This window comes from Catharus ustulatus, chromosome 16 (genome assembly GCF_009819885.2).
Source record: "Catharus ustulatus isolate bCatUst1 chromosome 16, bCatUst1.pri.v2, whole genome shotgun sequence".
In the NCBI taxonomy this organism is placed as follows: Eukaryota; Metazoa; Chordata; class Aves; order Passeriformes; family Turdidae; genus Catharus; species Catharus ustulatus.
Genome location: NC_046236.1, coordinates 12,546,751 through 13,037,598, shown reverse-complemented (window position 1 = coordinate 13,037,598; position 490,848 = coordinate 12,546,751). Strand labels below are relative to the sequence as shown.

At 42.1% G+C, this 490,848-nt stretch overlaps 3 protein-coding genes across 6 annotated transcripts; 1 reads left to right on the top strand and 2 right to left on the bottom strand.

Moving 5' to 3' along the window:
• The first annotated feature begins 25,411 nt into the window (after positions 1–25,411).
• On the top strand, positions 25,412–36,410 carry LOC117003893 (cytochrome P450 3A9-like). The gene is made up of 13 exons (XM_033074262.1): positions 25,412–25,482; positions 27,972–28,065; positions 28,585–28,637; positions 29,700–29,799; positions 30,333–30,446; positions 30,730–30,818; positions 31,779–31,927; positions 32,760–32,887; positions 33,536–33,620; positions 33,937–34,097; positions 34,512–34,738; positions 35,520–35,682; positions 35,834–36,410. Exons 1-13 carry the CDS (start codon positions 25,412–25,414, stop codon positions 35,915–35,917), a joined length of 1,518 nt encoding a protein of 505 aa, XP_032930153.1. The 3' UTR covers positions 35,918–36,410.
• Positions 36,411–59,449: 23,039 nt separating this feature from the next.
• Positions 59,450–71,318, bottom strand: LOC117004108 (cytochrome P450 3A12-like). Its single transcript, XM_033074604.1, has 13 exons — positions 71,204–71,318; positions 70,308–70,401; positions 69,247–69,299; positions 68,067–68,166; positions 67,595–67,708; positions 66,959–67,047; positions 66,229–66,377; positions 65,642–65,769; positions 65,256–65,340; positions 64,450–64,610; positions 64,060–64,286; positions 62,488–62,650; positions 59,450–60,575 (listed from the first exon to the last, which is right to left on the bottom strand). Exons 1-13 carry the CDS (start codon positions 71,272–71,274, stop codon positions 60,480–60,482), a joined length of 1,530 nt encoding a protein of 509 aa, XP_032930495.1. The 5' UTR covers positions 71,275–71,318; the 3' UTR covers positions 59,450–60,479.
• An 8,449-nt stretch (positions 71,319–79,767) lies between these two features.
• On the bottom strand, positions 79,768–468,406 carry SDK1 (sidekick cell adhesion molecule 1). 4 transcript variants are annotated; one of them, XM_033074164.2, is made up of 46 exons: positions 468,042–468,406; positions 466,249–467,604; positions 358,265–358,424; positions 352,789–352,895; positions 348,818–348,965; positions 284,975–285,108; positions 233,548–233,659; positions 232,407–232,597; positions 223,907–223,990; positions 218,693–218,887; positions 217,398–217,514; positions 216,990–217,157; positions 215,021–215,123; positions 213,754–213,930; positions 205,737–205,873; positions 198,946–199,093; positions 197,973–198,113; positions 194,360–194,541; positions 186,765–186,880; positions 183,612–183,804; positions 180,539–180,637; positions 175,250–175,441; positions 173,228–173,349; positions 165,932–166,041; positions 163,411–163,561; positions 160,753–160,990; positions 154,181–154,296; positions 153,733–153,922; positions 151,741–151,839; positions 143,267–143,461; positions 139,150–139,351; positions 137,212–137,315; positions 135,110–135,180; positions 130,415–130,550; positions 128,506–128,565; positions 126,458–126,559; positions 111,583–111,698; positions 109,708–109,894; positions 108,852–108,989; positions 105,682–105,843; positions 104,464–104,589; positions 96,333–96,497; positions 93,513–93,650; positions 91,527–91,647; positions 91,187–91,316; positions 79,768–85,094 (listed from the first exon to the last, which is right to left on the bottom strand). In XM_033074164.2, exons 2-46 carry the CDS (start codon positions 466,706–466,708, stop codon positions 84,819–84,821), a joined length of 6,819 nt encoding a protein of 2,272 aa, XP_032930055.1. In that variant the 5' UTR covers positions 466,709–467,604; positions 468,042–468,406; the 3' UTR covers positions 79,768–84,818. The 4 variants fall into 4 exon arrangements, with proteins under 4 accessions (XP_032930055.1, XP_032930059.1, XP_032930058.1 ...); XM_033074168.2 differs by having other exon boundaries at positions 468,160–468,406; XM_033074167.2 differs by lacking the exon at positions 468,042–468,406 and adding an exon at positions 467,874–467,942.
• Between the last annotated feature and the right edge of the window lie 22,442 nt (positions 468,407–490,848).

Here is a 490,848-nt window from a genome sequence, read left to right as displayed (position 1 = left end):
GTGGTCGCTGATGCGGACTCGCTTCAGCCGCTTTTTGCTGCCGCTGCATGCAGTCATAGAGGGGTTTGGGTTGGAAGGGACTTTAAAGATAATACAATTCCTGTTCCTGCAGGGGGACACCTTCCACTAGCCCAGGCTGCTCCAAGCCCCGTCCAGCCTGGCCTTGGACACTTCCAGGGATCCAGGGGCAGCCACAGCTTCTCTGGGCACCCTGTGCCAGGTCCTCAGTACCCTCACAGGAAAGAATTTCTTCCCAATATTTCACATTAATTTCTTTCAATTTGTACCCGTTACTCCTTGTCCTATCACTGCTGTTCCTAACAAAGAGTCTCCACATCACATCCTAAACAGCTCTCTGTGCTGCAGAGATGCCCCAAGCCCAAACCAGCTGGTCTCTGACTGCTTCAGTGGCCTTTTGCTGCCTCTCTATGGAATATAGAATTCTGGCTTGGAAGAGTCATTAAAACTCATCTGGTTCCACACCCCTGCCATGGGCAAGGACGCCTTCCACTAGACCCCAGCCCCATCCTACCTGGCCTTGAACACGTCCATAATAACCCTGGACTGTTTGCCAAGGCTTGCTGAGAGGGGAGATTGATCCCACATACACAAAGGTGTGAGGTTTAAAACACCTTAATGCACTTTTATAGAGTTTATATATATATATATATACACTCATATTTGAATGTATATAATCATATAGTGTTTTTATACAGCTTTATACTCATACAGTTTTTCATTATAAGGGACTGTGTAGGTTGTTTACCTTGCATTACAACATTTCTTCAAATTACTTTTTATATTTCTGTAAGATTATGTGTTTCTATCCATATTTATATTAATGATAAAGGTCATGTTCTGTGCCACAACAGCATTTATTTGGCTCATGTGTAGTCTGTGCTATACCTACATATCCATATATACATATATCCAGATTAAACAGTTAAAATGTTTCTGCATAGGTGAGCTGGTGATACTTTGCATAATCCTGAATAGTTAAGTAATCAGAAAATACATTGAATTTGAGAAACTTGGGAGAGGGAGCAGCTGTACGTTTGTATTGCTTCACCTTGTGTGGGGAATATGTCAGCTTGTAGCAAGGCTGCTCAACAGCTTCGAGGAGATGGGGAAAAAAAATCCCATAACTGGTCAAAAGTGCAGAGCAAATTTCAGCGATGAAAACTGTAATTAAACGAGCTGGAATCAGTCCAGGACCACAAGGTTAACATCCCTCTTCCTGGAACATCTTCCCTGAGATGTTTAATGACTGCTGAGCAGTCGGGACCTGCGTTAGACATCTCACCCGAGACACCATCTTCAGTGAGCGCTCTTTGCCTCTGCAGTTCAATACAACCGAGAGGAAGAGAGAAAAGCACCATCTAACAAAACACCAATCCCACTTCCTCTGCACCAGTGTCAGCTCTGCAGCGAGACTCAGCCGAGCTGGGCACTGCAAAAGGTTGCAGGAGAGGGAGGAAGGGCAGCCACAGAGGGGGCATGGGGAGGAGGGAGGTGATCTGAGCTGAGATCTGAGCTCTCTGCCTGAGCTCCTCTCCTGCCCAGACTGCTCAGCATCAGCAAATGCTCGTGGCCAGAGAGCAAAATGTGGCCATCAGGTAGAGCCAGAGCCACATGCTGCCTGACAAGAGCTGGTTCAAGCTTTTACTCCATCCACCCCTGGATGAGTGTGCTGTTACCTGAGCTTAAAAAGGGACCTAAGGTTGGTAGGCAGGTGAGTGGGAGCAAGCAGGGTGAGACCTTGTATCACAGCAGCCTGACCTGCCAAAAAACAAAAAAACCAAAAAAACCCCCAAACAAACAAAAAAGAAAGCAGTGCCAGAGATTTTATTTCATGTCTAAAATCCCAAATTTGACCAGGAGGACCCCAAAGGACCAGGAATAGGGTGAGGCTGTTACCAGATGTTGTCAGTAACTGTTTCTAGAGCTGCCTGAGAAAACACATTGCGGGCAGGCTGGGTCAGGGCAGGAGCCAACCCCCCGTGGGAAGGAGTGGGGCCCTGGTTCCAAACACAGGAGGTGCAGGGAGCTGTGTGACCGTCTGATGTGGGGCCAAGAGACGTGTCACTGCAGGGCTGGGTCCTGTTACTGCTCCCACATTCGATACAGGCTACAGATTTCTGCAGCTCCAGTTAGGGAATAACCCGAGGGCTGACACGTGAGGCTGGCTGTGAGGATCCTTGCCCTGCTCAAAGGCTCCCCAGCTGCTCTCAGGGCAGAGCTGGTGCAGCACTGATGCTCCAGGGTGATGTCAATGGGCATGTCCACATGTGTCACGGTCATCTGCAGCCACTGGGACACTCCAGCCACACCAGTTGATGAGATTTTTTTCTAACAAGTCTTTTCCTTTCTGCTTGGAAATTTCTTCTGAGTGGCATTCGCTGCTTAAGCCAGCGCTACTGCTGAGATAAATCCCAGCTTCATGCACAATGTGATCAAGTGGTGTACAGAAACAGGATTCCTCTGAGCTGCCTGGTGGGTTGTGCTTAGCACCGTGTCTCAGCAGCCTGGCTGCCTGCAGCATCCTTTCCCTAAGCTTCTAACAGAGGGCTCTGCTCACAGCCTCCAACGCTCTGCTCAGCTCTAATCTGCCCTGCAACAGCATCAAACCCAGGGCCCTTCAGCCACAGCAACGCTTTGTGCTCCTCCAGTCAGCTAATCCTGCTTAAAGTCAAGCCGGCTGCCCCGGTGTAAATGCCTGATGTAAACACACTCAAGATTGTTTGAATTATCTCGTCCTGCATGGCTGGACTTTATAGTTGTTCGTTTTCCTTGGCAGTGTTTTAGATGGATGTGTCAGCAGATGTGGCCAAACTTCTTAACTCCATGAGTTGCCTACCAAAATATTTGGATGGCCAGGAGATGCCAGCCAGGCTTTAAGAGGTGTAGGGAATTGAGCACAGTCCTTGTGCCACCTGAGATGTGGATGTGGGAATGGCACCTTGGCCATCCCTGGCCATCCAAACTGTTCTGCTCCAGCCAGAACAGGCACTACCATGGTTTGACACCAACATAAGCACATGCAGAAATAATCCCTCTTGGCACTTAGTAGAGACACCTTGAGCCAATTTGAGATGCTGCCCTGCCTCACCTCTCTGTGCAAAAGGACAGCCTGAACTGGGAGGAGAAATCAAACATTCAAACAAAGCAGCTGTGAGAGCAGAAAATAGCTGGGATGGAGTCAGGGTTACTCAGAGAGTGGTGTGAAACCCAACTGTCCTTTGTCAAATATTTGTTTGGCTGTGTGTCATTGCTGACTGTCTCAATACTCCAAGAATCCGTTTCATGCTATCAGTTGTGGGCAAATGGATGTAATGGGTTGTTATGGTCACCCAGATACCATCGCTTTGGGCAAACACAAATCTTGCAAAAACAGTGATAAAAGGGTGTGTTTCTGCTTTTATCTGCTGGATGGTGTCTGCTTAGAAACACTGAGTTTCTAGAAGTGAAATGCTGCATTTCTGTAATATTTCTTACGGCTGTTGCTCACTGTTCTGATGCGTTGAGACTCAATACATATTTATCAAGCCCCAATTCAGCAAGGAATCTGCCCAGCTTCAGCACTGCAGGAAATCTGTTCTACCCCCAGACCAAAGCATCACTGAAAAGCAGCTTTGACAGAAAGGAATGATGAGAGCTGCACACTGGGCGTGAGCCACTTGATGTATTTACCCAGCAGCCAGACAACACATTGATGCTCACAATGAAAGGCAGCCTAATGTGTGCAGCCCTGACCTGGGAAGGAGGAGGAGAAGAGTGAAGGAAAGCAATTACTCTAAGGAAAAGAGAATCTGCTGTCTCTGTGCCAGCCCAGTCCAGCATTTCTCCTGAGCACAGTGCCAATCTCATGGGGTTAATGGCGATAAGGCTTCCCCAGATGTAAGTGTGCATCATTAGCAAGCGAGCAGAGACTTCAGCACCTGCATCGCACAAACACTTTGATAAAATACAAAAGAAGAGGGCAGTGTTCCCTCAAATTCCAGCCCATCTCTCCGCAGCACTTTTTTCTTTTCCTTCCCTCAGCCATCAAGTAGGTTTTAAACGCTGTTGTGGTTTTTGTCCAAACTGATTTGAAGCAGTGTAAGTGATGAGCAATGTGCCCTGGATCTGTGGAGCTGCTTTCTCCAGCACACCTGCGCTCAGGAGCAGCCTCACTTCTCTCTCCAGCTGGGTGGGTTTTAATTCTGCTTTGTGTCTCAGGGAAATCACCATGATGTGACACAGGAACAAAAAGGGGTTTGCACTTATACATGTCTGGTAGGATTTTCTTCTTAACTAAGCAGCTGCAAGAAGTTAAATAAAATTTGTTGTTTTGAAATACATTCAGGCACATCACAGTATCTGTCTGACACACACACACACACACACATACACATACTTGCACGGTGTCTAACTCAGCCTCCCATGGGATTTCTACCTGTTTTCTCAATTCTGTTGAAGCATCTGTGCTTTTAACTCGATCCTTATGTGTCTCAGTGATGACCCCTGTGCCTGATCTGGACAACCATATTAATGTCCCTGCCTGCCAAAACTGCATCCATGGCATGCCTCTCGAACTGGGAGGACACACGCAAGGCTCACAGTGACATTGAGGGTTTGGGGAGGACAGCAGCACCCTAATCCCATCTGTGACACCCATAAATACCTTCCCTCGGTCAGAACAACTTTACAGATCTTCCACAGTGACTCTGAGCCAGGTTTTAATCTGAATGGGCTGATAAGAAAGGGTTGGTCTGTGGAGGAGGTGATAGAAGAATTCCTCCTTCTTCAGAAGGTTGAAGGAAACAACATCAGTGAGGCAGAAATGTGGTGGGAGCACTCACAAAGCTCACAAAGGATACAAACCCTCCATTTCCTCCCCTAATGCCAACAGGCTGCTAAGCTGAAGGGAGCAGGATCAGAGAGAGAAAAAGGCAGGCAAACATTGGCACCTATAGCGAGGGGCACTGCTTAAACCCTGCTTGTCAGGGCTGCCTCCTGCAAGGTGCTGCGTGCCCTGTGCTGGGTGCTGAGCAGCAGCCCTGGAGCCTGCAGAGACAGGGCTAAATGAGATGCCGTGTCTGTTAGCTCCCTCCCAAGAGCAGCACAGCCTGCAGAGACCGTGCTTTCTACAGTAATGAAATTTTTTCGTTTTTAAATCAGCTGTGATCCTATTTACTGTAAACTCCAGCATGCTCAAAATGTTTCTATCACAGTTTGTTTAGGCTTCAGAGATATTTTTTTTGAATCACACTTATCAAGAATATATTTTCACAGCAAGCTGTCTGAAATACAGTGAGGACCTAGAAACATCTGATGCCCAGACTCTGCCATTCCTTAAGATATTATATGATCTGCTCTTTCCCCATGCTGAAATGCTGTCACTTTTGTAGAATACAAGCCAGTGCCTGTCTGATGCATTATACCTCACTTTGGAAGGCCTTGAACCAGATTATTTGGTGTCAAGATACTTTTACAAAAGCAATACCATTTCATGGGTTGTAGTTAAAATAATTCATACAATTTACATTGCTTTGTGTGCTTTGAGTTTTAAACCTGCTTAGCTAACTTAACTTTCATTTTGGATTGAAACTTGGGCTGGGGTGAAATGCACAACACAAGCCAGGTCTCAATTATTTGCTTTAGTTCTTTCTGAATGATCTCATTTTCTCACTATCCATAAATGTGAACAGAGGAAAAAAACCCACCACACACTTTTCAACAGCTGAAAACAACTGAACCAGTGAGTATAAAATCTGACACCAAACACAAAGTATTTCAGCCTAAAAGGAGTATGGCTCTGGACTTTTATGAGCCACTGTAGCATATAGTGCCTGTCACTGCTGAAAACAAGCTCCATGCATTGTCTGGAGGGTTGGAAGTGGCTGATCTTAAATATCTTGCTTTACAACCTGCCTGAGAAGCAAGAGGAGACAGAAAAGCTACAAAATTTGCCCTGTATTTTTAAAAAACATTTAAACAAAAGGCACAGGATGTGTGTGTTTGCTGTCCCAAACCCTCCATCATGACCCACACCTATGATGATGTATCTGTTGTGAGGTGCAGCCCGTGTGACGTGCTGCCAAAACCACAGCGCTCACGCCTGATCCCAGCAGCCTTCCCCTATCTCCACAGGCATAAACCACACAGGGAAGGTCAGGGCAGTCTGGAATCAGCTCCAAAGCCAGCATGTTGTGTGTGTAAAAGGCCTCTGTGCCATGACCCAGCAGCAGGACTCTGCATTATCCCAGCCTTTGGAGATGGCTGCATGCAGGTGCTTCTTCAACAAATTCCCCCAACAAAATAAACAGCCTCCCTTTCTCTTTTAATCAGCTATCACCTATTAACCTGCTTGATACCAAAAATTTCCCTTCCAAGTACAAATAAAACCCACCAAGCCATGCCAGGAAAATAAGGAAAATGTTTGGATCCAACCTTTCTCACCCTGTTCAAGGCTCCCTGCCTGGAGCATCCCAGGGATGAATGTACACCATGAACACTCTTCTGGATGGATTAGAATAAAAGGAATAATGATGATGGTGGTGTTCATGTGGTTCTGTTTTTTCCCAAGTAAGACACAGGGCAGAGGAGAGGAGTCCAGTGCCCAGACATGGACACAACCAAGGTGTGCACGGATCCATGTGGGAGCTGCCCTGGACTTCAGCCTCTGTGCAGCATCCTAGCAGAGGAAATTCGAGTTGCTGTGGTCTATTCTTAGCTTTGGCTGTCTACATGGGTTATCCTTGAAGCAGGGACTAGCAAAGGCACTTGTAAACCATAATTGCTTTCAGTGGGACCTGAGAATCTTTTGGGATCACTGGAGCCTCTCAGCAGGGAGCAGATGCTGCAGGAGGGACTCTGCAGAAATATCCTGCTGTTCTGCAGACACCTCTAAAGCACTGAGCAAACCCAAGTTCTGTTTATAGTTCCAGCACTAATGATGGTTCCCAGTAAAATCCTGGATTAGGTGTGAAACTCTACTTTTCCCATTCTGTGCTTCCCTTTCTGGTTGTTTGCATTCATTGTGTTAGAGCCTTAAGGACACTTGATGTAAGTGCTGGGAAACTCTGGATTTACAACCATCAGGCACCACTTTCAGGGCTCACTGTCACCTTTAGAAAAACATCTGCTATAAACAGTTTTACTTACATTACTAATAATACCATACTGCATTAAAAGTCAAAGGATTTTAAAAATCTGATTTTCTTGTCCTTCAGCTTGGCAAGTGAAAAGAATCAATGAGATGTGTCTCACTTCTGTTTGGAGCACTTTTCACTCACCAGTTCCCTCATGCTGATGAACTTGCTTTACAGGAAGGAAAGGTCATTTTTACCTGCTTAAAAACCCCACCTGTGCACCCTGGAAACGGAAAAAAAATGAAAACCTCTCCAAAAAGAGAGAGAGAAATAGGAAAGCATGAAAACATGCCTATTGATTTTCTTCTTATAAATACATGTTTCACAGAAATGAAACTAGCTGTATTTACTGAAGGTCATTCTTCATCAACAAAATAATAATAATGTGAGAATTTAATGGTGGAATCAAATTCAGTTTATGTTAACAGGAGATCACTATTGTAGAGTAATCTTTGATGAGATTAAGGATGTTATTTTCCTTTTTCAAGGTAGGATTTCAAACCCCTAACCACTGAAAGCAACTTATAGAAAGTTTGGGTTATGGGCAAAGTTTGCATTAGCCAAAGTAAAGGATAAAAATAGGAACTTGGTAGCCTTCAGAAATGCTGACTCTAACAGTGACTCTAACCCCAAGGGCTCGTTATGCTGTGTTATGTCTTCACTTAGTGCTAGAAAGGGAGAAACCAAGAGAAAATGATTTGAAACAGATTTGTGGACTTTTGTACCTTTACTTTCTGTATAGCTGAGTGGAAATTGGGTGGATGCCAGTGGGTCTTAACTCCCTGCAGTCTCTCCAAGGCATCCTGGTCCCTTCAGCCCCTTTAATTCCCAGCATCACTCACCCTGGGGGATGATTCCTGGTGATGGAGGCACCCAGCACTGGGATGGTACCACTTGTACTGAATCCTTTCTGCCCCATTCACCCAGGAGCTGTTCTCCCTCATCATTTCTTCCCCTTGTACTGAATCCTTTCTGCCCCATTCACCCAGGAGCTGCTCTCCCTCATCATTTCTTCCCCTTGTACTGAATCCTTTCTGCCCCAGTCACCCAGGAGCTGCTCTCCCTCATAATTTCTTCCAGTCAGAGGTTTGCTCAGAAGCCTGCAGCAGGCACACTGGCTGTCAGCATCCATTCCCTTTGGGATGTGCCTGGTTGGAGCCTGGGCACAGCCACAGATGCCCATTTGTGCTGCCCATGGCATGGGGACCACCCCTGCCAGAACTGGCTCCCAGGCTGTGACACCAATTATTGCTAAATGCCCAGCACGATAATTTGGGATTTTATTTTTCCCCCCTCCTTTTCATCCTGGTTGTAATAAATTGGAGTGATACTGTCTCAGTATCCTGAAGCTTCTATCTAAAATTCAGCATTAGCAAAATGTGCCTCTGGAAGAAGGCCTCATAAAATATTGTTAGGATTGCTAGGCAACCCGGAGGCACGTTGGGAGCTGAAAGGAGCCTTAAGTGGGCGTAGCGAGCCTGTGCTGGAGTCTCAGATGAAAAAAAGAGGGTATTCTTTGTGTCTCCATGCTGGCAACGCTTTGCCTTTGATTTTCTTTTGGAAAGAGGTTGAGATACGCTGCTTCCAAATGCACAGAGGTACATATCTGTGTAATTGTTGCTGCGGAGGCCTCCAACCTCAGATTAATCAGCTGGATGAGAAATGCACCTATCCAGGGCTTTTCAATAGCAATAAAAGTAAAATGAAGTTTTTATGGCCATGAAAATACCCATATTCCAGCTGCTTGCATCTTCCAAGGGCTCATTTTGTGAGAAAGAGAGGCCATGCTCAATAAGAACTTGTTTTATGAGGCCACTGAGGCGTTACCTCAACCCCTGTGCATGCTGCAGTGGTGCTTAATGCAAACTGACTCTGGAAGGAAGGGAAACAAATAAGCACACAATTTATTGGCAGGGTCTAGCACAAGTAATCGGCTATTTGCAGATACACACACAGGAATTAAAGGAAAATTGAACTGGGCTGGCAAGAACTTTGGGAGGAATTACTGTAGGTGTAAATAGCTGGGGGTTACTGCTGGTTTTGTTAGCTAAGAGGCTAAAGGGAGTTTCTGGCTTAGCCCTTCCTGCCTTCACCTCGAGAGATGCTGCTCCCAGAATCCATATCTCATCTTTCCAGGAACACCTTGGCTTGCCCAAAGGCAAGAAAGCTCCAGCCCTTCCTTGGGCAAGTCTGCTTTGCTTCCACCCCAAGCCAAGCCTCCAGCAGGCAGCACCGTGCTGCACATTCCTTAGAGGAAACCCTGGAAAAACACACACAGAGACTTTGCCAGCAAACACAGCACCAGGTGCTGAAGCTGTCCTTGTGCCTGGCTTTTGCTCCTTCCATGCAGCATTGCCAAAGGCAGGTCCTGGTGGCAGCTCCTGCAGGAGGTGGATGTGCCTCTGCTGAGAACAGCTGTCTGTGCCAGAGGCCAGCCTTCCAGCCACGCTGAGTCTGCAATTTGTTTCCCAGGGCTGGATTTAGCACATCATTTTCTGTTAAAACAGCCAGTGGCCAAGCTGCCTAACACATCTATCTGCTCAGAGCCTGCCCAGCTCCTCCATGGGAAGGGCTGCTCCCACCAAATCCTTTCCAGAGGTTACAAACGGCTCCCCTTCCATCTCCAGAGCTCTGGGGTGACTGAAGTCCCTCATTCAGACACCCACAAATCCCACCCTGCTTCCCTCCTGTGCTAGCACAGAGCTTTGTCTGCTCCCTTACTGGTGCAACACATTTCACCAGCACAAATGGAGGCACTGAAAATGAGTGGTCAGAGCAGGAGAGGATGGTTTCTGCTCATCCTTTGCCAATTAAAACATTCCTGAAGCATCCAACACACCTAGATATTCCCACACAACACAGCTAAGGACTGGTATGCATTCCCCAAGGCTATTAATAAACCTTCCCATGAGGCTGTTTTTGGGATAAGGCATCATGGACATGTTTAAAAATGTGTAGATGTGCGACTTACAGATGTGGTTCAGGGGTGAGCCTGGCAGTGCTGGATTGATGATTGAACTCGATGATCCTAAAGGTCTATTTCAACCTAAATAATTCTACAATTCTATGACCCTTCCTGTTGGAAGCTGCTCTTGATCTTGGAAAACAGAGATCTGATAGGAACAAACCTCAGATTTCCACAGTATTACAAGGTTTCTTAGATAACTACAGGTGGTAGAGCTAGAACTACACCCTTTATTTCTCATGTCTCTTTCTAGCCAGATTTAGGTCAGGAAAGCAGCCTGTGAGGTGTTTATTCATTCCTGGCAGTGAACTGGGTGATTTTTCTGCTCTGTTAACATTGCAGGTCTCATGATACATATTTCAATACCAAATGGGCCAGGCCAGAGCACCTGGCACTGCCACACTCTGCCCCTCCAGCCACAGGATGCTGTGAGTCACGAGGAGCACAGTGGGATTTCTTCTGCAATCTCTTTTTCCTTCCCCAGCCTCACAGGTCACTTTTGGAGGCACAGGAAATTGGGCCAAACTTGGGCTTTCTCTCAGTTTTCTCAGCAAAGCTCCCTCTTCACAGTGAGCCAGAGATGGGCTGGTCCTCAATATTTCTCCAGCAGTTATTTTAATAAAAAAGGTGGCAGCTGGAAGTCTAAGAAGGATGGGAGCCAGGCACCTTAAGAAATTATAATTGCAGACTTGGAGCAGAGCTAAGAGTTAACAGAGAGATGTTTAATCCAATTCTCAGCTTCTATTTTAGGATCCTTTTAACTTTCAAAATCAAAAAAAAAAATGGAAGAGGGGAGGGGAAGAAAAAAAATAATCTCCACCATAGTGCAATTTCTTAAGCTTGTTCACAGCCCAAAGGTGAATTTTTGTTCATGTGAGGAATCTGAGGAAAATCCATTCAGCTGTTTCAGAGGTTTCAGAGCATGAAAGCAACATCTGGTTCAAAAATCAAAAATAAAGAGAAATACCCTTTGCTCATCAGAGTCAAAATGGGTTTTGGTTTCACACTTCTGATTTGGTGTATCGTGAGCTGTCCCCTGGAGAAAGGTGGCCATTTCTGCATTGATTTGAAGGGGATGAAACTGTGCTGCAAACCCCACAAAAAATTATGGTCACACCTCCATTCCCATGCAGTCCAACACAATTTGGGCCATGGCCCCTAAATTGCCAATTTAATTCACTGCAAGAAGATCTCCCACAGCCTGCTGCCTCCTTTGGGCTGGTTTTTTTTTAAATTTTGGGTCGTGGTGTGATTTTTGGAGCGTGGTTTGCTGTGCTCTGCGCTGTGCTATAGATGGCACTGCAGGATGGAAATTGCAGCCTCTTCCTCCAGAATAACAAACCTGGGCTGTGGTGGCTCCTGCAGCTCGTCCCGACGGAGGAAAGCAGCTCAGATCGCTGATTTCTGCAGCTCTGCCTGCAAATTTCACTCCGTTTTTCACCTGGTTATTAATAACAACACAAACATGACCCCCAGAATAGAGAGCAAGCGTGACAAGGAAGCTCTCTGTAAATTAAAAAACCACACTAAAGCCCAAAATCCACTGGCAAATTTAGCCATCCTGTTGCAACACAGGAATATTTTGCATTTCAAAGGAGGCAGGCAGTTGATTTCTCTGTACATCACATCTTTGATAAGACTCTGCCTGTACTGAAGTTTTGCTGCTGTAAATGAAAACACGAACTCTCTCATCGTCCCATCGGTATTTATAAGGACACTAAAATCTACCCAGATCTAACTGTGTGCAGCAAATTTTTCTGCTCTCTTTGTAGAGTTCCCTGGAGTTCTGGGACTAAAAGTGGGAAAAGAAGCAAAATCCAACTCAGGTCTGCAGCAGGAGATGCAATGCTGGCAGGAATGGGGATGCTACAGAAGACATCAGGATGGGAAGTGAAGAATATCATAAGCAATTACAGCAAAATGCTTTTGGAAAATCCCTCCAGGTACCCAGGTGCATCTGTTGATGCTTAAACACCTTCAGAAATCTGGCCACCAGCCTGCTGCTCCAGATGTTAAAAAAACCTCCAGCAATCAGAGAAGAGTAAAAGGTGTGAGAAAGACAAATTCCTTTTGCCATTGGCAAAATGGAAGGAAAAGGAGATTATTTTAAGGATTTGTGTGGAGAAAACTGCAGAGAATAAATACCAGAAGTTGTCCTTGTCTTCCTTTGGAAAATGATGCTGGAGGAGAATTAGTACCTGCAGAACCTTGTTGTTTCATTCCAATGAACTGTCCAAGAGCTCCCATCCACCTGTGCCACCCCAGGACTGATGGATGAGCCACTGCAGCTCTCTCACAAGAGCTGTGCAGCACTCCTCTCTTACAGGAGTTTAATGTGGTCTTGCACATCAGGAGGATTCAAATGACAAGAATGAAGGGCAGTAGGCAATCTCATGGTTTGAGATTCTGATGAAATGATGTCCTGGCACATCCATCAGACTGTTCTGCTGTCAAGAGAACTCCCAACTCTGGAAGATGAGTGTGTTTTACTTTTACAGTCTTGGGGGGAAAAAAAAGCAGGAAAAGAAGCAAAGTAGCTGTCCTCAAGTCTAAGTACTCCACAAATGTAACTTTGAGATGAGACTCAGCCAGATCCAGGAGAGAGGGCACGAGTGCACCCAGCTCTGTCTGAAGGCACGGGAATGGGGTGAAGCCTGCACTGTGTGCAAGCAGACCTGGGACTCTGCAGAGCACAGCAGGAGAGACAAGACCAAAGGCTGGAGGAAGATTCATTCCCTGCCAGCAGCATGTGCAGACTCTGTGTGCCAATCCCTGAGCATTCATCTCGGAGAAGCAGATGTGGACGTGAGTGAGAGGGAGCAGAGTGTAAATCTGAGCCTGCATGGCAGGAAGGACCAGGGTGAGGGTGTTTGCTGAGCACAGGGCTGGGGGGATGCAGGGATGCAGATGCTGATGTTGCCCAGGCAACACTCACTTTTGCAAGGCGCCCCTTTGTCTCTCCTGATTTTTAAGTGTGGTTCTCACTCTAAAATGCAGATTCTCCAAGCTGTTAATAAGACTTATTATCTCCTAATGCTCTTCCCCTGTTTCTTTTCAGAGGCTGTTCACAGCAGCACTGCTTGTGACTGAGTAACACAGGAAATTAGGAGCAGCTCCACAGCTGTGGCTGCACAGGGTGGGAGAGGAGATCTCTGGAGAGAGGCAGAAGCAAGAATTGGTGCTGGGATAGAGGGTGCAAGACACCCTGAGATGCATTTCCCACCCCACTGAGCAAACTGTGGCTGTGGAGCCAGCAGGATTTAAGGGAAGGATGAGCCTCTACCCAAAATCCTTGAGTTTATCCTTCATAAAGTCTTCCAAGTTTCAGAGCCCCAATAAAGCTGCACATGGTGTCGCTGCTATTGCTCTGTGCTGGCTGCAAGGTTTCATTCCCAGAGCACAAGATTTAATGCTGCACTATCCCCAGCCTGCATTTGTGTGCACTGGCCAGCATTTACTCCCTCCAGAGTGCTTTCAAAACTCAGGGCTGACATCTCCCAGGAGCACTGGGGACAGCCAGTGTTTTCCCACTGTGTCTCATTCCCCAGGATGTTGCACCCTCGTTTGCACTAATTATGAGATGCTGATCCCGTTATTATGGAGCAAAATTAGTGAGTGCTGGAAAGAGCACAACAAAAGCTGGTGAGTGGTAAGCCTGAGGTGAGGTGGAAATAATATCTGCTCTGGATTTGCTAATTGGACATGGCTAAGGTCAGAGAGGTGGAGTGAGGAGAGCAGGACATCGTGAGGGGGATGAAACTTCCCTTCCTGATGAAGGGGCAGGCAAGGGATTGATGGGATCAATTGTGTCTCTGCACCTTCCAACCAGACAACACCCCTCAAACACTGAGAGAGCAATCACAGCAAGCAAGAAACCTCATCTCCAAGCGTGGAGTGGCACAGGAAGAAGTGGGGCAGCAGAGAGATGTATTTGCATTTGGAGTGGGGACAGATGAAAGCAGAGCAAAGGAGCTTTGCTGCCCTGTCAAAAACCCCCAGATTTCTTCTTCACTCCAGCCTGGGTGGCTGCCACGACCCCACAAGTACAACAAGCCCCTCCAGGCAGCGTGACCTGCCCACTTGTTTTCATTGTTACGTAGCATTTGGTCGCCCTATTTTGCTGCTTTCTCTTTGATGCAATGAGCCTGTGGGGAATAAAGCTCAGTGGGAGATTGCTTACGTGGTTTCTAACCCATTAGTTTCTTTTATTGGCTGTTGCCTCAATAAAAAAAAAAAGAAGAAGAAGAAGAAGAAAATCAAGGAAAAGTAGTTCAAGGTGTGAAAAATTCACGTGGCAGAAAATTATATAAAAAGTTCTTGGCTCTGTCCCCCTTGGCTCCAACCTCAATCTTATCACCATGCTGTGAATTTATCCTTCTATTATTACACATAACGACAGGGCAATTCTGGCAAGTTCTATGCAAAAAACCAGTCTGCTCCTCTCCCCTCCACAACGAGAAACTGTCCTGGCTTGAGCTCACATCATTGGCATCTGATTTCAGCCTAGCAGGGTGTTTCAATTCCAATAAACATCTTGTTTTCATGTGAAGAGCCGCTTCAGCTACATTCTTTCCCATCTTTTGTGAGCATCAAAGGCTCCGTGTAAAACTTTTTATTGATCACATAAATAGCAGCTCTGCTTTCCTACAGGCCCCGTCTCCACAAAGTGTTTTGATATCTGGAGAATGAAAGGTTCAATAGAAAACTGATTCCCTTGGCTTCCTGGGACTCTGAAGGCAGGGCTGCTGGTTTCTGCTCTCCTTGGCAGGGCAGGGTCTGGGGAGGAGAGTGAGGGAGCAGGGAGGGAAGGGTTTGTCTTGTTCTGGCTGTGTTTGAGGCAGTTTATACACAGGCACGTCTGCAACAAAGGCAGAAGTGAAGCCACTGTGCAAAGAGCTGGGAGCGATCATTAAAGATTTAATTGGTCTGAAAGCTTCCTGAAGTACTAAGGAGAGGCTTAAACCACACAGCTTGGAGCAGGAGCCTCCTAAGCTGGGGATCATGGGTGGTTTGCTGTTCAGGGGTGTGTGGTGGGCAGCCACTTGCCCTGCTGCCATGCTGAGGAATTCCCAGGGATGGGATTGCTTGGCCCTGCCAGGGCATCCCAGGGCAGTGAGGAGCATGTCCGGGGTTACAATACAGGACTAAGACACTGCACATCCCTGGAGAAGCTGTCTCATGCCTCACAAGCAGAGACTGAGACCTCTCCCTGCATTCCTGCAAGGCTCTGCTGAGACACAGCCAAGGACTGCCCCGAAATCCAGATCCTTCCCATCCATGTCCTGGCTGTCAGACCCATTGCACCATCCCCTTTTGTGCAAATGAAATACAAAACCTCCTCAGCTGCAGCCATGCAGAGCTCACAGGGAAGAAGATTAATGGGAGCTACCAGAGAGCCTCATCAGTCCTTGTTCAGGAATCAGAAATCCCAGTCGAAGCCGCCGTGACTCACGGCTGTGCGCTGGCACAAATTCCACCTCCTTTGGATAACCAAGGGCAGATCCTGTCTGGAGCTGTCTCAGGAAACCTTGGTGACCTTGTGTTTATCACACCAGGCTGAAAGGACACCGGGAACGTTGCTGACCTTGCTGCTTGCAGGTGGCAGAGTGTGACAGCCCCAGAGCCGGCCAGGCTGTGCCAGTGGCTTTGGAAGAGCCACAACCACAGGGACAGTGAGTGCCCAAAGCCCTCTGTGGCTGGAGGGACCCAGCCCAGCCCAGCAGCCGGGGCTGAGCCACCAGCAGGTGCCCTTGGCAGGTGTAAAGGCTCCACTCCTGTCAGACGCTGCACCCTCAATTAATTTGAATAATAATTACTTGGGATGCACATGCCTTGGGGGAAGGGAGGGTTTGAGGTGTCTGCTCAGCTCTTGGGGCTAAAGAACAGATTCATCTCTAACTCCTGAGGTCCCACCAGGTCCTCTGTGGAGCCCTCTGTTAGACTCTCCTTGTCCATGGAGATACTGAAGTATTTGCATGTTGGAATTGGGTGGCCAAGCCAAAATCTAACCCTCATTTCACCTTAAGTACCTAATTCTGAGTGCTCAGAAAACCACTTCTCAAAGCCTCACCTACAAGAGGGAATAATGGTGAGCTATGGGGTTTTTGGTTTGCTTTGCAATTAGAAATTTTTGGGATTTTCAATAGTTTTTCTTACAGGGAAAATAATTTTGGAAACTCAAAGGTGAAGCTTGTTGCCACACCAATGTTTCCCTTCCTCTGCTTCTCATACAACTTTATTTGTAGGTTGGTAATAATGAGAATTCCACTGCTATTGATTTAAAAAAAAAAAGCATATATAACTTTGAAACACTGTAGATATTGCATGGACTTTGGAACAAGATAAGAACAGGTAATCACATTCACAGTATCTCTAGCCCTTTAATTAATCTGGACAGCAATCTCTAGCTGTATTCCTAGAGCAGACTGACTACCTCTCCTGAATAGTCTCATTTTCTATACAAAAGTGGAGATCCTGGAGGTAATTCAGCACCCCATGGGGATCTAACTTCTGACACTTTATTTTTATGAGAGAAAATGGTCATGGCCCTGTTTGAGACTGACTGCTGCACAGCCCTGTGGAATGGGCTGAAAAACAGAGAAATACAGGCTTGACTTGTGCTAAAATAGTGAACAGTCTCCCTTTCTCAGAACAACCTTAAGATGGAGCAAAACTGTCAAGCTGTAAGAATATACTGCAGAGGGAAAATAACAGAGATCAGAAGATGAGAGGGTTATGGCCCAGCTTCCCAGAGACCTGACTGTGGAAGAATTGTCCCAGTGCATTTATTCTGGGGTTTGCAAAAGACTCTGGGACCCCAATTCCCCCCATCATCTCCTGGGAATGGCTCCTGGGGGTGAGGGGCTGGAGCCAAGCCCTGAGCTCGGGCGTGCACAGCCCGCGCTGCCTCACTCCTCACCCTTCCCTCCGGTGAAATCAATGGATTAAATGAGCACAAATGAGTTTGGAGCTGGCTCCTTGTGCTGGGCTGAGGCACTGAGGAAGCTGGCCCTGATACATCCATCTGAAGCCTGCTATTGAATCGCAGCTGACAGCTCCAATAATGATAATAGATGTGGCCAAAGCCGCCTCCTGTTTGAGGAGGCCAGGTTCCTCCTCGCTGCTCCCAGGCAGGCTCACCACGCTGCCAGCTCTCCCCTCCTGGGCATTCTCAGGGCTCCAAAGGCAAACCCTGCTCCTCACACTGCCAAAGCCCAGCAGGATCACAGACTGTGGCCTGGCTACCCCACACAGTCAATCCCAATCCTCACTGGGGTCTTTGCAGGAATCCCCCTGGGCTCAGAGCTTTGCTAGCACCCCAGGATTCACCTTTAACTCCATCTAAAATCTCCCTGGCTCGGTCTAACGTGAGAAATGGTACCAGTGGGATGCCATAAACACACCCCACAAAGCTCTTCCCCAAGCAGAGGCTGCTCCCAGCCCACAGAGCCAAGGACAAGTGCCAAGGACGCCGAGTGGATCCGGGGACGCGGCGTGGACACGGCAATTTCTGAACTTGCAAAGCCAGGCTAAGCTAACCCAAAGCGCAGTGACACAAAGTCAAGCCACATCAACATGAAAGGCCTCAAGAAATAAATAAAAAATCATGCAAAAAAACTTCAAGCATCTGGACTTCATTATGGCATTATCCATGCACACATGCTGAAAATCCCTTCGGACGCTCGCCCCTGCAGCCAGCCTTGCTGAGTTAGCTGTGCCCAAGCCCTGCAGTGGGGTTTAGCAAGGCTCAGGTTTTATCCCATATCCCAACCCCTGCTGAGCTGGGCTTGTGTCACTAAACAAGCTGGGTCAGGTAGCAACTGAGTAGCTCAGGGATGTTTATAAGATAAAGGGAGATGAACCCTAAAGCAGAGGGCATGCCATGTGTTTGGGGAGCTAAGTCAGCAGGGAATAAATTGGGCTGCCTGCAGTAAGCGATGCTTCAGGGTGGAATAAAGCAGGGAAGCAGCTGGGACAGGTGCCTGTCCCTGCACGGGGTCCTCAGCATGTCCTGCTTCCCTGTGTTTATGCTGTGACAGGGAGCTCACCAGAGCAGCCTCAGGTTTATGGTGTGTACACATTATTAGTGCTTCACGAGTAAATAATGTCATATTTCATTGTTTATTGCTGAAAATGCACAGGAAAAGGCTAAAGCCTGAAAAGCACAAGAAAATAATTTATGTGGGAGGAATGAATTTCCCATCATGTCAAACCTCTGCCAGAATTTATCACGGTGCCCTTCAGTTTGGGTCTCTGTCCAACATTTTAAAGGTCTGCCTTTGTTAGACACAGAGGCACGGGGAAGCTGAAGGTTATTGGGAAGAGTGGGAATTGCTGCTGATGCTGGAGCAAGAGAGAGGAAAGCATAATGTGAAGGCTCCAAAAAGCCTTCCCCCACTTAACATGGAAAGTAAGGAGCAGTGACCCCAAGAACCATCCTGGTAAAATTCAGGATGAAATGGCAGGAGGTGCATCAGTGGCTTTTCTTGAAATGCATAAATCAGGGTGGAGATGGACAAGAACCACTGGCTGGACTGTTGGTAGTGATCAATATCTTAATTAATATCTGGTTCCCACTCTGCACTCAGCACTGGTAACTCAGCTCACAGATGTAAGGATTTTTGGGTGTGTAAGGATTGCAGGGTGAGGTCATGAAACTTCAGAGAAAGGTTTTCCTATTGCTGCTTCTCTATTGCTGCTTTTTCCTTGAGAACCTGCCACCCTGCTGGGCAGGAGCACCAGCCTGAGGGAATAATTGTGTTTTAAAGCTACTATTTCTGTCCCTGCCATTTATATGTGTCTTGTCAGATTTGCACCTGAATCCATCTCTGAGGTGTCGGTACCAACCAGCGTGGAACCGCAGCCGGAGCGCTCTGCTGAGCACACGCCAAACTATTCTCCAAAATAAACTTCTCCCTCCATCAAAAGAACAGCTGGAACAGCCTGCTGTGGAAATAAGCACCCAAAAGATTTGGGGCTTTGGGGCTGGAGATGCTTCCACCATCCAAGCCAAGCGTTTCTGAGTACAGGCAGGGGATGTGGGGCTGGTGTGGATGTTGGAAGGGGCAGAAAACGGCATCAGAGCACAGGAGGGCCAAATGAAAGTGTCCTGCTCCAGAGAAACCAGCTGCCCAGTTTGTTGGAACTGGTGGACATTTTTCTGGTGGGGCTCATCCTCTCTCATGCTTCTATAGGGATTTCCAGGCTCAGCAGGGTGAGCATCACCACACCACCCAGTGCCTGGTTAAACATTCAGCCAGGCAAACTGCGTGGGCACGTCAGGCTGAGAGGGTTTTACACCCAGACCTGAGATCAGAACTTGTGACATCCCAAAGCATTTATTTGTATGAGCCTCTGAGTTCAGATAAGCCAGTTCCAAAAAACCCTTGACCCAGGTCTGTACTACTGAGTACTTCAAACTCCTTTGACCTCCCAGAATAATTTCAAATCTGAAATAATGATGATCCAACGTTTTTCTTTCTGTTTTTTTAAACAGACTATCTTAACACAAGTACAAAATACAAAAGGACTTACCACAGAGTGATGCAAACAACAAGCCTGTATTTTTTTATTTTTCTTACATAAGATGATTTTATGGACTGTTTTTTAAAATAACAACAACAACAACAACAAAAAACCCAACACAAAAAAACCACCCAATAAAGCCAACCTGACTCTAGGCTGAAACTTTAGACCTTGAGAAACTTCTTTTTAGAAAACTAAAGAGAAAAAGAACCTCTCAGGATGCACTGACATGTGATATGAAAATAATGCCAAGATAATCCTTTTCAAACTTTACAGGTTGCTGGGAGCAGATCAAGCAGCTGATGGAGGGAGTGGCAATTTGCAAACACACCTATTTCTGTGAGGAGCATTAGAGCCCTTTCCATGACCCTCCAGGTGTGACACCCCTGACACTCTGGCACATCTCTGTCAGGAGAGCTGCCACATCCCTCCCAGCCACCAAAGAGCAAGTGTCCCATGAGAAGTGATGGAGGCAAGTGATGTGTGGTCTGAAAACCACTCTGAGAAAGGATTCTGGTTTCATTTATGGCAAACACTGGGGCCTCACGATCCCTACTAACTGTGTAACTCCAACCAGAGTGGAGCTGAACCCAATGAGCTAATGGGAGCAGGTCACCCTGTGGGAGGCTGCAGCGTGGCAGGGACAGCACCGGAGACATGACGTTATTGGGCACAACCTCAGGCACTGCTTTGCATAACAAAGTCCTTCACACCCCCGATGATTTGTCACCCTCTAAAAGATTCTGAATGAGTCAAGCGCCCTGACTTCACCAGGCTGCGGCATCCCAGTGCAGAACTGACACCCCAAAGCAAAATTTTGACACCCCAAAGCCCAATTCTGACACCCCAAAGCACAATTCTGACACCCCAAAGCAGAATTCTGACATCCTAAACCAGAATTCTGACACTCCAAAGCACAATTCTGACATCCCAAAGCCCAATTCTGACACCCCAAAGCAGAATTCTGACATTCTAAACCAGAATTCTGACACCCCAAAGCAGAATTCTGACACCCCAAAGCACAATTCTGACACCCCAAAGCAGAATTCTGACACCCCAAAGCACAATTCTGACACCCCAAAGCAGAATTCTGACATCCCAAAGCCCAATTCTGACACCCCAAAGCAGAATTCTGACAGAGCAGGACTCTGCTGGGCAATGATTTGTGCAGACACCTCTTGGGATGACTTTGCCAAAATGATGGCACAACTCTCCTGCAGTTTCCCCATCAAAGCATTCTCCCTAAAATATCCAGGAAAGAACATGATTGTGCTGGAAATACATCTCACCCACATTTGCATTTGTCCCTCCCCCGTATTTGCTTTTGTCGGGGATTTTTGCTGCTGTTCCCTTGTGGGATGTAACTTTGTCTTTCATTGCATTGTAGGTCCAAGAAGTCATGGGTGGAGCTGGCAGGGTATTTTATTATTTCTTAACTCATTTTAAAAGGCTAAAGAACCTCGAACAGACTTTTGTATTGGATTGGGCAAAGGAATGCAGTGCTCAGAGTTAATTAGCCATCCAGATTTCATACAGCTTTTGTAGCTGTCATTTCTTGGAATGAAAAGAAATATAATGATATATTGCAAAGATTATGAAGGAAGATTGGGATATATCAGGGATATTACTTTAACTGAAAAAAACATCAGAAAAATGTCCTAGTTTCTGTGTAATTCCAAAGCTCAGTATATGGAACAAAACATCCAGGGGAATTAATTACGTTTTTGTTGAGGTTTTTGCAAGCTTTTTAAATCCCAAGGAAATCTATATGCAGGAGGATATCAGTCATCTATACACAGAACTACATAAAGTATCATTAGAGAACCCTCCAAATACATCCATTCTTTTTCCAGCAGTAGTGTATCAATAATTTCACCACAGCAAAAAAAAAAAAAAAAAAAAAGAAAAAGAAAGTAACCTTCATTCTGAAGTATTTTTCTGTAGGTATCCAAACCACTGTGTATCAGGGAGAATAAATAGTTGCCTCCCCACATCTTCTGTGTAGAAAGTGAACTTCTTGCACTGCTCTGGCAGAAGAGCTCTGTAAGTTTAATGCATTACTCCCTCCTCTCACCAGCAGCTGCCTTATCTCTCCTCATTTTACATTATCTGACCTTTTTTTCCTCTCTTTTAACCCTATGAAGTAAAGACTCCTGAGCTGGCCAGGGCTGTGCTCGTTTCCAGCCTAGCAGTAACTCGTGGCTGGATTATTCCCATTTGTCTCTGTGCCAACATCATAATTTGGTTCAATAGCTCTTCCACCTGGCATTTATTCTCATAGCAACCCCCTTCCAGCCCAGCTATCATTTAGTCAGACTAAACACACCAAGGGGTTTGGGGACACCTCTCCAAGGGAGTGGAAAGTGCCACTGGTTTGCTGCACCCTCCCTTGACTGGACTCCAGCAAGTCACTGTGTTCCAGCTCTGAGTCAGGCACAGAAACAAGAAGATCTTATGGCCAGAACATAAAAATATATAACAGTGGACTTTGAACTGCAGAACCTTTGTTATTGTTGTTTTTTCCCTTCACTTCCTGGTTTGATTTATTCTGAGCATCCTTTCAGTGCAGCTTTGAGGCAGTTGAGAGTCTCTTGACATAGAACTGGCTGGTGATATTAGCACTGGTGACTTCAAAAAGGAGGTTAGACACAGTCTGCAGTGAAGGTCCTGAGATATTCCACTGGTTTGTTTCACCTATTTGTCCTTGAAAAATGAGCCTGAGTTACAGACTTGGGTTTTGTTTACACTTAATGTTAAAAGAAATGAATGTGGTTTGTTCGACCCAAGGTAATATTACTCTTAACTCTTCTTTCGGAATATCTTAAACTACTTACCAACACTGAAGCTTAATCCATGTCACTGCTTGCCAGTTTGGTGTTTCTCCAGGGCAGAAATCTGCCTTCTCCCTCCCATACAGAGATTAGCTGAGCTCTGCATGATTAGCAGGAATTTTTATGATCTGTATCTAGAGACTTCAAAGTACTCCATAATGACACAACTTCCCAGCAATATTTATACCCTGAGTAGCACTGCAGAGTCTCTACTGGTCCAGTCCTGGGAATCTAAAACAAATTCCCCAAAGTATCTCAGGAGAACCTTTTTCAAATCCTACTCAAAAGTCAGTTAGACCTAAAGATTCAGACTTATCCAGCCTGGCCTTCCCTATCCCCATGTAGCCCTTTTCATCAGGAACACAAAATGTTCCTACTGGGGCTTTTTTCCTTCCCCCCAACAGCTCTTTCTCTTCTGAGCTGTTTGTTCCTCTCCACACCTGTGCCCCAGTCATAATTGCTATTCCACGGTGTCCTTCCAACACTATATCCTTTGGTTTCACAGCTTGTGAAAGAAATACATGTTGCTCTATTTTTCTGCCCAGCCCCCAGTCATTATTCCACAAAAATCCTCCCTGCTCCTCACACCTTGTTCACAGCCTGGCTTTGCTGCACTCCCTTCGTTAAGCTGCACATAACAACACCTTGTTATTTTGCTTTCCTGAAAGCCATTAATCCATTAATCTCAGCTTCTTAGGGGCATTAGAAAAGGGAAAGCAGCTCAGTTCTCTTCTGATTTTGCTGCAAATTTTGGCTTTTTAACCTCTCAGCCTGTGACCATGCTGGAAACTCAGTGACAACAGGCTAAAGGACAAGGGGTGAGCGTGGTGTGTGTCACTGTCACCCAGGAATGGGACTCGGGGTGTTCCCACTGCCACAAATGGGGATTGCACCTTCCCACACCCCTGAGCACTCTGCCTCTGCTCCAGACACCTGGAGGGCTCCCCTGAACCCATGGTGGATTCAAAATGTCCAGGAGAAGCAGAGGATGGGAGTAAAAGCCTGTGGTGGTGAGGACTAAGATGTTATAAAGGACTTGGAAGGGTGAAGGAACAACTGTGCTGCACCCCTGAGCAGCTTAGGGGCACCACAGCTGGGGTTTGCAGTTTTAACAGAGTGCACATCTGGGCGTAAACTGGCTCTGAGCTGGGCTTACTGTGACAATCAGTCATTCTTTCCCAGGTCAATGGGAAGCTGTTTTTCCTTCGGCATGAATTAATCACCCAGGGTTTTTGTGTTTATCCACCAGCTTTAAGGAGATGGTGGGGCTGTGTTGTTTGTTTGAAGTTGATAGTCCATTAGGCAGAGATCATCAGGTCATTGTGTAAAACCACAGCAAGACTTTGCATCTCTGTTTTTTGTACCAGTTTTCCCAGAGACTCTAATTACCCTTAAAAATGACCCAAAAAGGACAAAGATTGAGGCTTATATTTACTGAACATGGAGAGTTCTATGACAATCTTATTTCCTATTTCCTGAATAAACTGTTTGCATATTTCCCAACACAGTGAGTTGGGAACATTCTGCTGTCCAGTAAACTCAAATTTCAAGGCTGTGTCAAAGTAGGCAAAGATGAACCAGGAGCACCAATCACTGCAGTGACCAGTTCCTGAAGGGGAAAGCACCCCTTGAACCACATGCTCTTGCAACATCTCTGAACCAAGAAAGGCAGGACCCAGCACAGGTTTGGAGAGCTGTGTCATGAACTTGTCTGTTCACGTCAAACTAAAGCAAGCTGTGTTTATTACAAAATAATCCAAAACTCATCTGACTCCAAAGGTCAGAGCAAAGGCTGGGCAAAGGTGCAATGAGATATGAATGCTGAGATAAGGCAGGTGATGCTCCTTGCAAAGTGGACTGAGATCACTGCTCAGTCAGTGCAGCATCAATCACAGCCACATTCTTACAGACACAAAGCTTCTGACATGCCAAAAAATTAAAACTTGCCTCCAGTACAGACAGCAAACTCCCTTCTGAAGACAGCAGCTCTGCTAGTATGAAGGGAATTGCTGTAGTGCACATCTGTGCAAACCACAGAACTTCCTGCCCTGCCCTGGCTTGATCCCCCCTAACAAACACCCTCCAGAGAGCTCAGTTTTCTCCACACCATGATCTCCTCTCAGCACATCCACACCTGCTCTTGCTCTTCAGCACCATCCCTACAGGAGAGCCTGCACAAATTTTGTGTTCTCCCTTTCCTTGTGCCTTTCCCCCAGCTGCTGCAGAAGGGTGGGCAGGGCTTTTATTCCCGAGCCATGAGTGGTGCTTTGGGAAGGGTGGCACTTGAACTCTTACAGTTGAGGAGTGACAGCATTTCTCTTACAAAACACCTGGCCACACACCAGCAAACAAGGTGAACTGGACTTCAACAGCCTCCAGAGGGGACAAATTCCTGCCTTAGTTAGAAGCTGCCTCTGATCCACTGCAGGCAGTGCTTGCACTCCACAACACAGAAACAGAGATATTTCAAACAAAATCTTAAATACTGTCAAAGTTGATTCATCTGCTCGAAAAGCTCTTGTCATACAATATGTGAATAACCTTTTCTCGTCTCCTTCCCTTTTGTAAACCAACCCTGACACCTGCTTTGGGATTTACCTTTTCATTGTAACCTGGTTTTATTTATTTTGGTGTAGGAGCCCAGGGGATGAGCCAATGGGAAGGCAGTTATTACTAACAGCAGAGAAACCAGCTGAAATGTTTGGCAACACATGCATTATATAACCTGAACCTTAGACAGTTCAGTGAGGCACTTGTCTATCACATGCATGGTGTTTTTCAGGTTAGCAGACTTTTCTACCTTTGCCTTCCACTCCTCCTCCTTTGTGATAGAAGGAGGGCCCTTAAATCATATGACTGCATAAAACAGATTGCACAGTGTGGAACACTCCTATTTCCCACAGACGTGGGACAAGCACATCAAGGCAGAACTCAGAGCCAATCAGAGAAGAACTGAAATGAACCTTCTGCCTTTTTTCTCTACAGAAACATGGGCCCTTATACTTCTTTTCGTGGTCCTCCTGGTAGTGTGAGTAAAATATTCTTTATTAATTCTCTGCTCCTGCCATTTCTCTCTTCTTGCCATTGCTCACTTTCACACAACTAATCTGCTGAAGAGTAGGTGTCATTTCCAGTTTTCCAGCATCTAACCAGGCTCTGGGATGTAGCTCCAGAGAAGTGAGAGAAGTCTACAGACTGTACAGGTGTGTGATCTTGCTCCAAGGTTTGGAGCATTCCCATCCAGTTAGGAGATTGCTGCTAAGCATCAAATGATTAATTGAATAATAATGATGCCAGGTACTGGTTACCATCAGGGTGCTGGTTTCAGTCAGGGTCCTGATCCATCAGGATATTTTTTACAGACATCCAGCTGTGCCTCTCTGGCTGAGCCAGCAGAAGATGACCCTGCTGCAGCAGGAAAAGAATATTCATAGGATCAATTTGATTTCTTCCATGGTGCCCAGCTAATATTCTCCTCCTGGACAAGGAGGGATCCTTTGCAGAGGTTTGGTTTCCATCCTCTGTCCCTCCTCTCAGCCCCCTGTGCTGGGGGAAGGAGTGGAGCACAGAGCAAGGCCAGCCACCTCTCCTGGCTTTCCAGACAAAATCCCCCAGCAGAAATGTACCCCAGTGCTTCAGGGGAGCCCAGCTAGTGAGGAAAAGCTGTCCTTGGCTTTGCTGGTGCTGTCCAGCACTGCAGCAGAGCAGGGCTGGTTAAAAACCCCTTTGCCCTGACAAAATGGGCAGTGTTGACAAGCCCTGGGGCACAGGCAGAGCCTTGCCAGCCATAAACCCCAGGGACTGATGTGGTGCTCACCAGCATGGCCCATTTGTCTGCCCTGGCAGTGCTCCAGCCACAGCAGCTCAGCAAGATCAGAAAGTTTTTGCCATATTTTTCAAATCTGTTCCTGTGATTTGGGGCTGATTCCTACCCAAAAAAACCCCAAACAAGCCCCAAGCCACACCAAAACAACAAAACCAAAAAAGCCACCCTCAATCTTGACCCAAATTCTCGTATTTCAGTAACTCTGTGGCAATCTGAGATTTCTGGTTACCAGACTTGCACCTTCTGCAGGCACTTGTAATTCAAAAGGGACTAAACCCAGATCTTTGTGCTCTGCTATCAGAGCTAAAATAGAAATTTCACTGCCCATGGACACAGAGAGATGTTTCTGGTCCACATGGGCCAGCACTGCTCCAGTTCACACAGGAGGGAACATCAGGCATTTCTGGTTCACACCCATGGTAGGAAGAAGTAATGATTATTCTTTGGCTTTACACTGAATGGTCCTTTTCAGTCTGCAGAAAACCCTGACACATTTTAGTTGTAGGAGTGTTAGACTAGATTTTCCTGGCCATATTTCAAGTGGTTTAAGCCTGTTTTCCTATGGTATTTCTGGGCTTTGTAACCGGCCCAGCCTGACATTTCCTGGTCCTCCTGTAGCCCTGGCTATCTACAAACATTACAAATGAGAATCCACAAACATTTGATCCCTAGTACTGAATTAACCTTTGACAAAAAAGGATTAAACATTGACAAACTGAGTTCTGTGAAACCTTTCTTCACCTGAATACACCCAGCTCCCCATTTTTCACTGGCCCTGCTTGGACCATAAAGTGGGATTTGTTTTTTTTTTTTTCTCTGGCAGAAGCTGTGCTGAGGGGGGCTGATCTCATTTGCTAATTGTAAGAGAGACCCTCCCTAAATCTCAGCCTAGATTTTGGCTTTCCAAATAAACATCCCCAAGATCCTGCTCATGGCCTGAAGAGGATCTCTGATAACACCCCCCTGCCAAACCTTCCCTGTTTCACATCCCTTCTGCAATGAACTGCTCACTTGGGAAGCTGCAGCTACTAACTAAAACCAAATATTTTGAGGAGCTCTTTCAACACAGCCAAAGATGAGCTTCAAAGGGCTGCAGCCCAGGCCCTTGTTGAGAAAGCCCTGAGGTAGAAGCAATAACTTTAGAGCTGCCAGGAAGGGTGCTTCAGAGGAAAGAAATCTGCAAGGCTGTCAATAAAATCTAAAGAGAAAACCATCAAGACAAGGCTTCCACTGAGCTAACACTGGACTAAGGGAGGGAGAACAATAAATGGAATTGAAGTACAGTTTGACAAAAGCCCTGTTTGGGACATAATTTCTGGCATTGCTTTGATTTCTCTTCAATAAAAATGTGTCAGCGTGGTGTTCCTTCTTCTTCCAGCTCTGTTTTCTGCCTCTCCTTTGGTAGGCAATGAGCTCCTCTCAGGACTTTTGCTAAAGACTTCAAGATGCTGTCTGCACAGGTGCTCTGGTGGAAACAATTGCTTTCACAGCAAAAGGATCCCTCTGAAGCTCTGTGAGCCTTACCATGATTATCAAGTAGTTTTTTGCAGGGCAATTTTGCTTTTTTCCCACCTCTTGGATCAAATTCCTCTCCCACATCTTCCAAGGGATGTTGCTGCAGTCTCCAGCTTTAGGAGAGCTCACAGCCCCAGTGCCCAGTGATGGACAGTGCTGTGTTTTCTGTCCCACAGATATGGGACCTGGCCATTTGGTTTGTTTAAGAAGTTGGGCATTCCTGGGCCAAAACCTCTGCCTTTCTTTGGGACATGCCTGGAATATCGCAAGGTGAGTGCCTGGAGCTGGCTCCAGCTCCACTGAACATATCCCAGGGATGGTAATTTATCTCCAAATGACAGCTCCTCTGTCAGGCAGGGCTTGGGCAAAGGCCAGTGTGGGAGGAGGCTCAGCAGCCAGAGCAAGGGGCATCCCCAGAGGGCACTTCTGGCTGGCTGATTCCCAGCTGCCCTTTGCCATGCCCTGCCTAAGAGCTCACTCAAAGCACAGGGCATATTTATCCTTCATCATGGCTTTGGAGGGAAGGAATGCTCATAAAGCAGCTCTGAGCATCAGTTTAGAGCTGTTCCTCCCCATCCACCATCTCCAACATCATCCCCTCCACTGCATCCTCTCTCAGATAATTCAGCACCAACGCTGCCAGAGCTCAAGGAGCATTTGAACAGCACTCCCAGACACGTGGTGGGATTTTTGGGGCTGTCCTGGGGACAGGAGTTGGACTTGAATGGTCCCTGTGGGTCTCTTTCAATCCAGGCTAGTCCATGACAATTTTTAAATTGCTTTCCACAGGGTGTCCTGGAATATGACAATGAATGTTTCAAGAAATACGGGAAGGTCTGGGGGTGAGTATGAACCACTGATCTCTTCTGAGAGTAAAACTAGAATCTGTGCAAAGGGGGGACAGTACTCTTTAGGAAAGCTCCCTTTTCTCCACCTGCAGCCTGGCAGGGATGAGAACAGCAGTGACAGGGTGCTGCTGGTGCTTACATTGGAGCCTGGTGATGCAGATGCCACATCACACAGAAACTATTTTGACCAGTGCTGTGAAAAGCAGCTTAAATCTGGTAACAAAAGGCCCTCACCTGCCCCTAACAAAATCATCAGCAGAACTATTTACTTAAGCAGGATCTGGAACTGGGAGGTTGGGTTGCTCTGGTTTACCAACAGCAGAGGAATGTGAGTGACTCCCTTTGGAGCTGATCCAATGAATTCCTTGTGCTGCTGATCCCCTCCTGCTCCAGTTTTGATTGTTTTGTTCTAGACACCTCCTCCCATAGCTTTTATCACTGTTGTTATAACTTAGGCTACAACCTTGCATATCCTGTATGATGCATCCACTGGTCCCTACAGCAGTTTTAAAAAATGGAGTCTGGAAAATATATCTTTACACAAGTGGGTAGAGAGCACAAACCAGCTCAATCTACATCTGCTCCAGGAAAGCATTCAGAACTCACAGCCTTAAAAGACAAAAACAAGGACTGAGTTTCATCTCCAAGGATGTCTCAGTGCTGTCAGCCCAAGTCTCCAGACACCCAACTCAAGAGCCTGAAAGGGGTCGAACAAGTTTCCTTCTAATACTGTAATGTGTTTAAGTGCCTGGAAAAACAGAGAGCCAGGGGAGGAAGTGAAGATGCTTCATTTAATATCTGGTCCTTTGAGCAACCAAGCCCTGCTTATTTCCCAGTGAATTCGGAAGGTGTTTACCCCCTTTATCATTTACAAAACCAGATGGGAAAAGGTCTGTGAGTCCTTTTCTCTCTACATTTCTCTATTCCGACAACAGAGCAGCAAGGCTGGCGATGGAAGAACATTTGTTCAACACCTTTTGTCTCGTGGGCATCAGCCAAGCCTCACACTTCAATTACCTGGGGTTATTCACCTGCCTCCTCTTCTCCCCCCTCCAGGATTTACGACGGCAGACAACCCGTACTGGCTGTCACAGACCCCCAGATCATCAAATCCGTGCTGGTCAAGGACTGTTACACCGTCTTCACCAACCGCAGGGTGAGAGCAGCGTGCTGAGATCTACACAGGGTCCAGGAAAAGTGCAGGAGGAGACAGGCATGCCAAGCATCCTTTGGGAATGTGGCTGCACTGTGGGGATTGCTGAACACGACCACTGCATGTCACTGTTCCCCTGCCTTACAGCCTGGACTGCACACCAGGGCTGGCAGAGGGAGCAGAGCTGGTCTGCTCTCACACCTACCTGTGTGTTTGTGTGACAGGGATGGACTGGGGTGCAGGAATCTGTGAGGATGCACAGGAGCCACCAGCTGGGGTGCAGGGATGGGACATGCTGGTGCATACAGACATGCAGGTGTTGGGCTTATTGGACTGGTTCTGGGGCTGGGAATGGCACCTCAGCTGCTTTAGTGTAGGACAGGGGATTATTTATGGGTGTGTGCCTTGAGAGAGAGGCTGTTACCAGCAGCACAGCCCCTGGAAGAGCCTGGGAAAGGGCTTGCATGTCACATTCCCACCCCTGCAAGGAGGCTGCTCTCTTCTGTGGGGTTAACAGCTCCCCTTTCCCTCTGCAGCGCTTTGACCTGGTCGGGGTGCTGAGGAATGCTGTCTCATTAGCTGAAGACGAGCACTGGAAAAGGCTCCGCACTGTGCTCTCCCCAACCTTCACCAGTGGGAAGCTAAAGGAGGTAAGTCAGAGGGGCAGGTACAGACTAAATCACAGCCTGTAAGCAGTGTTTTCAGGCTGAGATTATCACAGGGCTCTGATTTCTTTAGTCAGAGCCTGGCAACTAAGCTGGCCTCTTTAATTTATGCCTAACTGAAACCAAAAAAGTCTTAAAATAAAACCTGGGCACAGAGATCTTATTTGTAAATATTCATGAAACTCCCTGTAGTCTTCATGAGCCAACTCCATGAGTAAAGGAGTAAAATGTACTGTACTGAAGTGACCATGCCTGGTTTGTGTTACAGATGTTCCCTATAATGAAGCACTATGGGGAAGTTTTGGTGAAGAATGTTCAAAAGCAAGTGAAAGAGGGCAACTCAATAGCTGTAAAGGAGTAAGTAGCTGCTAAGAACAGCAGGCAGAGCAAACCTTGTTAAAAGTGCTGTGGTTCATTGGCTACCAGCAATGCAGATCCTTCCCTGGGTCAGCCAGGGCTCTGAAGGGAGGAATGGGACTTGCTGAAAGCCTGACTGGAAATTTAAAAGGGGAAAATTTAATTTGGATGTTAGGAAACTTCCCAGAGGTAGATACGAAGAAAAATGCTCCAGCACAGCTTTGTGAATCCACAGATGCAAGATAACTCCAAGGCTGGCAGGAAAACCCAGTTTTCCCTGCATGCACTCAGGGTTTCTGTGCAGCACCTTCTCCTTCCCCAGGACATGGAGGCTGCTGACCTCTCTGTCCCACACTCAACTGTGGGATGCTCATCCCTCACATCCCCATTGCTGGGGGGACTGAGGCTGTAGAGTGGCCCTGAGTGTTTTTGCCTCATCTGTGCCCTCCATATGGGCTCTGAACAAAACTCTTTGTATTGCACCCCCAGTTTCAAAGCAAATTTCAAAGCAATTTCCTGCACACCAGGAACCCCAAACCAGCAAAGCTCCCCTTGAACCAAAACCCTGCAAGGGGAGGCTTGGACAGCGTGGAGCAGGGGGGCTGTGCTGGGTGGAACTGGAGCACTCCCAGGGCTTGTTTGAGAAAAGGTCTGCTGGACCCCTCCTCAAGAGGTTACAGCAAGTTCCACATGCTGTCCTTCCACTAACCCATTCCATGTAAAATCCTTGGAAAAGCTGCCTAACTTCAAAACCTGTGCAGGCTGGAAACAAAAGCTCTCTAAAACCCCATCCCCTTCTCTATAAGTGCTGTTCAGTACCACATATCCAATTTTCTTTTCAAACCTAAAGCAGAAGGTCCTATGAGGCTTTATATTTTAATAAAGTCACATAGACATGAGGAAAAAATATATTCACTCAGTCCAAATATTTAACCACAGTCTATTTTTTCCCTCCTTCAGCATCTTTGGGAGTTTTAGCCTGGACGTGGTCACCAGCACTTCCTTTGGTGTGAACATTGACTCCATGAACAACCCCAAGGACCCCTTTGTCAGAGAGATGAAGAAACTGGTCAAGTTTGACTTTTTTGATCCAATCTTCATCTTGTCATGTAAGTGACTCCAGGTTTTGCTTGGATAACTTCCCTTGCTAGGAATGAAGCCCCACTGGCCCTTGTCTCATCATTTCCTTGTTGTGAGCTTCATGCTGAAAACCTGGGGGTGAGATGGGTGAAAACTTCCTCCAAAGCTTCCTCTGGCATCCACAGTCCAAGAAACTTATGAACCACCCAGAAATATTCAGTTAAGTGCTGAGAAATTATCTGAAGATTGAAAAGCAAGTGAGGCTTGAGGAGAGCTCTGCTATCTGCAATGCATTTTCTGGAAGAGAGTGGGGACTGTAATTAGATGCAATTTCCTCCAGTGCAATAGCTTAGCAGCAATGGGCCTTAAATTAAGGTTAGATATCTTGCTGAAACCGAGGGAAAGTTTGGATGTGTGCATAGAGGAGGTTCTGGCACTGTAGATTTCATTAATCTATACAGAAGATCCAGTTTCTATGAAAGGGACTTGAAAATGTTTGCATGATCACAGCAAGGCAGTGAACAGCTCAGCCTGAGCAAAGAACTCAGATTTTTCAATATTTCTTTTCTGAGCCACATGCCTGTTGTGTCCAGAAGTAACCTGTCCTTAGGAAACAGAGCCTTAGAAACAGGAGGTGAAATATGCCTTGGTCTTCTCTTAAATGAATGATCATACCCAGCTTGGTTGTGCACAAAAACTATTCCAAGAGAATGAAACAGAGGGGAAAAAAGGTGAAGTCCATACTTTTCTCAGGTAAAGAAATTTAAAAAAGGAAATAATTTCCCAGTAGCATCCACAGCTATCTGATATGAGGAAAGGTTTATTTACACAGTGCAATTTATTTCTTTATTTGTTTTTCAGTTGTTTTCCCATTCCTTATTCCTGTCATGGCCAAGATGAATGTAAGCTTCTTCCCCAAAGATGCTGTAGATTTCTTCATGAGATCAGTTGCCAAAATTAAGCAGGACCGTGAAAAGGAGCTTCACAAGGTGAGTGGGAATTTGAGAGCAATTGTGGCAGAAAGTACTCTGAAGTGAAATACAATTAGGGTGATGCTATCAAAGGTGAAGCCAAAGTACAATGACTCAACAAAACCCCGAGGCTACTCAAGTGTAAACACTTCATTTTAATACTGTCAGAACAGCCCCACCTGACCCGCCCTGGCACAGAATCAGGGGGACTTTGCACATCCGTGATCTGCAGCCAAATCCAGATAAAGGCTCAGCAGAACTGCACTAAGCTCCACTTGTAATGAGAGAGTGAGAAACTCCCTGAAGAAGATTAGGCAGAGGATGAGAGTGCAGAGTAAGCAGCACACGAGCAGCAAAATCACCTTTAGGGTTGTGCCTTCCCCTCTCACTTTTCATAAACTGCACCTCCTTTCTGACAGAATTCTACCTTTTAGAGTTTGGATCCCTTTCCCCAGATTCATTCAAGACACTGCTCTCCCACCCAGTGGCTTAATGGATAGGACAGACAGGTTTCCAAAATAAAAAGCGAGCGTTATGTTCTTCAGTAAGGAAGTTGTGTGCATTTTGGGGATGCTCTCAGTCTGAAAATCGTGCTTGGGCTGTGAGGTCTGCTTATCTGAGGATAAGGAACCTGTCACCAAAGAGACTCTCCTGTTTCCCTCTCAGGGCAGGGTAGATTTCCTGCAGCTGATGATTGAATCCCAGCGCTCAGGCAGCCAGGGGAACAACGGAGTAAATCACTCTGATAAAGGTAACAACACCCAAATCCTCCTGTGGGAGTGAGGAGGGTGTGGGGAGGTGTTTGTGTCACCATCATCCTCACTGACCAGCTCCAGATGGAACTCTGTTCCTGGTGCCAGGGCTCAGATCCCTGTGCAGGGAGCAGGACTGCCATGCCAGTTATATAAATCACCTACCTCCTCTATAAAATGGATTTCTCCTGGAGATAGAGCAGTCATAAAGGTGTTATCAGAAAACAACTGCAACAAACCTGCCTTGCCACCACCTGCTGCTGCCTGGTCCTTGCTGACTCCACAACCAACACTGCTTTTCTCATCTCCCCACAGCCCTGACAGACATAGAGGTCCTGGCCCAGGCATTCATCTTTATCTTTGCTGGGTATGAGCCCACCAGCAACAGCCTGGGGTACCTGGCCTACGAGCTGGCCCTGCACCCTGATGTGCAGGAAAAGCTGCTGCAGGAGATTGACACAGTGCTGCCCAACAAGGTAAGGGGGACCCTGAGTGATGGGGAGAATTCCCTGACCCTCCTGGTTCAGCCAGGGCAAGGAGAAATCTTTAGCTCCAAAATACCATGGATTTTCCTAGAGAGAAAACTCAGCCCTGCAGTGATTTTTTTTTTGGCAGCTGGAACCTTCCAGCCACCCCACTGCTCAAACCTGTTTGCCACACTCTGCACCCATGCACAAGAGGATGTGGGTTTGGATTTCCAGGCATTTCCATAACTCAGGGGTGGAAAAACAAAACCAATCACTCAATTTCTATCTTGCATTTTGTTCTTCAGCAAGCCTGGCTCAAATTTGGGGCAGTGGGGGGTGGGGACAGTCTGGTTCCCACAGTCATTTCAGGACAATCCATTTGATGCCAACATACCTGGTCACCTTGCCCCTGCTGCCCTGCAGGCTCCTCTCACCTACGAAGCTCTGATGAAACTGGAATATCTCGACATGACCTTGAATGAGAGCTTGAGGATGTATCCCCTGGGGGGCAGGATTGAGAGAACCTGCAAGAAAGACGTGGAGATCAACGGGGTGACCATTCCCAAAGGAGTCATAGTGACAATCCCGCCCTACGTCCTGCACCGCGACCCCGACTACTGGCACAACCCAGACGAGTTCAGGCCAGAAAGGTACAAAAAAGCTTAATGAAAGGGGAGAAACATCACACTGCTTTTTCCTCAGTAATTAAGCATTAATCTCTGATTAGCTTCCTAATGGTGTTCTTCCTATCATTTCACAAACAATACGGATGAGGAATTGCAGGCTCGTGGGAATGTCATTTTAAGAAGAAAATGAGCTTTGTGCTTAAAGCAGGGTTTCAAACAACATAATCTTGTTGGGAGAATACCACTGATACCTCACAGGAGCTTGTACCCAGTTTTTAAGCTTCCTGAGAGGGGGCAAATGTGGAGGTTTTGTAACTGCTGGCCATCCTCTCTATAATCCTCCTTGTTGAACCTGTTCCCTTCATACAAGCTTCTACTAAATAAGCCTAAAGACTCAATCCATCCAGAATTGCCTTCCCTCCTTGTTTTCAAGGATAACCTTCCCTAGCTGGTTATTTTTGTAACTGATATCTACTTCTCATTCCCAGAGAAACTGAAGCCATAGGCTGCTCCTAACCAAAACAACTTGTGGTTCTTCTCTCTCTAAATACCCCAGACAGGAAATATCAGTCACTGTGGGACAGGACAGTGCCTGGATTTTCACCTTGCTTCCAACTTCTACTGATCTGGATGGGCAGAATTAAAATCAAACCCTCCACTGGGACCCCACCCTGGTGCTCAGTCACAGCCCCCTGAGACACCTCAGGAAAAACCCCAGCCAGGCTGTGCAGGGCACCAGTGAGAGATGCCTGGATAAATACGTAGGGTTGGTTGTCTTCATTTCTTTTCCCCTTCCATCATGCAGGTTCAGTAAGGAGAACAAGGACTCCATAGACCCCTACACGTACCTGCCCTTTGGGGCTGGTCCCAGGAACTGCCTGGGGATGAGGTTTGCTCTCCTGACTGTCAAAGTGGCCATGGCCTCCCTGCTGCAGCATTTCACCTTCCAGACCTGCAAAGAGACTCAGGTGAGGAGCACGTGGAGGCTCCAGGCTGGCACAGGCAGAGCCAGGAGCCAACCCCAGACCCTTGGCACTATGGATCCAGTCATGCCTGAACCTTTCATCTCTGCATATTCAACTTCTCCATCTCCACCTGTTTGCCCTCTCTTTGTTGCAGATCCCGATCAAGCTGAGCTCAGCGGGGCTCTTGACACCAGAGAAGCCAATTATTCTGAAGATGGTGCCCAGGAGCAGCACCTGAGCCCTCCAAGAACTGAAACCCAGCCACAGTGCCCCAGCATCCAGAGACTGCTGTGCCAACAAAGGGATCACACATCACAGAACTCTCTGCTGCATGTGCAGACACAGAAAAGCAGCTCCAGTTAATTCTGGAAACAATCACTACATATTTACTAATAAACATAGCTGTCAGAAATGTGACATGGATCACTGGGCAGTGACAATACACAGTCCCCTTAATTTTGATTGCAAAACCAGAAATAAATCCAAATGAGAAGCTGATCATCCCCTTCTAAGGGACCTTCTCCATCTGGAGGGAAGGAATTACTGCCACATCCAAGAAAAACAAGGTGTGATGGAAATTCAAAATGCCAGACCTCACCAGGCAGGGCTGGGTGCTATTCTTCTGGGTGTATTGATGCTTGAAATTTCATGTGTTCTAATTGAGACAACTGGTGTGAGACTCCACATCCTAGTTACCAACCGTCTCCTGTGCCATGTGTTAATTAAACTAAAATGTGTACAAATACTGTCATTAAAAATATTTGAGAGCTGCTCTGTGTTGTGTATAGCGGCTGATCACTTCCTATTTAAAACCTGTATTCAGCCTCAACCCTTGAAATCATCCATGTACATTGCTTTCCACTTAATTTAATGAATCTGATCCTTCATTTAACGCCATCAAACCCTCCCATTTGTACGGTATTTTACAAACACTCCAGCTCCCACCTCTCACTTTGATTAGGGGCTTGCCTTCAGTTCAGCACTGGCCAACCCTTTCCCATGCTGGAGTGGCAGAGGAGGGATTGGAGCGAGCAGCAGCTCCCAGGAGGAGAGGACAGCCCTGCAGGAGGGTCAGTGCTGCTGGAGGAAAGGGCTGCACACAGCCTGAGCTGAGCCTGTCCCCCAGAGCTGTGGATGGGGTTTAGTTATTGCTTGTGGTGGGGTTTGAGCTGCTCCTGTCATCCCAGGATGCTCTGACCCAGTGGCTCATGCCATTCCTGGCCATTTAAACAGGGAATACCAAAAGGCAGGTGGGAGGTTCTCCCAGATCCGAGTTTCACACCACAGTAAATTGTGCTGGTGTTGACACCTACCAACCAAAACAGATACTGATAGTGAAATGGGAAAGGTTTCTACAAATCAAATCAAGTCATCCTGTAACCTTCTCCTGTATCCTTCATTCCAAGGCATTATTTGCTGGATCATGGTCTGTAATTTTTTCCTGTTGCAACGCGCTTTTCTCTTTAATCTAGCAGACAAAACTGCAACAGGACCCCAATGCTGCAATCCCACATAGTACAAATTTATTCAACATTTCAGGTCCATTCTTTACCAGTGAATATTCAGGGGTTTGGAAGTGGACAGGCAACAGCACAGTGGGTTCCTCATCCCTGGAAATCCCCAAATCAAAGCTGTCCATTTTTCTGGAAGATACAGCAACATTCACCAGGCTCTAATTCAAGAGTAAGCAGCTTGTGCTGTCCCAAAAGGCAGATAAAACAATTATAGTGCTCCCTTCTGATTCATCATCTGTGATGGACTGTTTGGGGTGTGCAGAGCACACAGCAAGGCTCTGAGGAGTGCTGCCAGTGGGGCCCTGCCTCAGTTTAATCTGTTGCCCATCTCTTACCGGGGTTAGAAACCATCCCTGGAAGAGCTGAGCCTGTGATGCTGCAGTGCCTCTGATGGGGAGAATGCAATGCATGGACAAATCAGTTCAAAAAGGGCATTTTTCTGTAGAAAATCCAGTGCCAGGCAAAGCTAACTGAGGCTCAAGGGAAGGGACAGAAAGAGGAAGCTACCATCAAAGCAGCAAATCACTTACATGCCAAAAAGAGCTGCTTTGAAGTTGTGGAAAGTCCTTTTGTCACCTGGTGAGCAAAGCCAGGTGCCTCTGCAGGGTGCCCAGAGCACAAAGGGTTAATCCAGCCACACCCAGCCCAGGCAGTTCCTTCTCTCTCCGGGAATGAAGTCATTAAGTGCAACTGTACAGATCATTCTTCCAAATGTGAAAAATGTGACTAATTTTCCGGCTTCAGCCAATTATGACCTGCCAGGACTATCATAACAGCCCATAAATAATGTGTAACAAAATCATGGTAATGAGTCTTCTAGAGGAAAATTAGATCCTCCGTGTCTTAACTCCATAAATGACTCTGCTTTTAAGGGCTGCCTCCATCATTCCCAGCACTTCCCCTTGCTTTGCTGGTCACCCTCAGGAGTGACTTGGCTGGGAGTCTGCTGGTCCTGGGTATCCATCAGGTTTCACTGTGGCTGTTTCCACTTTAAATCGGGCACAGGTGCTGCTTAACTCACCTCTTGAATGGTTTTTGCTGATAAAACATTTGTTTTATCTGGACTCCTTGCTGATTCATAAAATGACAGGATCTTTATGGTTGGAAAAGGCCTCTAAGATCATCAAACCCAGCACCATGCTCACCACTAAACCATATAAACCATGTCCCCAAGTGCCACAAACACTTTTTTTGAACATTCCAGGGGTGGAGATTCCATCACTGCCCTGGGCAGCCTGTTCCAGTACTTGAGCACTGTTTCTACCCATCCTTGGCAGGCCTGGGACATTGAATTGTCCCAAAATAGCTGGGTTTCATCAGAGGAAAGAAAATAATGCAAGGTAGAAATTAATTGTGCAGACACTTCTGTTTCTTTTCCTCACCGAAGTCCTCCCAAAACTCAAGTAAGAAGGAAAAAAGAACGAAGAAAATTGTTGTTTCATCATCATTTAAAATCACTGTGGTTTTCTCAAAGCCTTTCCAACCTTATCTCAGAGAAGTGCAACAGACTCACACCCAGGGAAACACCAGCATCAGTCAGGGACTTCTGTAAACATGCAGAAATATATTCCCCTTAACACAGAAAGGACTTTTCCACAGGAGGTTTGTAACCCACGGGATGAGAACTGCTATTGCATCACTCCTGGTCAGAGACAAAAGGTGGTTTTAAGTGGGGACATTTGTTTTCTGTTTCCCTGTTAACTACAGAGAGTCACCCTCACTCCTAACTTTCCTAAATGATGTAATGCTTCCAGCTGATTGCAGTGACCAAATGGATGTTATGAAAAACAGGTTTCCTGCTTACAGTGAGGGCATGTTTCATGTGCTTCACTAAATCAGTTTTGAGATATTTCAACACCAGGCTGAGCCCTGACAGAGAGAAGAATGGTCTGACTATTAGCAAACTAAGTGTCCCTAAAGTATTGAAGTCTTTTGCAATTCTGCTGTGCCTTTAAAGTGAAAAATGAAACATTTCCAGGCATATTTCACCTGAAAGGAAGAACAGGCAGCATTGCTCTTTTACCTCTGCTGAGGCACAGCTTCTCTGGGATCAGGAGCCTGCAAGTCAAGGGACACAAGAGGAAAAGGCAGCACAAGCAGGACTGGGATTGATCTCAGACCCTTCTTCCTCCCTCCATCTCCCTGGTAGAAATAATAAGCCAGCGTGGGCAACTACCAGATGGATTGGAAACATGGAAAACCTGTAGCTGAATTTATGCAGAGACATCACTTTTCTCTGCTGTAATGGAGAGAATTGGACATATTGAATTGCTCACCACACAGATATGGAATTTTGAAAGCCCTTACTATTGCACAAATGTTGACAGGATATTTTATTTACTGCATCATTAAAGGTTAAAGAGACTCATTCTCCAGAGGATTCATTTTTTCAACTCCTAATATCAATTAAAGCTAATTTCAGCTCTAACTAATGATTAACATAAAATATGGAAAAAGCTCTAACTGAGCATTTCTGTTCATTACTCCAATTCTCTTGTATTGCTGGGGCACTTTATAGGTACTGATGCAGCTTTGTATCACCCATGACACACATAATTTTCCCCTCTAAGGCTTTTTTTTGTTTTGTTTCGTCCATGAAAATGCTGCAAATACGCTCAAAATACCTTTGATCATTTGGAACAAAGTTTTTATTTAACCATTTCATAGCTGATGATCAGGGATGTTCCTCCATGGTGTTCCCTGCATGGCTGGGTACAATGTCTGGGTACAAATGGACCTTGTTCCAAGGCCTGCAGCTCCCACATCATTCATATGTACAATAAATAAGCCCACTCAGAGGTGCTTGTGCAGCCACAAGTTTGCAAATGGAGTGGGGAAGACGCTATAACTGTTCAAGGGAAAATGAAAAACCTTGCCTGCCACTTATGAACTGCAGCCAGTCCAGCACAGCTGGATGCATTCACCCATCTTGGCCAAATACTGATCCCATCCACGCAGGATGGAGAGCCCAGGAAAACGAGCTGCAGTTCATCTCCTGCTCTGTGTCAGAGTTTGTGCAGCCCAGCTGGGGGGGCACAGGTGTCACACCACAGCTCCCCCATCCTGGGGCTGGTTTTGCTTAGAAATTGGAGGTAGCAAAAACGGAAAATACTTTTGGAGAACAGAGCACAAAGACAAACCCCCAGCACAGCCTTGCACTAACTTGCCACAATCCTGTCTAACCTTTTCAGGACTTGTCTACTTGTAGCCTAATTTCAGGCTATTTATTGTTAACAAGCACTAATTCTGGGATCAATCAGCATCCAAAGGTCACAGCAGAAGCCAGAGGCAAGGCGAGGAGTGGTACAGATGCTCTGAGGAAGGTCAGCTGCTGCCACTCAGCCTGCTCTGGGGGTAACCACACATCAATCACCCCACCAGCAGCCTGAGCCACGTCCAGGGGAGTCAGCAGATGCCTGGTGCTCCCAGTGATTGGGACAGACTCCAGGGGAAATCTGCAGGATGTGCCAGTGGGAAAAATGCTCCTTGCATCAGGGCTCTGCACTGAGCTGCAGCTGCCTCAGACAGGCCACTGCACAAACTACTCTGATTTTTCCTCACATTTTCAACAAGTGGCTTTCTCCTCCCCTCTCCTGCATTTTCATGTCTAGCTTTCAGTGCCTGGAATTCACTCGGCAGGGAGGAAGTGAAACTGCTCTCCTAAGTGGAAGAGCCACCTAATAAAGTTTTAATGGAAGATATCATTTCTAATCTTTACATTACATTAAAAGCCAGCCGGGAAATGAAAGCCCATGAGGGTTAGGATGTTGGAAACACTCAGCAAGACAGCCTTATCTTCAGGGAGTTCACAGAATGAGTGTTGCCCTAAGGAACAGAATTTGCAGTGAGCAGAGAGCTGGGGCTGTTACAGGCTCAGCAGCCACGTGCAGATATAGGTATTTATATTTGTGTGCATATCCACACACCCAAAGGGCAGAAGGATATCTCAGCCTTTGGACACTCTTCAAATCCAGCTGAGATATCCACCTGGGAGTGTCTGAGGGGATAAGCTTCAGCCCAGGCCATGGCATGGAGCTGCTCTGCACCACCAAGGTGCTCATTTAAACACCAAAACCACTGCCATCTTCAGGGTGGTTTTTTGTTTTTTTTTTTTTTTTTTTTTAGTGATTTACATAGAATTGGAGAATTGGTGAGTTTGGGCTCTTCAATACCCCACAACCTGAATTAAAGAAACCTCCCCACCTCCAGTTCCTTGCTGTGCTGAACATCCACACAACAGGAGGAGCAGTCACAGAAATCTGGTTCCAGGAGCAAGAGCAGAACTGAGCAGCTCTCAGGCTCACTGTGGAGGGACAGAAACGTTCAAGCACACTCAGAAAGACAATTTAAATAGGGCAAAAGAGTATTTTTGAAACCCTGGCCTTCCAGTTTAAAAACCCTGCAAGTTTTGTTTGGCTGAGGGGGACCATGTTTAATGATTGATGTTCCTTCTCCCAGGTAAAGAGAAATCAGCATCAGGTTGTTCCAGAGGAGGTTTAGGTTGGGTATTAGGGAAAATGTCTTCATGGATAGAGTTGTGAAGCACTGGATCAGGCTGCTCAGGGAAGTGGTGGAGTCACCATCTCTGGAAATGCTGAAAAACTCTGCAGATGTGACACCTGGGGACACGGTTCAGTGGTGGGCTTGGTCTTAGGGGTCTTTTCCAACCTAATCAATTCATGATTCTGTAACCACCAACAAGAGTAAAACACATCCAAAAGCTTTTTAAGACTAGCAAAAGCCAAACTCCAAAAAATGCCAGGGTATAAATCTTCTCAGGGAGCCAGCAGGCCCCAAGGTGGCAGCAATGAAGTTTCTGCAGCAAGAACTGAGAGCTTCCAAAGACTGGGACCTGCCAGGGTGTCCAAGCAGCAGCTGCCCCAGGGAAGTGCTCAGACCCTCTGCTGTGCTGACCCTGCTCTAAGGACAGCGAGAACAATGAGAAATTAAACTGCACTGTCACAAACTCCAGCACAAACAACTTCTGGCACCGCTTTGGTTTGTTTATTATAAAGCCACGTTGGCTTTGTGTTGGGTTTTCTGCCTTCCCTCTGCTTGCTGGCAGCAGCTCCAGACAAGATCTTTGGAATTTTGCTAAGAGTTTCAGATATTGGTTTCCTTTGCAGCACCTGCTCCTTTGTAAGGAGTTAGAAGGTCCCTGCAGGCTCCCTCCCTAAACACACAGCACAGCTGCACAGCTCATTATTTGCCACATTTATTATATAATCACCTAAGCACTGGAGGTTTGAAGCTCCTTGTCTCTTGCCCATCTCTGAACCGGCTCCCAGGTGGGGTTTGAGCACCAGCAGCTGGCCCTGCTGGGCTGCTCTGCCCCAGGGGAACATTGCTGTGCTCCAAATCACCCCTGGAGCCACCAGGAAGGAAAACAAACCCTTGGATCAGCCTCTCCTCACTGCTCCTCACAGCTGAAAGAGCAATGCAGGCAAGAATCAGGCAAAGGCTTTTGGCTGTTCACGTGTCCAAGTGTGATCCACAGGGCAGCCTGACCCCCAGAGCTTTCCCTGGCAAAAATCTGCTGAAATCATCCATTTGTGTATTCATCTTTCATATTCAATTCCATTTTAAATCCACTTTTTTGTAGGTGTTGCTGGATTTCAACCAAAATTGCTTTCAGAAATCTGGGAGATGTGGGAGGGGCTGTTTTCCATGGAAAACCTCCCCTCCGGCAGCCCTGAGGTGCAGCCACCAGCTCAGCCCAGGGTCTGGCAGAGGGAACAATCTGCACTGCACACCTGCCAGGTGAGACCCCCAAAACCCTCCAGCTCCCACCAAAAATCAGTAAATAAAAAAATTCTGGTCTTGTGATAAGTGGATTCTGAGATTTTTCTTTTTTTTATCATTCAGGTGGTTTCTCAATTAAAGTTTTGTGGAATAGAGTGGGTACAACTGATGCTGAGATGCTGGGAAGAGGGAGCAGCAACTGAGCCAGGAGAGAGGATCTGAAGCTTCAAACACACCACAGGCAGTGGGTGGGCTTTTTGAATAAGGAAAAAATTCATTAACTCTGTGTCAAAGATCACACAGAATTTAACGAAAATCTTAAGTAAAAGATGCCAAGTGTTTCTGAGGAGGCCTCCTGGATCTTTCCTTGAAGATCTGCAGAGAAATGTGAAGGAAATGCTCCACTTTCAGTATCATACTGTGAGATTAAATGTTATCCTGCTACACATTCTTTTTTTATAGCCCACTTTCTATTTTTATTCCTGTTCTGCTGTGGAAGTGTTTGCTAATAATATATGATAGGATGCTTTGTCATGAAAAAACCTTGTATCATTTATCTGTTTCTGAAAAAAGAAATTCTCAGTACAAATCTAATAAGGGAAAAAAATCCTATTCTAGCTCCTGTTGGAGGAAAGGGATTGATTTATGGAGAGAGATGAAAAGCACTAAGTATGTATTGCTTGGCAAAATGAGGAATTGTAGAGAACTGTCTTTATGCATTTGAAGGGTGTAAACATCAAAGAGGCAGAAGAGCTATTTAGAGCATTAGGAGGAGGCACATCCAGGAGACAAGAGCTGAAATTAAATGAACATCCTTAACTTAAAAATCATACTTCTGCCTGCAAATCTATTTCCTGGTATTATTACTTGCAGCACTCTAATGAGTATAAATGAAGCTTATAGAAAAAAACACCAAATCTATTTTTCATATCCAATCAGCAGATCTTCCTGTAACGTTTCTAAAGCCCAGATCCAGCACCTAATCCAGAAATCCGGGGAGAAGAGCATCCTTTAAGCCTCCTTCCTATTGCCCACCAAATGTTGATCACTTCCCCACCTCTGTGCCCTCTGATTGCCCTGTGTGGTCAGTCTGGGACCATTCTCATGGGAGCTGAGTGGGTTTAAGAGCTTTTATTGCAGCCAAAGGATAATTCAGATCCTTGACAACTCTTCTGAGAAACATCCTGAGCATCCTTGCTCACGCCCCGCAGGAAACCCGTCACTGATCCTGCAGGATGCCCAAACCTGTCTGCCTGGAATTCAGCTAATTGCCCACAGACCTGAGCTAAAGCATCACGGGAGGAAAGGCTCTGGAGGAAAGCAGTGCTTTGCTCTCCTGCAGGCTTTGCACAATGCTCCAAAAACACCAGAGTGGCCTGACAGCCCACAGGGACTTCAAGGACAAAGTTTTGCTGTCCCCACCTCAAGGATGAAGTTTTGGAGTAAGGAGAGCTCTAGGACAGAGCTTTGCTCTCCCTCCTGCCCATCTGGGGGTGGGATGGCAGCAGAGCTGTGCCAGGCTCCAGCTGAGCCACCCCTCAGCCTGGCAGGGGTCTGCACATCCATATGGATGTGCCTGGATAATTGGAAATGCAGGCAGCTCGAGGCTCACAGCTGAAAAACATCACTTGGTTCCACACCTCCCTTCTGAGCCCTGCCAGGCAGCCCAGGATAACAAGGCCTGTCCCTCTCTGTGCCTTTTCTCAGCAGCATTTCACAGGTGACAGATGCTGGAGGTGGCAGGAGAGGACTCCCTGCTCTCAGCCTCCCCAGAGAAATCCTCAAATCCTCCCAGAATTACGGACACCTTTTATATTATTTTTTTTTCTGCCTAGATTTTTTGTCTAAGGACAAGACTGCAGTCTTACATTAGCCATTAAAGTGAAGTAAAGGAGGTGCTTTCTGTGCTCCCTCCCTTCACCAGCAGGAAAACAGGCAAAACCCAGGGGAGCAGAAGCAGCAAAATTGCTAAGTCAGAGCACAGAGGCCATGCAGGCTGTGACTTCCCAAACATCCTGATCCCTTCAGTCAGAAACCACTTCATCATCAGACACAGCATTTCATGTGCATAAATAAAAAGGAAGAGAAATGATTGCAATAAGCTTCTGATAATAGCCAAGGTTCACAACTGAATCTCTGATATTTTAACAGAAAGCATACATTAATGTAAAATAAACATGATGCCTGTGAATGACAGGCTCTGATTTATATTCCTGATGTTTCCAGCCCTACAGCATCGTGAGAACATTGTAATGAAAAATGTTCAGCAGCAAATAGGAAGGGATGGATCTCTGTGGGCAAGAAGGGAATTACACTGCTTCCCGAGCCCCTGCCTGGGGCCACCAGGGTCCCAAGCTTGTTCACATGCAGCAACATCAGCTCCTGAAGGGATGGAGCTTCTGATGTGCTCACAGCTCTGTGCAGAGCCTGGGCAGCTGAGGAAGGCTTATCCAAACTGCAGCTTGGTGCTCAGACCTGGGCAGGGGACACAGGGCTGGCCCCACCTCACCCTGCAGCAAACTCACAGAGCACAAGTCACAAACCCCAAAAATCAGAATAACATCTCACCACACTGGGGGAAAGCCATGATCATCAGGTGGGTGGTGGGGCATGGTGCTTTCACTGGAGACCTGCACACCTCCAGCTGAGCTCAGGAGAGGAACAGCACAACCAGGCTGAGCTTAAATGGGCTCTGGGCTGTCTCTGGGTGGGATGTAGAGCCCAGGGGAGGCTGGGCAAGGTCTGCCTGTCCCCACCCAGGAGGTTCTTGACTATCTTCAGCTGGAGGAAATCCCTGCCTGACACTTCAGTGGAGGTCTGAGGGTCTCCAGGTTTGGAATAAGTCCCAAGAGAACCAAGGGATGCACAGTGCAGGTGTTCACCTCCCACTGACCGATGCCCAGCCTGTCCCCAGCAGCCAAGACCCCCAGTTATACACTGAGCAAGGTGCCCCAGGGTAGGACCATCCCTTTGGCCACTCTGGGTCACCTCTCCTGGCCGTGGAAGGCAGAGCATGAGACCCTGAGAAGTCCTGAACTCAGGGTAAATTCCCCTCAGCAGCACCTCAGCCATCAGTGTCACCAGCACTGCTCTCACTGAACACAAAGCACTGAGAGAATGAACTGTGTCCCAGCTAAAACAGGACAGCTCCCTCTGTCCTCTTGTGTCCCCTGAAGCACCACGCTGTCCCTGCAGGCTCTCTCCAGCTGGGGCAGGAACTGGAGCAGAAAGGCACTAACCCTGCAGGAGAAGCTGCCACAGGAGCCACCCTGCTGAGACCCCTGCAGCCCCAGGCTGCTGCAGGGGATGCACCACGCCAGGGCATGTGGCTCTCGGAGGGACACACGAGCCCATTTATTTCAGGAGTGAATTTGGCCTCGGGCTGGAGCTGTTCAGAGTAAAGTTGGACACGGTGACCTGTGGAAAGCACTTGTTCAGCACCTGGTTCAGTTGAGAGCCCAGTCTGCAAACAGTAAAATCTGGATGCTCTACCAACCAGAACGTGTCCAAACAGTGCCAGAGATTTCTGGTGAGGTTAGAATTTTCCTGTCTCTTAATGGAGTTTCATTCTCAGGGCACTCTATCCATTTCACAACACATTTCACTGTCTCCTAGATAAACATCCTTTCCTTAGCCCTTCCCTTAAAAGGGTGAATGTGAACAAACTCCACAAAATATCTACAGTTCCTTTTTGAGTTCAGTTATTAAAGCCAAGGTACAAGAAACATGCTCAGAGGTGAGAAGGTCAAGTCTGGGTGTGGGAGCAGCCAGCAGAGAAAAAAGCTGGAAGAAGAAGGTGTGAAGGAAAGACTGCCTTGTGCTGGCAGGCCATGGAGATTGGTGCATCTCAGACCACAAAAACCACTACAATACAGCCAAAACAAGGGGAGGCTGATGAATGGAGCCATTACAGGTGACAGGGGACTGAGACACAAAGCAGAGGAGTTGAAATGTTGCTTAATGACTCGTGTGGAGGTGTAGGAGAAGGTGGAGAGACAAAACATCCCAATCACTGTCAGCTCCTAATGGGTACAAAATGCTCATTGAAAACCCAGCAGAAGGTCACTGGTCCCTGGGGAGTACAAGGAGGAAGCAGCAGCCAGAACCCCTTGTCCTCTGTGTCACCACAAATAGTCCTGAGCCACCTCTGGGCACATTTTGGTGCTTGGGACCATGTGAGGCTCCAGTGAGAGAAATCAGATTTGTTTCACAAGTTCCTCCCCAGCTGGGGCCATGCTGAAGCATTAATTGCTGCCCAGGAAATGTGGGATGGGGGTTTTGGAAGCTCCCTCCCCTCTGTTATCTCCCCATTTCCTAGAGCTGGGATATTGTGGGATGAGGAACTGAGGCAGGACTGTCTGGGATGGCTCTGCTTTCCAGAGCTCTGCTCAGAGATCCTGGCAGGAGCTGTGGCAGAGCTGTGGGAGGCTGCTGCCTTCCTCTGCCCAGGGTTTCTTCAACTTGCCAATAAACTCCAAGATGAGTCAGGAAAGTAAGAAGCAAGATCCTCATCTAAAGGCAGCATCACAAAAGGCTTCCCCATCCCCAGGCTCCTGCAGGGAGGGCAGCAGGTCTGTGATTATTCACACAACCTGGGTGCAGAGAGGCTGTTCCTGTGCAATGTGTGTGTACTTTTGCATGAGAAATGCTTAAAAGAGGAGTAATTATAGAAGAAACTTGTCAAGTAACTGAAAGAAGAAGCAGGAAAGAATAAGCAGGTATGACTACCTGGGGTACATCAATCAGAGCAGGGCAGTGGAAGATGAGCAGCTGCATCAACTCTTCCTAGGGGCTGCCAGCTATTTGTCTAAATTGCATTTCTCAGCAGTGTTGAGGAGCTCCCCCTTCTCTCAAAGCACAGATGAGAGCAGGGCTCCTGTGAGGTTTCTTTCCCTCATCCCTCCTCACATCTCCCCAACATCTGGGAGCTGCTCCCTGCTTTGGGACCTCCTGCTCTCCAGCCCACCCAGCACAGGTCAGGCTCTTCCCAATTCACTGCTTTGGTCAAATTCTGGCCTCTGCTTTGCCAACAATGAGATCCAAACACAGCCATTTACCTTTTTAACCCTATTCCAGTCTTGTACTTCAGAAATCTTGTGGAGATTTACACTGTTTGGGGGCAGGAGGATGTGGGGAATTCTCTCCATGGAGCAGCAGAGCTGTGCTGCATTCCTCCATCCCTCAGACCAAAAATATTTCACCAACTGATTTAATTACACGAAGCTTATGCTGGAGTTATAGAGGGATTATCTGGGTTTTATCATGGTTATTAGAGAAAATGATTCTATTGTTACTATTACAGAGTTACAAAAAGTAAAGAGGAATCACAGGAAACTTGGCAAGGGCTCATTAGCAGTGTGGTAGTGTCTGCAGAAGCTAATTAAAAATGTCTATACCTCATAATAACCATTTATCTCATCAGAGCCTGCATTCCTTACGTCTCTTTCTCTGGATGGAGCGAGGGGGAATGATCTCTGCTCGCTGGTGAGTGCACACACAGCAATACATCTGAGCTGGCACAGTACAAATGGCTTTGTTCCGGGATGTGAAGCCACCAGAGCTGCTCTTGCCTGCCTCAGCTGGGGCTGCCTGTCCTTGCCTTGCTCACAAGGACACTGAGATGCTCAAGGACCTCCTGAGAGTCACTCCAAGAAATATCTCAGCCAACCATGCCATGCTGGGGGAGAGAGGATGGAGACAGTGAGCCTGAAGGAGGTGCTGGTTGGGAGGCATGAAAGCAGCATGAAAGCAGCACCATGGCACAAGTGTTTGCATCTGCTGTGCCCAAAGTCCTGCAGAAGCCCCTGGTGCCTCTGGTGTCCCAGCAAAGCTCTGCTCTGAGGCGCTGACCAGGCAGGCAGGATTTCCTCAGACAACATCTGTATCTCTTCTGTCACATCACTCCTTCTTCAGGCCTCCAAAGCAAACAGAAAAATGACACAGCTCCCAGTTAATCTGTGTTATCTGGAAGAAGAAATCAAGGTGAAATTCAGTTTGTCAACAGGGGTGTGAGTGCTGACAGGAGATGGATCGGAACAGGCGATGCCAGCTGTAGTTCTGCCCGACAAGTCATTTCTCACACAATGCCTGGATGCTGATGGATATTCTGGAGATGATGCTTGATAAACTTGTTTTAGATTGGAGTTTGAGTTGAAAGGGTCTGTGGGGAAAGCAGAGGAATAAATCCCATAAGCCATGGTGGTTGTGATACCATTTTCTGTTCTGCCCCTGGTCCTGGCCAGCACAGAGGAGGCAGAGCTGAGGCACAGCCAGCCTGCCTCAGTCTCCAGGGAGAGGAATGTGCTTCCACTTCTTAGCCCATCCACAATATCAGTCCCTTGGATAGAAATTCCTCATCCTGTTTAATCTTTGCACACACTTCCAGTAAAGCAGGAGGAGTGGATGCTTAGTAACGAAATCCTTGAGCCCATCCCAGGTGAAGTCAGAGGTAAAATCCCCTCAGCACTGAGATGATGTTTCCTGTGACAGCAAGAACCAAGTCTGAAACCCACTGGCCTCCAACACAACCTGGCTGGACCTCAGAAATGCTCAGAGATGCTCAGAGATGCTGCTCCTCCTTGCAAGAATTCCCAGTCTCTTGCCCAGCTAAAGGCTCTCCCCAGACCTCTGCTTGACACCAGCTGACCAAGGTTTTACTGTTTCTCTGCCCAGACAGAGTTCTTACCCATGACTTGGCAGAAATCAAAACGTTTTTGTCCCAAACCATACATTTTTTTATTGTTCCATCCTAAGGAGAGCCTCTATTAGTTCTCCTATTACTGTTATTCTTGCTGCATGTGAACACAGATGATGAGTAGTGCCTGCTCTCATCCAGCATATCCAGCCTGACCTCCTTGGCAACTGGGAACACTTTTTCTTGAATCCAGTCAATTAAACCTCACCACTGTGCCTGTTGAGCTCTGTCTGGCTCTTAGAAAAGAAAACCAGGTACTGAAAACCCTGGCACAGCCCCCAGAAATATCACCCTCCTTTTGAAAACAACATGATAAAAATCAGGATTTTGCTCCCTTGATTCCTGCAGTTTCTCCTTTTCAGCTCTCCCTGCCAAACTCCATCCTCAGATGCATTCCTGCCTGGTTGTGTGTTGTGTCAGCCTGTCTCCCAGACATCCTCTGCTTTCTCAGGCACACAGCAGCCCAGCTCTTACCCTGGATGGGGAAATCTCTTCTTGCAATGGCAGCAGCCACCAAGGGCCTTGGATGAAGCAACCCATGAGTCACTTCCAGGGATTTTCCAGGAGATGCTGGAGGCAGAGGCAGGACATTGAGCTCAGCTGAGATTTCCCAACACAGAAAAGAGTCAAAGAGCTGTTGTAATGTTTGGGTGGCCAAACATGAGTCATTTCCAAGCCTAGATCATGCTTTTCTCCCCTGAAATCAAATTATCTGCTAAGCCAAACCAATAATTCCTAATGAAAACAAGCTGGAGCAGCTTTCCTGAAATGAGGGGAGTTATGAGGAACATGAACATATCTCCCCTGGAGTTAGCTGAGAAAAGAGGTGGGAGACAGCACATATCCCATCAGATCCTGTCCTCTGAGACCAGAGTTTTGCAGTGCTGCAAAATCTCACCTGGAACAAAAACAACTCCAAGAGCCTGATGGAGGATCTAGATTTTCTTGTGGTAAATCACTAGAAGAGTAATTACAGTAATTATGCAGTTGAGAATTGTTCTCAAGTGTTATCTGAGAATTAGCAGAGATAAGCACAGTGGTATAAACTGTGGTGCAGGCTAAGAAAGGCAGGATTTTACAAATATTCCATGCATGGAGCGTGAGGTGCCTTGACATACACATTCAGTAGAAAACAGCTGAAAGGAAGGAAGAGCTTCAAGCAGTGAAAAATTAGGAGGCAGAAAAAAGGGAGGGGGATTAATCAGCATTAGTGCTGCTTTAAGCCCCCAGGTCCCGTACAGAAATGAAATTGCTTGGCTTGTACAAGGTTACCCAATATCCATCCATGCCATTGCTTTCATCCCTCCCTTTCCTGGGAGAGGGCAGTGATGTCCTTGTGCTGCAGCCTTGGCTCCAGCACAGAGGGGTTAATCTGCTCCCCCCACCTCTTTAAATACAAGTCATAAACGTGATTGTTTGCTTGCTTTTATTACAAGAGCTGTAGCTCTCCTGGAGAAAATACACCTTGCACCAATACACTGGAGTTTTCCAAAGGGAAGTTTAAGTTTCCTTCAGCAAACATAACGGTCACAGGCTTTAAATCTTATGATGTGGGCAATAAGCTGTTATTGGCCACAGCCAAAATAATAGCCAAAAGATATTATTACCAGAGCATAAAAGCAGAATACAAGGCCTCACAGCCCAGAGCCTGCAGCTCCAAACCATAGATGCAACATAACTAACATACACAGATGTAATTCTTTGTGTAGCTGCCATAAATACATTGTACATACCTGTGGCACTTGCATACACACATAAATAAATAAATAAAACATATATATGTATTTGAAGTGGCCAAAAATGGCATTGGAGAAAAACAAGTCTCTGTTTTTCATTACCACCTGTAATTCCACCTGGGCCCATTACTTCTTTCACTGAAGTAATGAATAAAGTAATAATTCTCCCTAAAAGCTGTGTGGTCACCAGCCTCACACATCAATGGAGCACTGGGAACAGTGGTCAGATCCAGGTAGAAGAGGTGAATTTTTCCTCTCTACCCCAAATTCAGAAGAAACCCAGCAGTTTTAGGAGATTTACATTTATTTTCATGCTGTAAGCAGAACAAACTGGAGCTGGGATGGGGCTGCAAGCACCTGGAGGTGAAGCCAGCACCCTGCATGAATTGAAAACTCGGCTTTGTGTCCCTGAATAAGCCAAAAATAGTTTTTCTATAGGGTCTAAGTGACCTCCCTGCTCCCTTCCTAACTCTGTGTGCTTTATCTGATGGGCTTCAAGAGATTTCCTCCCATTATTGTGAACGCCTCTGGAGACACATTCAAAGGATCCTGAGTGCCTTAAAACCTCTGCCTGTGAAGGCAGCCCCTGGAGAAACCTCATGGAGGAGATGTAAATCTTGGGAGGGTTTATAGCAGCTCCTCCAACATCTGTAATTCCTGTATCAGCAAACACTTTACATGTTGCTCTGGGATGTAGAGGAGGGAGAGTTATTTCAGAAAGCAACCACTTAACATCTACAGCTCTACATGGCAGCAAAAAAAAAAAAGTAATCCCAAATAGCTTTCCTAATTCAGACTGTATTAAAATGTATATATATATATATGAACTTACAGCATTTCACTCCCATGGTAATTTTCCACTGGCTGGCCATGGATAAACTCTCAGTCACGTCCAGACCGTGTTACAACGACTGCTGGAATAGTTAAATATTCCTGCTGGCTCTCTTCTAGTGGTTTTCCTTCCTAAAAGAGGAAAATGATTGCCCTGTTCTGGATTAAAGGAGGTGAGTGGGTTAAGTGCAGAGTTTTACTGGGTGGTAAGAGAGGCAGCAGAAGTGGGATAAAAAAATGAGGGAGAAGGAGGAGGGTTTTGGTGCATGTTGGCATTTTGATAGCACACCTAATTCTGGCCAGATTAAACCCTCAGCCTGCTTTGGTTGCAGTGGGATGATGGGTTTTGCAGCCTATTTTACAAACCCCAAATGTATTTTGATAAAAAGTGCCACAGCAATGAAAGGAATCGATACAGCAGTGCCTCTGTGTGTGTGTGTTTTATATTAAGACTTAGTTGATGACTTCTCATCATTTGAAAGAAATGTTCAGCCTCAGTGCTTGAAATTATCCAGCTGCAGCATTTTCTACTCAATCCAATCTCCAGTTAATTTGATCCTTCATTTATCTTGAACAAAGCCTCCTAATAAAAACATTTGTATTACAAATGATACACTTGATCAATGGGATTGCTTTAGGCAAGTATTTGATAATTTGAACACTAGCTATAAAAAGTTCTCATTTAATCAATGTGGCTGGCCAAAATTTGGAGGGAGAGAAAGCCCCAAACCTGAACATCACTGAAGAGCCAGACTATAATTACATATCAGGTTATTTAGATGTTCTTACCAACATTATTGTTAGAATTGGCCAGTGTAATTGGTGTGATATTAGCCTTAATTATTTTTGGTAACACAATTAATTATTTAGTTCACTCAAAGTGACAAGAATGGAATGAATCAAAATAAGGAGCTGGCTGGGCTGGGAACTATTAATTTTCTTTCAATCCCATGATTCCTTCAGTCGAATCAATGAGATAAATAGGCAGATGAAAAAAGCCAGTGGACATTTCCATTGACCAGGAAGAGCATCCAGGTCCCAGGCAGGTCAGGAGATGATATTGGGCCCTTCACAGGGGCTGGGAAGTTTCCCTTGGCATCATTCAGGTCTGAGATAATGGTTTTTCAAACCTTCAAGCTCTTCAAGGTCACAGGCTGCTCTGCTAAGGGAACTGTGTTCCCCCCAGGCTTGTGTCCAAAGTAGGAAACATTATCCCTTGGCAGTCAAAGTGAATTTCTGCTTTATTGCATCTCTTGCTATCCTTGGATGCTTTGAGAAGAAATCGCATTGCTTGGAATGCTAGCCTGTGTTTATTTTCATTAACAGTGGTATTAATCAACATTTTCCTCTGTTCTCCACACATGGCTCAGGGATGCCTTTGGAAAGTGAAGACAAATTCCAGGTCAGGGTTCCTGTTGTTGGACATTATTATATGTGGGAATTGAAATTATTCCTCTCCTTGCTCAGCTTTGTGCATCAACACTGAAAAACTTCTCACAGCTCCCCCATCCCTCCTGCCCCTTGTCTGAGGAGCTTTATTCTGACACAGCCACCAGCAGGTATAGCACGAAGAAGTCCAGAAGGGCTAAAAACATCCACAGTGTGCAGCAGACTATTTCACTTCGTATCTTCAACCCTTTAAAATCAGCATTTTTAGGACTTCATTTAAAGTGGGAGACAGCAAGGAGCAGACTCTGCTGTCACATCATGCACGGGGTTGTACAACACAACAGCCTCAAATCTCTTTCAATCCATCACTTATTTCCCTCTAGAAACTTCTTTTTTTTTCTTCCTCCTTTTGGATTGTCTTTGACTGTTATTTATTTATTTGGTTAGTTGACTTCAAGGGACATTTCTCCTGGCTGGATAAAGACATTTTACAAACAAATGCAGGGGAACATTTCTGATGAGGCTGCGGAGGCAGCCGGGTCCCCGTGGGCAGGTAAAGCTTTGTGTCACTCAGCTCTGCTCCATTTTTCACAGCTGCTCCACCAACAGGCCCCGAGGACCACAGCAAGAGGAATTAAAGGGCTGCTCGAGGTTCCGTGGGGCTCTGAGGGCTCCCCTGGGGCTCTGAGGGCTCCCCTGGGGAGGATAAAAAAGAATTAGAAAGGGTTTTATTGACGTGGGTATGTTGCTTGTGCTTTGATACACACGCAGAGAGTAATTTCAAGTGTGGGGAGGAGGGTTCTCCACAGCTGAAACTATCATTTATACCCTGTGGAGAGTTAAAAAAACTCTCCATAGTGAAGAACATGGGTAGGCACGACGGCCCAAGGCCCAAACAAGGGGTACTAAACAGGCAGAAAGGATTTATAGACAGCAATAGATAACATTGCTCCATTTCAAAGAGCTCCGTGGCTCCTGCAGCACCCCAAGACACCGAGAGGGAAAGACACCACTGTCAGCAAAACTGGAAAAAAAAAAACCAAAACACCTCTGGGCAAGTCTGCAGCTGGCAGGGGAGAGGCATCAGCTCAGCATCTGGAGGGGAGAGCATCTGCTGAGACACCTCGACGCTCACTTGGAGTGAGAAATCATCACTCTGGCTGCAATTCCTCACGAGCCAGACGCACCAAGTGAATGGAATCCACACAAATGAGGTCGTTAGCATAACTGAATACGCTCTTCATTCCTTCAAGAATGAAAAATATGAGTAATTCCCTGGCAAGGCCCAATTACAGCCTGCCAGCACTAGCACATGGGTTATATCTATTATGAAATAATAAGATAACATTAATAAGATTCCCAGAAAGGACATTAGACAGCTAATCTCACGACTGTGTACAACTAGTCTAACTATTCAGGCTGTCTCCTGCCTGCATTGGTTTTATGCTCTCCAGGTCTTTCTTGTCATTTTCCCTGGGAAAAGTTCAGGTCTAGCAGCTGTTAAGCAGGTTCTGAGTGGGAAGCAGGGTGAGTGCTCTGGGAGTGCTGGGGTAGCTGCTCTCTTTTCAGGAGTTTCTGTAACAGCCATAGACGTGAGAGCTACAGCAAACAATCCCAATCAATGCCGTGAAATGTCCCTGCAGACAGAGCCATGCTGGCAGCTGTATTTTGGGTCGTTAACCTGAGCTCACAGGCACAGCTCAGATACGTGCTGGCAGCGCTTCCAGCCCCTCGCCCCGAGATCACCTGAATAATCTCCTTTTTCCCCCTATTTCCTTCTGCCCCGAGGCTCCCGATGCTGCATGCAGAACACCCAGAGCTGTTTCACGGGTTTATCAGCACAGACAAGAAACTGAGTTTCATCTTTTGGATGAACATCATCACCTCACCTTCCTGAGACACCCACTGAGCTAGGCTCAAAAGAGAAAAAATGGACAATAAGATGCACTTTGAGCTGAGCATAACAACACACATTGCTCAGTAGCCTGCTAAGGCAGGAGGCAGCCGAGATTTCCATTACTGTAATTTAGCGAGATGCATCTGAGGCTCTCGCAAGGAGCTTCCAGCTCCCCAGGACCAAGGACACATCAACAGCAGCAGCCAGAGCCCGCTCTGGCAGGTGGCTAAATTGGCTCCACAGCCTCGCTGGCCCTGCTCGGGAAGGGAAGATGCCGAGTCTCAGCACAGAGGGCTGTAATGAGGATTAATAAGGCGTGTGAAGACGCTCTGTAATTGTCCGGCTGTTTCCTTTGCACCTTATGCTGTGGTTTATGCTCGTGCGAAGTGGCTGTAAAACGCCCCAGGTCTGATTCAATAGAACTCTGCAGATTCCTCGCACAGGTGTAAATTGCTCTGTGAGGTTCAGGGCACTGTCTAAATGCAAACTAATGTGATCATCTCTGTTGCCTCTTTTTTATTTTCTTTTTTTTTTTTTTTCCCTTCTGTAAACTCCTCTGCAGCCAATTGAACATTTTACTGCCTAATAAACTACAAAATATCAGGTATTTCGTGCGTGAACTTTCGTCCCAGAAATAGAATTCGCAGCGCTGGCCTTAAGGAGAGCTGGAGCTGCATCAAGATGCCAGGACTGGACCACCAGCACCACAGTCCTGTGTGCTGGCTGCTGCCCACAGCCGTGGAACACTCACATCATAAAGCTCAGGGGCTGGTGCACAGTGACAGCGAGCCTGAACCCAGCAGAAGCCATGAAAAATGAGCTAACGACATAATCTGGGAAGGAACGGGCAAAAAAACAATGCCTGACCTTGTTCAGGCATAGGAAAAAACAACTGCAGAACGACAGCAGCTGTAAAATGAGCCTGAACTAAACTGTGTGAGGGAATAACCCTTAAGAGGTGGAAGGCTTTGATAGACGCACTCCTACAGGTAGCTTCAATCCCTGGCAGCTGCAAGGCTTCGGTAATGAATGTCAGACTGCTGGGCAGCTGTGAGGGGAATAAACAGCTATTTGCCTTCAGTGCAAGTAGCATCAGTTTGACATATGACATTCAAATGATAGGAGCTTTAAAAGTGTGGTTAAACGACTGCTGTTTGACTTGGAACCTTGGGCCCGCCGGAGCGGCATCGCCGCCGTTTACCTTGGCTCTGTGGGGGATTGAAGCGCTGAGCTTCAAAATGAAAGATCAAAGTGTTTCTGCAAATTCAGCCCGCAGTGTGTCGTGTGTCCAGCTGCTAGAGAACGTGTGCTGGAGGGATGAGAGGGGTAAAATGGGTCCTCCCCCTGCTCTGCTGTGGCCTTTGGCTCTGCTGGCACACGTGGGACTGAGAAATAAGATGGGCGATGAGATTTGGGGGATGGGGTGAGAAAAAGGGGTTATCCCCACCTGGTCCTTCCCACAGCACCCCCTTCTGCCATCCTACTCCTTCTCCACATTGGTGGGATTCCCTTCAAGGCTCTTTGCATTTTGCCTTGCAGGACACCAGCCTGCCCTGCACCATCTCCTGCTCATTTTGGGGAAACAAGCACTGCCAAAAGTTACCTGCCTGTTTGAGGAGCCCTTGTTAGGCCCCTGTTCCATCAGCCTGTCAGCTAACCACCAGCACTCATAACCCTTTGATAACCTATCTGCTGAAGTGCTTTGGTTTGCAATCTTCACACTGAAACAAGAGCTCAGGACCAAAGTTGCTGGAGGAAAAAATCACTGCTTGCTGACCTTTGGGCAGACTCTGTGGGCTGATTATCTCATCGATTTGAAGCGAATTGAGCATTCAATACGGGTGTCTGGAGGCCTGTCTCTCCTCAGCACCGAGTACAGTACAGCACCAGCAGCAATAATACAGACAACCTCTATGCAAGCAAGGGTCAGGGCCAGGAAAGCTCCAGGTTTATTGTAAATTGTGGCAGGCAGGATTAGTCCACCTGGGCCTGCCCCAGAGCACTGGAGCACACAGGGAGCCCGTGGTGAGAGCTCTTCAGAGAGGGAGCACCCTGGGAAGTGCACATGGGTGCTCTTGCTTGGAAAGAGCCCAAACAACTGAAGCAGAAATGAGAAACCAGATTGAGTGATGCCACTTGAGAGGGGACTGTCCTTTCAGAAAGAGCTGGTGCTGAGCTGGAGCCTGTTTGCTCTGGGAAGCAGTGCTGTGCTATGGGAGGAGGACATCCAGAGCAGAGTTCATGCTGAGAGCCCTATAGTCATCCTGCAGGCTTTTTAGGGGGAGTGGAGGACTTGCTTCAAGCTGTCAGGGGAGCTCCTGAAGCACTTCTGCTTTAACTTCCAAAAGAAAAACCCATTTGCTAACTCTAGGACCTTGCTGGAATCTGAATCAAAGCATGGCATAAGGTGGACACACATCAAATTTCACTGTTGCCTAAGTGTAAATTAAAAAAAAAAAAAAATCATAGGAGCAGGTAAACTGAGGCACAGGGCTGTGGAAGAGCACAGCTCCATTTCCCCTGGATATGGGGGAGTGGTGCTTGCTTGTCACCTCTGGAAATCAGAGCAGAAAGGGTTGACAGCAAACATCTCCCAGGCAGCTGCTCAGTCTGGAATAAACCCAAGAAAAAGCATCCCAGGTACTGAACCTGCTGGAAAACTCAGCATCCAAGCATTTCCCCAGTGCAAGATCCCACCCAAACCACTCCCCAAAGTCAAATCTGCTGTCAAACCTCCTTCAAGGAACCCATACAGATGTGTGCTTCCTGCTCTTATGCACAAAATTCAGCAGAACAAAGATGAGAGGTGACAGAACTCCAGTTTTGCCCCTTTGCAGAAGCCTGCCAGGTACCAGGGATGAGGCAGAGCTGTGTCCATCTCTTCTCTCTGCAGGTACAGCACTCCCAGCCCAGCTCTGCTCCCCCACTCCCTTGGCACAGGGTGCAGCAGATGAAGATGCCTCTGACCAGACATGAGAGGGGCTGAAACCCTTTGACACCTCCAAGTGAACTGTATATTTCCCAAATGTTAAGCAGCTTTGTGAGAGAGATTATCCTGAAGGATGTTTTCCTGTAGTGTTGACATTTCTGTGTGAGTGATTAATTCCAACATGGGCATGGGGTGAGGAGGCAAAACCTTTTTCTCACTGCCACCAGGCAAGCTGTGGCCTTTGCCCCAGCAAGGCCATTAATTCATCCCTGTGACACTGCAGGTGACTTTGTCACCCTCATCTTCTTGGTCACTTCTCAAGGCAGAGACCTGAGGATTTTCCATGCCCTTTTTTATGACCCACTGTGATGGTACAGGCACTTTTCAGCTGTTTGTCCTCCAGGGGTCTGGCTGCCTGTACATTTAGTCCACGTGCTTGACTTTGGAAAAGAGGACAGCAGCAGCTGAAACCAAAGATGGATTGTCACTTTGGGACATTGGGGGCAGAAGGGAGTTGCAGTGCTGCAGGTGACCAGGGCAGAAAGGCAGGCCATGGCTGCCTGAGCTGCTGGGAATTTTCTAACCCTCTCACCCAGCTCACTGATGACTCTCTAGAGAAGCAGCCTCACTCCTCCCCTACACTTCCAGTCAAGGGTGTCTTTCACTGGGGAATTTAATTTGCTGCAGAAAGGTTATTAAATCCCTTCTATTTCTACTTAATTCCTAAAAAATGTAGAAAATAACTATGAAAAGAATATTAATAACATAGGTATAATCTATCTACCTCTATATAAAAGAAATATAAAAATGCTATGCAGTGAATAAAGTTCCTTTTGCAATAGGAATTACTTCACACCCTCAATGACTCTTCTTTTGGGCTGTTGCACCTCCAGGAGCAGCTCTTAGGATTTATGGTACCCACAGGGATGCATCCAGGATAAAAAGAGTTTTCATCACCTGGTCAAAAGTTTATGAGATCTACAGATGGAGTCAATTGTGTATGGAGAAGGCACAGCAGAAGAGACTGGCATCAACTGGTACAGAAAAGGCAAGAGAACCTTTTATTGCAGTTAGCATTCCAGCAGCAGTTTTTGGAGGATTCATATGAAAGTCTAGGCTGTACAAAAATTACGAAGTTTGGCAAGATTTTGAGGCTCTCAAAAGGCAAAGGCACCTTTCTTCCAGACAGGATTGTCCAGGACATCTGAAGGCTCCCAGTGCTGCACCCTGCATAATTATTAATTTAGTTAAATTTGTCCTACAGTGGCCTAATATAAATCAGACTAAAAGGTGTCATGATAGCAGCATGGATGGTGCCTGTGCTGACAATCCCTCCCATGGCAGGTGGCTGCATGCCCACCATAAAATAAGCAAACAGTCAGGACACACATGTGGGACACTTCTCTCCCACTCTGCAAATCTCCAGTTCTTAGGGGTAACTGCTTCTCTCTGGGCTCCTCCAGTTATCTTATCTGCACTTACAATCACACAAAAGCCATCTAAAATCATACCAAAATCTCAATAAATCAGCATCAGAACATCTGCTGCAGGCATTCAGTCCTGTAAGGACGTGACCATTTTAACATTTGTCAGGGTCACAGCACAGAGCTGAAGAAACAGCCCTGGACAACTCTGCATTCCCAGGAGAATAAAACCAGAAGACACAGAGAGTCACCCAGCAGGCAGTGGGAACAGGAGCAATGGCAGCATTACTTAACTATGTGCAATTTGCTCTCCCTATCTTGATTTAAATTACTCTGCCAGAAGAGACTGACAGTGTCTGGAATCAAATTGCTTAGAAAAGTGCCTCTTCAGAGAGAGAGAAAAAAAAGCCCAAATAACTCGAGTGCAAATGGTCTTGCAAAATGTCTATTGTGATTGGGGACAGCAGGACCTGGGGCTCATGTTCATTAGGATAATGCTCATGTAATTGTGCTGGGCCAAACCCCCATGAAATGGGGGGGCTGCCCCCCTGTCATTCCTGCAGCACACACATTAACCTGGTCTCCTCTCAAGAGCTGGAGGAGGCACCATTAAATAAGAGTCTCTTGCTCTCTTCCTTCTTCCTTCACTTCTTCAGGTCAGCCTGGGCTCTGGGGACCATCTTCAGGACAATGGGCTGCTTTGGCTGCATAAAACCTTTGGAGTCCAGGACCAGTGGGATCTTGAGCAGGAGGAAAAAAACAATGAAACAGCCACGTCAGCTGGGAGAAAGGACAGCCAGGACAACAGGAGTCCTACAGCTCACACACCCCAGCTACCACTTGTTTTCAATGCATTTCCCAACTCACAGGTGTACTTACAGCAGGAGCATCACTATGGCTCATGCAGAGCAGCCACCAGCAGGTGTTTAACAGCCCTCAGCTCTTGGATAAACTGGTTGGTGAGTTCTGGCTTTCACGTGGTGTGGTACAAAGAGCTCAGTGCACTGATCAAGGGAAGAGCAGCCAAACCCCACCCAGGGTGCTGCAGCTAAATGGGGGCATGCAGTGCAATTTTGTTTAAGGCAGAAATGTGTCAGTACTAAGGGCAGCTAGACCATAATGGGATCTGGAGGAACAATGAGCTCTCCAGGAAGAGCAAAACTAAAATTGCTGCTCAGACTGAGTAGCAAAGCAAAAGCATCCTCAACATGAGAGGCTTCCATGGGGTAGGCTGGGATTCTCATTAGAAACAAAGTTTAAGGAAATCATCTTGCAGGGGAGGGAAATGTGTCTCCCCCAGCAATGGATGCTGCTCATATCTCAGCTCCTCTCTCCCCATCAGGACAAGGGGGACAATCCCCCAGCCCAACAGGCCACATTCACCCCCCATATCCCAGTAAGCTTTGTTTCAAGAAATTTAAGCAACATGGCTTGGAGTCCACTGTGCCATCAATGGAGCAGTGAGAGGAGGCTGCAGCTTCCATATACATGTTCCAAAGGGATGTTCCAGCATGAAATTTTCCCTCCCACTCTGATCTGATGTACATGACACCTTCTGTAGAAAAAAGGGCTAAAAGAGCCCCATAAACCTATGGGCACCAATAATACAATACATATTTAACTTGTCTCCTTTTAATTAAAGGCAGTTATAAAAAGAATCAATTTTATGGATTGCAGAGGACTAGAAAAATGTCATTAGACTTGGGGGAGGGTGGATAGGTCACTGCATTGTTAATGGACTATTACAGTCTTTCACCTCCAGGTTACTAGTTGAGCTGCAATCTGAATCTGCAGAGATTCCAGCTGAGCACCCGTGCCAAGTAATAATTTAATAAGGACTTTTCTGTTTCTTACAACAAACGTCCTTTGAGTGACTTGTTGCCCCCTCTGCTCTGATTTCCCAAGCTCTCCTCGCCAACAGAATGTAATAATGGCCCAGTCTTTTGCAGCAGTGAGTGCAGGGAGCTGGGTCAGGCTGAAAACACCGTGGTGCTGCCTGCCTGAGGCACAGGAGCTGCCATGCTCTCAGCAGGGCTGGACTGACACATTTCCAACAGCTCCTGCATTTATTTCCTGTCAAACACTCCCACCCTGCAAAGCCCATCCTGTCAGTACTGTGTGCAGCATTCACTGGCATCCTGGGCAAATCCAAAGCCTGGTGGGATCCTGCATAGCCCCAAAGAGGGAGAGGGTCACCAATTCAAACTGAACCCAGATTGTGCTTGCTTGAGAATTGCTACCCTTTAGGGACTTCCTTTAGGGCCCATAAGAGATGAATTTTGATGTCTTGGGATGTCCCACAGAGAACAGCCATGTTTGTGTTGCAAACCACAGCTTTGGCATGGGCTGGGGGATATTCTTTTCCTGCTCTCTGGAACAGTCTTCCTAAATTGGGTCAAAGACCAACAGTGCACTGTGGCTGAGAGCACCCCACAGTTTAGGTGCACTCAAAGATAGGCACAGGACATCAGGGATTTCAGCTTAAACATCCCATCAACATTAAATATGCTTCTGTAGAGGCTTTTTAAAAAAAGCATATAACTTGTGATAAACCTAACTGAGAAGATTTAAATAGATATTCCCATGTAACAGCAGGACCATCTCAGAGGGAGCAAAGGGCAGCTACTGAGACACATCACCCCACATCCTCACCGGTGTGTCTTTGCAGGGTCTGAATGAGAAGTTCTGCAGCAGGACAACCACAGCCACTTTCACAACAAGGAGAGCAAACCTCATCCCTATGCAGTTCCTGGGGCCAGCCCCAAATGGCAGGAAGGTGTAGGGGTCAATACCCTCCTTGTTCTCTTTACTGAACCTGATTAGAACAAAAAAAAACCAGGTTAGCACAAGCCACTCTGTTCCAGGATGTGTCAGCTTCCAAAACTGAAGTGATGAGGGGTCTGGGAAGGGAAAAGCTTTTTGTCCTTCTGTGCATATGAGAAGCTGAGTCCCTCATTTCTGTCTCAATAGATGCCTCTGCTTTCATCCTACTGCTCAGATTTGGTTGTGCAAATCCAGGTGCATTGGGTGTCTTGGGAATACCTGAAATACGCTAATGGATTTCGTAACTACTCTTTTCTCAGAACTCCCTCTCAGCTCCAAAACTGAAGCCAGATTTCAAACCCTAAACCACACAGGTCTACAGCTCCACAGCTTCCCTGTAGATCAAAGGATCGAGTGAACACAAAGATGTTCTCCCCCTGTGTGACTAAAGGCAGGGCTGCTTTTGAGACATGCCAGCCCCATTCCTTGCCTCATCATGAAAAACAGGGAAGAACAATCAGCTTCACAGAGAAATTTGCCACTGAGCATTTTCAGTAATACTTCTTAGTGATCAGTTGGTTTTCATGTCAGAAAGCTTTTCATTCCCAGTGTATGAGGTACAAACCTCAGCCATGCTAAGTTAGAAGTGAAGTATCTCACTACTGAGACACCAGCACATCCCTCTGATGAACTCCCAGCAAGGCAAGTGAGCCCTAAAGAGCTCCTGACCCATACCCAGTTTGACAGCTGGAATAAGGAAGGATGTGATTACTGGAGCAACTGATGTAGCCTGGCCCATTGCCACAGTGCTCCCATCTGGTGTTTCCTTCTGAATCCAACACAAGGTGACCACAGGCTCCACAGGTGCTTCTGCCTGACACCACTACCATGTTTGGTCTCAAAGGTCACCACATCCCCACACCAGGATTAGTTTTCAGGGGTACTTCTGCTCCTGGTTCAAGGGCAGAGATCTGGTCCTGCTCCCTCTGGAACCAAGCCTCAGTGCTGGTGCCCACCTGAAGACTACCAGGTTCCTGGTATCAGGTTTGCCTTGGGCTATTGCCTCATTTTGCAGAGCTCCTAAGCAAAGATTGCTTCATAACTTGAGTTAAAAACTGAGTTTTATTTCCTACCCATCTTTGCCCTTCCACTGCTGATTTGCAGGGCATTGTGCCAGTCACCCAGTGGCTCTTGCTTTAATATCTGGCCATAAACCCCTCAGTGTTACAGCTGCTGGGAGCTGCTCTCACTGTTGCTCCCTTCAATGCAGTTAATTAAATTCCATGCACAGTTTATGGATGTAGATCATAAAACTCCCCTCACGGTAATGCTGGGACTAGATGTCAGACAATGATAAATGCCTATTTTAAATGTTATAATCACGCATTCCCCGCTTTTGCTGCCATTCCCACTCCCAGGGCTGAGGTTGAGCATGCAGCAATTCCCCCATGTGGCCCTCACCTCTCAGGCCTGAACTCGTCCGGCTCTGGCCAGTACTGCGGGTCACGGTGCAGCACGAAGGCTGGGATCAGCACCACCATTCCCTTTGGAATGGTCACTCCATTGAGCTCCACTGTCTTCTTGCAGACCCTCTCGAGCCGGCCCCCAGCAGGGTAGAGCCGGATGGATTCGTTCACCACCATATCCAAGTACTCCATCTGAACAATGGTGTTGTACGTGGGAGTGGCCTGGAGAGGAACGGGAGGACTGAGAACACAGCACTGCAACTGCCACCCCCACAGCTCCCCAGTGCTTCCAGGGAAAGGGGAATCTCAGTGCCAGCACCTCTGCCACTCTGTTTCCAGCCTGGGTTTGCAAGGCAGGTGGGAACAAGTCCAGCATCTCCTTTACCTTGTTGGGCAGGTGTTTATCGACCTCGTCCTGGAGTCGCTGCTGCACGTCAGGGTGGGTGGCCAGGTTGTAGGCTATGTAGCTGAGGGTGGAGCTGGTGGTCTCATAACCAGCAAAGACAAAGATAAGAGCCTGGGCCAGAACCTCCTCATCACTTAATGCTGAAAAAAGGCATAGAAGTACACACAAGAAGCTGAAAATTTCAGTATATAACCCTTGGGAATTCAGGATCCCAGTCATCAGTGTAGGTAATGCTACTTCTAGCTATGTAACAGTTGGTAGAGGAAACATCCAGCTTACCCTCTGCTACCACAAAGGGCTGCAGGATGCAGTGCAGTGTGTCCTACAAATACCCTGTCCTGGCACCTCAGAAGTTTTAAAGCACCCTGCCTTGAGTTGACAGACCAGGACTATGCCTTGGCTGAGCCTTTATCTTCTTACAGTTTATCTAGGATAGAGAAGAGATGAGCTCACAGGTGAGCAAGGTACACACAGCATATGTGCTTTGTGTGCTTTTTGATCTACAGCCAACATTACTGGCCTTCAGAGACAACAAAGTAAGAAATGGGGGTAAGGAGATAGTCACTCTTTTTGTTCTTTGTTGCACAAACACAGATCAGATGTTATTCCAAGAAATGAGATATAATAAAAGTATGGCTGACCTGTGATAAATATCATTATGGCCCCACTACTGAGACCTTGAATCTTTAATGGGATTAATGACTAAAATCCTCTCCCTACTTCCCTTTTACATGGATAAAGAACTACTTCTTTCTGCTGAGAGGAGGAAACATCTCAAGACATACTTTTGTCCAAGTTGGTCTCAGCAGACTTGGAGCCATCATGTGAGTTCTGCGATTCAATCATGAGCTGCAGGAAATCCACCCGGTCCTGGGGAGAAACAGAGGCAGAGAAGATGTGGGTGGGGAGGCAAACCTTGTCCAGCACAAGTCCCTTGCTGAGACACCTGCTCCACTCACAGCTCAGGGCTTCAGTACATGATGAGGTCTGGGATACAGACCCTCCAGGAACACAGATACCTTCTCCCCTTGGACGCCCAGGCAGGGCATGGTTGTGGCTTTTCTTGGATTTGGAGAGCAGGTGACACACCATAGCTTCTGAAGATGCCACCAGGTTCCTCCTGCACTCAGGACTTTTCCTGAAGAGAAGAGGCCACCTAGGCTGGACTCACCGTGCTGCTGCCCTTTCCCCGTTCCTTCTTCATTTTTGTGAAGACATTCTTGAAGAACTCCATGACGTCTGAGGGTAACAGAGTCACCTTCATCTTTTCCAGCACAGGGGTAACAAAGGGGAACAACACTAAAAGGAAAGAACAGACCGACACACTTGAGCTCAAAGGAGCTGTGAGAGGCACAAAGCATAGAAAGGAGCAGTACACCTGGACCTTGACCCCTTTTTGTTGCCTCCATCTCTTTTTACCTAACCATGGCTGGGATGCAACAGCACTTGAGAACCTCCTCCATATGTTACTTTTTGACCACTATACCACACTAAGTGTAGCTCTCTGTGATAGAGCAGCTCTCCACCATATCTGCAAACAGGTCTCTCCTCATGCAATGCTGCTGCCAAGATCCACAAATCCTGGCTATGGTTTCCTTGGGGAAATATTTCTACAGATCTGAGCCTGTAAATCCAATCCTGCAAAGTGCTGAGCATCTCTCATATGGCAAAAAAGACTCAAAGCTACTAAGAGAGCTACCAGAAAATGCAGCACCTTTGACATCGACTCAGGGCTGTGTGAGATGAGGTTTGTCATACCTAAGAGTAAGAACACAGGACTTAGGAAACTGAATTGGAGGAATTTCTTAATGTTGGTGACAAAGGGATCATTGGGGTTGTTCATGGAGTCAACATTGACACTGAAAGAAGTGCTGGTCACCACATCCATGCTGTAAGCTCCAAAAATGCTGAGTAGAGAAGAAGAGAGAGTGAATGAGATGAACCCAACCACAGTCGTAAATAAGAGCTCATCTAGGAACAATCCTTGTGAGAGGGAATATCTCTTAAAGCACAGTGCTAACACATTAGGTTTGTCCTTATCTGGCAGTAACCATCATTTTATTTTTGAAGTTTCCCCACTGCAATCAATTCCCCCAAGTTTTCTTAGCTTCAAAAACCTAAGCTGTAGTTGGAAAGCACTGAACTGCAGACTAGAGTAACAACAACTATATTCTGATTTTCATCTGTAAAATGACACCCAAAATATTGTATCTTGTGCAGCTTCTAGAAAAACTCTGGGAAATGCTTCCTACCTCAAAATGCATCTGCAGTAAAATGAAATGGGGAAAGGGCACAGCTCTCCCATTTGAGCAGAGCAGAGCACAGCAAACCCACTGCTGAGGAACACGCCATGCCCACAATTATGTGGACATTTTGTGGACTATTGCTTCCATAGCTGACAAGGGATCCATGCTGAAGCTCTCCAGGAACAGTCCCTTCCCCACACTAAATACAAACCCTTTCCTGTCAGCCCCCCACAGTTACTCACTCCTTCGCAGCGATGAACTCATCATTAGCCACTTTCTTCTCAATGTTTTGCACTAATTTTTCACCATAGTGATTAATGATATGGAACATCTGAAATGCAAACCAAAGCAGAAAACACTGTTGACTCTTTCACTGCCACCAAACAAGGCTGAGCCACACTGCCATCTGCCCCTTACCACACCTGGCTTGGGGAGGAAGGGCAAGCAAGGGGAGGTCTCATTTCCAGGCCCTCTCTCATCTTAACAACCTGTCCAGAGAGCTCATCTGACTAGGACTGAGCAAGGCTCTGCTCCAAAAATCCACACACAGCACCCACTCCAGCTTAGCATCCAGTCCAGCTGGGAGTGAACATGGCTCTTGGGCACATGGGCAAGCCTGGTGTGAGTGATGTGTTTAGCAGGATGGACATAGGGGCCATAGGGCAAACAGCCTCAGCTTGCAATGCCTTGTGTGCTGTTTCACCTCTAGCCCATTCTCCTGACTCCCTCATTGCTGAATAGCACCAACAATGCAGCTGCTCATGGATGTGGTCCTGGCAAGCAGGGTGATTTCCTTATTTGAGGGGAAGGTCTGCACTCAGAAACAGCTCAGCTCTCCTCCAGCTATGGATGCAAAGTACCAGTGGCCTGTGCTTTACCTCCTTCAGCTTCCCACTGGTGAAGGTTGGAGACAGCACTGTACGAATCCTTTTCCACTGCTCATCCTCAGCCACGTTGAGGGCTGACTCCAGGATCCCATTCAGACCAAAGTTCTGTGCAGGGCAACAGGAGACAGGTGAAGGTTTACAGCCCTCTGTCATGTGCCAGAAATGCAAAGAAAAACCTTCCATGGCCCCTCAAGTCATGTCAGCTCTACCTCAACCAGCAAACAACAGAAATGGAAACAAAAGTGTAAGAGTCATAAATGACATCAGCCCCTAGGGCACATCCAGGCTGATGGCCCAATGTCCCAGCCAGAGTTTTGATGTTGGTACCATGAATAAACTGGGGCACATCACACAGCAAGTACTTGCTGAAGGGCTCAGAGAAGAACTGAAACCAAGAAGAAACTTCTTCTTTCTTGCTGCATATGCTCTTACTGGACAGCAAAGCGCGGGACTAGGTACTTACCCGGCGATTAGTAAAAACATCATAGCACTCTTTCACCAGGATGTTTTTGATGAGGATAGGGTCCAAAACAGCCAGCATAGGCTGCCTGCCATCATAAAACCTAAGCCAAGAGAAACCCACAGTCAGTCCATCCCTCATGGTCAGCTGGAGCAAAAGCAGCCTGCTCTGTCCATGGTCAGAGCCATGGCACAAAGGGTTTGGGCCCTCTGACAAAACAGCTGGAAGGATGAGGCTGAAACTGGTTTATTATGTAGTAAAAGGGAACAAAAGTGACAAACATGGGCAGCATGAGCATTTCTAGCAGTTCTTGTGGTACTGAAGAGTTGCCAAAGCTGTGTGGGTTTAGAAAAAAGGCAGCTTTTTGCCACTATGCTGATCCCCTGCACTTGGGCTGTCTGAGCTGTTTCCACTACTGATGGCTGGAGACAAGAAATCCACACCAAACAATCCACCTGTGGAGGAAAGAGATTTCCTGCCTGGCCTACAAGGCACTGAGAGGTGTAAAACTCATCTGTCTCCTCCATTTTCCAATCAACAGAGACAGAAAAACTTAAAAGTCATGGTGTGGGCTAAAGGGCAGGGAGCCCTGAGCCACAGCTGAGGGAAGCTGCCATCTTCAAGAAGCTTGTGAACATTTAATCTTTCAAAAAAATGCACCAGGCTTCATGAAGCCTCCCAGGATTTTTTTTGCAGAGCAATTTGAGAGGTTCTCAGTAGAAGCATGATAAGAGGCCCCTGCACAAAACAAGCACTGTGCAGGGAGCAGGGAGGCAGGTTGAAAGGTAGCTTGTGCCCCAGCTCTGGGAGAAGCAGAGAGCAAGATGAAAAACACCGTGGCAGCCTGCAGCTTGCTTTCTGCTCCAGACACACAGAAGAGCAGCTTCAAAGGCAGGAGGCTCAGTTTGACACCAAGCAGTAGAGGTGATTTTCAAAGCTTATGCAAAGAAATGACCCCACAAACTGCCCATCACCATCCCAGCCCCACACCACACTGAAATCCCAGCAGGAGAAAGGCCTTGGAGACATGGGTGGAGACTTTCCCAGTGGTAAACCTGGATTCTCCCAGGCTCTCACTGCTGAAATTACAGTGCTGAGTAACATAACATCAATGTAACTTCTCCCATTCTATCCTGCAGCGTGGAGCACCCCAAACTGGTAGTTTTCTTCTGCAGAAACTCACCCCCAGATTTTTCCATACTTTTCAAAGCATTTCTGATCAAAATTGTGGACTCCCTGGAAAAGAAGAAAGGAGAGATGAACAGTTTGCCAGTGAAAAGTGATCAAAGCAGGCCACAGCTGGCAGCACAGTGCATCCCACGGCCCCATTTTAAGTGGCAGAGGTTGAGGTTGGGAGGTGCATGGTCCTCTTAAGCATCAAGTAGATGCTTAGGGAACATTTGCATTGGAGAGAAAAAAGAGAGCAGAGATTTTAGAAAAAAGGAAAAGATACTTTCAACTTCCACCAGCCAACCTGATCTAAAAATGTAATGAAGACAAGGTATGACAGAGTACAAAGTTTTAGTGAGCAGAGTTAGGAGGCAGAACTGGATCCCAGGGTGTCCTTTCACCTTCAGCTCAGCAAGTTAGAGCTGCTGCTGCCTTGTCCTCATATGATCTTCCTCTGCAGTTACTGAACACAGAGTTTTACTTTGTTTCCATTAGGGTTTTAACTGATGTTACATGCAATGATGAAACTTCCAGGACACATAAGGCTCACTAAACCATTAATAAGGGGCAACATGCATGATGTGATGACCTTATTTGATGACGTTTGGTAGCTTGATAATGTCTGAGTTTTATTTAAAAATGCATTTGTCTGGATTAGTCTCAGGCTGGCCCAAGAGTAAGTGGTTGGATGAAGCATTTCTGGGGCTAATTCAGCCTCTTCATGTTGATGATAAAAAGGGCAAAGAAACAGGCAGTTCCCAGAAAACAACAGTCTTAGGAATCTCTCTCTTTTTTTTTGTTTCCAACAGAGCTTCAACTGCTCAAGAGCAGGTAGAAACACAGGGAGAAACTAAAAATTTGAATTACAAAGTAGTTTTAAAATACAGCACACCTCATTCAGGTCAGCCTGAACTTTCATGCTCTCCATGTGTCCAAAGAGCTTCCTATCTAAAAGGATAACTTTCATCTGGCTGAATCAAGGACAATGGAAAAAGTTGCCCAAAGAATGGGGAAAACAGCACCAGGCACAAGAAGGATCTAAGGCACCACAGAGCAGCAGCTGCTGGTACTCACGTGCCGGTACTCCAGGAAAGTTCCCACAAAGGGCAGAGGCTGTGGGCCAGGAATGCCCAGCTTCTTGAAGGTCTGGTAGGGCCATATCCCATAGCTGCCAAGCAAAGAGCATGTGAGAAGCACTCATGCAGTGAAAAGAGAAGATACTTCTTCCTGAGCACGGGGAGCTGCTTAAATAACTGGTTTCTGTCCTCAGGGAAAGCTGAAATTACGGACCAGCAGCAGCCCTGCTGAGGATGCTCTTTGCAATAAGTGCAGGAACACTTGGGGTACGTTTTGATGGAAGACAAGGGCTGAAAGGAGCTGCAGCCCAGCCTAAGCAAACTAAGTGTACCTGGGTACCTCAGGCTTTACTCAGGGCCTCATTTAGTTGCCCAGCTCAGACAAGTGTGACTCAGGAGAGATCTCGGAGCGATTGAGTTCTGAAGCTGAGGCCTGCCCTTGTGTTTGTCTTTGCAAAGACCTCCTGCGATGCTCAGGTGGCACGGCAGGGACATAAATTACCACAGTAAAATTAAGTTTTTGCCTGTACAGCTCACTACAGCTCCCCTGAGCCACATAAGCCGAAGTTTGGCCAACAGAACTACTTAATCGGGGGGTTCTGCAGCTCCGGCATCGCCCTGCGCTGCTCCCAGCTGGCACAGCCCAAGGACGCCACGGGGGCTGCTGCCTTTAAACACCCGGAAGTTTAAGTTTCCTTCTTGGTGTTGAAAAAAAAAAAAGAACAAGGATTTCCTTTAACTTCCCTCCCCGCCCAGCCCAGCTCGCTCCTTCCCGCTGGCAGCCGCACCCCGCAGCCGCTCTGGCTGTGCCCTGAGGACCCGGTGGTTTCAGCGCTAATTCACTCGAACCCCGCTGACACCGGGCTGTTCTCCAGGAGACCGGCCTGTACTTACAGGGCCACGAGGCACAGGCAGGCGATGAGGAGCAGCCAGGTGACGGGGGACAGGCTGGGCAGGAGCTGCATGGTGCCCGCTGTCCGCCCGCTTCTGCCGCCGCCGCTCCCCTCCGTGCCCGCCCTCATGGGAGGGAGGCGGCGCTTCCCCGCCCGCTCGGTTCCTCACCAGGGTGTTCATTGCCGCTCCCCTGGGGCTGGAAATTGCTGACAGGGCAGCAGCGGCCCTGGCTCCTCGTGCTGCTTCTGCAGGGACAAAGAGCTGCTCGTGTGTCGCGGGGGTGTCTGTGCGGACGCGCCTTCCCTCGTGCCTCCTCTCGCACCTCCCTGTATCTCCTATGTCCTGTTTAGCGGCTGGAGGAGACCCAAACTCCAGGCTGGAAGGGGCTTGCTGCTCTCAGACAGATCCTCTGCAGGGTGCAGCCCTGTGGCAGCACAACTTACAGGCACAGCTGTGCCGGTGGAGCTTCCCTGGTTGGGTGACCTGCCAGCCCCCGGGAGCCGCCAGGGCCGGGCCGTGAGGGCGGAGGTGCCGCGGGCCCTCCCGGCCGTGTCACCGGGGCTGGATCCCCACATCGCCTCTGCCCGGCTCTCTCTGCACTCAGGGCGCACAGGATGATGACATTTGGCTTTAGCAGCTGTTTCCCCCTCAGACACAGGCACGGGACTGGCTGCTTTCTCTCAGAGAAATGAGAAGTGCATTACGTGTACGGGGACACAGTGGGACATCTGGCCAGTTTAGTTCCAGCGTATGCAAACACCCCGTGCTGGTGGGTTTGTACGGGGATGGGTCAGGATGTGGTGTCCTTTGTCCCTGTCACACTGGGAAGGGCCAGAAATCTCTTCCTCTGTCCAGTCCAGCACTGTCCCCTTGTCTGTGTTCCCTGAAGACACCAGCGGACCCAGCCAAGGACCCTGCATGCACATCACACTCACTGCATCAGACATTTCTCCCCTCTGCCTTAAGGAAACCCAAGTGCTTCTGCAATTACCTGCCAGTCAGATCTCACGTGCAGGCCAGCAGTGGATTTTCCCTCGGCCCAAACATTTATTTTGCCTCATAAAACACATGCAGCATGTGCTGAGCTGCCGGTGGGTTCAGCAGTCACCTCCACACTTAGGTGGAAGAGCTGAGCAGCAGCACTGCCACTTTTGGTGGGTCAGTGTCTCAGACATCTCCAGCATTGCACAGCCACGATGTGCTCAATGATTCACATAATCACTGGCTGGCAGTAATCAATTAACCATTTTATGGAGGCACATCCCTGGTTCCTGCTTCTCCAGGCTGCTCTGAAGAGCTGAGCTGTAGCAGCATGCTGTGATATCAACTTTATTCTCCATTTTATGGGATCTGCCCTGTTTAGGACACCTTGAAGCAGCTGTACTCAGGGAGTTACCCTTTCTCCTGCATCCAAAGGCTGGTTCTTCTCCTTGACAGGTCCCATACCAGAAGGACATAAAGAACAGCAGTGAGAGGCAGGAGGAGAAAACAGCTGCTGGAACAGTAACTCCCAGGCTGGGATTAGCTGCATTTCTTCCCTCACACAAATCCTTTGATTTTTCAGTAACTTTTAACAGCTCTTGTGATTTCTCAGTGGGAAGTGAGTTTGTGGTTCAGTATTTTCTCCTCTCTCACACATAAACTGAAGCAAAGACTTCAGAGGAGAACAAAGATGTTACTAGCCCCCAAAATATGTAAATAAACTGTGCAGCATCTTTACATACAAGGAAATTACTAATTTTTCCAAAACGGGTTTGTATGGGAACAAAACTGATTTAGAGGTATAGTTCCCTGTGTGGCTGGTGAACCTCTGAAAACTCCTTATTTATCTGAATTTTGGTTTGTTCTTTTTGCAGCTCTCTTGAAGAGCTGTGTCTCTCTAGCTCTCCAGATTTAAGAAAATCATAGTTGATAAAATGTCCACCTCCCAGTCCAAATTGCTGCCATGACTCAGAGCTGCAGGTGGGGCCATTCTGAACACTCACTGTCAGATAATTTTATACAAATCACATGTATTAAAGTGATGCTTTTATCCTTATACAGCCCTTTAGACCAAATGTGGTAATATATTCTGTACTTACTGAGACTATTTTTCTAATGTGAATATCACTGAAATGACACCCAGGAGGAATAAAGCACAGGGAAAGGCTCTCCAGATCATTTTTTCTGGCAACATTTAAAGGGGTTTAGCATTGTGGGCAAGCAAATTGCTCAACAGGACTGCAGGTGAGGGGCTGCTGTGGCATCCCAGCGCTTTGTCTAAGAGAATGGGAGAAAATTGCCCAGGTTTGGGCTACACAACAATTGTCTGTCCAAGGCTGGTGATGCAGCAAAAACATCTTGTGGTACAAAAGAGGGAGCGATGAGTGCTCCCCACTGCACTTGTGTGCAGTGGATGTGCTAAAACAAGTGAAAAATAGCAGCAGCAGCAGCAGCCTGCAAGTTGACATCAATGCTTCTTCTAATTCACCTCTTTCACAAAACTGTCACTTTCCTCCCCCACCCCCTCCCATTTTGGGTAATAACTTATTAATAGGAGATGTCTTCAAGAGAGCTGCTAAACCCCTCTGGTAGGAGCCACATCAATGGCAGTGACCTCTCTGATGTGCTGGTCTACAGGCACAGTTATATATTAGAAGGCAGAGCTGGTTCACAGCCCTTGTGATGTTTCCAAGGTCAGAGACCTGTACCTATAAAGGACCCAGAGTGGTCCAAAAGGAATGTCCTCCTCAGGGCCACGAGCACAAGTGGCCTCAGCCTCTCTGACATTGCCCTTCTCACTGACACCAACACAGTGCCACTGTTATCCCCATTAATAACAAATCCCAAGGGCTCTAAAAAGGCTTGCTGGAGCCCTGGTATGTGCACAGTGCTATTAAAAGAGTATTTATTCTTATGCCCTGGGGAGAGGAGGAGTAGCTGAGTGTGACCCTCTTCCCCCCTGGCAGGGTATCCTGTGATGGTCCTGGGCAGCACTGAAGCCATGGCCCTGCCCTCCCCTCCTCCTCTGGCCACCCTGTGATACCTCACACTGCAGTGATTCCTGGCATGTTTGTTCTTGTTCTGCACCCCAGCAACAATCCCAGTTCAATATTAACTCACACATTATCTACCACTCCTCTTTGCAGTGGCAGAGTGCTTTCATGCACTGGGTACTCTTCCTGTGTTTGTCAGCCACCCCAGAGCCCTTCTGCTGTGCCAATACCCTGCACTCCTCTGAGCTGGGAAGGAGCAGGAACTGAGGAACTGAGATACGTGGGGATTCAAAAGCCAATGGTCACCTGACTAACACAAACAGAAGGAGGCATTAACTGTGATAACTGGCTGTAATCACCAGTAAAAATGAGATAATGCAACTTAGACCAACTGGAAGAGCAGCGACTGAACTGATGGGGCACAGAGGATGATGTTAAATCTTGTGCAGAACTTCAGTTTCTAAAAGCTCAGAGAGAGAGACAGAAACAAAAATTTTATCTAGAAGGAGAGAGAGTTTTACTACTGCTTGGTGGGACTGAAGGAGACCAAGGGGAGAGAAGTCCTGCAGGAGTGGTGGAAAGCCATCCTCAGGAGAGGAACGCTCCCCTGCGTCTCAGGCTCTCTGTTAGAGAGAATGAGACATTCCCTTGCAAATAAGATAATGCTTATTATCTTCTTTGCAAGATAATGTCTCCTTAGCTGCTGTGTTACAGACCCAAAGGTTTTCCTTTCCTCCATATACTATGGGAAAAGTCATATTGTAACACACACAGTCTTTCTAACAGCCACAGCAAAATGCCAGCCCCATCAATAACCAGGCTTTTATTCACTGACTGTCCCATCTTTAACAATTCTCTTATTTTCCTCTCATCCCACAAACGGCATCATGAGCTGTTTATTCCTGGCTCTTCCTTACGAACCTTGCTCTCAAATGAGCCTCTTGAAAGGACTAAATGGGAAAGCACCAGATGTATGACATCCTCAAAAGCTCCAGCAGCCAGGGAAGGGCCAAGGGCTGGCACCAGCTTCTGCCTTCCCTCTCACCAAGCCCAAAACCACACAGTGCTTCATGCCTATATTTCTGAGACCTTTGCAGAGCAAAAAGACTACATTCCTCCTTTCATCCAGCAATGCTACTGAATGCTCCTGAAGCATCAACAGCTGAAACCCATCTCCCTTTCACTCCTCTATAATTTTTGAGCAAGCATGGAAAAATTATAAGCCACAGCCAGTGTTAAAGTATAAAATGAATTCTGGAAAGCACGGCGAGGGCAGGGCTGTGTGTACTCCCCGCTCATGCTTGGACAGCAGCTCCTCCGAGGACAACTTCTCCTTTATCTGTCTCACATTGTACCAGAGAACAACTCTGGCTTTTCAGACCTCCCAGCTGGTAGCTCAGTCTCACTGCAGGAAGCAGCCAGTGCTTTCCAGAAAGTGTCACTGCACCACTTGCAATGACCTCAATTTCTGCTGAGCCACTTCCAAACCAGAAGTCAAGCCAGAAAAGGACAAAAACCATGATGTGACCCTGAAGCCATCATCTCCAAACACATGACATGCACCCCTCTCTACCACCATCCCCTTACCTCCAAACCCACCCTGTCTCATGAGGACACACCATTAGAAACCATCCAGTGTTCTGAAATCTTTTTTGGAGCCAGGATCTCTGTTCAGCCAGACCCAGCACTCAGAGCCACATCCCTGCCCAAGGACTGTTTGACCCATTGTTTCTGTCTCTGCTGCCTGGGTTCTGGATGTTTTTTCTGTTCTGGGTATGCACTCAGGGCAGGGATGAAGCTGTTTGGCTCTTGAGCCATTTGGCATTGTGGACTCCCTATCAGCAGCTGGATGTGAGCCATCCCCAACATGTTCAGGCACAGTCCTTGAGAATCCAAGCAGGTATGGCTGGAGGCTTAGCACGCAACCTCACAGGATTTCTCTATTGCAGCTAAAGCCAAGCATTTGTCTGGTTGGATTAACCCTTGCTGGCTTTGTGAAATGGGCTTCATTGAAAACAAGCATTTTTCTCTCACCTTTTAATTTCTTCTGTGGTGTGGAGACAGCTATGGATCAATGAAAGTGTCCTCATCGATCATCCTAGATGTTTTTTGCTGGACAGATGATTGAAATACTGAATCCTTCCTCTGCCAGTCCTTCCCACAGTGGGGAATAAAACAGTTCTGAATTTCCATCAGGTTATGTGAAGTTTAATCCCAGAGGATACAATCTCCCAGCGGATTAAGTCAGTCTCAAATACATCTGAAAATTGACCCTTGTTTATCCCGAATTTCCCACAGTTCAGCTTCTCTGATGGCTTCCATTGCCCTGCTCCTCTCCTGCCCCTCACCTCTGGGGTATTCATACCAATCAGATGTGCTTGTAAATACATAAAAAAATAACTCAAGTTTGAAAAAGTTTGTATTTACAAGTTGAGCCTTGTACTGTTGGAATTAGACTCTAATTAGGTCAGTCATGTTCCCCTGGTAGGGTAAGAATGATAGTGCTGGAAAACAGACAATTTATAAAGACCCAAAAATAACTCATCCTGCTGTTTTGTAAGAAAGATGTGTTTTCTTTGCCCTGTGCTGAGGACATTGCAGTCAAGGCCACTTGGGCACACTGATAGCAGCCACACAGACTGAGGCTTGGTCCCCCAGGCAAAGCTGCCCTGTGCCTCAATTCCCTCCTACCACAGGTGGGATATTCATCCTTCCCAAGTTGGCAGGGCTGTGGTGAGGTCACCTGTGTTTGTCAGGCATTTTGTCACTCTTGGCATGAGGCCCCAGGCTATATTACACCGGCTCTTTTTCCCAATTTGCCTTTTAGCCTTATCTATAGAGCTTGTGTGAAGGGCACAAAGGGCACAAACTCAGATTAGGGAGGCTCAGGGTAAAGAACTAGTCCTTGGCTTTGCCCCAGCTGCTTTTCTAGGGTGTGTCATCAGCGTAAATGGTGCACCCCTTGGAATTTGCACAAAGCAGGGAATTACTTTTGAGTGACACTGTGGGTGTTGGTCCCTTCTTCCTCTGAACACATTTTTGTCACGCAACCATGGTTTGCAGCATTCCCGTTCCTCCACAGGCAGGTGCTGATCCTCTGACTCCTCAAGGCTTCACAGCGCTGCCGACAAATTTGCCTTGTAAAGCCTCGAAGAATGACTTCACACATCAGCCTAGTCTGATTTAGGATTATCCTAACTCGTTAACAAATGGTGATGAACGTGCCAATTGCCTGCTTAATGAAGGTTTCTACCAGGCTGGGAAGTCATGGCCACATCGCCTTGGCTTGGAGGGACGTGCCCAGCATTTCTGAGTAAACAAGACAGCAAAACCAAAGAAATCCTGGAGCACAGCGGAAGTGAACAAAATCCCAACAAAAAACATGTGTTCACATAAAGTTCCTTTTGATTTTGTGGGAAATGCAGGTTTGAAATGAAAATAATTAGTGAGGCAAGAGGAGGAGAAGAAAAATAATAAAAAACAAGAGGCAGGCTTACAAAAGACAAACAAAAACCAGAAAAGGAGCAAGGGGAAAAATAAATAACCCTGGAGCAAAAACACAGAGGGAAAAAGAGGGAACAAAAGAGACAAATAGCAGGAAAAGGATCAGTAATGAAAGCCCAGATTACTTGATTCAGTCAAGCCACTGCTTGTGCTGTTCAGGGCAGGGCGGGAAGCCAATCTGTTTTCTCTGGTATTGTTTAGGCTACGAATACCGTGGCAGATTTCCCATCCACTCCCATGTTTATGTCCGTGCTCCAATCCTAGCCACAAAAACGTGTGGGGGAAACACATCCCAAAAAGTGTAAGGGCTGGAAGCTGGAGGATGACACTTTGAAGCCAAATGGCCTCAAAAAAGCACTTGTGCACCTTATGGCAATTTTGCAGGATAATGTCTCGTTTCACGAAATGCTGTGGCGGGAGGATTTTCATCTTCAAAATGGGTACAGTGATACCTCTGGGTTATTACAAGCTCCCAGCTGCAAAGAGCTGCCTGTATTTATACAACACTGCATTATTTATAATATCCTCTTCAGGAGCAGGAGAATATGAGTTCTTTCCTTCACAGTCTGACTATTTTTTTTCTTCCCTTCTCCCACTTGGAAAACATTGATTTCTTGCCCTCATTTCTCCCACCAGAGCTGTAGCTGACCTGACTGTGTTTAGTTTACTTCTCAAGGCCAGATGCTCAGTGGGTGAAAAGCACAACCAACCACCCTGGAATAATAGAGCTGCCCCAATTTCCCCCAGCTGGGATCTTGTCCTGCCTCCCCAACATCTGCACATTTGTGGGAGCTGATTAACAACTGCTACAACACTGCTGGGGAGGGGACAAAGGCATAAAAATGTTGGCTCCATGGGTTTCTGAGTGTGTTTTGACTCTCCTGTACTAAGGATCTGAGGAAGTTTATTGCTGCAAAATAATAAAATATTTAGGGCTGACCAAATTTTGTGTGGAAACTATTTGAGAGTGTCAGCTTAGCTGAGAAGCAGCAGGGGTTGTAAGATTTTACAGTCCAGAGCAAACAGTGAGGAATTTCAGTCCATGTTACATTCTCAGTCCTGAGCTGTTAACTTGTGAGTATGTTGGCAAGGCACCCAGAAACTTCTTCAGCAAGAGAAGAGTCTGGAAAAATACTTTTTTCCCTTCTACAGAACAAATGTACCAAGGACACAGATGTTTCCAAAAGGGTTCTTTTAATCAGAAGCAAGTTTGCAAAAGAAGAAGTAACTTTCTCATATAAAATAGTGGAGTGGTGAAGGTGAGGCTAACAAGAGGTGTGGAACAAAAATCCAGGGCAAATCTCTAAGGAGACATTGAATTAAAAGCAATGATCCAATAACCAGAGTACACTGAAGGGTAGCTCAGACACAGCTGTGTGAGCTGGTCCTACCCCTAAGTTGACAGCAGACACCAAATCAGAGGATGGACTCCAGCCCAAGGGAGGCAAAGTGACCAGCTACAAACTCACCAGAATATGGGGTTCTTGCACCTTTCTGCTACCTGAGAGCTCCCACTGCTCTGTGACAGCCCCAGCATGGCCCAGGGGCATAATGACATCAAAGGGAGCCCTGGTGGCACTTCCCACCTGCAGAAGGCCACCATTCCATGGTAGCAGAAATTCCCAAATCTAGTGAGTTGGACACAAATGGGAAAACACCTTGATATAAAGCTCTGTAACCCCATTCCTGTCTGTATCCAGTGATTCAAGCTCCAAGAAAGTGCACAGTGATCAAACAGCATTGAAATAATGAATTTCCTGTCAAGTCTTGAGGCCCCAAGGCTGTTTAAAGTGGGCAAGTGGCAGCTTTGAGAAGATAAAATTCTGAGTCAGTGCCTGAATCTCAAGTGCTAATGGTACTTCAGTCCTTGTTCAAACAAATCTCACCTGTCCCAAGTGTCACGTGTGTGCTTATCCATTGTGGCTCTCTGCAGCAAACTCTACACCTGCACAAAGTGCAAGCCAGCTTTCTTTTCCTGGGAGGGCAGGGGGAGGACAGAAGGAGTACAGAAATACAAAGAACAGAGGGGACTGAAGTGTCCAAGGCCAGGTTGGATGGGGCTTGGAGCAGCCTGGTCTAGGGAAGGTGTCCCTGCCCATGGCAGGGGGGTTCAAACAAGGTGATCTTTAAGATCTCTTCCAACCCAAACCATTCTGGGATCCTATCACTTGTCAGGAGGAGCAATTTCAGACCCATCACGTTCAGTCTGGGGTGAACATGCTCCCAGTTCAAGGGTGGTTTCCATAAGGAGGTTTCAATGGGTTTTGTAGAACCACATCACCACACGTGTGGCTTTGTTTGAACACTGCAGCAACACACATTTCCCCACCTCCAGTAACCTCAGAGCTTCTAGGAACACCCTGATAATGAGTGGACTCCACACGTGCTGGCAGCAACCTATAAAAGCAACCTAAGGAATGTGACTGAAGTAGCAGGAACTCCAGGCTGAGTGGAGCTGTCTGCACTGCAACCTGCCCATGTCCCAACAGCTCTGTGGTTCTTCCTCACTCATTGTGTGTGTCCTTCTGCTGCTACTGGTACAGGAGATCAGTAAAATCAGGAGGTTTTGGCATCTTGGTCACTCTAACACATCACAGGCTTCTGGACTTCAAGATTTCTAATGCCTCTGCCAGAGGTTATCTTTCTTGTGTGGTTGTTTGCTTACTTTTAAAGTATCCAACAAATTCCTTTTCTAAAAGGATTTTTCTCCAACAAGTTGCCCTGTGTATCTGAAAGCAATGTGGGAGAAGACACCAGTGCTCTGTATGTATAAAGATCTCTCTCTCCTCCCTTTTTGGAAAGCAGATTAGATAATCTTTGGATGACCCAAAGGATTTCTTGAGGGAAGCAATGGCAAGGATAATAAATGCATCGCTATGTCAAGATATTTAGTCCAAACAATTGCTACAGCAGCTTCTGGCAGAGACCTTGGTATAAGGAAGAAAAATGAGATCTTGGCCCATCTGCAAAACATCACTGGTTTTAACACTCAAAATGAAGAGGGAAAAGAAATCCTTTTGAGTACTAGATTAATTTCTTTTCTGTGTATTTTTCTTTCTTCTCTCCAGTCGTGCCAGCTGCTCCCAAAAGCAGGATCGCTGGCCAAAGTGTGATTCCTTTAGTAACTGCTGATGAAAGCCCTTTGCTCTCACCTCTCCCTGCCCTCCCCACGAAGGCATTCCCGGGTCACTCCCACGGCAGGGAATAAGAACTGTCGCTAATGAAAGCAAGGGAGTGCCCTCTCCTGTCCCTTGTCACCACTGCCATTTGTACCTGCACAGCTGGCCCTGCCCAAACACCGGAGCATGGAAAGGTAGGAATGGAAAATATTCCCCCAAGGGTGTGGGAGTGCCCACGGTGGGGACACACCACAGTGACACGGATTTTGGGTGGGGGATAAAATGCTCTGCTCGGAGCGGGCTGGAACAGCACAGCTCCTTTCATGTGTGCACTTCTGCAAGTGATTTATGCCAGGGACAGCCTGGGGTTTGGGGCTGGGAGCATTGCTGACAGTGGTGACTGGTGTCACCTCAGCCCTGGCAGGGAGTGAAGACTTGGGCACTTTTTACCTGCAGGAAACTGGATATTGTTATGACTGTTGCATGAAAAATAAGCTCCTATTAAACCATTCCCTGAAATGTCTCCCTTGGTCATTTCATGATGCTGCTTTTATTTTTCAGTAACAGTCACCAAGAGACCTGAGAAACAGGGGAAAGGAAATAAATAAATAAAAATAAAATATCCTAAGAAGGCAATTTTAACATAAGCCTTCATTTTTCAAGACTATTCTAAACAGGAAGATGGAAATGGAAGCGAATTCAATCGGTGAAGTTACTGTAACATGACAACAAATGTTTAAAAGTTGTATTTCAAGGCTGCAATTCCCAAAGATTGCAGCAATGAAATAGAGCTTTCTTCCTAACTGATGGAGTATTTCTTTCCAGATAAAACAATTTCCCTGATATGTGAAGTAAATAAAACCTACCTATTAACCATATTTTACAAGTTGAGTGTGTTAGTGAGAAGGTGGAGGCGTCACACATGGAGCTACACAGGATCCTGCACAGCAGAAAACTCATCCTGTGCTCAGCTGAGGGCTGAGCAGGGCACTGCACCTCCTCACTCTGCCACTGCCTAAGGAAAATAAACCCACAGGTCACAAAACACAACATAACCAAGAGTGACAACAGTGTGGACCAGAACGGAACAGAAATATCTTTGTTGGGATCAACAGGTCCTAAAGGAATCACACCTAACCTGTTATTTTGATGGCAGTCAGAAGAAAAGAGCCACACAGCCAACTCAGCAGGTCCTCAGCAAGCTCAGGCTTCTTAGTTTGCAGCTGGCTCTGAGAAAAAAGGAACAGTCTCTTCTCCTCGCTTTGTATAGATCGTGCTGCTCCCCATGGTGTCCTTCAGTGCAGCAGTGCCACAAAGTCCATTTCCTTTATTCCCCATGGTTTTCTTGTTTTTTTTTTTTCTCAGTGTGGTATCAGATCAGCCCCAGGGAGTAACTTGCACGTTACACCAACTGAGATTTGGCAATATTCAGGAGATGTGGAGTTACACTATGCTTTCCTTTGGAGCAAAGTCTTCGGTGTTCCATCTGCTTCCTACTGATTTACATCCCTAAAGTCCTCAGTGGTCCTTGAGGGGCTCCTCCTGCAGCACTACCTCGTACACCTGTTGGACAAGCGCCATTAAAATTCCAAGAGCAGTTGCATTGCTGTGCCAAATGTACAAAAACAATGTGTTTAAAATATGTAATCTGATGCAGGAAACGACAAAGGAAAAGGAAAACAAATCAGAAAGTCACGTAGATAATTTTGTCTAAGAAACAAAAAAACGCAGACTGAAAACAAATTTTGGCAGTTCAGTAATTAAAGCAAAGTCCATATGGCTTAAGAGAACAGTCAAAGTGCACAGAAGGCAGTGGGTTTTTTGTTTGCTTTGCATTCCTCTTCACAGCACACTCCAAGTCATTCTCTTTGGCGCCCCATCTCCATCCCACACACATCCTACCCAGGTGCAGAGAGGGGGATGACTCACAGGGTTTTGGCTCAGCCCTGTCTTTGAGTCCCTCACCATCTAATGAGCTGCAGATCATTATCCCAAACTCAAAAGCCCTTAAACACACCCACTGGAGTTTTTTGGTTTTGAATTTTTTCTTCCTGGAACCTTTGGAGAGGAACAGCAATCCAGTGCCAAAGCTTTGCAGAGTCTGCATGCACCGAGAGCAGCAGTGCTCAGAGGCAGTGCTGAAGAGTAAAAGCAGTTCTGAGATCCTTTGCCCTGTCCAAGAGGCACTGAAAGGTGACAGCAAGGCTGAGCTGGCCCTTGGGCCTCAGCTGTTCTGGTGAGATGCCCCCAGGATGCTCCCAACCAGCCCTTGGGCAGCCTGGTTTCAACAGCCTGCTCTGCCACAGATGTCCCACATCCCTTGAGAGGACAGGGACAATTTTCTGTGGTCACAAAGCCAACATGAGCCTTGACAGGACATTAGCAAGCACCAATTTTCCTGGCTTATCCACCTGGAAGGAAATGCCAGATCCTGGTGTGGCAAGGACTGTCCTACTTCCAAATTCACCTTTCAAACTCTCATGTTAAAAAGTCTGGTGACCCAGGACTGTTGCTATGTCCAAGGGCTGGACTTGGATTCTTTCAACGCCTGACAACTTCCTTGTGAGTAAACAACTTGCTACTAAACATGACAGACTCAGGAAAAGAATAGAAAAGAATAAAACAAAAAGTGAGCTGTACAAAAGGATGGGAAATAAATGAAAAAAAATCTCCTCTTTTCTTTCCAAAGGCAGTAGTTTCAAGTGCACAGAGCAGGCTGTAAACGTGCACAAGGTAATTCATGACCCCCATGCCTGAAAAACCTGGTTAGCTTTATTTGGAGACACTTTTTTGCTTCTCCCACATATGAAGCTGCAGAATCAATAAAAGGCACCTGTGGACACCAAAACTCACCCAGTCTGTGTGGTGTGTCTTTGTACTAAAAAATAAAATCAAACAAACCCTGCCACTGTGTACTTTTTTTACAGACCAGTAAACAGAACTGCAGAGTCTGGGTGAGAAAGGATGCTCAGCTTCTGTTGCCAGGGCATGGTAACTCTGATGATCAAAACCCTCATCAATTAGTAAACTCTCTAGGTTGTCACTGCAATTTTAATTGAAAAATTCCTCTGGCTTGCTGGGTTGTGTCCTTTGACTTTTAAAAAATGACTGATTCAAATGGTACACACAGTCCATGAGGAGGTTTAGAGCCAAACCAAAAATAAACTGACCTTACATCTGAATTCTTCCCACCTGCTTCACCCACCACTGCCTACAGTGCTCTTTTGAGCCATCTCCTCTTCCAAAGGCCCTGGAGTTGGAATATTTAAAGAAAGCAGCAGGTCCCATTTGAAGAAGAAAGAAAAGCAAGTCAGTAATTCAATATAAATACAGCAGTAGTGAGCTTAGAGCAGACACAGTGACACATCTGAGCCTACCCTGATCAGGCAGTGCTCCTAATGCACGGAGCAGCGAGGAGAAGAGAGGAGGTGTCTGCTTTTCACCTAAAAATGTGCCCATTTTCTATGTTTTACTACTTGATGACAGAGAAAAATTAAAAAGAAGATTAAAAAAAAAAAAAAGAGTAGAGAAAAAGGAAGAAAAAGGAGCCTGGGAGGTTTTATGTTTTCTGTTCAAATCACATCACAAAGTCACTCATTGCATCTAGGGAATTCACCTGCTTGTTTGGGAGCGGTGGGACAGGAGGAGGAGAGAGAAAGAAAGAGGGAAGGAGCAGGGCATGGGAGCTGCTTCCTGAAGCAGTGTTACAAAAAGCAGTTAAAAAACCCCTACTATTCACAAGTGGTTAAAATCATCACTGTTCAGAACTCCATTTTTTTTCTTTTTGTTTTCTTAAACAAAGGTTCAGCTAGTTCAGCTCCGCGTTTTTATAGAGTTGATTGTCTTCAGAAAGGAAAAGAACAAAAAACCAAAAAATAAAACCCCAACCAAAACACCAACAACCCAGCCTCAGGTGTGTTCCCATCCGTTTTCTACCCTGATAAGAGATGTCCCCCAGAGTTCAGCATCCCGGCCACGCACACACGGTCACTGCCACTGTCCCGCCGTGTCCCCAGCTCAGACAAAGGAGGAGAATCCTGTCACTGGAGTCCGGGAGCCGGGCGCGGGCTGTCCCGTGGGGGTGTACACCCCTCCTGAGCTCTGTGTCGTGATGACAGTCTGGAAATAGGGTTCTGTCTCGCTGGCCGTGCACTCCTCGTATCTGTAGGACGCCGGGTGCTGCTTCACCCCTTTCTGCTGCCGCTTCCACGAGTTGTAGTAGGTGGGGTCGCTCATGTAGTGGTTCACAAAGGAGTGCTTGGGCAGCTCGTCCTCGTAATCCGAGTCGGTGACCTGGGGCATCAGGAAAAGTGGAATTCAATAATTGGTCATTAGCATCGATGATTTTTTTAGCCTGTTGTGCTCGCAAAGAAATGAGAGGCGAGTTTAGCATCACCAGCTGACAAAAGCTGCAGGGTTAAGGTAAGAGGGATGGCAGCCCCAGTGTGGTCCAGGCTGGGCTGTGGGAAAGCACTGAGCTCTGCTTTTGCTGCTAAGGGTCCCCTGATGGTAAGAGACAGAGAAATCCCTTCTAATTCCCTGCAGAACGATGCAGGGGCAGCCAGGAGCTCCTGTGGGGGCACAAGATGCAGGGAAGTGTAGAGAGGTCCTAGAGAAAGCAACAGCTTTCAATCACAACCATAGATATTGCAGCTACAACTGAGCATCTCTCTTCTGTTGGGAGGACAGCAGGGATGCCTTCCACACAAACACTCTGGTTAGCCAGGCCAGTGTTTGGGGTGGCCAGCCCAAGCCACCTGCACAGCACTCTGGGTGTTAAGTACTGAAAATTAATTCTGTAACTGGAAGGGAGTTAAGTAAAATCAGACTCTTTACAGGCAAATAACACTATTTGCATGTTCCAGCTGATTATTGGTGGTGCAAGGTACACAACCAGCAGGGACAGAAGAAAGAGAATGCAAAATCTGGGGAAGAAGAGCTGCCAGGCAGGAGGGGCTGCTTCCTTGGGATGAGTCAGAGCCAGCTCTGTGCTCAGAGCAGATCCTACCCCTGAAACATTTATGCACGGTGGCTGGAGAGCTTCAAAGCTCCCATCAATATCAAGCAGGAGCTCTATTGAGATGTAACCAGATAAGCTCTGTGCATCTGCCCCTCCTCTGAAGTGCTGCAGCTGGAGGAATCACAGAGGGCTCGCACATCTCTGCCGAGCGCAGGGACCGCGGCAAAGCCTCAGCCAGGGAATCTCAGAGCACATTTTCCTTCTGTTCCCACTGATGTCCCACCAGTAACAGCCCCATCCCATCCAGCACGCAGACATTTACCCAGGCATTTCCACATCTCATGCCTTTTCCCTCAAAATCTTTGGTTAAACCATGCAAAAGCTTTTATTCCTCCCCCCTCCACCCCTCCAATAATCTGCATTGCCAATTCTAGAGGCAATTAAATATCAGAGTAGGAGCTGCCTAAGACAAGAGAGACAGGTAAGTGCAGCTCGTCACTGTTTGTTGCTGCAATTAGTTTCAAAAGGTTGGTGTGGTTCTGATCTATGACACCACCCAGCAAACACACATCCCTCTTGATCCTGCCTGCCACAAAACTCATCTCTCCTCCTCTAAAGCTCCTTTTTAATGGTCTCTGAAGAACAATCCTCAAATACCTTGTGAACCATCGTTTGAAAAGGGCACAGCATCCATCATCCAACTTCTTTGCTTAGGTAGCTGCTTCAATACTATTCCGTGCCCATTTTCAGCACAGAGGGTGATGGACAGAGCTGAGAAATTTTTCCCAGGGCTTTCCAAAAGTGAGCAAAGCAGCTTTTTACAGCTTTGCAAAACTTTCTTTCCACTATTACCCAAGCTTTGGCTCTTTAGGAATTAAGCACTGTTTGATTTTTAAGAATTAAAAGCTTCAGGTGCCTTGACAAGTAATTACTAATACAACAAAGCCCTACCAGCATTTAATAATTATTCCAGAAGGAACACAGCAAGCCTATCTCCTAGAAAAACACTCCATTGCACCAGCTGCCAGGCTTGGGAAGCCAACACCCGACTCCCTCCAAAGACCTTCCTGAACAGGTGGTTTTTGCAGCGTTCCTGGAATATCCCCAGATTTGGATCACTTCACAGCCAGTGGGTGCAGAGAGCAGCTCCAGAGTCTTGGCACTGCTGCCAGGAACATCCTGCCAGCACTGCCCTGTCTGTTTTTGCAAGGGGCTCCAACAGGAGTGCCATGGATGGCTGCAGATGTGGCAGCAGGAGCTCAGGCTGCTCCTCAGCTGGAGCTTCACCAAAAGATCCCCAAACCCTGGTTCCCTCTGAACTCAGCAGGAAACAAGTTACTGCACTCTGCATCAGTCTCCAAGCATTGTGCTGTGGGTCCTGTGGGTTCCAGCCAGCTAAAAGGCTGGAAGCCCTAAGGAGAAATGCAAAGGAGCACATGACACAACTTTACAGCTGTAATAGAACTGATGCAGCCACTTGAGCTCTGTCCATCACCAGCAAAAAAACACTCTCTCACAAAACTAATATAATTTCTGTTCCTAAGCCAAGTTCTTTCAAGATTCCCAGAAGTCAATATAATAAAGAGGAGAAATCCTGGGAGCACTTTCAGGTGAGCAGCTACCATTTGAAATATGGTGACACTCAGATTTGCCTGAAAGAGGGAATGTGAAACAATACCACTTGCTGATAATTTGTCCACTAATTAGTTCATTATACCAACTGAAAGGGAACACTGTTTTGGTGTAAATAAGACCAGGGTCTTTCAGAAGGAACTGCCATGAACCATATAGAGCTGCAGTAATTCCAGCCTTTCACCATCATTCAGGCTGATGCTGGAAAGGATAACCTGCTTGTTAGTGTTGACACAACATGTTTTTTCTGTGTTTTTTTTTCAGAACAGGCAGGAACTGACTATTGTGTCTGTGTTTCTGAAGTATCTCCTAAGGTCTGCTCCCAGCAAGACTCCAATAACCACCCTTATCAGCCAGGAATACTCCAAACTGGCATTCCACAGCCCGATGAAAATCAAGAAGTAAGATAAACCTGTTTAGCATGACAATACAGACAGCTTATACTAGAGGATTACTCTTTAGTGGTTTTTAAACTATTGACTAAATAAAAATGCTGCAGGGCTTTTTGCTTTGTTTTCTCCTTTCCCTACTACTGTGGCTGTGTTACCTTGGAAACCTCCATAGACTGGAGCGTGATTGGGTGAGTGGTGACATTACACACTGTCAACCAAAGGTGCATGGATGCCTATGAAACAACAAATACAGAAAATGAGAGGCTATTTAGGTATATTTTTCATAGTGAAAAATGCACAAGTGCTGCTCAGAGGCAAGTCAGCCACCAGAGTTGGCTGGCTTAGTCAGTGGGAAATGTGATAATAAATTTGATAATAGTTCCAGTTATCCTTTTAAGTGACTACAAAAGAAACAGCCTTATAAGATTACTTCTAAAAATGTAGATGACAGCAGGATTTTTTTTGTTGGCCTGAAATAAATATGCTGAAAAGAGACAAGGAAAACAGTATGTAAAACATTTCTCTGGACATGGGAACCCACTCTTACTTATTTCATGTGTCACCTGCAGCTGGTTTCCACATAGTGTCCAACTTGTCAAAATCACTGGAGAGCTTTACTGGAAGCAAGTGAAACTCTATTCCCTCTGAAGTGTTAAGTAGAAATTAATATCTTTCTACAGAGCTGAGAAAGCCAAAGCCAGTCAGACTGCAGAGAGCAGTGGGAAGGCCAGAGCATCCAGCACTGACTGATAATGTGTGCAGTCTGTGAGAGTATTTTCTCCTGGAATCAGTTTTTGGGAGACCACAAGCACATGAGACAACAAACGTGCACCAACCTCCCTCTCCTCCTGCTCTTCCTTGGTGGATGACACTGCAGATACATCATCAGATTTCTATACATGGTCAAGACCAAATTTTTTCAGATTATCTGTCCAGAGCCTTGTCCACTTGACTCATTAACTAAAAGCCTATTATTATTAATCATTTCGAATTTACACTCGTAGCAGTCTCCTGCTCCGTACCTGCCAATTAAAGTTCTTTAACCTCATTAGCAGTACTGGTGCTTGGCTTTCATGACATGGAGTAAGTTCACCTCTTGATTTATGAATATTAAGAGTCCTACTTGATTTCCTCTTTGTTTCTGTGTGTCTCTTCTCTCCAGGAGTGAGCTTGGAGGAATGCTCCCAGGCAGCTGTGTTTTAAGTGCAGTCAGTCAGCCCAACAGTTCTTCATGTTCAGTAAACCCCAGGAGACTTCAAGCCAGTGAGCTTCCTTCTTTTCCATATAAAATCTTGACACCTCAGGCAACAGGCGTAAGACTAAGCAGTAACACGGTGAAAAGAGGACTGAAGGCAAAGGCACAGTTTTTGTCCCTGCCTGCCCTGATGTGCATCATAGTAAGTGGAATTTGAGACCCACACACAGATGTGTTAGAGGAAAGCAGCATCAGGACCCTTTGCTCCAGAGAACCAAACCTGGGTAGAGCTTTTAGATGTAAAGATATCTTTAACTCTTTATCTAAAGGCAAACCATTCTGTCTGCTAAGGCAGATAAAAAATCTGTAACTCTCAGAAAACAGAGCTTGTCTATTAAGATCTCCTCTGGGAACAGAAACTAAAGAAACTAAAAGACAAACAGGAAGAGCTAATAGGTACAGGAACACTTGAAAAGAGAGTGGTCAATCATCTATGCCCACCTCTGCCCCAACCCACCCTCACCTCCTGTCTGCACCTGCCAACATAAACAGCATTTTCAGGCTGATCAAAAGGCAGCATCTCCTACTGCTACCTCTACTGGGAGCATATTAACATTTCATGACTAGAAACACTGCCCACCACCAAAAAAACCCAAACAAGCATCAAAGACATTATAATACAGGCAGGCTGCATATCCAAAGCCCAAGGAAGAACAGGGGCATATTTGTGCACACACTCACGTGCACACCCACATTCACAAAACACCAGAATCTCAACTGAGACCTTCAGGCTTGACAGCAATACAACAATAAATAAACAATATCAATAGCCTGAGAAAAAACCCACCAAAATCACTTCATTCTCTGCTCTACAAGCAGTGCATATAGGAGGCATAATGACACCCTGCAAGGAGACTTCTGCACATCACCAGGAAATACCACACGGGACATTGAAATTAATGTCAAAAGGTGCCAGTGCTAAATTCACGATCATGCTCAGCAAACTGTTTTAATGACAGGTTTAATGCTGGGCTGTTACAGTGACATGACCAAAGCACTGTGGGTTTAATCTGGAGGGTAATGCTGGAGCAGTGCAGAGACAGCAGCTCGAGCTGCACCAAGGAAAGCTGCCTGCACGACGGGTCGGCCACAGGGCAGCACAAAGCAGCAGGCTGTCGCTGGTAATTAGCAGGAGGTGAGAGCTAGGTAGCCAGGAAAAGCAGCTGTAGCTGCAGGTGCAGAAAAGGCACAGATGAAAACTGTCATCTTCTTTCAGTACTTGCTGCCCGTGATTTTCTCTTGCTGCAAGGGTCAGGTTTGGCATGGTTTGGCCCACTGCTCGCTTCTTGCGCTGTCAGTTCGGATTCATCAGGATCTCAGCTGACAGCATCTGATTTTAGAGACAGATTTACCTTTCTGGATCTCCTTTGAAGTCTGTCTGTTCGCCACTGGCCACTGCTGGACTTTCACAGACAGCAAAATTCACACAGGGAATGTGAAAGGCAAGGTGGAGCGCTGCCAGATGGAGGATGCTGGCACACCTTCCGTGGAGAGCAGTCTAAGGGCAAGGCTGGGGTGTTCAGAGAGCTCCAGAGCTCAGTGCTGGGCCCTCACAGCCATGGCCAGGTGCTCCCTGGCTCCCTCCCTCACCACCTATTCCCTCTGTAACCAAGGCAGTGTCTGTCACCACCCAGACCACTCTTCTGATTCATGGGGTTTGCTGTGGCTGTGGAACTGCAAACCTCACTGCACACTGCAGTCAGTGCAACAATCCAGAGCAATCTCCCCTTTAACCTCACCCAGACAGCAGCTGGTCATTTTGCAGCACATGTGTGTTTTTGCAAAATTGCCCCAAGTTTGCAGCCCACAGACAGAAGGGGGTGTGCAGATCCTTCCAGAGAGCAATCTCTGACTGATTGCACTTATCTTCCTACTTGAGTCTGGAGGAATTAATATCTGCCAAGGCCAGGTCTGGAATATGCCCTGGCTGGGTCCTGCTTGTAATTCTTTCCTTTGATATTTTTATTTTAAGATGTGATGCAAACAGCCTGGTGAATTGAACCTTTTAAAATCCCTGAGACAGACAACCAGTGACCACACAGCATCCTGCAGGTATGAGACTGGGACTTCAAAGACTTGCCAGGATTCAGCATGGAAATGAATATCTGCAGTGTCTGTGCAATGTGAGGCAGAGGGAAATCCTTACCTCTGACTCTGACACTTCCAGGGGTTTCTCGTTGAGGCCCAAGCCCTCGGTCAGCACAGCCCCGTTGTACTTGTTGCAGATATCCTCATCAGAGTAGTGCAGCCCCCCTGGGCTTGGCCGAGGAGGAGACCTAGGGAATGCAGAGGATGAGTGTTGGGATGTTGTTATTCCTCTGGAATTAATGAAATTATGCTTAGAAGCCAGAATCACAGCTTGAGGCAGAGACTTGGGTGTTTAAGTCCTCCCTGGATTCTTCAGTATCTCCCTTTTGCCTGTTTAACAGTGCTTGAAACTAGAAAAAAAAAAACATTCTAAAAGCACAGCATTCCCAGCCTTTTACCTGGTTCCATTTTTCTTTGAGAAGGTGCTCTTGATGTTCAGGTGTCTGCTGTTGAGCTCCAGAGCAGTGAAGCCTCCGTTATCCAGGGTGACTGACTCTTCCACATTGGAGATGGTTTTACCTGGAGCCAGGAAATGAAAGGTTCAGCTGAAACAAAAGCACTTTCCCTTCAAACAGAACTGCAGGAGCTAACTTGTCCTCCTTTCTGTTTTGTGACATCATTTACTATTTGAATTCCTCTTTATTTTTCTTACTGGCAAGTGAGAGCAGAGTGAAGGCAAGGAGTGCATCAGGAATGTGAAAGGGCAGAGGAAGCCAAAAGAGGAGAAGGGAGTCATGGATGGATGGATGGATTTAATTCAGAGGCAAATATCTAAAATAGCACAGATAAACTGTGCTTCAAAAGTGCTTATTCTTGCTTTTTGACTATAAATAGAAACCAGATAACTAATTTAGGTGGCTACTGCAGATGTCCTAAATCAGGTGCAGTGAATTCCATTCCATGCTGACTGGAGCAAAGCAAGAGAAAGTAAAACTAGGAAATGTAGGAAAGGAGAAAAAGGAAAGAGAGAAAAAAAGGCTGGAAAGAAAGCAAGAGGAAAGACAAGTGGATAGCAAATGGGAAAAATATGCCACAGCTGAAATGAGGATCAGGTATGGAGAAATCACCAGACAATGCAAGGCAGGAACAAGGATGGGATGGGAAGAGGAAGGAAAATACAGCCCAACATATTATTCCTTGTGATCAAATCTAGCAGGAGCTTGTTCTCTCCTGTGCTCATCCTTTGTGATCCCCAAGGTGTGAGCTGAGCCTGTGTCCCAGGGAGAAGGGCTGGCTGCCACTTTGCAGCAGACAGGTGCTTTATCCTCATCTTCAGTTTCAGTGCTCATCAAGGCTGTGTGAACATGGATATCTGACAGCACAGGTCAGACCTGCCTTTTCATCTCTGTCCCCCAAACACACAGTGAAACTAAGAAGATGAGAGATTTCCTATGAGCAGTGCATACAAATATGTAATAGTATTAACTTGGTCAAATGCCATGGTATGCATACATCTTATATCTCATGGGACTGAAATCTGATTTTCTAACACTTGTTAGAAGTGAATTACAAAGAAAGAAAAGATCTTCACTTTGGGACTGAATTACTAAATACAGCCTGGAAGACTTCATTACATTAATCCCAAAGAACAGGTAGTGCAGGGACCCATCCACCTGATCTTCTCATTAATGTGCCTTTTCTGGCACCTCCTGACATCAGAGAAATTTCTTGCTGCAGGTGGAGGAGGCTATCAGAGAAATACACATGTGAAAAATCCTCCCAGGACTTTATCATGTAGGGAGAAGAAAAGATAAAAAAAATATTCAGAGCTCAAGAATGAGGCTTTTAGAAAGGGGACTATTTGCCATTCCAAGTTACAGAGCAGGTAGCTCCTGTTTCCTTTCAAGAAAGGAGACTGGTAAAAATCATCACTGAAGGAAAATTCAGAGCCTGATGCTCACTATATGTTAAAATCTAACAGGTCCAGATAACCAAGACACCTCCTGGCTGCTTGGCCTCCAGCCCAGCAACTGCAGCTTGGCTTAGGGAAGGAATGTGTGATGCAGGGCACTCAATAGAAAGGAATTCTGATACAGTCCTCATACAAAGGTTTAGAATATTGGTGCAGCCGTGGAAAAGCAGAATCTTTCTCCTTCTCCCCATCTATCAGGGAATTATGACAAAGTTAAACAATGTCTCAGCTAATTCCTTATTTATTCCTTATCTGCCAAGTGCTTGACCCAGACTCCTTGGCTTTTACTGCAGTCCCTGGGACTGGCAGGGTCAGTCCTGTCCCAGCCCATGCAGGCAAAAGCCATTTCTACCAAGCCAGACAGCAAAAAGTTTCAAGTCTTCTGCCAAGCAAACACAGTCCCTGCAGAGGAAATCAGGGGTTCAAAGGAAAGGTATTTGTGATTCCCACAGCTCTTGAGATGATGCCTTACCTCCGTTGCAGTTCTTGTACTTCTTGCTCTGGCCGTGCAGGACCAGTGCAAACACCACCAGCAGGATGAGGATGAGGCTTGAGAGAGCCATGACCAGCAGAAACCACCACTCCTCATAGAAAGGGGCTTCTGTTTGTGCTGAAAGAGCAAAAAACAAATAACAGCTCCTCTTCATGCCCCTTTAAAGGTTTCTCTTGTTCCCCACAGTGAACGATGGCTCTGCAGTGGTGCTCAGGAGAGAGGGCTCAGACTCTTGAGGGGCTTGCTGACCCTTCTCAGATGGCAGAGAACAGGAGCATATCACAGCTCCAACACAGAATCCCAGGATGGTTTGGGTTGGAAGGGACCCTAAAGCTCATCCAGTGTTACCCCTGCCTTGGGCAGGGACACTTCCACTATCCCAGGTTGCTCCAAGCCCCATCCAGCCTGGCCTTGGACGCTTCCAGGGATGGGGCAGCCACAGCTTCATCTCCACAAACACCTTTCATACTCCTGGAGCAGCTCCAGAGACCCTTAGCTAAGAAGTTATCACCAGGAGAAGGAAGGCAGGTTCTTCCCACAGCTCTGCACAGCTACATTTCTTGACCATGGCAGACTTAGCACTCCTGGGTCAAGGGAACCACTGATACATGTGCCATGATCCATGATTATTCCACTTTTTGGGAGGCTTACCTTGCCAAAATGCTGTTCAGTGGGTCTTTGAAAAATACAGCTAGTGCCAGGGAACAGAGTACACTTGGTTCAGTGTCTTTCAGTACCTCCATTAACTCCAGCTTCCAACATTCACTGCTGCTGTATATCACTCCCCCATGCACTGAGCCAAGCCTGATGTGCAGCACAGGGGTAACAATTCAATTGCCTGGATTTGTGCACTCTCAGGTCATTTCACCCCGTTTGACCTCAAGTGAAAACACAAAATGACACTAACTTCCTTTCCCTTTGCAGAGCTACCTTGCCAGTCTTGGTTTAAAGTAGTAAGTGCTGTTGTTTTCTTGCAGTGATATTCTCTTTGTCCTCCCTCGAGCTCTCTCAGCTTTGGGAAAAGTGCAGCTTCTGAGCAGAAGCCAGCAGCTGATATAATTTCCCTGTGGTCCTGAGGTGGAACACCACCTGGCAGGAATGAGTGATGCCAGGAGAACAACTCAGCCTCTCACTATCACCAAACCCTCCTTCCCTCTCCCCCTGACTGTCCCAAGCCTGATCTGAATAAAAGTCTGTTTTAAGCCTGATGATACGAGCTCAAATTTGTTCCAGGTCACTGGGTATTCTGCAGCAGGGAAAAGCAGCCACACTCTTTCTTTGCTAGGAGGCCAGTCCAGGCCAATAAAATCCTAGAGACAAACTGCACAAGCCATGCTGGGCTGAGCAGATTCAGGGCAATTTATACCTCCCTGTGCCAGCTGAAGTGGCCAGCCTAAAATGCTTTATACTTTTATGACTGTGAATCTCAATGGAAGCCTCTTACTTTCATACAGCAATTTGAGAGGAACACTGAAGCATCAAAAAGAGGTGAATTAAATAGTTCTGTTCAAGTGGAGAACTTACAAACAAGCAGTTTATTTATAGAAAGCTTCACAAGGATGCATGCCCTGCTTCAGAGGAATAATGTCTTCGAGCAAAGGAAAGACTGACATGATTGCTGGTCCTTTACACTGTTACAGCCCCTGTGAAACCCCAGACAGGAAAAACACTGACTCTTGGTGTTTGAAGTGGGCTGTCCATGCCCTTGTCCTGAAGAAGAAAAGCAGGGGTAGCACTCACAGGAAATCCATGGCAGCTCTCATGGGGTAAGTGGTTAATTGTGTCAGGACAAGTGCAGCAGCCACCATGGTGAGAGCAGCACTTGCTACTCCTGCCTGCTGGGGAGTTGTTGAATGGTGTTCCTGCCTTTCACTGGAGCAGCAAAGAGATAAAAGCCACTCCAGATACTGGAGCACTGCCAGGTTCTCAGGACTCTCCAGAATTTTTTAATCACAAACCCACTTTATCAGGTTCTTTTATTCCCTTTGTCTTTGCTGACACAGCAAGGATGAAACCTATGCCTCAAAAGCAACCTGGAGTAGAGCAGGGGGAAGAGGAGACCCAGCAAAACCTCCCCAAGGACAAGGTCAGGCACTGCAGTGCCCAGCCCAGGCAAGCTGAGAGGAATTTGATTTTCAAGGTACTCAAATCCCTTCAGAAAATCAGAGGGTTGTGCTGCTCACAGGGATTTGGGAGCACATTTAGGTCATAGCCCTGCTTATTTGGAGTAAGCACAGGAGAGCAGGGAGAGTGGGAAGAGCTTTGGAGCATCACCAGCAAGCTGTTCTGGTGGAGGGGGACTGCAGGAATCACACTGGAGCAGGACTGCCAGCACAAGGGATTATCAGAAATAACGTGAAACTGCACCTCTGTATTTGTGAGAGCTAAATACAAAGTAACACAGAAAATGTTTATCATAGTCCAGAGTAAAAAGGAAAAAAAAAAAAAGAAAGCAGAGTGAACGAAAAACAGACTTGGAATGGAGAAAAAGCAAACAAATTGTAGACTCTGCAAATTAGTCATGACAAGAGATCTGACATAAACACTATTTATGAGTAGGTTCTTTATCAAGCTTAAAAATAGCACATGCACATTTCTCCTCTTGAGAATCAAACATACTGTAATTTCAAACCTTAATTCCCCACTGTATGACTCCAGTTTTATCCTAAAACAAGTGAAAACAAGCCACTCTTGATAATTTGCTGCAACTAGAGAGTCTGGTTTGTGTTTTTTCCCCCTCTTCTCCCTCAGCCTTGGGAAATTCAATTGAAAAAGACTTAAAAAAAAATCCAGGATTACCTGATACTGCCACAGAAGGAACACTGGGCTCTCCATAGCCAAATTCGTTGACAGCCACCACCCGGAATTCGTAGGTGACGCCTTGTCTGAGCTTGTCCAGCCCCACGGTGTAGGAGGTGGCACTGCGAGGGATGTCCTTCACAAACATGTCCCAGAGCCCCTCATCTAGGAGAGAAATGGCATCAGCTGTGAGCCCTGGCACTCCAACCAGCCCAGGGAGAGAGTTGGTCACTGATGTGTGCTGCAGCCACAGCACACACTCACCTGGAGCTGCCCTGCCACACACACGGCGACAGAACGCCCTGCAAGCCCCATCTGTCAGTGCATTCATTCAGGGTGGCATCTCTTCATAGCCCACATGAAGTCTCTAAAATCAGCACCCACATGGACCTGAGCTGGCTGGAGCAGCTCCACTCCTGAGTGGGTAAGGTCACCCATCAGCACATCTGTCATTTGACAGATCAGGTGAACCCAAGGCTGCTTTAATGAGTCCTAATCACAAACGTTTTGCTTGCTTTTACATTGCAAAATTTGCTTTGTTGTTGAAGGACTCAAGTGAGGCTTGGACTAATGTAAGTCCTGGGAGGCACAATGGCCTTGTGTGAACTGGTGTCCCTGGAGTGCTGCTTGCAACAATTTTGTGTCCTTTGCATCAGAGCTGGTGCTGCACTCTGTGCTCTGCAGTTATAAACAGAAATGAGTTTTGTTCATTTTTATAAAGCTGTTGAAGTTAGAAGCACAATGCCACTCTGATGGGAGCATTTCAGTATGGTAATCTTGGCTCTCCACAGTCATAATGACATTAATCCTGATTCACATCCTGACCAGGAACCATTCCCATGCCTGATCCACACCTGTAACCACACATTCACTTGACTGCAATGGAATGAACTTTCAACAAGATGGATGCTGGTAATAGGAGGAACAAAACCAACTATAATTAAAAATACCACTCAAAAATGTTGAGGACAGAAATCAAACATTAATCTGACTGTGTAGCTTCCCAGTAAAAATTGGTGCCCAGAATTTCTGCTGAGAAAATTTTATCTCTGTCTACACGTGTGGCCAAACCCTCAGCTCTCCTACCCAGCGTAACTCTCACAGACCTGACCCCACAAGCATCCCATTGGGCTTTTACTTGTAGCTATCAAAGCTGTTCCAACAATACCTATTTTTCTCTCCATGTCCCACAGCAGTGGGAATAGGATGATAACCTCTCCACAGACACCACTGCAGTGTGGGAGCTGCCTGCTTTGACAGACAGCCGTCTGCTCCAGCAGCAGCAGGACTTCTGCAGCTCGAGGTGTTAGCAAGGCAACAATAAAGCAGGAGCCTGCAGTGTTACCCTCAGTGACTCGTTCTGCTGCTGCAGTGTGAGGCAGGAATCCATCCTCATTTGCTTTACCTTTACCTGAGTGTAACCTAATTGGAGTCACCGCAGCGATTGCAGAGCTGTGCTGGTGTGACAGAGCGAGATCTGGCCCCCAGCCTACCCCTGTGCCACAGGGAATAGCAGCAAAGATGGATTGATTAACACTGCAGGTGCATTTCCATGCGAATGTTTGAGCTTTGGCACCAGTAAATGTTGGCTCGGTGATTTGCACCGTGCTGCACGTCTGGTGACACACACAATGAGTAACAGCCCCCAAATTACAGCTTTTCTGGTCAGGAGGATTGGCAGTCTCAGTGGATGCAAAAAAAGCAGGCTGGAATGTTATTGTTCCAGCTGCATTTGAGAAACACCAAAGAACAATAAAAATAGGTAATTTTCCTGCCACGCTTAAAACTTGGACCAATACATTATTCACCAGCATGATCAGACTATAATGAAGTTATCATAATGTACCATTGTTATGTATTAGCTGGGTATTACAATGGCTGTAAAACATGAGATAAAATATTGACTTCCCTTTTACAGGGCAATAGAAGCCGAGATTATTTCTACCACATAAAGTTACAACGTAATAAAAAGGGAGTTTGGGATTTAGTTTCTCTGAAGAGGGTGGAGTGAGGGATGCATTTTCAAAGTTGGATTGTTGCAGCCACCGACACTCAGAAGATGCATCTCACGACTGTAAAATATTGCCATATTTGCTAGAATTGCCTAAGCTTTCATAAACACATTTGTAAACAGCAATAAGAGAATTTGAGCCCATTGTGAATTGTCTGAAAAGCAATTTGTTTGCATTCAAAGCCACTTAAATAGGGGAAGAAAAAGCAACAATAAAAGTGAATGTTCAGCACTCATTACAACAAACACAACTGTTCAGACACACACTTTCTCAAACCTATCAGGGTGCACAGTGCAGAAAACCCAACAGACCAAGGAGTGTAAATTTAACTGCTCTGTGAAGCTTGCAGTAAGTTGGGAAAACCACCCCTGAGAGGTCAGCGTTGCATTTCCTCCTCTCTGTCCCCTTGGCTGTGGTGGTGCTGGTGGTGTGGGGCAGCAAAGGATGCTGGTGGATGTTTCTTCAGAGGAATTTCTGTCTCACAGAAACTCAGAGATGTTCTGGTTGGTGGCCGTGTAGTCACTGGCCCATCTCCCTTTCATTCACTAAAAGAATCTTTGTCAAAATTTTCTTTTTTTCCCCTGGGGTGGGACTGTCAGTGCTGAGTTAATGGTTGGACTTGATGATCTTGGAGGTCTTTTCCAGCCTTTATGATTCTAAACTGGGACCCAGCTCATTATCCCTGGGGTCCCAGCGAGGTGCTGATGCAGCTACAGTGCTCAGAATCTGCACAGTGACATCCTGGCAACAGAGATCTCCTACATCTTCCCCACTGCTGACCCCTATGCACAGCACAGCCTGTGGCTTCCCAAGCTCTGGCCAACAAGATTTTTAATTCCAGAGCCTCAAATAATTTATCTTATATCCATCTGGAACATCCAGACCCCTCTTTGTAGATGATTATCACAATCAGATATATCTGAAGTAAAAAATCACTTTATTCCAGTCATAAACTTTGAGATTAAATATTGAACACGCACATTCCTTCACTGCACCTCTCCCCCCACCCTCAAAACCAGGTGTGCTCTAAATGTTAGAAGTTCAGCTGAAAGGGAATTCATTAGAAGGCCATGTGTGATAGCAAAGGCTGGCCTTTAAGTTCAGTAGAAAATCGTTACTGCACCATACACAGCATTTTCCACTCAGGTTAGGGGGGAAGATGCACATGCTGTGGCTGGCACATCAGCTGGGTGTTAACTCTTAGAAACCACTGGGGAGGGCAAGGTTTGCAACTCTTCACAGGGCTCAGAGAGACAGAGGAAGGCTGCTCTTGCTTTTTCTTTTCAGTCCCATCTTCATTCCCCACTGCCTTTCACTGGGCACTCAGCCTCTTAAACAGGTAGAAGAGAGAACACTCCTTTAAAAAGAAATATTTTTCTTTGCTCCTTATTTCTCTCCAGTTTTCCCAGCTCCATCCTAACTCCTGCAGACGGGAGATTTGCTCTTCACCTCCCAGCCTTGATGCCTCTGTCCCATCTGAGCTCGAGGTTCAGGCATGGGGAGAGGATCTGAGTGATGGGGAAGGTGAAGCCACCTCTGCTGTGTCCAGCCCACGTTGAGAGGAGCTGCTCTGGGGGCCAGCCTGGTGTCACAGCCATTAATCAGGGTCTCCACACTAAACCAAGCTGCCACTCAACTCCACTAAATCCCACTGACATCCCAGGACATGGAGAGCCATCAGTGATTTGGGTTTTAAACACCAGCCCTCCCCTCTCAGAGCAGGAGAGCTGGGCCATAAAGCTCCCTCCTAATTACACATTAGAAGGTTTATGAGGGGAGAAGCTGCTGAGAGTTAAGGCTGAACACCACCGGTGTTCCTCCTACAGAGGACACAAGGAAAACGTGGCTGTGTTTGTCAGAGGCACAGGGCTGGATTATCATGCAAAGCAGTGGAAGGACAAGAATGGGAAGTGAAGGCTGACAAACTGTCAGCCCCGCTGTGTCCTCGCCAGCAGAAGCGAAAAAGGCCCCGTGGCAGATGCCAGGGATGCAGCTGCACCCTTCACTTTGAATTTACTGACTTCTGCTGGTTCGTGTCCATGTCTGACACTGCGCTCCCTCATTTGGTTAAAAATAAATAGAAAAGGAAGAAAACAGAAAAACACTTCTCAAGACACCAGAAAGGAAACTAAAGTGAGAGCTGCCCTTCAGGGCGTGGGAAGCAAAACCCAGCATTTATGAGGTAGACAATTCCCTCTCCAAGTAGATGGGTTCTTTCCTGAAATGTCTGTTGCCTTCATGGAACTCATCACCTTGAAAGCTGGACAGGGACTTTATACAAGGACATGGAGTGATGGGGGGAATGGCTTCAGGCTGCCAGAGGGCAGGGATAGATGGGATATCAGGGAGAAATTCCTCCCTGTGAGGGTGGGGAGATCCTGGTACAGCTGTCCAGAGAAGCTGGGGCTGCCCCATCCCTGAAATCGTCCAAGACCAGGTTGGATGAGGCTTGGAGCCATCAGGTCTAATAGAAAATGTCCCTGCCCATGGCAGGGGGTGGAACTGTCTGATCTTTAAGGTCCCTTCCAATCCAGACCATTCCATTTAGCTGCAATTCTTTTCCAGCTGTCTGACATCATCCCTTGCTTGGGAAAAGCACACAGAGTCCAAAATTGTGGTGGGGAGAGGAAGCAGAAAAGGAAATCTCCCTCTACTTGTCCTGGGTCAGGGAGGCTCTTCCTGAGGTGCCAGAGGCCAGGAATATGTGTCATTTTTGGATGTGGTTTAGTGGTGGACGCGGCACTGTTTGGTTTATGGTTGATGACCTTGGGGGTCTTTTCCCATCTAAATGATTCTGTGAGGCAGATTGACCCAACACCCCCAGGGCTGCTCTGCACAGGCTGATCCATGGCTGGAGCTCTCCTGGGGCAGCTCCACATCCAGGTGCACTCCTGAAATTTGGATCCCCAGGGTGTCTCATAAACCCCTCCCTTGCAGGGAAGGCAGCTCGGGGTGAGACTGCTGGGAATGCTCAGGCCACATGCCCACCACTAAAGCACAGTGACAGGAACCTCTGGATGTCACCTGCAGGTGAGAAAATAGGGGTGAATCCATCCCTGCATCCCTCCCAGCAGCACTGGGAACCTTAACACTGCTGTGCCATTTGTCTTGTGCTCTGTATGTAAAAGCTGAGGGCACAATCTATTCCCCATTCCTCAGCCAGCCCAGCTGATGTCTGGGGAGCACTTACAGTGGCACAGACAGAGCCTGCTTAATTGCATTTCTTGTAATGCACAAAGAGCTAAACTGGAATCCATTTCTCCAAGGACAGAGAAGTTGAAGGAAAAGAAAAACTTCTTCTGTTTCTGTAATGTCTTCCTCTAGCACAGATCACTCTGGAAAAAATATTGGTTTGCCTGCCTCATCCCTGTGTGTGAGTGCACTCAAAATGCAGAGGAGGTAGTGAGCCTGGTCACCTTCCATAAAGCCAGCAGAGAAACAGGGAAATCAAATGAGCAGTCTCAGCTGCCTGCTGCCACCATTGCTAAACCAGCAGGGCAGCAGAGCCCTGGGAGACACAGCAGGGCTCCGAAAAATTCAAAGGGAAGTGACAAAAGGGAGTAAGGTTTGCCATTTCTGACAGAAAGCCATCCTCCTACTCTGATGGAAGAGTCTTGGCAGGGAGCTACAGCAGGGAAAATGAGATGATACAGCATTTAACGTTTGGGGTAATGAGGCCTATAATAGATGACACTTGAGACGTGAAACACTAAGGTAGTGGTATTGCATTTAAATATTGGCAACATGCTAAAGCTTTTCATCTGTCTGCTCAACGCCCCTTTTTTGACCTCAGAAGGATAAAAATCTTTTCCTTTCTTGATTTTATGTGAAGAGCACAAGTCAACTGCTCTTCTCTTGGAACAACTCCTTAGAAACAAAGGTTGCTCCAATCCACACTCTACTACCTGTATAAATCAACATGCAAAAGCAAATTCTTAGAATGCTATTAAAACAGGAGCTGCTCTGAATGGCCAGCCCTGAGAGGAGGAATTAGTTCCCTGCTTTTGTTAAGCTCGTAATTCAGATTTCAGACTCTTCCGTGCAGAGATGAGGAAGAAAAGCAGCACAAGAGAGGAAGGAAAGAATTCCAACGCTTGGGTGGAATAAGCAAATCTTCCAATTAGTCTGTCTCCTCTCCTGGATCACATTTCACGCTTCCTACAGCTGCAACCAGAACGAAGGATGAGAATCCAGCATACAAATGCCTAGTTCATTTGCTACAGCAGCATGAATAGGATTAAAATAATCTGAAGAGGAATTAAATGCCTCAACAGTCAGGTTGCAAGAACAGAGAATAAGACCTCTTGTGTGCATTTCCAGGATCAGTGGAGTGGGGCCAGCAGAAGTGACCCAGGGTTAATGCAGCTCAGACCTGCCTTGGAGGGACTGTTTTCTTCCTGCTCAAAAGGAGTGGGCCCCAAATCCTACATCCTTGGCCATGAGCTGTGAAATGTTTGTTCACATCCAATGGGTGGATGAGTCTCCAATGTCACCACTCACATGAGCTGGATTTCCAAGCTTGCAGACAATCTGTACATGGGCTCCAGGCTTCCCCCTAAAGCACTCTCAAAAATACTCACAAAAAACCTTCTGGGGGAAATCACTGCTAAGTGATTTTAAATGATCAGGTTTGGTTTAACTTGTTACCTAACAATGCTGTTCAAATAAAAAAAAAAACATTTCTACCTCTGAAGAGAAAAGGACAACTCAAAAAGCTGATGTAGGTGAAATAAAAGCACAGTAGTGTCATGCCTCTAATTAAAAGCAAACTTGATCACTCTGGGAAGCCCCAGTGCTTTGAGAAGGTATGTATTTCCCTTGCTTTTATTTTGAAAACAATTGTCAAGTTAAATGCCAGAAGTAAGAAATAATTTTTAGGGTCAGAGCAGAGCCTCACTACAGCAAATTCTATCAGATGCAGGTATGGAAATCTGCATCTTCAGAGATGACCTCAATAATTTTCCTGCTGGTCTGGTTAAATATAATTAAAATTATTGGTTTTAAATGCAACCTTACGTTCAAGACACAAACAAGCCTCTATATAATCAAACAGATAAGCATTCATCTAATCAATATATAATTAAGCAGTGTTCAAGCACCTAGAAGTGAAAAAGAAAGAACCAGCAGCCAAGATGGTTATGTCAAGTATAAATCATGTCTAATTTCCCTCTGTGACAGAGTAGCAGACCTTGTCAATAGAGGAGAAAGAGCAGACATCATCTATCCTGACTTCAGCAAAGCTTTTGAGTTGGTGACATTCAAACACGGCCCACGTGGAACAAGGAGCTGGTGGATGTATCACCAGCTGGAAACCTGTACCCAGAGAGTGTTATCAGCATTCCCTGTCAGGCTGGAGGGAACTTATCAGGGGAGATTACACAGGGGCCTGGCAGCACTCACTGGCTCTCCTGAGTGACTTAGTTCCCAGGAAATCTGTGCTTTTTGAATTTGCAAGGGGTACCAAGCTGCGAGCAGGCTGGAGCACACACTGACTTTTAAAATTACCTTGTCCAAGTGGGGGAACATTCTGGAGAAAAGCAGAGAGCAGCTTATCTAAGATGCAAATCCCAGAAGCAAAGGAGTTCTGGGAAAGCACCAAGAAAAATGTGGTGATGGGGAATTCCTTCCCCTGCCTCAACACCCTCCCTGCAGAACAAATGGGGGAAGAAATGTGTATGTGCTGCTGAAGCCCTGGCCCTATTATTAACATTAAAACAGTAATTAGCTGCTGTGCTCTGCTGCAGAAGGAGACAGATTTCTATCTGTGGTCCTCAAAACACAGCTCGCAAATACTTATTAGTCCTTGCTCTTGAAAGATGCTGTAAGCATTTAAATGAGTTTTAATTATTAACTATATTAGCTCATCTGTTGGATGATTTTCCAGTGATGTAGCACACTGAAAGCCAGAGTAGTCGGGGTAATTTTCTGTGACTACTCCTAAAGAGGAGAAAATATGCTAAACCACATAATAAACTAGTAACATCTTAATACTGGCTGGAAACACATTCTCTCACAAAATCCCATTACCTTACTGGAATGACAAACAACCTCTCAATTTCAGCAGGGACTGAAGGAAGAGAACTGATGACATCAAACTCCCTGTATTTCCCAGGGCTTACCTGAGGGTCTTGCCTCTATAATATAGCCAGTTGTGGGTTTTTCTCCTGAATCTCCCTCAGTCCATTGCAGTGTCAGCCCAGAAGCAGATTTTGTCACCAGGATTTCCTGAGGGGAGCCAGGAGACCCTGAAGGAAGAAAAGAGACTAGCTAATGAAGGTGGCATTAAACTGCAGCATGAATTGCTTCTGTTGAGAGAGGGGAAAAATTATCTTGCAGTGTTGGTCAACAAATATGCAATATAAACCAGCTCTATGAGCTACTGACCTGATTTTTTCACTAGCTCCAGTACCAGCAGTTACCTGTCAATGGGGTTTACAGGTCATAGGATCATAGAATACCCTGAGTTGGAAGGGACCCACTGGGATCATCAAAATCCAGCTCATGGCCCTACAGGAGATAGTGATAACAAGGCAAGAGGAAAAAGGACTCCCATTTTACCCACTGCCACTCCTATGTCCCATTTCAGAGCTGAAAACAGCCTGTGAGGTTCATGGAGAGATTCCTAGGGACAGGCACTGCCCATTGGCTTGGGAAGATGCCATGGCCATGTTAGAAAGGATTCCTGGTTACTGATCTGTGGTGGGAGAGTTGGACTGTGGAAGTGGGAAACAAAAATCAGAGCTGTGGCCACTGCACCCATGCTCTGTGACTCACCTGACAGGTTGGTATCACTGGAGGGCATTTACCTTGTTGGATTTTCTGTTTATCAAAGTCACTGATCAAATAAGAAAACAGCTCTTTGGGTCCAGGCACTGAACCAAGCAGGGAACATTGCCCTGCAGCTGCTCTTGACACAGCAGGAGATCCACAGATCTTTCTCTCTGCATAAGCCAGCGTGTCAGGAGAGAACAATTGTAAATTCTTTCTGGTTTTACATCCAGGAATCTCTGCTGGTTTCAGCAGCTACTCCAGTTCTGCCTCTGTACAGAGCAGTACAGTCAGAATTATGCACTGCACTGGCAGGCTGCAGCTCAGAAATCCCTGGCTGGCCTGTTTGCATTATGATTTATTTACAGTGTTTTGTTTATTCACATTAGACTTCTAGATTTCAGGGAAAAAAGGAAATGTTGTGAAACGCACAGAATCACATCCTGTGACTCAGCTTCTCCTTGGAACCGGAAATTCATGGGAAGCCCTGAGTGCACCATTCCCTGCTGGTGCCCTGTGTTTGTAGAAGTGATGTGTGACTTGTGATTTGCTTTTATAGTCGCCCTCACCTTCTGCTGGCCCAGCTGTGATGTTGGCTTGCAGCTCAGGTCCATAGGCGATGGTTCGGGCTTGCACTCGGAATAAATAGGTCATGCCCTTGGTGAGATCCCGGACCTTGAGCCAGCGCTGCCAGTTCCCCTTAATGTCCACAGTCACCACCTTGCTCACCCCTGCAACAGCCACACAGATAAAAAAAAATAAGGGGAAATTTCAATGCAAAAATAGAAATCAAGTGGAGCTTATTGCATCTAGATGGTAAGTAAAATCATCTAACAGTTTGCTAAGAAAGTATTTCTTACAATTAGCCGGAGTTTAAGTAGTGATAATAGGCAATTTTCAGCACTGATAAGTATAATTAGAGTTTAAGCTTGATAAGTGGGTACTGACAAGGAAAAAACCTTATAACACAACTGGGAAATTACCAAGAGACTACATGTAACTTCACTAATTATTCTGGGAAGAAAGGAAGAGGTAAATGAAGAGGAGTGCACATTCCAGATTGCTTCCCAAGCAAGCATTTCTCCATTGCTGCTTCCCCAAACAACCTGCAACGTGGTCTGGAGGAGGAACAAGGGCCAGGTTTGTTCCACCCATCTCATCCTGCTGTATCCACCATCCCCATGTGGATCCAGAGTGAAGGATGTGCAGCTCACCAGGACCTTGGGGTTACAAATGCCATGGCAACAGGGGATGCAACCAAAGCACTGGGAGCTTGAGCAAGGCTGGAGCTGTGACTTGTGTTTCACTCTTCCCATTCTCTCAGAATTTTCCTTACAGGGATCAATTAAAATCAGGGTTGTTCCCTTCACCAAGGTTCATAGCTAGTTCCACCTTTAGGTTCTCAAGGCTGCATAAAGGACCAAGGGGCAATGAGTGGTTTGAAAATAAAAATCTGTCTTTCACTGAAATTTTCTAGAAGGAAGTCAACAGAAAGAATTTGATTTATAGAAGATTTGACAGAATAAAAAGTTCAAATTTAGAGAGTTTTTCTGGTGGTTTTTTGGGTCTGTATATGTACATGACACATTTCAAACCAAGAAGGTAGGAAGTAGGAGAAGGTTTTTCCCACTAGAAACGGCTGCTTGCTAGTTTATCTTTCCAAAAAACACAGAAGGAAGATGTTTTCAATCCAGATGCTTACTTTATGCAAATCAAGATGATGCTTTCAGTTTTAATCACTTAAATAAAGAGTAATGTCCAAGTGATTTTTGTTCAAAGTTTTACTCCAGATACAATTTATAACTCAGGGAATCTTTCCTTGGCTAACAAGGATGCAGTAAAAGTGCTCCCTCCTTCCACAGGTGAACTATTTCATTTCTCTGAGACAATTCAGGAGGCATTTGTCATTTTCAAGTTATGTTCCAAAAAAACCCACAAAAACAACAAAAAAACTGTTGAAAAAGGCTCTGGGGCAATTTTGTTGTCTATTATTGTGTAAAACATAACAGTGTAAAGCTTAAACAATAAAAGGTCAAGCAGGGATAAGACTGTGCTAAAGAACAGATCACTGCTGGAAAGCTTGGAAAAATGGGCAGGAGAGTGTGGCTGCTGAGTGGGAAGGTAGAAGATGTCACCAGGGAGGATGCTCAGCCAAAAATCAAGGATGGGTGGAAAGTCAAAATATGAATGAGAAAAGCTCCAAAAGAGGGTCCCGTCCATCCAGATGTGTGGGTTCTACCCCCACAGGGGCCATTTATTTAAGAGCTGGATTTGATGATCCATGTGGGTCCCTCCTAACTTGGAATATTTCTGAATCAGTGAAAATGATGGCATCAAGGAAAGGATTCTTTTCCATGGCAGGAGAATAAATATGTTTACTGAAAGAAAAATGTTGGCACAAGAATGAATGGTGAGTGAAGACTAAATTTAGGCAAATATTTTGCATCTGAGGAAGATCTCTCCATAATCTTCCTGCTCACATCAGAAATCTTCCAGAGGGGAAGGAGAGACAAGCTGGAGTCAGGGGCAGCACAGGCAGAGGTGGGGAAGAGAAGAAAAGGCAACAAAGGTTCTGAAGGATGTTAAGTCAAATACATGCAGAGAAAACATGATCTGACACTTCCATATTTTCAAGGGGAAAATTCTTGAATACTGTGTAGGAATGAAAAAAAGGGAGGAAATGCCTGACCAGCCTGAACCTCCTGCATAACCTGTGCACATTTCTTGGTCAGAATTAGAAATGCTTCCCGTATTAGCTCTTTGTGCTCAGACCTGCCAGCCATAAAGGCTGACAGTGCTTTTATTCTGGTGTTTTCAGTCCTGAGTTTAACTTTCTCTGTGCATGAGACATGGATATTCAGACAATATAGATCATTATTCCTTACAGGAGAAGCAAATACAAGTGATTGATATCCTTATTTCTTTGGAAAAGAGTTTAAAATGGATTGGCAATGGCTGAAATTACTCTCCCTCCTGTCATGCTGCCAAAGCTGGACATCCTATTGAACCATTGGCAATCTACCAGGAATATAAAAATATTAATAAGGCCATCCACAAACTATGTCATCTTTTCTAATTCACCTTTGCAATGAATTTACATTTGTTTTCAGAGAAACTGCCAAATCCTTCTCTGTTGCTGTTCTGGCAAATTAAGTTGTGGCCAGCACATTGTTGTGGTTTAACTGAACTCTGGGGCTGGGTTAAAAATTCTGCCTGAAAACTCCGTGGGAAGAGGCACAACCACAGCTCTGTCCTGTCACCCTCCCTGTCATAGCAGAGGTGCTGCCACTGATGACCAGCACATTTGATGCCTGGGCAATCTCTGTGATAACAGAAGTGACACATGATGTGATAAGCAACACAAATGTGCCTGACAACTATTCTGGGATGGAGCCTACTCAGCAGTTTCAAAGGCAGTGTGTGGAGACAATCAGGCACTCCCAGGCTGAGCTTCCTCCTCGCCCAGACCAGGTAATGACGGCTGTAAAATGACTTTTCAAATCACACAGACTATAGTTTGTGCAAGAAAATGAGAGGAGACAGGACAAAAGCTATATTCCACAATATTATGGCTCGCTGAAGCGTTTTGGCAAAAGTGGAATTGTTTTATTTACCCTTTGCCACCTGGCTTCTCTCGGAAAACAGCAGAGAGCAAGTAGGAAATTGGGCAGAGATGAAAGGTCCTAGAGTCCTATTGTGCCATTTCCCATGAATATGTATGATCAGAGGTCTTTCTTACCCTGGACAGGAGCCAGAGGCTCGTAGACGACTCGATAACCCTGCAGGACTCCATTTGCTGCTGTTGGCTCTCCCCAGGACACGTTGAGGGTAGTGCAGGTGATTTCAGAGAAGGCCAGGAAGCTGGGAGCACTGGGTGCTGGAAGGATTGCACACACATTGAATTGCAGCAGCAGCAGTCCATCTGATATACATATATATTATAAAACATTGCTTTATTTGCCCAGCCTAAATCGAAAGGAAACAAGCTGAGAATGGGATTTGTCAGTTGTACCTAAATGTCCTGTAATCAGTCAGAAATGCAGCCTGTCCTAAAAATACAGCCAGTCAGCTGCAAAACTGAACCTGCACAGCAGACAAGGAGATAGGGCACAGAAAGGAAGGGTCCTCAGAAGGAGGAGCCACCTCCTCTTCACAGCCACCACCAAGGGCATTGCCTTCACCCTGTGCCAGAGCACTCCCAGCCCATCCAGCGCAGGGACTGCTCAGCCTCACTGGGAGGCTGCTGATCCAGCTGTAAAAAAAACCACAAAACAGGGAGGAATTCTAAAAAGCTTGCTAATTTTCTCACAGGACCATCAAGGCAACTTCCAGGCACTGGAGATGAGTTCCTTCTGAATTCCAGATGTGGCAGCAGAAACCACAAACAGAACCACAGACTGTTCAGGTTAGGGACTGGCCCTTCTGCCATCCCATTCTCATTTCAGCTGCATCACTCCCTTTCCTCACACTCCACTCATTTGGCACTTTTAAAATTCAGCTTCCAAGACCCCGACAACGCCAATCCAAACAGCAGTGCCCTCCTGCACGCCCCCACTCCCCTGGGCTGTGCAGGGTGGGCAGGACAAGGTCCTCACCTGCCTGGTGGGTCCTGCCTGGGGCAGGGCTGCTGCGGGGGCCGTCCCCAGCCGCGTTGAAGGCGGAGATGCACACCAGGTACCGCGTGTGGCTCGTCAGGTTCTTGAGCCGCACGCTCGTCTCGGGCAGGAAAAGAACCTTCACCTTCTCCGTGTCGTTCAGGGCGTCGCTCTCCCAGTAATAGATCTGTTGGGACAGCCAGAGAGAATCCCTGCGTTATTAAGGTTGGAAAAGCCCTCTAAGATCATGAGTGCAAACATCAACCCAACCCCCAGGTTTGTCACCAAACCGTGTTCCCAAGTCCCACATCCACTCGCCTTCAGAGACTTCAAGGTTTGGTGATTCTATCACCTCCCTGGGCAGCCTGCTCCCCTGCCTCACCTTCTTTCTGGGAAGAATTTTTTCCTAATATCTAATCAGAACCTCCAGTGGCACAGCTGGAGGGCATTCCCACTCATTCTATCACATGTTTTAATATATCCTACACCTAGAAGATATTTGGCCACTGCAGCTACAAAACAACCAGAAGGACAGTGCAGTCCTGCCCTGGACTCCACTGTTAGCTGGGATACTCAGGGTTTTCAGCACATGCCAAATCTTTTCCTTAGCAAATTCCCCTGAGTCCAGTGACTATGTAGCTGAGTACATCACTCAAAAACAGAGCAAAGGCTGAAGAATATGGCTTAATGACAGCAGGTATGAGCTGCCAGGATTCAGTGAGGTCAATCTAAACACTCCCTGCAATGCAAGCTGCCTGTCAGCACTGGCATCCTGACACACCCTGATGGTCCATAAGTCCCCTTTGCACACACAGCAGTCACACCACTGGTGTTCACAGCACAGCCAGGAAAATGCCCTCTTGAAGAGGGTAAAAAAATTCTCCCTAAAATTCCTTGAGGTGCTTTTCCCCCTTCTTCCATTACATAATTTTTACCCTGATGCCATAAACTGGGCTTCGGAGAAGTTGTTTCCAAGCGGAAAATTGGTGCCAGCCCTACTTATTGGACAGGCCTGGCAGTGAGAGCATTACAACAGGCCAAAGCAAGCCAGAGAGCTGAGAGAACAAGCCAAGGCAGGACTCCACCTTGGCTCTCCAAGCCAAGCTGCTGAAGCCATCTATATATGTACAAAAGGGAAAGGACAGGGATTGATATATAGGGATGCTTGTTGCTGCCAAGAAGGGATGCCAGATTATTCACATTGGCTTGGCTTTCCTTCACTTATGGATCTAAATTCATGGAGAGAGGCAGAGCCAGACACTGAACCCAAGCCAAGCTCCAGTGTTTGTAGACTTGCCCATTCCCACTCTCTGAGGGTCCATTCTCATGCTGGAGATGCTGAGCAGCGTGTCTCTGCAACGTGCTCATCTCCTGCAAACCAAAGGCAATTAATACTCTGATTTAATTTTGTTAAAGTTAAGGAAATGAAGCAATGCTTCCAAAATCTGACCTGGCTCAGGCTTCCAGCTGGGAGAAAGTTCTGCTCTTCCTAAAGGCTTGTAGCATTTGATGGAGGGAGAGTTCAGTTAATTTTCTTCAATACATTTCTTGCCCCCAGCTCTTGTGTATCTGTGTTGCTTTTTGGAGCAGATATGTTGCCTGCTTAAGTGGAGCTGCCTCCTTATCTGCATTCCCTGTTTCCCCATGCTCTCCTTCTCCATAAATAACAACATACTCTCCCTTTTCTCTCCTCCCCCCTCCCAATCTCATTCTCTTTCCTTTGCTTTTGGGACTTGCTGCTGTTCCCCACTGCAGCCTGAGCACCGCTCTCATTTGCCTTATGTGGCGAGGGCGACTGCACTTTGTAGAGCTCTCTCACAAGTAAATAGCAATGCCAAGCAAGATAAATGAAAACAGTAGAAACAGGAGGATTGCCTTGTAGCCTTGGATGTTCCCGTTCTGGCTGTCAGCAGGAGGGGGGTCCCAGGTGAGCTCCAGCTGGCTCGCAGAAAGGGAATTGACTTGGATGTTCTGTGGGGCCAGCGCCGGTGCTAGGGAGGAAGGAGGACAGAAGAATTAACAGTGACAGGCAGAATTAGCTCATATCCAGGTTTTTCATTCACAGAAGGACCCAGGACAGACTCTGTTTATGCCACAAGTCAGCAATGAGCCAGCCTAGGGGTATCTGTGTCATCGGGATGTCTCAGCACAAGAGGCGTGAGGAGCAGCTGAGCCTCGGGACATGGCTGTGCTCAGCTCCACACAGGCTGGCTTAGACACTGAATCAGCTCAATCCTGCCAGCAGCTTTGGAAAAGAAAGGAAAACTTTGCCTTGGTTCCCCTGGTAGTTTGGGGCTCACCTTTGGCATTGGCTGGTGCTCCTGGTGAGCAAGGCAGCCCCTCCCACCGTCAGCCCAAATGCCATTCAGCAGCAAGAGTTTGGGTCAAAATACTCCCTAAAATTACCTCCAAACCCAGTCAGCTGCTAATCAATTCACTAATATTTTATGTATGACAGAATGACTTTTAGTTTGCTACTATGACTTTTGTTAGCTCCACTTTGATTACACCTCCACATTGCACACTGACCCTCTTTGGCTCCTGATGGTTTTTCTTTGAATTGTGCTGTGCTAGAAAACCAATCCTGGAGCACACCTGGGTCACTCCATCCCTTCCCTTTGTCAGGATCCAACTTGGTGCAGGTGGATTTTCCTCCTCAGCAGCGACTGAGGATGCTCTGTTCTCCTGACCTGCTGCCTGAGCCTCTGGCATGTTTTAACAAAACAGCTCCTGTTCTGTTCACAGAAAAGGTGCCGAAGCGTGTCCTGGTTGAACTCCAGAAGTGGGGAGAGAAAGGCAGGGCAAAGGCTACACTTCTCCTTTCTCTGTGCTCATGGTGCCATACCCTTCTAGCAGACCCCCTGAGAAAGTTGTCTCTTTTCTCTCTGCCCCTTTCTGGGCCATAAATAGAAGTGATAAAATATTCACTGCTTGCACTGGATAGCCCCGGTTAGCTGCTCCTCTGGAGACTTCTTTCTTAAGAGAGAATGACCTTCATAAGTCACACTTTTCTACCAATACTCCCTCCTCCCAGAGTTATAAAATAAAAAAGTAATTAACACCCACTCAGCCTGACACCAACTATTTATTTTGTTCTAACTGTGTGGTTTCCATATTATCACTGCCCACCCTGCCGTTAATGGAAATGTTAATAACCAGCGCCAGGTTGTTGTGACAGATGCTTGGGCTCATTATCAGAAATTCTTATTTACCGCTCCATTAAACGACAGAATCGCACAAAAAAACAATTCAATCAAAACTAACTGGAGGAATTTTAACAGCCACATTAATAATCCAAAACATAAATAAAGTTAATGTCTTTTGCATGTTTGCCATCGGCAACTCTATTGCAAAATTATTGCTGTACAATTAAAACGTGAAAGGTAAAATTGAAAATAGCCTTTATCCCAGGGCTCGGTTAAAACTGTTTATTTATTGCAGTTTTTTTTTTTTTTGTTTCCTTTTATCTGGATGGCGAATACATGAGGTGACAGTGACCATCAGCAAACCCCAGCCTGGTCACAAGGGTGCACTTGTCTAATTATTGCCCTGCCTTCTGTGCTCGCTGTTTGCCTGGATGCCCACAGTGCAAGGGGATGCTGTTAGAGACCAAGAACCTCAAGACTTGGAGAATTTCACAGCACAAACCATAGCGTGAGGCCAAACTGATCACAGAGAGCAAAGCTGAAAACACATCCAGAGATCCGCCAGGATGACAAGCTCAGGGAAACAGGAATGTGTACAGGCACAGAGGAAAATGGATCGCTTTAGCAGTGTATTTCCTTTTTAAGGAGTGACACCACTGCCTGTCCTGAGCTGTCAGCTTCACAGTGCTCTCTACACCCAGCTCTGAAGCAGCACCTACAAGAGCATTTTTCTTTGGATGCCATGTGCCAGCCTGGAACAAATACTGCTTCAGAGACCATCAGAGGCATGTGCAACCCAGTGCCAGAAAAACACTGCTTCTCCTCAACCCCTTCATGCAGCACATCTAAGAAACACAGTGGTTAAAACCTGCCAGTGATAACACACTTGCTGCTGGAGCTGCACTTGGCGGAAAATTCGACGGGAGGAATGAAAAGAAATGTGTGGAAAAAGATATTTCTCTCCACTATCACAGAGCCTCCACGAGATGCAAATTGTTTGGTTTTGTGCCCTGTGAGTTTATCTCTCTGCTCAACTTTGAAAGGCTGATGTGTCCCTCTGCCTCTGAGCACAGATTTCTGGTTGACAGCGAGGGACAGCAGAAGAGTGCTGCTGATGCTTGATGTGGCTCTGTGCCGACAGCACGTTCCATTAAGGGTGAAGTGAAATACTTCAAAAAGAAGGAAACACATCCCTGAAGACTCCACCTGTTTGCAACCCCAAACCATTCCCTGAATATATGGATAGCTTGTGTCAATAAAAGCAAGTGCATTTTAAAGGTGAATTCAGAAGGCTTTTTACCTTCTAGGAATGCACTTCAAGATTACTGAGCTCGGAATTTTTCATGGCTGTTGAAATCTCAAATACATAAAAAGCAAGGTTAGAGCTGCATACCTCACACTGCTTTAGGTGTTAGTGACATTATCAACTATAGCAGGAGCAACACAGACCCCCCGAGGGTCCAAACACAGCTCTTGGCAGGTGGAAAGCATTTCACTTTCCCTGAAAAAAGCATCTGTGTACTCATGGAGTCACATTCTGTGCACGTATCCTGCCTTGGAATCTCATGCAGATATTTGTAAACACTTCTTTTCTTATCTGATTTCAATTTACCTTTGAGATTGTCTCCTTGAAACTCTCTCAGCCAAAGGAGAAAGACTGAGCAGGTTGTAGAGTAATTAGCAACAAATAGTAACAAATATGGGCTGGGCTGCTGTTGGCAGGATCACGTAAAGACAACAAATCTATCCAGAAACGTGGTGAGAGTGTCAAAACGAGCCCATAAATAAAGTTACACATCTAAATCCACATTTACACATATCACTGCCCTCATTTCCCAGCTGCACTGAGCAGCCTCTGCTCTCACTGCAGGCAATTTGAGCTTGCAAATGCTTCTAACCTTTAAAGAGAAGGTGCTTTAAATCCCTGGTGGGCTCCCTGCTCCAGAGCTCTGTGCTCTGCAGAAGGCTCCCCTCAGCTCTTCTCACTTGGGATATTTGTTCTCTGGGCTGTGTGGCACCCAGAGCTTTCCATCAATATGGAACTACCATCCCTTTTCCCAGTGACAGTCGCCACGATGCTCCGTGGCACAGGAAGGCTACAAATCCTTGTGATTCATTGGGCAAACTTGGTAACTGGTTTTGTGAAGCATTCCTCACTGCTCTTATATCTGCTCCAGTTTCTGGGGAGCAGAGGATTTCTCCTCCAGTGGTTTTGTCATTGCTTCTGCAGTGGCAGTGTTACTGGCAGCACATTCACAGACAAGTTTGGGACAAGATTTCCTGATACTCACATGCCATTTAAATAAACATGCAGGTCAAAAATGAGGAGAAAAATGCAGTGAAAGAGACTGAAGGATTTCCTGTGCACCGGCCTGATCCCAGACAATCCCAAGCAAATTTCTGTTTGGTAAAGATCTCTGAACCTTTTCTACCTAGCAAGTATTTCCTCCCAGTTCTTCAAAGCATGACTTGGAGAACATGCCTGCCTTTATTCCCCAGTAATCAATATGTTTGCATTTTGGTGTTAGCACCTAGAGGCCAGAATCTCATTGCACAATGTGCTGCATAACAACAGAACAAAGACACAGCTCCAGGCCCCAAAATCCTCTAATCTGTCTCCACATTATACTGGAGGGGTGGTTGCAGCATGTTCTGCATACCAGCTGTAATTTTACCTACCTAGAGATTAACAACAAGGGAGAAGAAATGTTCAGTTCAGCATGTACTTAGGGTCAAATCTTGCCCACCAGAGCCTCCAAAGTTTACACACTGATTCCTGGCACACACAGCCATGGAAAATAGGTCTGAAATGGTTTGGAGAGGACTCAGACATCCTCCTGAGTCACACCAGGATCAGCTCGCTGGTCAGATGTTCATGTAATCTCAATCACTGACTTCTTTCCAGGTTGTGCTGTCATTCCCAAACTCTGCCAGCATCTCTCTACTTTAACAACTCTTAAAATAGGAGTTTGTGTAATACCCATACTTTAAAAACAAAAATAAACAAAATAGGGATATCTATAATATATAACAATAACTCACAAAATAACTCCTGAATTCTTTTTGTTGCCTAACCTAAACCATCCTCGCTGTACTGAAGTTATATCCCTGCATTGACATGGAGATTGTTTCTTCTTCAGCTGCAACCACTGCCTTCAAGTCACAGTGTAGATAAGCAATAGTTTAGTGGATTCTAAAGCCAAACACAACACAACAAACACAAGGTCACCAGATAAAGCAGTGAGACTGATCCGCAGGACAGGCAAAGTGCAACACAAGAGCTCTTCCTGCAGTACAGGCTTAGAGAGGAAATGTGGGGATGGTACCTCCCAGGAATGACCAAAAAGGTGGATCTGCAGATGTCTGCAGTCACTCCATGAAGGAAAAGTGGCATGGGAGAGGAATGCTCAGTGTTTATTGGCCATTTTCCTACAGTCTGGGAAAGAGCAGTGAGGATCGGAGCTGCCTCGGTGCCACCAGCAATGCTGAGTGAGTGGTGCTGATTAGCTCAATAACAATTAGTCAACTGTGCTTCAAACCCAGCCACTGAGAAGCTGCTTTCCACTGTGACAGAGCAGCACAAGCTATATTTAGAATGTAAAACACACTTCCCCACTAATTTCTGGCTGTTTTAGGCTGGGCTTCATCTCGTGATGGAGGTCGGTGCTTTTTCCAAGGGCTGTGCTTTCTGTGGTTACTCAGATGTGTTTCAGAGGCACTAAGAGAGGCAGAGCCACATTCCAGGGATGTGGGTCTTAACCCCTCCAACACTCTCCATTTGCTACACTGGGCCTGAGTGCTCCTGCCCTGTTCTCAGCAATTTGGCACCAACGCTGCCCTGCCAGGCTTGTGACACCCTGAGACACGAAATGAGTCTCAGCAAAGGAACAATCTGGCCTCCCCATCACTGAGATTTCAACTGATGGGGGAGGAGGCTAAAACAGCTGTAAAAGTCAGGTTTTAGCTGGAAATAGCCCTTTCCAAGGGATGTTGATGTAGATGTTGATTTACACGGTTGCATAGATCAGTGTAAGAGAAATTGAAACATCTCCTTATGGACCAGTGGAAGTGAACACAAGAACTTGAAAAATACCTCTCTCACCTTCATGAATGCTGATAATGACAGAGCAAAAATGCAAAAATGGAAAGACATAGAATAGAAAGAAAAAATAGAAAGACAAAGCTATTTTAGTGGAGAAGAAAGGGTGAAGAGGAGAAAGAGAACAGCTGTCAGGATGAGGACTTTGGGAGTCTGGAACACCTGCAGTTGTTTTACTCTGTGCCATCTTGTCTGGGTAGGCACTTGGCTCTCTCTGTGTACCACATTTAGTAGCTGTGTTTTGCCACATCAATTTTTTAAGGGTATTAAAGTCATGAAGAAACATAAATTAAAGCAGCTGCAAATGATCCCCAAATGTAACATCCCCAGCTTCTATGCTTAGCACTGGGAAGCTTCCCAATGTTGGCACAGGTATCTTCAGCACCTGCAGAGAGACAGGAGGGAGGTGGGGCTGGAGGGAGGCAGAGATGACATTCCTGCAAACTGAATTCCTGAAAACTGAAATGCAGCAAGGACTAAAGTGGAGTCTCTTTTCCATGGATACAGATCTAGGGGCTTATCAGCCAGTGCCCTTTCTGAACTGAGGAGCCATTCTCATCCTGTTCCTCACTATCTCTTCTGGTGGTGGTGAAAACACTGTTGCTGTGATCCCTAATCTTTTAAAGTGGGGTTTGGATTTCCCATGTGAGTGAGCCATGTGCAATCTGGCAGTTTCATAGGTGATTACAACCATGGCAAACCTCAGAGAGCAGGACTGTGACAGAGCCTGCAAACAAAAACTCCACACTTTTCTTTTGCTGAATCCCACAGTTCTACTTAGCAAACACAACCCCAGAGCAGGCTATCACATTGCATACTGAGATCATCCATCAAGGAAGGGAGAGAGCCCGGCCCAAAAGCAAAGCCCTCACAGAACTGCCAGGCTGCCTCTGGAAAGAGCACACAGGTGGTTAAAACAAGAAGGGGGGGAATAACAAAATGAGCTTTTCCCTCTATTTCTTTCACATCAACAAGGATATGATCACACACAGGCAGGCAGCCCATCAGCCAGCAGAGATGGGCCATGAGCAGGCACAGCCTGACAGCCTCAGGTGTGCACAAACAAACCATGGGCACAAACCTGCAACCTGCAACCCTTCTCTCACATCAGTGCAAACAGGGATAGCCCCTGCAGCCCCCTCTCCCTGACATCCATGCACATTGGGGTTTTCTCCACTGAACAGCAGGAACAGTTGTGTAAGGAGATGAGTGCAGGATTCACCCCCAGGAGGTGCTGAAGGTTGTGCCAGGGATGGTGAGGAGCTGCTGTGTGTCTGATCTCTCTTGTGTGCCCTGGGAGCAGTACAGGATGGGAAAGCACTGCCCTCCACTCTCTTACAAAATCACAGATTTCACATTATTTCCCCGCCCTCTCCAGGACCCAAAACTCCTCCTCTTCTTTTGACAGTCATGTTCCATTTATTATAATTTGTTAATGCCACATTTGAATATCATAATACCACAAGTTCATGGCAGCTGACAAAAGCACCCACTTCATGTCCACTAACAACAATGGCAGCACCTACTAAAGTCAAATCCTTCTGCTTCACTGCAGCCAAGAGAGCGTATCAAATAATCTCCCCTGGCTTTGCCATCTACCAAATGTCAAAAGCTATCTCAGAAAAAAGTCAAAGGGCACAGGTGAGATCTGGCCCCAGAATAACCTTTCACTGTGGCTTTAATGCCAGTTGGGTAGCTGACCCCCCCATGGGATTAATTTAGGATTTACAGATTGCAATGGTCAGGGAACCCCAGGGAGCCCACAGAAGACTGTGTTCTTGTGCTCCTGGGGAGAGAGAGATTAAATTTAAATTTTCTTGATTCTCAGTGAGAGTTTTCTCTTTATTTCTTCATTTTTCATCTCTGAGATGATGGCTGCAGTTTTACACTCCCATACCATCTGAGTGCCTGGACTGCTGCAGCCAAGATATTTTAGACTGTTGCTAATTCATACTTTCTACAGCAAAAATGGTAACTTTTTTTTGGTTGTTTTCAGTCTACAACAGACAACCTGAAAAGCCTCCAGTTCTGTGATTGACGATGGATACAGCAAACAGATGTTCAGAGAAGAAAACCAACTGTGTTTCTCCACAGCTGGCTTCACAGCAAAGCTGTACAGAGGAGGCAAAGCCACAGGAGCTGAGACCCATATGAAAATACTTACAGCACAAATTTTGCTCACATATCCCAGGATGACTGCAAACAAGCAGAGCAGGACTGCACAATTAGGCGAAATAGGAATTTGGCTGCAAATAGAAGCGTTTATTCAAAAAGCACTCCAACTCCAGCCTGTGTCTGCTGCAATAAGAGTTATCAGCCAGGGGCTTCCCCACCTCTTTACCAGGGCAATTTCTGCTTCATTTGCCTTTACTACTGATTGCTCATGTTTTTTGAAAGGAAGGTTAATTCCTGTGCTTTTAATGGAGTGGCTGTGCTGTTGGTTCAGTGAAGCTGTGCATACACGATGGGGTTTGCTCCGTGCAGGGCTGTCCCTGCTCCCGGCTCTTCCCAGCCACACAACCTGCAGCACACAGCTCGTTTGTCCTTCCCCTCCCTCCAGCTGCAGCACCGAGCCCTGAGGATGAGTTTGGGCACGGCAGTCAGCACCAAAAAATCAGCATCCAATGGTTGGGGATGAGAGTTCATCATCAGAGCAAAACGCTTTGGTGATCACAGCCCAGCACCTCCCAGCCAGGGACAGCATCACAATTTCTGCTCGGACACAAACATCTTTCCTGCACTGAGAACGTGATAAAAAGAGGCAATTAGACCCGAGCTAAGCATAAAGCATTGTGCTGCTGTACCAAAGGCTGCTGATGACCAATATTAACAACTTAATGAGCTGTTAATGAGGCGCGCGTTTGGCTTTTACTTGCAGCATGAAAACATTGCAAATCATTTTAGGGAGCTTCTGGACTGTCAATGGAGAATTAAAGATGTCAAATAAGCCCATCAAATCTATGTCTCAATCTGGACATCGCTTTCCAGTGCATTCGCTTAAAATTCCTTCTCCTATATGGTAGAGTAACTTGCTTTGACAGCACTACGACTCCCAGACTTTGCTTCCTTCTGCCTTGACATTAGATTTCAGTCTCCAGAGAGCTGCAGGGATGTCTTTTTGACATGTTGACATTAAGGACACTTCTTCCACAGACTCACACTGGCACGGTTACTTTCTGTCTTGCCATTGTAAGAGCAGCTACTGAGCTAAGCTACCGAATCTGGAAGTCTAATTAGCAAACCTTCACATCATCTGTAAACAGATTAAGAATATAAAATTACCCTTAAAAAATAGCCAGTTTGAGTAGGAAAGGGAGCCAAGGCTTACAGAGAAAATGAATTTCCATAACTCCCCAGCATTGTAGCAATACCAGTAGCACACAAGCAGTGACTAATGCTCTAATGTGGGCACACTTTAGTTTGTTATTTTTTACTGTCCTGCCATAGCCCTGCAGGATTAAATCCCACAGCCAAGTGCTATCAACACTCCTGTTACCTCCAGTGGAGCTGCACTGAGGGGAACAACAAATCCAAATTGGACTTGCTGCAGACAAGCCCTTAGTGGAGCCCTGTACAGAATGAACCTGGAATAATTTAAAATCCACCAAGAAGCATTGATGGGATGTGCCCAGTGGCCAATGCTGCTCTCAGAAATGGGATGCTGTTGGGATACAGGTGTATTGGTTTCCAAGAGAAACCAAAGAGGTCACTTGCCCAATTGAAACAGGAAATTTCTCACCACTTCTTTTCTTCCTTCCATCTTCCCACACTTTGCCTTCCTTGCTCTGCTCTGACTTTACTCTTTTAGCACATTGTTGGAGAATGTGGCTTGCATCTTTAACTCCAAGCTGAGAGGAGATTTCTCCTTCCTTGGAGAGAAAGCCACTGGGACAGGATGGGAACCCAGTGTCACTCCAGGAGCAAGGCATTCCCAGAATGACAGGGCAAAGCTCATCCAGAACTGAGCATCACATTGGAACAGTTCTGCAGGTTCTTTAAATTGAAAGGGGAGAGAACCAGTTTCAAATACCCTGCTATCCCCTAAAAATAGCCTTCTGCTGATGTCCAGAGATGTCAGCAATTAAAAAGCAAATATCCTATTATTTCAAAGGCTTGGTGCTTTTCAAGTGTCAAAGTTGCCTTTTGTTTAAAGTTTGAGCAAATGAAACCAATATTTCATTTACCATTCTATTTCCCAGCAGCTTCCCTCCATCCCCTTCTGTTTACCAAGGGAAGACACTGTCCCCTAGGCTGACAGGTTTTTGACGACTGCAATGTGAAATAGCCATGATAATCCTTCTGTTCCCTTCTCCACTGGCATCTGGGATGGCACTGCCCACCCAGCTCTTGCAGCTGTGCCAGCAGCAGTGTGCTCCTATCAGCAGAGGCACAGCCAGCCTGTGTCCCACTCAGATAGGAGAGAACAGCCATGGGGAGGCAGGATGCAGGATCCAGCATACAGAATGCAGGATGCAAGATGCAGAATGCAAAATGCAGGATTCAAGATCCAGCATGCAGGAGGCAGGACGCAGGGTCCAGGATGCAGGATGCAAGATGCAGGATGTAAGAGCAGAATGCAGGATGCAGGATGCCAGCTTGGATGCACTGGAATGTTGTCATTCCTCTCAGAGGCTGCTACCAAGGAGGCACAGGGCACTCCACACAGCATCTCCTCTGCTCTTTGGGGCTGGGGAGGAGATAAAGCTGCTGTGCTGTAAGAGGGAGGGGGCCCAGGCAGTGCTGAGGGTCCCCCTTCTCCAGAAAGGGACTGAGGTGGTGAATCTGGAGCACACACATAAATGAGAGAGGCCTGAAGGAAGAGATTAAAGCACCCAAGGGCAAAGGAGCCTTGTCCTGCCAACCTTCCCTGCCTTCAGCACAAAGGGATGTTGCCCCAGCACAGATAACCAGCTAAGAAAGGACAAGAGCTCTGTGCTGGGAGCAGATTCCAAAGGGGAGCCAAGTACTTGGAGTCAAATCTTTGCTTCTTTACAAGGCTTCTTTGTCCTTATCAGTGCAGCCTTTTCTGTCCCAAACCTATTTCACTATTTTTAGTCTTGGAGCTTTCCAGGTGGTTTCTGTTTCTGGCCTGCAAAGTGCTGGAGATGGCCAGGCAGCTCCAAGTGCTTCCCCTGACATTATTGGCAGAGCAGATCTTCTCTCCCTGTGTCAGCTACAATGAATAAAATAAAGTCTGTGAAGTCCAGGAACACCTGTGGAGCTGCAGGCAGGAGGGCAGATGAAAATAATTGCACATAACAGGAAAAAATTTGGTTTGTTGTCTGCTAGCTTTGCACTAAGAGGTGGATTCAGCTTTTGAAGACAGAGGTAAGAAGCAGTCATCACTGTCTCATTCCTGTTATTTTCCAAGCTACAGTTCCACTTGGAAGAAAATGAGAGGGCCAGGCAATGTTCTCTGAAAGATGATGGTACAACCAAAGTGGCATTTCAGTGGAGGACTTCTAAACAAAGGGATTTGTCTCCCAGCTCTTTTTAGTCCTTGCCTTTCCCATTACAGAACCAGCTCTCAGAGATCATCATTAAAAAGAACAACAACAACAACCCAGCCTCATCAGTTCTTGTGAATTCTGAAGGTCACCAGTGTCACCATCAGTTATAATGACACACATCACTCCCCTCTTCACACAAATGGATTTACAACCTGTTTAAAGGCTGATGTCTCTTGGAGCACTTCACCCCTTCTGCCACCCCCTCTCTGCACACACTCACTCTACTCCAGCAACAGCTGCTGGAAGAAATGATGAATTCCATTACTTTTCAACCAAAACAGCTTTGCAGTATATGGGAGAAGCACTGAAGGCTGCAGGCTCGTTAGCACAGGATTTGTATTGCCACATTTTACTTTATTCACCTTCCCAAATTAGGTGAAGCACGTCTGGACCAAACCTGTGATTTCTGTTTAATTAAAATGCAGGCAGTGGAGTCTCCCGAACTCCAGAGCCCCCCACACAATCAGGTGGTGACAGCAACCTGGTAGAATAATGCTCTTGATATAGTGGCTGCTCTAACAGAGTCCTGATTTCAGTGGAGCAGAACAGCACCTCTGGTAGCAGCTGTGTTTCGGGCTGGGATGAATATCAGTAGCCAGCCTCTCGCTGAACACTCACTGCCTCCCCAATCAAAGGCAGCATCCCTGACAGCTGAACTGTTAAATGAATTAACAAGGCAAAAAGGGGGCTTGCCAGCGGGGCTGCAACTCCCTTCCTAATTTCTGCAAGTGGTGGCTTTCAATTTTTCTGTCATTTGTCAGGAGATGCACATGGTTCTCTAATGAGCAGGGCAGAGCTGCAGCCAGCTCTGAAAAGGCAGTGCTAGAGGATCTTGTGGGCCTTGGAGCAGAGGGATGCAGATGCTTGAGGCAGGTGGGGGAAGGACACGGGCTCTGCTCAGACTGAACAGGCAGCACATCCTTCCCAGCTGTGCTGAGCTCCAGGACTCCCAGCCCACTCTCCCATCTTGGGGAAGAACTGCTCTCCACACCAGTGAGTTTTGCCAATATCCAGGCAGAACTCAAAATGAAGCCTTTGATCTTATGAGCTGCTCGAAAAAGGAAAAGCATTGCCTCCATCTGTAGAATAAAATTAAAAACCCACCACCAAAAACCCCCAAAAGATCCAAACCATTGGCATCCAGCTCTCCTGTTCACCAGACAAGCTCGGCTACAGAGGCCTGTTACTCATGTCTGGCCCATTGTTCTCTCCCAGAATTTCCACCTGCCCATCAGTCAGAGGCAGGGAAGACCTGCTCAGGCTGCCCAAGGGAGGCTGGCTGGAGCACAGCCCAAGAACACTCCAGAGCTGAAGAGAAATTCCCCATTTGGGCATATATTGATCATTTAATTGACACAACTTGAAGAAGGTTGGTTTTAGTGGCATTTTCCCCCAAGCTTTTCAGGTGGTTCCATTACCTACTGGAAGTTTTACTGTAAAAATCCAGGTATGATCATAGGAAATTTTCAAATCTGACAGGGGAGAGCACAAGAGGGAAGGAAGGAATCACACACATTCCTCCTTGTGCATCACTGCAACCACCAGCAACATGAACACCCAACAGAAATGGGTATTCGGACTGAGCTGGCCTGAGCCCAGCCCATTTCCCCAAAGGCACAAAGGCTGTATATCCCTTTTTATGAGCCAGAGAGGAATGTTCTCCCCTGTCCCAGAATTACTGCAATGCTTAGGGCAGAACGAGGCCCCATTTAACAGCAGAGACAAAAACTACTGAGAGCTTCAGCCCAGGGACTGGCCACCTTCACTTTGTGCCCAGTGCCTGTGTCAGCACTTGTTTATTGGGAAGCTTTTCTCTGTTTTTAACCTGGATGCCCCATTGCTGGAGCTGACCCATTTTTTTCCAGCTTCCTGCTTAACTGTCTTTACTGTGGGTAAGAACATTGAGCAAACAATAACAGCAAAAACCTTGTATTTCCACAGCACACTTAAACTCAAAGGTGTCACAAATCAATTTAAAACTTAAATTGCAGTACCATCTCCAATCACTTTACTCACAGTATAAATCACAGCTAGTTCTGGAGGTGGAAGAGGCAGTTATATAACAAAGTGTAATAACTTCACACAACAAGAGTGAAAATCGGCAGGAAGATCCTACATTCATCATCTCTGCTGTGTGAACATGGATGGGCCCTTTCCAGAGGTAAATCCAGGAACTCTAAAACAACAGCCAAGTCACACACCACAACTTCAGACACACCAGTCCTGCCTGGGAAAGGATATTACAGAATCATGGAATGGTCTGAGCTGGAAAGGATCTTAAAGTTCATCAAATTCCAGCCTCCCTTCCTTCAGACACTCAGGGGTCCTGTAATTATCTCAGTGTCCTCTCAAGTCTCTCTCCTCCCATCACCTTATTCCCTGAGTTATGACAGGAAGATCTGGACTGTGGGATTAAAAAACAATATAACAGCATTTCCTTGTTTTCTCCAGCTGATTTCCCATGCTGTGTACATGTGTATAAGTGCATGTGCTGGCTCCATTTGCAGCAGGGAGATACTTAGCTCTGAAACAAAAATGTGTTTTGAAGCCAGATACAGTTGGCTCCACCTGGGACTTTCTTTGCTGCAGTTGCAGAACTAAGTTGGAGCAGCAGCAAACCAGAAAAAAATGTAAATATTGCCAGCTGTCTCTCCAGGACAACGCTGCTGTGATTAATTTATGATGTTTTCAAAGAAAGATGGTGAATGTAGCACCATATTTCAAATGAAAAGTTTAGGCAGAGTTTAAAAAAATGCGCAGTAGAGTCCTTTGCTTAATTTTGAGCAATAGAATGTTTAATGACTAATAATGAAATGAATTGGTGCTGGCTTTGCTGGCTCCTCCATCCCACAGCCCCAGACAGAGGAGCAAAGTGCAATCAGCTCCATTGCTGGGCCAAGCAGCAGAGGGTGGAGCTGCCTCCCCTTGTTCTGAGCTTCAAACGCTGCTGCTGCTGCTGCAGAAACTGAGACCAGAACTAAGGAGGATTCCAGGCAGCCTCTCTGCAGCTGGGATCACCACAAACACAGCCCCTGGCAGGGCTGCAGGAGGGCATCAGCTATTCCAGTCCTGCCCTTCCCAGCTGGAGTTTCAGAGGGGACAGACTGGCCAGGGGTTATCTGGGCTCTGACAAACCACCCGTGTCTCAAGGCATTCACAGAAGTGTCTGCTCAACCCTTCTGTCCTGATTTCCACCCCCAGCCTTCCAGTGGGGGGATTTTAAAATGATCCAAAAATTATTAAAATGATCAGGCAGCAGATCCAGAGTAAGCAAAGGCTTGAGCAGTGCCACTGAGCAGGGCTGGATGCAGTGACACGTTCCTGGGAGCACCCAACCCCTGCCTTGAACTCCAGCCTTGAACCAGACACCATCTCCTGGCCTCAAGAGCACAAAACCACAGCCAGGTGTGGTGCCAGGCAATGCCCATTGAACCAGACACCATCTCCTGGCCTCAAGAGCACAAAACCACAGCCAGGTGTGGTGCCAGGCAATGCCCATTGAACCAGACACCATCTCCTGGCCTCAAGGGCACAAAAACACAGCCAGGTGTGGTGCCAGGCAATCTCGACACAGAGGGTTATAAAATGAAAGAACCAGATTGCCAAGTCTCCCTTGTTTTGTAGTTTTGTTTCTTTTCCCTCGTGGCTTTCCTGTGCTCCACTTTTCACTTCTTTAACTTGAGTCAGATTTTTTCCCTCAAGCTAATTTGGTATGAACAGTCATTCTCCTGCAACTCCAAAAATATTTTCTCTTCTTTCTTTCAAAATGCCCTTTCTCCCTTCCTTCCTGCAGACCAACTGGTTTTTCAATGGCAAGAAACTGCCAGTGCCTATTCCAGGAGAGTGGGCAACAAAAAACTGTCAGCAATAATGACTGGGGAATTTTTCAAATAATCCCTTTTCTGGACAATTATTGAGCATTATCTGGAGAATACTACAACATGTAGGTACTAAAAAAAAAGAGAAAGAAATCAACTAATTTTCTTTTCACCTACCTGCTTCACCCACAAACACTTCCACTGGTGTGCTGGTAGGGCTCTCACCAATGATATTATATGCTGTCATTAGTACTTCATATCTCTTGTATTTCTTCAATTCTGAAAAAGTAAAATATTACATATTAATATTATATATTATGATTTATACTGTATTACAGCTATCTTTTGGACTACAACACCCCTTTATCTCCAGACTTGCCCCTCAGAAAATGTGGCAATAGAACTGTACAATAGTGCAATATGTACTTCAAGCCTTCCTGAATTCCCATATCATGACTGTATTTGCATCATTGTGAAAGATATTTGTGATGAAATGGCAGGATTTTCCAGTGTTTCCTCACAGTGTCACTCCAGTAAGAGGAATAACAACTTCTCTTGGAATACACCCATTTTTTATGGATAACTAACCAGAGGAACATCTCTAGGTCATCCTTAAGTACAGAAAATGGCAGGATTTGGCTTTGAATGTCAGCAGAAGGTCTCATTTTGATCTGCACTGGGAGGAAAGAGCCTGCCTAGCCTTTGCCTAATCCCTGAAATTTGGGAGAGCTGCAGGGGGGGAACTGGGGTCCCATCCCAGGCACTCCACAGGGATCTTCTCCTCCAACGTGACCCCAACCCAACCATCAACCACAGTGAGAAAGGAGAATTTGAAGGTTGGACTCCATTTGGCCAACAGGAAACAAATTTCTTTGCTGACACAGAGAAACTACTCTGACAGATGAGGCAGGAGAGTGAGAGAAGCATGAGAAAAATCTAAAAAACCCCAATTGTTTGTGGGTAATTAACAGATGCAACAAGGGTGGAGCAGAATCACGTCAACGTCATTAGGGGAGGCAGCGCCTCAGTAGTTCAGATTTTGCATTTTCAGGATGAAAGAATCAATCCCAACAGATATATTTATCATCTATAATACTTAACAGGGAAATTAGAGCAAGAGAGCAATCCATAATATAAATTGCCTTATTTAAATGAGCATTGAATTAAGACACGCATGGCCAGAGGTCCAAATTTCTCCCTTTGCCAATAATTTTCCCAGCTATCTATGAATCAGAGTCCCCCTAACTTGGGGACTGACAGTATGCCATTGGTTTGGTAAGGTTCAAAAAGCCTAATTAGGCAGGTTTGTCTAATTTCAGTGTCACAGAATTGTTTATAAGTGTTGTGCTCCAATATCTGACTGCGAGTTCAGCATCATTCCCCAGTCTTGGGCATACTGTAAATTATATCTGATACAGCCCCAATTTTTAAAATGTGATATCACTAAATTTGGATGGACTGCAAAAGATGGAGCAAGCAAATCAGAAATAACAGTGCTGAGTTCATAAACAAACAATAGTAAGATACACATGTATAGCACTGGGCAGCCTGCACAGGGAAACTTTATTTTCTGCCATGAGAAGTCACAGGGGAGATTTTAGTGTTAACTGGACGTGGAAGAAAATGGAACATGAGAGTTCATGCATGCAACTTGCAGTGGGGATCGGGCTTCAGTTTTTCCTTTTTTTTAGCCCATCACAATCTGTGACTCAAAAGCCTTGGGCAAAACCTATCTAGTGAACCATCATCACCACAAAGCAACTTGCCTTTTAACTCTGTCGAATTTTATTTTATTCATTTCCAATTGAAAACACCTCTGGAGATGCACATAAATTCATTGGGCCCTTTCTAAATTGGCCTCGAACTCCATGGAATGCCCGAGCATCGCAATGCTTGAATCATAGCACTAATGATGTGATACAGCTAAACTCAGATGGACTGCAAAATATGTAGCAAGTGAATCAAAATTCACTTAGCATCAGCAATACTGGGTTGTTGCAATCAGTAATGCTTTACCTTCCCAGCAGCCACGTTTTTACAACAGCTACCTACTTACATCATCGATGCAAGGGGAAGCAGAGGCTTAAAGAAAGAGAAGCTGGAGAAAGCCAGAGTCATTAATCTGTGTTGATTTCTGCTGGATCCATGGAGGAGAGCCACAGGAGTTTGCCTGTGGTATATTCTGAACCCTTACAAAGTCTCAACTGAAGGCAATGTGCACTTACGTGTTAATTCATACGTCGTTAATGCAGAGCTGCTGTTCACTGTCTTGAAGCTGCCTTGGGCTATTCAGGGTAAGCAAAGCAGAAAGCTTGTTACAGTGCAAGGAAATAGTTATTGCAAATGATGTACAGCAGAGACAGAGGCAAATGAGGCAGCACACCCATACACAGTTTAAGCTTTAGGAATATACCTTGAAGGGCAATAAAATCACATCACTCTCTCGTAACACATCGAGAGCATCTCGCCCACATGGGGCTGTTTCATTTCCTCCTCAAACAGAGGAACTCACAAATACACAACACAAAGATGTTCTGGCTTTTAGATTAAATAGAACAAATGAGTAAAAATGAAATGATTTCTAGGGGCGAAAGCTCTCAGTGGTACATTTACATTCTGATTTCTTGAGATGCAAAATTCAGAACTTGAAGAGCTGCAGAGTACTGAGTTGGGATGTGGACCACAAAGTGAACACTTACATCAGGGCAGGACCTGTTTCTTTAAGTGTGAATTTGATTTCCCACAGTTTCACTTAAAGAATTCAATATTCCTGCTGTGAGTGAATTGTAATAATATGCTAAGCTGTGCAAAACTGTGGGTCAGTGAGGAACAGAGGTGTTCTAAGGTGAGAATTATGAGGAGAAAGAGGGAAATTTATCTTGAAATACATTTGTCTCCACCCCTTGCTCTCTCTGTCGCTTGACTCCCTGGAGAGGTACAGCTCATTTTTTCTCCTCTACAGTGATTAGGAACATTGCTGCAGGGCCAGAAAAGAAGGGGGAAAAGACAAAACTAGTTGGTTTCACAGGCCCCTGTCTTGTGAGAGCATCCAAATTAATTATTTCATAATGTACACGCTCATGTTTGTGCCTGAGATTTCTGCATTCCTACACCTACAAGAGCTTTACACCTCTGTCCTGGTTCAAGCTGCTCAGTCTGAGAAGTCTCATTAGCTCTGACCATGTAAGTGAGGTCAGAGTTAGGTGCTCACTTTGTGTTTAAAGCATCCACTTATCCACACCCTCATTAAAATTCACTCTTGCTTTTGTAGAAATCACTTCTATGGCTTCAGGAAAGCCTGGCAGATGATGTGAGATATTAAAATAGTCTCACTGAACCCTATTCTGCTGCTCTTGGAGTATTATCTTATTCTGAATATTCCAGTGACATCAAAGAGGACAAAAGCTGGTCCCTCCATGAGCACATCTCATTGCTGGACCTTATTTCTCCAGCTGCTGAGTGTTCACATGTCTGCCTCACATCATCTTATTCTGCCTATTCTTCCCTCTGATTTCCTTTCTAGCATTTATTTAAAAAGCCTTTTCATTTTTTTTCTATTATTCCTCTCCCTCTCCACCTTCTTTCCATGTGAGCCACAAATCCAGTGACTAACATGGTAAGCAGGCACCTAAAAATTCTTGCTCATCTTTGCTATTTTCTTCTAAAGTATGGACAAGCACTTTGAAATTATAAAAATTCTATTTAAAAATTCTCCTCAGCTATTTTCCTCATACTGTAAAAAGAAAAACAAAACGTCAATTATAAAAACTATTGAAAAAAGAAACAGCAAGAAAGGAAAATGTTTCTGTGGAAAATGAAGTGGCTCTCATTTGAAGGCTGAACAACAAAGTGTACCAGGGTACTGATGAAGTGGAGGTAGTGGGAAGCAGGAAATCAGAGGGTAGGTGGGGGACAGCCCATCAATGTGCTGGCAGAGATCAGCACAGACCATTGCAGTGCTGATCACACTGAAACCATCTGCACTTTTCAGCATCTTCAGGCTGACTCTGTAAAACCTGAATTATTCCCAGCACACTTAAACCTACATTTCCATGGGGGAAGAGGGGGTGCAGTGCCTGCTGTAACAACAGATCACCCCTGTGGGATAGTTTAAGGCCCAAAGCACAGGCTTACGTGTGAGCTCTGCTCTCAGGGCTGAGGGGTTCTGGACGTTCCTGGACTCGGTGCCAGCGCCGGTGTCGTAATCCAGCTCGCGGTAGTAGATGCGGTATCCCAGCAGCAGCCCGTTCACACTCTCCACTCTGGGGGGCTGGAAAACATCCACAGACTCATGAGGCACCAGACATCCCTCACCAGGGGCAGTGGCTCTGTGCCCAGGTGAAAACAGACATTAATAATGCACAGGGTTGAAGGTGGCACAGTTTGAAAAGCACAAGTTAAAGGCAGCTGTGGCCATTGCAAAAGGCTCTTCACTGAAAAATCCACACAATGCACCAAGTTCCTTTCCTTCTTGGCCCACAGAAACCTGGGTGTGATGAAAAATATATTAAAAATATATATATATATATAAATATAAGCACTCCCTGGAAATGCAGGTTGTCTTCCACCAACACTGGAACAGCCAAACAGTGTTTCACTGCTTCCAAAAGGAAATACATTATTTTGCCACAGACAGAATTTCTTTCTTTTCCCTGGGGACTGATCACAGGACAGTCTTCATTTGGTATTATTTTACTGAAAGACTGATGAGCAAATAAAAATGGAAATAAAAAGGAATAATAAAAAGTGTTCTGGCTTTGATTAGGAAGACAAAACTAGGTCTAATAAAACCTCATACAGGCATTTAGAGAGAAGTTACAGTGTGATGGGCTCTGGTGTGGGCACAGAGGAAAACCAAGGGCTCCTCCATAACAGCTCACAGCAGTCTGGCACACACAGCCATGGGATGGTTCAAATATGAGATTTTTCCCTTCTGCATTATGTTGGAAGATGCTCAAAGACAAAACACCTCAGCAAGGCTTCTCAGCAGCCCCTCACATCCTCCTTCAGCTACAGAAAGACAGCTGGCACACTGAAAAGGAGATTTGTGTCTGGGTGGCTTGCTTAAGTAGAGACAAGCAAAGGGATTCCTCATGTTTTGGAAAAAAAATTACTTTCCTGAGTCTAATACAGGCTAAGAACTGAAGAGAAGAGATGCCTTGAGCCATTTATCTTTGAAAGATTCTTTAACTGAAATTTAAGGGGCTGAAAGTATAAATGAAAAGGATTTCAGTGATGATCTTACCTTTAATCCAGAAAGATCCCTACCAGCCCTGAGAATTTTACTAAGGAAAAGCACTGTGTAAAAATCACCTGCTGGTGTGAAACACTGTCACAATAGAAGGCAATACCCCTTGTAATCTTAATAAAGAAAGTAAGGATGTCTTGATAGAAAGGAGGGAGATCTTCGGTAATAACCTGGCATTCTGCTTCCAGAAATGACATGAATTTTCCATTACTCCATTACAATGGCAAGAGGAGGGAGAGGATCTGTCCTGTCTCAGTGCCAAGGACCTTGCTTTGAGTGAGAGCTGAGGGAACTAAGTAGAAAGACTGCACTTTATGGAAACCAAAAAAGAAAACTACATGAACCAGAGTCTAAGGAAAGTACTCAGCCACCAGGAAAAGGAGCAGAACCTACTCCAGCAAGAAGCTGCCTTCCTTTGCAGCTGTCCTGCACAGAGCCTGCTGGAAGAAACCCAAACCCTCCCGAGATTCCACTTGCTCTGCCTGGTTGGAGATCTCTCACTCATCATTTTGTGCTCATCATTGTGCTCCATCCTCTGGCAAAGCCCTGACCACCTTTCACTGTTATTTGGCATCTGCAGCAGAGGATGATTGAACAGTGATATCCAATGGCAGATGGACACAGGACTGTGAGGGACCTCCAGGACCATCAGGGCTGGAACTCCCCACTGCAGAACCCCACCTGCTGAAAGTTTCTTTCACAGACAGAACAACCTCACCAGAAATCCAGCTGATTCTTCAGCTTCCCATATTCCTGCTCCCAGCCTCACCACTCAGGCTGTTAGAAACCTTCATTTAATTTCTAATCTAAATAATTCATAGCCAGTTTCTAACCATTTGTTCCTGCGCTAACATTGCCTTTTGGGTTAAATTGTTCTTCTCCCTGTGGGGTGTTTACTCCTGTGATGTATTTTAGAAAGGGCAATCATATTCCCTCTACGACTGCATTTTACAAGGCAAATAAATCAAGCTCTCATACAACAGCCTCTGCTAGTGTCAGGCTGAGAGCCCCTTGTCCAAGGGACTAAGAAAACAGAACAAACAAAGTGCCAGGCTTCTCCAGGGCTGCCCCATGTCATTGCTGCTCATGGACCAGCTGAAACTGCGCAAGAAGAAGTGATGAGGTTACTGGAAATTATCAGTTCCTCTCTCTTGATTTTTCTTTTTTCTTTTACAATCTTCTGTTTTCTGTGTTACACTGAGGTTACTTTAGCCCTGATGTTGCCCTTGCAGAGAAGAGCTTCACAGCACAGCAGTGGCCTTGCCTACCTATGACTTTTCCTATTTTAATTACGAATAAACTTTTTTTAAATTTAGGGGGAAAAAAACAAGTGAAAGTGGGTGATCCTGCAGAACTTTAAAAGGAAAACCCTGCTGAAGCTGAGCAGGAGACTGTGACTCCCTGCTCTGCCATGTAACTGCCCAACAGGCAAGGTTTAACTTCTCCTTGTGGCCCAACACTGATCTTATGAGAGCAAGCATTGTTTTCTTATGCTACCATGTGATTCTCCATTTTTTCTATTCTTAAGATTTAGGACAGGAAAGCTCAGCAAATAAATAGTGTGTAAACTGTCTCTTTTTTTTTTTTTTTTTTTTTTTTTGCCATGGAAATGATTATTCTTTCCTGGAAAGGGTACTTTGCTAAAAGGTCAGGTCTTCCCCTTCCTGTCTGTCTTCCGTGGACAAAACTCTGCTTTTGATGTAATAGATTATTTAGGATTTTGTAGAAAGGCCTGGGGGATCTGCTGAAATAGGTAAAATGGTTATGAGTGGCAGCCCATAAGGTTGTACAGAAGTAAGAGAAACATTTTTGTGCTGTTTAAAGAGAAATAAATAAATAAAGATGGAAATGTAAGTTTGAATAATTGTTATCTCTAAGGTAGAAGCAGAACAGTACATGATCCTGATGTTAAGTGTAACATCCTCCAGAACATCTGAAATAACTCTGCATTATTGATACAACAGACCTCACTGGAAATTACTTATTTTCTTCCACCTTTAAATTTAAAAATAATGGACTGATTGGACCAAGCAGCTGAAAGCCCAGATAGTGCACTGAGAGTTTGTTTTGTGAATTATTAACACAGCTCAAAGTTAAAAATTTAGCTTTGCTTGGAAATCCACTCTCCCATTTAGCTTGACTGCTGTTTTCAGTTTACATTATTTCTTAGACACTGCTGTGAAACTTCCTCTTAATTGGAGGCTATTGTGGGACTTGAAGATTTTTGTTTATTTGAAAAATATAGTACGGTTGAATTACCAGGACCTATTAATATACATGTGGTAATGACATATAATCGCCCACAACTCCCTTGAGATGGCTCTGGCACAACAACCCCATTTCGCTTTCATGAAATGAAAAGCATCCAATTACCTAAACAACCACCTATTTCACATTAACTACACACCAGTAATCAGTCAGCTGGGGGAATGTTTATTTCTGTGGTCCATCGTGCCTCACATCCTCTTTGTCCTCTCTTTCTGCTTTTTTTCCCCCTTTGCTGGGGGCTCTTGTAGGTGGGGAGGAAGATTTGCATCTATCCATAATTCCTTTGGTGAAACTGCTCAACATGCCTCCAATTTGCTCAACAAGCTGTGAGCAATGCTGAGCTCAGGATTATCCTGTGTGAGCTGGGGCCAGGCACCCAGCAGCACAGCCAGGCAGATTTGAAAGTGCTGCTGCACAGCAATAAACACACCCTCATCCATATATTTTTCTTCCCAAAATGCAAGGAGTCCCATCTGTACTGTAAATGCATATGTACATTTTTCACTGTAATGCAATCTGTCCAAAGTCATCCTTATTACGTGTGGGGGGCATTGTCTGGGGAGCAGGGTGGGCACAGGCTTTGCAGGATGGGTTATGGAAAATGTGCAGTACCCCACTGGAGTCCCTCTATTAATGCTCACTCTGCAAAAAGAAACCTCAGGCACTGGATCACAAAATGCTCCTGCATCTCCCAGGAGGGCAGGATTGAGAGATAAAGGAAGGCAGAGGAAATGCCAATGTAAAATGCAGACTTGACACAAATACTTCCCATCCAACCCGGAGAGACTGCACAGAGCTCAAACTTCTCTCTGTTCTCTGAACAAACTCAGTGTTTCCCTCTCAAACAGTCAAGAGGATGTGTGGAGCTCCTCAGAGGTATGGATGGGATCTCAGGCACTGATTTCAGTGTGATCTCTGATCATTCCAGCAGCAGGAGGAGGCTGTGCATGATGTGAGCTTCTGATTACCTGATCTTACCAACACCACACTCCGTGGAATATTTTCCATGTAAAGATGCACATCCATGGTTATCAGTGAAAGAGCAGGAATCTGACAAGTAACAATCTTGGACATGGCTACAGACACTCCTTTACCTCCCAGTGGGGCGCAAAGTAAAACAACTGCCAGCAATCTCCGTTCATCACTGAAATTTATGCTAAATCAGGCAAATAAGGAAGTAGCTGCAGTCCTTCAATGTTAGTACAATACTTCCAGCTCAAGAAAATGTCCCTGGCAAGGTACCCTCAAATCCAACAAGTCAAAGCAGCCAAAATATGATTCACAGGAACATCAGAATTTTTCATTTTACCTACCTGCCACTGCACAAGGACAGAGGAAGTCGTGTGGGGAGTTACTAACACAGAGCTGGGTGGTTCATCTGGAACTAAACAGGAGAAAAAGGAAACAAAAGCAGTTACAGCAAGAAGGTGGAGAAGGGGCACCTTGCTTTCATTCATCAAGTTCTTTTTCTTCACTGCTGAAGGAAATCTCCCATCCCAGCTGCTGCATGGTGGGTCTCAAAAGCAGCTTGGTGGATGTGGATGTTGGAGCCCAGGGAGGAGCCAGGCACTCCTCCTACATCCCTTCCTCTCCCTGTGCCCTTGGCAGCTTGAGCAGAGTGAGAAAAGCTCAGGGTGTGAACCTGGAGGAAGCTGCAGCAGCCAGCTGCTCACACAGCACCAGATGCCCATCTGTAAGGAAGTTAAACCAGCTGTGGGCTGCCTCCAAAGGGTGAGAAAAATGCTCCCAGATTTTCCAGGAGATTTTTTATCACCTTTGGGGCAAGCCCACCTTGACTTCAGGAGTTTGTGTCACACATTATTTCAGTCAGGACAGCTTGATTTACCACAGGTTAACCCCTTCCTGTGCCCATGGTCTGTGGCACTGCCAGACACTCCAGCAGCTCAAACATGAAGCAAAGGCTTATCAGGAGCTCACAGCCCTCCACAGTGCAATGCTCAAGTGGCAGCACTGGGGTTGCTCAGCAGAATAAATGCTCAGTTTGTTGAGGAGGTGAGAAGCTTTCACAGTTTTTTCCCAGCTGTATTGTGAGGAGGCCAAGCACAACTCTGGATCCACTGTAGCTAAATTCAAAGAGAACTTAAAATGAAATTTTAAATTCCTCAACAGTGAGTCAGTGCTGCCTCATTAGCACCAGTTACAGCCTGCGCTGACCCTGCTGCTGCTGTGCAGGAAGGTGGAGAGCCAGGATGCCTTCAAGGGGCTGCTTAGCACATTAGTCAGGTATTGCATGGGTTCCTGCTTAACTTCCTATGCTCCTGAGCTCTGTCCTCTGCTCTTCTGATTTCAAGATCACATTCTCTGGCAAAATGGCCTCCTATTTTTATATCTCAGTGTCATTTCTAACTTGTCACTCCTTGCCCTATAGGAAATAATTCCGAGTACTATACATACATATATAAACATATAACCATAGAACCATAGGCTGGGAAAGACCTCTAAGACCATTCAGCCCAACCATTGAGTCAGCACTTCCAAGCCCCCTGCTAACTCATGTCCCCAAGTGCCACATGTACATGACTTTTAAATCCCTCCAGGGATGGGGACTCCACCACTGCCCTGGGCAGCCTTTGCCAGTGCTTGAGAAACTCTGCAGTGAAGGATTTTTTCCCTAATATTTAATCCAAACTTCCCCTGATACAACCAGGCCATTTCCTTATGTCCTACCACTTGTTACTTGGGAGAAGAGATTGATCCCCACCTCACAGCACCCACATATATATATTTATCCATGTAAGTATCCCAGGATTACCCAATTTCCCAGATAAAAGCACATACTGATGCTTTTCCTGCTTTGCAGAGTTCTTTCCTGCATTCAAGACATCAGAGCTACTTCTGCATTCAGGCATCGACTTCATACAATCAAGGAATTAGAAGCTGATCTCTAAGGCTAAAAATAAAAGCCTTGTCAATGTCATTCACAGTTTATTAGTCCTGATCTGCAGGATTAAATGCTCATGTTTCCAGGAGCTTCATACTCTTTCTTACTTATACCTCAGCAATTTTGCCATTCTGCAGGCTGACGTGGATTGTGAGGGGAAAACAATTGAAGAAACTTCTTCAAATGTATGCAGGGCTCTACATTTATTTTTAATGCTCTCTTGTAAATTATTCAATTTCTGCAAAGATAATGGTTAGTGCAGAGTTTGGAAGCCAATCAAACGAAGTTTAAATCCATTTTGAGACTCCTGAAAGTATGATTCATTATCAGAGGGCACAGCAGGACATTTAAGGCTGCCTGTTAATTCAGCCATACCTCATTGCTACCTGTGTCAACTTCCTGAGGACAGAACTGCTTTGGCTGCTGGTTTTCACTCCAGCCTCCATGGAGAACACCCTGCAGTGGCTGCAGGAGCCCTGGGGAGCCCCCAGTGTGCCTCTCCCCCTCCCTTACCATCCTGCAGGGTCGTCACCGCCTCTGTCTCCGCGCTGAAGTCGCTGTCCCCGATGTCGTTGGTGGCCTTCACTCGCAGTTTGTAAGAGGTGAACGGGTTCAAGCTGTGGAATGGGGAAAACAAAGCTGAGGGATGGAATCTCCCTCCCTCCCTCATCACAACCTGCCTCCACAGGGAACCTGCCCACTGCCCGAGTCACTGAGAGTTTGTCTCCTCTCCCCATCGCCTCTCCTCTGCAGCCTCCCCCAGATTCCAGGTGTTCCCAGCCCTGCTGCCATCAGCAGCATGTCCCCTCATGTCCCCTGCCCTGGGCTCCCAGAAACACTCACTCAAATATATATATATTTGTCACTGGATTTGGCATGAGAAAATAGACCTGAGGCTGCAGCTCATGGAGCAGCCCACGACTGGGGCTCGCTATCTGAGTTCTGCATGGCTGTGCAGAGCCTGGCTTCAAGGTGCTTGGCTGAGATATCCTCCAGAGCCATCTGGGCCAGCCCACCCTGTGAGCATGGATGGGAAGGAGGCAGGGGACATGCCCAGGATCAGCCAGTGCCCAGCAGGATCTGGAATTCAGAGTGCCAGCTCCTGACTAATCCCCTACACCACACCACTTGATCAGTGCATTTCGCTCCTGCTGAATCCCAAATTAATGCCATTACTTGGATTATTTAATAAAGACAGCAACAACAGGGTCCCTGCAGCTCTTTTATCTACGTGGGGCTTTAAGATATGCAAAGAGTGATTTCCAGCTGACATAACCTTGCAGAGATGATTCTGTCTTGGCTTGGCAGGGGAGGTGAAGGGGAGGTTGCCTTTGGAGTCACAGCAGAGGTTTGAAATGCAGAGCTGTGACTTACAGGGGATTTCACTAATTAATTGGTAGTGCCTAACCATCCACTGGCAGATGTAACACTGACTACAAACCCAAGTTACTTGTAAGGAATGATTAAACATCAAGGATAATGCATTCTGATGGACAGCACTCTCACAGCCACGACTCTTCTGGACTTCCACAGGAAAGTGCTTTTAGCAAGGGGGAGAAGAAATCTCTTTCAGCAGTGCCACCCTACCAGGACAGAATTACTTACCTACAGTAACTTGATTAATGTGAATCATCCTTTTTGATGTTTTGTTTTCAGTCATGGCAATGTCAAGTCTAAGTGACATAGATGGTTTCCTTGTTTTTACAGGTTTTGACTGGAAAGATACTGGCACACAACCAGTGAGCTGCCACATACCACAGCCACCAATGCTTTTAATACCAGACCAAAAAAATCTGCATCTGAATGCTCGGAAAACCTGATTCTCCTAAAGCTCACGGCCTTTTAGAAATAATCTGATTTGTACTGGCTCGTCAACAGAGGAAATGGACAGCAAAACAAGTACCTGCTCGTAGACATTCAATTACTTCTGCTGATGTTACAAGGACTTTAATTACACCAGTATTGCAGAGGATATAATGAAGCCTGAATAACAAAGTTTAAACATTCTGATGCTATCTATAAACTTCAGTATGGAAAATACAGATAAAAATGGTTCTCATTTCATCTGGAAAAGCTTATATAGAGATAATTGCAATGCAGCATTCAGAGTGGATTTTAACATCAGTCACTGCTGAAAGGATTTTTAACTAGTTGTATTTTACAGAGCACTGTGTAGCTACATATGATTTAGCCTGAGTAGTGTTATCTGTGGTGGTGAGCTTCCAGGAAAGGCTTCAAAAAGATGCACTGCAGTCCAACTTTAATTAGATTTATTGCATGACCTTCAGCAAATCTCTCAACTGCTGTTCATAACACCACCTCTAAAATGGGAGCAGTGGCCTCACTTAACCTCTCTCCCCCAAAAAGAGCGTGAAGCTGAGTGATGCTTGTTTTGGTTTCCTAACTAGTGGGAAGGAAAAATTAGTGTGCTAGCCTGGCAGCACGTGGTACCTCTCAACGGTGCAGGATGTGGCCTCGTGGCTGATGGAGGAGGAGTAGGTGTGCCAGTCCCCGTGAGGCAGCTCCCGCACTTGGACTGTGAAGTATCGGATGGGCGAGGATCCGTCACTGCCGGGGACCCAGCTCAGCACCAGGCTGCGGGAGGACACGTCACCCTGCGGGGTCATCACCTGCCTGGGAGGTGCTGGGCGCTCTGCAATCAACCCAAAATCCAGCTGCTTGAGAGGAAACTCACAACAGTGTAAAATATTACAGATTTTCACAGTGAAGCCACAGGGATTTGAATTTTTGGATTTGCCACATGGAGTAAACAACCATCCCATTCCTTATCCTTCTGCTGCAAGGAGGAGCAGTAAAACTGATTCTTATCTCCCTGCATCTAAGGTCACCACAGGATATAAACCTTCCTCACACTGGACCTCGAACTTTGGGGGGTGTTCACCCAGCAGGTTAAAGAAGAATCACCAGGACTGACAGCCAAGCAAAGCAAGCTGTGCTTCTGGCTGCAATTGCTCTTTTAATAGAATCTGTGTGTAAATTAGCTCACTTTTAAATAACCTGTTCTTACTTGTTGGTACCAGGAACTCTGTTCTACCCCTGCTATGCAGGATCCTCTTCCCCAGCTGAGGCATGAGGAAGAGGAAGGGGCGAGCTGGAACAGGCTGGTGTGTGGCAGAGTCCAAGCACACACAACTGATGCTGAAATCCTGCCTCAGCCAAGGAATTAGGAGGCATCAAGAGCTCCTGGTGCTGCTGTTTCCAAACACCAGCCTGGAACCAGCACAGACCTGGAGCTGCAGCACCTGGTGCAGGTCCCTTCCAGAGCTCCCCAACCCTTCCCTTCACACCCACTAACCTTGAACCTGCAAAGTCAAACCAGGCAGTGCTGAGGGAGCTCTCTGCAGAGTAATTACCCTCCCAGCTCTGGGAAGAGCAGGGAATGGCAATGCAGGTGTAAGCATGCCAGCCCCCAACTGTTTCATTACAGATCTCCTTTCCCGTCACCGCATCTCCGCACTCCATCGATTTCAATAGAGAAACTCTATAGAGTGAGGAATAATTGTTTAATTGTTTATCATGAAGATTATTGATTCTGATTAAAATGTGTGGCATGTAATAAAGCAGAAATTGATTGGAGACACCGCAGTGACTTGCTTTTGAGAAGCAATTCAATTCAACTTCATCAGCACTTGTTTCCACAAACACACCTCAGCCTGCCTGATTCCTCACAGCTCCGCACGGCCGGCGCTTCATTTCCCTGCCATCCCCTAAAACCATTTCCTGCCTGTTTTGGCATTTCTCTGCAGCCTGCTCTCGCTGACATCAGTGCCCAAAGACTTGTAAGCTATTAGCTGGAGGAAGCCCTGGGTGCCAGCAGCACGATGAGAAAGGTCAGTGCCTTCCACTGACAGGCGCACACAGGGACGCGGGGTTGTGCCATGCCAGGGAGGGAGACTCACGCAGGGATTTTATCCTTCTGCTGATAAGCTCTGCACTTCTGGGCAGGTCAGATCTTGCAGTCAGTCTCCCATGACTGGGTTTCCTTCTGCTGCTAATGGGAGATCTTAAAATCTCCCGTGTTGCAGGATATCCTCCCTGACTGTTTGTACAAACCCATTAGTATAAAGAGTTTATTTATGGGAGTTTAGCCACGAGCAAATGCTAAGGTGAAACTGGCAGTGCAGGCTCGACTCTACCAGTTATAGACTACTTTTAGTTCCTTGCTACATTTAAATTTTTTGGCTCAGTTCTGCTCTGATCACTGGTGTTGACTATTCTGAAGTGTAGAATCACAGCACTGCAGCAGAGGCTCTGGAGAATACAGCCACAATATAACTTGGGATCTATAAATCACAGGCATCACTGCAAAATGTAAAGATTTATACTGGGATTAACCAAGGGATTTACAAAGCCAAGAGTGACCAATTTTGTTAATTTTCAAGAGAATTTTTGTGTCTGTCTATCCTAGTATCAAGGACTATGAGGACATTAAATACATCTTAATTAATAGGAATTAAATATCTTTTATTCTAGAATATTTATTGTCATGTACACACATTTCAGGTTAATTTCTTGTTATCAGAATAGCTACACTGGATAAATTTTTTTATCATCCCCTTTTATAATTCCTGCTGATGTGAGAGAACACATTGTTGTCCTTACACTTCAAATGGGATCAGTAAACCTGTGGTTCCAAAGCACGTAGAGACCCAGCAGAGCTGTCCATCAAAAAGAGAAAGGGATCATGTTACACTGCGATTTGGGTACTCAAGATAACCCTAAAGCACTGATAGCAACAAGGGGTCATTGTTCCCACAGTGGAGCTGGGAGCTCTGCCTTGAGCTATTGTGCATCTTTGTGCACAGGCTGGGGAATCTCAGCGCATTTTATTGAGCAGGAGAGGCTCTGAGCTTTGAGGATTCACATTTTTTGGCATGGTGGGTTCTTTTTTGAAGCCTCCACATGTCAGGCTTTGAACCTCCCCTTTGACAGCAATCAGACAGGGGTAGGAGAAACCTTGAGCTGATAAATCTCTTTGATGGACAGTATCTTTAGCAGAGGCACTTCCAATTTCCTAATACATCTCCAGAGGTTCTTTCTCTGAGGACTGCACTGTTATGCACTGGGAAGGCTGCACATGACCTGCAGAGCTTTGCCAGAGGGAATTTTAGACCCAACCAAACAGGCCAGGAGTAGTTGAAATGCACCTCACAGGCTCTTGCTGTTGGTAGCTGAACATCAACTTCCTCTCTTCATAGAAATGTTAAAGAAAAATAAAAAGGAAGACATTGTTGGCAAATACAATGGGAAATCCTTACTCTTGCAATAAATGATGAGCAACGTGTAGGACTTTAAACAAATTATTATGAGGCACATTTTAGGAATTCAAATCAAATGTCATTGGTTGCATTACAGTGCATGACTTGGGCTAGAACAAGAGCAGGCCCACAAGCAAATGCAGAAGTTCTAAAAACAGCTGAAAGATGTCTGTGCAGGTCTGGACTGGTGTGTGCTGGAGTGTGCTCCTCTCTCTCTTATGAGGCATGGGAGATGTATGGTTCTAGTTTTTTAATAAGAATTTTACTTTAAAAATATAAATATCCAGATATTACATGGCACAAAACCCAGTGGTGCTGGAGTTACCCTGGCTTGTTTGGATTTTGCCAGCTCAAGAGACCAGGTACACTCTTTGCAGCAGAACATGGCCTACGTGCAAGACCAGAGAAAAACCCACACTCTTTTCCTCCACCAACAAATCCACCAACATATCCTCTTTTGGCTCTGAATAAAAAAAAAAAAAAAGAATTGAAAATCTTCATGCACAAGTAGGAAATGCAAATTTTTTAACTGAAGCTCTACAGATCAGTTCTAAAACTGGAGGAATGAGCAGTTCCTTGAGCCAAAGCATTAAAAACAAGCAGTGATGCAGAGCAGATCCTGTAATACCTTACATGTCTTTCACATTTTGCTACATTTGGTATCAAAGCATCTGGTTTCATTTACACACAGACATAAATGCCACCTTTTAGATTCCCTTCAGAACAGAATTTGTCTGGAGAGCTGGGATGCAAACAACCATTCCATGGCTGATACAAGAAGCAGAAAAAGTCTGGGCAATCCAGATGCAAAGGCTCTGCTCGAGCGTGGGGCAGTGAAAGGCCAGAGTAATTACAGACACATTAGGTCAGGGCTGAGGCACAATGGAGGAGCTGTGCAGAAATTCTGCAACACCACTGCCTCTCATTTTGCGTTCCCTAATCAATATAATTCATCCATCACTTACTTTCTTAAGATTGCAATCTTTCTAGAAAACGAGAGAGCTGAAATAAAAAAAAAAAAAAAAAACCCATCTGACTGCAAAAGGAGGCTGCATATGGCCAATATAGCAGCTGATGGAAAAATCAATTCCAACAGCCCGGCAGGTTAGAAGAACTGTGTCTCATAAAAGTCTGCCTTGCTTTCTCAAATCATGATGTTGCTATGGATTGGGGCAGGTTTATGGGGTGAGAAGGAGGAGCTGCAGCCTGCTATTAAAATCCCCCTAAGTACAGCAAGGGCTCCAGGGCAGGCACAGAAATCCCCTGAACCTGTGGCTTGCAAGCATTACCTCGTTTCTCAGTGGTGATCACCGTGGCTTCCAGAGGCTCCCCCCAGCCCTGCCGGGTCTTGGCAGATGTCCTGAAGATGTAGGCTGACTCTGGGCTCAGGTCTGTGGCCGTGAACTGCCGGACTGTGGAGCCAACCTCCACCGTGGTGAACTTGTTGGGGCTGCTGCTGGCCAGGCGATAGGCAACCTGGTACCCTGCAAACAGAGAGGGAAAAACTCAGCTGGCTTCTCCAGCAGGGACAAAAGAGCACCAGCACTATTAGCTTATCCTAATTACATGCTTATCTGAAGCTGGGAGAAAAGTAATTTAGTGCCTTTGGTGTTACAAAGCTCTGCTTTTTGGCAGGTGCCACACACCTTACAAAGGAAATTTGTCACACACCGGGCTCTGCTGGACACAACTGCCATGAAACTGAGTTCACTTTCCATCCTTTAGGCCAACAAGATGCAAAAACTTTAATCTTTCCTGAGCATACTGGTACCTTTTTGGAAAGCAAAGGAACAGAGTTGGTGCAATGTCTGCCCTGACTGAGGTGGTTCAAGGCAATGCTCCAGGTTCAGCTTTCCAACCCACGCTCACAGCTTGTTCTGCCCTCTCCCAGTTTCAGCACTGGCTCAAATTCAAGGCTCTTCAGCTGCAGCTCCAGCAGCTGGATTGCCCAAACCATGCAGCCTTCACACTGCTCCAGTCAGAGCTTGCTCCTCCTTTCTGCACATGCTTTTCCCTCAGCAGTGAGAGGCAGCACTGCCAAAAAAGCCACCCTTCTGTCATTCTGCATCACTGCCCAGAGCCCCAGGAAGGAGCCTGCAGGCTCTGTGGTCCTGCTTCATCCGTGCAGGTCTCAATAATCAATTTTGCTGATGCCTGTAAGTGACAACCCCCCTTCCACCCTGCCTGACAATCAGGAGCTCACAGTTTAGCCTGGGTTATTAATGATTCCACTGTGCAAGGAGGGCTTCCAGGGTTCTTACGCACCACTAGCGACAACTGTCCCCCAAAGAGGGTCTGCCAAATGTTCAAATCCATTCTGTAAACCCAGCAATTCAATCAGGCTCTCACTTCTGGAGCTCAGTGGTAACTTCCAGTCCAGCAGCTGACTTCCAAAATCAATTAATAGCAGAACTGATGCGGGGTTTTATTGCCCGAGCTGAATGTATGATTAAATGCTCCATGGAGTTACACAGGGCAGAGTGCAGCCAACAAATCCAAATCAAACCAGCTGAAAACAAAACAGTCATGGCACAGTTCTGCCAACCCTCTGCTCATCCTCCGAATGACAAAAGAGGTCTGCAGCACCTGAGCCATCTCTTTCTCCTGGAATTAATATCCCAGCTAGAGTTTGAACTCCCACCACATCTTGGCTGCAACAAGACCAAGGGGAGTCAAACCTGGCATGGTTCATTCAGGAAGGTCAGTGCATGAAATCTGAGGGGCTGATCTTACCTATGGCTATTAGAGAAAACCCAATGACATTTATTTCCCACTGTGAAAATGCCACAATTGCCACACTGCCACTTACAGAAAAGGCCTGGGGTTCTGCAGTCCCTGGAATCGATGCCACTCATGTGTGGTGCACTCTGCCACAAACAGTGGAATTTAATTGGGATACAGATGGTATTAATTTTGTTGTGCTGACTCTCCCTGATTGTGCACCAGGGTTTCCTTGTCCTTTCTTCTCTGGCAGCTGCTTGGGGGCAGTTATGGCTGCTTCCCATGGAACAACATGCACCGACACCTCGAGGAGTGACCTGGCTTTTCCGAGCGCCTGTGCCTTCAGCTGCCCCAGGCTGTGGTTGGGTTATTCCTACAGGAACATCTCCACAGCTGGCTGGATAGCTTTAGATTTTTTCAGAGGCTGGGAATAATGTCCTGTGAGGAGTGCCTGAGGACTTTGGGCTTGTCTGGTCTGGAGGCTGAGGGGCGACCCCACTGTTCTCTGCAGCTCCCTGAGGAGGGGGTGTGGAGAGGGAGGTGCTGATCTATCAGAGGGCTAAAACACAGAGGTGCTGGCTGCCCCATCCTTGGAAATATTCAAGGACACAGCTTGGAACAATCATTTTTAGTTGATAATGTCCCTGCCCATGGCAGGGGGTTGGACCAGATGGCTTTCAAAGATTGCTGCTGACCCAAACTGGGTTCTGTTCTCCCTGGGACTGATAGGACACGTGGGAATGGCTCAAAACTGCTTCAGCCAAGGTTCACACTGGACATGAGGAAGAATTTATTTACAGAGAGGTTGGTCAAACCCTGGAACTGCCTTCCTGGAGAAGGGGGCAATGCCTCAAGCCTGTCTGTGTTTAAAAGCCATTTGGATGAAGCCCTTAATAATGCTGTAACTTGGTCAGCACTGAACTGGTCAGGGAGCTGGACTTAATTATTGTTATAGGTACCTTCCAACTGGAATTCTATTCTATTCTAATCAATTAAAAAGTCTCCAGATTTTTCAGTGCTCCTGAGTGTGCTTAGATCCCAGCAAAGTCTTGGGGTCTTACACTTTTAACATTTCATTTTTTCACCTGAAAATGATCTCCTTTTATCTATGGGACTAGTTCTTCCATTACTGGTCCAATATATTTCAACAAAGTATTTCTTTACCTTTAATGCTGCAATATCTTGATCTCTTTTAAAAGTCCACAGAAAGACAGAGAGCAATGGGGAGAAGGAACTGATATATATAATCTTTTTTGTTTATACTGATGTGAAGAATGTGGGAGTGAAAACCCCAGTGCAGGATCTTAACAAGGAGGAAAAACAGTCAAAGAAAAGCACTGGGGAAATTTTTACAGAAGCAGGAAAGATGAAGGAAAAAGCAACTAAGATGGCTAAAGAACCTTGATAAAGAGACATAAGATGTAAAGAATAAGACCTGGAGGGAAACAGGGAACATTAAAAGAACAGAAAAGTTGATTTATCTAGTTATTAAAAGATAAGTATGATATCTGGGACATATCCTTGTTGAGTAATTTCCTCTCTTTTCTAAACCTTTGTAAAATATGAAGTGTAGTTTAAATGTAAGGGGGAATAGAAAGATAACTATTTACTGCTAAATGGTGGCACTCATGCTGGAAAGCAATTACAAACACTACCAGATTAGGCAAAGGAACACATACATATCTAGGCCATTACAATATCTTACACAAGAGTGAGTCTGTGGCTAGTGAAAAAATTAATTTAGCTGTGAGAAAGAGGAAATCACTTGTCACAGCCTGTCTCTGTGACAGGCTCTGCAAACTCCCTTTCCTTGCATTTCTGTGAAAAAGAGCACCAGCTCTCTGTCCCCTCCTGCATCTGCTGTGTTGGCTCAAAGTCCAAGGAAATATCTGTTTTCCTGAGTTTACACAACCAGAGCCATCACCTTCACAGATTTCCTAAGAAACTTGATATCTCCATAAGTCTGATTCCAAGGCAAATATTCAGGCTCTACACCTGAACTCAGCTCACTTTTATTGCTACCTACAACCCACCTGAGGTTTTATTGCTACCTACAACCCAGTACTTCATGCTGACCCCCTGCGTCTCCTGTTAGACAGTTTGGGACAGTGAGGATCCAGACTGGCATAAATAGCATTACTTTTATTTTTTTCTGAGTGGCACAGAAGACTCAGTACTTAAACTACAGCTTGGATAATAACTAGGGCTAATGCAAGATCAAAAAGATAAAATTATTAAGTTGATGAATTTCAGCAACAAGGGATAGGAGAAGAAAGGAAATGTTAAGTGAAATCAAACGAGGCAAATCAATAGAGGTAAATGGAAAGTGTTCAAAGAGAAATTAATGTATGCTTGAGGGCTATAACTGGCAATTGCTGCAGTGGAGGAATGAGCAGCTTCCTTTCCTTACTAGATTACGACAATAAGATGTTGCAGATGTCTTAGGAAAAAAAAATTAAAAACCCAAAAGTTATGAATGAAAGTAAAAGCTTTAAAAGGTGATTGGAGCAAACTTTTGGGGGAAAGGAATATCTTACAGAGAGTGAAATATCTGGATGGTCAATAAGAATTCATATTGTTTTCTTAACTTTTCTGCCATCTAGCATTAGATCCCAAATCTCTTCTGCTGTTGGGAATGCTGCCACTCACCAGGCCAAAACACCTCCTGGAAGATGAGTTATTCATTGAAATGAGCCTTATTTTTCACTTTAGCATCTTTTTGTGCATTTTTTGCACAAGTGCAAGCAGTTCCACGAGCTGCACACTCCCCAAACTCAGTAACTGGCAGCTGCCTGTTAAACGCAGGGTCACCGCGCCGCCGCCGCCGGATTCCCCAAAGCAAACAGGCAGCAGGAGGGTGACAACACCCCATGAATATCAAAAAGCTTTCAAGCTCATCACCATACAAAGCCCTTCAAGAAGTGACAGCCCCCGTTGGTGCAGGCCATGGTGCAGCAGAGATACAAACACTTATTAATTTGTCAGGGGAGTGGGGAGAGCGGAGCGATACCGCGAGGTTACGCTCGGCGCGGCGCAGCAGCAATCCAGTCTGTTGATTCTCCTGCTTATCTGTTTTAGGGTGTGCAAATGCAGCCTGGGATCAACACAGGAATTTGCAAACATGGATTACATCCAATTTTTGGTTCTAATTCTCAGTGGAGTTCTTACATTTTTATTTTTTTTGCACTAAGCTCCAGGTAAATGCTAAATACGAGGATACCATGAGGAATACTAACCAGGGCAGGGAGGATGTGGGTTAAGATCTCCTTTTCAGGGGCAGCTCATAGCTTGAAGTGCACAAATGCACATTAATGCCTCATTTATCTTTAATAGTATTTGAGGGAACTATGTGGGTGCTGGCTGAACTGAGTGCAGAGAGGAAGACAGAGCGAAGCCTCAGATGGTTGGCATAAAATTCCCAGAAGGAAAAAGGGAAATATCTCGCAGTCTTGCACGGTAAAATATTTAAACAAACAAACAAGTGGTTTTCCCTCTTGGTGCCTGCCAGTGTTTCATCCTGCTAATCTCTCTCTGAAATGCTAGAACATGTTTTTATATAGATTACAAAAATGTTAGCTGCAAAGGTGCGTGTATGCTCAGAGGACAAGGCAGGCAGAGCAGGAACATTAGTTCAAAGGCTCTGAATTTAAGTTGCTCTTGCAAAGCAAGTGGTTTTTCTTTTGAGCCCTGTGAGTGAATAGAAGGGCAGAGCACAAAATTACATTCACTTATTTTTCCCAATGACTCCACTTTGGTGCACTTGACCGAGGGGTTGCAGTGGTGTTTTGGAGTTCATTATAGTAATGAGATGTAAAAAGTGTACAGGAAAAAAAAAATCCAGACTCCCCAAATTTGCAACCTTTCCTTGGAACACTACATGTTGGTTTTTTTTATCTATTTTTGAGGCACAGCTCACTTCTTAGGAAAGATCACAGAAGTACCCAGCATGAGCAATTTTCCCTTTTTCTCTCTTTGGCAGCTAACTACTTCCTCCAGGAACCTCAGTATTTCTACAATTGAGAAAAGAAAAGTGACAACTGTTGAATAAAGAAAATGGACATCAAAGAGGTGGATGGGGGGGACTGGCAGGTAACATCCCCCTGGGAAGGAATTCTAAGGGAAAAAGGAATCCAGGTTAGCTGACCCTTTTAAGAGACAAAAAACCACGGTAAAACTATCCCAATGCAGACAAAAGATGTTAAGAGGCCAATATGTTTGCATTCAGAGCTCACTAATGACCTGAAAATCAAAAGTGAATCTGATAAAAAGCTGAAACAGGACACAGGTCTAAGGGAGTGTATAAATAGACAGCACAGACACACAGGGACAAAATCAGAACGGCCAAAGAGCAAAGTGAGTTATCACCTGAAGGGCAGCAAAGGCAATGAGAAAGATTTCATAAATACATTAGAAATCTGAGGGAGAGGAGGAAAGCAAGTCAACCAGCAGGAAGAAAAAATGAGCACAAGACAGGTGAGGCAGAAAGGGAAGGCTGATACCTGCATTGCTGCATTTTCACACAAAACAAGAAGTTGGTGCTGACAAGATCCTCCACACAAATTAAAAGTGACAACAATGTAAGTAGGGATGTAGGCTGGAATAGAGAACAGGTTAACGAATATTTAGTTAAGCTGGATGTAATCAAGTCAGAAAGGCCTGATGAAATTTGCCCTGCAGAGATGGAGCCATCTCTGAATAATTAGCCATTCTCTTCTAGGACTTGTGGACGACAGGTGACATCCTAGAACATGACAAAAGGGCAAACAGAGTACACCACCTTTTAAAAACGAGGCCAGACTGACTAAAGGAATTATGGACAAATTAAACTAAAGTTCAATACACAGAAAAAAACTGGAAAAAAATATGAGTCAATATACAAGCATCCATGAGGATAATAATGTGCCAAGGAACAGCCAATATCTGTTTGATTGGAGCAAATAATAAATATCAAATAATCTGTTTACCATTTTGACAGTGTAATTGGCCAGGTGGGAAGAGTAGATATGACCCACACTGACTTTGAGTAAGGCTTTAATATGGTTGCACACAGTCCCAGCAAAAGCAAATACAATAACAGAACCTGAAAAAACCACCACACATTTTGAGATGAGCACTAAAAAGAAAAAAAAAAAGCAAAATGCTATTATCAATGATTTGATAACAACCTGGGAGGACATAGTAAGTAAGCTCTCATGAGACCTCATGAATGAGTCTGGTCCTGTTTAATACTTTCATTAATGATCTGGCTGATGGAATTGCCAATCTGCTTGCAAACTCCAAAAATGAAACCAAGCTGTGCACACTTTAGAGGACACGAGTGTCGTTTAAAGAGATCTGGGTAATGAAGAGAGATGGTCTGGAATCAGTGAGATGAAATCCAATAAAGGCATCTGCAAATTATCACACTTAGAGAGAAAAAGCTTAATGTTCTTGTGAAAGGAGTGGCTGACCTGGAAGTGTGCTGTGGGAAAGGGCAGGAAGGAACAGAGGGACATGAACGGATTTAGTTCCACCATCAGATGGTCAAGGACTGTGTGAAGTGTCCTGGGATGTTTTACTGGGCAAGGCTGTGAAAGACATAGGAAACAGCAGGCAACAAGCTAAACATGCTAAAGACTCTTCAAGGGACAGCTTCTCCCTTTCCTTCCAGTGCTGCTTCTGTATGATTTTATCATCACCATAATGGCAGTGAGCAAGAACCAGCTGAGGAGGGGATGCACTGGCACAAAGCACTCTGCAAAGACAAAATAAAGCAGAGTTCCTACTCCCCTGATCTTGCAGCAACTCCAGCAAATGAGGCCAACAAAGTGCACCAATGTGAGAGGTTGGAACACAGCTGGGGGAGCAAAATGTCTTTTGTTCTTTCTCATCATTCCTATCAAATGATTTTTTTTTTCTCCTTAACCACATCCTGTGACTCAAATCTCAATCTCTGCTGTGAGCAAGTATTAGGACATACAGTTCCTTAAAAAAAAAGCAACAAATCAAACCCACAAGACAACCTGGAAGCCAAGCTTCCTTGAGCTGCAGAGAAACCCTGCGTGGATCCATCTCTGGCAGCTCACTGCTGCCAAGCTTCACACAGACTCCTCCTCGTGCTCAGAAAATCCTGCAGTGTCTGCCTTTGGATGCTGTTTGATGATTTCCCTGTGTCTTCAGATGCCAGGATCACTCTGGTAAACTACACACCTGAGCAAACACTGAGTTCTTGACTCAAGATTTAAGTGCAATGCAGGATGAGTTCTATATTTAAAGCAAGGCACCTCTGCAGGAGTATTTGAAGCTGGCACCCTCCAGCCAGCAAGGGAGGCTTTAGGGAATATTGCTGAAAGCCTACACAAGAGCCTGAATGATGGCAGTGAAATTAGAAGCAGAAAGGCCTGGCAGACTGAGTACTAGATAAAAACAAAAGCTTTTACTTCTGTTCTCAGAATTGAGACACAAATCTTTACTCACCAGCCAGAATTACTGTAATATGTGTTCAGCAGCAGCAGCAAACACTAAATTGCTTGGTAACTATGAGCTACGTTAATTTTAGAGGCAGGAATGGATTCTTACATTGTAAAAGTCTTCACATTTTAAGTGCAACAGTGGCTGGTGCACATATTGCAAAGGCAACCCAAGAGTTATGAGAGGTGAGAAGGTTTTCCAGAAATTCCTGTCGTGCCTTGCTGCCTCTCTTTCCCTTGGTGAAAGGGCAAATAGGATTTAACTCCTCATGACCTGTCAGACGTATTATCTGAAGGAAGCAATAAAATGGAGCACAAATAAAACTGAAACATTGGGCATGTCTGGAGAAGGTGGGGAAAATCCCGGTCTCCAGGCAGTTTTCCCAACAATCAGCCAAAATTCTGACTCAGGAAAAGCCACAGCATGGAGTCTTGCAGACTTGTCCCTCGCCACAGCCCCTCAGCTGACCCCAGCACATTTTGTTTTCTTCAGCCAGAAATTTGCTTATGTGCAAGGCAAAGGGAAACCCAAAAGCTGTATCTTGCTCTGGTCTCCATCCCTGCACTCCCAGCCCTTTGCTGCTCCATCTTACCCAGAATGATCCCGTTGGGCTCCTCCGGGGGCTGCCAAACGATGCGGACGGACGTGAGCCTCACCTCGGGGAACACCATCCTGACGGGGGGCCCGGGGGCTGCAAGGGGACACAGAGCTCATCAGAGATCATCTCTCATCAGGGGCATCATCTCACATCAGAGCATCATCTCACATCAGAGCATCATCTCTCATCAGAGGCATCACAGGTTTTCTGCTCACCCTGTACAGAATTGAGACCCACGCTGTGTCTCTCCAACACGGGTTGGAAGCATCCGTGCATGTGCATAACACACATTTATTCTGTATATAAAAATACATTCTGTCCAGGGGTAAAGGCCTCCAACACCCTCAGACACCAATCAGCACAGACCAGTGCACCTGCAGTGGTTTTTTACTGCACCAGGAGCTCTGAGCTCTGTAGGATTTTTCTCACTGCAGCATCACCACTGGTGGAACTGAGAACACACTGTGAAGCAAGACACCAAGCTGCCTTTACAGACAGTTATATAGCTTAATCCACTCCATACCTGTTGGAATTCAATAATATCCCTTCCCTGTGTCATTAAACTGCTTCCTGATTTTACATTTGCATCTCAAACACCGAGGTGAGCAGGAGAACCCGAGGAGGTGAGAGGCACATTAACACAGACGTGCTGACCAGCCCAGGTTCACCAGGTGAGGAGATGCTAATTCATACATTACCATCCATGAATTTTCCCCTTCAGCACAAATTCCACCTGCATTACTCCTGGTGATACTTTTAATTAAGCTGAGCCCAGAGGAGACACAACATATTTATGTCAGGGGTATGGAGATGGAAGAACAATTTGTTTCATTTGCCAACATGCACTTAAGGAGGGAACTGCTATAATGGGGTTATCCAAAACAAACAGTTTTAAGTATTTCTCATTACAGCCTGATATGTACATTTCACTGAGTGCTTTTTCTCTCCCTGCAGAGTTCTGCTAACAGTAATTTTTCTTATTTTTCTTTTCAAAAAAAAGCCAGGTCCTCACACAGGGAGTATGCTGCGAAAAAGGCTAAAAAAATGTCAGGGAGTTGTTGTCCCTGTTCCTGACCCCACATGCTCCCACTCCTTCCTTCCCTGTACTGCATGGAAAATATTTTATTAAGCCAGAAGTCTGAATGTGTTTTCAGCCCAACCAAATTACCCTAATGAATTTGCTTGTGTAAACCAATGTTTACTCCATTATTATTTTGAAAATATTTTGATGAGAAAGACTTAAACAGAAGCCTCTCACATTGATCTCAACCTATTTATTCCTGAGAAGGTAATGAAAGTAAAAGCAGTTTTAGGATCTGCAGAACCCAAAAATACTTCAAGAATTGAACCAAATTTCTGTAGAATTCCATCAGCAGGAATAATTCCAGCACACCAGTGTGCTCAGGGAGTGCTTGCTTGGGTTCCTTCAGGACATCCAAGTGCACTGGGAACCCCTGGGAAGTGCTGCAGGCAGCTGCAAAAGGAAGCTGGTAGGATCATCTTCCAAGGTCAAAGCCTTATTCTTTGGGGTGGAAAAAAAAAAGGAGAGTGGATTACTGAAGTCTCAAATTCTATCTCTTTCCTTCAGTCCAGTCAGGCCCAGATTTGTTTATTGCTTACAATTGCAGCATTTTTTTTTTTTTTAGCATGATTGAACTTCAATAGTAATTTATAATTGGGCTCTAAAATTGTCTTCAATAGAAATTATCTCCACCAAGCTTCAGAGTTCAATATTAGAAGTTTTTTCCTCTTCATTAGCTGCAGGGAAGGAGGAAATAGGGGACACTGGTTTTCTGTGCTTTTGCCAGTTCTCAGCCCATGATGCTGTTGAGTTATGCCAGGCACAGCCAACGTCCTTTGGGTTCAAAGCTGAAAGAATTCCCCCAAAATCCAAATATTTGTTGCCTACACTCACACCACCAGAAGAAAGCCTCATTAAAAGGTTGGATGAAATGAGATGGTTATTCTGGTAACCTTTGAACTCACCATCATCCTTGGTTCTCTCAGTCACTGCTGGGGAGCTGGGGACCCCGTCCCCAATGCGGGTGAACGCCAGCACCTGCAGCTCGTACAGCACGAACTTCCTCAGCCCTGAGAGCAGCACTGACTGGCTGTGGTTCCCCCTCACTGTCTGGCTCTTGGGTTCAGAGTCCAAATCCTTTGCTTTGTAAAGGATCTGCAGGAGAAATGTAGATGAGGCACAGAAGGAAGGGGATTGTTGCATGAGGACTGAAGAGAGGGAGATTCCTCCTTGTCACCCAGTATAAAATGAGATCACAGTCACCAATCACCCCCTTGAAAGTCAGCACACTTCCTGTACCTTCTCCAGCTGACTTTGGAACAATAAGAATATCCAGCAGGTGAATAACAAATACAAAATCATGTCCTGGCAATACACTAAAAATCAAATGAGTGTGAAACTCCAGCTGCATACCTTGTAGCCCAGGATGAGACCATTCTGCTCAGACTCAGGAACTGCTGCCCAGGTCAGCAGGATCTGGGTTGAGCTCACAGCTTCAGCAGAGACATTCTCAGGAGGAGCAGAGGGAACTGGAAGCACACAGCATTATCAAAGAGCAGAAATAGGTCAGACATATCAGATCATTTTTCTCCATCTCCCTACCTGCCCAGAAGTCTTCCAGGATGACATAGAAGAGTATTCAAACCCAAAAGGGCTGGAATATGTTTTAGACAATCCCTTCTCCTCTTGTATTCATTCTACATCATCTTTATGTTTCAGCCTGTCTCACAATTTCTTGCCAGTTCATCTCAGAAATGACAATGTTTGTAAAGAGCTAAACATTTAATACTTATCAGTGTCTACAGACAGACAGTAAATATTGACAGCTATGAATAAATTTCAAATTCTATATATTTGCAGTAATTAGAACCAAGTTTAAATTCCTGGACTTCTCCAGAAGCCTGTCCCCAGTCTTTCTTTCCCATACCTTTTATGCCCTATCCCAAAAGCCAGAAGTCTCTCTGAATGTGAGTTTATCTTACAGCATGATCTGTTCTAACAAGAAATTTTATGCCCCTGTGGATTTCTATATTATCTGAAAGGAAATAACATCTTGTTTAGAGCAAGCAATAATTCCCCCCCTGGATTGCACTCCCACTTGAGTAAGAAGTTCTTTAACCTATGCAGCCCTTTGATGATGTGATAGCGCTCAACATTTGCAAGACATCAATTAGAGATGGATGCATTAACACGAGGCGTGTTTTCAGGGATTGATACAGTGTCAATGAGAGATGCCTATTTCATTTATGCTGCAAAATTGGCTCTCATGAAACTGGAAACATCATTAGGACTGATGGCATAGGAACACTGTAATTTTCTCTGACTCCAGAGAAGAGCAAACTTGCATTTTCCCATGCCATTAAAACTGGAAGTGCTGCAGAACCACACGACTGCAGCCTTTTGTAGGCAAGCTTAATAGCATGTCACGTTATGCAAGCAGGATGTGAGGCTATTTTTAAGAGTTCACATTTTATGCTGCCCTTTCGCGTTTTTTCCCCACGGCATTTCCACCATCTGAAGGGTACAATATTTTCTAAAGCCTGATACACCTGTCAGACCTCCAGAGAACATTCACCAAGTTATGTTACACAAGCACTTAGGGACAGTGAGGCTTGATTAGGGCCTGAATATATCACAGAAAGCAGCCCCAAGCTCTGCCAAAGGAATGCTTTCCTGGCTGTCCGAGTGAAAGAACAGATCTGCTGTTTTGGAGGCGAGCTCCTGAAGGGCTCCTAGCAACATGAATGAGATAATGAGTATGACACCAGAATCAATAAAAATGGAAAAAACCCTTCCCCAAAACGTGGCACCCCCACCCCTGTGCACTCAAGGTTAACGACAGAGATAGTAATTTCTGAAACAATTTCCCTGATACTAATTATTTGGGGCATAAGAAACAGAGCACCATCACATCACACTGCAGCAGACAAAAATTCAATTTTTTTCCCCCTCCAACACTGAAGTGTCTTTTTTTTTTTAAAAAAATCTTCTCCCAGATTTATCCCCCACAAGGATATAATTATGTTAAAGGAAAATAGATTGCCAGGAGCCATGAATGTCTTTGGATAGCTGCCATAACTTTATCTGTAGATCTTCACAAAGAGCTACTCCCACATGAACCACTCCTGGAGAGAGAAAGGCTGGAGGTGGGTCGCAAGAAACCAGGATTTGTAGGGCAAAGAAACCCTTTCCAGCCACATTTATTTCTATTTTTTTCTGGTTTGAGGCCTTTCAAAAGAGAAAAAGTCACTTTATTTTACAAATATTTCTTTTCCTCTTTGATCAGCAGCCAGGAACTCTCCTGAATTCACAGAAGGTGAGGCTGTGCCTGGGCTGGCCCTGAGGCATCCTGGCTTTGAGGTGAGGATGGTCCCACTGCTGGTGGGGCACTGGACAGATGACAAAGGACAGAAGAAGGTTCATGAGCTCAGACCCCCTCAATCCCCAGTGACAGAGCAGCTGAATGCCCCCTCTCACTGGGAAGGAATCTAAGTCCAATGCCTGAATGGCAAAAATCCTTGTGTTCATTGAGTAATTTAAATATTTTGTTTAAATCTTCAGTTCTCCCCTCAGTGTTGAGAATTTTATTTGAATATGAATTCAGGATCTGCAAGTGATTTTATGGATCTTATTGTTGCCAGTCTTTTATCAAGTAACTTTGATCGACCCTTTAAGAATAAATTGAAAGGTAACCTTCATTTCTCTGACCCATCTCCTCTCAGGAAGCTGTGATTCAAAGAAATTATACTTTGCTAAGACTAATTAGTGAGTGAGGAACACAATCCCTCCTTCCTCTACAAGCTCCCTTCTCTAATGCTGGTTTCCTTAAACTGTTGCACTGAAGACTTTGTCACAAGTTTCAAAAAGCTGAGTTCTCATTAGCAACCTGCAAGAACAGCACAGAAGCCAAACAACAGTGTCCAAAAAAAATCCCAGAGTTTGAACAAAACGAACAGGAAACAGGGAAACCAAATGATGAGCTAATCCAGCAAAGTGCCAGCACGGAGCACTTCAGAAGATCAAACATAGGAAATCAGAGTTACTGGCACTTTGCACTGGAACTTCAATAACATCTCAACTTTTTAAGGTTATCCACTTTGGCATCTAAAATCATGCATCCTCTTTCGACATCTGACACAGCCACATCTGATATACAGCAAATTATGTCGTTTTATGTCTCCAACCGAGCCAAAAGGAGTTTCTAATAAGCTAGTCTGTATTCTGGCTTTCTAGGAAAGCTAGAGACTGAGATGCAGCGGTTCTCTGCTTTTTTCAGCTCATTTTAGCTGCACGTCCCTCACTCTTTTTGAAAGCAAAAATTAAAGTGGCACATTGTACATCTGACGTTGGCTAAGAAGTGCAAATTTCTAGCAAGGTTCACGGCAAAAGCAGCGTAGCTGCAGCACACATCCACTTTGCCTGTGAAATTAGGTACTGCAGGCCAAACCCTCAGCTTGTACAAACTGACAAATTCCCACAGTGACACTGGACCACATTTGAATTATCAGGAGATGCTCCAGCACAGCACAGTAACTGCTCTGTGAAGGTCAGACTCCCAAGCACCAGGAGATTGATCCTTGCCATGGATGTGTGACCATGCTCCTACACTAGCTCATCCTGTAAGGCAAGTGTACACATTCATGTAGCTGAATATTAAGAGCACAGAATCCATTAAGGCGCTGGGTTAGGTGTATCTGAGATGAATTTTTTTGAAAGCAAGAGGGTCTGTATCCAAGAGGAAGCAGCCCTGCCAAGGTTGTTCTAATACACCAGGTGCCACTGCAATTTCTTGCTTTCTCTATATTGGACCTACTGTCATTGTCAATTTATTGAGTGGAAACGGAGCTTGTTACTCTGCAGTTATTTTACACTGTAAAATTTAATGAGCTATTTAATTTCTAACATTACGAAAATATTTTGGATTGACAGAACCTGTCCTGTTTAAAAAACCAAATTCATCTCCACCTTCAGCTGCTTGCAACCCTATCCTAGATTTTCATTTTAGGATTTCTCAACTATTTTTCAAGCCAGTGTCACTAAAACCTACAGCATTATTTATTCTCTCATAGTTTCTTTGGTTTTGATTTGCTTTATATATTCAAGAGCTTCAGAAACCAGTGAATTACAGAAACTTGTAATGACATGCCCCACTGTTGTTGTTGGCATTTGTGCTCAGCTATCAGCGCTGTGATTGCACAGCCTAAAACAAACAAATGCTCAAAGCTTTATTTTCAGTAAAGATTTTGGGCTCCAGGGGCTGCACTGCCATTAGATACCATGACCTGGTTTAGTGTCTGGGCTCTACTCCTAATCTCCTTGGATGGTGTAAGATGTGGAATCAGGAGTTATGCCAATGAAGTGCCATGATCCTGGCCAAGGCACCTCTGGCCAGCTGTGCAGGATGTTTACAACCCCCAGCACCAGCAAAACCCACTTCCCTAAGACTCTGTATCTGAAAAACAGAAAAAGAAATTTTTAGGACTCCTGCTTTTGAAGTGCTTTGAGAACATAAACGATAAATAGAATTTTTCTCACAGCTCCAAAGACAGACCTAAAAGTGCTTTGACCTTTCTCTCTGGCTTTAAATATCTTTTATTTGCATTTTAACCCCATTTGACTGTGCATACAGGTTAATTCCAGAATCCCTGAAGTGCTTTCATACAGTTTGCTGCTAAGCCAGCACATCTTGTGTATTCTAAATCTAGGAAGATACAGCCAAAAGTCTGAGCCCTGACTTGCTCTGTGTGAGAAATCAGATGTCAGTATCAAAGAAAACACAAGGAAAAAACAAAATGAGTCCTTGCAGCATAGATCACAGCTTTGTGTTATTTTGATCCCAGGTTCTGTGTGCCTCCCACAATCAGTTTCAAGTCAACCTTCTCTTAATCCTGCCAGAGAAAATGGCAGATCCACGTGTAACCTCTGATCTTTAGATGCTGAGCAAGAGCTCTGCAATCCTAAGGTTTTATGAAATGACTTAATCTTAGAATTTACTACATTTCAAAAGAAGTGTTTGAAGAGCAGCAGAGAGGCGAAAGTGGAGGATGTGATATCTTTTTATTACGATACAGGACTGCTTTGTCTGGGTCGTGCTATCTCTAACTCCAGCACAAGCCTTCTTTAAAATACCTCTGGCAATCGTTTTCCAATTACTCCTTCCCAAAGAGCAACACTTCAGTGGAGGGGGATGACTTTGTTTAGTTTTCTCCCTGGCTAGTTCAAAGCAGAGTTATCTGAACCAGCAGACCAAACCCTGCCGTGCCTGGTTTCACTTCCCACCAAGGAACACCGTGTGGTACACAGGGCACAGACATGCACACATCAGGCATGCACAGGATTAAATCCCAAAACTTCTTTAATGAAGAAAAATCGCAAAGAAACCCCAGGAAAAAAATATCACCATTGAACCTTGCATAAATAAATGTCACAAACAGATTTATTATTAAAATTTTAAACCACACATGTCCCTCATTTTGTTACTAACTTGCAACATAACATTTCATTTCCCAGGTGCTTGTAGGGTAGGTCTGGAAGTAAGTTTTGGGGAAATCAACAGCTAGAGAGCAGCTTTTCAACATCTGCCTTCACTGTTCTCCTGAGCTAACAGTAATTTACTGTTGCCTGAGAGTGACAGCTTCCTTCTGATATTTGAAGTGTCTGTGCTTGCCTGGACAATTCAGCTCAACAATACAGCCCTGCTGCTCCAGGTCTGTGAGGAGGTTATGTCTACATAGCCTTGTACACACAATTTTGGAAGGCAGGCTTGAAAAAGTGCCATCAGAAGCTCAGGTAATTATTTTATTTCTCTCTATGTAATCAGCTCTCTAACGTGACTTGTGCCCTTTTACAATTATTTGGTGCCTGAAATGAAATTTCAGGTAACCACAGCTGTGAGAAAATGTGCCTCAGGCTAGAAACAGAGAGGGAAAAGGGGAGGATTAGGGGAAATGGGGTAGTGGGGAGGAAGAGGAGGCATGAGAGAGCATCTCAGCCAGAAAAGTCTCTATGCAAGCTTCTCCTTGTGCTTCCACACTGGGGCAGAAATAGGAAGAGGTTGTTCTGTTTGCTTTAAACAAAAAACCTGAAGGTTTGTGCATGAAAGCAAGGTGGGAACAAAAAATAAGAAATAATCCTTCAAAAGTCTGTATGTCTTTTTGCCTGCATTCTATCAAGATAGATTTTAAAAATTTCACTTCAGATTCAACAGCTCAGCAAGCAAAAAAACCCCACCAACAATCCACTGTCTTAGGTTGCAAAACAAGATGTGACCAAAAGTATGTATTCTATCACCATCTGTTAAAACCAGGTGGGGCAGTGTTCTTTATCTTTTCACAACCCATCCTTCCTCCAGGAGATATCTCCTGTTCATGGCCACTGAGTCCCAGTGTATGACTGATAAAATTCCATCATCCCATTGGGAGATGCTCCAGCCAGGGGGAGGAGCCAAGCCTTTCCTACCTAGATAAAAACTGAGATTTGGAACACCAAAGCAGCCTTTTCCCACTGGATTCCAGAGGAAAACCAGACCATTCTACATCACTGGACCTTTGGAGGAAAACTGCACCTTGTACAGGAGCACTGCTCCAGCTGAGCCACATCTGTCACTGCAGGAGGATGCAGCCACCATTTAATGGGACTGCTGCCAACACCCTGCCTGATGCGGTGTCATGTCAGCATTTTGGGTTTGCTCTTTGTAATTCTGTATTTCCATTTTAATTTCCCTAGTAAAGAACTGTTATTCCTAATTCCCATATCTTTGCCTGAGAGCCCCTTAATTTCAAAATTATAATAATTTGGAGGGAGGGAGTTTACATTCTCCATTTCAAACAGAGGCTCCTGCCTTTCTCAGCAGACACCTGTCCTCCAAACCAGGACACCCACCCAATATGGAAACACCAAGCTAAAAATTAAAACCTGAACAAAAGAGTAGAAAGTGGCGAATTTCCTGGGATTTCTGTGCCAGCAGATGTGACACTTGTCCTCACCTGATTCCCGTGTCCGACCCCGCACGGCCTCGCTCCAGGGCCCGGCCCCGATGGCGTTGAAGGCCTGGATCTGCAGCTCGTACTCCGTCCACTCCTGCAGCTCCTCCACCGTGCACTCCCGCGCCAGGCGGTCGGCGACGACCTTCAGCAGGGCTGGGGCTGGCGGCTCCCCGCGCCACACCCTGACCCTGTACCCCACCGACTCGGGGTTCCCGTTGTACTGCGTGTCAGGGAGGGGCTGCAGGGTGACAGCACAACACAACATTCCCGTCAGGACACGCAGCCCCACCGCTGCCTGAGCTCATGGGCTCTTGGAGTCTGAAAACAAAGCCTCTCTGAGCTCCTCAGACACAGATTAACAAGTTCTAGTGAGGGCTGAAATACATATTCCTAGATACCAGTGTAGAAAACAAGTCTTAAAAACAAATCTCCAAAAACATAGTTTTAGACATAATAAAAATATAGTAACAATATTGTTTACATTTTTGAGATAGAACAAGATAGACCATATGTGTAGTTTATACATAAACTGGCATGCTAAGAATCTAGAATTCTAATAGCTTAAGAAGAAATGGTTTGGGTTTGTGTTTTTAGCTTATTGGGTAATTTGTGTATAAGAATCTATGCACTGGGGAGAGACTCTTGCTCTGTCTTTATTCTCTCCTCACCACCATCATCACCCCAAGAAGAAGACAGGAGCTGCAGCAACATCAGCCCTCCTGGGGCCTCCACAGGAGCAGTTTCTACTTCTAATTGGGACTTAACTTCTATTTAGGGCTCTATACCAAAAACTCTCAGCATGAACTTTAACACTTGGGACGCTTTGCCTTTCGGGACTGAAGTGCCTTTACAATTAACAACTTTATAATGACCAGTAACTGCTTGTCTCTTTTAAAGAAAACACCAACCCAACAATGTGCAGCCCATAGCAAGACAAGAAATAATCAAGAAGTTGATTTTTCTGGTTTGTGCTTCGGGATCTCTACATTTCTGTGCTGCTTGGAATTTTTCTTCTCGTTTTTTACCTTAATTTTGAGGCAAGTAGGTTTGCTCACAAAACCAAGCCCTTTGCTGTGGGTGTATCAACAGAGATGATATGAATACAATATATTTCAGAGCTTTGTGATTAATTATGGAAATGAATGATAAATTGCTGAAGCATGTGACAAATTCATTTATCGTACAATTTTTACTTTTTTTTACTGACTCTCTGCCTACTCATTTATCAGCAGAGATTCATTCTAGTATTCTAACTCCCCAAGCAATTTCAGAGATTAAAATATGAAATAATTAGCCTAGTTCACGAAGTTTGGAGTTTTTTCTGCTGTAAAACTAACTACACGATGCCACGGATGGCTGAGATTCAGTTCTGATTCACTGGGAAAGCTGGATACCCATTAACATTTCACAGCTTAGAAGACTCTACCCCACAGGCATGCAGGGCTAGAAACATGACCCTCATTCTGCAGGAAGGGAGGAATCCCCAGCTCCCAGGGGAAAACAGATTCACCTGCAGGTCTTGAAATAAAAGAGATTAAACACTTTCAAATATTGATGTTATTAAGCATGAAAAGCATTTATCAGGTCATTTTTAGCTGTGGTTGTTGCTTCTCCTGAACCCTGCAGTTTGACTCGAGGAACACAGGCTTCCAGGCAGCACAACTTTAATGTTTTAAAGGTTCTTAAAACAACCTGGAGTCAATTTTGATGGAAGATATGTAGGTCTGGGTGCAGTACCAACATAGGCATGATATTCACACAGAGTAGTGTGAGGCGTCTCAAAGGAACTGCAATGGCTCTTCTGTGGGCAGTGAGGTGACACATTCAGGTTTCAGGTTTTGGTGTAGTGCAGTGCCTTGTTGGGAAACTGGAATTATTCCTTTCCAACAGGAGAAAAACCCTCTTGTTCCCAGCCTGATTTTGACTTCCAGCCATAATGAGCTTATGCATGGAAAAGCTAACATTTGGGCACAAGGAAACCTGTGCTTCATCAACTTCACACCACAGTAACCCTAGTGGAAAATTCTGCCTAACAGGGGTGAAGAAAAACCATTCTGGAGCAGGTTAATTGCCAAGTAAATCCCAATGTGGAAACTCTGCAGGTAACTGAGATGGGCAAAGGGGCACAGCGATGTCAGCAATTGCTGCATCTTCGCAATTAATCATTTATCTCTGCATTTTACTGCATAATTCCACAGTGTTTCAGCTAAATCTAATGTTCCCACAGGAGTGCCAGCCTCACTGCTGCTGCACCACAGCTCTGAGCACCACTGGATTCTGTCCATGGCTGGGGTGCACCTTTTGGGGTGCAGAATGGAGCAAACAGCCGAGCCCTGGAACATGGCAAATTGGCCTGAGTGCCCCATTCCTGCCCCGTGTGTTGACCCAGACTGTGGTCCTGGAGCTCCTCAAAGCCAAGCTTTTACACACAGACACATTCCCCCGATGCAGTGGCAGGAGCAGTGGCAGTAAGCAATTTATTTGATTAATAAGGCACTTAAGGCAAGGCTCAGATTTCCGACTAGTCTGGAAAAGGAAACGATTTGGCTGTTAGGAGGAGGAGGAGGAGGCGCTTTGGGAGGGCTGCCTGGCTCTGGGGGAGCAGCCCCACACCCATCCCCATTCCCCCTCCATCCCCACACCCCTGCAGGTGCTCACCACCCATCGCAGCCACAGGCTTGTCTCGCTGGCCGTGCGCACAGTGACGCTGCCGGGGGCCACATCTGGAGGAGCCTGCAGCGTCTGGATGACCCTCGAGGGTTGGCTCAGAGGGCTGGAGCCCACCACGTTCACCTGCCGCATCCTGAACCTGCAGCAAAGCGGGGAGAGAGGCTTGGGGCACGCTCCCCTGCTTCTCCAGGGTGGGAAAAGATGAATTAAGGGCTCCCTAAATGCTCCGCAAAGGTCGCCGCACGCAGCCCCCCCTTTGTATTCACTGCTGAATGCTTGATGGTAACTGCTTTCAGATCCTCTCAGGTATTTAAAAAATGAAAATGAGATTAGCTCGGGGTCTATTAGAAACTTAGGTATTTGTGTGAGAAATTTATGTTAATTATACCAAGCCTGATGAGCTTATGCTGGCAGTAAGTGATTTTCTCTGGCGATGCTTATACAATACATTCAGAAAGGTATTAAAATATCAAACTTCAGATAGTCTCATTCCCTGTCAATATAAAAAATACACTGGTGATAACATTTCCCCTCAATTACTCGTTGAAAGAGGCTGATTTATCCCCGTGCTGCATTTTCAGCCTTCCTGCACAAGAAAGATTAAGTTATTTAATATGGATATGCATCTTTAAAAAATACCCTGTCGGCTTGAAACCATCTCTTCTACAATAGAAATCCTTATTGGGTCACAAAAGATTTAGGGAAATCTTTTTTTACAAGGAGCATCACATAATTAAGATGTGCTCTGTATTTCAGATACCCTCACAAGCAAATAAAAGCACCCAGCATTTGCACTTAAAAACATGACCTGTTCATATTAAACACTTAATTTTTGGACCTAAAGACTGAGCTTGGGAAAAGGATGAGCCAGTCAACACAGCAGATTTTTTTACCTGCTCTGATCTCCATCCAAAGTGCACTGAAGAAAACACATAGAACAAATACAGTCCTGATTTCACTCTCTAGCACTGGTCCAAAATACAGGAAAGAAGAATGGTCTGTAAAGATGTGTCCTGATAATCAGCTCTCACCATGCTTTTCCTCAGTGGGCAATGACTGAAGCTGATCAGGGGACAACAAATCAATTTGGCAACAGCTTTCTAGGTTTCAAATATTTTTATGAAATTGCTCAACACTATAGCAAAACTGAAAAAGCTCCTATTGGTGCATGCAGAAGAGAAAAAAACCAGGCAAAATTCAAGGAGCTGCCTTGAAATGAAAAAAAAAAATCAAAGGGGAACTGGATGTGAGAAAGATTATAGCATAAGTAGGATCACTCCAGAATTTAATGAATGCAAAAGACAAATGAGATGTAAGAATAAAATAAACCAAAAAGTTTAACAATCACCCCAAATTTCTCATATTCTTCATTATTTGCTATCCCAAAGATGTTTCTCCATGCACCTCCCTGGGTGTGCAAGTTTCCCTTATTCTTCACAGACAGTGAACCTTGAACTGTGGTACAAACTGCATTTCCTGCTCCCCTCTGCCTTTTCAGCTTTTAGGATCCCTCTTTAAGAGGAGAGCAAAATCCTCTTAACCTGAAGATAATTTTCCTAAACCTCTGCACCAGAAATGTCTGCTTAAGTTCAAAAAAAATTTCAAAGACCTTTTAGTAAAACGTTTAGCTCTGGAAGATGAGGTTTAAAACACTTCAGTGGAGAGTTAGTGAGAAATTCAATATGTTCCTAGGTTTGTGACCAAGGGAGGAAAATTACATGCCAGCACTGAGTCCATTGTAAATTATATGAGCTCTCCTTGGTTGCACCTACTCCTGGCTTACAACAGCACATGGATTAGTTAATAGCCCCTTCAGCCAGCACAAAATGGACAAGTTTCTAGAGGGCTGATTTAACACTTGCCACTGGATTTCCTTTCCACCAGCCTCTACATTAGCAAGCTGAATCTGAAAGTATTTTTAATTAGGGTTGAGTACCTCAAATTCTCCAGTCTTGTCTATACCACGGCATTGCTGGGATTGGATTGATTTAAAAATCAATCTCATTTAACTGGGGTGCACCCACAATGCAGAGTCACCTCAATCAGTTTAGGCATCGCTTATATCTATTAAACTTAACTTGGTAAATTCCTATAAACAAAGGTTTCATCTAACTGATGTTACCAAATTAAGTTAAATCAATAAAGCGATGTTTAAGCTGATGCAAATATGTGATTACAGGTTTGCACCAGTTTAAGTACGATTGATTTGTCACTGGCTGCTGTTCCACTGGTGCTCTCTTCAGGGAGGGAAGTCACAGGACAGCAGTTACTTGTAAAAGCATCTCACTGAGCACCTGAATTTCCTTAGTGTTATCAACTGGATTTTCTGTGAATTACAATTAACAATATCAGATTAGTAATTTTAAGTACAACCTATGAAAACAGCAAAGCTTTTCCCTTTTGTTCAGATTATAAACCCCAGCCAGATGTTTCTGATTAGGAAAGCTGTTCCATGCTGCTATTTACTCATTTTTTTTCAATGTTGCAGATAATTACCTGCTGTTCTTACCTGTAATGGGTGTAAGGAGTGAGGTTTGGTACCTCCAGCATCTGAGCATCAGGTTCATTCTCCACCTCATGAAGAGTCACCCATTCTTCTTCATCACCCAGCACACCAACCTGTACAAAGGAAAGGTAAGAAGGAATACAAAGTAGATTTAATATATATATGTAAATACAAATACAAATAAATATATTTATTTATATTTATATATTTTACAATGTGTGTCATCACAGCAGTGGAAGCACAAATGCTGTTTAACACATTTTCCAGTTAATACTAATTTTTATATGACTAGTTATTTGTACAGAGAAAACCCAGCTAAGTTAGCCAAGTCTCCTTGTACCTGATGGGATTTCACTGGATCCTGTGATAAGATCCATTCCAGAAAAAAACACCATGAGAGCAATAATACCCTGTTCAATCTTCCTGCCACAATACAAAAGTATCAAGTAGTAATATAAGAGAATGAAAAATAGCCTTGATAATAACTCGCAGGAACTGATGCATACTAAGTAAGTCTCAATGGAGGCAAAATGCCATGGAAATAAAGACAGAGAAACAAGAACAAAGTCAAAGAACAAAAGAGTTTTAACCTCATCTGCTGCTCTGCACTTGGACCAGACTTTTCCATGAGCCACCCTTCGTATTAATTAATCACAACATGTTGCCCAACACGGGCCCTGAGCCACGGCAGTGTTAGAAGGGACTAAACACTGATGAGAATTGAGCATTGCTTTCCATGCAGCTTTCTGGAGATTAAATGAAGAGGAATCTTAAAAGGAAGCCAACAGAGAATGAGGGAGAGGCCAGAGCCTGACCTGGAGGATGCAGCAGGAGTGGGCAGGGCTGTGCCTGGGAGCCATGGGAGTGTGGAGAGGGGGAGAAGAGAAGGGGTGGATGGCTGGGATTCACTTTGGAGATTTGCAGAGGAGCTCAGGCAAGGCCCCTGGAATAATTCCCCAGCACTGAGCACGTTCCTCTGGTGTTCCAACCCTGCCACAAAGGCTGGGTGTAGCCCAGTACCTCGCCCTGGTATCCCCAGCCAGGGGCTGAAGGGTGACAGAGGGTACCTGGGCACCTCTTCCTTCAGTGTCTATTCACAGATTTAACATCCACAAAGACCCCTTAGCCCTTTTCAACCTACTGACACTATCTACTCCCACAGGCTGCTGTGGCAACACATTCCAGAAGCTCACAACCCACTGTGTAAAGAGCTATTTCCTTTAATCTTTTTTAAAAAGATCCCTTGCAAGTTCTGTGTGTGAGTTACAGCCACAGATGCTGTCAAACACTCAACAGGCACCACAGCCCCAAGTATCTCACATACCACGAGTACTTCAAATAGAAAATTAGGTTTCATTCACTCTTTTCTTTTTTTTTTTTTTCCCTTCAGGAGAAGCAGCCTGATTTATTTATAGATGCTTTAGTTCTTCGCTCACCCAGGACTTGATGTGCTGCATATTTATGTTTGTGCATGAAGAAATGACACAAAGAAAATTAGGCCAGAGAAATAAGTTCTGCATTGCACTGTGGAAAGAAGCCTCTCTGATCTTGCCAGCAGAACACTGAGTCCATGGAGGATGTGGCTGAGCAGGTCTTGATGGGCCTTTCAGACTTTTTGGGGACCAAGGCCACTGTCACACACTAAACAATATATAAAATAGATGGTAGTGAAAATTATGGACCTTTAAAAATTCCCAGTCCTAACCAAGCTCCATAAATTGTAGTGAAGCCCATGGATGTGGAAGATGAAGGGAAACAGGTGGAGACAGATCTGCACAGTAAAACAGAACATCCCTAAAGTAAACCTGGAGAACAAAGAGTTGATAAAGAGATTTAAAAGATAAAAAAGCCCTACACAAACAAAGAAAGGACAAGAGGGTTGATTTCTGTTGAGGAAACAGAGAACACTTTTTATTAAATGAGTTTTCTATTAATACTGTAGGAAGTCTATAGTAAATGCTTATTTTTGCAAATCTTGCACTTAACAGCATCGGCTCCAAGTGCTGCAGTAATTATATAGCAACAATCCACAATGCTCTGGAGGCTGCAAATAATCTCCAGTGGTGACTAAGTTGTCTTTTTTCTATTTTAAAAACAGTAAGAGCTTTTAAAAATATTTATTGCCTAACCAAATAAGGAGAAAAAAAAAAAAAAAGGCCCACAGGTTGCAATTGCTGTGCAGAGCAGGCAGGTCATTAATACACATTAAGGACCACATGGCCCAGCAGGGCTGACATTGACTCAGTGAGACATTTTCTGGTGGGCTGCAAAGGTGGAAATATTAAGGATCTTGCAGTAGCTCCATGTTGCCCAGAAGAAGTTTCATTTATTTATTTTTTATATATATATATGTATTCTCAGAAGCGAGCCTTAGAAGAGAACCTTCAGTGATAGACTTTGTATTTCTAACTTCTCCCAAAATCTATAGCAGATTCCAAGTTTCAGGCTGTGGAAGGAAAAGGAAATTATTTTTGCTGAAACACTCTGATGTCAGATCAGAGGAAACGTATCAGTTTCAAGAATCAGAGTACAAAGGGATTCCCATGGGGCAGAAAGAACCACGGGCAGTGGTTGGGATGAAAGAGTCCTTTGAGGGGCAGGAGAGCCCACTCTGAGCTGCTCTGCAGAACATCAAGTGAAGTTAAAGGCTTCTTTCTTGTAGCTGTTTTCTTGGATAACAGTGTATGCACACTTCAGAGCAGGATGGTGTTTGTTGACAGATCACACGCTCGTGGGTGCTTTGTTTTGGGAGGCAGATGAGGCACCAACTGCTTTTCTGTTACCATCAGCATAAAAACTCCTCGAGGAACACACTCTGCACCCTCCCAGCTCCCTGTGCCCAGGGACCCCAGGACTGCCACAATGAAAACACCTCTGTCCCCTGAGACACTTCACATGCTCAATAACCACCAGCCATCACTGCTCAGCACACGTTCACTGCCATCCCCCAGCTGCTCCCAAGGCAATACGTGCAATAAAAGGGCATATTCCTTTATTATTGCAGAAATGAGACACTGTAAAACAATATTGGGAGTGATGTCAGAGCCTTTTACTTCCCCATGCATTAGTTTCTCCATTTCTTAAAAGGAAAATGTTACATATTTTATAAAATGACTCAACGTTTTCTGATGCATGAATAAAGTTGCAGAATTCTGACTTTAAAAAGAAAACACACAAAAAAATTAAAATCTGGCATGAAAAAATAATGTTCATAAGATAGCAATGCCTCCAAAACTTCAGTTAGGAAGTACTAACTGCAGGAAAGGAAAACACAGTGTTTCTGTACATTACAGAGGGACCCTGTGTCCTGCTATAGTTCAAGATGTGTCAGAGTTTTCGTTTTAGAGGTCCATAACTCACACATTTGAAATCGCTTTGGGAGAAATTCGGTTCAGGGGATGTCAGCCCGGGTGCAATTTTTTTCCTCACTAAATCCTTACATCGATTCAGCCATTTTTGATTTAGAGATTGTCAAGGGCATAAAACTGTCAGAGTTTCAGACACTTTATTTACCAGCCCCGAAGTGAAAACGACACCCAGAGAATCACCTGGTGCAAAGGATGAATCCTATCTGGGTCACTGATTCACCCACAAAACCACACAAATTCATGGGTGAAGCTGCAACCTCTTTCCCAACTCACAGCTTTAGAAGGCATCACAGAGATTATACTTTAAAGGTTTTACCACTTTGAAACTCTGCTCCTGCTCACCATGACATTCATACAAAAATCTCTCTAAAAACAGCAGAAAGGCTTTAAGCAAAACCTCTCTGTAATAGCCCAAACACTCATGGGTCCAGGAAATGTGATGCCTCTTCAGAAACAGCTTTCAGCCATTCTGCAGGTCTTGTGCTGCCTGCAAATGATGTTAATCACCAGAAAAACACACCTGACTGGGCAGAAGTTATCCCAGATTCTGTAATCAGGTTATGGTGTGGACTGAGCACCCATCAAGGCACAGCCAGGATGGGTTGGAAATGGGTGATCCTCAAGATCCTTTCCAACCATTCCATTAGCAATTGATACACATTTTTCCTGACAAAACACCAGGAAAAATCCAACACAAGAAAAACAAGAAACTGGATTGCAACTGCCAGAGAGTGCAAACATGAAACTACATGAACACCATCAGGGATTTATAGTCATTCTTGGTGAAAATTGCCAAAAAAAAGGGCTGCAATATTTGCTCTAACTGCATCTGAGAGGACAGGATGGCTGGAAGGATTTACTGAAATTCTTTGTGGAGGAACAAGTTATCTGTGAGTGGCAATGCCACAAGGCAGGGGGACTGCTGGTGCCTCTGAACAAGTGTCAGTGGAACCTTTATATTACCTTTGAGCCTCTTCCCTTTAGATTATACTCCATGTAATAGAGAAAAAAAGTTAGAAGTATTTTTTAAACAGCATTGGTACATTTTTGTAGCTCTCTGTTTGGAAATCCAGTTTCCTCTAGTACTGAGTCTAGATAAAAAGGATGGAAAAGAAACAATCTAGTGATTTTTTTCAAAATCCCTTCAAAAGTACAGACTGTACCTTCACTAGAAACACAGAAATGGGATTTTTAACGCTTTATATTTCAGTATCTACCAACACTGAACTCTTAAAGACTTGATCTCTTCTCGTGTTCATTGACATAATTGAGAATTAGTTCCACAGTGGCTCCCATGAATTTACACCCAGGCACAAAAAGCAGAAGCCAAGGCCAGATGCACAAAATTTCACGTCAGCTGGAATTCCCAGCTGTGTTTCTCATCCAAATTGTTCATGAAGTATCAGACTCCAAAAATGGCTCTCAGCCAAACTGGAGCACTTGGAACATTTTCTAGACCTGCCCTCACCAAGGAAGCTTTCTGCCAAATAAAGGAACAAAGAAGAGAAACACGTTGGTGGCAGGTTGGTTGTGCTTGTGAATACAAAACAGCTGAATTTAGTCTGTAAGGACTCAGACATTGAGAGTGAGAGGTAAATTCCCAGTAGAGATGGAAGAGTCAGAATTATCAGGGGTGTCCAAAGCAAAGGTGTTGCCCAGCTTGCAGAGGGGGAGGGACACAGATGAAGTGCCCAAATCACAGATTAGTGTTTTATAGCTGAATGTCACCGTGTCCCTGGGCAATACCATCTTTTAAAATCAGAGAGTGCAAAACCACCCCTTAAGTGGCTTTTAATTTAATGCCAAGCCATGAAACACTTAACACTGCTATTAAAAGCTGCACATGGGTCAGTGAATGAAAGATCCAGAATGAAAAACCCCTCCCTCCATTTCAGTATTGTACAGCCACAGCCCCTCAATCCAACACAGTCCTAAAGAACATTATGGTTTTCCATGCTAAAATACAGATGTTGTAACATCAGCCTGCAGCCCAGCATGGACAAATCCCAGCTGAGAACAGACCACATCAAAGGCAGAAATGGAGACTGGGGTGGCACTGGAAGAAAAACCAATTTTGAAAAGCTCTTTGAAAGGTGGGCAGGTCCAAGGCAGTTTAGATCCAAGTGGAGACAGAGCCATTCCTGCCCTTCTCTCTGCTCCCCGTGCCATGTTCACACCCCCTCCCCTCACAGTGATGCTCTGATCACACACAGCCTGTGCAGAGTTGATCTATTTGAAACTCATTTGTTCTTGGCTGGATCAAAGCTCGCAGCAGCTCCAGCTCTGATCCTGTGTCAGCACACACAGAAGGCAGGAGGAGGACAAGTCTTGGGGAACAGGAGCAGGACAACGAGAGCTCTGCTTTAGATTGGCTGAAAGTGCTGTGAAATTGCACTTTCAGAGAGAAAGAGTTTGAGAGGAGTGCTGGCAGAAAGGGGCTGTGAACAAAGGATTATATGCAGCTGTCATCCTGGAAACAGGATTTGCTATATCCTTGAGGACTCACCAATTTCACCGCATACCTGAACTGATTTCCATTAATCAGGTGAGCAAGAGTTTTTATTTCTTCCTGAAATCCACTAGGAGCAACATTTCTTCTTGTGCTGAAGCTGAGCAGTGAGGTGTGGTGAAGCAGAAACTTGTAGGGTTGTCGTGGTTAAAAGGACTGCCCAGATTCTGCAAGGACTTGGCTGTGCTCCTTCCCCAAAAAGAACAAATAATTCCTGGATCTATCAGAACCAAAATCCCCTGGACTTTTCTAGTGATGCATGAGATGCTGGTGAGGGATTGTGAACAAGAAAAACTCCAAGGAGTGTTCAAACCACTGTTTGTACCCAGGGCTCTTCAAGGATGCAGATGAACTTCATGGTAATTACCACTGCAGCTTTAAAGCGTTCAAATTTGCTTCACTTCAGTAGCATTCTGCAACTCACTGAATTAACGAATTCCTAGCAATATCAGTGTGGTGTTCCATCAGGAAAATGCTCCTCAGAATGTGCTAAGCCACCATATTATTGGATTTTGGTGTTTAATTCTGCAATATGCCATAATATGTATATAAATGGCACAAAATGTACCAACTTGTTCACAACAAAGTCATTACCCAGTGAAGTGATTGTATCAACATGTCTAAGTGGTGATGGTGATTTAAGAAGTCCAACATTTGGTCTTAAAAACAGATTATAGCATTTAAAAGAGCTGTGGGTGGAAAGGAAGAAGCAAAGCTCATCTGTTGGGAGAACAAATGAGGAATATATATAAATATATATATAACTCTTCCAAGGCATAATGACAGCAGAAAGAGGGATATTGTTTAAAGCTGATGGAGAAGAGAATTGATCCTATTCATATCTAGAGGCCTGGATAGAAAACCTTGGTATATTCCATTACAAGATAGAAAAATACACTCAATCTCATGAATAATGGTAGCTTTACTGTTCAGTGCAATTTTTCCTATACTTCTGAATCTATGAGATAATAATTCCAAACTTTTGAAAAGATACCTCACAGAACCTAAACACAAGTTTCAAATCCTTTTTAAAATAGATGGATGGACTAAAGCTCTGCTGTGTGTCCTGTTTATGGTGTACCTGGTGTTCTTCTGAACATACACAAAACCCCACATGAATTATTTGAAAGATAAGCATTCTCACATACATATGCATTATATATCACATTTTTCAGTTGTTCTTCTGAACAGAAGTCCCAGAATTGCTCTGACTCTTTTCTCCCTGGCTGACACAGACATTTCTGAACTGAGCCTCTCAAATTCTCCTGCATCCCAACCTTCCCAGAACCCCCTGAACAGCAACTCCAGGCCATTTATAGCGGAGCTCTGATCCAAAGTTAAACAAAAACTGAAATCCCAACAGGAATGAATTAGTTGGGCTCTTTTTGACCCCACAGAAACTCCATTAAGACAATTTTGTACCTGCCCCTCCACTATCCACTTGGAGATGGAGGTTTTGCCGTCGTATCCTGGGCGGAACTGAAGCGTGGCAGAGCGGGGGCTGATGTTGGAAATCACCAGGTTGGTTGGAGCACCTGGAAGTTCTGGAGAAAACAGAAGAGTAAATGAGAGGTAGAAACACTCTTTGTCTAGGAGCCAGTAACACAAGCTGACATTGTTTCCAACATAAAAAAGCACAGGGAAAAGGGCTCTATTTGCCTCAATTGTGTTTTTTTTTTCTTTTTTGGCAGTTTTACCCAAAGCATTACTATTTCTGCTCTCTGAGCATGCGCCACATTTTTATAGATCAAATGAGAAAAGAAAGAGCCCATCTACAGAATTACAGGTACTATTTTAGAGAAGCTTGAACAAGCTTGCCCATGAACAAGCCCTGGTGGTCCTGGGGGGAAGGCATTTCCCAGCTCCAGGTCTGCCAAGTCACCTAATTCCACTGCACTTCTGTTTCCCCAGAATTAAATTACAAAAATTTTTATTTACTTCTTAGAGGACATACAACTACAACTGGAAAAACTCGGTTTTGGGTAGTGTCTTTAATATTGACCTATAATATCTGGGTTTTCCAGGGCTTTCTATAGCCTGATTAAAGTAGATGATTTTTTTTCCAATTCCTTTAGCAAATAAAGAAGGTGACCTCCTACGAGGAAAAAAATCTGAAGCCCCAATCAGATTTTTGTCTTCCATCAGCCAAGACTACAGTGGCATTTACATTTTTAATATCATCTGAATTAACAACAAAAGCAAGTCCAGGAAAGACATTAAATACGTAGTGTTTAAAATAAATTCTCAATAGCTACCTGCACACACAATAAATGGAAATTATTATTATTATTATATATTTCCATAAATAAATTATGTAGTGGAAGGTGTCCCTGCCCATAACAGGGGGATGGAACTAAATTATCTTCCAACCCAAACCATTCTGTGATTTTATGATAATGCTGGACTCTGTGCAAGTGCAACAGGCCAAAAATGGGCAGGGTTCTGGCAGATATTTCAGGTATCCACAAATATCCAGATTTCTTGGTTCTTACTTCACATTTGTGGGAACCACGATCGATAAACTAACCCTGCCCAAGTGGGATAATGCTGTTATCTGGCAGGCATCCTGCCATCAGATATCATGGCATTGATCCAGTCTGCAGCTTGTCACAATTACCTATGATTAGGGAAAAGAAGGGCAAACATACTTTAGGACACACAGAAAAGTTAAATAATACTGGAGAAGGAAAAAATTGGATTGTCTCAGTGACGAGCAATAACTGCTCTACTTTGGAAAATTCTATTTCTGTAACCTCTGCATTAACTGAAACTGCTTATTTGAGGTATGGATTGGCTGTTTAGTTTGCTATTTACACTGGATGGGGCAGAGTGTAGAATTTTAAAACAAAATACAAAAAGGGTAAATGCACAGGTGCCCAAACAGTAACTCAGACAATGTGGGACAGCACTGCCTCCTCCCAAATATATTTTCAGGCCACAGCTTCAAATTCTTGTAAATAAGATTTTAGTTTCACTATAAAAGTGAAACATTCCTAGTTGACATAAGCTATATTGCTTCCACTTGGAAAATCCCTTTCCTTTTAATATCACCCAACTCTGTTTTTTCCCCCAAAGCAACACTTTGAATTGATTCAGGCTTCATTTTGATGTCACTTTGTAAATGTCAGGAGATTCTGTATTGTATCCACTTTATTACTTTGTCCATTCCATTGTCATACCTACAACTTTTTATTTTTGTATTTGTATTAACCATCCTCAACTTCCTGGAAATTTCAAACTAAAATGTCTTCACATTAACATTTCAGTCCATTCCAAAAATCAAACCCAAATTAGGCGGCAAAGAACCCCAGCGCTTTACAAATAAAATAATTTTTATTACTGCTGAACCGAAGTAACTTGTGACTTTTAGAATACAGAAACATGAAGAACCAGCATGTTTTGTGTTGTTTTGTTTTGTTTTGTTTCCTGCAGGCTGTGACCAACCTGGGGGCACTCCAGAAGAGATGGTGGAGGAGGTGACGGCGCCGCTGCCCTGCGCGGTCACGGCCGCCACCTCGATGGTGTAGGTGGTGAGGGAGGACAGCCCCGTGATCTTGAACTCCAGGGTGCTGTTGGACAGGCTGCGGGCCAGCCGGGATTCATTCCTGCCATACACCTCCCAGGAGATCTGGTACCCTGCAAAACAGATCACCCACACCTCAGCAGCTTCCCCAACAATCCACAGAAACTGCTGCGCGTGCAGGTTGGAATTCTGCGCTGGAATTCTGGTGGGTTGTGGTCTCAACATTGCACCCCAAAGACCTCAGGACCTGAGGTTCCAAAGGGCACAGACATAACTGAGTTCTTTGGAAAGTTCTTTGTGTTGTTTGTTGTATTCATGGCTAAAAGAAATGCAATAGCTGTAGGTGGTTTTGGTGGAATTATCACAGGAACATGGAGTGCAAGAGCTAAAATCACTAGTTCTTCATTAGAATTTACTGAAACAACAGCTGGAAGGACTGAAAGTCCAAAAATTTTGTTGCTGGTTTGCCTATAATCAAAAGATCTTGTCTTCTTTGAAAAAAACTAATAATTCCAGTAGGAATGCTTTCATAAGAAAAATTATTTAAAAGGTGAATCAGTTTTGAGGAGGCCAATTCAAAGCTTGCACCTGAGGGTATTGAGCTGGGAACATTTGAGGAATGGTTGACTGAGGGATAAATGACAGAGGTACCAATGCCATTTGATGGGGTAATTGATTGTAAGGAGGTACCACTGGTACATGTGGTCCATGCTCTTTTTTGAGTGCAATGAAAAAGGTTTGCCATCAAATGGAGAATGCCAGTACTGAGCAAGATGCTTCCCCTTCAACATCGAGGGCAAATACAAAGCTGTTTAGGGTGAATTGCTGCTCTAGGACAATTATGCCATTCCTTGTGATCACCTTTTATAAACAGAAAAAAAGCCCTCCTTGAAGTAAACACTGCCTAAAATACCCAAGTATTTAAAAAATATTGTTAATTCCAATAAACAATTGATACAGATATCTCACAGAGCATTATCTCCCTGTCAGGGGAACATGAGGTCTCAACTGTCTTCTTTTTCTATGCTTGGCCTGGAAACCTGGAAATAACCTGACAGAAAGGTGGACTTTCATTCTGTGAACTCCACGAAGCCAGCAGGAAGAAACACTTATAAAATATAAAATCTACTGGAATATCTAATTAAAAACCTCTATGTGCTTAGTAGGACTTTCTTGCTTTGCAGGCTGAAGCAACTTTCAGTGCTGCCTCTCTAGAAATACTTAGAAATCTGACAATAACAATCAGGCAGGAACATTGTGGGAATCTTCTAGGAACTGAAAAACCTCTACTCCCCACTGCTTGTTCCTTGCAGAAATCCTTCAGCAGGGTGAATCATTATCCTTTCTTTCAAAACCATCTTGGAGCCAATGCATTGTCCAAAGCTGCACCTGCCCTGACCTCCACATTATTCTTCTATCATAACCAGACTTTCCTTTTTATCTCTTTGATAACCACTTGCCTTCCAAGAACTTTTGAAACTTTCCACTGTCTGATTTGCTCAATTTTACCTCCAAATCTGCTTGTCCTCCTCCTGCCCAGTCCCACTTTATTCTCATTTGAACCTATGTGAACCTCACTGTGCCAGTCCCCGGAGAGCATGTCTGAAAAGTTTGCTTGATTGCCGCTTTCTTTGTGATTTGACTCAGAGGGTGAAAAAAAAAATAAAAAAAATACACATAGCTCTTGAATGCCTGTGAAATTGAAGTGAGTGAAAAGGACTAACAGAAAGGAATCCCACTGAGTGAACCATGCACAAGGCAAACTGGCTAGAGAAACTCCCTACTGGGTTCCTGTTCCCATCATCAAAGATGAGGAATTCAGACCAGTTGGAGCGCTTGAAGGGGTTTTTTTTTCAATTTTTTTAAAAATAAAAAGACATGATAAGCTGATTAACATATATGAATTGATGTAGCAAAACCCCTCATGGTATTAATCAGCAAGAAAACATCATCTCATGAGCCAAAAGCATGGTGAGACAAATATTTCTGCTAGACTCTGAGAGGTGTGAGACTTCCTCTGTCCTCTCTTTCAAGCTACCACCACTGACAGGGATTCATCTTAACCTGATTTTGCATGAAAATGGGCTCAGTGTGCTCACACAGTCACTAATTAGTTTCAGGTGAGGGGGCAGTGATAAAGGAAGGTGATGCTTCAACAATTCCAGCTACGCCACAAATGCTCCTCTGACTTTGCACTGCAGAGGGGAAGGGGAAAAACTCCTGAATGCTCATCTGGAACTGGTTCTAAACAAGTGTCTGAGTGGGAATTAATTAACTCAGTAATTTACCGATGCCTTGGAAACACTGTGGTGTTTTGATGCTCTCTGAAAAGGCTTAAGAATAACTTGCTAGACCAGAGCTGATGTAGCACAGACAGGATTGTGAGCTGTAGGAAGATTTTGACAAAGTTTAAGGACTCTGTTGCCTGAATTAACAGAGGATGAGCAGAAAGGTGGGGGCTGGCTGTCCCCTGCATGTGATGCTCACAGAAGGACCATCACAAACAGTCTTTTCTTTCAATAGCTGTGGGTGCAGCCTGTTCCAGACAATAAATAACCAGAGGAAGATAAGCAGGGGACTTTTAATGCTCCCTCTATCCATTTGTTGCTTATGGACAATAGAAAGTGTCACTCAGCATGCACCAGGCAATCTTCAGTGATTGAGATATCTCCTCTCCCATCTGGATAAGCTTAGGTTATACATCAAATGTTGGTGATTATTCTTTGGACATTTTATCTCTTCTCCCTTGTGACCACAGGATGAGACCCAGCTTTCCCGCCCATTAAGCACATAGTCTCTGTGTATTTATTTTCTAAAAAAAAAAAAGTTAAAAAAATGTTCACCAAGAAAAATATCCTGAATTCCAGTGTAAATTGAAGTAAAGGCAAAGAGGCAGTATTTACTGTCGGGGATTTCAGTCCCCAATGGACAGTTAAATTCCAGTCATATAAAAGATGAGAACAGAAAATCTGTATATACACAGTGAGCAGACACAAAGTCAAACGCAATCAGGCATAACAAAAACAGATGGAAAAAAAAAAGTGCTGAAGGAACAGAACAAGAAGCACTGTACCCCCAAGCAGCACTTCAGCCACACTGAGTGGCAGATGGGCAGAACCCTGGGCCATGTGGCTGCTGAGAGCTCACTCCCTGCGTCCCAGATGCGATCCCTGCCACGAACACAGCTGGATTTTCCAGAGGGTTTCCCCTGGAAAACCTCTTGGTGTGAGTGAGGACAGGGAAGGTGCCACAGATCCTTCCCCCACTCTTTGGCACTCCACAAAACACTGCCTAACGGGAACTAATGACCAGAGGAGTTGCAGAAACAATTTTCTGTTGATGTGGAGTAAATTCTCTACACGAGAGCACTACACCCAATCACAAACTGTCCGTCCACATCCAGATCCTCATAAATCAATGTTTGCTGAGGGAATGAGGAAGATACTGAGATTTACAGCAAGAGTAATGGGCAATTTCCCAGAGCAGGTTGGCTGCTGGGCACCCCCTTCGTGCTTCCCTCCTCCCAGTGCCCGTGCAGGGAGCAAGAAGGTCCAGTAAAGACATCAATGAGCAGAAATGATGAATAATTGCCTCCCTGAGCACTCAGATCTCCAAGCAGCCCTCTATAAACCTTTGAGGTGCTCAGGGCACGAACAATTTTGCTGTTCTTCTAGCCCAAATGCAATTTGCATCACTAAATAGCTTTCTTTTTCCTTATAGACTCTACTGGGCATTTTCACATTGGTTTTTTTTTTTTTGTCCTGAATAAGAGAACGTTTTCAGTTAATTCCTTCTGAAACAATTTACCCCAAATATAAACCAGCCCATCATTTGGCTCCATCCACTTTCAACCCATTCTGGGAGGGGGCAGCTTGTTTTTTTAACAAAATAATTCTGCAACACCAAGCACAGAGCTGCTACCTGCAGCTTAACAAGGATCAGTATTACATCATCCTGGATGGAGGTACCTAAATTTAAGCACTTGGGCTTGAAAGGCTTTGGCCATCCTCACTGAATCAATACTGCTCTGCTTTCAGGAGTCATTAGTTTCTATTCTCAAACCACTTAAATCAGTGCATATTTCAGACAGGTTTCTGTGGTGGAGAGGCAGGAGAGGATCTGCATGAGGATGCCACAAACAGCTCAGAGCACACAAATGGTGCACGTCACAGATACACAGAGAAAACACTGACCAGTGAAACCCCATCAAAATAATTACACCTGTCAAAGTTAAAATGCTTCAGGAAATTAGACTGATACAACATTTCTGTGGTCAAGGGTCAAAAAATCTGTTTTTCTTAAATTCTAAAATGCATTTTTTAAAAAACGGTAACACAATTTAAAAAAACACCTGAACATTTTGATACTCCAAAACCAAAATATTTTGATCCACATGAAATTATTTTCTCCCTTCCCAGCTATCTCCACTATTTTAAAATCTGGGAGCTTTTTTGTGCTTCAAAACTTTTGTTAAATGGGATGTCCATCCTTTGCAGCTGTAATAGTTTCCCATCTGAAAACAATATTGCCTCTGTTGATAAGAACTAGAGGTTTCCTCAAGTGTTTATACCTTCCTTTATGAAAAATAATGAAGCTGCTGCTGTTGTATCGACACTGGCATACAGTAAATAGATAAATAGCTTGTCAAATGGCAGACTCATCAAAGGGAAACAAGAGAGTTCTGAACCCTTGTGCTGGTTTAGAACAGATTAAGTAATGACATGCAAATTCTGCCACGCAGTCCACAGCCAGACCACTTGATCACAGAGGAAGGATTCTGCTGATTTCAGGCTTGGTCTTGATTGCAAACCTCAGCAATGCCAATCCAGACTTTGCAGCTGTGAACTCTGTGTAGGGACCCCCCACCCTTGGGGCAAAGGCCAAGCACGGTCTCACAAATTTCCAAAAATTCAGTGAAGCAGGTGGAGGTCACGGAGGATTTAACAAGACCAGACACCCTGTGGGGAGCTGATTTCTAGCACAAACTGCTTTTCCAGTAACCACAATCATGAGCTGCCAGTAATTGGAGCTGCATTTTGTGTAACACTCCCTGGTGACATCTCAATTACCCAGAGGAGGGGCCAGGAAAGCAGCAATAGCCCCAATTCTCCCTAAATGCTCCATTACACAGTTTTCCACTGCAACAACACATTCCACCCCACACACTCTGAACAAAAAACAGGAAGAAAAGCAGAGATAGCAGCTGATACCTGTGATGATGCCATTTTTCTCTACAGGTTCTTGCCAGCTGACCTTGAGCGAGGTGTCCAGAATCTCAGTGAAACTCAGGTGTCCCACAGCTCCTGGCTCTGGAAAATCAGAAAAGGGAAGTTGTTAATAGGTGAACACCACTTAACTGGGATCAGATTCATGTGGCAGGGTTGGGATGCAGAATTATGTCCCTGAGCCAGGGCTAAGGGAGCTGGAAACTTCAGTGAGAGGAGAACACAAGGAGGGAAGAAACACTCTGGCAATCATCATGTCAATTATTTCACCCAGTCATCATCCCAAGAGTGTGGAGGTCTAACAGCATTGCTGTTTTCCCTCAAGGATACCTGTGAAGTGTTTACCTGCCCTCTTTTGTGCAGCAGCACCACCAGCAATCCTCTCACCTGGAAAGAGCCTTTTCCCTATGGAAGGTCACAGCAAGGACAGAATCATGAGCCACTGCTTGGATAAATTCCCTCAAAACAACTCTAAAAATGTCCAACATAATGGCAACTGTCTTCTGTAAAATGAATACAAGTGTGTGAAACTTTTTAAAGGGTTTTTATGATGTAGCTCAAGAGCTCTTAAAAATTTCAGCTCCCTAGTGTGCAATGAAAGAGCATAAAATGGAATGACTGTCAAGAACATGCCATCCTCCCTCAATTTTGATCTTCAAGGAAGACAACCTGACTGATTTTTGATCCAAATGCTGTTCTGTCCTCAATCGATGTACTGGAAAAAGGAGGTTTTGTTCACTTTATATTCACTGTGCTTCTGTCATTGGATGCCTGCCCGAGTATCCTCCGGCTCCACTGACATCAGTTGGCAATTTCTTGTCTGCAATTTCATGTTTTGTTTCCTCTTCAGCTTAGTCCAGCCTCCCATTCCCCTCCAGCTATGACAAAAAAAGCCCAAACCCTGCCAGTAGGTCAGCTAAACCCCATTTGCAACTCTGCAGTCCCAGGTAGGAAAATTTCCAAATCCACTCTGCAGTACCCAGTAGTCAAAGCACCACAGAAGAACTGCTGAGCCTGCAGTGATCCCAGGAACGCCCAACAAGAGCATGGAATTATCAATGTTTGGGACCATGGAGCTGCAGATATGGAAACCACACACTCACAAAGCTTTGCTCCAATCAGCCCCTGCAGTTGCAGCCCAATTTTAAAGTCATCAGGAAACACAGGTGCAGGTGACTCCAGGCCAGGACACAATGCTTCTGCTCACTGGATGTCAGGTTCTATTTGACCTACAGCTTGTCAGCAAACAGATCCCTGTTTTCCTAAAGGATTGCCTAACTTTGCTCTCCAGACAGAAAATGATCACCTGTGAACATGAATGACAGGCCTTTCAAATCTTTTTTCCCACCACATAAATCCTGAAGCAACTCAGCTTCAAGGAGTTCTCTGCCAAGATACATTACACCATCCTGCACAGAACTTCTCCATCATTGTGAAAACCCAGAGAAGCAATTCTGCAGGATTAAGAAATAAATAAATCAATCCTGCTCATCTCTCCTGCTGAGGCTCCTTGCAGCATGGAGCTGGACACACCAAGAAATGTCTCAGATTATCCAGAAAACACCAGACTGGCTCTCTCTTGGTTTGTGTTTCCTGGTGGAATTCTCTTGTGTTTAAAATGTGACTCCAACATTTCCTGAGATAGCCTCAATGAGACAGGGCAATTACCCTGCCCCTTCTCCCACTTTGTAGAAAGCATTTAAAGTTCATTTCTGCAGCCTATCCCTCAGCAGAAATATTAACAGTCTCTTTCCCCTTCCCAGCTGATTACTTTTTGTGAAATCCAAAGAGTTTTGTATCTTTGGTTTCTTACCCTTCTGCACTCACTGAGATCAACCATGGGGTTTTACGGTGCTGAGAGGGAGAAGACAGATGAACTCAAATACATTTACAAATCATCACTGGCTGAAGCTTTTTTCCCTCAGGAAAATGGGCAAAAAAGCTGATACTGCACAGAGGAACCTAATGCACATTTCTCCTTCCACCACACCTTTTGCTTTCATCTCAGACACACAAGTTGGAATTCAGATTAGTGGCTCACACAGATTTCTGGTCCTTAAATTCCCACCTCTGGTGACCTGTTCTAGTACATAGAGGAGTGTAACCACACCAGGAAAATCCATGGGAAAATAATTTTCTCCAGGTTCCTTCAAAAGTATCTTGTGAAAAATTGGATTAGCACTTTGAGCCTCACTCCTGTGATTGTTAATGACAATTGGACTCCCCTTTATGGGAATACTGACTAACCCAAGAGATCCCTATGAAGGCAGAGCAGTATTTCTAAAAACAATATCTTAATGGATGAATTAGACATTTTTAATTTTGTTTAAACCTGAAAACGTGCAGCAGTGTTTATGATGCTCCCAAAGCACTGGCCAGAGCCAGGATCACTGTGGACACAGTTGGCTGTGAGGGCCACTGCAATTTATCTGCATCAGACACACACTGCACTTGTTAGGCACAAATATGTCTTGAGAAAACAACTTCAAGGGGCCACAGAGACCAAACCTTTTTCTGATGCAGGAAACAATTTATATGCTAAACCATCCAGTTCATTTTATTTCATCCTGCCTCCAGTTTTTCAGGATGCAAGAGATACTGCCTTGCTGTGATCCTGGTTTTTTCACACAAACACTTGCAATATAATATAGATACAGACATTTTCAATTTATTGAGTAACAGCAGGAAACAATCGTAAATTAATCATTGACCTCCACAGGAAGTTCCAGTGCTCAGTTCCTAAGAAGATCAATTCATATTTATTTGGGTGCCTGAACATGGATTTAAGAGCAGAAGGATTCACAGACTTAACACATTGTGTGTTGGCTGAACCAGACTATGAAGCTCTTGGCTAATCATCAATATAAAAAAATTCACCCAGGTTTAGTCCATAATGAAACAACAAAAAAAAAATGAAATATTTGCCACAGAGTGAAAGAACACCCATGGAAAACTGGCTGAGGTCTTCATCTGACACGAGGTCACATGAGAAGAGAGTGCAGAGCGGCAGAACCTGAGGTCAAACTCGAAGCAGAGATTGAAGAATTTGGGTACTCACTGTCTTCCAGGGTGCGCAGGAGCTGGGCAGGGCTCCGAGGACCATCCCCTGGGGTGGTGAAGCACAGCACTGAGGTGTAGTAGGTGGTGAATTTCTTCAGGTTGGTGATGCAGCCGCTGTGAACACCGTGGAAATCCGGAGCGATGGTGACCACGGTCACGCTCTCTGGAGCATCCACTGGCCATGCCAGGAGCTGGAAATTTAAACAGGGATAAGCTCTCATTAGAAGTTGTGTCTATTTGGAATCAAAGTGGGTTTGGCTGCCAAAACCATCTTAATCTGATTGCAAAGAAGCAAGCAATGCTGTTAAACTCCTGTCAGCTGCGATGCTGAACAGATGGATGCAGCACTGTGACACTGGAGGGATGTCTGTAACACTCACTGCTGATGGGGACACACCAGCACTGCAATTCTCCATGGCTGCTACTGAGCAATCCCAAAATTATGGCAAATCATTATTCAGATGACACAAGCCTTTTGTCTCATCAGCCTGGCCAGCCTCTGCTGCTGAAAGCAAGCTGGAGGAAGAAAAGTACTTTCGGTCCTACTCTGTCATAAATGTTTTATCTTATTTCCTTTAAAGATCACAGTCTGGGGGGTTATTGGGGTCAGGGGGACAGGGATGGGGACAAACACACCCTCCTCCCCCTGCTGAGCTCCCCCAGCACCCCTGTGAGCAGCCCTGCCTCACAGTCTGGGAGCATTACAAGCTCAGTGGACTGGGGACATCCACACTGTGAATGATTCAAGCACTTCTGGAACTACAGAAAGAATAGAAAATGGTTGTAAAGATGATTACTACAATTTTCAACACCTGAGTCCCAAAAGTTAGACTCCTGAAGACGTTTTCATGCATTTAAAATAGGGTTCCTGTCAGAGGAGCTCAGTCTTCCAGGTTTCATTCATCTCAGTGGATGTTCTGGGCGATCAATATCTCTGAGAGTGCAATACCTCATGTGTAGGAACCTAAATGAGGACTTAAAAAATTCATTTTTGGCAAATGACTTTGAAATTCTGAAACAATTTTTGAAATCGCCTTAAAGGCTTATAGGTCTAAAACTTGAAAGTGTTTATGAAATTTTTATTTTGTCCAAAAATCCTTATCATGTGGCTTACAGGAGAATGTTAAAATTCCAGGCCTGACTCAGTACCTGTGTAAATCGTGCTACTTGTATTGATTTCAGGCTCATAAACATGAATAGATACCTGAAATTAATAAGCCATATTTGACACATTTAGCCAATGTGTAGAGTCTCTGATAACCAGAAAGCACAGTTAGGGGACTATTAGGAGTAATTTTGTTAGGAATATTTCATATTTGAGAAGGTGCACTTTACAACTTATTGAAATGCAAATAAATTTCGAAGAAAAGATAAAAATGTATAATGGCTGAAGAGGATAGTAAGTTTTATTTTCTTTTCTAAATCACCTCTGTGGATTACAATTAGCATTTATAACTTTAGAGGACTGAACTCTTGAGGAAACATGAACATGCAATGAAAATACAGGTGAACAATTTTGTCAGTTAAAGGAAAAAATGGGTTTAATCCTTAAGAAAGGCAAAAGCCTGGCTTTGAATACTGGAAATTTATAAATCATACACCAAGCTACTCTGTAGAAATAAGTGACAGAAATGATCTCACACAGTCTTTGTACTGCAATTCCCAACCCCTGGGAGAAACAGGATGGCAAAGCTGTGGCAATCTAATGCAATCAAAGAAATACAAATTCTGATAATTTCAGAAGTTTTCATTGGCTACTGACAGATACAAATGACAATTTGACTTCTTTTATAGCATTGCTGAAGAAATGGAAACATAAATTAGAGATAGCTATGCAATGAGATGAAGGATTTTTAGACTGAAACTGAATACAACAGAGAATGAAAATCTGAAATAAGACTTTTGCAAACATGGGCTCACTGTGCTTGGATCTGCACCAGAAAATTACAGTGCACTGCAGTCCACTGAACCCCAAAAGTGCTTTTATTCTGAAGCCTGAACAGAAGCCAAGTGCTATTTCTGTGCTGGAGTTTCAGGGTATTGTGCTGCAGCCCTGTCAGTCACTGAGCCTTGAGAGCTGATTCTATCCCTGCCAGAAGCAGACACAAACATCTCCATGTATTCATTTACTTCTTCAGCAGTGAGATTCTCAAACCACTGCAGGTCTTCATGAGAAATATATTGGTTTGGGCAGAAATACCAAAATTCCCATGCATATCTCAGTCCCTCTCAGCTTCTCTGTCACTCAGACATTCCTAGAGAAGGATCAGGTCTTCTGAAACATCTCAAATCCGTGTACAATCCCTTAATTCACAACTTGTCTTTTGAACTACAACATCCTCCTCAAATCACTCCATGTCCCTTCACTCAATGCTCAAACCAACCTTGCTCCTCCCTGCTCCTAAACCACACCTGTCTTCCCTTTTCCTGCTCTGAGATTCCTGCAAGAATTCTCGTTGTTCTCTCTATGGAAGTGTTTAACCCTTTCATTTATTATGCCCTGACTGCTGAATCACTGATGGAGGTTCTATTAAGTGAGTTCAGCACACACTTCACTGGTCAGAAGCTCTGTTAAGCATTCTGTGCACTCTTAACAGATATTGCCTGATTAAAAAATTCTACATTCTCACATCTCCCAGATCATCACAGTGGGAAAGTCAAGGCAAATATTCAGTGTGATGCCTTGGTTCCCAGTGAAATGAATGGTGATTCTGCATTAGCATCAAGAGAAACCTCAAGGCTGGTTTCCAGTGCCACAATGACATGTCTCCTGAGGTCTCCAAACTGACATGGAATTGCTTTCTGGCTTTGGAAACTCTCCAGGAAAATGACAAAGGTATAAGGACTTCTAGGTTATGATCCATTCCCTTTTCAGAACTTATATAAATTGCAAATACTGGAATCAGAGAATGGTTTGGGTTGGAAGGGACCTTGAAGATCATCCATTTCCAACCTCTGCCATGGGCAGGGACACCTTCCAGAATCCCAGGCTGTTCCAAGCCCTGTTAGGAGCAACATCTGCTCACTGTTCTCTTTATTTGACCCGTGTAAGATACTCCTGAAAGCACGGAGTCACTTTGGAGATTCAAGGTTGAAATTCTGTTTTACCCCAGGACTGTTAATGCAGACATTCTCTGAACTCTGGACTCACCTTGTACCCTTGGTTAATGCCATTGATGAACTGCTGGGGTGGAGGGTTCCAGAGGAACTGGATGGTTGTGGAATTCACAGCTTCAACCTGCACGTTCTGAGGTGGAGCTGTGGGCACTGCAGAGAGGGAACAAAACCAAACAGAGCAGAGAGGGAATGAGGGGGAAAAAGAGAAAAATGAGCACAGAACCCACTGAGTGTCACTGGCAGTCACAGAGTAATAACAACCTTGAGAGAGGGATGCACTTCCCGTGAAACAGCAGCGATTTGGAAAGCTGAGTAATTGGGTTAATTTCTCATCCTGTATTGGAGATTCCTTCAAGGGGAGGAGAAGAAATGGTTTCTGCAGCTTGTTATCCTGCAGAGGAGTTTCTCAGAAAGACTTGAGGCAGGAGCCACCTAAGGATAGGTGAGCACAGCTCTTTCAGTCATCCATGAGTGCACAGAGAATGGAGAGTTTCTAAGAGAAATTTCTTCAGTTCTTTAATGCTGCTCAATTCCCCAGATCAGACAAGAAAACATGGAGTTTGCACAATTAAGGTTCTAATTGTGAGTTATAATCTGGCAACAGCATCTATTTATTATTTACTGCTGCTTAAAGAATTAGGACCAGTCATATCACATGCAGTGAAGATTTTTCTTGGGAATTGGGAGTTGTTCTCATTTTATCTTGATATGATATGCATTCATGTATATTGAATTGATTATATATATCCTGAGCCAATACATCCTCTAATCTACTAAAAGTTGCATAAACATTTCATGCCAAGGATTTAATTAGACAGATGTTTTCTCAATACAAAAGAAAGCATGGAACATAAAGGCATGCTGCCTCCAAACAACCAGAACCAGCACTTAAATATTTCACCATTTAATAAACTGTCTCATTGCAAGCAATTTCTTCAACTTACTGCTTTAAGATGTCATTTCTATAGTTCTCAGAGGAAAGAATATTAATAGACAGGCCTGTTTTTCCAAAATTATCAAGCTTATAGCAATTTTAAGAAGAAAATGGCTATCTGAGTACAAAAAAATGGACTAAGACACTTTAAATCCTATAAAATAAGCTTAATAATGCTTAAAAAATATCACTATTGACAACCATGTGCATTTGTATTCTATGAAAGAGGAGCTATCCACAAGTGGTTTTGAAGTCTGGAAGGCTTTGTTCCTTCTGCTTCCAAGGGAGAGTTTCTGAAGCCAAATGATCTGTGCTTCTAAGGAGTATCCATGATTCCCACTGAGAAATGGGGGTTTCCTCCACACTTTTCAAACACAAGGCAGAAACTTTTAAAGTTCCAAACTACTTTTGAGAAGATGAGTCTTTGTGTGGAGAAGAAATGAAGAAAAGAAGTTCAAAAATGCAAAACTGTCCCCTTTTCTCACCAAAAGTGATTCTCTGTTTGGAAGAGACATAAAGGGGTGTTATTCTTAACTAGTGTAGACACTCCAGTAAGACAGAAGAGTGCACACTTATCAGAGATGTGCACAGCCCAGAAATATCAACACAGAAAAATGGAGAAATCCTCAAGGATTGTCAGGTTTGAAATGACAAGAGCATCCACTCCCATGCCCTCTGTTACTAAAATTCCCTGAAGATTCTGCCCCAGCTCCAAACTTCACTCTGCTCTTTTTTTTAACTTCAGTAGCTGTGTATTAGTCAGAACTTTCTTGCCCTAATTTAAAACTTGATGTCACAATTTATGAACTATGCATAATTATTGAGTTCTGGAAGCAGAGTTTATCTGATAGTACTCTAAATTTTCATTAGAATCTGGGCCCTACTTCCTGCCATGTATCATAATTCCCTGTGTGCTTTTGGAAGGTTATACTATTATCTGAATGACCTGTAGACATCATAAAGTTTTTGTAGTTAAGAGATTCACCAAATCATCCTGAGATACAGTCATAAATATTAAAGTCACTCTACAGTCATAATGAGTTGCTTTGGCTACAGTCCCCCACTAAATGCATTTTTTCTTATTCATGTTCTTGATGAAACTGTTTATTATGAGAGCCACAAGACTTATTTAAATCTGCTTTTGTGTGCAATACCTTATATAGTTAATGGCTAACATGCATAAAATTTTTACAAGTCAAAATCCTTACTTTCCTGCATATTTGCATATTCAGACATTGTAACTGCCAGAGATTTGTTATTGCAGAAGAAAATTGTGTTACAGGCCTTCATGTTAGTTTGTTATCAGAGAGTCACCAGGATATCACTGATGGATTAATCTTCTCCTGCCAGGAAGGCTAAATCAGCTGAGCATCACCAAGCTCCAAGTTTTCATTTGTGCTCCTCACAGTCCTCAAAAAGGCTCAGGCAAACACTTGAGCATAGGTTTACTACAGTTTTAGGAATGTGGATAACCAAATGCATTAGTTATTTCTTTTAAAAAGGGAAATATTTTTTGTTCATTAGGAGATAATTTTCTGAAACAAGAATATATGGTCATAGCAGAAAAAATATCTGCTGTAATACTAAAAATAGAAAAGATTATGAACAGAAAATATAAAACCTTCAGAATGTTGGAAATCATGATTTATATCACAATTCCTCCTTGGATATCTTTATTGAAAAATCAACATCTGCATCTCAATTAATGCATTTAAAAGATGGAAACATGGTCCATCTGATATGCATAAGCTTAATTATACTGCAGAAGACATAATGTAATACATTTTTATATTTTTAATCAGTGAAATATTGGCATTATAATCTCAAATTTACTTCAAAGTGCCAGTGTAAAATTCTCCTTTTATGTCCTGATATTAAAGACTTCCTTGGGTATCTGAGCAGTTCTGCATTTTAAAAAGAAAAGAAGTTTGAGAGAAGCTAAATCAGAATTGACCTTCTGATCACTTCAAAACTGAAATACTTTTCCAAGATTATAGAGAGTAACTTCCTGAAGCTGTGGCTGTCTGCACAAAGGATTTTCTCATTTAGTGGTAGATACCTTTCCTCTTCCTACAAATTTGTTGTCAAGCTGTACAGAAGCTGCCAATGTCAAACAGGTGTTCAAGAGTAATCCCCAAGTATTTACACTCCCAGCTTTTAAACCTGTACTTCATCATGTCTGCAAGTATTCCAAAGCCATCCCACACTGGAGATCCATCTGGGAGTCATCTCAGAGCTGCAGATCAAATTGGTCAGACACAACCAACTGTTACTCTCCTCCTGATAAAATGTTCATGTGGTTGGAAATCTACGGAGAGCTCAGCCCCCGGGACTGCGGGTTAATGCACAGCATTCCAAGTGGAAAAGGTCATGGAAGCACTCTAGATAAAAACCATTAAAAGGGTTTCACTGACAAGATAATTGAGAGGAGAAAGGCGCTGAGGTTAAGCATGTGTGCATGGAATTACTCTGTCCGTGGCCACGTGCGAGCCGCATGTAAATCCTGCGGCGTTTCTGACCGCCAGACTCCTGCTCCTAAATGTGGATCTACAACACAGGCTTGCAAAAAAGGCTCCTCTGGAGCTCCTGACCTTCGAGGGGGCAGCTTGCCTGTCTCAGGCAGCCTTGTGGAACTGCAGGTTTTCTCTCAGTGAGGACTTGGCTGCTCCTTTAATGCACCAGCCTGAGGTGCTGAGCTGCACGTCCCATGGGAGCGCTGGGGATGTGGAGCCTGTAATTCCTCCTGGGAAGTCTCTTCCCTCTGCTCCCTGCTGGCATTCTGTGCTCTGAACAGTGCTGTCTGTAAGTCTACACATCTGAGAATCTGCACTCTGGAATTCAGCAGGGTGAGATTTGGCACTATGATGAGTTGGGTTTCTTGGGGTGGGAAACGCCTCCTTCCTTTCCTGCAGGCCCCTCACACAGACAAGATTTTATTTCTTTATCAAGAGCTGGGGCAAGGGGCCTCTCTGAGAGAGCTGCTGATTTCACTTCCTTGTGAAATCATGTAAAAACAAAATAAAAGCAGTAGATGGCAAATGATAGCTAAGCAAGGCAAGCCCCCCAGACACTACAACTCCAACCTCTACTGCACAGGAGCAGCCGGGCCAAGAACAGCCATGGGTGCTCCCAGGCCATTCACTCCCCAAAGGAAGGGAACGAAGATTTTTAAGGTATTTTTGCCAGGAAAGCCCAAGGGAAAGCTAAAGGAAAATAGCTTTTCACTGAGATAAAGTGAATGGTTGCAGAGGATACTCCACAGTCAGGGATTCCTTTTTCAAGATTATTTCCTACATAAAGCAGGGAGCTTTCAGTTAACTGGGTTTCCTCTGGCTCTTCTACCTCAGCCATACGCATTTCTCTGAGTCATCTCAGTGCCTGAGGAAGAAGCTGCTTTGGACCTGGCTGAACAGTCTCCTCTTGCTTTTATTTTTTCCACACCATCAAGACTCACCAGTCTGGTGGCTTTTATTCAGGAAGGGCTTTTGCTTGGCCTGGCAAGGGGTGTCCGTGCATGGCAAAGAAGGAGAAAAAAAACGCATTCAAGTACATGTTGAGATCTGTGAACTTTGGGACATAAGACTGGCTTTTGAGATATGCATCAAGAGAAAGACATGGCACTAAAAGCAGAAACAGAAGCAGTTGATGTCAATGGAGAGGCTAATGGAAGCAATGTCTCTACTTGCAAACCTTGCCCTGCTTAACCTAAGGCATGGTAGGAGTTTTTCAAAGAGAGAGAAGTTCAGAGATATTCACAGTGGTGAGATAAAAGGGAAAGACCCAAAGTAAGGGGTGGAAGCTGCTACTTTATCAAATCAACCTGCAGAAAAAAGGCAAACATGCCCAAAGTACAGAGCAGAGACAATGTTGTCACCACAGAGAGATGTTTATACCTTCACAAAGCTATTATTACATGAAAAGGTATTGGGAAACTTCAGGTTTTCATATGGCAACGAGAAGTCCTGCAGGACACTGCTTAAATAAGTAAAATTGCCCTATGCAGAGGGCTGGCACAAATCCCTGTGAAAAGTAACATCAAAGCAAGGAACAGCTGGAGAAACTCTGATGATGAAAGACCTATATATACAGAGCATCAAAGGATTAGGCTGAATATCACTCTGAAAAGACTTTCAAGATTTTAGAGACAGTCAACCTGTCTGACCCTCGTGCTGGGATGTTCAGTGCTCTGCCAGTAAGTCTTTCTGACATTTTATCTCACTGACACTATGCACCAACTTCCTCCAAGTTCAGATCCCTCAGCACCTCATGAGCTTGGCTGTGTTCTGGAAGTTGGTGATTTTCGAGGAGCTTGGAGCAGCTGATTAGTTTTCAGTGGCTAAAGCAATGCCAGAGGACTAATAAGGGATTAATAGACTAGCTCCTGGTATAAATCCACAGCTTATATGGGCAGTCAATAGCCCCTATGACAAAGGTGCCAATATGCTGATGTGCTCCTGCCAATGGGTTGATCTGCTCCCAGGGTTCATTTCCTCCCAGGGTCTGGCTGCACAGCACACTTGATTAGTACAGGGTATTTTTCATCTGCAGACAGACAGGTTCTTGCCAGCGCAGCTCACATCATTTAATGCATGTCAGAGCAGAGGCAGTGGTGGTGTGGTAGTAGGAGAGGGGGATGGATGGGAGTGTGTGTCTTTGACATTTATCTCTGCTCATATTAAAATCAGAATATGATTTACAAGGCATTTTTACACATGGCTTTTTCTTACTCCTGCTGGTTTGGTTTAGGAAAAACATTCTGGAGCGAGATGCAGTTACAAGATCTTCCTGTCTTTTCTCAACTACAATAAACATAAAGGAGCAGAGATTGGGACAGGAGCACATTACATATGGAGACTGAATATGAATCCAGTTTCAAATTTTATTTATACCAACCAGTCTCCCTTTTCAGCTCTAAATGTAAAAAGGCTTCAAACTCTTTTTAAAACAGGACATTTACCTTTGGTGAACCCAGCAAGGCTCATTGGGAGGTGGCAGCATCCATGATGTAGTTATTAACAGTTATTAATACCAATATGAAATAAATCAGAAATATCCAGTTTTTCTTCCATGTCTACCCAGCACTGAGGAATTACATGAAGCCAAAGAGGCCAGTGCAGGTTGGCCTGCTGTCTGAGCACTCTTGCTGATTAACATGAATGCAGGACTGACTGCACCTAATTTATAACAGAGGATTTATACCCTTATAAATGACAACAGACAGCCAATCAATAAAGGATGATAATAACTGCACATAATATCAAGGGAAATTAGAGTCAATTACAGGGTTTAAGGAAAAAGAGTGTGAAGTCCAAACCTGGGCCTTAATAGATGGAAGGTTAAGGTGCTATGATAGCTTAAAATGTGCAAATAAACAAGGTAATGAATTACAAGCATAATCACAAAAGGGATTCAAATTCTGTGGGCAAACCAATTCTCTGCAGAGCTTGGGTCTTTAGTGGGATAGAAAACATTAATCCTGGATGCAAGGAGAAGACTTCAAGAAAAGCATTTCAAGGTCTGCTATAAATACTTCCAGAATGAGGTTGAGTGTGCTTAGGCTCCTCTAAACTATGAGACTTGACATGCCCTAAGACAAAATACAGATAGTTCTTTCTCTAATTGTTGTGGTTAATTAGTGTTGCATATGAATAATCTTTTTTTAAATATCTCCCTACTCCTCAAACTGTATCTAATCATGTTATAACCTACTCCTAGTAACAATTAACAAACAACTACATCTTCTTCACTGATGGAAAATTAACTGATGCACTGTAAATCTTCAAGTTTTTAAAACAGTGTAATTGTTTTATGAGCAATGAAGTAGAGCCCATGTCCTGTCCAGTGCTCAGCATGCAGCACAGCCCTGCAATTATGGGAATATATGGAAGCCTTAAGGACCTGGCACTTAATTATCCTACAGATTTTTATACCAATCTAGAGGTGTAAACATGCCTTACACCGGTTGTAAAAAGTAATTACATATCCTTTTGTTGGTGTAATTTATACTCTTCTTAAAGCACTTAAAAAACTGTGGAGGAGCTGTAGCATAAAAATCAGGGCTTTAAAGATCATTTTATCTTCCCCTTTGCAAGTATCTGCACCATTCCTGAAATGCTTCAGAACCCTTTCTCCACAGGTTGTATTTCTCTCCCTACACTTCCCTTACAATTTATTCCATATTTCTAAAACAAGGTATTCTGTGATTATCAGAACTAATGCAGCTGGTTCACTCTGTCTGTCTCCTATATTGCATATGCAGCATCTTGCATGCCTTGGCCATGATAAAACCAATTCCCTGCCATATTTTCTCTAACTCTCCTGGCAGGGTAACCTCAGCCCCTGCCTGTCACAAGTCCCATAAATCCATTCCCCAGGACCCCAGCTCCCATCAGCATTTCTATTTATTACTTCTGCTGCAGCTGACTCTGACCTGCAAGTGTGGCAACACGTCATCACCAGGGTCAACAAAACAGATAATTCTTGACTTCACTCCCAGCTCTTCCTACAACAGAGATAGAGCAGAGACTCAGCTCTGCTCAGGCATTTGAAATGTTCAGGTTTCCCTGCTCCAAGCTGTCTGTCAAATTTGACTGAAGTGACCCTTGAACTCCAGGTTCTGAGGTGGGATTGGCAGGCAGCACATCCCCTAAGGGAGCTGTGGGATGATCAGGGAGATGCTGGTGGGATGTGCTCACCTCCCTGCAGTGTGTACTCTGTCACAGGCCTGCTGAAGGCTCCCAGCCCAGCTCCGTTGTAAGATGCCACCTGGATTTCATACTGGGTCCAGATGATCAGGTCTTTCACCAAGCAGTAGTTGATTTCTGCACTGGTGATGTTCTTGTACTGGTACTCTCCTGGGAGGCCGGCCAGGCGATACCTGCCACGTGGGGAGAAGAATTAGCTGCTTAATTAGATGGTATCAATTAGAGAAAATATCCTGACTGGCAAAAGAGCTTTCTTTGTGAAGAGGCAATATGCAAAGTTTTACAGCACAGTTTTACCAAGAATAATGAAAAATAATCAGGAGGAACATAGCAACTTCTGATAAGACCATATCATGTTTGACTGCTATGGTATTTATAATCTGATCTCACTTAGATTACAGGCTCAGGGCTAAACAAAACGGGTATTTTATCCTGTTTTATGGTTGCAGAAAAATTACAGCTTTTTAAATGTGGCTTGTCTAGTAAAAGCTGTGATTTAGTACAAAAAATAGCCCAGATGTGATTTTTATCAGAGTGCTGCTGTAAATCAGCCTGAAAAATGGGTTTTTTACCTTCACTTCTGAAATCTGAAAAGGAAGAGCTCAGAGGGCTCTGACCTCCTGGAATCTCAGCCACTGGCACCTCTGGCTTCCACCAGAATTTACTTCACAGAATATTTTAAATAAGGATTGAATACAGTTGAGACTGAAGGGTTGGGTAAGCACTGGAATTCCAGGAGAAGGGCTGTGTCAAACACAGCTGGGTGATAAATACCCTGAAACTCTTTCTGCTGAGACATGGGAAGCTCAAACACCAAATACCTTTTCCCACATAAAAACTGTATTGCAGAAAACAGAGCCTCTTTGGTGTGTCTCTTCAGGCCAACAAACTACAGAAAAGAAGTAAATTATAGAAAGCAAACAAACCTTGCAAATCTGTGAATGTGAACAATACTGTTTGTTTTCCTTCCTTTAGGAAAGAGGTACAGTGGATGCTCACAATATGCTAATTCTCAAAAAAATAAAAAACCAGAGGCCAAATAAGGGACACAAGGCATTACAATTCCATGAAAAAGACAAATATGGAAACATCTGTATTTTTATTCACCACACAACTTTTATACACTCTCACCCATCCTTTGCTTCCCTGCAATCACCAAAAGTTTATTGACACAGAACAATTTCATTGACAGCTTACAGACATTTTAAATTCATCTAAGTAAAAGTGGTGCAATGTTTATGACTAGACAACTTCTTGTGTTTCAGCCAGTGATTTTTGTTCTAAAATCTTCCTATAAAGAGATCAGCTCTTAATCACTGACACCTCTATTTTCTGCTGCTTGCCTGACCATCCTTTAACTCACTTAATATCTGTAATGCTACACAAGTGTGATTCCATTTATGAAATACAAATTAAAATAAAGAAATACCAGCCCTCAGCTGAGTTTATCGAATGTTTTGCTCCCCCTTTCTCCTTCTCACCTCCCGTGCAGGGTGTGAGCTCCCTGGCAAGTCAGTTCTTAGTGCAGCAATGCTGTGACTCCTGCCCAGCAGACAAGGTGCAAATGCTCCTGTGATTTAATCTGTCCTGCTGTTAGCATGGCAGACCCCGAAATGCAATCGTGGCAGTGAGAAAAAGGGCAGAGGAAGGAGGCCAGTTCAGAAATGTCATGTCTTCATGATTTTTCTCACCATGGACTTTGATGGATACTCCACATGACTTGTGCAGTGCACCTTCACTTTTAAAGATCAGGTGTTCCATCAATTTAGCATCTTGCATGTCTTGAGCTTTGGGTCTCTGGGATGGCTTTTCATTCTGCTATGCCCTGATTCTGCAGAAATCAGTGCAGGAACATTGCTCTTCAGTGCATATTGCTGTGACCACACAATTCAATGTGGAAAAACAGCCTGGTTTATTACCTGGGACAGTTGTGCTTTTATGTGATAATCTTAAATTCCTGTTGAATAAATGGTTTCTCTGCTCTGCTGTCAAGACAAAGCAAGAAGATACCAAAAATGCTCACAGATTGAGCATAATGAATATGAGCACTATTAAAATGGAAAGAGATGTTACAGCAAGGTCAGGGATCAATTATGCAGATAAATGCTGTTGAAAGTACCAAAATTAAACATTATTGGAAATGCTATAAGGAGAAAACAGCACAGATTGCCAGAACTAGAAGCCTATGGTATTGCTTTTTAAAGGACTTAATGCTGAGACTGGCAAAGACTCCCTGGGAATACCTAAGGAACTAATCCTACCACTGAGGAGACCAGCTGGAAGAGAAGAATTGCATAAACAATCTTTGCACCCTGTGCAAATGGGAACCCAAAATTCAGGACAAGGGTCTGTCTGCAGGCAGAAGTTAAAGAATCATTCCCCACTGATGACAAAACATTTTCAACTGAGCCCAGCCCTAAACTTTGCACCAACAGCACTTGCACAGGGGGCTCCCCTCTGCTAAGGGCTCTGTGCAGGGGACAGGAGATGAACAGACTCAGCTCTGCCTGCAGAGGGAACTTCCCAGCCCTATTTTGGGAGCTCACCAATGCTCTTAACATGACAAAAACCTTTCCATCCACGCCAGAAAAAGTAGGAGCACAGCATGAGCAGGATGTTGGCATTTAAACTGCAGCATTTAGTTATCTTTTACAGTTCTGGAGGACACTGTATTAAAAATGTCAGCAGCCTGCCCACAGGAGGCTGCAGCCATCACTTGGAAATATGTCAGGGGCTGGGAGTTTCCCACAAAAACTCTAATTTAGATAGTGCCTCTTTCCCTAGAGGTGTGGTCCTAGCTGGCTGCTAGCACTGCCGGGTGTGGAGGATGCCAAATGAGCAGTAATCTATAGTGGAATTGGGTAGGAGTGAGTCCCGAAAAATCACCTAAGAGAAATGCTCTGCAAAGCCTCTCAAGTGTGGCAACACCTTTTCCAACACAATGAATCCCGTGTCAGCAGCCAGATTGGATGTGTGCAGGATTCCCAGGTACCTGCCTGAATGTGTTTCTCATTAATAAACACAGAAAGGGCTGAAAGGAGCTTACTCAACTGGCTGATTTTCAAAACCAAACCAAGGTCTGCCACGAAGCATCTGACCTGTCATTCCCTCTCTCCATTTTGTTTGGCACAAAAGTGAAGTTTATTGATTCTTTTCTGCTCCTCCATAGGCAGGAGCCCTGTTGTGTCTTTGATAAATTTAATTAACCTTTTGAGCAGGGAGCTGAGCTTGTAATAAGCAAATATACATCTGCATAGGCTGCACTGTACCAGCCTCCCACGTGAACACTTGCATTACTTGTGCTTCACTTCCCTTTGAAAATAAAGTGAAATAAAAGGATGCAGTGAGTCTCCACAGGGAGTTGGTCCTTTGGAGCCCCCAGACTCTCTAGAACAGACAGGCCAGAATTTAAGTGCCTGCACCCTTGTGACCCCTTGAAGAGTTTCTGTTTTCTCCCAGGGCAGCCTGAGTGCTTGCAAACAATAACTAATATCTTTAATTCAGCTAGAGATAGTTTTTATTACACTCTTAAGTCACACCATTTGAGCTCCCTTGTGCACACCTGGACCAATCTCTGGATTTTCCAGGTTAGGAAAGGACTCACCTCAGGATGTAGCCATGGAGAACCCCATTGTGCTCACTCTCAGGAGGAGGCTGCCACTGCACCATGATGGACTGATTGGTTCTCCCACTGGCCACAATGTTTTTAGGGGGGGCACTGGGGGGCTCCTCAGGTAGCATCAACCTAAGTACAAAAGAATGTGATGGACATGAGTGTTGAAAGAAAACATAAATAACAGTCTATTTCCTGTATCCACTCCAAGTGAAGCACTTTCTTTTATCACAGTCTGATGACTAGAAAGAAATATAATGCTGATCAAACTGCTGAAGACATGCATGAAATAGTTACAACAAATCAACATAATAGGAAATCAGTTAAGCAAGCAACAAGACAGACAGCTGAGGTAACCCTATTCTCTTGGAATCACCCAGGCTGCTACAACTCTTTAAAAAGATTACAAGCCTGAATGAGTAAGAGCTCAGGTCCAGTGTCTGTGACTCCTTCCAAATTGTTTCTTTCAGCTCTTTCAATATTTTTCATATCAAACTCCTACATTTTGAAAAAGCCATTTAGAGTTCAGCTGTTCTGCAATTCAAGCTTGCAGCAAGCTTTGGTTCACAGAAGAAGGGGGATGCATTTGAAACTGAATATGATGAAGCCATCCTTCTCTGTCACATCTGGGTAAATTCCAGAAGTGACATTGCCATGACAGGGTGAGAGCTGTGCTCCTGCCCGGGCTAACTGCTGGGGCTTAGCACAAGAGCAAAATATCATTTCCAAGATCCTGCTCAGCTGATCCTCTGGAGCATGAGGCCACCTCTCCCATGATGTGCTGATCTCCTGCATCCCCTAAATGCCATCATCCCCAACTCCTGCCAGCTGCAGAGTACTCCAGAGTGAAATGGCAACTTCTCCCAATCATTGTGCAGAAGATTATTTTATTCCTTGACTCACAAGCAGCATTTTCCCCTCCCAAGGTCCCTCCCTCCAGCACACAGACACTGTTTGTCATTACCTGCTGGTCTCAGTGCTGTACTGGCCCTTTCCCACCTGGTTGACTGCACACACCCTGAACTGGTAGGTCCTGGCTGGAGTGAGGCCACTCACAGTGACACCAGTCATCTTGGGGTCAAGGTTGGACAGGTGAACCTTCCAGGGAGAATCTGTTGGAAAAATTAGCATGGGTAAAAAAGAAAAAAAAATGAAAGTGGCTGTCAAAAGCCCTGCAGAAGTGAGAAAATGGCTCTGACTGCTCAGAGCTCTTTGTGCTTGCTTCCCTCAGAGGAACTTTGGGAAGAAGTTTCTTTTCAGCAGAAGAAACCTTCCTGTCAGCCCACACGGTTATGCAGATTGCACATTTGTCTACTGGAAAGTGATGCTGCACATGTCATGGCATAATAAATAAAAACTATATTCATTAACATTTTAATAAAAGAGGAAACAAGCATGATAAAGACAGATGGGCTGTGTATTTCACAACCCATCTGTTTGGCAGGCCATCACACCACCACACCCATGAGTGGCTCTGGTGGAAGGATTCTAATGAAATTCACAGGCAGTTTGGAATATCTTCCTACCCAGCTTGCAAGCAGGTGTAGAAGCGTGACTCTCTCTGCCAAATCAGCCTTTTGCTGCAAGACCTGAGAAAGCTTCTGCTGCTGATTCTACGTGTCTGCAATCTATTTTTTTTCTTTTTTTTTTTTTCTCTAGTGATAGTATTCAGCATGGAATCTAATTGTCCCAGGAAGATGCCCTGGTAGAAAGAGCCCTGGCACCATTCTAAACCCCTTGCTGTCAGTTCAAATTCTTGCCATACCGAGCTCCTCTGATGCCCAAATTCCAAGTTTTCAAAGAGGTCAGAAATGAAACACGTGGAAAATTAAATATTCTGACTCCTTCTCTCCATAGCCTGGTGTCACATATTCTCCCTGAAGTCATGACTGAAACAGTCAGGGAGAGGTGACATTTGGTCTGTGTTGCAACAGTAGAGCAACGGAATCAGCCAATTTGAAGATTTGTTCAGTTTTTAAATAATACCAGCTGTTTTCATGCTCCCTGCTCAAAATTACTAACACTTCTGGAAATTGCTGAGGAGCTTGCTGTGGATTTTGGCAGCGTTATGTGTGCATGTTGCTCATCAGAAGTGCATCGTGGCTCCTGGCAGGTCACCTCAACGTCTGCCTGAAAATGAAGATGAGATGTCCCAGACGTGGAAAGCTGTTAAACTTCACACCAAGACAGAAGCCACTCATTTTGTGCTTTTCTGGCAGATTCCTTAGCAAGTTTAAGTCCTCTAGGGTGTGATGCCAGTTGGGCTATAAACACTGCATCTTCAAATTACTCCAAATGTATTTATTCCAGTAAGGGCCTTGCCAGAACCAAGTCTTTTTTAACAGGAAAACTGACACAGCAGAATACTGGGAATGCTGGACAGGGACATTTGCACAGCAGTCAAGGTCTGTCCTTGCCAATTGTTGATTTACCAACAGCCACTTTGGCTGCAAGATCCTGATGCCAATTTATCTTAGCTGAACACTGGATTTCTTTTAGAGAGCCCCTAGAGGAAGCACACCTGTGCCACCTAGCAAAGCGTTACTTGGGAGTTTTTTGCACCCTAGTTCCATCTGAATTTCCACAGGTTTCCCTTGAGATTTACCAAACAGCCTTGTTATGGCCAGAGTGCACAGCAACAAATCAGGGAAAGCTGGAGTTAAGGTATGGCTGACTTAGTGCATTGCCTGAAGGAACTTTCTGAGGAAAATGGAAGAGCAGACACCAAGAGGGGAGCGAAATACCCTTGTATGAGCTACTTGGGCAGTGGTCCGTTTCCTAGAGCATTTCATTTGTTTACTGCCAGTGTAAACACCACCTGAGAGTGCTTAACCCAAGCAGCTCAATGTAGTGAGCAGTTTGATTCAACAACAGGCCCTATTAATCTCCTCAGCACCTTGGGGCTTTGCTCTGTTTATATGCTGCATCTGTAGAATACTTTATTAATTCTTTTTCCTCTCCTGGTGGAAGATAAAAGATCTGGCAGGAAGAGAGATTAAACTGGAAACTAATATAAACGAAGCCTATTCATCTCCTGGGCACTCTGATTCAGGGAGGAGGGCGGTTCAGGGAGCATTTGCTCACTCCTGGAGCACTGGGTACACTGAGTGTGCAGAGTATCTTTAAAATTTAAATGTCAAGTCTTTTTATTTTTTGACAATCAATAAACAAAGCACTCAAAAAAAAAAATAAAAAAGGATCTCCCTCTTTAGATACACACAACTAACCTCAGGATTGTGCAGAAGCTCTTTTCACTGTGGAGAAGAGCAATTCTGACAAGGGAAACATGCCATAAAATTTTCAACACCGCCTCTCCTGTCCTCCAGGGATGGCTGTCACTCACCTGTCCCAGGAAGCCTGGAGAAGCTCCATGGTGACAAAAGACTTGCCAGGTCAAACTATTAAAAAAGCTTCTGTTAGACTGACCAGAGTCTGCTAATCCTTCATTTAACTTCAGCTGCCCAGAACATACTCTGGGCTCTGCTGCTCTTCCCCCGTAATTGCTGCTGTCTGAACAACTTCCATGTTGAGCTGTCTGTCGTCTTACAAATATTGGGCATTCTGAATTAACTCTGATTGCCTCTCCAAGTTAATTTATTGGAAATGACGAATCTCACAGGCTGTTCTCTGGTTTACGATGTCATTTCGGGGGTTTTAGAAATTGCATTTTTTTTTTTTTTTCTCTCATGAATTTTTGGATGTGCTTGTGATGCGTTCAATAACTCTGGCTATGTGCCAAGAGGCATTTCTTCTCTATTTCCCTGCCTACCCTACAGTTCATGCATTAATTGTAATTTCCCCAAAAATCATTTCTAATTTGATATTACCAATCAGATCTACTGCAGAAAGCTGATTTTTGCAGGTTTGGAACATATTTCCAGCTCTTTCCTTCTCCAGGGGGTTTTGCATAGATGGCAGCATAGGAATTTGCTGTACTGCTGGAATTCACTGAATTCATCTTTCAAATCTTTGTAGCAATATGATATTGCAAACAAATCCAAATGAAAGCTAAATGGTTCACCCTTTGTTTGGCAGGACCTATATAAGGTCTACCAGTGGCCTGAAAAAAAAATATTTTAAAATTATCATATTTAGATCTGAATCACAATCATGGCAATGCAGTTTTACTTTGATTTTTGCAGATTTATCAATGAGTTCAATACTTGCTATTTGATTATTTGTACCAAATTCAGGATGACAATTGATAGGTTTTAGTTAAGCATGTAGAGATGCTTTCCACAGGAGCTTTTATTATCTCCTCATTGGCACAACGTGATGAATCTGAGTTATATCATTACCTCACACAGCACAGATATCCCAGAATACAATAAAACAAAAAAGGGCTTTTATCTTAATTGTCCTCAGCAGAATTCTATAAGTCTTAATTCATTTCTTCAGTTAAAAGACTATTCAGAATATTTTTTTGATTAATTCCTTCAGTCTAGACCTCTTTGGAATAAAATAAGCATATCCCCTCCTAACTCTATGAAGACACTTCATTGGAATTCTGAGGTAAATTGCAATGGGGCTAAACAGGTCATGAAACATCCAAAATTATATTAGTGCAAATGACAGCAGTGCATGGTACTATTTATTTGAAAATCCTATTTCAAATCAAGGTTCACATTCTTGGCTCTGTGTGGGCAGGAATACTTAATGACTGTGTTTCCTTGGAACTGTGTTTTTCAAATTAGATTATAAATTTGCCCCCAAATGTTTAGGCCATATGTCTCAAGTCACCCACAGACACAGTCTACTGTGAATACTTGTGTTTTGAGAATTATTGCATTGTGCCAAATACATTAATTTTAAAAATTAGGTGGCTAGAATCGTTCATATTCCCAGCAATTTATGTGCACGATCTGCCACTGTTTTTTTTCCCTCTAATTAAAATAAGGGCTTTGTATCTCTTTACTGAATTGATATTAATGAAAAGGAGTTCTAATCCATGCCAGGTGGAGTGACACGCCTCCCTCTAATGCAGCTGGTAATTAAACCCCTGAAATTTATACTCGTTATTTTGAACACTCTTCAGCTATTTCTCTGCCACAGAGAGAAATTTGTGTATTCATTTATGGTACGTGCTTCAAAACCTACCATGGATCCTAAAGCTGTGAGAGAGACATCCAAAACAGAACAGCCAAAAAAAGGCAACAAAACAAGGCTGTGTTTCAGTACCTGTAACCAAAACATTCCAACTCCAAACATTCCAACTCCACAGAACTAAGAACAAAATCTGCACAGCTTTGCTAACTGGAAAATAAAGGATAATTCTGGTGTCCCTCCTTCACATTTGAAAGTGAAGGGGGTTGGGTGGGAGGCACATTGCTCTGCTGTGACAGTGACAGAGCTTGTGGAGGGTGTTCCCTGTCTCCCCGACAGTCACTCCTTCTGCAGCACAAAACCCAAACAGAAATTGTCTTTGAAAAGCAAAGAGAGTTTCTGCAGAGTCCTATCAGACCAAGCTATACCTACACAACATCAAATGCCAGCTTTGTGCACAGACAGTGCTTGGCATGGCTGGGAACAAAGGGAAGGTGATGGTTTCCAGAAGAGCAGGAGGTCTGGAGAAGCTAAATATTAACCATACACTGCTGAGATCAAAATAACCCTGAAAAACAAACACTTCAGGAAAATAGAAACCAAAACAAGCCAGTGACAGTGTGCAGACATTGCAGTGTTCCAAACCCAAGTCACTGCTGACATTGCTGTGCTATTCTGTGTATATGGAACAAGAGAGCACAGCAACAGTGGAATAGCAAGGGCTCAGATCCTTCCCTGTTCTACTTCTGTGGGCAACCATTTACACACTGCACATAAAAGCAAAGTAAATAAAGAAAACAGTTTAAAGGACAGCAAGACCTGGGGTATATCTGGGAGTTAAGCTGTTCTGTTCACAACAAACCTGGTCTGTGTTTGGCTTTTGCAGCTTTGAGCTGTGGCAGGACACGGACCTGTGCTTTGGGACAATGAGAGCCTCTCAGTGGCAGATTGCAGTGACACCAGCCAAAATTATTTGATCTATCACAGAGTGAGCAGTGGTTCACAGGACCCTGTGCTGTTCTCAGGGATTGTGTGCATGCTTTCCAAAGAACTACTGTTGATTTTGGCTGAGCCTTCCACCAATTTCAGTGAATTAATTCTAAAATGATGGCACATCTACCCCATTCCTATACAACTGCAAAGCATCCTTGGTAGGAAGGACTTGAAGACCTTCCAAACTCCTCCATGACACAAGAAAGATGATGGAATGAGATGATCATTAAGGTCCCTTCCAATTGAAACAATTCCATGATTCTCCTGGCACTGAATGAGCTGCCTCTTCTTTTAGGGACTTGTCCCAGTCAATGCAGCCCACTGCAGGACCCAAGTGCACATGTTCTGCCACCTCTGTGCTGTTTCTGTGTAAATATAGCTCTGGGATCTTTGCATCACGTTCCCACACTGGGACTTCACTAATTTGTCATCCACAAAACCACTGGGAAACCAGGAGCAGAAGGGGAACATCCTTGGGCAAAAGACCAGGGAAGGAAAAGAGGAAAAACAGGCAGTTACTGGCCTGTAGTTATGGGAGGCAAGGAGAGAAGAGTGAAAATAAAAGGAAGGTGTGATAAAAAGGTAGAGGAGGAGTATGAGTGCAGGATTGTGGATTTTTCTTGCTCATTTGTTACAAAAAGATCAGGAGTCTTTGCTTGAAAAGAGCTATTTTAAGGACAGCAGTCCTGGGCGTGACTTTGGATTTCTGCTAGGATTAGAAACCTGCACTTTTCTTAAGAGTTGTCAAGATCACCAGTTCTGGGACCTCCACATCTGAGAAGTTGTGCACTCCAGCCTGCAAAGCAAAAGGCTTGTATGTGATCTGAAGCCCAAGTTTCCCCTCAAGCTCTCTGTGTGGCAAAACAAACTGCTGCTCCCAGATAATCAGAAATCAGAACTGTTTCACATTCAGTTATGCAGTGACTAATTTCCACATGTCACAAAAAGTGATGCTCTTAATTTTTTCATCAGGAATCAATTGTTCAGCTTGGATTTCCAGCTCCTAGGGTGATAGAGATTAGAAAGTATTGCCAAGGTGACCGATTTCCATATAACCTCATCTTTCCATCAACTGCTAAAGAGGCATTAGCAATGTCCCTGAATAACCTTGCAGACTGAGGGCCACGGAGGACCTGGTGTACAGCATGATAAATCTGGGAAGTGGCAATTCCCAATGCCCACATTTGTAACCCAGGAAGTCAGATATTTGGATTGCACTCAAGCATCCCCAACCACCTACCTCAAGGAAGGGTGTAAAATGATAATCTAGAGAAAGCAGAGAAAATAGATGAGCCCACAGAGAGGTAAGACAGCTGCTCCTCTTGACATCCAAGTTTGTTCCTTTGACAGACCATCAGTTCCTTGAGTTATCACCCTCTGCATCTTTTAGGTGAAATTGGGACTCTGAATGCACCAAGAAATCCATGAAATTGGAGAAAAGGCCATGGGAAGGAACAAACTGGCCATTGCTGTTTTATTGAGGAATGAGCTGTCGTGCCTCAAGCCTGGCTGGCAACACTAGAGGTGGAACTAAGACTTTCCTGTAAAACTTTCCTCCATCTCAGCCTTCCTTGTCATTCCACTCTCTCAGCGTGCAAACACCTGAGCGCAAAACCCCTCATTTAGCAAATTTCAGCAGCATTTTGTCAGCAGCTCTGTGGAGAGGTGAGTCTGAAGGAAGAATTAAGAACACCACGAGGCTGAGAAGGATTTACTTACTGTTCTCAGAGAGCTCCACCACGTAGTAGAGCACGGGGCTGTTGCCGTCGAAGGGGCGCACCCAGGAGAGCATCACACTGCGGCTGTAGGAGGAGTTCAGGGTGGCCACAAGGTTCTGAGGGGAGTGAGGCAGCTCACTGTGGAGCAAAAGGGAGGAAAAAAAATATAAACCAGCACAGAAAAATTATTCTGCGTTTCACTCAGCTCCAGTCTTACGGGCTGGCGACATCAGCCCTGTGTGATGATGGATAGAAAACCACCGGCAGCTATTGTGCAATTAAATAAATGAAAGGCATCTTGGAATTCTTCACAGTTTTATTCTGTTTGGGAGGGGAAAAAGAAATTATGCTGAAAGTCCCAAGGCTGATGCTTAGAGCAGCTAATGGACATGTCATTAAATGTGGAAAAACGCCAATTTTCATCCTGTTTTTGATTGAGCAAGTTGGTCAATAAATTCCCTCTCTCACTTTTTCTCCCTTCTTACAATGATGTCCTACAATGTGACAGCAGTGATACGTATAAACAGTAAAACACATGGGAGATATGATTTAACATGGAATTTTTCATACTCAAGGAAGCAGAAGACATTGACACTATCCGCACAGAGCGACTAATCAAAATTACCATATGTATTCTTAGGCTACAGAACAGCTTGATTTACTCACGGATTCAGGCTTATCCTGTCATGGGTAGGATCCTTCCTCCCTATAATAAGAATTTTTTTGGAAGCACCCAACCAGAAAATGTAGTGAAAAATGCCTGCAGAAACCCCATGGAAAGACAACATAAAACATTTCAAAAACAAAAATAAAACAGCAGCTCAATTAAAATGTGTAATTTCTACGCATAAAGGAAATTTGTGGAAAAACATTTCATTTGTACCCATTGGCTGAAAGTGGGAGCTGCGTGGTGAAGTGAGAACACTAAATTCTGCTGCAACCCTTAAATGCTGATGTGTTTGAAGAGATAAAAGCCCTTCAGCATTACACTTAAGCGTGATTTTTGCTCCATATCATCCTGGTTCCTAAGGAGAACGAGGAATTTGGAGTGAAGGAAAAGCAAACAGGGCCAGTTTTTACCCATTCAATCTGCCCTCCTCCCCAGGAAGGCTGAGGGTGACCCTTCCACAGCTCAGGTCAGAGCAGAAAGCCATCAGGGCACTCCCATGCTGAAATTAAAAACTCACTAATTCCTGCTTGTGATGCATTTTGTCACTGAAGGCTCAGAGTTATTTAAAAACCGCAACTCCTCAGCCACTCACAAAAGTAAATACAGGCTCTGGCTCCCAGCCAGAACAATAAATATGTCCTGGATTTCTGTTTCTACTGGAAGATTGGGGAACATATGGAGAGCCAGACAATAGTTTTATTATTTTTCTGCTAGAGCCGTGAATGCTTTTGTTTACGTGCTTCTGATGGATACACACTGTGGAGTTAGCACCACAAAAAAAAAAAAATTGTTGGAAGAGCCAAAGAGTGGCAAGAAAAACACACAGCTAATGAGGCACCAGAAGCAGAAGGCACTTCCCTGCCCACCTCTCTCCAGGCAAGAGGGGTTGATATTTCCTAAGGCTAAACCTGAGACTCAAAGCCTTGTCTCATCTCATTTGACTTTAAACGCAGAACCAAATTAGCAGCACGGTGACCCCAGGCTCTTTCTGTAGTAAACATGGAATGACACCTCAGGGTGTGATTCAGATCTCAACTTCATTAAATCCCTTGCTTGAGATGCCTTGATGGTGAGAGTTTAACTTGACTGTTCTCACTCCTATCTGGGCGTGCACTGACAGCTCAGACGTGGCCACTTTGGGGCTCAAACAAACATCAGGCACAGCAAGCAGCCTGTGTGGGCCCAAAGGGAGCAGATTCTGAGCACAGCACTGTGAAATTTTGGATAAACAAGTTCAGGGAAGAGAGGGACTTGGAAACAAAGCAAGAGGGCAGCTGACCTGGGAGACAGAGTGTGGCTGTCACTGGAAAGTGTGGGGGTGTAAGATATGGCCATTTACCCAGGGACTACAGGAGTGTGCTGCTTAATTTTGAATGAAACATTAAATTATAATAAACATTAAACCTCCACCACCATTTATCATTATGTCCTAGGCAAGCTGGTTGGAAAAGTTTTTGTGATTAAGCTGGCAAAGGTAATTACTGAAGGGAAGAGTGAAACGTCTTGTTGCTACATGGCTCACAGAAGTCCCAGTCCCCACTTCATTTATCACCAGTCCCTGTGGGGAAGAGCTCAGAGAGGGGCTCCAGCTCCTCCTGGAAGGTGATGGCCACAGAAGCAGTGTGGGAGGAATGGCTGAGGGGGAGCTCACAGCAGATTAGCCCCATGTATCTGCTTTTCTGGGCAGCAAATGAGCACTCCAGTATATATTATGTATATATTATGGATATTCTCAAGGTGTGTATTCACTACTCTTGATGTCCTATACATTAGTAGGGCTCAATGAACAGCTCACTTGAAGACAGAGACTACACAATCAAGAAAGACTTAAAGCTTGGTCTCTCTTTCCAAGTGCACAAGACTCAGAAGACTTTTGAAGAAGGCATCCCCTTTTCTTTGTTTTTTAAAAGCACAAACTGAGTTAAAACCTGGGGTTTTGTTTGCTCAGGATTTGGGTTTAGCAGATTATTCTCTCAGATTGACAAGGACAATCAGCAGCAGCACGAGGGAAATGGGCACTTTCTGTTCTGACAGAGATTGAGTAGCGTGAGCTGCTGCTCCATCCAGACACCCCATCCACAAATATCACAAATATCACAAATATTGGGTTTGTCTTTACCCAAACGTGTCCATGCTCAACAGCAACAGATGGTGCTCACAGACTTAAACCCCTTGAGGCAGACAGAACAAGAAACACACCTGGACAGAAATAAATATTTAAAGCTACAAAGGCATTTCAGCACAGGAGGGTACCTCTCTGATTGTAGTATGCAAAAGCAGAGATTAATAAGTAGTAATTTCTACTTTAGCATGTGCTTACACTTTGTCTCCTTCTCATTTGCTGCCACATACCCTGTGGAAGGGATGATAAATGAGACCTGTACCACCATCATGAATATTCACATTCCCCAAAGAGATTGTTGCTTCTATTTTTCCTTTAAGAGGATTATTTTTCCTTGCTTCTAACACCCAAGAAATTATTGCAGAGAATTCTAATTTCAACCCTTTCTCAGGGTGAGGAGGACCTCAGCCTAGAGCTGGTCAGCACCAAGAAAGTGGATGAGGTTTAGGACAGTAACACCCAGAGCAGTGAACAGACCCTAACCAGACACACAAAGTGTAATTCCATAATTATATTTCTTTTGGTCGTTGAATCCCCAACAGGAAATATATGGAAGTTTTTCAATATAGGGTATCTTAAAACCTCATTTTTCTAATACTGAAGAATTGCATGGAGGCAAGTTTTCCATAACTTATTTTATGTGATAGCAAAATATGTGCATGGACACTTTAAAATCTGTAATTGATAGATAAGCCCAGGGTTAATGGCATTGCCACCAAGGTGACCTGAGGGAACTCTGACAAAGCAGTTAAAATAGTGCATTTGCAAGAAAAGAACATGAAGTCATTGTGACAATCTGGGAGAGAAATATTAGCCAGTTGCACATGATACATGCTCAAAACAGAAACCCTAATGTTTTGAGTCAGCTCATCACTGCCAGAGGGCAGCTGAAAAATTCACTCAGCAAACACATAGAGCGTTTTATAAAATTAGCTAAAAGCAGAGTATTTGCTGAGAAAAATAAACCAGACACAGTTTGGAGAGACTTCTGAGAAAAATGGTCCAGCAGCAGGTAATTAGAGAGACTGTGACTGAAGAGGGGATTACTAAAAAGGCAGAGGAGATTAAACAAGTTTCCTTGTCACTTTTTGAAAAGCCCTGCTCCTGTTTCCTGAAGGATTCCCAGCTCAGGTCCAGCAGGCAGGGGCTGCTCAGGAGCAGGGGTTCATCTGCCAGGGCTGATAACAGCGCTGGGCTGAGGCAGGGAGGGGATGCAGCACTCCTCAGACTTGATCATGGTTTAAATTAACAATCGTGGCAGCTGTTGCTCAGGACTCCGCAGTTTCTCTTGCAGAAGAATCCTCTCCAATTTACAAAGGCAGGAAGAATTTGTGTGAGGCAGTCCCGAGTTTTGAGGCTCTTTGTCTCTCACAGGTCTGTAACAAGGGGAATTTTTGGAATTAAAGGGTTGCTGAGTTCTAGAGTGCACAGATTTATTTCCCATTTCAATCTGCTCAGATCTGCAGATGACTTGGGATAGGGGTTTGAATGTCATGCCTTCCTTTGGCTGAAAACACCCATGTTCCTGCCATACCTTCACTGAGAAACACACACAATGGCATTTATTTCCAAATGCATTTCTGGGTGATATTTCTCCTTTGAGTATCAAGTGCACTCAGACTCAGCAGTGAACCTTGATTCTTGGATGACATCTCAATAGAGAGCTTGGAAAAATAAATAGAAGCCTTCCTTTCAGTGAGGAAGGAATAATATGTTTTCAAGTTTGACATTCCTCCTGCTTTCTCTCCCTGGAGAAAGGGGAAGAGATGGGCTATTGGAACCAAGGGATGTGGGATCTGTATCAAGTTACATTTGTAATGGGATGTCATTTTTATCTCTTACCCTGCACTGGTCATACCAGTTTTAATTTTAGCAGTAATTCTTTTTATGGGATATATTGGGAAGGAATTGGAAGAAGTGGCAATTATAAATAGTCCAGTAAAAAGCCTATCCAAATTCATGGATAGATGGCTGACAAAGGCAGTAGTGTGCATTCCTGGCAACCCACTGGGGTTTATGATAAGTGGTTAGCTCCCCTCTCCTGCTTTTGAAGAAGACAGAACAATAATAGCTCTTTCTCTGATGAAAGGGAACTGAAAGAAGATGAACTTGCTGCCAGGAATAAATTGCCTATTTTTGTATTACATTGTCCTTCCCATATTTTTGCATAGGAAAAGAGCCTAAAAGATTTTACTATATGTTGTGACATAACAGAGGCTTGTACAGGGCTTTGATTTTCCAACAATGCAGCATTACCATACTTTGCAGTCACATTCACACAACAAAGAGATCCTCTAGCATGGGCTGATATTGAGCAGTGGGTGTCATCAGGCACACATAGTGGTAATTCTGCATATTTTATACATCCTCAGAATCCTCAGGATACTCTGAGCTGGAATCAGCACAGTTTCCCATCAGGTGAGTGATCATGGTGATAACTCAGCTTTAGGAACAAACCATTTTCCTCTGTATGTATTTCAGGGTGGTGTTTACAAGACTATAAAAGTAAGCTAAATGAAACTGGGATGTTTCATAACATGCAATTACTTTCAGGATCAAACCCTGTGACTTGCAGGGATGCAAGAAAAGCAGGGGGCTCATCACCAAATGTTTCTGATATGCAGCTGAGAAACTCTACTAGGGGAAAAACAAAGTCAGTGTAAAATTAAAATCTATCTCTTGCTGAATAGAAACATCACTCGCAAATGTTTTACCTCATGCAAATCAAATCAAGTGATGTACATGGAGAATAAACACATTTAGAGGGAAGACAAATGAATGAATAGAGTATCTTGACTAGCAATTAGTTTCTGTGCCCAAGTACCATCAGTGCAAAATTGATGAGCAAGGTAACCTTTGGCTGCACTTTAGCAAGTTCTTCATTAGTTTTCTGGCTTTCCTTTGCAAATATTTTATTTCTTTTTTCATGCTGAGGAAGATGATCCATCCTGCCTGCAGCACCAATGTATCTGTGCCGTGCTATCAGTGCAGGTTCTTCCAGCAAGGAACAACACCTTTCTCCCCAAGCCTGACTTCCAGCAAGGGGAGGCAAAGGAAGAGAGAGTTTTCTTTCCCTCTTTTCAGAGATTTGAAAACTGGACCACTCAGAGATGAAATAACCTGAAGGTCGACAACCTTCTATTGAATCAGTTTGAACAGAAATCAGTAACAAACTTATTTGTGCTTTTGGAAATTCCTCTTGATGGGCACAGAGGTGGAGGAGGAACATGCTGATTTCTGGGGTGGAGAAAAAGGTGGGGAGAGATTTGGAGTTGTCAGGAAGGCTGTGTGGGACACAGTATTATCCATTGGGAGCTGCTCTAGTGTGGAACTGGTTGAGAGGCCTCCTTTGAGCATTTGTGTGACATTAGTGCTACTCAGGGCACTGAGGTGTAAGTGCTCATTGATGGGAACGTGCATGCCCTGTTTGTTAATGCTCCACACGAGGGAATTATCCAGGGAATGTTATAGATCTGTCATTCCTATACAAGCTGGAATTTAATTTAAGCTTTACTTCAGACGTTTCCTTTCCACATATTTTCTTCTTCATTTCACTCCTGTTGTATCGTGTATCTCTCTTCCTCGCAGATCTGTGCTGCTGAGCCAAACGATAATGATGAAAGCTGCAAGGAAATGCAATGTTCTCTGGCAGTATTGCACTACCTGCAGCTCTGCTTTGAAATGAAATGTCACTATTCAAGGTATTATTGAGTGACTTATCAGTTACTTGACTCCTCTGAAAGAGTGGGTCTGATGGATTCCTTTAATTCCGCCAGGAAAAACAGGAGATGGGCGATCAGCAACAGAACATCAAAGGAAGGGGAGATGCAGGATGAAGAGGCAGTTCCAGTGCATGGAGAGCCAGCCAACACAGCTGGAACAGCTGGGGTGCCTCAGCAGTGCACACAGGATGAGCCTCTCCCAACCAACTTCCAGCCCAGATTTTATGGACCATAAAAGAAGCTCCTCAGTGGTCAATGGGGACCTGCAAGTAAATCCAATTCCCTGTGCTGCACTGGGCTGCACAGGGCAGCTTTTGCTATTCAGCATAAGGAAACTGCCCTGCTGCTGAAGTGTTTAGCACATATTTATAGCTTTGTTTCAAAGCCCAAGCTTTAACATTCTTTTCAGTCTTTACTCTGTGATTTTCTGCCCTCCATTCAAAAACCTCAGAGAACAGCGAGCGTTGTTATGTAGCAGCAATATATTCTGAATTGTCTTCTGCTCTTGGATTCCAACCAGCAGTAAAATGCACTCCGGGAGGAGAGCTGAGGAGTGCTTAATTAGAGAAAGAATGTATGACCGCTCTCAGAAAATGGGCATCTGATGGAGCCTTGGCACTGTCAGAATGATGCTGTATCAAACAGCCCTCTGCACAGCAAATCTCAGAGGTGAACTCATTACACTGCCAACCACACAACTGCCATCCTCCCAGAGACATCAGGCATGACCAGCAGAAACAGATGAAATTTTAGTTAAATTAAAGCACGTGGCACGACTCGAGTAAATAAATAAATAAATAACTCTACATAAAGCATTACCTTCTTTTTTTTTCTCATTTGATCTGCTCCACACATGTACCAAACCCACAGCTGTTGCTTTTAGTGATAAAAATAAAATGGAAGTGCACTTCACCCCAGTGGAATGACAGAAATAGAAAATATGGAACCATATAATGACATTTTTATAATCCTTTTCCAGAACTGAATGGCACTTTAAACATTTTCTTGTTTTTATTTTTAAAGATCCATAGGAATAAAGAAAGTCATACATAAAAATACTTCTTTTCCTGAAAAATGATGTATAAAGAGAATGCAAGAGTAAGCAATGCCCATCCAGGGACCAGCTATTCTGATAAATGTTTAACAGAGAAAAAATACTAAAAGGAAGAAAACATTTTCTTGTTTTCAAATCTTGGCATTGCAGCACAGCACCTGGGCTTTATGGGAAAGCCCTATAGCATGGGGTGATAGAAGGATCCATATTTAAAGGGACCTTAGGAGGTCTTTGGTCCAAACTCCTGCTCAAAGCAGGCTCAGCCATGAGACCAGAACATTTCAAAGCAATTTCATTAGCAATGAACCAGCCTTAATTTCCCTTAAAAAAAAAAATACACCAAAAAAACCCAGAGCCTCTGACTCGCCACAACACCTAGAATTAAATACTAGAAGCACCCCTGAGGTGTCTGAAGGGCAGTGCAGTGAATACTGAAGCTGGAGCACTCACATCACTTCCAGGCGAGCCGTCCTGGAGTCGTTTCCCCCGGAAGAAATGACCTCGCAGGTGTAATCCCCGATGTCCCCCGACCACGTCTGGCTGATCAGCAGGGTCCCATCCTTCTCTACCGTGATCCTGGAGCTGCTGGATGGATTTATCACAGCACTGTCCTTCTTCCACAGGTACCTGAGTATTACAGTGTTTCAGTTATTGATTACTCTGAAGAACAGCAGAATAGATTTATTTTAATTCTGCTGGAAGGGATCAGCTCCTGTCATCACGTGTTAAAAATGACAGGTCCCTGCAGCTACTCTCAAGAGCAGTGCCTTTTACAAATTTAAGTTTTAGATCAAGTGATCAAAATGAAAAATGTAATTCCATCTGAGATATTATGTGTTTTACAAGGAAAAGATGAAGTACTCCTAAATGTCCAAGTTCTTAAGTTCACCCCCACCAGAGCATTAACTCTTCAGTTAACGGTGGGTGCTGGCCCCACTCTGCCAAGGCTCTGTAACATTGGACTGCCCAGATCAGAAACTTGCTGAAGGTTTGCTGGAGCTCACATATCAAAAACACACCTCCCAACATGTCACAGAGGTGGGGAGAGCCCACAGACTCACAATTTCCCACCTCTCACTGAAATTTTTATATCCATATTTCTCTTTCCGAAGTTCTTTCTGCAGGTCACCCTTCAAGCACTCTCCAAGCTCTTCCTTGCATTTTATTTCATTTATGTTGCTTTCAGACTACATTAATTTTCATGGCAAATTTATTTTCAAGTTTTGAACTTCCTCTAAATGCTCTAATTCAAATTTTAATAGCCCAGACAAGTTCTGGTTTTCTTTACATGGTTAGAACAGACTATAAGCTCAAGTTATTGAGTTGTTTCCAAAAACATGGGCATCTCTTCTGTGGCTTTATGCACCCCAGAGTAAACACTTCTGAAATCCTATTCCTTCTCTTTGGCTTTTACTCTCATTAAGTATCAGCCTCTGACAAGTTGGTTTTATTGATAGTGTATTAACCTTGACAGTAAAATCATGGAAGGCTATATTGAAGTCATGAAGTGGAACATAGCTCATTGTAAATAATACATAAGGCTGAAATGGAAGATGGGATTTATATGATTAATGATACAGTGTACAACCTTATAATGCAGTGATCAGGGGTTTGGTGTGAAAATCTGGGGTCCCGAAACTTTTCACCTAATGTTATTCACCCAGCTGATAAAATTAAGCTGGGATAAAGCACACAAAGGAGAAGTGACACCACGAACCTGATTGAAATTCTGGGGTCGTGGGTGGCCTGGCAGCGCAGGGTGGCTGTGGTTCCTTTGATCACCGTGCTGTCCTGGGGAGGGCTGACAATGGCAGTGCGGTCTGCAAGGAGCACAAGGCACAGCTCAGGTGAAATCAGAGCCTTTTGTGGTGGCCATTCACTCAGAGAGTAGCCACTGAGCCTTTGTCACCCAGAGCAAGAGGGACACTGCTCTTCAAGACACTGTGACACAGGTGACAGCTCTGGGTGAGGACAGGCACAGCAGCACAGGCCACCAGTTCAGAGGAATGGCAAAGCTCTCTAAACTCTCCTTTGGCTTGTGCAATGTCTTAACGAGTGTGTGGAAGCAAACACTGAGTCAGGAAATGAGGAACGCTGTTTGGAGAGGCAAAAAAACCAACAAGAACAAGAAAAATCTCTGCAAAGAAAAAAATACTGAGAAAGAGGTCAACTTAAACCTACAACTTCTTCAACTCCAGGATGGTGAAGGAGCTCCTGGAAGAAAAATCTTCCTTATAAAAAAGATATGTTGTTTACTCAAATGTTTCACAACCTCCTTGCTCAAGCCCCTCCTGGAGGCTCAGAACACAATAATTGCTGTAACTACAGCAACCAGATCTGGTGTGAAAGATCCCCATTATGTGTCACACACAGGAGCAGCAGCAGAGAGCATCAGCTGAGGCAGGGAGACAACCAGGATGAGCATGGAAGATATGTGGATAATGTTAACAAGTCCCAAATACTGCTGTGATATCTCAGACATGCACAAAAAGGGACCATCAGCAAAATCAAAAGCTGACTCTAAATACCACAGAATTTTTAGCATTACTCCTGATGTACCTATGTAACACTTCTGGCTTTATAATGTTGCTACACAAACACTCAACAATGAACAGGAACTATCTTTAACACCTGTAAGAACCATAGAATTGAGAATTAATAGGAAGGATATCCTTTACTTGATCCCTACACCTGGATATCATTCAATTTCCACCATCCTGATATTTCTGCCAAGTCTGTGTTGTTAGTAAGACCTAAACATGATGGCCACATGACACAAATACATTACAGTTACTGCCAGAAATGTTTTCAGGTACTCCCAAGTTCAAAAGGAAAAATGTGGCTGATTTAGCTTGCAGAGTTTGGGGATTAATAAATACCAATTATGCACCACACATCAGCAGCAAAATCAGTACTTCAAGTGTTGGAGAGGAGAGAAGGCCACAACATTTCTGTATTAATCCTCATCATCTTCATTATTTTTAGTTGCTCTTAGTCCCTGCTCAGGGATCATTATTTTGTTCCTTGAGCAGTAAAAACCATGTTACACTTCAATTGAACTCACTTAGGAGTATCACAGGTGAACCTCTTGGATCACTCACTTCCCCAACAGTAGAAATAAAAAATGTAGAGATCAAGGGAAAATGGTGAATGACAAAACCATTTCATGGGATGCCCTGTCCCACACCAGTCTGTAGCGTGAGGGATTAACTAAAATCTGCTGCACTTTGATTTGGCTTTCAACAGCACCCAGAGCCACAAAGAATACAAAAGTGTGAGGAAAATCCTATCTGTTGTGACTGTGGCCACAGCCTGAGTACCAGCACAGACAGGTCTGTGCTGCCTGCAGACTCCTGGAGGCAGAAACCACCTGCAAACAGCCAAGTTAAAAGCTCAGAGTTGCAATGCAAGACGCCAAAGCAAAACCTGAGTAAAACTGTAATTGTGATTGAAGCTCTATTTAAATACACTTCCTTTCACAAAATAGAGATTTATATGCATAATTCTCCAAACAAAAAGGGTATTTGTGATAGGCTTCCTAAAATAGACACATTATTCCTATTAAATCATACAAGTAACTCTATTAATGAGAAAAGCATAATTACTTATGAAAATTTCCTGAGCATACAACAAAAACTGATTAATACTTGATTAAAGTTAGACTTTAAACAAAGCATTATCCTTACTCCACACCGTCAGCATCACAAAAGCATTCAGAGCTCCTTCAGAGTTGGCTGCACAGCAAGTGTAATTGCCAGCATCCTGCAGGAACACGGGTGTTATCTGGAGCCCTCCAGACTCGAGCAGAACGAAGCGAGGAATCTGCACCGAGCCACTGGCTAAGATCTGCTCTCCTGAAACACACAGAGGAAGCAGAGTGGTTAGTGTCAGGTAGGCTCAGGGATTCAGAGCAACTCCAGCTCTTCCAAAATGTTTTATCCCACCCAGGCTCGTGGTGGCCCCATGGTGAACACACTGCTGATGGGGCCAGGGGAAAGGGGAACGAGGCACTGAATGGATCTACAGGATCTCAGTAACAGGAATGGGCAGGAAAATGTGGATTACAGCTCTCCTCCACATTCATAACTGGCTACCTTTCTTCCAGGAGATGGCAGGGCGTGGAGCCCCTGAGACTTCACAGGTCAGCACTGCAGTCATCCCCTCGGTGACCGTGGTGTCCTCTGGGGGCTGGATAAAGGCTGGCTTGATGTCTACAATAAAAAATTCAAACTCAGTGGCTCACCTCTCAGAAAGATCCTTTAACTGTTACTGTGGACTACTTTACATCCACTTTTATAGAGCTGATCATGGAGAAGGACATGACAATAAGACATGAAAACCTTTCAGCAGTGACTGTAACCTTTTCTTATTCATCTCCCAGGAATTGCCTAATCCTGTTTATTACCTACACAGAAAATAAAAATCTATCAGTGCTTGTACCTGTACAAGTAAGATAGGTTAAAGAAAAAGGAAGATAAAGCTCAAAATGAGTGTTTGGGGGGAACTTAAGAAATCTAGATAAACAAAACTATTTTCCTTCATCTTCATAACAGAGTTCTTTAAGATGAAAAGCAACTTGAGAAAGGCATTAACTTTGAAACTTAAATGTCAGCCAAAAGAATTTAGAACCTGAGCCTTATCCAAGACATTTTCTAAGTTTCTTTCTCTCTTATTTTCCCCCAGTTGCATTTTATTGCAGTTTTTTTCCTGCAGTTTCCTAGATCTATATTGAACTGGGGCTGATTTATTTTCTGAGGCCAGTAGGAATTCTGGTCAGTATGTGCAAAGTGCTCTTGGGCTAAAAATCAGCTTCCTGAAGGGAAGTTTAATATTAGAGAAATGACTGTTAATAATCACTGTTAAAAGAGACTACTAGGATTTGTAATTCTTCCACAGAGAAGCATGCACTTCATTAACAAAACCATTCAATCTGACTTCTTGGCCAAAAAAGACATTTAACTTGAACTTTCTTTCTTTTCCCTGACCAAATGCAGTTGCAGACAAAGGCAAATAAAATGATAGCATGCACAATCATGAAGCAGTAACTCAAGTTCAAAATGGAATTACATTAGAGTGGAAATATAAAGGAATGATAAAAGTATTTCACAATTAATATTTTTTTTTTTACTAAGAGCTCTTTTTGCTGTGTGAAATAGGGGAGTGCACCTCCAGCCAAGCTCTCCTGATGTCATGGAGAGCTTTTCCACACCATTCAGCAGATTGTGCTGAAGCCACAGGGACATTTTGGAGTTCCTTACTGCTGGGGCAGCCACCTTTGACAAAACATCAGAGTTGTGTGGATTGGACTAAAGCAGGAGAAACGTGATGGGTGTGGGGTCTCCTACAGGGATGACACCTCCTGCACCCTGTGGCACCACTCCAGACTCACTGGTGACATCCAGGTAGGTGTAGGTGTGGATCTCCCCAGCCTGGTTGCTGGCGAAGCACTGGAAGATGCCGGCGTCCTGCGGCCGCAGCGCGTGGATGCGCAGCCCCCCGCTCAGCAGCACCTTGTACCGCGGGTTCTCCAGCCTGCTGAGGGGAACTGAGTCCTTGTACCACACCAGGGTGGGGATGGGAACCCCTGCTCAAGCAAAAAAAAAGTCACTGTTAGTCTTTGCAGAGCATGTTTTAGGTCATATCCCTGTTTTCCCATCTTTCGACGCCAGTTATTTGTGTTTTTTCCGAGCTGCTTCAGATAAAGGAGGCTGCATCTCACATTATCAATGGTAATAACACACTGTGGGACATGAGGGAATAAAACCAGCAAATGCTAAGGGGGAATGTTGAGAAAACATGTTATCAAATTACTTTCTTCACCCAATCATATTTCATGCTACTACAAAATAAGATTTGGAGCAATTTCATGTTGAAAGCCAGAATCATGCTCCTTAAACAGCAGCAGTGTGGTAATACAGCCAGTCTGTAAGACTGTTCCATCCCAAATAAGATTCCTCTGTGCTTCTGTAGCTAAGATAGCTGAAATACAAAGGAAATGGCAAATTACACATGAAAAATGAAGTGCTCACATGGCTGTACTTGAGTCCCAATTTAGCAGCTTAGTTTGAGCCGATGTACAAACAACATATTGCCAACAATAGAATGCTTTAAATTATTATTATTTTTATTCAGTCTCAAGCTTCACCTGCTATTTGAAAAAAGCAGGCATAAAGAGAAATAAAATTCCTAGCCTAGATAAAACTTACAGTCCCATTTATCCCTGTTTTCTTTCATGTGCATGTTCCACAAACTCTGACACAGTTATTTCACACATATTTTTGTTGCTGTCATGTCCCCGTCAGCTGGGATGAAGTGGTTGTAAATTTATTATACACAAATAGTGTAGGATTCTCTCTACCTCAAGAGATGTCAGGGGCCTGGAACAGTCTTAGCTGTTCTCATCCCACTGCTCATATCAGATAATATTTAATCTTTACATCCCAGAAATCCTGACTGGATCAAATCCTGGGGGTTCTGTGTAGAGGTCAGAAGTGAGGCAGGTATTTTATGACATAATTAGATAATAATCTGTGAAGAAATGCTTCCTGATGTCCAACCTGCCCCTCTCCTGGCACAGCTTAACACCATTTCCTCTCATCCTGCCTGTTTCTCCCTGGGAGCAGAGCCTGACCCCCATCTCGTTACAGGGAATTGTGGAGAACAAGGAGGTCCCCCCTGATCCTCCTTTCCTCCAGGTTGAGCCCCCCAGCTCCCTCAGCTGCTCCTCACAGGATTTACACTCCAAACCCTTCTGTTCCTGTCCCTGGACACCCTCCAGCCCCTCAATGCCCTTCCAGAACCAGGCACAGCACCTGGGGTGTATTCAACACTTTTCACTTAAAACCTCAGACCTACACCATCTCTTGGGATAAGGTAAGAGACCACAAACTTAAGATTCATGGGTGAGTGAAATTTGCCCAAATAGAGAAGTGTCACTGAAGCATGGAGGATGGGATGTCACTGATGAATTGAGCATCTGCAGACAATGAATTTCACTGCAATGCTGGCAGTCACTTGATGTTCTGAGAGCTGAAGTGCCATGGGAAGATCTATATAATCATCATTATCATTTTAAAACTCCCAAAGTTAAATACTACTATGTTATGCTTCCATTCACATCTTGTCTCAGTGTACTTATTCTCTTTATACAGACAAAAGCTGTATTAACTCTGGAAAGAATGTACAAACAATGTATGGAAATGACTGTAAAAAACATCCAATTGTTGTTGTTACTTTTATAAACACGTATCATTTACTTCAATCACCTCTGATGCTTTTGTTCTGCTGATAAAATAAAATGTACTCATAATGCAGATAATCATCTCAGGAAGAAACCCACTATGTAGAAGTGCATTGTGTGATAGAGAATAGACGTGGTGTAGGAGCTTACAATAGGCATAATTTAAATTTCATACAACAGCCCATATACAGAATTAGTATAAATTTCAATGTTCACAATTCTCGGTGAGAGTGTTATTCATCTCTTGAAAATCCTCCTGGGCAAATACAAATTATCACTGAGTAATGAAGAAACAGATGATGCAAAATGGAATAGTTCTCCTGATGCTGAGAAGCCTGGAAATGATTTCAAGTTTAAATAATAGCAACTCCATTTTCCCACACATTAGACTTGATAGGCACCAAGGAAATAATGAAATCCTGCATTCAGAACACTCAAACCTTTAACATTGGTGTCATTCCATAAATCCCATTCTACTAACAGTATTGGCAAACCTTCTAATCCTATAATCACTGTGAGATACACCTTCCTATCACCAACTCAGCTGACAAACTGAATATTACCATCTCTATTTCCCTATTTTTCAGTTACAGGTATCTTCCTCCACTCAAAGTTATGAGTCTGAATAATGGGATCTTATCTGAGCACTCTGATACCTGTCAGCAGCATTCACCTGGGCTTTAGTGATCTTCCCAGAGAGATTTCTCTTCCAAGTTGTACACACATTCTCTTCTAACTTTGCCACCTGTTTGGCTGTAAAAATGGTTAAACCCAGCTTTTCTTCTCTTCTTCTGCCCACCCCACAACCTTTCCTCTCCACACACCCCGCAAAGGAATTTTGCTTCTTTTCTTCTCTAAACAACCCCTGGTGAAAAAATTATGAGGAGAGGAAAACCCTTTAAAGACCTTTTGCACTCTACCTTTCCAGGCAGTATTGGCTGCTCGACCCTGCTCTTAGAGAGGTGAGAGTGGCCTGAAAGACTGGCCATAATAAATAAAACAATAAATAAATAAAACAACCTGATTTCTCAATTGCATGCAGCACTATTCATTTTTCACAGACAAATTAATCTAGTGTCAGGGGGGAGAAGGGAAGGCAGGAAACAGAGATGCAGGTTCTGGCTTTGCCACTTCTCCTGCAACCTTGGGCAAATAACTTCTGGAACCTGAGGCTCAGCTCCTCCATCTGTGAAACAGCTGCTTGACTCTCTGCCAAATTTAACTTAAGAACCTCGATGAAAGACTCAGAATATTCACTGTGTCATCTTTGTTATTTATTTTTTACTGCCTCCTCTAGATCCCACTGAGCTAATGGGGAATCCCCAAAGCTTCTCTTCCATCTCCTTCTCTAAACAGGTAGAACTGAAGTCCAATTAAGTGTGCTCCCCAGACACCCCCCACCACTGCCTGCAGCTCCAAACTTTCCACAAGCAAATAAGAAAGAGCATTTAAAGGAAAACCCATTGAAGATTCAGGCAGCATCAGCCACTGCAGAAGATAAACAGCAGAGCCTGGTTCCTGTGGCCTGATACCCTGAAACTCCATTACAGGAGCAGGTCGCTGCAAGTTGCAATTTTATTTACAGTTAATCTCTGCTTATACTGTGAAATTAATCTGTCTCTCACACATCCATAGTGCACGAAGTCTTGGCAAATGGGCTTTGTGCACAGGACCTGATGGGGCTGGGGGGAAGCACAATCTGTCTTCCATTTGCAGCAGAGGTAGAAGGCAGCTCTGCAGTTTCCCCAGTGCTTCATTCTCCCAGCTCAGGGCAGGGAGGCAGCAATCTTCATTTATCCTCTTTGCTGGCAATTGCCAGATTTGTGTAATAATGGATAAAATTTCCTCTATGTTTAATTCTAGTACCTGCCCCTCATATGTCTTATAGATACTCAACAAAATAATCCACAAGGAAAAAGGTTTTCATGCCTCTGCACCACATTCAGCATCAAATCAGACGTGCACTTCAAGAGTTGAACAGAAATAATTAATTCTGCCTAATAAGGGTTCCCATATCTCTACTGAGAATGGTTATGAGTGCCCCATTAACCCCCTCAGGGACCAAACTGCTCAAGGCAAGAGTGAGGGTAGAAGGAAGAGTTGAAGGCAACATCAGGTCTCTCTGATTCCTCCAGGTTTTTGGTTGGGTTGTCTTGTTTTTTATTTTTTTATTTTTTTAGTTAATGAAAAACATTGAGACAGCAGATGGGTTCCTGGGGAACTCCACTGACAGCAGGTCCTGCTGTGTTTTGCTCAAAAAGCTATTAATGAACAAGAAGACATTGTCTCTTATCATCTGATAGCTTCATTTCCATAAGAGCTTTTTGTAAGAGATATCATCACAGGCTTCTGAAATTCCAAATCAACCAGAACACCCTTAATACACACACTTGCTTATCACACAGTTTGCAAAGATTCCTTTTAGAAAAGCAGTGCTGACTCTTTCCTATATAAAACACAGGGAAAAATGCTTAAATCATAGTGGCAATAACACAATCACGCAGTAAAAATGTCTTTATTGGCTCTGATTTGGAGGAAGACACCACACAAATCAGCTGTTTGTCAGGTCTGGGTGCTTTTTTAATCAGGGATGTGATCTTTTTCTCTAAGGACCTCGTGGCATTTTATGTGTATTGCTTCTTAAACTCAGCACCAGGGAAAGTGAGACAACAAAATGTTCAGTCCCTCACCAGAGTCACGTAGAAATTTGGTGACTTTGAGAAACCTGCTCTAAACACATGGTGACAGTGTCTCCTACCTCACCAGAGTGCTGAAATAGGTGGATTTGATAGATGCATTTCTGTGGAACTCAACTTGAAACAAGATTTTAGTCAGGTGGAATTCTAGACATTTGAAGCCTTTTATATTAATAAACCCCCTACCAATTAAAAAGTGCCTGTAATATTCCTCCTGCAGATTTCATAACTACATTCAAGTGTCAGAGTTGCTGACATTTCTATTCACCATTAAAGTTCTCTAAGTTTAAGAAGAAAGGGACTGTTGAAAATAAGGACTGTTTGCATTGCAAATGATGGGTTCCATAACCATGCTCTCCCCTCTCCCATCTTCTGGCTCAAGATATTTAAATCTCTTCTCTAGTGACAGCTCTGAAGCACAGGCAGGATCCCAGAGTGACAGGAGCAGAACTTGTGCTCCAAACAGACAAGCATCAACATGCCAGCATTATTCCAAATTAAACTAAATTACAAAAGCCACCCTTGCTTGTACATGGGACCTGTGATAATCAGCAATAAAACAGAGACTTCTAAGCATGAAAACCTTACAAAGATGGTTTATATGAGATGATTTCTTGAAGACTGCACATACATATGCCATCAGTCCAGGTTGATGTTTTGCACTCACCCATGGCCTGGCACAGGATGTCCACGTCCTTCTCCACCTCAGCCAAAATCACGCTCGGGGGCTCAGCCGTGAAATACGGAGGTTCTTGGGGAAAGCAAACAAAAGTCAACAAGCAAAGCCACAGCAAAGTGAAAAACAGGTGCTCATTAAAAAACATTCATCTGAGAATCTCTCCACAGGTGGTGTGTTTGATACAGGGGGGTTACAAACAGATTGTCCAAGTTTGTGTCTATGTGGAGGTGGGGTTTTTTGGTAGTAAGAGCATCAGTAAAATAAAAAACCTGACAATTTTTGCCATGCTGAGTAAGAATTGCAGAGTAGAGTCAATGAAGGTAAAGATTTAGGGGTCTGCACTGCAAATTAATACTCAGAGCAGGGGCTACTTTTCATTTTATAGGACTGAATCATGGAACATGTTAATTTTTTGCTTAGAAAGGCTCTCCCAAGAGGTTTATAAAGTTTTATATTTACAATGCAGAATTTTATAGGATAGTTTGCTTCAGTATCTAGACTGCATTTCACCTCAGCAAGGCATGAAGCATGTCAAATAAAGTGCCATAGCATGTCACAGAGTCAATACCAGAGGACAAGTGCAGCATAATTAAAAGAATTTCAGCTCAACTGTTTTATTTCGTGAAAGCAAACAGATTTAATGCTTTAATTGAAGTTATAGTAATAATCATAAAAATCCCCACTTTATCATTAGGGCTAAAGAAAAGATATTAGATGTTTAATTAAACAAAGACCAGACTGCAGAAATTGCAGAGTGTGCTGGCATGTAACTCTTTCTTCTATGCAGCATAAAATTAAAGAGCATCATGTCAAAGTCCCAGAGGCACTAAGGTTGCAGTCATTATCATGGTAACTAAAGACTGTCATAGTTTGTTCAAAGCAATTATCATCTTAGTACAGCTTTTAGAAGGATTTTACTTGATTATAAATACAGTTCTCTAGTAGCATAACCAAACTCACTGGTAAGTTCTAGAAAATACAGAAAAGGCAATGTAAGTAGCTCATGAAACTGAGTTATTTGATTTCCTTTTTAAGGAAATTGAGTATGTTTTAAAATATTTTGGAAGCTTCAAGAAAAGCTCAAGAAGCTGCAAGAAGCTCATCTGAGCTGACCTGCTCTCAAATCTCTTCACCAAACACGACTGGAAAAAAGGACTTGTGGTTATGTTATTGCTAGGGCATCAGCATTTAAGTAAATAAAATAAAAATCATGTAAATATATCCTGCAAAACCTTGTTGCTCCCTGCAGTATAGCAAGTGTGGCTGTCATTGCACAGGGGGGGCATCAGGAGGCACCAGGTTAGAACAAAACCTCCCCTTTCCCAGCAGCTCTTCCCTCTCACTACAATAAAATACTTGCTTGGGTGTACAGAACTGGGGTCTCGTCTGAGCACCAATGGATATTACAATTCTGTATTCATTCCAAATAAAGCCAATCAATATTAGTCTTCAGCATGCAGTGCAGGGGAGGAGGGGGGTTGCAAACAGCCTGGAATAGTTGTTTACCCAGCAAAACCAATAAAAACAAGCTACCTGATTTATTATATTCTAATAATATACACATGTTAACATTATTGATCCTCACTGCCTAAATATAAAGCTATTAATAAACATGCATAATAAGCTGTGATTTATTGCATATGATCTCATGCGTTAATCTCAACAACAAATTGAAAAGCTGAACATTTAATTGAAATTCACTGATGGCACACACTTTGACATGTTTGATCAGCTAAGTTGCTGAGTCCTCTGCAATTCATCTAAGTCCATATTTTCACTCTGAGCACTCTCCTTCCTCTCACACCATCCTCCAAGCCCTGCCTGGTGTTTTCCTTGTGCTCCATTTCTCTGGATGTTAACTTTTGAATTCCCAGGCTTTCAGCCCAGTGTCCTTATCTGTGTCCTGTCTGTGGCCACACATCCATCTCCCAAATTAAAATTTGAATATTTCATTCTTTGGAAATTCAATGTGATTGTGAGGTGAGGACAAAGCAGCACTGGGCCAGGAAAACATCCAGACACAAATTCACAAATGCAGACATTCCCTTCTAAGTCTGTGTTTCCACTGTGAATGCCTCTCCAGCCATTGAAGTTTATCTTTTGCTTAGGGAGGTCCTGACTGCACCTCTCCTTATATAAAGGGTTCTGCCCTTAATGGGCCAATCTCTAAACTTGGCAACCTTCAGCCACTCTCAAACTTTTTCCTGGATCAGCAACATACTCACACACCAGTGATAAATTTGCAGATTTATCTTCACTGTGGGCCTGCAGTCCAGCTACAAAGCATTTAATGTGATCTCAAAGATGCTGGTGGCTCCATGACCTCTGTTTATGTGCTGCTGCTGCTGCACAGCTCCTGCAGTTACACCTGGCATATTTACACAGTTGTCTTTCCCAGTGTCCCTCCCAAAATCCTAACCTGCAACCTCTGCTCCTTCCTTGAAATCCCACACAGGCTGTTTGTCACCCTCAAAGAAACTTCTGACATTTAGAGATGCTTAGGGGAGCAGGTACCAATCAATGAATTATGTGACAAAGAGCCTGAAATCAGTGACAACTGTCACTTAGCAAACGGGATGTGATGTTATAAAAAGAAGACTCACATCAGTTTTTCTGAAAGAAGCAGGGAGAAACAGAAGCAGAAAAGACAGAAAAAGAGCAGGAGCAGCAGAAAGATGCAATCTAAAGGCCACAGGCAAATCCCAGAGGGCTTTTGGTGCCAACAGATTTGATTTCTTGTCTTGAAGCCCAGACTCACCTTTTCCCCCAGACTAAAGCCTGCTGAACTCTGTTCACAGCCTCTCCAGCAGCTGGAAGCACTTCCAGAGCTACACCTGACACAGAGACCAAGCTGCCCACAGACAAGTCAGATCCACTCTTGAAAGATAAGCACTGATACAGAAAACCTTCCAGAAGCAACTCTGCAATTTGTGACCTGTACTGACTAAAGATTGACACCAGCCTGGCTGGGATGACAACACTTATTGATAAGGGATTTCTGGAAGATCCAGAATAGCACAAGGACAACAGTGCTGTGGTGAAGTCTAATGTGTAAAATTAGCCTTGGTGGCACAAGGAATGAGGGAATTCCAGGAATATTGGTGTAGGGATACCCTAAGGGGTTCTGAGGCAAATAAGAGAGTGATTTCACACAGAACCTCAGAATGGCTGGGTTGGAAGTGACCCCTGGGGAACATCCAGACCAATCCCCCTGCTAAAGCTGGCGCATCCAGGGCAGGCTGCAGGTGTGTTTTTAACATCTCCAGAGAATGACACTCTGGAACCTCTCTGGGAAGCCTCTTCCAGTGCTCTGTCACCCTCCAAGTAAAGAAGTTTGAGCTTTCCATGCGACTGTGCAGCTTTTCCACATCCATTCACCAGCAGCACGGATGCTCTAAAGGTCCTGTGGAGCAGCAGAACTCAGGCTGTGGAGGTGACAGCTCCAGTTACAGGTGCTGGGCAACTGAAACCTCAGCTCCTCACTTTTCAGAGGTGTCTGATGTATCATCTGCATGTCAGGTTTTGTGCCCAAGGGCCTGAATGCCCAGCATTAACTACAAGGGAAAAATTCAGAGTGTGTGAATTTGGGTTGTACTGCACCTGGTGAATGACTGTCAGAAAGAGGCCATAAAAATGCAGCACTATTTATAGGGGTCAGATGGCATTCTGAGGGAGCATTCTGGCTGGTTCTATACATGACTCCACTGCATATTTATAAGGCTTGGTTTGAACCACACAGTATGAATGTAACATTTATTGTTGTAGGCAATAATCATGTGTTGAAATTTAATATGTGTGGTGAAATTATAATGTCTTCCAAAGACTATAACATGCCAGTCTCCACACACAGCCATTTTTAGGAATGACAGTAATTTACTGGTATCAGGTCAAACATTTAAATTTTTTTGGAAATCACAGAATCACAATAGTTAGAATAGGAAAGGACCCATTACTCTGAGTTCACCCTGCTGGCACTGTGGCGTGTGGCAATGAGAGAGGTCACAGCCCACATTAGGCTGAAAGAAACAGATCCTGCATTGTTCAGATCCTGTATTGTGTTTGACTGATCTTCACTAAAATGTCAAGTACAGGCAAGGAGGGGAAAGAGTATTTGAATATAAATGTGTGCTTTTAATAGTTGTTGAGGGTTTCAGGGTTTTTTTGCACTCCAGACATCACTGGAAAGATGTCTCTCAGAAAAGCCCTTGGGAGCCTGCAAAATTTGATCCAGTTCTAACTTCCCTTGTGCAGAGTTATATGGTCACTGATTTTAACATTCAAAAGATAGCAGTCAGCATCCATTACATACCCTTCAAGCTGCACTGGAGATGTGTGACCTAATCCTAGATACACACATGAAAGTCAGAAAGAACAGAGAAAGCCCCAGGGGCTCCTCCAAAGCTGAAATTCCTGCATCTCTCAGAAACTCAGGGCTGCATATTTAAGAGGAAAATTGAGCCTTCAACATGGAAGCCTTCCTCCAGCACTACCATAAACTAATTTATTTGGTGAATATCTTCTGAAGGAAGAGGAACTGGAAGCTTGACAGCCCCTTGTAGGTACAAAGTCTGTAATTCCAGACAGAAGATCAGACCAGCCATGCTGGGAGAGAAGCCCCATTGTGGATGCAGGTACAGCAGCCTCCTTGGAGCAGGAAGTTTCTTTGCATGAATATCAGGTTAAAACAGAGAGAGATGAAAAGATCCATGTGGTTTCTTGCTACCCCTACTGCGAGCTGCAGTCTGTGTGTTCTGAAATAACAGCCTGGGGAACACATGTCCTGTCTGCAGGGCTGAAAGGAGGAAGGACTTGTTGGGAATAGCAGAGACACAGCTGGGCTGACCAGAAGTCCCACTGCTTCCCTGTTGCATTTGGGCCCAAGGCAGAATGTCTGTGTGCATCTCAGAACCTCTGAGGCTTGACAAATCAAAAGCTGCCAATATTTCTTTCCTTTGGGCCCAAAGTGTGATTGGGCGAGTCCGAAGACATTTCAGGCTATAGTTTCCCTTAAAACTCATTATTTTCTTACACAGCAGATGAACACAGTCATTGGGATCTTCTCTTAAGTGCCACACATGAGGAATTCTTTCCACTGCCTTCAAATAAAGGATGTGCAGAGTTTCAAAGTGCCCAAGCTGGAGCCACGAGAGCTGCTGGGTGCTGAGGTCTGAGCACGAGGCACTCGTGGCTGCAGAGGGAAAGAACTTCTGCTCTGGCAGTTCTGTGCACACAACACAAAGCCCTGAGCAGCAGAAGTCACAGAGAAGACCCTTCAGCATCTGGCACTCCTGGAGAACAGGAGGGAGAGGCAGCCCCAGTCCCTGTCAGAGCCCAGCCCTTCAGGCTAACGCTGGAACCCTTCTGATGTGATCCTGAATCCTGTGGTCCCACAGAGCTGAATTCTCCCAAGAGAACAATACCATGTCTTTTAATGTAGATCTCTGGGCACAAAAATGCTCCAAAAGAAAGGGAGCCCTCTCCTCTGAATCTGTTTTATTCATTTGTATTCCTTTGAAGCCAACAAGGCTTCAACCCTCGGTTCTGTACAACCACTCATCATGCCAGGCCATTCTTTCTAATTGTTTTTCTCATTTTATTTAGGTTTTACTTTCTGACTAAATTTAATTTAAAGAGCAGTTTGGATTTCATACAGTGGAAGATTTTGGTTCCCCATTTTCTCAAGCTCCTAAAATTCATAATTTCCCGTAGAACAGTCACTTAAGAAATGACTATTGCCATTTGTCACTAAAACTTGCAGAAGTGGAGCAAAAGAATTTAAGATTATCTCAGCTTTCAAATTGGTTTGTTCATGGGAAGACTCTTTAAATTACTTAATCTTCAAACTGTTAGTGATAAAACAAATGTGCTCTTATCTAATCTGCAACAAATCTTTCCCAAACTGTTACTCTGCCAAGCGAGGAACATGATACCCTTTAAAAATTTATAACAACTGCAGCTAATAAAACCAAGGTTTGGAACCACCTCAGTTTATCTTTTCTGGAACAATATGAAGATGTCAGGGAGCTCTTTGCCACATCCAGAAGAAAAGTGCAGCAGCACATAACTAGAGGATTTTCTTCTTGTTTGTGCTGTACGATTCTATTACATTGGAGATTCAGGTTTTTTGAATATTATTGTGATTTTAATTTACAGAATGAGATATATTCTCAGAAAAAATCCAGAAAAAACTTCTGAGATAACACTGTAGGTCACAAATAACAAATTGTTGAGTAGATGCCTTTGTGCTAAGTTTCACTGCCTTCTAATAAAGCTCTGGTCACCACCTGAGCCACACTCCAATTGTGACCTCTCTTAGCTGGGAAAGTCTAGGACTGATATATTTGGAAAAAAGCTTTGATTAACTCAGTGTTTGTGACATATTTGATACATCTTTTTATTGCTATCCTCGTCCTACCTCGTCCTAATAGCAAAATATTTTTCTCTATTGAGCCACAGAAGCTCTCACAGCCATGCTACTGAGGGGCTGCATTTGATTTCTCCCATTCTGCAAACAAATTTCTTTTACTCCAATTTCCTTCTTCTGTTAGTCAAGACCCCTCATTAAGTCCATGCTGTGTTATTCTCCCAAGAAGTACAACTCATTATCAGCTCCCAATCTACACATCCACACTACAAATATTTTATGCATGCAAATGGACAAGCATTCCTGATTCTCTCTAAGTACTGCCCCCATGGACTGGGAGAGATACACTGCAGAAAGCCTTAGGTTTGAATCTTGTCTGCACTTTCCTCTAGAACTCGTCCCTTGACTAATTAAATGACAGCCAGATCCATCCAAGAATTCTAAAGCTGAATATAAGTTATGCATTAACTACTAATCCTTTGATTTGGCTCCCTGTTTAGAATTAGAGATCCATCCTGCAAGCTCAAGAAACTCATAAATAAAGAAATCTATCAGGCTTTGCTGACACGTTGAGTAAACACCTGCATCTGAAGTGTCGTGTTCCATCAGAAGAAAATAAAAGTAATTGGTAACCAATTTGTTTCTGCTTTCTTTCATCTGCTTGTTCTTATCTACAGACCTTTTCATAACTTCATTCCCTGACAGCCTCCTAAAACTGGATAGGAAATAAATAAAACATTTAAAAATAACAGAGTAGGTAAGCTACTAAAGCACTGCTAGTTTAATATGATTCCCCAGTGATTATTTTTCTGTTTTACTGTAACTGTATTTAAGAATCTTTTACATTAACCAAGAGGTTGCTTTAAGTATTGCATTAGGCTGGATCTGACATCACAGCAACAAAGGCAAACCAGCTACAATAAAATCTCATGAATAAAGAAGAGTTTAAACAAAACCTATAAATAAGTGAAATCCATCTCTGCTCCTTAAAGGGAAGGTAATAACTCCCAGAAAGAGAGGGCAAGGAAAGAGACTGGAACCAAACTTTGTCCAGCAGGTAATAAATATAATAGACACACAGAGCTCCAAATGAATCTGGAATGGAGCTTTGCAGAGGGAAGAGCTGCTTTCTCACTTAACAGTAGCTACTTCAAATTGCTTTAGCAGAATACAGATCATACAGCAGTCTTTAAAACTGCATTTTCAGAAGGCTCAAAGATGTAAAGAATCATGGGCTGCATTCCCTCTGCAGAGCTCCAGGAGTGCACGTGCCTGAACCCTGAGCAACACTGAGACTGGTGGCACTGCCAGGGCTGCAGCCTCCCAGGACACTCCCACAGATAAAAACTCGACTTTACACAATCATTTCTGGCTGAAAACACCTCAGTGTCCCCAGTCTAAGCCACCTCTTTTAGTCTAAAAGTCTAAACCACTCCACACTGTGTGCACTGTGCTAATGTGCAGAATTCCAGACATGCCAGGAAACACCATTTCCAAATTTCAACCTCCTCCCTACAGCAACACACAGAGGGGAGGGAAAGGACAGTAATGGCCTTTTCCAAAGATATTCATTCCAGAGTTTCCCTGGGAGCTGAAGGTCCAGCAAACAGAGCTGCTTTAATGGCATTTCCTTGCCTGTCCTGTTGCCTCAGCAATGCTCTGTGCCTGCAGAACGTCCTTGGACCTGACTGGCACCCACAGCTCATGAGGCACAGGAGTGCTCCTAAAAGCCTTCTTTCAAAAATACAGGCACTTGACATATGAAAACTGGATGTAAGCAAGCCAGGAGTTAATCAGGATTTAATGCACCTAAGAGCCAAGATAGGGAAGCTGCCCATTACGGATTTTACTACTGTATTTCTCCAAATTCCCATTAAATGTATAGTTTCACAGGGGATTTACAATCACAGCAGTGTTTAAAAAAATCTATTTGATGAATTTATATTAGCAGGGAAGAAGGGCTGAATTAATTTGGAAGATAACCCTCCTTCACCTCCTTTGTTCTGTTCTCTGAAGAAAGGTTCAAATGTAAGGTCAATGAAATATTAAGATATCAATTTTATTTCCTATTATACCTCAGCTGAGAGCCTTTTTTACTAAAAAACACATTGCCTTGAGAATTACCCAATATAGAAAGGAAAGCTTTTGCCCTTGCTGGTTCCTCTGTGCTCTCTCTGAGTTTGGCTTCACAGAAATACATCCCCACATCAGCAGAGGTGGGGTTGGTGATGGTGAGGCGCCTCCCAAAGCTGCTGATGCCACTGGTGATCTTGATTCCATTTCTCTTCCAGGTCACACTCAGCCTCTCAAGAGGTCTGCCAAAAAAATACAAGAATAAAATCATAAAACATGCATATTACAGAATAATCTCTGTGTGCATATATATATTTATACACATGAGGAATTTAATATTACATATTATAAAACTTCTTTAAGTCTTCCTCTATCCCCAAAACACACTGTTAGAAAGTAAATGCATGTATAACTTCTACACATCAAGGACTACAGACTACTCATGTGGCAATATGCAAGTACAGCTAATTGATACAGCAATAGAACTTAAGTGCTAATAATTTGATTTCTCCAAGCAAAAGGAGTAAATACTGCTATGGGAATCAGCTGCATGGGAAGTGCTTTCATTACAACTCAATTACCAAAACAATATTAATCATATCAAGAACATCTCTGCCCTCAGAGGGGAAAGTAAATCAGTTGGTCTTATCACCCAAGGACTTCAACTATTCACTTCTACTGCAATTCAATGCTATTCTAGGCCAACTAGATGGAAACATAGGAGGAATGCTGTGAATTCTGTATTACAGTGCATTATGAACAGCTGAGCAATAATCACTGCAAAATGAGAGTGCCTGAAAAAATGACTTCATAGGAGATCCTCACTAAATTTATTTACTAGGAAGCATCAACTGTTCAACAGTATCACCTCTGCTTTGGTAGGCAACCGCTGAAATACTATTAACCCTCACCATAATTTTTTTTTCCTTAAGATAATATCTGCTGCTTGAACAGCACTTCTTTTCCTTTCCATGTGAGGAGCAGGTGGGGAAGCACCCCTGCCTGTACCCTCATGTGGCCAGAAAAAAATCAAAAGGTTTAACTCAGAAAAGTTGGACAAACAAGATCACTCATAAGGGTGCTTGGTAGAGCGAGCGCCCTGCTTCAATCTCCAAATTAACAACAATAAAGAAATGAAAATACCACCCTGGAGAGGCCAGAGTGAGAGGAGAGCTGTGCAGGTGTTCCTTACCTGGCGCTGGCCACGCACTCCAGGGTGGCCTGGCTGCTCCCTGACACCACGCTGGTGTTGTGCGGGCGGATGACCACGGCAGGCGCCGCGATGTCCGGGGGGCTGGGGGCACCTGCAGGGCACAGACACACCTGGTGAGCCCCAGGGACAGGGCACAGACACACCTGGTGAGCCCCAGGGACAGGGCACAGACACACCTGGTGAGCCCCAGGGCACAGACACACCTGGTGAGCCCCAGGGACAGCCAGGGTACAGACAGACCTGGTGAGCCCCAGGGACAGGGCACAGACACACCTGGTGAGCCCCAGGGACAGGCACAGACACACCTGGTGAGCCCCAGGGACAGGCACAGACACACCTGGTGAGCCCCAGGGACAGGCACAGACACACTTGGTGAGCCCCAGGACAACCAGGGCACAGACACACCTGGCGAGCCCCAGGGCACAGCCAGGGCACAGACACACCTGGTGAGCCCCAGGGACAGGGCACAGACACACCTGGCGAGCCCCAGGGCACAGCCAGGGCACAGACACACCTGGTGAGCCCCAGGGACAGGGCACAGACACACCTGGTGAGCTCCAGGGACAGCCAGGGCACAGACACACCTGGTGAGCCCCAGGGACAGGGCACAGACACACCTGGTGAGCCCCAGGGCACAGACACACCTGGTGAGCCCAGGGACAGGGCACAGACACACCTGGTGAGCCCCAGGGCACAGACACACCTGGTGAGCCCCAGGGACAGGGCACAGACACACCTGGTGAGCCCCAGGGACAGGGCACAGACACACCCGGTGAGCCCCAGGGGCACAGACACACCTGGTGAGCTCCAGGGACAGCAGGGCTGGGACAGTGAGGATGCCAGTCTCAGGTTTGCACCTCCAGCACTCTGCTCTGTTCCTACAAACCCAACACTAAAACCCCACAACTCCCCAGACTGCCCTCCACCCTGGAATATTCTCACAGACAGAGCAAATAAATTAAGCATCCTAAAGGTTTTCTATTGTTGAGCACTTTTATTTTTATCAAACACTTGCTGACTTATATTTTTAAGACCTTTTCATGTTTTGTTTAATCTTACCCCTTCCACACCATTTCAAAAGAGACTGCCAATACTCATGTTGGTTCTTTAAAAAGATTTTACACACTGGGGAACAAATATAAAATTAACAAAGCAGCATATCACAGCAACTTCAATCCCCTTTTCTTATCAGGAAAGTAAATAACCCAAATCTGTTACTCTTTTGTGAGGCTTCATACTGTAAATAATTTAGCTTATGCAACAGTCAGCAGACACTTAAAAAATGGTAAAAAGGCAGCTTGTAAATTTTCTCAGTATGCATTTAGTAAGTGAATTAAAATACCCATGTATTCATAGGTACTTTGCTTCAAGCAACTCATTTGGGAAAGAAAAATTAGCTATTTTTTAGCTTGAATAACAGAGTAATACAATTTTCAAAGATATGGAAACCAATAAACAAATTACAGGGGAAAGTAATGAAAATAAAACTAAACTGATGGAAAAGCAAGCCAGTTCATCAAATGTTTTCTGCACAGGGGGCTAGTCCATGCCCATTAAGCAGCATGGGAAATTGGGAAATGCAAGGCATGGACCCTAAAATTTAAAGTAATTCCCAAAAGAACAGAAAATGGTCAGAAGATTTTTTTGCTTAGATCATACCCAGCATGCCAAAAACCATTTGAGAACGGATTTCACTTGTTGGATGGACAAAGGCTTTGGTCATGGGGCTCAGAAAGTTCACAAGGTTAGCAGATTACTCAGTGACAAATCTTTTTACCTTTGGATGTTTTTCTAATTGACAGCAGTTAGTGTAGTACAGGAGAGGGAAGCTTGGAGCATCATTTTAAAATTTAAAGAATACCACCCACACTTCTGAATAAATTCAAGCATTCAAGAATACTTAAAGTGTAAGCAGATATTTATTTCTTCCCCTAAATATGCTCTGTCAACTTGACACAGCATCTCTATGAGCCACACACAGGATCTCAAAACACAAGCTGTTAGTGGTTTTACATTCCTGGAAATACAATGCCATCAGGTAGCAAATCAATTTTCTAAGATTTCCATGCTGGTCTCATGGGTGTTCATGGCAGAAATTCTCCAGATAGTAATTAAAAAAAAAAAAGAAAAAGAAAACTAAAACTAACCAACCAACCAACCAACCAAAAAAACTCAGAAAATAAGAGCTGATCAGATTAGAAGCTTGTTAGTGATGAGAAGAAATAACCTCAGCATCACTGCTCCCCACCACTTCTGCCCAAGATGAAGGTTTACAACAGTGAATGCTGAAAGATCAACAAACCAGTGACTAATTTGGCAGTAATAGTTTCTTATCTCCATCTGGAAGAGAGGAAAACCATTTGTTTGAATTATCAGCTCCCCACTAAACCCAGCAAAGAGGAGAAGTCAGCTTTGATGTGACCCCCATCACCTCACACGAGGTGCCCTGTGTGTACCCAGCAGATAAGAAAGGAAATAAAAGTGCACATTCCCCATCCTGCAACCAGGAAAAGGCAGAGATTTCTTTGTGACTCTAACAAAAATCTAAACAAAGCACGTGTTTGTTGTTATTTTGTACCATCCCTGAAACAAATTTATTAAAAGCAGGCTCCTGCTAAAGGTTGGGAGTGTACTGATAATGACATAGGACAGAGGGCTCATCAAAATGGCCACAACTTGGATTCCCAGGAATACATCTAAAAAGGTCAGCTCTAGACATAACAAGTATATACAGAAAACAACAAAATTTCCAAGTATTACCTATACAGTATGGAGGCAGCATGAATATTCCTATTTTATATTCAAAGGTAGCTCAAATTTCCCTTTGCAGCACTAAGAAACCCCTTCCAATACTCACTCTGGCCTCAATCTTGCCAAACCAAGCTCCACAGGGACATTGCCAGGGCTCCCTTTGCAGAGGGCAGTTTGCAGCTTTGTTTCAGGCTAATTGAAACAGCTAAGGAGGATCTGAGTTTTGCTTTAGAGTAAAAATCTCAATAGGGCTGTAACTTGGGCTCTGTGCCTTTCAGAACTTCACCCAGATCCACAGGTTGGATTAGAGTAGCCAAGATCCTAATGGAGATAAGCAACACTGGGATTTTGTTTGGATGATGGGATGTGGCAAATCAGCTTCCCATCAGCCTGGGGAAGGCAGAGAGTTACTGCAAACAATCAGATAATGAACAACTACCCAGACTTCCCAAGCTTCTCATCCTGCCTGTCAATACAGCCACTCCATCCTTCTCCTGCCTCCACATGCACCACACAGATGTGATTTTACTTGACTGATGCTACACAAAAATCCAATGCAGAATGTCATTGTTAGCAAACAGACATTTTCTTTTAAAATCCTTTGTCGAAAACAATTGGATTTTTCTCCTTTTCACTGTTACTTTTTTTTTACTTCATCAGACTTTTTGTTGCCTGAGCTTTCTAGCACTTTGCTGTTTCTGGTTTTTCATCACCTCTTTCTTTTCCTCCTCCCCTCCCTCAGCTTCTCTGCATTCACCTCTGGCCATTTTCCCCCCTTTTCCATCCCATGGTCCCCTAAAGAAGTTTCTCACTATTTCAGAACTGCTCAATTTCTGATGTATCCCTTAATTTAATGGTTGAACTTCAGCTTCTCTGAAGGAAATATTAAATACACTGAAATGGGGAAGTAACACAAATGCACATGGGAACAGAGCTACAGTGAGAGGAATCCACTAAAAGGGAGCCACCACTCCAAGCTATATTCTACATTTTTGGAAAGAAAAGGTCTTCTTCCCCTTCCATCTGCTTTCTGAACCCTCCTCTCAGCTAAGAAAGCAAAGCAACATTAGGGGAAAATCCTGACCCCAGAACTGCAGCCAGGGGAAGCCTCACTGTCAGACTTAACCAGTCTGCAGAGAAAGGCTGAGTGACACTGAAAAACACTTAAGGGATGTGCTCTTAATCTGATTTTAGCCCTTTATAGATGACTGGACAGAAGGACTGCCACAGGCAAGAGTCCCAATCCAGCAAGGACTGTTCTTCAAAAGAGAGTTCACACTGCTTTATTTTCCTTTCTATCCATTTTAGCCACTGCACTCCCAGCATTTCCAATCTCCCCTTTGCTTCTAAACTTTCTCATTTATCACTGTCTGAGCCATTACCAGGACCTACAAGGGCCCAGAACCTGCAGGGCCCTCAGGACTGACCCCAAACAGATTTTGAATCAGGACTGTGGGGACACCAAGGACTTGGACTTGGTGGGATTTGGGTTTGTCCTCCAACCCTCCAGTGCTTGCCATCCCCAGCTGCTCATGAAACAGCTGAACTGCTGCCACTTGCAGCCCAAGATATTAAGGTAAATTGCCATTGATACTGAGTTTTCCATATTAAACTTTTGTTTGTTTGGGTTTTTTTAAGAGACAGAAAAAGAGAAAAAAAAAATGAGACAGAAGAAAATGGAAAGGGATGAACTGGGTTTTTTTTCCCATCTCTTTGAACATAAATTCTCCTCCAGACTGTGGAATTCAGGAATCTGGCAATCCCCCACAAAGCAAAGATAAATTGAGAGAAGAAGAAAGAGCGAACAACTTTTGCATGGTCTATTTGTTTTTATCACCTGTGGCTGTGAATGGCTGCACATCACTGAGCCTGCTGAACTTCCCCCTCCCTCCTCCTGCCTGATCAGGAATGAAACCCACCCAAGGCCTCTCTAACACTGATTTCTTTTTTTAGTACTGATGAGCTGTAGAATTTTAATCTGCTATTTAAATACAATAATTATGTACACTGCCTATCATCTCTGGAAAGACAGTATTTTTATCTCTCTACATATATTGACATGTAAGGTACAGGAAATTTTAAATATTGTAATTTACAGTTTATAAAGATCACAGACTTTATCAAAGCCACCTCAGGAGCTTAATTTTCCCAATAGAACTGAAATCTCACCCAGGCCAGATGACTAGAGACACAATAGGTTCTTTCCCCTTCAGAAATGCATAAACATTAAGTTCTTCCCCAGATTTTACATTATGACATGCAAAGTTTATCTATGTCTGTATTTGCAGTGCAGAATATTAAGTGTATTACTTCAATGGATGCTCAAATTAATGTGACAGAGATATGAGGTAAGCCAGCCTCAACAGAAACTGAGAGAAACTGTTTATCTCCTGAAGAGAAGGAATAGCTCTAGTTCAGACTTGAGCACAATGATAAGGTTTATTTTTGAGGTTTTCTTATAGGTCCCAGCTCTCTGAAGGAGTTTCACCCAAACAAGGTGACCAAGAGCAGGAGGAGGGGGAGGATTGTCCAAATAATCAAAAGCCTGGCTGCACCTCATCCCTACCCTTACTGTAAATTACTGAAATTACTGCTCCATATCCAGCTTGCAGTGAAGAAGGGATCCCACAGGAATCAGTACCCAAAAATAAATTTATTTATTCTTAGCGTGAGATTTGTCTATGTGTGAAAAACTCTTCACAGAAGAGATCACCAGTACCCTACCCTCAAGCTAATAGAGAAATTGATTACTCAAACAGAACTTGGAAACCATTTAGTAGTTATCCTGGGAGAAAAATATTAGAAGACTTTCACCCTAAACTTCCCACAGACTTCCAGGCTTGCACAGGATGCAGAAATGCCTTGGTAATTACTATGCAGGACACATGCAAAGCTTCATTTTATCAAATTATGGACACCTCAATTAGAAAAAAAGCAGGATAGGAGATAAGAGTCCAAAATAAATAGCAAAAAATATTCAGTGTAGTACAACATGATGGCATCAGGGACTTGCAATCTCTGCCTGGGACACAGAATGTGAGAAAAGAGGAGAAATGACAATCACAGGGTTGCTTCAGAGGGAGAGAAAAAACAACCTTACAAATACAAAGTACCTAATGGAACAAACTCCCTGTTGCCAGGTACAGATTGCAGATGGTTTGAATTATGAACCCAGAGTGGATTAATGCCCCTTTCCCTCTCCAGTACAAGACACACAACAGGAATTGGATCCTGATCAATAATAGATTAATTTCCCTTCCCCTTCAGAGCAAAAGATGCACAACAGGAATTGGAGCCTGATCAACAGAAAAGCAAATGCTGACAACCACCTGCAGGCACTAGAGAGAAACAAAATGCAAATAATGAAAAGAAAGTGTGTTCTCAATCATAAACCTCTGTCCCAAACCATGTCTGCTGGTTCCCTGCTTATTAGAGTGATTACTGAGAGCTGATACAATAAAAGAGCATTAAGATAATCAAAGTTACTCTTTCAGTTTCCCTCTTTGACTCTAGCAAGGACTATTTATTTTCAAGAAAAGGGAAATGCCATGCTGCTGTCACTGCACAGGTCTCTGCTCAGATTTCTAGACATAAAGAAAAATAACAGAGACTTTCCCGTGAGGCTTCTTGGTCACATTTGTTTAGTTTGATGAAGAACATAAAAACTCCAGATGGGGCTTTTTTTGAGCCAGCATGACATAGTTATAAAATAATTAGCAAAGTAATGGTGAAGAGTTGGTGTATCAAAGAATGGTGACTTTTCACTACCCAAAAATGTCTTCAGACTTTTCAGAAATATAAGTATTAACATAATTTACTTAACTTTTGAGAACTCAGACTGCAGACCTAAAAAAGTAAGTAAGACGCAACATAAAAACCTAATTCTGTGGATCAAATTTCTAGGGAAGAAACAGCCTAGTTGTTTGAATTAATCACAGCAAGTGAATTTTTATATATCCAGCCCTCGTCTTGAACCAGACATCAGACATCACAACATATGAATAAAACACCAGATATGAAACAGATTTACCAAACACAAGCAAAATAAGAGAATGATCTAGGTTGGTTGTATTTATTGACTCATTACACTCTTGTCACTGTGACTAAGCTTTGTCCAAATCACAACAAACACAGGATGCATTTCCATTGCAAGGAAAATTTTAAAAAAGAAAAAATTAAAGAAAAATGAAAAAAGGGGTGGATAAAATAATACAACTCAGAACAATATAGAGCAAGTAGATCCCAAGTTAAATACCCAGAGTTTGAAGAGGGATATGGTAAAGGAACAATTAGAAAATATTTCATCAGCACCTGTTGAGGAAGCCTTGCAATAAATTAGTTTTGCCTGAATTGCCCATGACATAAAGGCTGAAAACCTCCACTCCTTGTTTTTCCATCCACCCCTCCTGGGCCTGTGGAATTGTCTGAATATGTCATAATGACACTTCTGATGCACTGATCCTCAAAAGCCAAAGTCACCCACAGAAATTAACCCATACAAGGGGTGATTTTGCCAATCCAGATCCTTTTTTGGTTGGAAAGCTTCCTAAAGCTTTTCTGTTCGACCTGCTACAAACACTCCTAATTTCCAGCTTAAATGGCCACTCCATTAGTTCTTCTGCCACAGTTGTCCTTTACAGTTTGAAGAGCTGCTCTGTCTCCCTCTGAGATGTTTACACCCTAAAGCAATTACAGAAAACAACCCTATTCTTTCACAGTCCTCATTTTACTTAGTGAAGTGAGCAAAACTTTTCTTGCCTGGAAGGATTCAGTGAAAAACACACAAAAGATGAGGAGCAAGGGTAAAAATCCAAGCCAGCATTGCTCTATAAATGCCTCCAAATGTTTAAACAAATAATGGCCACCTTTTAAAACAGCTTTTTTCCCCCTTTGTAAGGGTTTTCACACAGACTGCAAGTGCTGTTAGTTTTAGCCCTAGGGGAAGATTAATGGAGAACTCAGCTCTAGCCACAAGACGATTTATACCCCTTTGTGTGTAGATAGTCCTGTAAAGAGGAGATTTATATATTTTATTGGATAAAACTGAGTCTAAAACACAGGTTGAAAAGGTCTAAAACCTTATAGAGAGTTCTTAGGTCTATTCCTGGGCACAATGAGAGGCTGGGACCTAAATACAGTTGATTTAAAGATGGAAAATGTATTTCTGTAACCAACAAAGTGCCCCAGCAGAGGCAGCAAGGCCAGGACGGGCACAGTCTCTCCAGCCTGCCTTTCACCAGTTTTGCTCTGAAGACAGGGATGGGAGATGTGGCTTTCTTCTTGATTTTCCTCTCTTTCTACAGACCATTAAGTGCAGGTGACCTAGCAACTGCTGTTTGGGGGGTGAATTCCTCTTTTTTCTACTTCCTGAGGCCTACAGACCCACTTTGTATTACAAGACTACTTCAGAAATAGATTTCTAGCATTGTCCCATGTAGTTTTAAGGAAATTAAACCACTGCTTAGTTACACAGCTCCCTGTGAATCAGCAGCTAAATTCAAAAGCAGACCAAATTTCTGCTCAAACACTCTGAAATTCCCTTCTCACAACTCCCCGTGCAGAAAGAGCAATTTGGAAGTTCAGTGTCTGTCACTGACCTGACCTTCCCCCATGCACAGTGAGGGGCTTCTTTCTGCCTGGAAACGTATCATCCACACCATCATTAGAGCTTTTAACATGAAAAAATATATAGCCTCAAGCTATTCCAGCTAAAGAACACTCAGGTGGCTTTTCAATTCACCACATCACTTTAATACCAGCTAAATAAGTGGATAGAGTGTGTAATCTTATTCAACAGCAGTTAAAAGGGGGAAAAATATCCATGGTCTGGCAGTGGAATCTATTAGCCTCAGAGTCATCTTCAAAGGGATGCAGGAGGCAAAAAGGCAGAGCAGCTGCACTGCAGCCAGGGCCCAGAGCCTTTGGCTGCCATGGAATCACAGCCCCAGAATGGTTTGGGTGGGGAGAAGCTTTAAAGCCACCCCCTGCCATGGCAGGGACACCTTCCACCATCCCAGGCTGCTCCAAGCCCTGTCCAAGCTGGCCTGGGCACTGCCAGGGATGGGGCAGCTGCTCTGGGAATCTGTGCCCACCCTCCCAGGGAAGGATTCCTCCCCAATATTCCATCTGTCCCTGCCCTCTGCAGTTCAGAGCCATTCCCCTTGTCCTGGCACCCCAGCCCTCCTGGAGCCCTTCTAGGCACTGGAAGATGCTCCAATGTCTCCCCAGAGTCTCCTCCAGGCTGAACAACCTCAAATCTCTCCCAAAACACGGCAATGTTTAAGAAGACTTAAAAATAACTCATTAGTGGGAATTACTTTTAAGAGGCTGTATATTTTTACGATGTACTTTAGTGCATTGCATGAGAAGCATCCTTTTAACCATAAACAGACCCTCATTTGGCAGGAGGAAACAGGTTTGAGGGGCCTGGCAGGGGCTGCAGGGGTTTCTGCAGCACAAGGCAAGACTCATTTTCTCCTTAGCACAAAACCCAAAATTTTAAAGCCTTCCAATCTTGGTGGTTCACACACCTGGATATTTATCATTTGCTTTCTTAATAATGGGAAATTTAATTTAATAAATCACACATCACTAGCGGGTTAAATAAACCAAAACTGTCACTTAATAATTGTGTCCAGAAATGCAAATTCAGTGGTGAGATGAGCTGAGAGGAGAAATGAAGGAGGAAAGCTGGGCTGGGGACGTGGCTGTGTCACAGGGATCACAGAGCTGCTGCCATTTCAGGGGCTGCAATCCTCACCAGCAGATCCTGCTTTAATGTCAAGCAGCAGCAAAGAGAGAGAAATGGGAGATAATAAAATGCTGCCTTCTATTTACAAATATGTCTTTGCATATGGCTTCATGTTGGTTTATTTTATAAATGCATTTCTTAACTCCTTACTTTGGCACAAATTAAATCACACAACTGACAGACTACTTTTGCTTTTTCTTACTTGTAAGAAGTTTTAACTCTTCCTCTTAGAAATGAAAGGGTGGTAACAACTAAAGAAGAAAATCTCATCTATCCTTCACTGAACTTAAATAAAGAAAAGCATCTGCAGCGACTTTGGGGGGAAATTCTTTAAGAAATACTTTCAACAATTTATTTTATGACAACAATAATGGAAGCACTATTTTCAGAGGGAAGATTTTAGATTAAATACGCTCTGTAGAGCATAAAGCAGATACGTTCAATTGATCACATGTGACTTCCCAAGATCTATTTCTCTGTAGCAGTGTTTTTAAATGAACCTGATACTGTGGGGCATTACATGGGAAGCAGAGACTGGCATACACAGACTGATCACAGAACCCCAGAATGGTTTGGGTTGGAAGGGACCTTAAAGATCATCCAGTTCAGGGGCACCTTCCACTGTCCCAGGGTGCTCCAACCCGACCCAGCCTGGCCTTGGACACTTCCAGGGATCCAGGGTTTCTCTGGGAATCTGTGCCAGGTCCTCCCCAACCTCACAGGGAAGAGTTTCCTCCTAACTTCCTATATAATCTAAATCTCTCCTCTTTTTGTTTAAGAGTTCCATAGTTTATCTGCCCCTCACAATGAAGGGAGGGGATTTTGTGTCACAGATATTTGGGGCATGTGTCCAGGCCACCACCTGAGCCCCATTCCCATATTCTCAAAAAACACTCAACCAAAGCCATGCAAGTCCATTTTTGAGGTGGTGGATAAGCAAAACGTGTGTCAAAACTTCCTCCAGAAAATCCACTCTAACAACTGAGATTAAAACTTGCCACATATAAATGTAATTTGAACTTTAAAAGAAATAAAGCATCCTACCAAATTTAACAGCCTGTCCTCAGGTCCCAGCTACCACAGGCTGGGCACAATCACAAAGGATTAAAGGAGAGCAGTTCTGCAGGGAGGATAACACTGAAATAAACAGGCACTCTTGGTTTGCCTTGTTAAACTTAACTCTTCAAACCCACATGCACTCACTGAGCAGCATTTTCAGCTCAAGGTCAACTCTTAGTGCATTCTGTTTTTATATCTTTATACACACACATACACACATCTGAGAAACATGTTTTGGGATCCAGATTGCTACCTTGCTCCCAAAGGTCTGCTATTTCCAAGTCTTTACATAAAGAGAACAGATCAGAAAAACAAGAAGATAACCCACAGCCTTCTTCCAGCAGCTAACTCAACCAAACATATAGAATGACTTGTCAAAATAATATTTTGAGAAATAGGTTATCAGGGGCCTCAGGTCCACTCCATATGGTCTAAAGTTCTCCATCCCCCTGACCATATCATGCTACTTCTCCACTGTCTTCTATAAAAGGAGACAATTCTTAATAAAACTAGAGTTGTTCAGGTCACAGACATTCAGAAACAAAATTTCATTTCTAATATTTAGAGTACTGTAAAATAAAATTTTAAAAACCAGGACAACACCATGCATGCAGTAGAGCTCAGAATCCAAAGAAATGTTTTTTTCTAACAAAAGAAAGAATTTTGTTTCCCCTTTCTAGTACAGATTTTTTTTTTTTTTTCTAAATAAAGTGCATTTTCCCCTTTGCAGTCTTTGTGATTATCAATCTTTGGTTATTTTATATTATAAGGTTGCCTCAGACCTCAGCAGGGAGAAAAATACACATTGCTGCATTTCCTCTGTCACAAGAACAAAACAACTCTGAAAGCAAAGACTGTTCCAAAAGACTAAACAATAACCCAGCTAAAGAAAGTCTACAAACTTATCCATTCAAAAATAATTCCACATATGGATAAGCATTTAATTTTCTGAAGAGAGAATAAACCAGCCTCTCTCTTTTCTGGGATGTGGAATGGGGTTTTGGACCTGCCTATTTATACCCAGTACATAAATGCTGCTCAGAAAATGCTGCAAGTCCTGTAAAAAGCAATCTAAAGGAAAGTTATTACTCCAGGCTCTTTGTTGGCATTTCTGCAGTCTGGGGAGTGTTCAAACAAACATTGTTAAAAACAAACTGTTGGTTGTACCTTGCTTGGCCTGTACAAATGCTCTTTGCATTAATGTTTTTAGGATCTCCTATTGCTGTGCCCTGCCAAGAGTTGAAGAGTGTGATGTCTTCTCAATCTTGCATTGACCTCCTGCCCTCTCAGATGAGGGCTGGTCACAGTTTTGGCTGTGTGGATGGTAAACAGCCTCCCCTGAATATGACAGGGACTCACTGCTGTGATAAAAAGCATAAGCTTATTTCCACAGGGTGCTCTTGACTCCCAGCTCATGTAAAACTTCGCATTTCATGCTGCTTCTTATTTGAAATTTTCATCATTATAATATGACACTCGGATGTCACAACAGAATTACAGTTAATAAGGAAAATTAGGGGGAATAAATGAAAGATAAAGTGGCACATTAGAAAATGCACCATTGTCTGAGATGTGAATTTCTATATTTCTGAGGTACAAGTAACATTTATTTCATTTTGTTTTAAAAAAGAACCAATTCACCCCCAGGTTTAGAAACACTCTAAACACTCTTTGTCACTTGTCCTTGGGTTGTCAGTTTGAAATAAATTGGCAACGTGTCATTAGGCAGAACACAACCGCATTGTTTCGACTTAATTAACCCATTTTATTCAGATTTGCCCCAAAAATAACCCTTAACAATATGATTCTGCTCTCCAGATGGTGATGGGCTGTGTCAGAGCAGAACCATCAGCTGTCAGAGCAGCTAAACCAGAAACCAAACATTGCAGGGTCCACTTGAAACCCAAAACCTGTCGCTCGCTTCCTCTCCTACACTCATCTCCTCAAAGTGCTTACAGAGAACGAGGAAGGATGAATCACTTAAACACACCCATAAAATGCATCTAGAGGACATTGAAATTCCCCCAAGCAGGTAAAACAAAGCTGCCAGGAAGGCAGGCTGAAGAGCTGGCTGCATCCTGGGTGGGGATGCCCAAACACCTCCAGCACCAACCTGGCGGTGCCACCTCCTGCTCGGTGACTTCCCTCCAGCTTTTTGGCTCTGGGATTAGCTGTGAAAACTCTGCATGCACACTCACCTTCAGTGGGAGGAAACACTGAATGAATAAAGCATGTGCAGTGTCAAAAGCTGGTGCTGGCCTCTCTGCAGGATGCTGCCAGCACCCTACGGAGTGTCACGAACTGCTTCATCTCCCTGCCCTCCTTCCTTTCAAAAAATGTTATTATAGATAAGAGATTAATGTGTGACAGACCATTTGGCTATTCAGGAGCAAAAGAATTTTGCAGCATAGACTGAATTTAAGACAATAAAATGTGTTACCCACTGAACCACGAAATCTCTGAGAAGACTCAGAAATAGAAGCAGCTTTTTGAAATAAACCATAATCTCTCTGTCCTGTTCCCAAAGTCTGCAACTTCAAACAAAAAACCCCTGAAAAACACAAAGCCTGGTGATATATAAAAATAAAAGTACAGATGAAGCATTTTTGACATTTCTCTATCACTCTTAAAAATAGTAATAATCTTGAGCTATTGAAGTTGCTGAAAGAAAATAAAAATCAATGTGTTTTCACTTAGCACTTCTGAAAAAGAAAAGGATCACTTGGTATTTCAGCAAAATGCTTTAATGCCACTCCGTAACAGAGCCCACTATAAGGTGCAAATAAAGCTCTTCTCACTCAAGCATCCACTGCCCCCCAGAATTAGGGGCTGGGAAGGGAACTGGGGCAGGGAGCAGCTCCCAGGGTGAGGAGGGCAGAGCAGTCCTGGTGCCAGGGTTCATAACCTGGGGGTTCTGGGAACAGCTGCCCCACGTCCCCCACACAGGGCAGACACTTCAGACACATCCCCATAGCATTTCATACATTGAATAAAGGCATTTATTTCCCAAAACATGGAAACTGCACTGGGTTTCTGCTTTCCATGCTTCCCACTCAGCCCTGATGCAGCAAGCAGTGATGCACCAATCTCAGGTGGGCTTTTATTGTTGATTAGGGAGGGGCAGTTTGATTTGCTTTTTAATTTTTATTTAAAATAACATGCATGGAAAACATTACAAGCCTCAACTCCAATGTGCACCCAAAGGTCTGAAAATGTGGGTTTTTTAGTGTTTCTCTGCATTTCCCAATTTCTGACTGGTCACAAATTTTAGGTGTGCAACCATAGGCAGGACCAAATTTCTGAGAGACATTGAGAAGCTTTTGCAAATCATTGTTATCTGCTCACTTTGAAAGTGGTAAATGGTTGGACTTTCCCCTCAAAACAGGCAGGGTGGACATAAAATTGTGTATTTTATAGTGAATCACAAATACAACTCATAATAATTAATAGCAATAGCCAATGTAAAGGACAAGAAAAAATAGCATGCTGCAAATGAATGTTTCTTTTTTCATACAGGAGAACCACAGTCACAAAAAATGCTTTTAAAGAAATGTTTTAAACTGCTAACAATTTTTTCTGTTGTTTCTGGTTCCTCTCAATGCATACAAATGCATAAAATGCAAAACCCAGCAAAGAGGGAAAGTGGAAAATTTTAAAAAGCTGATTTATTTCTGTATAAATCCTTTACTCCGACCATTAAAAAGTACAACTTATTACCACTGGAAAGCAGGAGTAGAAAGTGCTCTTGAAAAATAATAACTGCTCCTCCTAGCACACCAGAGACCTCTAGAGAAGATGGAAGAACCATTATCTCCATTTTATGTGTGGTGAAAATGAGGTGAGGACAAACATTACCGAAATGAGGCTGCACCAGGTGCATCTGACCTGTTTATTACAACCTTTTAACACATTAGGCTACACTCAAATACAAGATGGAAAGATTTTTTTTTTTCCTTTCCAGTCTTCAACTGGAAGAAGATCCAATCCATGGGGATCTCACAGGCTCTGAAGCTGTCCCCCTTCTCACAGTCCCTTTTCAGGCCAGTTCTCAGTTGGAAAATTCCTTAATGGGATGTGGTATTCTAAATTTAATTCTGCTGCTGGATAGTTATTTACAGTATCTTTGGTCAACAGCAGAGGGGGAAAAGCAGAGTGTTCTCCCAGGTTGTACTTCAGGCAGTTTGCATTTCTCAGTTATTGTCTCAGGCTGCAGGCAGACCCTGGCCCATGTCAGCACACCAATTTAACTGAGCTTGAGCTGGTACAGAGCATTAGAATGGATGCCTAAACCCCAGATCAAAACATGCTAAGGCCATTCAGACAGCAGGTTCCACCCCAGTGTGAAAAACCTGCTTTTCTGCCCCTCCATCTCCACAGTCATGTTCTGCCTTATCTTTCTTCTGTCCTTCTTCAGAGATCAAATGCACACATCCAACAAATTAGAAAGTTAAAAAGGCCAAGATGAAAACCTGACTGAAGCATTGCAGGGGATGGGTTCAGTGGATGTGAAGTGTCAGAGAGGACCCTCCACCTTCCTGGGAACCAGCCAGGAAAGAGCCAGGGCAGGGGATGCTCCTCTCAACCCCCTGAGCTGAGTCCTTCCAAAATTCAAACCAACAGCACCTCTTTGCCTTCCCAATCTCCTCTGGATGCAAACATGGTCAGTTCTACACACTGAATCAACTCCTGGCTGCTCTTTAAGCTGTGGGAGGGTGGATTTAGGTTATAAATTGCAAAGAAATTATTCCCTGTGAGGGTGGTGAGGCTGTGGCACAGGGTGCCCAGAGAAGCTGTGGCTGTCCCATCCCTGGAAGTGTCCCAGGGGCTTGGAGCAGCCTGGGATGGTGGAAGGACCTGGGATAGTGGAAGGACCTGGGATGGTGGAAGGACCTGGGATGGTGGAAGGACCTGGATAGTGGAAGGATCTGGGATGGTAGAAGGACCTGGGATGGTGGAAGGTGTCCCTGCCCATGGCAGGGGGGTGGGACTGGGTGATCTCTAAGGTCCCAACCCAAAGAGTGAGAAGGGATTGAGAAATCTCACCCCAGCCCTTCACCCAGGGCAGAGCAGCTGCACCTTAACCCCAGCCCTGTTCCTGCCAAGGGTGCTGGGCTGTGCTCACAGCCAGCCCTGCCCTGCCCCTGCCCATGACTGGCACACTCCTCCTTCAGACAGTGTGGCACTATGGCCCTTTGTGGGGTGACCAGAATTGTTAATTTAAGCTGATTTTGTCCATCATTGTGACTGATGTCACAGCAGAACAGAGCAGTTTAAGGAGAAGCTGGGTACAGCTGCTCATCTTTGAGTGCATGAGCACATGGGGTACAACAGGGCAGGGCTGTCCCCTCCTCTGGGAAGTCTTCAGAACATTAATTAAATTTTTGTATTAGCACAAATACAAAAATAAAAATGGTTTCTGAACTTAGGATGAGTTTGCTTTGCCCTGATCACTTGATTGCCACAACCAAAAGTTGGAAGTGGGACAGGAGTACTGAGAGAGCCTAAATGACAGAAATCATCCTATTTCTGTGAGGATGTTAAGGGATATTTGAGAAGGGATATGACTTCCTCTTTAGGAAGAATGAAAACAAAATTGAATTTTCCCCCTTAACCTTTATGAATCACAGTTTCCCATTTGTCTGTGGTGACAGATTCCTGTATTTTTCCCAGAGGGAAACACAATTTTCCTTGAGTAAGGGGAAGCAAAAGAGAACACAAGTCAAAATATTTTGGTTATTTCAGTTCTTTCAAGGGACACTTTCTAAGGAAGGAACTTGATGAATTCATCCTTACAGCTGCCCTTCCCTTGTACCTGCAGGGTGGGATGAATTCCTCAGGCCACCAGGAGGAAAAGGGGAACATTAATACATTACTAGTTAGTACATCACTCTTTGACATCACTTTAAAGACTCGATTCACTAATAAAACAAAAAAAAGCTTTTCCTTCTAATGGAGGAACATTGGACAGCTCAAGGATGAGGTTTTGTATTAAACCAAGGAGTATTGAAAATTGAAATTGAAAATTAGAGTAAGAAATACCCCAAATGCTGAGGATGCAATAGAATGAGCTGCTAAGTTCTGTAAAATCTCCTCCACTTCACAAACACCCTTGGTTTGAGGGGAGAAACCTGTTTAAAAGACACACTATTAACTTCCTAACTTTTATAATGAAGGTTATAATCCTCAACCCTTCCTGTTACATTACAGGAAAGGCATCCAAAGATGAAAGGGAACGTTCACCAAAGCACAAATATCTGTTACCATTATTTGATGATCAGCTTCAGGTTAAACCTGTCTGCCTTGAGACTGGAGATTAATAGTGATAGCTTCTTTTAATGACTGTAGAAATGCCACAGTGCCTGCCAATAACAACTTGAGCAATGAACAGGTTGCTATAGAATGTATTGTTTATGCACCACTGACTGCAATCTCTATACAGAAAATTTAATAGACCCTTTTTTCCCTCTCAGCAAGCTTATGTGGTTGGGGATTTAGAACTGCATTATTCCTTATGACCTGACTTATTTATCGTGTCAATCACAGTAATGATGTGTCAAAATTATCACAGTTCTGAAGCTTTCCCTTTATCATCATTTTGAGAGTGTTCTTTCTCAGCATTATAAGTACATATGACAGAAGAGACATCAGAGGCATAGATTTCATGCATGGCTCTAACAAAATCACAGGGTTAAACAGCTACTTTGAGAGCCAAAGCACCACGGAATAACTTCTTCCATTTTTCTAATTCAGTTCTTGTAATAGCAGCCAGACACGGCTGCAGCTGCAATTAAGGAGAAAAGATGGGGAATAAAACAGCACAGAGTCAATTGCCAAAGGTCAAATTAAGATGCTGGGATTTGCAGGTCCTGACCCTCATAACACCATGTAGTTGGCCTTCTGATACCACCAGTCAGATTTAAAATTACAACTTTAGCAATTACTGTGAGTGAAGCAGCAGACAAGCAGGTTATGTGTTGGTGAGGATGCCCTTCCCTGCCTGAGGAGAAATCTTCCTCAAGGACTGCTGCTAGGGAAGGCAGGATAATGCAGCTGGAGGGGTTCAGCCCTTGCTGGAGCAGAAGTTTCAGACAAGAGTGTGAGCAAGGTCAGGGCCAGGCTGATGAAGGTGACTGTCTCAGTGGCACAGGTGCCACATCCCTCAGAGCAGCTTTCCCCACAAAAGCCAGGCTATCGACTCGGAGAAATTAAAGGATGAGAAATAGTTAACAACAGGAGTTCTGTCAGAGGTACAACATATATTCCTTTGGTTCAATTTTCTAAAGCCTGAGGTCTGAAAGAGATGGAAGCCTCTCTGAAAGGGTCTGGACAGCATTCTAAATTTCATGTACCATAAGTTTCTCTCAGTCACACAAGATTAATTCACCATTTATTCTGGAGGCTAGCAAGAACTCGGGGAGCAGGTAGTGTGTGCTGCCCTGAAGGAGCGAGACAGCAAAGCCCTGCTCCCTCTGGGGCTTGTAACTGGGGCTGAAACCATTTTTAAATGTAGTTACAGTCAAGAAGAGTTTTAACAAGTTTGAATGCACACCTAACATTGTTACATCCTGAAATATGGATTCTCTAAGCAGTGGCCTGTGTTGCAGCATAATTTTTGCTACAACAGCTGTCTGGAATGATCCTGAAAACCAAGCTAACACCAGACAGGTTGAAAAATACCTGTCAAGTCCAGTTCTGGCAGCATCACCATGACGCCTGTTTGAAGTGTCCAGGCTGTGGATCAGCAAAACCACGCAGCTTAATAAAGCTTAATAAAACAGAAACAGCTTGTTCTGGGCAAACTCTGATGGAGGTACAGGATGTTTGCTGCTGAATTACCAGGGTGAGCATGTCTCAGGGGACCCCAGAATCAATAAAAGAGACATGACGTGGCCCTTCAGTGGGTAGAGTTGAGACAGACAGGTCCACAAAATGAACTGACACCAGCCAGCAAGAACTGCTTAGTTAGGAGAAGGAAAGTTGTGGAGAAGAAAAGTGTAGGAGTTGGGAGGAGATTTCAGTTAAGCATAAACTTAATGCTATTTCAAAACCAATTAAAAATAAGCAGCTCTGAAGTCTAATCTATTCCTGCTCCTCCTGGATCCCCTTTAGCACTGGAAGGGGCTCCAAGATCTCTCTGGCTCCTTCTCCTCTCCAGGCTGAGCACCCCCAGCTCTCTCATCCTATTTCCAGAGCAGAGGGGCTCCAGCCCTTGGAGCATCTCCTTGTCCCCCCATTTAGTGCTCCAGCTGTTTGCAGCTGGATGGAGCACCACAAAACCAGTGCAATGAGGGGGTCACATCCAGCTCTGCCCTTCCCAGCCCTGCCCAAGCCACACTCTGGAAAAACTGAGGGATGCTCCTGGTGCCTGTGCTCTGTCTACAGGGACATCACACCAAAGGGAGGTTTCTTATTGCTGCTGTGTCCCTGATAAATAAGTTATATTTCTTAGGAATTTCTAGATAAAACATCTTCTCCCTGACAGTGGACAACAAAAGTGTGCAAGTATTTAATGGAAGACAATATACATGAAATTCACTACACCAAGAAAGTTTGATGTCTTCCTTAATGCCATACTGAGGTTGAACTGGGTTTCGTGGTGATTCAAACAATATAAACCCACTTCAAAAAAGTGATAACATCATCTTGAGTGACTTAAATTTACAAAAGTGAAGAAATTAGCCAGTCCCATTGTACGGATCATTTCTCAACGTTCCATTTAGCTTTTAATTACCCAACAGACTGTAATGGCTGCTCTGGAGCTATTACACTCCATTGTGTCAATTTGGCTGCTACAAATGCACAGCACAAAGTCCTCAAGCTAAAAATCATTATGAAATTATTGTTGAAAAAGATTGTTGGGCATGTGCAATAGCTTGCTTTTGAACTCCGATTTTTACAATTTCTCTTTTTTATAAATAGCTGGAGCAATTAGATGCTGTTATGGAGCTATTCAAAACCCTTCAGTTTTGAGATCCAAAGCATGTCTTGAGTTACAGAACTGTAAAATTTCAGTTAAATTGGCAAAGTTCTGTTTGCAGTCTGTCACAGGCTCATATTTTCTCTTTACTTCTGTATACAATCTATTCAAGTCGTATTTTTTACACAACGTTCCATCAGAGAAAACATCAGAAAATATTTTAGAAAGTAAACTAAATAAATCTTAAAAAATTGTGTCTGTAGAAGCTACACAATTATGAGAAACAGATGCATGTATAGAAGAGCAGAACTCGAAGCACCAAGCACACCCAGCCTTGCCTGGACACGAGATTAAAAAGGGAAAGAAAGGATTTAGGAACATGGGCATGCAAATTGAGGCTTCATGTAAATCAGAAGCCCAAAATAACAAGGAATTTGCATTGGTGGGATTTGCAGAGAATGAGCAATTAAATGGTTCATGGATTTGAGAGAAAGCTGCAGGTAGGTGAGAATATCTCAGCTGTGCTCCCCAAACCAGGGCGATTCCAGCTCTGAGGATAGACTCAGACTGGGATGGAGGCTTGGCAAGGACAGACCAGGGCTGCACAGAGAACAGCTCACCACACAAAATGAAACAGCCTCTGCCTCACAGATCCTGCAGTGCAAGTTCTAAACCAGAAGTTCCCCCTCCCAAGGATGATGCAGCCAAACAAGAAAGCAGAAGGAAATTATTCAGCTCTATTTGACAGCAGATTAACTTGCTGGATCACGCTCAAACTTTCTTGTAGGCATCCCAGCACAGAGACACTTCCAGAAGGCGTTTTGTAGCACTAATGAGGCAGATTCACAGGATTTGGGTTTTTTTCCCTGGAATACAAGTCAGGAGCAGCATAGGAATTAGCACCGGTGAGACTCTGAAAACAGGTAAGGGGCTGGGAAGTGTTTGAGGGGAGCCAGGAGTTGATCTCTCCTTGCTGCCTCCATGATAGGAAAAGCCATAAATCTCCTCAAAATTGAGAGAGACAAACTGAAAGACACAAAATGGGAGGGTAAAGGTCAAAGCAATACCTGAGAAGAGAAGGCATTTTAGTAATGGAAATGTGAGTTGTTAGAAGCTTTGACAAGAGTTTTGGATTTATTGGAAAGGCTGTATCATCACAAGACTATTAAAAGTAAGAGGAATTTGGAAATAATAGGTAGAACATAAATATGAGGGATCTCAGAAGATGACAGTAAGAAACTTCTAGGCAATGCCATCCTGTGGGATAAGCAGCATGTTTACATTCTCTGGGGAGTCAGCAAAGAATGAGAGGAAGAGGTGTGGTGGGATCTGCAGGGACTGCTAAGGGAAGATAAATCTGATTTTTCATAAGTGGATGACAAGCAGTTGATATATATCAAAGATTTAGAGGAAAGGCAAAAAAAGATACCCCAAGAAATAGGGATAAGGTGGGTGTTCTTTGAAAGGGTGATTACACTGATAGGGTATCAAGCAAGGATAGTGGCAAGGAAGCAGAAGGGGCTGAGATTTCAAGGAGGATATGTGCTAAAGCATCCAAGGAGATTATCACTGCTTTTGTAATTTGAAGTGATGGGAAGGACCAACAGCAAAAAGCAAAAGATCAGATAAAGGAAGCTTCTGTGTTATCAACTTTTATATAAAATTAACCTTTGATAAGTTGTGTACTTAAAATACCAACAAGTTCTCAAAATTCCTCTCTATCTAGGAATATATATATATTTATATTTTTCCCTATATTTTTTTCTCAGTTGAGTATTAAGAAATCCAAAAGCAGTATAAAATGTTTGGAGAAGAATCATAGAGAATGCCAGGAGGGTTTGGGTTGGAAGGGACCTTAAAGCTCATCCAGTTCTATCCCGTGTCATGGGCAGGGTCACTTTTCCACCTTTCAGGTCACTCCAATCCCCAGCCTGGCCTTGGGCATTTCCAGAAAGGCATGGAAAGCCAAGGGCTGAAAGACAGGAGCTCAAGTGTGACATGGACACAAAAACAAGAGCAGTGAAGGTGAAACACTGCTGGGGTGCCAGGGAATCCTACTGGAACACCATCATTTTACAACAAAGAAATTAATGCCATCCAAAAATTAGGATATCCAGAGTTTGCCTTCCTAGAGCCTTGTATTTTTAAACCATGCAAGTTCACCAGCAGACACCTCTGTGGGCAGAGAACAATCTGGGTGTCTGCAAGTCTGCTTGAGAAACAAGTTTTTGTAAGAGGTGGCTACAAAATACTTATGTTGGGGGGTGAAGTGCCAATACAGTGGGATAGTCTATTCTTGTTTTGCCTCTTAAAATGGGAGAAAAACGAATCCTGCAAGTCTGCACATTGTTTGCTGAACACAAAGTGCTGCACTCTCCCCAAAAGCTGCTGATGCAGCACAGCTCAGAGCCAGGCACGGCTCTTCCAGCACAGAAACAAACACTCCTTCCACTGCTACCTTCAGGGAAAATTAACAACATTCCTGGGCAGCTCTTCAGCTGTCCAAAATATTCCTTTTTATGGTCTCCTCTCTTCCTTTGCTTTCAAAGAAATTTTACCTCCCGGTAAAATTTTACCTCTCATGTATCTACAACACGGTTTGGGATGTGCCTCTGAGAGGCATTTGTAACTAAAAGAACAGGTTCAGCTTCAGTGTTATAAACAAGGAAAGAAGAAAAAATAAAATTACATCCCAGAGCATGAGAGGAAGCAGCATTTTGGTTATCAAGCATGAAAAGGTGCTCAGCTCAATACAATGGACAAATACCCAGTGGGGCATTAGAGATGTTGTGAGTAAGAAATATAACCTGCAATGCTTTTTTAAGCCTCTACACTCCTTAGGTAAAGTTAATTTTAAAAGGTTGATGTCAATGCCAAAAAAAAAAAGCCAGGCCTTGCTCAAAAATGGCTATTTAATGCTTAACTATCATTATTTAAGATACAGATTGCACAGCCTGCTTTTGCCATGAAATCTCACCTTTTTATTCCATGGAAATCAAACAAAAGCCTTCCCCACTGCTGTAGGGCCCAATGCCTGTCACTGATCCCCTCACAATTGCCAAAATCCTGACTGAAAGAGATTTTCTCTTTGAGGGCTCAGAAGAGTCTCACACATTTCTGTCCTCAGCACTAAGTGATGTGCCCTGGAAGGAAAGAGAATCTGTTCTCACTCTCCTGACCATCTCACATCACCATTCCAACCTGCTGATGGTGGGGGCTGCCTGGCAGTCACAAACACTTCACATTGCTTCCCAAATTAACACTTCTACAAATATTCTAAATGTTATCTTACTTTATTTTCATTTAAATAAAAAAAAAAGTACGTTTGCAGAACACCTCTGTACATACTTTTAAATATCAGTCAAAAATATAAAAAAGAAGACTAGCTAAACTCTTTAAAAAGTTGTGAAGTTATTTCACCAGATCTGGATGATAGCATAGAACATCTTTCAGAAATTCTTGATTTAAATAAAACCTTTTCACCCTAATGACAAAGGGTTAGTTAGTTTTACCAGGGCCCATCCAAGTGATCCCTAGAAAATCCAACAGAACTACAGCAGAGGTGCACTGGGAAATTCAGATTTCTTTCAGAATGAGGACTGAATCCACACTCTGGATGATAATGGGCATCCAGGAAGTACAATCCAAGACTGAATAGAAAACAGCACAGCATGATATAATTTTAATTGCATTTCCTACAACATTTCTTGCTCTAACATTAATGTTAATCAGTTAAAAGCCAGTTAAAAGTCCACATGAAAGTTCAGTGAGATGCACAATCCTTACTCATTTCAGCCTTTAAACTATTGTTCAATTTTTTGTAAAAATTTCATTACAACAGTACCTTGTGCTGAAGAGAAGGTAGAAAACATTTTTTACTTATAATCATACCTAGTATGATTAGGGAAATTCTGGATTGCAAGTGATACACAAACCCCACAATAAATAATGCACACAATTTTGAGATTAGCACTGCTGACACCATTTAACTTCAGCACTGCTCAAAGACTTTGATCTAACATCAATATAACTGACTGCAACCCTTTTGCTTAATTGCCATCTATAGAAGAATCTAATTAGACCAAGAAATATTAAAATAGTTTTAATGGTTAACATAAAGCTTCATAAAAACAATCACTGCTGGTTCAAGGACACAATCAATACAGCTAGTTTGAAAAATATTGTGGTTGCAATTATAACTAGACTGGCATTCAATCCATCCTCTCCCTTTTTCATAAAAATCAGTATCTTGAAGAATGTTCCTATGGCACTACATGCACTGTAATTTTTCACTCTTTCTCTAAATCTCAGAAAATGTGCTGTAGATGGCCCCAGGAGCAAACACAGCAAAGATGAAGTAAAACTCGAAAAGGAGCTGTCTGGTTTAATCTATGAATGTTCACAGCAAGGGCTTCGTGTAAGAAATTTGTAATCAGGATTTCCACAAATGATGGTGGCAAGGTTTCATTGGAACTGGTGTTCTTGTCATCTGCAGAGCCTGTCACAGCAACCTGCGAGCATTTGCTGTTGCTGTGATTTGAGAATCCCCAAGCATTCTGCTTCTCCCCAGTGCCCAAACACACAGAGCAGATCTTCCTGCTCAGAAACCACCCCGGCTTAATAGCCATGCATTTGTTATGCTCTGCAGGGAGAAGTGCAGGAGCTGCTGAAACAAGCTGCTGGAGTCTCAAAATGCTAACCAAAGCCCCACCAAATGAAAGCTGTCCAGGTTACAAGTTAGTGTGTCAATTAGGAGCAAACTCCTGGTGCAGTGATGGGTAGGCAAGGGAGCAGGGGAACACCTGGGAAGGAACACGGGTTGTCAGAGCTTCTAACAGGGATGACTTCACTCCAGGTAAACAAATAACACAGACACACTGGGTCTTGTTTCTTAAGCACATTTGTGGAATAAAAATACCTCAGAAGCAGGAAAACAAAAGCTATCCTCCAGCTACCCCATTTCTCAAGCCTTTAATTTAATTTGTATCCAATTATTCCAAGGCAATTAGCTTTACAAAGAATGGGGTGAAGTTCTCATAGAAAATTCAGTCAGCCCAGGTTGCTTCAGCAGATCTGCTGCCTGGTACTGACTAATGACAAAAAAGAAATGGGGAGCTACAGTTATCCAGGGTCCCCTGACAGAATAAAATCCTGATGCTGATTCTGGTCCCCAGAAGAGATGCACACAGCTTCACCTCTTCTTGCAATTGCCAGACCCCAAACACTCGGCTAAAAACCACCCTCTATTAAATGACAAAGTAAGTCAAACAAGGATAATAAAGTTAAACTGGTACAAAGAACATGAAAACCAGTTTCTTGATGACCTCCTTGCATCAGCCAAACCCCACAGGCAGTTTCCAGCCTAGTTTCCAGTGATGTTTTCTCACCTTTTATTCTTTCCACTCTTGAGTTTTCCTGCTGTACAGGCTGTGTATGAAGATGTTCAGAAGCATCATCTCCCAAAGCACACTCACCATGGGGGGTGATCACACATTTTCATCCAGAGCATCACCTCCCTACCCAAGGCAGCTCTCCCCACTGTTGTGTTTGTGAGAGACTTCAAAGCTTGAACTAATGCTAATTAGCACCCTGAGATTAACATCTTCCTACATGGGAGGGATTCTCAGTACCAGTGGGGAGCCAAGACGACCAAGACATCACAATTCTGCTGGGATTTGCTGTGCCAGACCTGCCTGGTGCCAGCACCAAGGTCAGGAACAGGAGCAAGCAGCACAACTTCCCCATTTCCCCAGCAAAGATCTACAGCAGACAATCATCACTTTGTGGGGATCAGTGGGAAGAAGCAGAAGAGAAAAGGAATTATGCTGGAATATGAGGTTTGACTGAGATTTAAGATGAAACCTCCACAAGTGAATCTCTGCTTCCAGTCAGGCCACACCAGCTGGGTCAACAGAAGAAATACAGTGACCTTTTGCCAAAAAGGTTTAGTATTAACACCACTGCCATATAATATATTGTAACTTCATTATCATGGCATATTAAAATAGGCCATTTATCTCCACAATCTGAGGCTTGGACAGTAATCTTTACCTTCTCAGCTTAAAAAAAAAAAAAAAAAAAAAATTAAAAATTGTTTGAAAATCATCATGCAAACACTACAACAGCACAGACAAAATGTTCTTCCCCAATAATTTCTTCCTATTTTGTAATTTCAGCTTTGGGTTATATGTGTAGGGAGAAAGGGGTGGGTAGAAAGCAGAGATGGGATTTATATCAACAATTCCCATTAGCATTGATGAGAATTGCACCCATAAAGACTCAGGTCATTGATGCTTTTCTTTACTCATTAGGTAATTTCCAGCACTGTATTCTTCTAGTTTCTGCTCTCTGCCCTATAATTTCCAATGCAGTGTTTAGATCCCTCCAAAAAGCTTCATTGAGTGCTGGCTGCCACTTGCAAGTAAATAGCACTGTGATGAACTTAGGAATATCTATTTCTCCCATAATTGGTTGGTACCAGTCAGTGCAGTCCAGCAATGGAAAAAATGAGGAAAATACACTGCAAAAAATTAGCTGATTCAAATACTTCCAGAAAATACAGATATTCCACTATGACTCCTCATTACCAGCAAAATACTAAGGAAAAGTATGATTCTGTGTCAACAGAAATAGCTGTGCCGAGCTTTAAAACTAAGGAACAAAGGCCTGTATGTACTTTGCTGCATTCTGGGAGGGGAAATAAAGCAAGATCTGTCTCTTCTTCTTTCTCTGTAGCATCAGGGAAGGTTGTTCAGAGACCTCATGGACAGCACCAGATATGGTGTTCACAGTTCAGCTGAATGTCCATAATAAAACATTTTGCCTGCAATGAAATCTGAACACCATTGATTTTTCTCTTGATTTATGTATTTATTTTTCAAGAATCTGACCCTCTGTTTCTATAAGAAAGCCTAGTGCATCATGTCACGTACCAGGGATTACTGGATCAGGGAGAAAGGGATTGTTCTTTCTAAAATTCTGAAGGCTGTTCATTAAGACAGCACAAGAATTTCAAGGTAATACATGATATGTGTAAATTGCACTGATATTCCAGGATCAGCACACCTGGGCTTCAAGTCTACCACCCAAATCAATCACTGCTGATAATCATCCTTCAACAGTGCAATGCAGATCAATTTTGATATGTTAAGTGCTTCTGCCTTACTTTATTACACCACTGTCTCCTAAAGAAGACAGATACTGAGGTATTTTAATAGAAATTATTTGACACAGCTCTTATAAATTCCATAAAATAATTATCCTTGTGTTGCATATAGGAGTCAATTTTGTTAAGTGAGAAGAGCATGGGACTGGGTATTACAAAATGTGATTTCTAACCTTGTTTCTGCCCCTGATTCTAACTAAGTGATTTTAGGCTAATCACTTTTATCTTTTTGTGCATCAGTTTTCTCATTTTGATATTGGAATTAATAACCTGCATCTTGGTAAAGACTTTTGAGGAATACTGATGAAAAGCATTAGATATGAATCAGGCCTTATTATTAATAATAGGAAATTGCTTTGGGATCCTTGGATGATAAGTGCTATTTAAATTCAAAGAAAATATTGGGACTTTAATTGCTTCATCTTTCAGATCCACCCCAGTTTTACTTACTCACACACTGACAGGTAAATTGAACTGAAATTACATCAGAGTGGATACACAAAGATAGAAATGTATGAGCCCCTTGCATTATTGCTTTTGAATTTCCAAGGCTTTGGAACACCTGCTTTGTGCTGCTCAAGATCCCACATGGCAAACATCCAAATCTCCTGCTGCTGGTGGGATATTGGGTATTAATGGAAATGCTGAAATCCCCAAATTCTTTCAACAGTCCAACTTCAAACCTTCCATTACTGCGATGGTTTATCAAAGTCATTACAATTGTGATGAAACACTGTTGTTTTGAAATGATATAGGGAACAAAATGTCATTATCAAGTAGTTTCACTGAGGGAAGATCAGAGCCACAGTCTATTAAAGTATTACCATTGATTTATTCACTAATGTGCCCTATATTTTCATCTGCAAAAGCCTTTGTAAAACCCAGTGTCTATTAGTGCAATTATCCCACATAACTGCTCTGCAGGGCACTGCTCATTATGGAACTTTTTCTTTTTTTTTTGCTTTTAGTGCTGAATGCTGCCAGCAGCATCCGGGTACAGGAGAGGTTTCAGCAGGTGGTGACAGTGGGAAAACAACTCCAGGAGCCTTGCCCACTGCCTCCACCACACACTGCAGGGAAAACAACTGTAAACTGATATTATCATCCCAGCAGTGCCCTGTGACACAGACAGGCAACAGGCACGAGATGAAATGCAAAGAATTCTGTTTAGGAACAAGGAATTTTAATTTATTCCTTGACAGCCTGGGTAGTCAAACACTGGACTCTCCATCCTGAGAGATGCTCAAACCCCACCTGAACAGTGAAACACCAATCTTAAAGAAATTAGGATTTTAGTTAGAAGAAACTGGGCTTGAGATAGTTACGTGAAACTTAAATAATTGATTGCCTGTCAATTTATGTTTGCTTAGCTCTGCTTGCAATGGGAAAGGATGAAACTGGTAGTTAGGTCCAAAGAACACAAACAATTGCAACCAGAAACTCATTCTTTACAAAACTGGAGCTGCCCCAAAAGCCATTTGTATTGTCATTGATAGAAAAGGTCAGGGCGAGGAAGACTCGCCTTACTTCCTCCTTTTAAGACCCCTCCCCACAAAAACGACCCCAAACTTAATTCAAGGAGCCAACCACGCTGCTTAATTGCTATTGCAGCTAATTACAATGGGAAACAGGGGATGGGAGGGGCTGGTATTATGAATATGTATTTGTTTGAACCTTTTGTCAACAGACTCTGTGACCACCTGTAATTTTGCAGTGTGTATTTGGGGGCTGCCCCACGCTGTTGCCCAGTGCTGAATAAACATTCACTTTCTAACTTTAAATTGTTAGAGAGTCTTTTGTCCATCACTGTTGAGTCTGGGAATTAGACCAATACTCACATTTTGGTTAATCAGCCTGCTGGAGTGACCTGCTTTAGCAAGGGGTGAACTCCACAGCAGCCTCCCAGCCTCATCCACCCTGGCATTCTATGACTAATAATTCCTCCCAGATCACCAAGTTGTTGATGTGTGACCTATATTCACTGCTGGAAATTAAAGAGAGCAGCTGCAAACACTTAAAATCTGGACTGGATAGAAGAATATCTCCCCTAATAAAACACTGCAGAAAAAACTTTGCTTTTCCTGTTTACTCATCTTCCACCTGAGGGAAGTAAAGCATAAACATGGCTCTTTTTAGCCATCCTAATCCTGGCAAGGCATTAATGCTCACTTAATTACCAATCAGTTTGCATCAGAAATTAGCAGGCCAAAAGCAGAGCGCTGCATTAGTCACACAGTTTAATACTCAGTATTTTTGGTATTGCAGAAATAAATCTTTTCCTCAGAATTATCCAGCCAGAGCCCATTGCTTTACCACGGTGTTCCCTTGCAGGAACATTATTTCTTCATTATAAACCAAATTCCAGCCTGGCAATGGGAGGAGGAAGCCTCCCTGATTGCCTGAGCCTCTGTTAATGACTGCAGAAAACCCAGGCAGCTTCTTCACACCTCTGAGAAGCAAGGAGAACTCCATGGGAAAACAGGAACATGCTTTGTTTTGTTTAATAACAAACCAAATCAATTTGATGAGCAGTGATGGCCTCGGCCCCCGGCACTTCTGAGGAATTAAGAAGCGACCTGTATTTATGGCCTAAAGCAACTCCTCCAGCAGGGAGGGATCCAAGGCAGGAGCTGAATTTTCACTCATATTTGCTTCTCAATGGGGAAGAAAGCAAAAATCACTAAGCAGAAGAATTTAGGTAAAAAGCTCTTTTTTCCCCCCACCATGAACCATTAATTATGCTCCTTTTTGTGGTTATCAGAACTGTGACACCAGGCTAAGCAGCCATCACTTCTGTTCAGTGCAACTTCCACATTTTAATTTTGGAGTTCAGGACTTGTGCATTTTGTACTTTTTAAAGTATAGTTTAAGGTGCTTCTACAACAAAATCTGCAAATCAAAGCCAACAGACTCTTTGAGGCTTGAACTCCATGCCCTGGACAAGATCTTAAGTACTGCTAACATCCATTTCATTTCCCAAAACAAATTTAAAGGAACATGCATTTGTGGAGAAAAGAATAATGATTGCCAGTACCGAGTCTCCACATGGAAGGATAGGGACAATGAGAAGTGCATTATTTAAAAATACAAGAGGGCTGTGTTCCAGCCATAGTCAGGCACTATAAATATTTCAGCTACTTTTATAATTGGGTTCATTTAAAATACTATCTACTCCCAAAAACATTGCATTCAAAATGCATTGTGCAGAATAACTATCATTTGTTTTGGTCACATCAAAATATCACTCAAAAAACCATTAAGGATTTTTTTTTTTTTTCTGGCTGTGATGCTGTAAAACAACATCTCCCCGAGACAAAAAAAAATGATGTTGTAGAACATATAATTCATCTTGCCTCTGGATAAAATGACTGCTGTGAAACAATCCAAAAACTTTCAGCAGGGAGATAAAACAATGTATATTTTTTGCCAGAAAACACAAGTTGCCTGACAGCACCTCATCTTAGCCCAATGGTTAAATCTCAAACAGTCTCCTGGATAATGATTTTTGTTCATCCCCCTCAGACAGGGGTAATTATGCAGTATTTTTAATATCAATGGCAAAAACATTGCATAATATTTGCAATATCCTGGCAATATCAATGCCAGGAAAGACAACTCCTGTACAACAGCACAAAACTTTACAGAACTGTGCAATAAAACCTTTTCCATGGAATTCTTTGAATTTCTGAGTGAAAATGTGAAGATGGACTTTATGCTGTTCTTCTTTAGTGTGTGCTTGCATTTAAGTTGCATTTAATATTTTTCTGCAAGAAATCAGTGAGATTTCTCAAGGGAGACTAGCATCCTGAATCTGCATGAAATGGAATATCCAAGGTGTTTTCTTTTTGTTTGTTATTTCTGACATCCCCATGACTTTACATAAATAGGAGGCTTCGTGGTTTGAATGCTATGGATTGCAACACAGCAAAAAACAGAATCAAAAATTAGCAATTCCTCACAGAGGCTTCCAAAAGAAAGGGTTTGTTCTGCACAAGGCACAAGTGTTAATACCTTCTGCACATTCCATCCCCTTAGATTTTATCAACCATGAATGTGAGAAGCAAGAACACAGAATAATCTCCCAGGATTAACCCAAACCTTGGCTATGGGGACAAACCTGAAAATTCCCTCACACTTTTTTTCTCTGAACACGAACACAGCTGATCTGTTTCCCCACGAGATGAGCCCACCACTGACATCAGCTTTTGGATGTGTGTCAGCTCTGCCTTTTTAGCACTTTTAGCCTTTGGGCTCGGTGACAGGCAGATCTTTCACCATCTCTAATCTGGGAAGCTCTGCAGAATGAAGTTAAATGTGATGGTGAGCAGCATTATTTACAGTGAAGGCTTTGTGAGGTGTTCTGAACATCAGCCTTCAGGAAATACTAAAATACTTCTTCTCCTCTGTTCAGAAACAGAAAAATAAAGCTTATGAAGTTTGAGGGGGTTTTTCTAGAACTAAAACCGTGGCTGGTTGAAGTCACACAAAACATACTCCAGGCTCCAGTTTGTGCCTGTCTGGCAAGGCCAGACCTAATAAGGACAGGCATATGTTCTCTCTGAGAATTGTTCCAATCCTGCTGCCCTTCTGCTGATCCCAGAACTGCCTCTGGTGCTGTGGCCAAGCCCTGGCTGGCTGGGGACACCCCTGTCCCCCAGCACTCCCCAAACAGCCTTTGCCAGTCCTGCTGCCCCAGCCAGCTGGTAGGCAATGATCAAAATCGGCCCATTATTGCTCCAGCCAAGAAATATCCTTCCACCAGGAATAAGAAATCACCTCCATATTGCCAGACCCAAAGTAGACAAGGAAAATTACGTTCATTAAAAAAATCTTTCCATAATGACATCCTTCCTATCAAAAAGCTCAGGGATGACTGACCTTGGCGTCCAGGATTAAGGCAGCATTATTTTTCTTGATTACCAGCAGCAGAATAGTGGGGAAATTATAAAGCCATTGAGAGGATTAATACAGCCCTGATCTCTCTCTCCTGGCTCTTTATCTCAAGCGATTAAAGTCCTCCAGGAAAAAAACCCTAAAATAAAATAGCCATGGAGCATACGCCTGCTGCCATGGAGAGAGACAGCATCAGCTCCCCGTGACAGCCAGGGCAGAGGTTAATTATGCATTCTGGATATGGTTTTAATCACTTTAATCAGATCACTGCTCTGCTCCATCTCGGGCTGTAACTTCCTAAAAGCAAGAGGAGCCCTTTGGGCCCAGCAGTGTTTGTTTGAACAGGGGAGGGGAGGAAGAGGAGGGAACATGCTGCATTAAGCACAAACAAAGCTGATGCAAAACCCAGACACACAGCCCGAGCCTGGCCATTGGTGTGAACAGGGCAGAGTGGCACTGGGAGGTCACACAGGGGACACGAGGTCCCTTTGCTTTAGAGACACCCCAAGAGCTGCCCCAGACCCTGAACAAAGCACGACCCCAACGCACGCCCTGCACGCTCCTCCCCACCTTTGTCTGTGCTTCCACAGCCTGACACCCCAGCAAAGGCAAAGAAAAACAAGGGGAATAATTGCACAGCAACAGGAAAAGCACATGAAGAGAGATGGAAGTGGCTGGCTGGGAATCACAGAAGCCAGGGCTCCCGTCCCCGACGTGTGAACAAAGGATTGCTCCTTTCAGAGCTTCGGCTGGGGTTATTATCAGCGCTGGGCAGGGTTTTGTGTTTGCATCTTACACAGGCAGATCTCTCATTTATGGGCATTTGATCTGAAAAGAAAGAGTAGAATAGGCCTTTATTTTACATTTAATTAAGGAATATTGGCCTTCAGGAGGAAGGGAGGAAGCACCGTCCGTGGAATGGAGTAGGAGACAGAAATCTATCTTTGCTCCCTTTGGAGCATACAGACACATTGTTATATTCTATTTAAAATATTTTCAAACTGGGTGGCATGAGGAGAGCGTTCAGACTTCTCCCCAGAAGCCAATATTTATTGCAACATAAAAAGTGTCAAACATGGATGGGTTCTGACTTTGAACAAAACAATCCCTGAGCCAAAGAGATCCTCATTACAAGGCTCCCATTGCCAGACATCACTTTAATACATGGCCACACTTCCCCTGCCAGACACAGGTTCCAGGTTACTTCACTTTTATATCAGGAGGCAGAAACCCAACAACATCATTCAGTCCCAAATAAGCTCCTTTTTACAAAAACATCCAAAGTATTTGACAATTCTTGTGGGCTCTTCTGCTGTGTTTTATTGAGCAAAGAGAATCTTTAAAATAAATCTATTTCCTTTCATAGCAGCCCATAAATACTTCCCTATATAATGCTTTGGATATACCTGGATATATGCAAGGGACTCTAAAAGTGTTTGAAGATAATTTATTAATTTTATTTTAAAATCCAGCCATCTGGAGCTACAAACACATTTAGTGAATTATATAATAAGTCCAATATGTAACAAAATCCTCCCATGTCTGCCCGGAGAACTCCAACATCCAAAAATCCAACTCATCCTTAATCCTAAAGCTGTCATATTCTGTTAATTCCAATTTTTGTCCCAGGTGCATGAAAAAAATGTTGAATTGCTTTTATTTCTGCTATTCATAACCAACCTATATATTTTACCTTGAAAAATATCTGCTATAGTCCAATAAAGAAAAAAATAAATAAAAATCATGTTTTGGAGGTGAGGAAACAAGGAGGAAGGAGACACTTTCCTATGCCTCACCTCAAACCTCAGAAACACCTCTGACCTCAACATCTTACCATGCACAGGTGGAGAGTGAGGTTTCTTTAACAATTATGGAGCACCCAGGTAATCAGGGTGGTGTAAGAGACAATGTCTGCTCACTGTCTGACCAAGCATGAAAATGAATGCCAAGAAAAGGAGACAGCATTTTAGCAACAGCTGTTTTTCTACAGAAAAGTTCTCACAGTTATAAGGAAGGAAGTTTGATCCATTTTAGAATAGAGTTTGTCACCTGTGCATTTTTGAAGCCAAAAATCAGAACCAAATGGAAGTGAAAGATTTAAATTTAGTTTTAAACATTAGTTGATTAAAGAAAGGCTTTGACTTTTCAAAGGAAGTTGTGTGATGAGAGCATTGGTCTCTAGTTCATCCCCAGAGTCTGGGGGAGCTGACAGAAAGGATAATTCCAGGTTCTCTCAAAGCCTGAGTTAATAAAGACAGGGTCACTTCCAAATGTCACCATCTCTTTATGCAACAAGCACCACTGGAGTTGAGATAAAAACACCCAGCTCTAAGGTTCTGCAAGTTGATATTATCACTACCAGAAAAATCACTTTGGAGCTTAGCAAGTAATGAAACACCTTTCAAAAGCAACTTCAGAAGAGGAGAGGCAATAGCAGGAAAACAACCTTGTTCTCAGGCAAGAGGCTGTTTTCAATAAATAAAACAAACGGCAGAACGAACCCTATTGCACAGAGAGTGACCTTTCAGCAAGCCTAACCTTAGTTCAGTGTAAAGGAAATTAAAGTCTCTGGTACTGATGCAGGCATAGTCAAGAGCATCTTGTGCTAGCAGCAAGAATTCCTGTTGTTGCTTTGCTTCTGACCTTTTGCATCCAGCAGGAGAAGAAAGGAGAGAGAAGGGAGCCCATCTGGATTTCCTGTAGACAAGATGTCTGTTCACATACATCATGACCCAGCTGGTAAATAAAGAAACCTTGGCAAGTGGTGGCAAGCAAAAACGTGCCCTGCTGATAGGATTTCTCCAGGAGAGGCAGCAGCTCTGAATAAAGTCCCCATTCTCAATAATCTGCTCATTGTCTCTGGGGGAAATCAGATTTAACATTTATTTGCCCTTTGGTTACCAGAGGAGCAGACTGACTGCAGACTGTCCTTTTCCCCAAGCCATCAGTAAAGTGGCCTTTCAAAGCTGGCTTCTCTAAGAAACTTTCATCTCTTTAGATGACATTTCTCTGCAATGCTGCCTGTCCATTCACACAGGACTGGAAGCTGGTCCTGGCAGAAAATCTCTCCTTCCCACCAGTTCATTTTCTGTTGCAAATTCTCCCTTCCTTCAACTGTGTGCTCTGGACATTTCTTCATCTCCCCTACAGCCACCTTCAGACAGATCCCTTCCATCACTAATTTCTGAATCCTATGAGAAATGATAGTTATGAAGAGGCAGAGTAACTTTTGGAATGTTTTCAAGATAGTTGTGATCAGTAAGAGCTCCAGGTCAATGACCCAAAGGAATCCACAATGGATACATCCCTGAGAACTCATTTTTTAGGAATAAGATTCTTCAGTTCCTGCATTTCCTATATTAAGAACCTGCATGGAAAAATGCTAGAATAACATGAACTCCCTTCTTCACAGAATTCACAGAAGAATTCTGCTCAAATATTTATCCCAAAGGTGCAACACCTAACAGGGACTTTGGATGACACTAAAACAAGAATGTTACTGCAGCCACAGCAACTCTCTTCTCATGGTAAACCCACAACACCTCCATAATCATCCCAGATACTTTTGGCAAACCCTTGGCAACACCCAGGCTGCTGAGTGCTCTGAGAACAAAGCACATCTGCACCGTGCATCCAAACCAGCTTACAGCCAGGAGCTCCATCAGTCCTTCCAACACACCAAGAAATTCCTCCCTGTGAGGTGGGGAGGCCCTGGCACAGATTCCCAGAGAAGCTGTGGCTGCCCCATCCCTGGAGGTGTTCAAGGCCAGGTTGGACAGGGCTTGGAGCAACCTGGGATAGTGGAAGGTGTCCCTGCCATGGGACTGGATCATCTTTAAGGTCCTTTGTAACCCAAACCTTTCTGTGATTCTTTGATGAAGCAGCTTTATCTCTTGGTGCTTAAATAAAGTTCATTTTTCTTGACATGACAGTTTTAATCTCATTCAACTGAAAATTCTGTTCAACAGTATTTAATAAACCCAGTACTACCCAGAGACACATATACTACATGGAAATGATACCATTTATAGGACTAAGTTATATGGCACATTTTTCAAAGTCAGTGATTGGTGACAGGCTTGCTTACTGCTCATTAATAAAAAATAAAGGCATTGCTCCTGCTGGATACTACTAAGGTTTCTTGTTTACTTTTCCTTCCAATTACTGTAATTGACCTATAACTCACTGGAGTTCTGGGCATTTATTCTAAACTTTGCACAGAATGCAGCGACAATCCTTCAGCACGGCAGCTAAATATGTCAGGATTAACACTCTGCTAAATATTCCAAGAGAAATTACACTAGTGTTGTAAAGCTGGGGGTTCATGGGGGGTTTTATGCAATTTGTGGATTCTGATCACATCTGGGACAATATTAAAGGGTGAGTAAAGGTCTATCACAAATCTGTGTTTATCTCTCGGCTAAGCCGAAAATAAAAATCCGACCAAATCTCAAAGTCTGCTTTGGGAAAGAATTATGTAATAGTTTGCTGTATTTCCATAAGTTTATTTCATTTGATCTCAAGCAAAACACCAATAATTTAAAGTAACTCTGCTTGGTACAACCACCGGGTAACCAGATCCTTTGATCTCTTCCATCCCTGATTTCTGCAACGTTCGCTCCCATATGGGAACTTAAACATCAATTCCTGCCTTCTAGAAAGATTTCTATTTTTGATCACCAGATATAAAGACCCAAGTTGTGCTTCAACAGGTGACTGTAGATGAGACTGTCTCAAAAATCCAAACTAATTTTAAGCACAGGGAGCAGAAATCCTCTCAGCACAAGGACTTGCAGGGTGCACCACGCAGCTGTTGGGCAAGAGCCTCCAAAGCTCCACAGCCAGAACTTGCCTGACAGCTGTGGATTACAAACCTCTTCCAAAACTGGCCTAGCAAATATCTACACTGCACCCTGCAACCCCTTGGCAATTTAGTAGCTGCCTCAAATTGTTTTTCAAAGCAGATTTCTCCCTTTGCATAGCGATGGAATAAACACAAACTCTTCTAATTCAGTAATCAGGACAGATAATTACATCCTCTTAATTGTTTTCTTTTTCCAGCTTAGGTTCATGTTGATGGGAGATGGTAAAATTAGTCCACGAGCCATCTGAAGTTTGCCACTTGCTGATTAAAGCCTTAATTGATTCAGAATGTTTTACAAATCAATCTCTGAATTACTTCGGGATCATGGTGGCATATTGTAAAAAGGAATTTAAACGCACACACACTCCCCTTGTGAATGAGAATCACATTCCCATAAATCCTTAACTGCATAAACAACTTGGTTATGTTGTTTCAAAATTCACTGTTTGACAAATTCAGAGGAGAATGGCAAAATGAGAATTGCCTAAAATACAACCTGCTGTGACTTACAGAGGATTCTTACTTCTTCTTCAGCTTATATTGCAATTTTTGAATGGAGTGCAATGATACAATCTTGAGGGGGAAAAAAAAAGTAAAAAATAGAACTGTCCCCATCTTCTGCAAACTCATAAAACCATGATCTACAACCCAATGCATTCCAGGCCAGATGTGTTTTTCTGATTCAGTGCACTCCTTCCCTCAATCAGGATCCACACTTCGCACCGAGAGTTTATATTCCCTATGATGCAGCTCTGGTGAGCTTTGCACGTTTCCAGAGACTGCTACTCGGGGTTTCCTTCTGAAACAGAGATTTTAAAGTTCTCTTGGTGATGAAGGATGGAAAGCAGAGATACCTGACATTGTTCTTAAGGGCTCATCAAAAGGAACAACTCTGGCTGTAAGAACAAACCCCTCCCTTCCCTGCTGAATTTGCAGAGGTCAGAGTGAGCATTAGACAACTTTCATGTCTCTCTTCCCCCAGAACTGATCATTCACAGCTCACCTTTGTCCCAGTCCATCCACAGGCTCACTACACCTGAGGAAATGGAGATCACTAAAACACACCACTGTGCCCTTTCAAAAGAGAAAAAGAGGGGATTGTGTCCTACATTTGCAAAGCTGACAGATTCCCCAAAACATCCTATTTTTTATTACACACACTGTTTATAAAAGCTGTGTTCCCCCCTTGTTTTTGGAATAGCTGTGTCTGACAAACAGAACTGGGGGCTGAACTGAGGGGGGTTACAGAGGAATTCCAGTGTTTTTCCAGGGACCCTTTCCTCTGGGGGCAGAAGGGTGGGCAGCACCACAGGTTTGGTGTTTGCTGTTTGCACTCATGGACAGAACTTTCTGCAGGTCCCACTGATTTATGCCTCACCACAAAGGTTAAATTTCCTTCGGAAAATTCTTATTCAAAGATGCAACTGAGAAACTTCTACGCCACAAATATTGCTCAGGTAATTCATATTCACTTCTGATAAATATTTAAAGAACAGCACTCAGTTAAGGAAAAGGATTTATTACAAACACACCACCTCCAGCATTAACACACAAATGAGGCTTGTGCTCCCCGTTCTGCTCCTGTGCTGTGCCATGAAGCATTTCTAAATGTGGTATTAAAATACTAAAAAGTCATCAAAGTTGTTTGTAACATAGTGAAGTGGGAGTGAAATCAAGTACCTGAGTCACAAAAACCAAGTATGAACTCGTTAAAACCCAGTCTTTTAAAAATTGCAATAAAATCTTGTCAGGTGACTTCATAAACCTCCACTTGAAACCCACAGAAAATAGCTTTATTGCTTTAAAAGTAGCAAAATACAGTTCTGAAAGGACACTGCCTTAAACAAGCAGAGTGTGCAGAGAAAACAGCTTGGTCATTATTCACAGTGAACTCATAACCTGTATGTTCTAAGCCTCACAACTTGGAAATATTTTGACAAAATTAAAAACACGTCCTCTTGTATGTGCAGCGAAAGAATGAACCAAGAAAAACACTATCTACCTGCATCTGCTGGCCATAAACTGGAGATAAACACTGTTCCTTCATCCCTCTCACAGCTGCCACAGCCTCATGCTGCCACACTAATTAGAGGTCTGTCACTTCTTCCATTACAAACACCCTCCGAAACCATTGCTAACAACCTTGTAAAAATAGATTTATCTGTGAATTTTAAGAATTCCACTGCTTTCTCCACCTTTAAATCACAAAAAAAAGCTCTCCTCAAGCAGCCCAGCTGACTGCAGTGACAGTGTTACAAGCCATAACAAAACTGCACAACCACCCCGGACTTGTTTGCTCAAAATGAATTCTGCATTTTGCTCAGCTATTCAGCACTCACTGCCACGTCCCACAAGATCTGCCAGATTCCGTATTTTACCCCATTAGCCCCTGAGGTGCAGATCCCCCTGTTCTGCAGGGGACACCCAGAGCTGCCAGCCACAATTAAATCAGAGTTTTCCTCTCTCACCTCCTCTAGCCCAGGGCTGTGTTTGCTGATGATGCCATGGCCCACAGCATCACTTTTAAAAGCACCCCAGGCCCTCCCAGGTTGGAACACACCACATCAATCACATGAGAGAAGTGATCAATATCCTCTCCCAAAAAACAAATGACAACTGTTAATCCAAACTGGTAAGATTATTTTAATATTAAGCAGCCTGGACCCATTGGCTGTGCTTTCATTTCATACATGACACTTCCTGAGTTAAAACTGAGAGAAAAGCTAAATTTAAATGTCATCTTGAGGGTGGGAAAAAATCTAAGATTGCCTCACTCTAATTCATTGCTTCTTTAAATAAAAAAAAATCCTCCTCTTTTTAAATCTCTGTAACATATTGGGCATTGGTTATTTGCATTACTTGTCCTTCCACAGGTAAAGGGAAGTGTTGAATATCTGGTTAAAACTCCTCTCCCTTAAAAAACACACCTGTTGCACTGACAAGCAATCCACCAAGCAATCAAGTTGAACAATTTTTAGAAAAACTTTAAAAATCTTCACATAGTACGACAAGTTTTTAAAATACTGGCAAGGTACAGATGTTTGTCACAGAGGTCACAGACCAGTTCCTAAGGTACCAAAGTTAGAAATCTGTGTTATTGTAGTGAAATGAGCAGAATGCTCTATCAAATTTACCAAGGGAATACCCACAAGTGAAAGAATATTAATTTTATATGAAGAATCAATATGCAACAAAGTCACTGACCACAAAACTCAGGAAAGCAGAAATATTGTCTGAAGGGGAAGTGCTCCCCAAATGATTAAACAAATGATCCCTGTTGCACTGAAGACAATAAATAATAATTGCAAAGCCCATTTATATAAATCTTCAGAATCAATCCCATGGTGTTTTACAGTTTAAGAGCAGATTAGATAGGTCAGCATGATGCTGGAGATCAATACAATAATATGTTGAAGTATAAGTAACCGTACCAAATTCTATTTAAAAGCATGAAATTGGCCCAAAAGTGATGAGTCCATAATCACAATATTCACAAGAAAAACAACCTCAGGCTCCAAGTTCACAAGCTATTTAGACCTATATGAAAGCACTCTGTACTTGTATTAAAATTAAGTCAGCGGGGTTCAAAATGAAGATATTTATTTTTCAGTTTTCTTTATCTCTGTTTGCATCCGAAGTTTCCAGTTTAAATCACAGAACAAAATGAACTTTAGATTTTTCAGCTAAACTCCCATATAACCTTTGCTTTGTGAGATGAAGATCACCAAATGAAATTAAGTCACTTCCCAGTGTTTCTTGGCCTTGCTCCAGGACGATGTGGTAAAGAAACATTTGTCATGATCACTTACAATTGGGAAGGAGCAGGAAAAGATCCCTGTTAATGGCACAGCTCAGCCTGGCACAGGGGCTCTGCTCAGTGACAGCACCAGCTTTCCTTGGGGTAAACTTCTGCATAAAACAGGAGTGAGGTGCACAGGGGAATTCACAGCCTAAAAAGGGAGGTATTTAGTTCCACCTCCTGACACAACACACCCACTTGAATGATTTTGCTTGCCGGGGCTTTTTTTGGTTGGTTGGATGGGCTGGGGTTGGATGAGCATGGCACGCCTGCAAGAGCCTCTTTCCATGCCATTATCCTCAGCATATTCACTTCTTGCTTTCATGGGCCTTTTTAGCTAGCTTTTACTGACTTGATTTAATATTCATAATCACCTTGAAAAGGCCATCTGCAATTTAATCACTCACTACCAATTACTTTCTTTAATAGCTCTGACAGTATCACTCACAGATACCTGATAAATCCACAAGGATGGCTGAAGGCAGCACAGGCTTTGCAGTTACTTTCCCAGCATTTGCAGAAGGTACAACACTTCTGGCTTTTTAAGCCTTCACCAAGTCTTTACTAAGTCAGGTTTATGAGCAGATCAAAATGCAGCCACACGGAGTGAAAAAGCAAAATTTTCTTTTAGCCCTCCTTAGTGGGGAAGGAATGAGCAGGGAATAAAAAAGAACCACCAGACAAAACTACTCTGCTTTTTCTTCTTTACCCAACACATTTTCCACTGCAGAATTTCCCTACACACAAACAACAGAAGCTTCTTCATCCTCAGCTTGGAGAGATATTTAACAGCAAACATGGCTGGGCAAAATTTAATAATAATTTTGCACAAGCAGAGCTTGGAAAGCAGGACATTGTTGCATTGCACAGGTTGCTTTGCTCCACTTTTACACCCTTACAGAAAGCTTGCAGTTTTTTAAAGACATGCTATTTAACAATGATGTTGTCCAGTATTAGAGGAGCTGTAACTTTGTCCCCATATTCCACAGCTAGAATGATTTATCCACCCTCAAGAATAATCCATAATCCCAAAGTCTCCCTTTTAAGGATTTCTAAGTGTAGACAAAACTCTACAAGTGAAAAGAAAACAGCATTTCCATCACCTTATAGCACAGTCTATAGGGAAAAAAAATCAAATTTTGGATTGCTCCAATGTCTAAACCACTCCCCAGCTGCACACAACAATGTGTGAAACGGAGCAGGACAAAACCAAAGGATAACAAACACCCTGGACTGGCAATTTACAGCTCCCATGGTAGAGCCAAGGGGACAGGAAATCAATGCAGCTTTTACATACATCAGGTGAAGCAGCCCAGGTTATGGCCAGGTCTGAGTTTCTCTTCCTATTACAAATGGGGTAGGAAGGACCAATTATTCTAAATTACTTTAAAATTCATAGCAAGTCCTTACTAAAATCTAAAAAGAATATTTATAGCTTTATGGGTGACCTTGAATCCTGCCTGTCCTGACTCTCTCCAGTGCTTGGGTTGCAGTTGTATTCACTATTTTTTCATTTCTTTCCATACCCAGGCTGTTGTCTGCCCTCCCACAATTACTAGGACAAATCACATCTCTGTGGCAGAAGGATAAGACAGATATCCCAGGCTTTTCCATTCTTATTCAATTTTCCTGTTTTATGATGTATATTGAGAAGAAATTAAAAACATCTTTAATATGAAGAGCTTTAAAAATGATAACCCTCAAGCAACCATATGTCTGTGAAAGCTGGAGATGAAAATTAGCTTTTGTGAAGATGCTGGGAGAGCTCTGCCACGCAGACCTTTGGCATGTGCAGGAATCTTTAGGATATATTTTTAGGCTTTTGCAGTAACTCAGTGCAGAACATACCCCACTAAACATCTGTTTTGACCATATTTACTGTTCCTTATCTATATTGTTTAGAAAACATTCCAAGTTTGCCTAACACAGCAGTTTAAAGAATACTATCAGATAGTTCCTAAAGTTTTTCTTTTCCAAATTCAAGAGTCCTTCTAGGACTAAAAAAAACCCCTCAAAACACCCTAATGCTGCAAATTTATCCAGTTCATAAGAGATAAAAGGTTTGCCACTGTTTTCCTAAGCAAGAGCTTGGTATCTCTGCACTCTCTCACTCACAGACCAGCCAGGGTCTCACTTCAGAGCAGGACAGAGCTCTCACAGTCATAGATCAGAGAATCATTGATTATCCTGAGGTGAGAGACCCACAAGGATCATCAAAGTTCAATTCTTGGATGTTTTTCTTTAAACTGGGTAATTTGTTTTTCCTTAAAATAGCATATTTCAGCTCAAGCTCGCTTCAGTAAGTTACAGGTTCTTAGTTTGTTAGTAAAAAGCACCTTCAAAAGGATTTGCCAACTTAAAATTAATGAGAGTTGTGTTTTAAATCCATCCCACTGTGTAAAGATGGGAATCAAAGCAAAATACTTCAAGTCAGCTCCTTGGAAAACTCCAGGAGTTTGGCACAGCAGAGGGAGACTTACAAGAAAGCAGGAGTTAATGTTCAGAGGGGTAAATTGATACACCAGTCTCCAGAAGCTGTTCCTCCTAAAGCTTCAGCATTATGATCCTTACAGGAACTGCAATGCAAAGCCCTGTACAAATTCCCCAAAACCACTGGGCTTCTGGCTGCTCTGGGAGTTTTTAGGCAGTGCAGCTGGATCTGGGGTGCACAGGATAAAGAGATAAATAGTTCCAAGGAAAAGATGTTTGCCAGACTGACGGGCCCAGAAAGCTGCCAGCACTGAATGTTGTTCGATTTAAATCTTCTCAGCTTCATGATTTCTATTACTGTTATTATATTATTCATCTAGATACTCGTTTTTATGGCATTATCAGTTGATATTAAAAAGCTTTTCCAAGATCCCACAGTAGTGCTTAAACTTACAAGTATGGACAGGAGCTACTGCTCTCATGCCAACAATTAGAACTAATCATGAGCACGAAGTACTTACACAAGAGTGAGAAAATTAGTTCACTTATCACTGCACTGAAATGAAAAAGAGAAACTAAATAGAAATATGTTCATGATAGAATGTGGTTAAATTGGAATTGGATTATACTATCAATTTTGCCATTTCTGCCCATGAAAGATGATTCAATCTCGAGTAACCAACATCATCTTTTTATGTCTGATCAAAACAAGGTTTATTTCAACAGCCCCCTTTCATCTTATTCTGCTCTGAAGTATTAGTACAAGATTGACTGGAGAAAAACACAGATCAAAAATGATACTTTCTTTGTAAATTCTACAGTATTATTTAAAAACACTGTAGGAGGACCAATGAGATTGAAAAGTCTGTCTGTTGAACCAGCAATACTTTTCTGTCTAAAAAAGTTTTCTGGCATTTCTCTTCCGCTGATCTTCCAACAAATCATCGCCGTTTGTTCAAGATGGCATTTTCCTGGATGGCATGTATAATTGATGGGTGTCACATTTTATAAAATGATTGCAAGGTAAATTCAATTTTCTCTTTTCCTTGTTTGTGTCCTCTAAGAATCCCTTATCTCCACATATCAATTACGGAGCAGTGACAGAGATAGGATACAAATCACCCCGATGAATGTAATAGCAAAAGTGATTAGAGATAGGGAGAGATTAATTGCATGTGTCAGATATAAATAAAGGGTTTAGGAGGCAAGCAGGATTTGGAGCCTGTGTTTGTGTGTGCATTGCAGATCTCTCTCAGACACCATAACCCCCCAAACCCCACAAACAGACAAGTGTAACAAGAAGCAGTGTAAAAATAATAAGTTTGATTACAGAAACCTCAGGATTTGCCGTTTTCTCAGAGCAATATGCATAATGTATGTGCATCTGCTGAGGGAGCAGCACTCACTTCGGGTGCAGTTCTGTAGTTTCACCAGCCAGTGAGGAGTCCCCATAACAACAGGGTTGTTCTGTTGCACTTGGGAGAAAAGGAAATAACTATTCTTCCCATAAACCACACATTTAAAGCTTCATTACATTTGTTGATGCAATATGATGAAAATTAAGTGCCAGATATTCGAATAGGTTTTATGCTGATTTAGGCTGTTTAAGTTCTCTTTAATAGGAAGACTGAAATAATCTTACAGAAAGTTCATTTTAGCATCTTTCCATGAAAAAAGCTACAAGCAGAGGAGACCCTGCTTGCCTGGGGCAGAGTCTGCAGCAGATGCACCATGTGTGGCACTAAGTTTTATCAAAAATAGTCCAAAAGAAGATGAAACTGGAAACCAACCAATATTTCTGTTACTTATCAGGAAGAGCACCGATAAAATATTTGGAAAAAACAATGAAAAAAGCTTGAACTGCCACAAAGGTTTCTTGGTTCACCTTTATTATTCCTGCAGTTTAGGAATCTGTCATTTTAACCACAGTTTCCTTCTCTGTCTCTGCAGTTAAAAGTGAGCAAAGTTTTCCTTTCAGGAGAAGAAAGGTAGAGAATTATGGAAGAGATCTGGCTGATGCTTTAGAAAAACCTAACAATGAAATTTGGAGTCCAAGAAGGCTGATAAATCCTGAACCTCATCTGCTACTTCTTTGTAATGCATATAAAATCAGTCTACACTGCAGTACAGTGTCACTTTTGCAGTAGATAATAGGGTATAGCACTGAGAATATCAGCCTCCACTGAAATTCCCAGCTCTGGATAAAGCTTAAACTAACATTTGTTCCAATATATCAAACCCAAATCTCTAACACTAACTCAATTTAGTCTTATTTCTTACAGCTATTATTGTTATTAAAATGTGTTTGACTTAAATACATAACCTTGCATTTGAGATGTGTGTAAGATGCATTCTATTCTCAAAGTAAAAAAATAGATCCCCATTTAAAATGTATGTTCTTGCATATAGAGCAACAATAGAAGAAAAAGCACTTTGACAGTATTTGATGAGGTATTAAAGATGGCTTTTACACAGAATGTGTCTTTAGATTGAGTGTTAGACCCCAAACACTTCCACAGACTCCTTCAAATTAACATTTTGGTTAACTGAGGCTTGTTCAGTGTCAATCAAGTGTTCAGTGTCCCTCAAAGCCAAAGGCTCACATTTGCTCATGGAACCCCACACAATATCCCTTCTGGAAATCCTGCTGGATAAAGGGACAGCAAAACCTTTGAGGAGATGGGGAAGAAATGTGATCCTTTCAAAGCTCACAGAGGGCTGAGCTCTGCTCTGCTGGACTTCCCCAGCATTTGGTCACAGCCTTGGGAAATCAGATACAGTCATGGCACAGAAATGCAATTTCACCTCATCCCATATTCCTTCTTTTTCTCTCACCAAAATAACACCAGAAAGTAAAAAAAGCATCACAGAGACACTAAATTCACCTCCACAGTGCTGACCCAGAGAGGCTAAAAGAAGCCAATTCTCTTGGCATGAGCTAAAACCAGTCTGACAAGTCTATAGAGCTTGTGTGAATTTGACGTCAGAAGACAAATATCTGTTCCCTGGGGGTGCCAGCCCATTCCTTTTTTCCTTTTTCCTGCCTACACCTGAAAGCTGGGACTGGCTATGAAAAATTCATGCTTTTGTGCTTCAAACATTTCCATGAAGGATCCTCAGCATCTGCTGACTTGATGGTTAATATGGAAAATCATGTAAGTGAAATGCTCTCTTCCAGAGAGGAAAATGCCTGCTCAGAACCTTCTGAAAACTTCTTACCACACCTGACAGAAGGATGTCAAGAGGAACATCCTCTCAAAAAACATAATGGGGCACTCACCTCCCCTTTGTTTCCTGACAACATAAAGAATGTTTCATTCTTACAGACACTAAAAGTGACCTAAATGTCCTGTGCAATCATGAGAGCCGTCCTTTATAGAAGAAAGCCAAACAAACAAGAACTTTGAGGTAAATTCTGTCCCTGTGGACCTGAAATGGGACTTTTGCCTTCTGTAAATTTATGTCTTGATACATCAAGTTGAAGAACAAAATAGGCACCAAGCAGAGACAGACAGGGTCTATTTAGCCTCATGTCAATGTCTGCCATAACAGAATAAAATTCTTCTGGTTGCAAGTGGTAGTTGGGCAGAACAACACAACACCCTCATACTTTAAATTAATTGCAATGCAACCAAGCCAGGAGTTTAATTTTCAGTCCCCAACTTTTTTCTATCCCTACTACTACTCTTTTTTTTTTTTTTTAAGCATTGCCAGTGCCCAAGGGAAAAATTTATCTTCGTTAAATGATAATTGGCTTTATTATCTTTGACTCTTCAGAAATGCTGGCTGGCAAGGTTTTTAAAATTTTCATCAATCTTGTTTTCTGTTTTCACGAAGCCCGCATCAGAAAATGACATCAGGCTGCAGAACACTCTGTATCTCTTGGTGTTAGCAATAGGTCTGGGGACTATCTAATTTACTAATAAATCTATTGGAGCGACATGCATCTCAATATGTCACAGCTTAACAAGGAGGAGCAGGAGCGAGGCCCTGAATTGCAGTTCCGGACGATTAGCGCCGCAAAACCAATTGAAGCAGGACCATCTGAACTGTCACAACAGCTTACACACACCCACCTCCTGCAAACCAGCCGTTTCAATCACTCACTGAGCCCCACATTTTTCATAAAGTGCTTCACCCAGGCTCAGAAAAGCCAAGCCTGCTCTTAAAAGTTTCCAGCACTTGGCCAGCGGTGCTCGCGCGTTGCGCTCAAGTCAATAATGGAAATATCTCACCAGGGCTTTGCCAACTTCTTCCCAAGTGGCTCCAGAGCCTGGCCACGCTGTCACATCATAAAGTGGAAGGACACAGACTGAATGCTCTGCAGGGAATAGCTCAGCCAGCTCCTCACAGCAATAAAAAGCTCCCTATTAATCTTCCCCCCCTCCCCACCTTCTAATAAACCCACTTAAACTCTTGACTTACATACTAAAATCCCTCATGGTTTCATTAAGAAGCTCTAAACATCCCTGCTCCCCCTTTACCCTCGAAAAACCTTCATGCAAAAGTGGCACAGCCAACAGCAAAGTACCACGTACTAATTTTTTTGTTTGTTTGTTTGGGTGTTTCTGGGGGTTTTGGTTTGTGAGATTTTTTCATCAATACTTTTGGAGATTTAGGGTTTTGAGGGTTTTTTTGTTTGGTTGGATTTTGTTTGTTTATTTTTTAAGTTCCACACTACAACCAGAAGAGTTGTGATGCAGATTCTGAGATATTGAGCTGTTACACTGAGAATGGCCTTCAAGGAAGTGAGGGTTTTACAATGGCCTTACTTGAATAAACACTTCAATCTTTACAGTGCCCTGCCAGCACTCCTAAGATCAAAGAATGTCACTTTATCCCCTGACAAGTCACAATCCTTAGGAACAGACCTGACCATCTGTGCTGCAGGGTATGTCTGGCTGTGGGAGAATGGGCATATGAAAAAAAAAAGCCTAAAGAATTAAGGCTCCATTTATGATACCATCATCAAACCCTATTGTTCAATAGATGGAAACAGGAATAAAACATTTAGGATTTTCCAAGTGCTGTTACTGAAGAGCAGTATTTACATCCCAAAAGCTTGTACCAGCCCAGAGACTGATTAATTCTCAAACCACTTCAATCAAGTTAGGAAGTTCCAGCAATGGAGTTAATACTGAAACCCTCCCAAGCAGCAATAGTGAATTCTCAACAAGGAGCAAGTGAGTAATTTGAGTTAAAATCCAAAGCAAGTGTTGTTACTATTTCCACTGCCAAACTCTTGACTTTCAGACTTTCCGATTTTCCAAGCCAAAATTTTGTGTTATTTACATGAAAGCTTTGACATATGGTTAAAAAGAGAAGAAAAAAAAAAGGTGGTAAGATTTTCATTAGTGTAGTACACAGTTCAACTCATTTTAAGACATTTTAAATTTAGGACTAATTTATGACACCTCACACTAATTTCAGATGTGACGTTATTCCCAATATGCTGCCTGTTGGACATAATTTTTATTTCCCCAGAGCCTGTCACCTCAGAGATGATCTAATCTTCCTGAAATCAGTGGAAATGAGTCCACTGGAAGGAAACATCCATGGTTTTCAAGCAGAGCTGGGTGGAGCTCACCCTGTGTCACATTCAGACACATGGGTTCAGGGCAGGCATGTGGAACAGGGGTGTTCAGCCAAGCTGGGGACTCAGCTGGGAAGGAAACACACTGCTCAGTATTTGGATCTCCTCACAGAGTGACCAGACCTACAGGAAATAAATCTTTAGTGCCTGTACCAGGGGTGTGTAAGGAGTGATGGGGATGGGGTGTGTACCTGAAACACCCAAACATCCCAAAAAATTGAGCATTCCCCTAAGCCTGGCACTCTGCTGCCTTCATTTCCCATGTGTGGCCAACCTCAGAACGTGGAAAAGCAAAGCCAAGCACAGCCAACACAGCCCTGACAAGCCTGCAGGCTTTCTCTGGGAGCTGTTTCCCAACTTTGTGCATGTTTGCAATCAGGGCTGATGGGTGGGTGTGAGACTGCACAGTGTTGGGCTCAGTGAGCTGCAGTTTAGACTGACAAGAAACAAAATCTCTTTACTATTAATACTCAGAGCCCCACTGGAGAATTCAATGTGATTGGGGCTTTTAGACTGTTTTGAAACATGCTCAACATCTTTTATACCCCATGTATCAAATACAGTTATTAATTGAAGGGCAGTTCAGTGTATTTTCCAGGTGATGCTCAGGTTCCATTTCCCTTCAGCCACAATTCAGCAGCGACTTTAATCTGCAATATAAGGCCCTGTAACTCATCCTCTGCTCAGCTCAGAGCCAGACCTTTCTCTGCTGTCATTCTTGTACTTTGGAGCAGAACAGGAGAGCTTACAGCTTTCTCAGCTGTTGGAATGATTCTGCAAATATGCTTTTCTTACAGGCTGAAGCCAATCTGACACTGGTCTCCTTCAAGGAATAACGAGCTGTGCATATCTAACACTGTTCTCAGAGAATCACTGCCCTGGGAATTATCTGTAGGGATTTTTTCCTCCTGCCCTCAATAACGGTGGCAGTGTGCACGCTGAGTCATGCAGCAAGGTTGTACTCAATAATTAATATATAATCTACTTGCACAGAGATTGGCTATTCCGCTTTACTTGGGCTTTATTGGATTTTGATTAAACTGTTTTTAAATTTTATACATGTCCTAATGGAAAGTTACAAGTGTCATCGCTCCTAACATCCCAAAAGATTCAGAAAGTGACAACTCACTGCAGTATCTTCCTCATCTGTGTTACCTTTAACAATCTGTTTCCAACCTCTTGCTTGAATTCCTTATTACTCTTCCAAAATGTGTCATTTTTCAGCAACCATTTTCTGCATATTGCTTCAGGACTGTATTTTTGCCTGATTATTTTCTGTTGCCAGACCAAAAATGTTTATTCATTTCTATGTAATGTATCACGTAAGTTTCCTCCCCAGATCAAAGTTCAGAACAACCATGTTAATCCAATTTTCTTTACAGGCTCCAATGCCTTACAGCCAGTTCCTTCCTTCAACACACACACACAGCCTGAATAACCCTGGCTATCCAGTCTCAATTTGAAAACCTCATTGGTTGGCATTAATTATAAAAGCAGATTCACTTCTGGTTTTCTATGTTGTCTTATCTTTCATTTCCTTTTATCCATTTTATCTTTCCTACTTGCCACATTCCAGGCAGACTTTGCATTCATGGTATCAAGTCTGTGAGCATTTTGGAGTGTTTTCTTTTCCATATGCCCATATTACCTTCTGCTTTGCATAGCACTTGTTATGCATGCATGATCACAGACTATTTCTAGCATTAATTAAGACATGAAATTAAAGTGGGAAGTATGCTATTGGTCACATAATACAAACAACACAAATTTGCTTTAAAAATGAAATTACTAAAGTGTTAGCAAACCTCTTCATACTGTCAGAAATAATAATGTTTACAATCTACGTGCCACAGAACAGCCAGAATTCACAAGTGGATTTGGAATATTATTTCCACTTCAGAAAGATACACATGAATCCCCTGAGCAGTTCATTTAGTTTAGATACTTGTCTGGAAGAAAACAGAGGTTTGTGTCTCCTGCTGCCTGTCAACCCATCCAGCTGCTGCCCCCCGAGATCCCAGCCCACTAACAAGGCTCCCCATGTTTGTGTAAAAACAGCTTTTCTTGAAACCCAATTAGGAATTTTAGCAGGAAAATGACATTTTCTTAGAAATTGAATGTTTCACAGGACCACAATGTTTCAGATGAACCTCTGACAAACACAAGCATGGTTCCAAAAGCAGTTTCCCAGATCTCCTGCCCAGAAACCCAGACTCCCAAGGTTTGCTGTTGTAAGGAAATGAGCCACCAGGGATTGTCCAAAATCTAATGGCACCCAAGATCAGGAGATCTGGGGCATCTCATCATGCCATTGATCTAGAGTTGAGTCCTGCACCTTCTAGAAGCCCAAATTATAAGGGCTGCCACTGTCACCAGTGATTTATTCCATCACCTCTTCCCTGTCTCCAAAAGGAAAATGAGGAACCTCCCCATTCCCACAGCACTAACATGCTCCCTCTTCTCACTGCTACATAAATAATGCCTTTATCAAGAGCCTCATACAGGGATTCAAGCCATTTCACATGTTTAGAATATTAATTTTTCATGCAAACAGGTTTACTGAATGTTTTACAAGAGTTTGCACGTGCACATTTCTGCTGAATGTGCACCTTGGCAGACTCAGACTCAGGCATCTCCCTGACCCCAGTGCTCTGCTGCTTTTCCATCTGCTCTGCTGCAAAACCCACTCCTGGAGTATCTCTGGAGTGGTGGTGTTAATACAACCTGTGTAATGTAAATTAATAAGTAATAACAATGGAATTCATGTTCCCTGGGACTCTGTGATAACTCCAGGTAAAAATAATGCCATAAACTGGGAATAGATTCATAAATAAATTTGCACTCAGAAGGATGACTTGTTTACTTAGGCACAATGGAAAACAACACATTATAAACACCTGCATTAAAAAGAAATTATAACCACAAGTTCACAATAAACAGTGAGGGATATCATCATGTACCTGCCTTGCACAAACAAACCACCAGACAAAGGGCTCTGAGGGTGATTTGTGGAGGGCATCTCCTCTCTTAGGTCCCTCTTTTGGAGTTCAGTGTGCTCCAAACCCAGCAGGAAACACTGACCTCTCCTTTAAAGGTCCAGTCCTTTGTTAGCAAGGCTCTCTTGGTTTGGGCAGCCTGTGTGAGCCCTGTGTGCCAGCACAGTCTCCACAATTTGGATACTCACGTGTTACACTGAGATGAATGAAGGGACTGGTCTTGTTCTCCCCATTCTTTTCATTGACTGCCTGGACATAGTAACCTCCTGCATCTGTCAGTGACACCCCCAGGATCACCAGCTGGTTCTCCAGAGTGATGGCTCTGTTCAGGGAAAAGAAAGATCACATTGAAACCAGAACAATGTTATGCACACAAAAATTCAGAGCTGACAGCCCAATATGATATTCACTGGTCACATTAATCAAGATGCTGCAGAATCAAAACCAGTCCCACTTCAAATACACAGCAACAGAATCACAAGGCTGGAAGAGATCTCCAAGATCATCCAGTCCAAGCCAGCCCAACACCTCAGCCAGACCAGGAGAGGAGCTTGGAACCATACACTTACAGCAAATAAAGATCTCAGATGCCTCTAGGCCTTTGCTCTGCTTAGACCATGTAAGATGCTTATGGTGACACACAGAAAAACCTTCACCAGTGAAACAAGGGCAGTTTAAATGGCAATAAGAAGCTTTGCAAGACACAGTCAATGACACTGGTGACCACCAGGCTGCAAACTGCATCTCTGTGGGGTGAGGACAGTCCTGGCAATCATCAGGTTGCTGCAAAGCCAGATTTATTGAAAATCTTCCCAACAAGTGAAAGGCAGCCTATTAAAAAGAGACACTCAAGGAATGACACACAGTTCACTGAAATAAGAAAAGTAAAAATCAAAGGTAGCAGAACCTCCAAAGGTAAAATTCCTGCATTTATGGCATCCCAGGTTATCACCTCATCACTGACAAAACCATGGGCTGTAACAGGGATGATCTGTGTGTGGATAGGGAGGGGTTTCCTTTCACCCAAAGCAGATCCTGTAGGTAACTGGTGTGGACACGAAGAAGTCAATAAATCTCATTGTCTAACACAAGTTTGTTCTTAGAGCTGCTGCATAACAAAGGTTTCTGTGAATTCCCTCACAGGTAGCTTTACACACTTGGCTACTTTGCCTTTCACATGGATTAGATGCCTTTTTCTTGACTATAAAAGATAAAGGATTAACCTAGAGAAAACATGAAAATATTCAAGCATTTGAGGAACAGGACACAGGAAGCTCAAAAACCAGAAAGATAAAAGAAAATGTAAAGTTCCAGGGAAAGCCTGGGACAGGCACAGACTTGGAAATCAGAGTAAGGTTGGGAGGAGGAAAATTCCTTCACTTCTAATATTTAATGAGAAGCCATGCTGAGTTCAGCTGTGCTATTAGATATATCACTGTGCATGAGGGTGAAACAACTTATAAAATTATTATACTGGAAGAAACAAGTTCACACATCAATAGGCTCAAAAAGAATCAGCTCTGAGTCAAAGCATTTGTGCACTAATCAGACAATAATAAACACCCTGCATTCCATCCTCCTGTTTTGCCATGGGGTGGTTACCCTTAGTAATAAACAGCTATTGTGCTCTGAAAAAAACATTTAAAGGAACAATGGAAATGACACATTCCTAGAGCAGCAAACTGGTTTTTATACATAGGGAGAGAATCAGAAATTACAGTGAGAACAGAACTGTGCTCAAAGCATTTCATTCATAACACTTCAATTTGTCATGTGGGTACAAAGAAACCTGAACTTTTAAAGCTATCATCAAATAAAAAACCACTCAGGTTGGAAAAGATCTTTAAGACCATGGAGTCCAGGCCTGCCAAGGCCACCACTGTCCCATGTCCCCAGGTGCCACATCCTCATGGCTCTGAAATCTCTCCAGGGATGGAGACTCCACCACTGCCCTGGGCAGCTTCTGCCAGTGCTTGAGAACCCTTTTGGTGGAGAAATTTTCCCTTATTTCCAACCTAAACCTTCCCTGGTGCAACTTCAGGCTGTGTCTTCTTGTCCTGTCAGGAGCTGTAGCACAAGAAGGTCCCCCCTGAGCCCCCCCAGCTGCTGCTCCAGACAATAATTTTAAAAAACCTGCTGAAAATGAAGCTAAATGTTCAGCTCTGGAATCAGTCATCACACATCACCCAAAGATCCTGTTTACATCTTCCTTGGCAATTTTTATTGTAAAAACTACTGGGAAAAAAAAATCACAGTATTTTTTATTATTCAGTGAGACTGTACTATTTTAATTGATTTAGAAAATTAATCAAAGAAACTGTGATAGATTTACAGAGTGGGGATATAAAATACAATTAATAAGACATTTGATAGAGCAAATAAAGATAACATTCCAGTGCAGTGCTAATAATTGAATATTACAAGACAATTACATTCACACTCATTTCTAATTTAGAAATTTCTACTTTCTTCTACTGAAGAAAGCAGCCTTAGAAAGATTCTTTGAAAATACTGAAATGTATTTCAGACTGCTTTGAATTGAGGTAAAACTGCAGCCAAAGTTTTAAAGGTGATCCTTGAATACGGCTGAGATGAACACAGTTACTGTCTGCATTAAATTGGCTGAAAATTTTGACACTTAAACCATTAGGCTCATTATATAATAATCAAGAACAAAGGAAATGAAAATATTTATGAAGGAAGTTGTTGAAGTGGGGCTTTTAAATTTGGATATACAAATTTTTACTGGAGTGTAGGCAAAACATAACATTTTCAAGTGAAAAGGAAGTAAATTTTAGAAAAGAATCTACACAAAAATAAAAGTTTGATATTAATTTGTATAGAAAAAAAGAGAAGACAAAGCAACTCCTGAAGGCAGCTCTTAGAGGTCATCAATTACATAGTCAAAGTTAAATTAAAGCTCCCCAAATGAGTTATTGATATCTTAATAGATCTGTGAAAAATGGAACATCCTGAGATCATTAAGTGAAGGCAGGTATGGAGGCAGCCAGGAGCCCTCCCAGGCTGCAGAGTTTTATTTAGATCACGTGCGAGCCCCGTGCATCAGGAAAATCAATTAGTCACATTTTAAGCACTCATTAATTCCAGTGTTTCTAAACCTGAAGTTCCAGGCCCCAGCCCTTACAGGGCTGCAGCCACTTTCTGCACAGCAGCTGCACAGAGCACCCGAAAATTGGCTTAACGTGTTTTCTTGGGCTTATTGTTTGTTTTCATTGCCTGATATAACTTTTAAATTCTGACAGCACCACTCTGATGTTCCAAGGAAAATCTGATTGCTGGGTGCTCAGTTTAGCAGCACATTTGATGAAGATGACTGCAGCAGATGGAGTGGACCTGTCAGTAATTCATATCCAGCGCAGAACTCATGAAAAATATAAATATTGCTTTTTTAAAGCAGTATCGAACTTAACTCAATCTAACATTTTCAAGACAGGAGCAACCAGCAAGCAAACGAAGCAGACTGATCCTCTGGGATTTCTTCAGGGTAGGAAAGGAGCATTTTAAAGCACACTTTCTAACAGAAGAATTTTTAGGATTTCTCTGGAGCCCTGCAGAAGCCTTTGGGAACACAGGAGTTGTAACAGTGGATCCAAGGTTCTCATCTCCAGAAATGTCCCAGTGGCACTTCCCCACACGAGGAGCTGGAGACTGAACCAGACTGATCTCAAAGCAAAGGGAAGGGGGGCTTTGAGATGACAAACTGTGATTAGGGGATGCTGTTTAATCAAAAGTTATGGACTGAGAGATGGGAAAAGGCAGCAGTGACTACAAATCATTCCACAGCCCATTATCCTAAACACCAGAACACAGAGCAGCACCTTCTGAGGTTTCTCACTTTTCCTCACTGCAGTCAGAATGGAGCACTTGGATACCTGGTCTAGGGTGAAGCATCCCTGCCCATGGCACAGGAGATAAATCATCCTTATGGTCCCTTCCAACCCAAACCATTCTATGACTCCGTGCATTTTAATTGCACCTTTTCAAGTTGTCCAAATACTATAAACTCTGCTGCAAATAATCTCTAAGCTTGAGTTAAAGCTTATGGGAATTCTTTTGTTGAAATCAGTGGGATGTGAATCAGACTTTTACTTGTAAAGATAATTTTTCAAAGGGGATGCCATTCTTATGGCCTTTAAGAGAAAGCTTTTGGAGTTAATGTTGCGAATGAGCCCTTCAGTATCTCAAATAGGTGGATTTAGATTAATAATGTTTTAATGTGAAAATACCAAAATCTACTCTACGAGTGGATAATTCCCCAAAGTTAGATATTTGTTATGTTATTAGTCTACCAGATTACACAAAAAGTAGATAATACTGGGTTATAAAAACATAAAATGAAAATCAGAGTAACCTGATTAGGCTCTCTCTCAGAAGGCACCATCTGCCCCTGAGCCAGCGTGCAGTATTTTAGTACAGAGGCCTTCATAAAGCCTCTTTTCCAATATTACCTCCAGCTAACATGATTATCAATCCCTCTATACCATGTTTTTTTTACTGGAGAGTCTCTGTTCCCCTTTCAAAAACTTTTGTCCACACTACACAGCAAGGGCCAATCTCCCCATGCCCCAGACACCACGGAATGACTAAAGCAGGCAGAAAAGGGAGAGATTATGGAGTAATAACAAAATAATTACTGCAAGGCTTCCCCCATGGGTTTCCCCTCTTGGAAAAGCAGGGATCTGCTGCAGTTGCACACACAGCTGTTCCAGGGGATCCCTGAGCATGCACAGCTTAACCCAGCCAGCACTTCCCCACCCTCATGGCTCCCAGTGCTGGGAGGGAATTATTAATCAAAATTATTTAAATACATGTCTCTCACAACCAGCCTGTGCTTCTCAGGACTCAATCACAGGGAAAAATATTTGTGTTTGTGCTGTAAAGCAGCATCTCCATAGGGACAGGGCACCAAGAGCTGTGACTGGAGGGAGTTTCATGGGATATTGTTCAGGTTCCAGGTTCATTGTTACTGCAAATCAACCATCTATTAATAAAAATTTTATACTTACACAGGTATTGAATAGTAAGTAAAACTACACTGATTTAGAAACAGGGCAGCTCATATATTGCTTCTCTAGGTATGTCAGGGCACAACACCTGTTTCTGGGTAATGACTGGGATTTCTAGTCATGGAAACATCCCAAGGTTACACAAGAATAACCAAGACAATCCTAATGGCCAGGCAGAGGACAAACACTACCATGAAATGAAGGACAACCAGCTATAGATGGGTTTAGCAGATGGATTTCCAGGAGGAATTGAGATAAACAGCAGAATTTCCACATTTTATAATTGGCTTCCCTATTCTCTGCTTTTGGGGCTTGCAGGCTCTTGGTTTAACAAGGCTGTAGACACTACTCCCTGAGCTTCTTCAGGAACACATTGCACCAAATCTGCTCTGTGTAAAGCAGGAGTAAGGCTGGAAAGGAAGGGGATGGAAAATTGCACTTGACAAATCATCACTGATCCACGACCTGACTGGAAAGTGAGAGCAGGTACAAACCCACAGGGTCTGTCTTTGGCCTGGCTTAATATTTTCATTGGTGTTTGTTGACTGAATATAGATCTCACTTACTAAATCTGCTGATAAAGTCCCAAAGACTCTGAAAGACAGAATCAGAATTACAAATGCAGGAGATCTGCTCCAAGCCTCTCTACTGACTGAGAGGTTTGCAGTTCAGTGAACAAGCTCAAAACCTTGTATTTGAGAAAGAATAAGTGACTGAGCAGCAGGCAAACCTCACAAGGGGGTGTGCAAACAGCAGTATCACTGGGAAATTGAAGAAATAACCCTGTTTCTCAGCCAGCACAGCCTGCACTCAGTCCTGGCTATTAGATTTAAATGTGAGGGTGAGTCAAGAGGAATTCAAACAGCACCAAAACACTATCACGACCATCCAATCCTCCCCTCCCACCCATCTGATCCAAAGAATCATCCAGAGAATGCGACGTGCAGAACACTCAAAAAAAACCCCTCAACTCATCACAAGCATTGTCATATATGTACAAAAAAGTATTTCAGATTTAAGCAGAGTCACCAAATATTGAGTCTTGTTATAAAAATCTTAGCAGCTCGCCCTCAGAAAGCTTGTTTTAGGTCTTTGGAGACAGAAGTTCCCAGAAAAGAAGCTCAGATGAATTATCCCAAATGTATATATTTAAATCATGCCCATATCAAGCAATTACTTGTGTAGAGATTAAGAACCCCAGAAAACAAAACCCAAGGTAATCACTATATAATTGATCATGAGAGAGATATTTACAGGGAGAGACAATGCTGCCAATCCAGAGGCAAGGACTTACAGCAACAAACCAAGGAATAATTCCTAAGTGCACTGGTTTTTAATTCTCCCCAGGTTTTCAGCAGCTTCAATTCTTACTTAATGCAGCTTAATTATTATCACACAACTTTGCTCCTTTGGTTTTGTTGGGGTTTTTAAAATTTTTGGGATTATTATTACATTTTCAACAGCAAGAGTTAGTGAGCTGATATAGGAACTTGAATGTGCTCAAATCCCAGCTCCTGGGTGTTATCTTGCTGAACCACACCGAGGTGTGGCTGGATGTGCTACACCAGCACCAGCACTTCTCAGGCTAATAGGGGAAAAAAAACAGACTTTCAAGACAAAATACATATCTCAGTCAATAGCAGAAAGCAAAGACTCAAAATAAAATAAGTCAATTTTCTCTAGCCTCCTCTTCTTATAAAACTCTTACAGCATTCAAGGTATTTGTAAGCAGGGTGTCTATTTTTCTTCCCTCTCCAGTTTATGGTATAATCAACACTTTGAACTCCACTTGTGGCGTCACCAGCTGTTGCCATGGACATTGCTGGCAACCATGGGCAGGAAAAATAGTGGATTTTTTTTTTTTTTTTTAAAAACAAATGGGTTCTTTAAACAAAACATTGCAGTTAAAAAGTACCATAGGTTGTTGATTTACACAGCTGGCTGACTTCACTGACAGCAAGCACAAAGACTATTTGTAATCATTTGGGATTTTATAGTTCAATTTTCAGAGATAGACATGAATATTGCTTCACTTTATGATAGTTCTCCTGAATTGATTATTTAAGGTGCTGTAGGTTTTTTTTAAACACTGATTTGTTCCCCTTTCCTTCACTGTGGAAAGAAAACTTGTGTTATTAAATTATATCTTCATTTCTGATAAAACATGTCAGCATAATGGTATGTGCTCTAGTGCTTTGTGGTGAAGAGTGGAAGGGTTTCCTGTTGAATATTGTATATTCGTGCCATTAGTTCACTGAGACACATTTGTTTTTATTCTGAGTACATAAGCCATGGCTGTGAACTGCACTAACTATAAAACAAATTAGCAGCAGCATGGCCCTGTCACAGGGCGATGCCCTGAAGGGATAATTGATCATGCAACAATGACAAAGGAAACTTCAACCTCTTAACAGCATATTTAACACTTATATTTAGATGTGCCACAACTGTGCCTACTTAAATGCTCCCAACTTTCCTTTATTAATGTTCCTGAATCTGCCTCAGCATCATCTCTGCCTTTTTAATTCCTGATTTCACACATATCTTGTTCAGAACCATCTCCATTTTCACACAGGTGTAGCTGAGAATAAGATTTGGCACAAAAAGTTAGGTTTGAGAACACCTAGTCTCAGGGACTCAGAAATCTGTATCACAGCAACTGAAATAGCCACACCATTTGGAAATAAAATATCAAATCTTGGGCTGGGAAATGTATTTGCTCAGTTTTCTCAGATGAAAAATTCCTTCAGCAGCAAAATACACGAGTATATTTTAAACTGATTTCCAGAGTACACAGAGCAGGGACAGCAGTGCTCTGTCTGGACCCAGCAAACCTCATGGCAGCTGATTTTCATCTCTGAAGATGAAATCCACACGTGAAAGACCTCAAGGGGACAGCACCTGCAGTGGCTACTTCTTATTGCATGAACCAAAGGCTTTGGTTTCCTTTTAGTGCCAGAAAAATGCATCTCCAGCTTCAAAGCAGCAAAATAAATATGCAGGTGTACCCCACTTGCTCTACAAGCAGGAGGAACTGAACCAACCTGCCCACTCAGCTCCTCCAGGTGCTAATAACACTCCAAGGGATAGGAAAAACTGTAAAATCCATAACTTGTAGGAGGGAATCTTGTACTTCAGGACTAACAGTCTGATAGCCCCTTAGTTTTTAGATCTATTACTCTTCTTTTTAATGGCACCAAATCTTTAAACAAGGAGAAACGATATGGTAAAAAGTGGCCACTGACCCAAGCATCAACCTCTGCTGCTGCCAGAGAGCAGCAGCACTACAGCAATTTATTTAGACAAGTTTTACTATGAAAGATAATTAAAGATTTAGAGGCACGGATCGATACAACAGCAAACACTATCTATGTACAGCACTGCAGTTTGCCAAGACCAGCATTTGTGTTACTGCTGCAGATCCATCATACAGGGCTATTACAGTGTCTCAGGTTTGCTGTCTACATCAAAATAGGGATTTTTGTGGGGTCATTTCTACTCACACACCATTAAGACACACACTGCTGTGCAGCAGAAACAGTGCACACCCTGCAGCCAGGCAAATCTAGGTTGGGTTATGAAGCCTTTCAGTCTCTGCTTGCCAAGAGAGAAAAAAGATAGCACATGTATATGTTTCTTTTTAAAGGCAGAAAAAATTTATCTAGAGGCTTAAATAGCTAATACCTGTGGCACTCAAAAGATGTAGAAGATTATGCAAGTGCTAAATTTTAATACTCTTTATTTCCCCTTGCATTCCAGTTGGACTGTCAGGCATTTGATTACAACTTAGGGCAAAGCACTGACGTTCAACTCCTTTAACATCTCCTGAGCTCAACACACCAGAAAGGTGAGCATTGCTTTCCAGACTCCAGAATTCCATGGAACTGCACAGCTTCCTTCAGCAGAATCCCCTCGTACTGGGTACAGATGCACTCAGTAACAAACACCCAGACTCCACAAAATCCTGGTCATTACTGACAGTGATTCAGCAGCAGGAACTTCAAGCCAGTCAATCACAGACTTATTTTTTTGAACATCCTTTTAATGTCCATGCTGCAAACATTTCTAAGCACTTAAAGTTAGTGACAATGAAACATAAAATCCACAGGTTAAAGAGAAGAAACAAGCAGAAATTTAAAAGGAAGGAGCAACTCCTTATTTCTATCACAAATAGGACATGCAGTGACAAAGTCAAAGCATGTTGGATTCATTTAACCAAATGTTGAACAGATGAGGCCAAACACTGGAAACTGTGGAATGAAAAGAAAACTGTAACATCAGAGCAGCATTTTCTGTTGTGTTTTCTGCCCAAATACGATTGCCCGTCAATAGTGTGTGAAACAGCACAGTAAACTACTGGAAAATATTGTTCTATCAATAGCACTTTATCTTTTAAGTTAGGGTATGTTACTAGTCTAAAAATACAAATGGATAATTTCTCAGAAATAAAAGGATGAATATTTCTTTCCAATTAATGAGCCAAACATACACAAAGCTGTAGTGTAGCAAAGCTATAGAATTCTAAAAGGTGGAAAACAGTTATGAGAAGGTTTATGTAAGAAACTGAGAAGATAAAAAGTGCTATACCTGCAACTAAGCATTTGATGATCCCAATTCCAGGCAAAGTAGGATCCCTACCTACAGCAGGATCTGTGAAACCTCAGTGTAAACATCAGAATCTTTTAAAATAAAATGTCCCAGAGCAGAGGTTTTAGACATTCTGAAGTAAAGCTCTTTTTGAGACCCATTTGTATGTCCTGCTTGAAACCCTATTGCAGCCTTGTCTCCAACTCATCCAGAACAGGTCAGTGGCCAGCTCAAGTGTAAATGACACACAATTAAAGGACCATGCAGATTTTTGTACTTCCAATGTGGGCACATAGGTACTCTCACAACTCCACTGATTTTTAGATTACTTGAAATCAAGACACAGGTGTGTTTGTATGACTTACTGCATATTTGACTTCTGAGTCTAATGACACAAATTTCCTTGCCCTAGAGCAATGAAATACATTCAGGAGCTCTGGCTGTAAAGCTTAAGGAAGTCAGAAGGCCAGAGCTCCTGCAGTAAATCTGGTCAGTCCTCTGGTGGAATGACAGCAATTTCTACTTTAGAAATAGTCCCAGAGGTAAAATAAAAAGTGAAGAACTTCAACTCCCTCCCAATACTGAAGCTTTAAGCACCACACTTTCCCTCTAATGAGGGGCAACCCTGCTTTGTTTGCATCTGCTGCACCATCCATAAACACTGTGCCCACCGAGCAGGCCAAGGAAACCCTCGAGTGTCAGGAGACACAGGGTGGTTTCTTGGATTTTATGGTACAGGAGCCTTTGCAGAGCATTTTAATTCTCAGTGCTGAAGAAACACTCGGCTGAGTTTCACAGCAGAACAACTCACAAATCCTGGGGAAGAGGTGAGTGGTGCCAGCCCAGCTCGTGTTCCAGTGCTCCACACCCTGCCGGTGCAAGCCATTCCACATAAGAGTTGGAGCAGAACAGAAAACCTCTGATGCCCCCAAAGTCTCTGCTGCAATCTGTCTCCATGTATTTATCTCTGTACTTGCAGACATTCCTGCTGCAGAGGTTTTAGGGATTTGCTCCTGCAACGCAGCAAAATGCTGCTCCCTGCGATTCCCCTCATCTGGAGGAGAGCTTCTATTACCCAGTTAATGGCCAGTAGACACAACAGTTCCATCACCTTCAGTTACTGACTCTTTTTATCCACTTTGCCCTGTAATGAGGATCTCTGCTTGCTCACATTTACGCAGCAGCAGCAGCATCAGCTCTCCCCTAATCCTGCCACACATAAAAATGGAAAGAGAGATGCAGGAAAACATTAAAATGCCCTTATCACTTGGCTGCAGGGGTATAAACTTAAAATAGGAGATTGTTTTTCTGTTGGAAACAAACAAATAAATACATTTACTTAATTTTCTTCTTAAATAATCCTTATGAGCATTGAAAGGAGCCTTTGATTATTACTGTAAAGATAAACACTGGAACATTCCATTCTATCTCACCCAGGTTAGATAGAAACAAATCCAATTCCTTCCTGTACATGTTTTTCCCAGGTGCATTAACATGCTCTTTACATTCAAGAACCAACTTTTATTACAAGCTGAGTGTGTAGGGAACAGGGAGATAGGGAAAGAAAACAGAATGAACAGAATGCTAATGAGAAAGAAAAATACGGCCCCAACAGCCAATTCCTTTAATTAGACAGACGTCTACGTTTTTAACTTCCAAGTTTTTAATCCTGTTGTTACTGAACTCGAAAGATGGAAAATAGAAACATGGCTCAAATAAACCCTGCAGGCTACCTTGCTAAAGGAAATAGGAAAATTAACCTCTTATCTCCTAAGATGAAAATATGGTACAAAAAAGGGAAAAATTAGTGTTTTATGAGAGCCAGATTCATGAGGCCAATAACAACAACACACAAGCCTCTGAACCAAATCTTGAAAGCAAAGGTAACCAACAGGAGATAAGGAACAAGTCATGCAGGATGGGGAGATGAATGTTTGGTTTTCTCCCGTATATTCTTAACCCAATAATTAAGAGATAAAATATATATTTGATTATACTGAAGCCCTTACTCAATCATGCAAAGCAATAAAAAAATGACCACATGCAAGAAGTCCTGCTAAATAAATAGTAATAAAGGAACAGAAATACAGCCTCTTGCAGGTTTGAAGTACTTAGTTCTCATTTCCTGATAAGGATCTTCATGCAAAGGGCACAAACAAGTTCAGAGAGTTTCCTTGCTTCAAGGTAGTAAAAGCACATTGTTCAAGTGGTTAATATTCAACCCAGAAAAGAAGTCAAACAGGTACCCAGGGATTGTAACTCAAAGCTAAAATTCAGAATTACATTCCACAGACATGCAGGCTCACAGTTCCTCAATCCATACAAGCCTGTGCTTCAGCTCTGCAAAGTCAGAGAGACTGCAGGGAAAAAGGGAGCCATGGCACGGCTCGTGTCTAATTGAGTGCTTGTGTATGAGAATGAGCAGGAGAGAGGGCACACATCCCACAAAAACACACAGACACATCTCGGGAGAGGTGTCAGAGCTGCCTCTTGATTGATCCCTCTGTCAACTCAAGCACTGAAGTTCCTCCTTCAGCTCATTCAGCAGCGCAGGTTTTTGATGTCGATACTTTAAATTCTGTTCCCCAGTGCCACAAATGAGCCAGTAGTGTCTGCACCAGGGTAGGGTTTGTTATCATGCCAGACTCGAGCTTTAAGACCTAACAATATTGCTCTACAGATAATTCCAGCCTGCTCAGTTTAGATGACTTCACCCAAAAGGTCACAAATGGAACGTGTTCCTTTTCCTTCCTCTCTCTTTACTCTTCAATGCTGAGTGGCAGCTGAAAAGGAATATTTGAGAAGAGAACACGAGTCACCTCTCAAGAGCAGAGGCAGCACCAACACCACTTCACTCTTTTCCCTTCTAAGGCAGCAGAGGGACTGTCTCACTTGAAAGCATCTCCTCACTCCAACAACACCAGAGACAGACAGGGAAAAATTCGTCATCAAAATCCAACACTTTGGCATGGAAATTTTTTTTCCTACATTTCTATTGTCACTCAGAAGCTGCATCTCTGGTGCCTCAAGGATTTATCAAAATACTATTTGCTAGTAATCTCTATAGCAAGAACAACATTAATATAAAGCATTTTCCTAGATAACACAATTCTCCTCTTCGCACAGAAAGCAGCTGGAGGTTTATTAGCGTTACTGAGCCCTGTGAAAGGCTGTTCCTCCAGCCAGCACCCTTTCCTGCTGCATGCACTGCCATGGGACACAGCAGTGACTGCATGCACAGCCTGGGCTGTTCCACATGCCAGCCCTGGGACAAACTGCCAGTGCTCCACTTCTGGCAGCCAACACCAGAAAGGATGATAAGATGGCCTGTGGAGATGGATGAGGAACCCCAAAACTCTGCATTTCTATGCTGTATGGCTTTAAACCATATTTCATCCACTTAACGTAGATTTAAAACAGGTCCTTGGGACTTCAATCAGGAGCTTATTTTTAAAAAATGGAAAGTCAATAAAAATTTGCTGAAATACAAGACATTCTTCACATAATTCCAGTCTTGCTATTTTCTGCAACCATTTAACTTAGCACCAACAAAGACAAAGCTATGCTCAATTGTTGTTCAACTGGAATTACCTGACAGGGGAAACTGGTGTAGTTTAAAAACCATCAGCTGCTCCATGCCCTGGGCTGCAGCCACACAGCCACAGCCTGCACAGCCAGGCAGCACCTGACCTTCAGGAGACAAACTCTGAGTGTCACAATTAATGCCTTTTCTCACACAAGTTGCATCTTATGCCCCTAAATCTTCACACCATCACTAAAATAAAATGAAATCAAGCAAGACCTTTACCTTTAAGATTGACCTCACAGCCCCACTTTTCTCCTTTGCTGCCTTCAGCCACAAAACGTCCTAAAAAACCAGAAGCTGTGGTTTCAATCCTGTCTCCAGCAGCCACCCAAAACCTTTTGGGCCAGGGGTTCCCGAGCTCCCCTGGCTGAGCAATTGGCAGCACTTGCAGCTCATCTGGAGGTAACAGCCCCTGATGGACTCAGCTGAGCTGAGCCCTTTCCTGCAGGAAGGGACTTCTAAACCAGCATCTGATTCCCACAAAGATTTTGGGAAATTCCACAGGTGTCCTCTGCTCAGTGGGGTTAATTTTCTCCTAAAGATTCTGAAAGGTTTTGCAGGAAGAAACCAGAAGATGATGTGGGCAAACAGAACAATCAATACCACAGAAACTTTAGGTGTTTTAGGAGGAACCTTTGTAAAAATCCCAATCATTCCTCCATTTCTGTAATGAGTCCTGTGGATAATTATATTTTCATCACAAATTCCAGTGCTCCCAGCACCTCAGAGCAGAATGATCCAGAACCAAAATCCACATTTACATGACATTTTTGTGCCTGGCTTCAGGTTCAAACTTCTGATTCCAGGGTATAAATTTTGTATACACATATAAAGAGAAAAGGAGAGTCAGGGGTGACTTTTCACTCTCTACACCTACTGAAAGGTGGTTGTAGGCAGTGGGGGTGGTCTTCTCCTCCAGTGACAGAATGAGAGGACACAGCCTTAAGTTGTGCCAAGGGAAATATAGGTTGGATATTAAGAAAAAGTTTTTTATAGAAACAGTGATTAAGTACTGTAATTGTCTTAGGGGTGGTGGAGTCACCATCCCTGGATGTGCTTAAAAAAAGACTGGATGTGGACTGGGTGCCATGGTTTAGTTGAGGTGTTGGGGCTGGGTTTGACTTGATGATCTTGAAGGTCTCTTCCAACCCAGTGATTCTGTGATTCTGTGATAATGAATATACCTCTGTATATTCCACATCTATAGAAGCAATGTATACAAGTATAGAGAGAGAGAGCCTGTAATATGCTACAGATTATATTTATAGAATATATCTACACATACTCTATATTCTACAGGATATATCTATAGATATCCTATCTATAACAGGAAATCTGTAACATATTCTCTATCTACAGGCAAGTTGCAGTTGGAAGCCTGTGTTGCACAGTCTCAGCCATTGTTAATTAAAAAAGACACCACTCAAATTACATTTTACTCTAGTCCTTCATTTGTGTCTTCACACTGCCTGCACTTCCTTCTTCAGTCAGTTGCTCCAAGAACTCCAGGGAGAAAAGTAATGTGTTGCTGTGAGGATATGCCTGTGCTCCTATTTAAGCTTTAAAGTTGGCTTCCAGTAGTCAAATAAATAGCAGGAAAGTGGAAGGTTAAAAACTTTGCTTTTCATCTCTGCCAAAACAGTAAAAGAAAAATGAGATTGCTGAATAGCTGACTGACTGCAGATTCAACACAGCAGTGATCTGCCTATAAGCTGCAAAGGGCAAACCCAAGGCATCTGCTTAAAAGCTTATGCCAACTGTGGGATAAAAAGTAAGGAAGCCACAATAAAACATAATTATTACAGGAGCTATAATTATGGCATTATTCTTTGGTGTATTCAATGTTGTGCACATTAAACCTTGTACACTGTGAATATTTAATGATTATATGCTTACTCAGAGCCCTTTCATGTCCTTAAAATACAGGTATTTTTCATGTATTAAGAAAAAATTACACATAATTTTTTTCCTAAGGGTCTGCTGTTGAAAGAGATGGACAACATTCTGTGAGTCTTCTGCAAATTTAAATCTCAAAGCTTTGGAACCTGTGTGTTTACAGCCACTGCACGCCAATTTTCAGTAGTTTTTGGAACAATACTCCACAGTCCTGACCTCAAGAAAACAAAATGTCACCTATGAGTGGTCAACTGCAGCTGCTCTGTCTTGTCATCTGTAAGAACTTTCCATCAAAAGTAGCAGCAGGTCTCTAAGGAGTCTGAAAAGCTTCAGGTACCTGCAAAAATTCTTCTTAGTAACAAGCCAAAGATGTATTTCTGCAGTCAGGAGCAGCAGGAAGGAAGATTCACCAAGTGGCACCAGAGCATAAAGCACAGGAGTTTCTGCTAAACTGCCTCTCTATAAACCATGCACCCAGGAACCATGGAAAGAACTCAGGTTTTAGTATGTAATGCAGTATAACAGGGCTAGACATACAGTTTTCAGTATTTTATAAGGATATAAGTGAAAAATTACCAGACTTTTCTGGCATGCATAGAGGTTTGAGTACAGTGAATGGATTTATGGTATTTTGCACGTTCCACCCTTACCTGAATGGAGAGCACAACTTGATGTGTCTGGGTTTTTATACTGGAAAAGACTGACTTTTAAAACAGCTTATTGATTTTTGGGGGGGTCAACATTCTGGGCTCTTGTAAGGTTGCCAATGGCTTGGCTCAAAATTTGGCTTTTTCCAAACAGCCACCTTTTAATCACTGCAAATGAAAGCAGAAGAAGCAGCTTCCAGAAGTAGAAGTGCTGGTTGGCTCATCCTATCAGGATGGGAATCTTGCAAATCACCCAGCACTGAACTGCTGCTGCTAACTCTTCTCAAAGTACAATTTCCCCATTTTCCCTCTCTTTGTTGGTGACTTCTGGCAGACCAGACCTTCTTACAATCACAGTGCAGTATTGAAAGCCCTGTTGAAATTAAGATGAGTGACATCTGCTGCTCCACCAACCACAGGGGGTCCAGCAAACCCATTTCTGACACATATAAATATCTATTTTTTGCTAAATGACCTTTCTTTCTTTCTTTCTTTCTTTCTTTCTTTTTTAATTTTTTTTTTTCATTAGGATGTTACAATTAGTTCTTTTGGTTGCTTATTACAATATTTTTCCAGGAATGAGAGGTGAGCTGACTGACATTTAATTTCCATATTTCTTTTTTCCCCTTCCTAAAAACAGACATGACATTTCTTGGTGTTTTGCATCCCAGGCTCACATCCTGCATTCATTCCCCAGGATAACTGCCAACCATTCCAAAATCATTCCGTGGGTTCTCCAGGTAACCTAGATAAAGATCACCTGTCCAATTGATTAAGAAATATTTAAGCTATGACATCAAGTACGAGGGATGGTTATATATGTAATAAAGATGAAATATTGCTTGTTTTCAAAAGCACCGTGATGTTCTCATGTTTTTTATTATTACTTATTCCCAATTTATTACCTCAGCAACACCGCCTGCTCTATCATTCCAGCTAGCCAGGGAGCACTTCTGATCCCCAGGATATGGTTTGTGGCCTTGAAAGGATATTGAGTTAAAAAGAAAATTAATGTGAACTAAATTAAGCCCCTCAATGCATGCCTCACTTTTTAAAACTGGAGCTAAATCACAGAAGCACGGGCTCCCAGGCTGGAAGGGGACCTCAAGGGCGATGCTGTTTGGTAACGCGTCCCAAGCCTCCATGGCAATCCAGCCCTGAGCATTTGCTGCTTGCAGCTGCTCCCACTTCTCCATCTGGAGGACTCCAGCCATCCAACACAAGTCCCAAGGTACATCTCAGGCTCTGGGAGCTCCTCAGGAAGTAATTTCGATGCTTGCTGGAGCAGCTGATAAAAACAGGAGATTTCCTCATCCCACGCTTCGTAACTCCGGGTCAGGACAGAGGGAAGGAGGGAGAGGAGAACCAGGGAGAGGTTTCTGTGTGTCCTGGGACAGCCAGCAGCTCAGAACACACCAAGCCCCATGTCTGGAAGCCAGGCTTTATCTTTCCCTGCTCTACAAAATGAGGATGGAGAGACAGAGGTGAAGGCAGAGAGCTATGAAGAGACCTTCTGCTTGTTTTCAGTGCTTATGGTGGAACACAACAGGATCCATGTGCTCCTTAGCATTGCCTGGGGTCTCTTGAACATCAATTTCTTGTTCTCAAACTACAAAAAGCCAGCTGATGTTCTCCTTTAGAGTCATGCAAACCATTAAAACATTGACAAATGTAGTTCTGGGCAGAAAAGAACAGCAGCAGGGAAGCAGCAGAGCCCCCCAGAACACCTGGCATGTCACACACTGAATATTGATGCAAATCCCACACTCAGCTCATCCCTCAGTAGAATTAACTACTTAAAGTAACTAAATGCATATAAAGAGGCCATTTACACAAGCCTAATTGTTTGTACTATTTCTCCAAGCAAGTTCCAAGTGCTCTGGGGCCAGGAATGGGAATTCTTTTGTGTTAAGAAAAGGATGTTGAACACAATCTTATTTGCAAACTATCTCCATTTCCCAGTCAGCTCTGGTGTCTGGGGTCACAGAAGTGGCATTTTTGTTTTGTTTTTGCAAAGCAATGAATGTTTTAACATTTACCATCAGTAGTATTTGTAGTATGCAAGGTTGCCCGTTCCATGGCCTTCTACCACTTGATATTTAAAGGCTTGTAGATAATTGTGGAATATTTTGCATATTATTTGGTGCTGTATGTACTGTTCATAAATATGTATTACCTGGCACAGTGTGTGTACCAGTCGTAAAAGTTTAATGGATTTAAGAATTACCTTAAGAAGAACAAAAATTGTACTGGGTATTTGTGCATTTATGAGCACATACACCCTACCCTTGTCAGTAAGTTTGTAAATGAAAAAGGAAATAGAATGGAAAAGGGATTTTTCTAATCATACCTTTGACAAAATAATGGCATCATTATCTTTCCTACATTAGGTAACTGTAGAATATTTCACTTCAAATGATTTATCCTCACTGTTTGTTTCTGTAAAATCTTTCTCATAGCTGAGCAAATTGCAAAATGTAATTTCAGAACTCTAAAAAATCTGCTAATTCGAGAAGGTAGTGCTCTAAAAATATCTCTGTTATCAGGGGTTTCCAGGAAGTAGATGTAAAAAGGGAGAACTAATTCTTAGATTATGCAGTGTACCGATATGAAATCCATTTGATTAAAAATACAGAAAAACTGGGTTTTTTTTAGCCAAGCCATAAATTTGATTTGTCTCCTTCCCTCTCAATTTTTAAACTAACAGCTCCAACTTGTTGCTTCATCCCAGCCTCTTTTATGCCTCCAGGTCTAAAGGAAAAGCTCCACAGTCACCTCAGATATCCCATTTGTCACTCTGCAGCACCAGCACCACTCAGAACCCCAGAGCATCAGGACAGACCAAACTGGGATCCTTGCTTTCCAAAAGCACTGGCTCCATGAGATAAGAAAATCTTCATTAGCTGCTCTCTTTATGGAGACAGTGAACCAATTAAGGAACTCCAACTCCACGCAGCAGGGCCAGAATGTGAATGTACACCCGAGATAACTCAGTTTAAAACCTGTAAAACTCCCAGTGCTTTAGATAGTGCTGATATTGGAGCTGGGTCTGTGGGATCTTTCATGGCAGTTTGGTTTTACTGAACAGCACATGCCCATAACAGGCTGCTCACTTTGTCCTTCTGGAGCTTTCCAGAATGAAGGATTTGCTTGAATATTGTTTTTTGGGGTTTTTTTTTATTTCAATGTAATAGTTCACAGATTAAAAAAATTCAAATGATGGATGGTAAACATTGCATTCCACAGAAAGCATCTTGTGTGAGAAAACCATCCTTAGTTTTTATAAGTGGAAGGATTCCAATTCCCTTTCTGGTGTTTGCAATTGAGCTGCTGAGAAGATACTGCTCAAAGATCCTTACCGTGGGAAATAAATTTGAATAGTTCATTTTCTGGAAGGCCTTGAATAAGTAGCTTTCTTATGCATTCATTCTTTAAAATTACTCAGTTTAATACAGTCAGTGCCACTGTTTTATTGTTCCCCTTTTAAATTTATTTTTAGCACCAACATCCAAACAAAGCATTACGACTATAAAACCCCACGGGCTGGTTTGACTTGGAATTAAAAAAATGCAGCGTTAGCAGGGGCAAATGGGGAGATATTTTTAAGTCACACACATAAATTAGGCAGAGGGAAAACAGGTTGCATTAGATAAGTTTAAATTTAGATCTGGTGCTGCAGTTCTCAGGTTTTGCAGTACATCCTAGCCTGAATAAATACAACAGTAGGGTGGAGTTATTAGAAATCTCCAGGTAAATTAGCAGCTCCATCCACAGCTGACAATGTGCAATACTGCCCAGGTTATTCTTTTTCATGGAAGCAAAGCTCCATCTAGACAAAATTAACTTTTGCAAACTTTTTCTCAAAAAAGCCCCCTACAACTCCTGATGAAAAATACTGATTTCAGTTAAAGCACTTTTGCATATCTCCTGAAACAATTCCTTCACCAATGCACAAAGGGGGCATCATTGGGAATTTTACATGGCAAACAAATTAATCTATAAAATATTACAGGCAAAACTTACCTAAGCATGATATAAAAAATTATTGAAAACTTATTTTGGAACAATAATGGGGTGTGTGGGGGGGGAAGTATCTTTTTTTTTTCTCTTAAGGAAAGGTGTTTGCTTCCTGGATTATGAATTTGGCATCTGACAAAGTCACAATTACTCTTGAAATCACAATGATTCATGTTTTGGGCTTATTTTTGCCACCTTTTATGCATGTAAGCTGACAAAAATATGGATATGTATGCAGTCTATATATGATTGTATAAATTAATCTAATCCCTTAACAAAAAAATAAATAAAAATGGAATATTGTAATGGAGAATTAACTAATGAGGATTTAAACAGAACTTTAAACTCAAGGAAGTACCAATAAGACATCCTGTGGAAGATGGAAAAGTCCCCAATCTGAAGGACAGCGACAAAGCCCACCATACCCACATGCAGCCACTGAGACACAGTTATTAAAGGTGCTGAGAGGAATTCAATTCCAGGCTGGAAGCAGAAATATCAGGCATGAGAGGGGATTTCTGCAGTAACTGCTCTGGCTCACAGATATTGATCAGAGCATGCAGATGAAAGGCAAACATGGAGCTGGGCTTACAGACAAACCAAAATATTATTGCTGTCACAAAATCAGGACATGTCCCTTTCCCCCTTTGTAATTAGGCACTTAAGGAAGTGTGCATTGTCCATCTCCTAATTTCACCAATAACTGAGAGTAAATTCCATCTTCACTTTAAATGCAGCATTGAGCAGGTTGCTGAATCAGTTCACTCTGGAACTGCTCAGACTGCTGCAAATTTAGGAACTACTTCCTGGAGATGCAGAGTTAGTCAGAATAAATCCTGGATCACAGTTCCCTCAGTTGCTAGGCCTTTTAGCTTATGCTTTTAAATTTCATTTGCTTACAAGCAATGAATTGCAATAAGTCAAGCTTCCCATGCTCTTCTACCATTTATTTTCTTTCTTTTACAGTTGTTTGGAAAGCAACTGTGGCACAGCAATATTGCCAGGAAGCCCCAAAAGCTCATCTGGATTCTAAAAAGGAGATATTGCTGCTTGAGTCCACAGTTAACTGGTCAGACTCACCTTACCCTGGGAATACAGATAAATATAGTGTAATAGTGTATTATAGTGTATGTAGTATGTGATATTATATATATATATTTTTATATATATATAGGATTTATATGGTGTATTTACTCTAGAGGGCAGGGCTGGGAAATTAGGGATAGAGGCATCATTTCCTGCATGTCCCACCCTGTTCCATATGGAAAAAACTGAACACATTCTGCCTTTTCTGGCATTTAAAATATAATACATATATATATATAATTACAGAAGTATCAGGAACTTTCTGGTTACTGCAGACAATTAATGCCCAAACACACAATGTATCTGCCACAAACAGCCTCCCTCAGCAGATTCAGGGCCGGGGCCATTTCATTAATCACTGTTTGCCTGAGGCACAGCACATGAACTTCCCTAAATTGCTGCCAGGGTTCCTCCATCATCCTTTGGCTTCAGAATGAGAATTTCCCCACAAACCCTGCCCTGCTCAGCACAGCCTGGGAGATGTGCAGGACACACACCTGCTCTTAGGGGTGCAAATTAAATCTCCCTGCAGGAGGTGGTGAAGGAGATGTGGCAAAGGAGTCCAAACCTGCTTGGAAACTGCCAGTCCTTTAAGGCAGAATTTGACAAGAATTCTGAAAATGCTGTCAAGTAATTAAAGACAGATGTTACAATTCCTGACTTTAAACGAAGTCAAGACCATTTAACATTTTGTACGATCAGAATATTAAACAAATGTGATCAGAGAGGATTGTATCACACATGAGAAATAAGGGGTTATGTTCTGCATCCTTACTGCAGCTCAATTAAAATAAAAAACCTTGTCCAGCCTATGAACAAATACTTGAAACTTTTGGTTTCAAAGTGTCTGCTTATCAAAGGTACAGTTCTGTGCACTGTGAATGAACAAATCAGCTGCATAAACTTCAGATATTTCAAGCACATCTTAGACTCAGAGATGATACCCTTCTCATTTTTAATTTTAATTCAAAAAAACATTGATTTTTTCTTCTTAACCACATCCCCACACTCTACAGACCCAGGATATTCAGACACAAGACTTCAGTGGCTGAAGCCTCCCAGCACTCACACCCAGATCCTGGGGAACCTCTGCTTTCTGTTAAAATCACTTCTGATAATTCCATATCATAATCTTCAATAGGTTATATGGCCATTTAATCAAAATTCCATTCCAGAAACTACAGCAGCTTCTCAAGATCTAAGTTCTTTAAAATAAAAAAGGTGATGCTTAAATAAGCAATCCCATACGAGTGGGAGGCTGAGATGCCTTGAGGAAGAGCATCAGAATTCCTAATGGTCACAGCACAATTTCCAGTTCCACCTAGTAAAACAAATCCACAAATAATTAGGTTTAAAAAAACCCCAAATCCCCAAACAACAACAACAAAAATAAAACCATAAAAGAGGGGAAAACTTCCAGATGTTTAAGGCAAACCAATTTTTTCTCTACACACCAGACCAATGTGAGATGACTTTTGACACCAGCTCTGTCTACTTGAAAAGCCCCTTTCATACCTAACCTGGAAAAACAGCTCACTGATGAGTTATGCCATTGGAATGTGGCATTTTGATGTGAGATTAAAAGTCATCCAATTTGAGAACATGTTGGGGAAAATAGCATGAGCAGCACTGAAAAGCAGCTCACTTTGAAAGCTACTACAGTAAGGCAGCTTCATATGGAAAAAAATGTGCTTTTATTTATTTTTACACATCACCTCCCACAAGTGTTAAGACTGTTCACCTTCTGGCATAGACTAAAAGCTCTTGCTGAGTTCACAGACATCAAAGACTTACTGGAATCCACCACATGGCTTAGCTCTTGCACAGAATTATTTTATAACAGTGGAGGAACGCTTCTAAGAAGTGATGATAGTTTATGAATCTGAGAGATCTACTGAGGTGTTTCCAAATTTTCTAGTACTGTATAATATAATTCTAGAATATAAATAACAATAACAGCTTCTGGAGGTTGAAAAACTTTCAATATTGGATTGGTGTTATCATTCACTGCACACCACCTTTGACACAAACAAGAGGAGTTGTTTTCCCCAATTTTTGCCCCTCAGGATCATTTTGTGACCCTGGAGACCACAGCACAGACAACAGATTTGGCTCTAGCACTGGCCCACACCAGTGGGATTTATCACAGGTTGTTTTTACACAGTTCCAGCCTAAGATGGACAACTTGGCAACCTCAACATCTGCACTTTTTTATTCCAAATCTGTTTCACCGCTGGGCGTGGAACCCCTCTGCAAGACAGATTGGATGTTTATTTCCTAAAAATGAATATACAGGGTAAATTCAGGCAGAAGGACAGAAAAGAAAAGGAGGAGGGAAAGAACATCAATAATTTAGTGTTGTCTTTGTTAATTTAATAACTCACTGAGGTATTATTCTATTAAAGTGTCATGTACTAAAAGCACCTCTTCAAAAGGGATGCCAAATTCTCTTCAGTGTCAAGGAAGTTTAAGCTTCCAAAACAAACAGATACCTTTGTCTAAGAGCATTTAGCTACTTTGTATTCCTGCCTGCTAATGTCTCATGTGAATTGTTTTTAGTGGTAAAATTTTGTCTATAATGTGCAAGCATTGCAGCACTTTGAAGTAATGAAACCCAATGGACCCTTCATCCTTATTCTGTTTATGTTATATAATTATAAACTCATTATTTTTGTATAAAATGGTATTCTAATCTAGAAAAGGATGCTACAAGATACAGCAAATCAATCTGTCAACCCTGCAAACCAAACATAAATCTGTCAACCCCACGCTGATGACAATTGTTGTTTGGAATGGAAAAGAGATATGACTTATGATCATAAATAGCAAAGCTCAAAAATTAAACTGAACATGAAGCTGAGCTGTTTTCCTGCCTCTTTTTCATCCTCACTAGCAATAAAGGTTCTGATACCTGAGCCATGCTTGCTTCTTGTGCAGCATCACTGTCTGCACTGTGCATGATCTCAGCACAACCACTGAGCACTGTCTTGTCACTCCTGGTCATTCTTCACATCCCAGTCCTGAGCATGGAACTCATATTTTAAAAGCCCTGATTACTGCCCTCCTTAAACTGGCATTAATATCTGCCTTTGAAACCCCATCACTGTGAATGTACCCAAATTATTTTTTTCAAAATAATGAAAAAGTGAATTATTTTCACTAATATTTCCAGTGCTCCTTATGGTCACGTCCTGTGGTGTTTTGGCTACATCAGTCAACAAAACCCTAAGGGCTGTGTTTGGTCTCTCTCTGCTCATCACTGTCACTATCAGAGGAACAGCTCAGCATCACTGGGCTTTCTTATCAACTGTGCCAGAAGAATGACTGAGCCACCACCACAGCCATTCCTGTGGCAGTCAAGCATCAGGAAGAGAATCTCCATGTGCTCTAGGTCTGGACTGCATTTAAAAAAGAAGAGGCAAAGAGCAGAATAAGCCCCCATGGAAGCACAATCGTCCATGGTACAAGCCCTACAAGCACAAGGAAATCTATTTTCAAAGCAGCTGGAAACCCACATGAGAAATCCTTACTCATTCATGCAAGAAAACATTTTTGTTGTAAACTTTCAGGAAACTGAAAGCTGCTTGTGAGGAAGGAATGGTTTGTCTAGGAATGAATTATAAGTGCAGGATGACAACACAGAAGTGTGGAGCTGGAAGGGACACGTGCAGCATTGCTGTAATCAACACTGATCGCTATTTTTTTTTTGACACTAAGTTTTGTGAGACAAGACTGTGTCCTGCTATAAGTATATTGTGCTCACTCCCTTGAGCCAAGATCATATTTTATCCAGCAATGTAATTTTTCTGTTTAAACCTGCTGTCAAACACACTGAGAGACAAGTCTCAATAAGGAAAAGGATGCAGTTGACCAGTAAATTTTCCCTCTATATTACTACTCTTTTTAATCTTAAAGCTTCTCTCTTGCAAGAACTTTAAGCAGTTTATTTTTATGATGTTTTATTTGTTCTGCAGAGTGCTGCTGCAGAGTGGTGTCTCCACTTCAGTTAATGCAGAGTAATCCTGTTATACAACACAAGCCTGTATTCTCCAGAGTTTCAAAGCAACAGCTTTTCTGTTCAGACTCCAGAAGATAGGATGTTTTCTCTGCTGCTCTTCACGCTTCCAGCTGTTCTGACAATGATGGTATTTACAGCTGGGGGAAAATGGTTAATAAAATTACAAGTATCTGCTAGAGGAGGATTCAGGGGATGTGCCATCAGCTTGGGCTCTCTCTGACATGTTAGAGCCATCCTGAAGACCTGGCTGAAGGCAAACTGCACATTTCCACAATCCCACTTGGCTGCTGTGTCCAATCTTTGCACATCTGATCCTGGTTTTAGACAGCACATGACTCGAGTGCAGAGAAGGACATGTATGATCAGAAAGAATTGCCTCACCTCTCACAGCTTAATTAATCACATCTCCATTTTCACACCGTGTCCCCAGGTCCCTCTGACAACAGCAGAGGTGAAACTTTGTGCAAACACACAGCAGTGCAGTGGTAACATCAGTGCTCTGCTGCCTGTGCCATGCAGAACTGTGCTCTGAGGACTGTGGTACGAAGCAATTTGTGGTAAAGAATGTCAGTGGGACATTCAACAAAAAATTCTTTAGAGTTTTTAACCCCAGACAAAGAGAACTCATGCTGTGGTAAGGGCACAGCATGCACACAGCATTACCTGCTAAAGGCTCTGTTTTAAACAGCTCCATCTAGCAGGGGGTCCAGGATTTGGAAGAAATATTAAAGCTCTGAGGATGCAAGACAAAGCATTGCCTGCCTATAGGCAAAGCCAGCAGGGAGGAGAGACCCCAGGCACAGGAAACCATCCCCAGTCTTTCCCATACATGTGTTTCTCAGTCATAAATATCATTTATCAACTGTCCTGCTCCCACTGTCCCATTGACAACAAAAGGGTCCAGTTTATATTCCAGCCATTTTTAAGGTCAGTTTATGTTTTCTGTGTTCTCAGCACAGCTTAGCACTCCAAAAGGTTTCTGAACAAGCCCAGTCAGTCTCTGGAGAATGCTTATTTCAGTAGTTTCAAATCTTAAAAAAGTGTAACTTAAATTGACTTCCCAGCTGACACTGTGGTACCTTCCAAAGGGTCTTTTTCTCTGAGCTTGTTTCTGCCTGTAATCAGCATCCTGGCAGAAATCTTATCCCTGTCAATCAGGATGGAAATATTAACTGGGGAAAACCACGTCTATTTAGGCATCCTTAGTTTCATCAACTCTCTAGAGTTTAATTATGAATAATTTTAATGTACAGGCAGAGACTTAGGAACTGTGTGAATAATACATACAGATAACAAAAGAAAAGACAGAATCAATAGTTGAATAAATGACAAGGGTCAGATGAGCATTTTCAGGGAAAAAGAAATATTTACTAAGTCTTACTCTTCAGTAATCACTTCTGAATAAATTCATACTATCACAAAAAGTAGCATAATTTATTTAGAGTAAATGGGTGGAAAGGTAAGTGTCATAAACCAGCTTTTAACTGACAGCTCATCAGAACACTATTGAAGATGATAATGTATTTTGGAAAAGGCTTTAGGAAGAAAAAAAAGAATTTTAAGGTTGAATAAATACTTGTAGATATGATGCTATGCCCTCAAGAGTCCTGTTTACATATTGAGGCGTATTTTGTCAGCAGAGAAGAGCATATTAAATAAATATATCCCTGTTTTTCCATTATGCACAATATAATTTTCCAGGAGGGGAATGCAGGAGCCAGCACTATTTCCCACTCCTGTCCTGTAGAGAGATTCCAAACTGGATTAGAATATTGGAAGGAAGACTTGAGCTAACAAAGCACACCCACAGAACTGAGCTGGTATTTGTTTCACTGGACTGAAGATCTTTGATGTACGTGGAAGGAACCTGGGATAGTGGAAGGTGTCCCTGTGCATGGCAGGGGTTGGAACTGGAGAAGTTTTGGAACTGGAGAAGTTTTAAGGTCTTTTCCAACCCAATTCCATGGTTCTGTGTTCCCAGCCCACTGAGTGAAGGATTTATGAGAACAAGAGAATAGAAAATATGGTGAATGCATTTCTAAGATTGCAGCATTATTCACTAAAAACCCAGCAAAGTGACAAAAACCAGATGTGAAATTGCATACTAGGTTTTCAAGCAAAGCTCCAGAAGAAAGTTTAAGGGCTGGCTTCTCTCTCCTGAGAACACAGAATTGTTTTCAGATCTTCCTCAAAGTCCCACTTCTGATGCAACCCCCCTTTCCTTTCAGGGCACAAGCCAAGGGAAGGGTGTCTGCCTTTGACTTCTTTGTTGTTTGCATTTGCCTTGTCATCGTTTCCCAACACAAACAAAATCTCTGTGAGACACCACTCTGCTCTCTGCACTGCCCAGGCTCATTCCAGCTCTTCAGAAAATTATTGAACTTAAAAAACCAGATTTTATCTGGGTCAAAATACCCAAAAGATGGACAAATATTTTCTTTCCAATGTTTTCTATGATGCCAAAAAGAAGCAACACCTACACATGGGCAACTTTCAATATTCAGTGTTCGGATTTAAAGATCTGATAACTTTTTTCTGGGCTATTTTTGTGCAAAAGAGAACCAGATGAAAGCATAGTTAGCAAACTCCTGGGTCAGAGATTTCTAGTCCTTTCTCACTCTGAATTAGGTGAGGCTCACAGGAAGGCAGTTTGCAGAAAGAACTGATTCTGAAAAAGCTTTCATCAGCTGCACTGGGAAAAGATGTTTGAATATCAAAAAAACATTTTTCTCCATCCTCACAGCACCAGCTAACTCTCTAATCTTAAATCTTTAAAATAAAACATCCAAGGAATGGGAGGACATGAAGTTTGCAGGTAATGATATTTGGAATGTACGTCTGAGATGGAGCAGATTAGTGAAGCATGAACCCACCAAGCATTCCAACTGAGATGGAGGAAAAATGAGTTTGCATATTTTATATTACCAACATCTATGAAATACCAAGGAGGTAACGCTGATGTCACTGACACTGACAGGATTTTCTGTACAAGGAAAGTTCTCCTCACTTGTTTGTTCTCGAGTAGAGAACGTCACCTCTGGCACTGAGAAAAGTGATGTCATCACATCTGGGATGAACAAACTCCAACCTTCTTGTCTTTCATTACAAGCCTAAAATGTGCCAAACACCAAAGTAATGTCTTTAAATTGTGCATGGATTGTTTGAGAATTGTAGTTTCAGTCTATTAATTGTCAACTGATGTGTTTGTTCTTTGGCCTACAGAAAATTAGTAATGAAGATTTACTCCGAGGTTTTCCACTTCAGATTTCCCATTTGATTATTATGATTCTATAAATAAATGAACTGAGAAAAATACTACTATGCCAGAAAATGCTATAAAAAAAGACAAAAACTGTGTTTCTCCCAATCTTAAAGAGATAGTCGAGTTTTATATGCCTACAAATGGAATTACATCATAAAATGTGAGAACCCATTTGTAGTAAAAGCTAAAGCCAAAACCTGTTCTAACAGTCCCATACCTAGCAAAAAAGTGGGCAGAAAAATTGTGAAACTCAGCAGCTAACCTAACTCTATTTGACAATAATTTTGTAATTTCAATAAAGCAAAGATGCCCATCAGTGTGTCAGACTCTGTTCAATATTATCAAAATAGAGACTACATTGCATCCATTTGAATGAACCAAATTCAGTCATCAATACTGTCAGGAGACTGCCCCAGTTCTAGCTGTGTGGAAACAGTGGACTCCTCTAAAAAAATTATTTTCCTTTTCTTTGAGTAGCCAAGGAAAAACTAGTCAAGAATCCATATGTGGAACTTCTTTTTGTTCTATCCCATAAATTCAATTAGAATTCTAAAGATTGTTTTATTAATAACATTCTGCTTCTTCAGCCAGGCTTCCAAAAACAAATTAAATTAATTCTTTTTACCACAAGACTTCTGCATTGTATCCTCTATCAGAAGAAACTTAATTCAGATCCATAAAGCTGGCTAGATCCTAAGCTGCTCTCAAAGCTCCCAACACTGCGAAGAATTGTGTTCCTGCAGCTCCACTGAGTCCAGGAAAGACAGAAGAGCTTGCAAACTCATCCACAAAATCCCTTCTCTTTGCTTATCCCTGAAACTGCTCAGCGTTTCCCAGCTCCAAATAGCAGACAAACATAATCCAGTCCCTCTAGGAGAAAAGTAAATCTTTACAATTTGCTCACTTTAAGGAATCTTCGATATAAATGAGTATAATACTGAGATTTACTACATCATCAAGTTCCAAAGCAACAGTTTCATTTCCAGCCATTTATTCCTTCTAGAAGTTCTACTATAGCAAATGCTGCATCATCTTTTTAGTCTTAAATTTCAACTCTTTTAAAGTTTGAAGAACTGTTTTACCACTAATTACCATTATATCTGTGTGGCAAATGGATTTTTAAAGCTTAAATTAGTCACAGATGGGGAGATACAAAAAAACGGTTGCAAGAAAACACATTGTGCTCATTGTGTTCACAGGAAGCTCTACCAATGGATGTAAAATGACAAAGTTGAGACATTTTGGCCCATTATTATATTTATTCAAACTTTAAGGAACTGACAGAACCACAGCCATTCCTTCATATGTGCATATGGATCATTTTGTACCAAACTCTTTTCAGTTCCTGATTGTCTCAGTGCTGGAATATTTCAGTGCTGGAATATTTCAGTTGCTGCTGTTCCCCTTCCTGACCCTTCTGGGCTGCCAGTGTCTGATTTTTGACTGCTCTAATTTCTGTTTGTCCAACACTTACATTTTCATTCCTGTTTGATGAAAGACAACTTCAGGCTGTACAGAGAACAGAGGAAAAAAGAAAATTCACTAAAGTAGGAAGGGAGAGTCAAAGCCTGGGCAGGTGAAAAGGGCATAATCAGCTCCATAAGCAGGAACTGAGAGAACCTCAGCTCAGCTCAGCTCAGCTCCAGGCTGAGCTCCCAGGGGGACCCTTGAATGTCTAAAAAGGGCTGGAGCTTTTCTCACACTGGATGCATTACTGGGCTCTCCCTTCCATCCAGCTTCACATTTTCATCAAAACTTTTAGGGATTCAAGACATCTCTCCCTCTTGTCAACTTCTGTTGAAATCAGCCAGGAGCTTCCAGAGGGACTCTGAAGGTCAGGAGTGGGCAGCAGACAGGGAGGTGTGGGACAGGGGGGAACCAGAAGGAGGTGACAGGCAGCAAGAGTGGGAGGTTGAGGGCTTTTAAAATTATTATTTCATCTCAATGTTCTTTTGATTGCAAAATCATTCATTCTATCAGTTTGAAAAATAAATCAATCTTCTTAAGTTTCAAGTTTTGGAGATAAAACAGTTTCTTCTTATTTACCTTTCTGAGTAAGAGACACATTAAAGGGGAGTGAAGTAGAGAGAAAAGGGAGCTTATTGTCACTCTTTTACCCTTCTGCTCAATAAATGTTTCCATTCTATGTTTAATTTGCAATTCAGAACACTGCTTACTACCACTTGTACTGATCTTTTCAATTATTTAAAAAAGTAATTAGTTAGATTATAATGTCTGGGTAGAATGTGGTGCTTTTCAGTGCCACTTTATTCCCTACATAGTCACAGCTGAAAGTTCAAGTTAAAACCTTTTTCAGTATTATCTGCTGGAGAATCCCACATCATTAACTCATTGCTCACAGTTTATCAAGCTGTCAACACGTGGACATGATTTTGGTCATTCACAGCCTTGAGTGAGCGTCAGTGAATGACAAGAAGTGTTCCACCTTCTGAATCGATGCTTCTCAAGCCAGTGAGCCATCAAACATCTTCCATGGCCCCTCCAGTCTCCCTAACTAAATTCCATTAAGGTAATACTGCTGCTGCCTGATTAATTCATTTTCCTATCATTTCCCACTGTAGTGTACTTTGCTTTATTCCACCATCTGAATATTTCAATTTTACATATTTTGCTTCCCTACTGAGTTGCTGGTATAATTTCCCCATCTCTTTTGCTGTACATTGCTTTCATGTTTCCTCCTGCTTTTCCAGATCTCAGTCTTCTGAATCATTTCAGTCCCCTCTGCACATGTTCCACTTTTATGCTGTGGGATACTCCCCTTGCTCCCCTGCATCTCTTCATTCCAGGAGATCATGCACTGACCTCAGGCACAAGCAGCAAAGCCAGCAGGAGGAAAGTCAGTGTTCAATGTAACACAGACAGCTGAGAGGCTCTGTGGCACACCTGGGGGAGAGGCACTCACTAAAAACCGTGGCCAACAGTGCAATCACTTTATCATCACACACAGCAGCTCTCACATGGCTGATGATAATCCACATTGCTGGGCAGGTTCAGAACAGAGCAGGCTCTGTTTACCTCAGGGACATCAGCCCGTGCCACCTGCCACTGGCCAGAGCTGGGAGCTCAGAGCCATTAGAGGCAATAAAATCATAAACCCCACAAAAACCGGCCACAAATAAATAGCAGGCACAGCAACCCACCCCTGAAGAGGAAACTGGTGACAGCTCCCTGTGCTGCCATTCTCTTTCAAAGTCACAAAAACCCTTTTGAACCTCTTGTATTCCCCTGACTAATGCCATCATTATTTCAACACTGGCTGTTCAGAGTGAAACAGGTGCTATCTTGTCAAACGAGCCTCTCAGCTTTCATCATCCCCGAGTTCTTCACTGTGTATTGTTAAGCTGACAAGGTTTTGGGTTGCCTGGATACCAGGTCATGCTGATATAACTGCTAGTGATCTCTGCATAACCAAACTTTGGTGGTGAGAAGCAGGAGAGGGGAGGGACAGTGTGGAAAGGAATTGTTTTATTCCCATCTCGTCCTCCCAGCAAAAAGAAGTTCCCTGAGTTTATCTCAGAGGGCTGGTGGAATGCTTCCAGCACCTGATTAAAACAATTCACTCCATAATAAGCCAGCATTTCTAGTCTCATTTCTAAAAGCTTTTCTTTAGCTACTTACAACAGTCTGCTAGATTCCTAAATAGAAGGGAGAGATTAATCTGTGCTAAATTACTTGATGCGGGTTTAAAATTATTCTGGCAGAAAAGTAGAACAAAGTTTGCCCAAGGAAGCAAAGAATGGAGCATCCACCCCCCTCCTCCAGTTCAGAATGCAGTGATGAAAATACCCAGGAGCTGTAGCACCATCCAAGTCACAGAAATACTAAAAGTCAGTCGAATCAGATTTTTGTTCTGAATTTTCTTTATCTCTCTCTCAGGACAGATGGCTCTCAGAAATAAATGTTTTTCAGCTACATGCTTGCCTAAACTGTACCAGGAAATTTTTCTGTAAATATGATGCTTGTAGAAAGATTGTTATAGGAGAGGGTTTGTTTTATGTAAACTGGTTTTTGGTTTTCATAGCACTGAAGTTATATTTACAAAGCATCATTTTCCACTGAGATGCTGGAGGCTCATCTTGTTCTTGTCCTGGGACAAAAAGGTTTTCCACAGTAAAGTGCCCAACCTCACCTGCAATTTCCTGCACAAAATCTATGACTGAATTCCTTAAAACTGAGTTTTACAAAATGTTTCAGACTTTGAAGACACAAGTTGTAAAACTCCAACTTCTGAAGCCATCAACAAAACAGGAAATCCATCTTCATCAATGGCACTCATTCTCCTGTAGCCAAATAAAAAGGATTTGCCTAAATAATACACTTTGGCAGCTCACTCAGGCATATAAATTGAAATATTGAAGTTGATTGAAATGCTCCTCAAGCCTTTAATGTTTTAAGTTAATGTTATATGAAAGCCATCATCTATCACATGCAACTTTGGAACCAGGCAGGTTTAGCCAAGTAACAAGTTTTCCTTGGATGATGTCCTGATGATTTTGGGCAGGCAAGGTTTAAAGAAGTCATGAAAACTACTTTCTCTTAAATGGACAAAAAGATGTCCAGCCATGCACATAGTTCATATACTCTGCTAATTAGTAGGAATCTTCTCAGGACCTTCAAGACAGTAATTACTAAACACAGTAATTAAAAATTATGGAGAAATGCTCTTGATCACAACTGGTGAAAAAAAAAGAGATGCTAAATGGGTTGTTTTAATTTTCAGTTAAGCGCACAAAACTTCATTCAGGCCCTGGGTATTACAAGAAAAATAAAATTGAAACAAGAGCAGACCTGTAGGACAGGGGAGGGACAGAAAAGGAGAGCTGGTGTGTGGCAGAAAGGACAGAAATTAAAATGACACAACAAATTAGAGCAAAAAGATGTGATTTAACATGAATTAATATATAGAAATCACAAGGAAGTTGGTGTGTTATTTTACAAATCTCAAACTGTATTGAATCTATCGCTTGTTTAAAAGGCAACAACTTTATTCTTACAGCCTCAACAAAAACTTGCATTGCTGTCATTCAGCAAGAGAAGCCAAAACAGAGACACTGGAGTCAGAGTTCACATGTGAGAGGATCCCAAATCTGATGGCAGGAGTTCATTTGACCTCCTCCTCCTATCACTGCTCTACAGCTGGAAAAGCAAAAGCCTGCACAGGGAAAAGGGTGATGATGCAGCTTTGCAGTGCAGCAGGACATATTTGCAGAATTGACATTAAATGGGAGGAAAAAAGATTTGAGAAAATGTACACATCAAGTGACTTCCTACCCAAAGCCTTCCGAATTTTTGGAATATGAACCCGTGGCTCCAAAGTAGAGCCATAAAATCCCCCCAGCCCCTGATGGGCCATGCTAATAGGCATGCAACTTGCAACACTTTTTAACATGTATTTTTAATTTAATCCATTAGAACCACAAAGGAATAATGTATTAAAGTGATAAGCTGTACATTCAGTAAATAAATATCAAAGTGAGAGTCATGAAAGCTTTAGGAAAAAGAAATCCAGTCAGAAAAGAGAAAAAAAAAAAAAAAAGAAAATTAAAGCCCTTGAAGGAATACATCACAGAAAAAAATAAATTGATCTACTAAATTAATTAAGTAAATTGATTGTAAAAATTTACTACCCTATGCAGTATAGAATAAATCTCATGGGAGGTAAGTTAGCAGAGTCAATTTGAGCCCTTCAACCATGAGAAACTTGTAAAGCACCTCATAAACCCTCTCAATAATACCATAGAAGAAAAATAAAAACTTTCTATACATGCTGAATACCTCAAGCAATAATCTACAAAGTACCATCCTGCACTGCTTTTTGCTACATGTTCCTAGCCTGTCCATTTTTATTAAATCCAAAAGAACAAAATATATGGCTCCTCCAAAGCACATTTATTTAATTATGCTCTCAGGATATGAAAATTTTAAAATAAAAAGGATCTGCTTGTTCTCTTTCTTTCAGTTGACTTGTTGAGCCTTTTATTCATTAGATATAAATAAAATAATAACTTCAGAACTCAGCACTTTGGGAGGCGAGTGCCTGTCTAAATTTCCTACCCTGACAGAAGAACTACCTATGAATAATAACCAATTCCTCTTCATCAGAGAGCCATGAATCACAGAATCAGCTATTTCTAGAGCAATCACAAGAGATCATCTGGATAAATCCTCCAGTTTAGGGCTTTACAGCAAGACCTGAGTTATCACAAGGAGAAATTTGTCTTATACTTACAAAAATTACCAGTCAAGGTCTTGTCAAAAGCTCTTCCCACAGCCAAGTATCAGTACCCGTTATTTTTGTTGCTTAGAAAAACTTGCCTAACCCAAATCTCCCTTATAATAAATTATGCTCATTTATTTTCTTGTTCTATCTCCTTTCCCCACCAGCTATACAGAAGAACCGAACATCATCCACTTAATAATCTAATATGTGCTAGAAAACGTTATCATGTTCCTTCCTAATCTTCTCAAACTAAACAAATCCTATTCCTTCATCTTTTCCTCATTTGCCAGTTCTTCTGGGAGAATTGCTCGCTCCACACTGACAGTGTCTCACAGCTTTGAGGAGATTTGATCTTTTTCCAGTTAACCCAGCAACAGACACAAGGAAATAATTTCTAAATTCATAAAGAACCGGTTGTGATCATGAAAAGCACTTCAGTCAATGCTTTTAACTGATATGTTAATTAGCAGAGATAACCAGTCTTAATCAAACTAATTACATTGCAGATTAAAGGTATTTGGAGTTTAACACAGCTTCCCCTATGTATCTACATTACATTATGGTGACCTGAAGCAGGAACCTGGAATAAATACGTTAATATGTTTCTTTAAAGAATTCTTAACACATCATTTAACCACAGAAATGGCAAGAGTGAATAAGAAGAAATAATAGTTGTTATGATTTCTGCTCTTGTTTAAACTGTGGAGGATGAAAAACCAACCCTGTCAGCTCTGGTAAAGATGAACACACTTCTTGGGACCACTGGCTTGAATGTCAGTTTGTTGCTGTTGTGAATGTCAGGCCAGTGCCAGGGCTTAGAGACACAGAGGTGACACTGGGAGTACAGAGCCTGCTGTGCCTGGGACACCACGGGCACTGCTGTCACTGTGGCACCAAGTAGAGGTGAAATTAGGAATACATTCCTGCTGTGCCTGGGACACCACAGACACTGCTGCCACCGTGGCACCAAGAGGAGGTGACACTGGGAATGCATTCCTGCTGTGCCTGGGACACCACTGACGCTGCTGTCACCGTGGCACCAAGTAGAGGTGAAATTGGGAATATAGAGCCTGGTGTGCCTGGGACACCACGGGCACTGCTGCCACTGTGGCACCCAGTGGAGGTGAAATTTGGAATACATTCCTGCTGTGCCTGGGACACCACAGACACTGCTGCCACCGTGGCACCCACATTATCCTGCAGGATCTGTGTGACAGCCCATGGGATCACTTCCCTGAGGATGGGGCTGTGTGTCCCAGAGAGGATCCAGCCCCATCCCTGCAGGGTGACTGCTCCCCCAGGGATGCTCTGTGCTTTCCCCACCCTGGAGGGTTCAGTGTCACTGGAACAGCCCCAGCAAAGGCAGCTGGGCAGGAGCACCCAGGGGTTTGTGTGGGGTCAGGGCTGTGACCTTGAGCTCCTCAGCTCCCACTCCCACCCACAGGGTTTCACTGGCATCCAGCACCCCCTGCTCACACAGCATCACACAGATCCCCACTGCCCTGGGTAATTGTTCCAAGGAGAGCAGGTCCCACGAGGTGATCCTTAACTGCAGAGTGCATGAAATCACTGTCTGTGCTCAGAGTGGTGTTTTATTTATCAACTTTGTTGTGAAATTCTCACTGCTCCTCTCAGACTGCAACCTGTTTGCTCTCCCCATTTCTGATACTGAGTTGTGTTCTCCTTTTTGACCTTCGGTACCAGAGTTTTACATGACACCACCTGACACTGGTCTGAGGTGCAGAATGATAAATAATGGCCTTTAAAATATTGTCTGTATCCATTATTCCCTTCTGCATTATGTTTAGTTTGTTTTCACATTCTCACAATAATAAATGCCACGGCAGGATTATGGTGTCATCGATGCCAAGAGATTTCCATGGTACAGAAAAGTAAGAATACTAAACTGTTAAACATCTGTAGAAGCTGGAAGGAAAACAATGGAGTAATTTTATTTTAATTGCTACCTGCACATTGTCTTGTAAGGTTAATTTGAGATGCATTTATTTAAACTAATTAACCAACATTCTTGTAAGTATGGTATTTGTTGTTCTTCTGCACAGAATAAGAGCTGAGAGTGATAAGGCAAGTACAGCTTCTCTGCACTACATGAATTAATACCCACACATAGACATGCATGGAAGAAAAACTGCAGGGGAAAGGAATAGTGGAGGAATCCTTTCTGTATATTGCCATTACAGCAGTAAATGAGGTAAAAACATTGAACATTTCTCATTATTCCTCATCTAACCCTGGTATCAGCCATGAAATGAAAAAAAAAAGTTGATTTCAGATGGAACTGAATAATGCAGCCATTGACATGGTCACCTTTAAGATGATTGTTCATGTACCTAGACTAGGAGACACACCTTGTCTTCCAAGAGCTAGTTTGGTATTTTTAGGCCAAATCAGAAGTTATATTTAACACATTGTAAATGTTGCCAGTTACATTCCCTAAAGTCCTTAGGACTGCCTCACCCTGTTCCTGTGAGATGTGCAATAACATGAAATGGTTGTAACACACGACAGGCCCATGTGAAGAGGCAAATTAAATGCCTGATTAAAGAACTTAGTACCCTCACTGTTTGTTTCATCCTCTCCTTTAATTAGCTTCTTAATTGCTCACTTGTTCCAGCAGCTTGGTAACAGAACACATCTGCACCAGCTGTAACAGGAGCTTTTACTTGTATGGATACTTGCAGACACTTGGATTTAAATTTGTTGACCTGTTTTGGATTGATTTCCCCTGGAGATGTGAATCCCTTGGCTAAATGCTGGCATCTGGCACCATGAGAGGTGATTGGGATGATGATAATGGTTGGGCACGGGACACAAGGCACAGTGCAGAGCTGTGTCCTCCTGGAGTGCAGCTGGGGGATGTGGGACAGTGTGGGCTGTGTAAAACAGCACCAGCCCATGGCCTGAGTCACTGGCAGCATCCACAACAACCAGAGAAGCTGGGGATTCATGGCAAGAGACACAAAGTGGGGAAGAGCTGATGGCTGCTTGGATGATGCTCTTGTAGGTGTCAGGTTCACCCAGGCTCTCAACCACCAGTGCAGCAAGTCTGAGTGCACAGGAAGCATTGCACTGACAGCAGGGAATGGCATTAGGCTGTCATAATTTCCAATTTTTATCCTTTAATTCAGTTTTTCCTGTAAATACATTCTAGATATGCTTCTTGGGTTCTTACAGCAAGTAGCTGGATTAATCCAACCCCTATTTCCATGTAAACATTCTTTTTAACAGGCAGGTGAATTTTTGAAGTCTATCTCACAGTATCAATTGAATTTTTCTGCCAGCACAGAGAATGTTTTTATTCTGTCCTTTACTTGTTTAAAAAGGCCGCTGGCTTGAACATCCCTGGGAGCCAAGTAATCCGTTCAGAGCTACTTTCTTACAAAAGTAAAGAATTTACTGCCATTTTTTCTTGCTGATCTTGTATGATATCAAAATGGGAACTGAGTTTCTACGAGAAAGCAGAAACACACACAAATAACCCAGAGTTAAAATGTAGCTGAACAGCCACAGGCAGCAAGAAGAAGGTGCAAAATATCACATGGTAGAGACACTCCTGTAACCAGGAATTCCTTAAATCACACCAACACTCAATCCTAAGTGCCCACACTGTTCTGTGTTTTGTCAGTGCTTGCTCTCTTCTGTTGAATGGGAATCTGGGCAGGACACTGAAGCTGTCCTGATCTGTCTTCTCTAAGGAATTGTGTTCACTTGGAAAAATTACTCCAAAAGTCAGATGTAAACTTCAGTGTAAAGAACATTCCTTAAAAGCAACAAAGAAGGACATTCCTATTTTAAGAGGTAATAATGATTCTGGACACTTGTCCTGTCTGCATCCCAGTCCTGAGTATTGGGGGATCAGGAAGAGTAAAGAGGGGATTTCCTTGGACACTGTGGTTGACTGAACACCAATCCATCACTTCAGTAATTTTAGCTCTTGCTGATTCTGTTATTGATGACTGCATGCAACTACTATAATAAACTAACTACTACAATGTGCTAACCACTATAATAGATTAACTACTATAATATATTGACCTTTTTGTTGATAAAAAGTTCCATGTGCAGGAAACAATTTTCCATTCTTTGACACCATTACTGATGACTTGCTCTGTTACCCTTAAGTAAACTACAGCAACTCTATGAACACTGGAGTTTTTCTATTGACCTGATTAATAAAGGGTTCAACATGGAAAATTCCTAAACCCCTCAACTTCTAGTCCGTGTTAAAGGCATTCAACATCTTGTAGGAGTAGCCAACAATGAACCAGATAAGGGTTTGTAAGTGCTCTGCAATTGCTTTGAACTGGAAAGAATTAACCTTAAAACTGGACTAGAACTGAAGTACCAAGAAAAACCAAAAGAAGGAAAAACCAAAATGCTCCCACAAGATGCAACAGCTTGCAAAGGAAGCTGCTGATAAACACAGGCTCATCAACAGCCTCATCAAATGCCACTCTACTGAAAAACTAATTTTGATTTTTTTTTCCCTCATTCTAAATGACAATGAGTTTGTGATGAAAAAATTATCATCCTTTCCCACAGGTTATGAATGTCATAGAGGGAACACTAATGCCAAAAATCTGCTTTAATTGCTGCATCTGATCATGGTTAGTTTAACCACTTTTACAAGTTATGTAAAAGAAAGTTAAGAAGTGTCTGTGTCTTTTCACAAAAGCACTCAAGTTCTACTGTGAGCTTACCAGCAGTGTCTTCTGAAGAATATCTGTGCTGAATCACTCCAAGTGGCATTTTGAGCATTCCTGGCCACAACACTGATTTCAGCATCTGCCCAGTGGCACTTGTTGCCTCTGTGAGCTGGTGATGCCCACATGAGCAGGGACTGAAGGCAGGAATGGATGACTGGTATAATTCACCCCTGTGGTTTTTGGGGTGCTGTTTGATGGGAGCTGTGCTCTGAACCAGCTTCCTCTTCTCAGAAACACCTCCCTTGGGAACAGCCCTCAAGACACAGCTCAGGGCCACTACAGCCCTGCACCAGATCAGTCACTCTCCTGTGAGATCTCACTGCAAAAATAATCCAGCACTACCTGATTCACACTTACTCTCCTTAAAATCCAATCAGGGCTCACTCCTTAACCTGCCTGCAACCCTTCCAGCCCACCCCTTCTCCATAATACATACTTAGAAAAAATTCTTAGTACTGATATTTTATCTTCATGATCTTTTATTTACATCAGCTAAAGACACAGCATTCAAGTGATATTTATATTCCTGTGATTTCTATCATCTTGTTGTAGGAGATGACAAGTTGATTGCAAGATGTGAAATTCATCTACATAAAACCCTTTGTGAAGATGCACAGGAAGGTGAATCTCAGTAACAAAGTAAATTAAAACATCCTGCATTTGAGCACAATGAGGGAACATGTCAGGACATGCAAAGGAAACAGCAGACCTGTCATGGTAACAGCTGCAAGGTGCTGCTTTTCATTCCATCACTTTCACTATCAGAAAATGAATATCATAGAATCACACAATCATTTAGGCTGGAAACCCTCTAAGAACATCAAGCCCAACCCAGTAACCCAGCACTGCCAAGGCCAGCACTGAACCCTGTCCCCATGTGCCACATCTGCATGTCTTAAATCCCTCCAGGGATGGGGATTCCACTGCCTGTTCCAATGCCTGGGAGCCCTTTTGGTGAAGAAATTGTTCCTAATATCCAGCTTAAGCCTCCCTTGGTACAACTCGAGACCACTTCTTGTCCTGTCCCTTTTTCCCAGGAGCAGAGCCTGACGTTCTCTCCTGTCAGGGAGTTGTGCAGAGACAGAATGTCCCCCCTGAGTCTCCTTTTCTCCAGGCTGAGCCCCTTTCCCAGCTCCCTCAGCCCCTCCTGGTGCTCCAGACCCTTCCCCAGCTCTGTTCCCCTCCCTGGACACTCCCCAGCCCCTGATTGTCCTTCCTGGGGTGAGGGGTGCTGACACATTCCCACCCCTCGTGTCTCTGCTGTCCTTGGGGCTCCATCCTCCCCTGCCCCAGGACAGGAGACCCAAGGAGCTCCTGAGCACAGCCTCCCTCACCCCTGCTGCACCAGGCTCATCTCCAGGGACCCTGCTTTTATCCCTTTCCCACTTCAAATCCAGTGCAATATGAGGGAAGAAATTCTCCAAATAGGAATTGCTTTGAGGAGCAAGGAGACTGTGCCAAACTGACCTCTAAAATTACAGAAATTGGCTGCCTTCATTTCAATTATGGCTCATGTGCACCTTGTAACACCCTGCAAAATCATTTACGTGTTGGCCTGTTTCACAACTCAATATATTTCACCCGATTAAAGAGGCATTCTGTTTTCCAAATATATGAAATAGTGTTCATAAACATACCCATTAGAAAACCAGAAGCAACCTGTTTAGCTGGGAACAGCCTCCCAGAAATGCTGATCCAGCTACCAGTATTTTTCTCATTTTTTTGGATACACTTATTATTTCTATATAGCTTCACCCATCTATGATGCTGGGTTTTGCAATTGCTGGTGGCTGCAATTCCCCAACACTAATCTTTCTCAAATTATGTGGAGTTACTGTATTTATTTTAAACCACCTCTGGTTATGCAGATCTCAAAAATGTCATTTCATGCATTGCCATATTTGCATTGTCACCTGATCCTTCTGTGTTTACAGTTCCAGTTTCAATGGGCCAGTTCACAAATCACTCAGCATACAGACAGATGATCAGAAGTGTCAAATTATTACAGCTTAGAGCCTCCATGAGTCACCTGAGCCATGACAGCTGACTGCGTATCCTCTTAATCTGCTCAATTTACCAAGCAAATCATATAAACTGATTTATCTTCAAGGTTGTCACCAAAGGCTTATAATTATGTATAACAAAAGCAATTTAAGCTACACATTATAGTTTGTAAGTGGAGTGAGGAAAGAACAAATGCATCGTTACGAAATCTCACAACAACCTTTAGTTTCCATTTTAGATTTCTAACAAGAACCATCCTCCTTGCAGAGTTGTGGCTTTGTTCTCCCCTACCAGAGAAGTGTGGTTGTAGTTTTGGATTCAGAACTTCTAACATTAAGAAGAAAGCTTTCCAATAAACTTCTCCAATCCAGAGAGTGTTGAAGCAGGAATGCTGCTGGATCTGGGGTGGGGCAGAGTGAGGAGCAGAGCACTGGGCACTGCTGACCCTGCCTGGGAGCCAGAAGGAGATGGAAGGTCATGGACCATCCCAAAGGATGCAAAGAAGCCACTGAAATGCAGCAGCCCTGGATTATGTCAGTGTTGAACCATCTGCAGTGTGAAGTGAGGTTAAACCAGCAGCTCTTGAGGGGAGTTCCTGGAGCTCTGCCCTGCACAAATTATCCTGAGCCTTTCCTCACCTGCACCTGAGAGGGCTCTCAGGGAGCTCCAGGGTCAGCCAGGAGCTGAAGGACAGGAGAAGGGACGAGAAGCTTCAGGAAAGACAGAGACTGGGTTTTTGCCTTTTTGCTTCACCATAAAACCTCACGTTCTGGAGACCAAGCTGATAAACACAGCCCAGAGCCCACAGCTGCTCCCTGCTTTGGACCAACCCAGTGCACACTCTGAAGGATCCAAACCATGGATGAAAACACTTCTGGGGAAACTGGGGTGCCTGACAGGAAGGCTGGAACATCACTGCTGAGGAAGCACAATGATAAGTCTTACAAAGATTATCTGTTCATATTTAGCTGGGGGGAAAAAAGCAGCTCAGGAAACCAAAAATCTGTAGAAAGGTCTGTGGCAAAGCAAAAATAATCCAAGGAAACTCCCAGGTGAGCTGGGCCTTTGCCACTTCTCCTGGGCTGGTTACTGCAAATCTGATCTAATCCATTGGAAAGGCCTCCTGAAAGAAAAGCCAATTTATGGATCATGGCTTTAAAATGGGCAGGGGGAAGATGGACTGAAGAAATGATGGCTGGAAAGATGAAGAAAAAAAAATGTGCAAGGTAAAAGAAAACTGAGATATGTAAGAATCAATAAGGAAGAAATAAATGTTTATATAATAAGGCTGGGGGAAAAAATAGGTGGAGACTACTAAAAAATAACTATCAGCACTGGAAATTAATCCTAGTATTTTTTGCTGCACTTTTCAATATTTTCCACTTCTTTAAGTCTTCCTAGCACATCATCTTTCATTCTAATTCTGGGCTTTTCTTCTTAAAAGCCAATGAAGCCTTGCAAACAGGTTTTCATCTTTTTAACTGGATGAGAAATACATCTCCAATGTCTCTTAAGTGGTTGCTTACTTTCAGTTCTTTATTCTTCTACTCCTGTGACACTCTCCTTCAAGGACTTTTCTGTATTAGAAGGCACTGAATGACAATTAATTTAGTGCACTTATCACATTTGTACTGGCTAGATACTCTACAGATTCCTGAGCAGGGATAATTTTGCTCTCAACGAAGGCAGATCCAGTATTTTTGGTGCAACAGTAAGAAGATGTTATTTAATAAGTGAAAATTCTTCCCAGGAGATTAAAATGAAAACCATGAAGAATTGGTTGAGATGGCAAATGGCTACGAAATTTTATTTGAAGTTCTGTTTTCCCTCAGCAGCATAATTCTGTGTGACAATTTGAGCATGAATCTGACTATAATGCAAACACTTACAATGATTAAAGTATTTAGATGAAAAGTCTTCCTAATTTAACAGACATTTTTGACATGAAGAGAAGGCATAGAAATCTACAGTTGGTGTTTAAGTGGAAAAAAATGTGACTATATCTCAAAATCTTCATTTCCTGGTCAAATTGTTCACATTTTCAATAGCTATTGGGACAAATTAATGCCAAATTTTCTGTTACAGTTTTAAATAGTGACCTTATACTTTCTGCCACTGTAAAACAATGTCTAATGGGATTTGCTGTGTTCCCTGTTTAGTGATTCTGATTATACATTAGATCTCTGCACAGGAACAAACAGCAGTCAGATAAAATCAATGCAGCAACAAGATTCCTGTTTAAATGAAAAGCATCTCAACTCTGCTTTGCCATGCAAACAATCACTGAGTGGTACTTTTTCTCAATGTCTACTTATGATGCAAGACAAAATGGGAAAATCAATGCCCTTCAACAGAGGGAGCATCGGTGTCTGCAGCCACAGCAAACGACCCATTCCTGTTCCTTATCACAGCCCTGACACTCCTGGAGAGCTTAAAAATCACATTCCCAGCAATGTCAGTCAGCAGAGGAAACCTCTTTAGTGATCCCTCACTAGGAAAGAGGTTAGAAAGCTTTTCATGAACGGTTCTTATGTTCTACTCACAGACCGAGAAAAATCTCCCGGGATATTGATTGGTAAAAAGTATATAAATATAAAACCTCCTGGTAACAGCAAAATTCACTGGAAATGTTACTTTTGAAAAAAAAAAATAAAAAAAAAAAAGTGTGATTTATTTGAGTTTGATCATACAACTAACCTTTTTTTTTCCTAACAAAAGAATAATTTTACCCAGATCACTGAAAGGGACTCACGAGATATTAGAGATTTGGAGGAAGACAGAAGTAAAGTTGTTCAAGATATTTCATTCTAAACAAATTTGTCCAAAAAATCTTGCACTGGGGCTTAACAGAAGCTACACAATGTACACATTTGTCACTGATGGTAATTATATCCTGCTGTACATTTTGCAGATCTTGCCTACATCTGTAAATGAATGGTGTAAGCCAATCTATTTATCTCTGAAGTCATTAACTACTTAAGACTGTTCAGAAAGCTTCTGTGAGAGTGCTGCTAAGATTAAAAATAGAATGGTTTCGTGTAATTTTCAATGTCAGTATTGAGCATAAAAACACTGAATGAAGGGTTAATTTGCACAAGGAAAGAAAGCCAAATAAGAGATGACACTTGGGCTATGAGACCATCTTCAGGCTGTGGAAAAAAAAATTGAATATATTTTCTCATAGCCCTAAGAAGAGCTTACAGCTGAAATGTCTTCTCTAATCTTATTGTTTATTTATAATCTGCATTTATTATCCTCTTTGCTTTTATTTTGCAGCTAACATCCTCCTGCAGGACCCTATTTGTCTCCAGATGTTGATCAGTGTACATTCTTTTTGCTAAATGTCTTCTGGATCTAAAGCCTTTTTCATACTGGGATTTGGTAATCAAACCCTTTTCTATCTTCCCTGCTCGGGTGAAGCCTCCTCCTGCAGGAACAAGAACTGACACTCATTGGAGTTACACGTCATGTGAACACATGCTCTTGAATTTTTCTGTATGAGATTTTGCAAATATGCTTTATTGTGATACTCTGGTTGGGAAGAAAAAATGGAAAAATTGGAGTTCATTCCACTCCCTTCCTTAGTGTGGTGTAAGTGCACTCTAAGGCAGACTCCATCTGATGTTTTATGAAATTGGATTTTGACTGTAATTTCAGACACTTAATTACAATGACAAGCTCTGTTTTTAAAGAAACTGTAATTTAGTCACACTGTCCAAAAGGCTTCCTCCTGAAGAAAGTGGTAAATACAACATTGCCCTGAATTTTTTACCTAATAGCATCTTAGATATCTTTGCTATTTAGGAGGGAAAATAATTGTCAGGCGTGGAAATATTCCCAGAATCCCAGAATGGTTTGGGTTGGAAGAGCCTTTAAAGAGTCATTCAGTGCCATGGGCAGGGACACCTTCCACTATCCCAGGTTGCTCCAAGCCCCTTCCAGCCTGGCCTTGGACACTTCCAGGGATGGAGCAGCCTCAGCTTCTCTGGGAATCTGTGTCAGAATCTCTCCACCCTCACAGGAATTAATTTCTTCCTTATATTCACTCTATCTCTGCCCTCTGTCAGTGAGAAGCCATTCCCTTTGTCCTGATACTCCATCCCTTGTCCCTCTCCAGCTCTCTGGGAGCCCCTTTAGGCACTGGAAGGATCTCTAAGGTCTCTCTAGAGCCTCCTCTTCTCCAGGCTGGACACTCCCTGCCCTTGGAGCATCTTTGTGGCCTCCTCTGGACTCTCCCCAGCAGCTCCACATCCCTCCTGTGCTGGGACCCCAGGCTGGAGGCAGCTCTGAAGGTGAGCAGAGCAGAGAGGCAGAATCTCCTCCTCAGCCTGATGGGCAGGCTGGTCTGGATGCAATTTTACAAAATAAATTCCTCCAAAGAAAAATGTCGTTTTGTTAATTTTACATTTCCACCCTGACCAAGCAAGGAGCTTGACCTTCAGTCAAGAGCTGACCTTCAAATAACCCAGGGAACTGCTAAAGTTGGAAATCTCTTCAAGAGAAGAAGAAGTTGATGAAGGGAAATACCCCATGCTAAACATGGCTGCTCAGTGCCTCTTGTGATGATTCATGAGTTATTGCCATGGATTGATGCACAGCTAATCCCCCTCCTGAGGAAAGTGTCTTCACAACACATTAAACCTTAATCAGCTCATGGCAGTGATCAGGGGGCAGATTGGGAAAATGCTTCAGCCCATGTACAGTGGAGTAAAAGAGTTCAGGACATTTCTGCCACTTTTATCAGCAAAGGCTCCGAATTTTTGTCAACTCAGGAAATTTGCTTAGAGATTTCAAGGTATTTCTGTATCAACAAAAGCCACAATGTGTAAGTAGTTCTATCAGGAACATCTGCAGAGGGATGGGTGAATCCTAACCCTGAGAAAAGGCTGGTTTTTAGTGATGAAAGGAAAATTTATTTCAGGTATAAAATATCCAGGTATAAGCATGCCCTCATCACTAATGCACAGCTGTGTCTGTTAGGAGGCAACCTCGGTGTAACACCCAGAGAGCCTTTTCTAACTTAGTCCTTTGTGGAACAGACTGGAGGCAAAGATGTAAGAAATAAGAGAAATAAGAGAGGCATAGCTTACCTTCTTTCTGGATTAGCTTTAGAGACTCCAAAATTATAATCATGAAAGCTCCCACAAAAAGTTTTCACTTTCTTTTTTTGCCGTCCAGAACTCCTGGACTCAAACACTCCTCCTCTACCAGAGAAAGTGCCATCTCTTTATCATTAAATTGCTGGCCAAGTTTGGGTTTCTCTCCTGCTTTGCTTTGTCAGTGCCCAAGGTACAGACAATCCTTTTGGCTTTTTGCAATAATCCTCATGTGATCTATTCTAAAGAAATCAAATCTATGATTACATAAAGGTGCATTATCATTTTAATAAAATTTAATGACAGAAAAGAAAAAAAAAACAAGGTAAATTTATGGAGGCTGACAGCATTAGCAGGTTCAAAGGAGGTTTAGACAAACTCATGGACATTATTTGGTCTGTAACCAAATACTAGGAGAACTGGCAGGAATTAAACCTCCAGCATTCTTAACCCAAAAATTCTGGATGCTGGAGGAGAAAAAGGGACAACCTGCTCTCCCTGGGAGCATCTCATTTTCCTGGTGGCAGCACAGAATGTTTGGCTCAATGGACCATTAGACTGAGCCAATAGGGCATTTCTTATGTTCTAGGGGAAAACCTAATTTATCCCTTCTAAAAGCCAATTAGACACTATAAAAGACAGATATTATTATCAAGTTAGGACAATCTGTAAATGAAGATTCCAAGTTAGTAGCAGTCAGAGAAATGTGACTCAGGTTAATTGAATACTAATTATAGGTGCAATTATTCTGGATTATGCTGAACAGTGGGACACTGTGTTAGAAGTTGGTGTTCAGCCGAAGCCCCTCATTGGAAATTCAAAGTAAAATGACTGGTTTCCCCTGTATCATTTTATATTTTTTTTTTCTTCAGCTTTTCCTTCTGCATGATCCAAGTTCATGTCCAAAATTCCCCTCCCATAATCTGTATTTTAAGGATAATTGCAGCAAACAGGCAGAGGTGGAGAACTGGTGCCTTTTTGCATTGTAGGATTCCATTGCACAAACACAACAGATGTGGGGAATTCCTGAGGCACATGGGGAAATGGGATTTATATCATCCTAGTTCACATTGTATTTTAGAGAATTATCTGAAATACATCCCTAAGTTCCCAACCCATCATTCAGAAAGGGTCAAAATGCTCCAGTTTCTGGGGTTGTGCAAACAGCATCATCAAGGGCCACAAGTGCAGGGCACTGGAAACCTGAGAACAGCAACTCAGATCCTGGAGCAGCAGGGCAACATAATTTGAATTCCATTATATGAATCTAAGCCAGCAAATTTCTGAAAATCATCTACAAAAGGTAAAATACCAATTTATGCAGCAAATGATGAAATCTTAAAATCTATGTATTGCAAGTGAGGGAGAAAAAAGGGAGAGAAAGGCAGAAACAGTGAAGGAAGGAAAAAAGAATATATTTGGTGTTATAAAATTCTTCATTTTTCTACTGTTCAAGACTTTTATTTTTCTGATTCTGTATCATTTCATTGTAGTTACTTTAGAAGACAGTATTGTCTTAACTAAATTTCTATGCCTGACAATTAAAATGGGATTTCACCTGAGAAAATATTATCCTTTGCAAATCTTATTGCTACTTATGCTAATTTCTTTCTGAAGTTTAAATTGGGACAACGTCAGGTCAATCTGCAACACAGCTACCCTGGAATTAATGTTGCATTTGCCAATTTAGCAATTTTTTCATAGGTTTCATTGATCTGTCTTTATTTCAGTGCAAAAAAGAAAATAAATGTAAAGGTTTTATTAAAAGGAAAAAAATATTAGATCATAGAATGTGGCATTATCATAGCAGAAAGAAAAACAGTTTCCTACCTGTTGAATGCTACAGAGGAGGCCAGAGAATGCAAACAAGAAATAGATGTTTCAGAAAGGTTTTTAAGCCAAACAATTCAGACAAGATTTTCAAACAGTTGCTTCCTCATTTCTGCTTCAGTAAAGCAATAGTAGAAATAATGAATCCAGTAAAACAGTTTCAGGAGCCACGTTGTGTGATTGGTCAGAGAAAAGCTCCCTAAGCAGCCAAAAATGAACCTGGGTATTGTTTTCTGTCCTGGCACCCATCAGGTGGCTGGACCAAGGGAGACAGGGAAAGGTTATTTACCTGGTACAGCAGAAAAAACCTCCCAGTGACAGCAACACGGGCTCTGTGCCCAACAGCAGCCTTCAACACCAGGCAGGAGAGTCAGGAAAGGAGGAGACAAAAATCACCCCAATCTTTGCATTATTTCCAAAGTCAATCTTATTAGCTGAATCTGCATACCCAAAACCAGAGCTCAGGCAGAAGCACATCAGTAAATGACACTGTCAGGAATTAAAGCAGGATGAATTCACCATTTTTTGCTGCTGCAGTGCCAGCAGAGCCATTCAGCTCCTCTGCCCAGGAGCATGGCCCCTAATGAGATCCCCATTCCAGTCATCCTTCTTGTTTCATTGAGGACTGGGATTCCAGCAGTCACATAAGCCTTTGGATTTTACCAGGCTCTAAAAGGTTTGTTAAAAACCAACATTTTCAGCTAAGAACCCATCAGCTGGGTCCTTTAACACACATAGAATAAATTAGCAGGTAAGGCTTCTATTTATTCCACACTATCGTGTGGGTTCTCCTTACCCCTCTAACTAACTCCATAGTGTTTTTTTTTCTAAATACAGAACCCTTATGGCTAAATAACTGTCTAACAATGGGTCCATACCTGATTTAGTTCAAATTTGCTACAATTTAAAGCTTTTTCACTGCCCAACCCCTTTCAACGGAGTCAGCTATTAGTCAAGCCCAAAATTTCTCCATCAGAGCCACCAGCTGGCAATTTGCAGAGAGGAAACTTCTTTCCAGGCAATTCAGGGGAACATAATTGATGGCTGCAACAGCTTGAGATTCTCAGACCATCTCTGTGGAGCAGCTGAAGCACAGCAAAGTAGGTCAAGCATCATCCATCCCCCCCAAGGTTGGGCTGGGAGCTCCCCAGGTGAGAGCTCCAACACGAGATCAAAGCCACACCTCAGCCTGACACATGGAGGATCCCTCCAGGATGTGCTTCCTCACAAAAAAAAACTCCTGCCAAGGTTCCAGAGGAGCTCAGAGCCTGCACAAATGGAACAGCAGCACTTCCTTGTTGTTGTACTTTACAGCTCCTCCAAACGCGCTGTTATTCCCTCTGAAGGCGGTAATTGAAAGTTATAAGTCATAAAAACTGATTTATTCTTGCTGATGGACTATTTAAAATGATCTGAACTAACTGAAATTTAAAGTTTAAGAATGACATCAATAGTTCTACCCTCTACATTTATTTAAAGGAGGTTTCGAACGGAGCAATGTGATATAATTTAGAAATGAATTCAACAGTTGTTTTTACTCCCTCCGAGAGCAGTTATTGCCTGTCAGATAATTAAGTGACTATGCCAGTGACAGAATACACAAAGCAGCAGGGAGCACAAGAAAATACTGAAGCTTCTTGCAGTCCATGAGCTTCCAGCGAGAGCAACCTGTCTAACATATTAGAGAGAGAGAGAGAATTAAAAGACATGATCAGAAAAAACAAGAAATCACCATGGAAACGCTCTATCAGTGATTTCACTCTGAGTGTGATCAATTCAGATGACTCTCAGCAAATTTTATGACACATTACAAAACATACTGTAACACTCTATCTCACATAAACATTTATTTAAAATCGATAAGTCAACTAAAAATAATAATATACCTTGAGTAGCTACACTGAATGAACAAAAGATGTTCATGGAGATTCATTCCTCACTCAAAATTCATATCAAGAATTCAACTACTCTATTCAAGCCAGACTAATGTGTGTGTGCAACTCTAAGACACCTTTGAAATTTGTTTACTTCAATTAAGAGACACTTATGAAAAAGAAAAGGAAATAGCAGGTTCTTGTTCATCTCTAGACAGGAACAAAGTGAGCAGGAAGTTTTGGATGGTTGAATTTTGCTTCTGAAACAAATGTCATCATTCTGAATATCCAGATTCCTCAAAATACACAAACTGCTTAGCACTGCAAGCACAAAGCTCTGTCTGGGGAGAGCCAGCTCCAGCTTTTCCTCAGTCTCCCACTTCTGGGCAAATTTGACAGAGGGCATTTCTTCCATTTCTCATTCTCATTTTTTACTTCTATGTTCTATAAATAAATTTATTTGTTCTAATATATTCCTGAAAATTCTGAAGAAATTTTGTAAAAAAAACAAAACAAAACCAAAAAATACCACTCTCTGAAACTTAGGCTAAAACAGCAGAAACTGAAATTGAAACCCCAGCTCTAAGGTTATTGTGTGAGCAAGGCTAAGAACACACCAAGTGCTTTTCAAGAGCAGAGCAGCTCCCCATCATCCTGCCAGGGCCAGAAGCAGTCACAGAATCCTAAATCCCAACCCCACCCTGAGGTGGCCACCACAGCCACCAGCACTCCCTGCACAGGGCCATGTCCTGCTGGGGAGTTATCTGGGAACAAGGATATTTGTGGAAGGAACATATGGTTTCTGACAGAATGAAGGTGTTTCCTCAGAGGTGAGCTGCTGCTGTAGCACTGGGATGAATTTCTCTCCTCTGAATACAGAACTAAGCAGCACATTTGGGTCCTGGGACTGCTGCAATGCTCCACACATGGAGAACATTCTTCTGGAAGCTTCCAATTACCATGCAATTCTTCTTGGAATTTTTTTTTTTTTTTGTGACACTGATTAAAGATAATCACGAAAAGAAAACTATGGCTACTAATTGTTGAAATTGTAAGGGAATATATTGAGATGATTATCGACTTAATGAAGCTGGCACTGAAATACATTTTCCTGATCTGCTTACTCTGTGTACTGTCTCCTAACTGGATAATACTCTGTGATTTACTCAGCCTCAGTAAATAACAGACTGATCTCTCTTGTTTGCAAATGACAGCAAACATAGTTCCAGGAAAAATCATAAAACAAACAAGCACAACATGTAATGCAAGTATCAACCATTTTGGGCTCCATGAAAACAAGCTTCCTAGAGAAATGCTTGTTTCAACATACTCCAACTTGATGCCAATTTGTAATTACAAATCTCATTCTGAGCTACTTTACTAATTAAAAATAATAAAATCTTATATTAATGTCTTTTTTCTAGTGCAAATGAACACAGATTGAGTAACAAAGATATGTGTGCCTCCTGAGGAGGAAAAACTGAAATTATGAGTGAAAGCAGTCCAGCCCTTCCCCTAAATTCAGGCAAGGTTATTATCCCTGGGCAAGTCTTTGAAAGCATTTTTTTATTATTTGCTTTTATTTACTCAGTTCATTGAGAATAACCCTTTTTCCACAGAAAGAGCACAGGGGGAAGACTGGTTGGGTTTGATTTCCTCCCCTCAGTCTACCTCAACTATTCAAAATTCCATCTGTGAACATCCACTCTTCTACTACACAAATACATTCCAGCTTCACTTCTCATCTTCCCGATACAAATCCTCCTTTCCAGGCACTGGAAATTTTGCAGCATCCATCTCAAGCCACTTCTGGTCCTGTGATGGACAGAAGATCACCCCTGCAAGGAAAAGCAGCCCCAGCTCTGCACGGTGAGGGTGCCCAGTGGGAGGATGAAGTGTGAATCCAAAGCATTTCCAATGTCTCCCAGAGTTCATCAGGCAGCTGTGATCCTATGATCCAACTAACCAGGATTAGTTGTTCTTTAAACAAACTAAATGTAGCAGATATTACTCTTGTGGGACAAGTGAACTGTCAGTAACAAACACAGATGACGTAAAAAATGAATGTTCTTCATTTCCACAGTGTATACAGAAGAAATTAACTCTTGAGTTCCACAGATGATCAGTCTGTAGCAACTCTTGGCATAAATTTAAAATTAATTATGTTCTAAATGCTGTACACATATTAACTAATTAACCTCACAAAATGTGAAATAGATTTGTAGGCATTAGCATATGCCCTGAAGCATGAGATTTCATTACCTTTACCATTATTTCAGCTTTCAGAAAGATAAGTGTGCACAGTAACTCAGAATGATCCAAAGGAAAGATGTGGTTACCTGCACCCAGAGCATTTGATTTGAAAATCCTCCAGGAGCTGAAAAATTCCAAAGCTTGAGTGCAGACACACAAACGAACATTTATATAAATCCACCAACACATCACTGGTACAACTCTTGGTTAAAAAACCCCAAACAACCCAAAACTCAAAGCCCAGACAATTTCCTTTTGTCATTCATCATGCAGACCCTGTGCTGGTTTGGAAAGAATAAGATGAGCCATTCACACACCGAAACGGCTCAGGACAATTCTGATGTAAATCAGAGGGCAACCAGATCTTCTGTGACTTTCTGCAATGGTTAAAAGATTAAAGTACAAGCAGCTTTTTAAGTGTGGCTCTATTAAAGGAGCAGGAACTGTTGGAACAGAAAGTGAATGTCAAAGGGAGAGGGTGCGCCTTCAAAGCTCCCTCAATGAACTCAAAAATGTAAATTTAAAAAACTTATTAAAATACTAGATTTTATATTAGCATTTATAAAGCACAAGCTCAGAGTCCTTTTCTTAATTCTGGTAAATCCCTTTTGCAATTTAATAAAGAAGAGATTCGACATTTGCATCTGAGGAGCGACCCGATGGATGATTTTTTTTTTTATAAGATCTGCATGGGAGTAAAAATGCAACCCTGTGGAAAGTGCTTTGATGTTGTACAAGGGGAGGTTTTATTACTATGTCATGTCAGAGGTGTAAATGAAGTATTAGGAAATTAAAAAGGCTAAATTATTAGGAAATCACCTGGCAGTTGGCTGGGGAGCTTGGATCTGGTGTTGTGCTGTTTGACTCTCACATGGTGCAGATGCTCTTTACCCTCACAAGTTACAGAAAAATCAAAATGCACCAATAGAATGAGTTGTCTTTGCTCTTGGTGTAGAGGAAACCATCTGTGCCACCTCAAACAAACCTACAGAATGAGCAAAAAATGTGCTGCATTTGATGAAAATGAGTATTTTACTACAGAAATGATTGAAAATCACACCTACCAATCACAGGATGTGTTAGAGCAGATTAAGGAAATATCCCATGGGGTGCAGCAGGTTTCAGAGGAGCTGACAGCCCTCAGACACCCCACAATTCACTGACAGAAACCTCCCAGCAAGGAAAAGAGAGCTCTAAAAGCTGATCCTCAATCAGAAATTTTCCTACAGATGAAATATTTTTGCTTAAATAATTCAAAAATTCAGGCATGATGTCCAGATCTTTCATCCAGCCAGCATCACCTTCAAAGTTTCACAAGAAAAAGCAAAGTGTATTTTACACACTCGGTTTTCTACTGTAAGCTTGGCATTTTTTTCCACTCAGGAATTATTTCGTGTATGAAAGTGGCTTCCCAAAGAGACAAGAGGATGACAACTGGAATTGTAGCTTTATGAATCTTGATTAGTGAACCTTTCAGCACCATAAAGTCTTTTATTTAGTGAAATTAGCACTGACAGCTATGGATTAGAAGCTATCAGGCATTCTAATATTAAAGAAACACTTCTCTTTATTTCTCTGAAACAAGAAGATTTTGCCAACTCCCTGTTTTTGTTGAATTATGAGTGGCATGCTAGTTTATTTCTTGTGTTGGGATATTTAAATCAACATACAATAAAGACCTATTTACGGGATTTCTTCAAGGTATTTTCAGTGCTTCTTCTAAAATAAATTTTAAAATTCTTATTATTTTAATAATAATTGTAATAATTTTATTATTATTATTTTAATTCTTATAAATTATTAATTTATAATGCTGGTTCAAATAATGCTGTTAAAAGCAGAGTTGGGTGTAGTCAGTACCAGATTTAGACCCCAGTAAAGCAATATTACACATTATACAATATTCTCTGCTCTCACCCTCTCTGCTGTGCCACCCTCTGCCATTTCTTACCAGTTATTTATCATCCCCTCATGCACCAGGGTTTTAACTACATGTGAGTGCAGAAAAATCCATATGTGTGAAAATATAGCTTGAATTGTTCATAATTATGCTAAATGCGAACAAATTATTGATAAACACTCTGACACAAAGATGTGAGGGCAGGTATTTTCTTTAGAAAATGGTTTTTGTGATAAATACTGCACCAGTGATTACATGATCTGAGATCAGCCCTGTGAAAGCACAGAAGGAAGCAAGAATGAGAATTTTCAAGGCATTTTCACTAAACCTCCTCCCAGGTTAGAGCTGGGACAGAAAGAGTTTGTGATGAGGGACACAACCAAAGATACAGTAGAATTAGAAATTCATTTATTGGGGATCACCCAACAAATTAGGGAATTGAGTCCTGTATTAAACAGTTAATTTACCTGAACTAAACCAAGATCCAGTGCTTTAGTAGCAGACAGAGACAGGCAGTGGCTTTGCCACATTCTGCAGTAGCTTTATGAGATGCTTCATGTTAGTGGAAACTCCTTAGAGATCAAGAGGGAGCCTGGAAAAATCAGCATTTCTCCCCTTGCACCTCAGCACTAGATGGAGCATGTAATGGTTCCCTGTCTCTCCCTATATTGCAAGACAAATAATCTTGAATTTAATTCCACAATGTTTATTAGTAAATATGATCTATTTTGCCCCAAAATGCTTCCTTGTTAGACAGCTTCCCCCTGTGATGATAAAATCAGTATTAGAAGATGGGAGAAGATGAGGGTACTGTGATAGAAGGCCTGTGAGTAGGACAGCTTTTCAAGATTTGAGATTTGTCTTAAATGACTGCCTCACTCAGAACCAAAATAATGCCAAGCTCAAAAATAATGATTTCCACTTTAAAGCAGTTGGAAGAAAATTTTAAAAAGCTGATACATATTCATAGCAATACTATACTCATTTAGTTGCCCAGTTACTCCTTTTGGTACTGAAATACTCCACACAAATCTACAGCAAAACAACATTTTCAAATGCACACTGCTACTCCTTGCTGATTTGATCAATGGGGGTTAAAAGTGGTGGTGAAATAGCAGGAATTAGGAGAATTTGAGCTCTGCAGCAGAAGGATGAGCTGCAGGATTGGGGAAATGCTCACTCTGGGGTAAAAGTTATGAAGGAAATCAGATTTTGGAAGCAGAAACAGTGGGATAAGACTACCCAGGGACAATGCTGCACCAGAAAAGTGGGAGCCTGCACCTATTTTTGGCCTCTCAAGGTAGGCCATTTTTCCATTCTTTCTTATCACAGCCCTAGTTAAAACCCTAGCAAAGACATTGCATGGGAACATCCAATATTGACTGCATATGATGGAAATTACTGACATTTCCCTCTCCCCCATCATAATATTTCTGCTAAGTTGTGAAAAATATGAATAAAGACATAAATGCATTAAAATGAAATGTATGTAGAATTTTTAAAGTGTATTATGAGGTTGTTGCAGCAATATCTGTTGGGTAAACAGAAAATGCAGCTGTCTCACAACAGCCATTGAAATGTGTAAGTATCCCAATAAACTCTGCTTCTTGTGGCTGCTGAGGCCAGTTTCAGTTCCCATGGAAACAGATGATGGATTGCCAAAAATGAGATTTGATGTTTTAAAATAATCAGTGATTTGAACTAGTGATTACTATGAAAGTATTGCAGTCCTCTTGCAGCAGGGAGGTTTTGTGCAGGGAACAGGGAAGGAACACATGGCAGCTGGCAGGCAGCAGCAGAGTTGTTAAAATTCTTGCAAATGGTCGTGGTTGCTGAATGACAACAGCAAATGCAGTTTCTTGAAAAATCATTGAGTAAAATGTAGCAAAACCCCATTTTATGAAGTGAATAGGCTTTGATGTTTTAGAAAAAAATACAAAAAAATGTTGTACAGCCCTCAGATGCCATGCTTTCAAGTGCTTTTCCTAAATAAGGTCTCCTTTAGACCTCAATTCTGAGAATTCAAGGAGCCAGGCACATAAAAGTTTGAAATTGCTGGATATTTGTTCTCCTGTGTTATTTCTCAATGACACATTAGGTCCTGATTCTTCAAATAAGCCACAATAAACAGAAATAAAATGCTGGCAATGTTCAGTTTTCCAGAGACTGCAGGGGGGACACAGCTCTGGGGTGGATCAGTGGCAGTACAGGGGGTTTGCTGGGAGTTTGAGTTGAGAAGCTCAGCAAGATTTTTTTGGGGAAGAAACTAAAGAAACTCCCAAGACATTGACTCTCCTGAGAGGTGAGGGAAGGAAGAGATTTCCTCCAGCACTTCCACTCCTTATCCTTTCCCTTTGCCCTGCTATGATGAAAAGCAGGTTGATCTATTCCACTCTCTCCCCAGTTGAGGGACAGGAATTTAGAGAGAAAAGCAAAGAGGGAATTTAGAGGGAAAAGCAAAGAGAGTGAAGCTGAGCAAGCAAGTGATGGCTGTGCCCACCCAACAAACATTTGTCTATGTCTAAAATTGGTCCTTTCATGTAAAAAAGGGGTTTGTGCAGTACATAAAAAAATAGCCACAGGTGTGTGTTAAGAAATGAAAGGTAGCACTAACAAGCAGCAGATAAATAGATTTCACACAAATTTTGGCAGAATTTGACTGTTTTCTCACTTCTAGTTGCAAGATGCCTTCGCAAAGTTTCACCAGAGCCAAAAATGCCTCCTCTCACACGGATCAGGCTGACCCATGGAGCAGCAGGCAGCGCCTTTGCAATGGATTTAAATTCATTTGGAAGCTGTTTGGTGAAGGCCAAGCACAAAGCAGCTCCACTCTGACTCTGGGCACTCGGGATAAGGCACAGGCTGCCAGCTCCTGCCTCTCCCTGCAGCGCTAATTAATGTGGAACTGCTTCAATTTGCTCCCATGTAGCAAATTCTTTAAATTCAAGTTGAATACTGTTAACAAAGTAGACTTGATGCAAATCAACCACAAAAGCCACAATGCATCCCCAGAGTGCCAGGTTCTGTGGTTTTGGGGTTTGCTTTTTTTTTCTTTTCCTTCCTGAATCACACGGCAGTTTTTGCTATAAAAGTAAATCTGCCAAAATGAAAGGCTTTTAAAGTATTCCACATAAACCTGTATCTTAAAGCTACAAACTTAAATGTCTTAGCACCTTTTCACATCACATAAAAATCCACTGGAATCACGAGGCAAGACAGAATTTGTCCTTTCCTGCATAGAAAGAAAATTAACAATCCTTTGTAGTACAGAGGCAGAAGTACTGACAGATACATTTTACTTCAGTCAGTTTTGATTAATAAAAGTTGACTGGTAAACATAGGACATTACCTTTTGCTGTATTTGATAAATCACAAGTATTTTGCATCTATTTCCATAAAGGCAGAGATATGTGAGGGGCCACAGGAGATAAATTGTTCCCAGGGATTTGTGAACAATTGCCACTTTTTAAGCATAAAGCAATAGTTTTCTTTTTGCATATTTGCTCTTAAGAATGACTGCGACACTTTTAAATAGTCTTATCTTGGCTGCATATTAAAATATTTCCATTTGTAGGCAGAGTAGTTCAAAGATTGACAGAAAAATGGTTTTCTGCAAAAGCACATTAGTTATTAAAGGATTATATTCATGATTTGTCCCTAATAGCATCTGTAGTTCTGATTAGAAAATGCAGCAGATGCAAAAAGTGAGCCTCAAAATACGATGACAACAAGTCTTCATATTTACCCACCTCTAGATTGAGGATGATTTTAAAAAAATATACAAAATTCACTTCCAAAGAATAATGCTATTAACACTTCTTTCACAGTCCATATTTCCTTTCTCAAAGTACATTTGTCCCCAGAAAGCAACAAACTCATAAATCAATTCCACTGCAAGCTGTGATAAGTAAATCATACTTAGAGCAAAAAAGGTTTCCTTCTAGTGACACTTCCATTGCCTTTGTTTTACAAATTCCAAATCTATGATTAATAAGGGTAGTAGCACATAAAATGATTTTGTTCTTTATATGTGACCATCATAGGAAAAACAATATCCAACAGTCAGATTTTCCTCCTAGACAGTGATCTCTGAAGTTTTATTGAAATTTACAGCTGCTGAAGATTGTCCTGGAAGATACTGTGAGCAGCTGAGGCCCATTAAAACACAATATTAGTTCCAAGCATCCCCTTTTTTCTAGCAAAGATATGGATTTTACAGCGCTACCATAATGGCAGCAACTTCCCCTGGCTTATGAAAAAAACATACATTACAAAACCCTCTGTGGTTTGAGGTCCAAATTTGTAATGAAACATATTGGTCAAATCCCAAAATGTGCCTCTCATCTCATCAGCCCGAGTGCCTCTCCTGGGAAGAATCCCTTTCCAAATGAGCCTTGCTAAAAGGCATTTTTGTTGGCAGCGATGTTTTCTTCCTGCTGTCCCTCTCCCACCCCCGAGGGGCTGTGCTGCTGCCACCCACTCTGCACTCAGCACCCCCTGGTCCCCAGGTGCCACCTCCAACCCAACAGCAACAATCAGCCTGGGAAGGGGAGAGGTCTGAATACATTCATTTCTGACATGGACGTTTAAAACCCGTGGCAAACAAACGATGTGCAGAGAGGAAAGCAGTGAGGTTGGATCCAGACAAGTCAAACAAATGATGTGCAGAGAGGAAAGCAGTGAGGTTGGATCCAGACAAGCCCAACAGCTCTGGGAAATAATCCTGGATTTGCTTCCCCTGGGTGCTGCTGTTTCCCTCTGCAGAGCAGGGTGGTACCCACAGCAGCCCCTGACAGACAGTGATGCTCACACAGCCCCTGACAGTGCCAGGACTCCTCAAACTGAGCCCTCCAGGAGATGATGGGAGATTTCCCTACAGCCCTTCATTCCCATTTCCCATGAAACTCTTGGAAGATGATTCCTGGTGCTGCCTGTGCCTCCAAACTGAAGTCACTCAGGGCAGAAGTTTGGTTAAATAAATTAATTTATTTAACCTACAGTGGTGGTGATGAATTTTAGTTTAAGGGAATAATTTATTGCTATCAAATATTCTTCTTTTTCAGGTTCTGACCTTAATGTGGAGCCTGTGAAAGGTACATGCAGATAAATCCAATATTATAGGGCTTTTTCACATCTTATTGCTCAGAAGTGTCACTTCATGTTGCCAGCAGACAGGAGATCAGCAAGTTTTTATTTTTTAAATTATCTCAGCTAATACATTGTAGAGTTGACAGTCTCTGAATTTATTGTTCAGTAATGATAATCATCACAATCTTAATGAAAGTATTATCCAGTGCATGTGAAAAGTAATTATGTGCAACTGGCTTAAGTTGTATGACAGGCTGGTATTTGCAAGGAGATGCTCTGTGCCACTAGAACTGCTCACAGAAAAATGAAGTGGTATTTGGTTTAAAGTGAAAAATATATACATGGCACATTAAGTCAGCTGCTATCATCAAAGCAAAACCTAATCTAATGCTATTATCAGCCCCAAATTTGATGTATTATTCCTAGATACTTTAATTTTTCTCATCTTTTAAAGCCTACTTAGCTACAGCTATTTTTTTTTTCAAGGATGCCATTAATATATTTACAATTTTACTTTAACAAATGTCTAATAAATTTGTACCAGCTTTGTCTATTTGTGAAGTATTGTGAGTGTTCAAAACCACAGCAAGTCATGAGAGAGTTGCTTGTGCTTAATGTATTTTAATTTCCACAATCTGCCAGCAACTTCAGTCTCTAAGAGTTAATAATGACCAAATGCATCCAGTTGATCTGAGTGCAAAACAAAGATATTAACCCACGTGTACCTGAAGGCAATGCAATTCAGCATCCCTGCCTAGGGGGATAAAATGTTTTGGTTTTTTTTTTTGAAGTCTTTTGGTTCCTTAGGAGTTAATTAAGTGACCAAATGTTCATCCTACTGAAAGGGACCCCAGAAGTGCCTTTATACACCAAAAAATGAACTTTCCTCTTTTGTGTCAGACATAATTCCACTATCAAAAAACATGACTTAATATTCATCTTACATAGGGAAGAGCAATTTCACTGTGAGGAAGTTAATGAAGACAGCAGTAATGTCTGCATAGAAGTTTTCTTCTTAAAGAAAATGAATTAAACGAATTGATGGCTGGAATGAACATTTGCTCTGAAAAGTGCTTCACTTAGAGAAGGGTAAAAAATCCTCTAAGAGTACTAAGAATTTAATTCCTCAATACCACAAGTGAAAGGCAATTGTAGACCTTGATGGTGCTACTGTCCTTTGTGCCTCTCCAAGGTACTGTTTGTGCTCGTGAAAAGAAAGTTAAATGTGCTTTGCTTTTAAACCTGATGAAGTACAGGCAGGCAAGGCAAGCAGAATACTTGATATCCCAGAGTAGCAATTTCTTTTGATGCAGTCAGCTTTAGAGAGCTGCTGGTTTTGGTAAGATGTGCAGGGAAACAGGCAAGATCATCCCATCAGTCAGGACCCTGGGTAACAGTGCAGCTGTAACTCCACATTTCTCTGCTGGTGTATTTGGAAATGAATCTCTCTGGGTGTAATGTGAAGCCTCTTCTAGAACTTCTTGGGGAATGTAGAATAATAACAAACTCCTCAAACCCTAATTCTTCTCCTTGCTCATTTTCTCTCATTCTTGATCTTTTGGTCTCCTCTTCAATTCTCCACTTCATATTTTTCTAGCATGTACAGAGATTCCTCCTGTTCTAGAAACACCTCTTGAAAATACCAGGCTGAGGCTTTGGTGGCAGAGAATTCATAAAAAGCTGAAATGAATGTACACCCACACTGCACTAAGCAAGGAGGGGATGACACTGACTTTTAGGACTTAAATTTTTAAACACACACCATCATGTCCCACTGACTCTGCTGCAGATTTGTTAGTTGCCTTCAGCCAGAAACTATAACAACAACCCCAGGAGTATGTGCAGGCATTTGCATCACATTTATGTATTATACAGGGATTTGTTGACTTTACATGCCCAGTCATTTAAGAGCATCCTATTCTTGTTTTTATCTGCAGGCTTTAACAAAATATAACCAACACCATTAGGATAGGTGCTAATACATGGTTATTTGCTGCAAAATTCCACTATGAGTAACACCAGCAGTTAAATTAAATAAAGTGTGCAGTTTGAAAAAAACTGCCTGTGTCCCAAAGGAAACTTTCTCCCAGAAAATGTCACAGCCATGCACGCTCTCAGAGTAGGCTCTAAAAAAAAGCTGAAATCAAAGTTATTCACTGAATCCTTCCTCCTCACACCCTGAACAACTGACAAGGGCACACTGGCAGGACAAGAGGGGATAGTTTTAAACTAGAAGAGGGTGGATACAGGGAAGAAATTTTCTCTGGTGAGGGTGGTGAGGCCCTGGCACAGGTTCCCAGAGATGCTGAATAGCTGGCAGGGCCCCTCCCCATAAGTGTCCTAAATACTGGTACACAGGGAAGGAGAAATACATCAGCATTTACCACCTTAAACCTCCCAGGGAAGCCTTACTGCAGAGCCAATTAAATGACATTCCTTGAAACATCTCAAGAATTTCTTATTTTTTGTTCTCAGAACTGGTGTTACTTTTGATCTTTTGTACCTCTCACCTAAGGACAGCTCTGTTCCCACATCAGTGAGATGAATCCATGCACACAAACATGAGGATCACTTTTATAGCATAAAAATGGTGCAGTGTTAAGCACATGTCAATTAAGGCTTTTGCATGAGTAAGACTTAACCAACTATTTGAACGAATTTCACCACAACCACCACTCCCCCCATTTTTAGCACTGTTTATGTCCTCACTCCTCATGCACCACAGCAATGTCACTCCTAGAAATCATTATTACAGCTGACACATGAAATTATGGCTGATTGATTCAGCCAAATCATTGTAAGCTTGTTTAAGAGCATTAAAAAAGCTTTATATTGATTTAGCAATATAAGGTACTTTTAATCAGATTAAAGAGCATCTTACAAGGTGGTTGTATCAATTTCCCTGATCAGGTTAGCAGGAGATCCAGTGAGATTGATGCACCAGCCTAACTGGATCACTGGCTAACCTGATCAGGGAAATTGATACCTCCTGGTGCACAAAAAACGTGTGAAATGCACAACTTTTTTCCACAAACAGCTCCCATAAGATGTTTCTCCATTTCTCACAGTTTTACATGCATCCTCTCCATGTCTCAGCTTTCCTGTATTTATAGGGCTGCCATATTTACTTTCCAAATCTCATGGACAGCAAGATGTGAGCAGATGCTCTCTGGTTTTTCCAGTATTTTGAGACCTACTGCACACAGAGTGCTCTGATGATTGGTGTGTGCACCATAAATCTGTCACCTCCTGAAAGTATCAGACTCACTGTGCACCATCTATCAAACTTCAGAGGAGGCTCACACTTCCAGCTTGGCCATTTCAGCTGCAGAAGTGCTCAGAGATTCCTACACAGGCCAGACAAATGTCCTCAAATCTTCCTTTTAGACAGAATTTCTGACCAGGGAAATGGAATTTATATGGAAACCCTGAGGTGTATTTTACCCCTGCTCTAGCCAGTGTTGCAGTTCTCCCATTTGTAAGCACAACCAGTTACAGGTGATTTTACCCCAGCAATCCTAATGGGGTAAGAGCAAGAGGAAAGCACAGCAGGTGAAAATGAGGATCTTTGTATTAACAAATACAGGACATACACAGCTCTACCTGCAATTTTTGTAAGAGAGCTCAGGCAGATCTCGTTTTCAGGCACTGCAGGCTTGCCTTGGTCACTCTGCTCTGTTCCCTGTAAGGGCTCCCAGGAAATTCCCAGATATCTGGAAAATATTGCCTTGCCACTATCTGCAAATTCCTGATTTGTGTATTCTCAGCATCAACAACACAAAATGTGTAATGTGGCAGAAGTGGAGGAAGTAGATCCTTAATGGTTAATAACTCAGGATTTGTCACTTAGCTCTCTTCAAGAGATTGCCCAGGAACCCATTGTTTCATCTTCCAGCTGTTTCCCATCAAATTACTATTAAATTATTCATAAATTATTACATTGTTTCTTCACATCCTTGCAATACTAATTTTAACAGTTTCAAAGCTTTCAGGTTTTGAAAAGGCACATAGCAGTGAAATACACTGTACAGATGAGAAAAATTCAAATTTAAGAGAAGTTTTCCCTTTCTAATACGACCCCTAAAGCCTCAGCACTCCTGGTACACAGCAATATCCCATTACCATCATTTGCGGGCACATCTCTGCCTTTGAAAGGAAAATGTAATGCACAGTTAAAAACCAACTAGCAACATTCCTGGAATTTCAACAGCTTTCTAAGAAATGAGAGAAGATTTAATCCACATTTTTTAATGTCACAGCCAAGCCCTTCAATCTGGGAATGAAACTGTGCAGATAAAAACATGGGGTGGCTTCATAACTGCTTCAGCAAAGGATAAATGATCACACCTAGAGATAATAACTAATCAAAGTGCAAGTACTGTGTCATTAGGGGTGAGCTGCTAATTAGTGAAAAATAAATAAAACTGTCATTGTTGGCTAAAAAATAATGAAAAGAATAAACAATATCTGGAATTCATTCTGAGGAAAATAGTACTAAGTATAACTCTGCAACCAACCCCACAGATTCATGTATTAAAAGAAAAAACCCTCAGAATTCACTAAGTGCACTCAAGTAAACATAATTGAGAGATGAAGATTCCTTTTTCCAAAATGTATCATGGAAATGAATAGCGTGAAGGAAGCTCAGACATTCTGCACATCCAGCCCCTTCTGCTGCACCAGGACCATTAAAACCACATGAATTATTTTGTCAAACTGCTTCAGAAGTTCAGAGCCAGTCTTAAAATAGTAATTTATCTCAAACTTAGTATGAACACGACTACTTTATTCTCTTTAAACCTTAATTAGCGTACTTAAAATGTAAGCTGTGTTATCAAATATAATTAATCATATTTTAGGGTGGGTGTATTTTGAGCTTTAAATTGACTTACATTCTGCTGCTTGGTATAATCTTGTGCCCGTCTCTGAACCATGTCACTTGGGGCCTTGGATGGCTGAGGATGTGTGGGAAGTTCAGAACAGCAGCTTGTCCTTCAGTCACTGTTTTTCTCTGGTCTGTGTCCATGAAATCTCCCATGTCTGCAAAGAAAAAAAAAAAAAAAAGGAAAAAAAAAGAGTTTTGCTTTTCTCCCCATTTCTTTTCAGGGGACAGAGAAATCAGTGTGTTTCCCAAAAACCCTGGCACTGATAATTGCTCATGGGACACTGGATCACAGGGCAGTTTGGAGTTTGGTTTACAGAGGCAGATGGACACGAGGCAGGAAGGAAACCCCAGTGCTGCTGGTGCACACAGGCAGAGCATCCGCCAGCAGCCCTGCATGGCCCCTGTGCTCCTGGGCAAAAACTGAGGGGTTTTACTGAAAATGACAATTTAATGGTGGTTTGTTTGTTTGGTGTTTTTGTTTGGTTGGGGTTTTTTTAAGATAAATTCTTAATAAAAAAGAAATCTCTGCAATTCAAAGGGATGCTCATGGTGTATACAAATGCGTCCATTTCTTGGTCATCTTTTTGTTTTATATCCACAGCTACACAAACAGACAAGCAGCTCTTCCACTGCAGCCAGGCCAATGGAGAGTCAGACCTAGGCAAGGATCCCAAAATGATCCTGGAATCCCAAAGTCATGCTGGGGGCTGTCAGCTCTTCTGGAACAACATTCCAATGTCAACAGTGCATCCCCATTGTCAGAGCAGCTTTTAACACAAATTTTAATGAAGAAATGATATTCCACTTGCAGAACCTCTGCCTCTGCAGGCTTTATTTCACAGGCAGGTTCAGGTACCTGGGGAGACCTTGGGAAAATTCACTGAGTGTTTTTTTCTTGTTTTTCCATTGCCTTTTGTACTGAATTCTTATCCATTAAAATGAACAGGGCTGTAGGCTCTTATTTCTTCACCCTCCAAAGAACTTCTCTGCATTTTAATTTGACTTAAACTAGGTAACTGACACACGCACAACAGAGAACTATTCTACCTTCTGTCACTGAATTCCCTTCATTTTTAAAGTACAACAGGGTTCTCTACAAGTTCTGTGCTGCAGAGAGGGATGCAAAGGACATAGAAAAGAAATGATTACTATCAGGTCTGTGAACGGCAGGAGATGAGAAGAGACAGAACAAGAGCAGAAATTAAAAACACATGGTATTTTAAAGAAGCTTTAATCATCTTTGTGATTTTCAAGTTATTTATTCAGACATAATCAGCATTGTACTTCCTCTGCTGCTCCAGATTCCTTACAACTGTAATCAGATCAGCTACTTGAAAAGAGATTTCAAACTGTGGAGGTGGATCTAATTAACTTCACTGTTGTATCATTATTTTAGTTTTCACAATCCAGGAGTTTTTAAGCCCATCCTGTAATTAAGATTTACTCAGCAGTTCTCTCACAAATATCTGTTCCCATTCAGTTAAGTAATATGTTAGCATGTGTTGAGAATATTTTTTAAATTATTTAACAAGTTCTCTGCTACTTCAGACATCTAGGACATGGAAAACACCTCAGATCTTTCTCAGTGCCATTATAATTACACTTTTCAATTTTTCACTAGAGATCTTGACTTGAAGTGTATTGGGAAGCATCCTCTACTCACTGGCAAAAATAGCATTTCTTGTGAATCCTTCTGAGTTAAAAGACTAAGATTTAATTCCCCATAAGTTTTGATGAGTGGCTAAGATGTTTTTAGGAGCCCCTTGGAACGTTGCCTTCCGGTATTTTGAAGAATATCAAAAGCAATGTATGATGAAATATCAGGAACTTCACTACATCCACACAGCTTAAATCAATTAATTTAAATCAAAACCATTTAAAGACAACAATCACATGGCATCAGTAGCTACCCTGAGTGAAGGAGAAGGAGAATATTTAAAACCTGTAGAATACTTTAATCTGCAGGAATAAAGTGCAAATCTGACTGGCAATTTCACTACAGAAGCCATTTATATCACCAAGGCTCAAGACCAAAGGTCTCCCAAGTCACACAGGATCTGCTGTGCTTTGCCTCAGTGTCTTTATCAGTGAAAACAAATGAATAAATTAATTAATACATAGACTGCTTCATTCAGATAGATTTAACAGAGAACCTTTTAGCCTTGTTCAGCAATGCAGGTCTAAAAATTAAATGGAGAGAAAACTAAAACTGAAGAAAAGCAAACAATTACACTTGTTACTCTCTCCGGAACAGCCAAACACAGAGAGACAAAACTCTTCATAGAAAACCTTCCCCACCCTCAGAGGGGAATAAAGCTGTCATTTCAGGGCACACAATTCTTCAGCAGCAGCATCAAGGAAAAGCATTCCTGTGTCTCCTTCTCATCTTGTTCCCACCAGGACTTCCTCAGGAATTGCTGCTGCACTGTGCCAGTCCAACAGCTTGCACAGCTGGGCAGGGAGCTGGACAGGGAGGAGCTGGGACAGAACTTTATCAGCCCAACAAAAGAACTGTTGCTCTTTGAGAAATGCTGGAGAAGTCTCCCAGCCCACAGCTGCTCAAACACATTTTCCTGCTGAGCCCAAAGGGGAGTGCAGTGCAGGAGTGGGGATGATTAGTGGGGTGCAGGTGGAAACGGGCACTTTTTTCCCACTTTGTCCCCTGGAAGCAGAGCTGGAGCTGCAGCTCCAGAGGCTCCTGCAGAGGCTCAGTGCTGCACAAGGAGAGGCATCTCACCTTCCCTTCCCCTGCTAAACCTGCTCACCCTACACCTCACTCAGAGTTATGTTCACTCACAGCAGCTTTCAGATCCTCTCTGACCTGACAGAATTCACTAAAACTGCTGAGGAGTGTTTGGAAAAATACTTGCAAGGGTCTGAGGCAGGTCAGAGTGAGCCAGCAGGGGCACAAGGGCTGGCAGGGGTCAGGGAAGGAAAACCCCATTTTAGCAGCAGTTTATTTTTACTTCAGCTCCCAGCAGCTCTGAAACAATAGGGAGCCCAAACATCAAATTACTGATATTACTGACATTACAGATAACAAAATCTACTGTAATGCAGTGAACTGATGAACACGATACCAAAGCTTACACAAAACCATTTGCAACTGGTTTTATTTTAAAACACAGGAAATTCCATGTAATTTCCCTCATTGACATACTGATTAACTTGAATGAGTTCCTTCAAATTGGGTATGTAATAAATAATTCAATTTCTCTAAATTCTGCTTATCAAGTGACATTCACTATTACTGAATTTCCAGTTACTAACAATGATGAGGAAAAATTTGATCCATGTATGAGATTTCTTAGGCACAGCACATCTGTCTCTTTAAATTTATTTTATACTTTCACTTTGGAAGAAGAATTAGGCCTAATTTTATTATTATTTCCAAAAAAGTTCCTTGAATTACATTTTCTATATGTTAACTGAAAAAAAGGAAATCAAGAGTATGTGATCATTTCTTATGTCACGTTCCTTAGCACAAACACCTGAGAAAACTAACTTAACCTTTCCAAACAGCTGCTGGATTTCAAAAATTCTGCAAAGTCCAAACTGAAGCAGGGCAAACATTGGGGGAATTTGCTTCAGAAAGGTGTTGAGAACAGAATTTTAAAGTTTTGTTGTAAAACTGCTGATTTTGTACCACAAGGACTGTGATGTGAAATCTTCTCGGTGCTATCCTCACATCCCATTCCCTTTCAGATGCTGCTGCTTTTCTCTAGATTTTGTTTTTGTTGTTGTTGTTTTTCATAGTTTTGATAGTTTTGTGCATGGCCTTCCTTAATTCTATAAGGTGCAACAGTTCTCTCATGCTACAGATATCTCCAAACAATCTCATTTTCATGGCTCAAAGACTCACAGTGTTGCACTGCTCTGAGCTGCTTCACCTGTTCAGACTGACAAATTTTATAATAATCGGTTTTTTTACCCAAAAAGAAGCTAATGAGTCACAGAACAGCCCCCACTCAGACATACATGCCACTTGGACTTGAGATCTCCTCTGCAGCAGTGCCCCCATCCTGTTCCTCACGATGCACTGGTAGGATCCAGCATCAGCCCTCTGCAGAGCTGGGATGATGTACCTGCAGGCAAAAAGGCACAGTTAGAGAACACTTCTTCCTGCTTTACACTTTGTCTTAAATGCTTATTGTATTTTTTCTTACAAACAGCATTCTTTTGTTATCTCAGGTCTTTGGTTTAATATTTTCTGTTACATACAGATTTTTGAAAGACAGCTGACATGAAATGCATGAAATACCTTTCAGTCTTCAGTTCTGCATGTGATAAATGACAAGTATATAAAGAATTCACATGAAAGACGACCTTAAATATTTTCCCCTAGTTTTCTCTACCCTCATTCATAAGGCAAAGCAGGTGATTAGTTTAGAGGAGGCACAAGAAGACTAAGTGTAGGTATTAGGAAGACTTGCAAGAAATATCAAAGCTTTCCAATGAAAGCTCTGCTGTGTGACCACTGGAACTCAGAGGAATCCTGGAAGTGGCACCGTGTGCTGTGCTCTGTGTTTGCTCTGCCCTTCAAACAGACACTCAGTCCACTAATCTCACCTTCCTCATTCAGCTACATCTGATTGCTCAACATGAAAATGAGCTGATAGGCACAGTTTTAATGGGAATAACACACATGAATAATAGAGATAATCCTGCATTAAACAAACATTAATCACAAGCACATATTCCCCCAGTCACCTTCAGGAGATATTATGGCAGGATTAATGAAAGTCTTTATGAAAGATAAGGAAAAGGAAAACTGCTGAATTTTAATCTTCAAAATTTAATTCCACTAAAAGAAAACATTTCTTCTTAGTCTCAAACCTACTGTACACACCCATGTGCAGAGCTTAATGCCTGAACAGGATCAGGGAGCAGAACATTTGGTGTCATCACAAAACAGACCCCAGCAAATGGGTTACACCACCAAACAGGGACCAAAGCACAGCCCAGCACCGTGGGCAAGCCTCAGACATCCCTGGGATTTCCAGGAGCCCCTGGCTGCCCATGGAGGTGAGCTGGGATTTCTGTGACCTCCTCAGGAGCCACAAGCACATCCCCTCCCCTTGCTGTGTCACTTGGCACCAGCAAGAAAAGGAAGATTCCAACCCCTGCTCTTATGGGAGTCACAGCAATCCCAGCACACAAATAATGACTCTGAAGCAGGAATGTTGTTTCCTCTTGTCTGACAAGCCTCACCATGGGGAATGCAGTGAGAGAACAGGTGAAAATACAAGGCAGAGGATAGAAATCAATAGGACAGAAGGCTCCTCTAGCTCCTTACAAAATAATTTCCTTCTCTGCCAGGCAGAAGATTGTTATAAAACATCATTATAAAAAAAAATAGAACTGAAGATTCTGACAAATACTGGAAATTAATTTTTACAGTTCTTTTTACCCAAGTTATACATTTGTAATCTTTCTTTCTCCCATAAAGATTTAGTGTCCTACTTGGCTGATGTCTTGTCTATTAAATAAAGCCAAAATTAAAGGCCTCTTTCTGAGTATTCATCTGTACTAGGACAGTGATGCAGAGTTAGTTTTGCTACCACCAGGACAAAACAAATCAATTAGATCAGAAGTGTCCTACTTTGGTTCTCTTTTCTGACTTATTAAAGTTTCATCAGGAAACATTCTTAACATGTTGCCTGAAGAAATGAAAATCTCTTAAAAATTTACAGTGAAAATCCCATCTACCTTGGAAGTTCCAAGGCAGCCAAAACCTAGAGCAGCTGGATTCTCAGTGGACCTACTGAGTATAATGTGCAGGTACAGCAAGCAAAATTAGAAGAATTAAATATCACAAGTGGAAAAAAGAGATAGGACATGTGTTAATTCTGTTTGAAACTAGAAAATTGCAAACCTGGGCAAGGGATAAATATTAATGGAATTTCTGATTCTGTGTTTACAATTTTAAACAGTCTTTATGCACCTCATATGTCTTATTATTATTTTTAAACCTAATTTTCTATTGACCTAACAGCCTTGATACTGCTTTTTGTGCTGTGCTTTTCCCATTCCACTTGTTTTCTGACCTGCAAGAAGGGATATAAATAGGCTTTCTAAGTTCTAAATAAGACTTTCTTCCCCAGAATGAACTGAAATCGGAGGTTCATACAATTCCTTACAGTGACAAGACAGAATTTTGCTTTATTTGTCTGTGCTCAAACTTTGAAGACAGATCTTCCCATTGTAGAGATGCCAGGAAGGCTCCCTGAGGTTCCTGGGGATGTCTGCAAGGACTTTGGAAAGTCATCCCTGACTTTTCCCTCATTTTGAATGGCACAGCCAAGCTGAACCTGGCATTGGGAAGCTCCTGCAGAGAGATGGGAGGTGACAAGTGGAAAAGAGAAGCTTCAAGGGGAGTCTCCCTGAGCCTGATGTGCTCCATCACCCCTGTGCAAAGAGCTCCAGGAGGGAGTGGCATCAGCCACCTAAGGAGAAATCCCAGCCAACTCTTACAGTTCACTCCTAATCTAAAATTTAAACCCTCATTTTAATTTTAAATGCCCTAAGAGTTAGAAGGGAAGCTATAGGCTATGGGATTTAATAGTCCTAATTATGGATACAGAATTAAAGCTAAGTGTATTTTATTAGATATTCATGTTACTTTTTATCTACTCAAGCTTTTTAACAAAAGACTTATGGATCAACTGATCTAACTTTTAAAATACAGAAGCAAAATTGAAATGTGTCCAATCCAAATACGTTTAAGGATTTTAGTTGAAAGTGTATGGCTGCTTAGACATGACCTTAGTTTCTTAAATTCCAATAAATCAATATCTCCAGGCCACAAAAGCAAATATGACAGACAAACCTGGTCCAGAACTTAATTCAAAAGAAAACAAAGGGGGGAAAAAAAGAAAACAGAAAAAAAAGATACTGCCTGAACATTAAAGTCCCTTAACTTATAGACATGACCAAAATGGCTCCTGCAGTCAGCAGCATTGATTTGTTTTCATAGCGTGGATCTCAGATCACAAAGAATTTATAAGCTTGTTTTATAAATTCTTAACACAAAGTGGTGTATGCACAGTCACTGTAAAAGGCAGGCTGAGCACACAACGAGCTTCGTTAGACAAAGAGAAGCTGCTCACTCAGGGTCACCAGTGTCACCATGCAAAGACTCCAATTAGTTCTTTACTCACTTGGGCTGTTATAATAATGTATTTTCAGCCTGTTACCATATAGACATTACTTTAACTGAGACACACTAAGTAATATCAATTACCAAAAATCTTTGATTGATGATTCAAATTGCAGCAGAAGTCACTTACTCAGGGAAGATTTGTGCATTTAAACAGACTATTTACCCAAGAGAACTGCACAGCAAACTGTTATGGGGTCAAAGGTTGAATTTTGCAACTGGAATTTTTATGTCTGAGCATATATTTTCCTTGCTTTCATTCATCCTAATGCACCTATGCCATTTTTTTGGAAGCTTAAAGCTTTGCATTTCTATAGAATCAAAATCCTGTTTAGCTAATCTCTGGCTGTGGTGTAGCAGTAGGGATGCAATTTCTAAATTAACATTTTCTATCAATATTATTTCATTATCATAAACCAGCACCTTCCTCTGTGCCAGATCTTTTAATAAGAAATAGAAATAATAAAAATATAAAAAATGCAGAATTAATAAATATGGTTTCAATCATGACCTGACATTCACAAGAACAAATTAAATGCAATATAAGAAACAAGGGACTGACTGCAGGTATGTGCATGCAGGTGTTCCAATAACTGACTTACACTGCCATACACAGTAAAATTCCAATTTTGTATTGGGATGCCCACTTGTTTAAGAAATACCACAGCACTCTGGTCTTATTTCAAAATGTCACACGTTCTTACTCAGGTTTCTCCTAATACCATGAAATGTCACCTCCCAGTGCCTAGCACACTATGGGGCTGCAGTTCTAACCTGTGCTTGCTGTTCATTCCATGTTCCTGTGTTTGCCCTCCCACACCATTTTTCCCATTTTTCCTCCCACTCTCTCAGCATCTCACACGGTCAAGGGCTGCTCCTTCTACCCAGCCACTACAACTGGCTCTGCTGTTGTTGATCAAAACAAGTGGCATTTGCACAAAGCCATGCTCAAACATTCTGTGATTTGTTGTGCTATTAGAGATCTTTTCATTTTCTAGAGAGCATTCACAAATCTCTTTATGTGCATGTGGCTCGTAATCCACATCCAAAGGCTTGAAAGCAGCCACCATTAATAGATCTCAGTCCTAAGAGGGCTCATCCAAATCAAATCTTGAATTTCTAGGTAACTTCATACAGAACTAAATGCTTGGGTTTAAACAGTTGCAAAATACTTGAAATGCCAAATGACCCCCAAAAGTTTTAAAAGGTTATTTAAGGGAATTTTCTCCCCTACTGCTCTGTACATGTAAATAATATCAACAACAGAACTAGGGCTAGGTTATAATTTTAAAAATATTTGAGAAAAGTAATTATGGATTACCTTGTGTAACAATATAGAACTTTAGATCATTATCTGCATTATCTGCATACCAACTTACACTGCAATTTCTATCTGTAGTGATGGAGCATAACTTCTCTCTACCTTAAGCCTTATGTCCCAAAAATGCAGCATTTAGCTTGGTTTGCAAAAGGTACAGGTGTTGTACCTGGGCTCTGTCTGTCACATACCCACCCCTCACAATGTCTGGCAAATTCTACAAAATTTGAAAGCACCAAATAAATTGCATAAAAATTAAATTTCCGTGAGGGTAGGGAAATTTCTGTTTGCATGGAGGAAACCCAGTCAATCCTCCCACATCAGAGAAAAGCAGACAAAACTTGGCTGTCTGGCACGTTGATACTTGGCCAGCCATGTGCTGCCTATCAGCAGGAATGAGCTCTGATAAGCCACACTGGGGTTTTTCTCCTGTTTGATGGAATGTCTGTGGGATGGGGAGCGAGGCAGGAAGGAGGTCCTGGGGGCAAACTGCACAATCATTAAAGGGCAGTTTGTTAAATTATCAGCTCAGTTTTGGAATTCCTAGGATTGAAACAGAAAGTTTTGTGTGGAATTTAAGGCAGACCACATTCCTCTGGATCTGATGGAGACACACAGTCCCAAGGAGCTCGGCTCTGTTCAAGGATGAGCTCACACATCGTATGTAACGTTTAGCTAAGGAATGTGTCTCCTGTTTATCACAAACACAGTGAAAATTTACATCTCCAGCAAAAGGCACTTCTGATACTTAAAAATTCCATGTTAGAACCCACGTTTTGAAGCATCAAGTCTCATTTTCAGCAATCTCATCTCATCTGGTTACAAAACCCACTCTTCTTTCATAACAAACCCCCAAGTCCCTGTGTCTGTATCTACAAAGCTCTTTGAGACATTGGGAAAACGAGGGGGTGGGGTTTGGTTTGGGGTTGTTTGTTGCAATTCCACTTGCAGGAGGTGATTATGTGGATGTTATTTACTTGTATTCACTGGAGTAGGAGGTGATTTCAGTGTCGTTGTGCAACCACTTGAATTCCAAGGGCCAGCTGCCTTCGGCGAGGCACGTAAGGACCAGCCGGTTCCCTTCCAGGTGCAGCTGGGGCAAGCCTGGCTCTGTCTTGAAGAATGGTGCAACATCCCCTGAAATACAAAGGAAAAAATGGGTTTGGAGGCTATTTAGGAAAATATAGGAGAAACTACTGCTATTTAGCTGATTTCTTCTCAACACAGTCATGGTAAAACAAGAAACAACATGATTCAGTTAAGGCTTGAGCTGGTACATTAATAACTAGGCTTTATCTTTAGGGGCTGAATTACCAAGATCTTGATAAACTTTGTCCTAGCCCACTCACATAAGCTTTTGTCCATATTTACTCTTTCTCCAGATGAGAATTCCAACACTGTCTGTTGTGTCAGGCAGTGAACAGCCCTATTGGCTTTTTTTCCCCCTTCTCCTTTCTGAGAATTAAATCCCCTCAAAGCTTTTTCCTTTTTTTTTATTTCTTGAATAGAAACCAGAAGAGTAATCTTGGATAGAAATGATTATCACAGCAGGAAAAGTCTCAGGGTAAATGAAGATTCTTGATAGGGAAAAGAATTTAGAAAAAAAACACCTCACAAGTCTAATGTATTTTTCTATGTTCTTGCCAACCAAAATGTGTTAAATTATATTACCTGAAGCCACTAACAGATTTTTGAATTAGGGTACTTCAGTAATATGCAAGGGTCACATGTAATCTCAAACTCTTGTGTATCACAAATAAAACATTCCAAGCAGCAAAATTCTTGATGGGTAAATTGCCAAAGCTCTGCTCAAATACAGATTGATTCTGAGTCCACACCTGCTGGAGATCTACCCCAGTCACCTCTGGAAGATGAAGGCTTTTCACACTTTAGATAGCAAATTTCTACTTGTAACTGTAAAGGAATTATAGGCTTAATTTTAGAAGAGTGTAAATACCTTCTATAGCCAAAACTAACACAGAATGGCCTGGGTGGAAATGATGTTTCAACTCATCAGTTCCAACCCCTGCCATGGCAGGGACACCTTCTGCTACACCAGGTTGCTCCATCCAACCTGGCCTGGAACACTTCCAGGATTTTATGATTACATTTCTAAAACATAGGCGATATATTCAAAGTCAGAGATTTAATATAAACTATTAATAATGCTGAATAAGTAGACAATACTGAGCTCTTCTTTGAAGTGTGCAGGGGATGTGTTTGTATTTTATAAAGTACAGAAAAAAAACCAAGAGAGACAAATGTCCCAGTGCAAGTAATGGTTCAGTTAAACTGCAAACCTTCCTTTAAACACTTCTTTTTACACAAGCTCAGGCATTTTTATACTTGCAATTTAAAGAGTTTCACCTATTTTTTACAGTTTGGAGTGAAGTGCCCCCCTGTGCTGTTCAAGGCTGGTTGGAATTTTTGAATGCACAGGTCACAGAGGCACTGAGAGCCCCAGGACAGCCCCAGGAGCTTGGGCAAGGGGTGCTGTGGTGGTTCCCAGTGCCCTGGTGTTCCACTGGGGGTCACAGCCCAGCCTGGGGATGTGAAAGTCTCCAAGCCTTTGCCTTTCACTTTGCTCAGGGGATTTTTCTGACTGCAGAGCACATGGCAGCACTGACTCATTACTGAAGGGTCTGAGCATGGCCATGGAGCCCCAGGCCCACTGGTGCCAAAAATCTCCTGCAATGGGCTGTATATCACCCACAGCTCCCCACTCATCTGATGATTTGGATTGACAAATTGTCTCCTGAGTTTTTAGAATTTAACTTCAGGAACACAGTCATTTATGCAGAAAGAAAAAGCACATATTCTTAAGGCAATGCTCATAAACTATCACACAAAATCCAATCTAACAAACTGAATTAAAAACTGTATTTTTGTAGGGTCCTTTTCTGATCACTAGCATTTTAAATAACCTGTCTTTCAAACAAACTGATTTATGACAAGTGCAGAGCAGCAGTATCTTCTCTAAATTGGCTATATAGGAAGCTACAACAATTCAACATATGAGAAAACTGGAACAGTTCCAAACTAGCAGATATTCCCAGACAAGCCAAAGAGAGTTTTTACACTTCTCCACACTATTACATGACTGAGAATAAATTCTGCAAAGCTTCTCTTTAGTTGTTGTTTTAATGACTGCAATTATTGTGAAATCATCCCAATTCTCATTGTCTCCTAACTAGTAAAACCAACCAATATTTTAAACATTAAATAGAAAAAAATTAAGTTGGAGTTAGAGGATGTTCCTGTGAAATACAGCTATTTTACCTAGAGTGAAAAGCAAATTTTTACAAAGGTATTTCTAAACAAAAGAGAAAATGTTATATCCTGTCAAAGGTATTTTGGGGAGCCTCCCAGGGGAGTTTCAAATGTTCTACCCTGGTAAGATTAAAGGTGTCAGGCTTCCTCTGGAGATGGAAAAGCAGCAGCTGGGAGCAGTGCTGCTGCTCAGGGGAAGATAACAGAGCTCAGTTAGTAAAGTGAAATTATTAGTGCTGAGTCTCCTGAAAACAACAATTACCTGCTCATGCACAGAGGCTCCTGGAATGAGTTCCCTACACTATTCCTTCCCAAAGTTTTGTCACCGACGGAGAGCTCAGTGGAAGTTGTGTCTGCACCAAACTGAGTCATTTGTTGGTCCTTGTTTTCAGTGATTTACAGACTCAGCAGCACAACCTCCTGCATTACTGACTCTGAATTATCCACTCACTCCTAACTTATGTCTTTCCAAGAAAAAAATGATGCATTTGGAAGACAAAGTGCTGCCCACAAGTCTGTCATTCAGCCCTACATTTCCTACTCAAGTATTCCAAACCCAGTGATGCTGTAGCCCACTCAGAGCTATCTCCCATTTAAAGCATCACAATCAAACTGTTATTACATGAAAATGATTCTCAAAACTCAATCCAGTTCTGTTAGAAGCTAAAATTTAATAGACCTATGGGAATATTTTTATAAAGAGTATAGCATGCTTTATAAATTACCCTGGCTCTCTGGAAGATTTACTTAAACCCTTGAAGTAATTTTATCTTCTAATCTTTTATTCCTGACTTTCTCATCAATCACATACCATCAGTTTATCAAATTCAATTATGCAATCAGAGCTCACTAAATATTCACTGAAAGCAGAAATGAAAATAAAACACAGAGAAAAAAAGTTCCTTGCAGAGAGGCAGCTTTGATGACGTTGGCATTTCTGCAGCACAGAGCTGCTCCCACCTCCTGCTCAGGATCAAACCTGGGCTGCACCCTGGGCTTTATTTACAGCTTTAAGCTGTAATGGAAAGCAGAATTTAAACCTGGACCTGCAAGGAGAAGTTTGTTATAGAGCATCCCAGGGAAACAGGAAAATTGGCAGGGAAAAAGATGAAAGCCATCTCAGAGGGGTTGTGGGAAAGAAATAACTGGCTGAGGGATGGAAGACACAAGGGGGCAGTTAATAGGTATGAGATACTTGCACTCAGTAATTAACTACAGGAAAGGCTCACCAGGAGGGTAACCTTGGCCAACCATGGGTTTAGAAGCCAGGAAGGCATGTTTTGCTTTATAATCTTCAAGAATGGAATAAAATGCTAATTAAAAGACTGAGTCCTAAAATCAAAAATAATAAAATACTGCAATTATTATTCTTGACTTGAATACTTTTCTGCCTACCAAAAAAAAAAAAAAAAACAAAAAACCAAAAAAAAACAAACAAAAAGAAATTAAGCAAGCATTTATTCTATACACTGTTGCTTTTTCTAAATGTGTTAATACTTTCAGCCTCTCTGGCTCTTCAGTGATGCTGATTTAAAAATAAAAGTAATAATAATTAAAGAACTTTTTGAGTTGCAAGAAGGAGCAAAGGGATAAGGTGCCAATCTGTTGGCACATGTATATTAACAGCTTCAGTAAATTTTCATTAAGTCTGCTTACCAAACTTGCCAATATCCTGACTTGTGCCCTTAAAAGGATGCTGCAGATTTATTTTTATGTAAATCTCAAGAAGAAGTAGGACTGAATTTGCCCAAATTATCTTGCCATTTGCTCCACAGTTTTGATTTTCTGCACCTCCAAACTGCCTGAGTTTCATTCCACTGCTGGCTTGGCCCATCCACTTTCTTTCTTTGGTACATGCAAAGCTTAGATGGATTTGACCTCAAAATAAAGACTCAGGACTAAATTCACGACATCCAGACAGTTTTTCCTGGACTAATGCTGACATTGAAATACAAAATATTGCTGGGTGCAATTGTCCCCTCCCCTGGGCTTGTCCTCAGCCCTGGCAGATGAGATCCAGCACAGGAGAGCTGATAGCTCCCTCATGCTCCATTCTCCCTGAAAGTCACCTTCAGGCACAAATTTACCAGCAGGACCTGGAGGGGAAAAGGCAACCTGGCTGGACAGCTTTGGAATGGCAACAAAAATGCCAGGAGTAGAGAGACACTCATTAAATACCCAAGGACCCCCAATCCCATAAGGATTGTGTGAGTGAACATGACTCCAGAAGCTGGAAAACACCATCTCAAGGACCTCAAACATCCCCTCTAACAAACAAATTAACAAGGCTCAGCTAATGATTCTGAGCCCTTGAAGAGCTTACATTTGTAAAACACATAAAGCAAAGTCAGATTAAATAGATCTTTCAGTTCCTACAAGGTCTTACAGGATCTTGAAAGCAGTCGCACAGTCCTGTCCCTCAGGAATTAATAAATTTTAATTAAAGACACAATTTGATCTTGAGAACCTCTACCCTGTGGAGAAGAGGAACATTACAGTACTCCAGAGAAGTACCACATCACCCTCATCAGTAAAACCCACTGCAACTACCCTCTTCAAATCTCAGCTTTTATTCTCCAGAAATGTTGAATACCAACAGCTGCAGGAAAAATCAGGTGCCCACTTCCTGAAAAAAACCCAAGTTTCTGTGGCCCTGAACACCCAGAGGAAGGAAAATGCAAGGAGTGCTGAGAGCAGGTTTTTACTATTTGTCTTTGTTATGCATCTCTACTTTTAAGTCATTTTTATGTGAGCTAATATTGAATATTAAAAGTAGATCAACCTGCACATAAATCAGCAACTCAGAGCAAATACAGCTCAATCACTTAACAAATACCAGGTGAGCAGCTGCCTTTCCATTGCTCAGTTGGCCCTACAGGTTCAATATTGAAAAGAGAGTTGTGACTCAGATACACTTTTCAAACTTAAAAGAAAAACACAATGGGTTTATTAAGTAGCACACCTCTATTGATTTTGGCTTATCAATCTCCCATCAAAACATGAGGCACATTACTGTTTCTTCATATGCTTCTAAAGCTAGGATCAACTGAGAGGGGAAAATAAAGAAAATAAAGAATGATTTCTGAGGAATTCTCCAGGAAAATGAGGCAGGAGAAGATCAGCCATACAGAAATGATTTTGCTCTCAGTGTCTGCTAGGAAAGGAGATATGAGCAACCTTCAGGTGGGTGAACAATGACAGCCAAGGAAAGAGTATCCAGAAGGTCTGTCTGGGGCATTGAAGGTGTGACACAAAAGTAAAATGGTAAAAAGGCAGGAAACCCAAACTAGAGGCAGGAAGAATCTTTTCAGTAATCCACAGAAATTGCTACAACCATGGACAGCAAAACCCCGTTCAAGACCAGACTGAATTTCAGCTGTGAGCACAGTCAAGCACGAGCTGCTCTGCTCTGACAGCAAATAACTGCAACCTCCTGAGAAAATGGCTTTTCTTCTTATGCCCAAGTTGAATATGGAAAAGATTTTCCTATTCAAAAGGATCTTTTGGTCTTGCTATCTCAGTTTTCTAATCTCAGAGTTTCTGATATACATGCATACATGTGCTAGCTCTGGATGCAAGTTGTATTCTCTTGTGGAAATGAACTTCAATAGATTATATGGCATATGAATTTGGAATTATAACACAGTAAATCCTGGGAAATGTACCAGAAAGTCAGATTGGACTCAGATATATTTGAATCAATCTTCTTTTGAATGTAAACCTTCTAAAATGCATTGGTGAGTTGCTGGGGAAGTTAGTATATGATCTATTCATAAACTGTCAACAATGTCAAACATACATTAGAGCATTCAGTCACTTTAACTGTATTGATTTGCAGGAAGTCTATTTTACCCAAAATATTGGATCTTTGAGATTCAAATTTTTGTGGTTGGAAGTATGACATAAATCACCAAGTACAACAATTAAATTTAAATTGCATTTTACTACCTCATTCTAAACCTCGATTGCAAAGGACTGATGCATCATAGTGAATATTTCATTAAAATAGCAGGTTATTTTTCAAATATACTGCAGCAGCTAAGAATTTTCACACAATGGTATAAAGCATTCTCTCAGAATGGATTTCCTGAACTTTCATCAAAGATGGTATCTGATTTTATATTGGAAGGGTACTGAAGCAACTGTATTTAAATCAGCCTTTCTTCCCAAATTCCACACATCAAGTAAATGAGCCCAAGCTGCCCATTTTTGTCATCCTAGAGATTAAAAAGATAACCTTCTTTTTAGGTACCTCCATTATAATCCCTGAATGCAAATACAGATATCAGCTGAGGTTGATGGATGGTGCTTTTAGAGGTTTAATTGGGGATGGAATTAAATTGTTTTAGGACTCAGCAAGTTCTGTGAGGAAGCCCACATATTTTTAGAATAAGTGACATTTATTTCTTTTAAATGCACAGTCACAGGGAGACAAGATTTCAATGGGTAACTTCTTTTTTTTTTTGCCTTGAACAGCTCACATAACTAATTGGCAAGTTAGCTATTGGGTAATTGCCAATCATATATTTGATTTGGATGGAGGAAATATTGAACTAAAGATTGCAAACCTGTTGCAGTCCATCCCAAGAGGAAAACGAAACATTCTGTAATGTATAGTTATGATTAGCTTTCAACAATTCAATAGAATAGGAGTCTCAAGCGGCAAGAACGAGTGTTTCACACTGATAGTTAAGTAGATTTAATTAAAAATTCTTTTTTTTTTTTAAATTGAAGCATCACTTCTCTATTTCAGAATTACCTAAACGGCACTGCAGATTCCAGTTGGCTTCTCTGCTCCTCATTTTTTTGCTGCAAACAGGCCAAATGTTTTTCCCAAATCTTGGCTAACACATAATATTGCTTAAAAGAACAAACATCCTAATTCATTCCCTGGAAACTTCTATAATTCTAAGATAAACACCATGAAGTGAGTTGCTACAGTAAAACCTGTTTTGATATTTCCAACATCTCTTCCCTGTTTTAAGGCACAAACATTTCTTGTTATCTCTCTTAGCTTTCTTCCATTTTTCTCTATGAACAGCTTTAGATGAACTATAAAAATCCTGAGACAACAGAAAAAAGCCAGAGCAGATGTTTTTAAGATAAAAAAAGAAAATCTTACTATCACAGACTGCTTAAAAGTCCTTAAACATAACCTGTTCTTTGTATTCATAAAATCTACTCCATAACACTCTGCCATCTATTTAAAGACCATCCTTTCATTCACTACACAATCACTTCTTGAAGAATTCCCTTTTGAGAAACGATTTCTCAAGTTTTATTAGAAACACTCAAAACAGAACTGAAAGGAGGAGGGCCCTCAGAACCACAGCAGATTTTTATAGGACCTGGATTCTGATAGAAAAAAAGAAAAAAAGACAGTGGTTGGTAACATCACTCCATTAAAATTCAACATAAACCTCTCTCAGTTATCCCCAAATACACCAAGAAAGATTTTCCCACATGCAATTGTATTATTCTTCTCTTAAAATTGATTTCTTTAGCAGACCAGCCAAGGAGAAAAAAAAATAATGAGCTGATATCGTTTTAACTGAGCCTCAAGCAGCTCCTGATGTATTAACCGAAAATCCCACTAAGGCTTCCTTTTCCCATTTAATTTCTACACCTCATGTTTTAGTCTCACTTTCTGACCACCTGTAATAATTCAGTTCAGTCGGGGCAAAAAAATTCTGTTGGTTTATTGTTTGTCAGAAGGCAGCCACTACTCATAGCTCTGTGAATTCATGGAACACCACAGAACCCCAGAATGGGTTGGGCTGGAAAGGACCTTAAAGTTCATCCAGTCCCACCCCTGCCGTGGCAGGGCCACCTTCCACTATCCCAGGCTGCTCCAAGCCTCATCCAGCCTGGCCTTGGACATTTTCAGGAATTCAGGAGCAGCCACAGCTGCTCTGGGAATCTGTGCCAGGGCTTCACCTCCCTCACAGGGAAGAATTTCTTCTCAATATCCCATCTAAAGCCACCCTCTTTCAGCTTGAAGCCATTACCTGCTGCAAGGCTAAAAATCAAAAAGCTACACATGATCTTAAATTATGTTTAGTGTAGCTCATCCACAAAAAAAGCTCCTGAATTTTTTTTTTTAATATTCATGAGATTGTTTTTAAGAAAGTTACAAATGCACTGAAAGAAAAAGCACATTATACAAAGTGTGTAAATGAAAGAGAACCCATTAACTATGAAAACCAAAACAAAATCTCCAAAGGAACCTCCAGCCTCTGAATTTGGTATCAAAGCACAACCTCTGTGCTTTTCATATTCTCTTCATACAGTGATGTTTACAGAGCCTCACTCAGACTCGAGGAAATAAGTTGTTAGTGTTTAAACCTCAGCCCACAGCAGGTGGAAGGCAGAGCTGCCTGGCTGAAAGAAAATCCAAATATAGCAAGATTTCCTTCATTATTTTAACCACAAAGGAAGGAAGCTATTGTTGCTGCTACATTATCTACAATCTCCAACTACTGTAGGGCAGCCTGATCACGCTGATATCTAACCAGCAATTTATAAATATATCTGCTAAATAATCCAACTGACACCGGCACGAAGGAGAGATGAAACCCTGCAGAACACTTAACAGGAGAGAAAAGATGAAAATATAAATGTGCTTCCCTCAAGTTCATCCCTGCTGTAAGAGGCATTCTTAGTGTGCAGAAGATAAATTAAATCAAAAAGGTAAACAGCTGAGGAGTGTCTGGAAGTACCAGAACAGAAACACGAGAGCAGCAGGAGGAAACAAAGGAACAGCAAAGGCACTGCCAGACCTGAAAGCCATGTCAGGCACCTATTTATGTTCTCAAGGAGAATTTATTTCTAAGTAGCAAAGCAGCTATGAATATCCAGAGAAGATATAAACACATCTCTTTTGATGAAGGGGGCTGGGGGAAATGATTCATGCTCGAACCTTTGTTAAAAGCAACGCTTACTGCTCGCTGCTATTGTTATTTTGTTTAAATGTAACTTGCAGTTTTCTTTTTTATTTTCTTTAAACTTGAAAAATGTAAATAGGTTTAGAAACTGGCTCAAAAAACTCAGAGGATCTCAGTGTTGTCACTGAAGTGGAGGGTGGTGAGCACAGGAGCCCAGATTATGCTGAGCAGAGACAGGACTGCTCGTGTCCTTGTGTGACGCTGGGTTGGGACAGAAATGCCAACAAAGCACAGCACAAAGTTCACAGGACCCAGCTGAAATAATCCCACACCTCCAGCAAGCCCTGGGACAGGGCCCTGGTCAGAGGCAGGAGCACAGAGCGAGCCCTGCAGAATTCTCGGGGCATTTTTGGAGACTGTCCCATTGGGATGGATCAAAGGCTCTGTGGAAGCCTCACACAAAATGGGCACCTTCATTTTCCCAAATATCACCACTTATTTCTGTGTCTTTTACATCAAATCCTTTCAGAACTACCCAAGTGGAATTCCTTCACCACTTCAAGAAAAATACACAGATCTAGAGATTATAGAATTATTTTCAGCGATACCGACGAAACATGTAATTTCTTCTTGTCAAAATGGGAAGAAACATATCACTGTTCTAGCAAACATAACTGAGCTTGACACATCTGAAGGGAAAGAAAAGGAGTTAGTTGATTAATCTGGATATTTTATTTAATTTTCTTTGGGTTATAAATAAGCAGCAAGTTAATACTGTTTTCAACTTTTGACAGTTCTAATGTTAATTACATGTACTGGATTTTATAAATCAATACTTCTTACATAAAGTGTTATTTAACTTGTCAAGTGCAGCAATAGATCAATGCATTTACTGTTCTTGCTAACATTGATGGATGACATGCATCAAAAGCATATGTAAAGGAAAAATAAAAGACTTATTTGTAAGCCAGACAGGGTTAAACCCCAGTTAGACAGACAGGGAATTTAAACAGTGTTTTGAAAATTACAACTTTATTAAGGTGTGAAAAGTTTTCTTCTTGTTTGGGTTTTTGGAAGTTTGGAGTTTTTTGGAGTTTGGGGTTTTGTTTGGGGCTGATTTGTGGGATTTTTTTCTATCAGCAGCAGACTGCTCTGTGTACAGAATTTCTATATTAAATCTGGGCATCCTATAGGATACAGGAACAATGAATTGCACCTCCCAAATTTCAAATATATTTCACCAGAGAAGAACATCCCCATGTTCAGCACACAGTGCTTCCATCTAAACATACGAATAAGGTGATAAAAAACCCCAAACCATAGTTCATTACTATTTCACCATTTGCAAACATGCTACAGTTAAAGTGCCTAAAATTTTAAAGGATGTAAATGAAAAATTTTGATCATAAATCAACCTCAAAGACTGCATTCACTGCATTATGAGCTGTAATACAAGAAGGACTCAGTCAAGAACCATCCTAAGTCAGGGCTAATACACCTGCTCATCTTGAAGAGAGATATAGGTCACAAAGTCAGTAATTCTCATTATTCATTTGTCCCATTTGTAAAGAAGACATAAAGTATATTAAAATTATGAAATCCCAAGGAACTGTATGTAACTAGAGTAAATCAATAAAATATTGGTTTAAACCCATTATCAGAAGCATGTATATATACAAAATATATAATCATGTACTGAAATAGAAAGGAAAATTGTTTTCCTTCTGCTATTGATAGATGTCTCAGGGCACAAGTAATAATTGCACAATAAGTCATTTCCCATTCACAGAATGACAAAAAAAGTCCTTTTGCATTAAAAAATGTCATAAGGATGGGCTTTTCAAAGTTACAAAAGGTAATGAATGTAAATTCGAAGTGTTATCCTTTGGACGTAATTCTTGCAATCATTACATTTTAGAGTAATTTATCTCACTAGAAAATAGAAAGAGATCTTTGTTGTACCACCACAATATTCAGTGAAGAACAAGGAGGCTCCACTCCATCAGCTCTGCTACTTTGGACAATTTTTATGAGAAGTAGCAAGCAATGACTACAATCCGCAAGTTGTCTTAGCATGTTTGAGAAATAATTAACAAAAAGGAAAAACTGAAAAGCAGTGGTGAGTCTAAGTCAAAAAGAAGTTTGTAAAGTTGTCTTCAAACCTTGGGAAAAGATGAAATTCTATTAAACAAAAAATTTTAAGGCAAAAAACTATGAAGAAACCACTTAGTCTACTGGTAACATGTGTCCTGCAGGACCTTGTTAACATCTTCAATGAGGCTGAGTTAATGTAAAAAAAGTCATGAGATTGTCTTCAGAGTTGGAGTATTTTGTTTAAAATAATCCAACAAAAGACTTCAGAAAAACCCTTCTAAATTGTTAAAGGGGAACAGGCACAAAAGGAAAGGAGATCAGCTGGCTCATGTACAGCCTGGGTTTGAACGTCTGCAGGATTTCTGTGAGCTCTCAGGCACCTGAGCAATGGGAAAATATTGTCCATGTGAAAAGTGGGAACTGTGCACGTGTAACCTTTGTGTCCTGCTGGAAACTGGGAGTGAGGAGAAGGGAGAGCCTGTGGGCGACTGCCAGGACATCAAACACACAGCACTCAGGGCACACTCAGAAATCCACAGCAGCTCTGTCCATCCCACTGGCCACAGCACACCCTGGCAGGGAGGAAACCACCAAACCCTGCATGTTCCACTGAGCAGGCTGGATCCCAGGGCTGCTCTCACACCCAGGCAGCAGCACCTGCTGGAGAGCAATCCAGGGAACACAGACAGGCTGGCCAAACCCAGCTCAGCCACACCAAACAAACGCAGAGCAAAGCTCTGCTCCGCGCTCCCAACCCGGCCAAGCTGGCAATAATGAAGATGTATATCCACAAGGAGCATGGAATCAGCCAGAACCTCGAGTCATGAGCACTCCTGTGTCCTGTAAGAGCTGAGCCCTGGGCGGGTTTACAAGTTCCATCCAATTGCTCACTGGGGGAACAATCTGCTGGCTCAGTTCTCTGCAGGATTGCCCCAGTCCCTCCAGTCCTCTGCTGCTGCTCTGTACATCCACATACATCACCAAGCTGACAATTCAGAACCTGGCCCAGATGGATGTACAACCCCAAACAGTGCTGTTTGTTAAATATAAAAGCCATTAATCAGAGTAATTTGCTTTATTAAGCTCTGTGGGAGAAAGGGACAAATCTAGATGACGTATTGTTACCCGAGTTTAGCAGAGTGCATCACAGGATGACACACACCCAGCTCATTTTCACCCAGCAACACCAGAGAAAAACGGTGACAGCAGAAATGTTCCCCCCAGAAAAAGTAGATTATTGCAGGACAAAGAAAGCAGGAAAGGGCATCCTAAATGCTTTCTTTGAGTAGCTAAAGCATGTTATTTTCCCTGGAGGAAATAATTACATTCTCTGAAAGGACTGGCAACTTCAAGTTATTTTTAAACAAGAGCAGTTCTTTGTGTAACAGGAGCACTGAGTTGTTTCAGGGAAGCAATAGGTGAGACTGGATCACTGAAGTTAGCTTCACCTTCCACCGGGCACTTAATGCCAGCCCAGCTGGAAAACAGCCTGGGCTGTTGGAGGTTTAAGCTCAGAAATAATACTTATTTCATCTTCTGACTCTGAAATTCCTCACATTTTTAGCCACAGGACCAAAAAATATCAGGCATACCTCCTGCCCTTCCAAACTTAAGCTTTACAAGAAAATCATATATCTGCACCACATGAAAAAACATTCCAATTTTAACAGCCAAGAAGACTTTCACAAACAAATGACAGAAAAAGTCCTCTAGAAACACCTAGAAATGGTTTCTTCTTAACTTTTAAAATTATTTACAGGAGGAAGGAAATCTCGTAGGTAGCTATTTGTTTAACAGACAAAAGAAAACATTTCTATGCATTAATTTCTTTTGGAGAAGGTCACTGAAGCGGAACACAGTTGTGATTCTTTAGCGATGCTCTGACACACTACTGCAAACAAAGCTTATTTTGCAGGTTGTGTTGCAGGGCAGAACACCCTGGCTCTGGCACAGCAGAAATCCCTGTGATCCCAGCAAGGGAGGTGACAGGGCAGCCTCCTGGCCACTTGCTCTGGTCTGCCTCCCACCATGGTGTGAATAAGGGAAAAACAGGAAAAAGCTCCAGGTCACGTCCCTGTTGGATGGAGTTTGGAATTGGATGAGCTTTAAGATCCTTTTCAAACCAAACCATTCTGTAATCTTATGATTCCATGAATTGCTAAAATAATTTTTAAATAGTTTGACCTGAATATCATTTATGTGATATATACTCCTATGACCTTGTTTTAAAGGTTTATCACATAGATACTCCCATCTGCACATTTTTCACAATCAGAGCTTTCACTGATGTGGTTTATGAAAATGTCTTTCAGCAGCATGGATTTCAAAAGGCTTCTTTATGGAGGAAACCTCTGAAAGAGCCTCCTCCAGAAGCCCTGTCTGCCTTAAGAGCAAACAGACTGAAATGTTGGTGCATTATTGCTGGCTCATTAAGAAGCAAATTAGTTGTTTTTGTCTTTGTTTAGCAGTACTCCACAGGTACTTATTTTGACACTGCTTTAATGTGCAAACACATTAAATTAACGTGTTTCACAGTTACAGGAAACATTCATTGGACAAAGGCCAACCCTGCAGCCTCCCAGCAAAAATTATTATTTCTATATTAAAGTTAAATAAAGCAAATAAGACACTTCTCCACATGTGCTTTTTTTGCCAACCCATTGCATTTGAAGATGATTATTTTTATCTTTCTATTTAATATTTACAACGTATCTCAAATACAATTTATTACAAAAAAAATTCATAAAAATAGCACAAATGACTAAAAAATGATGGCCAGGCATGACCTTCTCCTCTGTGTATACAACCAAATCATTATGATTGTGTGTGCAAAGTTCAAGAACAACCTCTGTTATTTGTCTATACTATATATAGAAACCAAGTTCTATTAATAAACAGTCAGCCTAAATTAGCATTAAGACAATACTTATTTAGTTTAGACTTTTGGCCTTTAGCTTATATCAGCTTACAAGTAAACAGAAGAAGTATAATAATGGCAAATAAAACAATGAAGCAGTAAAAATAACATGATGATGGATTAAAATATATTGTTCTAGTTGGGAGTCAATAGGGCAAGTGCTTTATAAAAATTCTGTTTTGCTTTGACAAAATCAGTACAATACTTGCTGGTACAAGCAATAAAAAAAACCTCCCATAAAACACTTCCGACTCCGCTTTCCATTTTAATGGCTGCAGGCAAAATTCAGAATACATTTGTCAAGTTGATATTATCAACACAACAGGGGTATGCCTGACTTGTTCTACATTTGTTCTCAAAGTTCACTTTAGAGGCCATCAGCCAGGAAAGAACACAGGAAACTGAAATCATTCCTACCAGGCAGACACAGAAATATATCTTCAAATATTTAAGAGAAGTTTCAGTAAATATTATCACATATTACTCTGCAAGGCATCAATCACATCCAGTTTAACATTAAAGCCCAACCATTCTGAAAATTAAAGGTGATTCACACTCTCTCTTTGCTCAGTTTAATGAGACATCCGAGTCTGATCCGTGACAACTACTGCCAACATCTTTAACTTTTTTCCTGACATCTGAAATTGATTTCAAAGACAGATACTGAGAAGGCAAGAATACTACAGAAAAGGACATAGGAAAAACATTGCAAAAGAGAAAATCAAATGTATAGCCTTAGTTTTTTTTCCCCCCTTTGGTACTTCGAAATCATCTGCATCATTAAGCAACTGAATTTCCATTATAAGTTCCTAAATGTACCTGAACCTTATTCTGGTGCCTTTGAAATGAATACCAGCCAAGTATATTAAAAACAATTCTTTGCTTTCATTCATTGTTCATTTCCTATTTTTGTTCACTTTGATAATGCCTGAGCTAGGGTTTTTTTCCATGTAGTGAAAGCCTGTTCTTTCTTGAAAATGTATGTTCTTATGCTTGTCCTTTCTTCTATTTTAATTTCTTAGGTTTATTCTTTTCCATATTAAAATTTACAAAGGGGAAAAATATATCCTAGAGATCAAAAAAACAACTGCTGTAATTGTGTCATTCTGTGATTTACCCACAGATGAATGAATGAATGGTCAGTTGAACTAACTAATAAAAGCAACATTTATAAAATCATTCAAATGTCAAAACCAACTCCTTATTAACCATACACTGGCTGAAAATGCACTGAGCTCTGTGTATTGAAGCTCCCTGGTAAGAACATCCAACAAAAAACTAATTGTAACAGGAGTTGGTGTCTCATTCAATGGATTCCAAGGATAACAAAATGGGTTTGGGCTGCTTATTTTTGATGAGGGCACAATGACATGAGGGCAAGGAGCTTCACTTTGGCACCAGCACCGTGCTTGTAAGAGGGATCTCAACAGCTGTCCTGCCCAGATGGTTGCTTTTACTTACAAAGCTTTGAACTGAAGAAAGATTAAATCCATGGATGAGAGACCTCTACCTTGCAGCTCTGCCTGCATAGTTGGCACAGCAAAATAGTTAAGATAAATAAGACATTTATTATCATCCATCTTATGCACGCAGGAGTTCTTAAATGGACAAAACACCCTGTTGTGTTTGATTTTAGCTGCATGTGGTTCCCACAAAAAAAAAAATAAATCCAGCTTTCCTGTGTTCCCATCAGAATGTCCAGTAGTACAAAAAAACCCAAAAAAACCCCAAAACAGAAAAACCAAACAAATACAAATTACACAGAAGAAAGGAATCTGAAGTCAGAAGTAACCAACACAAAAGCAGATTGCCATGCACTGCATGACTAATGGCACATGCCTGTGTTCCAAGGTAATTAATCCTATTTTTCAATGCTAGCTGAAAGTCTTGAAAGAGTCATTTCTGGGGAAAACTGTGGTTTTCCTTAAAACAAGGCAAAAAGTGAAGGATTTGATTTGCTGTGCTGACATAACCTCAGCAAGCAGCAATAAACAGAACTCACTGAAAATGTGTTTGTGCAGAGTTCACCAAACTGTGACTCCTGTGCAGATCTGAGCTGAGGTTCCCCTTGTGGAAGGCAGTGTCCAGATTGACTTTTTAGAGATCTTGGTGAATTCCTTGGTTTACTGCAAGTGTTTACTGCAAATTGCTGCCTGACACTAGCTGTTCACCTGTCACAAGAGTATCCCCATCACCAGCAGGTTTTATTAAGCCTTAAAATTGGATATCAATATATGAGATAAAAAAACTACAAAATCTATGGAAGCTATCGCACAACTTCCAGCCTTTTGCTGATAATGAGTGCTTCTGGTGCACACTGAGGTTCAAAGGAAATATTAATTAATTCTATTCTGGCAGCTGTGTACTGTTTGGACGCCAAAATGGAAGGAGTCTGCAAACTTCTAAGTTGAAAATTCATTTCAAATTGTGCATGAGCATTTCAGAGCTCTAAATTCTCTCAGGAGATTTAGAAGTGAAACCAATCTTTTGATTTTATCAACTGCATTTATAATAGAAATACTGTTTTATGAATGAGAAGGGGAACTATAAAACACTACTGAAACACAAAAACTCAAAATTCTAGAAATCAAAGTTGAGCTTTTTATGTTGTTCCTCATTTTCTTACAGTTAACAAATATAAAATGCACCCTGCAAGCAGAAAGGGAGAAAACAGCAGAAGTTTTGAAATTTGGTGTAGTTTTCAGTCTGAGGAAGTCAATGCATGGGCAGAAATTACCTTTAACCCTAAAACAAGAGATACTCACTGGAAATTTTTTTATTTAATTTACAATGCATTTCTCATGAGTAGATTCCAGATGAATTGTTTGCATGGCAGCCCTTGCAGGATGCCACACTGGAACTCCTGCCTTTGCAAGAGGTCTCAGTTTGTGGCAGCAGCCTATTGACAAATGACTTTTGAAAACATGACAAGTCAGGGTCACGTCTGTGTGTGTATCCTGCGGGATAAAACCTCCCTGGATCCCATCTCTCCTCCAGCCTCAGGGGAATGCAGCTCATTTCACAATGCTCTCACCGGGAGTCTTGTTGCAGAGTCCCCGTGCTGACAGAATTTGAAATCTTGAATCAAGAAACCACTCAAAAGTACATTTTCTGCTCATTGTTCAGTGAAGGAGCCCTGCATCAGCGCTGCCACGTTTCCCTTCTGATCTATTTACCTCCAACATGCCTCGTGCAAAGCCCCTGAGCCCTCAGACACCAACCAGCACCACCAAACCTACTGGAGGCATCCAACAACCACAGCTGCCTCAGCTCCAGAGCCTTGGCCACCTGGGATCAGGGGTTTGAATTTCAGCCCTTGTGACACCTCTGAAAGGGAGCTCAGAGACACCAAGGGCCCAAACATCTCCAGCCCAGAACAAAAACACCCACAGCAACCACACAAATAAAAAGAGCAATCTCCCCTTCTCCTCTGAAGGTGTCATAAGGGATAAGATGATCAAGTATTAATATCACATGCTTCTAATAAACAGAGTTGGGTCATTAATGAAAATAAGCTTCATGAGTTCAAAATAAATCTTGGCACGCACATAATTTTAAACTGTCGCACTTCATCTAAATCGATGCAGTTTTTCATCTTTTTATGGCAATAGTGGTACTGCCATATATTTCTCTATGCAAAAAGATTTGAACTATGCATTCTTGTTCAAGCCTTCAAAAAAAATTTACCCTCAAGCACAGCTCAGCATAAAATATTCCAGCTCAGAATTCAAGCAGTTAAGAAAAAGTTTTCTGCAGCCAGATATGCCTCATAAAAAGTAAACACATGTAGGCAAAATAAATTAGAGTAGCTACACCAGCACAGTGTGTGTAAGAAGATGCACATTTAATGCTTCCATCCTTCTCAACATTTGCCCTCTGTTCATTACCACACACTGAATTTTAGCCCTTTTATATCTCTTTTCTTTTGTGGGAACCTCTGTTGGTCTAAACAAGCTATTTAGGGGGAAATGCAAGAGTTTATCAGTCCTTCCTTCTCTCTATTGATTCAATGATTAGAAGCTGTCTATTAGAAGCTTATCTCCATGGACACATTAAGAATCCATTTATCCATTAAGAACCAAGGGTTGAAATTACAGATGAATCCATAGGGAAATAAATCAGCACAGATTCCTCAGGATATACAGGGTGTAGGACTGCCACTTCTTGGAAGAAAACTGCAGTAAAACTGAGGATGCCTGAAAGATTCCCCTGCTTTGGAGAATTTGTGGAAGCTGCAGGAAAACCAGCTCCATCAAGTGAAACTGCAAAGGAACAGAGGCTCAGCAGAGACAGTGGCGGCATTTAACACAAAAAAAAGCCTGGTAAGGGGGGCTGAGGAACAGGCTGGGTGAAATCAGGCTCTGATGGGAAAAGAGAAGAACAATCTGAATTGGGCTGTCCCAGAGCAGGCACTTGTGTCTGAGATGAAAAAAGACAAAAAATGTGATTTGAATTCTTACAAGATCACTGGCTCAAATACTGAAAATACTCTGCAATAGCAAGGAGTTTTGGTAAAATTTCACAAGAATTTTGATTCTCTGTATTGAATTCTCCTAAAATACCCAGTGTACAACACAATTTCTTTTTGCTTTAACCCGAGATCCAGAATTTTGCATGGAAATTCCAAAATCCAGCTCAGGTTCTACTAATTCAACTACATTCTGTTATGCTGTCTCTGGTTTAAAAAAATGGTGAAAACAAGTGTATCTTTAAAATCAGAGGAAAATAAGCATGCATGAAATAGAAAATTGAGATTAATAAAACTAAATTATTTCTTATTTGCTACTGATTTCTTCAAATTGCACAGATTGGAGTTGCCAGGTGATATACACAGACATCCATTAGCTATTTTAATTGCAGCGACAACTGGAGGCAGACAAACAGAGGCGTTTTATTGGTTTCTTCCTCTCTTTTTAAATTTATTTCTCCTTTCCTTCCATAGCCACTGGAAGCTCCTATGACCATTCCTTTCTCCCAAGCACACACCTTCAAGCCCACCCCTGAAGACACAATTTCCCAGTGACTGTAAATTGTTTGTAAATTGGAGCCACAAACTGCACTGATATAAAATTCACTTCTTTAACCCTGCTTGAAAAGCAAACTTTCCTCCCCCTTATCTCCCCTTGCCACCCAAATAATAGATGACAGTCATCTGTTTTATGTTAGACTATCACTCCCAGATCTCTCATGCTGATTCATTCTCAGCTTTCACAGCACAGGCACAAGTTGTCAGGAAGAGCTATGCTGGCTGCATTTCCCATATGGAATCCAACAGCTGGAGTTCATTCATTAGAGCAAGCAAAAACTCCTGAAATAAATTAAAGGGAGCAAAACAACGCAGTGCCAAGCACATCTTCCTTCACCTCGAGTAGGACTCTGAGAATCTGAGTAAAGCAAGGGCAGCGTTCTGTCTGCCAGGGAATTAACAGAGTCCAGTTAGCCATGGATCTGTTTGTGCCATTTTCAAATTTCAACAATCCCAAAGTTTTTCCCTTCATTCCTGACTCCCTCAGTAGTATTCCCCAACCCCACACATAGCCCAGGTCCTCCCCCACATCCCTGCACCTTCACTCCCCACCAAATCTAAAGTTTGCTTTTGCTCAGATAAATAACAATCAAATTCTTTTCCTGTCTGTAGCATATGCTTAAAGAAAATCCAAATATTTAACTATTGTTAACTAAACTATCAACTTTAATAGCTCTGCCAAATTAGCTCCAATGAAAACTTTTATCCTTAAAATAACCAGCTTTCTGCTAGAAACATTTAAGGAGTCTGTAATACTCCACAAGTGATATTGAGCTAATGAGCTGCTTCAAACTTTCTCTGTGGTATTTTTAACCAAATTTTTAAATTTATGTCAAAGAATTTCCTAAATTTTAATGGTTTAATATAGAAGCATGGGATTCTTTTTACAGTTTGGATTTTGTTGCTTCTGTAAAAAGACTATTTTAACCCAAGATTTTAGGGGTTTAAGTGTTATTATAATAATGACAAAATTGAGTACAGTATTTTTTTTGTCTCAGAAAGGAAAAGTGCCTGGAGTAAGGAAGCATATTAAAAGGGCCAGAGAAGTTAAACAGCAAGATGGAGAAGGCTTGGAAGAAAATGTCCTTCAAAAGATAAAAGTTCAAATGACAGAGAGAAAAAAAATGGCTCAAAGTCTGGTGTGGTAAAATGAGAAAAAATACAGTGAAGCCCCCCTCTCTTTCTAATCCCCTTCTTCAAGTATTTCAAGAACAGAGAGAAAAACCCACCACCATCAAAACACAACCCAAAACAACCCACCAAAAATCCCCTACACATGTAATTTTTTTTATTCATTTGGAAATTATATATATTACAGAATAGAACATTTCACCACCAGTTACAGCTTCTTTTACAAAGGAAAAAGACGTTAGCTTAAATAATTATCATGGTCACTGACTGAATGTTTGATGTTAAACAGCACATTGCAAGACTAATCAAATATTTTAAGAGCATTATTTAAATATAGATATTTGAAAACTGGTGAGCCACCTGCAGAGTTCAATTGTTGTGTCTGTGAACACAGAGAATCATCCAAAGAGCTCTTTGTATTAATCAGGAATGGTTTTAGTGCTAAATGGTTAAAAGAACTAAAATTTGAAGACTGTCTGATAACCCCTGAAGCTAGGGAACAGATCCTAAGTACTAAAGGATGCTCAGGTTTATCCTTTAGTGAAGGTAAAGGATTTTCACTCTGTCTTCAGGTTTTCACTCTGTCCTTCAACAAATACATGAATCTTAGCATAAAGAAATTGTACTGTAGTTCTATAATTACTATTATTTCTGTTACAATAATTAATATATCAGTATTAAAAATTATAGTACTGCAAAGGTAGTTTTGTGGAGGTAACAAAGTTTGGCATTCTTCCTCAAGTTTTGATATTTTTAACATTTTTCATTAAATTGATCTGTTTCTTCCTTTTCTTCTAGAAAAAACCACCAGTATCTGATGTAATTTTTGCTGTTCTTTCTCTTCCAAGAACAAAAATCTGGATATTAAAATGCAATGTACTTTTTTCTTCAGTGGAATAATTTTCCCTGGGAGCTGTTCCTGGGAAGACAGCTCTTAGGTGAATCATCACTTGTACCTTAACATACCAAAAACCCAGCACTGCTGTACTGCTAAAAAGAGTAAAAATGCAAGAGGAAAACCATGAAAAAGTAGCACATCAATAGAGAAACAAGCAGAACTATCCTTTAAATATGAAGCAGAAGGAAGTGCACTATGTTTCAGAGGGATATTGATCTTACAAACACTGACGGCAAACTGTCCAAGCGCCTTTATTTAAAGGAAAGCTTCAGTGAAATTTTTGGTCGATTTTTTTTTAAAAAATCATAAAAAAAAGCTATAAGGCCATGCATGATAAATTGGGAGAACTTCTGATGGATGTAGCATATATTTTTGGATCAAAAGATTTAATGTAAGAACTGTAAAACAGCGTGTCAGATAAAAGTCATGCTCGCGAAGAGCAGATAGAGCAGCTCCGATTTATTGCCAGCCCCCACCCTTGTCATCCATCTCCTTTGTCAAGCTTTAGCAATGACTGGCATTAGAGGAGCCTTGGCCTTGAAGCTGTGTCAGTAATCAGACGTGAGGCTGTGAGTGACAGCCAAAATTGACTGATTAGAAAGGAAACGCGCCGGGAACGGCGCGGCCGAACCAAGCGGTTTCACTACGAGCAAGAGAGTCAAAACCACTTTGCTTGAGGGTAAATCAAAGGAGCAGGCAAAGGAAGATCATGGCAGGAGGAGGATATGGAACTGTTAATGTGGTTTTTTAGTGCTTTCTGGTTCTTGCTGTGTGCACTCTACGCCTTTAGAGCAAGGAGTGGTTAACGCTTTTATGGTGGTGCTGGTTTTGGGTCATTTTCTGTATTTCTGATCACAAACCCAACAAGGGAACAGCTGTGGATGCCCAGCTGGGCATGGGACACTAAAATAGCTGGGAAAAAACCATCCAAAGCATCATGTCTAGGAAAAGGGGTACAACATTTTCAGCTGGAAGTGGGAAGAATGAAATGAAGAATCACTCAAGGTGTGCAATGAGGGGAATATGAAAGTTTAAGGAAGTTTCATCCACCTCCCTGCACTACAGTCAGAGAAACTTTTGATATAGAATTACCTTATGCAAATACCAGATTTAAAGCCAAGATTAGATTTAACTAGGGAGGATAAGAAATACTCAAAAGGGCCTTGAGGCTTCCTAGGCTATTTAATTCAGTTTTGCAGCACAACTTTTTTCAGGAAAGATGTGCTGCCATTACAATTAAGCAATTACTTTTCCTAGTTTATTATTTATGATTTTAATATAAGACTTACAGTTGCACTATATAATTGCAATCCATATCCTTGTATCATCCTGTCCCATAAAGCACAACTGTTGAAGTGTTTAGCAATTTACCACTTTGAATTATATTACAAATTTGCCTGGAAGTTGGTTCTTATACTTCGATCTAAAACTATTACCCAAGTCTTGTACAATGTAATTAAATAAATTAAACCAGCCCTTGGGGACCTTTTGCTCTAAAATGAAATTTCAGACCCAAGAGTGCCTGTAACCTTTACTGTAACCGTGTCTAAAATGTTCCTTGTAATTTCACAACTAATCAGATCTTGACAGAAATGCAGACACTTGTTGATGGAACCCTTCCTTCCTGCTATCCCCAAGGATAAATTTACTACATTATGATTGAAACAAATCCTCGTCTAGCAGAGCCCATATTTTAGACAGGGTATTCTGGGCTCTGAAGAAAGGGTTCTGGAATATTGCTGCTCATTTGTAATGCATGGATATCACTCAACCTCTCCTCCTGCCCCTGGACTGGTCATCTCATTGAAAAAATTCATATTTTGTGACATGCAACATTTTTCTTTTAATTCAGACCTAAATACCAGGCTGACTGCAATACCCACGCTAGCAGTGACCAGCTGTATTAAACTGGATTATTAAACACAAACCAGGAAAGGTACAGTTGAAGCTGTAGTATCAAAGGCCACATTTAACATTAATCCCTGACACTGTGAATGAAGGCAAATATTTTAAATCCTATCTCTCAAAAAAAGAAAAGCAATAATCACCAACTGCAAAGTCATAATTAACTGGACAGACAGCAGCTTCTGTGTCAGTATGAAAATACAGAATCAAAATCTGTGCAAAAATCCTGCACTCATAAAGAATGTAAGCACACAGTAAAATATGGGCTCAAGAAAAACACAAGAACCAAAGAACTTTTATGTGAAAAATCTTAAAATCTCCCCCTTGGTTCACAGACCAGGATGCTCACCACAGCTGCTACCATGTGCAGGGTATGTAATTTTATCAGTTTGCACACAGAAGTAGGAGGCACACGATGACAGGGCAGCTGGATGGAGCCTGGTGCTTTGATTCCTCCCTGTACAAGGATTTGGGAGAGGCTCCAGCTGAGCTGGGACACAGCAGTGCAGCTGGGACACAGCACATCTCATGGTCAGCTCAGTGATCTCCTAAAGCAAGAACTGGGGGCCATCCCCTCTTAGTGCTGTAGGTGCATCCTCTGATGTTGTTTGTTACTTATTTGTTACTCCTGACACATTAGAGTTTAAAGCCTGTCAGAGGCCACTGATCAAATATCACCAAGGCTTTGTAAACCTGGGTTTCAGCAGCCAAAAAAGTGCCAGGCATTAACTGCTGCTCAAGACTTTGCATCCTTCACTTCACACGTTTTTCTTCTCATTAGAAGGTTTTTTATATGAATGACATTGAGGAAGAGAATGTTCTGCCATCTGAAAAATTTGTAATTTTGTCCATGGCAATAGGGCCATCATCTCCCAAGGGTCACCTACCACCTCCCTGCCTCTGCCTGACATCAGCAGAACATTTTCCTTCAAGGTGCTCCTGTTCAAGGTGGCTCTGTAATTACATCAGCATCAGTTGTGCTGCTGGAAGCTCTGGAGGAGGCACAGCTGATTCCTCAGCCAATCATACCTTCCCTTTTCACAAATTAGGCAATAGTTTGAAAAGTACAACAAATAATTATTTTGCAGTCAGCTGGACAGCTCATAGGTTTTATCTTAGCAAGTATTGGGTATTTAGCTGAGCTGCATCTTCAGGGATCACTGCATTGTAAGAATTGTCAGTAAAAGACAGAATTGTCAGTAAAAAGGTATTGTTAAAAAAGAATCCCTATGGAGATTCAAGGAAAGTGTTCTAATGCAGGTAGTTTTGTTCTTTCCAGCTACAAAAATAACACACTGTGCATCTTGAAACACAAGAAAGCATTGTCATTTGTAAAAGGTTCCCTTCCTATAGCAAAGTATTATTACTACTATTATTATTATTTAAATTCAGCTACTTCTGTATATTTAACTTTGAAAGAAATACCACAAACATTTCTGATGAATAATGAGCCTGTAACAGGAACTACAAATGAAGAGATATTAAGAAAACATTAATTTCTCTATGTGAGTACTTTCAAAGGTCATCTCTGTTTTATTTATTTCTCCAGGCATGATCCTGCCTGGTCCAAAATACTTCAAGCTTTTATCCCACTTATTCAGTTATGCTACAGACCAGGAAAAAATCTAGTGCTACACTAATTTGATCTCCCTAACAGATGAATCAATATGTCTGAAGAGCATCACTAATTATAATAAAAGTGTGCTCATTAATAATATTATGCATTTTCATGCATAACTGAATTTTAAGTTTTTGAGCACATAGTTCAAAGAACACAGTTCCAGAGTCCCCACATGGAAACCCCAGAATGGTGTCAGTGCAGAATCTCAAGGTGCATTTGGGGAAGGAAAATATAAACACATGGATTTGTTGCATTACAGCCAGGAAAGTACAGTCAGCACTCAGCCAACCAATATGTCCAGGAAACAGGCAATTTATGTCAATATATATATATAAATATACATATTTAAACAACAACAGCCACTCCAAACCCTCCTGCCAAACTCCACACTTTCCTTATGCCAGCCACTGCATTTAGCAGCTTGGGGTACAATTTTCCTTATTTTTCACCTGGCAATACAGAAACAGAAATCACCCCAGTTTTTCCATTGTTTTAATCTCCTTGTCCCCACAGTGAACTAAAATTCTGAGCTACACCAAGTGTAATAGGAGGAGCTGGAAAGGCTTTTTCATGTCCTAGCTCAGTGCACTTGCAGAGCAAAGCACCAGAAGGAATGACATTTCACCTCAGTGCCAGTGAACCAGGACACTCTGGTATTTGCAGCCTTTCCTTTGTAGATATGATTCAATATGACATAGCTCACTAGGATTTAAAGACCTGCAAGAAATAACCGCTGCTTCTTACTTACAAAGCCATTAAATGGGTTAAAAGTGACTTAAACTATTGAGTCTCAAAGGGGTTTTTTGTATCTTCCAAGTGATCTTTTACTCACAGGGTAGCAGCAGGTAACAAGATGCAAAAATTCCCCCGTTCTCCAGAGGCCTGGTGCCTCTGTGTGACTTTGCACAGGTTATAACCTCTCTGGATTTCATTTACCCATCTCTAAAATGTGAATAATGCTCAACTTCCTCCTGGGAATTGTGTGGAGGCTTAGAATATTAATCCTGGTAAAGTGCTTTGAAATCAGTGAATTGAAAACAGCACAAAGCACCAAGTTTTATCTTGTGCATCCATTCCTTATTGCCTTTACCTTGTCAAACTCAAACAGAATTAACTGTGATCATTTAAATCACTTTAGCTTTTGCAATAATAATCCTGCCTACTTCAATAATTAAAGAAAAAAAGATGATAAGGGTGAAATAACTCAAAGCAATACTTCAGGTATTTCTCCTTATAGGTGTAATACACACTGTGATATCACACCCAGTGCTGAGTTAAATACTTCTCCCTGCTTTTCTCTGTCTGGATGAACAGTGTTTAAGGAGCCTTCTAAAAGCAACAATCTGTTTCATTATGAAAATCTTCTTTAAAATGGTTCTACAGTGGCCCTAGTGGATGATTTTCTGTATTGATATCAAAAAGCTTTTCCTTACATCTTTGTATGCATAAAATACATTAAGTAATTCAATTCTATGGAACATAAAATTTTGTTTAAAAGTTGTAAAAATCACTATAAAATGTGAAATATTTTTCTAGTTTCTGTACAAATTAATGACCTCATGTTCAGAGCTAAAGAACAATAAAAATCAATGGTTTACTAAATCCCTGCTGATGTCCATTATACATAAATACAGTGAGGATTTGCTGGATTTTTTTTTAAGTAAAAAGCTTAGAATTCATAAGAAGTATTTATGTTCTGAAGCACAGGCTAGAAAAATAGTTACTTTCACAAAAACTACTCATATACGTTTCAAAACCCAAGAGAATATGAAATCCAATAAAACTCAATAACATATGGGGTGATCCACGATTAACCAAAATATTTGCAATATATACAGAATATTAGCTAGAAAGAAACTCCATGGGCTAAGCAGGCACCCAAATGAGCAGCTGACTTTTCCAAAGTTTATTCAGATATTTTAATATTCCTGCCTATCTTACATCACACCTGCTTCTGCCTGCACTTCTCCTGAAATTCCTGTGATTTCTGCATGAGCAGACCATGAGTAAATGATTTTTTCCTGCACTCACATCAGCCAGGCTTGGATCAACAGGATCTTGAAATGCAAAATTCTCATAAATGGTCTTGAAATGTTCAATTCTTTGCTGCACTCTGACTGCACCTTGATCTCATGGAATTTCCATTCCCGATGGGTTTTGGTTTTGGGGATTTTTGCTACAAGTTACTGTAGGGACGTCTCTCCAAATGTTCCCCAGAGTATAACCATAAGTAAATATGATTAAGTGCATTCTGTAGGATGTCAGGGAAGGGGTTTATCAGCTCTGGCACCCCATTAGAACCTGAATGACAAGGACATCCCCCAAACACAGACACAGGGCAGTGATGGATTTACTGCAGACACTGGGGCAGGAACTCAGCTCAGAAGGACACAAATCTCTGTACAAACACAGTGGATCAAAGGACTCTGAAACAGATCCCACTCACAAACACATATTTTGAACTAGAAGTTTAGAAATACACTCATCAGATACACAGATAAAATTTTGCTGCAAATTCACAAGTTTGGGCATTAGATTTAATAAAAATAATAATTTGTCAGACAGCTTCCCTCAACAATGAAGTAAAACAATCTAAATATTCATTCTCTGGAAACTGCACTCATGGAAGTTTGCTGTAATATATTTTAAAGCAGGCTCAGCACGAGGGCAGTTAAATCCCTGCAAAGCTCCTGCAATTGTTCTATATTTTTTAGGGAGCCCAGGGGAGCAGCTCTCCCTGTATGTTTTAGTGATGCACACAGCTCTGACGACACTTCAATTATCTCTGCCTGAAATTGAATCTGTTAAGAACACTGTAAACTGAATAATCCAATTCCTCCTAATACACCAGGCTGAATCCCTAAGCCCTAATGAACATTTCTCCTTTTTCACTCCCTCTCCCCAGAGCCAACTAAAGAGTTGAGTCAAGAACCCGGCAATTACTCAGCATTTAAATATTTTAGTTTATATGCGTTCATCATTTGCAAGTGAGGATATGATTGCAGTAAACTTCCCAACAATGTTCTCTAATTTTAATTACCAGAAATCCAACACTGTAGATAAACCAGTGCCATCAATATCCCAAAAAAATGCACTAACCATGGCTATCAATACAGGAATTACAGGGAAACAAGTTCAGGCTATGTGCAGGGCTTTTTAAACACTGTATTTTTATGCACTGTACTCCATACATAGAAGTTTATATTTAAAAGAACAAAAGAAAACAAAAACCAACAAAAACCCCCAAACAAATAAGCAAAAAAACCCCAAATGCCTAAAACTTTAAATACCTGGTCACAATATTCTCAAAAAACCCTCAGAGTCTTAATAAACTTCCTAGTTTTGAGGAGACTGCATGTTATTCATTTTTCAAAACTGTCATAAAACAGCTGACAAAATAATGAGGCACTGAAAGAACGGTGACAAAAAATCCCAGCAACAACCCCAAACAATTTGTATTACTCTTGTGTGGCTAAATAACTTATTTCAAACTTTTTTAAGGTCACAAAAAGTGGTGATTTCAATATTTCTGAAGGAAGTCAGACATGTCCAAGGCTTCTGAAAACACTTGCCTACCATTATCAAAGTAAATGCATATTTAGTGAGTCCATGCAATCTGCAGAAAATGTTACCAACATTTATTTATCTCTAAAAATAAACTTTAAACCCCAGTGAGTGCCTTTCCAAACCCCAAATGTGCAGCGTTTAGAACCGCACGCAGCTGAAGCTGCTGAAAGCCATTTTAAAAGGATGTGATAATAAAAAACCATTAGCTTTTAGCTAATAATCCTCACTCTTGCATGTTTTAAAGTACTTCACAGTGTTTTTAGGCTGAGAACTAAAGGCCAATAATTTTGAAGATGAGAAGGAATATTAGAGAAAACGTTGGGTACAAAATGTAAAATCCTGGGAGAGGAATGGGCTCTCTTCACTGCTGTCTGCTTCAAAACAAGTCCCCAAAGGCTTTGACAGAAATCAGAGCAGCAGGGTGACAAGACCCACCTTGCACATGAAGCCTGCAACACATCCACAGAGTCATCTTCTCTCTGAAATCAGCCAGAATCCAGCAATTTCAGGGAATTGCTGCAAAATGGCTGGGATGGAGCTATTTTGGAGAATCCCACAGACTGCTGTGGGATTTGGGGTTATTGCTGACCATCGTGGTGATTGAGTGACACAAATTACTGTAGCTTCTCTGAGGTCTTTACAGATAAGCCAGAGAAAACTGCAGTATTAATTTTCAAACAAACAAAGCGTGTTTGGATCGATATTATTGTATTGATCAAAATTTGATGGTACCTTAAGTACCTAATGCAAACTTCTTCAGGAAGTAATGCCAATCAATACAAGAATATCTGATTTACAAGCAAACAGAAGTTGGATCAACAGTAATTGAAAAAATACCATCTTCTCAGAGCTCTATTTTTCAGACTTAGATTCTGTTAGATCTTCAAGACACTTTCATGCCTTTATCCACATTATAAATAAGTGGCATCTTGCTTCAAAGAAGAGTAAAACTTCTGCTTTTCCTTTTGGTGACTCTTGGCCCCTTTCACCAAGATGCATCTTTCCTTCAGCTTTTCATTCTATAGCATCTGTAGAATAAAAACCTGCACAACACATTTTAAACCAGGCTAGAAATCTCCACCCTCTTCCTCTCAGGCAAACTGAAATATTTCATTTTAATAAAAACTAAGTGAACTTCATATCAGTCTGAGTTACCCAGTCACTGTGACTAAGAATACTTTTCTCCAAAAGAATTTAAAACCAAATGTTATTTTCCTACTCTTTTTTCAATGGCCAATTTAATGATTAGTCTGATGATACAGCACAATCAAAACAAAGTGTCACAGCATGGGGGTATTAGTTCCAGGCTTTGCAGAACTAGAGAACCTTGAGAACAGGCAATTACCAGCCACTGAGGACAATCTGAGTGCTTTCCTACGTGCTCATTAACTCAATTTAGACAAATGAGTAATGTCAGTAATTTCCACAAGGAGGTATGTACAACCTTCTTTACAAAGTGGACATTTACTATATCCTCATTTCTCTTTATCCACAGCTGTTTTATTCAGGTTTTGTTTCCTCATTTCAAAAAGAAAAAAAAAATCTAAAGAACTTGCAGATTTTGCAAGGAGTCTGGTATCTGGATTACTCCCATATCATCTTTGATCCTGTGCCTTCTGTCTTCTAAAACCCTCTCTTAATGAAGTTACATAAATCTTCTTCTAGCCATCCAAACCATCTCAGAAACTAACACTTGTTCAATCTGACTTGCAGTTGCTTTTATATTTTATTTCCAAGTTTCATTCTGCATTTGTTTCCATCCCATGCCCTTTGGAACCATCCCTGCTGACACCACACTGTGTCATTTCAGCAATCTCCTTTTAAGACTTTCAGACATCCACACACAGATAAACTTTTTGGCAGAACTATAAAATAGCACAACAGGATTATGATGAGAGGTGACTTTTGGCCTAGGCAAAGCAGGTGACTGATATTTGGCAACTGACTGCTTGGGGCAAAGTAAAACGTTGTGAGCATGTGATACCCAGAGCACCTGCCTGTGTGAGAGGCAGCAGTAAATATTTTCCTGAACTCTAACAGGCATCTGCAGGATATTGTGTTCCCACTGTTTTCATAACCTGACCCTTCATTTCCCATGCTCCTTCTTTCTTTTGACAGCATCTAAATATCCCACCTGACTCTAAAACCCCTCTGAAATCACCTGCCCCCCTCCATTCACCTTATATTGCAGAGGACTTTTGTTTTTGCATGAGTATATTTTGCCTACACTCCTGACAAGCCTCGAGACAGCCTCAAAATGCTGTGCTCTGGGACTATCCACTCCCTTTTCACACTGGTTGAGATAAACAATGTTTGCTGAGGTCTCCCAGGTCACTCTCTTTCCCAAGGAAACAGCAGTGAGAGCATTGTATTGTCAATTTTTGGATGAGACTGAAAAATCAAGCCCTGCAAATAGATTAAATAACTCAAGGGTAATTAGTGAATTAATACTCAGTGTGGCTGCTCACACTTGAGGGTTTATCTGGAGCTCAGGACACAAGTCTCACCTGACTGCTACCCTCGGATTCATCCCCTCCAGAACAGAGTGTGCCTTGTGATTGTCACCTTCCTCCTGACTCATCCACAGCCTAATAACCTACAATTAATACTTGCTTAATTACTCTCACTTAAAATTCACAATGCATGCCCAAATCACTCAGTCCAGGCAGCCAAGCATTCAGAGTAGCTGCATTTGGGATGTGTAACTGTGATTGTCCCCAAACCCCTTCCCTTCCACAATCTTCTTGAATCAAGGGGCCACCAATGATTATTTCATTTCTTTTGAATTTATTCTGGAGCCACCCACCCAACCTGAACTGCTCCCTCTGCACAGCTGACTAATGACCCCTTTAAAATAAATAACTCATTGCATATATAAATTTACATGATGTAGGATTTTATGTGGTGTTGTCTTTCCATTGGGACCACACATAAAACACTATTAAAACAAATGACACACAGCATTAAATTATTCTGCTTTAAAAGGTTTCAGACAGAAATCACAAACTATCACAGCCTGGTTTGGGTTGGAAAGGACCTTAAAGCTCATCCAGTTTCAACCCCCTGCCATGGCAGGGACACCTTGCCCTGTCCCAAATTGCTCCATGCCCCATCCAACCTGGCCTTGGACACTTCCAGGGATGGAGCAGCCACAGCTTCTCTAGGCAACCTGTGCCAGGGTCTCATCATAAAGAGCATAACATCCCAAAAAAAAAGTCTATTTACTTCTGGTTTGAAAAATACTCTGGAGTATTCAACCAATTTGTGCCTGTTAGCTACAGCTATTGAAATATTGAAAGAAATTGTGAGATTGTAGACAGAAATATCCACATATATATAATATTTACGTGAAAATAGGGAAAGTTGGGGAACCGGATAAAATATTTATCTTTTATAGAAAACTGTTGAAAAGATCCTGTCGCTCTTCAGGACCAATGAGCAGTTACTTGCTATCTCAACCATGGTGAACTCCAGCTCTCTTCTTATCTTTCTGGGATTTGAGTTGCCTCAGATATTCAAAGGCTGTGTTTTGGAAAGACAATTGCATTTTACCACCAGAAGCCACATTTTCAGATTGCATTTTACAAATCAGATTGAAATGAGAGGAACAACACCCTAAAGCTCAAGGCCTCCACATAAAACACTTTTTTAGCTTGGGGTTCCACAGCACCAAGCTTTGGAGGATCACTTTCCTCAAACCAATGATGATCAATAGGAGGCAGATGGCCGAGCTGTCACGCTGGATGGAGCTGTCTGCGTGATAAGGTCACTGCATCTGTCAGTGGGGAAACACTCCCCAGCCACACAGCTCTCTGAGGAGAGAGCACCAGGACTAGGATGTGCACAGGAGGAATTACAGGAGGTTAGCACATCTGACAGCATTTGTCAAATTATCTCCGCCACCCCGGCGGAGAGGTACAAGAAATAAAACCGCTGCATTACGCCGTTAGTCAGAAGAATTTGCCAACAATTTTCCCCTGTGGGGAGGTATTTTCTTGCCTTCTATTTTCAAACAATACTTGGATGTGATTTCTCACAGACGGTATAATTTTAATGCACACCATACTGTGTATCAGCTATCAGTAAAGCTATTACCATAATTAAATGTCATCTCTTTGAAGGGGACAGAAATTGCAAGTTCCTGCTATATCATAACTGGTATTGTACAGCCACTTGTAAAATCATCTCTCCTGCTGCTCCAAAAACTCACTGCAGAATAGCAGTGATTACCAAGGTACATTGCTTTTATCATTCCTGCTACTGTACAGACGGTGATACGCTGCATCATTGTGGGGAAAAGAATTAATACAAACTTGAACAATTTTAAAACCAAGTAACTAAACTAAACTGTCTTCAAAGAAGGTTTGGAAATACCCAGATATGGGTTTTTTTGGTGGTTAAATGCCAGTTTTGTTATAAGTACCAAATCATAACATATAAAAACTCATGCTTTTTTTTTTTCTTTATTTTTTAATAGCCTTAGAGCCTTATTTGCTTCCCTAATACAATAATTAGTAGTAACATAACCTACATGACTCAACTGAAAAGAAACTGATGAATCTGTGGTTTTTTTCCCCTAAGATATTTTAGAATTAGTAACTCTGTTCTAATAGCCTGAGTACTAATAAATAATTAACCACAGAAACAGTTTAAAATATTCAAAGATTGTTTGAGTGGGACACATAGCTCATAGTTTACACACAGTAAATTACTCAATAAAATTGTTTTCCTTTTATGTTCTTCACTTCATTGTTGCAAAGAACAAAAGAAACTATGAAAAAAAGTTAGGATCATTCGTTCTCTGACATTAATAAATGTTCTCACCACATATGAAGGAAATTGGAGCCACACTTCCTAAGTACATGGATGTAATAACACTGTTTAAAAAACTCACCAGTTTTTCCAGCTAACAGAGAAAGTTTCATGTGTGTTCCCACTTGCTGTGTATTTATTAAACTGTATGGGTTTAACAGCAGAATACCAATGTGTCTGCAATACAAAGTATCTCTAATTTAGACGCTGCAAACCTTTTGGATTCATAATCAATAATAAAACATGATTGTTAAGCTTTAAGACATGCAAACTAGAGAGTCTTAGAGGAGCACTGAGCTAGAAATGTGTTCATTGTATGTCCTAATCTCACACCCTAAATCATCATTTAAATTCTATTCTCTGCTCAGCTGGTGCCTTCCTTGATAACAAAAATTGTGACTTCTCCAGGAAAATGCATTCTGAAGGTGCAGCTTTGAGCTCCCAGCAGCAGAATACCAAAAAGACAATTTTTGATTCCTTGGACAAGTAAATATCCATTTATTAGTTAGAATATCTCCTCTACGTTTCACCTTCTAGAATGGTAAAACTGATGCATCTTTTCTGTCTAGTCTGAGAGAATTATAGCAATACTTTTGTTAAACTTCCAAAAGTTGCTTGTTTTTCTGCAAAATAATCCACTACTGAACTAGATTGGTGGTGTTTTTCATTTCACTGACTTCAAACAGCTAAAAATATCTGAAGTAATGAAAAAAATTCATCCAAGAAAACCAGAAAGTGTTCAGGCTCTCTGGCAGTCAACAGGATGCCTTCTAAGACAATGATGTGTCTGTACCATTTTATTCATACTGCATTAAAATGCCTGTGAAGAAATTTTAAATTACCATTTTAAAATGAACAAAAACACTTCCCACTGATACATCCTTCTAAATTTACGGCTTCCTGAAGAGCATCCGTGCATCCAATGAACTGAGAGATGAGCCTAAGGACTTTTCATGGGAGCAGGGTAGATGGAGAGAAGATGATTCACAAGAACACCAGAACACAGGAGGCCTCCCCAAAATCCCCCTCAAGCACCGATGGAACAGCACAGGGAAGCACTGGAAGCATGAACAGCACAAAAACCACTCAGAGGAATTGATGGAGGCTGCATTAGAATACACAACGTGGTGCTAAATTCAGTGGAGAGGTTTGCCTTTGATTTCACAGCTTTGAAATGTAAACTGAAGTCTAAACAAAGTGGATGATGTGCAGGGGGGTCCCCAGAGCAGAGAATTCCTGCAGCCAGCACCAGGGACTTGCTTGTCCCTTGCATGGGCAATAAGTGTGGTTAAGATCTGAAAACATGAAAAACACATTTCATGCTGATCTTTGTTGAAGCTTCTGCTTCACACAGCTACAGCCACTGATTTTTGTTGCTTTTGTTAAAGTTTTGATTTAACCTTCTCTCCTAATACTTCAGAAATTAAGTATCTACCTCATAATTTGGCAAGCATACATATAAATTTATTACTTTAATTCGTGTTTCCATTAATCATCAATGTAATACAAATCAAGATAAAGACAATTTTTTCCAGTTATATGTTGTTACCACTGATTAGCCCTATTTGCCCTGAACAAAACAGGTTTTCTTTATTCTCCCATTTCTGCATGTTAAAAAAAATAATATACTAGTCACATCATATATGATTGATATATATATTATATCAATCACAGTATATCATAGAGTATTAATTTCTTCCTCCCAAGGAAGAATTTTAACACTCTAGGGCCCCATAATGGTCACAGGACATTAAATACTAAACACACTGCCAGTATTAAGATACAGCATGAACTAAAAAGCAGAAATATGTTTTATTTTTACTTCAGTTTATTCTTGGGAAAAAAAAATCTTAGAAGTATTTCAGCTCCTCAGTAGGTATTAACCACAAAGAGTTTTCAAAGGGGAAATGTTATTCTTCTTTGAGTTGCTTTCTTAATATAGTTGTCTCCACAGGAGGAGAAGTGAAGCTGGAATTTAAGAAAAAAAAATGTATTTTCTGTGATACTTCAACAAAGAAAACTGTTTGAGCACAGGTGGAGAGATGAGGCTCATACACAAAAGATAGCTTAACTGTATTTAATGGAGAGGTTAGGGATGCAGATGTGCAGGGGAGACAGAAATTAAAAAGAATAAAGTATTTTCTAGAGTCAATAACCTTCCTCCCTTACATTCAGCAGGTATAATCCTGAAACACTGCTTGATAAATCAGCAGCTTAAATCACATTAAAGGACTGAGGGGATCTTGAAATTTCAGGGAGATTATGGGACAGAGCAAGCAGCTTGATCCCAGCCAGACAAGCTGAAGCCCTGAGGGAAGCAGGTCACAGCTGGGCAGTGCTGAGGGCACTTCTCCACACCCTGACTCTGAGTTTCCCAATGCAAGAGGGGATTTCCAAGCTGGAATTGGAATGCCAAGGACATTGGCAGGACAGGATAAACTGGTGCTACCATGCTGACTGTGACCACAGCCTCAGGCTTGTGCTCAGGTACCAATACCAGCACACCCACAGGAGCACAAGGCTGCTGTTGTTTGGAAAACCTGAAAGAACTGCCTGAAATGCTCTGGGGGCACCTTGTGCAGAATATTGGGCTGCTAGAGCTGATCATGGCTAAACTGGTGCTGTCTGAAGTTTAAAACTGAGCTCATGAAGCCTTCAGAGGTTGTGATGCTGGTCAGATGCCGTTTGTAGCACAGCATCCCCATGCATTTGGTGAGCTGAACACACAGGCTGTCTTTGACACTCACCTTGCTGTATTTATTCATCAATCAGCTCTGCAGCTTCCGCAGAGGATTACTGGAAGATATACTGCACAGCCTTGCTTTAAATACTCCCTTGCTCTGGCTCAATCTGCTCAGAACAACTGGGGGAGATTTCCTGACCAGCTGGCAGCTGAAGGTTTGGGTCTGGCAGCTTTGGAAGACCTGACTATCCCTATGGTTTTTTTGTTTATAGGATGGGTTTTTAAGAGCAGAAACTCTTCTGAGTGTGTTGCTTTCTAGGGGAAAGGGATGTCAGCCTGAACTTGGGGTGTAGAGCCTGAGAAATAAAACAGGGATCCTAAATGGCACAGAGACTTTTATTTTCTCTGGGGATAAACACTCATCAATTTTGTTCGTGTTTTAGAACAAACAAACTACAACTCAAAAACCTGATCTATAAGAGGCAAGAAAGACAACCTATAATAATATCTTTAGGCCCAACTTAGCAAGCAAGCAGGCCATAAAAATGGAGATACAATAGCTATTTTCACATTGGGATGTGATAATCTTTAAACACCTCAGCGAGACAGACAGCTGTCCTCTGAAAGATAACGGGAGGAAGTGCACAGAATCATTAATCTTTCCTCTAATTGCCATTTGATGAGCAGGAATATTAACCTGAGTTATTCCCAGCCCCTTCAAGAGACATTTAGTAGTTCAGTTCTGAGTCTCACTGAGGCAGCCCAGCAGCTACAGGATTAAGCAGTTGCTGACTAACCCAAATTACGTTTGTGGTAATTTCACTGAAGGCACATTTCACAGCTAATTGGAGTCTAAACCCAAATATTAGAAGAAAAAAATACAGGCAAGATGGAAATGCATAGTGTATCATTCTTGATTAGTGCTTCAATACAAATAAATAAATAAATAATGACTTTTACAGGAAACCACCCAGCAATTAAGTCTTTAACTGTTTTTTGCTTCATAGCCAATGGATATAATTGGCTTTAAGGGAAGAACATTTTTAAAGCTTCCTGCTTAGCATATTCATGTAAGAAAATATTTTATGACTTTTTCAATTTGCTAAAATTTCTGCTGTACATATCTGGCTAAAAGACAGAGCTGTGTCTAATTTTAAATATTCATGATTTAATGCTCCTTCACTGCCTTCATCACCTTATATTTATGAGGTAAATAACTGATACGGCATCATTTAAAATAAAGAAGTTGCTTTTCTAGAGCTTCCCTAACATTTATTTTTTAAAATAGGGGATTATTTTAAAATCAAAATCTTCAAACCATGAAATTCTTTTAAAAATACTGTTCAATATTTAAACAGTAATTTTCAAAATTTGTTTCTTCAAACCTGGGACAACGTAGAAGTGACACCATTTTTTTTGGCACAGAAAACACATCCAGTGTTCCTTTGACCAAAATAAGCCCCAAACCAACCAGCTTGTGTCAGGGGTTCTGGTGTGCTGGTCCCCAGCAGACACCAAGCACACACAACTATTTGGGAAGAGGTTTTTTGAAGGGAAGGACTGATGCACAAGGCATTTTCTCAAGGACAACACCGATATCCTATGACAGCTCTGGGCATTTGCTTCAGAACAAGCTGTCTCGTTCTCACCTGAGCTATTTAGTGTGAAATCCTGCTCTGAAAAATGACTGTGCAATGATAAGAACATCGTCCTCCCCTGTGTCTTAATCAGTTAGCAACACAAGTAATGTTAATAAATCCACCACAGAACAGTGTTTTCATGCTGTACAAATCCCTTCCAGATGTTAGCAGCAATACCAGTGTGTCGTGACCTCAAAATAATTTTTGTATTTATTTACCTACACCCTTAGTGCATTGCTTTTAAGCATCCAAATTATAGCAGAAAGAACTTATTAGAAGGAAATATTGACATACATTTGAGACTGCATACCTAGATACCCACAGAGTCCTGAGAAATGGAAAAAGTTACAAGTTCTTAGCATTCCTGTCATATTCTCATCACTTATTTGCAATGATACAAAAGTTATTCATTTTTACCTCCGAGATAAATTGAAAAAGTGCAATTACAAATTCACCCAACTTAATATCCAGCAATATCTTCACAGCGACCTTGTCCCACATCATGTTTATTCATCAGCAAGGTTATTTCACTTAGAGCCTTATTGCTTTGGCATGAGACAGTTAATTTTTAACGTGAGAAAATGCAAAGAAATGTAAATAAGAGGTAATGCACATGAAGTATTATTTTACCATAGAGACCTAGGCAGAAATGGAGCAAGGAAACACAAGAAATGTAGTTTTTACATTAAAAAAACACATTTAAGTTTGAAGTGAGGAAATGCTTAACTTTGTTCACAAAGTACTGGTTAAAGATGTAAACCCACAGAATGAAAAAAAGAAAAATTTAAAAAGAGAGAGACTTAAGTTATTCATCATAAACCTCCCCATACAAATGCTTCAATTATAATGAACCAGAATAGGAAATGTGAAGTTCTTGTTTACAGAAAGAAGTGGGTTTTAATAAGCCATTAATCCATCACTGCGTATCACAAGTCAAGCAATTTGCAACTGAACACGAGAAAAACTTGTCTAGGTCACACCTGCTACTTACAAAGTGTTGACATTCTTGCCATGTTTCACAAATATACTGTCAAAACTTGAAAGTACATGACAAATTTATGCAATTAAGTTTTTGTTTGGATTACTAAAACAAGCCGTAATTGATTGCTCATATTCTTTACTTCATTAATGACTCTCTAATTAGCAAAAAACTTATCAGTATCTGTGGCTGGAGGGTTAGCAGGCAGTGATGGAAATGCAGGTGTGAAATAAGGCAATTTAGCATATCAGATGATGTTAATGATTTCACAGGACCAAGGAAGGTCCCATGAAATACACTCCCGGTTCCTATTACTGCCTACTGACAATCACAGTTTTATATCACAAGAAGATTACTACACTTATCTTCTCATTAGTAGCTAATTTCACTCATTCCTCTTGCCAAACTAATTATAAAAACTTTTCAGGCTGAAATGAATTAATAGGGCACTTGGACCCCACTCATTTTTCTCATGATAAAATAATTAGGAAGCACGCACACACAAAAATCAAAATAGTTCTGTTAACTAATTAGCAACACTAAGGACAATAAACCCTGTAATACACTGGAAGTAATAAAACCTCCTTTTTGTGAGTAAGAATCATCAGGTTTCCCTAACTTGCAATTTTATTACAACAGTAGCAGAGAAATGAAAGCAAAATACAGCTAATATATTAAAAATATTTTCATTTCAAAGTCTCAGTAGCTGTTCCTCAAAATGGAAATGCTGTAATGCTGCACCCCTGAAGTCAGTACCTAAATCATTGTGGCTTGTGATTTAGAGGGACTGATGAATGAGCTGATGGATTCCACTGATTAAATTCCATTGTTTTTGTTGGAAAAACAACTTGAGAGAATATTTTAAAACTCCATAGCTTTGGTTTAAAAGCAGCAAGACAAAACTTAGTATCTTTGAGCAGCATTTATTTATTTACTTCCACAGCTCTCCCAGGCCTGTCCCTGTTACACTGCACAGCATTTAGCAGAGATGTCACCCAGCAAAGAGTGGCAAATTCCAGTGACCAGGGAAGCTCCAACCCTGCCAAACCCCAGGCATTGGAGGGTGAGACTGATCTGCCACCACCCAAAACATCCTCAGCTAAGTGGAATAAGGATTTCTGTGAAAGTGAGAAAACTACAGCTGATACATAAGGATCAGAAAACAGCTGATGTGGTCTGTAAGCACCCAAACTGATGTTGTCTAGACCTAACCTGTCTCTCCAGACAAACCTCAGAGCTCTTGTAGCTCTCTTTCCACTCAAGGAGCAGCTGGTTCCATTCATGTTTCTGACACAGAAGAGCCACAGAAATGTTGATCTCATTGTGACTGATTTCAGGGGAAACAGGAACAAAGATTATTCGAAATTTCAATACAAACATGTGGTCTCAAAGGAAGAAAAAATTAATGTAAATGTAATTTTGTGTGCTGAAAATTAATGTAGCATTTAAATGTTTTGAATTATAGTCTGCAAGCATAGCAGACTTGTTAACTTGCAAGAGCAAATTTGGATTTATCTTAACATCAGCACTTCAATATAAAGTAAAAAGTGCTTAAAAACATATTCTGTTTCAATTTCTTTATTGGAATCAAGCCCCCTGTAAGTCTCTTTAAACACAATTTTGACCAGAGGGTACTAGATTCATCCTCCCACTGGATTTTAACGAACATAAAATGTTCCACAGAGAGCTGGGTTGGTTTTTTTTTGTTTATTTTTCTTTCCAAAGGGTACAACACACATTCATGTATTTTCAGTTTTTGTTTAAAGAAAAAAAAAAAACAACGTTGTGATCACAGCTCCAAATCTCAGTTCCCTAAAAACAAACCAGCCAACCCCCCCAAAACTATCTGACTTGAAAACACATGCAGTATTTGCATTGGGAAAAAATGCCTGATAGCTTTGCTTTTAATCTATCTTTACAAAGCTCTCTGAAGATCAAAGAGGTCTCACTCAGACAGCTGCATTTTCATGCCAATGGCCAGCAGAAAGAATGGCCTTCAAGGAAACTGCTCAGTGAATCCCTAAGTAATCAGCCAGCAGAACAGAGAATAAAAACCTTCAAAAAGGTCACTGGAGATGGAATAACAAATCTTGACTGTTAACTTCAAGGTTTTTTTGGTTGGGTTTTTCTTTTTTTTTTTTCTGTTTGTTTAACTCCACTACCCTGGAGTTAAGCACCAACTGTGGAATTTCGATGTATTTGGCATCAATTTCTCTAAAATAAAGAACTGTGTTAATGAAAGCAACAACTGCTGCGAAAGAACAAGAAACATGCGAAATTCAAATCACTGTGCTGTCTCTGCTCAAGATAAAATGCCTTTTGTTTCTTATTTCTAGCACTACTGCTTAAGCAAATATTTAAAGAACAACAGCAAAAAGATCCCTCAGGATATTAAAAAATCAACTGAGCAGATGATTAACCTCACTATGCATTTAATATAAACAATTAACAAAAAAAATATACAGTGCTTCATAAGAATCAATTAAAACTGTCTTTTTGTAGCATAATGGGAATCTAACAAACTAATTCTAATCACATATCAACTGTTACCATCTGAACAGATCTTATCCCCCATCCTCACATTATCTCAGAAATTTAGCACTGCCATTTGTCCTCAGGAGTCTCCCACGTGCTGTTTACCTTCATTTCCCTCTGGATTTCTGGGGGAGCATTTATGCAACACTTGTGTCATCGTTTTCTGTGCTTCTCCAGCCCACCAGGCCGGCGGCAATTGTGCTGCACCGAGAGCCTGGTCACACACAGCGATTCTGAATCAATTCTGCATGTGCCATGGACTTGAACCGAACATGGACAGCTGCCAAAATCTCTTTCTACAAAAACATCATTTCCAGACGGAGCAGAAGTGGTGCAGTACAACCAGGCATGGGGGATACCAGGCCAAGGAAACAAATGACATTGAGAGATCCTCGAGCAGTTTATTCACATCCCTGCACTGGGTGTGTTGTTAAGGGTTTATTCCTTCACTAAAACTTTTTGCATTTGTGGTTTTTTTTCGTTATGTAATTCTTTCCCTCGGTGTGAGTACATGCCTGTACTTTATTCTAAAGCTCTGAGGTGATGAAAGGTGACCTTAAAACTCCAATATCAGCACAACAAGCCCTGCTGTCATATCAGCACAACTCAAATGAGCACTTCCAGCTTCCTCCCCTCCATCAGCCTTTTAGTTTGGAGACATTGTGAAAGGTCCTGCAGCAACTTTTTCATTGAAACATCAGAATTACTTTGAAAACACTGAATACCTGAATGATGAGGAGTACTTTTTTAGCACTGTTTAAGCTGATAAATGGGAGGAGACAGTTCCACAGGCTCCCTGACAAATCTCCTTTAAACTCTGCACCACGGGTTCCAAATGACGACAGAGCAAAGTGCTTACTGAGAGTAACTGGGAGCTTCAGACTATTTCCTATATAGGCCAAAATGTACTTGATGAGGTTGCAGTTCTTTACATCAATCCTAAAGTTTAAAAAAACCTTCTATTACAACAGTCTTAGCTAAAACTTCCCAGTTTTACCTGAAGAAGTGTAAAAGAGTCGTCCCTCCCTTCATTCCACTGCCCACACAAGCTTGGAAGTGAACAAAGCATTAAGAATGCTCTCAGTGAACCTCAGCCGTGTAAAGAGCTCACAAGACTTGAGTGTCACAGTAGAATTCAGCCAGATTTATGTCTGGGAGCTTAACCAGAGGGCCAGGTCTCCCTCCTGGCCATTCCATTACCTGAGACTTTTCCAGGGACTCAGCCCTGGAGGCAGGTGACACAGGCTGGCTCATCCCTCCCTGCATCCACAGCACACTGCCAAGAGCACAAGGGTTATGTTTCATAATGCTGGGCTCTGAATCTCCCTGGGCTTACTGGAGATGCTTTAAGTATCATTTTCTGTGTGTTTATGTGGTCAAAGCGTGTGAAACCACTTCAGAGTATTTGTTTTAGGACCTGGAATGCAATTCTATTTTGCTTGCCTGGAGTTTAATACAAAGACATGATCTGAGTGAGTTTTGGAGTGTTTCATTGCATTTTGCTCTGTTCTGTTAGTTAAACCAAGGCTGGCACAACGTGGGGAAGACAACAGAAAGAAAAGATTTGAATAAGTCTTTACTACTTTTAAGTATTACTAGGGGAAAAAAAATACCATGAATCAGAATTAATTGCACAACTATTTATAACACATCTCTTATGTCACAGACACACTCCTACATTTCAGAAGAAATCCCAAAGTAAACATGGTGCTTCACAGTTAATTTTAATGGTGAGATTAACCTCATTACTGGAGTAGAAATCAGTCTCAAGTATGATCCACAAAGCACAAACTCTTAGACAGCTAGAAGACTGAAAAGTCTGGGTACAATTCAGGCAGCTCTCAAAGGGAATTTTGTCATATTTCTAGCATTCAGGGCTTCTCTTCTAAAATATTCCTTATATTCAAGATGGAAAACAAGATAATATTCATTGTCTTTGGAAATCTGTCACAGAATTCATCCTGGCTATGCACTGCAGCAGAGGGAAAACAGTAGGACCTCTCCATTGGAAAGGTTCTTATCCAGGCTAACCAGTATTTTGAGCAACCTGTGCCACATGCATTGTTGACTTTGTTCTTCACTTTCCAGTATTACACATTAACACCATCTCTGCAAGACAGTTTGCAACCTCGTTCATATGCCAGCAAAGTAAAAGAGAAATTAAACCAGATGCTTAATGAGTGTTTTCAAGTTCAGGGAGGACATGGCTGATATTTATTTTACCTTCCAAAGGCTGTTTCTGAGCCGTACCTGCCCCAGGGTGTTGTGCACTGGTTATGTGACAGCCAGGATGCTGTGAGCTCCAGAGGTGTGGCAGACAAGGAAGTTGCCTTGAACCATCCTAAAATTTGAAGACTGAGCAGGATCTTTGAGCTTAAAATAACCAAATGGATCCATGTGCCTCCCTGCTTTCTGCAGCTGTTAAATTCTGTGTTTGCAGCATCCCATTCCTGATCCAAGTCAAAGCTCCTTATCCCAGCTCAGCCCTGGGGCACCTGTGCTCCCCAATCCAGGTAATAATCCACAAAACTTCTCTGCAGCCCAGAGTGAGCCAGTCTCAGTCCCTCAGCTCCTGCTCTCCCAGAACTGAGAGCATTTCTCTCATTGCATCACATTTCAACTACGAATTCAAGTTGCAAGAGAGAGAGAGATCGAGATCAAGTGTGAGAGAGAAGACCAGAGAATGAGCATGAAGGTACACATAAAATCTCAGGGAGAACAAAAATTCCAGATGGGGAAACTGCATGCAATTATTGAATGGCTTCTGCAGGACAGCTGATATTTCAGGGGTTCAGAGAACTCCCAAAACAACTTGACAACAGCCAGGACAGCATGGAAAAGCACTGGAGAGAAGTTCTTTGTTTGTCCTTCTCTCCTCATCTTCCTCCTGCATTCTAGAACTGAAGTGGGTCGTGAAGGGAAGGATGTCACAGATTCTGCCAGGAGAGCACTGCATTCCCAGCTGGGAGCAAGGGAAGGGGACACCATGAGCGTTCACCCAAATTCACGTTGTTGTTATTGCAACACACAGATCCGTGGTCTCCTTCTGATAACACAACCCCACTGCTCATCTTCCTTCACACAATGCAGAGATTTGAGTTCCCATCTCCCAGGGCCTGAGCTTGACTTAACTTCTGTCCTCAGCCTTGTCAGCTGAATGAAAATGAAAAATGAAGAGATCTAAGAAATTCTTTGAAGAAGCACAGAAAAATACACTTGAGAGGATGGGCGACAGACTGCTAGTGAGTGAACTCCAAGCTGATGATTCACATGTTTTTCCCACAGATTAACCTGTTTTATTTATGTTGAAAAACAAACAACAAAAAAAAAAAGTATTTTGCTAAATTGCTCTGATTATTGTGATCTCCTCCCAGCTGAGTCAGTTGTCAGCTCACAGCACTCCTCACATATGCACGAATAAATAAATCAGGAATACACAATGTAAACCAAAGAAAGGAAGCATAAAAAAGCACGGGAGTGGAATTTACCACTCTCCCCTAGGAAAATTCTCTGCTGTGATTTTAGGCAGGATGCAAAAGAATAGAACTCTGATTTTTTTTCCACAATGTTGTGTTTTTAAATTGCTCCAGCAATGTCAAATATGATAACCCGAGTTTCTGAAAACTCGAAGCAACACTGATAAGTTTGTTGTATACACTTTAAGCACTTTGACAGTAGTTTGACTTTCCAGTTACTTCTTTCATAGTATTTTAAGACTTCAGCTGTGATGTCATCTTGTCACATCAACATGCATGACAAAATAGAGATAAGTAAACCTTATTCAACCCCTGGATTACAGTCAGAACAGCTCCATGAAATTGGGAAATAATTCATTCATACCAACTTGGATACCTCCCGCTCATTTAAAGTTTGACTTCAAAATCTATAAAAAGCAAAACTTGTGGAAAGAGCACAGTGCCAGAACCAGACACTTTTCACTTCAGCATCACCCAGATCCTGCACTGTGCAGGTCACAGTTCCCTCCAGTAGCATCACATTTCTCCCTCATAATTCATAAAGGGATTAAACAATGCCTGAGCCTACTCAATAAATGATGTATTCCTAGTATGTACACACATTCATAAAAGGTGAGGATGCATTTTGTTCTTTTTAATATAACAAATATTCTCTTGAGTCACTGCTAAACCTTATGCAAGATCAGCTGTAGTAACAACGGGCTTATAGCAATATATAAAATTTAACCTTCTCCAGCCTATATTTCTATTTTATATTGCTCTGTGATGAAGATTCAAGTTTAACTATGCATTCTTACAAAAAGCTTAAGTAATTCAGTATGCAAGGTGAAGAGTCTGAAAGTCAGTAACAATCAATAAGAAACAGTAACCCATATAGTGCTTAAAATACTTAAACCTAGAATTTCTGCTATTTTCAATTTTGTATATTAATTTCAGGCTTTTATAATTGATCAGAAACAGAAAGAAAATACATCCTTATTTATTCAATAACCATTCTGGTAAGAAGTTAAAATTAATTCTTAATGGTACACTATACTACCACGTGTGAGCTGCATGATGAGACACACACACTCCAAATTCCCTTGAGTTTTTCCTTCAAACATTGTAGCTACAAAGATTCCTTTTTCAGGAATCAAAGACTCCCCAAAGATCAATGAGCTCAGCAGCAAGCTTTTGATTTGGAGATATTTACCTACTTATTAACAAAGGGAAACAATACAAAGCACTGATCAGCAGCAGAATACAAATACCCACAGCCACACTGGGTATTTTACCATCAGAGGAAAAATGCAAGTTTCTTAATGCAAAAGCCTCCTCAGAAAAATGGCCTTACTCAGATTTTTTTGCAACACCAGTAAGACCAATAATATCTAGGACACATAACAGCCAGGGTCAGCTTTTCCACTGTCCTTGCAAACTGGAATTATGATGGTTACACCTACTTCCTAAGATAAGTGCAGGAACTTGTAGCTTATAACAAAAAGGCTGAGGCAACATTTCTGGTTTGAACAAAACCAAATCCTGCCAGGCCTAGGATGTGAGCATCTCCAGTGGAGTGATTTCAGTGAGGCAGATACTGGACTACAAGTATTATACGTGATCATTCTGGTACTCAAAAATCAAAAAATACTTTTTTTCTCCTCCCTGTTCTTCCCGTGGGTTGTGGAATGACCCCCTGCAGCAGCTAAACACCCACATTTGTTCCCTCTCCCCACAGCAGGATGAGGCAGAGAATGAAGTGAGAAAACTCCCAGGTGGGGATAAAGATGGTTTGGTGAGTGAAAGATGGTTTGACAAGTGGAGGGAGTGAGGGGAGAAGGAACAAAAAACGATGCCAAGCCAACCACTCGTCCCCTCCCACAGGCTGAGTGGTGCCCCCCAGTCTCCAAGCAACAGCATCCTTGGAAGGCAACACCCCCACTGTTTGTTCCTTGGGTTTGGGGTGTGAGGGGAGTTGTTGTTGAGCTGTATGGGATGGAGTGTCCCTCTGGCCAGCTGGGAGCTGCTGCCCAGCTGCATCCCCAGGCTGCAGAGGAAGGGAAATCCCCAGCCCTGGGCAGGCACTGCTCAGCAACAGCCAAAACATTGGTGGGTTATCAGCACCATCTCAGCCACAAATTCAAAACATGGCACCATCTGGACCATTACAAAGAAAATTAACTCCATCCCACTACCCAAAAGGATGGGGCATAAGTTATTAATAGATAATACCTAAGATCAGAATAGATCTGTTTAAAATCCTCTTTCCATCTGCTTTGTCTATACAAGTGTCAGTGTTTGCTGTGAATTCCACTTGTCATCAGCAAATCCTATGAGGACTTGAACCTGCAATGAAAAATTCTTAGTTTCAAGTAAAACCTCCTATGATTTTAGTAAAAAAATCCAAGGCTAAAAATGCTCTAAAAATCTCAGGAATTCTTTCTGTTTTCCATCTTGTCCTGCTCCTTCCAGTAATGCAGTCTACAAAAAATACCTTATTTCTGTATTCCAAAGAACACCAGCAGAAATGTCTCTCATCCCTAGAGTAACCACAGATTTAAAATTCATGCAAAAGAACTGTGGACACTCCAGTACTGAGTCAGGTACCTCATATTTATGTCGAGCCATTAAAAAGCGTTTACTGTATTTATTTCTGCAAGCATCCTGCCTGCATAGACATTTCTAAACTTTATGCTCCTATATGCAGGAAATATATGTAAATGGAGTAGCCACTGTAAAATACTCATCTTCTGCTCTTCTCATCTTTTTTCTTGTTTGGGGAAGAGAGAGGAACTGAAGATTCTATCATCGGTTTGAGACAGAAATATTATATACGCTGGGTTATCTTGAGGAATTAAAATGTCCCTCGGTTATCATATTCCAAAGCAAAACCTATTACACTTACTCTGCATATATTATGAAAGTTTTAAATCCCATCTGACATAAATTCAATTAAGCACATCCTTAGAAGACGGCTGTACAGGTAGCGGAACGACTCATAAGGATGTTTAAAACTTCATTAAGGGATAGAGGTAAATTGTATTAAGATTTATTCAACTAACTCAGCAATAAAATAACTCAAATGCAGTCCTTAGCAGGAATCGTTCACTGACTAAATCAGTGCCTTCTGAAAAGCAAAGGAGATGCTGGGAAGCACCCAGTTTCCACAATTCCTTCAGGATTTCCTTGCACATAGTCCAAACATCCTTGCTGTGGAGCCACTTCACGAGGCCACTGAAGCCACCACCAAAAAAGTTCAGAGACACAAACCCATGGGCACCAGCTGAGCTCCCACCCCCTCCCTGCCCCACACACACAGCCTCTGCAAACCAACAGCCCGGTTTGTTATCCACAAACACAGCCCAGTTCTCTTAAAAACAGCAACCATTTATAATTTCACATGCCAGGAGGGACAGCAGTTGGGAACCCGGCTCTTGGGAAGCATCTTGAACGCCTTGAGGGCAGGAATTCTCCTCTATGCAAACAGGGACACAGAACCAGCAGAGAGGTCACCCAGGTTTCATGGGGACTGAAGCACTCCTCTATTCAGAGGACTGCATTCATATTCACTCTTAAAAACCCCTCCAGAGTTCTGATGGCTTTGTCTTTAAAAATTGTTCATAACTAGATTATTTTATAGAGATTTTTTCCCCCATTTTAGCTATTCATTTTGCCATTCCTGGGAGTGAAGTGAGCTTATTCTGAGAAATAACAATTTCCTTCCAGGTTCAAAGACAATATATGGATTATCTGTAACTTATTATACAAGAAATGTAATTCTTGTTGAATATAAATGCGCCATAGAACTTTTCATCTTTCAAAACAACAATTTCACACTTGTTCACCCTAAAACAAATTCTGATTAAAGCAAAATAATCGGAATGATAGCAACATTCACTGATATAAAGTTGAAAGCAAATATTACTCTCAGCCTTGTATCAGAATATTTACAACTATTGTTTTTAAATAAAGTATCTCCAGCACTGAGGAATCCTTTGCTTAGCATCTAAAATGAAGTCAAGTTTTTAATTTGGTTCTTAAACAATCACACCAATAATGATAACAGCTGCACCCTTTATCAAGGCAGAAAAGCCATCCTGCTGTGCCAATTCATCAAGAACATGAGGCTATTACAACAGAGAGAGTTTAAACCTGTTTAGTCTTGATTATGCTGGTGGGAAGGGAAACTGCCTCATCCTGGCACACAGCTGGAGCCCTTTCTGCTGTCTGGGGGAGAAACACCAAAGGTGAGAGTGCCTGCAGCATAGCCAGGGGTGAGGGATGTGAGGACTGCTCCAGCCAGCAGCTGGGACACACCTCTGGAGCTTCATGGTCCATGTTGGCATTCCTGGAGCTCCATGGTCCATGCTGGCATTCCCTCACGCAGGAGGGACATGAACAGTCTGAGCTGAGCAGCTGGGACACACCTCTGGAGCTCCATGGTCCATGCTGGCATTCCCTCATGCAGAAGGGACATGGAACAGTCTGAGATGAACAGCTGGGACACATCTCTGGAGCTCCATGGTCCATGTTGGCATTCCTGGAGCTCCATGGTCCATGCTGGCATTCCCTCACGCAGGAGGGACATGAACAGTCTGAGCTGAGCAGCTGGGACACACCTCTGGAGCTCCATGGTCCATGCTGGCATTCCCTCATGCAGAAGGGACATGGAACAGTCTGAGATGAACAGCTGGGACACATCTCTGGAGCTCCATGGTCCATGTTGGCATTCCTGGAGCTCCATGGTCCATGTTGGCATCCCTCACGCAGGAGGGACATGAACAGTCTGAGCTGAGCAGCTGGGACACACCTCTGGAGCTCCATGGTCCATGTTGGCATTCCCTCATGCAGGAGGGACATGGGACAGTCTGAGCTGTTCCATGCAGGGCCAGACAGGCACTGGGAAATCTGAGACAGTGGGGAATGGGAAGGGGCTGGGAGAGGGGTTGGGTGTGCTCTTCAGATGAGATGTTGCAGCTCCTGCCTTAAACAAGGAGCTTTGATTTCGCTAGAAGGGCTGGCAGCAACTCTTGGGAAATTCCTGAAGAAGTCCCACCTGCTGCCACAGTGAATTTAGATGCTGCTGGCTGTCATGAAGCAGGCTGTGCCTCAGCCCTTTGGACAGCCAATTCCAGAGCACCAGGGAAATCTTGGGAAGGGGGTGTAACCCAACCTGTACAAAACAAACATTTCATGCTTTCAGCAGCCACAAAGGTTCACAAACTTGATCTTCAGTGGGGTCATTAATAAACAGGGCTTTGCAGAAGGTTCCTCCACTCCTGTCCAAAAACTCGTTTGATATTTATCTTTTTGGAAGGAAAAACAAAACAGCTCCATTCCAGCAAAGACAGATGGATTTGCCACCCAAGGAAGTGAGAGTGGAGTTGTGGAAGACTAAATGTACTCTAAACCCAAACATCATTTTGTCCAGGCTTTTTAGCTCCATTTAATAACTTTGAGAAGAAGAGCTCTCATTAATAGCAGGAAAAAAAGGTCCCTTGAAAAACTACTGGATAGAGTTAATTACAGAAAATGGAAAATGTCCGGTTGTTTATTGATTATACTTTTGTATTTAAGAATACCTCTACATTTAAAGCACCAAGCTGGGAAAGTGATATTGATTTTAGCCTGATAATTACAACCTGAATAGTCCCTTTGTAATACAAAGCTTTATTCAATAAAATATTTACCATGAAGTTCTTTGGGCCATACAGTACAATCAATTACCACCCATGATTTCTTGCAGCAGCTGAACATTAGCATGGACATTTGAACAAATTTAGCAAGTTTTTTTTTGTGTATTTGAGCTTTTTTGTTGTTTTACTGTTTGGGTGGGTTTTGGGAGGGAGGTTGAGCTGGTGTTAATTCCTGGGGAGGATTCCTTTTATTTCTTTTAATAACTGAGACCATTAATGCTACCAAAAAGAGTAAAACCTCCTAAAATACTAGTAATTTTCTTCACCATGACAGAGCATAATTATGTGTTCCAAGCTTTCTACTTGCATGCAGTAAATAATCAGCCTCAAACGAGAGAGACATTTCCAAATTCTTTCGAGATTAAACGGTACAATTAACATATTAAATATTTAGTGGTTTTTAATTTCCCAGTAGCCCACACTACATTGCCTTTAAATAATACAGCACTCAGTATAGAGGTCTAGGTATATAAAAACAAGAGAAATACAGAGACAAAAACAGGTCAACAAACATGCAATGTAATCGATATTTATGCCTATTACAAAGGGCTTTTTCTGAAAGAAGAGTTGGTAATTTAATTAGAATGCACTAAAAAAGAATGATTGATAGTTCAGCTAAATGATACCTTTTCCTTATCATCATTTTCTTTATGATTACCTGTAATTAGAGATGACTTTCAATCAATTGAAATAAATCTGCAGCCACTTAATGAAAAATAGTCTGAGAACATTTCTGAGTAAGGAGGGTCAGCAGGCCATGAAAATACTAAATCTGAATGTCCAGAAAAGAGTATTCAGGATAAGAAAGAATATTTTATATTTATCTAGCACTCTGACAATATACTCAGTATATTAGACCTTATTCAAAATTGAAAATAAGCTTAAAATAATGTATTCTAAGATAAGCTTTTCCAGTCTGGGATGGATGTGCAGGTCCAAATAATCATTTCTCAGATGCTAGTCAGAGTTCAGACAAGGTCAGTAACCATGAATTTATTTAGGCAATAAAATAGATCAAGTTTTTTCATTCAAGAATTAATGTCCATATTAAATATTTATACTCTTTATACAATATAATTAATGTACCATACCTTGTGGAAACATCAAAGACTAACATATTTGCTCCAAAAAAAAAAAAAATCCTTTTTTCCCTCCGAGCTCCTCCTTAAATCACTTTACTCCTCCAGTAGGGGAATGTTATGGTGCAGAAACAAAGCAAAGAAAGCTATGAGAGCATTTGTACCCTGTTGGTCTGTTCCTCTGTAACACAGAAAAATCCAGGAGCATCCTGGAAACCACACTGGAGCCAAACACTCTCCTGAAAATTGCATCAAGCCAAGAACTGGAGTTCTGTCACCCCTCAAAAGTCTATTCTATACATTGTTAAAATTGAAACTTTAAATCTTTAAAAAAGGCAGCATTATGAAATCTGTCACTTGCTGTCACCATAGGAGTGATTTTAACTTTTACCAGAACATTGTTGGCACCCTGAGTTCTACCTGCAGGAAAAATAAATAACACTTGTGACAGAAACTAATATTTCTAAGTCAACACCATTTTTCCAAGATAGTTGCATGAAGTAATATCAGTGTGGGGTTTTTTATAATAGACATCATTTGTTAAAGATCAAATTGGAATGGCATATGAACTTTCTCACATCTTTTCAATTTGTTCAGTATATTGACTATTTCCCTGATTTATGTACCAAGATGAAATGCTGGTGATGGCTACACAAAGATCTTTAACTGTGGTACAAGAAAATCCCTCAGCTCTAATGGTTCTATTCAATATTCTCTGCAAATAAGCATTTAAAGGTAGAAATAGGAAACCATGAATCTACAAATTAGAAATGTTCACCAAATATTCTGTAGGAAATTGGCACAACAGTATCCACTGCTGTTTTATTTAATAAATGCTGATGAGAGCCCTTCAAGAGGAAGCCTGAACATCATTTTTAAGCCACCAACAGAATAAAAACAGCTCCTCAAAGAAGCTTTTACCCTTCCAAGATCTTTGCAAGTTCTAATATATTAAATTACTTTTTTAAATTACTAGAAATCTTGCATTTAGCAAGCTTTTTGAAGTTGAATTAATGCTTTTTAAAATCACACAGCAAAGTTCAGAGAATGCTGTAGTGCAACAGTACCCCAGTGTTAAACACTTAATTAACCAGAAGCAAACCAGAATTTGTAACCTGTACTTATCTTATTTCACTGTTGACAAGAACCTGACCAGCTTTTTCAAATATCAGTGCCCAAGTTCAAGAAATGATATCAAGATACACCTCCAGTCCTCCAAATACTCATGTATTTTGATTATCTGAGAGTGATCATCTTGAAGTGTAGTGGAAGTGAAGTAAGATGAGGAAATGCAGAAGTGGGTCTGTCTGTGATTTCAGTTCAGCACTTCAGTCAAGGTGAGTTCTCACTGAGCAGCATCTTTAAAAATCCAGTCACTTACACAGGCAACTGTATCTTTATTTCAGTGTTAAATTTAGACAGGTTTGTATTTATATGAACATTATAATTTATCTCGACAATGTTTGCTTCTAAGATGCTGCACAGCCAAAATTCTGGAAGTGCTACTCCTGTAATATCTGTTATACCAACCCTGTATTTTATTAAAAAAAAAAAAATACTGCTGTATTTTGTGTATCCACATGTTCATAAATTATTCCAGGAAAAGATGAGAGAACTACAACTCTAAGAAGTGAGAACAACCAAGTTCTCATTTTGAAAAATCATTACATTTTATTTTTTAAAATGCACTTTAGAATATTCTACTGGATCAGCAAATCAAAACAACCCAAAAGACATACAGACTCTTAGCTCTGCCTTAGAGCAGAGCATTTCCAGCTCTCTTCTAGGCTTTCAACAGAGGATTTTTTAGCATTTAATACATATTCTCAGGCCAGTTTCTAGGTTTGTCCCATCAGACAGACACAGCAGCATTCTCACAGGATGGGAGTCACTGCAAATCCATCCAGGAGCCCTGGGATGACAAAACCAGTGAAGGCACTGGGTTCTGGCACAGGAGGAGTGTGGAGGGCACAGCCCCACACTGCTGTGACAGCAGTGCCTCCAGGATCTGGGTTTCAGATGTATTTCTGGAATCAGGAGGTTTCAACCACTACAGCAGAGTGAAAAAGTTCAGCACTTATGGAAAAGTTTCACTACACCCACCCCAGTCCTGGCCAAGAGATAACAAAAGCCACCATGAGCATCTGAAATGACCCTTTCAGTGCAAAGCCAAACACACTAAATCCATCTCCCCTGGCAGCAGCTGGGTGTCACCTTTGCAGCAGCTGGGCAGTTGTGAAACAGCACTTTGAACTTCTCTGCAGGAAGGAATAAGGAGGTTCAGGTAGACAACAGAAAACTCTTTGAGAGGAATGCAGGGAACTGCTGCCATGGGCTCTCTCTGGCTGAAACTCTTTGGAAAAGGCTAAAAACTCTTGCCCTGGGCATGGCTGCTTTTGGGTGCTCCAATGCCTCTTCTCTAACTGGTTCCTAAGCAATTAACAGGAATCTTCACATGACCACGGGATGTTCTTGTATTAGACAATAACATCCAGATCAAAGTTCAGAAGCTGTTGGTTCCAATGCACTTTTGTTTTTCCAGATCAATGGACCCAGTTTAGAACAGCACAAAAACAGTGACCTTAATATACATACATATGTTAAAACACATTTATTACATATTGTGATCTACAAAACTCTTCAAGAAAAGTAATTTCCAAGTCTATAGTCAGCTAATAATATTTAAGAATAATTCCAGATAACCAATCTTGGCTTTAACTGTAAAAGAACAAGTCATATTATGACAAGAGCAGCTCCTGCATTTTGAAGCTTCTGTAATTCTTCTGTGAATCACCATCATTCTTTAATACATCCCCTCATATGTGCCTGAGGCAATAGAGTATTCAACTACTGTTGTGAAAATGTGGGTTTGTCGTGTGTGCTGTGCTCTGGGCATCTCTAATGTGACCCCTTTTATGCTGTATTGGATACAAAAAGCAGCTTGTACAACTATATCAAGCCTCAGTATTCTGGACAGAGTAAAAAATAGACTATTTATTCTGGAAACTTAAAAAGACAAAAGGAGGTGACAGAGAATTCTAACTGAGAACAAAGGTAGCAGAGACTCTGTGTTCATTTTCTTCCAACTCCCTAAACTCCAGTTTAAAAAAAAAAATTACTTTCTATATTAAAAACATCTGCTGAGCTGCTGTTCTCCAATATTGAGTCAGCATCAAGAGTCCACCAGACAGAGTTTACCAGCTGCTGCCATGGTCTTCAGAGTAAGTTTGGGGAGTTTTGTGCCACAGACTCAGCTGGGGCACACAACTTAGCCTTGTTATTCGAATGCATGGCAGTGCCCCGTAATCTGTCTGTTTTCCAATGTATTAGATTAACATTTATCTCTTTAAGCACACAGCTTATCTGTCAAAAAAATCCTCTACAGTGTCTGGAGCAGTGTCTCCAAACAGAGTGTCCTAGTTCTGCACAGGCTGTTATTTAGTGTCCCAATTTTCTTCACTTTGATAAAGAAGAAAACTATTCAGTTCTGACAAGTTGATTAACAACAATCAGCATTATTTTCAGAAAAACAGATCAGCTCTTCCCAGAAAAACTGCAAAACTACTCTCATCTATTTTTGACATGGCAGAAGTGTACATCAATTCCAAATATGAATGGCAGTGATAAAGTCAAAGCAGAATTAAAGTAGGTTTAAAACTCAATATGAATTACACCTTCTAGTGAGCATTTTTATGCTCCAAATGCATGACTCGACCCCAAAACTGTTCTTTGAAAGATGCAATATTTTCTACAGATCCTAACGGCTTCATTTCAAAATAAATCTTTCTAACCTTATAACCACAAAAATAATCTCCAAAAACTAGGTTGAAGCTGTTTTGCTGTATTAGGAAGAGCAAGAAAACAAGCAAATAAACAAACAAACAAACAAACAAACAAACAATCTACATTTCATTTTATTCTATTCTGCTTCCTTCTGTTTCTGTTCTCTAACATGTAACACAAGTCAGCCCATCTCAGGAGCTGCCCTGGTTCTCATTTACTTCCTCAAGTTGGATTTTATTGACACATCATGAATTATTAGGTCGATTTTGACTTCTACATTCCCATACAGCTCCCCAGCTTTTCCAATTAATCCTGCAGCAAGATTCAAAAGATGTGCTGCTTTGCAATAAATCTGTTCCAAAAGGGTGGAGTCTTGCACTCACTTGTGTTTTTCTGCCCACCTGACAATTATTGAGTTTTCCCATTCCAAATTGGTGATTAAAGATCCAAAGGAATTGCATCAAAAATCCTAAACTTGTTATAATAATCTGCCCACAGGTATATGAGTATAGTGTCAGAATATGTATTTTTGAACACATAGTGTTTTATTATTAATATTAAATTATTATATATTATTATTAAACCTAGACCTGCTGCTGCTGAAAAAGTAAAATATTATTAATAATAAATTCAGGAATATGCAGCATATAATTTTTCTTTATGGAATTATATATTTGGATCTAAACTTGAGCTATTGTTAAATAAATTATCTTATAACCTAAGCTTTGTGAGAGTTAATGAATTTTTGTTGAGCATGGCATTCCTAGACTGGAAAATTAAAGGATTCTGTGACAGGGAGAAAAAATAAAATGCTGCAGGTAGTTTCAGGTAGAGCCTAACTTCTCACATCTTGTGGTTAATAACACGTTATTAATAATAAATTGTTCTGCTGCTTCCTATAACAACTGGGTACGTTTTGACTATCAGGATTGCAAATAGTATTCTTCTAGGAAGAGCATTCCAGGAAATTTTGTATTAATTACAGTAATTTGCAGGCAAATTTCAGGAACATGGTAGCTCTGTGATTTCCATCTCAATCACATCTCAAACAGAAACAAAGAGTGATCACTGAGAGAAATCTCCTGTACAATGGGGAGCTCGTGCAGGGATTAACTGCACTGACAGCAACAAAACTACATTTGATTTTAAAACTTTCAACTCTGCCCCCGCTCCTCAGCAGGCTGTAACTTTCTCCTTCAGAAAACACTTTTTTACCACTTGCATGCATTTCCAGTGGATGAACAGAACCCAGGGTACACATGAAAAATCTCTGCAAAGGGACAGAGCAATTCCATCTGATGACCACGGTGAGTGACCCCGTGTGCTCCAACTGGGAGGCCTTGAATGCTGGGAACAAGAAACATAAACTTATGAACAAGCTTATTTTTTTTTTTTATCACACAGAAGGCCATTTCTGTCTCCAGGCCCCTTCCCTCTCCCAAAAAAACCCCAAAATTAACGGCAGTACAGTATTTTTTTCCATACAATGATGTTTTTCCCATCAAGAGTTGATTGCAAAGAAATCACTAAGTAATTAAGATGTTCTCAGTGCTCCTCAAATACCTGTCTGTATTTGGAACACTCAACACATTCCACTACAGTAATTTAAAGCTGTATTATTCAGGTTTTCTTTTAGATTATTATGATTAAATATAAATAGGTAATTTCTATTCAGCTTCTTCCGTGACAGAAACTTTGGAAGCCAATTTTTATTTCGTTATATGCAGAAGTCACATCTCCAAACATCAAAACAGTCTTTGAATATCAGTGCCATAAACAGGATTCAGAAATTCAAAGTTAAATATGAGAAGCTGATGTGTGGATTCATGCTGAAATTGGGAATCATTTGCAATCCTAGACCACAACAGAAGGAAGGCAGTTCATCACATTCCTTTGTCTACAATTAAGAGCCACAGAATAATACAGACTCACTGTGATTTTACATGGAATTCTGAAATATCCCAGTTGGATTAAATGGAAATGATTCAGCACTTGGATAGGACATTTAAAGGAAGTTCTTCAACCTTCCATCACCCAGAGCCACACAGGCTCCACCAGCACAGTCCAGCAGAGCTCACGTCACAATCGCTGCCTTGCTGCACAAATTAAAGTTATGATCTGATCAATTTGACTGAGAGTCCCTATTAATGTTCTTTATTTTACATCCTCTACAACACTTGCAAAGAGGACTTTGGTATTTTTGGATCACTGTATTGCAAAGTGGCTGTCACAATGTGTAGGACAAGATTTATCTTTTGAACCTTCTATGGAAACAACTGTGAAAGGTCAGCAGAACAGACTACAGATAATTCTGCATAAAAACAGTAAAACAAATCACTTCTAAATCATAAAACAAGATGGAAAACTTGCAATCATGATATAAACCCAAAAGCAAAACAGGATTCATAGTGCACTTCTGTCACTAGGGTTTTTTACTAAATAAATAAGAAATTTTGCCTTAAAAACAAATCCAAAACAGTTGATGAATTTCTAAACGTGGAAGTGCACTGATATAAACCATCTCAGGTTCAAGGATGCCAACCCCCTGAGGCACAGAAATTGTAATTACTACTTCAAACAATCACAAAGACTATCTGGTCTTACCACTATCGAACTGAATAATCTTGAAACACAAGTAGTTGGTGTAAAATAAAAGTAGTTACATTAACTGTAACAAAAATCACAAAACAAAGTAGAGGAAGCCTCTGCTAAAGAACTGCTTTTCTTTCTGCATTAACAACATCAAAAATATTGTGGTTGTGGGTTTTTTTTAATAAATGCAAGTTCTACAAAGGATAAAAGTATTTTTTGCCAGTAATAATAATTATTTTCATCTATGTCCAACACAAATGAGAAAACTAATACCACATCAGTGGCTTCTTAAATGGAAAGTTTATAATTGAACTTCCCCTTCATTTGCTTGCAAAGCAGGAGCTGAAATCTCTTGCCAGTTAAACCACTTTTGTTTTTACATATATGCTTTCAATAGTGAGATTGCACATAAATATAATTCAAACTGACAGAAAAAGCCACAAAGAAACAGGATTTTGCATCGTTAGCATTATGCAGGTACTCTCTTGGTGCCATTGGAGTTTTCCTCTTGCGCTCCCTTGGGGGAAAAAAAAGCAAAGGGAAATATCCATTATTTTCTATCTATTGAGATATTTCTTTTCCTACTGGGAATCTAAAATGCCTGATCTCAGTGTGAGATCTCTGAAAGCACTACTAAGAGAATTCTCCTGATAAGAATGAGAAAAATAAAAATTACAGATGGCTAAGTCAGTCTTATTACCTCCCTCGGTCACTTGAATTCATTGCTACTTAAAAGCAACCAGTTGCAAACCAATTTCCATAAATAAAAGGAAAATTAGACACCATCCTTTCAATTTGAAGTGTTACAGAACATTGCCTGGAATTTAGAATGAGCCAAAGATTGTCAACTGCCAGCAGCATTTGTGGCAGGAGCAAACCAAGGGAGGAGGTGGGAGTTTCTTTCTACAAAAGAAAACAAAACCCCGTCAGAAACAAAACTGCACCAGCATTGCAGAGTGCCTGGAAGGTGTGGACTAGACACAGCTTCCTCTTTTATTATTACCATTTTTGCTCTTTTAAGCACAAAAAGTGTGGAGTGACAGTGAGTTATAACACAGCCAGGGTACCTGCAGGAACTTCTTGTATCTGACTTCAGCCATCTCCACTACCATGTCTGTTCTCAAATAACAATTTCCTGACGTCTCCTGTTTTCCAGAAGGAAAAAGGATATGAAGAGACAACAATATGAAAGAGGTCTTGAAAACAATCTCTGACCACAAAACAGAAAGAGACGCAAAATAAAAAAATCTAAAAACCATTTAAAAAAAATTCTCCAGTATTATTTTTATTTTAAGAAGTGGCAGCATTATCTGAGCAGGATGAGCAGAACACTCAAGTGCAGTGGAATGCAGAACACCTACCTTTATAAAATAAGAAGCACATACTTTAGCAGAACATCTTGTAGTGGTTAGAGAGAGAAAGAATCAAAGATCCTGTGTCAGCACTGTCACTTCTCAGGAGTGTTTTTCCACTCACTGTGCTGCAGATCTACAACACTCCAAGCACTGAACTTCCAGGAGAGGCTACAGAGAGCTGCTTCATTTGCTTGGGAAAGGGGAGTACCTGATCCATATGACAGCCCAGAGCTTAGGAGATAATTTAATTTTTTTCATGAGATTATTAAAGACCATGAAAAATGCATCAGTCTCCTTCCACAAGGACAACTGTATCCGTCACTTCTAAACCTGTTTTGCTAAATGTCCTCACATGTTAAACGTAAGTGCTTGGCTTCCCTGGGCTCTGGGGAGCATGGCAAAGGAAAGCTGGCTTGGAAAACTCACAGCTCCTGACCACTGAGACCACTGAGTGGTCTCACCCACAAATTACAGCATTTTGGGGACAACACTGAGCCAGCTGTCAGGCAGACAGCAAAGATGCCAAAACCAGTGTTTTACACTTTATTATGACCTTCCTGAGCTGTCCCACACAACCTGTGTGAAAGCTGCTGGGATGCAGGTGATTATTCACCCCAGAAATTCACACACCACATCTTTTCTCCACTCACAGCTCCAGAGCAACCCAGCCACAATCCTCCCATCATTATTTCAAGCTTCCTTTATTTTAACGAGAAGCAAAGTGTTTCTTGTTCTCTCTAGTTATTCTCATCAGGCCACTGTAATGAAACTCGGTGGAAATTTAAATATGAGCAAAAACAAATACACAAGGTTAACTGCCAGGAGTGAGATACAACCCCCCTCAACACTGAATGGGAGAAGGCAGGATCACTTCAAGATCTCTCTTATAAATACAAGAAGTGCATGGGGCATTTTCGAGACTAATTCACGACAATAGAGATAGGAGATTTTCTAGATATTTATGTAGCATGACTGTTAATCTGTACTTATTAGACTATCATCTTAATTTATCTCATGATAAATCAGCTATCATTAAATTCCTGATAACTTCATGGTACAAAAAAATTCAGTCATCTGGTGTCATAAATTTTTATCTAAATAATGTGGTTTCTGTTCACAGCAAAGTAGGTTCAGCTGAGCAATATTTCAGACAGCCAGTTTGGGGGAAGTGAGGTTGGTGGCACTGCAGGAAGGTGCCCACACCTGTGTGCAATGACATCCAGTACAAGTCTAAATTATTAATAAATGCTGGAGAACACTGGGGATTTACTAACTCAGAGAATGTGCCAGGGCCATACTGTTCACTAAAATGCCCCTGTTTTTAAATCTCTCTTAGTCATAATGGTACCCTCTGAAGTGAATCATAAAGAATATCAGATGCCATTTTAATCACCACTGGCAATGCCTCTCCAGCCTGGCAAACCCACTACACCAACAGCTCACACAAAACCCCTGTGCAACACAAACCACAGCAGCTCTTTCACAGCTTCCTGCCCAAGAGCAAGGCTGAGTGGAATCTGCCCAAATCAAAAGCTTTCATACCCTTCTCTGTTAATCCACACACCAAATATTATGTATCTAGTATTGATGTTAAAAACACAGAAGAATGGTAAACAGGATCTGAGATTAAGACTAAAATTCTGATTTAGTTCTGACTGTCATTAATCTCCAGTTTTGGATGAATCCCTTAATTTTTTTTATGCCTCTGTTTATTTCCAGAGACCATTGAAGGATTAGCTCAAGCTTCTAAACCATTTTAAACAAAAAGGGATTTCCCTATAATTGCTAAGTAATACAATTACTGAACTGAGAGAAAGGCATTCTTTTGAACACAAGTTTGCTTTTACAACATGCTTGTTCTGATTATCATTTTTTATGGCCCAGTAACAACGTGGAAAGCATTTAAACTGGCTTTACCATTTATATTAGGTATTTTTTATTATATGCAATTCATAACTCCTTGGGGTCCAACCTAGTTTTCTTTCTCAAAGAAAATGAAAAATATTTTTCAAAAAAAATCTGTAAATGGTTTACTGTAGGCAAAAAACAAACAAAACCCCAAATCAACCAACCAATTTTTCCTATAAAGTAAAGCAATCAAGCTTCTCAAATTAAGAGTTTTTCTGAGGTATTCCACAGGCAGATTGTTTTTTCAACTTGCTTAAACTGGATAACAATGGTTTTGCCTGAAACTCAAGCCTTGTCCCTAGAAATAGGAACAGGATTACTACCAGCACTAAGGTACAGCTCATTGTGTAATGATGGCAAAAGAGTGGCTCTCCATCTACTTCATCAGTAATCTTGGCAGCCACATCCCTAAATCTGTGCCAGACATCATTTGCATGGAGAATCTGCTGCTAGTTCCAGGTTAAAGAAATTGAGATGAAGCTGCACTGCAAAGAAAGAGTCAGACAGAACTGCAGCTTTTTCTCATTTTTGGATAAAAATCAGATCCTACCCAGTGACACCAAACAATGGTTTTGCTACCTTGGCATTGGCAGGAAAAAAAAATGAAGGGCAAAAAAGGGTTAAAGAACTTCAGAGCTTTAGGCACTTAGCAATTTACTAGAATAATGAATATGAAAAATGAATATGAAAAGAGTAGAAAAGCACAAAGAAAACCAGTAATTATATCAAATGTCCTTGGTCTAGTCTCACCAGTAAGGATTATAAAACAATAAGTTACAAGAATACCTGGAAAAAGAAACCCTGGCAAGCTCTTCAGAGACTCACCTTTTCCATTGGCACACAAATGGCCTGAAGTGCTTCATGTGAAATGAAGGAGGAAAGATCCTGCAACAGCACAAATTGTAAAGGCACTCCAGCCTCCCACATCCTCATTTCACACAATGAGGAGTGTGAAAGATAGACTTTACTCTCGAGTCAAACACACCCATGGTTTTGAACAGAGTTTGAAGTACGAGATAAACACCAGGTTGTTCAGACATGTAATAAACCTATTATACATTGAAATAAAGAGGCAGGAAAACCACAGGAGGAGTTCACCAAGAATTAAGAATTTCAGCTGCATCCAAAACCTAATTACTGCTTTAACAGGAACTAATGAATTCCAAATAAAAACACAGAAGGAACACAAAGGTAGTGAAACTACTGGCACTGTGATACCCTTTAACACCCCCATCCTGGTAATTCATCAAACTAAAAAGTAAATATTACTCCAGCTATTCCCTGTTAGCTCTGTTTGTTTAAAATTCATTAGGTTCAAAAAGTCAACTCAATGTACACCCTCAGAGTTCAAAAATTATAGACTTAGTGCAGAAGTGATTGATAAGACATATACAAATATATTCACTGAGAGTGCCATTCAAAACTTGGAATTTAATAAAAAAATAGGTAATTTTTACATTACTCATCTGTTTTTTTCTGCTACTAACACACCAGGTCTCCTCTGCTCACTAAATCAGTGCAGGGCTGCTGCCCACTTCACTCCAGTCAAATATAAATCCTCTACTTTAGGCAGATCAGCTGCATTTAATGACAGTGAGTTCCTACCTTTTCCAAACTGGTAGTTCCTTATTACTTTTCAACCAATTCATGACTTCCACAGCTCCAAACATCCTCTTAAAAATCTGAAAACTAAGAACTACTTGAGGGTTAAATTTTTTATAGAACCTTCATGCACTGCTGAAAACCAAGGGATTTCAGCTAGAGGTTGATTTATGCTCTTGTGCACTTGTCATTTCCTTCCCGAGACATCAGCTCATTGCGTGCACATGCTTGCCTTACAAAATCAGTGCTATGTTAACTTCTAATTAGATACAGCCCAACTTGCTTCCAACAACTAGGAAGGTATATTAAGGCATGCAGGGCGATTTTTACTTTCTTTTCTCCCATTATTTCCTTTACCAGTTGATACTTACCTCTTCTTCCAATCATGGACTATCAAACACTGAACTTGTAAAATGCCTGAACTATTGAGATCTTTTTCTCTCCCATTTCTTTCACCACTCCCTGTAGAGTGCACAGCTGGAATTCTGGGCTTCTATAACCAAAGGGATAGAAATGTGTCTGGAACAGGATCTGTTTTCCCCACTGCCTCTGGAGTTGTGCCAATCTGTGCCCACCACAAGAACTGGGAGTGCACGCTGTAGGAATTGGGATCTCTGCCCATTTATCATTTTCAAGAGAACTCAGGGCTGCCTCACTCAAACTTCTTGTCTTCAGCAACTGCTTCCCTTTTTAACTCTTCTAGCGAACCAGGATGAATCTGAATTCTCAGCAAAGATTTGCCCATCTTAGGACATCTCTCAAACCAGCCCCTGTGGTGTGTTTTAAACACTGGAGAGTTCTTGGGAATGGAAAACTGAAATGCACACAGGTATTTGCAGGATCCTCCTCCCCAAACACTGCCTTGGCTTGCACTTTCCTCGAAGGGCAAGTACTTCACAGGATTTTCTGACATACCAGCTCATTTTTTAAATCTGAACCATAATAAATTCACATCCTTCCACTGGCTGACTCTAGCTAAAGGTCACTGTCCCCTCACTTTCTTCTGCAGATAGCTCCATTCACATGTACAATGTTCTTTCTAATTCACTCCATTTCTTTGGGTGTGGTTATTTCACCTCTCACTCTGTGTTCTCCTTCCCTTTCTTCCCCCACAAAACTACCTGAGCCCAAATCACTTACTACTGAATATAAAAAAAACCCACACATATTTTTCATTACATAAGAATTTCTCATAATATCCACTCAGGAATACAGTTTTTCTTTCCAGGTTGCTGGCCAGAATATTTTTCTAGGTCTGCAATTTGGAAAACCATGGGCTTTCTCAGAAAATCCCAGACATCCAGCAATAATGCACTTTTTCAGGGTTAGTTTGCTTGTTTGTTTGTTTAAACCAACTGACATAAAATTTTCTGGAAAACAATTCAACCAAAAAAGCTGAACTGATTTTTTTTTTTTCCTGGAGTAACATCTCATACTGAAGGCAAAACAGAACACAAAAGTGCAAAAAATTATTTCATTTCCCCAGAGACCAACACATTTACTCTGAAACAGTAAGAGCCGTGTCCTGGAGGTAGAACAAGCTGCCCTGCTCCACAAAAAGCCATTTCTGATTGATGTTGATCCACCAGAACACACCAAGAGCTCAGGGAGTATTAGGTGATGATCTCTTGGAGCTGCCTGGACACATTCAGCACAATTCTATACCATGGCAAAAACAAAAATTGTGATTATTCATGGACTGCCTTAATCTTTTTACAGTGGTTTGTGGAAGCTGCAGTGGTGTGGAGACACATTTGTGACTAAAACTAACAAAGTTTCTACTGAACAAAGTTCCACATTGGTTTATAATAACTGCAGTTTTCAATTTGTTGTTTTCTCCCTCAGCTACAGAGATGGGCCTCAACAGAAATGCAGAACTTAATTCCCACTTTAGAGCCTCTTACTGCCTCACTCCTTCATTATTTATTAATTTCAAAAACAAGCACCACACCATATTGACAGCTTTCCCAGACAATTCCCCATCCAGTTTTTGACTATAGAATATCCCATGATCCATAAACATCTTTTATGGTAGGAAAGTAAACACATTGAGAAGCAGAAAATAAGAATTTGAGTGACTGCACTGTTCTCTCGTGCTACCACGTTTTGCAGACCACACTTCAAGTATTAGGTTTGTATTTTCTTGCTAGTAGAAGAAAAGCACAAGGCAGGAAATGTCTAAATGAGGAGCAGTGAGATCTCTACCCATCCTGTGGTGCCTCTTCACTCCAGGAATGGTCCAGCTCAGGATACCAAAGCAGTACATTCCCTGTGACCCCTGCACAGAGCTCAGGGAGCAGGGAATGAGCACCTGGGCTCCTGCAGAAAATCAAACTCAAATTTACAATTGCACATGGACACTTTTGAAGTGTAACTATAGTCTGGCACCTTTAGAACAACTTTGAGTTTCCATTTCTGTGTCATCCTTTCCTGTGTGGCAGAGCCATTTGGAGTTAGTGGGTTTTTTGAACTGTTTTTTGGTTTTTCAGGAATTATGCAGAACTTTATATAAATAACAACCTTGGTAGAATTACACCCAGAGCTCAAACACCAAAACAACCCCTGATATATTCTGCAAACTCCTGACCTCGTTATTCCAGAGAAAGATAGATTCTAACAAATCTACTGATTTGCCTGCACATTTTTAACAGTCTGAAAAGTCAACTTCTTTACACTTCAAAGAAAGATTTGCCAGTTAGCCTTGCTAAACTTTTTTTTTTTTTAAATTTAATTTTAGCAGACCTTTTACATTTGCTTCTGATTTTAAAACATTAGTGATCATTATCTGAATATTTAAAGGATTTGGACATGGTGTGGTTGGCCAAATTCACATCATTTATTGGGTGTGCAGTGTTGATACTGCACCTATCGATGCCATCCATGTGATAACTCTGGCCAGAACCAGCTGGGGCTCAGGCTGCAAAACCTCTTCTCAGCCTTTCATCATTTTGGGACCTTCCAGCCCCCCAGCTTTAGTTATGAATAACAACAAAAAAAGGCACAGCCATAAAACTTCATTTCGAGATACATTTTAATAAAGCTCATCATTAATCTTATGGATGTGAGTTACTAAATTTGTTTTTCTTTTCCTCTCTTTGATCAATATAACATTTTTTCAAAACATCATGATTCAAAATGGTGTTTTGCAGCACCCTAAATCTTAATTAAAAGTGTCTTGTACTGAGGCATGAATACAAATAACAACCTGCTAACAATCTTAAATCTTCATTTAAGAAATAAGAAACATGTAATTGTAGCTTTTAGCTTCCTTGTTCAGATAATCTTCCCAAACTGTGCGCTCTTTATCTAAAGAGTAACAATTTAGGAAGTTTACAATAACAGGTTATGGGTAAAATTGTTTCTTTTCTTCCTGCTCACTTTTCCCTTTTTTTTTTTTTTTTTTCCAAATTAGAATTCACTTCATGCTGCAACATCAGGAGCTCTTTCTTATCCTTCCAGCATCAACACAGACTTTCACGTCTGGAAATTACATTTGGGATTCCTTTGTTTTACACTTTCATTATGATTTATTTCTGAAGAAAACCAATAAGTGAAGCAAGTCTAAAGGAGTGTTGACTTCCCCATATCTGTATCACCCTGACACAACATCTCAGATCAGTATGGAATTAATTGAAATCTGTTATTGACTCTGAAACCTAAAGATGGCAATTTAGATGTCAGCGTTAGCAAAGTTGATTTTAATGTTAACATACAACAACTCTGACAAATGAATTGATGACATGTACAAATTCCTGACATCTGTAACTTCGGACAGCAAATGGAGTTGACAAATGGATCTGATGGCAAATATTATGTGACTCCATAATTAGGGATGTACTGAAGTTTGCACTGCAGCTACACTAGAACAACAGAGTGAATTTTCCACTGACTTGCAGATTAGGCAGCTATTTTCAGTTATGTGAAGCACATGCAAGTTCAATTATTAAAAACTCCTACAATCTAATTTAGTGTTGTCCACCTATTTCACAGAATCAATTAAGTAGGAAAATGCCTCTGAGATCATTTCATAGAGATGCAAAGCAGGATCAGGCACTAATTCTGCCTTTTTGAGAAATAAACAAAGAACAGTTGAATATTTACTTCAATTATACTAAATGCTGACCAAAATCAGTTCCATTAATATTTTATAGAAATTTATAATGAGAACTTACAAAAACCATTCACTGGTTTATTAATTAAAGCTAATCATTATGTTTAATGACTCCAAAGAAATACATGAGAACAAGCATTTAAGTGAATGAATTTCTCACTAAGAACAAATACAAACTGAACTTGCTCTCCATACCTGAGCATTATTTTAGTTATTATTTTACCATCGTTATTTTAGTACCTTATATTATCACTGCACACAAAATTCCCCATCAGACAAGGGACTTTGCCCTGCTGTGCAAAAACACAGCACAAAAGACAACAGGCAAAGTGCATTCCCAGAATTTAGATGGAAGCCTCTTCAGACCAGTTGTAAAGATGCAAATTGAGTAACACTTGAGCAAATACTTTAATGAAGTTCATCCATTAAGTGATGCTTCTCCCAAAATGTTCAGGTCCAGGAAGGATCAGGCACAGCCCCAGTGCCAGTTCAGGTTTGCACTCACTGACCCCAGCATAGGGCTCTAATTTGGGGTGTGATAACTCCAGAATCTGGTGCAGCACTTTGCTTGCTCAGGCAGGTAGGGAAGCTGGAAAGTGGCCACGATGCTACAGTAGGAGCAGTGCTGAAGGGCAAGGAAAAGGGAAGCAGGGACTAATTTGGAAGGTTTATGTGCCTTTAGCTCCTCTATAATTCCAAAGCTGGTCTTAAGTACAAATTTAAATAATATTGTGAACTGGGCAATAGTCCTTCTGAGCCTACAAAAAGCCCAAACGTCCTATGAACAGTCGCTCTTCTGTCCCAGGTTTGGATTTCGCTGTTCGATTTGCCATTCCTAAACTGTAATCACAGATTATCAGCCAAAAAAGAAGCTGCAGTGAGCACTGTTTACATACAGAGGGAATGCTCAGCCCCACAACTCTGCTCCCTCTCTGTCTGTAGTACCTGTAATAGCTCAGCTGGGTCACCACATTTAGCAAACAAAGAACACGACCACGGAGCCACTTCTCCATTTGGCTTTGTGCAAAGATCGTGGCCAAAAAACTGCAAGCCTAAATTCTGCTACAAGATAATTAATACTCTTTAATGTGGTTTTCCAAAATAAAAATGTTCCAGGTTATGCATTGCTGATAGATGCTCTCAGGCATTTTGGGAGTGGGGAGGGAAAATTAGGATTCTGAGCTATCCATCAAATTTATTTCATATTTCTTGGGCGATTCAGCATAATCTACTGAAAAAACTGTAATAGATCCACAACAATTTTAGATCTATGTTTGAACCTTCTAAATGCTGTACTGAAAAAATAGGCCACAGGGGAAAAAAATGGCCTAAGAATAAAAATAATTCATTTGATTCCTGTTGAAGTCAAAATTGTCATCATGAACTATATCCACCTTAAAAAATATCTTTCAAACTACTCTGCTTTCTCAGGGCATATTCTTGTTTCATTTGAAGAAATATAATTATATTTTTATGTATGACCTTTACAGCCCCTTTGTCTCAGCTCAATAACAACTTCCTGGTAATTTCTTTCCACACAACATTCAATCTTACTTCAAGAAAACCGTAATAGAAAACTCCAACAATTCATATAAACAATGGCAATTCTGCCAAATGTTAAACTTAGGCTTTTCCACCTCTCAAATTAATACTAGACAGTTGAATGTGCAGAAAACAGAGGCAGACTCAGGTACTGAAAACACTTCATTTTATGGGCATTAACAATATAACCATCAAATTTAAGTCAAGCTTTACTCAGTTAAGTAACAGAAAGCTGATATTTAATTATTACCCAAGGTTTTGTATTTGTGTATATTAACTTAGCAGAGGTTGATAGTTGTAGGGGCTTTCACAATGCTCAAACCACCTTTCTAAATGAAAAATAAATCTGTTAATTTCTATAAAAGTCATGAGGAAAAGCTAGATCTTGTAAGTTTGTAATCATTCCTTGTGATTAAAAAGTGATTTTTCTTTTCTGAAATGATTTCCTACACTTACAGTTCTCACATGTGACCAGAATGGCAGTATGAAAAGCTGCTGTTAATGTTATTGATTGATAATTCCTGTTTTACTGCAAGTCTTGTGAACTGGCTTACAGAACATGCAATTACTGAAAGGACCCAGACCAGCAACACTGACTTTGGGGGTCTCCTTTCCTCCCACTCTGCTCCCCATCCTTGTCCCCGCTCTGCCCTTCCCAGCTGTTCCTAGGGCTGCACTGTGAATGTGACTGGGGAACTAATCCAGGTTGGGAAAGGAAAAAAAAAAAAGTAGAAATGAGAGAATAATTAAATCAAATCAGCTTCCTGATTCAGTTCAGAGAGTACTCCCAGAAATAGCTGCAGGAACACATCCACAGGGCCAAGGTGAGTCCAGGCAGGGAAAAGCAGAGTGGATGGAACAGCATCAGCAAATGCTACTGCTCAATCTCACTTATGGTACAATTGCTAAAGAAAAAAACTGATAAACATTCCAGAAGTTCTAAATGTCAAGCATCCAGTATTTCAATTAAATATTGTTTGCCTGATGTATTTTTTAATGAATAATAAAAAAAGAAAAACATACAACAATGTTTTTGCCATTTATTCTTTCTACTAAAAAAACATTCTCTTTACTCTCAAACAAAATACCTGCAAAGATATGCATCACATGAACAACAAAGAGGAACTAAAAGGGGGGATTTCTTAATATTCAACTCTTCTTTTTCTTCCTTCCATAACCACACAGAGCTGAAGACCACTTTCTACACTCCCAGCTTTCTAAAACCATGTTGAAGCAATTACAATGTGTGGAAAGCTTTCACTAAAATTTCTGTCCATAGCCAAAATCACTGTTATCATGCCACTGTTTATCTATTTTACTTTCTAAAGTGGCTTGTCACTTTCAGCAAATGCCAATATTTAAGTACAAAAAGGTAATTAGAGAATATGATTAGAATTTGCTGTGGAAGCAGGAATAGAAAACATAATGTTTTAGTATCTAAAAGGTCAAAACTGTGCCAAACTCCACAAAGTTATACACATATTTGATCATGGGCTTATTGCATATTTCTATGCATTAATTATGAAAACCTCATGCAGTTTCTGTAACTACCACATTTCTGGAATGCTTTAAAAATAAATGCACTTAGTGGAACAATTATAAATAAATGTTCAAAACAAAAGACAGAGTTGTAGTAAAACAGAGCAACTTGTTCTTGACTCTTTGAATTTTGAAAACATGATGCTGCCAAAACTGCTGTAGGCATGTGCCATACAAAAATATTAGATTATGGTTGATTAGTACCATCAAAAATTGCCATTAACACAAATGAGCTTCACAGCAGAGTCATATATCAGGAGTCACTGCAGAAACATCAGACTCAAGGCATGAAACCAGAAAATACCCAAGGATGTTTCTTCCCCCAGACATGACTTTAGTGTTCACAGTGAGTGGTTATCGATCTGCCAAGCACAAGGCTCAGACCCTACATTTCCATAGAAATACTGGTTCATAGTTAATAAAATTATATTGCATCCCTACAGAAGTTTTCTGTGATTCATTGTCATCTTTCACCTCAATTAAGAATTTAAGATGTGAAGTATATGGGCCATATACTCCAGTTATTGGGCACAGCTGGCTCCATTAAACTACAGAAAGGCACAGGCACCCACTGCAAAACACAGGCAAGAATTTCAAAGGTTCCCAGAAATTCTGAACTTGCTCAGTGGGTACCACCCAAACACAGGCAGAATTCCATAAAACTAAAATATTTTGACTTGCTACAGAGAGTTCAGTTTCAACTGAAGTTGCACAAAATGTCCAGTTGTGTCCACGAGTAAATTGAGCTTTGGCAGTGAGCACAGAGAACAGGCCTGGGACTGTCCAGGGTGGAGCAGCCCAGCTCTGCCAGGCAGGAGCTGTGTCCAGAAATCCAGAAATAGGGGCAAATGTATCAGAAAAATACACATACATGGAGAATAGATAGAAGATTAGATAGATAGATAGATAGATAGATAGATAGATAGATAGATAGATAGATAGATAGATAGATAATTTCTCCAGAAAAGAAAAATCCAGGCAGAGGAGGAATCCTGATCATGCACAGCATGAACTTTATGCCAGCAGGACTTCCACCCTTTGCAGTTACTGTAGTAAATTAAATTTAAGCTTCTCTGCCAGTTTGTTTTCTGGATATTAGTACCTTCTCAAGAGCTGGATTAGGACCCTTCAAGGCCTTACAGCAGTCAGGATGTGCAAACAAGGGTAAAGGAACCCAGAGAGAATGTTCATCTAAATTTAATATCTCTATGAATATATAATTTAGTACATCATATAGTAAAACTGAAGAACTAAATCTTGTAGTTAACATTGTTTCTAAAATAATTTAGAGCCTGAATACATAATTATGTGAAGATGACATCTGGTTCTATAGCATAAGACACTAATTTGAGAGAAATCAATGAGTTTACACTGAAAGACTGGAAACAGGCATAAAACTGAACATGATTTTTTGTGTTGTCCCTCCTATTAGTTTCTATTAGATTTATATTTATTCTTTTTTTTTCATTTATTTATGCATATAACAACTTCATAGCAAAATTCTGCCTTTGGGATCTATTACAAAATGTAGTTCCATTTCCATATCAAATTTGCTATTGTACAAAGAGCATTATACAGAAGATTTAATGGGGCTCCCTGGTGAAAGGGATGAGTCTCAGAAAGATCAGCAAACACAAAGTTTAACCAGCTCACTAAATGTAGCTCCAGTGATAAGACATGGATCAACTTGGATAAAACTCAACCACTTTGTATTTCATACACCTCTGCAAATAAATGCTTGGAAATGTTCAAATCACTGTTTTAGGAAGCTGATCTTAAAGCACATTAAATTACTGTGTTCCTACTTCTGTTCATAAGTAATGGGGCCCAAAGAGGATTGGGAATAATTCCAGAGGCAGATAAAGCATGAGTGTGGGCTCCAGAAGTTCATTTATCTAACGAAGGGAAAGCGCTTGTGGCAATATCATGGCACAGGACACTTGGATTCCATCAACTGACTTTGAAGACAACAAAACAACAGAACTACACAGATATTCTTTGGAAATTAGATGGCTTCCATGTTAGAAGTAGAATTGTCTGGAAACAGGAAAGAGGAAGTTACCTATGGTGAAAAAGAGTACAGAAAATCAGGGTGCTCCCTGCTCCAGGCTCAGCAGTACAAACAGGGAATTAAAAACCACTACAGCAATTTCCAGCTCAACTTCTTTAGTGAGTAAAAGTGCCAATTACTTTATTGAAGAGCCCCTTCTCCTGTAGTTTTTAATTCCTTGAAACAGCAGAGAGAATAGGAATTTCAACCTGAGTAGCTGGAAGAATGAGAAAACTGAACTAGTAGTTTATTCCACTGAACAAACACAGCTGAAATGATCTTTGATGTTACACGTAAATTCTGGAGAAATGTTTCAAAACATTGGCAAGATTTTTCCAAGCATCAAAAACAACTGTGATGTTTCCTGCAAAACTCTGCAACTGAACTGGAGCAAGGATGGAAACACAGGAGAGCAGCAGCCCTGTCAAGAGCTGCATGTGAATGACAGTCAAATTCCCTGGGTAAAAAACTGCAGAGCAGATCAATGTGTCAATATTTAATGCTGAAATATGCAATGAGCTGCTTGTTTCCCATATCCACACAGCCCAAAACATCCAGAATTATTCTGCACTGCAAACACTCAGGATCACTGACTGTTAGCAAGGGTCAAACAGAATAAACCCCATGACCTGAACTTTCCAGGAGTGCACTATGACACATACAGACATTCATCCCAAACACAAGGGATCAGCAATTAATTCAGATTATATAAATAACAGTGGAAAACGGACTCTTTCACATACTGCAGGTCAGCAACAGTGTGTAAATATTTTCAAATGGCTTAAGGGCAACCAGAGGGCAAACACATCACCTTAGAGTTTAGCTAGGAAGCATCATATTACAGGCTCAAGAGATTATTGCAAGTGGTGGAGGGTTGCAGAGGCTTTGTTGTTTAGTTTTAAAGATGTGAAAGGGAAGATCTGATGCTATAAAATTGGAGAAAACCTTACAAGAAAAGAAACCAACTGAGGTCTTCCATTGCACATTTAAAGTGCCATTTTTTCAAGACTCTCTGCAAAACTGAAATTCACTGGGGAGAGAAACAAACATTGCTTAGACCTCATTAGAAAAGTATTTCAAGAAAGAACATTGCCGTAGCTTTTTTTGAAAAAAACAACATAGCAAAAATTTAAGTTACAGACTTTCACAGCTTTTTCTTACCTTACATCAAAACCACAATTGAAATATTACTAAAATAACAGTAAAAAATATTTAAGTGCTACTATAACTAAAAGTGAATCATCAACTATACAGATATTTGCCTGAGAAATTAATGGGTCCATGATTTGCTATGGGCATGCTATTCTATGGAGTATAAAAATACCACTTGTAGTAATTTTTCCTGTTAAAAGACTAAATTACATTTTACAGCTTTACAGCTATCCCTTTTTTGTGACAAAACAATACAATACAATTAATTTTCAGATGTTAAATTTCAGCCCCAAAATTAACAACACTGAAAGGCTGAAGTTTGTCACCTTGTATCTTGTTGGTTCTGTAGCTAATTTAAAGGTTAAGACAACATCAAATCTGATAGGTGTGCTGGCCTCAGGTTTATTCAAACTTGAAAATACATCCCTCTTCCACATTTTTAAGTACAGTAATTTCACGATTGATTATAAGCCGCACCATTTTGACTAAAATTTTGGTCCGAACCCAAAGTGTGGCTTATAATCAGGTGTGGCTTATATATGGACAAAAAACGAAAAGTTGCTGTTTTAGTTTGGAGGACAGGTGTCTGCTGAGAAAGGCAGAAGCCTCTCTTTGAAATGGAGAATGTAAACCCCCTCCCTCCAAATTATTAGAATTTTGAAATCAAGGGGTTTTCAGGCAAAAATATGGGAATTAGGAACAACAGTTCATTTCTAGGGAAATTAAAATAGAAATACAGTACTACAAAGAAACAAACTCCAAACCCTGACACAGTCAGAGTACAACCTGACACCCGTCAGGCAGGGTGTTGGCAGCAGTCCCATTCCATGGTGGCTGCATCCTCCTGCAGTGACAGATGTGACTCAGCTGGAGCAGTGCTCCTGTACAAGGTGCAGTTTCCCTCCGGAGCTCCAGTGGTGATGTGGAGAAATCCGGTTTTCCTCTGGAGTCCAGTGGAGAAAGGGGCTCCCTTAGTGTCCCAAAACCTCTGTTTTTATCTTGGTAAGAAATGTTGGGCTCTTCCCCCTGGCTGGAGCAACTCCCAATGGGATGCAGTAATTTTATCAGTCCCACAGTGGGACTCAATGGCCATGAGCAGAAAATGACTGGCTGGAGGAAGGATGGGTTGTGAAAAGATAAAGAACAATGCCCTGCCTGGTTTCAATGGATGGCCCATTAGCAGAATATCACCAGCAGAGATAAGGATCACTGCCCCCACCCTGAACAGATGGTGATAGAACAGATACCTTTTATCACACTCTGTATTGTAATGTGCGGCTTATAATAGTGAAATTACTGTAATTAAAATCAGCACTGCAATCTGAGGGATCCCTCCTTGAGCAGACAGTGCAGGGTGCTGGACTGACCTCCAGAATTCCTTCACAAGCAACGAGTCACCAACTCCCTTCCCCATTGCTACATTTCAAATTCAACAAAGAAAATTCCCTTCCAGTAAACACTCCGTGGAATGTTTTGCTGAAAGGCAGTATCTTCTGAACTTGAGTTTATCCTGTGACCTTTTATAGCTTCCCTGCATCTGCTCATTTCTTTACCTCCATTTCCTTTGTGTTACAATCAACCAGATCTGATCCCCACCATGCCTTCTGCCTTTTGCCCTTGCCCACTTCACAGAGAAGTGCATATTCCTCCCTAGATTGTTGTCATCTACAAGACCCTGATTTCCCCTGTTATCAGCACACTACCAGGCAGAACACTTGCTAAGCAGCAATGGCTTGCTGCACACAAATAAAAATTAATCACAATTTAGTCTCTTAAGTTTGAAAAAAATATTTTAAACATGCTAAATATTTATTTGTAAGGTAAATAAATCAGGACTTTCTCATAAAATAGTACCAGAGCCTCCCAGTGAAGACTGAGAGATGGCATTTTGAGCAAATCATAAGCAGCAATAATTCAATTGTATATTTAACATTTTTTCAACACATTATTATTGAGTTAGGGCTATGAGTGAGGAAAAAATGAGTGCTAAATTCAGTTAAAACACTCACTGTTGATCATAACATAAGCTCTTACATCTTGAAAAGATGGATTTTCCCTCCCACCCCACGCCTCAAGGTCCAAGATCCATTTTTCAATCACATGTTGCCAACTAATATTTATGTAAACCTCAGAGGTCCCTGGATCGGGGCTATCGTAGCCTCTTCACTGTCCTTGTAGAAGTTGATGCAATTTATTCATTTATATCTCTCCATAAATGTAAATAACCCTGAGGCAGAAAGTCTATTTCATTATTATCTTCAGATACAAAGTCCAGTGGCAGCAGGTAGCAATCAGCAGCTTCACACTCCCACGAATCCTTGGTTACTTCAGTCTGCAGCAAACACTTCTAACAATCTGTTTACTGCAGTTGTACCAAACTCACACATTGCCCCCTCTTCTTGCATCTTGAAATCACTTGAAGATAAAAATTCCCATTTAATTTGCACCCGCTTAGGCAAAGTTATTTACTCAGATGAAGAAAAGTTTGTTATTTGTTCAGCCCCTCCTTCAAACAATCCCATGCAGGGTCAGGGGGCTTCAATCACGTGCCACGGGCACCTTGTGAAACTATTTTTGTTACACAGAGTCATTTGAGTTTGTGTTCAGAGGCCAGCAGAGCTCAGCTCCTCCATTAGGTGACTTTATAAATTCAGGATATTCCCTCACATCTGGAGGTTCACGTGTTTACTGAGGCTCCTTGCCACAAACAAGTTTAACGACCTTGACTGCACGAAGAAAAGGGATGAGAAGTGGCAGAAACAGGCAAAGGATTTTCAGATTTCCTGTGTTTCCATCAACCAAAAATCTATTTCTTGGATGATTCTCTCCATGACTGTACACTCAAACCCTTGGGAAAGGAAAATGACTTTGCCTGCTTGGGGAATTTCTCCTCTCCACCCGTCCTCAGGATTGCCCTGATCGCAGGAACAAAGCACTCAGCTCAGGTGAACGCATTCTCTGCCTGCAAACGAAGCAACTTCAAGATCTCCATTTTTTAAGATATTTTGCTGCCAAAGTCTCACGATTTTTTGTCAGGGATGAATTAATTTTCTTGTCAGATTGCTCTCTTCAGAGGAAATCTTTCTCTGCACAAATAAATTTGTGTCCTTTGCTAAAATGCAACAGCTTCATCTAAATTTGTTACTTGAGTAGAACAAGTCGTTTCATTTTGAACCCTGTGGTATTTTAAATATTGAAAAAATCAACTTTTTGCCAAAACCTACTAGCTCAAAACTCAAATTTGCATTACTGCACTCAAATAAATAAAAAGCTTTTCAAAGAAAGAGGGGAGAGTCTCCACATAATTATACATTTTGAACCTTGTCTGGGCTTCTGATTTGCCATATCTCATTTTAGCTTTTATTGGTCTTTTCCTGGACTATTTGCACACTCAATAGCAATTCTAATTTTTTTTTAAAGCAGAAGTAAATTCTGATGAAACACCCAAAGATGAGCAACATGCAGTATTTGGATTCATTACTTAGGGACAAATAAGAACAGTGTTAAGATGATTCTGTAATTTTTGTCCTCCAAGAACACTACCACAAATTATTTATCCAAGGAATACCTCAGAGCATCACACCCTCCAGCATTCAGCACAAAACTTCAGAAGGAAATAAATGGAAATACATGGAGCTAGAGCCAGTGCCACCAAAGCACTGCTAGAACTGACACTTTCCCTTGCTCCAGTGGTATTTCCTGCTGTGCCTCACTTCTCCACAAAATGTGCTCCCTGGATCTTTTTCCCCAAGCAATTGTGTTTTTAAGAGATCAAGAGTTGCTCAGAAACAGCCTTGCTTTTACCATTAACATTTCAGAAGACAGACAGAAATAGGATAATCTTCTCCCCAGAAATGTTTCTCTCTGTGTAATGTCAAAACTGTGAAAATTTAGCACAGGATGACATTTGCACACAATAATTTTAGGTTTATCTCACCAAACTAAAAACCATAAGGATTTTCATACCTTCTTATCCCCCACTGAAAGTTATAGAGGAAACAAAATATTAAAAACCCCACCAAACTGATGTGTAACAAAAATCACACCTATAGCAAAACTGAAAAAGTCACATTCCCAAATAACAAAACTTCTGAAGTTGGAGGGGATTTTTTTATTATCCAGGTTGTAGCAGATCTATCTACTGTTTTCACATATTTGATGTTTAACTTTCTGAATCCTCTTGAAAAGGATCCACAGATGGCCAATTTGATAACTCAGAGAATTCTGAATGAACACATAGATTCAAAGCTTCCATGAACTTAAGGTACCATCAAAAAAAACCAACTATTTTTCTTGAAATACAGCTGAGTCTTGAGTTGACACTGTTCCTCTCATGACCTTATTTTTAGATGTATTCAATCAAAACCACCCTAAGACATGAACACTCCTTTCCCTTGTCCAGGGGGTTGCTATTTGTGCACAGTAAGAATGTGGTGAATTGTTACTTTTCAGTTCTATTCCTATAATTTAAAAAAAAAAATAATAAAATCAAGCTCCCCTTATATTTTTCAAGACTATTTACAGCAAAGAGTTTGTTCATCATGTCTTGACACTTCAAGAACCTTAAATAAAGCCGCACAAAGAAAAAGGAAATATAACATGAAATTATACAAATAAAGGGAAAACATCCACTTGACAACCTGGTTGCAGAAAACCAGAGGTACAGAGAGATCTTTCATTAGTGCTTTGCCAGTGGCAGGGCTGGTGAAAGGCGTCACACTGGCTTGGTTGAAGGTCAAGGCTCCTTCCTGGAGGGCATGGGCTGGTTTTGAGCTTTCCTGCAAACTGACTTGCCAGCACAGTCCAGCAAACTCCATTTTCTCTTATTCTCCACTATACTAAAAGCTTTTCTAAGGAACAGTCATAATTTCATACTGTGTTCAGATGTGGAAAAGAAATTAATTTAAATTCCATTTCACAATACAGTCAAGCCATCAATTGCTGTCACAATATTGGATGCTCATGAAAAACAGAAGAGACATGCATCAAACCAACATGATCTGAAGTTTTTCACTTACAGTTATTAATTATTTTTAACTAAGGGTCTGAAAGAAAAAGCGTTCTCTGGTTTTTGATTATCAAAACAAGGTAACCCAAGAGCAGCATCTGGTTTCTTGCTATTAGGCCAAGGATGAGGCCAGAGAGTGGGGTCTCAGAAACTTAAGGAACAATTGTTTATGTCAGTCACCCAACCAGGCATTCCCAACATCATGGAGTCATTTTTCCAACACTGAAGAAATCACAAAAATCTTCTTTCCCGTGATTTTAAGAAAAATAAAGTCAACCCACCTCACCACCTGTTTCCTGATTCCAAGCAGAGCTTTGTAGGAAATCAAACAAAATAAACCAACACGAACAAAAAAACAAACAAACAAACAAACCAAAATATCCATTTGCTACTCTAAGAACATACAAGTGCTTGTTGATATTTAGGAAAGAGTCTTGGTAACAATAACACACAAAAATAAAGTAAAACCAAGGCTTGTAGTAGGGAGCACTTCCCAAGAAGTCTAGAGACTAAGGAGTTTACAAACATCATCTAGAAAGAACATGCTTGGGTTTCTCTCAAATACAATTGGTGATTGCTAAAGGTGCCAAAATTATTCCAGGTGCAGAAGGCTGTGCCAACTGCCATACACTGCCCTGCCCTAACTTATTCCACTAAAAATTGGCCTAAACTCTACTCCATCACCAACAAAATGATTCCTTTATTTGCAGCATTGGAATGAAAAAATACATATAAATTAAGAATACTACCTGGTCTCACTCCACCTGACTCCTTCTCTCACCAAGAGCAGAAGAGAAAAGTTCAGGTACAAGGGAGTTGACATAAATTGATCTTAAAAAAGGCTTTCACAGCCAATGGGTCCACTGCATTTACAGAATAAAACTGACTGAAAACAAGTGAGGAATGGGGAAGGTTGGCTACTGGCTACCACAGACTGATAGTTTGCAGAAATCATTTGTGCAAGTGAGTGGATAGGCCAAAAATAATGTCAAGTTGGCTGTTTAAATAAAAAAATTAAAACAGTCAAGCAGCAAAAAAAGAAAAGCCTCAGTGATTGTTGAAGTAATTTAAGACTCTAAGGCTATCTGGAAATAAAATACTGTTCTATGATATGTGATATTGAATTAAATTCTGGTTTAGTCATACTCACAAATTATTCCAGTATTTTTGATGGGACAATGCGTGGTTGTTCCTATATATTCAAGAAAGGATATAAGAACATCCAAAATGAAAACATTTTGAGTTGAAATACTTGCTAGCAGAACAAATCTATTAGCATTTATAATGTGTCTTACATTACATATAAACACACAGTTATAACTAACATAACCAAATAAAATTGGAAATGAGTTGATGGAACTCTTAGGATTCATCTTCTACTAAAGTAAATTAAAAATATGCAAATTAAAAAGGTACAACTGTTGTGGTAACACAAAAAATAATCACATTTTCCTCCGTATGAGATATCTTTTGTAATTTCTGGGCCAATTTTTTTACTGTATTAAAGAAAAGGATGTGAGAAAATGGTTCACCCTCCCCAGGTGTCCTTTTCTCCTCCTTTTCTTTGTACTCTGATGGGAGCTTTCGACACTGCAGTGGAACTGCAGGAATTGTAATGACTGTGGAGCATTTGCACAGTCCCAGAGCTGGGCAGGGCTTCTCCCTCCCCTCCAACCCACTCTGATGCTATCCAAAGAAATCTTCAAAATTGCTTTGGAGGAGATTAACTTCCATTAAAAAAAACCAAAACCAAATATATATACATTTTTATGAAGCTGATGTATCAAGATGAAATGATCAACTGGATATTGAGCTGTTGCAGGTTAAACTGTTCTTCACAAAGCAGGTAAATCTTAGGAAGGTTTTACTGGAGGTTACAAAGTTCTGGTGGAGTTGATGCTGCTCAGAGTAAAAGAAGCCCTGGTATAAAAACAATACTGGAAAATATTTTAGGAGGTGTAAAGAGGGAGATGAAAGGTGGGCACGTTCCAAGTGAAACCAAGCCTCTGTAGTGTGAGCCTGTTCACCCCTTCAGGAATCAGGAATTCAGAGCATCCAAGAGCTGCCTGCCCAATCCACACACACCTGATTCAGCTGGGACATGAAGCACACAAATGGTACAGGACTAATTTCCCTGCTGTAAAGCCAAGAGAGTATGAACACTGCAGAGGAGCTTTACCAATTCAGAATGGTTTTAGTATTTAAATAATTGGCTGGATTTGACATGCTACCCCTGCTGTCTTCAACTCCTACCACATTATAATTCATATATTATGGATATGTACATCCTGTTAGTGAGGCTAACAGAATCCAGAAATGAAATCCAGCACATTGAAAGAAAATTTAAATGAAACATTAAACTCAGGTACTAGTGAGAATGACAATTACACATTTACATAACAAACATGATGCCAGAACTAAAAAATTCCCTTCTATGTTCTGTACTGCTCATAATTTCTGTAAATAACACTTTAATAGCTACATTTTTTAATCTGTCCTTCAAAAAAACTTTGCTGTATACATACATAAAGCCATTTAAACTTGCATCCATATCATTATTTAATTAGACAATAAGCCCTCCTCTCTCACACTAACAGTAAATAACATTTATGTAAGATTATTTTGCAGTTTCCATACCGTGTTAATTGTTTTCAGCATTTCAAATTTAGCTTTTTACTGTGAAATAACCTTGAAGAGCTGGCTGCAACTATTTTTTAAGCTTCACAACAGTCACAATTTTCCTAAGCTATTTGGCTCAAAAAAATTATCAAGACCAATGTAACTCAAGGTTACTCTCTCAACACAGAGACATCAGAAACTCAGATGTGATATTGATCTATCACCTTATGACAGCCACAGAAAGTTATTGTTTTTATCTTTTTTTTTTCTTTTTAAGAAGTCCAGCCGTGTGCTGGACACCAGAATCACAGAACCTTGCTCCTCAATTGCACCTCAGAATGATTACCTGGACATCATGAAAACCAAGGGGAAGATATGTGAAAAGGGCACTAAATTGCACATTTATGAACTGCAGAGTCCTTCATTCACCTATTCTCCTAACAGAATAATTCCTACATCTCCTAACAATTATTGTTATTCTCCTAATAACAATAGTCCAATGTACAAAGGATGTTTTTCCTTGCAGAAGGAGGGGAGCTCAGGCCCCATAGAACACTCTCGAGGGCTCTGCAGTAGCTTGTTCCAACCCCTGAGAGTGGATGCTCCAGAAGAATTACTGTTATTTATTTCTATTTATTTCTCAACTGCTATACACAACCCCCTGCTCTGAGCCACTAAAGTTTCCATCAACCTCTGCCTGAATCATTTCCCTCTCTTATTCTGTTTTGTAAATAAAGGCAAACAGTAACTGCTCGTTCTGTCTGCAATATCTCAGAATTCCTTTCTTGACAGAAAATTAAATTTCCCTTCTACACCTGTTAGTCAAGATTTTATTATCTAAATACAAGCCCACATAAAAATCCAGATAACAAAACTGCTTTCTTATTTTCAAAACCAGAAAATAAAAGCAACATTAATTTGAATGTGCACAGAATAGCATCTGAAATTTATTTTAAAGGTTCAAGAATTAAAGTTTCGCTTTTAAATCACTACCTTACAGAAATCACTAAACCCTGACATTTAGAGGGGATTTCTATGATTCTTAAAATTCTTTTTCTAAGACCCTGAGGTTTTACGTCTATCTCCTAAATAAGTTAAATTTTAGACTTCAAACTGTCGGTCTTGGTAAAGTATATAAACCAAATTACTTCCAAAATCAGAAAATAAATCTCCTTGCAGTCAGTCCGTGCACAAATCAGTTCTGCAGCAACTCAGCAACCACTTCTCTTAAATATCTGTTAGCATCTCCACGATGCTGCAATTGATACACACACACGACCTGAGGCGAATTTGGGTTTTTCATGCTTCATTATCTGCACAACCACATTAAACACCAGCTAATCAACTCCATTACATTTCTATACATGGGAGTCTTTGGAAAGGCAAAGTTTGAAAACTTACATTTCAAAGCCAGAATATCTTTCAGTAATTAGATGAGAATTGCTATTTTGCTCTCCTTTTCAAGCAGACAGTTGAGGGGGGATGGAGGGAGGTATTGACAGAGATTTCTCGATCCCTTAGGGGTTAACATTTGTATAGCTGTCTCTCTTTGTTGGCACAACCCAATTTGAAAAGAAAGAACCATCTGCCCAGCTGTCTGGAATCCAGCCCTGTCTGATAATTCCCATGTTGAAAAATAAACATTTCCCATGCACTCAGGAAACCAATTCCCTTTTCCTACAGCTCACAACCAGGCTACAGAGCAACACCTTTGGAAGCCATAAAAACCACTGAAACCTGAATTTTGGGTTGGAGCTCTGGTGTTCCTCTTTACTTTTCTATGACACAGTATTTTTCACAATTTGGCTCATGAATTTCACAATTTGGTTCATGAAATTGAGCAATTACCTTAAAAAAACTCAGTTAATCCAGCTGTAGTTTGTGCCATTATGACCAGCACGAGTATGAACGCTCTCAAGGAACAAGTGATCCGAGCATGATATTGTAATAACAATTCTGGTGGGTAAAAATTAATTCAATAAAAAGCCTATAAAGGGGTAGTAATAGCATGTTATGGAGTGATTATCAGAAAACTGTATTCTTGAGTAAATAACTTCAAACTGGCCTCATTAGGTTTTTCCCAAACATTACAATTACTGTTCAGAGTAATTCAAGAGTGGGTAGAGGATACTAAACTACCACATGTTCCTAAACATCTGTAAAGAAATGGTTTTATTTTTTAAATTTTCATATTTCAGCTCAGATTTTGGGCCTTTTAAAATAAGGCATGGGGAGAATTGTTTTCTTACGTAGCAGAGAATATTTGGACAAGGGGAATCCATTCAACTCCCTCATCTTCTGAAGATCTCAAGCACCAGTTGTGTAATGCTGAGCAGAAATTCACAGTTTCTCTCTCAAACTGTCCCTCCAGAGGTCTGTAGTTGAGGCAGTGTTTTTTGTTGTCTCAATATCATTAAACAGTGCATTAAAAACTCCTCTGCTCACTCTGAATGACCTAAAGACGCCTCATGACTGTAAAGGTTAAGAAATTAAGAAAAGGGTTTGCAACTGTGTAGCATTAAAACAATCTCTATTATTGCTTTAGGATACCTCATGTATTCTCAGGTAAATAAGGTTTAGGAGGAAATAATAAGTTCATCTGTTTAAGTATCCAAAATTAAAACATCCCTAAATGGGCAATTCCTTTTGTACACCAGTTCAGAAAACTGTAGATAACCCAGTCAAAAGGGTATTGCAGATGTAAAAATGGCAGTGAAACTACTCCTCTCTTCTATTTGTTTGGTGTCACAAAATCAGGTGTTTCGAGCAGGACTAATCAGAATACATAAATAAATAAAAGAGAGACTGCAGAGCATTATTGGGTTTTTACAAGGTCTCAATGGAAATTAGTAATTCTCCATCTGAATCCCGTGGCAAAGTGTTGGGAGGCATTAGTTTCAGGAAGAAAGTTGGTCTGATTGCAAAGCTTAAATTGCAGAATTTCTTTTTCCAAAAATGGCAAACAGCTTGTACATACAAAAACATCATCCTTGTAACTACTAATTGCAGAAAAATAAACAGCCATTATTTATGAAAATGTTTTTTTATCCCATAATTTTCCATCTTGAATGTTCTGTCTAGATGCAAGTGTGTCCCACCCAGTCTGTGAGGATACTTCCTGTAAGCACAAATTTAATACAGGGTATAAAAATATCCCAGCATTATGAACCTAATCTCTTTCCTTATCTTTCCCTCCCCTTTTAATTACAAGCTATTATGCTGTTCTAGACTATTTCTTCTCATCTTCACTCTGCATCCTTCCCTATTGCAACACACTTATCTGCTCCTCTCCATCTTCAAATAGCAAGTGAAAATTTCAGCACTGAAATATTTAATTTTCCTGCTCCAGCACTGTGCTCTGTCCTCTGATTTCTCAATCCTGCAGCAGCAATATGCTCAGATTTGTATGCATGAAAAATTCACAACATAACCTTACCACACCACATGAAAAGGGAGACCACTCTCCTCGCTTTGACATGATAATTAAATAAGAGAAATGTTGCTGCACTGATCCCAAGTGAAACACTATTATATGTCATCATATATCCAAGATTAATTCTTCACTTGAGCAGATACCAGGTTAAATTCAGACAAAACACAACAAATTAGCTTTTGCACTTCATTAATACTGTCAGCTTCACTCTAACAAAGAAAATCCCAAGCCCCCACCACATCAAAGAAACCCATTAGGTGACCAAAAAAAAAAAAAAAAAAGAAAGAGACATTGTATTGGATTTTAAATATATACTTTTTCAACAAAAAATTTTAAAAACCCACCAAAACTGTGTGATGTTGAATTGCTAAATCTTAAGTCCTCATGACATGCTTTGCTATCTGCCACAGCTCCCAGTTCAAACCCACACCCCTTTATAGCCTCTCCTTTGGTCCTGTGCTCTACATGAGGCTTACAGAAAAAAAATACTGTGTTGAGTTATAATATATTATTCCATGGTCTCACACCCATATGACACTCAAAATAGATTTGTTCAAAAAAGCAGAGCATGATGTGAATCTGAGACACTGAAATCTGTGGAACACTGCCAGCAGACACAAGATATTTGGTGAGTTGGGCAGATAAAAACCATATCCAGAACTTTCACTGGTGTGAGAGGCAGTTTCAGGACTGTAAAGTAAAAATTCAGAATGTCAATACATGAATCATCTTTGCACCATGAATACCAGACAGCTATTAATAACCCTCTCCTTACTTGGGAAGGTAAAGACTTCAGTAGCATTTCAAAAATATCCCAGTCTTCCTGCCCTCAACTGCTTTCCTGAAAACACCAAGAAAGTTGGTTCATGCTTTCTCCTTCAGAAGTTAAAGATGAGAATATGGAGACTGGGAAATTGTAAAACTGCACCACCACAAAGTTTCCTGTAAGGTTCCAACCGCTGTCACATTTAAAAACACCAAAAAAAAACCCCAAAAAACACCTTCTACTGCTTTTCAAAGGCATTCTGATTGACTGGAGAGCACAGGACATTTCTAACTTTGATATGTCAAGGAGGTACAATGCAAAAAGAGACACTATTGAAAAGCCAGTGGCAAACTCAGGCTTTCTTCCTCTTTTTTCTCTTGGAAGAGAGGAAAAATCCTCATGTTAGATATCAACAGAATTCCTATTGAAAACAAGAGCTTTCATAAGCACTGTGATGTTGTTACTTAAAAAGGTTAAGAAAAATTTTGTGTTTTGCAGAAGGATTTTGAGGCTTCTGAATTTCATTTTCTTCTTCAAGGTGAGAAGTTCACTGAAGCGTTCCATATACTACACTTTGAAATATAGACTCTTAAATATTTCCATTAAAATGAAAACCTTATAAAAACTATTATTATTTTGATTTAAATGTTCCTGTGCAAGTCAAAAAAGGTCATTTGATGCTGGCTGGGTGTCCTGACAAGTTATTTGACTCCCCAGATGAAAGTCAAATGTTGCCCACACACAAACTGGGGATACTGGGAATACTGGGAATACTGGGGATACTGGGGATAAATCATAGAGCCAGCAATGCTTCTGGAAGTTCCTCACCAAAGAGAGGGAGGTGCCATGAGATAAACAACACTCTGTGCCCAAGTAGCTGTTACAAAACAGACACCAGGAATTCCAAGACAATTGAGTAAAAGAGTTTTTCAAGAAAGTAAAAGCTTTGTGTGCTGAAAATCAGGGAACTGGAATTATAAAACACCAAGACAATAATTTAGCTAAATACTGGTATAAGCATCATTTAAAAAATGCTTAAAATCCAAACATCAAGGATCTTGAGAAATTTCCCCTACCAAACTAAAGGCAAATTAAATTGTCTATTACACATAAAACAGGACAAGTCTTGTTGCAGGGGAAGTTCCTGCCAGCAGGCTGAATTACTCAGCCTCCTTATCCACCCAAGTGATGTGACTAATCTATTCCTGTTAACAAAACAAACCAGCCACACACAAAGAATTGCTCCATCCTCCAGCAGGGGAAGGCTGAGGTCCATCACCTGCTGGAGGTACCTGGAGTTGAGTGCTTCACATTCCATTTACCAGAAAGGAAGAACTCTCCTGATTTGTTTTGAAGCTGAGATTTCTATTCAAGGATTTCATTTAATAAGTTTTAGTTCAAGGCAGGAGGCAGGTAATCAGACAGGATACCTGGTGACTATTTAAGAAACATGAGAAAACAAACATACTTTGGATAAATGTAGTTTCTCATGGTTGAGGCCACTTAAAATCACAATTTTGATGTTTACTATAACAATCTATGTTTAAAATAATGGAATTGAACTCCCAAGTAGAGCATTTTGCTCACTTTGACACCCCCATTCAGGCAGATAAACTGCACTGTACCTCCTTCCTGCTTCTTCCAGCCAGCCAGAGATCTATGAAGGATAATACAAAAGACAAGATCCCATAAAATCCTGACCCTGGACTTCAGATGTATACTGAATGTGGTAGAAGATCTTGCGTGAAATATTCCTTCAAATGTGCAGGTCATTTTCTGGGGTCATTGTCTCTTGAGAAGGTTGCTGGGTAGCCAACAAGTCATTAGTTACTGAGAAAGCTTGATGTAATTCTTAGCTCATCAAATCCTTCAACAGGTTGAACGTGAAAACTGAATCAAACATGTTTTTCTGACAAAAATCAAATGGATATTGATAATATTGAATGATTTGCTGGATTAGCCCATACTTCCCTTAGACTGAAAGGAGCAGGAAAATCCATTTCTCAGCTGGAAGAGGAACGTTAAACCATCATCTTCAGCGATCTCTTTCACATTTTAAGTTCTTAATCCTACATTAAACTGTGTCAAATCCTTTCTCTTCCCAGCTGGAAAGGCTCATAGTCTCGCACTCTGCAGAAGATGTTTTCGGAGCGCTCGCTCTGCGGACATCGCCCCGTCCGTCCTGCCCGGCCCCCGGCCAGCGCGGCTGGAGCGGCAGAGAACGCTCCGGGGATGGCGCCCTGCCCCCAGCGAGGCACCCAGGGCTGAAAGGGGGGTCCCTGGCGGGGTCTGGGGTCAGCTCTGGGGTCTCTCGGGGTCTCTCTCGGGGTTTTTCGGGGTCCCTCGGGGGTCGCTCCCGCCCCGCCCGCGCTGCCTGCGCCGCCCTCTGCCGCCCTCTGGCGGTACCGCCGCGCCCTCGCACCCGCGCAGCGCCGGCTCCGGGCTCGTCCCTGGGGACACCGGGGGGACACCGGGGGGACAGCTGGGGGACACCCGGGGAATACCTGAGAGACACCTGGAGGACACCCGCGGGACACCCGGGGGACACCCGGGGGACACCCAAGAGACACCCGGGGGACACCTGAGGGACACCCGAGAGACACCCGAGGGACACTCGGGGGACACTCGGGAGACACCCGAGGGACACCTGGGGGACACCTGAGAGACACCTGAGGGACACCGGGGGACACCTGAGAGACACCTGAGGGACACCGGGGGACACTGGGGGACACCTGTGGGACACCCGAGAGACACCCGAGAGACACCCGGGGGACACCTGAGGGACACCGGGGGACACACGAGGGACACCTGAGGCACACTGGGGAACACCTGAGGGACACCCGAGAGACACCCGGGGAACACCTGTGGGACACCTGAGGGACACCCGGGGGACACCCTGTCCCCGCCTGGCCGCGCTGGATTTAAGCGGCTTTCAGGTTGCCTTCACCTGGACATGTCCCAGTCCTGGCCATTCATCTCCCTGCGATGCTGTCAAAGCCTCCCGGTGCCTGCAGCGGCTCCGGGGGTGACACAGCCCCACGGGTGGCTCAGGACACCCACGGGTGGCTCGGGACACCCACGGGCTGCAGATCCTTTGATGTCACTGTCCACAGTTCCAGTCTGATACACAGTTTACTAACTCTAGGAGATTTGGGAACTGAAGCACAAAGTAGCTTCGCTGTTTAAAAGAAGTTGCACAATGCATGATGACAAGATAAGCAAAAAAGTTTTCTTCTGATTGTCAGTTCCCTTGAGCTTGCCTTTTATTCTCGAGTTTTTGTGAGAATTCAGGATGGCAAACTTCACACTTTGGGTATCTAATCTCCTGTCTTGTCCTGAAATGTGGACTCTGGTCCTAAAAAGAGCTTTCTTTGGCAAAAGTATGAGCTCCTATCTAGACAAAAAATCCCATTCGAAAATCTTACACTCTTTCAGTCCGTTTCAACTTTTTTTAAACTCCACTCCAACACCTTTTTCTTTCCTCCCCACCAACAAAATCCTTCTCCCTGCAGCTAAGCACATGCAAGCAGTCTTCTTCCAAATTAAATAACTTTGGCATTTCCTTGGGGAAAGGAACTCAAACTCTACAAGTCCAATTAACAAAGCAATAGAATTTTACTTGAGCCACAGGTAATATTTCCTTAAACTCTGAAATCTCTCATAGTTTCTATACTTCAAGATCCTTACTTTGTAACTGGCCTGAAAGAATTCAGTCCTGCAAAAGCAGCACTTAATGCAAGTACTATGTAGCAAGAAGGAAGCTGGACTTTGGTCTCTGATAACTGAAATTCTCTATCTCAGTTTTATCTTAAGAACTAAGTTAATGGTGTTTCCTCCCGAGCTGAGCAGTCCTGAGGAATTTATATGGAGGGGAATGCTGGGGGTGTCTGACTTAGCAAATGTCCAGATCTAAGGGATTGACACCAGACATCCCAGAAAGGTGACTGACCTCAAGATGAGAATACACTGAGAACGCACCAGACTGCACAGAATGACATCTGGAATGAGCAGAAAACTCCACCACCACTCCTGACTGAAGGCTGCAGAAGTGCCAGTGCCTACAGAAGGATGTTTTCTTGTGGTGTTTTTGTTGTGTTTGTGTTGTGTTTTGGTTTTTTCTTCAAATGAAGGTCCTAACTTGCAGCTCTTCCTCAGCACTCTTATGACTTTCCAAGCAGTTTTCCAAAACTTGGCTGAGTAATCTCTTGAGGACACAGTTTGGATATGTGTTTACTTCACTAACAAAGGACAGCTCAGTTCCGTCCTTTTCAAATTTCAATGCAAGCAGCATAGGCTCATCAAACCCATGAAACAGAAAAGGATTATGGATAGCAGGTGTCCAAAATACCATCTACTTTAGCAATCTGGAGTACTGGTAGCAGCAAAAGCAATTAGATTCTGAACTCAAGAAAATTTGCTTTTTACAGCTCGGATAGTTAAATAGTGAACAGATTGACAATGGAATCTCTGGAATCTCCCTTACTGAAGTGCTTAGAAAACAGATTAAATAAATATCTGTCAGGAATTGTGTTGGTATGATTGATCCTGCCATAGCCCAGGAGAATACACTGCTGAAACTCTGAATCCCCTTCCAGCCCCCCTGCTTTCTTCTTGTGAGTCACTGAATTGCAGCATCTGCATCACTGTGCTTTAGCTAATTTATCTTTTAAAACCACGCTCAAAATTAGACATATTTAATTCAGCCATGAAGCAGCAGATGACCACAAAAAACTCCCAGCCTTAGGGCCATGGTGGGGAAGAGTGAGCCTGGAAGAGGGAATTGCAGCAAGGCAAGGGGCTCAGAGGCAGGTGTGAGCGCAGGGAGGTGAGCTGGCGCCAGGAAACTCTACCAAGGCAGGGAGCTGGGTCTGCCACTCCTGCTGCGGATGGAAAAGGACATCGGGAGGATTGGCTGCCAGAGCTGAGTCTATTCAGCACAGACACTGAAACAGTGTCCAGCAGCAGCCAGGGCTGGCTGTTCCCAAAGGGACAGCAAAGCAGGAGCCAAGTGTGATCCCAGCCCAGGGGCTTCCCCCAGCAGCCCCAGAGCACCTGAGCACAGCAGGGAGAGGAGGAGCAGGGAGTGGAACCACTGACACCCCCAGACAGGACAGGAGACAGGACACTGGGGCAGAGCAGAGACACAAACGGGTACAGGAACAGCCCCAGGCACAAGGCACACCCCAGGGGCCCATCCAAACCTCTCACACAGGGCTGGGATCCCTGCGGCAGGCACGGACCAAACCCCAGCCCTGAGCTGAAAGGGAGCAGGGCTGGAGGGTGAGAGTGGAGGGACCTGGTGAGGCTGCTCAGGGAAGCTGTGACCTGATGTCCCCAAGTCCCTGACAGGCTCCAAGCTGGCATTTGTGTACTCTGAGAGAGGCAAAGAGTGCAGGTGGATCACAGACACACCTCCACGCTCGGTCAATCCAGACACAATTACTCCAGACAGCTGCTAATTCTCACCACCTGAGGCTTTGACCTTACTAAACGCTGACCACTTTGTGTCAAGTCAAAACAAGACTAGAGATGTTAGTACAAGAAAAGAAGATACCCTGACTAGATAGCAAAAATTTGTGACAAAACTTCAGTGATGTTCCTGACAGTTTTTGTAGAAATATTAAACTGCTGGTCCAACAGTACAAGAAATTCTGCACACCACTCCAAAATCTAAAAAAACGCTACAAAAAACATCTAGAGCAAACAAAGCCAAGCAAAACCAATAGGAAGTTCTTCATTTACTAAGAATAATGTACAAATTTTTTTCATTATGAAAGACCTCAAATGACTGAGAGGTTTTCTTTAATACAAATGATGATATAATTGAGTAGGGTAAAGCATGCTTGACTTATCAAAAATATCTCTTCTCATGTAGTTGAAATTAAGCTTTTGCTGAAGTACCACACTGAATTTGGCCTATGAAAAGAGCATTCATTTCATTAGTTTTAATAAAATTGTATGGAATCATTGCTCAATGATTTGAGGATGGGACTTAGCTAAATGAAACCCTAATCAAACCAGCCTTCCTAAACCAAAAATAATGAATTAATTCTTGGAAATGTTCTTCAGCATAAGTTTCTAGCAAAGACCCTTTCACATCATGAGTCAGGTCGAACTGCCTGCAGCTCTCCTGCCCTGGCTTAGCAAGTACCTCTCATGTTGCTAAGGTGGAGAAAAACGTTTGTAAGAAAAGGCAGAAGTGTACATGTACCAACATTTAATTGCAGCTAAGGTGAACAGAAAACATTTAACAGTAAAAGCAACTATTTTTAACATATTATACCGTTTAAGATCTAACAAGTGGCTCTATGCTCTACCCAACTCTTTGACATCTGCTTCAGGCAGTTCAAATCACAAACCCAGCTTCAGTGTCACTTGAGAAGAGCTGAGCACTTGAGATTCTCAGCAGCTGCTTCCAAGGAGTGGAAAACCTTGCAGAAGGTTAGCTGGAATATTTCAAATTGCACCTGTGATCCACAGGGCAGGGACAAGACCACAGATCCTCCCACTTGAACTCTGCACCATTACTGCAGATTATCCCAAGGTGCTCCAGACAGTTTCTCAATTCAGAATTTATCTCTGCCCAGCCCTGGAGAATGGGGAACAGAGGGAGATCAACAGACACTTGTATGGACTAAATTTCAAAAGGGGCAAAAAGAAAGACAAATCTCCTTCCATGTAAACAGCAGAATGATGGCAAAAGTAATTTCCTTTTTTCCTGGAGCTTTTTCAGTTCTTTCAGTTCATTCAGTTAAACCTTTTCAGTCAATGGCTCTATACTAGTAAAAACCTACAGAATCTGAATCTATCATTTAGTTTTCCTTCTTTTCCTAAACAATATATGTGACTAAGTCCCAGTTGATAGATTAAGGGATCATTTCAGTCAATCTTTAAAACTTGTTTCGTGATTTTTTTTCTTTCCTGGCATTGCTCCATTCCCCCTAAGAAAATAATCTTAATTATTTCTAAGCTAAATACCCATTTATGTATATAAAACTACATAGAACTACAAACATATGTTAAACTGAGCTTTGCTCTTTTATTCACAAGTATTTATCTGCAATTTTTCCATCAGACCAAGCCCCAAAGAAGTACTGTCTGAAAGGGAACAAACACACAATTAACAGAACCTCCAAGACCTCTTCAAACATCTGTCTGCTTATAACACAGATAAATACCCCAGATACTTCTCAAAGTCTTCTAAGTATGGTGCCATTGAACATACTAATTTTCCCTGCCAATTGTACATTTTAATGTAACAGAAACTAGGTTGATGTCAAAGAACTGAAAATTACAAACCATATGTCACACCAGAAGCAGCTTATAAAGATTAGCATATTTATAAGACAAAAAAATGCATTTTAAATAATGCAAATATGAAAACATCTTTTTATTTGTAAAAGCATTTTTTCCCCAAATCAACCTAAAGTATGCTTTGCTACTTCACTTTTACAAGATCAAAGAAATTAGATTTCATCCTCTAGGAAAGATCTTAGATAGAATAACATCTGATACTGTGGAAAATGCCAACAATCAATAATTTATCCTTTCAAACTGTAATTCTAGGCTCTAAACAATAATCCATTTTATCAAAGATAAAACACAGAAGTCAGTCAATTTGGGAATGGTCGTAATGGCCCAAAACATTCCAAGCTGAAAACCATACAGGGCAAGACTGAACTTAGAATTCCAGTTTTTAACTGAAATCCAGGATTTTTGACACAAGCCTAATTTTTTAAAATTTGTGTCTAAATTCATTTCAGCAAACTTTTTAAACCAGCACTTCTTAAACTTTTTCAAAGCCCATTCAAAAAGTGTAGAAAGCCATGCTAATTGAAGATGAACAATTAAAACCATGTGTTTTCAGCATATGACCAATATGCAAATTAAAATGTTATTAAAACCAAAACTAGTGGACAGTTAGCAAGATATGCTTATCATTATTATGGTCATTAACTCTCAGAGCAGCAATAAAGCCAGAATAATATTTGTCTGCTTCCCAGAGATGTGGTTCTCTGCAAAGCTGAGGGACTGCCATGAACTTCAATGTATTCCTCACGAATTTTGTTGTGTTCCTTCTGTTGCTACTCTATCATTTAGCAAACTGAATTATCAAAATAATCATGGAATCAATGAGGCTGGAAAAGGTTTCCAAGATCATCGAGTCCAACTGAGTCCACCAAGACTACCAAGTGCCTTCATTTGTTCTGGAACATCAGCACTTCCGTGGGCAGCCCCTTCCAAGGTTTAACCACCCCTCCAGTGAAGAAATTCTTCTGGAATAGCAGGCCAGAGAAAACTGTGTACTAGTTAAATATATATTCTACTTCACAGGAAAATGATTTGTTATACAAGAGTCCTCATAAAAAATTCTCAGGAAACGTTTTCAAAACGTGAAATTAATAACTAAAAACACCGAAAAAAAGAAATCTGAAACTCCCTTGGATGACAAGACCAGTTTTCCCCATTACTGTGGCAGTCATTTTAAAATCTAAGGCCCTGAGCATCAGATTTTTTAGATTATTAGCACTGCTCTATGAACTAGTCAATATAAAAAAGTCTAGCAAACTGTGATCAAACCATATCCAAAGGTTTGGTTCTTCTGTCTTTATAATTCTCTTCACTTCAACTGAGAGCACTCACACAGCTTTATGATGTACCACTAATAATCTGTAATAGAATTAAATGGGTACTTTCCAGGAAGTCAGCAGTACAGCTACGAGAGTATTTTTGTTGCAGTTCTTTTAACGTACTATTCATAGCTGAGAAAGTACTTTAATTTCCCTAATTAGCTGTTCAGTAATACAGAAAAATGCTAATTAAAATCTATTTTTCTTCTCTTAAATTATGTCATGCTGTCAAATAGATACAAAAAATGAATGAATGAATGATATTTGCAATATCAATACAATATTGACATTGTGCAAGTGCTCCACCAGCACTTGCTCCAATTATTTTGCCTTGAATGAGTTTGCATTGTTTAATTGTTCAGAACTTAATAAACAATTCTGTAGATGATGAATGAAGAGAAAATAGGATCCAAGATGGCCAAACAGTGATCAAGGCACTATAGAAGATAAATGATGAAGAATTCCTCTGCCATTCTGACCATAGTACTCAAACTCTTCTACCTGCAGCATTATAAACTGGAAGTGTTTAAAAGAAGAGATCCAGGAGATGGTCTGTTCTAAGTAGCTATCATTTTAAAATAGTGTTTAAAAGAGGAGATCCAGGAGATGGTCTGTTCTAAGTAGCTATCATTTTAAAATAGTGTTTAAAAGAGGAGATCCAGGAGATGGTCTGTTCTAAGTAGCTATCATTTTAAAATAGTTTTGGGATGTGCTGTTTTAAAGTGTAACGACACTAATCCTTGCATGATGTGCAGGAACTCGTGGCGTCCATGCAATCTCAAAGATTGATTTAGATAAGCAGGTCAGACTTCCTGGCACCAGAGGTGCTCCAGGGTGAGAGAGACAATTGCAAAGGCCTGAGGATGGGAGCAGAGCTCTGCCCTCCACAGCCCCCAGAGACCCTCTCTGAGGAAACCCTGGGCAAGGCCCGCGGCTTAGCTGGTTCTCCTTTTGAACTTTTCTCACAGTTGTGAGATATGTGTTCTATTCTCTGCCCAGGTGGATGGCATCAGGAATTTATAGATAAGAACTCAAGAAAAATCTATCTTTTTCCAGCAGCCATTTATGCAGTATCTGTTTTCTCCCACACAGGACATCCATTCTGCTAATCAAAGTCTCTGCATTAGCTACAAAAGAAATAAATTAACAAACAACACCAAAAAACTCAATCAAATGCAGGCAAAATAAAAAGAGGCAGGGGTAAATGAAAGTTCTAGGAATGCTTGGTTTTATAGGAAGACGTTTCTAAAGATACATAATGAAATATCATTAATTCTATCAGTGATTTTTGAAATCACAGCAACTAGAGGAAATACTTTTCATTTCCTTACTTGCATTTTTCTGGACTGTGAAATACCTAAAAGCTGGACAACTCTGTTTACTGAGAATACATATCTTCCCTTTGGATCTAGGTAAAGAAAAGGCCAGAGTTCAGAATAAATGCTGCCTTCTTGAGATGAGGGGATCTACACATCTGGAGTAGCCAAGTACAGGCAAACACAACCCACAGTTCAGTATTGCTGCTTCTGTCTGGAACACCTTTGTAAACCACTAGTAAGATTTAAGTCTTGGAAAAAATATCGACTTTTATTAAATAGCTCACACATATTCAGTAGAAGATTGATGGTTATGGCTGTCTTTTACTAACTTGAGAAGCCATCACACTGCTCTGTGCAACTTGATAAGCAACATCAGTCAAAATGTACTACATTTTTTTCCTTACTATACATATGAAGATATTGTATGATGTCTTGTCTTTTCCTGGTTCAAACAAAATTTCTGTTTAAAAAACCTTACCGTGGTTTTGATCATGTCAACAACCTGATTCTGTTTATTCTCTTAAACCTGACATACAGAGCCAGATTATGACATAAAAGAAACCAATCCGAAAAAACCAACAAAAAAGCAACCATAAAACTAAGAGTGAAACAAAAACATGGGACTCCTTGGCTTTATTGAGAGCTGCTATGAAAGCTGTGCAACTAAAAGTCAACTATTTCATCATAAAATCCTTACATTTCAGCAGACATTTTACCTGGCAAGTGAATTACTGGCATTACCAATCTGAGTGAGGGGACAAACCAATATTTCAGCTCCTGAAACCTGCTGAAACACATCACTTTAAGAAGAGGAGAGCAGTTTACACATTGACACTGAAGAACTTCACTGCAATGAATCTGTGTAATTTCAGTAACACTTATTAATAAATCCCACTGTATACATTAATTCTACAAACAAGTTTTAAAACCATCCCAACACAACTGAAGCTTTTAAGTGTCAAAAGGAAAACTAAGAATCTTGTAACTGTGATACAAAGATTTAAAGTTTGTAACTCTTCAGAACTGTTTAAAGTATAAAGCACTACGTCAGAGAATGTTTCGAATGTGTAAGCTCTACAGAATGTAGGCTAAAAGTAAAATCTCTTGCTTTCATACATCACATTATTCTATTAGTATAATTACATTTGTTATCATGTTCAACTAACTCATACAAATATGACCCTTCCTTTTTATATTACTTGAGATGGTCTCCTCCTACTGAAAGCATTCACTGCAATTAACTTAACTTCTGCAAGTTATAAAATACAAATGTGCACTTTATAAGGAAAAATATAATGCCTTTCTGTGCTACATGAATATGCAGCAATGCACTTCATGTGATTTCCCACAAATTTAAAAACAGACTTAGTAAGTGACCAATAGCTATGAGAGACTATCCTTTAACAAGGACTCAAAGAGAAAAGGCTTCAAAGAGCTTGGAACCTGTTGCCTTTAGCTGTTTCTTCAAAGTTGGTACGTGTGAGAGATCTGAACTCTTTGTTTCTGACAGAACTGCTTCACACACAGTGATATGAAAAAGCACCACTAAGTAATTGAAAAACCACAAGTGTGCTGCCTCTAACATGATTACATTTCACAATGCAGATTTATGAGATTCGAGATCTCCATTTAAGATCATGCCATTTCATACAGTTTCTCTCAGTCAATATACAAGGTACAAAATGAAAATGCATTTACAGATGCAGTCATTTGCTGGTTTGAGTTGAGAATGAGTCAATTTTCTTCACAGCGGCTGGTAGGGGGCTGCTTTTTGGATTTGTGCTGAAAAAGAAATGGTTGATAACATAGAGATGATTCTGCTATTGCTAAGCAGCCCTTGCACTGACTGAAGGCCTTTTGTGCTTCTCACCACCCTGACACCAAGGAGGCTGGAGGTGCTCAAGGATTGGGATGGACACAGCCTGCACAGCTGACCCAAGGGATGTTCCCTTGACACCATCTGCTGTGTGAAGCTGGGGGAAGAAGGAGGAGTGGGGGATGTTTGGGATGATGGGTTTGCCTTCCCAAGCCATCGTTAATCACTGTTAATGAGCTCTGCTGTCCTGGGGATGGCTGAGCACCTGCCTGTGGCTGCTGAGAGCCACACAGAACCAGGCCAGCTGGGGAGTTAGTGGCATAAATATATTGTGAGATGGGAATGATGGAGCCGCCTCAAAACAAAGATCTTGGAATGTAAAAATAACAAATATAGAAACCACGTGGTACAAAGGCAACCTCCAAAGACCCTGAAACCTGGAAAGCACAGAGGTGTATGGATGAGGTAGAGGGTATAGGGTCCAATCAATAACAAGGATAAGGAACTGAACGATATAAGTAGCTGGCCATCAGCCAACCATATACTGAAACCATGAGCACCACCTTATTTGTAACAAACTAGTTAACATACTAGATCCCATGAGACAACTCTGTTTTCTATTCTCTCACCACGATGCCTTTCCTCCAAGCTAGAAAGCTCCCAAGGTTTGAAGCTGAAGCTCTCTGCATCTGCAGGTGAAGCCAGCTCCCTCTCCACCCAATTTCCACACCTGCCTGCTGAGGGGACAAGGCGTAAGGGACACTTTGGGTTGCCTTGTTTTGCTTTATCTGGTAAAATGCCTTTATCTCAGCACACAAGTTTTCTCACTTTTATTCTTCCAGTCCTCTTCCCCACCCCACTGGTGGGGGGGAAGTGATTGGCTTTATGGTACTCAGTTGCCAGCTGGGCTTAAACCATCACAAGTCATAAACACAAATCATGCCTAGAAATCTGAAATTCAGCAATATCTAAATCACAAAAATGCTCTGTCTACAAAAATTAAAACAGTAAAGGAACTTCTGACCAGCATCAGAAATGGGACTTCAGAAGCCTTGAACACACTGAAGACTTTAAAAAACCCAATGTATCAATCACTACAGACAGTTCTTCATCTGTACAGTACATTCTACTGCCAACTTACTACATGAGCTCTGAGTAGCTGTGTGTGGTGTTCTGTTGCCTTGATGCAGTACCTAAACAAGCAGGCGAACTACACAGTTTTTTCAGCATGTAGTCACTTCTCCAGAATTTTGAGACAGCTGAGACTGCTGGATGTCTGGAAGAGAGCTGAAAATATGTATGAAGGCAACATTTGCCTTTCACTCAGAATAGAAGATTTGACTGAGTTATGAGAAAGCCATATCTGGCAACTCTAGTACTGGTTTGGGGAGCTTTTCAGTCAAGACAGTCATGTGCTTAGAACAGCACTGTAACTTTTATTTTACCTTGTACTTATTTGCTGTCACATGTTAAAAGTTCCAACAGAAGTCTTCTGGTAACCACACAGATCTGGATGTTAATGAAATGAGTGACAACTGGGTGCATTGCACGTGCCCAACACCAACACTCACTAATTGGTTGCAGAAAACATACAATATGCCATAATTTACCAAAGCACCAATGCCTAATCACTTCACACTGCAATGAATTTCAAGCAAACATGAGTAATTATGCCATTAGTTTTAATAAAGTGACAGCTAGCACTTACTCCACTCTAGTGAACATTTGCACAGAAGTTGGTTTATAAGTGTTCATCATGTCCTGCAGCTTTATAGAACAACTCTTAGAACATGAAGAATTCTTTCAAGATTTGTTGTGACATGTATGAACATTTGTTCATATGTTAAGTGCGGAAATCCAAAATTACTGAGCACCTTCTTTTTTATATACTACATTAAAACTTTGATTTCACTTGTCAATTATATGGATGAGAACTGTCCATATCTGCCCATGAGATCATTTGCAGAGCCATCTTGTCTTTTCTAAGTGGCTGCTCTGATATTTTTTCATAAATTGGAGTTGAACCATTTGAAAAATATTAAAAAAAAAAAAAGTTTTAGATTTGACCTGGATTTCCTTAACAGAATTAGCAAGATTTTCACTCTTTGAGTTTTAAACAGGCACAACAGTTAACACTGCAGGTTTTTACTGACACCAGGACACCAAAAATATGTCTTGTTCAGGTTTTGGGAGCACAAGACAGAGCTGCATCCAGTATATGAAAGCTGAAAATTATACTCACAAGAAACCTGAATGGGATTGACAAGGCATCATTTTAATTATGAGGCATTTACATAGTGAATGTAACGTTGAATTACCAGCACTTTAAATTCTGAGTTTCACATGAGTGCCATTGACTCAGAATTCTCAACTGAAGATTCAGAAAAATATGCTTAAATATTTGACCCATTAAATGCTAATAATAAGCCATATATAATTAATTAAATCTGAGAAAGACTGCTATCAACACTTGTACAGAGAACCTTGAAATGAAGATGTTAGGTACTACATAAACAGCTGAAAAAAAGTTTTCAAAATACAAATCTTGCTTTGTCATTCACTGCTGCTTCAAACTTGTGTATGAATGGGAGGTTTATCTGGAGAGTCACTTGAAATTTTTCTGTTGATGATTTCATGAAACAATAGCATCACTGGCCTATCTTGTAATTGAATTAAACTTGAGTCAATTGACCTATTCTCCCCTTTCCCTGAAACGAAACACCTAAAAGTGAAATTTTAGCCTTGTTCTATGGATAATGAGCACTGGTATGATTTGTCTCTGTGAACAGGAAACACCTTCTCTCAGTTGACTAATTTTATGAAGTTACCATATAAAATATTTATTCTTTTGAAGAGGAGAAAAAGAACCCGGAACAAAACACTGACCTCTCATTAGTTCTCAAAAGCTAAGAACCTTACACAGCAGTTGCAAGAGAAAATACAACACACAACCTTTAAAAAGAAGTTTAAGGTAAAAAGAAAATATTCTTTCTAATTCAAATGTGGCATTTTAGAAAATTATGGTTGCACATGCCAATTAAGGAAACCAATTTAACAATAATCCACATCTCTTTCTTCATTTAAGATACATCTGATGTTGTTCACAAGTAAATAGTTATGTTTGTAAAAACAAAACAAATTCTAGAGAGAAATGGGAAATTACTTGATAGAATTTATCTTAAAACTTGGTGTTTGAAGTGATATTAAAATGGTTTTTAATTTCAGTTACTCCATCTTCACAAGCAAATCTAATGTCTTCATGGCAATAAAAACAGTAAAAGGTGAAACACAGGAGTTACTGTTCGTGATCTCTCACCTCTTAGACTTATCTGACATTTTAAAAAATGCTGGGATAATCTACCATTAAACAATCTTCCTGCTCATCTGCTCTCGACAGGGCCTCCAGCACAATAAAAGCCCTGCTCAACACAATGCAAGTGTCCTAGAAAAGGCACTGTGTGCCCAGGGAGAGGATGTGCAGGATCTGCTCCCTATTGCAGTGCAGAACCAGAGGTGTGAGCCTCCTCCTCAGCCTGTCCTAGCAGTAGGCAGTGCTTGTACAACACACTGAGGAGCACTAATCTGAGAGCAGAAACACATTGGGGTGGTGGTTGTGTCAGCCTGAGACAAAGGGATAAAGACACAGAGGGGAGAGTGGGACACACAGATGGATGTGACACAAACAGCAGCACTGCCTCACCATGGCACAGCAGCACTGCCAGAGCACTAGCAGCAAAGCTGCTGTAAAAGTTTTCTTATGCATCACAGCATTAAAAAAAGTGCCAATGACTTTCTCCTCAACAACAGGGACAGCAGGGAAGAAAGCACAAAGGTGCTGGTTTGCAAATGTTGCATTCATATGATAGGTAGGATCTGGGTTTATTCAACCTCTTGACTCTGAAGGAAACAGTCAAACAAGAAAACCCACAGACTCAAGAGGACTTAAAATTCAACTTATATACTGATGGAGAATTCCCTTCACCTCCTCCCAAGCACTTCAGTACTCCAGCAATGTGTTCCATGTTATGATAAATGTATTATCTTTGAACTGCAGGTATGGCACTGCAGCATATATTTCTTTTCCAATAATCATATACCATTTAGTTACTTCAAAGCATTTAGTCATGAATGGCCTCTGCACTTCTTGATGGGTAAGAAATAAGAAACAAGGAATATTCATTCCCCAAAGCACCAGCAAGACCACAAAGACAGTGTCAGTACTGAGTCTGTGTTTAACACAAATGTTAGATGAGCAAACAGCACTAGTTTAACAAAATACATTTTTTCTAAGTGTCTAAACATTTTAAATATTTGCACTATAGTTCCATTATTTCCTTAGCACCTTCTCTTAAAAAGTAACATTGCTACTGAGTTGATCTCCTGTGAACTCAATGCCAAAACCACATATCAAAGCCACAACATTCTCAGCTAATAAATACACAAAATTTGACAAATATGAGCCTGAGGATGAAAGCAGTGTCTACCAGATCTTCTGATTCTTTGTGTAATAACGAGTTACAAACTTCAATTGCAGCCTGGAGTCAATGTGGGACCCTTCTGGCAGCACATGCTGGAGCTATGTTATCATTATTCTCTACTTTCTGGTCCAAGAGAGCAATACCCAACAAATTATTTTTTAGGTAACATGTTAGACCAAGGAGTTTATTAGGAAAAATATATGGCTTAGGGCTTAAAAGATCATAAAGTGGTTTAAAGAGACCTAAGGGACATTGATTTATCTAGCAGAATCAACTTTCTTTTCAGGCTGCCACAATAGAGCATGGAAATGAGAAAAACAGGATTAAAGAATCACATTATCTGCCTAAAAAGCTCTAATGCTTTATTGTTTATTAAAATGACACTTCAAAAGTTATCTGAATGGTGTGACGTAAGATTGTACAATCCACTTCCACATCTTGCATTAAGTGCTGCTAAAGACTTCCTTTAATCAGAGTTGTCTGGAGCTCACACTTTCCCTTTTTAACCTACTGAATCTGTGCATTAGATAGAAACATTAAAAAGTAATATTGGTGGAATTTACAACTTAAGTTGCAAAGTTTCTTTTTGTTTAAGAAGAAAGTATTATTCCTATAATCAGCCTACTGAATTGAGATACCAGGGGATTGAGGAGAATTTTCATGTTACTTAAATTCAGCACCTGCCTGGGAAGACTCCACCCAACAGAGGGAAAAACCTCACTGAAAGGGGCTTTCAGAGAAAAAAGCTAAAGTTAAGTCTTCTAAACCACCTCACTTTACAATTTTCTCCCTGGGGCAGCAGCCTCCATAGATTTGTATGAAGTCAGGCCATGTACACTCCCTTGTGTTGTGTCAGAGTTGGAAAATTCCCTCCCAGTTGAAGCTGATTTTACAAACACTGCCAGGGTCATTCCCCAGCCAGGCTGTCCCTGCACCACATTTGCATTGTCCCTGATGCCTGTGTGACCCAGTCTGAGCTAGTTCAGGGACCTGAACAGCTGAAAATTAAAAACACTCTCCTTAAAATCATAGATGTACATTTCTAATCTCAGCGAGGGTGCCATTTGTATTGCACCTCAGGGGCATCTCACTGGTAAAACACAATTAGCAACAGACCAGTGTCTATTCTAGGAATAGATTTGTCATTTTCTGTAGCAAAGGCAGAACAAAAAATCTCTCTTTAGAAACCAAAAATACAAATGCTCAAGATGTGATACACAGATATCACATACATCTAGAAGTCAAGAATCTGTGCCATGAGCAGATCCTACAAACCCAGTCATGTATGTTTAAAAGCAATGAAGTTGGTATCACTTTAAAATAAAAGTTTCCTCCTTGACAGCCATGTCACCCTTTGAACTCAAGCCTGAAAGTGCTACATGAACTAATTCCTACAGAACCTTCCGGGGCTGTGACATTCCAAAGGCCATGTCTGTAAAAGAATTGCAAAGTCTTATTTTACTCCAGGGGCAGACATAAGTTCAGAAAGCCCCAGTTTTTTGGGAACAGGCTTTTCCATGAAGTTACATTTTTGTTCTACATGAGCTCTATGCATTGTGAAGGGTCATCTTTGAGGCACGTGCAGCGAAGAGTCTTTATTCACAAGAAAATACTCACTTGATAGCCAGAAATAGAACCAAAATCTCACTAATGACTTGCTTTCCAGCTGTAATAACTGTAAGTAGTCTAGTCTAATACCATGCTATAGCTGCTAACAGTTCTTCCTTTGGTTCATACAAAAGTCTTCTTGTGCTGAATTTAAAAGATTTCAAATAAATGAAAGATGGAACCAAGCACTGACAAGAAAACAAAATACTGAAAAACTGATCAGTGAACAGTACTCAGTCTTACTTCTGACTGTGTAGACAGGAAAAATAATAGGTATCAATTTAAACTTAATCCTAATGCACATGCATCAAGAATTTGCATTAAAGATGCAAAGGTACCTTATTTTATAATCTCTACACGAATCTTATGAAAATCGTTCTATTTCATATGTTTTAACTTCAAGAAAACACAATCTTGAAAATATCAACATATCATCAATTTGTTCCTAAAAAGCTATTTAAATACATATTATGTATGTACATATGCAGAGGGAGAAGGAAAGGCCTATTTCTGTAATGAACCCAGCATGAACAAGATTTTGCTCCATGAGGAATCTAATTGCCTCTAGTCAGCCCACAGATCCATCACAGCAAAAAGGTCCAGCTGAACCAAATAACCAGGCCATCCAGAATGTGATATTCAGGTAAAGCTGTATAGAAAATTGATAAATGCATGGAAACCTTTTGAGTCAAGAATGTGTTCCAGACTTATACATGTATGGTGGTAAGAACAATAAGACAATAAAAAAATCCCTTTCAGATCTACAAAAACCCAATCCCTTCACTTAACAGCTTCCTGATAATTCACTTTAAGGTTGTTTTTTAGTATTTCTATGGTTTGTTTAAGCAATCTTTAAAACATTAGACAACATTTGCCTTCCTTATTCACAATACATGCTATGCACAGAGATGGCAGAACCTTCCAGAACAACCTTTCAAGGACTATGAGCCATGGATACAGATTTGCCTTCTGTTCTTCTGAGGAGAGGTGAGAGCCACAGAGCAGAGCTGCCACAGCCTCTCTCCACAGCCAGGTCATCCCTGCTCTGAGCATCTCTGGCAGTGCAGAACACAATGATAACAAACACCCATTACCTATGGTCTCCCTTCAGCTCTAACAGGACCATTACACTGCACTCTCAAAGAACCATCTGAAGCACTGCACTTGGAATGTTAATATTATGTGTTCCCAGCTCTTTGAACTTGCTCTAAGTCTTAAGAATAGGTACTTTTCCAGTAAAACATAAACATATAAAGCAAACCATGAGTTACCACAGTAGAGAGAGTGAGAAGTCGCATGATCTGGCCACAGAAAATGCCAACCAGCTCCACCCCAGTTCTATTTAGACTGGGCCTGGACCTACTCCTCCAAATCAATTGCTTAATTATTATAATTATATACACAGTAAATTCAACTGCTTGAAAACTAGCACATACTTAAAATGCTCATCATAAGAAAAGAAACTCAAAAGGCAAACCCAATACAAAATACTGGGTATCCAATGAACAATAACAGAGTCTTGGGAATAGAAATGGTTCCTTCTACATTTAATTAATAATCTTTTTCACTCTCCAGTAGGTATTGCCCTAACATTTCACCAACTCTCCATCCTTCTGACAACCAAATACTCTATGTAAGTTGTTTATCATCTCTGCACCTAATGCAGTTTGAAATTTGCTTGAAAAGGCTTCTTACACTCAGCATATTTATAATACATCAGATCAAATATTTGAATTAAGGAAATTGGGCCCCAGAAACATTTTCATCTATCTACTGGGTCATGGCTTCTTTCAAAGCACAATGCATATCAATACCACCTTAAATGTACATTTCAGGTATTTGTAGAATTCTGAATACAGATTTGATTAAGTAGCATAAAAAGATTACAGTTCAATTGCCATAAAACTAAGAAAAATCAGACAAGCTTCTCTTTCTTAATATTTAAAGATACCGGGCTCCTGCTGGAGAAGCTTAAAGCTTTGCTCTGCTTTTATCTATTTTAAAATCTTTCTGAACAACAGCCATCAATCTGAAGAAATATATTTTCAAAGTATTCTTTCATTCCTCAACAAAAGACAGACATTGGGAAGGTACTTAAATCCATTAAGATGCATGTAGAGTAGCCTCTAGCAACTTCCAACCTCTTTAAATAAGCAGAATTTTTCTATTTCCATACAAATATTCCCGTAGTTTAGTAAACATTTTGTACCTCAGTAGGCATCAGTGTTTGTTAATCTCATACATAAGGAATAAATTCCAGTGCTGCAGGAGCTCTGTGTATTCCCAGGACTCTGCCCAGGCATGCAGACCCCCGAGCCAGACGTCTCTGCAGGAGGATGTTCCTCCAAGTGCAGTAGGCAGCGACTGGGGCCGAGTGATTCACTGCTACCACCACCTCACAAAGTCTAATTTGATAATTATAGTGATTATCAATTAGCATCTCATCACTATTTGATGACACACGATGACTTGAGGCTAACTAGCATCTCGTACATCATTTAACAAAAATGCCATGAAAAGAGGGCTGGTGGCAGAGGCCAGCAGGCAGGGAGCTGAGTAAACAAAGGAATGTGCAACAGTTTTGGGACTCTTACAGGTTAATTTTTCCAAGATGGGCCAGTGCAGACACACTCCCAGTGTGACAGGCCCTGACCATCACAGGAGTGGGAGCTCCATTCCCAGCCCAGAACAGGCCACAAACTTTGTCTTCTGTACCTGGAAAGTCACTCCCACTGTGAGGTCTGAACACCACTGAGGTTCAAAGAGAATCCTTTATCACTCAGGACAACAACCCAATGTACATGCCAGACTAATTAAACTCACTTTAAAAAGGAAAAAGGAAGCAGAAAAATTTTATTTTGAAATATGTAACGCAACTGTCGTAAGACAGAACAGCTGAAGAGCTGAGCACAAAATGAATTTACAAGTGCTTTTGTCTACAGTTCATCACTAGATCAGCTTTGACATGGATGATCATTCAAGTTTAGAGAATACTCAACCAACCTGTTGCAGCTGAAACTCATTTCTTCCCTTCACCTTGAAGTATAACATACTTGATCTCAACAACTTTACCTGATCTGTTTCCTAGGAATGAAGAACCTGCGTTTCAGTGTGCCTGAAATAATTCTTATGTCTTTAATGCTGGAATAGTTATTATGGAAAGATTAGCTGGTTATGGCATTGTATTATGATTCATTCAAAAGAGCCATGGCCCATATATTTAGAATGTTCATTTTTTTATCTTATAAAAAGATTGAAGTCATGTAATTCTCTCATGCATATGACCACATCATTCCATTAGAAACTTCTGTGTGTAGCAGACTTTCCATTTTCATGAAGGACTTTTATAGAAATTGTCATCTTCTCTTGAAAGTAAATTTTTGCATAAAAATTATGAATGTCTTAGAATCCATTAGAATTCAGAATGCAAAAAACCCCATAAGTTATAAATTAATACAAATTTTGTGAAATTCCAATAAAAGTCCCCTACATCAAGACCTCCACACTGGTTTATGCGTCAAAGAATTCTTAAGTAGACTAAAATTGTAATCTTCAGCATTAAAAATATTAAAATGTATTTTGTTTCTGCATTGCATAATTGTTTTATGTTTCATTGTTTCATGTCTTACTACACTTCATACCTTTATCTGCACCCATATTATTCAGAAGTAATACATCTTATTCTCTTCTCTTCCCCTTCTTGCCCTAAATACTCTTAGTTACTTAAAACTAACTTGGTGTAAGGACTTTTTCTGGGGATAGTTTGTAAACACTACAAAACTCCCTGAGATATACAGTACCTGAAACTGATACTACTGCAAATGCTGAGTAATCTGAAATGTGCTATTGAAAAATTATGCTCTACTATGTGCTAAACAAAAGTTCCAATTCACTTTTTAATCCAGTAAGATGGCTAGTTATCTGCTAGCCATAGAAAAACTGCTTTACCTGACATCTAAAATGATTCCTGAATCCCTGGCACCTAAAACTACTTTTTATGATGGGGTATTTTTTCATTTTTAATGTAAACAGCAAGAATAATCAGCATTAATCTGCCAACATGAAGCATCATATTGGCACCTATCAACAACAACTACCAGAAGAAAAAAGCAAAAAGTGACGTGAATTTTAATTTGCAGAGATAATTATGTCAGGTATGGCTTGTTTCAGGATAACAATACCCTGTCAGGGCTTGCAGGCCTCAGCAGAAGTAATTTGGGAATAGCAGTGACAGCATAAACAAAGCATTGAGAAAGGTTTATGAGGGTGGAGTCCATATAAAACACTGGATTAAATCTCTTCTGTATCCTGCGGCTCCAAACTTTCTGAGGATGCAGCAGTAAACCCAGAGCAGACAAACTAGAGCAGACTTGGCTTCCAACCCCTCTTCCTCAACACACGAGCCCCATCCACTTATTACAACTGAATGCACTGTTGTTCCCCGTGAAATACTTGAAAACAAAGAGCTAAAACACAAAGACTGTTCCCCTTCATGGAGTATTAACTTCCGCTTTTAATAACTAACTCCTGGTCCCACACGACACAGTTCTGCATTGTCCAGCACACCCCACTTCAGCCAGACAATGCACACAGCAATAAAACTCAACCCAGCAAAGAAAGTGAAAGCTGCGTTTGTTCAGCGCGTTATTTGGCGCAGCCAACTGTAATGCTTCTGCCTGCCATTTATTGTTTACTCTGTCAAAGGATTATTAAGAATTAAGCTACATTTGGCAATTTTTTGAGAAGGGAATTTACATGCAAAGTGACTGACACTTGGTATTTAAAGTCTATTGGTCGACTCTGACCCTTCGTTTACAAGTGACTCATTTGACTGCAAGGATCTCTGATGTGGAAATGCTCAGATACGAATCAATTGCAGTTTTTGTCTCGGGTAAATGTTACTTGGCAATCCAAAAGAAATGAACAATGCTGAGACCGAGGCTCACATAGAGCAGTGCTCATATGTTTAAAGAATTCCTTTTACATGCCTGGTTTAGTTCTAGTCGGAGGATTTATGACTCCCCTTCTCCTAATAACTTATCTCAGAGCACAGTGGCTTTAAACACACACACACAGACACAGAGACACACACACACACAAAACCAGCAGTTAACTCTTTTGCTGCCTGAAAGAACAGCACGGATGCATTTAAGTAAATTTAAAAAGCAGGTTTGGTGCCGATAGGGATTGTGATTCTCCGTGGGAGGTTGGGATAGGGTAAGGATAGGGCTAGAAAGGGAGAGAAACGTGTAGGTACAGTTTTGCAAATCCCTGTTCCATAAAGAAACGATTGTGTGTAAGCAGCGACCATTCCTACATGAATCAGCTCAGTGCGAATTCTGCAGTTTATCACTGATAAGGATAAAAGTAAAAGGGTTTCTCTGTACCCGAGCAAGATTCCCTTCCTCTCAGAAGGCAGATGCAGCATTTCTATAAACAAAAATGTCTCTAGCCCTACCTTGTGCCAGTGCTTGCAACATGTGGAGCTGAAGCAACAGAAACGCCCACCATCCCCGACAGAAGATGAAACAGAAGTTTAACTTTATCATCATTCCGCCTCGCCTGCTATTCCTCCGGGCAATAATTTCGCGATCCACCTTTCTTTCAACCGGTATTGCCTCACTGATCCCCATCCGATGCGAGTGGCCGCCACTCCTGGCAGCGCTTTGGTCATCGCTCATTCCGCACCCGCGGGCCGGGCTCTGTGCGGAGGCTCGGGAGCCTGTGCCCGGCGCTTTGGGGGGAAGCGAAGCCCCCACTTGCCAGGCTCGGCGGGCTCTTTGATTTGTGCTCGCTCCGCCCGCACGCCGGGAGCAGCGCTCCGTGTGCCTCCCGCTATGACAGTCGCCACCTAAGTCAATGTTTCTTGTGGAGGTATTGATTGCACCAAAACAACCGGGCAGAAATGTGAAACACATGTTTCTCTGCGCTGTCACATCCGATGCTTTCAGCAGAGAGGGGGTAAGTTCAGTGTTTCAGTAAATCCGGATCCTTCAGCACATCGCAAACAGGAACAGGGAGAAACTGATCCATCTTAGCAGCCACCAGCAGACAATCCAAAGAGAACCTTTTATACCGCAACACTGATGGAAACTGTTACCCCCGTCATTTTTATGGAGCCTGGTGAGTTCTCCAGCATGTGTCCCATTCTCTTGGAAAAACCCTCCGATGGCAGTGTCAAATTCTCATAGAAGGGGGGAAAAAAGCGACAAGGAAAAAAAAAACTAATTGAAAGTATCTTGTTATTCCTTGCGCTAAGGATTTATTTCAGACAATTTCAAGATTAGCCATGCAGACAGAGTAGTCTCCCGATATCCCCGCAAAGCTCTGCATAGTTTATATTAATCCGATTTTCCTTGGAATACAAATCTCTACCGTCAATAGAAGGGTTTGAAGGGTCCTCGAGCAGGTAAATCGAGCAGCTCTGGCTGCGATTGCAGCTCGCTGTGCAGTCAGTCAGCCACAGGCCAGTGCCGGTGTCACTTGAACTCCTCACGTTCCGCCGGAGGTGGGCAAAACCTCAGTTGATCCTGTCTCCCTCCTCGAAGGCTGGTGCCGATCCCTTCCTTGCAGGGAGACCACGACAAAAATCACCTCTAACAGGGGCAGCGCTTTTTCTCTGGCCGGTTGTGGACGCAGCAAGGAAGCAAACCCTCAGCTGGACAGTGTCCGGGGCGGGGGGAGCGAAAATCTCCCGAAGCAAACAGCAACAAGGTGAAATCCTGCCGGCTCCGCTGAGCCCGGCTCCTGCTCTCGGCGCTGATGCAGCCCAGGGATCCCGGTCCTTCCTCCGAGCGTCTCTCGCTCACAGGCGCTGTAAACACAAGGGGGAAAGCGCGATCACAACAGCGGCAGCGGCGGCAATAAAACCCAACCGAAAAAAAAAAAAAAAAAAAAAAAAAAAAAAAGGAAAGCAAGCGCTGGAGGGTTTTACATTTGAACAATGCATCGGGTATTGTTTCAGTCCCGCCTCCCGTAAAGGGAAAACTTTCGTGGGAGATTCCCTCCCCTTGTTAAAAGAAAGGAAAGGAGTAGTTATAAAAGAAGTGCACCCAGGATAAAGGCGAGTTAAAAACAAAGCACCTAAGCGCGAAGTTGATCAAACACGAGCCCCGCCAGCTCGCCCCCGCCCCTCGAAAGCCGCCGCAACTTTTCTCAGCGCCTCGGGCGGCGGCGCCGCGCGACCCTGCCCGCTCCCCCCGCCACCCCCCGGCCATCCCCCCGCCACCCCCCGCCACCCCCCGCGCCCACCTCGGCGTCCCCGCCCCGCGTCCCGGCTCCCCTCAGCTCCCTCCGAACCGGCAGCGGCGCTGCTGGCTCACCTCCCGGCTCCCCGCACGCCTCTCCCGCCCACAGCGCCTCAGCCCACCTTCCCCTGACCTACACCTCAGCAGCGGGGCCGTGGCTGGGCCGGCAAGGGCGGGGGGTGCGCATCCTGCGCGGGGCTGAGGGGATGTGTGTGTGCGTTTATCTGGACGCGTGTGTATCTGTACGTGTGTGCCACTGTCGGGACCGGGCGGTGCGGGGCTGGGGGCGTATTTCAGAGCAGGTTCCGCAGCCGCGGGAGGGGGGGACGCCAACACCGCCATCCCCATCCCCATCCCCTCGGGTGCTGCGCTCCCCCCGGCCGGGGCGCTCATTGGGCGGGCGAGCGGGCGGGCGGCGCGCGCGCACGGGGCCGGAGCGGCGCTGTGTCTCGCGCTCCCCTTCGCCCCCCTCCACAGCGCGGCCTGAGGGGACGCGGCCCGCGCTCCCCGGCGCTTGTCCCCGCTCCCTTCCCCGGCCCCGCAGCCCCGGCGGGGCGCTCCGCCGCCGCGTCCCCGCGCTAACAGCGCCCCCTGTGCCCGCGCGGCGGTGCCGCGGGCGGGGACCCGCCGGGCCCGCCCGGACAGGCCGGGCCGCCGCCGCCGCCTCTTCCCGGGCGCGCCCCGCGGCGGCCGCGCTTCCCGTGCGCCCCAGGGCGAGGAGCAGGAATGTGGAGACGGAGCCAAGGGAGCCCCGAGGTGCGAGTTAAGCCCGTCCCTGCGCGCTGGGCCGTGCGGTTGTGCCCCGTGGAGGGGAGCGAGGGCCGCAGGTTGGCAGAGCCGAAGTTGGAGGTTGGCACCTGCTCCTTCTGCCCTTCTGATTGCCGTGCAGCAATCACTGTGCGTTATCGCCTCAAACACAAGGTCATTTTCCGCTGTCATTAACAGGCGGTGTGATGCGGGTCTGACAGAGGTGTGTTACCCAAGAAAACACCTTTTTCTCAAACCTGTGTTATTTTACAGCATACAAGAAGGTAAAGCAGCTTCACAGTTCGCACCCCAGCGCACGGGAACACTTTTCCTGGTTCCCTGGCAGTGTCCTGTGCCCGACACCTGCCCCTCACTGCCTCCCTGTCCGAGCCGTTCCATCCATCAGCATCCAGAGCCGCAGGGCAGCTTTTCCTCCTGACCCTCCCTTTGTCTCTCCCAGGTACATCTGTCTGCCAGATTCCCTCCCACGCCAGTCCCTGCTGCTTCCAGTATTCAACAGGTTATTAAGTTTTATGACATCTCTTGCTGCCCACCCTTTATCCCTCCGTGTGCCAGCTTGTTCCTGGGTTCAATAAGTTGCTGTGCTCAAATCCTCCTTATTGTGGCACCTTTTCCCGGTATGAGATATGAGCTGTATTCACCAGCCGCCTCTTCCTTGTGGTAAATAAAGTGAAAATAGCGATTCTGCTGTGCCTCTCACGTCACACTTTCCTTTTTTTGTGTGTAGCCCACATTAATCATTATCTACACATATCAGGACTCAGTGCTTATGATTTTCCCTGCAATACGTCCGTTTTGAGAACAATGCAGACTGAACCCAGATTGTGTCCAGAACTGACCTCAAGGAAGTAACAATCTGTTTGTAACTCTGTCGCACCATTAATAGTAGTTATTCTACTGCAGCGTGAAAAAAAACCCTTTTTATTTAACCAGTAATTTTGGGTGGGACTGATTTGCCTTAACTGGAAATGGAAAATACATTTAAGTGTGTGTTGGGCAGTTTTGTTTTGTTGTTTTTTTAAGCACTGTTAACAAAGGAGCGTAGGGCCGCTCACGGAAATTTCAGTTTAAGATTTCAAGTTCAGTTTGATAGCTCAGAAACTCCTTGGTGCTTCCTCATAAGATCTAGGGGAGTTTGCAGTGATTGTGAAAAGCGTACTGAAAGAGTCATTGTGAGACCTTTGAAACCAAGGTGCTTCAAAGGAGAAATGCTCATTTCTGTAGCATTGCCCCATTTCAGTGGAAGTTTGTTTCACTTTAAAATGGACACGTTTTCCTTGTAACCTTTAAATCTGTTCAGCATGCAAACGTAACCACGGGAAAGTAACCTACAAATATAAACATAGGAAAGTGCCCTACAAATACAAACATAGGAGAGTAACCTATTTCCATCACTCGGGCCTTGCTTTCTTATTCAAATACGATTGTGTCTTTTGTACTTGACGTTTTGGATGAAATGTTTGCAGTTTGCTATTTCCTTATTTTTAACAATGAGCGCATCTAAGAGTACAATATTCATGGTTGGGTTTTTTTTTTCTATTTACCTTGGTTACAGTAAACGTACTTAGTAGTGTTCATATGTGAAAAAATTATCTGAAATCTTGTTATTTAGATTAGTGAAAGCTTTTTTCCACTTCTCTATCTTTCATGCATGTAACAAATAAACATATAGCAGAAATACTGGTAGGAGAACATCTCTTCCACCTGAAAAAGCAGAAACAACAAATCTGATGGTCATAAAGACAGAAAAAAAGGACGGGATGAATTTTCAGAAATTTTAAAAGTAAACACAGGAACAAAAGAAGCAATCTAGTTAGTTTTACTTAAAGGTGGGAAAAAAAGAAGGTAAAAAGTCTTTTTATCAGTACTGTTGTGTTTTGAAATGAGGTGTAAATGCGGTGAGATGATGAGACAAAAGGGAAAGGAAAAAAAGGCTCCACTACTCAAGACAGGCTGTTTATCAAAGGCAACCTTCTAGCCAAGAAAGTGGAATCATGGAATTACTTCCACAGGACAATATCACCAATGTTTTTTTACAATACTGTATATCTTCTGGGGTACAGTTTATTGACTCTTTAGCATTTGGAGTTAGCTAAACTCCTACAGATGGAGCATTCTCATATGCAAACAATTTTATATGCTTTTTAAGATTTTATTTGCTTATTTTGTTGAGGGGATTTTGTTCTATTTCTGGTTTTTGGGATCTCCTGTATCTCCTCGTGCAGTCTCTGGTTCTTGCAGCCATTGATGGGTGGTACCCAGCTGGGATCTAGATTATGCCAAATAGTTTTGATGGTTATGATGGTTTTTAGCCAGATGATTGCTATGGTTTGGCTGTTTAGACTTGTAAGACAAATAATTATACTGCATTCTCTTCTATTAAAAAACAAACAAACAAACAAACAAAGAAAACAAACCACCAAAATGAATCAGTGATTTTTATGTGGTGTTTTTAACCAGTACACTTTCTTTGATGATGACTTACTCCACCTGGGAATTTTAACTGGTGAAGCAAGAGTCTTTAAGTAAATGGAGAGCAATATGAACACTTTAACAGGCAAAATAAAAACTGATATTCTAGTAAGGTCTTCTTCATAAGTAATGGAGAACAATTAATATTTTTAATTCCTTGGATAGAAGGTATAGATCTTGTTGGTAGCCTGAAAATAGTTCCATGGGTCGTTCCTACATTTCCATTTTTTCTTCACTCAAAGGCTTAAAGTGCAAAACTCAGGACAAGCAATTTTATTGACTACCACATGATAGTCCCAGAGGGTTTTTATATTGCCTTTCCTTTTCTCCCAAGAGGGACAGTGCTTTAGAAAACAATGACTTTGCAAGCAGAAAGTAACTTTCTTTCAAATGGGAATGTTTTTCAGCATATTAAATCAACCTGAATTCAATGAACTTTAGGGAGGGGGCAAAAATCTTCCCTAGCAAGGGCATATTCCCAAGAGACACTAGCCAGCTGCTCTGCTTTTATCAAGTAAATCTGCTTCTACATCAATAAAAAACATTGGAAGAGAAGGAAAAAAGTATCCCATTACATGCTGGAAGTCTCAGGGGAGGCATTAGGCAATGACTTCACCACACTTCTGGAAGTATCTCCCACAGCAAATGCTGTTGCAAGAACAAGAATAACTCCCATTAAATTTTACTGGGCTTAAATAAGTTAATATGGTGTCAGTTTATAAAGCCCCCAAACAAACAGAATGACAAATTTTTGTTTTCTCCATGTGGTTTGAATTTACATAAAAGAAATTAGAATTAGATTTATGTACTTCTTAGGTCTGATTTTAAATTCAGAAATGCAAGCAAATTCAGAGTTAAATTCCTTCGCTTGCTGCTTAATAAGATTGTGCTCAGGAGTGTGGGAACAGGCAAGGCGCAGTTCTAAGGCACAGCGGTAAAAGTTGAGGGCAGAATGAATATATTGAAATGTTTCATGGCTTTTATGAGCCTGAGAAGGATCCTGCTAGCGCTGTAGCCCAGCTGTATTTATGCTCAAATACAGTTAAGCCGATGGAAGCAATGTCTGTGCCGTCAGGACAAGGGGCTGACGTGGTTTCTGCATTATCCCATCTCCTGTATTATTCCAAGGTAACCAGAGGCTTTCTCATTTAGCCATCAGAAGAAATTCACAATGACCCAGCCATGTTGCCCTGCTGTGTTTTATGGAGTAGAGAGTTAGCGAAGTAACATAAAGGATCGAGACAACAGGTTCTGCGTTTTTGAAATGTGGACGTTTGAAAACATTCTCAGAGGCTCCCAGAGGAGGTCTACAGGGACTCTAATGATTCCACTCCAGACGAGTTGGGCTAGAATGGAGAGAGAGATCTTCTCTTAAGAAGTCTGTGCCTTCAAACACCAGCGGGTCTGGCTACCCAGCCATGGGTTACTCGGATCGCCCTTTCATGATTCTGATGATGCCCCAGGCATGAGTGACCTGAGCACTTTGAGAACTGTCTGGAATTGTCCGTAAATACCGGGGCAGACTTTGGACAAAGACTAAATGTTTCACTTGAACTTAACCTTTGTACTTAGGTGTGCCTTCTTGGGGACTTCCTCAACTTTCTAGTTGATAAGGAAAAAATAAATGAAGCAGAATCTGAAACGGTAAGTACAAAAGAAATCTACTGAATTGCAGCTGAATATTACCAGTGAAATGCATTAATGCATCAGCTTACACTTGGTCACACCAGGCAGAAGAACTTCCAGAGAATACATCAGACTGTAGGAAGTGCAGTGTTAGTTGCATTCTTTTTCCCTCCATTCTTTTTTTTTTTCCTAGAACTAAACCAAAACCCATTCACAACAGTAAAAAGTACAGCTTCTGCAGGACATGTCTCAAGTAGGATATAAAATGTTAAACATTTTGAAATGAGGTTAGATTTCATGGTTTTTTTCCATTTTTCAATAACTTTTATATGAAAACCCCAACAAACAACCCCACAAAATCCAAAACTGAAGTTCTTGTACCTCGTGCAAAATCCATTGTGATTTCTGTTGATTAGAATTTTCTGAATTTCCTGATTAAGATGCTGTAATATTCCCATGTTTTCTCCCAGAGAGGATGCTAGTTTAGTCATTAGTGAACTGGTTATTGTCTTTTATAACCTTATTCACAAAGGTATTACAAAGACCTAAATGACTTTCCTGCAGTCCCTGAACAGTGCAGAACACTATTTTAATCAAGGTTATGACTTATTTTCAGATGCAGTCTAAACATCTTAAGCAAGCAAAGACATCCATTAAACACTTTGTGATGGGATTCCATCATTACAGTGAAGAACCAAGTTAAATGTACACATGGAGATCATATTCCAAAAAATAACATATTCTGAGATTCTGTAACTGAGAAAGGCAAAGTGCTAGATGTGAGAGTTAGTTCGTTATTACAACCCTGCATTTTTCTCACTTGATTGACATGACTCAAATGGAAAAGCCTTAAAAGCAAAATGCCAGTGTGATAAACAGGTAACAAGGAGGAGGATGGAAACAATTACCACGAGGACTTGAGCAGTCCCACTCATTAAAGGGGAGAAAAACTGAACATCTCAGCCATGTTGCTGCTGCCATAGTCTGCAATTTGCCTGTCACATAAAAATAAACAGGTCAGGAAAGGGCAAAGTGAGCTTTAAAGAATAAATAGAAGATATTTGCAGTGATTGGCCGCTTTAGCTATAGATTATTTTTTCCTCCATAAGACATGAATATATATTGATGAGTAGTATTTTAAATTAGGATTCAAATCCAGAGGGATCTGCCACTATGGACATTTCAGCAGATACTTTTCTGCCATAATGAGACCATGGCTTGTCTTTTAAGGACATTTTGGCTTTATTAATCTTTTGCTCCTGAACACTTGTGTGGCTAAGAATTTTCCAGATTTATTGATGACTGAAGTTGAGATGTCAATTTTAGATCTTGTAACTCTGATAAACAAAAATAAAAAATGGACCAGACTGTTGGTTCAGGAAGATAAAGTAAGAGGGTTAATATGAGTGAGCCACTGTGCCAGATGGTTTTTACAAGTACTGCTGTTCTGGCATAAAATTAATGTTGTTCCAAAATATTTTTCACCAGATATCTGTGCAGAGATTCTGACCAGCAGGTTCTTACATTTAGTGGCCAAAATGATTTATTTGTCACCACTGTTCTCCTTGGCTGCATCCCTGTGTACATCAGCTCAGCCCTTCTCTTGACTAACTGCACTGGCACTGCTCAGTGCTTTACAGCTTTTTCTAGACTGCTTCTTCTCAGTTCTGTGATTCTTCCTTTTCTTATGAGTTTTTTTTCTCTTTTTAATACTTTTTTTTTTTTAAGATGATCAAAAGCAATTATAATATATCTTTGAATCTGTTCAAGATAGGACAAGAGTTCGGATTAGCACTGAAGAGCTTTCCTTTCCATAGGTCTCTTATCATGATTCTGCTAACAGAAATTAATTTTGTAGAAATCCAGGCTTGGGCACGGACAGTACATTTCACCATTCTTACAGCTTTAGCTCAAGGTTATTATTGCTGCTCTGTGCTCAGAAGGGAAGACTGCATACTAATTACAGACATTTTATCTTAATTTCCATAGCAATTAAATGTTATTTTAGAAGGCTAATCTGAAATATTTTCTAAGTGATCCACTTGGGTGACACCCTTGCACCATTTTTAGGAAAGTGATGAAAATGTATTTAAATGTGTGCTAAGGTCTTGAATCCAAATCTCACTTTCCACTATTACTTTTCAGTAATACAGACAATATGAAATGCATATTCCTTGGAAGAAAACACCCACAACAAAGGAGTTCACACCCATGATGAATTTAAACAGCAGCAGAATATCAGGATAGCTTTGACAGCATAGCTGATGTAAAGGAGAAATATTGGAGTAAAAATAAAGTAAAGCAATCTTTATTGAAGAAATTTATGTTTTAAAGGAAGTAGGAAAGCTTTGTGGTTATTTACATAGAAACCATTGATTTTTCTTAACTACTCTGTAATGCATCTATGCAGTAATTTAGAAAGCTTATACTTAAAACAGATGCCAGCATTATTCTTCAGAGAGTGAGTGTGAGACAGATGGATGCAGCAGAATCAATAGTTCAGAGAACTCCATCAGGTGCATGCATTTCGCATAGGTCAAGTTTGATGGAACCCCAGCCTCGTGAATCAACACTTCTGATGTAAATAATTCACAGGAATGGAAAAAAATATCCACTATGCTTATATGGGATGAATATAAATGCACTTTTAAAATAATTGTTAGTGAGCTATAATATGATCTAACTCTTGTAGCTGGCTTATATGCACATAGGATCCTACTATTACAGAGTTTTAGTACAGCAAGAGATTGGAGACTTTTGTTTTAGTAATGAGTTTGGCAAAATAAGGAAAACTATGAACTGAGTGGCATTTGCAATACAATAATTCTGCAGCCTCTTTGCTCTTTAATGAATATACTGTAAAAAACCTATAAATCTTCAATTAAATAATTTAAATCTGATCTCATTCCTTATTTTGTATGTGTATCTTCAGGTTTTAAGTATTCCAACATGACTCTAATATGACCTCCCTTTGGGAGCAGCTCCACAGGGCTCTCATAGGAAAAGGTACAAACTCCAGAGTGAGGTGACAGGCTCTGTAAAGCACTCAGGTGATCAGAACAGGATCCTGTTGCCTTAACAGTGAAGTAAAGCTCAGCTCAGTCTGCATCTCCCTAGAGGTGGAACTTAATTCTGATCCAACATGTTTGTTCAACTGCTGCAGCCCTACACATTTTGGTGTCACCACTTCTGGTTTTTACTGGTAAGATGGAAAAAACAAAGGAAGTCATGTGTTATTATAATTTTTTTCCCCCAGAACTGTAGTGGATTCCAGATCATGTAGGATGAGCATAAGAGCTACTTTGTTTTGGTGAGAATGTTTATCATTGCTTTTCCTGAAAGTCTTATAGAGGAACCTTTCAAACCCCCTCACAAGGATAAAAATGAAGCAGATACGGGTGAAACTTCAATATTGAGTTGTAACTTGGATTCATTCACACAAAGTTGAACTTAATTATGAAATTTATAACCTTAAAAGCCTAAATAAAAATAAAAATAAAGATGGCTAAAGGAACTGATGGGAAGTGGTGTATTTTGTAGAGATATAACAATGTATTTCTTTGTTGCTCAAAACTAATGCCTTAAAAGGGTCACCAACATGAATGCAAAATGCCTTGAAATTTATAATGCTTAAATAATAAAAGTATTATTTTATATTACATAGTGCCTGGATATGCCATGGATTCTTAAAACAACTGCTGAACAAGGTCTGTGAACTGTCAGTGTCTCTTTAGCAATACAATTTCCAGAAGATTGGAAAGGAAACCCAATGCTGTGTAAATATTTTAAAGTTAATGACGCCACAAGTAATCCCAGACATATTAATTGAAGATCAGTTCTTACACACTTAACAGACTGCTTAAGATGGAAACAGTAGAAACAAAATTAACAATCAGTGCTGATTGATCTGTTTTTTATGGAAAACAGACATTGAACAGGAATGCTGGTGCTGTGGATGACGCCACAGCCTTGACAGATAATCTCCCATTGCTTCATTTTAATGTTCTTCCTTTGGCCATAATGTCTTGTCTAAATATGGTTTTAAGAACAAGTGGGTTGGTTATCTGATGTTCAGCCCATTAGATTGGAATGATAAACTGTAACAAACTGCAGAAAATAATCATCCTGTTGAAAGGTGTGTGGAAGAAGTGTGTTTGGGGGAACTTTGTCAGATCTATTTTTAGGTCTGATGTTATTTAGGATCCTTCCTGAAGGATGACATTCTGAGAAATCTTTCATCTGTCAGGAAGAGCATGCTTTGGGACGTAACAAAAAAGTTCACAGTTGAAAAGTGATGCTAAATTATTTCAGACCACAAATAAGTGTAGAGGTTGTCAACAGTGAATTTGCATCTCTATGGTGACACTTGAAAAAGCTCAGCTGAAGCAACTGAAACTGTGAAATTAGAGAACATAAGCAGAAGAATGATAAATCCCTTTGTGGATGTCATAATTCTTGAGTAATGTGAACTCTAGTGTGCTGGAGTTTGGAATTTAAGAGATTTTTAACATCTGAAATGAAATAATCACTATCGAGTTCAACTAGTTTTGTTTATTGCCAGTGTTCAGCAGCTTAGGCTTCCTGATCCATCCACTCAGACCATTCCAGTGGTAGCTGGTCTTCACATGCTTTACCTGGACATGCAGTGGCCTCTCTGTCTGTAGATGATGTTGCTCATTTAGAAAATAATCTGTAAATAGACTTTTTGCTATTCCCGATTATCGTTTTCTTAATGTTCAATATTGCTTTCCAATGGAAATAATATTTGTTTTTACTCACAAGCTGGAGTAAAATTCTGACCTTATCCTTGGAAGTCTCTTCAGTAGTTTCAGGGAGAAGACAGGGAAGGAAGTTGCTCTTCCACAGGAGTTGATTGTTCTTGGTTTCACCTGAATCCAGAGATCTTTGTTGATCATAGTAGCAGCCAAAGAATTTCTCTAATGTGCAAGAGGGAAAACAAAAACACCAGAAAGTGTTCCAAATTCTGGGAGACTTGTCAAGAATAAAATGTGTTAGTTGCTTTGGTGACAAGAACAAAGCCAGCAAGGAAGAATATTTGCAATTAAATCCTTAAAAAAAGTTCCCAATTACATTTATTTGTAAAATGCATGGCAAAAAACGTAAGTTTGGATTCTCCATATTTCTTTTATATGACAAGAGAAACTTTGCTTTGTGGCAGTTTTTGAACAATGTCACATCTTGCTTTTTCTTTCTCAGCTCTTGACTCCAGCCTCTGAAAAGGAGATTTACACACTGTCTCAGACATCTTACATACATACATTAACAAGAATTAAATTGGCCTTGGATGTTGGCAAATCTCAAAACCATATGTTCAGAGAGTTCTTTCATTCAGTTGTAATTAATTTTTTACAAAATTAGTAGCTTTAATCAATTGGATACCTGGATGGAGTCTGAATCCTGCTCTGGGTGTTTGAAGTCTCAGGGAGTTGCAGTAGATCAAGCAAAGCTTTCATAGCTGTGGCCTTTCTCCTTTCACTATATACATCTGTGCTAAATAATACTGAGACTAATTCTGCCCTTTGTCATAATGATATAAATCCAAAATAAAGTCTTAATACTGCAAGGACTTAGTACACATACTCCAGGCAAAGGACAAATCCTATGTATTACAGCAGTAATATATACATGCTTAACTTGCAGCAGATGAATATCTCTCCAGGATTTAATTTAAGCAGACACTTCTAGTTTCAGTGGATGTCACCTGGAGCACAGCTTGGTGTGCTGGCTGGAGACATTGTGCCTTGCTTGCTGTTACTGCTTGATCTCTAACAAGTCCCAGGGACTTCCAGTCACTTAGCATTCATTATTTAGGCAAAAGCTCATTTGAAGGCGTCCTAAAATGCAGTCAAATAGTGATTACAAAGCCTCTGAACAAAGAAAGAACAATACATCTTAAATTGCTGCTTGAAATACCTCAGATGTAGAATTTTTGTTGCAAAGCATTTTGAATTATGCTGGGTTTAGTTACTTTAAGGTATATTTTTAAGTAATATCCATAAATTTGTCCCTAGAAAAATATCAAAAGGGTGAAAAAGAACCCTTGTTTTAGTTGCGCCCCTGTGCTGAATAGTCACATTTTGCATTAGCTCCCTGATAAACATTGCAGTGGAGACTAATTCTGAAAAAGAAAAATGGAAGAGCAGCTTTCCTTCCAGCACATTGCAGTATAACGTCTTATGACACGGCTAAGTATAGCTAATTTATTTGGAGCAAAGGGGTTATTAAGATGAAGATTAATGCACAAATAACTCTTTCCTGGAAGCTTACTGTGATGCATAAACTCACAAAATCTGTTGCATGGGAAGGTTTACAACTGTGCTCAGTGTGGTTGGGATCTTTTTATCAGTGCAGTAACACTCAGGGTGCTGTTCCAGAGGCCATGCACAGCAGGGGAGAGGGGCCTGGACATTCCTTTTATCCCCAAGAACATTAAGTGTGTATGCTGGAAGAGGAATAATTGTATCTGGGGTTCAAGATCCGTTATGATTCCAGGAGGAGTCAGTACCATGATTCCATGCTGATAGGGAGCCTGGAGAAGCCACTAAGCAACAAATAGGAATTGCTGGGTTTTTGTGGTAACTGTGTTTTATAAATTACTAGACCATCATGGACTGCTTTTGTTTCATTCTGCCTTTCTTTGGAGAACTGGCTGTTAGGTAGAAATAATACTGTGATTTTTAGTAGATCTGGGATCTTGCCCTGAGTAACCCCTCTATATAACTTCCTCCATGCATCTAATGTGTACCATATGTCTGGGGTAATAACTTGCAGGAATATGTCAGAATGTCCCTCTAGTAAGGTTAGGGGTAATAAAGTGTTGTTGGTAGTTCCAAGGTCAAACCTGAGTTCTTTCCATGGAAATAAAAGATAGTGCTGCATTACCTTGTCAAGTTAATACAGTGTGATAGAGCAGCTCAGGCAGCACATCCTGGAAGACTGTAAATGTCTAATAGATTTAGGAAAACTGTACCTCAGGGAACATATTAGGAAGGATTCATCAATGGATCAAAACTGTCTTGGAGCCTTACTTATTGGGGACCAGCACAGTTTTAAATTATTGCTTTCTTAAGAAAAGCCTCAAGACAAATTGTATTTCTTAGATTAGCTTTACACCAGTGGTCAATAGTTTCTGTTGGAGAATTTCAAGGGTTTGTGGTGGGTTGTTGTTTTTTTTTTTAGCACTGGCATGAGCAATTTCAATAATTTGAACTCTGTAATTAAGTTTTGATTTTTTTCCCAAATGATTTTCAAATTGCTTAATGTGCTGCTTATAGTCTGTCATTCTTTGCAGATGAAATTGGACATATTTGCGAAGTGTCTTAGCAGTGTGTCTCTAATGACAAAGAACTTTAATTATAAGATATGGGTTTGCAAGTTGTGCATTAATTAGACACAAAATTAACAAAGTGTGAAGTTTGTATACATGTTTACACACACACAGAACATCAGGAAGTTTTCATCCATAGATGTGCTCCAATGTATGTAAGCATTTGGAATCAACACTGGTTTAAGGGTAATAGGAATTAATAAGAATTCTGCTACTCTGAATTGTTCTACCATTCATCCCTGTGAAATCAGTTACTCAGTATTTCCAATGTGATTGAAGTAGAAACTGGCCTCTATTTATTTATTTTTCATATATGATTGAATTTAAATCTCCCTGTTCTGCTTATGCTGTTTAAAGTCATGATGGAATATAACACACAGCTTAAACAGGAAAACTTTATACCAAGGAGCAGAAAAATAGGATTAAGTTAATAATTCTGCAGTTCTGGAGTAATTGCTATTTACAAAGCACAAACTGTGGTTTACTGATGACATCATTAGAGTCTTGCTTTAATTAAAGTCTATATTGCCTGTGTTTTACTATGACTGCCTCTTACTGTAAATTGATTTTATAGGGCACTAATTTGTAAACTGGATATTGCTGCAGAATAAGACTTGGTTATATTTTTATGGCCTAAATGCTACTAGTATTTAAGAATGCATTTAAAGTAGTGTTCAGCAGTTTGGTTGAACTGTTGCTTCTTTTATTCCACTTCATGCAAATTCATGCCTCAAACAGACATACTAACGATCTGATCCATGTAATCTTATTGATGTTTAGTAATGACTTAATTGCTAGACTGTCGTTTTGACATAGACTATTCTAATTTCTGAACAAGAAATAAATGCAGGTTATTCAGAAAATTGTGTTCAAGCCTAGAATTAAAACGTTTTGACAGTATCACACAGAGGAGGAAATAAAGTTTTAGATTTTGCTATTATCAAATATAAACCATAGGTTGCATCACATGGAAAGGAATACATGCAGCTTCTTTATCGGGTACCTATTGATTTCTAGCATGGAGAAGAGTGACCAACAAAAATGACTTTGGAGAAAAATGGTGCTTTTTACTGATGCCTGCAATTGTTGGGTGTCTGATTTTGTAGTTCCCATAACAACATCCAAATGACTGAGGACTCTGCTCCATTGCTATCCATTGAACCTACAGGATGTGGCTGCTATTGCTCCAGTGTCCTCATTTCTCTGAGAAAGGCAAGTGCTTTGGGAAGCTGGCTCCATGTTTTGTTCCAGAAAACAAAACTTTACTGCAATTCATTGTCTATATTTTTCCATCTATAAAACCAACAAAATCCAAGCACCTAGTATTGGGAAATTCTTATATCCCACTTACAATTCATGTCTTTGTTCTCCTCTGAGTGCCCAGAGAAATACTGTACAGCTGTATATTTGTAGTTGGGAAATTATAGCAACCAAGACATGAAAATATTCTCTTTGTAAGTTACATTTTATTTCCAGCTGAGTTGTATCAGCCTAGGCAGAACAATAGCAGAATCCAGCATGTTAAGATGTTAAGGGACTATTTCTTTAAAATGACTTTAATCCTTTGGAATGCAAATAAATTAAGAACATGTAAATGCTCTACAATAAGAAAATACTATTTTTGTGACCTGCAATTTACACTTTACTAAGTTAGATATTCGTTTCACTAAATTTTTTTCAGGTAAACCTGAAGCTACATTCTAGGATCTGTGTGCACAGAATGGTTTATTCCAACAAATTGACAGCACTCACACTCCACTACCATGCTGACAGTACAAGTGGTTGATACATCTTGAATTTGTTAAGACATAGACAGGAGAGGGATTTAAGGGCTGAGGAGCATTATTTTGCTTATCTTGTTAGTGATGAGATGAAACTAATGCTCCAAATATCTGATGCCAACCTGCTATTTTAGAGATAAAAAATGCCTGAACTGCCAGTAAAAGAGGGAATAACCTTCTTTGCTAGTAGCCACAACCATTAATTTGTTTACTAAAGTTGTTTTCATAGAATATATATGTTAAACCTGTCAGCTTGATTACACTGGGGTCTTGCCCCAGGGCAGCTATTTGGATGCATCATGGACAGAGAATATCAACACAAAATAATTTTGCTGAAATAAAAACTCTGTCTATCTTGCTGTCCATTTTGACTGTCTCAAGTGCACAATTCAACAGTTTTGTAAAATTGAATAGTGTATGCTCCAATTCTCTCTTGGAATGTCGTGATGTTAGGAAACTATTGTGTTTCTGTGCAGAAGGAGATGGATCTTTATTCCACAGCAAAGCCTTGCCTAGAGCATTATGATTTTTCCCTACCCATATGTTTAATGTATGCTCTTATATACAAATTGCTGTGAGGACAAACCTCTTCACAACTTAGCTCTCAGCTATCCCTTGCAAACTCTCATTATGTTAATTAAGCAGTTTTTGTTGCCCCAGACACAAAATACTAAGCCTGGAAGAAAACAGTTTTGAGAATGTGTATTAGCATCCTTAAATACACACAAACAGAGGTATATGTTTATGTCAGGGAAATGTAATAGCTATTCCAAACCCAAAAATTACCAAGCTAGAAAATTGCATTAGTATATTTGGGCTTAAATTGATCTTTGAGACATGGAGGCAGAGTTGAGAGACTGAATGGTCTGTCAGCAATTCAGTGCCATTCAGGGAAATTTAAGAATGCCAGCAGAGGGGAAAATATATGTAGAGCTCTTCAGACTGCTTAAGAGTGCTGCAGCAAAGAAACAGCATCATCACTCTGGCAAAAATCAAAGTTAAGAACCTCTGTATTAAGTTCATAATTACAATGAAAATATGTTTGTAACACTGGTTCAGATGAACTCGAGCTGTAAGTACATTCTTCTTTATTTTATCAATATCATACACACTCAGAGTCTGCCTGGCCAGCACAGTAACTTGGTCTGCAGGAATTCCCACACAAGCTCTGAGCAACATCTGTGCCTGAAGTTACAAACAGCTCCCAGCAGCCAAGAGCTGTGGCTGCACTGGGAAGGTTTGGCTGGGATGTGCTCAGCGTGTCACTTGGGCTAGACAATTGTTGTAGGTCCCTTGCTAATGAACTACTCTGTTCCCAGCGTGGATTGAATCTTGCAGGCACTGGCAGCTAAAATGAAAGTCCCCACTGAGTTATACAAGCTCAGTTTTTCAGATTTACAGCAACTAAATTTGGGCAAATTTTCAGAAGAGTGGCAAAAGCTAAATCCCTGAGGTGAGTTGTGGGTTCCTGCCAGTATCTCAGTCTCGTTTCTAGTCCATGAGGCTTCATTTCCCCTTATATTTTTGTTGTACTATATATAAATTACTCAGTAATCCTTTCTTTGTCTTGTTAGATCCTTTGGTTTACTTTAAAAAAAAAATTAACAACCAGGCTCACAGCCTAGAAAGAGAAACAAAATAAAACCTTCAAATACAGAACTATTCTGAAGTTTTTCTGGCTGCAACCTATTTGGGAAGTTCATTGACAAGTCTAGGTGAAGGAGCAGAGAGAGTGCACCTGACTCTTAGCTGACATTGGAATAATTAATTTTATGAAAATGACTTCTATTGGAGGTTAATTTATTTTGGCTGACAGTCACATACATTAATAGACATATCTAATGCTGCAGTCAGTCTGAACTTTATTTAGAATAGTTTATTTATATCTTTGGGTGATTTCATTGCAAAGGGATGGAAGACATTTAGGATCATCAAGCATGAACATTTTTCTCCAGTTTAAAAAACACATAGAAACAAAATCCCACAGAATTTTGACTGCTTGAGTGTTTTAGCCTTCTTATAGTTAAACCTGAAATGGTTTGATTTCTTTCATAAGTGCAGCTTAAGCAGTTCCTTCAGATGACACAGCTGACTTCCTTGTACAGTTAGAAACACCAGGTACCTTTCCTCTAATCCTGCAGTTTGTGACTTCAGGAACAAGGAAATGCCTCAGAAACTTGGGATATAAAATAATGTTTGTGTGCAACTCAGATGACTCACCTGTTCTTCTGGCCATGATTTGATGCTTATAATTTTCTTACTTGTAAATAGATTACACAAAATGGCCAAGCACAATAATCTCTCTGTTTGAAATGGCTCAGATGTAGTAGCATAGAATGAGTCCATACTTTGAAAAGGAGAGCAACCCTGAGAACATTTAGTGGGTTTATATACTATCCTATTCTGAAAAATCCAGTCGTAGAAAAAAATCTACATGCCCATTTCAATTGTATTTTTGAAAGGCTGTATTATAATAATAATTTCCCAGGAGGTAGTCATGTCTTCTGCTTTTTTTTATGCATAAGGATGGAGTCTAATGTAATTTTTAAGGCTTAGTTTTATCCTACTTTATCTTCTTGTTCCCACTGACCTCAGATAATCAAGGAAACAAAACTGGTGGATTTTGTATTTATATAATTAAGTCAGTGCTTAGCTTTCTAAGTGTGTGTGAAGAGTGGGTTGATAGTATTTATAAAGAGAGAGAATATGCTTAGAAACATAGTTCTTATAAACTTAGAGACATGGGTAAATTGCCAGTTTCGACCATGTTGTCCAGTTTTCTCATGCACTGAAAACCTCCTGATAATCTGATGTCCTTTACAAAATATGTTATCATGGGCACTGTGTAGAGTGGAAAACAATGACTCTCCCTACCCTGATATATGACATCTGCTATATCATTCATTTTCATAACCCTTTTCCGTGGCTAGGGTCCAACTGTTGGATGGAATTTATTAATTTTAGTGACATCAACCTGTTACAGTGTCAGTGGTACAAAGTCAATCTTTGTATGCAAGCTGGATTGAATGATGTTTCCATTGTTCACTCTGCATCCTTGGGAAAGACATTTTGAGCCTAAAAGTATTAAATCAGAAAAGGAGAAGCAAGAGAAAGAGCATTATTTAAAAGTGTTGTAGTCACCAGAGACTTAAAGAATCTTGTGTATATTTCAAGAGAAGAACAGAGGAATTTCAGTACCAACAGAATCACAGGTTCAGAATAATTCTCTAAATTTTGGAAAACTTAAACTTATGCCTTTGCAGTTAGTATCCCAGAATTTATACTGAGGCCAACTCACCTTTATGGTCTTGGGGAACATGGAAATAGCAATGTTTGTTCAATTATCTTGGAGTTCTATTGTTAAGCATATATTGAAGTGTGTGCTTGTGTTCCCCAGGACTTCAGTCCATGACCTCTGTTGATCCAAAGCACAGCAGAACCCATCCAGAGGCTGGCTGAGAGCCAGGCTGTGTGCAAACAGCTGGCACTAGATTGGAATGGGAGCTGTGGGGATTCACTTGTTTCTGCACATGCCTGCAAGGAAATAAAAATATTAGTTCACACAAAACCCAAACCAGGGCTGTGAAACAGAGAGGTGAGTGATGTCAGAGTTCAAGGAACATCTGGATGCCACTCTTGGTTCATATGGTTTAGTTTCAGGTAGACCTGTGAGGAGCAGGGAATGGAACTTTATGATCATTATGGGTCCCATCCAACTTCAGATATTCCATGATTCTGTGATTGCCTTAGACATAAAGCTGAAAGATCTTTACTGTGTATTGATGAACCTGTGAAACATGGCAATTTGTGTCATTGATATGTGCTAGGAGTAGGAGGTTTGTCTTATGAACCTGCTTTGAAAAAAGATAGATTTCAGTGCCATGCTTCTATCAGCTCTGTATGTGTAAGTGCATGTACTGAAGAAAATAAGAATTGCAGTGGGAATAGTATTTGCAGATGATAGTAACAACTGAACTAATTACCCAGTCACTGTTGCCTCTTGGTGTTGTAGTCATTCATGCCTGTGTAGAATAAATGCATATACTGAGAGAGAGAGATTCAGCAGGATTCAATGGAGTCCTGGTTTATTTTACAGTAGCAATTTTACAATCGTTTCTGCACCCATGTGGCAAGCAGTGAGACTGAGGTCTAAGCTATACATAATCAGATTTATCTCAATTTAGGTACAAATTTATTCTATTTTTGTGGAATACCCAAGATATTTAAATGCAGAATGTGTATCCTGACTCTCTTCAGATTTAGGACTGAATATGAGACCCTGAACAGATATTCCTATAGAAAATGAAGCAGAGATATGTATTTTATTTCCAATTACAATTCAGTAGGTCAAATGGTGGGTCAGCTGCTCAGTCCCCTCAAAGACAGGCAGGATGAATGGAGCTGTATAAAGTTTGAGTGATGCTTTTTCCTTCAGAGATATTTTATCTGCCACGAGGCTGTGCTTCCCATTGCTCCTGCCACAATGGTAGCCACATAGTTAACCTGATTTCTTTTTTTTTTTTAGTTGTGCTTCATTTTCTCAATTGCAACAGTCACAGTGTGTCCGTTCATCATTCATTCCCCTTGGTTATTATTCTGAAGTATGAATCCGTTTATATTCAGGGAAACTTTCTTAAAACCCTGGGGATCACAGTTCTCAGTGTAGTCCCCCTTCTATAGATTTTGCAGATTCTATCATAAGCGTGCAAGGTCACTGAGAAAGGGAGGGTGAGAGACAGACAATGCTAATTCTGCTGATGTTGAAGTGTTATGTTGGAATTGACCTGGAAAAAAATTCCCTGAAGAACAGTAGGGTGTCAGTGTGAACTCCAAAAGAAAGAAAACAGTGAAATTATTGAACTGTGCCAAGTGCCATATTTTTCATCTCCTCTAACTGCTAAGAGACCAAGTAGTGACCATGAAGCAAAAACATCTTAACTCCTCTAACTCAAGGCTCCTCATTAGAAGAATGATTATTTTGGTAGTAGTCTAACAAACCTAGTGTTTACTAAAAAACCACAAAGTGTGTAGAATCTGTAAAAAACACATCACCCTCTTTCTGTAAGACTTTTGAAGTCCCTGCCCTGCAGTTGTGCTGTGGTGTCAGCTGGCAGTGGCAGGATGTGTTTGGAAGGAGGTTGATGTTATAATACAGCACATCACACTTGCTGAACTTTGACTGTTGCAGGACCTATGGAGAAAAAAATCCATAGCAGTGGAATTAAATGTTCTTTTTCTTCTTTCACCCACCTCCCCCTTTTCACTGTTTTTCTTCCCTTCCTTATTGACCTAATTCTTTTCCACTTTAGCTTTTCCTTTAGCTTTGCCTGAACTTGTGGGCATATGGGTTTCCAACTCTAATTTTATGCTGGATATGAAAATTGAATATGTCACATGAAAACTCAGCTTTGTGGGGACAGTGCTGCCTTACATTACAGAGCTTGCCAGAATTCTGACACCCTTTTCTCCCAGTAAAACTACAAGGCCTTGCAAGAGCAAGAAGAGAAAGGTGACCTTTGATCCAAGCTGGTTTTTGTCTGGTTTCTGTCAGGTCATAGAATTTAAGTATAAGATAAGTGTACCTGCCTTTCCCTCCTTCAGGAAACAGGTCTTAACCTGGTGAACTGCATCAGCAACTCTGACCAGCAAGAATATATTCCCCTTGGGTTAACATTTATGTGGACACTGCCTCATAGTCCTTGTTCAGGTACAATAAAAACAAGTTTTATATCCGAATCCCTTTCTGCATTTCCAAAGAAGGTGTGATGCTGGCATCATAAAAGCCAGAGCAATTTATACATGGCAGCAGGAGCCTGTGATTGAATTACAGGGTTACTATTTAGCCATGAAACTCTATATTGTTATTGGCCATGTGTGTTAAGAGAATATCAGTAGTTAGCCCTCAGGGGCTATAATTTATAATTTACTTTGCAGGTGGGAAAAGTTTATAGTTCAAGAAACTATGTGTGTGTGAAATCATGTTTGTGCCATTGTGTAGGGGGAGGCAGAAAGAGAGAATCAAGGAATATTTAAGTTTAATAGAAAAATCTGTGGATTATATAAACATGAGGTAAAATGTTCCTCTTTTTTGCTTTTGTGTTTGCACATTGCACTGTTGTCTGTGTAATTCTGGAGCCATCATAGCATTATGCACGTTTGCAGAACAGTTCTTCATCTGTAGTAAGGCAGTTTCATGCTTGAAAAGATGCAAAAAGGCTTCCTATAAATTTTTCACTCAGCATTATTAAAATATACATGGAGCTCAAAAAATATACAGTGCACTAAAGAACATGTGATGAACACCATATAAAAAGTTTTGTGTGGTAACACAGTTATTACATTTTAGGTACCAACTCAGTGAAAGTGAATTAAGTGTGTTGCACACAACTGTCGTGTTCAATAATAAAAATTTAAATCAGATTATAGGTTGAATTATTACCACCATTGATGATATTGCACATTCATTTTAAACAAAAATATAATTACTGTGCTGCTACTTGATTCCAGTTGATTTGAACTTTCACAGAGAATATTGCAAAAACTCTTCTACATTTTAAGAAGATAAGAATTGCCATGGCAGATCAAAGTGGTTGTTAATTTAAGGCTGTATCTATCAGACATCTGAAAGTATAAAATGTATTGGTGATAGGTAGAAAAAAGCCACCACAAGGAGTTTGTATCCCTGATAATTAACTTTATCCTCTCCACTGTAATTGTGGGTGTTTCTGTCTAAATGTTTGGTCCTGTATTTGAATTCTGCTGAAATTGTGGGCTAAGATTTAGTGTAGAGAGTTCATGTAGGCAGTGATTCACTGGAGCAATGAATTCCATGTGTTGCCATTATAAGTCACAATGAGACTAATGAGGGGCTCACAACGTTTTATTGGGGAAGTGCTTTTTAAAAAATTAAATGACTTGGTGGATTTTATATGCATACTTATCCAGACAGAATGCATATGTAAAGGTAGCATATTCTAGGCAGTTAGATAAGCATTTAATTTATTTATGTGAGCAGAACACTTCATCATGGGGAGGAATCAACAAGTAGTTTGTGATAAGATGAACAGCATCCACTAAGTTGTGGCAGACTATTGCCCAACTGAAATTCCATTAAATGATTAAAACATGCTTATGTGTACACCATGCAGAATCCACAGATTGAAAATAAGGCAGAAGGTTCAGTGCTACACTGAAAGGCAAGGGTTACAGTGTCATTTCAAACAGTAAATTATTCATGAGGATCAATTAGGCAATTTGTTCTGTTCTTTGGAAATGCAAAGCTGCATGGAAGTACCAAGTCACAGTATTAGGCTGTGAATTTTAGCTTTCTGAGGTCTATAAATTTGCATTCTTTCCTTTGTATGACATGATTTTCTATTATGTACTTCATTTTTTTAGTCTGTTTTCACAAATACATAGCCAGTGTTTGCTGTAATTGCTACAAGACAACACTGACAAGAAATAATAATACTTAAGTGACTTCTTGCTGTATGTTATAAGCAACCAAATCTCTATTTTCCATGCATCTCTGAGCTCTGTTTCTGCTCAGGAGCCAACATTTCCTGCAGGTGAAATGGCAGTGAATAGTCAGGTCGAGATAACTGAGTATTTGTTGTAGGAATTACAGCACTGTGCAGTGCTTTTAATACAGTACAGTTTGCCATGACACAATGCAAACCAGAAAAGCAGAAACACCCCCACCACTCCCCCCCCAAACATTGTATGAATTTTAGATGGGACACTGTTGTGGATTAGGCTGTACAAATACACTATTTGTTCTTTTTTTTCTGTGTATTGTCATTTTAGAGTGGTGGTTGTGGAGGAGTTCAGCATCTACCACAAAGCCAAGTTGGAGCATATCATCCACTAAGATCCATGAAATGCAATCATTGTCCTGAGGGCTTAACTAACACAGTCATAAAACCCATTGATATCACACCTCCATGCAGAAGCTAAGTTGGGAATGTCTCAAGAGTACGACCCAGCCCACAGATTTGTTGACAGAAACATTAAAAACTGAGCCAACCTCTCTTACTTAGGAAGATCATATTTTTAGCCCGTTGTTGTCCCAGATCACCCCTGCACTTATGAAATGACACCAGATGGCTCCTTGTGTTTGCACAGCTGCCGGCACCAGTGCTAAGAACAATGCTGCTCTTGCTTTTGTCCTCCCTTCCGTGTGACAGTCCCAGAAAGGTGTGGAGGCTGCTCTGAGGTTTGTGCTCTCCTGGGGAGCATCCCTTGGGGACACAATTAACCAAAGATTCCCAACAGGTTTTCTCCCTTTTGTGCCCCTGTGCCCAGGCACCAAGGCAGCCACCAGCTGCAGCTCTGCTTGGTATTTTTGGTTTCTTGTTGCCTGGCTGCTTTTTTGTTCTCACACAACCTTCTGATTGCTTTTTTGCAATGTTTTGATTGCAGCCTCTTTAGAGACCTCAGGATATATTAGATGCTGCTGAGATGGTTAGAGGGGTCGACAACAGTGAACAGGCTTATAATTGAAATTGGTGGTTTAACTGTGTCACTGTACTCCATGTAATATGGAGGCCTTGTTTATTATTTGCCACTGCAAAACAGAATATACAGGCTGGCAGATCCTTATAAGTTTGGGGGTTTAATGCTGAATGGAAGAAGAGATTCATTTAAAATGTCTGTATGCGAGGATCTGTGTCTATTCTGTAACTGAAAGCTTTGGCATGAGTTTGGTTTGGATTAATCTAGAACAACTTCATGGAATTTGCTAGGATCTTCTTTGATCTTTAATACTGAGGTTTGATTATCATGTGATTTCTTTTCTTTCCAGTGGCACTAACTGG

Excerpts from the sequence above, each read along its gene's own strand:
- SDK1 (XM_033074164.2), bottom strand. The coding sequence starts at position 466,708 with ATGTGTTTCACATTTCTGCCCGGTTGTTTTGGTGCAATCAATACCTCC. Across the intron at positions 352,896-358,264 it reads TCCTACTCCAGTGAATACAA|GTACATCATCCCAGCTCTGC; the intron begins GTAAATAACATC and ends TTTTGCCTGCAG. Across the intron at positions 233,660-284,974 it reads CATTCATCTCAGTGTAACAC|GTGCCCCCAGCCCCCCGGAC; the intron begins GTGAGTATCCAA and ends TGTGCCCTGCAG.
- LOC117003893 (XM_033074262.1), top strand. The coding sequence starts at position 25,412 with ATGAACCTTCTGCCTTTTTTCTCTACAGAAACATGGGCCCTTATACTT. Across the intron at positions 28,066-28,584 it reads CATGCCTGGAATATCGCAAG|GGTGTCCTGGAATATGACAA; the intron begins GTGAGTGCCTGG and ends TGCTTTCCACAG. Across the intron at positions 33,621-33,936 it reads AGTAAATCACTCTGATAAAG|CCCTGACAGACATAGAGGTC; the intron begins GTAACAACACCC and ends ATCTCCCCACAG.
- LOC117004108 (XM_033074604.1), bottom strand. The coding sequence starts at position 71,274 with ATGCAGCTCCTGCCCAGCCTGTCCCCCGTCACCTGGCTGCTCCTCATC. Across the intron at positions 67,048-67,594 it reads CCAGTGGGAAGCTGAAGGAG|ATGTTCCATATCATTAATCA; the intron begins GTAAAGCACAGG and ends TTTGCATTTCAG. Across the intron at positions 66,378-66,958 it reads GAGTTCATCGCTGCGAAGGA|CATTTTTGGAGCTTACAGCA; the intron begins GTGAGTAACTGT and ends TTCTCTACTCAG.